A 478,267-nucleotide genomic window follows, 5' to 3' on the forward strand; every position below is an offset into this window, starting at 1 on the left:
ACTATTGGTAATTGTATATATACACATATGGTCAAATTAATAGGTGTGAAACTTTATTTTTATTTAAATGGTGATAACATCTATATTTTTTCATATATTTTAAAAATTCAACTGGCATTCAAAAATAGACATATCTTAGAATAATAAAAGCAAAAAAAAGTTTGAAAAATAATAACGTTTGACATAATTTTGGCAAATATCACAAAATACTCAAAATTTTGCTGGCCACATTAATAGGTGTATTTTCTTAAAAAAAAAAAATATTAAGAAATCAAAGAGTTTTTAAGTAAGCAAAGATAGTATTTTCGTTAAATATAATTAGATTTAAGCATACAAATTTTTATTTGCACCATTTTAATAAAATTAGATGGTCCGTGGAGTTCACTGCAGTGCTGAAGAGAGAAACCTCGTTCGCGAGCTTCGTGAAGAGGATAAAACTTATGAATGCATTTTCTCACTTATGGGACTATCGGAGAACTTCGTCACAAATACCCTTAAATCAAAAAAAGACAAAAGGAAGCTGGGTTTCCGGCGGAATACTACCGCGACCGAATATTCCCGTATAGTCACCTTGGCGAAAACGGGTCCTTTTCAGTCGTAGGGGCCAATTCCCAGCGAAATGGGGCATATGGTATCAGAAAAAACTATTCGTCGACGGCTATTAAGCTCGGATCTACCTGGGAGAGTTTTTCGAAGAGTTCCTCTTCTGCGTGGATCAAATATTCAGATGAGCAAACATTTTGCTCAAACTCACAAGGCCTGGGTTGGCTTAGAGGGAGAGCGTAAATGGAAGAATATTCTCTGGAGTGATGAAACAAAAAGAAATTTGTTTGGGAATCACTCAAATATAAATGTTCGAAGACCTAAAGGCAAAGAATTGGATCCTAGATATACAAAAAATACGGTTACGCACATAGGAGGCGGCATAATGGTTTGGGACTGCTTTTCATGGCATGGGTTTGGAATCGGACCATCACCCATTTCCATAATGGACAGATTCCTGTAAAATGAATTATTGAGTAGTGTTATGCTACCATATGGCCACGACAACATGCCTCTAAAATGGAAATTACAACAGGATAACGATCCTAAATAGGACTCCCCAGTAGCTAAGGATTGGTTTCAGGGAAATAGAATTGATGTTTATGAGTGGCCAAGTCAGTCTCCAGATCACAATCCAATTGAGAACCTTTGGGGACACCTAAAAAGACTCATTTCCAAGACTACCTGCTTCAATTACACCCAATTATTGGATCTCACTCAGGAGAAATGGAGCGCCATTCCCGTGGAAAGGTGTAGAAAGCTAATGCCGTCTATGCCATCAAGGATCAACAAAATCTTTGCGAATAAAAGCGGGCATACGGGGTATTATCCCCTTTAATCTAAATATAACATAAATATTTCACAATATTTCCAACATTTTAATTTTTTTTTTTAAATTTGTTAGGCACACCTATTAATGTGGCCAGCTAAATTTTGAGTATTTTGTGATATTTGCCAAAATTATATCAACCGTTATTATTTTTTTTAACTTTTTTTTGCTTTTATTATTCTAAGATATGTCTATTTTTGAATGCCAGTTGAGTTTTTAAAATATTTGAAAAAATATAGACGTTATCACCATTTTTTCACAAAAAATATTTCACACCTATTAATTTGACCATATGTGTATATATGAACATATAGTCTGTTTAAAACCCAATAATAATCTTATCTATGGCAAAACCTTAATCTTATAGATTACTTAACTTCGACATATGTACATATATACACATGTATAGAACTGATCTTTGAGCGCTTTGCATTTAGTTACTTCGCAAACTTTGACAATCAAAGGTGATTAAAATGTCGTTGATGGAAACGCTCTACGATGAAGAGCAAAAAATTTGGAGCGGACCCGAAAACACATTATTCACCGATCCACAAACATCTATAGGCGAAGTCATATATGAAGTGCTTAAAGAGAAGCCAAACAATAAGTTCCAGGTAGAGTTATATGAAAAGAGTTATATGATTTCATATTTTGTGAAATATGAAATCAGTTTTTCGAGCCTTCTTCTACAGATCATCCATGATGATGGCAAAATACTCACCAATGCGGATGCTTTGACAGCGGCTGTTAGCATAGCGCATTACCTGAAATCTGAGGGACTAACGCATCGGGATGTAGTTGGACTTATAGCTCGGAATAGCACACATGTTGCTCACGCTCTATTTGCATGCCTATTCAATGCCACGCCCTTTCATGCCGTTAATCCCATGTTGGAGAGGGAAGCAATAGTGTCGCTCTATGCGATAACAAAGCCAAAGATTATATTTTGTGATGGCAGAGATTACGAATTTTTGAAATTGATCTCCAAAGACTGGACGCCTAAGTTGATAACACTCAGCGAGCATATAGAGAATGTGACTGGGATAGAAGAGATATTGGATAAGACATTTAATGAAAATAATTATGAGTGAGTTGCAGAGTGAAATAGAGCTTTTTAATATAATACAAAAGTATTCTTATTTATTTCATAGACCCACCAAGTTGGTGCACGGTGCCGATCAAACCATGGCTATAGTCTGTTCCTCTGGCACTTCCGGCCTGCCCAAGGCTGTGACCATAACCAACTCCCAGCTACTGTTAATATCGCCGTGAGTACATTCTACTATATGTACTATACCTATATACCTATGTAGGCTACTTCTCTTCCAGGGTGAGTGGCTTAAATGATGTTGTATACACGACAGCCAGTTACGATTGGCTATCCGCTATAAAGAGTCTACTGAGCAGTACAGTGAACGAAGCGGATCGCGTGATTTATAGCCAGCCCTTCAGCGTGGAGTTGCTTCTGGAGATCGTAAAGAGATGGCAGGTGACCTACCTGTATGTCTCCCACTGGCAGTTCAATGCGCTCTTCAGCAGTCCCCTGGCCACTGCAGAGAATCTCTCCAATCTGCAGTTCATCCAGTACGCCGGGGGCTGGGTGTCAGCTGGTGTGGTGCAGGTCGCTCGGCGCATCCTCGAATCAACAATTTTTGTGTATGTGTATGGGACGACGGAAACGGACGGAATATCGGTTTGCCTAAATCCAGAAACGGAGAACTTGGTGGGGACTCTGCTGCCTGGCGTGCATGCACAGATCGTTGACGACGCAGGAGTTCCACTGGCACATAATGAAGTTGGCGAAATATTGATCAAGACGAATCAAAAGTGGAATGGGTATTATGGCAATCCTGAGCAAACAGCTGAAACACTCGATTCCCAGGGCTGGTTCCACATGGGCGACATGGGCTATTTCGATAAGGAAAATCGCCTCTATATGGTGGATCGCAAAAAGGATTTACTCAAATACCAATCAATGCATTACACGCCCAACGAGATCGAAAAGATCATCATCGAGCTGCCAGACGTGCAAGAGGTCTGCGTGGTTGGTATCAAGGATCCTTTATATGGCGATGCTGCTGGAGCTCTAATTGTTCGAAAGCCACAGAGTCTTCTAAGTGAAAAACAGGTCATAGACCATGTCGCTAAGCGAATTTCAGTGCAATACAAACAGCTGAACGCAGGCGTTTGTTTCGTGGATAAACTTCCAATTAACTTCAATGGAAAAGTGCTCCGAAATGAAGCTCGAGAATTATTTAACAACAAGAAAATGACAAAGGCAAAACTTTAAAAGTTATAGAAAAGTGCGGTAATAAAATTGTGCTAATAATTAATATTTGTTGTTTGCCAATGCCATTGCTCAATGTGCTGCTGTCTTACGAAATGCGAGAAAGAGCGAGAGAGAGAGAGCACAGTAAGTTGAAATAAAGCTTTTAATACAGATGTATGTATATTTGAGCTGCAGGCAGTCGCTGCTATGCGGTTGCTGGTATGTGTGAGAGAGCTTGGGTATTTAAATACTCACTCAATGGCAGCAATGCTTTTGATCCCGTTAGCATTGCAGATAGTGAGCGAATATTTTAAATGGCGAACGCAAGTAGGAGGGATATTATGAGAGCATTTAGTGTGAGCGCAGCTGCCCAAATGATCTCTCTTATACAATGCGTGTGTATGCAGAAATTAGTTATCGGAATGCACACATACAAGCCAATGCCTTTTAAGTGTATATTCTCTTAAATTTGCGCATTGCACTCGAAATTATAGTGTGGATTAATGAAGGCAAAAATCCTGCTCTTATAATAAAAAAAACCCTGACCACAAAAAAAGCTTTGTAAGTTTTATTTAAATATATGCATTCAAGCTAAGTGCATCATAAAAAGTAGTAGCTGAGGAAATTAGAAACAAAGAGTTTTCATTCGGATCAACTTTTGCAACGTTTCAATTGCTCTGGGTGAGATTCTCTCATATCCTCTCTTTTTCTCGTATATGAATGTATGTACATATATATTTTTTTTATATATAGTCTTCATCTAGCCATCGGCTGCATTTCATGTGAAATATGTATTACGAAGAGGAACAGAGCAATGGGAAATTCCCTGGCGGCGATTTATTAGTAAAAAATGTTTCGTGTTTGGCGTCTGCGCGTCGCATTGTTCGTCGTGTTGTGTTTACGTTGTAAGCTGTTGCTGTTGCTGCTGTAGCTGTAGCTGCGTTTGCCTTTTGGCCATGATAATTTAGATGCTGTTGTTGTGATAACAATACATATACACACACACACACACACACACACTTAGACACGCACGCCCTAGTCAGAGTCAAAGCTGGAGCTGGAGCTGAAGCTGAAGCTAAAGTTAAGGCTAAAGCCAAAAACTGCACGAACAAGTTCGATGTTGGCCCTCGTTTGGCGCGTCTCGAGGGGCTCGAGCGGGTTTGGTTTTGGGGCTCTGCTGCTCTTCGGCTCTTGCCTATCGCTGGCCTGCCAGTATTTATGGCCAATGTGAAAGTAACCTTGATTTATGGCACCCCATCAGGCCATCACCTCAAATAGGTTCAAATTATATAAATTGTGCCATACACACACACACACACACACACACACACACAAGGCTCGAGGCTAAAGGATTAGCTTGCTGCTAGCTAAGCTACATCTATTTGTCGCTAAGCTCCTGGCCCAACGAGCTGCGGATAAGGGCGGGCGGCGGGGCTTGTATTTTGCATAATTTGTTTGCCACTTTGGTACATCAAAGAATGCTGTTAATTAACTGAAAGCCAAAAATTTAATTCATACAAATAAATCAAATTTTAATACCAAATCACGATGAGCCAAAAACTAATGGAGTATACGAACTCAAACTCAGGCAAACTTGGAGCTATGCTGAACGCAGAACCAATTTTAATTATCTAAATAGAGAGGTTTTCAAATATTGGAATTGTCAGGTAAGTTTTAAGTATATATATCTAATAGGTGAAATTCTTTAAGTTCCTCTCGTTATACAAATCTTCAGCTGGGTGCCATGCTTCGTATATATCCTACCGTATTCAGTAATATAAGGCATATATATAGAGAAATTTTAAATAAATAATTTATGGAAATGGAACACTAAATGGGTTTGGTTCGCAACCAAAATTTTATATACATATGTATAAATTCATTTTCTATATGCATATTTATAATGAGAGCCCTTTGACAAAGATCTAATGCTGTGTGCATATACATATATGTATATGTACATATGTATGTATATAGAAGTGGATATTTGGAATTTTGTTTGCCCTTTGACAACTGTTTGCATTGGCATTCGAATTTCAATTTGGTGGTCAAAATTGCGATAGCCACAATATTTTTCTAACACTCGTGCGGTTTAAATTTATGCATGGACCGGCTCTCTAATACCATTTAGAATAACAGAAATAATTTATTATTTCTAACACTTTACAATTTCGCTTTATTTTCGGTTTAGTTTTTATTAACGTTGTTTTTGTTATCGTTAGTGTTGGCCGTGTTGTTCCTAGTGCAGGTTTTTAGTGTTATTTGGAATAACAACAAAAGCGAATTGTTTGTTTTTCATTTGGTCAGGCGGTAGTCCAGCGATAGGGCGGTTCGGGCCATTGTCCATGTTGGGCTGGAGGTCCGCGTGCGAGCGCGTTCGAGTGCATTTTGATTTGCACACTTATGCTAAAAACATGGAGCATACGCATTTATCCATTTATAAATAACTTACATTGAATCTCGCCGTAAAGCTTAACTAAAATTTTATTGGTCTGTTAAATCGAAAAGAACTAAGTTTGATATTAGATCAGAGCCTGGGATCATTCGGATTTGTGTGGCACACGCACGAGATATTTGAGAATTTTCATTAACACACTGGTAGTGCTCATCTTTTTCGCATACAATCGTTCACTGTTGCCATAATTCATAAGATCAATATGCACCTTATATATGAGATAGGTTATGGTGCAAAGACACATGATCACTATATAGACTGGCCAGTTTTCTATAACATCAAAAGGGGGAGGATACAGATCTAAATTCATATATTTCTTAAATGATTCTTACCCTTAAAGTTCATTACAGTAATAACTTCATGGCATGTTTTTATGGCACGGCGGTACCGTCTTTCGTCCTTCGGTTGCGGTGGAGGGGTCACGGGTGGTTTGTCTACCATTTTCACTTGTGTATGCTTATTTCTTTTCTGAAAGTTAACAAAAAATTAATACGATCCTCGTAGAGGATCTGTCTACTGTCTATGCGATTAACATACTGTAAACTCTTAACAGTACCCCTTACAGAGCGGTGCTCACCTCTACTATAGGGCGACTGACTGATGGTCTGCGACGTTTTTCGACAACCTCAAAATCGGAAGCATCTGATTCATCACTATTAATCAATTTACTGCTCTTCTGAGACTTTTTCTGTAGAATCGATGACATGTCAGAGGACAATTCGAAAGCCTTCACTGACGCCGTTTCAATATGTGGTTCAGCAGCTGGCTCGTTAGCCCTGAAATACTTTTTAGGTACGTGTACAGTTCTATTCCATGGGTTTACGTTTTGACTTCTTGCCATATTGCCCTCCATGCGGCTCGAGTCCTCCATTTGTTTTCCCTGATAGCATTCATTGTCGGCCAATATTTTCGATAACTGGAACAAATGGTTGTTGTTTGAGCCGTCGCATCGCTCCTGCAGATCAGGTAGAAGAAGCTCAGCTCTTACGACTCGGCCCCTTGGGATGCCAATGTCCTTTACCGTTAGTTCGCCAGCTGACGTTACTGTCACAGATCGAGCCGCACGTACCGTGTCCAAGCTGTGTACTTATATTAGATTATATCCAAGCAATACAATGTGGGTCAATACATACGAAGTATCCTCAAAACCCTTATTTCTGTAAATCTCGATGATCTCCGGCGAAGCGGGTGCGAGTCTATTATGTATTCTATGAAGGAATTCATAAGTGATCTAATTTACTGCCCCTGCAGGCGATACTCACTGTGCCTTAGACCACATAATAATTTGTCAAGATTAATAAAAAAATAAAAAAAAATAATAAAAAAAATTTGTATTGATTAATCGTAAGCAATGTTGCTTGTATGTTTTGGGGGAATGAATGAGTTGGTAAAATGCCTTGAAGTACTGCAAAGTAATTCAACTAAAAACCTAGTGTACTAGATCAACATTTTGTTTACTTTTGTTTAGAGTTTCGGTTGCTTAACAATGTTGTGATAGTATGTGCTCCATTTTTAGACAGACATTATAATAAAATATAATAAATACAAGGCCTGGAAATATTTTTAGTTCTGTTAATTTTGACTGTTAATGTTGATGTTAAACATCGTACAGCTCTTAGCACTGTTAATGGGGTTTCATTAATCTTAGTATCACAATTATTAAGCAAATATATATATATATATATATACATATATGAATTTATTATATTTTATATATAATATATATATATATATATATATATATATATATATATATATATATATATATATATCTATATATATATATAATATATCTATATTTATGTATATATAAGTTAAGTTTGCCAAACTGTACAAATTATACAATTTGTCCCTTTTGGGGATTTAGTTGGCAAATAACTGAGCGGAGATTGAAATGTTGCCACATGGCCGTTGGCTTTTTATAACGTTGTTGTTGTTGTTGCTGTTACCTTTCGAGCTGCGCAGGCGCAAAACCGCAGGCCATTTGCAGTACCCACTAACCGCTCACACACACACACACACACACACAAACATATATATATACACCTACACACACACATACGCACACCCCTCGAGAGATGCCCTTCTATGGACATTGCCTTATGCGATCTCGTCTCCTGCCACATTGTCCTTGCCGTTGCGCCGTCCCGCCGTCCCGCCGTCCCGCCGTCGCTTGTCCTCTGTCCTCGCTCATCAAAGCGGTAAGGTCCTGGGGCAACATTAGCAAACCGAAGCGTACGGCATCGCTGCTCCGTTTGTGCCCCTCCGGCGAGTCGAGTCGAGTCGAGTTTTTCACGCAGCGACGCTTTTTCGCCGTACAGTCAACGCCCGTTGCCAGCATCCGCAACTCCTTCAAGCCTGCAAGGGCGAACGAGTGGGCTGCCAGGAGTCTATACATAAGCCTTTGTATATAGCCAGCCTTTGTGAGTGTATGTATGTGCGTGTGTGTGTGTGTGTGTGTGTGTGCGACTATTCTCTTTGTAGCCGGCGGCCATTTCGTGCGGCGCAACTAAATGCACTTGTTGTTGTTGTTGTTGTTGCTGCTGCTTCCTTTTTTAGTTGCTGCTGCTGCTGCTTAGCCATTGCTTTGCCATTGCTGGCAGCTATTTGAGGCTGAAATGTGCGTGCCGCAGGCAACACGGCTACAACAGCAACAACAAGAGCTGCAGCTGACTGACTTCTACTTTGACTTTGAGTCGCTTGCCTTCTTTTATCGCTTGGCTTTAATTGACTTTAAAATTGCCAAAATAGTGCTAAATACAAAAAACACAAATACAGATATTTATAGAGAGAAAATATCTCCAAAGTCAATCAGAGTGAGTCAATTATTTAACACACACACACACAGAGAGATAACAAACAATTTGATTTTGTTGTGCAACTGACAGTTGCATAATTTCTGCATGAATGCCACTTTCAAATTCAATGCACACACAGATAGAGAAAGAGAGAGCGTGTGTGTGTGTGTGTGTGTGTGTGTGTGTGTGTGTGACTGTTAATTAAATTGTGTCTAAACGTGCGCCCGTCACTTGCTTTTGCGCTCGCCTCTGCGCTTGTTCAATGAAGCGCATAATTGCATAGAATATAGAAAAGTTGATAATGCATTTCATATTTCGCATACCTCTATACATACATACATACATCAACTGGCAGCCGCAACAAACCTCCCTGGAATGACGTAAACGGATTCAACTTAAGTTCAGCTCTGCGAAAGTTAAGCACATTGAGCTCGGAATGCGCATGAAACAGTTGTGCATATTGGGTATATTAGTGTTGGAAAAGGAGTTGGGAGAGTGGAAGAAAAGTTTAACTTTACTGAAAATAGATATATCAAACTTAGGCTTTGGAAATTTCCATTAAAAACTTAAACTTATCCAACATTATTTGTGATCTTAAGAGTTTTCACTGTAAGTCAACAACATTTAGATTGAAATTTAATATAGACTTAAGTGAAATAGTATTGTGAAACGTTAAATTTTTTGCCGAAGTTCAGTTTTGTTGCACTTTTACTTACTTGAGAACTCAATGCAATTCCCTATCAAAATCCATGTCTGATCTTGAATCATTTTTGGACCAATAGATAAAACAATCATTTCAAGACCTTTCTAACACTGTTTTTCTGAGCAGGCTCCCACATTAAAATCTGTTACAAGGCAAGTCTCTTTTAAATAACTATCACTCGAGAGTGGACGCAATATATCATGCAGTTCGCTCTGATTTTCCGCCTCTCAATACAGGGTAGCGCTTCGTCGATCAGCTTTTTAAGTTGCTGCAAAACTTGGGGCGCAGCATCTTGGCAAGGAATGGTGCACGGAAACGCCGGCATAGCTTCCGTTTATCCGTTTGCTTTAGATTCGTGGTTAGGCGGCCGGCAGAGGGGCGTTTTGTGGGCAGAGGAGGCGTGGCAGGAAAAGCATTTCAATGCGGCGTTAGGCTGAACAAAAGCAACAACGCGCTGTGCTACAGCAATGTGGCAAACGGGAAATTAAACGTTGCGGTTCTTGCTGGAGTTGTTGTTGCTGCTGCTGCTGCTGTTGCTGTTGTTGTTGTTGCCGCCAATGCGGCGTATGTGGAATATTATTGGCACACAGCGCACAGTGCGACAATGGCAGATGTTGTTGCAGCTATTGTTGGCTGCTTTTCATACAGCTATGCAATTATGTATGAGCAGCGACTACTGATAACAGCAGCAGCAGCAACAGCAACACCAGCAACAGCAGCAACAGCAGCAGCAGCAGCAGCAACACCAACACGATGTTGGCAACAAATAACAACGCATAACAACTGCCATTTGGTCATTAAGTGTCGTTTTTATGGCCATCTCCCTGAGTTGGTATTAAGTGCAATGCGAGTTATCTTCAAGCCACTAAATTGCCGTCAGATAAACGCGTTGCGAGCCAAAAGTTGGCCAAAACCAATTGGCTTAAAAGCACAAAACCAAATGTGCGAAACTAGATATGCGCCACGATGTTATGCCCAAAAGAAAATTTTAATTAAATGTCGCCGCTAACGATACGGTAATTCGAGCTGCTACGAAATCTACAGACACATTCATTCAAGCAGCAGCAGCAGCAGCAGCAGCAGTTGCGGTTGCAGCCGTTGCAGCATCAGCAATATTTTTGGCTATACGAAAATGATTTTGGCTGCCGGCGAGGGGCTCAATTTATCATAAGCTATTGCAGCACTGCCTAACGTCCCCTTCCCCTTCCCCTTCCCCTAGTGCTCGGTGCGACCAGCTCGTTGTGTCAGGTAGCACACATGTCAAGCGCTCGAATTGCACCCAATACCGTTTGGAATTGCATTTGCAATGTGTCAGCAACATTTTTCGTTTCTGATGGCTAATTTATTGGCCATAAATAACAAGTGGGGCTTATTGTGCGGCATATTTAATTTGGGCCGCATTTCTATGTAAACAGCCAAAGAATGGAGAAAGAAGCCCAGGCACAGGTAGCGCTTGAGGACAACAGCAACAGCAGCAGCAGCCGCAGCCGCAGCCGCAGCAGCATAAGTCTCTGTTCTGGCTTTGGCGTTTATGTGGCAGGCATTACTGTACGAAGAGTTACCCACACGCCAAGTTCAAAAATTCATCATTGTTGGCTGCATTGTTGCGCCGCTACGTTTCGTACAGCGCTGCCCTCCATCTCCTGCTGCCTTCTGCGCCGCTGTCGGTCTCTGTGCCTCAGCCTGCAACAAGCCGCAAACGAAACTGACGCTGATGCCCGGCAGCTACTTTTGGGATGAAATATTATAATTACAAGCGAATAGCCCGCGGCCAAGGAGCAGCAGCAGGAGTAACAAGGGGCAAGCACAGATGCCAGGCAGCAGGCGGCAGCAGGAGACCCAAATCAGACCAGGCCCGACCAGACCGAACCGAGCTGAGCGCTCGAGCCGCAGCCAGTTTGAGTATAGCCGCAGGCTCGCTTGCTCGCAACATGTTCGTGCACAGCAGGCAGAGAGGGAGAGAGAGTATGTGAGAGAGAGAGAGAGTGGCATGGAGACAACTTCGTTGTGTTTACATATGTGTGAGCTCTGTTCGCTCTGCTCTGCTCGGGCTCAGCTGCGCTGCTGTTGCTGCCGGCATTCGTGATAATTTAGATGCGTTTGCAGTGATAAGACTTGAAACTGGTTTGATGTGCGGAGCAGCATGTTTGATGCCAACTGATGGACGCCTCATCGACTGCAGTTTGGGTTAGCGAATGGGTGCGAGCGAGAGGGAGAGGGAGAGCCAAACATGGCGCACAACTGTTGTGCGTGGGTTGGCTGGCTGGCTCGAGACAAAGGACAAACAGCGAGAGAGATAGATGGCAGTGGATAGGCAGAGCGAAAGAGAGAGCGACAGATAGAGAGAGAGAGAGAGAGAGAGTGGGAGCTAGCATAAGCCGTTATTAATTGCAACTTAATTGCTTCTAGCTATTTATTAGGTTTTTGTTTAATTTATAAGGCGGACATCTATAGACACATGAGTACATAATATTATTTGTACATTTGCTTCTGTATGTGTGTGTGTGTGTGCGTGTTTGTTTTTGTATTTTACTCGTTTTCATTTCAATTTACTGCATGTCAAGCACAAAAGAACACACATACATATGTGTGAGTATCTCTGTGTGTGTGTGTGAGCTTTCCTCATTTTACATAGCTGTCAGTTTTATTGAAAATTAGCCTCCAGTTAATTTTGTATACCATTAAATTTATACATGTTTGGCCCCGCTGCCTTTCTCTCCCCCCTCTCCCCCCTCTCTCTCACCCTCTCTCTCAAGCTGTCTCCCTGGGTCTGCTGTGTGTGTGTGTGTGTGTGTGTGTATCGGTCGCCTGGCGATCCAAAAAGTAATGCATGCAGATTATAACTTAAATATGAAATGTCACGCATTGACAGGCAGTTTTGAAAACTGTGCAACAACAACAACAACAACAACAACAACAGCAACAACAGTAACAAGAATACATTAATACACCAACAAGTTTTACACCTTCGGGGCAGTTGCGCCGCTGCCACTCCGTTTATGAGGCATTGCCACAGCCAAAGTCACAGCCACAGTCCCAGTTCGAGTCCGAGTCCAAGTCCGAGTCCGAGTGGATACTGTGCCACCACAGCACCACCACCACCAGCATCATCTGAGCAGCCAACCACAAAAGGCGGCCTCCCATCACAAAGACAAATTTATGACACTGCAACATATCCATTATAAAGAATAACATCTGAGGCATAACAGTGCAATAATTGGGGTATGCCGATCTTATATAGACGTATTTTTTCTCTAAGTTCAGCTTATTCACCAAGTTTGAATTATTCAAATGAGAAATTATTGATACAGGGTATGCCTTAGTCGAGCTCTTGGCGTGCCCGGCAACTTGTAGTATTTGCTTTGAGGCGAAAGTGTGCGCTTTGGGATGTGGTTATTCAGGGCAAGATATGATAAGGGTCATGCAACTCTGACCAGCCTACCGAGGTGTGCATCAATTGTTGTTGTTGTTGTTGTTGTTGTTGTTGTTGCTGTTGCTGTTGCTGTTGTGCTGAACCCGAGCCCCCGTGCCCGACTGCTTGTATGTAATCAGGGCATGTAGTTTCTTTTAACTGGTTTCCCCGCCGGCTGGCGTATACGAAATTTGTCAAACTGTTAAGGAAGCCAAAGTCTTGCTGGATTGGATAAGTGGATCCACGCGGTTCTCTTAGCCTCTGATACAGATCCTCTTGAATATCGGATCAAATATAGGATAGATGTACGGGCACTGATATGACTTGTACATTACACGGAAATAAATCTTCGAATCTCGATGGACGAATGGATAGTAGTAGCAAATTAGGCTGCGACCATCACGGAACCTGTCGAGCATATTTTAGTTAGGATTAGAATATGAATATGAAACTCAGCCAGCCGCCTCTCACTCACTTCGCGATGGAGCAGCCCATCACTTGGATGCTCGGATTGACCATATTGAAGAAGCTATTAGATTGGCCAGCCAATTCATAGTACGTTCGATTGTCCACCTCAATCCGCTTGGGGAACTTCAGATCAATGTGCGCCTCATACCAGTGGCTCAGGGCGTACGGTATAAAGTTTCTCGAATAAGTGTTGGAATAAAAAAAACTATTTCGTGATAAATTGATCAAATAATAAAAAAAAGGCTTCTCTGAAGTTGAATTGGAACGCATTAGATTCGCATGCAAGTTCCCCTGGGTGTCACACATGATGCCCTTATGGCAGAACGAATGATGACGGCTGGCATAGAGAGCCAGTTTATTATTCCACTCGATTTGCAGCATATCGCAGATATTGAGCTTGATGGCCAAACGATTGCGCAGCCCATTGTGGCCGTGGAGCAATAGCTCTCGGAATTCTTTATTCTCATCATTGTCATCGGTGGCTAAATTGTAGTGCTGTGTTATGGCATCACATTTCGGTATGTATCCTTGGCACTTTATAACGCCTGCGCAATTGTAAACACAACTCTGATTTTCGGGTACTTTCAAATATCTTAGTTGCGGGTCTACGACTCGTTGCGCCAAACAGATTAAGGCCAACGATAGGAGCCACAATACCAACATATTTGCAGTTTAGTAAAGTTTTTTTTTTTTGAATGTATATGTGTATGTGTGTGTTTGTGTAATGTTTGAGGTAGTTTGAGAAAAATTGATTGTAAATAAATGTGTCTCTGGTTTTTAAGATCAAAGTTGCCTTTGACTCATGCTTCATATATTCATATATTAATTTGTATTCCCTTTTTGGTAATATTCAAGTAATCTGCTATTCTCTTCTCTATATTATATCAACTTGATATCTTTGACTTATCAAAGAAAGATCTACTTTTCATTAATCTGAATTATATTTCATTTGTTGTGATTAAAGTACATATTCCATTCTACTTCTTAGCGAAATATATTCATTCTTCAAATCATGCTTAATTTAAGCATATGCTGTTTCTCTTCTTATCTTAAGTTAATCTATATTTATCGATCTATTCATTCTTCGATTCATGCTTACTTTGGGCATATTTTCTTTCTTTTCGTTACCTTAAATTTATATTTATCGATCTATTCATTCTGCGAATCATGCTTACTTTGGGCATATGTTGTTTCTTTTCTCTTGAGTTTATCTATATTGTTTTTCAAGTTACTTTTTCAGTTTTATCATATCAATTTTTGTCATTATCATCTTTAGTAATTTCTTATTCTCTTCATATGCCAATCATTTCAAAGTTTATTTATGGCTGCAGTGGGATATGAAACCATTATAGTATAGTCATTATTTACATTTAAATCTGCCTAGTTTCTCTAGTTTATTTTGTTGCCTCTACTTCGTGGCGGCGCCTTTTGCTGAGCTGCCTGCCACGCGACTTTTGCTACTGTTCAATTGTAAAGCTTGTTTTTCACACGGTTTTCTTTTCTGTCTCTTTCGTTTGCTTTTTCCCATTTTTTTCACTTTTTTTTCTTTTTTGCTGTTGGCCGTTGACAGGTGCCTAAAATGCATTTGCAGCATTTTTCAGCGCGTGAATTTTGCACTTCACACGCTGTGTGTGGGTGCGTTTGTGTGAGTGTGTGTGTGTGTGTGTGTGTGTGTGTGTGTACAGCACATGTCTGCAAATTGCTTTACTAACTGACTGACTGACTCCGACTGCTAACTGAATCGACAGTTTTGGCTACTGTTGGTGTTGCTGTTGTTGTTATTGTTGTTGTTGCTGCTGCTGCTGTTGGCAGCTCTTGGCTGCTGTTTGGTTTATGTCTGCCAAAGTGTTGAGTGTGTGTGTGCGGGTGTGAGTGCGAGTGTGAATATAACTGCATTAATGTGAGCTTATGCTTCGCCGAGTTCGCCACCAATTCACAATAGAGCATGTTGCTGTTGTTGCTGTTGTTGTTGTTGTCATAATATTACAGGTAGACAACTACCTGGCCATATCATGTATGTATGTATGTATGCGTGCACACGTGTCTATAGCCTCTGCCGCTGTTCTCCCGTTACAGTTTCGCCCGTTTAACGCTACAATTAAACAAACAGCCGCGTGCAACATAAACACATACACAAACACACACACACACACACACACAGGCACTCACACCTGCTCAGGCGAAAATACTTTATTGCCATATGGTCTGCGCACAGCATGTGCTGGCTATGATGGATGGCCGAAGAGGCTGCAGCGGGGGGAGGGGCAGGGGCAGTGGCGGTGCGTATCCTGGGTGGCCTATTAAGTGATTTTAACACTTTGCGCATGAAAATTGCAAAAAGGCAACGCCGTTGATAATTATCCCTTAATTGTTTAATGAGCAGCACTTGAGCAGTGCGCGCAGCAACAACAACAACAACAACAACAACCACACAGCCACCACCACCAACAACAGCAACAACAAGGCGGAGCTGCAGGATGTGTCAGCTTAATTAATGTCAATTTAATTACAACGATGCACACGCATAAAACTCTGCGTCGCATAAGGATGCAAATATATATATATATATGTGAGTGTGTATGAAAACTTATATATGATGATATAAGTAAATGTGTGCGTGTGTGTGGATTATGCCGGACTTGACAGAAACTTAACTGAAACTCTTGAAATTTATGTTATCTATAGAATTTTTATTTTATTTTTATTTTTTTACACAAAAAAAGTACATATTTTAATTTATTTAAAAAATAGCAAGCTTTAAATTCGAATTATATTTTATACTTTAAGTTAAATTAAAAAAAAAAAAAATAATAATAATAATTTAAATCAAAGCTTAATTTTCAATGAAATATTTGCTAGTTTTAAGTCAGATGCGATAGAGGGAACAACAAGCTTCTATATATTATTATTATGAATATCATAATCTACCATTGACCTTACTGAACATATTTGGTTCATCCACATTTTTGCAAGATGTCAAATTTAATTTGTAAAAAATATAAAAATATATATAATATTAGCTTAGGCCACAAAAACCTAAACTAGGCTAATGGAGGCATGAAAAATTATGCCATGCTTCCGTGCAAAGCTAAAAAATAGATTTTTTTGTGTACGGCAGCCCCAATTCCCACACACCAGCCAGCGAAGCTGTAAAGCTATTAAAACTACAAATAAAAGTAAAAGTAATAATGATACAAAATAAAAAACAAAAAAATATCTTTGTTAATAAATTTCCATTTACAACTTGAGCTCATCTCAATCTTGGCTAAAAGAAGACATCATCAGTCAGTCAGTCAGTCGGTTTGGTCATTTAGTCATTCAGTTTATTCATTTGAGTCTGCATCAATTCGACGCACTCACAACTTGGCCACGTCGCGACGTCTCTATTAGCCAGGTCGGCGCAAGTAATTTGGTTGTTTGACTGATTAATGTTCGTCTGCAAACGAGTCGAGTCGAGAGCTGGGAAGCTGAAAATCTACATGAATACATACATACGTACATATAAAGATGGAAAGCTGGGAACTGTGGCTAGTCGAGGGTCTTTAGCTGTTGGAGCTGTTGGAGCGTAGGCCCCCCATCAGAATGAGCGCAGCTTGTTTGCTTGTCAGTGGCAGCCTCTTTTACCCATTTCTCTAGCTAATGGCCCGCGGGCAATGTGTTTATTTTAATGCCCTCACAGACAAACTAATGAATATACATACATATATATTAACATATCTTTTTTTTGGCATAAAGTATACTTTATTTGTATTTTATTAACAGATGAGCTTAAATTATATATAGATTATAATATCCATTTAATATTGAGGGTAATGAATTATTTATGCTATGGATATTTATATAGAGATTTCTATAGATCTATCTGAACATATTCATTTTACAATTATGACTACCCTAGCAAAACTTAGGGTATCTACACTTCGGCGTTTCAAGAGCTAGCCGCTTGTGGCTTGTGGTTTCTGTTGGCGTCGTTGTTGTTGTACGATTCGTACTATGATATAATCTCGTTATTGCCATTTGACGCTGAAGAACCAATCTAGACTCGATTCAATTATTTTATACACAGCGATACGTTAAATTTCTATATATATATGTATGTATATATATATTTAGAAGCATATCTCTGAGGCAGAGACAATAACTTGTATATAAAAGACAAGTGAGACACACAATATATATATACATACATATATCTATATATAAATGTATATAAATATATATTTTTATATATATGTATGTATGTATGGTTACCTATGTGGCATATAAAATAGTGAATGTAATTTTATTCACATGTATGGCCGGCGGCCAATCCGTTTTGCCCTGCGGCCACAAATTGCACAGCGGCGGCAGCAGCAGCGGCAGCTAGCAACCCCGGAACCCCAGAGAAGGCGCACCTCGATGCCACAGCCCAGGCCAAAACCAGCTGAATATGTGTGTGTATGTGTGTGTGTGTAGTATGGTACATTATATGGCAAAGGCAGCAGAGAGCGGGGCAGAGAGTTGAAATCCATCATTGGCGCATGGCCGGCGGCAACATTTGGGTTGAAATATTATAATTACAAGCGAACGCCCCAGGGCCAAGGAGAGGTGAGGCTCTGGCAGCCAGCAACGTTTGCGAGCGTTGCCATCGCGTGTCTGTCCGTCCGTTCGCTCGTCCGCTCGTCCCCTTCAATTCCTCTGGCCGTCTGGCCGTCTCTCTGTCTATCTGTATCTCTATCTACTCAACAAAGCTGCGGATATGGATACTTAGTTGGCCGCTATAGCAGCTATTGCTGTTGCTGTTGCTTAGTAGTTGCTGTTGTTGTTGGTTGTTCGCTTGTTGTGTTTACGTTGCGGCTGATAATATGGCGCGTAGTCGCAGCAGTTTGTTGCCTCCGGCCTGGCCGCATTGCAGCATGTTCGAGCTGCAACATGTTGCATGCAACCGCAGCATGCAAGCCACATTGTGGTTTCAGCTCCTTTGGACTGTCATTGTCCTTGCACGTTGGCTGTTTGTTGTGCGTTGGTGTGCGTGTGTGTGTGTGTGTATGTGTGTTTAGTTGCTGTTGGTTGTGTTTTGTTTTGTTTGCTCAGGTGACAGCGTCAAACGGGAAGCAGCTGAACAACATGCAGCAGCAATTTTTTTCGCACTTGCGCTCTTTGCTATGATATGACTAGACTGTTTAATATACCCTGTAAATGTAGTGAGCAGCAAATAAGAGAGTGCATATAAATTGTAGTCTAACTAAGGTTAACTTTTGGGATCATCAAAGATCAAAATCTCTGAATAAATTTATTAAATTCTTGAGTATTATAATGTTGTTTATTATAAATATGTATACTGATAGTACTGGTATCAAGGCATCATTTCCTTCCATTATTATCTTACAGTTTATTAACCACATTTACTTTTTATTATTATTTAATTCTCTCTTTCTCTCTCTCTCTCCCTCTCTCTCCTTCTTTGTTTCTCTCGATCTCTTGCTTGCTATCTCTCTCTGTCGCTCGCTCTCTCTGTCTCTCCTTCTCTATTTCTCTAATTCTCTCGTTCTCTTGCTCGCTCTCTTTAACTCTATCTCTCCCTTCTCCTCCATCTCTCTCTCTCTCTCTATGTCTCTATATCTCTGCTCTCCTCCCTCTCCCTCTCCCTCTCTCTCTCTCTCTCTGTCTCTCTCTCTCAATTACGTGGTATCCAGTCTCACACTCGAGCTCTCTCACTTGTTTTGTCTACGTACTTGTTGCACTTGTGCTGGCGTGGGCGTGGCAAGAATAAAACAAAATGAAACACTAGCAATAACAAGCATCGCCCACATTGTTATTTGAACGTGTGTTAAAGGCGGCAAATTGGCCAAAATGCGACACAAATGCATAACTAGACGGCAACAACAACAACAACAGCAACAACGACAACGTTGACAAAAACTTGCAACACACACATGTTGCATAGCAGCAGCTGTCGCCCAAATTACAGTGCACATCTATATACACATACACACACAGACACTTGCACATACATGCACATAATGCATAATTTAAAAATAACAAAAAACTGGACATCCTTCGAGTTGGCCTATAATTATGTTTGGATATACGAGAGCCGAGTGCCACAATCACAGCTCATAATTGTCCCCGAAATGTTGCTGCTGTCGTCCAGTGACTGTGGCAATGCCAGCAACAGCAACAGCAGCAGCAGCAGCAGCAGCTGCCAGGTGACAAGTCCTCAACGGACTTGATGCTGCCTGCATACCCTCATTATATGCAAAATGCCAAAATGCGGCCTCCAGCTATTTAAGTTTAACTTATTTTTAACTTCTACATATAATTTTTGTTGTTGCTGCTGTTGCTGCTGCTGCTGCTGCTGCTGTCGTCGCTTGCCCTGGGGCATTCTTAGTTGCATGTTCGACGCAATCCTTTTCCGTTCAGCATTCAGAGTTCTGTGGCAAATAAAGAAACTGGTCCCATTCATAACTGGCGGCAATTTAGCATTCTGCATTATATTTCGCTCAGTTCTCATTCCGATTCTTCATCTCAATCTCTCTCGCTCTCTCGCTCGCTTCCTCTGCAACTCTTCCAGCATATCAACTGTCAGTTTTCGAGCTCACAGTGCCAGCGGGCTAGTTTGTAAATCATTAAAAATTATGCACACACACACATGCAGACACACACACACACACACAAGCTGAATCGAAGACTTTTGCCAGAAGTTTTTAGTCACCATTGACAATGAAAACTGGTTGGGAATTATATGGCTTAATGGCAAATGTCACGCACGACTCAAATAGTTTATGATGAGTCGATTCTGGGCCTCTGACTGCAATTGGCCTCTCCACTCGCTGTGCCTGGCGTGTGCTAGTGCAATCATATGATGTCAGTGGCAGTGAAATAGATTAGACAGATGTCAAAGATATGTGTGGAGCCAAGACCAAGAGTTGAACGTGGAAAAGTGCATTGAATAGCCGAGAGTTGCGTGAAAACTAAAATATTTAATAAAGTTTTATGGCTTGATGTGTGAACGGGCTAGTAGGAAAGATTTAAGCTTACTCTTAGCGTGGCTTTAGTTTAACCTCATGGCCTTATTCTTAGCTTGAGCGAAAGTCTTTGCAAAGCTATGTAAAGTGTGCATAGAACTTGTTAGGTTTGATGATTCCATGGTTTTAACATAGCAACAACCACAAAGACCTTTTATTAAGCCCAATCTTTCATTAATTCGTATCGTTCTCCACTTTACACTTTAATGAAAGACAAATAGACTTTTCGAAGGTAAATTTGCTGCTGAACAAAGGAGTTGCCAGTTGAAACTGTTGAATAGAACAGATTCTGTTCTAATGATAATAAATAACTGTTGAATAGAGCATGAATAAAGAATAGAAACTATAGATAACTTAAAGCCGTAGGCCCCCATAGCCAGTGCCTAAGCTTATGTCAGTTTTAATTTGATATAATAATATCCCAAATATCTAATAAATAAATAGATTTCTCATTAAATGTTTTTTTTATATATAAGAAATTTACAACCAAATAAAATTAAAAATAAACAAAATTCTAGATGATCTACAATATTCATTTGCCATAATTCTAAATAAATTTTATGATATTTTGTGTCAAATATTTATGAATTTCATATAGCAAACCAACATCTAGAGATCCTTTAGAATACATGTACGATTATATAATTATTATTCTTGAAGTTCTAGTTACAGTTGAGATAAGTTATATAGCTTTTCTTATAGAATATGCTGCATAGGGTTTCCATTTAATGAGCACGCTTAAAACTCTCCCTGGACTATAAATATTTGCAAATAGTGTTTAAATGTTATATGAAATGTGTGATATATGAGTTTTTGCCTTTTGCTGTTTCGGCGTTAATATTATTTTTTGGTACATACATATATACATTATAGCCATATATGCACATATATATTTTTTATATTTGTTGTTGCAGTCAGTCGTGCGTTAAAAATTAAACGCGAATTTTTCAGGCCGCGTTGGCAGCGCAAAAATGGCATCATTAAGTAAAAGACCTGAGGGCAGGCATTGTAAATTTTATGAGCCTTTTTTTGTGTCGTTAATAATACAAAAAATATACATATACACATACAAATGCAAACACTGCGAGTGTGTGTGTGTGTGTGTGTGTGTGAGTGTGAGTGTGCTATATATAAATAATAATAATAATAATGATGCGTAAAAAAGTGCGGAAATTCTGAGCAACATATGTTTGAAGGCTTTCAGGCGAACCATTTCATATGCTCGCTCTCACGCTCTCTCTCTCTCTCGCTCTGCTCTCCACAATCTCTTTCTCTCTCTCGCGCTGTTCCGTTTGCTGTTTGTTATTATTACTTATTGATTAACACGCAAAATGCACAAACCATGGTGAAAATAAAATAACTACATACTTGAATAAATATGCATTGCTGCGCCCAGCTGCCCAGCTGGGGTCAGTAGGCGTGGCTGTGGGGCTGCGTGGTTTGTGGCTACTTTAAAAACCCATCAACAATTATTACTGCAGCTTGTGAGAGAAATACATCTGGCTGTCGACGCTGATTTTGTAGACTTGACTGTGTCTGTGTCGGTGCGTGTGTGCCTGTGTGTGTGTGTGTGTGGCCACGCCCACGATTGCCCCCTCCCGCTGGCCCGAAGCGTTGCAAACAATAAAGCATAAAGCGCGCCGCGCACATTTTGTCGAATTATTTTGTTGCCAGTTGCTGGCGGCTAACTGCAGCAAATTGGCTTGAAATATTGGTATTGCCATATGTATGAGCACTGCTCTCTCTCTCTCTCTCTCTCTCCCTCGCTCACCCACTCTGTCGGCTGTGCCTCTCACTTGCGCATGTGTGCGTGAGCTTGTGATTAAAAAAATATTTAAAATTGCAAAACCCAAAGCGACGTCATCGCAGCCCAAAAAAACAAGAGAGAAAAAAAAAACACACACACACACAAAATCGAAAAAAAAAGAGTAGCAATATGAAAGCCCCGTTACGCTCTCATATGCGTGTGTGTGAGTGTGGGTGTGTGTAAAGCTTTGCTCCAAAACAGCAACTGTTGCCATAAGAAGTAATAAAGGGCAAGTTAAGTGAGCTGCGCGACGCAGAGATACCCTAGAGAAGAACAACAATCAATTTCTCAATAAATCAAATTTAGCTTAACTCTCTATGTCTCTTCTAAATGATCAATAGTACTTGGTGGCTGAGCATACCCTCTGGCCGTGTTGCTCCACTACAGGGTAGCACAATAAATGAACTAGTCCTTTGCCCCGTTTCCTGCCCACACTCCGGCAACTCGGCTCCGTTTCACAATGAGTGAAATGAGCGATAAAATTGCAACAATTTCCACTGGCAACGTCCGTCTCCTGCTGCTGCTGCTCCTGCTCCGTTGCCGTCTCCTGTTCGCTGTGGCTCCGCCAGCGTTGGCGTTAGGCGCTCTGCCTTGTGCACCCGTTGCTCTGATAAAATATGAAAAATTGAAATGTCACTGGGCAGTGAACAATCATTGGAATCGCTCACATGAACACACATTCGCACACACACACACATGTGTGTTGTTGTTGCAAGTTGCAACTTGCAACAATGGCCACTTGTATGCAAATAGCGCAATAATATGAAGTATGTACAAAATTAATTTCGCCCGCGGCTCAGTTGCAGCTCGGTTAACAATTGCCAATGAAAAATGATGTGACATAAATGCGTGTTGGCTTAAAGGGTTGAGACAGGCGGCAGCAGAGGCGGGTGGTGGGTGGGTGGGTGTAGAGACTGAGTGTGACTGGGAATGGGGTTTATTTTGTGGGTGGAGGAGTGGGCTAAGAGCTGGCACTCATTTTAATTACAGCTGCCTAAGTGCATGCCCTACTGTACTTCCATTTCGTCGCGCTCTCTCGCTCTCTTTTTGTCTCTCTCTGTCTCTCTCTGTCTCTGTGTCTCTCTCTCTCCCTGTTTTGAAATTTCGCCTGCGGCGTATTTATCACAAGTTTTTCTTTGCACAGCCTTAAGGCAACTACGAAATATTTCAGCTGCCCGATGTCGACGTCGTCGTCGTCGTCGTCGTCGTCGCCGTCGTCGTCATCGTCTGGAACTGGAACTGGTTCGCCTGCGGCATTGTTGCCAGCGACGTTTCTGCTGCTGCCGTCGCTGTCGCTGCTGCTGGTGCGGCTGTTGTTGCTGTTGCTGTTGCTGCTGCTGCTTCTTTTGCCAACGCGTCAAAGTCTCAGCGACGCTGGCGCTGCTGCTGCTGCCGCTGCCGCCGCTGTTGGTTGCCTATGCGCTCAAAGTTTCATTTCGTTTTGAGCCTTACGGCGACTACAGCAGCGTTCTATGCTTTGTCATTAACACAAACACACACACACACATAGACACGTACGCAGAGCGAGCGCAGAGAATGAGAAGCAGAAAGAGCTAGAGCAAGCGAGAGAGAGAGAGAGAGAGAGGGAGAGAGAAGACGCGAAACAAACGCACTTGCATAGCGCTAAAAACGGAAGCTGTTGTTGAAGTCTGATGCTGACTTTGACACTTGCCGCAGCAATGTGTGTGTGTGTGTATGCACACATACACATGCTTGCTCATTAGTAATTATGTGCATAAGTATGCTATATATAAATGATCAAGACTGTTATAAAAGCTAGACCAAAATAACTGTAACAAATTTAATTTCTATTAATAAATGTGCTCGAATTTCGACATGCGAAATCCTCATTAAAAATTAGTTATAGATAATGAAAAATATCCAGTTTTATTAAAAGTCTGTCCAACAATCGCAAGTCAAGCCCATTCTGCCAACAAGATCTGAGTTCATTCAAACGGAAAACCAGTTATATGAAGTAAGCCCCCCAAGGCGTAGAGCTGGCTTCAAGTTTCCAGGGCTTACGGCCTGCTAGACTGTATGAGAATCAAATATTTGCAATGCAATAAAGTCAATATACTCTCTGAGAGCTGTAAATTTAAAAATTCTACTATTATGTCTCAAAATTCTAATTAATCTTTGTTTTCATGTTTGCAGAATAAATAATACTCGATATAATCAATCCAAAATAATTATCTTGAGCAATTGCTAGTTTGCAATGATTTATGGCTTGTCCAAGTGCATATACAGATATTTGCACATCAATATTTGCATGTGTGTGTGTGTGTGTGTAGGCATTGCTATTGCATTGATTGCCCATCAGAGCAATCAGAACTGTCGCCATTTCACACGCCACACGCAAGTCCAGTTACAAAGTTAATTGCAGCAGCTTAGTTGCAAACAACAACAAGAGCAACAACAATGGCAACAGCAACAGCAACAGCAATGGCAACAGCAATCGCACATAAACCGGAAATAGACTATTAAACGTTCACACGCAAACACACACACACACACACAAACATGCACACACACACATACACTCAACCACTTGCAACTGGCAGTCATATGGTGGGAAAAGTCAGCAGCAGCAACAACAGCAACAACAACAACTAAACAATCATTTGTTGTAGCCACTTGTGTTCGCGCTCTCTCGCTCCCTCTCACTCTCAGTCTCCTGCTGCTGCCGCCGCCTCTGCCTCCGCCTCTGCTGCTGCTGCTGCTGCTGCAGCTGCTCTCTCCAAGGTCGCCATTTGCTAAAGACGTCAAACGTCAAACATCCAACACAGCTTGCAACTCGAGCCCAGCTCGAAGCCAACAGCGACTTGCAACACGCACATCAAGCCACGGCAACATTCTAATAAGCTAATGTAAACAACTTTCAAATTAGTCGAATTCAATTAGTTCTTAATTGGCCAGGCTCTTGCTTGAATTTCAGTTAAAGAAAATTGGAGTAAGCCAAGAGAATTTACAACATTTAAAGTTGAAATATTCAAATTCCAATTAGAGTTGCGGCACATACGATGTATTCCAATTGGAATTGGCGAGTTCAAAACATCTCTCATCAGTTCTCAGAGTTTTGTTTTAATCACACACTTCCCGTTCAGCTCACATAATCCACTTATCATATCATAGTCGATTCCTCGTCCACCCCAAGAGCCAAATCCAAACCCATTTTGGCTGCTGCTTGCATAGCCTGCGGGGCAAGCGCGTTGGCCCGCATCGAGCATGTTTGAGATGGAGTAAAAGCCAGTTGGATCTCGAACAGGGATTCAGTTCACAGCGAACGCTCGGCGCGAATGCAAGTCAGGTAAAATGCAATTGTGAGGCGCTACAGCGATTAGTAGGCAACAAACGGCGGGCGCGACAACAACCGGAAACCGGAAGTAAACATTTTAAGTGATTTTGAACACTATTTGCTGTTTGCTGTTTGGTGTGTGGTTGTGTGTGTGTGTGTCTATAAAGCCATTTCAATTGGCAATGCGCTTAAATTAAACATTAAGAGTGACTTTAGCAACGGAAATTAAATGCCAGCCAAATAAAATATATAAACAGAGCTCAACTGAAATTTAAATCCAAACAGCATCGTTTTATATTTGTTGTCTACGCGCGCTGTTGCATATAAAATAGTTAAAGTGCATTTCCTAAATATACCGACTTTTTTGTGAGTTCCATTTGCATTGTATGTGTGTGTGTGTGTGTGTGAGAGAGAGTGTGGTGTGTGATTTATACACGTGTATGTGTGTTTGCCTCTGTTTTGATCTCATGCGTCCCTAAGATGCAACAGTTTATTTTGATTTTCTCAATTAAAATGTTTATTAAAAAAAGTCTTATGCTTAAAGATTTTTTCGTTGTTGTTATGGAAAGCTCTTCTGAAAATGTTTTAGTTTCTACAATACATCTTTTAATACCCATATATATATCTATCATGCGGGCGCCCAAAGGGCTTCAATCTTTGCTAGCCTGAAGGCCTTGACAAGAGTTTAGGCAAACATCTGTTTCTCTTCAAGTAAGATCTCTCTGGTTCTCCCTATGTTTCACTATATGCCTAGGCAAGATCTTTTATATAACACTTGGCCTTACTCTCAGCATTATCTTACTCATATATTCATATGTTTTGTTTCTAGAACTCCATTTGTTGCATTGGATCAACGATCACCATTGACGGTGGAGTCCTCGTGTCCCAAACGGTAAGTCGATTCCAACACTCCTCCAACAGCAAAGCAAAAACTCTCTCAATCAATCTCTCCCACCATCGCTCTATATATCTCTCTGGCTGCCTGGCTGCCTGCCTGCCTGTCTATCTAAGCCAATAAATTAGTTCGAAAAAGATTCTGTAATAAACGAATTTTGAGCACACATAAAGGCCGTTCTCTGTGTTGCATGCCACAGAGAAATCTCTTTTAGCATATTTTTTGTTTTTGTTGTAGTTGTTTTCGGTTTTACCCCCTTTTATTGTTGTTGGCGCCGGAGGCTTAACTGATTTTTCGTCTCTCCCACAACTGCGGCATGCACATGCCACATGCCGCATGCCGCATCCACAGCCAAGTCCAAGTCCGAGTCCGAGTTTGAGTCCGAAAATTGTGTGCCATAAACGCAGACGTTTTAAAAATTTGATGCGCCTCAAGTGCTGCTCGGCCCGCACCAAAGGAGAAATAAACAAAAGCACGAAGAGCAAAACAAAGTACCAAAAAAAAAAAAAAAAAGACGAAGCAAAATGAATACAACAAAATACAACAAAAAATCAACAACAACTACAACAAAATTTGTACCAAGCCGCGGGCATTTTTCGACAAACTTTGCCCGCAGCTGAGTTATGTGTGTGCCAGAGTGTGTGTGTGAGAGAGTGTGTGCGTGTATTAGTGTGCATTGGCTAAAGATGACGACAAAATGAGAGCTGCGGCGCGGTGCGGAAAGGTCACATTATATATATTTTTTTCATACCTTTAAGGCTATAAAATAGGTTGGCTGATGAGGCAACCGATAGGGTAAGGGGCAAGGGGCGAGACGGGTCGAGGCAGGCGGCTGCGATTGACCGGCTGTTGTAGCGGCTCGCTTGCCAGCCAGCCAGCCAGCCAGCCAAAAACTAAGCGGTGGGCATGGCCAAAATGCCCGCCAGCCACAAAGAGTCCACATGCAACAGAACAACAACAAACGCAGCAGCAGCAGCAGCAGCAGCAGGAGAAGGAGAAGAAGAAGAACAATTACAAAAACAACAGCAAATTTGTTTGTTGCCATTTTTTTTGTTCTGTTTTTTGTTTTGGCCAAAGTTCCAAAGTTCAAAGCGTGGCCAAAACCAAAATCGCATTCAAATGAGGCCAACAGCACAAAAGCAGCAGCAGCAGCAGCAGCCGAGGCGGCGGTGGCAGGAGGCGGGCGATGTTTTGTGCGACCTTCGCCAATTGCGACAACGGCGACAACTGCTACCAGCTATTGTTCTCTCTCTCTCAATCTCTCCCTCTCTTTCTATCTCTCTCTCTCTCTCTCTCTTCACATGCAACTGGTTTAAGCGTGAGCGAAGGCGTCGGCATTGGCAGCGCCAAGTAAAGTCAAAGTCGTTTGTTTTGTGGCACAATAACAAAACGCAGCTGTATTTGTGGCTGGCTGCCTGCCACACGTGCCGCCGCTGCGTCTGTGGCAGCCACCAATAATGTTGCTCTCTCTCTCTCTCTCTCTCTCAATTGGCAATTTGTATGCGTTGTATTTAAAATACATTTTCAGGCTGGCCTCCGCTCGCCTCTGATTTCGATTACAGGCCAACAGTCAAAGGATCAGGTCAACTGACGACGGCAGTGAATGGGGCGTGGCGTGGGGAGAGCCGCTGCATTTGAATGCCCATTCAAATTGCTGTTGCCGACACCGCCGCTGCTGCTGCTGTTGTTGCTGCTGCTGTTGCACACAAAGCGCTTAACGCGCTGTGTGTTAATTAAGCTGCAATTGGGCATCATTACCAGCAACAACATTTGCCAACATTGGCAACATGGCAATTGCCAGTCGATGGACGCAGGCTAACGGCCAACTGAAGCAGCTAGTGTGGCTATAGAACGACTAGCAGATGCTCTATCTTTACAAATGAAATCAACTGTTGTTGGTGGTGCGAGCTTAAGCAATGCAAGACTCGATAAATAATGCTAAGAGTGAGAGGAAAGGAGAGAGAGCGAGAGAAAAGGAGAGAGAAAGGGAGTTAGAGTGAGAAAAATAAAGATAGAGATGGAAAGGCAGATAAAGAGCAAGATATAAAATAATAAAAAAAATAGAGGGACGTGATAGATAGATAGATAGTTTGGGAGTAATAAGCATTAATCATTAAATTAACAATATTAAAACTTACATATAATATATTTTAGATTTTAAAAATATGTATACAACTATATATATACAAATATATATAAAACTTACATATAATATATTTAAAAGTTTTTAAAATATATATTCATATATATTTATTTATTATTATTCATTTTTAAATTGAAAAAAAAAAATGAAAAATATTTTCACAATAATTAAACAAATTTTCCTCAAAGCTAATAAATAATTTTAAATTATTTGCAATATTTTATAAATAAATATAATATAATCTATGAAGGAGACAGCCGATTGCTTCTTGATTTCAGAAGTCTTCAGGTTTCTTTCCTTCAATATAAATAATATTGTGCTGCAGCAGTGACTAAGTTTAATTAACTATCAAAATAACCTTAACCTTGCACTCGTCCAATAGTATTTGATAGATCGCCAAATCGAATAGAGATCCAATTTAGCCTACATATTGACACAATACTTCAATATTCTCTCATCAAAAATACTGTCAGTCAGCCAGACAATCTCTACAAGTCACACCACACGCTTTATATACCCTCTGAAATATGTCGCTTAAAGGGTATGTGGTGGAAAGGCAATTGGAGCTGGTGCTGATTATACTGCTGTTGCTGCGGGTCGCTGCACCTGCGTTTGCATTTGTTTCGCTTGCTGTCGATTTGCTTTGTGTTCCATCTGCTGTGAGTTGTTGTTGCTGTTGTTGTTGTTGTAAATGCTGTTATTGCAATATGCACACGCAAATTGCGCCAATTAGGAAATGCGCATTGCCTGCTGCCAGTTGCCAGTTGCAAGCGTTGCAAGTAGCATTTGCCACTTGAATGGCTGCAACTGCAACTGCAACTGATGCTGTTTGAGCTGCACTCAACTGAATGCATTCTTGTTAATTTCCATGCACACTTGATTAGGCCCCAACGAATAAATGAATAAGCGACGCCGCAGCCAACATGAATAAACGAACGCCGGCAATTGCCGATCGATGCGAAGGAAAGAGCCAACCAATTCGAATGGAATTGACAGCCCAACTGAGTTGAACTGGTTGAATTTTATGCCCGAGTTATAGCTAGCAAAATATAAAGCAAAATGCAATTAATTTTGTGTATACAATTACTCTATAACATTGGTGCTCTATAATTCTCTAACTTGATTAACCTTCAATTTAATTACTCTACAAGTCTTTTAATTTATATTAAAAAAATTTGTAGAGTAGATTTTGGTAGACTCAAGGCTGATTGAATGTTGATAAAGAATCTCAAATAGCATAGCAAAAAAAAATAAAATAAAATATACATAGATAATATAATTAACTGACTTAAAGTGCATAGATTGCTTGAAGAGATAATTCAAGAAGCAGCGATATATTTTGCATCAATAAATAAGTAAGTAAGGCGTTATTCGTTGTGTTTTTTTTTAAATACATATTATAAGACTACTTTTCAATTTATGCACCGAGAACTAATTTTTTTATTAATTTTTTTTTTTAAGCAAAATTTATTGCAGCTTTTATCTCTTACTCTATAGCGCATTTTTCAATAAACCTTAACTATTAGAGTGGCTAAATGCCTTTATTGCTACTAAGTCTTTACCTAAAGCTATTCAATATTTTTAGGAGATTTATTAAAAATCGTGTAATAATTTAATAAAATTACTACACAATTTTTATTAAAGTTTAGTCGTTCAACGCTTGGACGTAATTAAATAAATTTAATTATAATAAATTAGAAGCTTTTACTTTATTTTTCTTTATTTCTTTAAGTTAAGCAATTTTATATATTTAATAATTTTATTTATACTTAAAATATTTCTTAGAAATTGTTCCCTTTGCAAAATTTAAGCTAAATTCAATATAATTTTTTTTTTAAATGCCAAACCTTAAAAATTGTCAAATAGTTCCCATAAAAAAATCTGCTTACAGTTAGTTTAGTTGCATATTGTGCACAATCAATTGGCTTTATTTCATTTTGGCTGCATATAATTGACTTACCTCAGCACAATACGGCGTATGCGCAATTTTTATTTGTTGTCTTTATCTTGTTGCTTGATCTTCTTCTGCTGCTTTAGCTGCTTGACTTGCAATTCAATTTTTGAAGATTTAGCTATGAAAACACTGTTGTGTGTGTGTGTATGCGTGTGTGTGTGTGTGTTGTCTGTGAGTTTTTGTGTAATGTTTGCTCTGCAACGCAGCCCAAGCAATCGCATGTTGCCAGCTTTCCAGTTAAGCCCATATATAAAATATCTATGTGTATATACATCATACATCCATATATATATAATGTGGCATGTGTGGCATGTGCCACATGTGGCATACACCCAGCCACATGCTCATTCATTCCGTTCAGCTTTTGGCATATGCAGCGCAATCGTCGTTTTTATTTAATATTTTCTAATAAATTTTTCAAAGTTTATTTTTGAAAGCCTTGCAGCGTTTTAATATCTGCTACACTCGACTCGACTCGACTCCAACTCAACTTTTGCCATACACACACACACACACACACAGACATACAGCGCATATATTTGTACAATTTGGCACACACACACACATACACACACACTGGCAGACATTCTGCAACTTTTGCTAGCAAAATTTTCATAGGACTTGCGACTGATTTCCCATATGCGCCGGCGACTCTCTGCAACGGCTTCAGTTTTTCGTGGCCTTTTGTAACATGCTGCTGGCTAAGTAGAGGAAGAAGCAGCACAAGTTTTCTCATGTGCCGGCTATGCTATGTGTGCAACAAACTGCGTCCTGCTGCCAGCTGCCTTCTGCCTTCTGCCTGCTGCCTGCTGCTTGGCTCTGGCTTTTTGCTTTTGGCCTTTTGTGCGCCTCCCGCGTCCAAACGAAAATACAGAGAGAGAAACACACAGAAAAAAAAAAAACTTTTTCATTTGCCTGCTCATCAGCGTTTTGATTTTGGCCGCCAACTTCAGTTGCCTTAGCTCCCCAGTTGCCCCAGCTCGGCTCCCCAGTTGCCCGTTCGCAGTTTCCACTCGACACTTGAGGCATTGGATTCTTCTTAAAGTGTCCTGCGGCCATTTGCGTGATTTGTGTCTTGGTGTGTGTGTGTGTGTGGGTGTGTGTGGGTGTTTGCAGTGAAGCATATACGAGCACTTTGTGTTTGTCTTGCCAACATACACAAAACCTGGCTGCCCCAGTCACCCCTCCTTCCGCCCCGCCCCCTAGCTGGGCATAGTCGTGGCTGTGTCAGCCCTTAACTACCTTTTACTTCAACCCCAAAACTCCATGTGAACTCCTCGCCTATTACAGTTAGTTGGTTTTTGGCTATTGCAACTAATTGAAGCGCATTTTGGCGGCAACGTGTTGCAACCAGTTGTTGCAGCAGGAGCAGGCAGCAGGAGCAATGCGCACCTTCGAATGCTCCTGCTAGTTGCATGCAAAGTTTGTGGTGGCATTCCAAAGAGTTCCTGAATCCCTCCACCCACTCATATGAGTGCAACAGCCACGAGGGGGGCGTGGCTATGGCGAGGGCGCGCTTAAAGAAGAGGAGCGAAGCTGCTTGGGCCGGCGGCATTTTAAAATTGAGATAAGGTTTTGCCTCGCCAAACTTTCGTTCGTTTCTGCTGGCGCTGGGAACTGGCTCAGGATTTGGTTTTGAGTTTGAGTTTTTTTTTTTTTTTAGGGGGGGGGGCTTTGGGGTTTTGATTTCGTCTTCTTCTTCTGCTGCTGTTGTTGTTGTTGCTCTGTTTTATGCGTTGTTTTATGCTGCCGCAGGGAGCCGCAACTTAGGTATGATATCTTTAAATGCAGACACACACACACACATGCAGCTCATATATGAGTGTGTGTGTGTGGGTGTAAGCCAAAACGGACATCCAACCTACCTCTAACCAAAGTTTTCTCTGTCTGTCTGTGTGTGTGTGTGTGTGTGTTGTTTTGGGGCAATATACCCAGACCAGAAAGCAGAGAACAGAGCTGAAGCTAGAGTCGCTGGAGTCGGAGTTGGAGTTGGAGTCGGAGGCTGAAGTCGCCTTGTCGTGGTTACAGCCAATGCTTCATGCTCTTTTGTTGTTGTTGTTGTTGTTGCCGTTAGCGCTGCAAGGATAAATGAATGAGGAGACGAGCACACACACACCCACACACACACATATGCAACAGCAACAACCGCCGTAGGAGCCAAGCAGACGAAACCCAATCTCCGAGCACCTTTGCCTCTATATGGGCGCTGCTCCTGCTGCTTGGCTCGACTCACTCTGCCTTAGCTCGTGCTCGTGCCTGGGCTTGGGCTTGGGCTTGGTGTTGCTGTTGGTTTTGGTTTGGTTTGGTTTGGTTTCGTTTCGTTTCGTATCCATCCATGATTTCCGCACTAATTCCAAACGATCGCCGCTGGCAAAGACGAGCGTTTTGCCCTTTTTCGCCCAGCGAAGCCTGCATGCACGCCAGGGCGTGGCATGGCGGCGGGGGCTGGGCGCGGTTGCAGGTCGAGCAGCACAGGACCCACTGTCTGGCTGGCCTTTGTGTGCGGAAGGTTGCCTGGCCGCAGGACATTTTGTAGGGGTTACATAGTCAACGTCAGCGTCAACGTCAGCGTCAACGTCAACGTCAACGTCGTCGTCGTCAACCTCTGCTGCTGTTGCTGCTGTTGCTGCTGCTGCTCTGCTGAGGTGTGTATCACTAGCTCGATGTTGATCTATGTGTGTGTATGTGAATGTCCGTGTGTGTGTGTGTGCACTTTAGCTCATTTCTTGGCTTTTGTTATCGCTTTTGTGTGGGTTTTCGTTAAAGGTTGCCAGCAGAATGGGGGCACTGGCAAGGACCACAGGACTACAGCCAATTGCTGGGGCGGCCATGTCGCATTCAGATTGAACAGCTTGCGGCTTGAGGGGCAACCGAGCAGTCGAGCAGTCGAGCAACGGAGCAGGCTGGCTGTGTTGAGTGCCGTCCACCTCTTTAGCCAGCGGCCAGTTTTGTCTATGCTACGAACTCTGCAAAATTATTTGTGCCCCAAGCAATGCAGCAGCAGCTGCAACTCGATAGTTTTGGCCAAAATCTGAACAATGCCAACTAATAAGCTGTCTTTTTGCCTCTCTCTCTCTCTCTCTCTAAGTCTCCTGCTCTCCCTCTCTCTCTCTGTTAATCTCTGTGTGCCTGGCATGTGTAAAACGAAACCCAATAATGGACAAAATGCTAAGCAATATGCAAGTGGAGCAGAGGCCCGAGTTAATGGCAATGCCATTAAAAGGCAAGCCAAAGATGTCAGTCATGAAGATGATGGCCGATGGGCGGCAGGCGAGGCTAACGGGGCGTATTATGGTAGCCACAACAACGCCCACTCGAAATGCAAATGTAGCAGCCACAGCAGCGGCAGCGGCAGCTTGACAGGCATAGACTGGAAGCATAGGCTAAGGCAGAGGCACAGGCACAGGCACGGGCACAGGCTCAGCTCTTTTTAGCCAACAACAACAGCAGCAGCGGCAACAGCAGCAGCAACAACAACAACAACATATGGCAACAGCAACGCTTCAAAATTTCATGCTAAGCTGAAGTGTAACCAAAGGCGCTGCAAACAGCCTCTGCCTGCTCTCACCCACACAGACACGACAGAGATATCTACGTCTCTCTCGCTCTCTCCCTCTCTCTTATTCTCGCTCTGTCTGGCTGTTGTGTTGCCGCATAGAAAAGATAACGCCTGAGGCGCTATTGGACTAGAATAGGTTGCAAAACTGCAAAGCTGCTGCAGTGTGTGTGCGCTTATATACAATACCGTTAACAGTGGGTGTGCGCGTGTGCGTGTGTGTGCCTGCTGCACCTGTGCCAAGCTGCCTCAAGTGGACCGCAAAGCAATTGAAATTGAATTGTTGTGTGGCACAGACCTCGAGCTGCAAGCTGCATATGTTGCGATTGTTGTTGCTGCTGTTGTTGGTGTTGTTGTTGCTGTTGTTGTTGTTGTTGTTGTCTATGGCATTTAAGCCACATTCATTGGCCATGTTTTATTGAGCGCACTGCTTACGCTTTCATAATTGTTGTAAATTAATAAAAATGCAAAAAAAAACCAAAGCGACACAGCTACACACACACACACACACACAGAGAAACACATACACTATCACATATACATATTTAGACAGAGTATGAGAACTGCCCCGCAGACATTTTCTTTAGCAATTCTTTTTTTAACCCTAGCATTTTTTTCCAACGTCGCTTTGGCATTTTTTTTCGTTTCGAATAGGAATACGAATACGAATGCGAATGCGAATACGAATACGAATGTGAATGCGAATGCTCATGTAGTTAAAGTTAATCAAATCGTAATTACCCGAGCCATATAGCCCAAGGGCTTAAAACATTTTAAAAAGTAAACTTGTTTAGTAAATACGCTGACTTTAGTGGTAAAGGGAGACATCGAAAGAGACAGAGAGAGAGAGAGAGAGAAAGAGATGGCTGGAAGGGGCTGCAGAGTCAACTGCATGCATTAACTGGGCAACAGCCAACTGGCAATTGCTCTGTGGCCTAATGCGCAGCACAGACAGCAAAACTGCTAAAAACGGAATCATTTTAACGACTTTGAAATGCCCTGTAATTGGATTTTAATAATTGCTGAGAACTTTGTGTGGGGTCAACAGGATGTTGAGATTATTTAGAGATTAGTATTGCTATTTAATGCAGATAAATAACTAAATATGTTATATGGGCATATTTTATACAATCGGGCATATTATACAATTTAAACTGGAATAAGAAACTGCTAAGACATGAGAATAGACTTACTTCTTTATATATTATTCTGCCTTCCCAGAGAGAAAGAGATTTTAAGAATATAATATATTCACTCTACTTAATAACAAGAATATTATATATATATAGAATATTATTATTTATTATATTCGCTCCACTAAATAACAAGAATATACTCATCAAAATATATTAAAATAAATAAATATTTTTATTATATAAATGAAATATATATTTTATTTATATATTGTTTGTAAATACAATATATATAATTTTTTTTAATTTTATTTATTTATGTATATATATTTAATTTATTATTTTTTATTATATTATTCTATATTGAATTAAATACACATACCCAGAAGTAACATAAAATGCCTTCAACAAAGCTCAATCACTGCCATCATAACCGTCACTCCACCCCTCTACAGGGTATACGAAAAAAAAAGAGAATTTGTTAGCGGCGCTGTAATGCTCATGAAAATGGCAAATGCAAAGGAGTTGGGGTAGAGGGAAATGGTTAATTGGGCAACAAAGCCCCCTCCCTGAACTCCCGCTCAGTCATTATTTACGCCCGCCTCGCACAGGTTGATTGAGTTTTATTAATTTGTTGTCCATGACGACTGCTAATGATACGACAGCTAAAAGAGCTCTCATGCTGATGATGATGAACAGCCAGAGATGGGGTGAGAGAGAGAGAGAGAGACAGAGAGAAGAAAGTGAGAGAGAGGGAGAGACTTGATGCGATTATTACGCAAAGCGCGTTGCGCGCTTAGTCGTGGATTGCGGCTTGGTTTACATTGCGTATACGTCATGTCGGACAGAGCTTGACATGTCATAATTAGCGTGCGTGTTGCCGCTGCGGCTTGTTGCATGCAGTTAGTTTGTGTGCTGCATGCGCTCGTTGACTGCGACTCTGCTGCGACTCAGTTTGTTGCCATTACGATGCTCAAATCAACGTGATTTTCGTGTGAAAATCGAGGCGCATGCCCAGCGGTCAATTTGACTGTGCAGCCAGAGCCACAGCCGCTCCTCTCTCTCTCTTTCTCTCGCTCGCTCGCTCACTCTCTATCTATCCCTCTATCTCCTTTTTTAGCTTCGTCGTGGCTGCAACAGCAGCTGCAGGCATCGTATGTCTGTGTGTGTGTGTGTTGTGTGTGTGTGGGCTCCACCGGCTAGGGTCCACCTCCACATAAGTGAGTTAAACGCAATGAAAAGGCAAATATTCCCACAGAATCATATGAAATACTTTGGCTTACATACAAAAATTTTGCTCTTAACCAGGCGATGGCTTACAGCATTTTACCTGGACATTTGCTGTGTCACGTTTCCAGCTCATCGCCCCTCTACCTCGCCCTCGCCCTTGCCCTCGCCCTGTGTCGTCTGTCTGCCTGACATGCCCCGCTGGGTCTGCATGTAATCCAAGCTGCAGTCAATTTTTGTTTGGCCAAATTGGTTCTCATGCTGCGACCAGCTTACATAAACTCATCATGTCTGTCTCCTCCTCCGCCTCCGCCTCCGCCTCCACCTCGTTTCGATTGTTAACTAATTTGTCTTGTTTAACCTTTTTATTGTAGCAAAAAATGCGATATGGATCGAGAGCGCGAAAGAGATGCAAAGGGCCTCGAGCCGCGCGATTTATCCTCCACGGGCCGCATCTATGCTCGCAGCGATATTAAAATCAGGTAAGAGCTGGCTAGCACCTATCCCACCTGGACTCCAGCAATTTACACATTCGTGTATTCTTCTTCTTCTTTTTTTTGTGGTTTGTGGCACATTTGCAGCGCTTCCCCCACCGTTTCGCCAACGATCTCAAATTCCTCATCGCCCACACCGACGCCGCCCGCCAGCTCCTCTGTCACGCCGCTGGGCTTGCCGGGCGCGGCGGCGGCTGCAGCTGTGGCCGCTGCGGCAGCGGCTGCTGCCGGCGCCGGACCCGGTGGCGCCTCGGCCGGGGCCAGTTCCTATTTGCATAACCACAAGCCCATCTCGGGCATACCCTGTGTGGCGGCCGCATCGCGGTACACAGCGCCGGTTCACATCGATGTGGGCGGCACCATCTACACGAGCTCCTTGGAGACGCTTACCAAATATCCCGAGTCGAAGCTGGCCAAGCTCTTCAATGGCCAGATACCCATTGTGCTGGACTCGCTGAAGCAGCACTACTTCATCGATCGGGATGGTGGCATGTTTCGCCATATACTTAACTTTATGAGAAACTCAAGACTATTGATTGCCGACGATTTTCCCGACCTGGAGCTGCTGCTCGAGGAGGCGCGCTACTACGAAGTGGAGCGTAAGTATCCCCCATCTCCCCCTAACCGCATTTGACCTGTTGCTAATTTGGCTATCTTTCTCTGTCTCTCTCTCTCTCTATCATTTTATGGCCGTTGGCAGCTATGATTAAGCAGCTGGAGAGTATGCGCAAGGAACGCGTACGCAATGGCAACTATTTGGTGGCGCCACCCACACCGCCAGCACGTCACATTAAGACCAGCCCAAGGACGAGCAATGCGCCCGAGTGCAATTATGAGGTGGTCGCATTGCACATCTCACCGGATCTGGGGGAACGCATTATGCTGTCGGCTGAACGTGCCCTGCTCGACGAGCTCTTCCCGGAGGCGAACCAGGCAACGCAGTCGAGTCGCAGCGGCGTCTCCTGGAACCAGGGCGACTGGCGCCAAATCATCCGCTTCCCATTGAACGGCTATTGCAAGCTGAATTCGGTGCAGGTGCTCACACGGCTGCTGAACGCCGGCTTCACCATCGAGGCCAGCACCGGGGGCGGTGTCGAGGGGCAGCAGTTCTCCGAGTATTTGCTCGTCCGTCGCGTTCCAATGTGATAGGCTTCATGTCCAGGTCAACGTCTGCCTCAGCGTTCTGGGCACTGTGTAATCGTAATCTTTGTGCGCGTTGCGCACTAATTGCTTCCCCTTAGGGTGGCTTTTGGGGGGTTGGTCGACAAGGGGGTTTCGGTGGGCAGGGCAGGGCGTGCCGCGAGGGTGTTTGTTTCTTATATTTTTGCAAATTTCTAAAATCCAAATGTTATTTAATGTTTATATCAATTAGGTTTTTTGCCGGAAGTCAACCAGACACCCGCACACACACACGAATACACACACGCACACACACAGACACACATAGGCACACAACAACAATATTCGTGTATTTCTTTAGCATTTAAGATGAAGCCCAGGGCCCCCAGCACTGATTTGTTTATGGCCTAAGTTGAGTAGTTCCGCATAGTTCGGCATATTTAAAACTAGTTTCTGTTGTTTTTAAGTAATTCCCATAATTAAAAAATACTTTCGGTTATTTAATTGCATACAAAAAAAAAAACTAGCCTGATAGACACCTCTCGGGAAGTGTCTTGAGGCATATCTTATAATACATACACATATGTAGCTATCAAAAAGAAAGAAAGTAAAAGAAAATAAAAACTCAAACTAAGCAACTATATTGATTAAACTCACAGCAATAGTTTTGTAGTAAATAATTGATGTAATTGAACTTTTATGAGTGTAAACTATGGATTAACTTTTCAATATACATACATATACAAATACATATACATATAAATACCGACAAGCTCTACAATATGTGCAAAGTATAAATACTCAAATGAAAAAACAAAAACTAATTGAATAAATAAATAACAAAACCAAATTAAAACAGTTTGCGCCCACTTTTAGCAAATTCCATTAAATTGTCTAATTGCGTATCTTAAAATAAACAAGAAATAACAAAAACAAAAAGAATTTTAAATCAATTGAAAATCTAAGCGTTTTATTTAAATTCTCAACGGTTGAACTTCGCATAGGCGCCATCTAGTGTTCAATATATCTAACACTAGCGCCATCTTCTTAGCATAAAGTAGTTACATCAGCAATACAATAGATGGCGCCAACGCGTGGCAGTTGGGCTATTAATTTGAAGAGTCATTTAAACTTAACTGCTAAACTTGCTCTCTCACTTATGCTCTGGATTTTGAAAAGTAAATTTTGTGTCAATCAGCTGAAATTTCTGTTCGCCTGGTGCTTTGGCTGAATTCGAGTCCGAGTCGCGTGAGCTGAGCTCAGTGACGCAATTGGCGGCCCTAATGGGTATGCAATGAAATTTTAAAATTGTGAATTTTAACAGGAAGGGATTTGTATCTTTATCCCTTGCAATTACGCATACAAAATTAATAACAAAATGTCGCATTTATTTAAAAATCGTTTTATTTATTTCTATATATGAATATAGGTACGTGTAAGCTACTTGCAATTAAATTAAATTAAATTAAATTAAGATTTATATGTCCAATTGCATACGCAGCGTACCGATTCATTGTAAAACAGGCACGCATACAGATTAGTTGTTAGGCGTATATAGATACGTATTACAATCGCATTTTTATCGTTTAAATTATTTACATCGTTATCTTTGTTTTATATAGAGTAGACTAAGGCTTAGGATTAATTACAATTCAGTTGTAATGTGCCAACAAATATTCGAAATCTTTAGGAGAATTGCATACTCGATGATGCATGGCACGCTCGGGATTTATTTGTCTATTTTTGTGTTTATCGAAATTAAATTGATTTTTTATAGAAATTGGTTGAGGCCAAAATATACAAATGTATCAGATCAGCGTCTATAATCAGATCAGTGGGCCGCAATATCGAAAGAAGTTTTAAAAATTCTTAAACAGCTATACTAATTCCTAGGAACTATATCACAGTTGGAGACTACAAACTAAAAGCCTATAACTCTTAAAAGATACCTATGTCTATATATATATATATATGTATATAGATAAGATATTGTTTTGATACAACTGCGAACTAGAAATAACTTTAGCTTAGTGGGTCGTTCCTTGCACTACCAAAAGCCTGAAGCCCACTCGAATGGTTCCAGAGATCCGATTCGATTGTGATTCAAGTGCAAGTGCTGGTCGCGCAGGACGTCTAAGAAATGCACTATCGGTGTTTTTGATCTCGTAATTACATTGAATCTACAAGCGCTACATAAAATACACAACTAGTTCTCTACGCATCTAGAGTTGTTTGATATAGAGTGGGGCATATAGATATATATATATATATATACGGATAGGTCTTGCTAAGTACGCTACAGTGTAATAACGAGACTTTACAAATTCAAATGGGGTTTTATCTATGATAACAGCATTCAGAAGGCACACATCGACTGCAACTGGCGATGGCTTCACAAGGCACTTGGGTACTACGTGGCAAGATTGATATCCAATAAACGGTTTGTTACATTCTGGCAGTATGTATGTGTGTGTGTGGGTGTGTGGGTGTGCGGAGGCTACACTCGCGTCTCGGTGCTGCGACTGCGCAGCAATTGCAGCGGCTGCAGCTCCCGTTGCGTATCGTTGTAGTACTCATGATCGGAGCTGGTGGACTCGCTGCCCGGCATCTTCACCTCCATGCTGGCGGGCACACCTGCCACAGGTATGCCAATGGTTTGGGTGGGAATGGGCGCCTCGCCAGCGCTGAGCGCATTCAGCAGATACTCGGGATTATCCACGCTCACGGGCACCTGGCATTGGGAGCAAGATAAGTTTCAATTAGTATTCGATTCTCGCTGAATGCCTTTTCGATTCTCTACTTACGCCAATCACATCGATGTAGCCCGTGGCTGCTGCTGCCATGTTGTTGTTGGGATTGTTGCTGTTGTTGTTGTTGTTGTTGTTGGTGCTGCCATTACTCTGGCCAGTGGGCATCAGATAGTCATCCTCATCGACTGGCAGATCAAGTCGCAGATTGCCCACGCCCACTTCACGGGCATTGGAATCGGTTTCGTCATCCCCAACGCCCACACCACTGCCCGGATTCTTGTTGCTGGGATCCTTGCAGTAGCGATTGAGTTTGGGTATCTCGTCGGTGCCATCAGTGCGATGGCTGGGACCGGGCGCCGCCTTGGGCTGCAGATAGTCATCGGCCTCGACCATGGGCTCGGACCCATCGGTGGTCGGCGCCAGCTTGCGTATGAGATCCTTTTCGTCCTGGCTGGTGTAGGCGGGCAGCCGGGTGAACTTATCGCCGGGTATGGCCAGGTAACGGCCCGGATCGCGAGCGAACTCGGCAAACACGTTGGTCAGCTGCTTGAACGGCGGACGCAGATCGGCGTCCAGCTGCCAGCAGGAGAGCAGTGTGCAGTAAATGTCCAGCGAACAGATCTCGGGCTGCTCCAGCTTCAGGCCCATCTCGATGAGATCGGGTATATCCTTGGCCAGTATATTCTCATGTGGTCGCTGGCCAAAGGTCAGCAGCTCCCAAATCGTCACGCCAAATGCCCACACATCCGACTTACTGGAGAAGATGCGATGCCGTATGCACTCGAGCGCCAGCCACTTGATGGGCATCTTGCCACCGGCCGCCTTGTACTCATTGGAGTCCACGCTGAGCAGCTTGGCCAGGCCGAAATCCGTAATCTTCACCAGCGACGGCGTCTGCACCAGGACATTACGTGCGGCCAGATCGCGATGCACCAGCCGCCGCTCCTCCAGGTAGGACATGCCCTTGGCTATCTGGGTGGACCAGTTGAGCAGCGCCTTGGATCCGATCTTGTCGCGATTGTTGCGCACATAGTCGAGCAGGCAGCCCAGCGGCATGAGCTGCGTGATCAGCATCATCTGCGAGGACATGCAGACGGCCAGCAGCTTGAGCAGATTGCCGTGCTCCACAGTTGCCATGGCGTAGGCCTCGTTGAGGAACTCCTGACTGGACTCGGCGCCAGACGTCTTGAGCAGCTCCTTGATGGCAACGGGTATCTTCACATTCTCACCCTCCGGCACCCAGACACCCTTGTAGACACGTCCAAACGCGCCCATGCCCAAGACGCCGCCTTTGCGCAGTTCCGCATCCTTGACGATCCGCAGCTTGCTGAGATTGGCGCCCATGTTGGAGGGACGCAACGGCTCGGAGTCTTCGCAGCCGAAGAATACTTTGGCCAAGTCGTCGGTCTCCTTCTTCTCCTGCTGCTTCTGCCGGCAGATGTAGATGATCACGCAGAGCACACAGATCACAGGTATGAACACGGCCACAAAGATGATGATGATCATGTTCACATTGAGGTTGGCGGTCACCTTGGAGCCGCGTGGCGGACTGGACACGCAGTGCGGTCCAATGAAGTGCGATTGGTAGTTGACATGCGGCTGCTCCGCCGGGCACTTGGAGGTGCAGTTGAACATGGTCGAATTGTCGTAGACCTCGCCCTCGGCAAACACCTTGAAGTTGACACAGGCCAAGCAGTCCTCCGCGCCGGGACCGGTGCAGCCCTTGCACTCCGGATGGCAAACGAAACACTCGCGCCTCTCCTCATCCGCATAGTGATCGCTGGGGCACTCGTCCTCGCACTGCTCCAGGCGCTTGTAGCGCGCGCACTTGGAGCAGACCTGCAGATGGAAGCCATAGTTGGTGCACAGCTCGCAGCGCGGATGGCACTTGCGACAGATGGCCTTGCCGGCCAAGGGCTTGAGCGAGCCCTGCTCCTGCGGATGCACATACTCCCAGTAGTAGCCGTCGGGGCACTTGTCGTCCTTGCGCAAGCAGCGCTCCACCGTCGCATCCGCATTGATGATGGCCAGATTGCACGTGTTGCAGGCGCCGTGTCCAATCGTATTCTTGGGTCCCGTGCAGCCCTCGCACGTCTCGTGGCACTTGCGGCAGATGCCAAAGTCCGCGTACTTGTCATCCGGACAGACGGTCACGCAGTGCTGCTCGTCGCGCACATGCACGCACTCGTCGCAGTGCTCGGCGCCGGGGCCGGAGCAGGTGCGGCACTCCGGATGGCATTTCTTGCAGGTCTTCGAATCGAACTGGTAGGTGCTGTAGACAGAGAGAGAGAAAGAGAGAGAGGGAGAGATGTTAGTAAAGAGTTAAGGCAGGCGGAATCACTTGCTACTCACTTGGAGACATTGCGACAGTCGGCTATGCAGGTGCCATTGTAGTTGAAGCTCTTGCAGTTCAAGCACTGCTCCGGCCCAGCGCCCCAGCAGCCATCGCTGTTGCATTGATCCGAACAGACTTGACCCGTTTTGCCTGCAAATATAGAGAGTCAGAGTTAGGCACTTTGAATGGCTTCAACTGGAGAAACAAATATACTTACGACACTCGGAGGTATTCAGATTCTCATTGATGAACAGCTTCTGGTCGTTGGTCTTCTGAATCGCGGCCCAGTGTATGCTGCTGACGTAGCAGAGCTGCGTGTTGTGCTGTATGACGATGCTGCCGGAGTTGATGCGCTTCAGACTGCGCAGCTCCAGGCTGGACAGCGACGACTTGACAATGGCCAGTGAGGCAAAGTAGCTCTCCATCAGCTGGCGACCGTGAATGACCTCCAGGTTGCGAAAGTAGGAGAGATTCTTGAACTGCGGATGCACTCCCTCGATGTTCAGATAGCCGGTGATCTCTTTCACCGTGGAGAAGACTTCGAGGCGATCGGGATGCATGGGTATATAGCGTGCGCCCATCGTGTAGTTCGCATAGATGTCCTGATAGCCCGAGAAGGTCTGGTCCAGCACTCGGATGTTGCCCTCGATCACGGTGCAGTTCTTGAACGAGTCAATGTTGCCGGAGTGGAGGACCGCAATGCCGGGGCAGGTCTTGGGGCAGGGTCCGTTGCAGGCGACGCATTCGCCATCCTTGGCCATCTTGTCCGAGGGGCAGCTGCGCACGCAGGCGCCATTGTCCTTCAGCAAGTGTCCCGGACACTCACGCACACAGGTCGCGCCATAGGCGTACTTGCCCTCGGGATTGGCCTCCAGCTCATAGTTGGTCGGATTGTATTTGCGCATGGGCGGGCACTCCTCCTTGCAGACGCCGTCATCGAAGAAGTTCTTGCACGCGATGCAATCCTTTTGCGTGGGCCCCGTGCAGCCGCCGGCGCAGAACAGGTGACAGCAGTCCCGCGGCCCAGAGCCGAAGCAACGGCCCTGGGCACACTGCGGCGCACAGGTGATCTTGCTGAACTTCTGGCAATTGTGCGCTCCCTCGCCCCAGCAGGCGCCGCGCTCGCACGACGGATGGCACGCCGGGCACGTGCGTTCCGCGGCCGTAAAGGTGTACGTGTAGTTGTAGTCGTCGTTGGCGCCCGACAGGATCTCGCGCCACACAATGGAGCGCGTGTGGCACAGATTGTAGTTGTTGAAGAACCCAACCCAGCCAGCGAGTATATCGCGCAGCTCGGGCATCTCCAGCGTGTTCATCTTCGAGTATGTGGCAAATAGGGCATATTTCTCCTCCTCAACAGTCAGGCTGAACAGCGTGCGGCCGCGTATGATTTGCAGTCTACAGCAGAGACGGAGACAGAGACGGAGACAAATGGGAATTTAGATCTGTGGCAGCTAAAGAGCCCTCAATATTATGCTACTTACTTGGGAAATATCACATTCGTCACATCCACATGACTGATCAGTATATAGCCCGTTACCTCGCGTATGTTGGCCAGGAAGCTCAGGTCCAGGTTGGGATCCTGCAGCCAGGTTAGCTCCAAATTGCCATCGACATAGGTGCAGTTCGTGTAACGATCGCGCAGATTGCGATAATGATGCTCTCGATTCGAGGGCACAGACAGACGACTCTTTGTGCCAATGCAAACTGTAAGCAGAGGGAGAAAGACAGAGAGAGAGAAAAAAAGATGAATTAGTATTTGAGTTGAAATTAATGAAACAGTTTTCTATTATATCATTATTAATAGTGCTTATGAATAAACATATATTAATTATAATTAATAATACTCTAGAAACAGATTTCTTTCATGGGAAAATAAAACCTATATTTAGATGAATAAGAGAAAATGATGAATGTATAGACTTGGCTTGAGAAAGAGCAAAAAAAATAATAAGACTAAGGGGTTTTAAATATAATAATTTATAGTTTATATATGATTTTGATTGAGCAATACTTTTTTTTTTTTAAATAGATAGTTCAACAAAAACTCAGCAGTTTATTAAATTATTACTATCTGTTTGTAATTAAATTAAATTAAATTAAATTATTACTATTTATTTATTTATTATACGATATTATTATTTAGATATATATTTCTCAACTCCAATTTCAGCAAATATCTTTTATTATTTACATCTGAAATGCATATACCCCATCTAAAGAGTACTCAAGTTAACTTTCTGAAATTATTAAATTAAAGACGATTTAGGGCGTCAGGTGAGTTAGCACAGGGAAAGTAAATACATTTCACGCTTGATTTCAGCGGAACATTGGGCTGTGTGTGGGCTGGACTTAATTGCGAGCCGTTGTCTAATTAGACGAAGGTAGGTGTTGAATTATGTGCTACAGGTGAATGCAAATGCTAAGAAATTATAAATTATAAATTAAAATCAAAGACGAAATTTCATGTAAATGATAAACGGAAATAGCTAGAGCTGGGAGAGGGCAAGTTTGTTGCCTAAGTCTTTTGTATTTAATGCTCGGAAGCAATGAAAAAAACAACAACTTGAATAAAAACTTATAAAACAACAACAACAACAACAACAGCTAGCAGCAAGTGGGCGCTGCTGAGTCGCAGTTCAGTTGGCGTTTTCAATAATTAGCAGCCCACGCAGACTCCGACTCAGACTGAGAGACAGAGATGGGGATGGAGACGGAGACGGGGCCGACTCCAATGACTGCTGTTATCATTAGTCAGCGACCTGTTTTAGCTGCCAGCAGAGTCAGCAGACCTCGTTCGTACATCTTCCAGCTGCCATGGCCATTGATTTGCATGGCCTACTACTAGATGATTATGTGTATGAGCGCAGAGATTCTATGAAAAGGGCTACGTGGGTCGCCGCGCTCGTCGTGTGGGCCGCAAAAGTGTGCCATGTCGCAGTTGGGGCTGGAGTTCGTAAGACATAGACACCCACTTGCAGCCAGCCAGCCCACCACTTGGGCACGCCCACCTCTGTTACTCAGCTAATTATCAAACGGAAGAAAAGGCATGAAAGAGACGAAACAATCAAATGAAAAAAATTATCGATAGGCCATAAATATTGCGCATTTTATTGATTTCAGTTCGTGGAAAGGCACGAACAAAAAAAGCGGAACAACGGCCGAAAAGAGTTTTAAAAATAATTATGAAGAAAGATATTGGATGCGAAAATATTGGCAGAAAATATCGCCAGAAATGCGAAATTCTTGAGTTGCTTGGGAAACGTAAAACGAAAGACAACAACGAAAAAAAAAAAAAACCAAAGAGAAGAAGTTGAATGCCTGCAGTTATGCGGCGCGATGCATGCCACACTGGACACACTGCGGCTTAAAGGCAACAGCGACAGCCATAGCAGAATAAAAGGTGAGGCTGCAGTTGACATTGGGACGCGGCGCACATTGATCAAAAGCGGCTGCTGGCAAATCGAAGCGCAACAATTTTCGTACAAATTCTTTGGCTTTGTTTTTGTCCTGCTGCTGCTGTTTCTGTTGCTGTTGCTGATGATGATGCTGGCACGACGCAGAGCTAAGCGAGCGAGAGAGGGAGGGAGAGAGAGAGAGCGAGCCGCTGGCCAGTTAAGGCAAGGCTGGCCACAGCCTCCTCGCCTTTAACTCCACTTCAGCCATTTCTCATACCGAACGCCGCATGCAACCCTTTTCAAGCCGCTTTATCGCGCACAATTTATCAGCAGCGTTTTTCATGTTGTGCTGCTCCTTGCCTGAAACCTAAGACACGAACAGTGAACAGTGAGCAGCATCAGCAGGAGTGGGGAGCGGCTGGGGCAGGGTTTCTTGTGAAATGCTTGAGATGTTGCATATGCGATTTTTCTTTTGCGCCGCGGACACGCCCGCATTAACTCGGTATGCCTATGTGTGTGTGTGAATCCCTCTCTCTCTCTGTGTATGTGTGTGTGTGTGTGTGTGGCAAAAAGGCTAATTTGTAATCCTTAGGCTAAGTGTCTCGACGCTAATGAGCGACTGTCTGCCTCTCGCGCTCTCTGCATATCTGTCCACGTCCGACAACAAATCAAAGTCATAATTCAAGCGAGATGTGCTCATTAAAACAAAAGACTTAGGCAACGAACTTGAATGTACTACTGGCCAAGAGAGGCTGGGCTGCGCCGGGCGAGAGGGGGTCGGCCTGGCTGTGGGGTCAGCCTAGCAACGCTCATTGTATTTGTTTATCGATTGTATTTGTTCAGCCATCAACAACACGACGACGACGACGACGACGACGACTCGATTTCAACTTCGCCCTCTGCCTGGCCCTAGCTACGCCTGCTGCCCCCCCGGTCTCCGTGCTGTGCTGACGCGCTGATTAATAGACCCAACCGCATTCCAAGCTTTGCCTCGCCGTGCTGACTTTCTAAATATTGTGTTGATTTTTTTTTTCGAATTTTTCTTCAACCTCAGCTTCGATTTTTTTGCTGCTGCTGGTGAAAAGGCCACAAATCGAGAAACTCAGCAAGAGAGAGAGAGAGAGAAGGAGAGAGCGGGAGATTGAGGGGCGGGACGGCATTTCGTGTGGCAAGTCAAACGGCTGCATAATCGATTTGAATGCTGCAACTGCGGCGACTAGAACTTCAGCTTGTAGACACGAGCGTCGTCTCTATGCGCGCCACAGACTCCGAGCCAACAGCAACAGGCGGGACTTTAGACTCGAAGCGAGGCACAGCTAACATAGCTAGCACAGCTCACACAGCGCGCTCTTCGAATCTCAGTTTCAGACTCGCTTAGCCGGTTCTGGCTGCGTGCTGTTCTTGCTGTAGTTCTTGTTGTTGTTGTTGTTGTAGTCGCTCACGTTTATGTGGCTTGCCCCTCACGCAGCTCTCTACAGCTCTACCTCGACATCATCATCTTCGTCTGCTGCTTCTTCTGTTCTTTTTCCCTCTAGCTGTCCGTCAGCTTGTCTCTCTGTTCGTTCGTTCGTCCGTCTGCCCGTCCGTTGTATTCCCTCTGTTTGTGTGTATTTTCATTTCGTGGAAAAGATTTTTAACTCTGTTGGCCATACGAACCATCTGGATTGCCGAGCGCTCTTCGCTTCTACAACCTTTCCCTCAGGCAGACAACAACAACAGCAACAACCATAAAGGCCATAGATTTTTGTTGTAAAATAACAAAAGATTTAAAAGGGCATTAAGCATGCTTTGTTTTTTACCTACACCGAATCTATGTTTGCTCAGCATGTCCCCTGCCCTGCCCTGCCCTGCCCTGCCCTAGCCCCAAGACGTCCCATCGAACTACGCAGATTCTGATCAAAAACCCAGAAAATAAAAAACAAAAATTACAAGGCGTCAGCCGTTATTGCCTCAAGCTGTTGCCCACAATCTCAACTGAGGCAAGTACATTGATCTCTAAGCAAAATACAATAAAGACCACGGTGAAAGTTCGTCATAAATCGAGCCAGAGCTCTATATACTCTATATATATACATGTATCTCTATGTATGCAGATGCAGCGCCTGTGATTAGGTGTCACAGACTGGGCGCCTGTTTGTTGTTGCTTTTTGTTTTTTTTTTTTTTTTGCTGTGGCAACAACAATTTTTCTATTGGCCACTGCCGCGCGCAGTTGCCACATAAATAATTCATAACTGTTTTGCGACAATTCAGTCGCGGCACGCGTTCAATTTACAATGAAATTGTGTAAACGCGCTTAATAAATTCATTTGCGACTGGCCATTAAATGCACGCAGCTCATTACAGCCGCTGTCTATCTCCTCCCATCCCCTCCCTCTCTCTCTCTCGCTCAGTCACACTGTGTGTTAGCCACAAGCCGAGCTGATCTGGCGCTTGGTTACGTGCGCGGATTTTGCAAAATAATTCTGCAATGCGGCAACTTTCTTTCATAAGTTGTTGTTGTTGTTGTTGTTGTTGTTGTAGTGATTGTTGTTGCTGCTCTTGTTGTTGTTGTTGTATGTATATTCTATGTCGTGGCATCACGAAGACAAAGGCAAATAAGCGCAACGAGCCAAGCGGCCAAGCGATCGCGCCGCAAATCTTTCGCAGAAAACGCTGCAAGCGCATCTTCAGCAAATTTTGTTGCGAGGCGGCAATGCGGCAGATCATGCAACAACAAAGCACCGACAAGGCCTGCTATTGGCCGAAAACAGCAGAAAGCAGCTAAAAAGCTAAAGACCTCAAGCCACAAAATGCTGGCCCTGGCTGCGTTGCTTTGTTGCCCATTTCATGTTCGATGCGCGTTCATTTAGTTTTGAGCACAACAATTGGGCGCAGGTCGTGCCGCACGACAACAACAACAACAACAACAACAACAGCTATAGTAATAGCAGCAGCTACAATGAGAGTTGCAGGCAGAAGCAACAGCCGCAGCAGCAGCAACAGCAGCAGCAGCAGCAGCTAAAGAAAAGCTAAGCAAACAATGCTGCCCATTAGATAAGCCTGCCGATTGCGCTTTGTGCAAAGTCCAAACAGGCAAAGAGACAGAGAGAATGAGAGAGAGAGAGAGAGAGAGAGAGAGAGAGAGAGAGAGGCAGGCAGCATCAGCAGCAAAGGCTGGCTTAATGAGCACGCCCTGGCGCTATTTTTGGTGCGAGTTCAATATCTTGGCTCAAAAGCATTTTCAGCTATTTTTAGGCATAGAATCAAGCCAACAGCAATAACAACAGCAACAACAACAACAACAATATTTTTATACGTGGGCTGCTGCGAGTCCGCGGAAGCTGTTGCTGCTGAGACTGAGGCTTCGACTCAGACTCTGACGCTGACTGCTGCAAGTTTCGAAATCGAAACGCCCACACAAAAAGAGAATACACAAACACACGTGCACATATACACAGACACATACGTATAGCTATAAACTAGCTTTTAGGGTGGACCACAGAGGCAAGACGCAAAATGTTTGTGACCAAAGTGCAGCAGCAATTGAAAAATAAAGAAAAAGTGTCGTAAAATGTGTAAGTACAAATAGATGTGCATGTGTGTGTGTGAGTGTAAGCAGAGAGAATGAGAGAACAAACAAAAGAGAACAGAGAGCGCAGGCTCTGCTAAGAGAACAGCGCAGTCGCAGCAGCCAGCGCTTAGCTGCAATTGCTTGCAACTGAGGCACATTTGTGTCTGTGTGTGTCTGTGTGTGTGTAGATTTAGAAAACCAGTATTTCTATAAAGACTAGGTACTGCGCACTCTACACCACAGTTGACTAACAGCAACAACTAAACTGGCATTAAAGTTCAACATATATAAGAAAAACAACAACAACAACAGCAACAACAATTCGCAACTGACGATTTTTCTTATATGATGTCTTAATCAGGAATTATAGAAAATGCTATGCAAAGTAAGCAATGCGCACACAGCTACAGCTGCACACAGACTCAAGCTAGACTCTCACACATACACTCACTCACTCACACACACACACACACACACACACACACACACGCTCACACTGTAAGAGTGAGCGCGTGCCTGACGCTGTAATTAGCCAGAGCTTACACCATTTTATGGGGCTAGCTCTCAGTGGATGCTGTTGTTGTTGTTGTTGTTGTTGCTATGTCTCCACAGGCACACTATGGAATGTGGTTTTTCAAGCAACAAAACACATACAGACACACTGTTAGAGCTAGGCAGGCAAAAGCCAGCTTGGGAGACCTTTCTGTTCGGCTATAATAGGCGCATTCACTCTCAAAATCTTTTGGACCAAGCTTTGTTTGGCCTGGCCAAAAGGCATTCAAGTGCAGCCCGCAAGCGAGCAACAACAAAAAGCGAAATAAAAGGTAGACAAAAGCAGGAAAAACAAGAAAAGCTATAAAAAAGTTAACATCAACTTTAACGTTTTAAATACTTAGGGAAATTATGACAAAGTTGTACCAAACATGTTTTTTTTTACATTCTTTTTTTTTCTTTTTGCAAATGTAATTTGATTTTTAAACAGATTATTTAACAATTAAAAATGTTGCTTTATTCGATTTAGTCCATAAAGGGAACAAAGAATAGTTCACATAGAAAAGACAGATATGGACAACAAAGTATTCTTTATACATATATGGAAAGCACTCTTCTCAAGCCTATTGAAGACAATCCTGAATAAACAGACTTTTCTAGTTTTGTCTTTTCATTTCTATAAAATTGTAAATACTATGCGATTAATAGATATATACATAAATTTTATATATTTTTTGTTAAAAGATAATTCTATTTAATATATGAGAAATTTTTATCTAAAGAAATAAAATGGCATAAATTTAGCAACATAATGTAACCAGTATTAATTTAATATCCCAACATTCGTTTACTGTTAAGCTACATGCGCTGCAATGCAATGCTCTTTTCAGTTCTGTTAACAATAACAGAGCTATGTAAATGCGAATTGAGCATGTAAACTTTTTGCTTTGGATATTTTATTTGCACTTTTTCCCATTTAAAAATTTCCCCATTGTGACAACTGCTGGCTATTCATGCGCAATCTTAAATAAACTTCCTTAATAACACTTTTATTCAACAATACCGCCAATTGTCCTCGAACAGCAATGTCTCCCCCTCATTGTTACTTTTTGTGCTACAAATTGCCTTGATTGGGTACATAGTGTTGTATGTTATTCCAACTGGAGTTGCACGTGCGGCTCGGCTCGGCTTCACATTTATTTGCATATTTGTTGCAGCTGTGCTTATTTACAACCACAACGAATTGTCATAAAAAAATAACTGAAAGCGAGTTTGTAGTGGTGGAAATTATAACAATATCTTATATAGTGGGCAACTAGAAATTCAACAGAAATCGGAAATCGGGCCCAAAGTCAATTCAATCGTGTGTGAATTCCCCAAGGGTAGGTCTATTAAATGAATAAGGCTTATCGGGTCAATATTATTGCTCCATTTCTTATCTAACCATATCCGGCGAAGAGCGAATTAAATCATTATAATATTGTGTGCTACACATCCATACACACACATACACACACATACATACAAGCTCGTGTGTGGCTAAAGCCATTAGCATAAGGGCAACTCGCGATAGCCCCAACGCGGCTAAGTAAACATTTGTTCAATTGCAAAGATGGGGACTACATTTATTAATTTGCAGCTACAAGATCAGTGAATATCGACAACGACAACGTGGGCAACGTGCGGGGAGTGAGGGCTGTGCAGCTTGGCAGCAGAAAATTGTTAACTTATTTGCCCGCCAAATGCAAATATTTGCGCCAAAGTATTGAGCAAACAAATGTTTTGCTCAACGATACAAACAAAACAAAAAAATTAGTACGTTTTTTTTTTTGTCTATTAATGTTTGGGTAGTGGAGGAATATGGAATATTCTATGAACAAAATTATAGCTAGATAAAGAGAGAGAAGGAAAAGAAAGATTAAAATTTTTAGAAAATAAATAACCAAAATTGAGTTAAAGTTCAAGATGGCAGATGTACATATATGTATGTATATTAATATAAGTACTTGGTTAAAATAAATATACATATGTATATTCAGAATAAAACTTCATGTAAAATCATTAAAAATCCACAAGCAGAAGCTCTATAAATTTATCATAAGACATATAAAGTCAACAGCTCGGCTATAGATTGCATAATACTTTTTGCATAATAACTTGATCTGGGCAATAAAATAGCTTAAAATATCATAAAACATGAGCAATACTATAGAGAATAGTCTCTGATAAAGACTCAGTAAATGTTTATGGCTGCCATTTGGCAATCAACTCCGCATGAGTAGCGTATGAAAACAGCTTCAGATACAAGTTTAGAGACAGCTAATAAACATATTACAAACGTGACATAAATGGCTATAAATATGCTTACAGATATTTGGCTAAATGTGCTTAACCGAGACCTGAAGTCATTTTGGGCTCTGGCAATAAACATTTGTTATGTATGTTAACATATTGAGCTGCCCTCGACTGTTGACTGTTATGGGTTCTCATTAATTTTCAAGCTGGGCGAAAAGCAAATGCGATACTCGCGAATCGCGTATTGTGAATTGTGAATTGTGAATTGCGATACTTGCGATGTCAACAAATTGAGTCGCCATTTTAGCTGGAAATTGTGTCGCTCACTTGATTGCCGTTGTTGTTGTTGTTGTTGCTGACAAAGAGAAATGGCCAATATACTTGAAAATGCAACAACAATAAGCGCAACAACAAAGTTGTCAATGAGCCATATGCTCAACAAGCAGAGCTAAATACAAAAAACGATTTCAGTTTGTTTGTAATTTTCGAGTTGGTTACGAAATGTGCCCCAAAACAGTAGAAATTCTTAAGAGGGTTTTGTGTTTGTAGAACGGATTGATAATAAAACAACAATAATAAGTTAGTTATAAGGCTGGGGGGTGGAGCAGCGGCAGCTGGGTCGAGCGCCCAAGTCAAGAGAGCACCGGCCTCAACTGGGCACAGGTAAATGCTAAAGGTACGAAGTGCCAACAAAAGCAGCCCAAAAAGTGGAACCCAAACTGTAACCGAAATCAAACATTGGTTGCAATGCAGCACGTACGATAAGATAAGCATAGCTGCATATAAACCATATAAACACACACACACTCACACACATTGAGATACTGATACAGATACAGATACAACTGTGGCTACAGCTACAGCTACGTAGTTAGCTGCAAGTAAATACAAGTATTTTTTTTGGGTATTTGTTGTTGTGTTTTTGAAGTGGATTTATTCGGGCCAAATACCTTGATATGATTATGATATATGGGCACGCAAATCTACATAAACACCAGACAATCAAACAATCATGATGGATGCACATGTGTGCATACATGACTGATGATCTGTGAGCGAGAGTGAGAGACAAAGCTCAAGACGACGATTGTCATGAAACAGGTTCAACTTGTCGCTTTGTCTTCTTATTGTTGCCATTGTTGTTATTGTAGTTCTACGAAAAGCCAAGAACGCATTCAATTAAAAGTGAGGAAAAAAAAATTAATTTGAAATATCCATAGCCGACCTTGGAGTAAGTTGTCTCTTTTTCTCCAACTGACCGAGTCGCTTAACAACAATAATAGACTACGACAAAAGGTTCCGCGTTGAAATCCCTAGAAATGCTTGGTAAATCTGTTTCTTAACCATGTCTAGGCATGACTTTAACTAATACTTGGATTCATAGAGTGAAATGTTGAGACAAATATATCAAAAAGCAAAGTGGGCTCCAAAGGTTTGTTTGTCTACTTTAAGTCTTGATGTGAAATTTCAATTTTCACGTTATGTCTGTTCCGAGAAATATCACGTATGGCTTAAAAGTATATAATCTAGCCAGAGCTCTACCTTATTTACTTGATTTTTATATATGTATATATATTATTTATATTCGCCATGTTGTATTTTGCACAATTCCATATCCAATTGATATGATAAAGTTATAGCAGATAAAGCAACAGAAATTCTGTAATTGGGTATAGTATTATATCATCTAAAAGCCCAATTATACAAAATAAGTATCAACAAACATATATTAATATATTTGTAAGTAGTTCCAGCAGTCTAAGATCAGCAATCAGACCAGAATTCATTTGCTTTATATTCCTAGAGGATCCACATTAACAGCAATGCACTTAACAGCATAATGTTAAAGTGGCTTTAGCATGCCTTCATAAACATGTTATAATTCCCATCTCATATCATTGTTTGACACTTACTTTTGCCCTTGGGAAATGTGTCCTTGGTGCTGTCGCCGATGGAGCTGCCGCTAGCGATGAGGGCAGCGCTGCTCGCTGCCGCTGCCGCCGCTGCCGCCGCTGCAGCCCGCTCGTGATTGCCACTGCCGCTGCCGCGATTGCGTGAACGGTTCGCATTGTTGCGATAAGCATCCTGATGGCGCTGCTTGGTGTTCTGTCGGCCATAGCGATCCCTGGCCGCCGAGACGGGCCATGTGCAGATGCAGTGGACCAGCAGCAGCAGCAGCAATGGTAGGTAAAAGCTGCTGCCGCGGCGCCTGAACAATTTGAAGATGCGCATCTCACGGGCAACTTATTTGCGGATTGAATCTATGACGTCTGTGACGTCATGAGTGTGTGTCTATGACTGATTCAGAAACGGGCCACAACACTTGCAGCGTTTTGGCTGCTTTCCGTATTCTGCTCAACACTTTTAGCTCGGTTTTGAGCGTGTTGTTTTTCGCGTTGTCAGCTCGCAGATATCGACGAAAAAGCAACCAACAAAAATAAAAGGGGCCAACAACAATTTCTGCTACGTTTTGCGTGCCAAAAACGACAACAAATTTTAACCAACTCTTTCACTGCGTTTTATTGCTGTTGTTGTGGTCGCTGCAATTGCTGTGTGCGTATGTGTGTGCTTGTATTTGTGTTTGTGTTTGTAGCTGCTGCTGCTTGTATTTTTTTTTAGCTTTTTTTTGTATAGGAACCAGTTTCACATTACGAAGGCTTTTGTTGTTGTTTTTGTTGCTGGCAGCTTTTCAGTTCTCTTTTTCGAGTTCGACTCAGCACAGCTTTCGGTGTCCGTGGCTGTGTCTGTGTGCGTGTGTATATATATGTATATGTATTTTGAGGTTAGGGAGCGCGCGCAGGCGCAGCCTGTTTAAAAGCTAAATGCAATTGCTTTAACAGTTGTTTTTGCTGATATTCCTTTTGTTGTTTTGGGCCATCTCACTGCTCTCACACACACATATACAGCTGCAGCTGCACTTTATTTTATTTATTTTTATTTTGTTGTCCCTGTCTCACCAATTAGCAATGGAATCACTATATTTTTTTTTCGTTTTATTTCACTTTGCTGCTGCTGCTTCTTCTTCTTCTTCTATTTGCTAAACAAGAGCTTCGCAGTGGCTTAACTCCACTCTCTATTTGCGTGTTATTTTATGGCCAAGTATTATATTCGATTAGCACTAAATTAGCGGCAAGTCGCGACAGAGAGAGAGAGACAGAGCGAGAGGGCAACCGAGATACGATCTGCAACGTTTGTCGAGTGAAGCGTTCGTCGCCTGGATTTGTGGGCAATTCGCGTCTGCGCAGCGTCACGTTAAAGTCGAAACTGAAGCCGAAACCGACATCGCGATATGCACAGCGCAGAGCGAACACCAACTTACACACACATACACGTACTCATGCACACCAATACACCAACACACATGCACAGTCATCTGAGCTCACGGCGAGTTAGGTAAAGAGCGTACGTCTATAAAAGACAACAGGTAAACGGCGTTGGTAAAAGGTGAGCGGCGAAGATCTCTTAGCGCAGATCAAGCCAACAAACAACATACAAAACTAAAGCAAAGCAAAGCAACTGCCTGTTGCTGCTTGTGCAGCTGCTCAATAGATTCGTACGCACAGAGAGCAAAAGAGGGAGAGAGACAGTTGAACTGGAAGGCGACATAGGGGTCTCTGTATGCATGTAGAGCTAGTGCAGGCGCAGGTAAAACCAAAATGCTATGTAAGGCACTTATAATTTTTTCTCATTTCGAAAAGTCAGCCAAGTAATATGAAACTATGAGAATTTCGATTCGCTCCACAATTGCAATAGAATACCCTACACTTAAGAAAGTTAAAATGATACCAAATCGAATGAAATGTAACCGAAGATTGTGTTCGGTTATGATTAAATAATCATATGAAATCATTGATTATAAAATATATATAAGTTATATATAGGATTATATAGAATATAACAGTTATATAATACATATTTTATATTTTAATGGGGTATTCAATTATGTTAAATAATTATGTAATTTATACTACATGCAGTACAGTAATATTCCCTGCCAAACCTTATCAAATACATATTTAAATAGTTCTATCTAGCAAGCTAAGCCTTTCGCTTATCAATAACTGTTTAATCCTAAGCCCCTCTTAACTTCTGTTGACAGCTGTTGCCTGTGTATGTGTGTGTGTATGTGTGCGTTGCAGCGGCTTCACAAATTCGTTGCGAACATAACCAAAACACAGGTAAGTTGAGATATTGTGTATGTACCGAAATTCGTAGCTGTTGTTGTTCTTCTTCTTCTCCTCGAACGCTTGCGGCGAATTGGCGGCGAAGCATTTAAGCAGTTGTTGTGGCAGCCGTACGCTGACGCTCAGGTAAGCGATCTCTCTCTCGATCTCACTCTCTTTGAATGCCTGTGTGTGTGCGCGTGTGTGAGTGTGAAGAGAAGTAGTTGGCTTGCACAAATGCTGCCTTATAAGCACTCAAGTTCGCTGCTTGCCCATGTGTGTATGTGTGTCTGTGTATGTGTGTGTGGCTGATCTGTGTGGGCATCGAATCTACGGCGCTTTGGCTTTTGTCTTTTGGCCAAAAGATTTGTAGAAGCGCTGTCAACATTGTGTTTTGGCAGATTTCTGATGTGGCCTGAACAAAAAAAAAAAAAAAAAACAGCAACTATTCTCTCACCTGTTGCCGCTGCCCACAGCGTATGCTGCTGCACCGTTTCGGGGTATTCACGCAGGACTCGGCAGGCAGGCAGGTAAAATCAGGCGCATACTACTTCAAACGCACAATGTCGAGCAGGCGGGCCATAAACCATAAATATTATACGCCAGGATTGCCTAGACAAAAGATGTGGCACGAAAAGCGCAACAGCCGCAGCTGCAGCTCGCAGCGACAGAGCACAGCATCTTGCAGCTCTTACAAATGCCGAGTCCCACGCTGCGAGCTCAAGAGGCGTTGCTTTGTCTTGCAACTCGAAAGTCTTCTTCGACATTGTTTTTACTAATCTGTATATATGTGTATATGCATACATATATTTGTATATATGTATATATTTTTTCGTTTCTCTATACATTTGAAATTTGAAAATCGTTTTATAAAGTTTTGTGGCACACGAGCCGAAGCGCCTCTTGAGTCGCCTGCGTCGCTCGTTCGTGTAGATCTCGATCTGCTTTTCGCTTGAAATTGATGTCTGTAATCAAACATATTAATAGCTGTCTATGCACCACTATCAGACCTCAATCACAACCCGTTCCACAATACCCCAGCAGCCACAAAGCTGAAGAAGAGGCAACAGCAGTGAAGAAGAAAAATGAGACAGAGTTCAGCTGTCAAAAATCGAAGAGGAACATGCAACTGACAAGAACTCCAGAGAAACCACTTGAGGGCACTCCATGGCCATAGCCATATAGCCAAACAGCCATACAGCCATACAGCATCCCCACTCCAGGGCCAAACACTCCATGATGAGAGTCAGACAACAGGTAAACGAAGGTGTAAGAAATTGGTTACAAACATTTTCCATGAAGCGTACAAAATGCCAGTGAAAATCTCCGTTCCGCACCCTCTATCAAACAAAAAAGCAAGAAAGAAAGCCTCTGACGACCCTTGAGACACTGCTCTAGACTCCTGCTGCTCCTCATGATCAGCGGCAGTCTCATGCTCTCAGTCTCTCAGGCGCTCAGGCTCATCCTCATCATTGCCGTCAACGATGCAATCGATGCAGATGACTTTGCGCCTGACTGCGGCTAAAACGCTGTCGGATTAAATAGTAACAAAAGGTTTCCAGCTCGCCTGCTCGCTCACTCGTTCGAGTGTTCGAGTGTTTCGCTTAGCTGATCCTAAGTCGGGTAGCTCTTCTTTCTTCTTCTCTTGTTTCCATCGGCAGCACCCACTGAGCGCCGTTCTCTCAAGTGTCCGGAACGAAAGTGTGAGGCGTTTCGCACATTTGACAGCTGAATAGGAACAACAGCAAGCGGCCAAAACGAAATCTGGCGCCGGTGCCAAGTTGTTGCCATAGAAACCTTAGACTAACAACTTTGCAACAATCTTAGTTACACTATTAAAACGCTTGATGCAACAAATGTATCTACCTGATTCTGAGCGGGCGTCTGTATACAATTCTTACTGGATGTTGGACATTTCTTTGAATGGGGATTTATGAATTTTCAAGCAAATCTGCAAAAGTTATTTGAAATAAGTTCAACCTCAAATCAAACCACTTCTGATTGTCTTTAGATAACCAAACTTAATAGCTCCAAACTTAGGCTAGACATAAGAGATATAACAAAAAATATAGCAAAAGATATGTAAAATAGATATATATCAAAATATGTTCAACAATCATAGCATATCATAATAAAAGTAGAAGTATTGACATGCAAATTTCTTAATGTAGATAATTAAGAATCTATATAAAAGAATCTATTATAGCTGAAAAACTAAATACTTAATTACAATTCTTAAGTTCTTCAAGAGTTAATTAATACGAAATATATACAGCCCAGAACAAGTTTAAATTATGTAGAAAAATCGAAGTTAACTGAGACTGCTATTAATAGTGACCATTTGTAAATGGAATTTAACTGATTTAACTAAAAAATGTTTCTTGAACTTATATATTTTTAAATTTATATAACTTCTAGTTTTAGATCATTTTTATAGACAAATTCCATTACATATGTATGAATAATTGAAGCACGCGCTAAGCTCCACACACTAATTGGATTGTCAGCCCTTTGGCACGTTGCTCAGTCGCAGTTACAGTCCATCCTCCTCTCCTCAACTGCTTTGCCCTAGCACCTGTACCTTTTATAGGTATTTCGAATAGATCGATCAAGAAATTGCTACATCAGCATCAGCTGTCACACGTTTCGTATCTATTTCGGTTGGCTGCTAAATCCGCTTAGAATTAAAGCTAATTGCCAGGGCTTTCAATCATGATGCGGCATATTTGATTTAAGAATCTGTCATTGTTCTTCATCAGCTTGTTCTCGTGTTTCGCTTTTAACCAGCTAAAGCCCAATAGTTGGGCAGTTTATAATCGTGGCGTTGCCTTTAACCCCGCCATGCAAATATCACGCTTCATTTGTTGTTGCTGACACTGATGAGGCTCCGATATTTGTTTTTTGCTTTTTTTCGACTTGGTCTTCAACTTCAGCTCAGTTCGGCCTCAGCTTCAGCTTCAGCTTCCACTCAAATTCACATTTAACTGCCAGTTCGCATAAGTATTTTTCTTTTATTTTGTACATTTTATTGGTTGTCGCCATCAGCCAGCGTTGATACCCTGCGACATGTGAATGGAGCGAGTCTATTAGCTGCATTCGACTTGAATGTAATTGTTATTGAATATAGAAATATACATAAACAGCTGCATAGCTCTATTATATATATATTTGAAATATGCCATTCCTACCAAGATAGTCAGGAATTCATATAATTTGCATTAATTTCCCCATCAAGAAAGTTAAGTATTTTTCACATGTAAGAGTCGCATCAAATATATATGTAGCTATATCAATTCCTAAATGTTATCTATAATCTATACATACTTTTACATGTGCCTATATACATATCTAACCATTATAAGCTACAATCAAAGCTTCCCAAAGTTCTCACATAAAATCTTTAAGCTCTTGCCACAGGGCATATTTGAGTCGAAACCCTAATTACAACTGCATTAGCATTCCTGCTTGTTTCTCTTGCTGTTCTTGTTGTTGTTATTGCTTATGTATATCGTCGCACGACTCACGTTTCAGTTCAAGATTCAAAAACGTCTGCGGCTCTGTTAATGTTGTTGTTGTTGCTGTCCTTGTCGTTTACGCTTCGAGCTTATGCTTTGAGCGCGTGTGTGTGTGTGTGTGTGTGTGTGTGCTTTTTCGCGTTTGCCGCTGCTTGTTGTTGTTGTCTGGGCTTTTTTTAATGTCTTTGTAAACATAATTGCAACAACTCCAATAACAGATTGTTTGCCCGGCTTTAATCGCTTCGTCGTGAAGTGTGAAATATGAGCGACCGCCGCTAGCCGAACCCACCCGAAGAGAAGAGCGACGGCAAGCCGAAGAGACGACAAGGCATGCGAAGCTAAGGCATGGCAAGACAAGGCAAGGCAAGGCAAGGCAAGGCGAGGTGCGGCGAATCTCTGGGGAGCTTTTTACTTTTGCGCCGAAGACGAAGGCGCGATGGCGATGCTTTTTTTGTTGTGCACTGGACAGTATGCTGGAATATATTTTTGGTGGGCGGACGATCGGTCGGTGGGGCGTGTGTGTGGCAAAATATCAGAGACTCATTTTTGGTTTAAAAATACACACAAAATTTGTTGATATTTTTGTCGTTTTTGTTCATTTCTTTTTTATTGGCACATTTTGTTGTGCATAAATATTTGCGATGCGACTTAATATAAATTATGGTCAGGCAACAAACTTGCTGCTCTTCTTCTTATTGTCGGCCATTTTGTCAACAAATAAGCGAGTAAGAATAAGAAGAAGCAGCAGCAGCATCGAGTTCAATTAGCGCATTGGTCGAATGCGCGCTTCGATTTGCTAAATTTAATCCAAGCATAAAGCACGAAAAAATAAAGATTGAAAATGGCAATGCAAAAAAAAGAAGAAAAAAAAATTAAAGTAAAATATAATACATAAGAAAAACACAAGATAAAACAGGGCAGGCTCCAGCGGACGTTTTAGCAACGCACACGTGTCCGATCCGGGCTAAGATGGGCTGGGCAGCAAGGGGGTTGCATGTCCAGGGCGCCCAACATGATGTTGCAACAACACTCGACAGCAACCTGTGGAGCCAGCCATTAGTCCATGAAGCATGAAACAAAAGACGATTGCCAGAGAGCAGTCCAAGCGAAGGCCCCTGCCACAATGCATTTGCGATAAAGGTGAAGAGCAGGCGAGACGAAGGAGGAGAAAGCGAATGGAAGAGCTGGGCCAAAAGGCTGAGCTGGCGAGGCAATTTAGTGTGGCAGGAAAAAGGCAACTTTCAGTGGAAAAAAGCTAAAGAATTAAACAACTTTACGCCGAATGAAATTTATGTAAGAAGAGTTGACAAACTAAACCGAATGAATTTCATCATTTAAAATAAATTATAAACAGATTAATATAAGAGCAGGTAATACAGGAGTATACATATATTTGTATATATATTTATAGCTTCCACTATATATTTAGCTATAAATCAGCTGAATTGCCAACACTACTGCAGAGGCTGCGATAGCGACTGCGACTGCGAGACTGCGGCTAAAGGCCCTTAAAAGCGAATCGTCGACCGACGACGACGACGGTGAAGCGAAGTGAAAGATTTGCGCAGTGAGATAGCTCATTTTGGAGCTAAAGCCCGAGTTGAGCTCAGAGTTCTGTGTGGAAGGTCTTGGATGTCGGGTCTCGGGCAGTGCCAGTTGGAGCCTCTCCAGTTGAGTTGGCTTGGACGGGTTATACGTTGCCTTGGCTAATCGGCGGCTATGTAAGTTGGTTGTTAAAGCCGCGTACGTGCGGCGACAGACGCCAAGATTCAAACGAACGTGAGTGCCTGTTGCCCAGTTGTTGTTGCAACCAATGGATGTTGACAGAACAGCAACAGCAACAGCAACAGCAGCATCAGCCAGAGGCAGCAACAACAGCAACAATCGAACCACAGCCGCATTCCAATATGTAAGGATTCTTCAGCGTGCAGCCACCCAATTGACAAGCTGCAGCCACAGCCGCAGTCACTGCTACAGCCTCAGCTGCTGCAGTTGTGGCAAGGTCAATAGATTGCCAACTAAGGTCACAGATACCAAATGCCTCTCCACGAGAAATGCAGAATAGATATACATACGTACATACATACATACATACATATATACACATAGATATGGATACATAAATATATACCTAACTATAGTTATATTCGATACGCTGCATATTTATTCATCTCTCATAAACAATTTCCATAATAACATTATAATTAATTTAAGCATTCCGCCAGTCAATGCTAGTCACATATGATTATTTCTCTCCTTCATTTGTTTCTTTTTGTTTTTTCTTAAATGAAAATTATAAAAATGCCAATAGCTGTATTAATTTCGGGTCTCTCCTACTGTTGTTTCTGTTGTTGCTTTACGGATTTCATTTGTTTTTAGCTTTGTTTTTGTTGTTTCGAACTGGAAACCGGTTTGACGCTTAACAGCAGCAGCAACAACAGCAAAGCGCAGCGATGGCCGTTACCAAAGCTTCCAGCTAAATAGAGAGTGAGAGCGAGAGCCAGATCGAAAATAAGAGAGAGAGAGAGCGCTTAACATACACATGCACAACCATCCAAGTGTATGCATGAATTTCTTAAGAAAATGAATTGCTCAGCATCCAGAGTCAAGCAGGAGGAGAAGCTTAAGTACTAACGTAAAAGATAAACTCAGCAATATTATATTTTTTTTGCTGCAAAATTCAGATTAATGCAGAAAAGAAACACCAATGTATAACATTAAAAAAATATATAAAAACCTAACACGTAAATAGCATAAAGAGCACATTTAATAGATTTAGATTAAGAGCGAGCAGACGAGCTTAAGAAATCAAAACACCCACACAGACATATAAGGCAGCCATTAAGAGATGCTGGAAACGTGTGTGTATAAGTGTGGTATTTCCGATGCAAACACACACTAACAAAGCCTTAAAGAGGGAGAGAGATATGGATAGAGAGAAACACAGACTATGCCATGGCTACGCTGCCTACTCTAGTTGGGTGTGTGTCTATGCTAGGTGTGTCTACGTTAAGTGACCTTCGTTAAGCGCGATCAGGTTTGTAACATTACTAATGTTGCCAAGTTTTAGATATATATATAAAAGTTGGGAGTTAGCAAAGACTTACACCAAAACTATTTATGTAAATGCTACAGCAGAACATGTGTTAGTCAAGACGCACACCGCATTTGTCGGTGAAAAAAATGTGTGAAATGTTTGAGGAAAGTGCAAAAGCCAATAAAAGGGAATTTATTAAGAGTGCCTTACGTTAAGCAGTAAGTTTTAAAAAATAGAAATATAATAAAAAAAATAATTTCTCTAATTATTTCCAAGTAAAAAATAATATCAATGACATGCACCAGCAATTACATATACTTTAATGGAAACTAGGCAGCTCAATAAAATGGATATTTGGATATAAGAAAATAGGGATTTTAGTATTGAAGTCGGTAAATATCCCAGACACACACCGCAGATCTCTTAGTAGTAAAGACACACACGATAGTGGGATATATTTTTATCAAAGATAAAGATCAGACCACTCTGAGTAATAATAGGGAAATAGCTTAGACAGTATCCCTATATTATTTCTTTAGTCAAGACGCACACCACATTGGTAAATATGAAACTAATTGAATGAAAGAGTCAACAGTTCAGTTAAAGGAAAATAAGTCTGCAAAGAAACTTATTAATTTGATTTTGTAGCATAAATTAAAAGTTGATTCTGTTAAGCCAAACTTAAATGTATATAAAAGTAAATGAAAAACAAGAAAACTCTATAAACACACAGCGTTGGATTATATGTTATTTAGTAAGGCTAAATTGCTAATACAAATAGAGCTGTGCAGTTCACACATTTTCATATTGTACTACGATAAATATATATATCGAGTATAAATTAAGTTGTGCTCGTTATAACGGTCACAGCACAGAGCGTGCCCATTGTCTGCGTATGAGGAATTTCTATTGTCCAAAAACAAAACAAAATAATAATAAAAAATTGGATAACTAAGCGAAGTAGTTAAAACAAGTCCAAAGCATTGTTAGAAGTGCGTGTATGAGAGAGAGAGAGAGACAGATACAGGGAGCTATTTATGTGTGTGCGTTTGAAATAATGGCAAATGCTTTACCATTATTATTAGCCCTTGTGCTGTGCAGTTGCGCAGGTCATATGCCAAGCTGCGTATTTGTGTGTGTGCGTTTGCGAGTGTTTGTTTATTTATTTGTGTGTGTGAGCGTGTTGGCGCATGCGCAGTCGCTTGTATCGCTCGCTCGAGGGGCAGCAGCTAAAAGAACACCCGATGCGAGAGATCGGCAAGCGTCGCTCTGCGTCGCGTTGTGCAGCAGTGTGTGACGTTTTCCACCTTCATTTCGGGCTCTGCTTTGCTTTTGCTTTTGTTTTGTTCAAGCTGTGCAGGGCTTGTGGGGCGGGGGAAAGGGTGGCGAAGGGCTGAGCAGCGTAGCGGGGGCGAAGTCAGAGACACAAACAGAGAAACAACGGGCAGTTTAACTGAAAATGAAACGCATGCGTGTCGGTGTCGCCACCACCAGCGGCAGCAACAGCAGCAGCGGCAGCAGCAACAACAACGAGTGCAACAATTGGTTGCAAGCTGAGTTGTTGCATGGAAGTTCTGCAGCCTGTTGTTTGGCTTTGCCATAAAACACTTGAAGCATAACTATTGCCTCCAGTTGCCACGGCAACAACAACAACAACGACAACAGTTGGCGTTACGCTTTTGAGCCTCGCCTCAGCTGCAGTTGAAAGTTGAATGCAGTTTTCTGTTCTGGTTTGTTTTAATGGGCTTTTAATAAATTTCCCATTGTTTAGCTGCTGTGATATTACCCTCTTCTCTCTCAATACATTTTTGGGGTACTTGTTTAAATTGGCGCGTGTTTTGGCTTTCAATGACAATTATATTATTTTTGTTATTGTTGTTTTTTTTTTGTGCCACAAAGTGGGGCACAGCTGCCTAATTGCCGCACAGTTGTTGCATAGTTACCTTTAATTTAATGAATTTAGTATTTAACGCTGACTGCACAGCCAAGCAGACGCAGACGCAGACTCACCTGCAAAGAGAGCGAAAGAGATGGAGAATCGAATGTTAATTGTGATTGGATAAATGAGCTCTGAGTAAGACTAAGACATAAATGCACTTAACAGCTAAGAAAAATGTTAATGCACTGAGAAAAATGAAAACGAAAATAAACTAAAATTAAAATAGTTTCAAATTAAAATACATGAAATAGGTTAATTATTTTAAAAGTAATTCGAAAATCAATGCCAACTCAATTTCAATTCAGACACTAAATTAAACTCGTCAGCCCAAAATTCACTTAACTTTTCTGCGAGTGTATTTACGCATTTTGCTCAATTTTACAGTTATTTTGCAGTTATCGCAGCTGTTTGCAACACTTTCGCTTCATTTAATGCGCCCACAGTGACGGCTGCTGTCGCTGTCGCTGCCTCTCACATCAAATGGGTGTGGCACTTTTTCAATTTCACACGCTGCGCGACCAAACGCGAAAAATTCTCACGACACTGAGGCAACAACAACAACAACAACAACGAGAACAACATCAAACAAAGTCGAAGCGCTTCAAAATGCTGCCAGAGTCTGTGAAGCTGCCACATGCAGCAGGCAGCGTTGCCCTTTTTTTTGCGCGCGATCTCTCTGTGGCGCCCCACTCACTTACTTTTCTTCTTCTTCCTCTTCGTTTTTTTTTTTTGGACTTTGTCGATTGCAACTGTGACACATGCAGCAGCAACAGCTGAGCACTTGAGGCAACATGTGTCGGCCTTTGGCTAATTGTGGGTTAGCATTTCGTGATGCAGCACTCGATGCTGATTTACAAAATGTGCCACACACACACACATACATATGCATCTTGTGGTACTTTTTGTTTAACTCACTGCGGCACTTAGCCAAAGGTTAATGCAACGCATTTGCTCAAGCATGTGTGCAAATTCTACATTCCAGCGTGAGCTAGAAAACAATTTGAGACACGACTGGCAATTTTGTTGTACAACTTTGAAGACAAGGCTCAACACTTTGTTAAGCAGATGAAGGCCTAATTTATAGTTGATTGATAGCATATGATATCATAGCTTCAGCAGAGTCCATGCCATGCAGTCGATTTGGCCTTTTGCTGATGTGAACTCAAAGATCTTGAGCTAGAGGAACTTGTCCAATAATTCAAATTTGCATAGAGAAAATAGATGTATTACATTTTAATATAGCATTATTATACATTTCTCTAATATTTCATACATCATTATAATATTCCTTGAAGATCAATCATATAGCAAAGGTAAAAAACTCTTTTGAAATGAAGTCTCTGCATTTGCCCAGTGAAATACTGTAATAAAATATATTTTTTTGCTGGAAAAGTATACAAATACCATAGCATATGTTCCATATATATTTGATATACATATAAGTATACTTGATTACAACATTTAGGAACATATTATTTCCAGGTGTGTTTGCTTATCAATGCAAGATAATAACATTATTTAAATATATCTCGTTTAAATATTGCTCAAAGGGCTGACTGTAGGAGTGTAAAGCATTATCTTCCTTATGCCACATGCCTCAAATAATTTATAAAAATTTCTAACTTTAATATAAATTATTCGGAATCGCTCACATACGGCTTCCCCAAGTATAGCCCCATTGAAAATTCTTTTAAGCTCCAAATCAAAGAAATTGCTAATGACCATAAAGTTTCTGAGCTGGCTCAAATGTTTTGTTTGATGGGCCATAAACAATTGTCTGCTCAGATATGTATATATTTATACATATAATTATTATTTGTATAAACAAATGCGATTATAATCGCATACGATGAGTTATAGGCATATCGAAATGCGCATTGTGGGCGGATGTGTTGGATGAAATTTGATTTGATGGAGCCATTAAATATATTTGCGCTCTTTATGCTTGATTATTGTTATAGCTATGGTTGTTGTTGTTGTTGTTGTTATTGTGGCTGTTGCAGCTTTGGCATATTGTTTCCATCAATGAGATATATGTATGTATGTATGTCTGCCTGTCTATGTGGGCTTGTGCATCTGTGTGCTCTGCTCTATATATACATATATACAGTAAGATACATTCCAACTACAAAAATTCTGCTAATATTCAGAATTTTGTAATTGTATTCGCATTCATGTTTATTTCATATGTATGTATGTTTATATATATGTATTTAATGGCATTTCCATACGTTAACGGACAATGGGGATTATATTTAGGCATCTGCGAGGGTCGCTTCATTGATTGTTCATACAAAATGAAATGTGTAATTAAAGAGTGACTAATTGATGATCACTCGGGGCTACAAAGCCCAGCGCTTAATTGAATCCTTGGAATATATACATATATGCAATATAATAAATTTTTCATTGAAGTCTTTAGATATTTCAAGCATTTCAAGTATTAAATTGATTATTCAAATTATGTAATTTAAATATACAACATACATATACATATATGTATATATTTATTAAACACTTACAACAGTAAAAGTAGGAAATATTGTGTACCCAATGCTCACTTATCTATATTTTTTCCATTGATTAAATTTAATTTGAAATCATTTTAATATTCCTGTTTTTAACAATTTCAAGTAAATATACATACATATATGTATATTTTACGACTTGTTGCTGTGGGGCTGATAGCTGAAACAACACGTTGACGTAGAGTTCAATCTAGAAATATTGTTTACGCTCATCGCTCGAAATTCTCGGAATTGATAGGGTGAATTCCAATTCAATATTTAGTTAGAAAGAAAGAAATCAAAATCTTATAACATTTTCAATCAGTTGCACAAAATAGACAAACGGGCGCTGTTTTTCTATGGAATGTCGCGGCATGAAGATATTTATTGTAATTAGCACACTTTGAGCTATAAATCGCACGCAATCAAAGCTGATAGATGGATGCGCCACGCCCACAAGGGCAGAACAAAGTTCGTGTTGCATAGAGGCGAGTGATAAGCACGCAGCGAGCGACTGTTGTTATCAAACGCTTAAGCCTCGAGCTGTGTCAAAAGTTATCACATCAAATAAACAAAACATTCAATAAAAGTCTGGCTGTGTGTGTGTGTGTGTGTGTGTGTTATATATATTAAAAATATGCTGCAGCAGCATTCAGAAACTTGGCTACAGCTCGTGTTCGACTCCGGCCCGGAGACGGAGACAGAGACAGCGACAGAGACGGATTCGTAGCTGCCGACTCGTAATTCAGCTAAAAAACATGGCGACAACAAGCGTGCCCGATTCCAATGAAAAAAACGAAAAAAAAAAACGAAACACCAGCCACAAAAATAATTGAAAAACAAATTAAAAACAACACAAAAAGAGCACAAAACAAAAAAAAAAAGTAATGCTCAAATAAAAATATGAAACGTTGGCAATTAATGAAATAAAAAAAGAAGAGAATATCACAAAAACAAAATATGATTATTATTATTATCTGTATATGAAAATGCGAGCTCTAGTTGGACTCGAGCTGGGCCCCTGCCAATGGACGGCCACTGGACACGGCTGGGCATGGCTCACTGAGCCCGCTAACTGACGTCGCGAGAAACGAAGAATGATGACCCAACAGCCAAACAGAAATTAATCAAAACTTACAGGGCGTATCGCATGGGCATTGGCTGGGGCATGGGCATGGACATGGGGCATGGAGTTGCACCATTTGCAGCTCGTGGCACAGTTTGCTTCGACTCGGTTCGCTTACAGAGGAGTCGATTGTCATTGCGACTCGGCGAGTCAGCAACTGCCACTTAGTCTAACTGTCAACAGCAGTTTGATTTAATTGAAACGAAGCAGACCCAAGTTGTGCCACAGATAACTCATAGATAACTCATTCCTAGCGAATGGCTTTGCGTTGCTCTAAGACATATCAATCGCTCCTGCTCAAATGTCTTCATATAGCTCTAGCTCTACTCTAGCTCTGCTATGGCTCTAGCTCTACTCTAGCTCTAGCTCTAGCTCTAGCTCTACTCTAGCTCTACTCTAGCTCTACTCTAGCTCTAGCTCTAGCTCCAGCTCTACTCTAGCTCTACTCTAGCTCTAGCTCTAGCTCCAGCTCTACTCTAGCTCTACCATAGCTCTACTCTAGCTCTAGCTCTACTCTAGCTCTAGCTCTACTCTAGCTCTATTCTAGCTCTACTCTAGCTCTTCTAGCTCTACTCTAGCTCTACTCTAGCTCCAGCTGTACTCCAGCTCTACTCTAGCTCCAGCTCTACTCTAGCTCTACTCTAGCTCTACCATAGCTCTACTCTAGCTCTAGCTCTACTCTAGCTCTAGCTCTACTCTAGCTCTACTCTAGCTCTTCTAGCTCTACTCTAGCTCTACTCTAGTTCCAGCTGTACTCCAGCTCTACTCTAGCTCCAGCTCTACTCTAGCTCTACTCTAGCTCCAGCTCTACTCTAGCTCCAGCTCCAGCTCCATCTCTAGCTGTCTGCGCAGCTCATATCTCAGCCAGCTAACAGGACTGTCGCGCAGCGGATGATGGCACACATAAGACCTGGTGGCTATGGCTATGGGGCAGGCCTTTTCGAAACGTCAGGCTCCACTTATGGCTATTGCCAGTGCAGTAAACAGCAAACAGCCTGGCTTAATTAAAAAAGCAGCCCGAGTCGAAGGGTAGCTGAAGCTGTGGCCGTAGCTGCAGCTCGTTGCTCGTCATTCGTCGCTCGCTCGCTCGCTCGGTCGGTCGCTGGCTTCTTGTCTTGTCTTTAAATGGAGGATGTCCAACTATGGCCTCTGGCTGGCCTGGGGGTATAGGATGCGCACTGAGCGCTGCCAATTGATCAATTATGTCGCATTGACCATTTCAGGAGGCAGCTGCTGTTGCATGTTGCTGTTGCCATCCTCGCCGAGTTGCCTGTCAGCAACAGTTGCTGCCAGAGCAGTTGCAATTGCCATATTTGTGGCAGGTTTATGGCCTGCCCGCCCGCATTGGCCGCATGCACCGCACATCATTTTCTGTCGTTGGCGTTGACAAACGCTTTGCAATTCGGTCAATCGAATGGCCAACTTGAAAGATGGTAACAGCGAGGTGGGAGCTGGTAGCTGGGAGCTGGGAATGGAGCTGTGCTTGGAGAAAGTTCACCCAAAGACAACAAAAAACCAAAACAACAACAAGTTTAAGTCGGCCAGAGCACTCGCCTCTAATGCATAGATTCTGTTTTATGTTTTAGCGTTCAACAACAGAAAAAATAACTGAGAGAAAAAAAGGCATTAATTACTTCCGGAGCACACAAAAAAACGCCAAAGCTGAGGCTGCGGCTGCGGCAGCGTCTGAGCCATTGCTACAGAGACCGGTTCTCTTCGGAGATCCAACTAAAGGTTTTTCTCAGCCCTTTTTGGAGCGCACGGCGGGTGTTCATCAAAATTCAATGAGCTCTACGTACGTTGGCAACAGACACCGAGACTTTTGGCAATCAAAGTTTCTTATTGGATTCGTTTTCTTTTATTTTTTTAATTTTAATTTTAATTTGAAGTCTTCGCTTTTAGCATATAATGTAAAAATGAATGCCTGTATGGGCATTAAATTCATAATGGTTCGACGACTTTACAATGCCAAAGACCAAAAGACTTTTGCTGAGCCAACGTAAAATTCAGTTTTTGTTGCTGATTATACGTGGACGTTGCAATACTCTGTTTGTTCGGTAAATAGAGGGTATATGCACTGCATGTACAAATATGGGTGTGGATCGCTTAAATTTGTGAGAGTTATACATTTAGGGAATTTTAATTAGGCATGTAATTCTCATAGGAATATTTACATTGCTCGAACTGTATTGGCTGGGAAACTTACAAATATCTCAAGATCTTTTCCATAGATCAAACATTATTATTATTATATTATTATATATTGTATATTGTATGCATAATTATGTTAAAGTTCCCATTAGCTAAATATGGAAAATAAAATGTACATAATTTTTATAGAATTAATGGGCGAATTGTGCTCTTAACTGCTTCATAGATATAAGATAAGATTCATAGAAGTTACATATACCTGATTATATATATATATATAGAACATACGATTGAAATTTGTAAATTGCTTTCATGACTAACTCTATATAATTGATTTGAAAGCATTGCAGAGCTATCGCTACACTCGTACAGTTTTAGAGTCATCTAGGTATGAGAACCACTGCTCCGATCTAACAATTTGATCTTTTACCCAACTGCAGCACCAACAATATGCATTTCAACTATTTTCCCATTAAATAATTCCAAACAGAGTATCGTACAGTCAGTATCGAACAACCATATTTCATTTATATTTCTTCTCTTTCAACTTCAGGCTCTAGAAACGTGCTGAGCCTAACAATATTATATGTATGTATGTATTTATTGTATGTAGGTTCTCTGCTCGCCTTTTCTTTAAAGTTTTCGACTTTTGGTTTTGAATTTTTTCTTTTGTAATTTTTACTTCAATTTTTTTTTTTTTTGTGGGTTATGAGAGATATGTGCCTACATGTGTACACGTTGTACAATGTTTTCGTTGTTGTCATCTACTTTTGAGGTGATTTTTAATGCTGCAATCAGCACAAGTCGGAACACAAAGGTCGACCCAAAAGGTGATGCATGTGCGAGGGGAGCAACTGTCGGCGAAGAGGGCGCAGCAGCGCCTGGAGGGGGACGAGCAAAGGCGATTGACTCGTTGTAGCTGCTGTACTTGCACTTATTTAACATGTAAAGCAGAGATTGTGACAAGCTCAACGACAGCAACAACGACAGCGGCAATAATATCGGCAGCGCCTACAATAGCAACAACAGCAACAGCAGAAACAACTACATTGCAGCGACAACAGCTACAAGTTAAAGAGCTGCAGCAGCAATTGCAGCGCCAATAGCAACAGCAACAAGGCAACGACAACAGCAACAACTACATAAACTATAAGAGCGACAGCAACAAGAGTAGCTAGGCCAGAGACAACAGCAACAACAACAATAGAAGCAACAGCAACGATTGTAGGGCCTATAACAGCAACCAAAGGCGCATCAACAACAGCAACGCTATTGCAGGTACAGCAGCAACAATAAAAGCACTGACAGCAACAGCATAGCAGCAACCAATCACAGCACCAATATCAACAACTACAGCTACAGCAACAGCAACAGCTACACCACCAACATGCAACAAGACACCAACAACAACAAGCAAAGCAACTTTAACAACAGCAATATCATGAATTAAGACCGGAGTAACAATTGTAGGACGAAAATCAATAATAACAGCAACAACTACATGAGCACCAGCAACATCTACAGCAACGGCTATAGCAGCAACAATTAGAGCAACGTCTACAACAGCAGCAACACCAGCAACATTGACAACAGCAACAGATACAGCAGCAACACCAGCAACATTGACAGCAGCAACACCAGCAACAATGACAGCAGCAACAGATGCAGCAGCAACACTAGCAACAATGACAACAGCGACAATTGCAGGAACAACAGCAACAAATTCAGGGAAAGCAAAAACATCAACAACAGCTACAACAGAACTAGCTGCAACATCAACAACAATTGCAGCAACACCAGCAACAACAACAATTGCAACAACACTAGCAACAATATCAACAACAACAATTGCAGGGAGTGCAGCAACAACAACAACAGCTAAAACAGAACTAGCTGCAACATCAACAACAATTGCAGCAACACTAGCAACAATGCCAACAACAACAATTGCAGGGATAACAGCAACGGCAACAGCAGCAAGAGCAACAGCTACAACAGCACTAACTGCAACATCAACAACAACTACAGTAACACCAGCTGCAACAGACAACAGCAACAGTTGTAGTTGCTGTTGCAGCAGCAGCAGCAACAATAGTCGACCCCGTTGGAAATCTGCTGCGTCGCAGAGAATTTCGAGAGCACGTTGCGCCTTCTAAGAAATATCGACTGCAGCCAATGCCAATTGGGCGCCCTGTTCTTCTTCTTCTTCTTCGTGTTGTTATTGTTGTAGTTGTTGCTACGTGATCACCATGGCAATTTCTCAATTGTATTTTTATTGACTAAAATATTGGATGGCATTCAAGCGTCTGATCGTGTGCGTATATGTGTGTGTGTGTGTGTGTAGAATTTTCATTGGAGCAACGGCGTCTCGTCGTTGGACACTCCCTGAAATGGTTGTTGTTGCTTTTTGTTTTTGTTTTATTCTTTTTGTTATTTGGTTCATGTCGCATGTAAAATAATTGTGACATTACGCGACAATAGTTGCTTATTTTTTATGTGATTTCTGATCATTTAAGCTGCGATTTATTTGGGCATTTTTTGTTGTTGTCTGACAGCGGTACAAACGTAAAAGGTACAGTTGCCAATTGATTTTGGAGTTTGTGAATATTATTACAATATTTTTCTGAGATTTGTTGAGAATTAATTAGTTTGATTGTGAGAAACTTATAGTGATGAAAGCTGAGGAAGTCGCAGATAAAACCAGTTCTTGATCTTTTCCTTTTCCTTTATGTTTCTTCGTTCTCATTCATGGAAATTGGAATATGTTTGAAATTGATAATTGGATTGATTGCTAATTGGTTGTTAATTATTTCATTAATTGAGGCCTGTGAGTTGATTCAATTAGCACCTAAGAAAATTAGATCTATAAATGTAGAATGACTAGAAGAGAATGCTAATAATTCAAATAATATTTGAGTAAATATTTAAATTATCTGAAATATGTGTTTAGTTAAAACATTCAAGATTCATTGTACATTTCATCACGTATCAGACTTTAGGCACGTTAACCTATATATGTATGTATATATATTATTATATATGAATTTTATATTGGCTATAAGTCACATCTTCCACAAAATCTGAGACTCTTCTCTGCCTCAAGAACAAAGATTTATTTTAATCTACAATTATGCTAATGTTGTTAACAAAAACATGTATTCCAATCAAAATTGCTTCCGCTGCTAACGTATCTCCATTGAGATCTCGTTGCAGACGTTTAGATATGGCCTAAGTGTAAAAACCACTAAGAGAAGCCACTCGAGGCAGTAAATGTAAAAGCCACAAAATGCATTAGATATACATATACATACATACATATATACATACATCCATAGATATGCTTATGCCATGTGAATGTGCTCGACTATTTATCGCAGTGTGGCGATCGCTTTTCAAATTGAAAACACATTTGTATACAATTTGAATTGTGGCTGTCAAGCCATTGTTGTTGTTGCTGTTGTTGTTGTGTTGTTGTTGCTGTTGCCATGGAGCTAATGCGCGTTGACTGTTGCTGTTGTTGTTGTTGCTGTTTGTTGCTTTTTGTGGCTTACGTATGCGCAACTTGTGCGCTTTGACGTTTGTTTCAACATTGGCTTTATGGGTGCAGCAGTGGCGGTGGCGTCGGCTTCGGCGACCCGAAAGTTCGACTTAAGCTTCAAAAGAAAAACTGCATTTGGGAAAGTCATCCAAAGGGTGTGCGTGTCTGCGTGTCTGTGTGTTAGTTAACTAATGACTTCTGGGAATAGCATAGAAGCTCGACTTTTAACACTTTATGCCTGACCCAAACGAGCATTAGCTATTAGCTATTAACCCTTGTGTGCCGGCGCCTATTAACCTCTTGCTCAGATGCAGCAGCAACAGCAAGAGCAGCATCATCGTAGATCACAGATCTAACCTCAAATTACTTCCGCTGCATGATTCCGATTCTGTTGCACATAGCCAAAAACAATTACTCAGCAGACACGCTTTAATGTCTCAGTGTGTGCGTGTGTGTGTGTGTGTGTGTGCCTATCTATGCTACCAATCTGTGCAGCATATGGCGGCAGGTAGCAGGCAGGTATACGATTGCAAACCACGCCTGTCGCACTATTCCATCAACAGGTGTAATTAACTCGCGCGCCTGGGCCGTCACTTGCAGCGGAAATTCCAGGCAGGAAAATGTAATGCCAGCCCCTCGGCCCCAGACCATAACGATTTGATTTTTCAGCTTAATTACCGCTTCGCTGGCAATCCTGCCATAGCAACAACAGCAGCCCAGCAGCAGCAGAACCAGTTACCAAACACCGGATGATGAACACCGGATGGGGCGGACTCTAGTGGGCTGGTCGAGAGCTATTACTAGCTTCGGCTATTTTGTCGCCAATTCGCGGCGAATTCTACAACAACAAAAAAATGTTTTGTTATCACTTTGGAAGCAGGCCAGGCCAGGCAAAAGAATAACAGGAAATCGAACCGGCTGCGCAAGTGCTGAAAGGAAGAAAGCGCGTAGGGAGCAAAGACAACAACAACAGAGTCAGCAAAGCAGAAGAAGCAGCAGTAAACGTAGCAGGCGAACCTGCCATGGCAGCAGCAGCAACAACACGAACAACTGCAGCAGCAGGCGCTGAGCATAAATCATTTTTAGTCTCTCTCTCCCTCTCTCTTCGCCGCAAGCAGTGCCAGCTTAGCTGCTGTTTCTTTAAGCTGTTTTTTCGCCGTTTTCGCTGTGGCTTTGCCTTCGCCTGCGGCTTCGCCATTGCCTGCAACTGCAAGTGCAAATAAAACAGTAAAAAGCTTTCGCTCTCTCCCTCGCTCCCCTCAACAATTTGCAGTTGAGCGCGTCGGCATTTTGGCGCAGCTGTTAATCCCAATTAACCGCAATTAATATTATACAATTTTAATGTAAGCCCTACGGCTCACATGTGCTCTCGCTCTCTCTCCGCCCGTCTATCAGTCACCCTCTCTCTCTCGCTCACCCGCTTCACACGACCCACATTTAGCAGAAGGCAAAGTCAAAACCTTTTCGCTATGCGTGAGAGACACTCAACTGCCGCCACAACTGCGCCTGCTGCTGCTGCTATTGCTGCTGCTGCTATTGCTGCTCCCTCTCCTGACGCCTTAATTGTTTTTAATTAACGCAAACGCTTTGCCTTTGGCTTGCCACATTCCAATTTTCCAATGTGCCGGCCCGCGCCTCGCCCGCCTCCCCCAGCACCCAGCACACAGCGAGACATCAACTGAGCCCAACTTTCGTCATCGTTTGACTTTTTGTATTGAATTTGAAATGATTTTGAAAGCTACAAGCATAGTGGGGTGCGGTCCGATCATAAACGCGCGCACACACACACACATGCATATTCTTTTATATAAGAATTTAGATGAGCGGCAACTTCTTGAGCGCTGAGTGATGCATGCGGCGCTTCATAAAAACTGTCAATGATTCACATTGTTCTTATTGTTGCTGTTTCTCTTATTGCTCATTGTGACCCGCAGTCATCGTAGGGTTAAGCAAACACACACACACACACATACACACGACACGCACACAGCTCCACAGTTAGCCAGCCCGCTTCCAGTGCTGAATGCCCAGCGCTTGTCCATTCCATTCAGGGGGCCAAACCTTTTCTTTTCTTTTCTTTTCTTTTCTTTACTCTTCTCTGTTCTTTTCTTTGGCATTGCCTCGTCGGTCTCTCTGTCTGTCTGTCTCTTCTTTTCGGCTGGTTTCTTTGCCAGTGTCAGATCTGCCGCTCGGACACGTCTCTTTGTAATTATGCAAGATCATTGCTGAAGACGACGTTGACCTTTAGCAACAGCCGCCTGCTGCCCGGCTGCCCGTTCGCCCCCGTCCACCTCTAACACTGCCTTATTATGTGTCCAAACGTTTTCCGGCCCAAAAACAAATCAAAAACCTTTCTTCTCAGCTCGTTCGTCCGGCTTGGCACAAACAACAACAACAACAACAAAGGCAACAGCAGCAACAACACTCGCATAAATCTTAATGCTAATTTTTAGAGGGCAGTGAAAGGATAAATAGCTAATAAATTTACTTTTCACATACAAAATTTAATTAAAAGCAAAACCTTATCTTGAGTTGAGAAATTAATTCATATAGCAAAGAGAATTTCAATTCTTTTCCTCGGTTTGAGCTGATTAAATTTCTTTATAATTGTAAACATGTTTTAAATTATAAAAAAAATTATATAATAAACAAATTAAATAATAATATTTTTTTGTAATTAAATATTAAATTATTATAATTAATTATGATTAAAAAATTATATATTTTTATAAAAACGAACGAATAAAAAAATATTTTGGAATGGTTTAAGCAAGTAAAGCTTTAATTTAATTCAAAATAAATTTTAAAAATAAAAAACAATCAAAAAATGTTAAACAAATATACGAAATGTGAATAAATTTATAATATTTAAATAAATAAATAAAAAACAATCAAAAAAATATAACAAATATTAGAGAAATGAATAAATTTATAATATTTAAAAAAATTAATCAAATAAATTAAGTAAATAAAATATGAATGAAACGAAATCAAAAAATTAATAATTTATAATAGATAATGTATATATATTTAATGGCAATCAATTTATCACTTATATAATTTTTATGAAATAAATTAATTAGTGCATCAAAATATAAATTCATAAATAGTTTAAGAGTGCGCATAAATCATATCTTAAGTATGGTCTAAAGCTTCTTGACAGATTTGTAATATGGTCGAGAAATGATGAAGTATCAGTTGTTGGCTTAATGGTAATTCGATGCATCGGGCTTGTCTCGGCTTACGATGACATATGGCAGGCTGTGTATGTGTGGCTGTGTGTTTCGCCCCCGCATGCTGCATGGGGAACACCCTCGCTCGTGATCGTGATCGTGATCGTGATCATGAAGATCAGGCTGATAATGAGGCTGAGGGAATGCAGCCCTTCACTAATTACAATGTGTTTATCTCAGTGACAGGCTGCAATGTGGCGACAGACGCTTTAATGCTTAACCAAAAAGAAAAGGAAGAGCTAGCGAGAGAGAGAGAGAGAGAGGGAGAAGTTGAGAGGGTTGCGCTGCAAGGGCAACTCGTTGAGATTGCAAGGCGACAGCTGCACGCTGCTGTTGCTGCCGCATTATTATTATTATTTGGCCAACTCATAAACCAAACAAACTGTAGAGGCAGCCAACGGCAGCGGCAGCAGAGGCAGCCAACGACAGCAAGAACAACAGCGAAGGCAGCCGACGCATGCGTCATGGAGCAAATGGGGGGCACGTTGATTGGGTCAGCATTTAACCTCGCTCAGCTACAGCTGCAGCGCAATCAATTGAGCATGTGAGCGACAGAGAGCGCGAGCTGAGAGAGAGCACGCTGATTGGTGCACAGCGCGATGGCCAATGGCTGTCAAACTGTGCTGCCAAATGGACGCAAATGTTACGAAGCAATTCAGACGCAACACAATAACAAAGCAAATGCAAACATTTTACAGTTTTTAAACAAAACTAAGGCTCCCTCCACGCGCTTTTCATTCATTTCCATTGTCAGTTTCCAGTATCGCATTTTCTCACCAACAAAAAAAAATGAAGACGAGATGAAAATCCAAAAAAAGAAAAACTTGCAATCGCATATGGCACTCGCTTAAGTGCGGAGCGATGGGAAACATTTTGTTAATGTTGCGTTTTTTTTTTTTTTTTTTGTACAACACAGGAAATTGATTATTATTTATGATTGCCGCAGGCGTGAGAGAGACAGCAAGAGAGCGAGGCTGCTTTGCATACGTGAGAATCGTAGAGAATCTCTGGCAAGAACAATACGCTGTCCGTCCCCGTCCCCCTCCCCCTCCGCTCGTCTGTCTGTGTGCACAGATTCTGTGACCCTATAGATAGTAATGCCACATGAACTGGAAGACCCTGAAGCACATAAAGATAAAGCCTGGAGAGGACTTCGTCTGGCTGCCACAAAGAACCGCTCTTAAGTGGGCGTGCGCCCTCTTCAATAATTAGATACACTTCTCTACTACATCACCGTCTGCTGCTTCTTCTTCTTGCTCTTGTTATTTCTCAAGTGTTTTTCATAATTTCATTTTTTTCCAGCTAAAAATTCTTTGAGGACTTGCATATGGGAACTTTCTCTCTCTGTCTCTCTCTCTTTCTCTCTTTTTTTTTGTGTGCATCCGCTAATATGTATAACATCATTTATCCTTATGAAATTCGATACTTTTGTATTGTCTTAGGCGGCCTCGAACCTGAGACAGCGGCTCAGAGTAAGACTTGAAACGTGGGCGTCCTCCTAGTCCTTACCTGCTCTACTCAAGAGTCAGCCGTCGCGTCACTCGAGAGTGGACTGTCTTTTTCTTTATTTTTCTCTTGTTTTCAAGTCCTGTTATTCTCAGCTTGTCGCGTGATTTGATCCGGCCTGTGCCACTTAGCATGTCCCTAAGTCCTTCTGCTTCTGTCGGCCACTTTTCGCTGGAATACACTTAACGGCACTCACTCTAATATCTTTCCTGTTCTATACGCGTATATCCTGTTTTCATATACCCTGTATTTAGTATGCTTATATATGGTTATGATTGTCTTGTGATAACTTTGGTCTTATGTATGATGTCTTCTATGCAAAAATTTCCAATTAATGAAGAAATCCGTAATATTAAGGAGGGAAACAAACTGAATTTGATACCATTGCGATATACACTGTATCTGCCCGTCCATCATTCCCTCTCAGTCCCATGCAATCTGTCGTGTTCCTACTTTGAGTTTTAAGTGGTAATATGCGTCAGCTAAGAGCTCCCGAGTTTAGAATTTCGACTATCAGCCTTTTCACGTTAAAACGAAATATCAAATTTTACATTTTTTTCTTTTTTACTTGTAGGTAGTGCATGGGTAATTATCATTGGGGTATACACATTCCCCGTTTGTGTATTTGTTATCAACGTTGATAAGAGAGCTGTTTAGACTTTAAAATGGATATATACACTTATATACGTATATGGCAGGTTGATTCATTTGCAGCCTTTGCCTCCCAAGTCACGATGAGTTTTCATTCCATATTGCACATTGATAAACGGGATCAGGGTTCTATATGCATTAGGTTTCAGCACGTTTATAATTCTATAGATAGGAGACAGTTTGCACTAGTTATAAAAAAAAACTTTGAGTAATGGGTAAAGTCCCAATGAGGTGGAACTGTTGGAGTGTTATGGCTAGAGAATAATAGAATAAATCAAAGACGGTTTAATAAAGATAATGAAGAAATAATAGAATATGATAGGGGAGTTACTAAATATACAGAGTATTTGCCTAATATAAGTGCCTATGGAGGTGACATAAGCCAGAAGCGTTAATCTTTTAAAAAATATATAGCTAAGACTAAGAATTACTTAATGATGATTAACGATTATATGAAAATATGTGCAAATTATGTTAATGTGAGACTTCTGCTTCAGATAGGCAATTACCTTAAAAATAAAGCACAAAGTAAACATGAAGAACAGACGAGACAAAAATTATATCCCCAATAAGTAGCTAAATTCGTACAGTTGACCTGTAATTTATGTTAATAGTTGCACGTCAATTACATGAACCGCAGGCACCAGGATTGTAGCACAAAACTTGGCCCAGAAAAACAGTGCAAACCAGGCTTGTTTTGGCCCAATCACAGCCGAAAAAAAAAAACATAATACAGAACCAAAAAAAAAAAAAAAAATACTGAGCGCAACTTATAATTTATAAGCTGGTTTCCTTGTTGCCCTGTGTGCATGTGTGAGTGTGCAAAACACCTGCAAGTTGTGGCAGCAACAGCAACAACAACAACAACAAGCGTCCAAGTACTTCTACTTTTTTGCATGAAATAAAATCTCACGGTTCAGATGCGTACGAAGTTGGCAAAGACAAAGCGGCAAGACGAGACGCGGCGAGGCAGCTCGGGGAGGCAGGTGGTAGGAAGTCTGTAGTACAACAAAAGCAACAAAAACATATACGAAACCAGGGAGTGAGATAGCACGCTAGAGTGAGCGAGCGAGCAAGCTGTATGGCTGTGATGCGATGCATGTGGGTTTGTTTTTGCAAGAAAGACATTAAAAACAAGTAAGAGTGTGCGGAACGAAGGGCAAGCAACTAAGAGATACCCTGTATAGTGCAAGAACTTTTAAGCTTGCAGTTTATTATTTATAATAATAGTACAATATTATATTATTATTATTTCTCTATTAAACATAAAACCCTCATCCATACTCTTCCATATACTCTAGGAAAATTATAGATATTTTTTATGTTTTCAGAAAAGCATAGTTGCGAAGAAAGTTAGAGATTCAAAAGAAAATGAAAGCATTTCATATTTTTATATAAATAATCTAAGCTGCTTCTTCTCTTCGTCTATCTCTCTCTATTTTCTCCTCTACTCGCTCGACTGCAATACACCCGATTCTTACCCATTTACAGCGTTGTACAGGGTATAAACAGCACAAGCAAAGACAGAGCTAAAACAGGTTATTTGCCACATTTTTTGCACAATAGCGGGTGGACAGCGGGGCAAGGGGACACAGCAAGGGGAGCCAATGGAGCTGCCCTTTGCGTACCCCAAAAAAAAAAAAAAACTAAAACAAAAACATGCAAATGGCATAGAAAATTTTGGCAGAGCGCTTGCCGTTTGCGCCTATAAAAGTGATCCTGAGCCGTGTGGAAGACAGACAGAAACACAGAGAGAGAGAGAGAGAGAGAGGGAGGGAGGGAGACAGAGCAGCAGAGAGTGAGTGAGAGAGGGACAATGAAGCGTGCAAACTGTGCTCGTATCTGTACTGAATTCATATTTACTCGAGCCAAGATACAGAATGAACTGGCCGAGGCACTGAGAGATGCTTAATGGGCCATCTAGCTGCTACCTGGCTGGGCACAGGTAAATGCCAAAGTAAAAGCAAAGCCAAACAAACAAACAGGTAGAAAACTGTGCTCTCTGCTCCTTGTTGGCGATACCATGGGAAATCTGTCGCCGCTGGAAACCTGTTCACAAAAGGGCAACAGAATGAACAGATGTACGATTCATACGGCAGATCTACTTCCTCCTCCAATTCAATGAATTGAATCTCTTTTATCAAAAACTGCTCTGGCTGTCTGTCTCTGCTGCTCGCACCGTCTCTCGGGGTGCTCACTGTAATCTCAGTTGGTATTTATTATCTTTTGCCTTGAGAATAATACCCTGTACTAGTGGACCCATCGTACTCGAGTCCTATAAGCATCAGCATAAACAGCATTGGTATGTGATGTAATTATAAATTAAGTGAGGTGTATAGAGAATTTTAATGGGATTTGTTGTGGATTTCTAGAGATACCTATAGAACAATATTAATAGGATACACTAATTAGATGAAACTTGTATAGAGATGATATATTTTATAAAAGCAATAGTTTAGGTAATTTCATTACGTCGAATCTATTATATTTTACGAATTTTAGTCTCATTGAACTCAGAAACTGATAACACTATAGTTGCAAAAATTGGTATAAAAAGAACTAAAAGCACATTTAAGCTATATCTAGAATGTATTTGCAAAACAACTACTATAATATCATAAATTATCAAACTAAAATCATATGTTTATGATTTTTCATAATATTAATAAAAAGAGTATTTGCTAGCAAGTATTTGAATTATCTTTATAACTTATATGTACTTTATGACTGAAACGCAAAAAAATAGCACAGAATTTTTTGTTGATATTGTGAAATCGCTTACCTTTCGTATCTCCATGATCGACATAGCCGGCGTTGGCTGTTGCCGAGGCCGATGTGAAGTCGAAACTGTAGATCAGCAATAAGCTGGCTCCTATAGACATCCACAACATAATGCCAGATATAGACATGTTGCTGTAGCTCCTGCTGCGGATCGGGTACGTATCCAACACGCGTTTGATTATTTATTCAATTCATAAAGCGCATAAATGTGAGAATGTGATGGATTTTGAACTGCGATTGTTTGCACAATCCAACGATTTGTTTATGCCCGGAATATCGAAAGTATATTTTCGAAGTTTATCAACGATGACAGTCGACAGAGAGACAGATAGTGTGAGGGGAAGAGAATTTGTGGTCTATTCAAGCGTATCCCAACTCCAACTCCATCTTGAAAGCCGAGCTTTGGGAGAAAAGCTCGCGAAATCGGAGAATTTCGGATCGATTGTATTGCAAATTATATATGTTTCAGCAGAAAAGCTGTTTGTGTTGAAATAACAAAAATAAATGAGCGTTGCGACCGATTCACGGAATATTATAATAAGTAATACAATATACAATGGCAATAACAAAAAGCGGTGATCGCGTTGAACCTCGGCGTTAACGGGGCCGACAGACGAAAGAGACGGCCGAAACGAGCGAGCGGTACGAACGGTAGAGCGACCGGGGCAGAGGAGTCAGCGGTACGAACTTAAATTGTTAACAGCAAAAAACACTTTAATCGCGCTGGGCAATGTAAGTTAACTACGCACGCGAAGAAGCTGCCACAATGTAATGTGTTTGTATTCTTTTTTTTTTTTGCACCAATATCATTGACTTTGTTTTATTATTATGCGGTTGTATTTTTGAAGTTGTTATTAACGTACTCCGAACACCGAAAACGACGTAGTGTCAGCGCCAAACTACCGTCAATAATGAGATTCAGTTGAATACTGTGTGACCACCCGCTCGCAATACTGCAATACCAAACGAATGCCACAAGTGTTTGCTACTTTAGATCGATAACAGAGCATTCACAATATCAAAATAACATGGCGCATTCTTGCTGAAATTTTTAAATTTTAACATTGCTGTTATTATTATTGAGCAAACAAAGCTTATAATAATATTATTATAAATTATTTGTATTTGCTTATATTAATTATTCATTTGAGTTGTTTGAATAGTCATAAGAATATTTCTTGCAATTTGAAAACTTCTCTGTGTTTGCGGTTAACAGTTCAACAACATGTTAACCGTGGTTCACTGTTAAATCATTCCGTTCACACAAGCTCGCTCCAGTTCCAAGCTCAAAACAGCTGAGCGAACCACTGAATTTTAGTTTTGCCAAAAATTGCCAACGACAAGAATATAAACAAAAATAATAAAAGGCCGATTTAGTCAAAATGAGCGCACTCGACAGCGACAGCTGGAGTGTAGACGAAACGGTGGCGCTCATTGATATTATGAAGTCGCTTAAAGGGCTGCACGGACCCGGCAAATGGGATTGGCAGCGTGTGGGCAGACAAATGGCCGAAAGCAAATGCTGGCCTAAAGGACACAGTCGGAGCATTTCGGAATTGCGGGATAGATTTATGAAATTAAGAAATGATTACATTATGGCAAGTTATCGCAATCGTACCTGCCAATATTTCAAATATCTGAATGATCTACTGGGCGACGAGCTGACATCGCCCGAGCAGCAGCTGGAAATGGATGACGATGAAGCGCAGCAAGAGCTGCAACTGCATTCCGAGGACGACATTAAAATGGAGCAGAAATATGAGCAAATGCAGCAGATAGAGTGTAGGTAATGCCACCAGCTAGTATACGCCTCAAATATATAGTTTTCCGTTTTCATATTAGTCAATGAGGATAACACGAATCGTTTGAATGGCTCGGCGTCCAAAATGCCGCTTCGTTGCAAGTGGGCAGAGGGCGAGGTGGAAACTCTGCTGAACATCATAATTACTCAGAAGCTACAGACGCCGCTGCTGCGCAAAAGGAATGCCAAAGTATTTAAGCTGCTCGCTAGGGAAATGGCGAAGCGCAACTTCATCAAGCGGCCGGACCAGCTGAGAGTCAAGTACCATCAGCTGCGTCGGCAGTATGCGAAGGCGAAGGACGGTGGAGAGACGTTCGAGCATTACGAGGAGATGCACGCATTGCTCAATGGCTCGCTGCAGCATGGCGAGAGCAGCGCCGGAGAGGGAGAGAGCGACTCCAATGACAGCGGCGAGGAGGAGGCGGATGTGGCCCTTGGCACGGACAGCGAATCGGAAGGTTACAACATCTTTGAGTATATATCGATTTGTATTACAATTCAATCCCTTACAGGTGCCTTAGTTCGTGCCGCGATTCCATCGAATGCGCGCGTCAAGTGGGCGGAGGGCGAAGTGGACATCTTCCTGCACATCATCAGCAGCATGGGACTGCAGTCTGCGTTGCTGCGCAAGCGCAATGCCAAGATCTTCAAGCTGCTCTCCAAGGAAATGGCCAAGCGTTCGTTTGACAAGGCGCCCGAGAAGTTGCGCATCAAGTTCCAGCATCTGAGAAGGCAATACAACAAGGCCAAGAATGGCGGCGACACCTTCGAGCACTACGAGGCCATGCACCAGCTGCTGAATCCAGTGAAGAAGCCGGACGCTGAACCCGAAGCGAACTACAGCAGCGGCAGCGAGTCCGACTACATTTACAGCGACGAAGGCGACGCGGAGACATCCAGGAACAATCGTAGGTTTACCATTTTATTTACGAAGTCTCTGACTAAGATTATATATACAACTCTTTCGGTCAGGTCATCCGGATACGTATTATTGGTCCGATTACGAGGTGGACGCCTTTCTGGCCATCATCAAGCAGCAAAATCTGTTCCGTGCTCTGGATGGCTCCAAGAAGCGCAACTTCAAGACTCTGGCCTACATATCGAGCCTCCTGGCAAAGCAATCCTATCAGCGCACGCCGCATCAGTTGCGCAACAAGCTGCGATTGTTGCTGCGGCGCTATCGAGAGGTGAAGAAGGAAGGCCTGGGGAATGTGCGAATGCTGCCACGCCACTTCGAGATGCTCGACGAGCTGATGAAGAAGCGTACGAGGAAAGCAACAGCAAGTGAAAATGTGGCAACCAGCGAAATGGACGTGTCCACCAAGACGGAGGCGACGCTGGAGAGCGACAGTGAAGGCAGCAGCTCCGGCTCCAGCTGTGATCTGTTGCGTGCCGTCGCCGAGAGCGAGGATTTTGAGGATTCATTCGAGATGCCGCCAGAGCCAACGCCCCTCGAGGTGCTGACCAGCATCAGCGAGGGGCAGAAGAAGCTGCTCTCCACCCTCAAGGAATCCCAGGATCGTTTTCTGCGCGAGCAACGGGAAATGCAGGCGCACTTCCTGCAGGAATTGTCGAGTGTAATGCGCCAGGAGCGAGAGGCAACATTCCGCATGGTTAAGGAGCTGCTGATGCAGCAACCCAAGTGACTGACTAACTGTTAATAGTTAAGCTAATCTATATAATTAAGAGTAGGAAAATAAAAACAACGGCACGCAAGCTTCTAAAACTTTTATTAAATTGAATTTGAAGTTATTTGCAAAAAGTTGTTCGTTATTTATCTTTGTGTGTGTGTGTTTGTGTGGATCTGTTGTATTTGCATTTGTTTTACCTAAGTTGCCTTTATGCGTTTGTGTTTGTTTTATTGAATGCAATTCAGTATGAATTTCAATTATTTATATTTGTATTTGTTTTTTAATAACTAGTTAAATATTTATAATGTATATGTAATTTTGAGAGCTTGTTTTTTGATATGCTACATTTATTTTTTTATATTTTTTGCTCTTGGGATTAAGTTAATGTAATTTTTGTTTTTATTTTTCGTTTAACATTAAGCTTGTAATTTGTTCATTTAGTTTATTAGTTTTTGTATTTTAATTTATTTCATTTTATTTAGTTTTTTTCACAACAACTAAGCAAGCTCTTCATAAAATATGTCGCATCCAAAAAATACACGTATTTTTATTGCATAATGTCTAAATAGAAATTAAACTCGCATTATATGTAAAGTATTCTGTTTGTCTTTCTTTTAGTGTTTTTTGGTTTTTCGTATTTATTTTGTATACTTGATATTTCAATTGTTTTTAACTAAAAACCGACAACAAATACATACGTAAGTATCTATGTGTATTTGCATATTTTACGCTCAGGCACAAAGTGTAAATTACAAATATTTCAATATTACTCTGCAATACAATTATTTTTGTGTTCTTTTCGATTTTTATTTTATTTGTGTTATTTTTTAGTTTTTTTAAACAGAAACTAGGAAAATTCGAACGGTATTTCGAGTACTAAGTGGTATTTAATTGGATTCATGTATTGTTTAAGAAACATAAGTACAATATCTTGTATAGGTAGCGGTGTCTTCATTTAAACTCAATTTGTTTTTTTTTTTTTTTCATTTTTGTTTTGTTTGTCTCTTAGAGCGCGGCTCGGGCTAAAGTCTACATACAGGCGGCGCTTGGCTGCTCTGGTCACACTGTCACAGTTGCTGGCGGATAAAGCTTTGCTTGAGTTGGCGTCTGAGGCTGCAACGGCTGCGCGGTTGCTGCTGCTGCGGCTGCTGCTGTTTGTGTCTACGTGTGTGTATTTGTGTATTTTGGTATTTTTTTTACGTAGTTCATGACAACAATAACAGTGTGTGTTTGTGTTCGTGTCTGTCTCGTCTCTTGCTCTCTTTGGTTGAGTATGTGTGTGTTTTTTATAAGTATAAGAGTAGCTTTTAACAATCTAAGAGCTAATCGGCTCGGGCAGTGGATTCTCAGTGATGCGTATCTTGTTGCTTTGTGTGCCAAAGTAGAGCGTGCCGGATGTATCAGTGGTCACATACGCGCGATTGCCATTCCCGTTTCCATTTTCTGCATCCAGATCGTCTTCACTTGTCGGGTCATTGCTAGCATTGTTGTTGTTGCTGTTGCTGCTGCCGCTACCGCTGCAATTAATTGCCGTCTCTCGTAGCCGATTACCGACGCGCAAGCTCAGCTGCAGCTGGCGCTCTCGCTCCCGCTCCTGGGCGGCCTGTAGCTGTTGCTCACGAAAGTTGGCAAAGAATATCGATGAGTACGTATGATACTTAGTGCCGCAGGGAGAACTAGCTGGCGTTGACAGCGGCGTTGCTGTTATAGTTGCAGTGTTGTAGTTGTTGTCGTATATATATTTTTTGTGGAGGGGGAAGGTAGTAGTAGTTTGGCTTTTGTTATTTACGTTACGTTACTTTTGAGAGCATGTTAGTTGTAGTTATTGTTGTTGTTTTTGTTTATATGAGTGTTCTTTATACACGTTCTAAGGATTTTCTGTTGGTCTTATGTTTTCATTTGTAGCGTGTTCATGTGTGTGTGCATGTGTATATGTGTGTGCGTGTATTCGGGTAAGTGCATTGATGATGTTGCTTGGCCATAACTTATCACGGGGATGTTGCTGCGATTTGTTGCTGTTGTTGTTGTTGTAGTTGTTCTTTTGTTGTACTAGCTGCGGATGAGCTTTTGATGATGATGTTGGCGAGGCGTTAATGAGAAATGTTCTTGCTGATGATGATGAGAGACAGAGAGAGAGAGAGAGAGCGCGCTGCATGCACTTAACTGATTGGTGAGAGTAGGGCGCCACCTGCTTAACAGCTGCTGTGAAGAGACATAAACTCGAAAACCAGAAACAATAACAACAAAGAGACATTGATAGTGATTTAGAGTTAGAGAGCGGCGAGTGAATTTGCGCAATTTTCTCCAGATCAAATGATTCGGAATTGGAAATCGTTGACTTTGTTCATTTATTTAGAATTCAAATACACAACAAAAGCTTACAATTTGTGAAATTTCTTGCATAGCTCCATATTAGATAATATATATGTATATTATATATAGTATATATATCCTTACATATTGTTTTTTCTTTTTTTTTTTTCTGTAGCATTGTCATGTATGTATATTTGTATATGTTTTATGTATATAAATATAAACTTATTGCTTTAATAGAATTACGCACTGTATGTGTGTGGCTGGGTGTGTGTGTGTGAGTCTAAGCAACGAGCGGCCAAGTACGCAGCTCAACGGCATGTGAAACAAATAAATAAATACACAAAAAATTATATCGTGTAATGGTTTTCTTTTATTGCAAACAACAGCATTTGCTGTCCAATCAATACAACAATTTAGACTTATGTATATCTCAACTATATACATACATACGTAATAACTAAATGTAATACAAAATAAATTGAATAAAATAACACACTTAAGAAGCAACAATCAGAAGTGAAAAGAAAATGGAAAATCACAGTTAACAAAAGTACATACATACATACATATATAAAAGCCTCAAAAAGCTCAAGCTTCAACTTGTTGCTGACTGTGTGTGGATTTCTGTTTTATTTATTTCTGTTTTCTTTTTCATTGATGCATGTCTGTATGTGTGTTTTGGTCTCAGCGTGCAGTGCTTTCATCTCTGTTTTTGTGTCTTCCAATTTCTCTCACTCGTTTGCCCGCGCTCACGACCACGCCCCATTCCGACTCCGATTTGGGCGCGCAGTGCTCTCATTGCACGCAAAGCTCAATTTGCGTGGAGCTGCTCCGACTGGCTGCTGACATTTTGCGTGCCAACTTTTGCAGTGTGCCAACAGCTACGCATTGTTAAATGCAACGATATATATTCATTTTAAATATTGCGTGTAAATAAACAAAATAAATAAAACATCAAATAAATTATATGTATATTCATGTATAAGCAAAATATAAGTGCATTTGTGTAGTTGCTGGAAACAAATCAAATACTACAAGCAAAACAAGGCAAAGGCACAATATGCCAAATATAGGCAAAGAGAGAGAGAAAGATATAGAGTATAAGAGAGCAGAGCTGCTGTTACTGGGTATAAGGGTATTGTAAAAAATTTCTAAGCAAACTACGTGTCGCATTTGGTTTGTCACTTGCAGCTGAAAGCTTTTACGCACAGTGTTCAAGTGCTGAAATGTATGCAAGCTTTTTCAAAGCTTACCAATACTTGCACAAGCAACTGACAAACTGTTCGGTATTTGTGAATGTGTGTATTATGTGTGAGTGTTAAGCATTGCCTACTTTTTGTATATGTATGTAATTTTAATTTATTTATTAATTAGCTAAATGCATTTCAACTATGTTTTTCATGATTTCATTTTGCCACTGTCTACTGGGGTTTCTCGGAGACTATTTGCCAGGGATTTTGTTTGGTTTTTTAATGTGATTTGTTTTGTGTGTACAAATATACATACCATATATTAATATTATTTATTATTGTTGTTGCACATATTGATTGCATACATTATTGATAACAGAATTTCGCAAGAGAAAATTAATTTGAGAAACGAAAAGAATAAAGAGAATTCATATATCGAATTTGATGCAGCAAGTTTCGAAAACGTCGTTGGATCATTAAATGAAATTCGATTCGATTAACATAATTTATATATATATTTATATTTTATTCGTTTTTATTTGAGGTTAGTTTCGGCGCCCAAGGTCGAGTGCATATGGTTTTTTTTTTTTTTAGATGGATGCATGACGAGAGGCAGGCGAGGATGGTCGGCCAGGCGTTTTACAGGGTATTTCGTGTGTGTATATTGGCATTGAGTGTCATATAATGTTTGTTTGTTTGTTTTTGAGAGAGAGGGGAAATATATTTGTATATTGTTGTTGTTTTTGTTGTATTTGTATGTTTGTTTAGCAAAAAACAAGCAGTTTGGAGAAAGGAAAAAGAAATGAAAAACAAAGTAATGAAAATATTGAAATATTTTTTCGTTGTTTGTTTGAATTTTTTTTTTTTTTTTTTTTTTTTGCGAAAATGCATTTGTTTTTCGTATTTTTTGGAAAAATTTTGGCTTAGAATTTAGGTGTTTTTGTGTATATTGGGGGCCTGGTCTATGTGAAGCAACGCCCTGGCTAAGTCTCTAACTAAAAAAAAGTTTTTTGTGGGAATTGTGATAAAAAATGGTATAAAAGTAAACGCTTGATTTTCAACAACTTTTTTTGTTTTTTTTCATTTTCAATTTTCATTTATTTAATTTAGTTTTCTTTTTTTTTTTTTAGGCGTACAAATATTTTGGCTAACAAACATAAGTCGAATTTTCTTTGTCTTTTTTTCTTCGAATAAGTATATATATGTATATATAATTTGTATGTCCAATTCAATAATACTTATATAAAATTTTGAACAATTTTAAAGATTTTTGTTTCACGCGATTTTTGTTTGGTTTGCTCGCTGAAAGCGGTTGAAAAGCTTTTGCCGTTACTAATTCGTTCTTCAATATATATATATATGCAAACATGAGACTTTAGGCTACGTTTTAAAGTTTAGGGATAGTGGAAAGAGAGAAGGCGACTTTTGTGTATATAACTCTATAAGGTATAGGGTATATATATGCTCTAGTATGTTCATTGCGGCTGCATTTTGATTGTGATGAATGGGAGGTAGGAGGATAGCTTTCGAGATAATCCAATTCGCTGCACTGAATTCAACTGAACTGAACTGAACTGAATTGAATCGTATTTAATACTCTTATGGGATTCTTCTATCTTAAAGATAATTCTGTTGTTTTGCTCATTCGTTTGGGTTCCAATTGAAGGGAGGTACGGAAAATTTGACTAGAGTAGCAGCAGGTAGATTTGTAATAGGTGGTAAGTAGATTGTTTTTAGTTGTAGATTTATATATTTGTTGTAGAATTATTTTTATTTGTTTTGTAGCTGATTGGTTGTTGAGGTTCAGTTGTTCAGTGTGTGCGTGGTATTCTAACACTTACCGTAGCCCTCGCCCTGCAAGAACAGCCGGAAGGCTTCAGCCAGCTTAGCCGGTTGCTCCTCCAACACCATGGCGCAATCAGAGATCTAAGAAAAAAAAGAGACTTTAATATTTATGCAACTGGAAACAAAGCGATTTTAGGTAAACCTTCATCCAGGACGAATTAGTTGGATCCAATCGGCCATTGAATGTCACCGTATCCTCCACATGCGGCGACAGCGAGCCCGTTATATTGATAACGGGCATTTTCAACGTAGTCGCTGCCGTCTCAGCGCCCGGTGTGCCTGGCGGTGTGCGCGCCAAATGCAAATCGTTGCGATGGATATACGCATTGATGAACATGGCCAGGTTAGTGGGATTGACGCCACGCTCGAAATGCTGCTTGTACATCTGCACCAGATCATGGTTGCGCTCCTCCGGATTGCGTCCGAAATGATGCCACATCAGATAATCAATGACGCCCTGCGTCATGCCCTTGGTGCGCAAGAAGCGCGCATTGAAACTCTGATAGCCCCATTCGATCCAGCCCGATTGCGTTGACACACAGTTAATTAGGCACAGGGCGCCCACCTTATCCGGATTAGCATGAGCGAAACGTGCCAGTATATTGGCCCCAGCGCCCACACCGAAACCAATCACCGACTTTAGGCCAAAATGCGATAGCACAAACAACAGCTGGGCTGCCAACTCATCCATGGTTGGATACACATAGCTATGCGGGCGGAGAGACAGAGAAGATATTGGATTTAGATGTGTGATCAAGACGAAAATTACAGTTGTTTGGGCTGTAAGGCTGGCTGACAGTCTAACAGTAAATTTGTTTGTTGCACACAACAGTTAAGTAGGTAATTTAGCTCTCAGACTTGCACTCAAGTCGCGTCTAATACAATTTAGAATTACCATTATTAGCTATGGCTATTTACTAATGCTCAGATCTGGTCTAATAGTTAACTAAACAATATTCAATAACAATTAGAATCTCTCTATTGCAAGGGTGCTACGTGCCTTTGCTGAAGCAATTAAGACTTATCATATAAATTTCACAAATAACTTGCTCTGTCATAGAGCAGATTTGTTATTTATATAGCTCTATAAAGACTTTATACGATATATAGCGTTCTCTATAAGAAGACTAGGTTTTTTACAGTTAGTCTTTTTACATAATCTAACAAAAAACTTAAACTAAGCTAAAGTTCTATCGACAATTCAATGCGAAATACCGCAAGACATCTAGAACTCTTATGGAATACAAGGAGCTCTACAAAAAATATTACAATACTGTTTTTTTTTATCAGCCTCTAGTCAAAGTATATTAGCAATAAGTTGGATAAACTAAGCTAAAGTTTTATCGACAATTCAATACGAAATACCGCAAAACATCTAGAACTCTTATGCAATACAAGGAAGTCTATAAAAAATATTACAATACTTTTTTTTTATCAGCCTTAACTCAGTGTATATTAACCATAAGTTGGATAAACTAAGCTAAGCTACTATCGACAATTCAACTCTTATGGTATACAAAAACCCCTTTGAAACATATTACAATATTTTTTCTTATCAGCCGCTACTCAATGTACATTAACAATAGCCTCAAGTTGCTTTCATTTAAAACAAAGAACAGTCATAAATAATTATGATTCAACGCCCTCACATTATTTTAAGAGATTTGCCTATTCATTTAAATGCTGTATTTGCATACTTTTTATTTTCTTGATTTTTTTTTAAGGCTCTTTTGGGCATTATTTTGAATAATTTGCTCAATGGCTCTCTGGAGGGCAAAGAGTCCGCCTTAAGCAATTAATGGGGGCACTTACTCCTCTGGCAATGTGGGCGCGCCCTCCTCCTGTCCGGGTGCAGTTACATGATACACACAAAAGTTCTCCAGCAATCCGCGCATGACTGGATAATTGAAGAAGCCAGCGAAACTGGTGGCATCTGTTTTTAATACAACATGAAATACATAAACATATGTATATATAGTATATATAAATATTAGTTATGGGAGGCTTGCTTACAGTTGAGTCCCAAATCGTGATAGGTCACTATGGCCGGCTTTGAGGTGTCGCCCTGTATGGCCACATGTATGTCGCCCTTGTCTGTGGGCACGCGTCGCTGTTCGCAGGCCTCCAAAATGGAGCCGCGCGCATTGGGGAATTGCAGCTGCACCGAGCGCAGTTCGATGTCATCCATGGGATCAACGGGCATGGTGCTAAATAGATAATAGACATATATATATAGAGAGAGAAAATTAGCTGTAGTTCTGTATTTATGTCTGTTTAGATATATATATATAGTTAATATGTATTTGTCTTTGATGTGGGTCACTCATTAACTTGCATCCGGCGTTCGGCTGGTTTCAGTGCGGGGCGCTTCCTGAAGTTCTACTTGTTACGACTTGTGGGACTACAAAATTGAAGTCAATTTTTTTTAAATGAAACTTGAAACGCGTCTAAATTGCTAATTAACTAAGTTACAAGTTGCAAAATTAAAAAAAAAAAAAAAAAACAATATTTATATATAAAACTTAACTTTATATAAATATATTATAATTATACTTTATATGCAATATTTGTTCAACATTCAAGTTATGTACGAGATGCGATTTGAGAGAGAGAGAGAGACAAGGGCGGATGCTTTGGGCTTATCACTATTATTATTATTATTATTATTAATATATAATTATACTTTGTTGTTAGGTTTTAGTTTTGTTGTTCTCGCTATGCAAAATACTTACAAATACGTTAAAAGTAAAAAACCAAATTAGGCAAATCACAGTCTCTAAAGTGAATTATGAGTAGTTCAAGGTAAAAATCAAAAAACAACAAACAAAAACTGGTGTAACTTGAGTGTTGCGTGAGAGAGGGAGAGTCTAGGGCGCCTCATACACATACATATATACATATATATATATTCATATGTATGCATATATATGTATATATATATGTGTGTGATATATGTATATCTTACACATGATATCGCTAGTAGAGTTCGATTGGGTGGTTCGTTTTCTTTCTTACCCAAGCAGATGTGCCTCCTCGGCAGTGTGTGTTGGTGCTGATGGCATCTTGGTGTTCAGTGTCTTACCAGTTTTGTCGCGGTCTCTGAAATAAATACTATGAGCATGCAAGCAAAAAAACCGAAAACACAAAAAAAAAAATTGATCCAGAGAAAGAGATAGAGAGAGAGAGAGGCAATTCGCTTACGTTTAATACAAATGAACAGCCCAAAAAAATGAATAAATAAATTCAATTTATTCTTTATTTTTCCCTCGAGGAGATGTCAAAAATAAATTGAATTAGTTGAAATTTAATTATGACTCTAATTAGCTAAATACACACTAAGTTTGTATATTTGTACGAGTTGTTCATGTATATTTATAGAGAAATAGAGAGAGAGAGAGACTTAAGAATTGAGTTTAAGTTTGCCCAGAGAGAAAGAGAGAGAGAGAGAGAGAAAGTCTTTGATTGCTGATGCGGAATGATGGAGCAACATTTTGTTGCTTTTCAATGTAGTTTGAGTATGAAAATGGGTGCTCGCTATATATACAGCAAGTACAATAATAATAATAACAACAACAACAACAACATCGACAACGATAACAATAACAATAGTAAACATTTTCCATGTTACGTAAAACTAAATAAATGAGTCACGCAATGTCATTCGGGGTAAATGTCAACAACAAACAACTGGCGCCACTAATATTGAGCTCCCACTGGTACCCTACGCCCCCGGCTACCACTACTCCTGCTTCCTCTCGAACTTTTCTTAACAAACTCATTTTGCAGAACCAATGTCTACCAGCCAGACCGTGTGTCTAGGTAATTTGGCTCACTGGTTTTTTGGCCATCTAAAACAATTATGCGGCACATAAGCGGAATACGTACAGCTCCGAGTCAATTAGCAAGCTGAGAATACAGTTGAATTCCATTAAAGCCTCTATATTAGCGACTGTATTTGTATTGGGGATTAATTAGGGCTAAAGCTAACAGAGATAACCAACTCAAGTTCCATTAAATCTGGACTTTCTTAAAGTATTTCAACAGATTTTTTTGAATCAACTTTAATAAAACACTCTGAATGTACAATTGGATAAGAAATAACGAAGAAACATATAGAGAGCTAGAGCCAAAGACAAAGACAAGAACAACATAATAAGGCAGAGATTAACACTTCTCGAGATAGATGACAATAAGAGAAAAAGCTGGAGAAAAGATAAACAGCAGTGGACTGAAAGACGCCAGAAAGTCAAATAGATACTGCTAGTGGGAGATGTAAAGATAGTAAACAGAGAACAGATAGAATATTCTAAAGTACAACTGGTCCTATGGAAAAGTAGAATCGTTGTAACAAGTATAAATGTATGTAATTAGATAACCACATATATGAAACAGATATTCCCATTGATAGACGCAATATATTATATATCTAAATACATATAAAGGGCAACTATTGGTGTTCAGTAAACAAATTAACCACATATAAGCTATATATAGGCTACAATATCGACCTTCATTTTCTATAAAAGTATTATTGTTAGGCTAAGCCAAGCCAAAACAAAAAGTCGTCGCCGATAAAGCTTATACATATATAGCAATTAACTGAATTAGAATCAGAGATAAACAAGTTATTATTTATTCCACAAACTCAACACATATGTAGTATCTTTTTATACACGCTTAATAGCTTTTCTCGAAATAGCCTGGTACATCAATTAGGCGAACACAATTTAAAGCCATTAAAAATGCCTTTCAAGTCGAAGCTAACACGCACAACGCTGTTCCCACGCAAAGTTCTGAAGCGGGGGTGTTTAGAGTAAAGAGTACAGAGTACATACCGTTATAAAGCACTTCCAATATTTTTGCTGTTGCTTTCTTCTTCAGCTGTTTATGTGCACTCGCGTATTATTTGCCAATGCTGTGCCGCTTTAAGCGCAAGGCGCCAGACTTGAAACGGTCAGCAACAGCAGCGAACCGGTTAGGACCGGTGAGACCCACACAGAACAAGAAACGCTGCACAGCGGAAAGTGCAATGACTGAAGTGTAAACAGAGCTTTGTTTAACTGGAGCTTTACATTAGTAATACGTATTTATGTACGTATATGTATGTATACACGTATGTGCATGTAGAGATTCATTGAATTCAATCTGTGTAGGTGTTTGGCAGTGTGATGTGTCACACTGTTACGGAAACATTAATTAAAACACTTGACTATGATGATGATGATGTTCATGATGATGATGACGGTGTAGGTAATCAGCATAAATAATAATTGTAAAGAATGAATACTTAAGTAGATATTTAGCTCGCTGACAGAAATAGAACAAAAATGAAGCGCAGTTAGCAATTGACTAAATTGCGGTTCACCGTCGACGACGAATTGTCTGACTAGACGGCGAGCGACTTCTGGGTTTGCACTCTGCACTCTCTAGAGCTTTAGCATGTTTGGTATTGACAAAACTGCAGGCGGACTATGCGACCTTGAGCCAGGGCTAGCTCAGCAATAAATATAAAGAAAGTTGCACCCGTGTCGATGTTGTGAATTGGTGATGTAACTGAGAGAGCGCAAAGTGAGCAATATACATATATACATACATATATATTTACATATGTATGTATATAGTACATTTGTACATTTACTTCACTTCTCTTTTGGACGAAATCAAAAGTAATGCTAATGCTCGTAACAATAACACAAAAAGCTCTCACGCACATGCAAAACGCAATTATGGCTGTGTGCTTGAAGTAACGGTGAAGTAAGGAAGTAAATGTTATGCATTTGCAGTGCAACAAGAAAGAAAGACAACATCAACAGCAACAACAGTAACAACAACAGTTTTTTTTTTTTTTTTGGCAGAAAAGTTGAGTAAAAAAGTTTTCTTTCAGCTTTTTGGTGTGCCTTTTCAATGATTCACTTACCTGGTACCACCACCAACAATGACCACCGGCCGTTCCATGGGCACCAGCTCCTCGCTTTCTCCAGGAGAGGACTTGATCGCCTGACCGAATGCACGCCTCACGCTCTTGAATACGGAGTTAGGCGATGCAGCCTGTGGTTCTGTGGTGGACTGATAGATGGCGCTGCCATTGCCATTCATCGCCGGCAGCGACACATAGCCGCCCTCTGATTGCGGCATTGTTTGCCTGTGCTTTTCTGTTTTTACTATTTTCCTTTTCTCTCTCTTTTTTTTTTTTTTTTGCCTTACTTTCTTTTGTTTGCTTTGCTTATATGTTTGTATATTGGCATATGTCAGTCTCTCCACCACCCAATATACTTAGCCTGCTTTTCCTTATTTTCATATGCAGACAAAACTCTCAGTGCGTTGACTGTGTGTGTGTGTGTGTGAAAGTTTGTGTATGTGAATGTGAGTGTGCGTTGCATGCAATTTGTGCATATGTTCGTTGTTTGTGGTTGTGTGTGTTTGATATGCGACATTTTTGGTGGGTGTAGAAATCATATAAACAATGCGTTCGTTTGTTGAGTTTGACACGTGATTCATCGGCAGACAGCAGACAGCCATTGTTACCACATAACATAACATACATATATAGGTATATTTTGTGATATATACAAATAACATCCATTCGTCAGTTGTAGTGTAGTTGCAGCAGCAGCGCAGCAGCAGGCACAATCAACATAAATCAAATAAATTAAGAAAGAAAAAAAGAATAAATTATAATCTAAAATGACAATCAAAATATATCACAATGAAAATGTTGAACATGGAAAGCCAACCACCCAAAACAATTTAAGCTCTGATTGCTTTTACAGTAACAGTATGGCAGAAGGAATGAGACAGCTAAGCAGCTGTTAAAGCTAACAGCTCATTAACTTAACATAACACATGTTATTTTCGCAAGGGAGATGCATGCTTCAACAGCTCTTTAACTTAACATACGTTATTTTCTAATTAAAATCGTTGTTTCTTAATTATTAAGTTCTCTGTACATACCATGTGAAATATGCAATACTCTCTCTCGTGTTTAAAGGGCATTATGAATGCATAATGATTGACATAAGCATACATCTCATTTTGGTTAGTAAGCATTAAGCAGGCAAGCTACAACAACTACTACTACTACAACAACAACAATAGCTACGAGCATTAATTGTTTTTGGCGTCAAAGTTCGTACTTGAAACAAGATATGCAGGCCAAAACCGAGCCAGTCAGCCACAGTCACACACACACACACACAGACACACATACACCCACTCTTCTAACACTCACATGCACACAACGCCGCACACATGTTGCCGACTGCAGCGCACTCAACCGCTGCTCTGCTCTGCTCTGCACTGAGCTGTGCTATTTACCCCTCCTATTGGTGGCAATGTGCATTACATTAACCCAGTTCCAGTTCTATGCGGCAAACGGGGCTCTGCGGCTCTGCCTGAGGGTCTCTTATATTCAAAAGCTCCGGCCACATGGAATTTGCACAGCTCTTCACAGCTGGAAGCTGATTAAGTGCGTCACCACCACCGCAACTTTCAATGAAACACTTCAAAAAGTTTAAAATAAATAAAATAAATTTCGCCACAAACACTGACAAATAAATAATTATAAACAAATAAGGGAGCGATAATGAAAAGCTTCAACGATGACGCAAACTTCTAGACATGAAATATAGAAAAATAATAATAAAAAAAAAAAAACTGACTGCAAACATTTTGCGTCTTAGCAATAAAAAATGGCAGCAGGCAAATTGCGAACTTTTCCGTTGACCAGGCTCTGAGAGCCATAAAGCGAAAAGGTCTGTGCAATTGTCCAAACTGTAAACACATATTCGGACATTTGATTCCACGGTCGTCGGTCGGGATTACATATATGTATGTATGTATGCATGTACATATACTTTGGTATATATAGTACAGTTTCTTATCTATTTATTATGCAAAACTAACGACGTCGTTTCTCATTCTGCCGTTTCACATTTGCCACACTGAGGGTGCTGCATAAATTTCAAGTATAAAATAATAATAGCTGTAGCAACAAAGGAGAAACAAAAAAAACTTTTTACCATAACAGACAACGTAAAACTCAGATTCAAGTATAAAGCGCCCAAATGTTGATTCTATCTCGAGCACTTGAGGAACGACTATGGGCTACAATTTTGATGAATTTACTTCAAATCAGTTCAATGGTCTTGTCATGCGATACCCCATGAATAAGCCCATAGAGCTTGTAGAATTTCAGCGCTTATCTATAAACGAAAATGATATATCACATTTGGTAGCTATAGGCCTTAGCGTCCCTAGCTCAATTTTATTTTAGTATCTAAATTCCCGAATTTCTAGCTGATTTTCCAAATTGTATACGAAATGTAATATGACCTTGCTTTTATAATCTTTGCGTTCATATATAGTACATAGATTAACACATCAGACCTGTTTTACTGCTTTGTTATGCGTCATTCTGCGAATTATTAAGGTTTCCTCATGCAATATGATTGTTTGTATACATTATAAATTATATATTGTATCAAATTATTTCTTGTAATTAGTGAGTTCGTATAGCTCATATAAATAGCTGTTTGTTTACCTCATAATATGTAAGCTTCATCTTTATAAGTAAATCTATAAATTTATATGGCGTTATTTGGATGAAAATAGATTGAACATGCGTGAGAATCTATTTTTATAATAAAAATATAATGTATTTTAAGAGCATATTTCAGCTATTTTAATCTTCATAAGGCCAGATGCATTTATATAATTATATTATCATTATATGATATAGCATTAAATTTTTCTTCTAATTATATTGTGCCTATAAGAATCTGCATATCCCATTTGCTAGCTATACTTCTATTAAGCTCACAGCTCGTATCGCTTCTATTTAAAGCTAGATTAGCAAACAAAGGTGTTCTATAATTATAATTTATATACAGGGTATATTCAGTGCTGCCACGTCATTTAAATTCTTCTAATCTCAGCTGTGTTCATTAATTTAGCTTATCAACTACAACGAACTGGGTCGTGAACAATGGATTGTTCAACTGTTAATTAAGGCTATATAACATACGTGAACATTAGCTGTGATTTATCTGGAACTTCTTTTTGATTGCTTCGGGCTGATAAATTAGAAAGGCAAGTCCTGCATGTGCAGTGGCCATGTTACCTTTGACCTTTTGGCCTGGTTGCAGGCGATTTGCCACTTCAAGAGATGCCAAAGCCCAGTCATAAGTCGAATGACTTGCACGGGGCAGTAAGTGCCATTTGCCTATTGCACACTATATATATATACATATATATATATAGATTATATAGGCCTTGTATAGCTAGGCTACTGGGCCAAGCCTGCGAGTACACTAGCTCCACTGGCAATTCCGATAATTACAGTGGCAACCACAGCAGCAGCAGCAGTTCGAGAGTGTGTGCCATTTATGGCAAATTATTCATAATTACAATTGCGTCAGAGAACATTGTAAAAATTACCAATTGGCAAAAATGAGCAATAGAGGTATTTATATACTATATAAAGAATCACCCAAAGAGAAGGTGGGAACTTGCACTGAGAGACAGTGGGATTGATAAAATATTAACTACGAAAATGTTATACTACAGTTAAATGTTATCATCAAGCTAAAAATGTACATATAGGCATTGATGCGCCCTGTTAACAGTCTGTTAAGTGAGTCTTTTCATTAGTAAAATGTTATACTTCAGCTAAATGTTATCATCAAGCTAAAAATGTACATATAGGCATTGATGCGCACTGTTAACAGTCTGTTAAGTGCGTCTTTTCATTAGTAAAGTGTTAAAATGCAAGCGACAACAGTTGCAGCAGTGCACTGTAAAAAATCTATGGCAACTTTAATATGCATACATATATACTATATTTATTGCAAATTATTATTATATTATTATTATTATTAGTTATATTATTATTATCTGCATTATGGCATACTACTTTAAACTTTTTTATTATCCTTTTCACCTCGACCTATAGCCACTGGTCAATGCTTTGCCTTGAGCCACTATGTGCTTTATTCGTATATGTTACTCAATCATTTTGGGCCGTGTAGCTGCGCAGTTATTGACAATTTGGCAGGTAGCCATGGCAACCGTTGGCAGGTCAACAGCAATCGCATTGGCAACACCACCCGGACCCAGAGGCAACAACACTGCCAAATGCGTGTGCATTAGAAAGTGTGGATGCCTCCAGTCGGACCGGGCCAAGCGCAAATTGTTGTTGGTCAAATGCAAGAGGCCAACACGGCAATATCTATATATTTTCTGTTCTTTTTCTCTCTCTTTTCCCCCTCTGTTTTTTAACATAATTTATCAATCAATTCAAGGATCTTTCGTGTCGTGTCCTGTGTGCTAAGCCAAATTGCAGCACACAAGTGGAAATTATATTCAAATCAAAGTGTTTTTGTTTTTGAGCGGGGCGCCGGGGGAAGTAGAACAGGTGTAGAGGAAAAAATCCTATAAGGGAAATGTCACGCTATATGGCAGAAGCCCCGAGGCTTTCATTACAATGCGAACGTCACACTAACACACATACAAGGATGAAGAGCAGAACGAGAACGTCAACAACGTAGTTCCTGGCCATGTAGTTGTTAGCGGCACGGCTATGTAGCAGGAGGGGCAGAGCGAAAAGGAAGAGTGTGAGAGAGAGAGAGAGAGAGAGAGAAATGTAGAGCAGGGGCGTCGTGCAGGTTGTTTTACTGTTACGTGTTTGCAATCGATTTGAGAGTTACATAAAATACAACCAGGCAGCGCAGGAGTAGCAGAGAGAGAGAGATAGAGAGCGAATCGGGCAAAAAGCAATTTGGCAATTTGTGATGGACTCGAAATGCTAGGTTAACTGACCTACGCGCGATATTAAATATGCAGACAAGTTAAACAACAAAGTCAAATAAAAGCAACGTTTGTTTGTCGAAGGCGCAGGCGAAAAGCCAGGACAGCGACGTCGACGTTAGCGCTATCGCTGGCGCCGCACAGTTAACAGCGCTTACAAATGGAGCACCAGAAGTAATAAAATTCAAACAAACAAAAGCGGATGGGCGAAAAATAACGCAGCTCGTGGGAGTGTGAAGCTTTCTGGGCCTGCGTTACGTCAGAGTTCGTTGGGGGTTTGTCAAAATTAACAGCATAAAGCAAATCAAAAGGAAACATAAATGAGAAAGAAACAAATTAAGATGCATTAGAAGATAAATTTGGCAACAACAGGCAACGACAACAACAATATTAACATTAACATGCAATGTAACGACTAACAGACAACTGTTAACTACTAACTACTCAAAGTTCAGCTGTGTGAGAGCTGAGTGTGTTAATTGAAAAAAAAGAAGAAAAAAGAATACGAAAAAAATAAGATTGCAAATGATAAAATTGATGGAAAATGATGCAGCGCGTTGTGAGTAGAATGAGCGAAGAAAGAGAAACGGACGAGAGGCGGGCATAGTAATAGAGGTATTATGTGTAGAAAGAGCAAAAGTGACAAAATGCAACAACAACAACAACAGCAACTATTACTACTGCAACAACAGTAGCACAGCAGCAGTAGCTAGCAAAGCCAAGCAAATCTGATAGGCAGAGGCAGAGGGTCATCACGCGCCAGACCCGTTATGTGAGAGTGCATGTGTGTGCCATTTGCCAATGCCTGTGTGCATTGTTGTTGTTGCTGTTTTTGATATTATCACTTTGTCTGCTGTGTGTGTGTAGGGGTGCGTGGTGTGCCTCTGTGTGAGTGCGGGACATTCAAGACTCACCTGACGCTCGTTGTGCTTATGTTTCTTAGTGATGAACTTCCAGCAGACAACAACAATAACAAGAAAAACAACAACAGTTACTGTTACTGTTACTGTGAATCAAATGATGTTCGGCGGGGTAGACGGGATGTAGGCAGCAATTTTATTACAAAATTTGTGGAAATTTACTGATGCGCGTTTTCTTGTTGCGTTGCTTTTGGATTTTCTTGGCAGTTTGAATTTTCTTCTTATGCTTTTTGCTTTTTGCTTTTTCTTTTCTTCTCCTTCTTCTTTTGGTAGTTAACTGGCACGCACAAAACACAACAACAATAAGAACAACACTCGCTGGGCCTTTTTTCTATGAAAAAATCAATATTTCTTTGGGTGTTCAAATTTTTCGCGTTTTACACTTGTATAATTTGATGCTGATTCGCGCACGCCCACACACAAACACAGTTACTATGCTGCATTGGATTAATTTAACTTATTGCTGAACACTAATTCGTTGTTGTTTGTCACAATAAGAACAAATTTAAATGATAACTTTTCTGGACTAAACTGCGGACGACTCAACTCGATTATGATACACGCGACAGTGTGACCAAATATTGAATGTGAAGAAATGCGCAGACTTTGTTTAGAATTAGTTGGTGCGATTGCAGGTCGATGACTACAGGGCTGGTGTATAAGTAGAAGTATCGATTAAAAGTCACGGTTGATATTCGACGCAAATTTTATGATTATCTTATAAATAATTTAACGATTTTGTTTATGTCTGTTTGAACCATAGTATTATTTGTTATCTAATGGCAATTCCCAAGAAAATTACCTAAAACAATGAATACACAAAGTTTCAATTGCTTTTGTTTGGTGTTTAAAGTGCCATCTCTAAATTCTTGATCAAAGTACCCATCTCTATAGCTGCTAAAGCATGCTGCCGGCTGCTGTTCATTTTAACAAACTGCTAGTTAGATTTTGTATTTCTATATGAAAACATTTTCTTAAATAACTTGGAAATCTATAGTTTCACTATAAATAAACTGTAGTCTGCGGAATAGTGTGGGAAAAAAAGGAAATATAGCATCAAGCTAAAGGTTTGTAGTAAAAAAATAAAACATCGAACAAAAGCCCAAACACTAACAAACAAATGAATTTCAATCTAAGCAAACTTTTAGATAGACACTTAGCTTAAACATCATGCCTCGTAGATATACAACAAAGTTACAGCTTGAGAAGCTCAACCGAACGATTGAATCCCTCAAGTCCAGTAATCGTAGTGAGGCTGGAAATTCAGCGAGCGATTCGGATGACGAAGAAGAGAAAGAGGAGGTGCAAGATGAATTTGGAAATACTTCGATGGATGGTGAACAGCAACCGACACGTACTTTGCTGGAGCATACATCGCATCACACACATCCAGCCTTCAATCAAGGATTGGGACAGAACTCTGTTCAGGATCGACAGCTGAATGTATTCCCTAGCTGCGCCTATACCGTGGCCCTACCCGTCTACATCTCCAGCCAGAGCACGCCCATTGTGGAGCCGTGCCATCAGCGACCGGCTACCCACGATGAATGGATGCGCAATCTGCATTACTACAAGTCCACATACTTGAAACAAACTGCCGAGCAAAAGCAGCGCCAAAAGAAACATGACAATCAGATATACAATTGTCATCTGTTCGATTTGGCCGAGCATATAGCGCTGCAGGATAATACCTACTTTCGGGACAGCTATGACTACTATTACACGGGCGGTAATCTCAATCTGATGTCCTACTCGACTGCTGGGTGCCCGGAAAGCAAGCCGCTGGCTATGCACGTCTCTGGCGAGCGGCTGCAGTGTCTCCATTTCTCACAGGTGGGCGTGGAGGCGGAACTGTGGCGTCCACTGCATAGCGAATCACTGACGGACATGTCCAGCGAGATCTTCGAGCTCTTGCCCATCAACAGCTTCCGCGTGAATCATGGCAATATGTTTCTGGCGCGCATGCTAAACGATATAGTCATCTATGAACTAAAGGAGCTGGAAGACGTGCAGGATGCGGATGAAGATGATAATGAGGATGATGGTGAGCAGGCTAGCAAATATGAATTGTGCTGCCAGAGTCGATATACCAGCCAGGATGGGCCCTTCATTAGCGTGGCGCAGGCAACGAATAGTCCAAATACCTTGGCCATAGCGTGCCAGGATCACACTGTGCGCTTCAAGGATATCGTCACCCAGCAGGACATAATGCAGCGTGAGGTGTGCATCTTGAAAGGCATACACAAGACCAGCGCCTGGGCACAGCTGCGTGCCAGCCAGGAGCACTGCTTCCACTATCTCTGCCAGTCCGCCCTGCTCACCATCGACCTGCGCTGCTCCAACGAAGTAATCAATCCCTGCTTTGCCAGCAGCGCCTATTCGTCGAACTGCGAGAGCTTCTCTTGTCTGGGGAGGAGTGTGAATCCCCATCTCCTGTATGTGGCAAGCAATCATAAGCTTCACTGTCTGGACATGCGTTGTATGGGCCAGAAGGTGGCGGATCGTGCCGTTGTCACCTGGACGCATCAGATGAGCTATTCGCCCACCTTCATGGATGCCATTGCGTACGAGGGCAGCGAATATGTGGCGATGAGCAGCGCCGATCCCAGCGATCAGCGAGTCTGCGAGCTAAAAGGAGTTCTGGCCCAGAGCCACACGGAGATGTGGTCCCACTCCTTGCCCTATGAGCCGCCCCAGCTGGAGGAGGCGTTGCTGCAGGCACGGCTACAGGGTGTAAGCGTGGACATCTATGCGGATCTGGCGGAGCGCATCAAGTGCTGCACCACCGGCATCAAGTTCCACAGGCTGGACAATGCCATTGATGGCGCCTTCGCTCAGCTGCTGACCGCCAAGAGCGTGGGCGATATTTATTGCCAGCGGTTGACGCTGCGCGATGAGCTGGAGATGCAGCGCGAGCAGCGGACTGGAGTGCACACCAAGGAGGCGATACTCTACTATGCGGAGCTGGTGCGTCATCATGTCAAAAGAAAACTTCGGTGTACGACGATTCAATCCATGTCTGTGATGCGAGACGTGATGAAATCCGCAAAGGAAAGGGACGTGGAGCAGGAGAAGCCTTTGGTCATAGAGGATGTGGCCATCAACTATGGCTTTTCTGAGTCCGAGCCGGAGTCCATGTCCGACGACGAAGGGAACAGCGAAGAACAACAAACGCAGCCAACAAATAGTCAAAGTCAGCAAGTGGCCAAGAAAGAGGAGACTCCTCCCCCAGAGACCCCACCCGCAGAGACCAAGCCAAACGAGGATCAGAAAGCCATCAAGAAGAAGAAGGCTGTGAATCGTGGTCCCTGGCAAAAGTCGGTCTATTATCTAAACCGTTTCACGGACCTCATCAGCACGCGCCTGCTCAGCATCTGGGATGTGGATGAGTTCGAGCTGACGCGCGATGTCCAAATCGATATGATCGACGAGAAGCTAAAGAAAGACGATGATGGCATGGCGGACGAAGACCGAACAGCTGCCTGGCTGCAACAATCGCTGCCGCCCACAGAGCTGCAGAAAGCTGCTGCAGCTGGAGATGATGAGAAACTGGTGCCGGGCACAAATCTGCCCAAGCGTTTCGAAGCCGCCTATGCCGACTACAAAGAACTGATGCCAGAGACATTTGATTTAGATGAACTAAAAACCCCGAAAATCGAGGAGACTTCATTTGATGAAAGTCTGAACTTTACCAGACAGCCGCACTCCACGTTGACAGCGAGTCAATTTACGGTCATTGAGAATGCGCCGGAGATGAGACCGCCGCCAGCCAAAAAAGCCAAGACTAAACATGTTATGGGCTTCTAAGGAGCTCAGCCCTAGACAACAAATACACACACACGACACGACACGACACCACAGCTACAATAACTCGACCGACTCAACTCTAATTCGTAATATATTTTACAGATCCATTTGCATATAAGATCAGATCAAGTCATGACTTCGCGTCGTCAACGTACGCGTATGCCAAACTTTACAGTTGCAGAGGAGGATGTGCTGAGAGCATTGACAGCCAAGTATTATAAACAGATCGAGGAGAAGACCTCGAATGCGAGTGTCTGGCGCGTCAAGAATCGGGCCTGGGAGAATATAGCCATAGAGTTTTTCAAGTGAGGTTTGAGAGCCCTAATTTCGATTCTCATTTTAACAAATCCTTCGTCAGAAATACGAGAATTCAGAGATCGGCTGTTAAGCTTAAGTCAAAATACGAGACGATGAAGAAACTCAATAAACTGTCGAATGTGTCCATAAAACGCGAACCAACACCGGTTGAAAATTCCCTTCGATTGGTGGGTCAGAACGGCAAAGTTGGAGAGCCGAAGGTGGAATTGGTTCAGGTTGAAGTTGAGCCAGCAAAGCTATTCGATCTCGTCAAAACAGAGATTCACTCTAAAGAAAATGCAGATTTGGTTAACCAAGATCAGGCCATGTCCGTGCACCCTCATGCAGAGGCCCCCTTCGATGATGGGGATCAGATCATGACCGAGGATGATAAGAGTCAGGCCGCTCGGCTATCAGCCGAGTCCACAGAGAAAGGTGTTAGGGATATACGAGAGCTTGTGCAAACAAACTTCAGTCAGGTAGGTGTTTAACGTTAGTCAGTGTCAGGCACTAACTAAAATCCGCAGGGTGATGAGGAAATAACTGTTGACAAGAATAATATCCCATGTCGGCTAGCTGGAATAGAAACCTTGCAGGGTAACGATGGAATAAATACTGGACTGGTAAAAAATTTAGCTAACCATATCCTTAGAAAAAAAAAAAAACTATTTAAAACCATTTTCAAGATTTCCAAAGAACTCAGTCTAGCTCAGAGGACGTTGGTCGCTCAATTCCACTATTATCGTAACTCTGATATCAGAGCTCAAGAGAAACACTTGGCGGAACTCAAGAATCTTCAAGTTCAGCACCAAATTCTAGAGCTCGAATTAATGATGAAACAGAAAGAGTTTCACAAAAATGAATAAGAAATGTTAAGAAATGTTAAATAGATAAATGATATGTTACAAATTTGTTTATAAGTATTTATGTTATACAAATGTGCATAGTGCAGCTTAATTGGGTTTATAATAAGACCTCAGGAATACATTGAACCTATATTTATGTAATTAATAAAGAATGAGATTATATAAAGTCTTATATTTAAAACAGAATAAGCCCAGCCGAATGCAAGTTAATTATTTTTCTAAGAAGATATACATATGTATGTAATTAGATTGTATAATAATTATATATAGATTTATATTTAATTAGAATTTAAATAAAAAATTATGAATTGAAAACAGTATCAGAAGTTATTCTCAATAAATATTTAGAATAAAAAGTTATTGTGTTTCACGTAATAAATATGATATATGTATTTTATATTTATATTTTATGTAAGTAAAAACGCATTCTCTCGCATTTAACTAAAGACTTAAGTTATATACTCGCCATTTTGATTGGTTGCATCGCTGATTGGCTGCACGCTCCGATTTGACATCCCCACCCAAATCAGGCTCATAGGCTGGATTTATAATGCCCTCGATGCGCTCCACCACAAATCTGTGCTCCCTACGCTTTAGGACATATGCCTGTGGTCGCTCCTGCAGCATATTTGATTCAATTTTTTATAGGTCTACAATTTTTATTAATCCGTTCAACGTGAAACAACCGACGCGTTGCGATTAGATTTGGAACTGAAGCCAAATTAAATTGAGTTTAGAAAATCTAATTGATTTGCATTAGCAATCGCATCCATTGGGGCGTAAAATAGCCCCCTAGGGTAATCTGCTTTAGCTATTTTAGTTTGTTTTTTGTTTTCGTATATGCGGGTGCGGCTTTTTGTTGACAATAGAAACAAGATAAAATTTGTTTAAATGCGCGTAAGTACTTGAATATATACGTAAACATTTACTTATAAAAATTTGTGTAATTTAAGTAAATTTTAAAATTAAACCTTTTTAAATTACTAATAATTTTAATTTTAATAACATTACATTTCATTGCTCTTTAGCTCCGCCCATTTAGCCCTAGCGCATGCGCCTTGAGGGCGTGGCTTGTCTTGTAAGCTGCACAATGTGAATGTTGCGCGCAACATCAACATGTTGCTGGCAACATGTTCAGCATGTAGCTAACAGCGTCCTGACAGCAGACCCACAGTTAACATTGTAACAACGCGCGAGCAGGTTGTGTGTCTCTCAGCTCTATCCTAAGTTCCAGTCCATTTTTGTTGCTGATTTATTAGAAACCAAAAACAACATTTTTATATAAATATTAATTTTTAGACAAATAAAAAATAAGTAAGTTGTCAAATAATCACAATTAAAGAATGTAAAAATGCACATAAAGTATTTTAAATGCTTTTAACTATTTCTAATTTATATAAATAGGTGTTTCACATTGATTCCATTTGTTTTCGTTCCTCATTTATTTTCATTCCATCATTTCTATCAGAGTTGCCTCAGTAAAATAATAAAAAAAAAAAAGAATACAGACTAGTCAAAGTCGCAGCAGAAACAACGTCTGAATTTGGTCGCTCAGTGTAAACCGTTTGAGAGCTGCGCGAGTTACTTTGATTACGTGGACAAGTGTTTGCCGCGTCACACGCTCTCGCTCAGACGCTGCGTCTCGCTCTCACGCTTGATCTCTGTGTGTTTCGGTTGAGCCGTGCAGCTGTATTGGTGTGCGCTACGCGCTCACAAAAGCTCTCCACGCAGCATAGTAAACGCCGTCGTCGTCGTCAAAATTCCAGCAGTTGCCTTGCGCACGTCGATCGTAACAGTTGTGTGCCCGTTGCCTGTGCCGTTAGCCGTGTTAATATCCGGTATTAATTGAGTGGAATACATTAGTAAATAAACGAAAAGGTATAAACAAACTTGACTACTTAACAAACACAGCCTGCGTGTGTTTACATGTGTGTGCGTGTGAGTGCATCGAAGAATGCAGTTAATTAGAAACAAAAACAAAATGAAAGCGTGTACTTTGAAACTAGCTGGCGTGTCTTTTTCATTCATATTCACATCGTGTTTTACACATCAGCGAATGTCGCGACACAGCGCACAGCAGAGTCGGTGGCAGAGCAGCAGAGAGTGCGAGAAAGAGAGATAGGGCGAAAGAGAGCATGCGATCGCGTCAGCATGGAAGAAACCGAAATGGAAAAGGGAAAGAGGGCAATGTTCCAGCCAAAAGAAAACTTAACGAAACTGAGCACAAAATGTAAAGCAACTAGTACGCTCTAACGCTCTAGCGCTTATCTCCCGGCCGGCCTACAAAATTGTTGCTGCAGTTGTTGTTGTTGTTGCTGTACGATTATTGCTGTTGTCGTGTGCAGCTAATCCCCATTCGTTTGTTGTTTTAATTAGTTGGCATTTATTGTCTTTGATGGAAAAACTCATGACGTGTGCCTCCGGCTCAGCTGTAAAATTTTCATTTCATTAACGTTTAGTCGCAAATTATTAAGTCGAGTCATCGTTGGCCCAGGTAGACCACTGCTCTGCGGCCTAACGGTAAGAGGCGACAGTTCAACGAACCAGGCTCGCACTATGCGCTCAAATCAAACAAACCAAAAATAAAATACAATAAAATAAAAGACAAGAGCAAAGCAACCAAAGACAAGGTGCCAACACACGCAACTGGTTTTGCTGCAAACGCCCCAAAAACCAAAAAAAAAAAAAAAAAAAAGATAAAGAAGAAGCAACAATAACGAAATGAAGAGAAGACAAATTCAATTAGCCGAAGATTACATACGCTTCAGTGTTAAATTTTATATACAGCAAATTTATAAAATTTAACAATATTTCAAGCAAATTAACTAGAGTTAAATCAGGTTTCGAAGGCAAATTTTTTTCTATTTTTACTTTTTTTTCATTTATTTTCTTTTTACTTATTTCTGAGTCCGCTTCTTCAGCTGTTCTTAAATATTTACATAAATTTCGGTTTCTGCTTCCCCATATCAGCCCATAATGAATGAGAAGACTATGAATAGAGAAGACTAAAAATAGAAATTATTGGGATTTGTATAAATATTTAAAGAAACACAAAAGTTCTTGGTATAAAAATCGAATTCATTGTTTAATGTAGCCTATTCCAATGATATATTATAAATTTGTTGTTGTTGTTGTCTTCAAGTACTTCCTATAAAAATAACCGAGACTTAATTTCCCATACCAAAATTACCTCAATTTAGAGATCAAAGTACAAGCCAAGCAGCAAGTTTATATAACTTATACCTCCCATAGGGTAGTACAAGAGCGAGCTTGATAATGATAGAGAGTAAGTAACGAGCGGTAGCGAGTCCAAATGTTAATGTTTTTTTCCACGTAATTGTGCCGCTACCAATTGTTGGGTGCCATCTCGGGCCCAACGCAGTCTTTTATTTAGTGAAAGTTTTTATCTTTAGACATTGTGTTGTTGTTGTTGTTGTTGTTGTTGCAGCTGCTGTCACTGTTCCTCATTCATAGGCGAGCTTATTTATTTATTGCAAATCACTTTTCTTCAAAACGCTTTCTTCCAAGCGCGCATAAATCTTACGAATGACCCATTGAAAATGCCCAAGATGTCAAATTTCCAACTTTCATTTGCAATTTCAAAACACCTACACTATGTATATGTATATATATAACATGAGGTGTTTTCGAAATCCAAATATTGCTTCCCCAACCATAATGGTCATCCGTCACCTTTTACGTTTTTGCGGACATTACGCATACGCACAGCTAACACGCGCGCACACACAGACACAGTGAGACACTGACACACGCACACACACACGCACACACTTAGCTGCAATAATTTGCAATTTTGGCATTGCGTAATCCTCTGCAGTTGGATAAAACCTGCTGCGCGCTTCGCAAATGAATTGTGCATTTGCATAATAACCAATTTTTCACTTGGTCTTCTTTTTTTTTTGAGTGTGTGTGTATTATTTTTTAGTTTACACTGCGCATCCTCTTCTTTAATTAGCTTAAATTTTTTCTTATGTAATAATAAATTGATTTTTGAAGAGTTTGAAGTGAGGACTTGAACTAATTGAAGAGCTTATTGTGTAAAGATTTTGCAAAAAAAGTTAAAGACTTTTTGCTATACTTTAAAATGAAATTTAATGAGCCAGCATTAACAGTTATTAATGATTTGATTTTACTAGATTTTTCACTAGATTGTTGTAGTAAAACTAAATAATAATAAAATATACACAACTTTTTTTTTTCTGTTTTCGCATTTTAAATCAGTTTAGGGTATAAAATAAAAATGTTATATCTTTTAATTCAAGCCATTTTTTTGCTACAAATTTATTATAATAATCATTTAAAACAACCTCTAATCATATTAAATTTTCATTTACTTTTATGCTTTTATTTTCTTTAAATATCAACAACCATTTTTAACTAAATTTCTTCGCACTTTTCTTTTGTTGCAGTCATGTTGAAGTCAATTGTTTTCTCCTGCCTTCTGGTGGCCTTCAGCGGCGTTCACTGCAGCGAACTGAAAGTGGATGTGATCAGTGTGCCCGAGATTTGTGATCAGAAAACGAAGAGCGGCGACTCACTCACCATGCACTACACTGGCACACTGCTGGCCGATGGCAAGAAGTTCGATTCGAGGTGAGTTTCAGCACGCATTAAAGCTGAGCGAACATTAAACAAGTGTGCGTATATACATATGTGTGTATGTGTGTATGTAGTGTCTCATATTTGCATGCACACACAGCATTGGGGATTAAGTATGTGTGTGTGTGTGCCGCATAGGCCTCGCTTGGCGGCCTCATTGTCGTAAATTAGACGCCAACTGATAAGCGATCTCAATTGTTGGCCAGCATTTTCCATTCGCTTCTTTTTTGGCCTTTGCCAGTTGCTGTTTGCTGCATATGGCTTTATTGTTGCTGCAACGTCCGCGTCAATTGTTGCCGCTGTTGCAGTTGCTGCAGTCGATGCTGCTGCTGCTGCTGCTGCTGCTGCTGCTGCTGCTGCTGCTGCTGCTGCTGCTGCTGCTGCTGCTTCTCCTCTGCCCATAAAGACGAGAATTTATAATAAGCTCATATTATGAGCGTACGAAAAATTATTAGAGGCCAGAGTTGATGATAACTCAATTACAATACTTCCGCGCGTTCTATGTCAATCTTTGGGTTTCTCTCTCTCTCTCTCTCTCTCTCTCTCTCTCTTTCTCTTTCGTTGATATGCTCTGTTTTATTCAACATTCGTCTATGTGTGCTATTATGAAAGCCTATTTAGATTTTTATATATTATATATATATGACAGCCATGTGGAAGCATTTTGTTGCTCTACATTACACATGGTTTATCTCTGATTATTATTACTATTTTTTAGTTGAACTAAAACCACATCCTATATACATATATATTTTTGGAAAATGTTTCAATTTAGTCGTTCTCTAAATATTCATTATTCTGTTAAGAAAACCCCTAGTAAAACTCAACACTATGTTTTATTATATATAATAATAAATATGATAGCTCTAGATATTCGCCCCCCTCTTGCCCAAACTCCTCGGAACTATATTTCTATTTTATTCTATAATAATACATATGCTATGGTATATTCACCCCCACCTTGGAACTATATTTCTATCTTACTAATATAATCATATTTTGTTGCCGTTGCAATCGCTTCATTATCAATTTCATTCTTATCATGCATAATAATGACCAAAATACCAGAAACAACAAAAATCAAATCTGCTTAAAATATAATATGTGGCCTGTTTGTGCTATATACGAAATAGAGATAAGCAAGAGTTTAGGCTCAGCGTGTTGATATGGAACATCATAAATAATTCACTTTGTGTGGAAAGAGTTGAGGAACATGATTTCCTAAACAAATATACATACATATTGTAACTAAGTGAGATCAGATTCTTGATTATCAAAGTGAAATTAAGGGAGTCTAATATATATGTGTATGAATTGTAGTAAAACCTATAGTTTGTGGTTGAGTTAAATTTATATTGTTCATATATTAAGCAAAAGTTAATTAATTCTGCATTTTCAAGCATGTAAATAAATCTTAAAGCTTTCAAAATTGAATATTATTTTTGTTTAGCCCAACAGGGTCAAAATTGTGTCTTTTGTGCCGGAAATGGTTTTTATAATACGATTTTAGCACATATGCTAAATAAAATTGTAATGTCTAGGTCCTGTCTTTACCTGGCTAACGCACACACACACACTCATACACACATTTGTGGAGTGGGACTCACAAATGATGTGAAAGTTTCTGCTGAAAGTTTGCAATTGCTGTTTAATTTAGCGTGCTGCCAGCCAGCCAGCTTCGGCTCTCGACCCGAACTCTAACTCAATCAGTGCTCAGTCAGGGCTGTGCCCAAAAGATGTCCTGCTTTGTCAACGCCTCCAATGCCCCCGCCTTTGTCAGGTCTCCAGCCGAGGAGCCACTTGTTGCTGAAGTCAACGTTTGCTAAATGCGGACAGTCTTCCTTTACTACTTACTATCTCCCTCTCTCTCTCTCTCTCTCTCTCTTTCCATTTCTTGCTGGCTTAAATGGCTGTAGCGACAGGCACTTTGCCAGCCTCGAGTGCAGCGAACGAGGCGATGTCAGCTTTTGCTTGTGCATGCAAAAATTCTTTGGCAACACTCAGCCCGAAGCGTTAAATGCGCTGCTTAACTTTGAGATGCCTTTTATTTATTTTTTTTTTTTTGGCATTTTTGTGTTGAGCCAAAGGCACCGGAAATTAGCTACCTGCTTGTGGCGCCTCAGCTTATGCTACAGTTTATTCTTCTTTTTTTGCTGTACTTGAATCTACTCCTGCTGCTAATTAAGCTGCAGATAGCTAAAATGAAAGGCTTAAGTGCAAGCAGCGCTGTGGCCCTTCTGTCTCTAACTCTCTCTCTCTCTCTCTCTCTCACTCACATCGATAGAGTTATCTTTGTGCATTTGACAAGCGTTTAAATGGCAGCTCAATTGCCTATTGAAGTGCCATTGGCAGGCGGCAGCTGCTGAATGCTTCTTTATGCTGCTTGAATATGATAACATTTTGACAGGGATAACCCAAAGGGGGAAAGCAAAAGAGATAAAGGTAGAGGTAGAAGTAGAAGTAGAAGTGATAAAGTAGAGTAGAAGTAGAAGTTAGTAGAAGTCGAAGTGAGTAGTCGACGTGCCGTGAAGTAGAAGTCGCAGTAGCTCACAGTAGCAGTAGCAGTAGAATAGACGTAACGTCGAAGTGGTGGAAGTGGATAGACGTAGACGTAGCCGTCGCCGTCGCCGAGCCGGCCGTAGGCAGTCGACGTGCCAGTAGCGAGTCGCCAGGTAGAACGTAGAGTAGAAGTAGAAGTAGAAGTAGAAGTAGAAGTAGAAGTAGAAGTAGAAGTAGAAGTAGAAGTAGAAGTAGAAGAGAAGTAGTAGAAGTAGAAGTAGAAGTAGAAGTAGAAGTAGAAGTAGAAGTAGAAGTAGAAGTAGAAGTAGAAGTAGAAGTAGAAGTAGAAGTAGAAGTAGAAGTAGAAGTAGAAGTAGAAGTAGAAGTAGAAGTAGAAGTAGAAGTAGAAGTAGAAGTAGAAGTAGAAGTAGAAGTAGAAGTAGAAGTAGAAGTAGAAGTAGAAGTAGAAGTAGAAGTAGAAGTAGAAGTAGAAGTAGAAGTAGAAGTAGAAGTAGAAGTAGAAGTAGAAGTAGAAGTAGAAGTAGAAGTAGAAGTAGAAGTAGAAGTAGAAGTAGAAGTAGAAGTAGAAGTAGAAGTAGAAGTAGAAGTAGAAGTAGAAGTAGAACTAGTAGAAGACCCACAGAATCGACTTATAACTATATAGGTCTCATGCCTCGCTCATATATAAATGTTTAACTTTAATTATTTCCCTTCAGCAATTGACCCAGGCACACACACACTCACACAGACATAGAAGGCTGCAAATGATTGGAAATACATTCGATTAGAATAGGTTTCAATATGAAAAATAATTGTAGCGTGCAGTCTGTTGCCTTATAGCATACGTGCCTCACTGGGCATAGAAAGGATTAAAGGAGCTGCCACTGCTGCTGCTGCTCCTGCTGCTGCTGCTGCTGCTCCTGCTGCTGCTGCTCAACCAATTTCATTTCGCGACTTGCTTTTGGCATCTTTTAGGCACTGTCTGCAATTAAAAGTGGTCGGAGGAGTCACTGATGTTGCTCAATAAGTTATTCAATGATGAGCGCGGAGCGAGTCCTGTCACGTGCCTGGCTCCTTTTATTTTCATTGTTTGTCGCTTGACATTCAGCTTGGCTCTCCCTATCTCTCTCTTTCACTCCGGTCCACCTGTCATTCGCACTGCCCCGTCACGTGCGCTCTTACTTTGTCAATGGAGCCGCTCCTGCTGCTCCTATGCCAGCCAGCCAGCCAGCTAACAGTCGACCAGCCTTTGACCCGCAAACCTTCATTTGGCTGGCATAAATAATGCAAACGTCTCGCTATATTCTAATCAGCCTGACGCGAAACATGAGCAGCAGCAGGAGCAGGAGCGGGAGCAGCAGCAGCAGCAGCAGCAGCAACTCCTGTTCCATCGCCTATGATATATGTTGCTCATGTGGGGGGAGAAAGCGACAGGGCAGTGATACCATTTGCCACGCCTCTTTTGAAGGCAACAACTCCGCCTTCAGGGCACACTCGAGACTCTGTTGTCGTCGTGCACAAAAAATTAATTTGTTAGCTTCTGCCGCTGCCGCTGCTGCTGCCGCTGCATGCAAAATTTGATACGTTCTTAAAGTTGCTCCAAACTAAAGGCAAAAGTAGCTAGGCGAAGGCTCACATACGCTTTCTGCGATAAGAACTATAAATAATATACAACGTATCAAATGTTAGTTATCGAAAAGTATTACAAGTATTATGGGCATTAATTGAGATATAATAAGCTTAACAAGCTTCTCAGCTCTTGGGAAACTTTTGTGGTTAATACAAATAGAATTTAGTAAAGCAGATAGGCTTAGAAGCATGCTTAAAATATATTTCTGTTATTGATAGGGAATATTCAAAATATTTATTTAGCTCAATATTAATTTAAGTCAATATGAACTTATATTGAAATGCAGTTGATAATAAATGTAGACTAAAGAATTTGTTTTCATTTGATATTCCACACATTTTAGTAATTATAATTCTAAAAATAAAAAAATAATATAATATAAAAATAAATATAAAAATTTGTGTTGTAATATTTAAAAATATTTGATTTGATATTCTACAAATTTTAGTAATTTTAATTCTAATTCTTATAATTAAATTAAAAATAAAATAATATAAAAATTTGTATTGCAATAATTTAAAAGTTTTCGTCTCCAAAAAGTTAGTTGAGTTATTAATTATGAAAACTAAAATGAAAATATAAAATATATATAAAATATAAATATAAATCTTACATATTTCAAATAGAAATAAAAATTGTAAATAAAGATTTTAATTTCTAATTTCATATTTTAATTTAATATTAATTAAATAATGCTCCCTTTTCAAATTTAAATTCAAGCAAAAATATTAGACAAGCTGAACAGGTTTAAAATTTAATTCATTTCGTATTTGAAGATATATTATGACAGCAGCGAGAAGTTAGATAAGTCAAATACCAGACAAAAAAAAAAAAAAGAAAAAAAAAGAAAAGCTGGCCAAATGGCAAACATATTTTTCAAGGTTTGTTTGAATTTATTACGCATACGCCGCGTTGTAGTTGCAGTTGCAGTTGAATTGGGCAGAGTGCTTGAGTGGAGTGGAGTGAAGTGGAAGTTGTGCAATGGCTCGCATCTTGTAGCCCATTAAAATTGCAATTTGCAACATGGCAAAAGGGTATGTACCACAACGGAAGCTAGGCAAAACTTGCAGCATGTTGCACGAACAGTTTTTTTTTTTTTTGTTTTTTTTTTGACAACCGGCAGACAGTCCACCAGGCAATGCCACAGCCCGCCGCTCGCCTTGCTTTCGGTAGTCATATCTTAGGCGCTGTCGTCGTCGCTGCATGAGTTGTGTGTGTGGCAGTAACTTTGACTGCGTCAAGTGCAACTTAATGTCCAAAAGCGGAGCGCGTAAAACAACATAAAACAACTCGCCAAAACAAAAAACCCAAAAACAAAAAAACTGTAAAGTGAAAGTCTTTTTACAGTCGTCGAGCCATTAGCCAAGGCAGACAACCTTGACTGTCACCAGTTTTTCGTTGCGCTTCAGTTTTTTGCACTCGACTTGAGTCGACAATTAGCAGAGACTATATAAGACATGCGAGATGCGGCCCTGACAGCGGCTTGCCACACAATAAGACATTGGATCATCATCTGTTTTTTTGCTGAGGGCGTTAGGCTCCACTGAAGCTGATTGGCGCCTTGGCACGAATTTCGCATGGGAAACGTTTATGAGCGCTTGATGAGCAGCTCCACGCGTCTGAGCTGCAATTGCAGGCCACTAAATCTAAAAGCTCATTACCATGTGATACAATCAGCCAAAGTTAAGTAGTTGAGCCGGAAGACGACAAATTGTGAAAGTTTGCTCTAAATTAAGTTGAATGTTTGGAATGTTAAGAGCTAGGCCTTTGTTTAGTCTTAAAAGCCTTTGATTAGGCTCACAGATTTATCTGGCATTTTAAAGAGTGAGTTTAATTAGCTTCTATTGTGCTTATATAAAATGTATGTTTATTTTATTATTTTTTTTTTTTTTGTTGAAATTTGTTTTATTTAAAATTTATAATATTTTAGAGTGTTTTTATTAAAATTTTTTAGCATATTATTTTGTTTTTGGGTACTAAAATTTAATATTTTCTGAAGTTTATATAAAATGCGTTTTTATTTTGTATTATTATTTATTTTTTAGCATTTTATTTTATTTTTAGGTACTAAAATTTAATATTTTCTGGTGTTTATATAAAATGCATTTTTATTTTGTATATTTACATTTTTTATTTTATCTTAAATTTTTTGGTAGTGTATTTTTATAAAAAATTATTGTTTAATTTAATTAAATTTTTTTATTTTGAGGCACAAAAATTTAATATTTTTTGTGTTTATATAAAATTAATTTTTATTTGTTTATTTAAAAATATGTTTTTGAAAATTTTTAATTTAAATTAAATTTTCAATTTTATTTTTTAAAATTTAATTGAATTTAATTATTTAAAATTTAAAATTTTTCCCTTTTTTTAGCATCTTATTTGATTTTTAGGTACAAACATTTAATATTTGGCTTTAAGCTTTTAAATTGTTTGTATTAAAATTAATAAACTTTCTTTTTACCCAAAGGTTCTATAGCTTAGCACAAGTATTTTGATAAAGCTTGTGGAAGCTTGAACTCTTTAAAATCCACTAAAGCTCTTGGATTGAAGTTCTATACTATACAAACATAAATATATGTATATATATAAAGTATAGACTAGCTAAATGCTCACTAAATGTGAGCTTAAAAATTTTATTTATTAAATATCAACATGGTCTGGCCCTAAAAGCTCTGTCTTGTAGAAAAAAAAACACGTAGAAAAGCCATTTACTCTGATGCTTTTAGTTCTAGATGTTGATAGACCTATTTATCTTGTTATCTAATAGCAAATGGGGTTTGCTTGGAGCCCTATAAATTACGATTAATACAATTTGGCAACTCTTATCTAATTTCACAGTTGCCCAATGCAACGAATTTCCATAGCTTTCAACCACTGTGCCCGAGTCGAGCCCTTGGGGCAATTGCTGTGGCAGCGGCATCTGGCCGAAATTTGGTTTTTTAAAAATCGCAAAACGTCTTCAGTGTGCAGCGCACATTCGCAGATAGCTTAAATAATTAATGTGCTCGCTGCGAAATATGTACACAAGTTGCACATATAAATTTCTCTATTTTGAGTGGCAGAAGGCGAAAAAAAAGGCTGCAACAATTCGCATGGCACGTGATGTGGCTTGGGTGGCGGCAGGCAGCAGTTGGCATAAATTTGCGGCACAAAAATTCACCAGCTGCGAATTGTTCGCACATTGACCAGAGAGGCCCAGAAGTCGAGAGGCCGAGAAGAACTCGAAGACTGACAACTGCCACCGTGTTGCACGTTAATCGCTCTCGGCGCTGCCTTTTGTCGCTGCCAAGTCTCCGTTGAGGATTTGCGGTTTGCTTCGTCTACGGCTTTTTGTTGAAGCGGACGCATATTTGATTTTATAACTTCGGACAACGACGCACATAAAACGAGGTCATCAATGAATGCCGTACCGGCAAAGGATTCAATTTGATTGGATTGTGTGTGGGGATGTGTGTCTGGGTGTGTGTGTGTGTGTGTGTGTGTGTGTGGCAAGTGGCGTGGTATGATTTAGCAGACAAACCCAAACCAAACTCTTCACTCGACTCGACTCGTCTCGACGCTCCATCGGATTGGGAATCACGTAATGGTTAAGGTTAACGGATGTGTTGCCTTCTCTTTACTGTGTGTATGTGTGTGTGTGTGTGTGTGTGTGTGTGTGTTTTTCTTTTTTGTGCCCATTGAGCTGCATTTTAAATGCTCCTGAATGCATAAAAATTCCAATGGCATTGCCTGCGAGCTGAATGAAATCGAAACTTATTAAATATTTAGCCGATTCCTGCTGCCAGCCAGCCAACCAACCAGCCAGCCAGTCAGCCAGCCAGCCAGTCAGTTAGCCAACAAAAAATGAGTTTACATTTCTTGTTTGACTTTATGATAATGCGCATCGCAATTCACGCAGAAAACGCGCGCAAAACGCACGCAAATCGCTCGCAAAACGCCTGCGAAACGCCAGTGAAACGCGTCGACTTTTGCATAACATTTTGTTGTACAACTTTTTGCAGTTCTGTGAAGCGCCTGTTTAGCCAGTTTATAGAAAGAGAGAGAGAGAGACAGAGAGAGAGAGAGAGAGAGAGAGAGAGAGAGAGAGAGAGAGAGAGAGAGACACCTGTGCCAACAGCTCCTGCCACAGCGGACTGACCTTTTGTTTGGGCATTGCATCAGCCATGGCGCCTCATCAATTTTGCATGCCTGGGGACACTGTGCAGCTGGCTGGCTGAGCTGGTGACGGATACAGCTACGGATCTGAGCATATGAAACAATCAACACATTTAAACGATTTTATTAATTTATTCAACGCATTGCGAGCGCTACGCTTAAATGCTTTAATTGAAGCTTAATGATTTGTGTAAATGTAAACCTGTTCGGAGGGTTTTTTTAAAGGATGGGCCTAAAAAGCGGAAAATATTGAACATTAAGAAATTTTGGTTTATTTAGATTATTTTTATAGGGTATAGGATATATAATATAATATATATTGATAGAGTATATTGATGTCGAAAAGGAGAAAAGGGAAAGGAGACGTTTTCGTTTTGTTTGATGACGAAACATTTTTAGAACGTAATTTAAAAATGTTTATTAACTAAATATATGAAATTTAGTCAGAATAGATCATGCTTAACTTATCCATAGCTTAAACGAATTATCTACCTTAGGAGTATATAAACTCTTAGGCCGAACTCTGTCTATTAATACAATACATATATTATCAAAAAGATTTCATTTCCTCGCTCCCTCTCTCTCTCTCTCCCTCTTCAAACATCGCTCGACTTTCTCTCTGCATTACAATTAACATTGATCAACGGCATAAATAAGGACACGCGGCTTTATTTTTGTAACATTTATTGCCGTAAATCGCATAAATTAGCAGGATATGCAGCAGGAGCAGCAGGAGCAGCAGCACCCACGGCCCAAATGCCAACAATTTTACACAATCCCCCCAATCACCTGTGCGTGCTGAGTCAGTGAGAGCTGAGCAGACAGCCAAACGGAAAGAGAAGGGGCAGAGCGAAAGAGAGAGCGAGAGAGAGAGAGAGAGAGAGATAGACATACACAGACACATGTGAGATGCTATAAAATTTGCACATATTACTAGAAATTCATGGAAAATAATGCAATAAAAATTCACAGCCAAGCGTCGACTGCGACGCGGTTACAACTGGTTGTTGGTTGGGGCTGTGACTGTGTCTTAAAGGCCGTAATCCTCCACACACTCACACACTCAGACACATGAAGTGCCCGGCTCTATGTGTGTGTGTGTGGCTGTTTGACATTTGCTTTCCTTTTAATGCGCTCACAAAGAGAGTATTACGAATTTGACATGAAATGTGTAACGCAGGCTGAGCTCTGTTTGTGCAAAAGGTATATATAGTATAGGGTAATATTATATTAGATATATTTACTATATTTTTATAATATATGCTATCTCTTCGATAATATATTAGTCCTAAAAAATCATTTGAGCTTAGATTTCTTTAGATATTAACTCAAAAAAGTTGCTTAAAAACTCTTAAAAACGTCTAACTCAAATCTTTAAAAGATTTAGCTGCGCAGTAATCATATTACATTATATATATAACATTTAAATATATATATTTATATTTTATGTATATAAGATATGTTCTATATTTTTATGATCTATCATCTACTTATCGGGTTTCCATGATCTTTAACTCGTATAATATTTAACTAAGATCAACTGTCATTTATTATCGCAATCTTAAAATAATATTAACCAGGCCATCACCGAGAGCATTCACCTGTCGGTCATGCTGTGATTTAGCCATTGCTGCGCTGTACTTTTTTTTTTGCCAGACAAATTTTGTACGGTTTTTTATTTCATCAAGAGATTTGCCGCACTTGAGCAGAGGCGAGGCGAAAGCCACAGTGGGAGATGGAGGAGGAGGAGGAGAAGGAGGAGGAGGACGACGACACTTTGGTTACGCTCCAACTCCTTGGCGCACTTGAGGTAGCACTTTTTCGGTTGGTTGGATTAGTCCGCGGGCAGCGCCAATCCGCATGCCATCATCATGAGCCGGCACAACTTGTGATTCCAAGATAACAGCAACAAAACAAACCAACAAGGCTGAAGCATGTAAAAAATGTAAAAATGTTTGCAAAATGCCCAGGAGATGCACATAAAATATTTAACAGACGCCGCAAAAAAACAACGGCTGCGGGAGAAGTGGAAGGGGCAGGGGAAAGGAAGGAAGGGAAGTAGGAGGGGAGGCCCATGTTGGGGCAATAGAAGTTGTAGCCAACTTTTGTCAACTCCCCGCCGTATGGGTGTCATGCGTCGTCTTGTTAATCATTTGTTGTGCCTGTTGCAATAATCTGTTAGAGCCGCCACGCCCACTTTCGAGAGATGCTGCTGCTGCAGCAGCTCTTTGGCTCATTAAAAAATGATCGTCAACTGGGGAGATGCGAGACAGGAGAAGAATGGGTGAGCGGGGCGGTAAAAAGTTGTTAAAAGTCGCCAAGTTTTTCATAAAAGAGTGAGAGAGAGAGAGAGAGAGAGAGAAACATATTAAACAACAACAGCAATCCTGAAAGTTTCCTTCCGCATGCCCAAGTGACACATTTCCAATTGCAAGTTCTTAACCCGAGGGGCATACTCAGACTGCGACTGACGCCTCTTTAGCTGTTTATTATTGACTTGCGAGACATACATACAAAATCAAAGTTTAATTTCTTGGCAATATGCCAACATAGAAATCGCTGTACTATTTAGTATATTTTGAGAGATATTACAGAGAAGATTTATGTAAATTTATTGAATGGAAAATGATGATATTTAACTTACTTTTATTTTTTTTATTATTTTTTTTTTATTTTTGTTTGTTATTATTTATAATACTGTTCTAAATGCTGTTAAAAAAAAAAAAAAAAGATTTCAACATATTCCAAGGCCTTCTTATCATCATGCCAACTTTATCTTTAACATTATCTCTATATAAATACAGCATGCCCAAATGTAGTTATTTTTGTTTATTTACATAAAACTTACTTTTTTCTTTAAATCCAAGCTAAATGGGTTAGTGAAGAACTTGTTAATGTATTAATAAATTTCCATTTCATATATTAGTAATTTTAAGAGCAGCTCTTTAAAACAGATACCACCAATACCTTCATTTTCACTTTCAAAATGTTTCAGTGAATCCTCTCATTTATTTATAATATTTATCAGCTTGAGATTCTCACCTTCAGCCAAATTCCACATCCATCTATGCCCATTTCGCATCTCTTTTTAATGTTCTCCTTGAAGAGCTCTTTCATAGTGCTCCGCCTACTCGTAAAGCACATAATAAGCATCAAATTATACGCCTCTTCTATTGCAACTGTGCCACATCATACATCATATTCAAGTTTCGTATATGTATATGGACAACACCTAGAGAGAGGGAGAGGGAGAGAGCTAGGTGGGGTGGTTTCCATGCATACCTGAACAGCTGATTATGATAAGCGTCGTATATTATCTCAGCTCTCGGTAGACGCGGAGATGTGTGCGTTACGAATTAAAGTAATTCGCTTAGCTTAAGCATAGCTGTAAACCGGGCCATTAAACAAATAATTTCCCGTATGTTTGTCGCTTTTTACAGCCCTCCCCCCTTAGCAGCACCCCAGCTTAACAAAAACCAAGCGGACATAAAAAATGATGTATTGTTTTAAAATGTGTTTTTTTTTTTATGTGGCATGCCTCTTGATTATGTGCGAAGTGCAGCCAGTTGACAGTGCCTGTGTGTGTGATAAATGTGCTGTGTGTGTGTGTGTGTGTGTGTGTGTGTGTGTGTGTGTGTGTGTGTGTGTGTGTGTGTGTGTGTGTGTGTGTGTGTGTGTGTGTGTGTGTGTGTGTGTGTGTGTGTGTGTGTGTGTGTGTGTGTGTGTGTGTGTGTGTGTGTGTGTGTGTGTGTGTGTGTGTGTGTGTGTGTGTGTGTGTGTACTCCCCTGTCGCAACACCTTTTCTACAAAAAAACGCAAACAAGTTGCACTTGAAACTTTGCGGCTAACAAGCGTCTAACAATTTGCCTGCGACTCTGCGACATCAGCTCATACTCAAATTCTCTTTTTGACTCTCTCTCTCTCTCTGTCTCTCTCTCTTGCAGCTTTGACCGCGACCAGCCCTTCACATTCCAATTGGGCGCCGGACAGGTGAGTTAAACGTTTCAACTCGAATGCCACAACAATTTTGTGGAGAATTTTGGCAAGAGTTCACACATTAAATATATTATTTGCATGCACAGGTGATTAAGGGCTGGGACCAGGGACTGCTGGACATGTGTGTCGGTGAGTGGAGCTGAATGAAATATCCATTTAATATCGTTATATATTGTATTATCTATTGATTAGGCGAGAAACGTAAGCTGACAATTCCCCCACAGCTGGGCTATGGCGATGCGGGTGCCGGCAATGTGATCCCACCGAAGGCAACACTGGTCTTTGATGTGGAGCTGATCAACATTGGCAATGCGCCGCCCACCACGAATGTGTTCAAGGAGATCGATGAGAACGCCGACAAGCAGCTGAGCCGCGAAGAGGTAATCGTCTATGTATGGATCGCACTTTTATCATTTTGTAATTGTTCTACACTCTATATGTGATATATCCGTGGGTCTCGGTTCGTTACTAACCTCATTCTTCATAATGCTCATGGTTGCTATGCCCTGTACTTGCTATAATATGTGGGTTCGATTTGTTTCGCTTGTCTGTTTAGGTCAGTGAATATCTGAAGAAACAGATGACCGCTGTGGAGGGTCAGGACTCGGATGAGCTGAAGAATATGCTGCAGGAGAACGACAAACTGGTCGAGGAGATCTTCCAGCATGAGGATAAGGACAAGAATGGTTTCATCTCGCACGACGAGTTCTCGGGTCCCAAGCATGATGAGCTGTAAGTCTGCGGCTAGGACAAGTGCTTAAGTTATAATCTATCTATAACTATCTATGTATAAATACCAATACCAATACAACAACAACAACAACAACAACAGCGACACCAACAACAACAAATAAAGCAACACGCGACACATGAACATGAGACAACAACAACAACAACAACATATTCCAATAACAATGAAAGAACGAGTGGACTGACGCCCCTTCAATTACACCCCAAAATGCAGGGGCGCTTTTAATGTTTTTTGCCCGCCCTTCAAGAGAAAAAAAATATATTATTTTCGTTGGCAACATCATTCATATTTGTATATACTACACCATATATATATATATACATATAGATCATATAGTATATGCATAAATATAGAATGTTAAGCGATTTATTGTAACAACTCTTCCACTACGATTCTGTGCTCCGGTTTGGTTTCCTCTCCTCACACAAACACACACACACACATACACACACGCAACAACTGGACGAATGCTCAATGCTCTCCTAGGAGCAGAATTGGCGTTAAATGATTTTTATATACATTTATAGGTTGTTATATTCAAGTTTGTAACTTATTTGTGTAACGTTGTGTCTGCCAATTAAATAAACATTTTTTTACAAATTGTGCGTAAAAGTGGAACATTAAATTAAATAAACAATTATCACAATTATTTAATAATGAAAATTGTGTTTTCTTACGGAAATTTGGGCTTTTGGGTTTTCTCATTTTATAAAATATTTAATTTAATTTCATGTAACTGAACAAAAATCTTAAAAATCTTAAATTTTCTAACAATTTTGCTTAACATTTTATGAAATATAACAAAACAAAATAAAACACCAATTGATTTTAACAGTTATATAGTCATTATTTATATTCAAATCGAAAATATACAGGGATATAATAAGGAGAACATCATATACAATTGTTATTATTATCTGTTCTATATGTTATCCATTTATCGTAAAGTTGACGTTTTACAAAGTAGCGAAAAAAAAAAATTTCTTTAGAGTATAAAAGGCTGCCAAATGCCAACGCTGAATTCTTGTCTACGTTTTGTTTATAAAAGATTGAAAATTACAAAAGTATTTGCATCGGCTTATGAAGGTACACAGAAACAGAGGCGAGTTTAAAACAAACAAAACACCGATAGTATACAGAATATATAAATATATATCATGTACTACTTATATACAGTAATTGCGCCATCGCATTGCAGCCGAAGGAGGTGAGTACGATTAACTGGATGGGGGCGGGGCGGGACGGGCAACAGCAGCAGTTGATGGGCATGGTAGGCATGATTAGAAAGTTTACGAAAGTACATGAGTTCGATGTCGTTTTGTGAGAGGAGGAGGAGAAGGGAGAGGGAGAACAGCAATTGCACTACAGCTCTTAGGCGTTTAGTATATAGAAAACTAGCTCCAATATAATAGGATCCTGAATGCCAGACGATTCGCCATGCAGTGTGGCTATCAGATGATTATCGAGCGCATTCATATAAAGCGGCGGCAGCTTCGAGCCACGTGCACCCGCCTCATAGCAGACCTACAAAAAAAAATATAAGATTATTAATTATTATTGTTAATTAACACCTTTGCTGGCGAGTCGATTGCTTACGTTCTCCTGATCGAGCGTGGCTCGCAGTGCTAGCTTATTAATGCCCGCTGCGGCGAGCAGATCGAGGAATGGCAGCAGCGCCATCGAAGCACTGCGTGCCAGCTGCTCGGCAATGCGTGTGATGTCCGCATAGTTGCCACCGTTTGTGGCATACCAATCCTCACACTATAAAATGGAAATTCATTAATATGCATTATAAAACTAATACAGTATTTAGTTTAGTTACTTTGATTATGAAAATATCGCTCAAACGTATTGCATAATTGGCATTGGAATAGTTGAAGCTGGCATGCACGCGCATATTGGCCACACCATCCATGGGCTTCTCATCGATGGGCGACTTGACGCTAGAATATAAATCAAGTTTAGCAATTAGTATAGTTGCTAATTAACAGTTAGTTCACAATCTTACCCCACGTTGATTTCCCGATCATTGTCCACCCACTTGATACTGACTATTTCACTCTGCTCATCGGTGGCCGCAATGGGGCCGCACACGATATCGATGTCGGTTTGATTGCGCAGCGCCTGACGCACCTCCTCCATTTTGGCGGGCATTATCTGCACCATCAGGCCGTCCTCGACAATGCTGCACTTGCCGGAGAGTCCGCTGCTGCTCTTGAGCGCCTCGTTCAGCACAAAGAAACTGGCGCCCGTCACCTTCCTCGGCTGGCCTTGTATATTGATCGCCTGCGTGGAGTAGGCGTACATCTCGGAGCGATCGTCGTTGATGTTCTGCATGCAGACCAAATGGCCATCGGCCACCTTGGAGAAGTTGCCGGCGAAGGCAAGAATGTGATCGGTGGAATTGTTGATCGCCTTGATGACATCGTTCTGCCTGTAGCGCGGTATAATCACAGTCGTCTGCCGATCCTCCATGTGGATGTAGAGGCCGCGTATGGCCGGCAGCGAGTACGTATAGTTGCGAAAATCCACCAGAAAATTGATAATCGTCTGCGCTATCTCGCCGTAGACTGACTCACGATTCCGCACCGAGATCAGCGGACAGGGATAATAGCGATATTGAGCGCCCAGGCGCAAGATCAGACGCAATGGCAGTACCTTGGCCCAGGGCACCTCGTGCCGATGGATGAGCACGGCCACCAGATACGGACTCTCCGGCACAATGACGCCCTGCAGGCACTGATACGTCGGCCGGATGTAGATGAAGCCGCCGTGCTCGCGCGAGCCCAAAAAGTTGGCACTACGTGGACTGGTGAAGGCCAGCTCCTGTGTGCTGGAGCGCGCCTGCTCCGCCTCCACATAGATCTCGTACAGATACTGGAATATATCACGCGGCACCGTCGGCCCGCCATTGGCAGCCGCCGGCGGTGGCTTAATCTCCAGCAGAATGATCAACTCATCGTTGCCCACATGATGCAGACCCGAGGTGGTAAAGTTTAGCACCCAGCGATTCATGCAGCAGCTCACTGAGGGAATCGGAAAGGGATTAGGAGTAGGCCATGGATACGTAGGCTGGTTTACTCACTGTTGACCACTTTGACCAGCACATAGAAATTGTTCTTCACAATGAACTTGAGCGTCTCTCGCTGCAGACGCTCCAGGAGATCCGCATCGTTGCGCACCTCCTTGTATTCCACATCACAGATGCTGCTGCTGCTGCTGCCGTTGCTGCTGATGCAGATGGGCGGCAGTGCGTTCTCCTCGTAGGGTATGAAACAGCCCTGGGCATCGCTTGGCGGCAGCTTGCGTGAACGCTGCGGCTCGACCTTGCGACGCGGCGAGGTTTGCGCTGTATTGCGACCAGCTGAAAGAGCGAAAGAGAGCGAGAGAGAGAGAGAGTTGAAGTTGCTCCAAATTAAATCCTGTTCGCTTACCGCTTGAGTTTTGGCTGCCACCGGCGGCCGCTGTGAGCGTTGCCGCCGCCGCACTGGGCGGTATGGAGCCGCGGAATAGCTGCGCCACCAGACCCATGGTGGAGCTATTGTCAATACTGCTGCCACTGCCGCTGCTGCCACTGGCTGCGCCAGGTGTGGGCGGCTTTTGATTGGCGCTGGCTGCAGCGCCGGCGCCGGCGCCGCTGTTGCTGCGCTGCAGGCCGCGACGCGCTTGCTTGGTCTCGCCCCACTGCTGCTCCATTGTGCTGGCCAGCTCGCTGCCCGGCGCAATGCCATCGCTGAACATGACGCTCTTGCGCTTGCGCCCCTTCTTGCCATCCGAGCTGGAGGAATTCGAGGAGCTGCCATCCGTTTTCTTCAGCACGCCCACGGGCACAATCACGCTGGGCGGCGGAGCACCCTCGGCGGCCACCTGACGATGCGGCGGTATCGTCGAGCAATACTCCATGGGATTATTGGGATTTGGCGAGCGCATGGGCGTGGGCGGCAGCGCCGAGGGCGGTGCACCCGCATAGGCATCCGAGACGCCGCCATTTGCCTGTCGCTCGGTGAGGATCATGAAGCATTGCACGCAGACCCGCGACTCCGGCTCATTGGCGAACTGCAGGTGAAAGCGCTGCGAACAGCAGACGGAGCAGAGCACCTTGCCGCAGGCACGACAATGGTGACGCCGCTTGATCATCGTGAACTTCTGCTGGCACTGCATGCACTGGCCGGCCATATTGTCGGGCACCCAGATGGGCGGCACCTTGCCCAGATTGGCATGGGGATCACTGTAGCCGACGGCCTCATAGATGGGGCTATCGTCGTCCTCTTCACCCTCTGCAACTACAGCGGCGGCTCCTGGCGCATCCTCGGACTGCGACTGGGCCTGCGCTTGATCAGCTGGCGGCGGAGTTTGTCCCGCAGTCGCCTGCTGGCCTGCATTCAGATCTAAGGTTTGTGGACGTTGTGGTCGTTGCTCCTGTGTCTCTAGCGCATCCGTGGCTACGCTATCCTCCTCCTCGTCTTCCTCCAGTTTGCGTCCAGACAGCGAGTCCGTATCGCTCGCTGTGCTGCTGAAGGATGAAGCCTCGGCCTCCGCCTCAACCTCAACCTCCTCGGCTGCCGTCGCCACGACTGGCGCTGCCTCTGTGGCGCGCAGCTCGGCGAACTCCACTGTGGATGCCTGGGAGAAGTTGTCCACATTCATTTGATCGGCCGAGTTGGTCTCCTGTTCGGAGAGTATGCGCACCGATTCCTCCTCCGTGGCAGGCGATATGGAGGCGCTTTCATCATCATCATCGTCCATCATTCCGTGTGGCTGGCGCAGGCAGGAGTCTGAGGAGGATGTGGAGGCAGCGGCTGCCTCTGTCTCCTCCTCAATGTCCGCCTCTACCTCCTGCAGCATGCTGTCCAGCTCCGTGTCTGAGATCTCGTCCATGGTGGAGCAGAAGGTCAGAGGTTGACTACGCTTGAGCGCCTGCTCCTCCTGCTGCTGCTGCTGTTGCAGATCCGGTTCTGCCTGCAGCTTTGGCTGCAGCGCTTGAGCCGGATTTGGCTGGGTGACCTGGTGAGGATCGGTTTCAGAATTCTGTTTGTGTCCAAGTTCGTTTCACTTACCGCTGGCATATTGTGCAAGTTGTCACCTCCGCCACGCGCCTGACTCTGCGTCTCCAGCTCCGAGCTCGTCTCCTCGGACAGCTCGTTGAGCACCTTGCCCAGAGCAGACGAGGCGGTCACCTCGCAGGGCAAGATCGACTGCGATTCTGTGGTATTTGTATTTGTTATGGATATGGAGGAGAGACCCGTGGCCAGTTCCTCCACAACAGTTGACGGAGTCACATGATGTTCCGGCTGCTGATCCAGTTCGCTGTTCGCTTTGGGCGGCAGCAGCTCCAGGGCACTGGGCTTATCGCTTTCGGGTGGTGTGCTCAGTTCCTCCTGCTCCTCCGAGTTGCTCACATTACCGGGCGACGGGCCCGAGGAGAACGTGGAGCAGGATGAGGTGGTTAGCGATTCGCTGGATGAGACATTTCCATCCTTTGACTTTGACTCGCTAAACTTGTTGATGTCCTCGTGCCGGGCCAGCTCCTCTTCCTCATAGTCCTCTTCCACCTCCTGCTCTACCACCTCATCTTCCAGCTCAACGTGCTCGGGCTGTTGTACCTCCCGTTGCTCTGCTGCGTCCATCTCCCAATTGTAGCTCTCGTGCGCCTGCATCCCGGTGGCCAGCGACTGAACGTTGTTCCGATAGTCGTTGAGGCTATTGAACACCTGAGAGACGCCCACAAAGTTTTTGGCTGCGCCAGCGCTGCCATCACCCAATGGGCGTGACTCACCGCCTACATTTACATTTAAAGTTGCATTCGCAGCAGCTGCAGCGCTCGTTGCATTGCGGCTCAATTGTTCGTCAGCTGCAAAAGTTTACAGTTAAGCAAAAATTGCCGTTACACATTAGAGCTAATTTCGCACCTTTGAGCTCAGCTTCCAGATTGTCCAGGACCTGATCGATGTCCACCAGATCCATAGTAACTAGTCGGCTAGCATTTAAGCCTGCAACGAAAGACGTAATAGGCAGCTGAGAGCAGCTTGTATTTTGGCTGAAAAAATTTTCACAGTTCGAATGGTTGGAAAGACGGGTCGGAGCGGGGATTTGCTGAGGGGGAACGAACGTAAGTTCCGTCAAACGAGAGACGCAAAACAAGACAACAAAGCAAATTATGATTCACAGCGCTTTGGGATGTCAGCCCTGTTGCCTGTCAATCAATTGTCTTATCTACGTTTATACTTTACATCCATTTTCGGCTGAAAATTAACGGAATTACCTTGTTTGCCCACTTCTTTTTGTTTAATTTTTCTTGCAAAATATGTTCGAAATGGGTGCGCAGTGTGACTGTGCTACGCTACTGCAGAAATACCTACGACTAATGGGAAATTGAATTGAAAAACTTAGAGCATCTGAATTTCGTGGTATTATTATGTGTATTTTAAAAATACCAAATTGGCGTGTGCACGGTCTGCTTAAACGTTTTGGCTCTGTTAGTTAACATTGGCCGTTAACATTAGTCGAAAAAAAGCCGTCGAAGGTGTCGGACGCGGGAGTATTGCGCGTTCTCAGTTCAAGTGTAAAGAAATTTAACAATTTACTACAACAAATTTGTTGTAATTATATTAAATAATGCGGCACACAATGTGCAATTAAATAAATAAGGTGATATACTACGCGAACCGTTTAATATTGATGAAAAAGGCAAAATAAATAAGTTCGTGTAGTGAAGCAAAACGCAAACAAGCAGCAAAAAGTAAAAGAAGAAAAACATAAAGAAGCCGCCACCGCTACGAACTGTGTCTCTCTCTAACAGTGTGTGCGTGTGTGTATGTTTATGTGTACGCGACGAGCGTGGCTGAGTGTGTGAGTGTGCGTGAGTGAGTTGTCTGCCTGTGTAGGTAGTGGTGTGTGTGTGTGAATGTGGTGGGCGGAAAATCAAGTTAAAGCGCCCTCTATGCCAAACAAATTGCAGCTAAAATCGTTTTCAATTCAAATATTTAAATGCAAAAGCATTTGAAATGCTTGCATTTAAACGCTAGCTACTATTGTAATTGAGTTCTCTCACCTCTAGTACGCTGCCCACACAGATACACGTACATGACGTGAGAGTGTATTACACCAGCGCACATACACACACATACAATCATACAGTCAGGCAGCCATTCGCTGCTGCTGTTCTTCTTCTTTCTCTGCTGGCACCTTTTTGGTTGTGCTCTTGCCCGCTCCGCTGTCTCATTTTATCATTTTTGTTTTGTTGCGCCTCTCTGTGTGCTGCTGCTTCGTGCAGTAATCTTGTTGTTTATTCTCCCTTGCTCCGCCCACCCGCGGCCGCCTCATGAGCTGTCTTGCTCTCGCGCTCTGGCGCTAGTTGCTTTGATTTAGCCGCGCGCGCACTAAAAATTGCTGTTAATTATTGAAAATTAAATGAATAAATGTGTTATTTATGATTGTCTCTCTCACTTACTATCGCTCGCTCTTTCCCTTTCCCGCACACACACACACACACATACGCAGACAGCGCCGCAATTGAATTGTTTTTGTACGCGTTCTGTTTGAGTTTCAATTGATAAATCGCGATTGCTCTCGTCGTTCCATTGCCAAAATGTTTCAGTGCGCGAGTGATGCTTCAAATGAAAGCATAAATCAAATGTATCTCTAACGGGTTTTGTTTTTATCTCATTCTATTGTTCAGCGCGTACCAGTTTTTAAATTGCATTTACAACATATAAAACAACAACAAAAATAAGAAGAAGAAGAAGAAGAAGAATAAAAGAAAAAGAATTACACAAATTTCTAAAGAATTTGAACAAGCGCAATTCAATCTTAGCTCTTTTTACTGCCAATCGCCATTCTATAAACAAATCTGGAATCAATTTCTTGGCAATTGCTGCTGCTGCAACAAACACAACAACAACAACAACAACAGAATCACCCACGCAACCAAAATGAAATCAAAGCTGAAAACTGCGCAGTCGATGCTGACGTCGAAGTCGCCGTCGCCAATGCCCAGCAACGGTAAATGGATGCTGGTCTCAGCAATGCTGTTAGTTCTGCTGGCGGCCGCCACCCAAGCAGCTGATGAGGTAAGTGGCAATTGACACTAAGCGGAAATGGAACAGCAGAGAGTGTGTAGGATCGTCAGTCAATTAAGGGGAATCAGGTGGGAATGGATCACAATAGGCGAAAGACCTTGAACGGCTTAGCTGGAATGAAAGGAATGAGAAAATGTAAAAATGATTAAAGAAATGCATCAACAATGATAATAAAGAATGGGAAAGAGAATGGAATGTAGTAGAAATGTATAGAAAGTATGGGAGAATGAAATATTGTAAAAATAAAACATAATAAACGACTAAGCAATCAAAAATGATGAAGTGGTAAATAACTATAGAAAGGTTAACAAATATTATTTTATAATTAATGAAATTAATATAGAAACAGTCATAAATATTAAATAATATCATTATATGATCTTAGCGATCTAATGATCTTGATATAGCAATGATTCAAGTATACCAAAAATACCAAAATACTTAATTAAATATACCAAAATCTCTATAAAAATGCATTGAGCTTAAATATAAACCACTTCATAGTCAATTATACATTAATAATTATCGTTTTTAGACTATTCCGCATTGTTTCATAAATGTAGTTACCTATAAAGAGTGAATATAAACAAATTTCACGTACGATTGCATTTGCAATTTCATTCAATAGTTAACAAATTACAATGCCATGCAATTAACGAAACTCCAATTATTATTTGCTGTAATTAGAAATAAGTAAATTTTAATTGTGGAAGCTGAAATGCAATTTGCAAAACAATTGTCGTTTGTATCAAATTTGTATATTTATTTGTATTAATCGCAAGTTAATTCAATAATGTAAAACGTTTAATATTTTTGCTGCCCTAAATCAAATTCTACAGCTCTCAGTTCACAGTACGGTTCTTGGAATTCGAATTAAATTTCCTGGAATTCCATGCCTCGCAGGGTCTTTTAATATGCAAATATTGAATCGTCTTCATGTTGGCCTTAGCTAGACATTTTACAACTAGAATTGGCTTCACAGAGAGCGAGAGTCCTGCTAAGTTTCTGAATATGAATATATATTTAAATTAAAATTGAATTTGGACTTGTATTAAAATATTGTTTTTTACATAAAGCGTTTTAATATATTCATTTAAACATATTCTGTCAATCAAGTTAGTCAACATATCTTGCCTCGGTAATATCAGGGTATCATGTGCTTCGACTTCTCTGCATTCTATTTACTTTGCTTGTTTTTTCCCCCATTTGATTGTTATGAAATTTTCTAGCATAGAGACGATAGATTGAATTTCAATTTCTTGAGATTATGAACTGCTTTAACCTCAATCTGACCGCCTATTTCGCACCTGCATTTGTTGCCCTGAACTACCAGCCCCACCTTCTGCTTCTCCCCCACACAGTTAGTTGTACTCCTTTGCACTTTGTTATTTTGCGGCTTGAGGTTTGCTCATTGCTTTGCTGGCTGCTGTCTGTCTCGCTCTTTCTCTTTCTTGCTCACTCACTCACTGTTAGAATCTGCCACTTAAAATGCAAAATAGAAGAGAATTCTGTCTGAGCTCTGACGCAAACTAATCAATATACAAATTTACATACACACACTCACACACATACATAGGCAAGCTTATTTATGCATTTACTTACATATATCTAGCTATTTATAAGTGCATGTGCGTGTGTGTATGCCTGAGCTTCTGTAACAATGAAAACTTTGGCTGTCTGGCAACGCTTGTAATTCGCATTTCAATCGTTGTTGCTGCTGTTGTTGTTTTTGTTTTCTATATTGATGAGACGATAATGAAGAGTGGAAGATGCTGCAAAAAGACATTAAAAGCGTCTGCACTGCTGTAGCGCATAAATATGGCAACAAGAATGCTTGTAGCTGTATCTGTGTATGTGTGTGTGTGTGTGTGAGTGATGAATGTTACACTCGCATACGCATTGCCCATAAGCGCACTCGTCTTTTTATCCTCTTCCTCTTCATCAACTCCATCTGCTTGTGGCCGTTGATCGTTTGCCAAAGTGTTGGCAAAAGGCATCCGGCTGTTGCCAATTGCAGTAGCCAGTTTTGTTTGTTTGTTTGTTTGTGTGACTTATTGGCCCAAAATGTGCACACAAATACACAAACATACACATACACATAAATAGTACATTGGCCCGTTTCTACTGAACCACTAAGCGCCCATCAGTAGTCACTGTTGTTGTTGCTGTTATTGTTGTTGTTGCTATTGTCGTTGTCTTGTTTAACGTTCCGGTCCAGCCCGTTCCCATTGCGCTCTCCTTTTAGTCCGTTTGTCACTTGTTTTTGCCAAAATTGGCCAAGCTGTGGTTATCGTGGAGGCTCTTCAGCTGCTGCTGCTGCTTTTCTTTGCAGTTTTTGTTGTTTCTCTCGCCAAAATCATTTTAAGAACGTGCACAGTAAACCTGATGAAGAGCCAGGCATGCCAGCGGCCAGAGAGAGAGGGATAGAGTAACAGCAAGAGTTAGAGTGTGGCCACAGCTTTGGAGTGTGTGCAGGATAATGTAATGATTTGTGTGCGAATGCGAGCAGACGTAAAAAAAAATACTGACTCATACTCACACACATACGCACAGACTGATCAAAAGGTAGGCAAAGCTCGCCCACTCCCACTACACAAAGTTTTGTTTTTGGCTCGTTTACGCATTTGCGCTCATTAGCATGATTGGCATGTGTTCGTGACATTGAGTGAGTGCCGGAGAGTGTCAAAGACGCCGAGAGGGAGAGGGAGAGCGAGAGAGAGTTAGAGTGCGTTTAAAGGTGACCAGACGCGTCTAATGCGCACTCAGTTCATCTTTCACTCATATTTACGTGCTGTGCAACGAGCTGTTTATGTTTGTGTTTGTGTTTATGGATTTCCGGGAAGGCGTTTCTTTTTTTGGCACAGCGATAAAATGGCTGTTATATTGGTAATACTGTAGGTAATATTTCGTTTTTCTTTTTAGTTTGTAAATGATAACAAAGAGGTAGCAAAATCAACGTATGATGTCACGTTTGATATATCAGTAATCTTAGTTGTTTGCCTTAATAAATACAAATTTTTGTCGCCGAACTTATCGACTTAATTCATTCTTATACAAATATTTATTACACACCTATACCAGTTGCAGCTATCTCGCTTCCACTCCCCTTTCCATTATTCACGTGTGTGTGTGTGTGTGTGTGTGTGCGTGCGTGTGTTGCTATGCTCATTTGGCTCTGTGTTTCGTCTTGCATTTAATAAGTAGTTGCTCAGTCAGTGTTGCTGTTGTTGTTTCAGTTGCTTGCACTCACCTTCGCGCTCATTGACGCCGAAAACGTAAGCGGCGTCGCTGTTGCAGTCGCCGTCGCAGTCGCCATTGTCGTCGCTGCTGTTAATGTCAATATGTTATCATCGGCGATTTTTTTAATGCATTTTGCAAATGTCAACGTTTCTCGATCTACGCATACGAACAAACTGTACATTTGCTGCTTGCATTTTGCTCTTTAATCTGGGTTCAATTAAAAATCCCCAACAGATAATCAGTGCACAATGCAACGATGGAAATACATATTTTAAGCATATACACGAGCTAATTGCAAAAAGCTCAGTAATACCTACACAAACACACATACATACTAAATAAAACACACAAACATACATATGTGAAAAAAAAAAACAAGATCACGTTGCAAATGTCAGTTAACGAGTCAAAGAGCAATTGCTTAAGAGAGCGAAAGAGCGAGAGAGACTCAGAGAGCGCGTTTGTGGATCAATTACATATGTTGTCTGACATGTGCATAAAACAAAATCCAATTAGTAAATTTTTACATGTCAAGACAACATAAAAGCAAAGGCAATTGCAACAAAACCCAAAGGGTTGCCGCAAATAAACCAAAAGCAAAAACATTTGCGGCACCCGCAGCAGCAGGCAGCGCAGGCAGGCAACAAACAGTCAAAATGTGAGGGCGCGATTACAACAGAGTAAAAGAGACAGCGCTGTAAGAGAGCGAGCGAGCCACAGTATAAAAATGTGTGTGCAGGCGGCGAAACAACAACAGCAAACGAGCATAAAATGTAAATATGTATGGGTGTGTGTGAGTGTGAGTCAGTATTGGTAGGCAGCAGACAAAGTTGAAGAAAAGAAGACAGCGACAAACGACGTCGCGACGTGGTGGAGTTTCGTGTAGCTCCAAGAGCAGCGACGCCAACGGCAGAAGCAGCGACGCTGGCAGCGAAGTTGAGGGCTGCTGCTGCTGTTGCTGTTTCTGTTTGTTGTTGTGGTTGGCTCTCGTGTTGCTTTGCTTGAATTTCTGTTTCTGCTGAGGTAAACAACACACACAGCCTCGACAGAGGCAAAGGCGGAGGCAGTGCCCAACAGCCAGACCAGGCCAGGCCAGGCCGTGCCGTGCCGGCAGTTTTCAAGACCCGAGCGTAGACAAACCAAACAGGCAGATTGAACCGCTGCCGCCGCCAACGGCGATGACGACGACGACGCCGACGCCGCTGTCGCTGCCATCCGCCGCTGCCTGCAAGAAGGGTACGCAATGTCAATAATCATGCGTTGTTGCCACTTTTCATAGTCGTTGTTGTTGTTGGTGGTGATGTTTTTGTAGTTGCTGTTTCATATGTTCGACTTGAGCTTGTTTCATTTTGCGGTTTGCTTGCGACAAGTTGTATCTCTGTTCGATGGCTCTTCCTCTCGCGCTGCTTCTCTTTCTAGCTCTTGCAATATGTGTGCGTGAGTGCGTGTGTATAAATATTTGTACGTATGTATGTGTGTGTGTGTATATGCATGTGCCGTATGTTTTACTGCTTTATTGGGTTTTACAATTTTTATTTTCGTTGTCCCACTGCGGGATTTTAGTAGCCGTTTCCTCTGCTCTTGCCGCAGCACTCAGGCATGTGTGCGTATATTTTTGGTTTAATATATTAATTGCAATTTTCTTTGTTCATGAATTCTGCTGATGCCACTTTTATATAATTTACTCTTGATTTGTTTACTGCGCATTGAGTTTATTTTTGTTTGTTTTAATTGCAAAAAAAAAAAAAGAAACAAAAATAACAGCACACTCTCTCATTGAACCCCTCTCGTTCATCCTCTTCTCCTCCTACTCTCCCGTCCCTTACCTTCTCTATGCCTTTGCATATCTTCAATTGGCATATCGCTCTCATTGACGCAAATCGCGCGCAAAATTTTGTGTTGCTTTCTGTCGTTTCCTCTCATCCGCTTTCTATGTACAAATCTCCCAGTCTTTCGCTTTGACAGCCCTTTTTTTTCGCTACTGCCGTTGTATATGGCGCGTATTTCCTGTGTGCCGTTATTATTGTTGTATTTTTGCTATTTTGTTTTTGACTTTGCGGCTTTGTGTTTGTGCGTTTATGTTTGTGTTTGCATATCATTAACATGGAAAACGGTAAGCCGCAAAAAAGAGTTGGCAGCCCACGCAGCAGCACAGCAGCTGAGACAGCTGCAGTTTTATCTCTCTAACACACACACATATATATATATGCACACGCACACAGTCAACCCACGCACTTGCATACTCTTATAATTATGCGGCATTTTAGTGTTTGTGTGTGTTTGGTTCGTTTTCACTATTTTTGTTTGATGTTTTCGATGCTTTTCCAATCAACTTTTCACACATTTTTTCAGCTGTTGTTCATTTTGTGTGTCCATTTCTGTGTTCCACTTTGGGTTTGATCTTTGCTGCACATTTCATGGCAACTCTTGCTCTCTTGATCCCTCTCACTCTCTCTCTTCCTCTCTTTCTTTTCTTTGTTTCTCCATCTCAGTCGCTCGCTCGCCGTGTTTTTATGGAATACCCACGCATTCGCCCACGCAAATTCTTCGACTTAAAACATAAATATATTCCCCCCATGCAATTTGTTTACAAATTCATATTTATACATTATTGTGGTTTAAAGAAAATTCCATTTATAAATGTTTTTACTTGTGGTTTTTCGGGTTTCTTGCATGACTGCGCCACATACAATTTTTATGGTCTAATTTTTAATTTACTCTGCACTGTTCGTTATATAAAATATCAAGTATTATTTTTTTTGAAGGAATTTCTCTTGTGAAAACTTGGCTGAGAGTGGAAATATCTATAAATACCTTTCTATATATAATATTTGTTTTCATTTTAATTAACTTGAGCAAATACTTTTCAAATTCCTTTTTCGCCAGCCTGCGGCCGAATATTAGGTTAAATATATACATATGTATATATGTATGTCTAAAAAAACAAAGAAACATAAATTTGTAAGAAAATATAGTCCACTTGAATATAAGATTAAAATGTAATGAAACATTTGTGCAATAGAAATCGTGTTTTAATCTCAATTTTGAGGTCATCCGGTCAGAATTGCGATTTAATATTATTATATTGAAATCAGCAATAATAAAAAATGCTTTATTTGAATAAATAAACACCTATTAAATGATTAATTAGCAGTTTGTTCAAGGAAATGAGATCATTTCTTTATTCCGTTTTTTGTTTCCATAATGTGCTGTCACATATATACATACATATACATACATATATTGATAGGCGCATTTAGTGTTGATAAATGCACTGACAGAAAACTTATATATAAAAATAATAAAATAAAAAAAATACTAACAAATTGGCAAGAAAAAATAAAACTCTTAGGAAATTAAACCTAAATGAATATTATAATAAAAAAGTACAATAAATAAATTTTTACTAACAAAAAATTTATGTGGAGTACTACAAATAATAATAAAAAATAATAATACAATGTGACAGAGAGGGAGAGGGAGAGCGAAAGATAGAGAGAGGGACCAAAAGTGCGTGAGAGAGACATTCAACTAGCCTGATTAAATAAGCTGATAAAGCTGTCAAGAGTATAATCTAAGGCACGACTTTCACTAGAACTTCTGAGAATCGCATAGCAAGGCAATCTACACACATGCAGGACAGATCTTACGATTACTGCTACGCATTACTCATTCTCGTTAATCACTTAAAATAAAAAACAACGTTGTTTTTCATAGCGTCTATATGTATGTAGATTTACAATCGCTTGCATCGAGTCTGTAATGAGATTTCATGGATCTGCAATCGCTTTATCTCCTCCATGTGGTCATCCAATATCTTTGACCCACGCGAACTGATTTGCATCCCAAGGGCTGGACATGTGTTGAACGAGTTGAGCTGTTGCAATTGCTTGTTTGCTATTTCCGATTCGTATTCAGCTTCCGATTACACACACAAATGCACAAACTGCCATACACGCACACACACACACACACACACACACACACACGGACACTCACACATTCGCGCAAATTCCGATTGGAATTGCAATTTTCGCTGTTTCAATATCTCGCGCGTCTGAAAACGCCCACAAAACGCGTGTAGGTCGCATGGACTTGGACTCTGGGCTGCTGCTGCTGCCGTTGCTGCTGCTGCTGCAGTGTCTCCTGCTGTTGGCAATAGGGAAAAAGCCAGCTGGTTGCTGGAGAGGCGTGGCAAGGCGAGGGGCAACTGTTGCCGTCTGCTGCTGCTGCTGCTGCTGCTGTCCCATGTTTGCATACGGAATGGAACGTTCTTGTCATTCCTCTAGTTTGCAGCATTGTTTGCCCCGACGACAACGACGTTGATAATGAACATAATGATGATGATGATGATAATGATGATGTTGCTGTTGTTGTTTCTGTTGTTCTTATTGCTGCTGCTGCTGATGATGATGATGATGATAATGAATTTGTTGCCCCGCCCGTTAAGCCAAAAGTTGTCCCCATCATCATCATCATCATCATCATTTTGGCGGCTGCTATCTGCTCTTTTGGCAGCAACGCATCCAGAAACCAAATACTCATTACGGTCAAACAAAAAAACAATAAAGGCAAGAGAAAAACCATGTGGGTGCACTCGAGTGCGGGTAGAGATGACTAGCAAATATCCTGGAAATTGTAATTTGATGACAAGTTCTTGTAGTATAGCTTAATTATCTGTTAATTAGCATACAAATAAAATTATATATTAGAATTGCGTATGAAGGATTTTCTATAAATCATTTCAGCTTAAACTTTACCTACTCCAACTAGTTGTCCTACCCAACTTGATTGCTTTGTACAGGGTATATACGTAAACATAAAAACAATTACCATGCGATACGGGGGCGTTTTGCCATTGGGGGGCGTGGCGCAAATAAAGTCTGCAACAGATTGCAGCAACCCAAAAGTTTGGATTTTGTGTTGCTGCCACAGTTTGAGGCAGAGTTGCCTGCGTGACGGCAGCAACAGCAGCAGCAGCAGCAGCAGCAGCAACAGCAGCAGCAGCAGCAGCAGCAGCTGCCGTTGCCATTGCTGTTGCTGTTGCATGCACCTCTGCCTCATTTCTCCACTTCCACTTTAACCACGCTGTTTTTATGATGCTGTTGCTCATTTTGACCAGGTTATTGACATCAGCTCAAATTTAACTCAAATTTCGTTTTATTCGCCTTTGCGATTTTATTTTTGTGGCCGTTTGAGTGGGTTAATAAAATAAGCTTTGGATTTCTGGGTTATAGCTTAAATAATATATATTTAATATTTTCCATATATTTTATGATTATTTTAATATTAATTCCTATACTTAATATGAAACAATTCTGTGACAAAATTGTTTTACAATAATTCCTATGGCTTTTATATTTATTATTATTTTTATATATATTTAATTACCTCATTTAAAATATATTTTAAAAAATATTAGTCAGCTTTTCACAGCAAATGTTGCATGGATTTTAAATTTAATTTGTTTTGAAAATAGAAATAAAAAACGAATTAAAATGTTGTCAATATTCTGAATATTTTTTAGAAACATTTGTTGTCATGCAGCTTAACAAATTGTCGCTCAAAAGTCATAAAAAAATCATTTAAAAATATGTATATAAAGATGTGCATGTATATAGGTATAGGTATTCATAAATATAATTAAAAAAAATTGACAGCATACACACATAAATATATAGATAAAATAAGTATAAGCTTATATTTTTATTAAGCATTATTTATTTTTAATCTTTGATCTCTTTTGGCGCTCGAAGGCACGTGCTAAATAATTCAAATGTGTGTGTTTGTGTGTGTGTGTGTGTGTCATAACTTTTTGTTTGAGCTGTTTTGCTGTTGCTTTTGTTGCTGGCTTATTGGCCCCGCCTCTGTTTTGGCTACGTCATAAATTTATGTGTGCAAATCCGGTAAAATTTATGCATATTTCGTCTTTTTACACTTTGTGGCGATGGCCAATGTTGCCAATGTTGTTGTTGTTGTTGTTGTTGTGTTGTCGCCCTCGACATTGACGCTTTAATTGTTAGCCAGAAACTTTGTATTTCTTTTCGGATTTCGTTTGTGCCATTTATGAAAATATTTGCATAAAATTATGCTTACGTATATATCACATTAGTTAATTTTTGTCATATCTAGCTTGCTCTTTCACTCACTCCATCTATCTATCACTGCCTCTGTCTCTGTCTCTGTCTGTGTTGTCAGCTGAGCTTTCAATATTGTCACGTATTCCTCAGCTTTTGGAACTGTCCTCAATGGTTTTGTATTTCCGTCTGCTGACTCAGAGAATTGAGACGCATCGAGAAACTCAGAGTGTGCGAGAGAGAGAGAGAGAGAGAGGTATATGTATATGCTCTCTTTGCTTTGGAAATATGACTCAAGTCAATGGAAATCGAGAGATTTTTAATATTTTTGCCGGCGCCAAGTATTTGCTGTTCTTTATAAAGTTCTTCAATTTAATGGAAAACAACTTAAACAAAATTATTATAATTTGTTTTGCTCGTAAATTTGATGCTCGTAAAGCCAACAACAAAAATGCAGCAACGTCATTGATTGGCAATCTTGAGTTGTCGTTAAATTCTACATTTATATCGCCTGATGGATAGATATAGATTTTGAGAAACGCTCCTAAGGCATGTCGTTAAATCATGCTGGATCCATGCTAGAATAAAAATGGATAAACAAATTTGAAGCGCTTGGTGAACAACATCAATTGGATATGAAATGCGTGTAGACCGAACGGAGACAATATTCAAGTATTTGTTGATATATATTTAGAATTTTGTTATATATGTATATTTAAATAGGGATTCGTCCTTGTGCTTCTATGGATATTTGTCTTTAGTACGAACCTTGTAATTTTATATATGTATTTAAAGACCTTCATTAGCTGAACAAGTATTTATTACTAAGCAAAACATTTGGTATATTTTTAGTATATTTTAAATATATTTATCAACAGTTTCTCATTAGACCAATGTTATATAGCATTAATTGGAGCTCTTAGACTAATTGTCTTCTTACTAATGATAGTATATATATCTATAAAAACCATTGTCATTGCTTCTTCATGATATGTCAAAGCTTTTAGTTAAATTGAATCACAAAATAGACATTCCCTTGGCTGGTTTGTCATTTAAATGATTTCGATTTAATTATATTACAAAAGACGACAACAGAATGATTATTCCGAACTATCTACAAGATTTGTGCATTGTGCCTGCGTTTGCCTATAAGAAAGTGAATCACTTAAGAGAAATGTAGGCAAATATTTGAAGAATATATTTAAAATACTTTTAGTAGAAAAAAAATAATAGAAAATTGTTGCTTGTTCTAGCTAAGAGAAAAATTAGCAAAAAATATATTCCAAAAATTTTTAAAAATATTATAAACAACAAATTAGAGTGTAAAATAAAAAAAAAATACTTTAAAAATCCATATAAAATACTGCTCGCTAAAATTAAACAAAATTCATAGGAATTTGCATATTTAAGTACAAATTTGCCTTTAATATTGCCTTTAATATTTCATTTGTTGCACAATTAATCTTGCCCCACTGCGCAGTTGGCATTTTGTTTGTCCATTTCGCGTTTCAGAATTGACTTTTTGCTTAGCCAAAATTTGCGCGTTGGCCAAATTACTTTCGATGCTTGAGAGAATTTGTTATAAACAAATACATGCAGACATACATACATACATACATATGTATATAGGGCTGTTGGTGGCCAATGGGGAGAGCAGCAGCAGAAGAGGCAATATTGAAAAGGGAATAGTTTCTGTTGCAGTTCGCTATTTGTCCAAAACGTCCGTCGGCCACGCCCCCAATTTCTTTTTTTTTTTCCATTTCCTTAGCCACACGCCTTTAAGCGAATTTACATTTTCATTTACGCCTGAAATGAGCACGAGATTCGCCTGCAAAGTGTGTATGTGTGTGTGTGTGTGTGTGTGTTTGTGTGTTTGTGTGTGTGTGTTTGTGTGAAGATCTCTACAGTGCTTTGGCATTTGCTGTGTTGTATTATTTATACAGAAACTACATTCTAGCCGCACACACACACACACATACACACACGTACATCTAACAACCTCACCACCCACTCAAGCAAATGCCGTTAGCGACAGCGGCTGCTCCACGGGGTCGCCCCTTTGCCACCCTCTATGCGCATCATATGCAAATAGTCGTAATATTTTTCAAATGTTTGCTTTTGCGTTGCACACACACACACACACATACATATATATACACTTTTCTTCTCTTATTTTTTTTTTCTTCCCTATATTTTTGCTTGGGGTCTGCGTGCCTGCCTTTTCACATTTTTCAATTTTCCACGTTCGCTTTGTTGTCGTCGCTGATGATACCTACACACACATACGTATATACATATATATGCAAACATACACAAACACTCACCCACCCACCCACACACACACATGTGCGCTACACACATTCTTGTATTGAGGCTTTGTGTTGCTTACATTTTCATTATATATATATATATATATATATATATATATATATATATATATATATATATATATATATGTATATATTTTTTTTTTTTAAATTTTTTTTTACTTTATGTGATTCTTTTTTATATTTCTTTTGCTCTTGAGGCGAGCCTCTGCGCGCCTGCCAAAAGGAAGTTGTCCGCGCTGCTTAGGACGCGGCGCCTTCGCCCACACCAGCCCCCTTCCCCCCCCCCCCCCCTCTCTCTCTCCCTCTCTCTCTCTCTCTTGCATTCTAAATTACCCGAGGGCCAATGGACTGTGTTGCCCCCGCGCTGTTTTGTAGCTTCTTGGCTTCTTGGCTTTTCCTCTTCCGTTGTTTGTTCTCAGTTTTATTTTCATGCTCTTTCCCTTTTGCATATGGTAAATGGCAATTGGCAATTGGCAACGCAAGCGTTGACAGTTTTATGCCGCAGCTAATTAGATTTGATATAAGATTGAAGTGCAAACAACAATAGCAACAACAATAGCAATAGCAACACATGTTGATTCGCAATGCTTCAATAAATAAACTACAAAATGAAATAAACAAAGAAAATAAACTCAATTTCAATTTCAATTTCAATTTCAAACGCTTCTCAATTCGTTTTGCCCATTTAAATGCTCTATCAGAGAGGGGTACATATTGTTTTTGTACTTTTGTTAACTGTTGTACTGTTCAAGGGGGCTGCAGGTTCAGGGAATCTAGCTGGAAATAGCATTTCCTTTCCTGCTCTAGACAAAAGCAAGTTTAATATATAACTTTCTCGAAAAGTTCCTGCAAGTTTTCACTCGACTGTGTGAATAGCTAAGTATATTAAATGGCTTCCCAAAGGGTGAATACATAGGGCTGCGGCTCTAAACTGCATGAGCTAGAGTCGAACCCTAAGTCGAAGGGAAACCCCAAAAAAGTTTAGTTTTGACTGGTCAAATTTTTAGCTTTAAAAATCATTTACAATGAAAAATTGTATAAAATTAAATATGAAATATGTAGTAATAAAAAGATTATAAAATAAAATTTAAAATAAAACATCACTAAAAAAAAAATAAAAATTTTAATTTAAAACAATTAAATAAATCCGTAAATTAATAATTGAATAAAAAAAAAAAAACAAAAAAAGAAGAAATAGATATCATAATTATCATTCTTTTAATTATGATATCTATTGATTCTTTTTTATTTAATATTTTTAATTTTTTCTAATTTAATTTGAATTTTATATAACGATTTTAAAATTAAAAATAAAAATATAAATAAAAATATATTTAAAAAAATATTAATAATAATAAAATAAATAAAAAATAAAAAAAAACTATAACAAAAAAAAAATGTTTAAAAAAAATTAAATATTAAATGTAAAGAAAGGATACATACATAATAAGATTTCTTTAATCAAACATATACGCAATAATTTACTTTTAAGAATTTACTATTCTCTCTATATTCTCTACACCCTTTGATTCAATTCAAGTTAACTTTTATATTTGATTTGATTTTGAATTTAATTTGGCTCTCTTTGTGAGAGCCAACCAAAATTTTAATTGTTTTGCCAAACTGAAATCCACACTTTGATATTGTTTCATTTCAAGCTTGAGTGCTTTAACATATTTGAAAGCCAACCTACCCCAGACTCCCCGCACTACCCCTCCTCCCCTCCTCCAGCAACAGCATCGTTTGCAACGAAATTTAGGCCAAGCTGTTGTCCATTTTGGCTGCTGCTCTCAATCGGATGTACGAAACAGAAATTATAGAGCAGCTCTGGCTTTGGCTACAAATTTAATGCCAGATGTGTTTTATAATGTTGTTGTTGTTGTTGTTGTTGTAGTTACGCCAGCTGTGAAATCAAAGTGCACTATTGCTATCTCGCTCTGCACGCATCTGCGTTGTATTTCTATCTCTTATCTATGATTGCTCAGCGCACACACATTGATTGATGACAGGGTCAAACTAAAGCTTTGTTTGAAGCTCTTTTCGTTGTGTGGAGTGGAGTCAATTGCTGGGATTAGGATGGTCATACAAATGTATTCCATCTATATGGCAAAGCCTTCAATTCGCATTGGAGGTCCCTGCCCTGCCCCACCAAAACTAATTACTTATTTAAATACATGCAGGCGCAGACAGCTAGGGGAGACGAGGCGAGGCATTGCTGTGGTGTGGGGATGTGTGGGAATCCGTGTGGGGCTTAGTCAAAGTGCATAACAAATGTGAACCCGAGACTACAGTTGCCTCTACCTTCCGCTAATCCCCCCCCTGTACATCTGTCTCTCTCTCACTCTCTCGATCTCAGTGTATATATATATACTTTGGGGTCTGCCCAGGCTGTAAACTAAACTATACGGTGCTCTCTCTCTCGCCCTCAACTCCCTTAGTTTTCAGGCTTCCTCTGTGGCAACCCACAGAGGCTGATGAAAAATTTACATAAATTACTGCAGACTGGACGAGGAACAGGAACAGGGCCAAAACAACATGCGAGACCCATAAGCAGAGGCTACAAAAAAAAGTGAGAGAGAGCGAACGAGAGAGAGAGGGAGACTAGCAGGGCGAATTGAGCAGCGAGCAACGAGCAGCGAGCAACGAGCAGCGACGTTGACGATGACGACAACGACAACAAAATTAGCATAAATGTGTTGGAGTTTCATTTTGGCACAGTATATATAATAAGCATTATGCATTTGCGTGTTTGTTGTTGTTGTTGTTGGTGCTGCTGTTGTTGGGCATAGTTTTGAGCAGTGCTCCCCAAGCGTGCGACATGAAATGTTTTGAAAACAGCGCTGAAGGCCAAGTAATAATACCTAAAAAGAACAAAAAACCCAAAAGAAACAAAAAAATTTAATAATAAAAAAATATAATATGAATAGCAAATGTTTTCTGCAGCAAGCCTTAATTTAGATACGCTTGTTGAAGCCTTGAAGCTCTAGTAGAATAAACATCAATCCTTTGTGAGCGCTGTAATATATATAATCATAATAATAATAAGTCTTAACTTACATTAGATTTTCAACAACTTTGAGATGGAAATTGTGTTGCCAAGAATTTATTTAAAATTTAAGAAAAATAGGTTTAAAGGAGATGAAATATAGTAAAAGGTATTTAATTTAATATGGATCATAATGATATGAATAATTTATATATTTTAAAATATTTGTAATATATATGTGAATATGAATATTTTATATAATTTAAAATATTTATAATATATATATGAATATGAATAATTTATATAATTTAAAATATTTATATACTGAACTCAATGAAAATGGGAAATTGGGTTGTAATTTTTTTTTAAATTTATTATATGATATTAATATATATTTTATATAAATTTTTCTAGTCAATTTGTTAATTAATATTTAATTATAAAAATACAATATTTAATATATAAAAATATAAAAAAATATTTTTATTAACCAATGAAAATGGGAAATTGGGTTGTAATTTTTTTTTTAATTTATTATATGATATTAATATATATTTTATATAAATTTTTTTAGTCAATTTGTTAATTAATATTTAATTTCCTAAATATATAAAAATACAAAAAATTATTTTTATTAACCAGCCTATCAAATATATAAATGGAATGTGTTATGGAATGCCTATGGACTAATTTCATAAAGTATTCACAGCTTCGCAATCAAAATAGAATTTTGGGCACGGCCGCCTAGCCTTCATGGTGGCGATAAGACATTCCATCGAATCGCTGTTTCTTTATCGAACTTAATGTGACAATTTTTGGTTTTGGTTTTTTGATGAATTGCTATTTTGATTATGGAATTCGGAGCGAGTGTCGCTGTTATCATTGAGCCAGCTGTGCGGCTTTGGATTACAGTGAAACTGAACTGTGGCGACTTAATGGAGAATTTCCCCCAAGTTCCAAGTCCCAGCACCTTTCGCACACTTTCGCACTGTACTATCTTGCCATCTCTTTCTCGGCATTCCGCTGGCTTCCTCGTTTAGCTGAGTCCGAGTTTAATGACCAGGCGCAAGTTTCGCATTCGTGTTCGACATGGCGAACGCGTCCCACTCACTGCAGCTATGTTTATCTGTCTCTATGTGTGTGTGTGTGTGTGTGCATTTTTAATCATGTGCTTGCCTACTTACGCAGAGTCCAACGTTATTATAGGCCAGGCCCATTTGGGAATAGCGCAATGTGCCACGTACTTAGTTGCTAATTCTTTATGTGCACACAAGCATTTTTATAGTCCACGCGTCTCCCTTGCCGGGCCGGGCATTACGACTTGCACATGAATTAGACAACATGCAGCATTTAAATGTTGCAATTATAAGTAGCTAAATAGTTGTTGTAGAGTGACTGCATGAATAGTTAATTTAATTCTGAATAAAATGTAGAAAATAAACTTTCCATTTCATCTTTATACTGACTAGTTGCATGAATAAAGAATGGGAGAGAGAGGTAGAGAGAAAGAGGAAAAGAAAGTGTGAAAGAATGAAGTAGAAATAGAGAATAAAATAAGAGAGAGTCAGAGATAGAGATGAAAATAAAGAGAGCGAAGGAACGATGAGAGCGACAGAGAAAGGATAAGCGAGAGAGAGAAAGAGAAGGAGTGAAAGTACGAAAAAGAGCGAGATCTATAAAGAAAGAGATAGAATAATAATGAAATAAAGCAATAATGAAATAAAAAGAGACGGTAATATAGAAAAGACAAAGAGGGAGAGAAAAAGGCAGAGAGAGAAGAAAAATAATGTTAGTGAAATGAAAGAGATACAGAAAGAAAGAGAGAATGAGATGGACAATAACAATAAAACCTCTAAGAAGATCTCCATTGCAAGTATCAAAAGAACTAACAAGCAATTAAAGAATATGATAAACTAGTTAGGGCATACAGAAGTCGTTGACCAATTGCATTTGCAGTTTACGCCCGCACTTAATGTGCAGAGTGTGGCCCCAAAGCGAAGCTTTGAAAGTCCATTGCCATGCAAGGCACATAACCAGCGCCATATAAGAGTACATATTGTATAAAGGTATATACATATATATATATATATATAGATGTATATATATGCGTGTATCCATGTGATTTAGAGTGTGCGTGCAGGTGCAGGTGTGTGTGTGTGTGTGTGTGTGTGTGTGTGTGTGTGTGCTGGAACGGAAGTGCAAAGGTACTGCGAACGCTCGTAAAAATGTGCAAATTTGACACTCGGAATTCAATGTCAACGATGCCAATGGCTGTGCGAATGGAGCATGTGAATGGGTGGATCGATGGGTTCAATTAAAAGCAATTGCCAGAGTTGCCACAGTGAGCATGAGAATGGTATGTCATAAGAGGGTCGTATTGGTATGCCTTATATGTGACTATTATGCTGTCTCCTCTCTCTCTCTCTCTCTATCTCTTTGTCTCTATCTGTCTCTTTCTCTGCTGGTGTAGTATTTTGAGTATATTTCACATGTGCCATTTTTGTCGCTTGGCCGAGTTGTTTACTTTTATCATAGTTCTGCTGCTGCTGTTGCTGTTGCTGTTATTGCTGTTGTTTCTGAATATGTGCAAAATTCCAATTTCACAAATGTCACTGCATAGTTTTGGGCGTTTAGCTGGGCGTTGGCTTTACACTATACAACATGGTGTATTTATTGTGCCTCATCATGCCCGTCGTTGGGCAAACACAAAACAACACACACACATGCCATATCGTCCTATTGCCTGCGCGCGCGTGTGTGTGTGCGTGTGTGTGTTTTCGTTTGTTTGTTTGCACATATATTTTTCTACTCTATTTCATATTTCATAAATTGCGTCCTGTTTTCCTTATTTACCCTTTGAGCGAAATGCGATATTTCAGCTAAATGCAAACTGAAAACATTTGCCTATAATGTCTGATGTCATGCGTCGCCTACGTATTATGATTGGGCCCACAAAGTGTGCCAAATATTTGACTATATTATATTTCAAGACTGCTTACAAATTCGAGCTGCAATAAATAGGCAGTGTAATAGGATTATATTGATGTATAAACAAATCGCTGTGGGGTTTATTTTAAAGCCATAACGAATAACTTGACTTCTAATTGATTTGAAAAGTACAGCAAAAAATGTAATAAAACACGTTTAATTACCTAATTTGTTTTTGCTGTGCTTAGGGAATGGATAGAGAAGCTGGGCTTAACCAGTTCTAAAAACATATAAATCATTTGCTCTTTACAGATATATACATCTATATATCACGTAGACGTCATTTATCTTAAAATATTTTTAACTTGAATATTTTAAAGTAAAAAAATTGTTTGGCAATTTGTTCTTCTTGTGGCTTAACAAATTCCCATTTGATGTTATAATATTTCTTGCACGAAATATGCTTTTTGGGATGGATGTACACTAATTAATTTTTATTTTATTTATTTTTATTAATAATATTTGATTAATTTTAAATGGGAATCTTAGATGATTAACATTAAAAATGAAAATAAAATAATAGAAAATTAAGTTTTTACTCAATTGTTTTTTTTTTCCAAATTTCAAAAAGTCCAACTTAGACTGCTTTAACGATAATATTAAAAATAACTAAAAATATAAGGTTATATAGGGCCTAGAAACGTTGTCATTCACGCATTCTTGTAATTCCTATATTTTTGCTATTTTTAGCTTTAGCAAATATGAAAATTCCTTTAGCTCGCGTCTTGTCAAAGCTGCGAGACATGAAGCCTTTGACTTTTAGCACTTTGTGATTTTGAGCGGAACTTCAAAGTTTTACAAAAAGTCAGCGCACGCTTTGAGAGGTGCAAAAAGAGAAAAAAAAAACAGCATAGAAGAAATAGGAAAATAAAAAGCGAGAAAAGCGGGTTACTTTGACAGCGAACAAAGGCGAAGCTCAACAAATTTCTACAGTCAAAATGAAAATGAAGCATTTCCATGTGCGCTGGTGTGTATAAGTGTGAGTGTGAGTGTGCGTGTGTGTGTGTGTGTGTGTGTGTGGCTGCCCACATCCTGCATAAGGAAATGCGCATAGATGGAGAGAGCGAGATGGCGAGCGAGCAGTTAGCGGTTGAGCAAGCGAAACAAAAGCTCGTGCAGCAGTTAATTCCCGTTGCTTATCAGCAGCTGGCAAACTTTGCATTGACTGACACACACACACACACAAACACACACACATACACATTGGCAATTACAAAATGTGAATACAATGAATATCCACAAACATCTGGACAACTTTGAGAACGAACTGTGAATATATAGCTCTAACGGATGTGAATGTGAATCCGAATCCGAATGCGAATGCCACTGCTTTGGCTGCCTGACTCTTGCGCTCGGCTATCTCTGGCTCCCTCTGCCATCCGTTCGCTCCTTCGCCACTATCTCGCCCAGCAACTTCGCTGCATTTCTGTCTCTGAGTCTCTGCCCTGTAGCTGACATCATTGTCTTGCAATGCGGCTCGCTTGGCTCTTATTTGAGCGCGATGGCGCCAAATGCACGCCCACTTCTTTTACGGCCGCCCCCCAAACCGGCCGGCACAGTGCAATGCATGACTGCAAGTGTGTGTGTGTGTGTGTGTGTATTAACCCTCTCTATGTCTCTCTCTCTCGCTATCTATCCTTCTCTGTCTGCATATGCTGCCTGTCTGCATGTTCCCATTTTTCTCATTTTACTCAGTTTTTTAAGCCTTTTCTTTGGCCTTTTTTTTTTGCTGGCCGTTTTTTTTTTTTCTGCAACAGCTTTTGTGCTTGCGCCTTTAATTGAAGATTTTTTGACAGCAAATGTCGTCGGCGTCGTCCGAGTTGCCACTGATGCTGCCACTGCTGCCACTGCCACTGCTGCTGTTTGTGTGCCCCATAGAAAGTCAAGCTAGATGTAGAACAGTAGCTGGCAGAGTTCGTAGAACTTGCAGCGGCTGCTGCTGCCACAGCAGCGATAGCTACGGCGACGGCGACGGCGACAGCTCTGACTCTGGCTTTACCTTTCACTATCGACAACTGGGCTTTGTTTTCACTGCTTCATATGGCGTGCATTGAAATAAACACACACAGATAGACATGTCTATACATATGTATATACTAATGTTGGTCTTTCTGTTTAGGTATTTATTTGTTCTGACTTGTTTTTTGTTGATCTTAAAGAGAAAAATGTTTATATGGCTGACTTTTAGGCGTTGTTTGTACTGCATAAGCATGCTGAAAACTCTGCTGTTGCCATGAGCGTAGCCTAGGGACAACATTTTTATGTTATTTTATTTTTATTTATTTTTTTTATAATTTATTTTTGTTTTTGAGAGAGATATGAGGTTAAAACAAAAAATAAATGCGAGATTTTTTATGATTATTCTAAATATATATTAAATATTTATATAATTAAAGCAAGCAATAAAACTGCAGCTGACCGACTAAGAGATACCTCTCATTCTGCGCAGAATCGATTCAGATTCCATTTATTTTAGGATAGCAAAAATATGGATAATTATATGCGCGTATAGAAAGACATGCTTAGATCTACCCAATTTGATGTACCGATCAAGAAGACATGCTCTTTATGGGGTCTGCCAGGCCTCCAGTTGCTAGTTAAAGACAGGAACTTCCAAAAACAAAATTTGTTTGAGAGCTTTGAATGAAAGTAGCTAATCTATACATATCGATCTTTTAGATATTAGAAGATCAATAAACAACTCCTCCATTTCTGTACAATATTAAGCCGAACCCAAAAGAATCTAATATAATATATCTAATATATCCAAAGGGTAACTGAAAAAATGTTTGTTTCTTCTACAGCTGCAAGAGCTTGCCCGATATGTCAATGTGTTTGGTTTTTTACGCAAAGTACCTGCTGATATCATTGCTGGCACATTTGTATGCCAGACAGTGCAGCAAATAGTTTTCAATTTCGCATGCTTGCAACAAATCCATTTGCAACTTGGCACGTGCAACGTCGACTTCTAGCAGGAGTCGACTAGAAATCGCGTGAGAATAAATTGGAGCTCACGTGTTTCTCGTTTTTTTTTTTCCTTTCGTTTTCAGTGTTGGCTTGTCGCTTGGCGCCAGCTTCTTATACTCTCTCCTTTTTTTCTGTTTATATATTTCTTTTTTTTTAACACATTTAATTTATGCATTTCTTTCCTTTTTTTTTTTGCCCACTCGAATTTCAGCTGCGTCAAAATTAGCCGCATGTTGACTTTGCCAACTGCAGTCGCTGTCGTTGATTGTAAATCAGAGTGGCTCACATTTATTGCATATTCATGGACATTGCGCCAGGGACAGCGATTGGCCCTGGCAATCATGAATATTGATAAAGCAAATTGTTTGTTTGCATTTGGGGGTTTATTATTTCGTTGTGCAGCACAAAATGCCAAATGCAATGAAATTTTTGCTAAAGTTGCGCGAATTACGAACGCCAAATAAAAGCGTCAACAAAACAATAAAATAATAATTGCAATTTTGCTATTCGCTGTGCAAATTCGTAATACTCTATAATATGATGTTCGGAAAGTTTGGATTTTCATACAAGCTGAAAATGTCAAAGTAAATTTTTCAGCATTTTGATTTAAATTTCTATTAAATATGAGTATTGGCATATAGGAAAATTACAATTATTTTATTGTGTATAGCACTATGAATTTTATATATGTGTCGTAGTATTTTTTGTACTATCGATTATTCTATTGTGTCAATCACTAAGAATGCTCTTCCTTCTTCTTTTTTACCTGACTTCTTTCGTCAGACTCACTCTCTCTCTCTCCCTCTCTCCCTCTCTCTCTCTCTCTGTCTTTCTTTGTGATCGGCATCTTTTCGCCTATTGAAACCAGAGGGACCCTATATAAGGGCCCAAGTAGTTCATTCTCAGCTATAGTTTTCTCTCTCTCACTCTCTCTATTTCTTACTGTCTCTCAATCTCTCGCTCTTTCTCTCTTTATCTCACTCTCTCTATCTCACTCTCTCTATCTCACTCTCTCTCACTTTTTCTCTCACACTCTCTCTATCTTTTACCCCCTCACTCTCAGTCTCTATCTCACAGACCCTCTCACTCACTCTCTCTCTCATTCCCTCGTTGCTGATAATACATATCTCAAATGTAAAGTGCTAACTCACTCGATCTATCAGTTTCTCTCTTATTCTACTGCAGCAGGCAATTATTTAAAGAAGAATTTCTTTGTAAAGTGCCCCTTGATAAGTTGTTTATAGTTAAATCCTTTAGTAATATTAAATTATTATCTCAAGAACAAGACACTTATATATGTATATAGAGTATTTAAGTGTCTTCTATGCTTATAGCTCACAACGAGTGAGAGTATATTCTTTTATTTTAAAATCTGCTTTTAATTACACTTGAATGTGTGCATGTCTGTACGTGTGTGTGTGTGTGAAAATATCTGAATATTCGGACAAAATGTTCGGCAAATTGAGCAGCGTATTTCGTTTTATTAATTTGTAGCCCTTTGAAGAATGACTTAACAAGCTACTTGCATGCTTTACAGCCATATAACAGTATGTATACATATGTATGTGCGCAGGTAGATGTGTGTGACCATGTAAAATTTCCAATGATTCGATTTGAGTTACTTGAACACGGAAAATCCAGTGAAAGGCAAAAAGGAAAAAGCCGCTGCAAAAGGTGCAGAAAATCGATGTTGTTGGCTTTTCCCGGGTCGTTTCGTGTGTGGCACACATTAAGGGCCTCTCAAGGGGCAAAAGCCTTGTTAAATGCTGGCGAGAGGTGTGGTTCTTCATATGGATATTTCCATTGAGTATTTTATTTGTATACATATATGTATATATACATATATATGTATATGTATTCGTGGCAGCCAATTATACACTGCGCAAAATAATAAAAATTAACGTTTGCGGCCGGGCGTCATCAATAGCTGACCCAATTTCTCGAAGAATGTTTTTCCGTTTCACTTTTATTTTGAATGACGCAATTTGATTTGCCAAAAACTGTGCGGAATTTGTTTGTAAAAACGAAAATAGGAACAAGTAGAAAACTAGAGGACTTTGATATGGCATACGCTTTGATATACAATTATTTCAAATCAGTTTTGCCAAAGTTTTTGGGTTTTATTTTATGTAGAACATTTTTTTTAAGACGTCGAAGCAGGTTCTTTGAAATATTCTAACTTTTGTGGTTTGATAAGAAGAATTAAAGTGAATTTGACTTGAGTCGAATTGCGTAATTAATTAGATTTGAGATTGTGCAAATAGGTTTATAAATAGCAAATGAAACGTAGAGTATGTACTTTGATAAAGCATATGTATATATAACTAAAATACATATATAAATATATATAAATCTATATCTCAATATATCCATATGTATGTTATGGAGTGTCAAACATATTTATAGTAATATTTTACAGTTAGAGTTGCCTGTAGTGGAATTAAGTGTACTTTATTTATTTAAATAAAATGGAATGAGAAAGCTGGGAATGGAAAGAAGAAGAAGCTTGGAATTTGTGCACTGCCTAGATTATTTCGGAATAAAATTAAAATAGTGAATATATCACAAATATAATTCACAAATAAATCGTTTTAAAAGCTCTCTAAATCTATCGAAATTAAAAAAAATATATAGATATATAGTTATTAATAATTGTCAAATTACAAAACACGCCCGCACATCTGTGGACATAGCTATACAAATACACATATTAAATCATATGATTTAGTATAAATTGTCTTTAATTGGAATTAATTTCGATGGGCGCAGCTGTTTTTATAGAAAATGTTGCATACTTTTTAGCGCTTAAACCAATATTTAGCAATTCGTGTATTTGATTTTGATTTGTGTTTATTTTGCTTATTTGATTTAATGCAATCATTTTTATTCTTTTGCCACATGCATATATAGTAGATCTGTGTATATATTTTATTTATTTCAATTTCAACGCGTTCGCTCAATTAATTGATGTTAATTTAAAGCAGCTGCTGCTGCTCTTGCATTTATTTTGTGTAAATTTTCGCTGAGAGCGCAAAATTTAAATTAAAGGTAAACAAATTAAACACGTCAAATAATGAGCAAAGCATTTTAATTGTGCGTGGCTCCAACTAAATTAAACACGAAAACTCGACGCAAGAAGTGGAAAATGGCAGCCAGAAAAAAAAAAAATATATATAAAAATAAATAAATAAAAAAAAGGAAAACTGGGCAAAGAAATGTACAAAATGTTGCCATGGCATGCGGCCATCCCACCCCCGCGCCAGCAGCATGCCCCATCACTCAGCTCGCGTCCCCGAGCGTCAGTTAGTGCAACAGACTGACTTGTGGCATATGCTAATGAGCCCTGTGCGCCGTCCTCTGACTGTCTGTCTGTCTAACTGACTGTCTGTCTATCTTGCTTGCCGTCTATCTGGCATGGCCAGCCCTTTGGTCCTGTGTAACTCAACTTGTCTGGAAGATAATTCCCAGCCGGGCACGGCACGGCTCGGCACGGCACGGCAAAAAGCAAACCAACAGCTCGTGCATTTTAAGCTGCTTGTTAGCGCAGATTTGCTTTAACTATGCCGCACGACTATCGCGTGTGTCATAATTTTTGCATTACATACCCTATGATAACTTGAAAAGGCAAATACAGGTAGTTAAAGGACACAGAATTAAGATTATGTGATAATTGTCTTATGAAGGATGTTAATGGCAGGGAAAATGAAAAACAGAAATAAAGATTTTATTTATTTTAAAAGTAATAAAGATTATATATGGTATATTTTTATAATAAATAAATTAAAATAATGGGAATTCATTATTTAACTACTTCTACTAGTCTTAGTCAAGAAACTTGGGTACAACTAATATTGAATTCTTAATGAATGCCTTCCGGAGAACTCAAATAATTCCATGAATGAATAAGCTCTTTTATAGTAAACTCAATAAACTTAATAAAAACTATATAAAAATGTACTTTAATTTAAGGAAATCATAAATCCTCAATGTAAATAAATGCATATCATATAAAAAATGCTGATGCAATTTTAAATTTAATCATATTTATATACATATATCTAACGAATTTTAAATATATATACTTCTATCTCAATTCCTCTATGGAATATGAATATCTAATCTATTTTTCATTTACTTAATGAATCAATAAACATAAAATAAATACATATATAATACCTAACTAATATTAGTGATATATCAAATACAACACAATATTTCTAGGGTGTCTCTAACGCCAACCCTCAGCCACTCCTAAGTAACTCTATTTATGCCGCTTGCATTTTCTTAGCGAGCGCGCTGACCATGAAAAATGCAGTCAAACTATGACGACGCACAAAACAAGAAAAGAACTGAGCAGAAATATAAAAAAAGAAAGACACAAGAGAGCAGCGAAGAGAAAAGAAATGAAAAGAGACGACTGAGCATAAGATTACAAAAAGCCGAAAGACATTTGCGGAACGACTCTTGAGTTTTGAGCGCCCCCAAGTTAATGAGGAAATAAGCTTAGATAATGCGAGCAGACGTCGTGTTGGCCACACGAGCCACACAGACAATAAGGTGGCGCAACGAAAGAGTGGAAGGGAGAGAGAGATAGAGAGAGAGAGAGAGAGAGTGGGAGAGAGGGAGAGGGCAGTCTCATATTCTCATGTTTGCGGTTGTGTCACTTAAGCATTTTGTAAATGGTTTGTTTTGTCTTGCAATTAGTTTGAAAGGGTTGCCCAGAACCAGACAGACAGACACACACACACACACGCACACACACACACACAGTCCATTTAAAGACATATGTAAAACCATGAGGGGAACTTTTAGACAATGAGCAGGCTTTGTTTTCTTTGTTTGTTAAGGAAGCGTAAGCTGACCGAGGCCCATAATAATGGCATATCTTTAGCATACCAGAAATGAAGGCCATAATTGACCCGTTGACTCAATTTATTGCTGATTGATAAGCTATTTTTCTGACAAGCTAACAATGTCTGTCAATATGCGAATATATGAATATACAAATAATATTTATTAATTTATATTTATAATATATATGTCGAAGATAAAGTACTTTGAATTGCAATTCAATTGAACATTAATTGGATATATGAAAGCCTATGATAATAAATGTGATTGACATGCGATACTTTACATGCAGGCAGCAACGTTTTGTTTAAGTATTATATGTATACAAAGAGTAGATATGCATATATATATATATGTAGAGTATAAGCAGATATATTTATGTAATATAGAAAGCATAGAGAGTGAGCAAGACTTTACAAAATATTTACAAAATAAATTATATGCTCAAAATAGTAGATCTTGGCGCAAATGAATATATAGTATAAGAATTTAAATATTATTATTATATTCTCCCTATTTTTAAGTACCTATTTAGCATTGCAAATTTTATTTAAATAAGAGCTACTTATTTTTTTTTTTACAATTTATTGCTGCTATATTCGTTGCATAAAAGATGAGGCAATGGCTTGCTGCCAGCAGCCGCAGTTGTCAGTTATTTCAATAATTTATACATATTTTTAACGTTAATTAAAACGGCTCAGTTGTCAATGGTCTACAGTGTGGCTCGATAGTATTCGCAATAATTATAATGAAATTTGTAAATGGCATTTAAAGCGTATTATATGAAGTGAAGTTTAGCATAATTGCTGGCAGTTGCCGTTATGGACCTGGCCAACACTATTTAACTGGATACTGTTTAAACATATTGTTGTCAATCATTAACCCTTAAAAGCCATGGCATCGCATCAGCACCAAACGTCAAATGCCAAAAGCAGACTAATTAATTTTTAATACGCTTTACAACGTCCAAACATTTGCTACAATAACCGAGAGGCAAAAAAAAAAAAAAAGCCGAGCAACAACAACAAGAAGCCAAACATTATGACATTAATTATGCAATAAATTTTATGCATGCAGCCAAATAATAATAATAAATGTTTAGCATTGCCCGCAAAACAGGCGCAGAAATTAATTAAAAATGCCAAATGCATCATAGATTTAGCATTAAAAACATATTTAGTTTCGAGTGCCTTTGGGGCGAGTATTTCCGGGGTTTTTTTTTCTCATTGTGTTAAATGCACTGAAATCAAAATAAAATTAAACTTTTGCCCCCCAAGCTTTGTTCATTATTCCATTTGCCGACAATTACTTCTAATCAAGCTGGAAGCAGTTGTGAATGGGCCAAGTTCATAGGTTTTCATTTAAATAATGCCCAAGGACAATGACAAATGAGCTGCTTTTGTTTTACGGTTCAAAAAAGGATCAACTTTGGCAAATGTGTTAACAATAGACACAAAAACTGTGTGCGTGTGTGTGTGAGTGTGCGTGTGTGCCGCCATTGTTTTGCTGCCCTTTAACCACATCAATTTGTCTAAAACAATGTCTGGCTGTCTCTCTGTCTCACCGTCTGTCAGCCTGTCTGTGTGCCCGTTCTGCTCTGCCTCACCTTTATTTGCTTGGCAGCAAGCACTGCGCCCACATTTGGCTAAAACATATTGACGTATTCATTGTGAAATGGGCTAAGACCCAAATTTAGTGAAAAATTCTTTTTTATTAGCCAATGAAAGCTTGTTAAGCTCTTATTTAATTCAAGGGACTGAAGTAAAAATGTTCACATTTTTTATTGTCTGCAAACAGTTAAATGTTTAAGAGCTGAAAATAGCAATTTTTTTTTTTGTTTGCTAACTCTTAGCTGATCTTAATATTTTGATTGCTGTTGATTTTTCTATAATTCATTTTGTTCCTTATTTTACCTACTTATATCTGAAGAGCTAAAATATTTATTTAATAATTTTGCTCAACATTTTAATATAGAAATATTTATTTATTTATTTTGCTCAATTTTTAATATAGAAATTTTTTAAAAATTTATTTTGCTCAACATTTTAATATAGAAATTAAACATATTTTATACTCTATATATATCTCATATTTATTCAACTTTTAACCCTTTTAACCTCCTTCTAAAATCAACTCTTTCGCTCTCTACTTTCAGGTATGTACAAATATTTATGTAATTGCTCAGTTACGTCCACAATTCATGGTAATTGAAATTCTATTTTCAAATGGGTAAGCTTGTGTGGGAAATTATTGCAGCTTAGTTGGGGCTCAAACAATTTTGAGAAATGCCAAAAGCATCAATGTCAATATTTATGCACGTTCCATGGAATTTGCACGCCAAGGTCCAATAATTTGTTTGGTACGCCAAATAAAATGAAATGAGAACGAAAACAAAAACAAAAACGAAAAAGAAAATACAAAAACCGAAAAGTAAAATCAACAGCAGAAATTACACAAAAATTTTAACAGATGAAATATGTATTCGCCTCTCGTCAAAAGTTTTCAACGAGCCATAATTTTATGGCATCCATATGAATGCAGAAATACGGGCATGCAAAATACGTAAAATACAGTCAACTTTATTGTGGTTGCCTAGATAAATCTACACGGGCTTATATTAAGGGCGGCACAGTGGAGCAAAGATTATAAACGGTTTATGATTGAAAGATAATTAAACATAATGAATTAAAATAAATATTGTTAGAGATTGCCAATTATGAGTTATTTTCTTCTAAGTATCAGCTTTTATAAACTTTAAAAAAATATGTTAAACAGTTTTAAGCATTCTGCATATTATATAAATTAAATAATTTTTTAAGCATAATTTAATTTAATTTAATTTAATAATTTTATTTTATTTTATTTAATAATTTTATTTTATTTAATAATTTTATTTTATTTTATTTAATTTAATAATTTTATTTTATTTAATTTAATAATTTTATTTTATTTATTTTAATAATTTAATTTTTTTAAATTTAATAATTTTATTTAATTTAATTTAATAATTTTATTTAATATTTTCTCAAGATCTTTTAAAGAATTTTTTAAAATATAGAATCAATTCAATGCTAACCACTGTGCTACAATGTAAATGCAAATATGAGAGACGGCGGTTTGATGAATGTGAGCCGGATACAGTGGGTAGTTACACCAACCAGATATATATATATATATATATATATATATATGAAGTTTATATTATATATATATATATATTATATTATATATATATTTATATTATATTTATATATATATATATATATATATATATATATATATATATATGCATGTGAATCCATATATACATGTGTCTAGATGGATGTTTTTATGACCACAAAAATAATTTCGTTTTTACTGTGCAAACATTAGATAATCATTTTGTGGCTACACCTCACCCCCATCTGTGTGTGTGTGTGTTGGTGTATGGCTGTGGGTGTGTGTGTGTATTTGCTGTGCTAATGTCATTTACAAAACGAGTATTCAACCTTTTTATATTTTGTTGCATAGCCTGAGGCTTTGCTCGTTGGCCAAGGTAATAAATGCACGCGTTTATGTGTGTTGGTGTGTGTGTGTGTTCATGTGCGTGTCTGCAATGACATTGTGAATATGTTTTAGTCATTTATTATGAAAAATTAAATTTCATTTGACTTTGCCAACTAAACTCCCACACGTCGCTGCTCCTTTGTTAACCAGTTTGCCATATAAACTTCATACTCCAGCCAAGCAATTCCCAGCAGCAGCAGCAAAAACAACAACAACAACAACATTGGCATCACTTGACGCCCTTTTTATTATTTCCTCGCAGGATATGTGAGAGCCAAGCAGTGCAGCACCGTTCAGCCGGGCTGCACTTGTCTTCGTCCTTTAACGTGCCTTCATACGTTTTTTACACTCATAAACTTCCGGTTGGCTGCCTCGTCTACCCCTCTGGGCTCTCCTAGGCCCACCTCGCGCCCAGCTCAAATATTCTGTGCGCACTTTTTCTTTTCCCTTTTCCTTTTGCTCTGTCGCTGTTGCTGTCTTGGTGTTCATTTTACTTCACTTTTCCATCTTTTACTTTGGTAATGAATCCTTTTGTTCGTAATTCCCTCGCAAATTCTCTCTTTTTTTTTTTGCCGTACATTTTCGTTCCTTTTTGTCTCCTCGTTGCCTTTGCATTTATGCGTGGGGTATATTGCATTTAACATAATTCGTCTTGATAGGACTTAACGGAGTTCGCGGAATTAAAGGCACTCATAGTATAAAACCTGCTACATTTGCCACGACTTACTCAAATTCATTTAATAACTTAACATGTGGAGTATGTAATTGGGAGAAAGTGAGAAAAGGTAGTGAGTGCTCAAGTGATATTTTGTAGCGTGGCTTACATTTATGCTGTAAGGAAATTAAAAAAAAAATTATATATGAGTGAAGATAGGAAGTGTTTGAATAAAAAATATAAAAATAATAATAATAAATAAATCTAAAAAAAAAACCAAAATAATATAAAAAAAAAAAATAAAAAAATACAAAAATAATAATAACAAAAAAATATAAAAATAATAGTAATAGTAATAATAATAAAAAATATAAAAATAATAATAAAAAATATAAAAATATTAATAAAAAATATAAAAATAATTAAATAAAAAAAAAAAAATAACAAAAAATATTTATAGATCAGAGTATATAATCTCTGTTCTTTGATATTCTTATTTTATTTATTAACTCTTATTCAAAGAGATCATGGACAGGTTAAAAATGAATGTTAATTGCTTTATTCTTTATTTATCATTTACGAAATCAACCGAAATTCATGTTAAATAGTTAAATCGAGTAAGAGTTATAGAGCCCCGATTTTAATATTTATAATACTTTACTTGTTGCATACACATTTTGCTCTTTTTTCTGTAATAAAATATAATATCAGTTTTCATTGATTAACAGAGTATCTACTGTTTCATATCTGGCTTTTCTCATTCGCCAATCAGCTAACCACCGTCAGCTTAACGCCCACGCGCTCAAGTGCCAAACAGTTCTCATCAAGCATACTTTGCACCACTCAATTTTGTATTTCATCTTTCAGTCTGCTTATCCCTTTTCCATAATTTTTTTTTTTTTGCAGCTCTTTGCTATTGTGTCGCGTTATTTGCTTTGCCCAATTGCTAAATTTGTTGCTGATTGCATTTTGGCTTTTGCAATTTAGACGGAAATGCATTGCGCATACGCACTGTGTGAACTCGCTGCTAAACTAAAAGTGGAAAAAGTCAACACTTTGAGCCAGGCTGCGGCTGCGGCTGTGGTTGCGGCTGTTGGCAGTGGCTGCCAAAATAGCGTATTTTCTCAACAAATATTGAGACAGCGTGAGCAGCATGCTTAAGCCACTATGCAGCAGCAGCAGCGGCAGCGGCAGCAGCGCAACTCAATTGCAAAACTAATCCTTTTAGCTGGCATTTGCTTAGCTGTTGCAAGATTTTTGTTAGCTCGTTGTTTGCCTTTGGCTCAAATGCAAATTTCAGCTGAGAAGGCAATCAGCAGCAGCAGCAGCAGATATATACTTTATACATTGGTATATGCATTAGCACAGTGTGTATTAATAGACTAGATATGCGATAAATCCGTTAGCTCTGCCAACACCCAATTATTTGCACTCTCCACTCTGCCTCTCGCATTAATCGCGAATCTGGCGCTTTACGCTTGACATTTATCGCAAATGTCTGCGGCGTCCACTTGACTGCTTACTCTCTATGTGTGTGTGCGAGGGTGTGTCAGTGTGCCAGTGTGTGTGTGTGTAATATTGCTATTTATATCTATTTTATGTAACAACAAGAGCTAGCTAGCAAGCAGGCAGCCAGGCAGCCAGGACATGCGATGCCTCGCACCAAGTTTAGCTGCCACACAATTTGTTGCTGCTGCTGTTTGCTTAGCTTGCTGCAGGGGCAACACATGTTGCTAATGTGCCCGCTGAGAGTTGTCTTGGAAATTACAGAGGTCGCAACTGTCGCCCTTGGTCAGTTTATGCAACGACGACAACGATGTCTCAGTTGTTGTTCGCTTGGGTTTAGTTTTTCAATGTAGGTCGCTTTACTTTCGCAGTCAAAAAGAAACAAAAACAAAAACAACAGAAAAAAAGTGGAAAAAGTTTTGCCTCTTATTGATTTTGTGACAGTTGTGCGAGTTCTACTACGCCCCCGCAACGTCTGCTCTTGCCGTGCTGTTGTTAGCGTTTAGGCCCTGTATAATTCAATTCAATCAAGCAAAACAGTTTGCCCAAGTGTCTCCAGTGGCGTGTACTTGATTCTTGTTGTTGTTGTTGCTTTTGCTGTTTGTTGCCAACTGTCTAACTGATATGCTTTCTACTTTCTTTACATTTCGTGCTCTCTATCTCTGTCTCTGTTTATATATATATATATCTTGCTCTATCTCATATTTCGTAGCATGTTCTATATTTGCATGTTTCCATGTCACGCACTGATGTTATGAAGAAAATAAGAAGACTTCTTGACTTTGCTCTCAAATGAAAGTGACAAGAGCAGCTGACGTTTGTTTCGCTGCATATTCCAGCCACAGGAACTTACAAGAATAGAATAATATATGTTAAAAATTCATTTATTTTAATATATATTCTACGATTTTAGTACATGTTTTGCTCACTAAACACATATTAAATTATTTATATATATAATATTTCTACTAGATCGCTTAATATTTGATCTCTCTAAGCAACTTGAGAAGTTTTTCTGCGTATTCCACATTGTGCACATGGCATATTTCATGTCCTTCGCACGCTACTACTGTAAGTAATTCGCATATGAGTTATTAACGCAGTGAGGGAGATGAACGCATGTAATGCCTTTTGACTTTAGCAATCATTCTGTCACGACACGGCATCACTTCAGTGCGATACCCTGCGCAACCCTGAGTGCTCCCAGCTGCTCTCTCTCTCTGCTGCTCTCTTCGGCAGTGCGTTTCGGTCGCCATTGGTAGCAGCCGCCTGTCATAAATTGCCTAAGCTTATGCTCTTACTTCTTTTTCTGCTGCTGCTGCACCCACTCATTCACTGATTCATTCATTCACTCAGTTACCGTCTGTCGTATGCTATCTTCCCTCTCTGTTGCTCCCTTCGGTTTTTTTCTTTCTATTTGTCTGTCTGTGCGGGCTTTCCTGTTGCCTGCGCTTGCCCTCGTTTTCAACGTGAGCGAAACGTGCGCCTGTCATGTCGCCATTTTTTATTTCAGTTTTTGCGTTTTTCCTGATGATTTCCGTGGCATACACTAACACACACACATTGTGTGCTGGCTGGCGCACGTGCTGCTGACATCAAAATAAATAAGAGCGACTCTAAATGACAGTTTTGCATTAGATTTCTGTAACAAAACTTGCCGAACGGCTGCCAAAACTTGTCCACAGTTGAATTTTCCAGCTCAGTTTCCTTTTCAGTTCTACGTCGCCATTTTTTCTTCTCCTTTTTTGCATTTCCTGCGCAATTCACTTTCGTTCATTGATATTGTTGTTGTTGTTGTTGTTGCTGCTGTTGGCTCTTACAGTTGGATTGCATGCGAGCTTACAGTTTTTCTTGGCGTCCCTTTCCTTATTGATATCAAAAGTTTAAGTGCAGCTTTGGCTGCCGCTTACATTTTGCTTTGGCTTATCCCCTGCTTACAAACTTGAAAACTCACTCGAAAAAAAGAGATGAGATAACGACAGAGCTTGCTTCACTATGAGTGCGAGCGAGAGAGACTGAGAGTGCAGCTGAGCTTGAGCTCAGTGAGCTGAGTGAATCGTGTGCTGAAAGTTCTGAGCCGCACTGCATGGATTTATAAATAGGTGCGAGCGAGATAGCATGCGAGCGCAGTGTGTGAGAATGTATGTTAAATAAAATGTACGCCTCTCCCCCTAAACGAATTTAACTGTAAACGACGCGAAGGAAACAAATAAATTTTATTTGATTCGAGTGTTTTGTTTTATTTTATTTATTTATTTTTGCTTTTGTTGCATCCGACATGGTAGCGCTTTGATTGTATTGAGGAGTAAGTTTTCCGCTTTGCCGCGTTGTTTTATATGAGCTGAGCCTACTACATTTACATACATGCCAGGCACGTACATGTATCTGTCTACATCTCTCTGTGTGTGTGTATGTGTGTTTGTGTATGTTTTTTTGAGTGTCTGGCAAGCTACCAGCATTTATGCCATTTCAAGTTTTGCCTAAATTGATTTTCTGTTACAATTTCAATACGTGTGTGAGTGTGTGTCTGTGTGTGTGTGTGTGAGTGAAGAAACATTTTGCCATTTGATTGCTTTACTTGGCCATTTGCTGGGACCCTGTTATATGTTTGTATAAACTCACTTGGTACACATATGAATGAATGCCTTGTATTTCGTTGTTTCTGCTGAAAACGCGTCTGGCATAAAATCATTTCTAATTTGCTAGAATCTAGGCAAAACAAAAACAGAAACTGAAATAATATTGCAATAGACATTTTACGAGGGTCGTTCTCAAAGTAATCAGCTCATTTATGCGCCAGCACTCGTGCCACACAAATAAATTAGGCAACATGAATGGACATGTTGTTCTCGCAATGCCACAACAGTTCGAAAATCAGGAAAAACAAGAAAACTAGCTAGTTTTGCTTTCTTAATTAGCTTGCTTTTCTTTCAGCAATGGCGTAAACAAGTTTTGTTATTGGAAAACAAAAAAACGTAAGATTTAAATTCAACTACAGCAACTCCTTGAGCATATATAATATAAATATTAAATAATCAATACAAGTAATATAAATTTGATTATAGTTTCGTTGTGGCAACCGCAGTGCGACCCTCGGCTTATGCTGCTTTCTTGCTTGCTTGGAAGGAAGCGGGCTTTAGAGCACTTCCTGCTGTGCACATCCTTGAGCTGCTGCTGTTTGCCTGCAAAAGTTTTCAAGTTGTGCAGCTCGACGGCCAAATGGCAAAAATCTACAACTTGATGGCAACAGAAGAAAGCAGCGCGGCTAGAGAAGGTCCAAACAGCAGGATGGCCAACTAAAATCTGTTTTAGTTTGCTTTTCCTGTGTGTTTGCGCCACATTTATTTGCTGTTTTTCTCCATCTCAGTCTCTCTCACACTCTCTCTCTTTCTCTCTGACTTCCTCTCTCTCTCACACTTCCTCTCTCTTTCTCTCGTTCTTTGATTTCCTCTCTCTTTCTCTCTCCCTCTTTCTGGCTCTGTCAGTATTTGCTGCCTGCTGGTTCCTGCCCGCATATAAATATTTGATTTGATTGTTTCTCGGTTCGACGTGTCAGTGTGCGTGTGTGTTTGCGCGTGTGTGTGTGTAGCCATGTGTGTCTTGTATTTGTTGCTCGGACAATGATTCTAGCTGCCAGTTGCGCGGGCATGAAAAACACGGATTAAACGGAAAGTGCAAATGTCCAGCCTGTTATTTGACTGACAGCCGTTCCTTTAATGCATTTCAATGGAAAATAAAATAATGCAATGTTTAAGCTTTATTGTATACTAAAATGCTTTATAAATAAAAGAATAAACCAGCTTATCTAGCTAAACTGTTGGCAATCGTAATAGACATCAAATCCATTTTAAAATATTTATTTAATTTTAACTTTTTTTGTTAAACTAATGCATTTTAGTTTGCTTTTGTATAAATTTTCTTTTCTGACAAATATACAAAATTTATTTAATATTTAAAAACGTATTATGTATGAGTAAAAAGGTTTATTTTTATTATTTTTTAATTTTATTAGATTGATATTTTAAGCTGAATAAATGAATAGAAATTTTTTACAAAAAATATATCTATAAGTTATACAAAATAAAATAAATCCTTAAATTTGAAAATAGTTAAACAATAATAAAATACAAGTACTTACAGTTCCTAGAAAGGATGCCACTTGGAAACTCTTGAAAAATAGCTGTAAATGCGGCGCGGTTTCAAGTTGAAAACTGCAGCACTAGAAACTTTTTAGGGAAGCTTAGATTTCAGCGCAAGCAAACAAAACTTCAAATATACCAAAAGCTGAGTCGAGAAATCCATCTTAGAAATTGTTAAGCATTTAGCCAACTTTTTGCTATTGTTGTTGGGTCTCAGATGTGCGCTAAAAAGTATGCTAAGTTGATGGCATGGAGCACTTGAACTATTATTGCGTCTCGACTTCAAAGCCATTGCCTCTGCCCGGGCATAATTAGCTGAATATAAATAAATGATATTGTCTGCCATTGAAGGTCGACGACTTGGATAAATGTAATACATATTTAATTTGGCATTTGGAGTGCTTGCGCACCGAAATTGGATTTGTTTAAGCTTTTGTCATGGCAAAGACAACATTTTTATATGCTATTGGAAATTGGATTTTTTGTTGTTGTTGTTGCTGTTGTTACTTGGTTCATCATCGTTGTTTTGTGTGTTGTGCACTAGAAAATCGTTAAGCGTTAACATGGCCATTGTTATTGTAGTTGTTAGCTAGCATTGTTATTGTTATTGTTGTTGATTGTAGCTGTTGCTGTTGCTGGTGCTGCTGCTGTTGCTGCTGCTCTCGTGACTGTTGCCATTTTCATTGTGCTGAAATGTCAGTGGGTCAGAGTGACCTAAGCGCTGTGGGGTTGTTGCCCAAAAATAAAAAGAGATGAAAAATACATGCAACCGGTGCAAGTGGCACATGGTTCAAGTATTTTCTATAGTCCATTGTCAACACCAGAGTGTGCCACAAAATATGCTGCAAGGAATAATAAAACCACCGACAATGGCTAAACAGTGCCACACACTGACAAAAGCTGCGTTTATACAATGTAAAACACGGCGTATGCGTAATTATTATTTATATTTTACATTATCTAAGCTAATCTATAATTTGGCGCAGTGGCAACAGCAGCAGCAACAGTAGCAGCAGCAGCAGGAGCAGCAGGAGCCAAAGGCCAGCTGTTAATGAAATTTATGACTAGAGTTCATGAACTCGCAACAACAAAGCTTTTGCGGCATTCGACTCCAGGACCAAGGAGCAACAGCAACAGCAACAGCAGCAACGGCAGCAGCAGAAATTGCCTCCAACCTTTGGCTGCCATGTTGCCAGACTGCCAGCTGCCTGACAAGCTGGAAAATTTTGCCACCTGAGCGGCGCGAGCGGCAGCAGCAGCAGCAACAGCAGCAACAACAGTGTCAGCAACAATGACAACGCCTGGCCGAATAAATTCTCATTTATGACACTTAAAAGCCGACACCAGACCCAGCTCCAGGACTCGGCAGCACTCATCCTCATGTTGCTTTTGCGGATTGCTGCCGTTGCTGTTGCTGCTCGTTAGCTGCTGTATGTACGCAAACAAGCAGCAATAACAACAGCAGCAACAGCAGCAACAGAATGCGGTAGATTGCCACGCCTGCGGCTGAGTATCAAACTGTGCTGCAAAGCATCGGCATTCACACACACACATACACACACACACAGACTGAAATCGTATGCATTGCGACAATTGATAAGAAAATGCGTTACAAATTAGCAACAACAACAGCGACAACAGTTGCAGACAGCAACTACTTCATGCTGTATCAACATCGACAGCAGCAGCAGCCATTTGCCACGCACGCACACACACAGACGCACTCACATATTGCAACAATGACAGGCGACATTTTATGGCTGCCGCCCGCAGGGTATTTGCACTCTCCATTCATCAATGCTTGCATGAAATTATTTTCAATTTACAGTTCAATAAATAGCAAAATATTATAAACTTTATAATTGAGCTTAATTTTTGCAGTTTCTCTCTTTCGTTTCGTTTCGTTTCGCTTTGCTCATTATTTTTTTGCACTCTCTTTCTCTTGTGCAGCTTTATCTTTTATTTCTCTACTTTTCACTGCCATAAACTGCATTTTTTTTTGCAACTTCCATATCCATTGTTTAACTTATCAACGCTTCTTACTTTACCTTCAAACTTGAGCTTTGCTTTTATTTTTTATTCCTCTTTTCACTTACTTGTTTCACAGCTGCTTCATTTTTTTTTTTTCGTCCGTTTTGTTAATTTTTAAGCTCTTACTTACCTTAAAGCTTCATATTGCAGTTTCTCTTTAACTTTTCATTCTTTCTCTTTGTTTTTCCTCCTTTACTTCGCTGGCTTTTCGCTTCATACATTCTGCTTAAGTCGCTTCCATTTTTTAATATAAATGTAGCTTAAAGTTTTTATTGTTTGAAGCGTTTTGTAGCAACGCCTTCTTATTGAAACTTATTTGCTTTTCACTTCGCTACTGTCTCTCTAAAATGTATTCCATTTTTATTCTCACTTTTGGCTATATGATGATGAAGTAATCCTCTCATATTTTTTGGGGCCAACGTGCAGGGTATCTGAAAAAGTTGTTAAATGAACTTTGGTTTTTATGCTCAGCTTTTTTCCCTGTTGCTCCGGCAGTCATTAATGATATCATGCGTATACCTGACTGTGTGAGTGTGTAACTCTCACAATCCTCTTTCTCTCGCCCTCTCACTCGCTCTCGCTTTCCTGTCTGCTGCTCTCCGTTTCGGATTACAGGTGATTAAATGCGCGCAACGGCAAAAGTTTAATTGACTTTTTGCCAATTTGAGTGCAACAACAACAAGAGCAACAACAATATGTTATAGTTTATGTATATGTATATATTTTATTTTATTTTATTGTTTTTATTTTTGCACATTTCATATTAATTTTTGTGATTTTTATTATTATTATTATTTTATTTTTTTTGCCGTTAAGTGCCTTGAATTTGTGCGCGTGAATGTTATTCATATTCATTTGATATTCGCTTCATTTGGCTGGCAGTCTGCACCGTCTGCCATTTGCATTTGACATATGATAAATTTAATTGGTTTTCTTCTGCCATTGGCGCCCGTTGCCATCGAGCCCAGCTACTCTGGCAATTGATACTGCGAATCAATTAACCATGTGGGCTGGTTCAATGAACGCGTCTTTTATTTGACCCACTTGCCTCGAATGAATATCTGTCGCTTCTTTTGCGCTCAAACATTGAGATTGATGTATGTATTTCAATGAAGTTTTCAATAAGAATCGAAGCAAAAAAGAACAAAAAATGCCCGAAAAAAATTAAACTTTTATGAGACCGCAAACTAAGAAAATCTCCTTGCCATTGCCATCTCTTATGCAAATGTATTCCATGAATAGACCAATTTTCTTGTCGAAATAAACCAATCTGAGCACTAAAGCAGCCAAACGCCAGCCAGCCAAAGACCCAAAGCCAAAGCGCAAGCCCCAAAAAAACCAAAATGTTCTCGTCGGGACTTAAGTAATTGTAAAATGCTAAAGCGATTTGCGTATGTTTTAGTTGCGAAAAAGCCAAGTGGAAAACGCAGGGGGTGGAGGTGTTGCGAGGCAGTAGTCGATGGAGTTGTGGGTTGTATTACTACTAGCTACCCAAGTGTTAGAGCTATACCCTTTCATCTGCTTGGCAGTGAAGATTTAAGCCCTCTTGTTAGGCTTTGAAACAATTTGAAAAGTTGTTCAACTTTAGAAGCGTTAGATGTCATTAGTAGAAGGACTTGGAGAAAGTGATCCAGAATAAGAGCATTAGAATTTTGTATAACTTGCGAAATGTATTTTATTCAGCTAAAAAGGCTTTGCATCTTAATAAGTATCATATATAATATTGTTTAGCTCAAAATCCCTTACCTTGATGCTTTATTTTTATAGTATTATTCATTATGGCTTCAATGAAATAACTTCCAGCTCATGCTTGCTGCAAGAGCATTAAAAATTCGTATAACTTATAAAAATCCGTTTCTTAACATTTCCTCTTTTTAGTTCATGCTAAACCCAAACTAAACAGAATTCATTTGCATGTGCTGCAGTGTAAATTTTTTTTCTGCGCTTTCTCTTTGCGTTTGATTTTTCATCTAATCCGTGCGTTTACATGAAAAAATATCCGAGTACCCAAACCCAAAACTTTCCCGCTCTCCGCTGGCTGCCACGCTGCATTGACTGAGCGAGTGAGTAGGCGAATGAGTGAGCGAGTGAGTGAGTGAGTGAGTGAGCGTGTGTGAGTATATAACGATTAGGTTCTTGTATTTTTTTTAGGAAGGGCTTACTTTTATATCAAAAATGGCTGCGCACAGTTCGTTTAGCATGTGTGTGCGTGTGTGAGGGAGTATGTATAAGAGTGTGCGTGTGTGTGTGTGTGTGTGTGTGTGAGCAGCTCAGAATTTCAAAATGGGTGAAAGCCAATTTTCACACTCAACTAAATTGGGTTAGTTGGGCTGTGTGACGGTGTGTTTGGGTGCAGGATGTCTGTCTCTGTGTGTGTGTGTGTGTTTGTGTGACGAGCTGCAGGTGCACGTTGCACGTTACATTGCGAGAACGACGTTGGGGAAAAAGTTTTTCCTTTATATTTTCTTTTGTTGATTTCATGCGCATTTCGATATGATTTATGACGTGCAAATTGTATGCAGCAATATTTGGGATTTCGCTCTATTTCAATTTCTCGCCATCCATCTCATTCTCTCCATCTCCCTCCCTTTCTCACACTTGCTCTTTTATTCGCTCTCGTATATTTTTTTTCCCCTTCGAAATCTGCTTTGCGTCATTGACACGTATGCAGATAGAAATGAGTTATGAGAACTTTTTGAATGTGCGAATGTGAGAAATCAAAGATGTTTTATGACCTCTTCCTAATGTCTTTGACTTGAGCTGATGCCCTGCTATTATATATATATTAATATAATGGCATTTCATATATAACTTTGATACGATTTACAGTTTATTTGACATTTGATTACATAGTACCCAGCATAGTTTATATATTATTAACATTTTAGTTTGGTTCGCAAAATGAATTTCAAATTCAATTGAATTTAATTTATTATACATAAATTGTTTTTGGCGAAAGAAACAGTTATAAATATTGCATATTGTTCCATTAAATTTTTAATAAAATTTGCCAATATTTTTCAATAATAAAATTCAAATTCAGGGACTGAACCGAAAGACGAAATGAAATAAAATAAAAATAAAAAATATATAAATATATTTTATTTAGTTGAATATTTTTGTTAGTAATGCCATAACATATAAATATTGTATTTTAAAATATTAAAAAACTAATTTAAAATACAAACATTCAAATATTTTAGCCAGACTAACGCTAAGCTCTTAAAAAGTAATAAACTAATGTAAGCAAAAAACAAATATTTTTATTTACTTTATGCATTTGTGAAATTTTAAAGACCTGGTTAGAATATTAAAAGTGTGCTCAATTTGAAATTCAAATGAAATGCGCCACTTTTTCATAAAGTTTTCAAACAAATTTATTTTTCTTACAAAAAATATGCGAATTTCCCTTTTACTTATCAAATGTTTCTCTTTCTTATGCTTGCAGGTAAATACAAAGTCTTACATATAAATACATACATATATAAGCAGAGGCTGTAGAAATTTTGTAAGTAAATGGAAAGCGATTTTCACAAATAGGCCTGTGGTTCAATTAACTCTTCACTGTGAAATTGTTGTTTTTATGTGTGTGGAGACGAAGGAGCGAACGAACGAGTTAGCTGAACCTTTTGCGGGTTGGATTTACTTAAAGAGAATGGACCATTACGGCAATACGTAGAAATGAGGGCTAGCTGTGATGCTGATGCTGATGCTGAAGCCATAAAGGCAAAAGGGTCCAATGTAGCAATTTGCTGGGCACATCCTCTCGCTATGGTCAACAAACCGAATCGTTACGGCGACGCGTAATGAAAATTAATGCTGACGATCCGTAAACGGAAAGTAGGAGAAAAACAAAAGTAAAAGTCGTGAACGAGTCTGCGTTTGGGCCTCTTGTTCTCGTTGTCGTTGTTGTTTGTGTTGCTGTTGTTGTTTAGTCCACGATATGTCGGCGAAAGTCGGGCGAAAATTTAACGAACCGTAAAGTGATTCAACCTTGACGCTTGTCGCACACATTCCACAGGCCCATTAATACACACCAAGCGAACGCTCTATGGAATATCAAAAGGAGATGACCATATATATACACATATATGTAGTGTTAGAGCGGTGCAGCTAGAGAGGCTGTCTTGTGTGCTCTTGATGAATAAATTATGTGATGGCAATAAATTAAAATTTAACAAAGTTTAACAAATGCTCCCGTTGCTGTTGCTGTTGCTGTTGCATACGTTGGCTTTAAGCCGTGGCTAAAACGGCCTGGCTGTGAGGCAGCTGCATTTTTAATGCCCCAAAAAGTATGCTATGCCATAATCAAATTTCATGCGTCTGCTAGCACCACCTTACAACTTTGCCCCCTGGCTGCTAAATAGCTATGACTAACTATATATAAACACACACACATATATAGGCTACACTCCTTTCTGGTTGGTTTATATTTTAGCTGCGAATTATGCATGAGCTTATTCTCCATGGCAGGCAACTTTGTCCAGTTGTGGTTCAGGCAATAGACGGGCAGTTTATTATAAAATTTGTTTTACATAGTTCTATTAAATTTCACATAGTTTTTCAATATACACATAGCCATATAAAAAACGAGTAATTAAACAGAGGTATTAGTAGGGGGCAAAAGCTTATGCTATGACAGAATTTTAAGCCGATCCAAATCAATATTCCAAAAGTTGGGCTTGAATTCTTTTTCATTCTTTCTGTAAGACTTTAAAGTGAATAAAAACTATTTTTTACAAATTATGATTATTAGTTTCACTGTTAAATAGACATAAAGCAGATCTCTACTTTTAAAGGAACTGCTCCCAATAGTTCGAGCTAATGCTTATTCAGATCAATGCAAGTTAAAAGTAAAAACCCATCAGAAATAAGGAAAAATCAATACAAGCTAGGCACAAAATTCTTAACTTAATAGCTCCTATCTTTATGTCTTGATCTTAAATTCTTTTCGAATCATAACTCCTCTCAATTCGTTTAGGCTCAGTTTCCAAGCGATGCACTCGCCTAATGTGATTTTGTTTTGGAGATAAGAATCTGGTAATTTGCTTAAAGCAACAAATTTGTTTATGAAAATTTCTGACTGCTCCCCAATGGCTGCTTCCAATTAGACTTAACCCCCTTTCATGTTTTTTTTTTGTGTGTAACTTTATAAGCGCACCTCGCACAGCTGAGCATTGCCGCGTCATAAAATAAAAATCAAGTGAAATGCCTATCTCTAAATTACCAGCCAGGAAATGGGATGGGACTGTCAAATTGTGGGCGGAATGGTACAAAGGCGGGCTGGGATGAGCGTAATGGGGCTTTTGTAAACTTTTTGTTGTCATTGTTGTTGTTGTTGTTGTCATTGTTGTTGTTGTTGCTTTGCGTTTGCGCTCGTCGGGCATTGCCGCTTGATTTAACTTGAAACTTGGCTCATTTGTATTAAGTTCGCCACTCGCTGCGGTTAAAGCAAATGAGTGTGTTGGCCAAAGTTTGAGTGTTGTTGTTGTTGTTGTTGCTGTTGCTGCTGCGGCTGCCGCAGAAGCTAGTTGCAAAAGCTGGTGGGCGGGAGGCTTGGGTGAGCTAAGGGTCGCTGTCTTAGCTGCAGGCAGCTCTGATCAAATAATCTTGTTTGATGATGAGTTTGCCCACATACAAACACAAGAGCAGCGCGCGCACACACACACACACCCACACAGCCACACAGGCACACACATACACACACAGCTGGCATTGCAGATAAAACGCCAAAGTTTTCATTCTATTTTCTACTTTTGAGGATTTGTGTTACATTTTGTTAGCAAAATAAAAAAAAATATATATGTTTGTATGTGTGTGTATATAAAAAAAAGTTGAAACTTGTGTTTGAAGTTTTTCTGTCTGTGTGAGTATGTCTGTCTGCTTATCTGTGTGCGTGTGCGTGTGTGGCATTTTGATTTTTCGTACTTGAAATTGGTTTGGCATAAACCATTTTCGTGGATATCATCAACGGCGCTTGAAACTTTTTTGTTTTTGCGTTTGAACTTTGCTGTCTGAAGTTATAAACAAATTAAAATTGTATTAAAATGTCAGCGCATGTACAAATGCAGAGCTGTACATTGGATTGAAATTATGCTGGCACACGCCACTTGCCATTTGCCACTTGCCGCATGCCACATGCCGTACGACCACAAACACCACCGGCTAGACGTGTCCAACGCCCACAATTTGCGCCGAAACAACAACAAAATATATAATCAATGCGGTTGGCTCACAGGTTACCCTGTAAAACTGCGAATTATAGAAATATTAAAATATAATTTAGAATAAAATATTAAAAAAAAAAAATAAAATAAAAAATAAATAATAATAATAAATAAAAATATATAAAAAATATATATAAATAAAAAATATATAAAAAATAAAAGATATATAAAAAATATAAAAATAAAAAATATATAAAAAATATATATATATATAAAAAAAAATAAATAAATAAATAAAAAATAAAAAAAAAAAAATAAATAAATAAAAAATAAAAATAAAAAATAAATAAAAAATAAAATGTAAAAAATTTTAAAAATAAAAAAAGAAAAAATAAATTAAACAAAATAATAAAAACAAATATATTAGAAAAAGTAGACAAATTATAATATTTCAAAATAAATATAATAAATAAACAATTTGTTGAAATGTAGAAAAATGTATAAGAAATATATGTTAAATGAGACAATGTTATGTTGCGCAAATATAAATAATAATTTATGCGTTCACATTTATGAAAATTATCTAATAAACAATCTGAAATGTACCTTTAAAAATGTATCTATTGCGCTGCTAGAACAAGCAAGCTCTAAAGTTGAACCTGAAGCATACTTCAGAAAGTTTCTATAGCTGTTTTTATAGCATACTTTTGTTTATCTTCACTGTTGGCCAGGTCTACAACGAAAAAAATGTAGCCAATTTAGACAACTGTTTGGCATAATATTCAGCATGCCGTGTGCATGTTATATGTCTAGTTGGGTATTTTAAAAATGAGTCTGGGTAATTGCACAGCGTGTCTGTGGTAACAAGCCCTCAGGTTTAGCATTCAGCGTTCAGTTTTCAGCTTTCAGCCGTCTGCCGTCTGCCGTCTGCCGTCTGCCGCATGCCGTGTGCAAACTTTATTATGAAAATTTCATTTTAATTGAGCGAGTTTTGGTGTCGTTTTAGCTGCTGCCAGTGGTAGTTGCTGTTGTTGTTGTTGTTGTTAGAGTTGTCATCGTTGTCTACGCCCTGAACTGCACATTTAATATGCATTGCACTCATTTCAACTGCTGAGCCCTTTGGCAACTAGTTTTTTTATTTATTTATTCCCTTTCTGTGAAGGATTTGTTGATGCATTATATACAGCTGACAAAGTGACAGTAAAATTAATCAAAGAGAAGTTTTAGAGGAATTTTTTCCGCCTTTTTTTCTACAGCTAGAATTTTCGTGTTTTCCTTATAAAGTAATTCAATTCAGATTTTTGTGATTTCCTTTTAAATATAATATTCATAAAATAGTGAGGTTAGCAGTTGCTGAAAAAGAAGATTTATGTAGAGTAGAGTAAAATGTTTTTATCTTGAAAATCATCTGCGAGTAGCTTGAGTTATTCTATAGGAAAACCCTAATTGTTGTTCCGTTTGTCATCTCTTATTCAAATGCTTACGCATTTAAAACACACAAAAAGTTGTATAGATCTAAAGTTTTACCTGAATAACCAATAGCTCTAAAGCACTACGTACACATTTGAAATATCACAGAAAACCCTTAAACAATTTGCCAGTAAATTTTGTCTTCTGCTCAATCAATATCGAGTACACAACAGACAAATTCCATTTGCTTGGAATTGCAATTGAGCGTTATAATGCGTCATTACGAGGTCAGCTGGTTGCATTTCAAAGAATTTCCTGGCAAAATGAATGAATGCATATGGAAATGCGGTCTTTCAGTTGCTGTTTACTATTCATACTCCCTCGCTCCCTCTCTCTCTCTCTCCCATTCCGTCTGTAGCTACATTAGAAAAGCTGTAGAGCCTTTAAATATTTCAGTGAGACTCTCTCCCTCATATCATAAATAAGCAAAATGAAATATAAGAGCATTTTCAAATGCCACTTGACACCGTATGTCGACTATGTTAGCTGTCAGGGAGTTAGCAGCAGCTAAACAAGACCTCCCTCACCTACTCACCGTCACCCGGCCGCTGCTGCGCCACACTCAACTACACTCAACACTCTTGTCATTGTCAGATGCATGCATTAAAATGCAATGATAACAAGCAGCAAGCAACGAGAACAACAACAACAACAACAACAACAGCAACAGCAACAGCAAATTCTCCTCAATAGTTTTGCCAGTAAAAGTTCTTTGTTGTTTTGATTTAACTCAAGAAGAAGAAGTTGAAGCAGAAGCAGAAGCAGTATCAGCAGCAGCAACAACCACAGCTAAAGCAGAATATTAGGCGAAAGTGGCTTGGAAAATCTAAAAGCCGCAACAGCAAGCGTTCAAGCGTTCAAGTGATGCAGCCAAAGCATCAGCTAGCTGTATACCAGCCACGGGGTACAACAACAACAACAACAGCAGCAGCAGCAACAACAACAACAACAACAACAACAACAACAACAACAACAACAACAACAACAACAACAACAACAACAACAACAACAACAACAACAACAACAGCAGCAACAACAACAGCAACAGCCACTTGTGATGTCAACGGCATCAACAGCTGTGGCTGTGTCGAAGTTCGCTTGCTGTCAAGCACCACCAAGTAGTAGCAGCAGCAGCATCAGCCCAAGCCCCAAGCATCTCAAATCACCCACGCAACCACCCAACGCCCAGCACCTCCACCACTATAAACAACAACCACAAAACTTGGGTATTTTTTTTATTTTTATTAATTTTGCATAAAATCTGCAACAATATTTTTTGTGTAGCTGCGTTTTTGGCTTTACTGCGTGCTCAAGTGCACAGCTTTGCCAACGGGGGCGTAAGGGCGTGTCTCACAAAAGAAAAATAAAATAAATAAGAAAAATGAATAACGAAAACGAGAACCAAAATGCACAAAATGAACGACTTGAAATACAAACAATATGCTGAGCAAATAAATTGAATTGAAACTGGAGAGTTGTTGTAGTGTCACTCAACGAGCTGTGGCAGCTGCCACAGTTGCAGCTACAGTCACAGTCACAGCCACAGCCACAGCCACAGCCACAGCAGTCGACTAATCAATTGAATTAGCGACTAGTCTAGTAGCACTCACAGCTTCCCGCACTATCCTTTTTCTCTTCAGTGCTCCAACTCTTTGTCTAATCAAGGCTAACCAAATGTGCTTCAGCATAGAAATTTGGCAATGAGTTGGGGAAAATGTCAATGTAAAGTGAAGAGCTGTTGATTGACTTTTAGAGAGCTTAAAGAGACGTTGATAAAGGCAAATATTTCATTGTGAATGCTGCCCAAATTCTAGACTAATTTTAGAATGTAAAGAGAATAAATTAATAAATCATTCATATCGTTAAAATTTTATTATAGAATTGATTAAAATTAAATAAATTGGCAATTTATATTTAATATAATAATTCTAGTTAGAATTTAATTCAAGAACTGGATTAATAATTTGAAAAATATTATTCCGAAAATCTGAATTCAAGGAAAAAATACTCTTCCTACAGTTCCCTTCACAGAAAGTCGAAAAACAATCAGAGTAACAGAGTAAAGTTTGAGCAGAGAAAGAATTGATAGAAATTGCTTTGGAAAGTCAGCTGCCAAGTTGTTTGAAATATCTGACAGATGAAGAGCAGAGATAATAGAATAAAATATTTAAGGCCCACTGAAATGAAATATGCAAGTCAGCTTAGCAATTACTTACTCTATTAAAATTGGTATTGTTGATGAAATGCCCCAGGAAAACTTCGATTTATCGACTAGCGAGAAAAGGAAACATCAATTAATGCCAGCCAGGAGGCAGAGTTTTTTTTTATGCAAAGCTAGGCGAGAATTGAACATGCATAAGTATGCACTTAGAAGTTGGCTTTACTTATTTTTCTTTTCGAAGGGGATTTGAACAAATGAAATGCTGTAAACTTAATGCTGTGGCCCCAAACAAAGCGGAAAGAAAAGAAATTCCGGCTGGCTGTCAAGTGCCAGGCAGTGGTGGGCAGAGGGCAGAGAGGAGGCAAGCAAGCAGCTCAGGCAGCTCAGGCATATAAAAAAGGCGACACGGCAATTGCCTGGCAGGCGGACGCTTATTTTGTAAGTGCCGAAGGACAGCAGGGCCCTAGAGCGGCAGAGGAGCGTCAAATCGATAACAAGCGGAAATGGGGTCAGTGCACCCAAATGCCCAGGCAAAAGCAATCAAAACTCATTGCCAAAACGAGTAACAGAAAAAAAAGAGGCAAACCAAACAAACAAAAAGAAAAAAAAAAAAATGAAAAAAATTAAAAAGTTCCTGGCCAGCTGTTAAGGGCTGTGAGGAGGGGTGAGAAGTTTTTGGACCGCTTACAATTTCAATGCAGCAACAAAACGGTACAAAGGCTAGCTGAAGCAAGTGCTTCAATTTTCCGCACTGCCAACCTGCTGCAAGCGTGATTCGCTTCTCTCTCGCTCTCTCTCTCTCCTGCTCTCTCGTTTGCTGCCCAGTTGAAGCAACAAAAATGTTGTGCATTATCAACGTTTTAACTGAAATATCAGTGGCTGCAGTTGCTGCCGTGCGCACTTAATCAATATTCGATTACAAGCACTGCACCACACCAAACTCACCCACACACACAGCAGCAGCAGCAGCACCACTCAAACATTTACACACAGTTGGCAAGGCCAGACACACACACCCATACATTTTATAGCAACAAACATTCATATTGGCAATTGAATCATGTTTGGTTGCAACAACCCTACCGTTAACCACTGCTGCAATCCCCTTTTAGCCCAGAGCATCTTTTGTGCGTTTACCAATGCACTTTTTGCACAGCACCACCAGCAGCAGCAGCAGCAACAGCCGAAGCCGCAGCCGCAGCAGCAGTTAGTAAGCATTCCCAAGTTCCCTTTAGAGTGCGGTTCACTTGATCTCTCGGCTGCCAATTACAGCTGTGAACCTGGCCAAATGTCAAGCGCCAAAGCAGACCATTAAATGTTGCAATAGCATCAACAGCAGCAGCAGAAGCAGCCACTGCTGGCCACTACTCTTTGGCGGGGCAGTCGAGCGTTTTAGTGTTGTGCAACGTATTTTTGTAGCCTCAGCAACCGGCAACTGCTTTCTCTATTAGCATGCTTAGCCAAGTTGTCAAAAAGATTTTAGTCTTAATATGAAATGCCACAGGTGCAGGTTGCGCAATCTGTTTCCTAGAAATTGATAAGGGAGGAGAATTTTTTACATGGCAAGGCATTAATTAATAGAATAAAAAAAAAAAAAAATAGTAACTTAATAAGAGAAATAAAAAGTAATACAATACAAAAATATTAAAATAAAAGATATAATATACAAATAAAAAATAATAAAAATAAATATAAAATATAATAAAAAATAAATAACAAAATATATTCATAAAATGAAAAAAAAATATACATATTTAATAATAGAATTAAAATATGAATAATAATAAAATTAAAATAATAATAATAAAATTAAAATAATAATAATAAAATTAAAATAATAATAATAATAAAATTAAAATAATAATAACAAAATTAAAATAATAATAATAATAAAATTAAAATAATAATAATATTAAAATAATAAAACTAAAATAATTATAAAAATAAAATTAAAATAATAATAATATTATTCATATAACAATAATAATCAAATAATAATAATAATAGAATAGGTTTCCAAATTTTAAATATATTTAAGAAGTGAAATAAATATAAGTGAATATGAAAATGAAATCTATATTTCTTAACATTTTGTTTTGCTTTGCAATCATCAAACTTTAAAGGATACATAATTTGCATAGCTGTTCAATAATATTTTAGTTACCTGTAAATTATTTTCTTAATCAATTAAATAATTTCCTGTTGTTACATTTCGTACACCTTTGCCTTGGCTTATCCCTTATTTTTGGTCACTTTGTAATTTATATGCACATTCGTTTTGTTTACTCCTTTCACATTTTAATTGATGATTATCATGATCCTTAATATGTGAAGTAGCCCTGTGGCTATATTTGCATTGCACTTTGTTATTTTTGAAATGTGACATTTGACAATTTTGTGGCCTGCTGCGAGTTGTTGTTCAGCTGACCTCATGTTAATTGTTGTAGTTTGTGTGTTTGTTGTTATGTTTTATACAATAGGCCATAACGGCACTCTAATGACAATATGCCATTAATTTTGACTAAATTATCAACCAACTTTGTTGTTCATTAAATTGCATATCAATTATCTTTATATGTTTATATATGTATATGTATATGTGCATCTATATGGCTGGAAATATGTGCTGCAAGTAGCCCTAATCACTGGCCAATATTCTATGTGGTCTTACAACTATTTGTCATTGTGTTTGTGTGACTGTGTGTTTGCATATATATAAGTGTGTGTGTGCTATGTGTACATTTTACATAATAAATCACGTAATGTTTCAAAATGCTGTCATGTTTAGTTGGTTAGCCAGGCAAATGCCTGGTCAGGCAGACATTGAAGACAAGGCCCTGGCATTTTGGCCAAAAGTAGTTGTTGTTTTAACAGCTGCTGTTATTTAGCTAGGGTATATACATAGAAATTAGTCTAACAATGGGGCTTATATAATTCCCTATAATCAATGATTATTATGTGTTTTCGGAATGCATGTACTTACAGAGTATATGCTATGCTTATATTGTGTACTTTTAGCTATTAACGGAACTGCTTTCATGTGTTGGCAAATGCTTAAACTTCTTCTGCCGAGCAAGCGCTAATATTTGCCCCATTTAAGTCTACTTAAGTTTAAAATCTTTAATTAAAATATATATCTGTATGCTTGTTAAACATTTTAAAAGTATTTAGTAGAGTTTACGAATTTCTTTATTGCTGCAACTAAACCAATTCATCAAGCCTTCCTTATAGTCGATGACACCCCATTAAATTGAACCTTTAAGTGTAATGTGTGCATTTCTTGTCTACAATTTAAATGAAATTGTCAGCTTGCAATGTGTAACATGCGGCCAGGCCACAAATTACGTTGCACACAATGGCTGACACACACACACACAAGACACATACACCCACACATTGCACACACTATACAAACATTCACGTTAACATTATTGCATATGTGCATGACACGTAAATTTCGTGTTCTTCTTCTTCTGCGTCGTCGTGCTGTGGAGAAATTGCTTTGCAATTTAATTTTATGACTTGTTTATTTGGAATGCGTGCATCAGGCTAAAGATAAATAAATATGTATATAAATAAACCAAATACTCAATTTAATCGGCATAAAAAGCCAAGCTTACATCTAAGTAGAAAATCGAATCAAGCATATATGCATATATCAACATATATATATATGTATATTATATACATATATGTGCATGTATCTGCTCAATCTTTTGGGTCTAATTAAGCAGTTGAGCCTTCCTCACAGACTTTGAACCCATAATTACTCAAAAGAGCGCCAAGATAAAGCACGAAATTCCAGGCAATTGCCAGTAGAGTGAGAACGGGAGGTGCAAAGTAAGAGAGAGAGGGAGAGAGGTTGGCCGAGGGAGAGAGGTTGGCCGAGGGCAACTGCTTTCACGCCCTCAAACGCCCCTAATGCCCCATCGCCTCAATGGCCATGTAATTAAACTTTGATTACGGTACTTAGCCATCGCACTAAGATGTTTTTTTTTTTCTTCACATTTTCTTTTCTTTTTTATTTTTTTCTTGCAACTTCTTCACCTCAGACTGTTGTGGCGGGATGCCTGTGTCCCTGTGCGCAGACCGCTCTGTCTTCCTTTGAAGTGCTTTAAGTTTGCTGTGTGGCAGGCGGTGGGAGTAGCTGAACTACGGATACCCTGTATGTGTAGTTTGAGGTGGGCATGCTAAAGCTGAGAGTTGTAGGTTGAAACTGGGTTCATTGCGGACTCTAATGAGAACTTATAGCCCAGGTTTCCATTACGATTATGAAGAAATTATACGAATGCCAAACTTCATTTTGAAGACTTTATATTACAATTCGCAACAATAACTAAAATTTTATGAGCAATAGCTAGGCGAGGCTCCAGGATCAAAGACAGCTCAGTCGTAGCAGTGCTCTAAATTAAAACTGTGATGATTTAGAGCTCTTAAAAGCTGCTTGGCACATTAATAACCCAAAGATCTAATCAGAAGTTTTAATGTCCTTTAAAGATGTTGCGTACCCATTTTAAACCTTTTTGAAGCCTCTTAAGATCCTAAAGCAAACCAATACTGTGCAGGGTATAGAAATGTGTTGTGCTGCAGCTCCTGCAAACGCAGCTCACGCGTCCTGCTGCTTGCCACAGCAGCTTCAGCTAATGACACTGCGCTGCATATAACGGAAGTCGTAAAAAAAGAAGAAAATACGCAGGAGCTCATCATATTGCCAAGCAGCTCCTATCTGTAGCAGCTACTTAGGTAGCCTGAATTTCACTCTCTCTCTATCTCACTCTCTCTCGCTCACTCTTTTTTAAGTGCAACAATTCAACACTTTGAAAATGCGAAAGCTCGTGCCGCGTCCTCTCGTATATATTTATATATTTTCATTTTTATTTGATTTTTGTTTTATTGCCTGCAATATGCAATTATATTTATGACATTTTTATTTGATTTCCTAAAGATTTCTTGCGTTTAGCATAACATAAAACGAAGGCAACAATAAGTAGGCTAAAAAAAAGAGAAACGAAATGTTTTTTGCATGAGATACATTTATCAAACGCAGAGCTGAGCTGCCAAATTGCCCAGACACACACTTGCACACACATACACACACCTACATATATGTATATGTATATATGTATATTCTGTGTATATCATCAGTTGCTTGGAATGGGTATCGTTGTTGCTCGGAAGTAAGCCCACAAGCCATATAATGTGCCATAAATATTAAAACGTTTTGACTTTACGCGCAGCGTCTTTTGCCCATACGCGCCCGGAGGTTAGCCAGTAACCCATGGACCATGGACCTGGTTACGGCAACAAGAACAGCCGGATCCGGAGCTCTGGTTCGCGTTCTGCCGTAAAGCGCCAGCAAAAATTATTTGCATTTTTTATATGGCTGAGCTGAGCTGAGCTGAGACGACAACAAAAAGAAGGCGGTGCTGTAGCAGCAGCCAGAAGTCGCTTTGAGCATAAAATGTAAAAAAGTGCAAAGGAAATTTAGCCCCAGCCAGCCAGCCAGCCAGCCAGCACAACAAATCCCTCTAGCTGCTTCCACTCGCCCGGACATAGCCACACGACGCCTCAAGAACAGCGGCAGCAGCAGATCGGTAATTTTTTTTATAAAAATATATTTTAAGCGTGCGGCATCGGCGGCGTCGGCATCGGCGCTGGCAGCGGTGGCTTGATTGGTGACAGAGTAAAGGCAGAGCGGGCAGTCGGCGGGAGCAGCAGCTGCTGGAGCTGGGGGCAACAGCAGCGACGGGGCTAAAGCTATCAACGTCGGCTCTTTGCGGCTGCTTAACGTTGTCACACCGCTAGGCAAATTGTGGGCGAGTGGGCGTGGCAGGATAAAGGAAGCCAGCAAGAGCCAAAGCCAGAGCAAGAGCCAAAGCCAAAGCAAGAGCCTCTTGGTATAGGTCTTCTGACGAATGTACGGCAAAAACTAAATGCAAGGAGACTGCCTGACAGAAGCTGAATGATATGACACTCGATGGATGGAATATCTATGAAACTTGTGGAAATATTGATCATAAGTTACTCGCTAAATAATAAGCAAATGCTCATAAATGAATATGATAAGTGTGCTTAAGTCTTCCAGTGAATGTTCCATAAAGAAAACTTGAAACTTGAGTCATGACTGCTGCATGACAAAAGCTGAATGCTATGAGACTCTAAAGAAGGTACATCAATGGCAAAGACTTAAGATTATGAAGCTTGTGGAATACGGACCCTCATTGCTCACGAAATAGATAACATAATAATATCATTCGCAGAAATGTATATGCTCAGAGTTTAGGTTAGGAAGTTATAGCAAAAGCAATGCCCTTTGAGACTGTCTGACAGAAGCTGAATGATATGACACTCGATGGATGTAACGTCTATGAAACTTGTGGAAATATATGGATCTAAATTACTCGCTAAATAAAAAGCAAATGCTCATAAATTATTATGATAGTGTGCTTAAGTCTTCCCAGTGAATGTTCCCAAAAGAAAACTTGAAACTTGAGTCATGACTGCTGCATGACAAAAACTGAATGCTATGAGACTCTATAGAAGGTACATCAATGGCAAAGACTTAAGATTATGAAGCTTGTGGAATATGGACCCTCATTGCTCACGAAATAGAATACATAATAATATCATTCACAGCAATGCATATGCTCAGAGTTTGGGTTAGGAATGTATAGCAAAAGCAATGCCCTTTGAGACTGCCTGACAGAAGCTGAATGATATGACACTCGATGGATGGAACGTCAATGAAACTTGTGGAAATATATGGATCATAATATACTCGATAAATAAGAAGCAACCCCTCATAAATGATTATGAGAGTGTGCTTAACTCGTCCAGTGAATGTTCCATAAAGAAAACTTGAAACTTGAGTCATGACTGCTGCATGACAGAAGCTGAATGCTATGAGACTCTATAGGTACATCAATGCCAAAGACTTAAGATTATGAAGCTTGTGGAATATGGACCCTCATTGCTCACGAAATAGAAAACATAATAATATCATTCGCAGAAATGTATATGCTCAGAGTTTTGGTCTTGTAACGAATGCTTAGCAAAAGCAATACACTTTGAGACTGCATGACAAAAGCTGACTAATATGGCACTCGATGAATGGAACATCTATGAAACTTGTGGAAATATATGGATCATAAATTACTCGCTAAATAAAAGGCAAACCCACATGAATGATTGATTATGAGAGTGTGCTTAGCTCTTCCAGTGAATGTTCCATAAAGAAAACTTGCAACTGGAGTCATGACTGCTGCATGACAAAAGCTGAATGCTACGAGACTCTATAGAAGGTACATCAACGGCAAAGACTTAAGATTATGAAGCTTGTGGAATACGGACCCTCATTGCTCACGAAATAGATAACATAATAATATCATTCGCAGAAATGTATGTGCTCAGAGTTTAGGTTAGGAATGTATAGCAAAAGCAATGCCCTTTGAGACTGCCTGACAGAAGCTGAATGATATGACACTCGATGGATGGTAGTTCTATGAAACTTGGAAATATTCATCGTAGTAGCTCGTTAAATAAAAGGGATAGATAGCCTTATTAATGACTATAAAACTGTGCTCTAATCCTCTAGTAAATGTGACTAAATCAAACCATGCAACTTGAGGTACGGATGCTGCATGACAAAAGCTGAATGCTATGTCACTCCACTATTTTAGTGAAACGACACTAAACAATTGCTTTGGAATTTGAGTTAAGACGACAGCAGCAGCGGCAAACATCGTGGCATGTTGTAAATGACCAAACGCAATTGAATCAAACACAATAATAAATTGCATTTATTTTGCAATAATTTGCATTTATTTACAAGCATGTTGCATAATGCAATGCGACGCCAGCAGCAGCGGCAGCGGCAGCAGCAGCAGCAATAGCAGCAGCAGCTATCAAAGTAGGTCCTGTGATTGGATGCAGAGCAAACACAAAGCCTGACTGAATATGCATATGCATATAGTATATATGTATATATGTATATTGTATATGCTTAGCATTGGCTATTTGCATGCATATGTTCTCAGCCAAGGCTCTTAGCCTTGGGGCTAACTCTTAATGGGTTGCCAATTAAAGCGGAGATGGCATAAGAGAGATTGATGCTGAGCATCATTTAAATGCCATGTGACATGCGAAATGCGAAATGAGATGTATTTTAATGAAAATCTGGAATGGAGTCTGTATTACTTAATAGGGAAAATGACAATGTTACAGTGGAGTATTGCCGACTGTGTAATGCTCGTTTAGAGTTCATTAAGTAAGGCTATGGGTAAATAGATGTTGGCCTATTACTGAGGGAATATATATAAGAAAGGAAAGCTGGAAGCAAAGGGTTGATATATTCATGAGTATAACTTGAACGTATATGCCTTTAATTCCTTCAATATTTGTTTTTGCTGGCAGCCCAATATACCCATTTGATAAAAGGAGCTAGCATAAATAAATTCAAGGACTCTGTAAAACTATAAATATTTTTCTTTATATCAAAAATCAAATTCCATCAACTACATCTTTCAACCCAACAGTTTCTCGTCAAGCCAAATACTTATAGTAATCAAATTCTCAAATTTTTGGCTTCAAGCCGTAACCACAGATTACTTGAGATATTTACTTAAATCTGTGGGCAACAATTTAATAAATTTTCAAGACTGAGCTAATTTGGATGTTGAGTCAGCAAAATATGTTTTTGTGCTTAGTTGGTTGGAATTTGTAGCTTGAATCTAACTTTTAATTAACACACACGCACACACACACACACACACACAGAGAATTATTATGAAATATGTTTGTTTGTTTATTGTTGTTGCTGTAGCTATGTGAGTGCAGTTATTGCAGTTATTTTGTGCTTGCTTTAGCGTGCAAAGGCATGCTTTAAACTTTTTAATTAAATATCAAGTTTTTTTTTTTCTGACAACATTCAGTTCGGCTAGCCATCGCCAGTCGGCTGACCATTATCTGGTTGCAAAGTTTTGTTTCGAAATAATTAAATATATTTTACAATTAGTTTATTCGGCAATGCATCAAAGCGCCATTTGGCATTCGCCATTGCAGACAGGAGCAAGCCGCAAATGTGTCAGCTTTGGCAATTAGTAGGCTCGTTTCATAATCCGATGGCGACACAATAGCAACAAAACTTAACTGAAAGATATCCTGTAAAGTGAACTCGATTGGCCAGAGAGCTGCTTGAAATATCTGCATTTATTTCGCTTGCTTTTCATATTTTTGCATTTCTTTTGCTGCCTGCGGGCTTTATTATAAATTAATGTTTTGATTACATTTGCTGTGCTTAGCTACAGCAAAAAGGGTTTTCATTTGCGCTCGTGTGGAAACTGAAATATTTTGCTTGAACTCCGAGGCTTTGATTTATTATTACTGCTTATATGCTGGCCAAGAAATTGTAATTATAAATGAAAAATATATGAATTGTGAACTTTAAGAGAGAATAATATATATTATAGCAAAATATTTTTCTAAATTTAAAAATTAGACTATAAACTGTTGGTATTACAAGGAATATATGTACATAAGAAAATATTATTTTTAAGCTTTGTCTTTTTCTCTTTCTGTCTCTCTTTGCACTAATGTAGTTACCCTTTCTCACATCGATTACAGCGTATAGAGACTACTAATACAATTGCCAACATTTGCAATTTGCGGTTGCAATCAGCATGAGCAGCTGGCCCCATGCCATGCGGTTGTAAGCACCCTCTGGACAACTGGTCAATTGCTTTTGATTTGACTTGGCCACTTGGCCTTGCAACAGCAACAGCAACTGTGGCAGCAGCAGCAACTGTGGCAGCAGCAGCAGCATCATCAGCCATAATTGAGAATCAATAGTTGATCAACCGGAAGCGGATGCGTGTGACGAGAGTTGAGATGCGGCTGCAGCTGCTGCTTGCCTCAATTGCCGCAAGTGTTAAATGCTTCTGCTTTGCACTCTGAGCGCATAAATCTCTTGCCCTTGCGCTGTATCTCTAGCTCTTAAGCTGCCTGTTGTTGTTGTTGCTGTTGTCTCTAGCTCGTATGTCAAAAATGCAAATCCAACATGGCCTAATACCTTGTCATGGTCTACGCATGGCCAATTTGGCTGCCGTTGCTGTCCGCAATTGAGGCGTGGCCGCCTGTTGGGCATATAATGAATGTTTAAATGCTTTGGCACGTGAATTATTGTGGATTTAATTGTGCGCTATTAATGACTGAGGCTGTGGCTGTTGTGGTGATTGCTGTCGTTGTTGTTGTTGCTGTTGTTAAGGCAATGCCAATGAGCGCTCATTAAAATGAAATTTGTTGTGCGTGTGTTGGCTGTTGTAAATGGCGAGTGGCACTTGGCTTAAATGGCAACGCACAACACACTCGAAACGCTGCTGCAGACTCGGGCGGCAGTTGCTGCAGCTGTCAGTGTCACATAATTTTGCACTTTCGACAGGCCACAAGCACTCGAGGCTTTCGGTTTGCATGTCAGACACACACACACACCCACACACCAACACACACACGCACAGACACAGAGGCAGCCGCAATATTTGCGCGGGCTCGCAAAATTTTTTGTAGCATATTTTTCAGCGCTTGCAGCAAATGAAAAAATATAGTATAAATAATATGCGAGCACTAGCAACAGCAGCAACAGCAGCAGCAGCAGCACCACTGTGATTTAAAATAATATTATATTGCACATATTTAAACTGCTGCATTTGATTATTATTTTGTTTTTGTTTTTGTTTTTCAATTTAAATATTCTTGCCATTTTTACCGAGTATTCGATGCAGCTGCGTCGCTCTTAATTTGCTGCCCAAAAAACAATTGCGCAATCATAATAAATAAATAAAATAAAAACAAAAGTAAATAAAATGTAATTAAATTGAAATTTCACAAACAAGCTGCACTATTAAAATTTACATGAGGAAAATTCGCATGAATTAAGTTTGTACACATAAATTTGCAGTGCACGCTATGATATTTAATGCCGAAAGCAAATCAACTTGACATAATGTTAAGCTAAAGATTTTACACATGAAATATGTTGCAGACAGAAAAGCTGTGTAAATGTTTTTTATAGGGGACTTTTAGCTTATTGCAAACTAATGGATTTCTGAAATATGTATACATATATGTATTTTTTTTTTATCGAGCAACTATTATGTTAATGAAAATAAATCAAAAGTTTCTTTTGTTTAATTTTATTATAATAATTTTTTTTAAGGAATGTTATTTGTTTTTTATTACAATCAGCTTAGGGTCCTTCGACCCTTTCAACCTTGGGCCTGTGAGTCCATTTACATTCTGTGCTTCTTCTAAACTATTCCATTTATGATTCTTGTGCAGTCCAGATGTAATATTTATTTCTTCCTTTGTTTACAGTTGAATTGTGCATTCATATGGATGTATTGCATGTTTTAAAAGTGATTTAGAAACAATAAAATAAAATATTTGTCAGTTTTCAGCATAACCAATTGATTGCAGAATGAACCAGTGTATAATATATACGAATTTATTTGTATTTGTATATATACTTTTATAATTTAATAGTTTGCACATCTAATTTTAACAAAGCCCAGAGCTTTAGCGTGCTCTGCGCTCGCATAAATATTTATTTATATATGTATATATTTATTCAAATTTAGTTTGCCAACTTTGGCCACTTGGGAATTCGTGCTGCAAAAAGGAAGCCAACGCTGAAAGCATGAGAACAATGCGCATTTAAATTGTTATAAATTTTGATATTGTTTTCATTTCAACTACAAATGAGACTTTGAATTTTAGACTAATTTTAAATCTTTTAGAAAATGTTGAAATATGCTATAAATATGGGCATTTAATAGGTATGTATATCCCATTACTGATTAAAGTCTTCGAGTCTATGTCTTATATACACTCGGGTGCACAAGCATAGAACCGCTCTTTAACTCTAATAAGCCAAATTCTCATTTGGACTGTCTTAAATTTAACTGTTTCAGTTTCTCGCTCTCTCCCTCTCTCTCTCATATCTATCTTCTGCATGACTTTAAGTGAAATCTTTTTTATTAAACTTCTCAAGAATATCCCCAAGTTGAGTGTAATGCAATTGCTGAAAAGTGAACAGCGATTGTTGAAAACTTTTAGCTGCTGTATTTGCAGCTCAACTTTGCGGATTGATAAATGTTTCTCGATGCGCGTTCGCCACAAAATCACGCAGCACAGAACAGTGCCAGAAGAACAACAAAATATTTGACATACAACCATGGCACGTAAGTTTCAATATTGGCACTTGTATGGGTGTGTCTGTGTGTGCATGTGTGTGTGTGTTGAGTGTGTCTGCTATGTGTTTTTCTTCATGTCGTAAACTGAAGGCAAAGACGAGCTCAGCGCGTACGTGTCAGCTGCCGCAAATGTCTTGCAAAATGGCAGCACTAAAAGCGGGTGTGTGTATGTGTGTGCGTGAGTGTATATCCTGTGTGTATGTGTGTGTGTGTGTGTGTGTTACTATTTGAGCGTTTAGCAGCTGCGTTTTGTCAAAAGTCAAAACCGAAATCCAAAAATGCGACCGTCACATGTGAGCGAGCATTACGAATTGCTAGATTGGGGGCGGATGCCGGCTGTTTGTGGCAGGCGCATGTAGCATGCAACAGCCGCCATTTTTAATTTGCTTGTCGAAACTGATGTGCGTCTTTTTGTTGCTGTTTGTGCCTGTGTGTGTGTGTGTGTGTGTGTGTGTGTGTGCAGCGCGTTGTCTGTTTCCGTTTCCGTTTTGGCTGTTGTTGTTGATTTGCTTTCTTGCTCCTCTTTTGCTTTTTTCCAATGTAAATAACAAAATGTATCACTTCCGTTGGTTGAAAATACACAAACACACACACATAAACCACAGTGGCACGCATTTGAGCCGCATTTGGCAGTTGCCACATTTCGCTGGCAGTGCAAATGGCGTGCGATAACAAAAATGGCCGCTCGCTGAGTTTCCGCTTTGTTTGGTTAGTTGCAGTTTGCAACGATTTCAGCCTTTTGTTGCATCTGACGATACAGTGCTAGTTGCAATTGTTAACTTTGTTAACATGTGTCGCAGTTTATCGGCCAGTCAGCATGCATTGTTTGAAAGAGCCGCTCCACATTCGGCCCAACTATCTGATCGTTGCGCCCTCTCGCTCCACAATCCATTAGACGCCCGCACAAATGTTTTTGATGGGCTCACTCAAATATGCAAATATTTGTTCATATCCATTTTTGGTTACCATGGCTCTTTGAGCTTCTAATTAAAATCTGACTGCCACACACACACACATACATACATACACACATACACGCTAATGCGATTACTGCACATATTTTGCCATGCTTGATTTACTTAGCTATTTCGTATGGCAAATTGCCTTTGTGCCCATTTGTAACTCATTAAATCGTTATTCCAAAAATACACAAAGCCTGCCAAAATAATAATTATCAGTAAATATGATTGTTATTTTTTTTTTCTATTTAATGTTACTTCTAAGAATTACGTGCGCTTTGTTCACGGACTCACAGACTAAAGAAAAGTAGCTATAATTAGTTGCGACAAATTGTCATAATCGCCTTAAGAAAGTTGTTTTTAGAAAGCATTTAATTGACTTTAGGAATTATATTTCGTTGTAAGAAGTATGAGAGCGTTTCACATATTCGTTAGAAAAAACTAAATTAAATTTGTTAGAGTATGAGAAAATATTTAAAGTGAATATACATATATGGGCAGGCTTTATTTTGCTTGCTTTGAGTGTGATTTATCTATTATTTGATAGAGGAAACATATCATTCATTCTAACCTAATACTTTAACAAACTTGTCGACTTTCTGGCTTAAGGCTCTTACCAAAAGTTTTCAGTTGCCGCATTGCCCTATATATTTGCTGCCATTATCAACGGAAAACTAAATCGTATTCTGCTCCAGTATCCATAGAATGTAGTACACATGTAAGACTTTCGCCAGACAGCGGCTAATTTTGTAATTTACCAAAAGTCCTGACGTTTAGTTTTTGCCTGCTGCTGCAGTGTTGGCCAAGGCTAGCTCGTAATTGACCATTAGTAGAGATACTTAAATAGCTAATTGCATTCGCATAGCTGACAATTATAAATTGCTTTTGGCACTTTCACGTCGCGTGGAAAGAAAGAGACAGATAGATAGAGAGAGAGAGAGCGTGCAAGCGAGCGAGTGAATTGTTCACAAATTTAAATTTAAATTAGAATTTGAATGTGCATCAGCAAGGTGCAACAATCAAATTAGACAACAAATTTACTACCATAAAATGGGCGCGTGTCCGCTGACTCGGGTCACATTATTATGTAGGGTGACAGATTCAAATTGACAGCAATTTAAAATCGATTTGTTGTTAATTGCAAGCGGTGCTAAATGCGTTGATTCGATTAGTTAAACAGCGCACGCAACCAGCACACACACGCACACACGCACACGAGCACACAGATTGACATGCACATGCAAATGATTTGTTGTGTTTGTGTTTGTGCTGTCAAACCAAATGCAGAAATGTTGCCAAAAGTAATTATGTAAATTTGATATGCCCTAGCAAATGTTAAATAGTGAAACATATTAGCTTATGAAAGCTGTATAAAATTGGCAAATTATATTTCTATTGCTATTATTAATGTAATAGGCAAGATGTAAAAACAAATTATTTGATCTGTGAAAAGCTTAAAAAATTAAAATTAAATTTATAAATATTTATTTATATATTTATTATTTTTATTATTTATTTATACACGCAGAAAAATATATTTATTAAATATATATGTATAATTTAAATAATATAAATATTAAAAATATTTAATATATATAAAAAAATTTTTATAAATAATAAAAAATATATAAATAAATATTTATGAATATTATTAAAACTTAAGCCATAAAAAATACAAAAAATACAAAAATATTAAAAATAAAATAAAAGAATTTCAAGTATTTTTAAAAGTATAAAATACTTTAACTGCAATTATATTATTTACAGGGCATTTAACAAACAGCCTTAAAAGTAATGTAAATATTTCTTTTGCATTTTAAAAACACAAAAAATCAAATGGTTTTTTAATGTTTGCGGCGCTTTAATGTTTTGTGTGTGTGTGTGTGAGTATCAGTTGCAATGTTAATTGTGTGTCTGTGTGTGTGTGTGAATCATGCAAATTACCATAGCTCGCGGTATTTGATGCCGCTGCTGCTCTCTGATTGCCAGCTGACCCCGACGCCTCATCTCTAGTCAAATTCGCAGCTCTTTGCCAGCCAGCGCAATTAAAAACTTTAACTTTTTTTTTCGTAGCGAGTTTTTAAGCGAACTTCATGCAGCTTTTTTTTTAAACTGGCAAAAAACTTTGCTTCATTTTTTTCCCCCGCTGAGTGTGCCTTGTATCGTACCTACGCTTCCCCAACTAGAAAATAATCGTTAACTGACTAAGCTTTACGACCGAAAGCCATTATAACACTATTAAAGCGCATTACAGCAACATGATTCGAGTTGCCTCTTATTCAGTCAGTTTGTTGTTAATGAGAATTCGATATTGTGAGATATACCAGAGATATTCGAACTAATTACAGTTTGGGCCGCAGGCAAATTGGATTGTGTGTAGGAGGTAATTGCAGCATGATACAAGTTTAATGTGGCCAAAATGTAAGCCAAAATGTGAATACTGTTTATAACTTAAGACAATACAGTTCGACTGTCGAGTTTAGCTGCTTGGGTTCAGTTACTTAAGCCTGTAATGCTTTAAAGTATTGACATATTTAGTAGTAGCTCTAGCTAGAAATGTAACTGACGAGAAAATTACAATTTAGGCAAGTAAAAAAGTCTTTTTTTTCAGAGATCAGACACTAACAACTAGACTATTAAAAGCCTCTCCACTTACAAATACTGGTGAAGAGAGAGAGAGAGAGAAAAAAATGGAAAATTCTCCACTTAAACAGCAGCAGCTTGCTTCTGATTCAATCGCTTTGGCCAGGCAAATCTGTTGCCATTTCAATTAGGAGCAACAAAAAAGGACGAGTGATTTCATTAGGCCGTATGCAAAAAGAAGCAATCGATGCAGTTGTCAGCTAGAACATGGCCAAAAGAAAAAGGCGGCCTGACACAATATCCAATGGCTTACAATGCTTCCCTCTCTCTCTCTCTCTCTCTCTCTCTCTCTCTCTCTCTCTCTCTCTGTGTCTGTCTGTCTGTCACCCCCTCTGTCTATCTCCATCTCTCTGCAGCTTTGTTCTGCTCTACGCTTCATAAAGTACCTGCATGGATATTTGTAGCCTGTTGTATACGTTGGATTGCAATATAAACTGTGAAATAAAAAAAAAAATAAAAGCAGTAGCAACAGATCTTTTCCATTTTCCATTTCCGCTTGAAGTTGCAGTTACAGCTGCTTTTTCTACCTTGCCACACATCAACAACAACAACTGAAGAAATGTAGAAAATAGAATTTCTCAAATCTTGTGTCTTTTTTTTTTCTCTCTCTCAACTCATTTCATTTCCTCCTTTATTTTTATTTTTACTCGTGCGTATGCCCTTTGTTTCACAAATTGAATTGTTTTTGCAAAGAAGTTTCTGATTTCCTTTCAAGAACAATTGCCAGTAAGCGAGGGCGGCACGGTGGAGTCATGCCGAGTCGAGTCGAGTGGAATGGTCTGGTGTGGAGCATGTAAATCAGCCTAAAAGCTTTTTATATAATTGAAACATTTTTGGAGTGAATGTAACAATGTTGTTGGACAGCCAGGCAATCTGCAAAATAATAAAGTTAGTCTACAACAACAACGACAACAACAACAATAATATTGACTGCACAAGTAAACGAAACTTTACAAGTTAATGGTATATTGTGTTCTAATTGGATATATATACATATACATATATAGATAGGCATGTATATGTATATACCTGTAGCTAAAACTTTACAAAGAGCTATTACACGGAACAAACAGTTTTAAGCTGTTGTCAGAAATCAATGGAAAGTCTTGACAGTTAGTTTGCCAATAGAAAAACTGCGTGGGAATTCTACGATGACTCAGTTGAAAATTTAAGCTGTTCTTTCTCAATTTAACATTTGCTTAAAGTAAGAAATATTGCATTTAATTTAATGCTGTTAAGGTTTTTCTTTTATATATTTTTTTTTCCGGCGCAGCTTTGAGAGCAAGCTATGACATGCAATATTACGCATACGCCATGTTGGCAGCTGTCATCAGGCATATTTGTCAAGGCACGCTGACGAGCTGCTGTTGCTGTTGCCAGTAGCAACATTTTAATATATTTAAATACCATATGCTACACGGGGAAATACCCTGTAAAGAAACAAGTAAATAATAATAATAATAAGCAAAAGATTTGATAAAATATAATATGAAATATTCAGTTTAAGCAACAACAAATTGAAGTTGCCTTTTACGCACTTCAAAAAACTACCCCTTTTACTTACTTTAAAAACTCTAGGGTATTCGACATTGTCAGTTATTTACTATGGCATATTTTCGAGTGGTCTCTAGAGTTTGCGCAGTTGCAAGCTGCGCATGTGGCATGAAGCTAATCGAAATGTAAAGACAATGAACCATTCGACAATACAAGCACCTGACCTTATAATGGGGTACGTGCATTGAACTGTTGCCTGGTTGGCTATCCATCCATCCGTCTGCCTGTCTGTCTGCTAGCCCGACTGGCGGTTTATTTGAAGTGCCACGCACGTAGCAGCCCGTTCTCGAGGTATAAAAAAACATATTGGTAAATATTTAAATTATAAAACAATCGCCAACAAATTTCCACACAAAAATGAACAAAAAAAGGGTCACTCAGTCACTCAGTTGTCCGGCTGCACGTTTGGCCAATTGTCAATTATGCGGCAACTTTTTGTTGTTAGTGGAGGGATTTGAAAATGGAGGACAGGACGAATACTTTGTAATGCAAAGCAAAGTTTTAGCACAAAATACGACACAAAATACGACATGAAAGAAAGGAACAGAAAAGAACTGAAAAGAACAAGCCAGTGAAGAGGCAGAGTCGAGCAGAGCAGAAAGCCAAATGCTTGGGTCTGCGTAAAGCGGCTTAGAAGGCTTTTCAGTTCACCTGCTGCTGCTGCTTCTTCTTCTGCTACTGCTGCAGTTGGGAGGACTCACTGACGAAGAAGGGTTTTTATAAAAATTGTGCGCACGACGTGGCTAATAAACTGACTGAGTTTAGGAATAAACCCGAGTAATAGCAGGTGGGCTGGCAAGCAACGAAGAACGAACACACTTTACAGTTATTTACTGTGAAAATGAGAGCAAAGGTTGCTCGAGCTTAGAATAGACTTGAGATCACAGTATGAATTTCAATTTCTTCAGAAATGAAATCAGCATTCAGTATCTCTGCTTTACACAGAAAATTGTTACTTAAATTAAAAACACAAATTGTTGGCTTTATTTTGCGAATAAAAAAAAAAATTACATTCTACTTTGCATGTGTATCCTGTTACAAAGGAAAGACCTAATACCCTTGCAGCAAGGGAATTGCGAAAAAGGCGGCACTAAAAGGCAATTTACCTTTAAGAGAATGCTTATGCAACAAAACTTACAAAGCGAGAAACTTAGACCCCAACAAACTGCCAGAGCGGACAGACAGACAAAATGGCAGTCGGCTCGGCACAGCACTGTGAGGCATTTATAATTAAAAACGCAAACCCTTAAACAACATTTTGCTTGGGGGCAACAACGGACGGCCGAAAGACTGCGACAAGTTGCGCTTGCTGTTGTCTCGGCAGAGACAGTGACAGTGGCAGGGGCTGGGGCTGGGGCTGGGGCAGGGGCAGACAGAAGTCAAACAATAAAGTAGACAACAATAATTTCAACAATAACATGACAAATTGTTTCAGGGCACACAAGCAAAAGACTTAGAGACCTAGACAGCCCGAGCAGCAGTAGTGAAGCGGAGAATTGCTAAAAGCAGTGCTACAAAATCTTTTACTTATTCATGTAGGTGTTGCAAAGTTCTTTCTGCTTGCCACTAAACAAGTGCACAACAACAACCAACAGTTGAAGCCTTCATTATTGATAAGATAGACAGCTGCAATTTGCCGTTGGACTGTTTCAGAATTCATGATTATGATTAAAAATTGAACACGCACTAGAATTTTATTTTGTATGCATATGAGGTGAGAACTTTGTTGATTTGAATGAATTTAAATATTGTATATAAACCAACTTATTTTTACAAAATCTTCATTTGGCATCTAGAATCCAATTTTGATTCTATTTCAAATTTAAATTCAGCATAAATCAAATTTTAAGTCTACAATTCATGGTCCGACTTAAATATTAATATGTTTTGCGTGCACGTATTTCGTGTTCTTTGATTTTATATATCTGCGCGTATCTCGATTCACCCCCGACAACCTTGAGTTAGCTTTTGGTTGTTGGGTTCAAAGTTATGTTGCAACATGATAAATTTGATTGTAGCATGCGCATTTCGTTGTTGCATGTGCAACATTAGCTAGCGAACCGCACGGCGGCCAACTATGGTAAAAAATAACTTTGGCAAAAATGCGCTCGAAATATTTCCATTGTTTTGCGTTAGTTTATTTTTGGGCAATGGCATAAATCAATTCGAATGCTCACAAAGAAATGCACGTAAAAAGGAGTAGAACAAAAAAAGAAAGAAAAAAAAAAAGAAAATATTTGTAAATATAAATTTCCATGATTTACGACAATAATTCAAATTAGATGGCTGGCTGAAGCCGCAACGGAAATATTTATGCAAATATTTACATTTTGATTTCATAGAGGTGCAGTTACTAAAATGGAATTTCATTTATTGTTAAATTTAAAAATTTTGCTGCAAATTTTCAGCTCTGTTTAAATCGCAATTTTATATGCTTTAAGTGCGCTGATTTTTATTTCTATTTTAGCTTTGCGGAAAAACAAAGCGAAAGTGCGAAGTAAAAGAACAATAAAAATACGAGTAAATAGGGATAGTGTGGGTGGATGGGGCTGTTAGGTTAGTGAAGTGTGTCTGCGTGTGATAGTGTGTGTGCGTGTGCGTGTTGACTGTTTGTGTGTGTCACTCTTGGCTTGGCCGCATGTCGCACATGTTCCAGCTTGAAGGACATTCAATGGCTGTGTGCATTATGTTAAGCCCTTTCAAATGACCAACCAGCTTCAGCAGCGTCTGACAGCTCCGGCAGCAACACAGCGGCATTAGCAGTGGCAGCAACAGCAGCTCTATGGTTGCCACAGCCACAGGCAGCCATCCAGCTAAGCTCACACACGCACACACACACACACACACACACATTGACTTGTATAGGCACACACACACATAGACTGTGCGTACTTTTATTTTTCTAACTTTCACTCTATCATATCCTATAACTGGCATTTTATAAGCTGTCTTACATCGCTGATTGCCAGCGAACAACTTTGCAGCAGTTTTACTAAGCCACATTTAACTGTCTGACTGCATATTATATACAATATTTCAGCTATGGTAGTGTGGGAGTATTATTTAAAGAATACTTGGTTTATTATTTAAAGGCAACCTAAGTATACACTAAATTGAATATTTAAAAAAAAAGAACATTTTTATATATTAAATATATGATTTATATATCTTAAAAATGGGCGATATATGCTGTTCGATTTGGTTTCATTAATATATTTTTGTATTTATTTATTTACTTATATACCTATAGTTTTCACAAATATATTTTTATATTTATTAATTAGCATATAGTTTTACTATCAAAAAAATTCCATCATTATTATTATGATTAATTTCTTATAATAATATTTATTAATATTACAATTATGATAATTATGATTATTTATATAATGATCAAGATTTTCTTTATTTCTTCTGCCATCATCTTTATCTTATTCAAAAATATGTCCACAACTATTGGATTAGCTTTAAATATAACTGGAGCACTGCGACTGCCCGGTGTTAGACGCACGAAGACTCTGAGCAAGCTAAGCAACAGGCTGTTCTTTTATAGCTGTCGAAAATTTCACTCCAGACGAAGCCAGCCGAGGAATTTCCATAGCACACACGAAGTAAATTTTCTATAGCGATAGAGAGAGAAAAAGAGAGAGAGGCAATATAAGTATGGGCTCGACTAGATCAGCTGCTAGCTATAAAAGGCTTTGTAGGCTCATCAATGCTAAGCAACTCCATCGACCTGCTCTCATTAAACACTCTCTTCGGTTGCATTAGCCTGCCTCTAGGGTATTTTGCAGTTCATTTTGGTGCTCGCTTAGCAACTCCAACTTGTTCCTATTTGAGCTGGCGTGTTTTTAGCAAATGCTGTAAGTGCAAGTGGCTTTCATGCAGCCATTTTGTGCAGCGCTTGAGCAAACAATAAGACATAATGAAAGTGTAAAGCCATTTGAGGCAGACGCATAGTTCTGAAGCAAAGCAAAGTCTGGCAAAAAAGCCACAAAAAATACTAAATCGGGGTCAATTGCCAACGCGAGTGCCACAAAAATGCACATAAATGTGATAGATGTGTGCCGCAGAAGCTGCCACTGCCTGCAGTTGCACCCGCTAACTCTGAACTCTTCTTCTTCTTCTTCTTCGTCTCTCCTCTTTTTTTTTGGCCATTTCTTTTGCAATCACAACTTGCAGCCACAAAATAAAATTTAATGCCCGCTTTTGTCCGGCAGCTTCTATTCCGATTTACTTGCGTCAGTTGCATGTTGCGCGTTGCCAACGTTGGCCAACGCAAGCATGAGAAATGCGCTGCGCTTTGTGGCAAACTTTGTCATTTGTTGCATGCCTGCGCTTGACGCTGCCATCCAGCTAGAGCTGCATGTTAAATACATTTTTAACATTTAATTATGAACATGTCATTGCGGTAAGAGGTTTACGAAATGGCTCACAAAAGTTCAACGAGCAACAGAAAAATAGAGAGAAAAAAAAACCAAATCGAGGTGCAGCATGTGGGTAGAGAAAACCAAAGAGCAGATTCTTTTAGATTTTTGCCCGTCAAATTTTAATAAACATATCAAGAACTTTATTCTCTTAAACAGCTATAAACAATGCAAAAAACATTCAGTTTAAAGCCATAACAAAATCGCCTACCGGGCCCCCCTCGCATTTCCGGCCTTCATTGTCATTTTAAGAGCCCCAAATTGTATATAAACAAAATGCGAAAAGTTGATGGCATATGTGCGTATACGCATAAAGTGAGCAGAATGTAACCAGGGGTAATTTTAATGTATATCTGCATGGGTCGTATATCAAAATAAATGCGCGCCGCTGTGGCAATAAGCAGACATTGCTCATACGCCGCATTGTGCGCAAGGTGAACTTTCGTACAACTGAAATGGGGGGCCGGCTGGCCCTTGGCCATTTTTCATGCCATGCCAATCGATAATTCTTTTGTTCATTAAGAAGTTGATAAATCACAGGAGCACCACTGCTGCTGCTGCCGCTGCTGCTGTTGCCGCTGGTTACGTGGGTTCAAGTGCGGTGCCAACGATAGAAAATGAAAGGAATTTCATAGTTTAGCTTGGCACCAAATTGCCAACTCAATAAGCTGGTCAGTGCTAGTTGCTCTGTGGTTACGTGTGTGTGTGTGTGTGCGTGTGTGCGTGTACAAGCGTGACTAATGCACTTCAAATAGACTTTGACACTCAAACGTACATATATAAAGGACAGTGTGAGAGAGAGATAGAGACAGAGAGAGGGGTAGAGAGAGATACAGAGCTGTGCCACTTCATGCCTCACCTGTTGTTACTTTGTCCAATTGAACTGGAAAATTGACGCATCGCTTAAGCCGCGCCAGCTAAGCTGATTTTCTATTTAGCCATTAAAGAGTTACCGAAGAGCCATGGGATTTTGTCTCTAATTGCTCTTGACTAACTCGCCTGAAGTTTACAATTTCTCATTTTCCTCTTATGAGTCATATATGAGTCTTAAACTTAATCAGAAACCTTTTTTTGCTATACCTAGAAAAGTTTAATTTTATCTTATATTAAGCTCTGGGTAAGGGTATATATAAAACTGTGTAGGGCGTATAGCTTATCGTTTTTCATTGTGCTGGTGCACTTACCTGCATGTTAAATGCAGCTCTCTGCCTCTCTCTCCCTCTCTCTCTCTCTCACACACAGTCTCTCTTTGCCATTTGTCTTGAGTGCCTCTTTGTGCAGCATTCTTAAGCGTTTCACTTTACTTTAGCTATATTTAGCCATCGATTGATGCAACTTTTATTTGACACCTGCATGTACAACGCACCTGCCGAGTGCCTGTGCCAGCGTTTCCAATTAAATTCCTCAGTGCGAAGCATTCTTAAGCGTTTCACTGTGACATTCGCTGCCTTAACTCATAATTATTTGGCCAACTTGGCTCTCACACTCAGCTTACCTATTTCAGATTAGGTGCTTTAAGCCTTTTGTAACTGATTAGATTTGGCGCAGCCAGACGAAGTTGCTGTCAAAAAGTTTGTTCATAAATTATCGCTGGATCGTTGGCTCGCTGGCTGCCTCAGTGCCTCCCTCCACACCTGCTGCGGCAATTTCAGCATTTTAATTGTATTTTAATGGAATGGCTGCCATTTTGTTGCTGCGCACGCTGTGTGGCGCGCATTGCAATAAAATTATGTTTAGCATATATTAGGGCGACATTTTGTGGCACTTACATTGTGTGTGGGTGTGTGTGTGTGCGCAGACGTTGCACAAATTAATGAGAAATTATATACGCCCACGTACTCGGCACTCAGACAGCTAGCAGCTGACTTGACTTCAGTTGGAGTTGCCTTCAGTTGAGTCGAGTTGCCTTGAGAGTTGAGCAAAAGTTGTGAGTAGTTGAGTGAAGCGAGAAGCCAAATCGACGCACAAATTGTGATTGCAGTTGGCAAAGTGTGTTGCAGTCTTTGGATATTGCTGCTATCTTTCTATATTGTACTTTTTGATAGCTTTTGTTGTGGCTTAGAAGCACTAGATGCTGTTTGCTGTTGTTGTTGCTGTTGTTGTGCTATTGGCTTAAGTTAGTTACGAACAAGTTTTTTTATTTCTATTATTTTTTTATTCAACGAATTTTTGGTTTGAGTAAGTTTTGTATTAAAAAAGTTTCTTATCTTCTCTTCTACTTGCAGGTAAATGACGTAAATTTTTAATTACTAACTGTGGGAGAAACTTGTCTCCGATGTGGTGGTGGTGGTCGTCAACATCGTTGAAAACTTTTCATCATTCAGTTTGCTGTCAAGTGTCAAGTGTCTGTCGGCCAGGCCAAAAACTTCAACCGGGACGCAGGCCATGCGCCATGCAACGCCATGATGCAGCTGCAATCCCCAAAACAATTGTGGATAAAACAGAGAGCTGAAATGTTGCAGCAGCAACACAATTTGTAGTCGAGGGGTCCAACATGTTGGATAGACAGTTGAATAGTTGAACGGACTGCTGCCAGCCTGCTGCTGGCAGCAAATAATCAAAACTCGAGTGAAGAACACAAGCGGGTTGCCCTTATATCATTATGGTTAGATTGTAGAGTGTATGTGTGTGAGTGTGTGTGTGTGTGAGAGAGAGAGACAGTTGAGCTTGGATTATGGTAGACCGCAAAAAGTTGCTCAATCAGAGCAGGAGCGGGAATACAGCTGCAAATTAGCATTCAACGCATTCGTTTCACTCATTCGGGCGCCTGCTCGACGCTCTGCATTTCAAAATCCTCGAAAAGAAGATGTAGAAGCTGAAGCAGTAGTAAAAGAAAAAGAAGAAGAACAGTAGCTGCCGGATACGGAAATGTGCTTGGCAGACGAAATTATCATGGGAGCCAAGCATGCCAAAAAGGAAATGTTGCTATACGCCACCGTCCAGGCCATGGCGCAGCCGGAAGATGTAATTAGGGTGAAAGCAAAATGGGAAAATAATTAACACTTGAGCATAATTAATTGCACGACAAATGACAAGTGCCACGGGGATGAGTGGGGACGAGCGCCAATTCCGATTCAAGTGAAAAACCGCCAAGTTTTTCATCCAGTTGCTCAGTTGCCAATATAAGGGAGAGATTTCTATCTACTCCGAGTTAAGCTCATTGCACTTCATTTGCCGCTTGTGAACAAAACTAAAGACATATTTGCATGCTCTAGTTTGTCATTTGCCATGCCACATGCCACATGCCGCATGCCGCATGCCACAGACGTAAAAAGCAACGCTTAATAGCATTTCTATCGGATTGTACGCAAATTTGATTTCAAATCAAATCGCATGATAAAATTTCACAAAAACTTCAATAGAAAATCAAAGCGAGAGATGAAACATTTTATATGCCATGTAAAATACCCTGTACAAAAATTAAATTTTATTTATTTTATATATATATATTTATTTCTATATTATATATTCTCTTTATTCATATGTTTATCACTGAATAAAGTTAATTTTATACTATGCTCCCTTTGCATACTTTCTACATTCAATTGCTACAGGGTATTCTTATGCTCTGCTACCTTCACACTTCACTTGTGGTCCAGAATTTTATTTATATTTTACTTGGAATTGCTGTCCCTGGAGATTTGCAATTTGCACTCACTGTGAACCCGACCGCAACGACATTGTGACATTGATTGTACTAATTAAAATTAAATTGATTTACTGTTAAATTAAAATGTTGCTCAGCAGACAACTTTGGCCACAATGCACGCCCAACACAATGCCCATTTCAGTTCATTTCACAATGCATTTCTGGCAATAAATTACAATAAATTCGTGCAATTCCCATTTGTATTTGATGTTCGCACTTGAGCAAAGCCGTAGCTAAGCTCGAGCCAATGGCATTGGCCTTCGGTTCGTTAGACTCGTTCCACCGTTTTTCATTTATCGTTTTTTGTCCTTTTTTTTTGCATATGGGAAAAATCCAATAACTGGCAGCCATGGCAACCGGCGAACCAGTGGCAATTGCTGGCCTTTGCTGCCTTGCATATTGCATAACTGAGTTCCATTCACAAGCCGAGCAGGCGCTCTGATGTGTCTGATGAAGTAGAAAATGATGAGAACATTTTCGAGTGCTCGTTGCCAATTTGCAGATTAGCACTCATTGAGTTGATAACTGTTGATGCCATAATTATGCTCACAGTTGCCTTTTGAGCTTCCCCTTTCAGTTGCGTATGCGGCGCATTGACCTTCATTGTTTTTAGGCCAACATTTGAACTCGCTTGTTTAACTTTTTCTTTTTTAATCACATTTTTTCTGCTTGCCTATTAAGTTGAATAAATGAAACAAATATTTATGTTGGCGCCTGGCGTTGTGGGGCCTTATTTTATTTATTTTTACTTGTGCTTCTTTTTTAATTAAAAATATACACACAACATTGTGATGATTTTTGCGCATTGTCATCAGAATGCGCGGGCGCCCAAGTTGGGGCCGGATTGTGTTGGTTGTTGGGCGGTGAACGTGGGTCGTCTGTGTTTGCTTTTGGGGGATTTCAATCAGTGCCAAGGCAGCAACAGCAACAGCAACAACAACAATGCGAGAGCCAACAACAATAACTAAAGCGTTTCTCATTTAATTTAACTGGTACTTCTTTTCCAGTCGGTTGCCGGACAAAGGCAGAGGCAAAGGCAAACGCAAAGGCAAAGGCGCACAACAATAACAGGGCGACGTGGCAGAATTTAAGTGATTTTCATTTAGCATTGAGCTCAGTTGGCATTCATATAGCCCAATGGTTATATCAATGCTATCGATTGCCAGTTGGCCATTGTAGTTGTTGTCGTTGTTGTTCTCGCCGCCATCGTCGTCAATCCCAATCAACTGCATCCATCGATGATGATGTTGATGTTGATGATGATGACTGCCGTCCGGTTGCTTCGTTCCTTTGTTGTGACCGCCTCGTTGACCAATGAATGCAATTCTTGTACGTGGACGTGCCTGCGGTTACACAAGGAAATGCACGAACTTTCATGTGGCTGTATCTGTGTGTATGTGTGTGTGCCGGATTATGAACTGCGTCTGTAAAGGATAATGGCTGAATATGTGGCTTTAAATTGTATGCGAAATTGAGTTCAATGAATTGAGTCTTACCAGCACCATCAAGATTCAGTGTAAAATATATATATGTATATGTATGCATAATAATGTGTGAATGGGAACTCAGTAAGGATATCAAATAACTTACGGCGAATGCTATGAAAATATAAGGAAATTATTATAATTAATTAATTAATGAAAATTAAGTCTGGTATTTAAATACAAAGAGCTCACAAGAGTATCGTATAAATGTATTCTGAATTAATATTCAGTTAACTGTTTCGGATAGTTATAATTGATGCTTAAACTATAAATAATGCTTGAAGGCAGGTAGGTTCCTTGGCAGCAGTGCTCGAGCTTTATAACAGAGCCTGTCAGCTCGTCTTCTCTATATTGTCTAGCTTGTTTGGTGACCAATTTGCATCTTAGAAGCCTTTCGGGCATGTTTTCGTTTCGGCTAAAGTGACACACAAAGCATAAGCCAAGCAATTATTTTGCAAATGACACGGGCAAAGCCTTTAAAATTGTTGACCCACTCACAAATTTTCCACCCCCTCAAAAAAAGGTGTCCGGTTTATGCTGCACAAATTGTCAAACTGTTTGCTCAAGACACACAATCCAACTAACACACATAGACGAACACACACACACACACACACGCACACACACACGCACACATACACGCGCGTACACGTTGAAATATAAACAAAATCTAAATATAAAATAACAATTTTGCAAACAACAGCAAGGAAAATAAAACAAACTAAAAACAAGTAAGAAAGCTCTAGTCGAGACTGCTCGACTACGAGATCCCCTGAACCCTACAAGGAACTGATATTTCAATAATAATTAGCACACACACACGTACACACACACACACACATACAAACAAATACACGCCCACACATACACATACAAACAAACACACGCATATACAGGCGATTGCGCTTGGGTTGCGCTGCTGTGTGGCAATATTATGAGAACTTACTTGTTGAATAATTTGATTTCTAGACGTACGATCGTAATGAAACTTTCAAAACATAATTATAGTGTTTAAATGTATGTGTATACCGAAGGACAAGTCTCTAGTATTTGATATACGACTTTTACAAAGATGATGGTAAGGGGATGGATTTAGGGGTGGGGGGTAAATTTTAACAAAAACCGAAATTGTCTAAAATGTATCTTAATATACATTTTAAATTTGGAGACTCTAGCTTGAAAGATGTAGGAGATATAATTATTTAAGTAATCTTCGATAAGGTTTTTTATCGATAAAAAAGTATCGGAATGAGTTATCGTTTTTTAGTGATAAACTCGATATGCGCGTGATATATACGGACATTTTAAAAAAAAGTTGAAGTCTCTAGCTCTTATATCTTCTGAAATCGACGCGTTCATACATACGGACGGACGGACGGACGGACGGACGGACGGACGGACGGACGGACGGACGGACAGACAGACGGACAGGGCTAAATCAACTCAGCTCGTCGCCCTGATCAAGAATATATATACTTTGTGGGGTCTGCCACGCCTCCTTCTGCCTGTTACATACTTTTAACAAAACCATTATACCCTGATTTCCCATTTTCAATGGGTTCAGGGTATAAAAATAGGTGAAAAATGTGGCGTAGTCTCGACTGGACAATACTCGCTTAAGGTGGAATAATATTTGAGTTTGAGAATGAAGTGTGAATCTATATAATTTTAAGAGGTTCTGCCTTTTACTTTCTATACCAGAATCAGTGTTTCCTGTGTCTTAAGCCTCCAGTTATATGAATATTAAAAGTATTACAATATTCCATATAGTATTATATTAAATTCTATAAGTAGTATATGTAGCTTCAATAGCAATCAACTCTTTTTTCTACTTTGTGAACGAGTATTAAAACAAGAAACTTGCATAATTTCTTTGCTTTTCATGCCACAAAACGCCAAAAAAAAATTTGCCCGTGTGCATGTGTGTGTGTGTGTACTGCAGTTAGAGAAAGTCCTTCCAGTTCAGCTAGTCACACACACTATGTGTGTGTGTGTGTGCGTGTGTGTTGTTTGGCATTTTATTACAAAAGTTTACATGACTATGCAGACCTTTTTGGCCATTTTTGTCATTCTAAACGTGCATGTGTGTGTGTGTGTGCGCGCATCTCTGTTGCTGTTTTTGTCATTTTTATATGCTTTAAAACTGGTTGGAAAACTGTTTTGCATAAAATGCCATAAGAACTGAGACATTGCATTTGATATTTATAAGGTGCAGCGACAGCAACAAAATGGCATACTAAACTTTTAGTATGCCCCCTTGTTCCAGCCCCAACGCCAGCCCCCGGCCACTCGCTCTCAGTCTTGAGTTGGCTGGCAATGAAAGTTGAAAAACAATTTGTGTACACACTTGACTTTTTAATAACGTTTTTTTGTTAGCACTAGTACAGTTTTTAAGGGCCAACTTGGAGGGAGACCGTCAGAGAGAGAGAGAGAGCGAGAGAGAGTGGGGATGAGTGCGGATTTGGGAGCGCAATGTTGATTACCTCACAGCATGTTTTGTGATATGAAATTCAATGCGGCTGCCAATTGTCAACACAAGTTTGGCCAACAAATAAACTCGACGAATGACAAACTTCAGCCAAACGGATGGCCAGCTCAACTTGAATTATGATAAATGCAAGGCTTCATGCTGTTTGAATACTCTACGCAGCTGTTGACAATGAGCCGAGAAATAATGCCTTAAATTGAAATAGATTAGCAATTTTAGCTAAGAGCTGTTTGAAGTGAAGCTCAAGGTATTAGTTTATATAGATTTTAGCTTTATTATTGTTGTTTTGCACAATAGGGACTCTAATGAATGCATAAGAGAAGTAAATTTGAATGAATGCATTAGACGAAACCATATTTCAAATATGTTAAACGTAATGAGAAGCCTCTTAATCTGAAAGTTCATTGCTTTATTTTGTTTTATTAATATCTGATATAGGAAATAATGTATCAATTTTATCAATATAACTCGATGCTCACATACACAAAATATTTATAGTATAAACTAATTTATCTTTCATATTTATATATTTAGCTATTGATCATTCATTAAAAAATCTAAGTTAACTATTTTATATTTATTTCCCACATTTATCTATGTTTTATTCAATAAACAGCTAAATGGCCAAGAGTATTAATAGTACACAATATACAAACTCTACCATAACCTTACGCGAATAAGTTATATACACTCTCAGTTAGGGTATTTGATACCCTCCCACTTGATGTTGTACAAGCAAAATGCATTAGAGTGATGCGAACTGCGGCAACCGAAACTATCGCAACTAAAATTGAATTAAAGCACAAAGTTTTCCAATGCTTTTGCTGCTGCTTCTTCATCTTATTTTATTTATTTATTTTTTGAGCTGCTGCTGTTGTTGTTGTTGTTGCTGCTGCGGCTTTGCTTGACCACGAGTAATGCATTACAACAGCGTTCAACAAGCTCCGGAACATGACCAATGCCCAATGTAATTAAGCAAGTTACAAGCAACACACACACACACACACACACATCGTACACACACTGTGGCTGATACACACGCATTTATTATTAGTCGAGCATGGAAGCGAACATATAGTACCATATTTAATATGCGATTTCTGACACCGCTTTTATGGCGCTCTGCTGCTATCTCTTCTTGCCCTTTGTGCGATGCTACCAAAGATAAAGGACGATGCTCATTTATTTGACTTACGCAAATAGATGAACGTGTGTGTGTGTGTGCGTGGGTTGACCAAATATCGGCAGCTCGTAAAGTCCGTCTGGCACCGACCCACACGCACATGTCATATTTTTAATGAAACTCTGTGCGTGTGTGTGAGTGTGTGTGTGTGGACTCTTGGCCAAAATTAAGAACCAACAGCGAACACAGCCGGAAGCCAGGCATGTGCAGCCATTTGCTCAATATGATCTTAATGTGGCACGAGTTAAAGTTGAATCCGCATCAAATGTTATGATAGCCACAGCCATAATATATAACATAGCCATATATAGAGTATATAAATATAAGCTCTGATGGAAACGAATGTCTATGCGTGATTTAAGTGAACTTGGAATAGCAGTACCCATCATATTTCATGTGAACATGCAGGAGGAAATGGGATTGTCAGAAACGAATGACAAGTACTTAATAGGTGCGAAGGTTTGGTTTGAGTTGGCAGTTGATGTTGAATAAAACTAGCTTTCATTTTAGAATGATGTGCAGTACCTAAGAAGCCTACGTAAATTTATGTAAATAACTTGAATATAGGCTAGCTTTAATGTTGGTTTAAGCCAGGCTTATGAAGCTCTCATAATATATATATAATATTAAGCACATTTATGTACGCAGTGAGTCTAAGATTTTAGGCAATTGTTGGAGCAAGCATTGAAGTGAATAGAAAAGAAGAGATCAACTCTAAAACTAAAGAGATATATAGGGATAGGCACTACTTTATAATGTAGCTAAATGAATTAAAGAATTTTATTTTGAAAATATATAAACTAGAGTGTGAAGGGAAAAGAAAGTAATAAAGTTAAAAATTTAGTATTTTTATATATACTAATAAGAAGTAAGCATAGATAGACTGTTTATTTTTTTTTCTAGATCATATTTAATATGTATTTATTTGTAATTAATTTATAGACAATATTTAATTTAAAATATTTATTATAATTAACAAATTTCCATTTGCTTTTATTTTATTTTATTTTTTTTTATTATTAATAAATTTACATTTTCGTTTTTTTTTTTATTTATTTATTTTTTTTATTATTAATAAATTTCCATTTGCGTTTATTTTATTTTATTTATTTATTTTTATTAATCCTTAAATATTTAAGTTTTTAAAATTTTGTATATATTTATATAAAATTTAAGGTAACCTAAATTTATTTATATCCTCTATATTCTCGCACAAAACTGAGCTTAGTTAAAATTGAACCTAAAATTGTTTCACATGAAACTAGAATAGATGTGGATATAAAACATTAAATGTTCGCTCTATATATAGTTCTTTAGTTAGTTATATAGTTCATACTCCCACACACGCAGTTTTAATTCATTTTTTCTCTCTCGTTGCACTCACTGCACCTGCATAGACTCTTCAGCTAATTGCTGCTGCAACTCTGCCAATTTTGTGCAGTGTAGACACAATGCATTACACACTCAGCACTCAGCACTCGCCACTCACTGCAGCAGTGCGATTTCAAAGGCAATTTGAGCACACGAACATTTGTATGCAGCATAAAGTAAACATAATTATAAGCCACTCTTTTTGTGCGCCGTACACAAAATCAGTTAACGGCAATTTGGTGTGCGGCGGCAATCGGTGGTTTGGTCGGCTGCCATTGCTGCTGCCGACACCCGTCTGACCATTAAATAAGAATCTGCATTTTCCGTTAACATTTGGCGTTTTTGGCATTTGCGGTTTGAGTGGTGCAGCATTAATGAGGCCTTTTGCCGTGTTAATTTGCTATTTGGTGCTGTGCGCAATGCGACCGCGGATAACGTTTGATGTCCCAATCAATAATTGCAAACACAAAAGCACACACACACACGCACACCCACACACTCACTCATACTGTTATATATTCGAGGATTTAGTGCATTGCTGTGGCATACCAAACTAAAGCTTTCAAAGCTACCAATAATCAGGCGCCAGTTGTGGTTGTTATGTCGCCGTCATGTAATTTAAAGCGCGCGATTGACCAAAATACACACTCAGCCACACGCACACACGCACACACACATATATACCCGCTCACGTGCACTCAAAATTCCAGCGTGGCCAGCATTATTACGAAATTTTGTTATGCCAGCAATAGCTAGCTGGGGTTCACCCTCGTGTGATTGATGTCAGTTAGGAGCCAAAAGTCGCAACTAAATCTACACATAGTTACGGCAGCTTCCGGCCACAAGCAACAGCCACACTCACACATATGCACTTACATAGCTTCAACGACTTCGCTGACAGGAAATGCGCAAGCAACGACGCCATTTTGTGCAACATTTTGTGACGCTCACGTGCGAACGCGTTCCCGTTCGCATTGGCGTTGGCGTTGGCGTTGCCATTGCCATTGCCGTTTTCAACTATTTCGCGGTGATTTTTAGCTCGTTTATTTATCGGAAAAGCCGTCTGGCGAGAAAGGGCAACGCACAAGTCGAAGAGCTTTAGCGGGCGGGTCTGGCAGCGCTGACAATAATGCGCTACGGTTGCCCGCCGGGTTCGGGTCCAGGTCCGGGTCTGGGTTCCAGGCAACATGTGTTATTTACGTGATGCTGCTAAATGTCAAATATTTTGTCATTCACATTGCAACAAATCAGCAACAGCAACAACAATAACAAAGAGCAGAGGCCGCGCTTGCAAGCGAGCGAGAGAGAGAGAGAGAGAGAAAGAGCGAGCGAGCGAGCGATGGCAATCGCATTTCCCTGACAGCTTGACGAACGATTTTTAGACGTTCGCCGACAAATAAGACGAATACAAAACTACGGATATTGTCGACTGTGTGTGCGTGCGTGTGTGAGTGTGTGTAGAGAGTGTGAAACGACTATACATTTCACTGCTTTGTTAGATCAATGAGGTATTTTCTAAAAAATGAATTGATGCCTGGTTAAGAACGTGCAGAGGCATGTAATATATTAGCACGAAGCTATGTAAAGTTTGATATTTTCGACACTTAATCAATTTCATAGAAATGATTTTTAAAAATGTTCATATGTAAAGTGAGTATTATTTACTTATGTATTTGTATAAGGGTTAATGGGCAGGGAATTTGGGAAAGATTATATTAAATTTGGCTGCTATTAAAGTCTCAGATGTGCTGTATATGAAATGAGAATTTAAGGCAGGCTTAGGCTTAGCTTAAAATGAATTTTTGCTAAATAATTGCTGATATTTTATTTGGGATATGACAAACTCTATACATGGATATACATATGTTCTATTTTAAGAACTTTTTGGCAATTTAATTTCTTCAATTCATATATATTTTTTACATATGTTATCGATTCCAATTTCTCCTTTACTCTTAAATCAATTCATACAAATTTTTAGCTTAGAGTTTACCCCAATAAAGTCAGATTTTTGTGCTCTACGCTGTTATATGTATGTAAAAAAAAAAGTCGCTCTAGAGAGCAGCAGCTAGTTGAGCTCGACTCACGAGCATCTGCAATAATTGCACGATGGTCAGGTGCTCACTATATAACGAGTATCAGCCGAAGGGCCGTGATACGGCACACACTTATAAGGAATGGGTGAGAGAGTGGAACGAAATCTCTTAGGAGCTAATCTTTTATTGCCCTGGAATTGAGTCACTTACTAATATTTTCATTGCTTACTTATACTTATGCTCATGGCAATATAATCTCTTTGGCATTCTACGAATAATACTTGTATAAATATATAATCGCTGACTGAATGATGTACACATTTTTGCACAATGAAATTTGGCTGTATCATTGAGCTAATATGCTGCTATGGCTGATGATGATGCTGCTCCTGCTGCTGCTCCTGCTCCTGCTGCTGCTGCTGTTCCTGCTATGCCTACAAGTTAAAGCCCCAAACAAATTGCTGGCTGTAAATTTGTGTGTTGGAGAGTGAATTCGATGCAGACAAGTGCCATTTGTTTTGGCAGCTGCTTTCGGGCCGTTGTCAGCCAACGTTGAGATAACAGCGACAGCAGCAGGCGACAGACGACAGGCGACAGTCGACAGTCGACAGCACGTGGAGTCAATTTCAGGTGTCGGGCGAACATAAATTACAATTTGAGTGGCCACTCGAGACAGTAACTAGATGGGGATCGGAGGGAGGTGGGGCCGTAGCGGTTGCTCTGCAGGACATAAACAACAGCCTGTGCGTTATAAACTGCACTTGGCTCACATTTTGATGAGTGCAAAACTATTTAAATTGCCGCGCCGCGTGTTGCCTATGCTCATTTGCATGAAAAGTGTATGAGAGTGTACGCACAAACACACACACACACACAAACACACACACACATCTACTCTCAAGTGCGTGAAGCTTTTAGTTAACCTGAGCGTTGGCATTGCTTTTAGACCTGGTTATTGCTGTTGGCAACACGCAATTAACAACTTTTTGATTAGTTGGTCAGCCGCGCGCAAAACTTTTGACATCGTTTTGCAGTCGGCGTGGCAAAAGTTGTTTACCAACACTAACCGTCGAAATTTATTTAAGCCAAAAACTAAGCTACCCACTCACAAATATTTAACTCTCACTTGATATTTGTTCACTTGCGTTACAATTTACAGTTGCATTTATTTGCAGGTGTATCTACGTGTGTGTGTGTGTGTGTGCGAGTGTGCGAGTGTATTGCACAGTTATTTGCGCAGCTTAAAACTTTGTTATCAACAAATGCGTAAATCTACCCAACCGAAAAAAGCGCAAACTTTACAATCTAACAAATACTCGAAAATGTGTATATGTGACTGTATGCGTGCATGTGTGAGTGTGTGTGTGTGTGTGCTGTGCTCGCGTTTATAGAGCTGTCTAACTTTTAGACAAAATATTTATGATAGCCAAGAAATCGCTTAACAACCTGTAAAGTTCAACATTGTGACAGAGAGTTGATGATTGCAGCTGTATTTTACACGCGAATTCGCCAACATATTTATATAGATCAAGTAGATGGAATAATTGATGAAATGCCGTGTAAATTGAGTGAGTGAAATGCCAGAGTGCATAATTAATTAAATTTAAATCAATTGACTTTGACTTGAGCTAAACTAAAGCCATTTTCCTCCTAGGTATTTATTTATTCATGCTCCATATAGTAGCTTATTTTCATAATAAATTGGATTATATTATAAATTAAACTTATATGTTTCTAACTAAATTCCATATAATTGCTGAAAACACAAGAGATTCTCATGGGAATACAAATGCAAGCAAAGATATTTTAGTTCAGTTGTGGCCTCAGGCAAATTGAATGATTTACTCGAGTCTGGCAGATATTTTCAAATTGAAATTTACGAGAATCCTAAGCCACGCAACACTTAAGCTTAGAAACTTGGTCGTCGTTGTCCAGCTAAGTGGCTGGGCATTAGGGTGCAGGCAGAGCAAGTACGCGTAGGTGTATAAACTTGTCATTTAACAGCTAAGTGGTCGTCCTTGGTCACAAGTTACGCCCACTTAAGAGCCGCCTCAGCTGGCCAAAAAAAATATTATGAAACTCGGAATGGGATCGTGTCATCAAACTGAAAAAAAAAAGAGATTTTTTTCTTCATTTATTATTTTCAAAGCGAAAAGTTTTCAGCCTCCGGGCAAAAGTTTGGATTGTAGGTTTTTTAGCTTGGGGTTTCGCTCTAATGTGTGCGGGCCACATAAGTGCTGGGTATTTGGTACTTATTATCGATTACCCATCAGGTGAAAATGTGACGTTTTTCCACGCTCTGTTTTCAATATGCTGTGCACACGCTAAGCTTTTCCTTTTTTGTTGGGAAACTTTGTCAAACGAAGGCGGCAAAGGATAACAACGTTGATGTGACAGTTAAGTAGCACACACACACGCACACACATACACACTCACACACATACTCGCAGAGTCACTCACACACCCTTAAAACTGTTGCCGTTGGTGTGCCATAAAACTTTATCTAAATGGTTAAACCAAGCGCACGCTCATTCATTGAGAACAACGTGAGCTAAGGAGAGGTTGAGAGTGTGTAAGTGTGTGTGTGTCTGTGTGTGTGTACGTAGTACGCAGCAGTAGAGACTTTCATTACTTTCATTATTTAGCGCTGCACAGCGCAAACTGAGCGATTTAGTTTAATTGAAAGGCATTTGATGAGATTTTAGTTGAACGCATTTAAGGCGCTTAACTCGTGGCCCATACAAAGCGCAAACTTAAGATGATTTATCTAAGAAATTTAATAGAATTTTATACAGTTTGCAAATGCCATTGCCATTTGCCCTTATCTCATTAGCACTCACGTTACAGCTGCATGGCATGGAAATGAAATATTCAGCTCAATATGCTAACTATGGATTGATAATTCTGTTGTCAAACTGTTGCAGCTTTAATGCAATTAGAAACCCAACCAAAGCTGAATTTGAAATGAGAAGAAGAAATTGGCATTAAAATTGCAATTGAATGTTAATTATATAGTGCTCTATATCTATATTTATTTGTTTACTCAATATAATTATATTATTATTTATTTGTTTTTGCTTACTAAAGTAACTATTTGAGTCTCGCTCAACTCTAAGCCCATTTGCCTAAGAAATCAACTTGAAACAGCAAATTAATGCCGTAAAGCCCTCTGTGCTTGCCTAACGTTTACAGGGTATTAAGAAACGCTTTCAATTTGCATGACTAGCGTCGCCGACGAAAAATTATGCAACACTTTTGCGCTTAATTAGGCAAGCAGCAAACACAAAATGAAACTCAAGAATTCATCAGCATCAATTTGTCAAAGTTCTTTCTTGTTTTTCTTCATCTTCTTTTTTTTTGCTTTCATTCGGATTTTATTATTTTGGGCTGACTTGTCTTTCAGAGTTTTAGAGTAGGGTTTGGCAAGAACGTCTCAGAAGGGTCTGTGGTGTTTTGCTGCTGTCTATTTTGACACGTTTCGCTGCTCGTTTGCCCCACGGCCCACGGGCAACGCACGCGCTGTTTGTCTTGTTACGATGTCGGCGGCATTTTGTGCGTTTTAATTATCAACTCCTCGACTGCCCACAGAACAGAACAAAAAAAAAAATAGAAAAAAGTAAAGAATGCCGAGCATAAATGTTTCCTTTGACAAAAAAAAAGAAGGAACAAAATTAAATGAATTTCTTAACCAAATTCTATTGAAGGGTAAGCTGCTGAGCAGGAAGCTGCCACTGTCTTTTCATCATTGTTTCTATTTTTAAAAGCGATTGCCTTGAGGCTCAATGAGTTTTTTGTAAGGTGATTTTATAACAAAATTACGCGAAACGCTTTTATTTTAATTTTACATTTAACAACACAAGAAACGCAAATTAAGAGAGATTTAGTGTTCGACTCAGTCTGTAAATTCTGCTGTTTTTTTAGTAGTTTTTAATAATTTGTGTAAATGTGTATCTAGAAGAGGTTCGCATCAGCCTAACTAATGGTCTTGGCAACAGAGAAATTCAATTCATTAATAATATAATATATAATATGATATATAAAGAGTCAAGAAAAAATAGTTATACTCTAGATAAATAATATACATTTATATTATTATAAATATTATATATTTTATTATTATATTAATAGTATAAATATGGATAATAAAAGCTAATAAATAATTGTAACTATTCTTGATAATTTAGAATAATTAATAATTAAGAATATTAGTAAAAATATTGCATAAGATTTATATATATTTATATTATATCTTCTCCAGAAACTCTAATGCCCTTTTAAATATAATGTTGCCTACTTTTCAGCTGAAAAAAAAATCCTGAATGCCGCATACAAATATGTAAGCTTATTACTAATCACACAAATTACAGGGTATATTCTAGGTCGGTTTGTGTTCAAGTTGAAGTCGCTTCGTAATGCTGTTTATTGACAAGCTTTTTGCGCGAGCTTCTGCTTTTAATGAGTTCCGTTGAGCTGCTTAGACGCCGCCTACGGAGCGCCGTCTTGAAAGACGAACTACTGAGCTGAGCTGAGCTAAGCTAGGCTGAGGGTAAAGTTTGTGCCAGGAACTTGCTATTAGCATTCCGCCTTGACCAAGTTACGGTTTTAAATTAATACACACACACACATACAAGGAGTGTAAAATGTAGTTAAACATAAACAAATACACGCCCAAACCAGAGCAAACTTTGGCTCGCAAGAAATGTGCCAAATTGGCAGTTGTTGCGCCTCTGCTTTTTATGGGTGCGAAAAGTTTTGGTTGCCTTTTCGACAGCTTTAATTAAGAAAATTTGTGTTTAATTTATGGCCAGGGCCGTGCACAGTTTGTAATTATATTGCAACATTCAGTTGCGGCTCCCTTTGCGTCGCGCAATCAGTCAACTGGCATTCGATGTGAAATAAGTTGGTACAGAAAAATAATCGAAGTTGGCAACTTGGAAGACGGAAGGCAGAGAGAGAAAGAGAGCGGGAGAGAGTGGAGCCAAGGCGGGCTGGCAAATAAAATTGTTAAGCAAAGCGACAACGGCAAATGGAATTTTAATTCAATTTGAATGTGCAGCGCTCTCTCTCTCTCTCTCTCTCTCTCTCTCTCGCTCTCACTCACTGATTGCCTTGCCATTTCTCTGCATCTTTTTACAGATCTCTGCCGTTCTCTCTCTCTCACTCTCTATTAACGCTGACATCCTGCGGGCGCGAACAGTTAAAGTCGAAGTCTTTTCGCGCTGTCGCTGTGTGCGTGTGCCTCTTTCTTTTTTTTGTATGTCATTTCGCAGATTTCTTTGTTTTCACTTTGGCCATTCTCGGACGCCGTCGCCAGAGCGCCATTTTGTGTAATGTAATTTCATTAAGCCCTGGCGACGGCTCGAACAGGACATGGCTCGAATATATGTTTAATTAACGCAATTTGCTGGCCGTCAACATTGTACAGGGCCAGAAATGCCATGGCTGCTGCCTGGACTACCTGGACTACCTGGACTGCCTGTGCTGCATTGCACAATAAGGCAACCATTGACAATTGAAATTCAGTTGTGTTGCCATAACAAACCACCTGCTGCTGTCACTGCTGCAGCCAGCAATTGTTGCTCCCCCAGGCGCAATTGTATTGCACTCCCGCTGGCTTGGAAGGTGTAAATGCATGTGCTCCAGCACTTGTCTCCCCACCCGGTGCGCGCCACGACAGCAACTGTCAATTGTGTGCGGCAACGGGTCGAGAACTTAAACTCATTAGCTGTCACCAGGGAGGTGCCACAGCCATGCAGCCACAACTAAGTTGCAGCCAGCTCACATAGCTTTATGCATTTTTTAGCTGCTGCTGCTGCTGCTGCCGAGTAGCTTGCCACAAATTTGGGTCAACTGCAGCGCTTGACTCTTGCCCAAGAATTTGTGCCTGCCGCAGAGGAGCTAGTTTTATGCCTTCCATCTTATGGCCAACCCGAGGAAGGGAAAAAACTAGAGCTTGAAGCTAAAACAAGCTAAATCGCTTACGTTAACAAGTGAAAGCACACACAAAATTTCACATATGCTATGCGTGCGTACATTTTTCTCTTTCACATGCGCTGCCTCTCACTCTCTCTCTGTCTCTCCCTCTTAAGCATTGCAAATTTATGGCTGCATTCTTTTCAGGTGCTCCACAAGCTGCATAAAAGCTATGCATTAATTTTGATTTAGACCCAAAGCAATTGTTTACAGTTTCTCTCACATGTTGTACAAAGTTGCAACGGCATAGCAAAAAGAAAGAAATCACCTGTTCGTTGAATATCCTCAACTGGCTTGAAGGCAACATTCTTTCCTTCTTTTCGTTTTTCCTAACTAAATTTTTGTTTGCCCTTTGGCTATTTAAATTGTTGTCAACTAACAAACTGCATGCAGTGTGATGCACATTTAATTGTAGCCAAAAGCGATTTGAATTGATTTTATTTTGTAATTTGTTTTTTTTTTACGTGCCTATACATAGCATGTTTGAATTACGCTTTAAATAAAAATATATAATATAATCGTAAAACTATTTGAAAGGCAGCTCAGTAAAGCAATTTATATATTTGATGTAGATAAATATATATAATTAATGCAAAAAATATGAAAACTGTTTTATTGATAGTAACAGCTGCTGCTGTTATAATGATAATATAATTAAAATAAAATAAAATATATGCAAAATATATTTAAGATATGAGCTGAATAGTATAAAAGACAACAATAATTTAATAATTAAAATTTTCATATATTTTGTATTTTATTTCAAGTATATAAATTTCCATTTTAGACAAAGAAATACTTTAACAAAATTATCAATAAAGATACTATCGCAATTGCCACAATGAAACTAGGGATTATCAGATTATAAATCATAGAGCACAATACATGTATTTTTAATCTTTCTCGAGCTTTTACAGAACATTTCAGAGTGCAATATATGTACCTGTTGGCTTTTATCAAAGAAATCTAGCAGCGCACATGGTTAATTATAAACTGAGTTTACTGTAGTTGCTGTTTAGCACATAAAGCTGGTTCGTGTTTGGCTGAGCATTTTTACCTGGCCATTTGAGTGCCACATGCGACGCGGCAATGTTGCAACGTCGACTTTATCGTATTTAGCCGTGTGTTGCAGCAGCAAGTAGGCGGCTTTAAATTAATGTTAATATATGTATGTGTGTGTGGATATACAGAGCTAAGTCGGCACAAATTAATGAGAAATTATTGCCATCATACTCCCCATCTCGCTCTCTCTCTCTCTTTCTGTGACTTTTTTTCATGTTGGTGCACTCGAGCTTGTGCAAATTCGTGCAGCTAACATGGAAAATTCTAAAGCCAAAATAATGCGCCTTTTTTGGGTTAAGTTTTGTTTGCAGCCATTTAATTGGCTTTGGCAACTAATTAAAATCGTGTGAATGGTGCAAAGGGTATTTTAACAATGCGTTAAAGTAGAAGCTGATGCTGAAGCTGAAGTTGAAGTTGAGGCTCGAAGACAGACTGCATTGTTGACAGTTGGCAAAGTAAGCGGCTAAGCAGGGCAACAACAATATCGTAGTCAGCTCTTGCTGCTATTTCAATAAACAAACATGGCCAGAATCGCTGGCAAATACAGACAGAAGATAGAGGATGGCATACGGCACAAGAGTCAACAACCCTCACAGGCGAATCGAGCAAATCAAATGTAAACAGAGCCGCAGAGCACACACACACACACGCACATACACACAGAAACACATAGAAAAACATATAGGGACACACATACTTATATACAAATATATGTGCAGCAACCATGTGTTGACAGCCATTGCAATAAAATGAAAAGAAAAACTTTACAGGCAGAAGTTATGCCAATGATTGACTAGCTAATACCCTGTAGAAAGTGGATGCTATAAAGGCGAAATGAAAGAATTTTAATGTATTTGTGTGCAAATATATGAATGTTAATATATAAGACATAGCTTTAAGCTTCTGATCTGTAAGCAGTAAAAACTTAAAATAGAAGGAAATAACATAAGGTGTAAAAGTAATCAAAATTTCTTTTAAATTCTTAGTTCACTACTAAAACTTCACTTTAAATAGTCAAAATTTTTAATAACAAAGCAAAAACCAATGTAGAACTAATTATAATATTAAATATATAGAAATAAAATGCAAAACTATGCAGAGTTGGCGCTTTTCATAAAGTTTCTTTCCGAAGAGCTTATGTTGAATGTATTGAAAAATCTGCCTGGCATATAGGACAAGTGCTTAAGTCTGTTTTTACCTAGTCAGAAAATGAAGTGTAGCCTATATACCAGCAAACTGCTGGGGGGCAACAGAACAACACAACAAAGGCAGCAGGAGCAGCAGCAGCAGCATTAGCAGCAGAAGCAGGAGTATCAGCAGGAGCAGGAGCAGCAGCTTGGCTGTTTAATGGCCCTAGCAGTTCCTAATGCTGGCTGTTCTTGTTGCATTTGCTGCCTGTGCGTGGCACGAAGCATTGTGCAACATGCAACACGCAGCACTCACAATGGGTATCGGCACCCCCCGTCAGCCCCAGCCATTGCTCTAAAGGGTCTGACAAATAGTCAGAAGAAATGCTTATTTTATTTGCATATATTTTAACATTTTGCCAAAGTAGATACAAATTTAGAATTGTGTGTGTGTGTGTGTGTCAGGCTCAGTTGCAGTGCGCACAATAGAGAAAAAGAGCGAGCTGAATGTAGCAGGAAATGTAAGCGAAATATATATACATTTGCTCGCATTTACAGGGTTATATATCCAGTACACACACACATACACATACACACATTTATATAAATGTGTCTGTGCATGTCTTGGCATTTCCATGTCAATTAGTTTTAAACTCTCCAAATGCCGCTTGACATCAAATAATAAGAAATATAAAGAATTGTATTGACAGCAGCTGTGAGCAACATGAGCGAGCGATAGAGGGGAGGAGTGGGAGTGTGGCATATGTGAGTGAGCGGAGTAGGTGTCGCTGTGCGTGGCAAGTAGGTGTTAATGTGGCTGACACAACATTGAGTGCAACTGCCAGCAAATGCAAACAACTTGAGGCAGTTGCAGTTGCTGTTGCCGTTGCCATTGCTGCTCCTGGCTATTGTTCTTGTTGTAGCTGTTGTTGTATTGCCGCTGGCATCGCTTTTGTCATTGTCTTTTGCTGGCAAATATTATCCGCGTTGTGTGACAACATTGTTTGCCTCAGCGCTGTCACGTCTGCTGTTGTTGTTCATGTCGCGCTCGACAGCAAATTTTTGTTGCATACCTTTCAGCGCAGCCCTTTGGCAGGTGGAGCAGGCTCAACCAACGCACGTGTCTGATTGCCTGCTTCTGTTGCCTACGCTCGTTCTCTTCAGCTCTCTCGGTTCTCGGTTTTTGGTCAGCTTTAACTGGAATCAATTTCACTCAATGCAGCACATACACACTCACACACACGCATAGTAAGTGCAATTATGATTCTGTGTGTATGTGTGTGTTTGTTATACATACACGGCAACCGCTGGAGCCTTTTTGTTAAGCAATAGCAAAATATTTGCCAGCTCTTGCAGAAAATTGCAAAAAAATTGAGGAAAAAACAGGAGAAATGCATTTTTATATGTAAATTTGTATCAAGAAAGTGGCGTGTCTGCGTGTGTGTGCGTACTTTGAGTGCTTGCTCTGCATGCTGGATAAAAGTGGCGAAGAGCAATGAAAATTTACAACCTGCTGCTGCACAAACTGCTCTTGAGCTGATCATCATCAGTCATGGCTCAGTGTCAGGCTTCAGCGTTGTCATCGTAATCGATCAATATTCAATTACAATTACAATTACCATTACCCGCACAGTAAACGGTACGAAAAGTGAATGGCAACATGCCAGTGCCGATGCACCTCTGCAACACTGCACCACTGCACCGCTGCTCCACTGCACCGCTGCACTACTGCTTCGTTCGAGCCACCCAAAATGCCGCCTACAATTGACAAACTGTTCGCGACCTGACTCAACCTGCGCCTGCCTGTCAGCTGCACAATTCAATTGCAATTTCCCTCACTGAATGGTAGAAGGAGAAAGGGAGAGAGAGAGAGAGAGAGGGCAGCACAATGGAGCGTTGGGGTACAGTGGATTCGTGTCACAAACTGAGTTTATTTATGCAGCTGACCCCGTTTGCCAGTGGCCAACAATACATGTAATTCAATGGACTGACCCAAGTAACCCCAACCCCAAATTTATGAAAAATCGAATTGAATTTACGCCTGACAACTTAATGTCGCCTTGTCATGTTTTGTTAAGACAAACCTAGTGGAAATTTGCAGCTTAGCTGAACTTGAACTCAGACAGGCGAGAGACATGCCACACGAAGACCCATTAAGCTAGACGACAGACGAACTTTGCCATAATTGCAATGCCAAAAGGCAAAACTTTGCACACATTAAAGCCACAAAACTTAAGCCGGATATCAAGTTTCGACTGCTCGGAGATGATGGAAGGCTTTCAGCTACGAAATGGCTGGCACAGCAAACTCTGAACAGACATCAAAACATTTCCCAAGCCATTTCGGCATGTGGTTAACTTATTGTGCGCGCATAGAGTTGAAATAAATTTATAAAATTTTTAAATATCTTGCTTCAATTTCAGCGGGAAATAAATCTTGATAAGCGGAAAGCAAACTAAGAGTTGAGAAACTTATTGGAAATAAGAATTTGGGGTATAGGAATATGATATAAGATATATAAAAATCATTTACTCAGTTTGGCTTTATGATAAGCTCTGATATTGTCTTGATAAAATCTAGCTTTACGTTAGCTTGAATTACTTTGTTGATATATTCCACTCATACAGCACGCATAGATTCTAATTGATAACCTTAGTGCGTTGCGCTTTAAGGCTCCAATTGCTGCTTATCTGCTTGTTAGCTAGTCAGGCATAACGCTCGTTCAGCCACTCGGATGGGATATGCTGGCTGCCTGAACTGATTCGCTCAGTGGCTTTTAAGTGAACCTGACTAGCAACTGGGCTAGTCGGCAGTCGGCAGTCGGCGGGAAGTCGGTTCGCTGCATTGGAAATAGAGGCAATCAATGGCCGTTTTCATAACTTGTTTTTGCAGTGGCAGCACTTTAGTAGTTGCTGCTAATAACAATTTTTTCTAAGCTCTCTTTGCAGCACACGCATAACTTCATTATGCTCGAGTTGTTGCATGCAACTGGACGTAGGGGGGAGGGGCGGGGACTTGAACTTGTGAAGTGCATAGCTCTCGCGTTTTCCGCATCCGCGTTGCTCAATGATCCGTGTAAGCACAGAAAACTGCACGGGAAACCAGAGATAAACAGATATAGAAATACGAAACGCTTGCCACCTCTTTACAGAACTCTTTCACTATTTCTCTCTCTCTCTTTCACTCTCTCTGTGCACTGGCTGCGGCTGCGGCTGTGGCTGTGGCAGTGGCAGTTGAGCAGCGCCAGAGGGCAGCCCAGAATGAAGCTGCAGTCGTGTATTGATTGTGATAAATGTCCTTTGGCACGCTTTGGTTGCTTCAACAGCTACCGCAAAGTAAAAGCAAGAGAGAGAGAGAGAGAGAGAGAGAGAGTGCAGAAAGTCGTAACTGAAGAGAATCTGAGAAATCGTGTGGTTGCCGCTCAAAGTTGTTTTCGCCTTGAAGCATAAATTCTCCTCAGTTTCTGTCAGCGAAATAATTTCTAGACACAACTCATTAAATATTAAGCACTTGTTTAGCAGTCAGCCGGAAATTTACACTGCTGTTTAATTACATGTGCAATTTATTGACACACATACACACACACACACGCACACACACAGTTACACACATACATACCTACTCACACACGCTATGACGCGCTGGCAAACCAAACAGCATCCAATTTTAATTAATAAAATCCAATAAACCACCCAAAATACACACACACACACACACACACACTTAAGTGGTTAGCTGTGTGCGAATTATAAGCGCAAAATGTACATAAAAATAAGAAAATATATAGAATGATGTCAGCTGTGGTCGGCTATATGCGAGAGTGATAGACTAGAGATGCTCTGTAATGAAACTAAAGTAGTTGAATGTTAATAAATATATATCATTGTGTTATATATGCTCTATTATCTTTAGCTGTTTCCCTTTTGAATGTAAATTATTACATACTCAATTGATTGCATACAAATGGAATATTATTAACAATTCTCTCTCAAGTGCATACGCTCAACAGCTCTGTATTATTAATGATCCTTTTAATAACTTTATTTCATACAGGGTATGCACTCTCACTCACACCCATGCTCACATGCCCACATACACACTCATCCACCACATTCACTTCCATTCAAATGAGAATGTGCACCTCAAAGTTTTTGCATAATTAATGCAAAAATTGTGTTTGCTCAATGCTCATTTCCCAGTTGAACTTAGTTGGTCGGTTGGCCCTGCCCTCACTGTACAGTGAAGCCCAAGTCAATTTACCTGTTCAACATATTAATTAGTTTTTTCGTATTTTTTTGTTTTTTCTCTCTCTCTCTTCCTCTCATATGGGAAAAGTTTGTGGCTTAATGAGGGAAAAACTGGCAGCAGGACTTTTCAACTCACATTTGACAGTTGACGCTGGACACGCTGGCAATTCTGAGGGCATATTTCCAAATGAGACGGCGAATTCCGAACGGGAATTCGTTCGTATTCCCTTAGCCTGTCAACATGTCAAATAAAAATCAAATTTCAAATGAATAAATACCCAAAACGAAAATGCGAAACGCAATGAAAATAAATTATAGAAAACTTTTGTAATATAAACTACGAATCGAACAGATGATAAAAATGATGATAATGTTGATGATGATGATGGCAATGATAACGATAACGATGATGCCAGTGAACGTTGAGATGCCGAGCTGATGAAGGCCACTCGAGCATTTCATTCTGCAAGCAAATCGCTTGCACACAATTCCCGAAACTCCCAAAACGAAATGAAATGAATGACACAGAGCACAGCTCAAGATGAATGAATGAGTGAAATAGAAGAGAAAAGAGAGGGCAAAATAAAAACATTCCTATATATACTCTCTAAGATTTTTTAGCAATTCTTTGAATTGAGGTTTTCTTTTTATTGTTGTTGTTGTTCGAGTCGGAACAATTCACTTGCGTTTATTTGGGGTCTCTGTTTGCCCACGGTGTTAGCTCATTTCACGGCTCTGAGGCAGACACTTTTGGTTAGTTGTTGATGCTGATGCTGTTGCTGTTGCTGTTGCTGCTGCCAAGAAATATATTTACCATAAATCAACATCAAAATGTTTGATGATGCGATAAATGGCAAAATAAAGCAAAAGGCGCAAAACAAAAAAAGGAAAAGCAAAAGCAAAAGAGAAAACGGGAATGCAAAGAAAAAAGTACGAAATTCATCAAATATAAACTCTAGATACATTTCAAATGCTTTACACACACACACACGCACTCACACACAAATATATGTACGTCTGTATTCAGTTTAAATCCCCTTGAAGGCCGACTTTAATCAACATTGCGTATTCTTGTTACTTGTGCACGTAACTTTTAATTACTAAAAGTGTCATAATTTACATAAATTTATTATCTTTGACGTTGCGTATCTGTCGGCTAAGCCGGGCCACAACCGGGAAGGACACACGCACACACACAAAAAACCTATGCTTTAAACTTTTAATTAAATTCCAACTTCGTTTTCATCCTCTTATTGCTGTTGTTGTTGTTGTTGTTGTCGTCAGCCGTAGGCTAAAACTGTCCTCACCCTCCACCCAGCCCTTCAGCTTCAAATGAAGTTTACACGTCAACAGTTAACGTGATTAGTGCTGCGAACTGACAACTTGTCTGTTTATCTATCCAGGCACATCTATTTATTATGAATCTGTGCGCTTGAAACTTTCCAAGAGCTAATTAAATATTATGTTAAATAACTTTGGAATTGTTTTAAGTTCAATTAAATGTTACTAACCGTTACATATAGCTGCAGTTAGTTAAATACCATGCAATTGACAATGTGCAAACGTCTGTCTGCAAAAACAAAGAAAACAAAAAACATTCGAGTGTCACTTAAAGCTCGTGTTGCTTTTCGCCCTTTAATTAAATTGTTAACTCAGCCCACGTGACGCCAGGAGACAGACAAATGTGCTCCAGACGTGTGAGCATGTGCGCACAGTTGATGTCTCAACACGCCCAGCACACACACACACACACACACTCGCACACATCTATATATGTATGTAACTGTGAGCCTCATCGTCTTTGACATCGGTTGACTATTAATTAGCTAAACGGCAAATTCATGACCTTTAGACAAATTGACACTCGCGATAATCAAAGGTGAATTACGTATGGTTTTGCTACGCTACGAATTTGCCAAATTACAATGTCAGCCAAGCCAAGTTGTGGGCGTGTGTGTGCGTAATAGATGAGTGTATATTGTGCTTAGGCTCGACGCAAATTTATTACAAGAATTCCAATTTTTCTCTCTGTTAAATATCAATCAATCAACACAAATAATTTATCATGCTCTGCTCTGCCTGCATAAAGCATTTGATTTTCGTATATTTAGTATAAATTTATAAGATTAAAGCTTTTATTTAAAATGTTAGTCGCACGTGTGTGGCCAACGAAAACAACGTGAAACAACAACAACAAAAGGTGTAAACTTTTCTAATAAAAGAGCTAAAAACATCCGGGAAAAAAAAGACATGGGAAAAATACAATTGATATACCCTGCAGAAATTTAAGGCAGCATGACCTAGTTAGGTAATACGAAAAGTGTATCAGCAGAAGTAATAATGATATATATCTGACTGGTTATATATTGTCTGAGGAAGAGCATGTTGTACATGTATTTTATAGATATTTTTATATAAATTTAAACTTGCCATATTCAAAGTGAATATGCAATATTTGAATATGAATAACTTTTGCTTATATATAAAAATAATTTATAAAATATATATATTTATATAGCATAACAGAGTATTTGCCAGTCTAGCAGCTCTTAGAATGCTAGACCCTGAATCCTTTTATTTTTTTTTATGCCACTGGCGAAATGTGGGCTACTTGTAAAATTTCATGTTGTTTACCATGTGTGTTGTACGGTTTTTAATCATGTCGGCGTGTGTGTGCGTGCGTGTATGTGTGTCTCTGTGTGCGTGCATGTAAACAATAACAAATTTTGCATAAAACGTTTATGCGGACGGCATTGCAGGAGGAGGACGCAGTTATTTTTTTCTTACATGCATTTGTAAGCGCAGAACTTTTGAGGTTAAGACGCTTCAAAATAAAACTTTAAGTGTGCGAGCAAACGCACACACACACACACAGGTATAGGCAGGCTGGATTACAAGCTGCCGCTGCTCTTGGCGGCGAGCTAACTTTTTCGTAGCATACATTTCAGCGCCACATATATTAAAGATTTTGCAACTGATGATTTGGTGTGGCTGCTACTATTGTTGTTGCTGTCGAAAAACTTTTTAAATATGCAACTTTAAACGTATGCCACAAATAAAACAACACCAACAGCAGCAAATAAACAAACAAAGAGTGCAAAAATAATATGAAACAAAAACCTCACACTCCATGGAGCGCAATTGCAGCTAAGCAAGGCAAAAAAGATATACATACTTGCGCCTGTGCATGTGTGTGTGTGTGTGTGTGTGTTTTTGTTGTTGATTGTCAGTACATGCATGGATGTATGCATGTGTGTGTGTGTGTGTGTGTGTGCTGTGATATGCTAATTGCCAACTCATTAAAACAGCTTCGTCTTCATGCACTGACAGCAAACGTTGCCCCAGCTCGCATTCCAGTATTCCGTTCCTGCTACTCCAATTGCCTGTTGCCATCTCGCTCACACGCTGCATTTACATGCAAATAATGCCAGTGTGTGTCTGTGTGAGAGCGCATTCTAATTTAATCAGTCTGCTAAATAATGAGCCAGCGCTGCAACAACAACGACTGCAACGACAGCAACAACTGTGCTGCTGCAGCCCCAACAATAACTAAGGCAGCCCTTCAAGTGAAACAGGAAGAGACAAATCTCCCACTCTCACTGCCGCTCCCAGTCTGTCACTGTATTGTCTTATTTACCAGCCATGCCCTGGAATAAGTTATAGACGGGTTTGCTGGGCTGGAATTAGAAGTGTGATTATATTAAAAAGATTAAATTGTATTTTTAGGAAATTTTATTTTCATTTTAGTTGATTTGGTATTATTTTGTATTTTTAATGGGTATTAGAAATAGAAATAGAAACTAAATAAAAATAAATATTGTTTCAGCATCGACTGAATGAATAAGTTTCTCGGGCATTCGTTTATCGAGCTCCAACTTCTTCTGTGATAATAAAAATGGCTCATAATATTTCCTGTTCATTTTTCCAACTTTTGTGCTTCGCACTTGCTTTACAGGGTATTCAAAAAGTCCAGCACATCTCTTGGATAGTTTCGCTCGTTTGTTGCTTTCGCTTAACTCCCTTTTGCCGACTGAATTTCATTCTTAGCTTAATTAAATGCACTTTGTTGTGGCCAAATATTATTTTACAAGAGCACAACTAGCGCTGCTAAGCAAATTCTGTATAAACAGAAAAGGAAATAGCAGAATAAGAGTAAAAATAAACTTGTTGCCAAATAACAACACTGACTAATTTGTACTCTCACTTGCTCGCACAATCTAATCCCATCTCTCTCTCTCTTTCGCTTTACTCTCATTTCAGGTAAGCTGATGTTGGCCGCTGCCTTGGGCATAAAACTTTCTTAACAACACAAGCGTAAATACCCAAAAGGCTTAGCAGTTACATTATTTATACCTAAGCCTTATCAAATCCCGTGCATACTCAGCTCTTGGTGCAAGAGAGGGTGCCTGGTGCCGCCTCCTCTCGCCCCATTCTAGATGGGAAATCTTCTATAATCGTTTTATAAATTTATGCGAGCCTTGCCACAACAAAAAGTGCTTGGCACATGTTTTGTGGCTTCTAAAGTTGAGCAAACCTTATGGGCCTTAAAGTTCACTTCATGTGTGTGTGTGTGATGAGCGGGTGTGTGTGTGTGTGTGTGGCATTTTGTAGTGTTTCATTATCACAAAAATGTAAAGGGTCAACAGGCTGACACAGTGCGCAGTTATTTACGATTAAAAGTGAAAGCTCTTAACCTCAGCAAATGTGCGTGGACATATTTTTCTAGGCTATTTCAAGACACCCTTCAGGCTGAATGTGCTCTGCCAAGCCGACAGCCAAGGACACTTGCTTCAAATGACACTTAAATAAACATTAAATCAAAGCAGAGGACATCTTTTCTTTATGCATTCAAGCTGTTTCCTTATGCTAGTCGCAGAGTTCTTTGAAAAGTCAAGCGCCTGGCGAGATTATTTCTGTGTGCTTCAAGTACGTCTAATTAGGGGTCTCTGGGGTATAAAAGGTAAAAGGCTTAATCAAGTTTCTGGCACAAAACTATTTATTCAAAGACAAAATTAAGTATTTATATAAAAAGTCTGGCTAAGTTGAGCCAATTAGGCCACAGTTTAGACTTTAAGCTCTTGTAGTTATCTCTAAATTTTCAATTGAATCAAATTGGTTTTTATTTCTAAACATATCTTAGGATAGTAAATATAGCTTACCTTCACGAGTGTTCACTCCCAGTTGTAAATTTAAGAAATTAAAGCAGACTTAAAGCGCTTCACTGCACCAGGTATATAGAGAACAAAGCACGCTTGGAGCTCTTAGGAGCTCATCAATCTAATTACTTCATTTCCAGCTAGTTTTCAGCTGCTCGTTGCTAGTTTTAAGGAGCTTAATGTTCTCACTTTCAGCCAGTGTCATTGACAGTTAACGAAACGTGCGCTGGCAAACATTTTTAAACGATGTTGAACAAATTTTTGTTTTCGGTCCTTTACCCGCACACCCACACACGCACACAAACACACATACACGCGCACGGAGAGACACAGACACGTGCATTAATTGCTGATCTGTCTACGTGTCGTGAGTTTTTGGTTGTCATAAATACACATTACACGTCGCATGCAATGCATACGGCAATGCCTAATATATGGCACAAGTGGGGAAGGGGGCGAATGTGGTGTTCTGGGCGTGGCAGTGCGAACATAATGAACTGAAACCGGGGGGGCTCAAACGAGCGCTTAACTTAATTAAAAATGACATTCTAAGCGCGTGGCAGCAAACCATAGCCGGAAGGCGTGGCACAGCCCACACAAAACATTCGCCATGTGTGTGTGAGGATATATGAGATTGTGTGTGTGTGTGTGTGTGCTTGGGTAAATGCTTCACATATTTTACCAGAAAAATATTTGCAATGCGTTGCAAATTGTAAAATTTGCTTGTTGTTTATGCGGCGCCAGTTGGCTCGAACGTTTGGCCAAAAGTTCCATGTATTAGTCGATATATCAGGCGAGTTCATTGCGTTTATTTAGCGCAATGCGCGCACACGTTAGCCACGTTAGCTGTTTCGCTAGTTAAAGGCATAGATGTACAGCAAATAATGTTTAATTTAAAACCAAAAGCAAGCCAAACGACAAATTAATTACTCGTTTTATTACATGACACAAACACAAACAGCAAAAAAAATAGATAAACAAAAAAAAAAATAGGAGCAAAGGGCACCAATTTATGCATATCAATTTAATTAAATAACTTATTATAAATTTTAATTGGATATTTTTTTTGGTTGCTGTAAATATATTACACGCTTTGTTAGGTATTCACTGCCAAGAAATTAAATATCCTATAATTCATATATTATATTTATTCTGTGTATATTTAATATATAAGTTCAATTAGAATCAAGCAGTATTTTCAAGTTGAGCAGCTCATGATAGTTAGAGTTTCACTTGTATTATTTTCATAGCATATTATTATTAAATTCATTGCCTTTAATGTCTGTATTCCTGCATGATCCCATTCACAAATAGTTGTCGCACGTCCTGGGAAATATTTGAAAAATGCTCATCAAATGCGACTAATTAAATGTTGAACTGCGAACTCGGTTTATGGCATTAATTTGTGTAATGCGACACTTGGTAAATTGAATCGTTTTGCCGGTTTGCATTTAAATTAACATAAATTAGACAACACGCGGCTATAATTTGTAGCTAAATGACAGGCGCAATTAGAGACTAGATTAGAAGCTAACGAAAAAAAATAATAATTAAAAATAAATTTTGTTCACCATTGGGAAATCAGCTTTGATAAGAAAAGAGAGAGAAATCGATTAAAATTTCGTCTAGACTTTTTGCTAAGAATACAATTTGGAGCGTATTTGAATCATAGAAGAGCTCTTTGTGTCCTGCTGCTCGAGTTTTAATTGCATAGAGCAAGCAAAATGAGCAGAACTACGTATTCAAGGCATTTGCCTGGCTCTTTGGCCATTCATGAAACTAAAATCTAAATATACTATATAAACGAAATATATAAAGGTATATGTGTGTGTGTGTATCATACACACAAATGCAACATTCAAACTTCAAATGAAGAAAATTCTGTGGAGCTGCTGCTGCTGCTGCTGCTGCTGTTGCTGCTGCTGCTGCTGCTGCTGCTGCTCACTTAGTTGTTAAGTCCAAGAGCCACCTGAGAGCAACTCAAGCAGTTGGCTGCTGCCAAAAGTCGTCAACAGCCGGATATGAGAATAAACGTTTAGTTAAGACTCTGTTGGAGCCAATTTAAGCTTTGCTCCCTCCAGCAGCCGCAAATCTGAAAGAGGCACACAGAGAGAGAGGGAGAGAGATAGATAGATGGAGAGGAAATTACTGAAACTGTTCAATTTAATTGTATACCCTGTAAGGTTATGCAAAATGTCAAAAACAGCTGAATGCAAGTGATATAAATTTTCTTGTGCTGTTAAGGACGTTTAGAGCTATCTAGTGAGAAGTTGAATTTAATGGTATATCTATTAAGTATGGTATATTTATTGACGAGTAGAGTATCTGCCAGTTGTAAACTCCTCTTTTGTTGATTTTAATTATGTAAACTGATTACCCAAGTGAAACATTTATCATGTGCACAGCTTTATGCAATGTTCATATATGAATACATACGCACAAGAGAGAGAGAGGGAGAGAGATAGCGAAAGAGTTAGAGTGAGCAACCTGAAGCTTAGTAGTCTGGCGTAAAAGGTTAGTTAACTATTTATGCGACTGTGTCTGTGTTTGGGGCCAATTGGAAATTAGTTTTCAGCCAATTTTCGAATGTGATTGCCGAGTGGCGCGTCCTTTGGGCCAATTTATGCAGAATTTATGAAAATGCGCGTTGATTGAATTCAGGCGGCCCAAAACATTTTGGTCAAATTCAATTTCGCTTCATTAATTTGCTGCATTGTTCGATAAGAGAATTAACAGACAGTCAGAGTAATATGGACATTGCCACTTCGATGCGAATTTCATGGAGTTGGCCATTTTATCAGTCGGTGTATAGTCCTTGATTCAAGTTTCCTGTCAGCCTGTCTGCTGCTGGCCAGTCTGCCCTGTTGCCTTTAGCTGGTGGCCCGCTCGTTTTTGGCCATTTTATTTTACCCACTTTGCACATTGCACAAGCAATTAAAATTGATTTATGCCGTCGAGACAGAACCAGAACAGTTAAATGCACTTCTCCGACCCGTTGGGTCATATATCTCCTGTAAGAGTATCACTAAGAGCTCAAACAGCACAGACCCAACTTTCCCTTTCTACTCTAGCTTTTATATCCATTAACCACTGCAGGCAGAGGCTATTTTGCCAGAGAGGGGCAAAAGAATATTTCTTTATTTCTATTTCGTCTTAAAATCGAATCATGTTTTAAGAGTATTTTCCCTTCGGCTTCTCGCACATATCTATACACCCTAATTTTTATTATATCTGGCTTTCAAATCACCCCGCGCGCTCTCGCTCTTCCTGCATACGTGAGAGTTGGGCATTTATCAAGAACTCGACTGCGGGTCTGTCTTTTGTTGCGCGGCTTCTGTCAGCGCGTTTCTCCTGCCGCTAATTAGATGAAAATAATTTATTTTTATTGCTTGGCCGTTAGGCAAATGTTGTTCTGACCACAAATTATGTGCGTGTGTGTGTATGTTGGTCCTTTTTTGGCGCTTGCTTTTTAAATACAATTAAATGAACTCGAAAGTTGCACAAAAAAGCTCATTAAAGCGATTTCAACTTGAGCTCTTGTTTGTTACAAGAACTACGCACCTGTCTGTGCGCCCGCTTCGCCCACCCGCACCGCCGCTCCTCCGACCCTGATAAATAGCCAGTGACAAAGTTGAAAAATGTAAAAAATGAAAGCAGACACAGTGCAGAGAGAACGAAAAGAAAAACAACAGAAACAGCAACAGCGGCAGCGGCAGGGGCAGCAGCTCGCGGAAAATCATTAAAAAGTATTAAGTAGATGAAAAATGTAATTTATGGCCCAAATTAAACGAAACTAATAGGAAAAGCCAAGCGGCAAAGCCAAAGTCCAGCGTAGCCGACGTGTCCTTTTGACAGCCACCTTCCGACGCCTTGTTTTATGAAGATGGACACTTGTAATTCATTCTGCGTTCTGCGACAGGCGCTGAATCAACGGAAATGAGATGGCAACGAGACAACTTTTTCATTGCAATTGTTGCTCTTGTTGATCCTGTTCTTCGTGCTGTTGCTGCTGCTGTTTTTGTCAATGATAATTTTTCTTCATTGTCAAATTCGTTACATTTATCTAAAGTTTACGAGACGCGTGTTAAATTTGTTCATAAATTCCTTTTGTTGTTGCTAGCCTGTAAGGTCTGTTGAATAACATTAGCAAAAGCGACATCTGTTGTATTTCACTGTCCTCTTTAGAGCTCTGTTCTGTTAGCTGCACTTTACATTAAACTGTTAAATATATTTTTGTGGATTTTGCATGAAAGCAGGTCTGTTAATTAACAGCGAAGTTAGCTTACTGAAGTTAGCTTTTAGTGTCAGCAGTTTAATTCTGTTAAGCAGTCGCTTAAAATTCTGATAGATTTTAAGTTATGCAATTTAAAGGTGTCTGCTTTCACATTCACAGTTGTTTAAGCTTATATTTGTATCCGCTAAGGTTGTATCAAAAGCTGCATTTGATGGGAAATTAGTATATGAAATTTTCTCACCCATAAACATCCTTTCAGCAGTTGGAAGCTTTAACAGCATCTACCTATTGCATAAGCTGTGGAAATGCTAGACTCGGTTATGGTCTTAGCTAAAATTCATACGTCTGCTGTTTCCTTATGGCGAAGGATTGCACTTCAAGTCTTTCCAAATACCATACTTTACAATTATACTTTTTAAAATTCACCTCAAATAGTTCAAGCTTCAGTTGACAGCAATTGCAAAAAATATTAATGCAAAACTAAAATTGTATGGCTTAGCACAGTGTGGTTGTTGTGTTAACTAAAACTGGCATTTCTAATTGTATTTAACGACAAAATAAGTCGCACTGTCAATAGCATAACTTTTTATGTTTTAAATAACACTAAATTATAAATAATATATTATTATTTGCAAAATTATATATTTGCATATTTATAATATCATCTGTACAATGACTTTATATCAACTTAACAGATAACCAACTCTTTGGTTGCTGTCTTGGCTGTAACAGCACTTGTCTTATTTATAGCAAGTTCAAACAGCTGTTTGGTTCGTGTACTAGCTTGCCATGCTTTCATATGAAGTTTTGCAGGCTGCGCAGGATGCGCAGTGAGCGGCCATTTTGCAGCATCCCAACAACAATAACAATAACAATGGCGACAACAACAACATACAACAGAACCGACCCAATTTCAAACGCCCGCCCAATCTCCACTGAACCAAAAGCATTTTTGGCACCCCAGCGTGTGTCTCTGCGCCTCTGCATGGCTGTATGAGTGTGAGTGTGAGTGCGATTGTGTGTGTGTGTTTTTATCACAACACATGCGACGCTCTCTTGCAGCTTGACTTGGCTGTTGGCTCTTGGCTAGCAGGCGGCTAAAAGATAGCGTCTGCCGTCAGTTTGAAACCTTCTTGTGAAGTGTGCGGTTGCTTTGAGCGCAGCGCCAGGGCGCATCTCCCATTCAAAGTAACTGTTATAGACGTCAGTTAGAGTGTGTGTCTATGTGTAAATGTGCCAGTGTGTGCGTGTGTCGTTATTGTTGTGATAAAAAGCCTCGCCGACCCGCAGACATTAAATTCGCGTAAAGGCGCAAAAACAAACGTAAAGCGCTGGCAGCTTTTAGGCGCGCGCACTCAGCGAACGCTTGACAGACGTAAGTTTACTTTTATATTCCTTTTATATATATATTTCTTCTCTTTTTTTTTGGCGAATTTCACAATTGTCAGCAAAATTGGTCACCTGGCAACGCTGTAGGTCAGTGTTACACTGTGCAACGTGCGTGTGTGTGTGTGTGCGTGGGTCTTACAGTTGTGGCATACTTTTCGAGTCGTTTGTCGTTTTTGCCCTCTTGCATTGTGTGTGTGTGTGTGTGTGTGTGTGTGTGTGTGTGTGTGTGTGTGTGTGTGTGTGTGTGTGTGTGCTGTCTGTCAGTCATGTCTTGTCTCTGCACTTCGTTTAACTTGCCAACTGTCAATTTAGATTTTATTGTAGCTGCAACTACGCTACCTTTCTCTCTCTCACTCACACTCTGTCTTTGTCTCCCACTCTGTCGCTCTAGTGAGTGTGCGAATAATTTCCGTCTTTTGACTTTATGCTGGCTCTTGACAGTCAAACACTCAGGGCCACACACACACACACCCACACCCACACACACTCGATCTCTGACATACCTTTTTAGCCTTATTTGCATATGCGTTAGCTGGCATTTCATTCAGCCTCCCTCTCCTGCCCGTCATGCTAGAATTTTTGGTCTAATTGCATTGTTTGCCTAAAAAATATAAATATTTGTCGCTCATTAGCAGCCATTGCATAAATTTGATAATGTTGTTTTCACAAATTATTGCTGTTGCTACTGTTGCTGTTGTTGTTGTTATTGCATATTTATCTGCCCCTCGGGGTGTACAATAATTTTGCTGTTCAATTAGTTTTATGCACAAATTCGAGCGGAAAATGGCCATCAGCTCTCGAATTTCGTATTATTTGCAGTCTTTCTTTTTCTCCTGTTTTTATAGCAACAATAAACATAAAAGTTTTCCCAAGCTTACACACATGCGACGCACACAAAGATTTTGCACACGGCCTACCCAACATATACATCTGTGTGTGTGTGTGTGCGTAGCATAATAAGTTTTGATTTGCTTTTATTTGTTGAAGCCCAGAGGCCAAAACAGTTACCCTTAACATACAGACACACACATACATACAGACTTACGCACATATACTTGTACACACGCACGCACTGGCTTGACACCTTAATGGCCAAGACGCACGCTTGGCTAAACAGGCGAGGGCATAGTAGTGTGTGGGCGTGGCAGTCAGACATACGCCCTAATGAAAATGTATAACGACTTACGCAAAGTGTCGACATATTTATACATTATTTATGTATATGCTCTGGCATATGGCAGTCGCCTGACTGCGCTCCAGCCTAACAAGACAGCCCAGACAAGTAGCTGCCACATGGATCTCTGCTGGTTGCGGGTTGCTGTGGCTGTTGCTGACCTGCCACATTGTGTGCGAGCCTTGGGGCTGATGTGCCATGGGCTTTTGGCTTTCTTTCTGCTTGTTTTTTTTTTTCTTCTATTTTTGACTGCGAGCTGTGAGCTGTGAGCTGCTCACGCTGCGTATACGTGCAGCAAATTGCATTTGCAATCGATTCCATTTCATTGCCTACTTTGCGGCGCCGCAAACTGACAGCCGGTTGCCTGCCTGCCTCCCGGACTGAATGCCTGCCTGACTGGCTGTCTATCTGCCAGGGACAGCTTTAATAGCACTCTTAGCTTTCAATCCAATTGCACAACGGACAGCTGATATCTACCCACCCACCATCGTCTCCCTCTCCCTCTCCCTGCCCCTCGGCGCCTCTCCTGTTGCCATTGTTGCTCATTTCAAGCAGCTTAACGAATGCAACTGACAATCGAAAAATGCACAGCAGCTGCTAAAAAATTCTATTAGCTAAAGTATATTTTATTTGATTTTATACTAATAATAATAAAAAAAGAAATAAATAAAATTATACTTCGTTTTTCCAACTCTTATTCAATTTATTTTATTTAACATTTTGTATGCAATTTTAATGGCATTTATCTAATCTGCTTTCATTTGCGGTTGACAGAAACCAATTCATGTGCAATTGCAATGCCTGCAAAGCGGATAAGCAGAGCGAATGAGCTATTAATTAATTAAAACTGTGGCCATAATTAAATGAACACATTTAACAATTACAATCAAGATAAAAATAATTGAAATAAAACGACTTTTTCACGATCTGGCAACGTTTAATACAATTAAAGTTGGCTGCAAGCTATACATGTTTTTTTTTTTACTATCTTTATAAAGTGTTGAGTCCAGATGATTCATAGCATTGCTAAGTTGGCTGCGAATTGTAGAATCAATTTATTAAGGTGTTAAAAATAAGTATACCAAATAATAAAAATATATTCGAAATATAAATTGCTTCTTCAATTTCTTTACAAAATATATTTGTATTTCCTACCTTGTCCGTAATGCCTTAATGCAACCTGATCCGCTCTAAAGTTTGTTATATTTATTTAATTTAAATTGCAGCTTAAGGCTATCTGGCAACGCCAACATGGCTTATGTGCTTATTAAGTTGGCTGCGCCTGACCTATTTTCAGCGCATTGAAGCCGAAATCACAGCCCGAAAAACGTGTATCTTTCGGCTTTGCTGCCAGCTGATGCGATATAACTTAAAGTCTTAAATGCTTTGACTATTTTGCCGAATTGAAAAAAAAATGTTTGTAATATCCTCAAAAATATGCAATGCATTCAAATATTTATATTTGTTCGTAAATAGTGCAGCTTTTTGTATGTTTCGCGAGCAAATTAATATTATTCTTGGCAAGTAAACAAAAAGTTTATATTTATATATTTATTCACACACACACGCATTTACGCAGAGCCACGCCCGCTCCGGGCACATGTGAGGTAACTGTAAAACTGTCAATATTTATATTGATTTATCGCCTGGCTGGCAATACTTTCTGCTCCCTTTTTAGTCTCTTACTAAAATGCCAAAAGCGGAGCTTTTGCTTCTTTTTTTTTATCTTGCTCGCATATTTATATTTGTCAGAAAGTGCCAAACAACATTTTGCATCGCTTTATATGGCTGCCCCGCACAATTGCATTTCAATTTCAGGAGTCGCCGCCCGCCTCCACAGCCTCATCATCATTCTGGCTGACAAATTGTTGCCAGTGAAAAATTCATATAGCTGAAAATAAATGAAAAATATGCGAAATATGTTGGGCAACACTTCCAGCGGAATCCCTTTTGGCCGAAAGATTGTTTGGGCCACACTGCATAAACGTTTCAAATTTGACAAACTTTTCGCTCAGCTTCTGCTATATATATTTTTTATTTTATTTATTTTTTTTTGCTACTGCTGCTGTTGCTCAGCAATGCTGAAAATTAGAACAACAAAGTTAAAAGTTTCTTCATTTTTCTTCTGCTCTTTTGTGCTCTATTACAGAGATTATTATTATTATTTGTAAGTGAAATGGGAAAAGAGCAGTGCGTTGACTTGACGTTTAATAGATTGAGTTTTTGGAAATGAATTTTCTTACGCTGATGATTTGTATTGTAAAATTGTTGCTCTAGTAATATTCTACAATTTTCCATTTAATTTTTCTGTTTGCCATTTCCATTTATTACTATCTTTACCTGCGGCGGCATTCGTTAATCTTGTCTCTCCTATTTTCGATTTACTGTTGTTTTGACACCTCTCGCAGTTCGTTCGCCTCAAACTTAATTTAACAATTTGCTTTTTTCGTTGTTTTCCTAATAGCTTTTCCTGTTGTCTTCTGCTCCGCTTTGTGCATTGCTTCTCAAATTGCTTTTCGCTGTGGTCTCTCATCTCTCACAGCAATTTTTAGCTGTACTAAAATGAATTCAGACTTCTTCAAGTTAAAGTTACCTATTCTCATATCACTTCACGCCATTTCACACTTCACTTCTCTCTCGCCTGGCGCATCCCCTTGCTCTTAAATTGTGAATGTGTGTGTGGGCAAGTATTTAGCAACTCACCTGCAGGTATTCTGTCAAAGACTTTACACAACTTTTGCCTTGATCCGTTGCTTCAACATGCGTGTTCGTAATGAAGGACTAAACTCCAAAGTCCTCTGCATAAATGCAACACAATAATAAATAAATGAGTAAATGCACACGGCTCTTCGTTATGGGGCCAAAGACATGGTAAATGCATTTTGCCAGGCATTCAACTTTTAACCACACACACACACACACACACCCAGCGCTATTACGGACAAACTTCAGAAGAGCCGCCGTCGAGCAAGAAGTCTGCTTCGTAATAATGCAAAGGATACGTGTCTCCTGCCTGCCAGTTCCATCCTGTCCTGGCCTCTTCCGAGTCAAATGCAAAACTTGGCAGAACGCAACTCGACTGAAGGCGCAACCACAAAGCTCTGTAGCTGCCGCCCTGAAGATGAAGTGTTTATCTGAGGTTTTTTATTATTTCTACTATTTTTCTTTTGCGCGCGGTTATTCACACCTATGGGCAAAAACGTGAATGAATGACAATGTCAGGTGGGGCCAATGTGTGCCTGTGTCAGTGTGTGTGTGTGTGTGTGTGTGTGAGCGGTTGGTCTGGCTGGTTTATTCCAGTGGCTGCGGCTGCTAAACTAACTTTTGACTTTTGGCTAATCTGCAATGCAGCGCGTTGAATGTTTAAACTTGCCCACTGGGGATTATAAAAAATTGGTTTATGGCGTATAAAGTCATTTATTTCATGCACTCTTCCTCTTCGCTTTTTATACATTTTTTTTTTTTGTTGAAGCTCGTAAACTTTGCTCAAGTCGTGACCCTAATGAGAGCCGCGCACAGGTCCCACACAGCCGAGTCAGCTGTGTGGGCGCATTAATTATGCAGCCAACAGCTGGTAATGGGCAAATTTAATACCCTGGAAATAGACAGAAAAGTGTAGCTATGATAGAGTATATATAGATAAAGAGCATAGAATATTTGTTTAGAGAGAGAAATATATATGCCTCTAAATAGTTAATCAGTTAATCTAGTTGTCCACTTTGGTGTAAGGCACCGCATAAATATTTTTTATAAATTAAAAAAAATTTATTAGTGACTGTTAAAATTAATAATAATATTTAGACAGTTTTCAATAGCTTAATTTCTTAAATAGTTTGATTATTTTACCTCTAGAATGCCACTTAGGCCTTGTCTACAGAGTATCTGCTAGTCAAGCACACTCAATTGTCAGCCTAGTTTATGGTCTTTGCTGCCCTCGCATCCTGGCCAAATTTTATATTGATTTTTACAGTGGCATCATTAAAAATGCATTTGTTAAACAATTGTTGTCGTTGCCGCAGCAATTGTTGTCGCTGCAGCAGCAATTGTTGTCGCATTCGCATTGTTCTTAATAAATGCAAATTGTTTGTGGTCAGGCAATTGGGTGAGCCACAAAGAGCCTCAACAAAAGAATTTATTTAAAAATGTGCAAAATGCAGATTTTATTAAATATACTTCAACGAATTTCAATATGTGTTTTTCTCTTGTTCGTGCTTTAATTAATGAATTGCAAATATTTGAATATATATGTATATATGCATAAATATGCATATAGAATAGTGCAGGCTTGCATAAAGCAAGAGAAAACAAAGAAAAACTTGAAATTTCGGCGAATATTAAAAAAGTTTGCGTCATGTTTGAGATGTGAACACTTTGGGTCTCTTTCCCTTGTTCCTTCTCCTTCTCATTTTTTTTTCTTAATTTCTGATGTGTTTTCTTTATTTACAGAAAACTGTGAAAGCTTCGGTAGCAGCGCCCGCACCCAACTTAGGACGGCAAACGGAAGAGATTTATATCGATGACGATGGCAGCGAAGGCTCCGGCGGTCGGGGCGGGGTAAGTTGCAAATTTATCAAATGCAAATTCTCATGCTGAATGCAGAGGAATTAATTAAATTGCACAATTCTTGACCTGGGTCAACAGATTTTGTGCTGAGGCAGCATTGAGAGCCATTGGAAGTGCCGCCGCACTTCATTTCCGTTTCCTCTATTATTATTAAATGTATTTTCATTTTCATTTTCATTTTGTTTTCCTGTTCATATTGCATTTGCAAATTTCATGAAGTTGAGCGCATATTAAAATGCCATTTGTACACAGGCAATGAAAAACTTATTGTTATGCAAGTTTGCGGTCAGTTTTAGTACACACACACACATATATATATATATATATATATATATATATATATATATATATATGCCTGCCTGTTTGGCTACATTTTTATAGCGTAATTCTATGGGCGTGTCAGCGAACGCCTTTTTTTATGCGTTATATTTAACAGCAGCCAAAAAACTGTGATGTGCGCATCATAAACAAAGTAAAATATGTAAATTTCACAGCACTAAAAACCAGTCATATTTTCTCTCTAAACATATAAATTTAAATATTAATGCCAAGAAATTTAAGCAACGGCCAGCAGTCCCAGCAGATTAGATTTAACCTTGTTGCCTCTTTGACATGCTGCAAATTATAAGTTTGCTGGAAAATGTGGGCAGCTGCTATGAATGATTGACATTTTGAGTGCTCTATATATCCGGCATTATGAGCACGCCCCTAGCGCATTGACCTTCAAGTGACGGCAGGGATTTACCGAAATTTTAGTTATGCCTCCGTGCTGTGGCTCTTGGTGTGAGCACTATTTAAGGTTTAGTTTTGTCAAGTGTGCATTCAGCTTGAGTGCGAAGAGAAGTTGAGATAGGTCCTTTGATAGATTGAAGCTAGATGGGTCAGAAAGGAAATCAAATGAAAGATCTTAGTAAATAATAAATAAAATATAATATAATAAAATTATAAATTATAATAAATTTGTATATTTATCTATCTTAATGCAAGCTCTTCTTGCTTCTATCCCAACTATAAGACTTAGATTCAATTCCAACTGGAATAATCTAAACTTCCCGTTCTTAAGTCTCCGTTTTATATGTGAACAAAGAAATTATTGAACATTTTCATCCATCTATCAATACATTTGGCGGCAATAGCATAAACTTTAAATATATATGTATATACATAATTCGAATGGAAGCTGATGAATGCTTATGCTAGATAGAAATTTATCTGTTCTGACAGCCAGCTGAAGTGTAGGTCCTTCAATTGGAAAAACAGAGACAGAAACTTCTTGATGTGTGGAGGCTGGCATTTATGGCCTTTGCGCACACATCATCAACTTTTCTTTCGTAGGAAAAGCGTGATGTGCACAGGTGAAAATTCGCCACGTTTTGGGCTGAAGCAAAGCCCAGCTTATATGATCAAAGTTAACTTTTGAAAACTCATTTGTTTATGCGCCTCCAATGTTAATGCAGTAAACAGGCCAGATTATGCTGCTGCTGCTGTTGTTGTTTTTGTACAGCCTGCTGCTTATGTGGTAAATGTGAGCGTGTGCGTGTGTGTATTTAGTGGTATGTTAGTGTGTGTGTGTGTGTGGTGTGCTTGTGCGTGTGTTTGACATATGAGCGACATTTTGTTTGAAAGTTTTTTGACAGCCGTTGCTCATGCACGCACACAGACCCAACATCAATTGTTAACGCACACTTTTTGATTTGTTTTTGACACACACACGCACACACACGCACACATACATTTACACTTCAAAAAGCAAGAAAAAACTAATTAAAATACGTTGCGCTGTCATTCCGCTCGCTGTGCACTGCATCCCTCATTTCCCTTTGCGGCAAACAAAAAAGGAAAAACGACGGAAAAAAATAAAGTTTAATTAAATTCTTTATTCGGTTTCCGATTTCCTTTCTATTGCCCCGCTCAGATTTAATTAAACATTTTGCCAATGTCGCTGACGTCACTTTTTGCTCGTGTTCATTTGCCATTTATATATATATATACATATATATATATAATTTTTTTCTGTTTTTTGCTGCGCTTCAGCACACTAGAAACTCAAAGGAAAACACAAATAAAAATTGCTAGCGAAAAGAATAAAAAAAAACCCGTATAAAAATAGAGAAAATGAAATTAAAGCGAGGCGCGTAATTCAATTCCTTTGGCGAATGCGAAGCACGTTGACTGCTGCTGTTACTAAATCAACACGAGATGTCCTTTGCCCACAGTCCGAAACGTCGCCTTCGCATGAATTTGCATAAGCAAAAGCCCCGAAAAAAGGAGTTGAATGTGTGGCATATTTGGCTATTTGTTTCGGCGCTGAGATTGGGCCAAAACAAAGAAAAAAAAGACAACAAAAACATAAAGGGGAATAAAACTGGCAAAACTGTTGCCAAAAACTCGTTGTTGTTGTTGTTGTTGCTGCTGTTGTCGGTGTTGAGCCTGGCCAAAGCTGAAGCTGTAGCCAAAGCGTGTGTCAGTCGACCCAACTGTCTGTCACACTCACTCTCCCTCCTTCTCTCCCTCTGTCGCTCTCTGCGCCCTCCCACTGTTCATTTTCACACTGTGGCATTTTCTAATTTCCCCTTGCCTGCCTCAGGCTCTGACGCTTTCTTTCTGCGCCATTTCCGTTGCGGCGCTGCATGTCCTGGCTGAGTTGGCATGTCCTGCTTCGTATGAGTTGGCATTTTTATGCAACTGACAAACGCCAACGTCGCCTCTCATGTGTATATGAGCTGCCCTCCCCCCGGCCTCTCTTTCTCTCTCCCTTCCGCCTACTGGAGTCAGGCAAATGCAATTTATTATACGCTCCGTTGCCCCGTGCAAGCGTGTAACTAGCTGTCCGCCTTAAAGCAACTGCAGCGTACAACTCTCTGCGGCTTTTCTATATTTCAAAAGTTCTCGCTAAAATTATGCTTGATAAAAATATACAAAATACCCGCGCACGAAACGTCTCAAATGTCAAGCTACGTTGCCTTTTCTCTGCCATTTCGTCACAAATGAGACGAGCTGAAAGATGCCCGTGGGAGGACTGAGTGATTAATCTTATATGATCTAGCAGCTAGACAGCGAGTCAAAGTTGTGCAGCTGAAGTCTTCATGAGTTGAGCCTGAGCGACATCAGCGGATGTGAGGCAAGAGCGATTGGCAGCGCTGAAGTGATAGTTTAAAGGGTTTTAGAGTCTGATTTGAATGCAAATAAATGTCGTTTAGTCACGCTCTAAGAAAAGACTCAGAGAGCAATCGATAGCATCGTTTCTTTAACAGATTCATTAGCGATCGGCTTTGTTTCGATCTCTGTTTATTTCCCGGCCGAAACGCAGTGTCTTTTGTATAAGTATTGGTATGAGACTTCCTTCTCGCTAAACAATTGCGTAGGTGTGAGTGTGAGCTCATTATACGAACGTCAGTCATATCGCTACGGACTCAGTCTCGCTCTTAGCGTTACGAGTAAAATTTTGTTCGGTAGACTAGAGCGTAAAGAATCAAGCGGTCAATTGGGTTTATTTCCAAGCTGATGATTTTGTATCAATCAAAATAAATAAGAGCTCCCTCTCCAGCTCCAGTTGAGCTGCCTCTGCCCAGCTTCTTTCCATCTTACCCAACCGTTCCCTTCTAATGCGATTTTCATACATTCACAAATGCTTGAATGCTTACCATGCTCACCAATTCTAAGCTTCTTTTGTAAATGTAATAATAAGAACAAACTGCTGTCAAACCACAAATGATATATAAAATAAATGAAAAGAGTGTGCAGAAGCAAGAGAATTAAATATAAATTAAAGTAGAAACATGAGTGGGGAAATAAATTGAAGGAGTCAGTCTCAATGCTCTTAAACACATATTACCTTGCTGCTGCTCGGAGAACATTAAAATCCTTTTACGACTCGCAGTGAGTCGTCGCATAGAGCTTGAGTTTCTGTTCAGCCGAGTGTCCTTGCGACTTGCGTGCCTGCAGCCAGTGTCATTTGTGTTTCGACTGTATTATTAATGGATAACAATGAAAGGCTTTCGGCTAGTCCTTTGGCTGTTGCTGTCTGGTGCCGTTGCGTCTGTTTATAAATTATGATAAATTTTCGGCCGCCTAATGTGTCACATTTCACATAGTTGTTTTAGATTAATCAGTGGTGGAGGGCCAAGTTAATCAACGCACATGGCGAATGATTTATGTTTGCCTGCGGCTGCTGCCACTTGCTGCTGCTACTGCTGTTGCAGCCACATTTAACACATGTTACACATCTGGACTGGGGGCGTGGCTGGGCTGGTCTGGTCTGGTCTGGTTTGGAGCACAATCGTCGGCCCCTTTTTTGAGGCGTGTCAACAAGATAATGAGATTTTGTTGCAGCTCGGTAAATATGCAAATATCTGCATAGCTCAAAGCCAACCTGCCACACAATGCGGCAGGCATTGGTCCAGCTGCAGCAAATGTTGAGTTCCTCCTGCTGCTGCTGCTGCAGCTGTTGTTGTCGTAATAAGCCGCATTCCATTGCATTTATAACCATAGCAGCAACAGCAGCACGTTGCACACAGCCATTTTTGCTGCTCGTGCTCCTGCTGCTCCTGCTGCTGCTTTGTTGATTAATAACGAGTATATGGCGCACGTGCTTTAGCAAAAGGCAGCAGCTACAGTTTGCATAACGCACTATTATACACACACACAAACACACACGCAAGCTAACTGTTATGTACGTGCAGCCACACGCACACACACACTCACACATATACACATACAACGTGGTTAGTTGGTATTTGTGTCACACATGCCACACATTTGGTAAATGCGCATTGACAATAAATTAACATCGATTGACATGTCCCACGGAGAGAAGAAGCATTAGCTGCGAATTGAGCTGAAAGGCATGGCTTACACTGAGATAAACAATTTGTGTGAAAATGCTGTTGAAATTGAGTAAATACAATTTAAGTCAAATTTAAAAAAGAATAAACTATGATATTAGAGAAACACTTGAGTAATTGAAGAGGCAGTTATATAGTCTAAGGGAGTTATATTAAAAGCAATCCAAATGGAAGTGGAACCTCGATGAAGACCGTATTTTGAATTCATCTAAATAAAAGAGAAGATTTATAAGCAAAAATATATACATATATATATATATATATATATATATATATATAATAATTTAAAAATATATATATAGAATTATGCATGGGATTACTTTCCTTTCCTTTTTCCTATGTATATATATAAATATATAATAATTTAAAAATATATATATAGAATTATGCATGGAATTACTTTCCTTTCCATTGGCATCAGTTAACTCTCGCAATATTTTTAAAAACATCAGTTATAGCCTCACAGGACAACATATTTATAATTTACTAATGTTATCAATATACATATGTAGAAATAGCATACATATTTCATATTTTTCACAGTCGTCCATAAAAATAATCAATTCAATAGAATATTTTAATAATATTAGGAATTTCTCTACCTCTTATCCTTCAATTTGCCCTCCTCTCTCTCTGTTTATTCTAACCTATGCCAATTCTCAATATACAATAATTATAATTTATTGTCATAATCCATAAGTTTAACATGCCCTCATTTCTCATTTCTCTCAGTGTGTAAACACTATATAGAGCTGACCAAAAGTATGCAGCACACTCTAACCATTATACACCTATAGACACACACACATACGCTGCTGTACTGTGTGTGTGTGTGTGCCAATGTGTTTATGTAAACAGCGGGCATCTGTTTTGTATGGTCGATGTGAATGGTCGCCTCGCGTTGAATCCTGTAAATGCTATGAATCCTGTATCCTGTTTGGCTGCTGCTCCTGCTGCTGCTGATGCTGGTGCTGCTGATGCTTATGCTGTTGTTGTTGCGAGAGGCAGCTCCTGCTTTTAAGTACGTGCATATAATTTTCCGAGTTGTCGTTCGCTCTTCTACTCGTGCTGTCAATATCACTTGCTTACATGGGAATTTATTGTTGACAGCGCACATAATACATAATGCATAGCACACACAAACAGACAGACACACACACACACACGCGCGCACACACTCGAGCTATGTGTTGGCGTTTTAGAAGCTCTACATTCGATAGACATTGAAATTTATTGTGATTGTAATGTTAACCAACGCAGGCTCAACAAAATGGAAATGAGTTTATTGGCACGCCTTTCCTCCAGCATATGTAAGCCAGCTTAGTGTCCATATGTGAGAGTGTGTGTGTGTCTGTATGTGCGTTGCCATTAGTGTGTTGACTTTTTATAAATACCCTATACATATAAGAACGGTAAACAACAGTTGAAAGTTTTTTTTTATTGATTTTTTATTTTTACTTTCTTTTTACATACAAATTACAGACATTCATAATTTATTTATTTTTTATTTTTTATTTATCAGCTCTCCATCTGAGTCTTATCTATGCAAGATATTTGCTAATTATTTAGTTTGCCTCTTAACTATAGAGTATATCTGCTAGTCGCTTAGTCATTGGGATAGTTATTTAGTTCTTACGTAATGCCACAGCGTGATATTTGTTGATCTAGACTAGGAATAAATCTGTCTGTTTGCCTGCATTCATTACTCACTGTCCCAGCTCTGTTCCCAGCAGTCCCTCTCCCTCTCTCCCTGTCATCCGATTTGTTTAGCTGCATTATATCACAAGCGTAATTCCCTCACACACTAACACACACGCTCATATATGCTTAGAGACTAATCCAAATTAGGCTGCACACAGCCGGCGATAGCATTAACAAACCGAATTCTATTTCTCCATTTTTTTTTTTTGCTCTCCTCTCCCCCCTCTCGCTCGCTGGATCTGTGTGTTGTCCTAGCAGCTGGCTGTGTTGTTGGTGCTTGGTCATGTCGTGTGCTGTGGCATATTGCGCATACGCCCTGTTATGCCAGAGCCGCAAAACACTGAGAGAATGAGATGTTTGCGACAAGCATGCAGATTGAATTAGAGATACAACAACAAGGCCACGAATTGCTACAACAGCAACAGCAACAACAACAACAACAGTGTTGCCATATCATTTTTGAAGTCAAACGAAAAGTCATTGTGAAAGTTGTAGGAGTTGCGCCTTCTTGTCGTCGTTGTCGTCGTCGTCGCCATTTTGTTCGTGTTGTTGTTTGGTGTTTTTTATGCGCATTGTTTTGTGCCAGTTACTGCGAGTCGGTTTCCTTTTGGCTCCTGCATAATTTATGGCAATAAATTCGCTTAACTTTACGACAATTTGTTGCTGCGGAGTGTGCCATAAAATGGCTGAGACACACCCACATCCAGATCCACATCCCCATCGAGACTCTGGCGCAGACAGGCAGCCATAAGCGGCTTTAATTTGATTTTGGTGGCACGATGGCCACATCCATCTCGTGCCCACGTCAGACACTGAATAATTGATTTTGTGCTGCGCTTTGATGTGGCTGCTTAATGTTGGCGATTAGCGTGAAATTTGATTTGCAGCTTTGACTATTGACGGCTTAATTAAAAACAAACGTGGCTCTGCTTATGCCCAGCAAGCTGCATAAGCGCATTGAGGCGGCCGCCACTTCAATTAGTGCAACATTTTGTGGCTCTCGCTCTCCCACTCTAATTCTCTCTGCAAACCTCTTGAAGCCCAAAACTCAAATTGCGTCTGCACTCGAAAGGCCGACAACGTTTTGAATTGCTAATGCCAGAACGACAGGCAGGCAGGCAGGTAACCCAGGAGAGCTAGACAGAGTGAGGGAGAGAGAGAGAGAGAGAGAGAGAGAGAGGGAAAGAGCGATGACTGACGCTATTGACGAACTGACAGCAACTCTGACTTTGACTTCGACTTCAATTGGGCTTAATGCAAGTGCAGTTCGGTTCAGGCTGCTCCAGTTGGCTGCACGCCTCCCAAACTCGACTCTGCGGTCGTGGCACAGACCCAGCCACTTCCAAATGCTGCAACAATGTAAAAGTTCAAATTCCGACAATATTGTTACAGCATTTTAATCCCAACTTTGCTGCTGCTGCTGCTCCTGCTGCTGCTTCCACTAGCTCAATAAGTTTTTCTTAGATGCAATCAATATATATATCTGCAAAGTTTTCATTTGACTAGCAGTTCTTAATTATATTTTATATCTATGCACTCAACTTTAGAAAACTCTAAGAAAACGAAACTGAAATCGTTAAATAAATAGATTTCCATTAAATGGCAGCATAATATAGTTATTGCTCTATCATTTACTCAACTGTTTCATATTTCAATTTCAATTTATTTGCCATCAATAAATAAACTATGCATGCCATACACAAATTTTATTTTGTGCAGATTTTAAATAAATTTGCAATTCATAAATAAAATATGAGTGAGTCTAATGAAAATCTGACAAGCTCTGCATATTTTTATTATTTTTAGATTTTGATCCACTCAAAATGTTGACATTGAAGCTTTGACTGGCATATGAAACTATCTCGTATATCAGAGAGGGGTCAAAACTTGGTTTTATTTATAGTAGACGCAATTAAAAATAAACTCGTTGAGCTGTTAAATGATGTGAAAAACTAAAGTTGACGAATCAAATTTCAGGCGAAAGTTGACATGAGCTGCAAGCCGAAGCGGTGATAATTTATTTTTGGCCCAAGCGCTTTGGCCAGTTAAATGTTTGCCAACTTATTGAATTACAGCTCAGGCACTAGAACAATTTAATTCGCAAGAGTTGACTGATGCTTGCTTTTGTATACCCTGTAGGAAACGATTTCAAAATTATAAAAATAATAAAAATAATAAAATAAATAATAGATATATAGTAAAATTCATATATTATATAATAAGAGTAATATATAGTCCTTCAGCACTTCATTTCATTGCCATAGGGTATCTTCTGGTTGTTCATTTAGTGCTGCCTGCTTGGCATTCTGGGCGCTCTCTCAGGCATGCACTTTGGAGAGCCGCTCGTTAGTCTCTGCCTCGGCTGCAGTTGTCGCTGGCTTCCTTTGCTCTGTGGCGAAGGCTTGGCCCAAAGGACTCACTTCCTTTCCCAGGGCGACTATTTCTCAGGCAGTGGAAAATTCTTATTTCTTTCGCTTTTAACTGTCATTTGTCGTTCTGTCAGCGTTGCCACGTTGCAATTTGACTTGTAACCGCACACTTAAGTGTCTCTCTGTGTGCGTGTGTGTGTGTGTGCGTGTTGACTGTGTGCTTTTAGGCGCAACGTCAGGCAGTTTGTTGAACCTAGCTGACATTCAATGCAGCCTTCTTAAAGGACCTCGGCTTTGCTTTTGCTGCAGCTGCCTGGCTGGGTCAAGCAACTTGTCTTAATGCCCCATGAATAATTCAGCTGAGTTCACCCAGCTGCAACATGCCACAAAATGTTGCTGTGGCTTGCAAGTTAATTACATTTGTTGCATACGTGCAGCTGGCGTTGATTGCATGCGCACCTGTGCACCTGAAACACAAGCCAAAGCCGCAGCCAAGGCCGTAGTGGAAGCTAAAGCCAAGGCTCTGCTGGCCATTCTATTCGAATGCAAACACTGAGCTCGGACCAAGTGCAACCAAAACGGAATGCGGGAGCATTTTAAGCTGCTCTCGCAGCGCACACACACACACACACATACACGCGCAGTGAAATATGATTCCTATATATTGATGGCAGCCACAACAATGTGGCTCACATTCATCAGTCAAACAATTCACTGTCAAAATATTTGCTTCAATAAATGATGATGAATGCAAATTTATGTGTTTGTTGCATCGATACCAATTTCAATTTGAATTATGCAGATTTCATTAGCCCCGCCCTCTGGACTTCGACTACCACAAATGGGGGCGTGGCTGTGCTCATTTGTATGATTGTTGGTTTAATTTAATACGCTGCTCCACTAATGAGCATCCTTGTTTGTTGCCCGCTGTCAATGTTGGCTACCTGAACAGTGCACTGTGGCTCGACAACTCGCTCCAGGCTCAACAGCTGGCCCGTAAAGGAAAACCAATTGGGGCAGCCAGCAAAGTTAGGGTGGAGCATTCTAGTTTAGTACACCAAAGGTTGCTCTAATAGCTAGTTTAAATTTAATTGTAGATACTTTTACACAAGGACAAATTCTGAGAAATGCCAAAGAGCGAGGCCTTTGGCAGCAGGAAAATATTTCTGCTATGCCTGAAGAACGACGAAACCTTGAATACTTTCTTTGGGTATGCAACAAAATTATCGCAGATTTTTAGCAACTTGTTGCTCATTTTGCCTTGAGTTGGGATGGATAAGAAACAATCTTTTATTATATATATATATGTTTTTGTTTGTGATGAAGGCAATATTTCTTTATATAGAACCATATGTTTATTATAATTTTTACTAAGCTATCGGACTTCATAGCTTAGCAATAAAATAAACTTTATGCCAAAAATATATATGGACAGTTCTCTATTCACTTAAGTTCATCAGCTATGAGAATTGGCAGCTGTGATTCCATTTCACCTGTGTCACTGAATAATTCGCTCATTTCAAGGCAAACAGCTTCTATCTGCAATTATGTACAGCTCATCTGACGGTCGATCATCTGTGCCAGAGGCACAAGGACGTTCTATCGCATCCTTTTGCTCAACGAAACATTTCTATGCGCTTGCGATTGACTGAGCAGCTGGCTGGGCCACGCCCAATGCATTGTCACAGTGTGGGGGCAGGGTATGCGGCAGGGGAGAGAGTGCATTAAAATTTTAATGATGTGCTATGCCAGTCAAGTTGCCAAGTTCTTCTTCTTCTTCCTCTTCTTCTTCTGCTTTGCACACGTGCAAGTTTCTCTGCATGTGTGTGTGTGTGTGTGGATGTGGGTGTGCCTGGCTTCCTTTGGTTGCTTTCGGTTCACTTGCTGCAACAGCAGCAAACATTAAGTCGCGTCTCTGGTGCCGCAATTAAAATGCAACAGCAGCTTTAACATGCGGCAAGTCCCTGTCTTCTCAGCCGGGAGCAAAGGGAGCAGCATCTCCAAGGAGCTGCCGCTGCTAAGCTGGCAAGTTTATTGCTTGCTTAGCTTAGCTCATCTGGGGAGTCCAATAAAAATGTTGGCTTATTAGCTGCAAAGTGTTCCAAGTGCTCACCCGCCATGGCAAACGCTTGACAGTGCATGCAAATTGCCGTTGCTGGAGAGGGGAGCAGAGTACGAACGCAGATAGATTTAAGCTTAGTTCTGTAGCATTTATCGATTAAAGTTAACCGCAAAGTTTGTCGCCTTTGATAATTTTTGATTAGCGGCGTGCAAAGTGCCAAAGGGCGCCAGGACTTAGGCTAGTCCTAATCCTATATTTTATGCCCTGTGGTTAAGGGTTGGGTTGGCCCAACCTGACCCTTAAAGCGGATTAATTATGCCAGCAGCCATAGCAGACCAGAGCAACAACAACAACAATAGCAGCAGCTGCTGCTGCTGCCTCAATTAACGCTCGGCCAAGGAGCTGAATGCGTCACATAAATTGCATTTTATGCGCCGTCTGCATTTAAAGCGCGGCATACTTTTAGGCGCTGCCTTTAAAATGTAAGCAGCTGTGTGGTCTAAGTGTGTGTGTGTGTGTGGGGAAGGAGTGGAACGTGTTTGCCATTGCTGTTGTTGCTCTCTGCTTGGAAGCTTTCGCTATTTGCGCTCATAATTTGCCTTTGCCTAATGCGATGCGACGCGTAAAAAGAATAACTGACAGTCATTTAATAGGTGTGAGCGAGATAGATATGCAACCAAATGGGCAATGGGCAATGGGAAAACCAAAAAAAAATAACAGAAAAAATGAAAAAAAAAGTATAAAAAAAATAACAACGAACCAGACGACGCCTGTTCCTGGGTGCGGTTATTGATTTTCTGTTCACTGATGAGCAGCAAACCAACCAAAAGCAAAGCAAATGATGATGATGATGATGATGGCGATAATGATGCTCATAATGATGTGAATGCTGCGTTGGCAATTTTCGTTGTTGTTCTAGTGAACTGTGTAGGGCACGGGGCGAGTGGCGAGAGGGGAGAGCAACAAATCTGTGTCTGGAGCTCACGTTGAACGAAAATTGGGCAGGGCAACACGAAAAGCGTATTAAAAGCTCAAAACGAGCGATTAAAGCCGCAAATTTCAAGACTTGACCATAGACCGAATGCCAGCAGACAAATAACGCACTAAAATAGAGCATAGACAGAGAGAGCTAGAGAGTGAGAGAGAGAGAGGGAGACAGGGCAGATAAGGGAGCCTGAGCAAAGGCAGATAAATCAACTCGGCAGCTCATCAGCAATAAGCCAAGTCGTAACCAAAAGCAGAACGTGATAAAAGAACTTCGCAAGAAGAAGGAATATGCATTGAATGCGCAAATTTGCGTATTTCCGTTTTCCGGTTGACGTGCGTGCGCCAAAAATAAAAATAATCAAAGAAAATACACATACATAATGCATTGCTGTCTGTTTGTCTGTATGCGCAGAGCAACAGAGGCAAGCAAACCGAAAACACAATAATACAATAAACAGAAACGACAGAGCACAGCCAGGCGAGAAGTTGAATAAGAAAAGGGAAACACAGCTCCTGTGCGCTGACAGCGTGCCTGAGCTTGATAAATGTGCCCAGAGTGTGCAGCGGCAGATCCTGAAATCCGGTGCGGGAACAGGACCACAGCGAGCGGGCAATGCAAATGCAAAGGAGCAGGCAGAAGCGGAGGCAGAGGAGGCGGAGGCAACGGCAACAGCAAAGGCAACAAACTGCCAATTAAGTGCCAAATTATGCCAATGCACAGCAGTAGCAACAGCAACAGCAACAACAGCAACAGCTACGACAGCAACAGCAACAACAGCAACAGCTACGACAGCGACAACAACTGCGAGAACAACAGCAACAACTACTGCAAAGACAACAACAACTGCAAATAATAGCCATGGAACTTTGTTAAATATACGCGTTGTCGTTGGTTGAAAACCGACTAGAAGTATACCCAGCAAAAAGTGATTATAATTATTGTAAATATTTAAGGCAATATCTGGAAGCCAGAAACTTAAATTGACAGAGGCTTATGCCATGAAATCCAGGTTCTTCTTTAGGTATTTATCTAACATAGTCTATAACTTACATATAGACATACATACATATATCTCTTATTGTATATATTACTATACATATATATGCCGTTATATATAGCTACATTCTGTTGGCATTGAAAACTGCAAAGCATGCTTGAAATATTTTGTGTGCTACCGCCTCAAGGTTTTATTTGGTTTCAATTGAAAAGGTCTGCTGATCTGCTTAGAATTCTGTAAGTCTTCCTTTCTGCTCTCACTCTGCCCGTATTTCTTTTTATCAAACTGGGCACGTTTTTGTTTTTGTTTTGGTTTTCATCTTACAAGAATGTTGTTCATTAGAAATTCCTTCTTGTTGTTGTTCTGTTTATTCAGCCAAATTCTGAACTGAAAGCAACAAATAAATGTAGAAATAGAGCAAGATTTAAGGAAACCAAAGAAGATGCTTTAAATATGCAAATTAAGAGTGCCTTAAATAATCAATTATATTTATTATATGTTTAATTTATAAACAAATTTGAGCAGAAAAGGTTCAGAGAACGTAGCATGCCATCTCACATTACGTATACGCAGCATTTAATTCTTCTAGCACGTTGCAAAGAGTGTGCTGCAAATTATGCAAGCAACTGTTGCAGCTGCAAGGCCGCAACAACAAAGGCTTTGCTTGCAACAACAGAGCACACATTGTTATCGCAAGTGGAGCAGGAAAAGTAAAAGTTTTCTATAGCTGGCCCCAAAGTGTAACCAAAAGGAGTGGGAGGAGGAGAGAGATAGAGACACAAAGAGAGGGTAACAAAAAATAAAAGAAAACACAACTTGGCCAACTCTTAACATGCAATTGATATTTAGGTGCAATTCTTGGCTCGCAGCTTGGCCCAAAACTTTTTCAATTTACTGCGCGCATTTAGAAAGCAATTATTTGCATAGGGCAAGCGGGGAGGCGGGCGCCGTAATGCAAATTTAATGCAAGCTAAATGAGGCTGTCCAAAAACGGCCATTGAAATGGGTTAGCCACCTATACATACATATACACAGACAGATACAGATACAGATATACAGATATATCTAGACACACATGATATTTGTGCTGGTCATTTGATTGCATTACGCCTCAATCTAAATGTAAATGGGCAATTGGGAAAACGAATAAGAGAGGCAGCGAAAAAAGACACAAACCAGAAAAACTAGCAAGTGAAGTGGGCTAAAAGAAATGTTAACTGGGCCAACAACTGAACTGAACCGAACCGAACTCATAGCCCGGCTAAGTGGAAGCGTGTGAGGGCAAGCAAATAAGAGCTCAGCTATCCTTGCCACAAATGCGTCTGCAGCTGCTGCAGCTGCTGAGCTCCAGATTCAGTTGCAGCTCCAACTCGAGCTGTGCAAAATGCATGTAAATAAATTAGAATTTGATGGCCAACTGGCAACTGGTAACTGGCTCGAAGCTTTAGCTATAATTGAACGGCCCAAATGCAGTAAATGCCAAATTCGAATGGGGCCCAACGCACAGCAGCAGCGGCAGCCGCCTTGCGGTTAGCCAGGATCCGGCCGGCCGGCCGGGACGTTTACCAACCACATTTGCAAAACTGTACAAAATGCACAAAAGTTTTTCCCCAACATTTCCTACAACAAAAACTGGCCACTTGGAGTCCAACAATGGGAGAGAGAGAGAGAGAGAGAGAGAGAGAGAGAGATAGGAAAAAGATGAAGAACAATATGTGAAAATTCAGTTGTTGCAGCAGCGTTCTTCTGTATGTGCATGTGTGTTGCACAAACAAACTGAGCAACTGTTGCAACAAGAGCGACAACAACGACAATGCCAACTGCTGGTCAAAGCAACAATTTACTCCATAAGCGTGCCGCTCCACAACTGGGCCAACTTGCCACCAACCACTGGCAACTGGCAACTGGCAACTGGCAACTGACAACCGAAAAAAGTTTTCATGAAAACTTCTGTACAGCATTTTTGTGCGTTCAAACAACAACAAAGCAAACTGAGAGAACACAGAGAGAAAACGACCCGAAGCTACGATAGGCAGAGGCAACAGAGTCGCAATTGAAATCGCCTTCTGCTTAACCTCAATTTATTTCCCTAAATCTCTTCACTTTAGCAGAATGGAGGGGCAGACTGAAGGCAACACGCGCCTAGCTTTGTGGCTGGCACCGGGAAGGGGGGCAAAGGGGGCAATGGCTGTTGCGTGTGTCCTCTACACATGAGCAGCAAAATACAGAGAAACGGCAGCAACTCAAAATTGAATTTCGCCTGCATTAATTATGCACGAAAACAACTTGTCCTTTGGCCCCAAGGCGGTGCCGGTGCTCAGTGCTCGGGGTGATGCTCTGCTCGTTCTGCACATGACAAGTGCTTGCCAACGTTTGCCTAGGACCCCAACAGTAAAGCGAAACAAGTGGGCGGGCAACTTTGGGTTGCCATTACCTTTACCGTTACCGTTACCGTTACCGTTGCGCCCATTATCTGCAGCCGCCCAACAGTCTAAAACTTCATTAGGAATACTCTGAAAAATTCATGAGATTATCATATAAATTATGATTGTACTGCGTATTTACCTATTTCACTTGCCAAATGATAATTTAGAATTGTAAATGATTTGTGAGTGCATGAAGAGGAAATGTTAATGGAGCAGAGAGGATGATGATATGATGAAAATACTTTAATTGTTGCATGTGTGTGCATTAAAGTAATGCTAAATGAAATTGCATGTAGATTGTAGAGTTGAAAGCATATTTTGTATTTACTAAAAAAAAAACCATTTAAAGTTTCCAGCAACTCTCTATATTCAATATATATACACACATCTGACTAGCTTGACTTTTCCTTAAATATTTCTATGTAAATAAAATACTTTTTAAGCTTCTCTGTTCAATATGAGAAGTACTTTTTATAGTACTCTCTCCCTCTCTCTCTCTCTTACTCTGTGTCTGAAATGTACTCAGCCGCTGGCTTGCAGCTTGCACAAGTTTATGATACCCTTTTTATGTGTTCCTTTATTGTCTTTTTTTTTTTCTGCTGGCTGCATTGCAACTTGTTGTTTATGCATAAGGCCATGCAGCAGCTTCGCCTCGCCTCCCCCTCGCTTCCATGTTGTACATCATCTGAGCTGACATAGTTTTCCGCGCTCATTATGCTTGAAGGTTGTTGCCCGTTTCTTTGCGCACTTTTTGTTAATATTTTTCTTTTCTTATTTTTATTTTTATTTTGATTTTTATTTTTATTTTGTGTTAGTTACTTTTCTGCTCGTTGCTCGCTGTTTTCATTAAGGCAAAGAATTTTGTTGTATTCCGTTGTTGTTGCTGTTGTTGCTCTCCTTTATAAATTTGATTTGCAGTTTTGCACTTCAGCTGCAAAGTTTAGCTTTTGGTGCAAGTTGAAATTGAACAGCGAGGAGCTGGAGAAACTCTTTAAAACATTTTTAGCTGCTCGATATGAACTTTGTGCCAAGCGCTTTTATGTGAGCATTTGCATATTTCATATTTGCCAGCGGAGACGAGACGAGTCCAGGAGGCGAGAGCAGCAGGGGAGGCGAGTCGAGTGGAGTGGCTTGGCGCTCATATATCACAAACGGTGTCAAGCATACGCCACGTTGGCCAGCCAGCAATAGTTGCAGCAGCAGCAGGAGCAGCAGCAGCAGCAGCAACAGTATCAGCAGCAGCTGCTGCAAATGCTGCAGCTGGAATTTGCCGTACAGCAAATGCAAATTTAATGCGAAAAATATTAAAGTCAGCGCCATTAAGTTGAACTGAAAATAGCAGCAGCTGCTGCGCTCTCTCTCTCTCTCTCTCTCTCTCTCTCTTTCTCTATTTGCTCTGCCGTTGCAGGTGGCACGTTCAAATGACATCATTTAAATTCATGCATGACCCACATAGCATCATCCAGCCGCCAGCCACGCCCACTGCTCATGTTTTATTAACAAAGCAATTTATTGCATAAAATTCACAGTTGCCGCCGCAGTTGCGAGTGAGCAGTCTATCGATCGCGTATAACGTTTGCGGGCCATCTTTAATGAGGCCAGCAGCCAGCAGCCAGCAGGCAACGGCCAAGAGCCAAGAGCCAAGAGCCATGGCCAAAAGGCTGGCGCCTAAGTAAGCGTAAGTAAGTAAGTGGCGCCAGCATCGAGAGTTCATTGTGGCGGCCGCGCTGAAAAGTAGGCAACAAATGTGGCCCAAACAGCAGCGAGGCGGCAACAGGGCAATTAAACTTGCAACAGCCACGTGAGCAACAGCTCTAGTGCCTAGTCTAGCAGCAACAGCAGCAGCAGCAGCAACAACAATGCCCGCGCCACGCCCACTCGCCACGCCTCGCTACTAATTGCTGCATAAATCAAGCGGGGAAAACAGCGACAAAGAATTGTGGCCAGGCCCGAAGCGAGGCCAAAAGGCAGCGGGATTGGGGGCTGCAGCTGGGGCAGCTAGCTAAAATGGTGTTTGAAAAACGTTTTAAATAAACAGTGCAGCCAGGAGCCAAGGAGCAGGCACAAGGCCACAGGGCAGAGCCCATATGCGAAACAGTTAAAGGCAAAGCAAAAAACGAAATAGAAACAAAAAACTGGCTAACATTTTGTTATACTTTATGAGCCACTTTTGACCAAATGATTTGTGTATACAAATGCGCGAATGTTCACACATACACACACACACACACACACGAAAATTTATGAGCGCCATAAAAATGCTGGCCCGCAGTGCGTATACGCAATAATACAATTTTTCCAAACGCCGTAAATTTTTTAATTAAATTGCGCAGCGCAAACGAAGAAAAAACAAATGAGTGAGAGCAAAAAAAAAACACAGCATAAAAACCAAACATGAAAAACAAATTTTCGCCATAAGCGCATTTCATGTAAAATTTGTATTGTATTTTGTTTTTGCTTTTTTGGTTTTTGTTTTTGCTTGCCAAAGTTGTTGAGCCGGCGGCTTGTATGCTTTCAATTTGTCTCTAATGGAAGTGTGTGTGTGTGTGGTGAGTGTGTGCAAAATAAATTACAAAAACATGCGCTTCACTTTCAACGCCCAAGCGCTATCTAAAAATAAAAATTATATTTAATTAAATGCCGCGTGTTGCCGTAGCAATATACGGACAGCAGCCCGAGTTCAGCTCTAATGTTTTATTCATGGGCCACAAATTGGGAAGCTGCATGCAGCTAAGCCCTCTCACACGCGCCATTAGACGCGCATGCTGTGTTTGGTAATTATTCAACAAATATCAAATTAGACGAAAGCTTTTCAATTTGCATGTGGCATGCCACACTTTTGCATGTGTTAGCAAAGCTAACAATTTGGCAAGCGAAACAAGTCAACTTTTCGATTAACCAAGAGTACATTAGGTAGATATATATAAAGAGTTGTGGGTGTAATCAATATCGATGGAAATTGAAAGATTACCAAATATATTGTAAGAAAAGAGAATTTCTCGGATGAGTTACGCTGGTTTTTTTTATAAATGTTTGCCTTGTTGAAAGGCTGTAAGAAATACTAGCATCACTTCAGAAGCTTTTTCATATTAATAACAAATTTCTTATACAATATCTTGGATTTTTTTTTGTAAAAATTATAAATTATTCAAGGAAAGTTTTATAGCTTCTACAATCTACAAATATAAAGCTAAAAAAAAATTGCTTTAAAAATTGCATTTTATTATGATTTTTTTTTTTTTTATTAAACACACATAGATAGCATTATCTATACAGATATTGATATTATTACATATAAAACATTTTTTTAGCATTCGATTAAGCATTCGAAAGCAATTAAATGCACACAGGCCAAGCAATTTAGTAGCCAAGATGCCATTAAATCTCAATTAAGTGGCGAAAGCGGCCCGAGTTCATAATTTAGGGCTAAAACTGATTTATGGCAAACGTAAATAAAAGTGGGTTTATCTGTCCCGGCTCCAGTTACAGCAAGATAAATGGGGACACGCGATAATTGAATGCCGACGCAGAAATTAGAAATAATTCAAGCGCCGCTGCACATTTGTTAGCAAAGTTCTGTAGACAAAGAAAATTCTTGAACTGCGGCATTGCGCCGGTGTGAGCATAAGCATTATAATGATGATGACAACGATAATGATAATGATGTTTTTTTTTTGTGGCAAAAGGTCAACACTTGAACCGAAGGTAAAAGGTAATATTACTTCATGTTTTTGTTGCGGTTGAAGGCAGGAATTCGGCATTCATCTGATGGCTAAGCAGCTGCGACTAACCGTTTTCTTAATGCTCGAAATGTGTAGCGAGGGGGCGTGACGGGCCAACAAGTGCCCCGTTGCCAGCCCCCCAGGAGCTCCGTTCCCGGCTCTAGTCGTATATTGTATACATACTTATAAAGATAAACGTAAACATGTTGGCATTTCATAATGCGTGAACAAATTCAATTAAGTTGCTTCAGGCTACTGACTCCTTGAATCCAGCTCCCCTCACTCTCTGTCGCCCTCTTCCTCTCTATCAGCCTCTCACTGTCTGTCCTTTGTCCTGTGTCCTGCACTGTTTTTATGGGCCAAAGCAAACGGCGACAAAATTAAAGTAAATAAACAAGCGTCGAGTGTGGGGGCACAGCCTCTGTGCCAGGACAATTGGCATTGGTCACAGTTTGTTCTGTCATTGTCTGTGTGTGTGTGTGTGTGCGTGTGTGTGTGTGTGTTTTGTGTTGCCCAAATAAACCGCAGAAGCCACAGTGAAGGCACGAAAGCCACAACATTCGCAATAGTCCAACCAACTGGGGCCCGATGCCAGACAATGGCCATATAAATGTGTCCCCAGTGTAGGTATGCCCCATTGTGCCACGCCCCCGTCCCTCAGCTCCGCACCCGCTAGTCCAAGCACCGTACGCGCTGCTGCTTGTCAAGGACATGGCAGTCGCATAATTTTCAATGCAAATCGTTGCCATTTGTTGCGCCACACAAAAGCGTCCGTCCGCTCCAAAGGGAATTTGCGACAAAAGCAACAGTTCTTAGCTTGTATTGCAGTTGCTGCTGTTGGCGAAAGAAAAAGCATTTAACTTTTGGACCTTTGTTCTATTGTTTCAGATACACGATGATCTAGAGAAGGAAACGGACTACTCTGGCTCTGGCTTTGGACCCGATGACGAGGACGCCATAACCGATCACCATTCCAGTTCGCACAACACGCGCCTACAGAACGCGGGCAACTCAAATAGTAAGCATAAAACGAACGACAACGACGACAACGATCTCATCTCGAGTATAATCAATCATCATAATCAAATCGACATCAACAACAAGAACAATCTTAATAATCTCAATATCAATAATAATAATAATAATAATAATAATAATAACAATCATCCAGCGAATAGTGGCACAATCATTGGTAGTAGCACCAACGCCAACAGCAATCATAATATCAACAACCAGAACAACAACAACAACCAGAACAACAACGGCATCATCAGCAGTGGTAGTGGCATCAGCACAATCGGTAAAGATCAAGCTAGACTAACAACAACCATAGACAATGCCAACGTTACATCTTCTACATCTCATAATAATCAATTTACCAACACAACAACAACAACAACAGCCACAACCACAACCACAACAGCCATAACCACAACAAACATTACCAATCCCTTATACAATTTGAACACCTCAAACATAACGAACCCTTTAATTCCAACAGATCCAACACCAATTTTAAGTAATTACAACAACACGAACGACAACAACAACCGATATGGCAAAACTCCACTTTTCCAGAGACCCTCTAATATTCATATCTTACGACAATCGAAATTAGGTGACAACAACAATAGCACCAATAACCACAACAACCAAAATGGCGACAACATTTCACCTTTACAAATTTTCAAAAATTTTTATTTAAACACAGCATCAAACACAACCACCACCACCATCTCCACCTCCACTAGCACAACCACCAATCCGCCCCAACTCAACAACACTGCAACCGAACAACAATCGAAATCAGGTGACAACAACAGTAGCACCATCACCACCACCACCACCACCAGCACCACCGTGGCCACACCCAGCTCGAACTTTAATCAGTCCACGCCCCAACTTCCATTGCTGCCGGATGCCGAGGATGAGGACGATGCCTTCGATCACGAGGATACGCTGCAGGGCAGTGGCGATGGTAATGATGACGATGACGATGGTGATGATGACGATGATGAGGATGACGATGCTGATGACAATGGCGACGATGTGGACGACAAAGACGATCAGCTGATCGATCCACATCCCGAGAGCGAAATCACTCAAACGCATCACACGCATGTGGAGACGTCCAATGGACGCAATGACAACGATGGCGATGGTGATGGTCGCATTATCGACTTGGATGAGAATGTGGACGAGGACGACGGACTCTACACGGAGATCAGTGTCAACAAGGATGTGACACACACAGCCGGCGGATGTCAGTGGTTCTTCCATTTTTATTATTTTGTTTATTTCTTTGTGTTTCCCTCTTATATTTCTGTTGTGTGCTTTTTTAGTTTGTTATCCTTGCGTTGCCTTTCTGTTTGTATTTTGCTTTCATTCGTCTGTATATCTTGTATTTGGTGACTGTCCTTTGTTATCATTCTTTGTTGCTATTTTTTCTATCAATTTCTCACTGTGTGCGCTTTGTCCGGGAGCAGTGTTTGCACATTTCCACATTACTATGCTTTAAGTTTACGCTCTGTGGCATGCTTCGGTTGTGTGAGCCAAAGATTAGTCGACTGCCAAAGTGCACTGCGAGAAAAGTGAATGCAAAAGATGAAGATATATATATACAGACTATATATATATATATAATTGAAATCAATTATTGATTCGATTCAATATTTCGAGTTTGCAATCAAACTTTGCACCTATTTCTTGCAGTGTAGCCTGTGCAGCATGCGACTAGTTTTTGACACATTTTCAGTAAACAAAAGCGACTTCACCATATTCAATTGTCATTTTGGCATTGCTGTCGCTTTTGTTGGCTGATGATTTATTTATTTAGCTAATTGCTTTTGCCTTATTCCGTATTATTTATGTAGTTTAATTAATTAATTTTATATAATAATTTGATTATATTATATTTTTTATATCTATTGTTTCTACAGTGCACAACACCTCTATCCCTCTCTTTCTCTCTATATATAATATATATAGTTGGGCAGTTTATTTATTTTTTTTTTTTTTCTTTTATTTGATTGTATTTCTTTGATTTAACCCTTATGTAAGTACGAATTGAGTTTAGTTTTTAGTTTAGATCTCATCACGGCTGCTGCAATCTCTCTCTCTGTGTCTCTCTCTCTCTCTCTCTCTCTCTCTCTTTGCCTCTACGTTGATCGACGCGTTGTCCTTGTCTCGGTTCTGGTTGCACATCACATACGACCAACTCTTGATACCCTTGCCAACAATATCCAAAACACAGAGTTTCAATTTTCAGCTATATATTTCACATTAGTTTCATTCACCTCATGCTCATTTCATTTGCCTCACTCTCGCCCTCATTTATAGCAAAGGCTTTTTAGCTTTTTGGGGATTTTAAATTGAAAGTTGGGGATTAATTAATGACTATTGCTGTCTTCTGAGCCGATAAGTCCACAAAAACAAAAACAAAAAAAATAAAACAACCAAACAAACAAACGAACAAACAATCGATATGGCTGTGCTCGCTTCCCTCTTTTCCAGCTGGAGCAAAGCCACTCAATCAACGGCTGCCATTTGGCTGGCTTTTTGAGCCGCACAACACGGTTCGCAATTGTGTGCTGTAAAGTTCCATTAACACACACATACAGCCACACACACGAGCAGTCACACCGACAGTCCCTAAGCATTAGATTTACTGTCTGCAGCACCAAACTTCTGAAGGAACTCACTAAGCTGCGCTGTGATTTTCCACTGGCAACGAGGGGAAAACACTTCACAGGGCCACTTCACATGAAAAATCACTGTTTGAAGGGTGTATGTAGGAGGCGTGGCACACCATCAACGATCCGCTACCCTACCCGCTATCCCGCCACGCCCTTGGCACCTCATTGCCGCGCGCCCTGTTTGCGGAGGCAGTTGCCACATTGTTTGTTGCGTATACGACGCATTGGCGTTTAGTGCCTTTGTCTGAGCCGTTTTCGGTGTGGTGTGGGCTGTGTGTCTCCTGCTTGGCTTTGACAATCAACATTCTATAGTGCCTCTGGCCACGCCCACGGACTGGGAGTGCTGTGCAGAGTGCATTTTTCAATCAGGCCACAGTCAAAGAGTTCTGCAACTGCTTTGATTTGCATTAGACAACCAAACAACAAGAGCGGCAGCAGCAGCAGCATCAGCTGGCTTCAGTTCCCAGCCAAAAGCAAAAACTATTTACAGCACCATCTTGAGAAACGCCCTAGAACAGTTCCCTAGGCTTAACCTTTCTGGGAACTTCGACAACTTAAAGCTAACCTGAGCAAGAAAATAAATACTCAATCCGCTCAATGCTCATTAATTTTCTATTTTCGGCAAATGAGCTGGATTACCCCTTCGATGCCCTCATGGCTGGAGTATCTGAAGTGCCGGCGGCAATGTTGATCCTAATTAATATGCTGAATTGTATTTCAAATGCTCTGACAGCCATGAACAATAGCACATATGCGAGGGCAGCTCAATAAATAAATATATATAAAGGATAGTTTATTTAGAGAAAATATTTAAATAGTTTCTAGTCATAGTTTATAGCTGAGTCTAAAATGTATAGTATATAAAATGTATGAATAAGTGATTCAATTGGAGCATATAAATTTAATCAAAATATTGTAATCTTGTTTACATTAACATCAAAGAGCTATAATTGCAGCTCTGATATAATGACTTGTATTAAAATCAATTTGCTCTGAGATGCCATTAATTGAACTAGAGAAAAACTAGTTCAGTAAAATACTCGAAAGTGCAGGAGGCAGACTTTTAGGCAGAGATTCTAATTAAAGTGCTCAATGTGCCTCTCACTCTAACACGCCCTCTCTCACTTCGCCTCTCTATCTGTCTGTCACTTATTGGAGAGCCCTCGTTTAGCTATACACACAGACATAAACATACACATATGTATGTGATGTTTGTATTTGTGTTGACATTGCAAGCACGATACAAGGACTAAACAAGCAATATGTTTGCTCACTTGTTCGCTTGTTTGTTTGTTTGTTTGTTTATTCGTTTGTTTGTCTTAAGCTCATTTCAAGCGAACCCTTTGACCTGCTCCTGACATGTGCCCCCGCATGAGCGTGAGGGGAAATGCCAATTAAATTAATTAAAATTCATTTGCTCCGAGTGCTAATTGGCATTAAATTTACGCATTCAGGTGTTTACGAGCATAACATAAGACAGAAGATGGGGAAAAGAGAAGAAAAAACAAACAGAGATTTCAAACTGCCAGAAATTTGAGTTAAAATATGCAAATTTTCAACTGCCAACTGGGTCAACAGCAGCGAAGGCAAGATTAATAGTTGGCAGGAAAAAACAAGTTTAGTCGAGTTGTTCGAGGATAGACCAGAAATTTGTGACAAAAGTTTTCTGATTATGGCAGGAGACGGCAGGGGGGGCGCTGGTCCGCGAACTCCTGGTTGATAAATTGAATTTCTAGCCAACTGTCATAGGCCAGAGAGAAGTTCTCAAAATGCTCGCAGATCAAAGTAGTTGAGCCCAGCTGAACAACTAACTAACTAACTTAGCATTTTAAAGCCTGTATATATTGCATATATCTATATAGATTCTCACACTCACTCACTCACACACACACACACACACGTATCTAGTTCAGCTCATTAACACACACACACACGGCGACACTCGCACACTTACACACTGGACACTGGTTCTATGTACTACGTAACTATTTGTGTTTCTGCACGTTTGATACTCTCGCATAAACTCCTCAATACTCTACAAACATATGTACATACATGCACTTACATATATACATAAACTCAATGCTCTATATTGACTTTTTGCAGCGGGTGGCAGCAGCGGCAGCACCAACGTCCACGAATTGGACCCCAACACCAATATAAATAGCCAGCCCACAGACACAAAGATCAGCGAGCACAGGCCCGGCGGCAGCGGGGATATCGTCATCATGAGCGAGGAGGATCGCACGACAAGTTTCTTTGCGCAGCCCGGCATCTTGGCTGGTGAGTAGAAGAGCCCAATAGCTCATATACTTATACATATATACAACAATCAATGCAATAATAATCGATCGTCTCTTTGATCATTCTTATAGCTGTCATTGGTGGCGCCGTGGTTGGGCTGCTGTGCGCCATTTTGGTCGTCATGTTCATTGTGTATCGCATGCGGAAAAAGGACGAGGGCTCCTATGCGCTGGACGAGCCAAAGCGTTCGCCCGCTAATAATTCCTATGCGAAAAATGCGAATAATCGTGAGTTCTACGCCTGAGATAATGGCCAAGCGCGCAGATATTAAGCTGATCTGGACGAGACGGGGAGCGGGGTGCGGCAGCAGCAGAAATCTGAATGTGGGCGTGGCAGTCAACAGTAATTGGCACGGGTTTGAATACGGTTAATCGACAGCTCAGCTCAGCTCAATACACTGCGCGAAATTTCCCAGTTGCTTTAACGAACGGCAGCAACAACTAACACAACAACAAAAAAACAACAGCAAACAAACAACTCTTAAGAGAAACACAATTTATTCGTGAGGGGTAACAAAAGAAAAGAAACAAAAATGAAAGAAAAAAAAATAAATAAACTGAAAAGAAAATTCGGAAAATTTTCAAACTTACCTGTAAGTTAAATGCGACACACACCCACATACACACACACATACACACAGACGCAGTTCGTTGGGTGTGTGTGTGTGCATGTGTGTGCAAACTTTTCTAATTAAGTAAGTTTTAAGCAAATTGTGTAATACAACAGCAACAAAAACAACAAAATATCAAATACTATATAAAAGCAAATTAAATCATGCGAAATTTATAATAACAAAAACCAGAAATTATATAAATATATATATATATATATATATAAAAATAGTGAAAAAAAAAAACAATATAAGGGCGGGCAAAATTAAGCAAATTAATTATGAATATAAATGAGTAGAGCAAACAAAAAATAATAACAATAATTATAATACACACACCCAAAACTTACACACACACACACACAACTACATAGATGTAAACGAAAATGAATTCATTTCGTGCATATTGAATAATATTATAAAAAAAAAAAACATATATGTTAGCTGAATACACAATTATATAATTGGATGTCACTCTTTAATAAAGTCGAAAAATAAAAACAAAAAGCCTAATAAGCGCCAATTTGTAAACCACAAAAAAGAAAAGAAAAAAAAGAAAACTTGTTAATTTTAAATAAAATCGAAATCACAATTAAAAACTGATAGAAACGAGAAATCCGATTACCGAATAATTATCTGCGTGGCACATCTGAAATATGGAAAATGATGCATAAATGTTTTTAAGTTTATATACATATTATACATAAGCATAACTATGTAATTATTAGTGTAATTCCTAAAAACGAAACAAACAAAAAGAAAACACAAAAAAAAAAAAACAAAACAAATTAAAACGAAGCGTAAAAACATTTTCCAAACTGAACTAGAGAAAAAATAACACAAAATTTCTACTATTTTCTAAATAAAAAACCAAACACAAGGAAAATATTTATTAAAATTGAATACGAAATGAAATCAAGAAATCAGAAAAAGCAAAAGTAATTTGTATAATTTAATTAAGTTACGCCAGCCTAACATCAAATGAAATGAATTCAACTTTTTCTACTGCGCTTCACCTAACTTCAGCTGCTTCCTCTTCCATGGCTAAAAATCAAAATCGAAAATAAAATATAACGCATGCAACAATTGTGCATTTATTTAGCTTTACGTTCGACTTGCGCTCTAACTAAATTGTTTATAATTTTTACAATGCATAAAAAGAAGAACACAATAAATATTAAAATAAACAAAGAACAAACACGCAATAGTAAAAGTCTATTATTGTTAAGTTTACAACTAACTCCTGCCTACACTACACATACACACACACACACACACACAATCACACAATACTGTTAAAACCTTACAAACACACACACACACACAACATAAAATTAGCCGCAATATTTGTTTAAATGTTAATCGAAAACCCTTTGAAGAACCCAAAACCCTTCAATTTTAACGCTCATATGCCATATTTTCATTATGAAAAGAAAGTTATAATAATAATTATAATAATAATAGCATAAAGTTAAGCCAACTAAATCAATTGTGTGTGTAATTATCATGTATGATGCATATATAATTAAATAATTCATATGTAATTTAACTATATATACACAGCAGACAGTATAGAAATGTTTAAACAAAAACTTTCATCATTATTAAAAAAAAAAAAACAAAAACAAAAAACAAAAACCGAGAAGAGAACAAAAATACAATCCACACACACACAACACACACATTCTGCATACGAATACCAACTTTTTCTACACTGTAAAAAACGCAACTGCAACTTTTTTATACACATATACTTACTCGTAGCTGTACTACGTTCGATTCTCGCTATCTCTCTCTTTTCAAAAAGTTTACATAATGTGTTTTATTTTTTTTTTATTGCTATTATGTAAGCGTTTAGTTTGTTAGTTTATTAAATGCGCTGAATGTACTGAGAAATTGGTTTTGATTTGCTAAATAAAAACGGAATAAAACTAATTTAAACAATACGAAAGAGTGTTAACATCTGGAAATGGGAAGGGGCCTCAGACGATTTTTTATAATCCTCTTAGCTTAAACATGATGTAGGAATGATTATAATGATAGTTGATGAACACTTACCGTATTTCAATAACTCTCACGAGTAGTATTTATTTGCTATATCTCTCTCCATCCATGGTGATAAAAAGGTTGGTTGTTAAAATATTATATCATTTGGCACATTTTTATTTTGGACCTGCCATTAAATTCATGTCATTTAATTGTATTTTTGAAATGCAAGCAATGGTTAACTTTCATCCTTTGTATTGCACTCTTTACAATCTGGCCTTCATCAAGGGTTTCAGATAGGTCTCAAATGATTTTTGCACTGGTCGTTGGTTCATGGTGCTGCGTTTGGCCGCATCGAAGATTCGTGGATAGACATTGCCATCGTAGCTGCCCAGCACCGAGTTAAGCACGCGATCATGATAGTCGAAGCCATCACAGATGGCAACCGCATCGGGACGCAATTTCTCTAGCGACACTTCCAGACGCTTCTGCAAAGATCTCAGATCGGCATCGGTCAGATGGACAAACTAGAAATGCGAATACATGATTAATAAGGTCTAACCAAACTGCAATATTATAAGTGTTATTATTACTCTCAAGATCTCGCCCAGATTGTTGAGGACAGTCTGCACCAGGAACAGCTCCAACACATTTTCCAGCACCCTGTTTAAGGCGGGCGAACGATTCTGTGCATTAGGTCCAGTAATTTGGTTCAAAAACGTTTCACACACAAACTGGCGACCATGGAACTATCGAAGGGATTTAATGCAGATTAGCTATTCAACTAAAGACAGTTTAATTAAATGGCTTACCTCGGCTGCTCTGGTGAGCTCGATACCCGTGTTGTTGGCTGCGACAGCCTGTGATTGCCCAGCAGCAATTCTCTCCGACATGTTCTCAAATGCGATGCGTGTCTTGCTATAAATACAGAAAATACAGAAGGGTTTAGTCAGTCTCCTGGCTGTACATCTCACACACTTACTGGGCAGCTGTATATTGCAATGCTTGAATAATGATCTGCCAAGAATTGTTCCACTTGGGGAATTCCTTCAGGCGCATAGACGACGCAAAGTAGCCATACGCGGGAGAGACGCCCTGGCCTTGCTTAAAACTGTTCCAAGCCTTGACCAGAGCACGCCCAATCTGCAAGAGCAGCACGGTGTTTTCGCCTTCATAGGTGTACGCAGCTACCGCGTTGCCGTAAATGTTACTCAGATTGGCAGCAATGTGATAGCCATGGCCGCCAGTGGATAGACGCAGACGCTCAATGCCCGCGCAGCTGTCGGTGGTGCAGAGGACCTTCAGGGCACACGACATAATGTGCATGTCGGGCAGACGGTCGAATTTTCCATTGTTGGCATCCAACACCGTCTGATCGTACAGCTCCCACATGTGCTTCGCGGCGATGTCGTAGGCCATGCCGGTCGCTATCTCGGGGAACAGTTTCAGTCGCTGTGTCACGTGGTCAATGATCTGCGGCTCGGCCTCACTGGCAGGGAAAAACAAAAGAGTCAGAGAACTATATCAAGCAGTTAAAGGTGTCTTACTTACTCGGGCTCAATGGGACTCTGGCGACGCACGGCCGAGTACCGAGTGGCTATGGTGGCCGCCTGGAGCAATAGCGATGAGTTCAAGTTAACGATGAGGCAGCGCGTGTAAACCATTGTCAAGTAGTTAACCCTCGAGGCGGGGCTGGCGATGAAGGTGCCGTCGCGCTCCACCTTGGCGTACTTCATCAGCATGTTGGTGCGTGGGATGCGCACGTTCTTCAGGCCCAGAAAGCCCTGGTTGACCGCAGCCATGCCCAACTTCTTGCCCACCTCGCCAATGTCAATGCCTGGCAGAGGCATGTGGGTCTCCGGATCACGCAGCGGCACAATAAACATTTGCACACCCTTGAGTTTGCCGGATATGTACAGCTGGGCAACCACCATGGCGTGGTTGGCCGTGTGGCCCACTGTGAAGAGGATTGAATATTAATACTCAAGCACTCAAGATTAAGTTTATATATGCAAAGCACTTACTGCCGCCGGGCCACCACTTGTAGGCCTCCAGGTTGGGCGTGTTGAGTACAAACTCGCCCGCTCTGGGATCGTAGTCGGCGCGTGTCTCGATGCCACGCACATTGGTTCCGTGGGCCAATTCTGTTTGGGCATAGGTGCCAATTATATTGCAGTTCTCGGCCAAAGTTCCCCACTTCTCCACCTGCTCTGGTGTGCCCTGACCCTTGATCACGTCCACAAACATGGTAATGTGGGTGGCCAGCGGATGATTAGCCGGAAAGAGTCCGTGGCTCTGAACGCGGAACAGGCAGCCACTATGAATAATTATAATTGGATTTACTTCAGTTAGGTTAAGCGTGAGTTAAACTTACGGCCAAATGTCCTTGCCGCCCGGATTCAGTTTCTCCTGCAGGGCCTTCAGCTTAGGTGCTGCTTCGGCGACCTTCTTTACGGTGGAATTGTAGAGATCCTCGTGGGACATGTACTCATGGTTGATGCCATAGCCGTCCTCCAAATCACTAAAGATAGCAAGCTCTAAAGATGAAGATAAGATGATACAATATTAAAAGTCTATGGGAAGTGCATAGTTCATATCAAAGTCTGTCCTACCAGCCTTTACACTTTGGATTGCAGATATTAAATGCAATCAAAGAAGTAAATACAATTCAGACTGATAACCAAAATCAATGGACATAAAGACATAAAGCACCTTATCAAACATTTTGCTTACACGTGAAATCAATAGACAATGTATTTGATATAATCTAATGGACTTTGCCGGCTAGCTAAACATTATTAACATTTCTGATAAACAGTTAGCCGAGCAGCGGCTAAATCACGTAGCTTACGAAGGGCACGAGAGCAACTGAGAGAAAGACAGAGCCAGCAAGCTTAAGCTGTGTGAGTGTGTGTGCGCTTTGCTTACCAATTTTTCTCTTCAATTCAAGTTTATCAGCTCCCCCCTGCCACCAGGCAGCAAACTCGTTCACATCAAAGCTGGCCGACGAGCGCTCCTTTTGCAAATCAGGATTAACAGTCGTTGGTATTAGATTTTTAATATGCGACATCTTAGTATATTACAATATTTAACAAAAGACCAGACAATAATAAAATAGAAAGCACGATCGCTGCTGTCGCTCCAAGCTACAACGCTCAACTGAGACGATAGCGCACAGAGCGAGTATGAGGAAAAAAGCTTTGAGGGCAAAGTGCAGAGCAACAAGCTGAAGAGCTTTCATCACAATATACTCGCTGAGCGCACGTCAAAGAGAGCGCAGATAAAGCATAAATCAACTTGTAAGCGCTGCTGCTGATGCGATTAACAAGTGTTTACAAATCAATTAAGAGTAAAATACATACATATATACAATAATAAGAAACAGAACTAAGAGACGAATATACATCAGCGTTTTATAAGTTGGACTTCATGAAGGGCCCCAGGTGCTCGTGGAAGCTCTTAGGCACCGATTTTTGGTTCAGGGGCGCATTCATAGCGGCATCGAAGATGCGCTCATAAGCATTGCCATCATAGGAGCCCAATGTGGAATTCAATTGCTCATCAGCGAAGTCGAAGCCATCGACAATGGCCACCGCATCCGGGCGCAATTTGGTCAAAGCTGTCTCCAGACGTGTCTGCAGCTTGTTCAGGTCCTCATCCGTTAAGTCCACAACACGGAGGATGTTGTTCATGTTGTTCAGTGTAACGTTCACTAGGTAGAGCTCGAGCAGCTGCTCCAGCACTCGATTAAGAGCTGACGAGCGCTTCTTGGACTTTGCCCCAGTTACCTCAGTGAGGAATGAATGGAAAACAAATGCGCGACCATGCAGCTAGGGAAAAAATGTAACTATACTTAGATTATACACTCTACTGAAAAGAATTAATGTAACTGTACCTCTGCAGCCTGGGTGAGTTCAATGCCCGTTTGGTTAGCGGCAACCTCCTCCGATTGGCCGTTGGCCAAGCGCTTGGCCAGATTATTGAAGGCGATGCGAGTCTTGCTAATGAATGTAAAGGGAAATTGGATTATGACAGATCAGAATTAGGCATTTATCATACGCATAACTCACTTTGCTGCAGCAAATTGCATTGCCTTAACCAAGTTCTCCCAACTGCCCGTCCAGACTCCAAACTCGGGATTCCGCTGCACCTCTGCAAAATAACTGACACTGGGTGCTAGGGGAGCTCCACTCTGTGCCGCGCGCCACGACTTCATCAGGAAACGCCCAATCTGGAGTAGAAGCACAGTATTTTCCCCCTCATAGGTGCAGGCAGCTGTTGCGTTGACATAGATGTTGCCAAGATTAGCAGAGGTCAGGTAACCATGACCACCACAAGCCAATCGCAGACGCTCAATCCCCGCGGAGGCATCGCTGGAACAGAGCACCTTCAGAGCACAGGAGAGCGAGTGCAGCTCGGGCAGTCGCTCGTATTTGCCCAGGTCCTTATCTCTGGAGGTGGCATCAAACAATTCCAGGAGGTAGTCACAAGCATTACGATAGGCCAAGCTGGCGGCTATCTCTGGGATGACCTTCAGCTGTTGGGTGACATGATCCAAGATCTGAGGCTCGGGCAACCTGCAAAGTAGTTTCTATATGTAAACAAAATATTGGTAAAAGCACAGAATAATTCATACTTGGGATCGATGGGACTCTGTCGGCGTACAGCGGAGTAGCGAGTGCCAATGGTGGCTGCCACGGCCAGAATCAGCGACATGTTGCGGGCAATGATGCAGCGAGTGCGGACCATGGCAAAGTAAGTGAGGGCATCGGCCGGACTCTTTACGTAGGTGCCATCACGGTTCACCTTGGCATGCCGCATGAGCATCCGAGTGCGTGGAATGCGCACGTTCTTCATACCCAGGAAGCCATTATTAACGGCCAGGAAGCCCATCTTCTTTCCAATCTCACCTATGTGCACGCCTGGCCGTGGCTCATGCGTGTCTTCCTCTCGCACCTGCACATAGAATAAGTGAGGTCCCTTGAGCTCTCCATCTATGTACAGCTGTGCCATGACAATCGAATAGTTGGAGCACTGGCCCACTGAAAAGGATGGAAGTTAGGATTAAGGCAGTTATCATTAGTTAATGTACAACTCACGTCCGCCTGGCCACCACTTGTAGGCGGTAATGGTAGGTGTATTCAGTACAAACTCATCCGTCTCCCGATCGTAGTCGGCGCGTGTCTCCAGGCCACGCAAGTAGGTACCATGTCCCAGTTCCGTTTGGGCATAGGCCACCGATACTTCGAAGCGTTCCACCCGCTTGCCGAACTCTTCGTACTGTTCGGGTGTGCACTGATCCTTCAGAGCGTGAATTACCATCACGAACATCACGGTGAACGGATTTCCCACTTTGTGCAGACCCCAAAGCTCGGGCGAATCATACAGCGTACTGCAATATATAGAGAGGCAGTTAGAGAAGAACTCTGTTTAAGAGAGTTACATTTACTCACGGCCAATATTCGTTGCCACCTGGATTTCGCTCTGCCTGCAGCTGCCGCAGCTTTTTCGCCACATTAATGCTGTTCTTTACGGCGAACTCGCACATGTCCTCATGTGACATGTAGTCGACCTGATTGAGGGCAGCAAAGTCAACATCCTTATACATGTACTCTTCTGCAAACAGAGGGAACGAGAGAGAGTTAGAGCCAAAGAGTAAAAAGTGCTTAGTCAGCATTAGTAGTTAGTCTTAGATGTTTATTAAAAACATAATAAAGCTGATTTTAGCTTCGACATCGAGATTGCATTTGTTTATCTGGACCTTTGACCACCAATGTAGATGTGATAACAAACGCAAACGGTGTGTTGACATTATACAGATGTACATACATACATAGTATTAGAAGCAGGTATTTACGTTGTTGCATGCTTAAGTATTCCAAACTTGCTCTTACTTACTGATGCCTCTCTTAAATTTCAATTGCTCTGCGCCGCCCGCCCACCAGGCAGCGAATTCTTCGCTGTTGAAGCTAGCGCCATCGCGTTCCTTTTGCAGATCGGTATTAACTGTGCTGGGTATCACGCTGCTTGCAGACATATTAAGTACTTTAATTTATTTATGTTAATCGAAAGTTTGATCCCAAGCAACCACCACTTGCCACGCGTTCCAGATCGCAACTGAAGTCGTATTGAAATTTAATGGAAATTTAAAGTCGAAATCGTTCACTCTCTTTACCGGTTCTCTTCTCTCTCGCTCTCCATATCTCTTTGCTACTATCAGAGTCGTTTTATGAAGAGCTTTGAACTTAAAAAGCTTTCATGTTGTAAAAATAATCATAACCGAAATACATATACATATGTATGTGCATACATATATGCGTATATGCGTGTTGCTTACTGCATTGAGGTAGGTTGCGAGTGCTTTTGTTTGGCACACTGTCGCCATCTGTTGTAAATAAATTTGAGCTGAGTTTTGTTTAGGTTTCATTCAAAATAACTCGCGCGAACCATACAATTAAATTAACAAGAATATTATCAAAAAATTAATAATATAAATTGATATACAAAATTTGCATAAGATCCCCAATCCATACAATATGCATTTAGTAATTTTTTTAAATGTTCGTTTCAGATGTTTGATTTCATGAACGGGCCCAAATGCTCGTGAAAGCTTTTCGGCACCGACTTCCGGTTCATGGGAGCCTTCAAGGCTGCATCGAAGACTCGCTCGATCATATTGCCATCATGAGATCCCAGAGTTGAATTCAACTGCGCATCACCAAAGTCAAATCCATCTACAATGGCCACCGCATTGGGCCGCAGTTTGGCAAGCGCCGCCCCCAGACGAGCCTGAAGCATGTTCAGATCTTCATCGGTCAAGTTGACCACGCGAAGTATATCACTCATATTGTTCAATGCAACATTCACAAAGTATAGCTCCAGCAGATCCTCCAGCACTCGATTCAAGGCAGGCGAGCGAGCCTTGGACTTTGGCCCTTTTACCTCAACAAGGAAGTTGTGCAGCACAAAGGCACGAGCATGTAACTATACGAAATATGCGTATATATATGAAAATATATCAATTGAGTCATACAGTACCTGAGCTGCCTGCGTGAGCTCAATGCCTGTGTGGCTAGAGGCCATTCGCTCCGTTTCTCCTTTATCGATCCGATTTGATAAACTCTTAAAGGCCAGACGAGTTTTACTGAAGAATATAAAGTAAATTACAGGCTGCATGAGAATTTAAGACTACGGACAACTCACTTAGCAGCAGCAAATTGCATTGCCTTCACCAAGTTCTCCCAACTGCCTGACCACAATCCAAACTCCGTATTCCGCTGCACCTCTGCCAAGTAGCTGGCAGTGACCGCAAGTGGAGCTCCACTCTGAGCTGCACGCCACGACTTCATGAGGAAGCGACCAACCTGGAGGAGAAGCACAGTATTCTCCCCCTCGTAGGTGCAGGCAGCGACTGTATTTACATAAATATTGCATAGATTGGCAGAGGCAAGATAGCCAAGGCCACCGCAGGCCAGACGCAGTCGCTCAATGCCCGCGGCGGAGTCACTTGTGCTCATAACCTTCAAGGCACACGAGAGAGAGTGCAGCTCGGGCAGACGATTATAGTTGCCCTGATTAATATCCTTGGAAGTATCGTTAAAGAACTCCCTGAGGTAATTGTAGGCTAGGCGATAGGCCAAGCTGGCAGCTATCTCCGGAAAGACCTTTAACTGTTGAGTGACATGATCCAAGATCTGCGGCTCGGGTAAACTGAAAATGGGAATCACTTCAGCTATTATGATATTTTTGACTATCTAGGGAGTGTAACACCTGGTATCAATGGGAGATTGGCGACGCACAGCCGAGAATCGCGTGGCTATAGTGACTGCTGAGGCCAGCGCGACAGCCGAGTTGCGAACCACGATGCATCGCGTGGAAAGCATTGCAAAGTAGGTGAGAGAGTCCACAGGACTCTTTACGTAGGTGCCATCACGATGCACCTGGGCATGGCGCATGAGCATCCGAGTGCGTGGAATGCGAACGTTCTTCATACCGAGGAAACCATTATTGACGCCCAGAAAGCCCATCTTCTTGCCCAGCTCGCCAATGTGTACGCCTAGCCGTGGCTCATGAGTGTGTTCCTCTCGCAACTGCACGTAAAACATGTGTAGCCCCTTAAGCTCTCCATCAATGTATAGTTGTGCCATAACTATCGCATGGTTGGAACATTGACCCACTGGAAAGGATGGAAGTTAGGATTAAGAGCTCATAACTAAAGTATAAGCCACTCACATCCCCCTGGCCACCATTTGTACGCTGATATGGAAGGCGTATTCAACACAAACTCATCCGTAAGCCGATCAAACTCAGCGCGTGTTTCTAGACCACGTAAATGGCTGCTGTGACCCAGCTCCGTCTGGGCATAGGTAGCCGTTACCTCAAAGCGTTCCACTCGCACACCAAACTCTGTGTACTGCTCCGGGGTGCATTGAGTCCTTAGAGCATCCACCACGACCATGTACATCACATTGAAGGGATTACCAGCCTGATGTAGACTCCACAGTTCTGGTTCGTCAAAGAGTGTACTGATGCATTGAAAACAGTAGGGTATGAATTCAATCTATATAAATAAACTGTTTTTACTAACGGCCAGTATTCATTGCCACCAGGATTTCGTCGCGCTTGTAGCTGGCGTAGTTTTTTCGCAGCACCTATGCTGGACTTTACGGCGAATTCGCACATATCCTCATGCGATTTGTAATAAAGCTGTTGGCTCTCATCATAGTCGAAATCCTTGTACATATACTCGCCTGTAAATGGAAAAAATAATATCCAAAAAATATTAAATAAATCTTAAAACTATGTAAAATACGAATAATATATTCTTATTTAAGATTAAAGAACGCTTCAAAGCGAACCTTTTGAACTTCCACTCATTTGCATTATTTAAAGTTAAAGGCTGCGAGCATGCTAAATTAATTTGAATATAATTTTAAGCGCTATTATCTGTGTTCCAAGCGTAAAAAACTTTAAGCTCTCGAAGTTTTGTGGAGGATACAAAGCCAAATCTCATTTGGGGAGTTCCTTTGACAAAACTTGCTTTAATTTATTTAATATAATCAATTTGCAGTCTTAAAATAAAACACAAATTAGATTACAAACACTCGAGCAGAAATAAACAATTATAGAATAACTAAATATTTTGAACTTACGAACAGTTCTATTTAACTCAAGTTTCTCTTTTCCACCCGCCCACCACACTGCAAACTCTTCGCTGCTAAAACTGGCGCCCTCGCGCTCCTTCTGCAGATCGGGGTTAACCGTTTTGGGTATGATATTTTTTGAGGACATTTTTGCAAGTCAAACTTGTTTATTTCTCTTAAATTCTGACCACTCCACAGTAGATGTTAATTACAACTAAACGCGTTGAATCGAACTCACTTTAAATGTAACGTGAGTTCATTTCGAAACGTAGAATTTATACATCTGCTGCTGAGACTTGTTGCCTATTAAAGCTCATCTACAAACTTGCATTGGAGCTCGTGGAAATCTCACACTCATTGTTAGAATGAGCTGAGCAAATTTATAATTGCGTTACATTCATTGAAGTTGAGAGCGAACAATTTTATTATTAACCGAATTACTATAGTCGCCATCTGTTGTCTGTTTTTGTAACTAAGCATTTATCGATAGTTTACCGATGAACCGCATGTGTAGATTATGTCGTGTGTGCGCCCTTATTATTTGTAAACAATGACAACGAACTTCAATGTCGGTCTCTTGGGCCATGTAGATAGCGGTAAAACTACTTTGGCGCGTGCCTTGAGCTCTATCTCCAGCACAGCGGCGTTTGATAAGAGCCCGCAGTCCGTGGAGCGAGGCATTACACTCGACTTGGGGTTCAGTGCTCTCGTATTGGATCAACCGGATGGATCGCAGCTACAATTGACGTTCGTCGATTGTCCAGGACATGCGTCGCTCATACGTACCATCATTGGAGGTGAGACTTGGAGGGCGAAAGCTGAAAATTAGCTCATGAAGTATAGCTTACAGGTGCCCAAATCATTGATCTGATGCTGCTTGTGGTGGACGCACAGAAGGGAATGCAGACGCAGACGGCAGAGTGTTTGGTCATTGGCGAACTGCTGAAGAAGAAGCTGATCGTGGTCATCAACAAGATCGATGCACTGCCAGCAGAACAGCGCGCCTCCAAGCTGGAAAAGCTTAAAAATAGGTTAAGGAAGACTCTCTCGGACACCAGCTACGGCGACCAAGTGGGCATCTTTGCCGTCTCCGCCTTGGAAGGCACAAATATTGAGGAGTTACGATCGGGTCTACGTGCTGCTTACCATGTGCCGCAGCGAAATACAGATGCACCGTTGCTCATGTATGTCGACCACTGTTTCGCCATAAAGGGGCAGGGCACCGTTTGCACGGGCACCCTACTGCAGGGCCAAGTGGCCATCAATGACACAGTGGAGCTGCCGCTGTTGGGCGAGAAGCGTAAAGTGAAATCTATTCAAAGATTCCGCCAGCCGGTGGATAAAGCCAGTACTGGCGATCGAATTGGCCTCTGCGTCACCCAGTTCAATGCCAAGCTCATGGAGCGTGGCATCATAGCTCAGCCAGGCTATCTGCGTCCCGTTTATGCGGTTTGCGTGAAGGTTCAGCCCATTCGGTACTACAAACAGGCAATCCGCTCCAGAGGCAAGTTACACATCAGCGTGGGCCACGACACGGTTATGGCCAACCTGACGCTATTCCGGGATGAAAACGCTGTTGCCTGTCCAGAATTCGACTGCAGCAGGGAATATGCGTACGTAGAGGAGCTGCTGCCGGCGGAGGCAACGTCTGACGATGGCCTCTTTGCACTGCTGCAGTTCGAGACGCCAGTGCTGACCACCGTGGCCACTACGCTAATTGCCTCTAAGCTGGATATGGATGTGCACAGCAACAGCTGTCGACTGGCCTTTTGGGGTCGCATCGCCTGGCAGACGCACTGTGTCAACTATCAGAGCGAAGTTCTCCCTCAGCTGCGCGTATTCAAAAGAAAGCAGAAGGAGGGCAGCGTACAGCGCGTTGTCAACTCGAATGAAATCATTGTACATAATCTCTTTAAAAAGGAAGCCAACCGCGACATGTATGTGGGCAAGCGCGTGGAGTTGTCCACTGGAGAGGCAGGTTACATCGAACGCACATTTGGACAGACTTCGAAGGTGTGCATTGTATTCAGGGATGGAATCTCGAGTGCCACGCTGGAGCAACTTAAATCGGAACAGGCCAAGGAAGTTCGCGTGCTGTTGAATTGCAAGAAATATGTGTTTAATAAACAGGCGGGCCTGTTTCAATAAACTTCAAGTATTAAACAATTCAAAAGTTAACATTCGCGCATTTTGAATTAGCGCCATCTGTTGCATATGTGTGCGTATATTTAGTCTTTAATTTTACAGCACTGCATAGTTATCGGCGGACCACCACAACGTAAGAGTACAAGAAGAAGACGACACACAAACAAAACAAAACAAAGTTCTTGCAAATGTCTAAGCATAATTTGGAAAATAATCATAGCAAAGTTTATACACTGTTATAATACGATCACAAAATGTTGTGGTACGTAGCGTTGCTGCTGCTACTGCTCAGCTATGTGTCGCAAACAGAACCCGTAACTGTGGACTGCAACGAGCTGCTGATGGGGCAATTTATGTGCCCCGATCCCGCCAAGAATCACATAGATCCAAAGACTCAACAGCTACGTGGCTGCACAAAACAAAATCGAGCGCGTGTCTGGTGCATAGCTGCCCCCGAAATCAATTGCACCGAAACGGGCAACTCAACGTTTACACGAGAGATGCCCTGCAAGTGGACGTAAGTGCGGGTCACTGCCCTTTTTGAGCCGGCTACAGTTCTCCTTTTTTTTTATTACTCGCAGCAATGGATATCACTTGGACACGACATTGCTACTCTCTGTGTTCCTGGGCATGTTCGGTGTAGATCGTTTCTACTTGGGCTATCCGGGCATTGGGCTGCTCAAATTATGCACTCTGGGCGGCATGTTTCTTGGTCAATTGATAGATATCATTTTGATAGCGCTACAGGTGGTTGGACCTGCTGATGGATCGGCCTACGTCATACGTATGTATACAGATTATAATTTTGTTTCCAACTTAATTTAATTATTCAATTCTGTTTCAGCTTACTACGGAGCGGGCATAACCATTATAAGGAGCGATAACACAACGTACCGCTATTGCAATCAGCTATATTGCATGCAGCAGTAAATCAAGTGGATATTTCTGAAGATCAGACTATATACTAAGCAACGACTTGAAACCTATTACTAATTGTAGTTAAAATTTAGATTGTTAGCTCAAAGATTTGTTATATATAAGTTAGCTAATGTAAACAACACAAATGTATATAAAACCAAACGAATTGTTGCCAAAATGAACTAAGAACTTTAGCTTCGCGTCTCGCTGCAGCTAGCAGTTGCGCTCAGTAGATAATTGGGCCTACTTGTAGTTGTACTTGAAATCTTGTTTGCAACTTGAATAATTGCCGAGTTCAGTCAGAGCTGGATCGGGAGTGACTTGGTCGACACGCTGACGCAGACTCCATGCAGACGGTAATCAACGCAGATGACGACAACGGCGCAGCTCAAGATAAAAGTCTCTTATAGGGGGGCATACGAACCGAGCATTGCGAATTTCGAACTGCGATTTCGATTGCGCATGATGCGGATTGCTGTTTGCAGTATGCTGTATGCTGTATGCTGTTGTACGTTCTGTGGGCCTTTCATCTGATTGGCATTTCCGAAATAATCAGCAACATTGCATCGACAACGGCACGAAATGAAGAAAACAACACAAACGAGGTTGGAAATGCGTCGCTTGTTCGATTTAATTGCCATGGCCAATGTTTGGGGTCGCGTGTAATTCAATGCCTTTTAATTAGGCACTCAATTAAAGGCAGATTCGCGACTTCGCGATGAAAGTCAAAAAGCAATAAATAAAGCGCATCGCGTCACATGCAAAACATGCACAGCACAGCAGTTGGCGAGTCAGTGAATGTCCAACTGTAGCATATTGCTCATACGCGCTGTGGCTGGGTGACTTATATGTTTGCTTGTGTACATTAGTAGTTATATTGTTGTTTACCCAGCCACGCCACCACGCCACCACGCCCACGCGCCCGCACTCCCCGCTCAGTCTGCTTTCTCCCAATGCCATTATGTTTGCCTCCAACCGCAGCTGTCTGCGTCTCAGCGTGTGTCCAGTTTCAATTAGCCAAGCTGACAGCCAGTTGCAAGACTTTTCATATAGTGTGTTGTCCTTGTTGTTGCTGCTCTAGCTGGCTTTATAGTTGTTGTTGCTGTTACTGCTGCCGATGCTGCTGTTGTTGTCGTCGCACACCCATCTATGTAATTACAGCATGCGACTTTTGCCGCCTGTGTAAACAACGCGACGCTTTGATCTCTGTCTGACAGGCAGTCAGCAGTCGCAGTTGGCGCTACTTAGCCATCAGTTGAACTGAATGAATGGGAATAGGAGTAGCTAGCCAGCCAGCCAGCCAGCCAGCCAGCCAGCTAGTGTTTGCCTTTGTGTTGTGTCAAGTGCCGTCCCAATCCCAATAATGGTATCGCTTACTTCTGGCCAAACTGCTTCAACTGCTCAACTGCAGGCAAATGAACTTTGCCGATGGCCATTAGAAATTTGAGCAGCTTGTTTGTGGCTTTCTTCTATGGATACCCTGTATGAGCACACTGCTTAACAGGGTATCATATTTATGTCTATGTGTTATGCATGTCATAGTCGAAGGTTGACAACTCTCGAGTAGGCTGACAAGTTGAGGCGGTTAAGTCATGTTTAACTTTCTCTTTTGCTACGTTTGCAATCTTATCTGTATCATGCGAATGAAAAAGAAAGAAGAAAAGTCCTGTCATCTTTTCACACCTCGCTTGATCTATTTATAGTTAAGTCTGTCATTTATAGTTTACTTAAATTAATTTATTATTTATTATATAGCACATTGACATCTATGTACTTTGATTTTCTTAGACTATTACAAACTTATATACATATGTACCTTAACAATATATTTTCTAGTTAATAATAAGATGATGTATGGTATGTGTACTTAGATCATTCAAATCTAAAGTCTGACCTTGCTCTAAGGGTATTTTCGAGTTGTGCATATCTCCCAGAGCCCTCATATCCTACACTTGCTTCTTTTTTGTTGCCTACAACGCACGTGGCTTCCAGCTCATGGAAAATGCCCAAAGAGCTACGCAGTTCGAACTGAGAACTCTGAGTTGAAAGTTTAGTGGGTGCTCCGTATCTATTTTGCTTGGGATTAGGCCACAGCTCAGGTGACGCTATAAAACAGTTAAAAATGCAAAGCGAAGGCAGAAAGCACAAATTGCTAAGCACACACAAACACACACACACACACACGCACACACTCGTACACAGCAGATACTACGTAAAGTACGGCAAATAATGGCTTATTGCAAATATTTGCAGTTATCAAAATAGAATCGAAAACTGTTTTATATATAGACGCCAGAGCTGCAGGAAAAAGATGGGAGAGTTGAGCCCCACATGGACGTAGGTAGGCGTGGCTAAGGTAGAAGGCAGAGAGGCTGGCATTGCGCTGCTTGTGCTATTTGCATAGCGCTTAGAAGCTCAACGGCTAATTACGCTCAAGTGGCGTGGAAAATTGTGGGTCGAAACGCTTTCCCTCCGGACCCCAAGCCCCAGCTGCTGCGACTGCTGCTGGCAATGACGTTTATGCCAAATTGCTTTTAAAGTTGTTTACAATAACAGTTAACTCTATACAAATATAAGTAATTTAATGAAGCGCAATTATTGAATTTACAAAAGTAAATCATAGACTGCGTCAGGGTCTGCCACATGACGCCACAGCTGCGGCCGATCTGAGCTGGGGCTGCGGCCGGGTGCTGTGGTTGCATGCATGCGAGGCAGCGGCATTTGCAAATTGTTAGCTAGTTGCAAGTTCTCATAAATAATGGCAGCCTCTTGTGACAAAATGTGCGCCTGGGAAAACGAAAACCGAAACCAACTTCGATTCGCAACGTGGCGATGCGGCGACGCGGCAACTGGTAACTGTTGAGGCTAACAACAGCATTCGTGATAACTGCGCAAAGCTTTTCCTTGCTTAGCTCTAGCCTGGCCGGCTGTATGCCTATGTCTAGCTAATCTTATACAATGAGTGCATAAATCATCTCCTGCTGCCCGCTCCTCCGCCCACCTGCCCGCTGACTGCATTTTCCATGGCATTTGATTACATTGAATGTGCTTTTCCTCAGCTCCAGCTCCAGCTCCAGCTCACAGCTCACAGCTCTGAGCATAAATGTCAAATGCTTACCAATTTGATTTGGCGTTTGGCTAAGTATAAATTATACCAGGCAAAAAGATAAAACACCTGACTACCTCCGCCCCCATATGCCCGCACTGCGCGCCTTCAACGCCTGCTCAGCTCTATCTAGTCAAAAGTTGTCTTTAATTTGCGTTTAAGCCAACAATTTACCAACTTAAGTGTTATTATCGCATTTGAAACAAATGCCATAAAAGATTTGTGGCTTTTGAACAAGTGCGGCTAAGTGCTAGTTGCTGTATTTAACTGTAAAATGCAGCTGTTTGTTGCTGCTGCTGTTCATGTTCATGTTGCCGTTGCTGTTGCTGTTGTTGTAATGCATGTGCTGTTGCATTTAGTTAATGCATGATTCCAAATGTCTATGCCTTGTAAATGACATTTGCAATTTGTTTGGGCCACTTTAATGTGAAAATGTTGTAGACATTTCTTCTTCTTCTTTTTTGCTCAAGCGGGTTGAAATATGATTTAGTTGAAATATTTTTAAGACATAAGCATAAGAAAATTTGAAGGAAATATATGTATATTATGCTCTTTGAGTGAAAAGTATAAAGCTTAAGTGGAATATGGACTTGTCTCCCAATTTAAAACCAAATCTAGTTCCATTTTGTTTCTATAGTTCAAACATGTATTCTAGAATTCATGAATGAGTTTTCCCCACAAAATTCATTCGCGTTCAAAACAAACGAATTTCGATTTTATTGCCCGCAAATGAAATATATTGACTCATTCCTTAAGACTTATATTCCCATACATTAGCAGATGCAAAGTTTATTGCCTACTACACTTCAAACATGTTTTAACATATTCTTTATGCTTTCTGATAAAAAATTGTACCATAATTTATATTAAATTCTACACAAGCAGTAATCTGTTTAATTTCCTGGTAAATTTGCGCGATTTATTATTCGTTTGCAAACAATTCCCCTGGGGCGAGCTCCTCAACTCACGCTATTAAAACTTACCTAATGGATCATAATGATATCTTTATAGATAGGTAAACTTCAATTGGCCTTGCATAGTTTGCGTTCCATTCATGAAATAAAAGTGATGCCGCCGCCGCTGCGCATGATTATTGGGTTAGGTATTCCGAATGGTATTTCCTTCGACAATTGCAATATCAGAGCAAACAGAACAATGTTCGAGGCATATTAAAATGCCAGTTGACAAACTCTAATTTGCAGCGCAGAATTCTGGGAAGCGTCTGAAATTGAGAATAGAGATAACACTATTAGCCAGCATTGTTTGAGGAGGGCGTGCCGGCGGACGGCGGACAGGCGGGCAGGCGGGCAGGCAGGCATATGCGAGGGCTATCAAATGAGCCATTCACCTGTGTGCCACAGAGCACCTGTTTAACAAGGTGTTCATTTCACAGCGTTGTGCACTTTGTTGGAATGCTGGAAATCATATTCCAATTGCTGATTGCAGCACCAACAGAGTATTACAAGCAAGCAAGCAAGCAATTCGAGCAGCACCAAATAAACGCAGCGGACTTTGAACACTTACCGAAAAAGGAAAACCTTTTTAAGCAACATCGAATGGCTGAAGTAACCAAAAGAACAGAAGTTCCATTGAAGCAAAGATATTATATTATTGAAAGGTATACTAAGTGGAGTTAATATATGGTTGAGCCATGCTAAAAACAAGGCATCGATTTAGCATTTATAACTAACTAGCCAGAGGTAATATTAAACGTTCTTTAAAGTAAATAACAATGTAATAAATATATATTAAGTCACAAAAAAAATACTATAAAAGTAGTTCACGACGGAGTATTTGAGGCCAGTATAGAAAGTCAGTCTTAGGAGCCGAATTCGAGGTTTTATTTAAAAATAATCTACAAAGAAAAGTTAAGTATAAGTGATTCAAGTAATATATTATTAGAGAAGAATTGGATTCTTTTATTATTTATATATATATTTTTTTTTTTTTTTTTTATTTATTTATTTTTTAAAAGTGAGTTGACGATTGCAGATTTTGTTATCATAATTTTAAACAGCATTTAGTATATTTACTATGCCACGTTTTATCTGCATTAAAATATTTATCCATACAAAATTGTTAATTGATCCTAATACATAGCGCTGAATTGGCAACGCATTATGGCTAATACATGCTGTTTCTATGGCATCTATAGTTCAACTTGACCCCAAGCCAATTGCCTGGCGCTAGCTAAAGATTCGAGCCCCCTAAAACCGAAGAAAAACCAATCCGCAGCGACTGTTGCTGTTAACAACAGCAACAACAATAGCAACAACAACAACAACAACAATAGCAATAGCAATAGCAACAATAACAAGAAGAAGGCGCACGACTCGTGCACGACCCGTTTCGTTTTTTTTTTTTTCGGGCTCGTGTCGTTGCTCTGCTCTCGCCGCAGTCGTTAGCCGTTCGTGGTTCGCCTGCGATTCGTGCATTCAGTTCTCGTTTAACAGCGCCGGCGAACGGTCAGAGAATAGCGGAAAGAAAAGCGCCGAAGCCGTCTGCCGCTGAGCTAAGAAAACTGCCTGCGCAGCCAGGAAAAGTTTTTCCCGTGTTGTTGAAAAATTACGCGCGCTCGCTTGCGTCGCACATCGATCATTTGATGAAAGGAAAATTTATATGAAATCCAATTGAGTTATCAGATAAAGAAAGTCGAAAACAAAACAGAATAAATATCATATAAATATTGAGAGAAATAAAGACAGAGAAACAGAGACAGACAGAAAGAGAGAGAGGAGAGAAGTCTACCCCCCGCGCTGCCTTGCAACAGCTTGAGCCAAGCTTTGTTATCGCGTGTTTTCCATGTGTGTATATAATAATATTATTAAATACAATATAAAATCAAACAAAAGTCATACCAAAATAAATGTAATACAAATCTGAAATGTGCAACATTTAGTGAGCGAAATTTGTTGCTTTGAAATACGCTTCCAACAAGCCCCAAAGCTAAACAAAATAAACACAAGAACAAATTGGCGCGCAATTGGCAATTGCAGCCGCTGCGCCCAGCGTTGCGTTTTACATAAATTGCATTCGCATTTGCATTTGAGTTAAGGCAAAAACAATAAACAAACACAATCAAGTAATAGACAATAAATTAACTAGCGCGCGCGCAGCTTAGCTAAGCGCAGCGCAGCTCAGCTCAGCGCAAGTTCAGCTGCGGCACAACGTGGCGTATGCGTAATTTGTCATTTAAACATCCTCCGGAACTGACTTGTGAGCGTGTGCAGGTGTCTCTTGAAGTGTGTGTGTGTGGCGCGTGGCCTCTTGGCTAACAATTATTGGCCGTAAACAGAAAATTTGCGAAAATCTGCTATTTAAAGTGCGACCGAGGCAACAGAAATTGAAATTGAAATTGAAATAGAAGCCAAACAGTCGCTGGTGGACAGACGACGGACAGGCGTGTGGAGCAGTTGAGCCGTTGAGCAGCCGCACAAAGCAATTGAAAAATGCGATTCATATCGACAACAATAACACAAAAAGAGCAACAGCTAGTAGACAACGACGACTCCGCCTCCAGCAGCAGCACCACTATCGCATCCTCCGACACCACCGCCCGCTACTGCTCCGGCTGCTGTTGCTGCTGCTCCTCGGTCCGGCAACATGTCAAGCATAATTAATTTTCGATTCTGCCTGCGCCGCCGCCAATTTCAGCCCGTCTCCATCTCCGTCATCGCCGTCGCCGTCGCCGTCGCCAACGCCGCCGCCACCTCGTCTACGTTCCTGCAATTGTGCTGAAAGTCAAGTCGATTGCCTCCCGCCGCCAGCTGGAAGTCGATTCTACGGGTAAACTTTACCTCTTTACTTTTCTTTTGTAATTAATCTTTTTTTTTTGTTTTTGTATTTGTTTTGTTTTTTGCTGCCCTGCTGTTGTTATTGTTGTTGTTGCGCTGTTGTTGTTATTGCATGACAATAAGTACGTGTAGAGCGCGATTTTGTTTTATTATAATGAGAACATATAAACGTTTTGCTATCTGCCCGCCGCGTGCACCCTGCCCCGCCCAGCTCCCCTGCCCTCTGCCATCGCCTCTTTACTTGTTTTAACATTTTGCGAAAATTGTTTAATTGTTTGAATACTATTATCACATTTTACGAGAGACAGACAGAGCGTAATAGAGAGCGAGAGAGAGAGAGAGAGGGAGACGGAGTCACTGTTTCTCTGAGCACTTGTTCTGGCGTCTCTCACGTACGGCCTATCTCTAAATGTCCCCGTCCCCCGTCCTATCACCATCTGGCCACCACTCTGCACTCAGTTGTAGAATTTTATGAATGTACGTCGTGTAGTCACAATTGTGAAATGAATCGAGCTGGAATCAAGGCAGCAAGCACTCTTATTATTATTCAAACACTCAAACATATGTTTGCCTTTTACCTACTCGAAGCAATTAACAAATCTGCATAGCATTTTGTACACCTAATTTACAAAGCGGAAATTTACAGTTGAGTTCGTATTTGTCTGTCGTTTTGGGTCTGTTGAAATCGTCACATTTGCAGCCAGTTGAGCGTAAAGTTGAAAACGTTTCTAAATGATACTGAAGTGAAGATTTATAGCAGGAAAAAGTTAAGCTGAAAGCTTTAATATAGAAATAAAGTTGCATTTATGAATGAAAATCGTAAATTGTACAAAGTGCGCTTTGATAATACATATAAAGCATAAGCTCTCAATATTCGCCCCTATATGCCGCTCTTATTCATTCATTTAACGGTCATAGATAATGTTTAATAGTTTAGTGTGTCACAGTCAACAATCAAATAAAGGAGAGAAAGAGACTGCAGAGTTAGTTACGGAATTAGTCAAAATAAGCGAGATAGATATACAGACAGATTAGTAGAAATGCATGGCTAAATATGTAAATATGTATTATAAAATATAACAAAAAAAAAAACTGCCATCCCTACATTAAAAACATTTAAATCAGCTAGCTTAAGCTTCTAATCTACTAATGATATTCTAGGGAATTAAATATATATAGTTTTTAATTACAAATTTGCCGGAACTAAATGTTATTTGAAAACTTCAAATCATCTGTGGGAATTTCCCAATTTTCCACGATTATTTAGCAGCGAATCGAGTCTATAAAGACATTGAAATCGGGCCTTAGAGACCTTAGAGAGAGAGAGAGAGAGAGAGAGCGTGTAGCATGAATGGGTAGCATGTGGCTCAGCTTCTTCATTTCATGCTGATTCAGCGTTAATATTAAAATAATTTATGGGCCAACACAGATCTTAGAGCGAATTCCTTTTATCTTCTGCACAGATCTTGGAATTGATTTACTTTCAAATGATTCGAATAATTTGGCCAGTGTGTATCTTAAAAATTCACACAATCCGTTCAATGGTGCAAAGTTCGAACTGTAATCAAATTGATAATTGATGTTTGTAGAGTCACTTTATTACGCATGGAATTTGATAGCAACCGAGTCATAATTCAACACTAGTTCAGCTAGTACTAGCTATTGCGCAAACCGACTAAATACCTCGCTAATAGATGATATCTGTCAGCTGAATTTCACAATTACAAGGTATTCATCGCTACAGCTCAATCGCAGTCGCATTGTATTGTATGAGTGTATGAGCCTATGAATCATATTATTTATCTCATTAGTAACGATGTGTCAAATTTAGCATGCCCCACATATGTGTACACATCCACTATCTACGACTATATCTCTCATTAATGAGCAAAGATCACGTTTCAAATGCAATTACAATGGCTTGGCCAACACTACTCAATAATAAATGTTACTTATTTAATAGCAACAATATATGAGAGACAAAACCAAACGATAACAATTTCCTGCTGCTCGCGAGTTTTATTAAAATGTTGCACTAAAACTTGAGGAATTACAATGCATTCATTAAAGACAACAAAGTACCAGAGAATCCCAGAGAGAAGAAAATGACATCAAGACAAACAAATGCAATAAAAAAACTGAAAGAAATGTTGGTAATAACTGCGTACGCAGTTACCAGTAATATCTCAAAACCGGGCAGAGAGTGAGGGATGGGACTTGGTATGTGGATTGGCGACTGGGAACTCAACATCAGGCACTGCGTACTGGGTACTGGGTACTGGTTACTGTGGCCTGCGGGGGCTTAACATGGCTTATGGAGTAAATATGAATGCAGACATTTGCTGGCATATCTGGCCAGAACAGACACTCTTTATAAATATATATAGGTATATATATGGAGGCCACATTGGCTGGCTGGACAGTAGGCAGAGTTGGATGACAGTCAGCCGAGCTTAGACGACAACGACAATTGGACAGGCTCTCTGGGCCTAGGTGTTGCTTTTTATTGTTGCTCATGTTGTTGTTGTAGTTGTAGTTGCTGTTCGCTTTATGGTAAAAATGCAACCATACCTGTTTAGCCAACACACACACGCACACTCACACTCACACACTCACTGCCCAACTCGTTTGCTCAGTTGCAGGCGCAACATTGCAACTGCAACTGCAACTGCATTACAGATCGCAGCACTCTAACAATGAAAGGAGTATTTGCAATTTGTCGAAATATGGCTAATGAGTAATTAAAGCGAGTGAAAATGGAAAATCTATGAATTGAATTGACTGTGTAAATATTGAATATGAATATGAAGATGTAGATCTGAAAGACTAGCCGAGATATATAGAAAAGTTGGTATGTATATATATTCTTTTATAAAATTTCTCAGAGCGTTCCTAAATGCCTTTAAGAATATACAATATAATACGAGATTAATCTATGATTGAGTATTAGCCTAGTGTTTGTTCTATATTAATTCTATTACCTTATACCTGCACAACATTGTAATCCTTAAAACTTCATACTAACTGTACAGACTTGTATTACTGGTATTACTGCAAACGAATCACTTACCCATGAGTTGTTGCTGACTTCCATTCCGTAAGTTCTTCATACAAATTGCAGGGTATTCAACTGCTGAGCAATCCATGCTCTATCATACATTCTTGTTTTTGTTGTTGTTTTGTTGCGGCTTTTTTCGGTGCACGCACCTGTCCCAGCATAGACATGATCAGAGACAGGCGGTCTGCAGGTGTTTTGTTTGCTTTGGTCTAGTTTGCAGTCGCTGCTCAGACGAGTTGGAGCTCGGACTCGGATTCGGAATGGAACTGGCACTGGGACTGGGACTGGGATCGCCTGTCGCTGCATGTGTCGGCCAGGTACACGTCTCGCTGTATCGGCGAGCCGGGTCCTCAGCATAATAATAATCCGGCAATTAAAATATGATCGCATAATAACTCGGCACTCGTGTGTCTTCCTATGATTTATGGCGCTTCTTTTAGCTTTTGGCTTATTTATAGACTCGGCCAGTCGCTCTCTTGGGGTAATTGTGTTGTTGTTGCTGTCGTTGTTGTTGTTGTTGACTACTTTTTTTACGCATACTTTTGCATTCGCTTAAAGGTAAATTGCTGTCGCCAAGCGGCAAGCGCCAGACAACGAAACGCGTTCGCCTGGGCCGGCTTGGCTCGTTTGACTGGCAAAACCCAAAGACAAGAGCCAAAGCCAAAGCCAACAGAGCTCCTCAGCTAAACAGCAGCAGCAGCAACAAGAACAACAAGAACAGCAGTCATACAAATAAAAACAAAAACAGTGCAAAACATTTGATACGCCCCGGCTCAACAAGCTCGCTGCAGCGCATCGGGGTCGGCGGGTGGAGCTGTTGCTTCTAATAAATAATTTTAAATGCTGACTACAAAAATCCCAAATGAATGGCCCAATGAATGGCTGACTGACTGACTGACTGACGGGCAACGGCCAGGCGCAAGCTGAAGTGTGTAACCCAATAGCCAAAGGCGCGCTCTTAATTGACTGCGTGGGATGCGAACGTGAACGTGGCTGCTGTTGTGGATCGCTGCACAGCTGGTGGCTGCTGGCCATTGCCTGATGGCCGTTGGCTGGCAACTCTGCTGACTATTGCCTTCGAGCTGTTTACTGTAATTGCTAGCTTGTAGCTGTTAGTTGTTAGTTTGTAGCCGCCAAGTGTTTGAGGCAACTGGGCCAAGTGGCAGTTGCCACCATTTGGTCGTACCCCACCCCCTCCCAGCAGCAGCAGCAGCAGCACATTTTGGGGGTAGCTCGCAGCCGACAACAGCCTAATGACGTCAGCTTTGTCGCCATATGTCTATATGCCGCAACTAAGCACACATACGCACAGCCGCCATGCGTCATCCACGCAGGTTGTCGACGACGGCGGTGGCAGCGGCAGCGTCTGTGTCTGCACTGCAATTTCACCATGCCCCCACTCAGACGCTGTCTGCGTCATGTATAGCATATATGCTCTTACACGTACAGCTACACTCCCACACACACACACACACACTTAGCACACACGGCATTCTGGTGATAATTTCGCCATGACACGCAAAACTGAACCAATTTGTTTGCATTCCCCCTTTTATTGTATTCTCGTTGTTGTTGTTTTGATTGTTGCAATCCAAAACACAAACTAATTAATATTTACAAAAACAATAGCACAAGCCAATGAAAATTCCGCCGTCGCTTTAGATAAGCCTATAAATAGCCCGAGAGAAATAATTTTGTGGCAGACTGTGCGGCGTGCTGCATTTAACGCAATAGACGCCAAGCTTATGAGTATGTGTGCGTGCGTGTGTGTGTGTGAGTGTAATATACTTGTATGGGTGCACTTTTATCTGAAAAGCTTTGCGACGCTTGGCCATGCCCACGTAATGGAATAGAATGTGCTCAGCCTGAGCTTGATAAAGCCTTTCATGCTTAATTAGCTGTGAGCACTTTTTATGCATAATTAATTACTTATTAATTACTTGATTGTTATTGAAGCTAACCAAGTAATTATAGCATTTAATCAAGTTCGAAGCAGAAGCTAAAAAAAACACTCGTTTTACGTCAACTTCATGCCTTTAAGGATTTCATTTGCTTTGATAGAATAATTCTCTTTGAATACAGAAGATGCTCAGATTAGTGCAACATATGGTTAGATAGGATGCCATTCGAATCCACATTGAATCACTAGACAGCCCTAATTCAAACCCGAATTTTAGTTAATCAATGAGTAACTTAGTTTTGGTCAATTGCCTCAATGGTCAGCCTGTGACAGTTCAATACATTCAGACATATAAAATATACGGCCAAAATATGTATCAAATTTGTCTCCATATATATGCAGATCTGTATATAAATATATATTTTTATAGGGCATACTGATGCGCACATAGATACATAATTTAGTATGTTTATGGCTGGAGACGGCAGTAACATCAGCAGCAGCAGCAACGACAGCATATTTGATATTAACATATGATTATCACAAATTTTACTTCCATTTTGATGTTTTAGTTTTATAAGTTTCATCAATTTTGCATAAGAAATACATAAATGCCCATTAATACATTTACATATAAATAACGCGACAGTTGCCAATGAAACAACTAAAAGCCTCAACAACAACAACAACAATGTCAGCAAACGAGCCTCTTCGAGCCTAAGTCTAAGACATTTTTACAGTCCGTCAGCATCTGATAATCTGATCATTGTCTCATCATTATAATTTGTTAGCCCCACTAATGGCAGCTCCAGCAAGCGAAAGCGAATCGCTTCGAGAGTTTCCCAAGAGGGATTTTTGCTGCATTTCCACTGATTCATATTTGACAGATCTTTGGTAAAGAATATTTGGCTCGTAGATGCCCAGCATATGATTGTTGTCATAGATCTGTGAGAATGACAGTCTTAGCTACCATTTCACTAGTTCCATAAGAATATGCCTGTAAATAACCCTTAAATCTTACTCTGTCGAGAGCCTACTCAATTTGATTCCAGACAGTTATGGAGATATTTATCAGAATAAAGAGAAGAGAGAGAAGCTCATGGATATATATTCATAAATTTATCTATATACAGCTATAAAACAATTGTAAATAAATCTTACGACTATTCAATTGCAAAGATACTCCATATATATATTTATGAAGCTCCTACGTTTTGCGCTCACAATATCAGCCACTCCAAAGAGCTACAAATTCTCGCAAAATAATAATTAAAATTGAAAATTAAAGCGCATATATAATTAAAATTGTTTGCATATTTTGTGTATTATTTAGCTTTCTGTTATTGAATGCCAAATGTGGCTGACATTGTCGGCTCGGGCACTGAGAATGGGTTAGTAAATAAATAATTGAATAAATATTGTAAACAAATGTTCTTGTTTGCAACGCACATGAGTTTGCTCTTCGTTGTTGTTGCTGTTGTTGTCGCTGCAACAAATGAGCTTGTCAAGTTAAATGGCACACACAACATGCAGTCCGTGCTAGTGTGTGTGCGTGTGTGTTTGCGTCAGTTGCCGCCATTTTGTCTGGCGCGCTGCTGCAATGGCAGCCAGTAAATAACAAGACAACATGCGCTGCACACAAGGCACCACGCGGCGTATTAGTAATCTTAATCAAGCTTGACTAACAGCAATTGCTACTACAGTAACGAGCCAAGATAAATGCTTATTTACAAGAAGCACACATACTACATATGTACATACTTACATAAATTCACTCACCATGCCAAGCTAAGCCATGGCTAACTTTTCTTGACATCAAATTAAATTGCTGACCATTTGGCCATTGAGGGTAAACAAACTTTATGGCTGCATAAAGCTGAAGAAAACTGAGAATTTACATTGAAACTGAATGGAAGACATAAAATATCGAAATACTAAATGCTTACCTACAATGAGATATCAATTATTATATTAATTAACTACTTATATAGGCTTGAAGTTTTTATTATTATTAAATTAAATTGAATAATCTATTGAAGTATTAAAAGAAAACTATATTATAAAAGAAAACCCTGAACAACTCTACATCTAAAAGCATTCTTATATAAGGCGAACTAAATTGATAGAAATTTGATTGTTGAGCTAAATTCTAGACCATAATAGGGTTATTTATTCTCGGAAATTTGGAGCGCACACATGATTCAGTTAACAGATTTCAGTTATTGTAATACACACAATTAACACGTCCATGACGATGATGATGTTGACTATTATGATGATGATACTCAAATATACAACAACAACAACAACAGGCAAGAGCAACAGCAAAAAAGAAGAGATAAATAAAAAAGTAGACAAACTCGGTGGCAGGTTCAACGTCACGTTGAGCAAACTGCCCTCGAGCTGCGAACTGAGAGCAGCAGTTGCAGTTGCAGTTGCAGCAAAAACAACTATAACAACAACAACAACAACAATTGCTATAACAACTGCAACACGTTTTCACATGGAGCCTCAAAGTGGTCTCCGGTCGTGTGGTTGTCACAGAGCCAGCCGGTCACTTGTCTGGCTCTCGGTCTGCTATCAGCTACAATACATGACAACCCCCACTGCCTGTTGCTGGCCTGTCGAGGTCCGAACATGAAATCGTAGCACAAAAGATATATGAGCACATCAACGTGAATTAACAGACACATTAAGCGATACGGATCTGTGTGTGGAGTCGTCTACACACGGAGCTAAACACGAGACCACGAGACGAGCCAACTGAGAGAGAGCGAGCCACAAAAACGAACAACGAAACGAAAGACTCTGGCAACGAACTATCGGCGTGCTCTGCATGCCTCTGCGGCTGAGAGGCAGAGGGTGGCGAATCGAAGTTGAGTGCACTTTGAACTCGATGCTATTCAAACGGAAGTGTGCGCTAAGCAACTGAATCATGTCAATGGAATTTCCATGCTCCACGCTTAGCATACTTATGAGAAACATTTTTATGGCATATCCAATTTCAGAGATAATGAGCGAGATGGAGCTAGGCAGAGCGAGATGGATGTATAGAGCAAACAAAACAAAACAAAACCTAACATAGAACACGCCCGTTCCTGAGGCTCCATTCCATCGAGCCATCCGTGTAGCTATGTCTCTCTGTCTATGTATCTGTCGATTTGTATGTGTTGATGTTGTTTGTCTTTTGGAACACAAAACGAAAATATGCAAACAATTCGCATTTGCGTGTTAATCAATAAATTTGACTGTGAAAACCATTTTGATTGTTGAATAATATCTACATACTATAAATGTCGACGTCATATGCCCCAAACACTTACACACACGCGCGCAGAGAGGCCGTTAAAACGAAGACAGCGGATGGACAACAACAACAATTATGAAGCAGGCTTGACCTAGTGGACAGAGCCTAACTGACAGATACCCTGTACTAGTAAACAGCTGTTAGGATGAATTCTAATTTTATGTGTTGTTCGTTGGGTAACTTAAAATTTATCTAATATAAAAATATTATAGAAAGACAAATTGTTATTCTGTTAAAGTTCTATAGCAAAGTCTTTTATATTTTCTTCTTATTCCTTTATTAGCATTTTCCTATTTCTTCTTTTATAATAATTTTCTCAATTATCTCCTACCCTCTCCAGTGATCTTCTCCATTTACAGGGTACAGCAAAAACATGTTTCTTTATATTATATGCGAAATACCATATATACACTTTGCTAGTAAATTGTTTATAGACAATTTTTCTATTCGATCAGTTGGCATTTTTGTGCATAATTTAAAGAGCTGTTGCTTTTGTGCATTGTCATTAAACAAATGTGCCAGAAGCGGCTCGCGAAGTCTATAAAAAATATATAAAACAAGAAAGAACAAGCAGCTTAACACACCGAAGAGGAGATGCTCTCTTGAAGAGAGGGCATATAAATAGATATATACTGTATATCCTATTCGATATATAAACATTATCTGGAAGTATTATTAAAGTTTACTATTCATGCTATTCATACTGATATCAGATGTTCAGTTTACTTGAATATATATATACAAATGCTTACCAGCATTTCACATTTTATAACAGCACGATAATACCATCTCTTGAGAGAGTATCAAATACTTAAAAAATCACAGTAACAAATACAACAACAGCGAAATTTCGGGTTTATCGCGTCACACGCTGGAATTCCCGTATATCGTCTAATTTGTTGTTGTTTTTTGGTTTGTTTTCTTCTTCTTCTTCTCTTTCTCTCCTTCTCCCTCTCGCCCACTCTATCCCTCTCTGTCTTTCTAAAATTGTTTACAGCCTGTGGACGGGGCTCATCTTCCAATCAATAAATCCGGTTTCGAAAATAACAATTTTATATTTATATGTTATTTTGATTAACTTTCGCTCAAAAATAATTGCACAATACATACAAAAAATTGTTTGAAAACTAATTTTTTTCCACAAGCAATATATATATTTATTTATTTTGTTGTTATCTTTGTTCGTTTTTCATGATATTTTCGTCAACTGTTGTGCGTGTGTGTGTGTGTGTGTGTGGAATGTTGTGCCAGCTGTGGCACCCCTCTTCGAAACAAAACAAAAATAAATAACTCTATAACTTTGACTTTGGCGAAGCATTTGCCGGGCTTCCGCATAAATGAATATTGTCAGCTGGCTGATCCGCCCCGAACCGGGCCGCTCTATAAATATGAAAAACTATAGACGACTTCATACACTCGCTCTGTCTGTGTATCAATTAATTGTTCTGTTCTATTTATAGAATTTGCGGTAAATTTGCTAATAATACTCAAATTTCAACAATGCCTCCTCAAATGCTCAGCATTTCGAATTAACCACATGAGTTGCTTAAATATGCATACACATGGATACAAATGCTCTCCCTCATTGCAAGTGTGTGTGTGTGTGAGAGAGTGTGTGTGGCTGTTGCTGTTGCTGTGTGTGGGCTTTTTGCAATATTCAAATTTGGCATACAAATATGGCAAAGCTGGACCAGATTGCGACAATTGTGCAGCTCGCATAGCCATGACTAAGTAAAAGTTCATGTATTGCCAATTGCCGATTGCCAGTTGCCAATTGCCAGTCTGCCCAAAACAGGAAACGGCAATGGAAACTCTCTTTAGATTATTCTGTGATCAATCAGTTAAGCTTCAGATAACTGCATGTATCTGTCTGTGTGCATGTAAATAAATCTTCACATGGGTGTTAGCCAACTGAAACTCAGACTTGGCTTGGCAGACCTCAAATATGACACATTTCTATAAATACATCTATATCTATTTCCGGCTAACATTTCTCCAATTAATTAATCACTTTTTAACAAATTTACTGGAGTAAAAAATCTGTTTGAAATTGTGTATGTAATTGTTTTACACGGAACTTAATTTATAAATAAATTGTTCCTTTTTTTTCAAATAAATATATATTTTTATATTTTCTGCAAAATGCCAACAATTATTTTTATATCTTGAGAAAAATGTATATGCCAAAAAAAAAATATTTATTGCTTTATTTTTGTCCTCATAATTTGAACCACATTTTTTGCCCAAAATCGTTTGGGAATTAAACAAAAATTTGAATAAACAAAGTTAATCCTAAACTCATTTTCGTTTCGTTTATTTTCAAGCACATTTTTTGCCCAAATTCGCTGGTGCTTGAGCCGTGAGCCGCTCAAATCTCAAGTCTGAAGAAAATGTGGTTTCATTTGCAGTGATTGAGTGCTCGATGATTGCACAAGACGATATCTTAAATGTGTCCAAGTACTCACTTATGAAAACTTCAATTGAATTTGGCATATGTTGGCCGACATTTCAAGCTATGCTGTCTGTGTGTGTGTGTGTGTGTGTGCGTGTGTGGCACAGTTTGCAACAGCAATTGCTGTCTGTTATGCGCATGGAGCTAGGGTTAGGGCCTTAAGTGCCTGACATGAAGACAAAAGACAGGTTCTCAGCTGTTGTTGTTGTTGTTGTTGTTGCGCAGGCTAATAGGCTCCGTTGTTGCCGTTGTTGCTGCAGTGTTCCTTTTGTTTTGTTGTGTCACTTTTAATCTCGAATGCAGTCGTGTGGGGCAGGCAGAGGAGCAACTTTTATAGGCTCGCCACTGTGGGTATAAATTTTGTTAGCAGTGGCCTTTGTTATAGTCGTTGTTGTTGTTGTTGCTGTTGCTGTTGCTTGGATAACCATCAACGTCAACGTCCACGTTGCTGTCTTCATTTGCCGTAGTTGTAAGCGCCGCTTGTCGCCGCATTCAATTGTGCCCAATCACATTGCCCGTTTGTGGCCCTCGAGCTGCTTTCGGCCATGCCCTCAGACCGCCGGCGCAACAACAACTGTTGACAAATGTGCGTCTTTTTGGCCGTCTCGCAGTGTTGTTGGCGAACTGACTTCAATATGCAAATCTATTGAAATTAGTTGCCAACGTTGCCAAGCAGAGCCAACTTTGTCGATCGGGCGCGCTGCTAGCCCGATACGAAGTCGAGTCTTGTAGATGTTGTTGCTTTTATTGCTGCTGTTGCTTCTGCTGCTGTTGTTGTTGTTGTTGTTCTTGTTGTTGTTGTACAATTTGCATGATTTGCCAAAGCTGTTGTTGTTGCTGCTGTCGCTGTTGTTGGCGCCATTTGTTTATTATCCGTGCCCTGTCCCTCTGGCTTACTGACTGATCTTGTGCCTCTTTTGTTGTGTGTGTGTGTGTGTTTTGTTTTAGTGCTGAGATCCGCAGTTAATTGAATTAAAGGCGGCGACATGCCGGGCCCAAAAACCAGGCTAAAAGCCAACGTAATTGGCAGCAACAGTTGCAGCCAGTTGGCCAGCCGCTAATGGCCAAGTTTTTAAGTGGAATTCCTCGATAAGCCTCCGCACGCACCAACCAACCATCCAACCAAGCAGCCAAGCAGCCAAGGCACTCACTACTATGCTAACCACCTCAACGGCTACCTACCGCACATCGTTAGACCTGGTCTAGACAGAGGTCTGCGTGCTCGGCGTGAACCCTTTTCCTTTGTTTCAGCTCGTCAGGCAATTTGTTGCGCCCCTTTACCGGGCCGCCTTTAAAGGGACAGGCCGCGAGACGCTTACCTTAATTGCCAGCTTGACGCCAGGCTGACGCCAGCTAGACGGCATTAGAATTCCTCCTACTACCCCTCAGATCGGTTGCAAACTGTGTAACCGAAACCGAAACCCCATAATCAGTGACCCCTGCCCTTGTCCGCTGCTCCCTTGCTCCTTGCATTTAATTGGCACGATTCGCGCGACGCGTCGTCATGCAATTGGCCGCTGGGCGGTCAATTAAATCAAAGCGTTTATATAGTAACTTGTCTTAAATTAAAAAAGAAAACAACAACAACAACAACAACAACAGCAACAGCAGCAGCAGCAGCAACTCGCTAATTTTTATCCAGCTGCCAGCTCTGTGTCTATTTATAAGCTCGACTCGGGCCGTGTCAAGTGTTCTCCAGCGCACATCAACCTCGACTTCAAATATTATTTCCCATATATGTATGTACACACATATATTTTTTAAGGTTTTTTTTTTTTGGGTGCACACGATAAGCACCAAGTACAAGGTTCCCATTGAAGTTTTGGTTAAGATTCTCGTCTCGAAACTATCGCCGCTGTTCCGCTGGAGGTTTTGCCACTTCAATGTCAGCTCGTGTGTTCTTAAGTTCGGCCCAGTACAAAGAGCGCCACAAAGTAAATATACTCGCCCCGAAAGTGCGTAGTTCCAAGTGTTTTCTTTAGAGTTTTGGCTTGACTTTTGATATCGAGAGTTCAGCTCGTTACAATAATTTGTTTGCACAACACAATGGCGTTCTATTTCGGTGGATACGCAATATATTTAGAATTAGGCAACAATCTAACTACTATTATAATGATATGTGAGTGTATGTAATGGTGTATTACTATCATTTCATAGTTGAAATTTGAAGTGAATTTAAGACATTATTTAAGTTTAGATATTAATTGTAAAAATATTATATGCTCTATAAAATGGGTCACATTTATAAATTTGCCTGCCGCAAGCTTTGTCCTCGTGCAATATACCCCACACAACACGCAGCATACAAAGAGTTTTATAAACACAGCTGCATAGCATACGCATACGTGCATATAGTAGCATATATGCATTTCTATATATATATAGTTCTCTCTCTCTCTATATATATATAATACATGTGTATTGTCCTTGTCAACAGCAATCCGGTGACAAATTGCAGCTAATCAGCAGCAATGGGAACAACAGCAACAGACAACCGAACAACATTATTTCCAGCTTGAATGAGGTTCCGTTTCGACTTTTGTTCTGCGAGGTGCGCTGTGAATCTTATCAATTGCAGAAATTAACATATATATACATATATATAGAGTCTATTATACATAGCAAATGTGTTCTCTATATATACATACATATGTATGTGTATGTGTGTGTGTGGCGCGTTATCAGTCTGTGTGACAATTTTTTAATTGGCTGTCTGTTTTAACATTGTTAGGTCAAGCACCGCATTCGGCATGACAATCTGCCAGTTCGTTGCATGACAATGCAGCCAGCATTAGGGTGCGTCACGACAGATCCGATCACACAGAGACTATGCAGAGAAGGTGTAAGCAGAGTGTGCGTAGTAAACAACAGACTGATTCATCGTTGCCATTGGCTATAAAGCTAGTTTATAATGCCATGTCCCGAGAAAGAGCCACTTTGTTTCCAATAAATCGAATGGGTATACTATATTAGGTGATTTCTGACTTCTGATTCATCGCTTTATTGAGATCGAGTTCAAGTTCTATTTTAGCATCCGCTTTCATGGCGTTAGGAGCGGCAAATGTTGGCGCCACTTTGAAGCAAAACAATCAATAAACTTGGGCAAAAAAAATGAAAAAAAAAAAATGTTAAGTTGGTTTTTGTTTGTTTTGATTTTTGCCAGATTTTTTTATTTTTGGTTTTTTCTCCGAAAGATTTGGTGTTGCCCAAGACAACTAGAAATAATAAAAATTATGCGGAGAGCTACAAAAATGAAATTAATTATAAGTCAAACAAGCATTACAATATTGCCTGGCGCCAGACGCAAAAATCATTAACATTTTTATGACCCGGCGTACAACAAAGAGCACCACACATATATCTATCAGATGGCATTACCTGTGTGCCACACACACGCACACGCACACTTGCCCATGATCATAAATCGCAACTAATAATGTCCAAGTTGTCTAACACCTAACAGCCGCCATAAAGACAAATCGATACACAGAGAGATAGATAGATACCCGACAAATAGCCAAACGGCCAAATGGCCGAACGGAGTTTACCTTTTGGGCGTACGTGCAAAATCGATGGGTATTGACCAGGCCAACATGATTCGCAGAATTCTGTAGTGTGTTGTGTGCAGTGAGAGCTGAAGATCGAGTGAAATGTGGACGACTGGGCCGGCCCGTGGCCAGGCCTCATCTTGATGGCCATCATAAAATTCAAAATACCGAAAATCTCGAAAAGCGTCCAACAACAATTTCGCCAGAGAGCAAATGGTTTCCATTTAGACCCTAGGCGGCAAGTGCAAATCTTTTGGCTGGATCAGAACCGTCTCACTGACTGACTGACGACCAGCTTGCATTAATTTATCCCGAATAAATTTATCTCACACTGGTTCGGATTGGCAAAGTCCACAAGTTGTATGAAACACCTGCACAGCTCGCTAAATTCTAAACAAAAACACAAAACAAATTTCTATTTTCAGTTTTTATTGTGGCGCCTGCACTGTGTATTTTTAAACTGACCGGCTTGATCTTTTTTAACACTATTTTTTCAGCAATATTTCAAGAGCAGCTACAACAACAACGAACGACAACAACTGCTACTGGGAATACAACAAAAAGAACACACACACACAGAAGAAGAACAACAATAACAACAACAACACCAACAACGAGATTCGTTTTCTAGCTATACAAATTTGATGCAAATTTCTGTGAACTTGCGCCAACAAATTGCGAAAATGTGTTGCAAATCTAACGCCATGTGGAAATCTCTAACGTCATCGAGTGACCAGCAACACCAACAACAACAACAACCAGTGACGACAACAACAACAACCACACAGAGCACACAATGTCATGGCCAGAGCCAAAGGCACAAAGGCAACAACAACTACAAGAGCCAGCCGCATTTTCTGGTCCGAATTTGTACCCTCGTCTTTATTGCGATGATTGCCCTGAATCAACTGGAAACTGCAGCAGCCGGATTTCGAGAGGGCCTTTCGGGTGAGTGCAATTATATATTGTACCTTTTATAAGAGAGTTCAGATCAAGAAATCAACATCATCAATCATGGTTGAACAAATGTTGAATATTAAAGATCTTGTTCTACATTTTAAATGATGGGGCATTCTTTATATCTAAAACTGCTTTCCGTGTTAGTAACATAGTTAGAGCTCATCTAAAAATAATATGAAATATGTAAAGAATTTATGTTTTCTAAAAATATCCAAGCCTGTATTAAATCCATCTATCATTTGCCTCTTGACATTAACTCCCATAGAAACAATCAGTCAGCATTTAAAGACTTATATATTAATACGTCTAAGGCAAATGCCAATCAATGTTTTTGGTCTTCAGCATACATATATCCATGGGCATGACTGGCAGTAGCATCCTATGCATATATCTATATTTATATAGAATCAACATTTACTTTTGGCATACACAAAGTAAATTCTTATTATTGTAACTCGTTTAGTTTTCTGTGGCTAATTTGCCGCATTCTTAATCTAGTTTTCAGCATTAGTTTCAAGATCATTTCCATAGAATGGAAATCAATTGAGATTGTCAAGCGAGTCACCTGACGCTTCGCCAGCTGGCAGCAGAGAGGTTCTGTTTCTCTTTCTGTTTCGACAGTTTCACCCTGCAACTCGTTGGCCTTCACCTTTACCCAGAGGTATTACGAACAGTAGTAGTTGTAGTTGTTGTTGTTGTTGCTCTGTACGGACTGTATAGGCTGCCCGTTAAGACGGTTCATTACGTTGCGCACCCTCTACCCTCCAGCCTCTAGCCTCTAGTCTTCAACCGCCCTGCACGGCCTAGGCGCCCCCCTTCCTCCCCACCGCTCTGTTGGCCACACGTGCCGCTGTGGCGCTCCCAACACTCTGCCGTCGCTGTCTCGCGCTGGCGCTTAATCTGTGATTGTGATTAATCAGACGACGCCAGCGTCCAGCGTCCGGCGTCGCCAGCTGTCCGGCTGGACGGCTACTGAGCGTATTTGATCGCTGCCAGTTTTTAGTTTTATTTTCTATTTTTTTGTTCTTTTATATATATTTCTAATTTTTTATTTTCGTTAATTTTTTTTGTTTTTTGATTTTTGTGTTCTTTAAACATATTGAGTGGGTTTTTTTTATGGCATTCGAGTGTGTTAAATGAAATAAAAAATCGCATAAATTAGATATACGTATTGCAATTTCGATATCGGGTTACTTGAACAAGGTTCATTAACTGTCGCCCGCTAGATGGGCAGCCGGCCAAAAGAGAAGGGCATGAACCGTATCCGTCTCCAGCTAGAAAGTTCCAATAGGAACTAAATAACTTTTCCACTTCATTAGAGCGCCAATGAATTTGTTTATGAATGAAGGTGGTCCCGAAAAACAAAAGAACCGACCCACAGAAATGGCACAGCAGGACACAAATGCATAACAGGAAAGCGAACAATGCATCTAAATACCAAAAAAGAACAGAAAGAAATACAAATGTGGATAATGTCGCAAAGGGCCCAAAATCGAACAGCGCTCGCGCTGCAGCATCTGCAACTGTATCTGTATCTTTGTATCTGTGTGTGTAGCGCCGGCGTCTTCATTTATCAACGAACACGCTGAGTTCGTGTTCTGTGTGTGCGTGTGTGTGTGTTAGTGTGTGTGTGTTTATCAGCACATTGCAGGTGGTCCCACAAAGCCAGCCCCGGGCTTCGGGACGGGCCCTGCAAGTCAGCCTGGGGTCGCTGTGCCGACGTTTCCGTTTGCCTTGCTGCGTTTCACTTCTGCATCGTTTCGAATCGTTACGTTGAAATACCCTGTATAAAAGTTAGGAGCGATAGAAACAGAGAGTATGGGAATATAAGACCTGGTAGAGCCTTTGGATATACTATGGGCTACCATGCATACAATTCAGTTTCCCTTAAGAACATATTAATTGTCAAATATATGAAATAGCAACCTTATGGTATATAGAAGATACTATACGGATATACATATGTACATATAGTAAAAGTAGATTTAGTTACAACCGAATATACTTAGAGTACAGGGTATCTTCAACGACTTGAAACGACTTTCAACTGCTCAGCAGCTACCTCGCTTGTTCTTTGTGCTGTGCTGTCGACTGGAACATGTTTAACATGCGGCGTTTGCTACTTTGACTTAGCGCCGGTGCCAGAAGTTTCAAGAAGCAGACGAAGGTAAACCAAACAAAGAGTAACCCAAAATGCAAGCGGCCAAGGAGTTGAGGGAGGGGCAAAGTGCGCGAGAGCGCAGGAGGTGTGTTGCTTTCTGATCTGGCAGGGCATGTTTGGCTACACACACACACACACACACACACACACACACAGACAGCTGTACGGGGAATGCTGATAAAGTGGCCTAATCTCTTTGACCTGTTTGGTTTTTGTTGTTGTTTTGGGAACGGCGCTGCGGGTCACGTGCTGGATAACATCTCAGTCAGTGGGCAATTTCCGGCTAGGTCTGATTGTAAATTAAATATTTGATTATTTGTTATTTGGTTTATTTGAGAACGTCAGCTCAGAGCTAACAGGAAATCGTTGTTGTTGTCATAGTGAGTCTGCCCAGCAATTTATGGATGACAAGTTTGTTTGGGCAACTAGAACAGCAGCTTGTTAACCATGGAAGACAAACACACACCATTACATACTTATTCATATTCTTCTTCTGCTTCTTCTTCTTTTCCCAACAGGCATTATGGAATCCTGTGCCAACGAAGGCGAAGAGGTGCAAATCAAAGGCATACAGAACGCCAAATGCTTCAAGTGCACTTGCCAGGTGAGTCGCAACTACGAACTATGTTAAGTAAGCCCCATGTCTCTAGGCTCTAGGTTCTAGGCCCAGCAGGCAAGCGGCTCCAGCGAGCTGCGCCAACAAAAAACTGGACAGCCTTTGACCCGAAATAAAAAAAAAAACACCCAGCAATATATGTGAAATGAAATACAAATACTAAATAAATCTATGGCTGTCGCTGTCTGGCGCTCTGCATGAGCGACGCCAGTGTCCAGCCAGGATGCGGCCATGTGTCGTACATTTCGCCTGCCAGCCCCGAAAGTATTTCAAATATTTGCCATTAGACAGGCAGCGAATGCAATGCCAAAAGCATGTACCGAGCGACGGGCAGGACAACTGGGAGAGACAGAAGGGACGGACAAGTTATAAATAAGAAGATACTTAAATGTTGAAATGTTCGAGAGATAACTGTGCGTATGCATAATATTTCCAGCCATGTGAAAAGACAGAGGAAAATTGAGCAAAAGCAGAAAATATTTTATGCAAAATTAAAGCAAAGCCTGAAGCTGATTCATTTCTGCTATAAGTGAAGCAAAAATTTTTGTGAATATAATGAGCACAGCTTTAAATAGTATCAGAATAAAATCAACAAATAGTATTAGCCAAATGTGAAATAATTTCTCAGCTCAGAGTTTTGACAAATTAAGATATTTATCTCTCGGCCTTAACCATGTGCTCAGAATTTAAAGTAAGTAAAGCTCTTGCAAGTTGCTCTCAATCATTAGCTGCTCGAGAGCATTTGAAATAACAAATAAATTCAATCAAGTCACATACATATTCTCCATGTAAATCCCAAAAAACTGAAGCTGCTCACTTAATCACGGCTAGCCGGGGACAGACAGACAGAGAGACAGACAGAGAGACATATCAAGCGCTGTTAGAAGTTCGCTAATGAGCGGATTTCCAGTTGCCAGATAGCAACGGCACCTTTTCGCTGAATGTTTGCTGGTGGTTTCTGTGCATTTGTTTGGCTTTTTTTTCACAAAGAAAACAAATTTTAATAATCACAATAATAATAAATAAACGCACAGGCCGCATCGCTCGGCGTTCGCCAGAAATTGTTATGATGCAAGGTCGTCAAACGGGTTTGCTGCGACATGACAAACGCTAACCACAGGTTGGCCGATCGTTTGACAAACACTTGGCGCCGTGTTTTTTGTCGCCGTCAACGGCTACCGACGGGGGCTAACACAGAAAGCGCGCTGCGCGCTGCTGTACGGCGTCGTGTCGTCATTAAGCGGCGACAACGGCGACGGCGACAGCGACGGCAGCAGCGGCAGCGCGTGCTGTTGACGCTGGCGTTGCCAGACCGCTGCATGCCTGTTGCTAATTTGCGCTAAGCGCTGCTAAATGCCTCTGCTCCATTTTAAGCGCCAAGAAGCTTTCGCGACGCCAGCTGCGACGACGACGACGGCGACGCTTCGATCGATTTTTATATAGCCTAAAGGCAAGAGCTGATGCTGCGGCCGTCGCTCATTATTGTTGTGCTCAAGCCAAGGGGGCGTAACCAAAAAAGAAAAAAGAAAAAACAACTTACAAAAAAGAAGAAAAAACAATGCCTGGCGCCACCTCACTTTAAGTTGTTGGCGCCATGCGTTGCGCCTGCTCTAATCGAGCTACCTGTCTCGCTCAGCAGCTAACGCGCGCTCACTCTCTCTCCCTCTCGATCGTGTTCACTCTCTCGCTCCAACTGCGACTGCGCGCATCGCAAATTCACGATCGATTGAGCGCATTTATTTCCTTTTTCTGATTTGCCGACTCTTTAAGCTCTCTCTTAAAGCTGTGCCAAGGCTAGGCAATTGAATTGCCAGTTCCATGCTCAGCCCGAGCTATAAAGCACACACTTTATGATTACTTCTATTCATGCTCCACTCACCCGCACACATGCTCAAGCACTCACACACCCATTCACTCTTCAGTCTCATTGTAATATTTGCAAACGCTTTTGGTGATTTGCTGATATTTTATGGCTGACGTTTATTATCTTATATATCTTGATATATGTATAGATATCGCATATTAAGTACAATCCGCGCATCCTGCGTGTCCTGTGTGCTGTTGTCTTTCAGCCAGCCAGCCAACCCACCACCCTCCCTCTGCCCAAGCACAATCATACAAATTGCCCGCTTTTCATCTGTTCTGGCGCGTCCTTTCGCATATTCGCGCTTCAGCTTGAATTTGTTAACAAATTTTGTTTTTATGGCAAAATTATGCTGAATGCGCATTGCTCTCCTAATAGCTTATGATTTAAGCGTTTCCCTTTTCAGTTTTTTTTTTTTTGCCGGCCTCTGCCAGTTGATTGAGCAAGCTATTTTTTACGATTGATATTTGCAAATATAGTTTGGTTTTTTCTAAAAAGAGACTAAGCTGTGAATATTGTAGGTGGACGGTAGTAAAATTTGCTTTCTTGCATGGGTTACACTTTTTTACGATTATATTCATAATCTGATGACTCAGTTTGAGCTGTTGAAAGCAGGAGTTAAGAATACTTAACATGATAATATGTGGCATATTAAAAATTTTACTGTCTGTTTACTGTATTAAATGTGAATTTAAGGAAGAGACATCATTAATAATTGGGAAAAAGAGTAAACAAAGTATTGAAAAATAAATAAAAAAAATATATGCAACATTTGAGAAACTATATAAAAGAGACATATTCATGGGAGGCTATTTCTAGGGGCACTTGTCAAGAAATCATAATTCATAAAAATATCAAAATTAATTAAATTGAAGATGACTTAACGATTCTAATGAAAAACATTAAAGACTCGTTTATGCCAGATATTTTTAACATTCAAATATATGTTTCCTTCATTGATTTTAAAACAGGGGAGAGCTAAAAGTATTTTTCATAACATTAACAGCTAAATAAAACAAGAAATATTATTTGTATTCAAAACAGATCGAAGACTTAATACTCTGCTGGGCAAACGGCTATATCAGCTGTAGATTGTCTGTAAATCTTTATATATTTATATAGTCTTCCTCTATGCGCTACACATTCCACAATCCCAAACACACTTTACACTCAACATACAGGATATCCCACATGCTTCTCATTTTGGAATTCCAACAACTGTTAATCCAATGAAATTCCACATTTACAGAGCTCAGCTCTCGTCTAACCCAACCCAATATAAACCGATCCGATCTGAGCCAACTAGCTACCAAGCTAGTCAAATTCAACAACTAGCCCACAAGTGACAAAATACACACATGAACATAAAAAATAAAAGCACAGTTTGTCATTACCATATTCTATGAGGCGCAGCGAGAGCCCAGTCTACAGTCTACAGTCTACAGTCTAGTAGAGTCTTTGGCCAAGTTTGCCTAGCAAACGTTTAAGTTGAGCAGCTAACAGTCAACAGTCAACAGCGAGCAACAACAAGAGCAAGCGACTAGCGAGCGGTTTGAGTGGCTCACTGGCCAACTGTGCGATTGGTGCGGTGCGATCGGCTCGATGGCTGGGGGGCAGGCGGTGCTGCAGAGGTGGGAACGTGGCGGCTGCCGAATGGACTGGTGTTAAAACTGATCATGTTTTGTCAAACGCAAGGTCGTTGGAGGCCGTTTGCAAATGTGGTTCTGCCACTGTGGCACACATAGATATACACACACACACACACACACACACACAAACACACATGTGCTTTGGCATTCGTGATTGCCGCTGGCGAAAAACAACAACTACAACAACGAAAAATCTCAGCCTCTACTTAGCAGCTTGTCCGTTGCCGGGTCCGGGACGCGCTTGGCTGCCTTCGTGGCGCCTTTTCTTTTTTTTTTTTTTTTTTTTTAATAGCAACCTTTGCTAGCAGCTACTAGACAACATCAGCAACAACAACAACAGCAACTGCTTTGGCGATGCTTAACTTTCATGTTGTCTGAAATATTTCTATACCGGTTCCCGATTAGAAAGAAAGAATTTCAAAGAGCATAAAAACATCGGCATCTGGAAATGCGTGAAGATCGTCTCAGCTGCTTCACACAAGCTCGCATCTACGGATTCAAGAGCATTTGAACTTTGTCTAGCAGCGCAGCATCAGCAACAGCATCGGCATTTACATTTCCATTTCCATTCCCATTTTTCCAACTGCTGTCAACATTTTGGATTTGTTGTCTCTCTGGTTGCCGTTGCCGTTGCCGTTGTTGCTGTATAATAGCAAAGTGCTTTTCAATCTGTCAGTGTTTATTGCATTATGGCACTGAGAGTTACGATGCCCGCACTAAAGGTGCCATTAAAATTCCAACTAACAACTGCCATTAAACTAATACGATGATAAAAATCTCGGAACCGCAAAAACTAAAAAAAAATAACAACGAAACACCTCTCGACTCTCAACTCTCGACTCGACACAATTTTCATAACAATTGCATATTTTGCACGTTGCGACGGCGGCTCCAACCAAATTGAGATCCAATCTGGTTTGCTTGCACTAAATTATACACACACACACCACCTAACACACACACACACAATTGAGCCGCGACATTGTTCAGCCGCAACTGCATACAAATTAGTAAAATATTTTGCCTGTTTTTGGTACGACATCTATCTAGATTTATAGATACATTTACAATTAGCCTCAGACTCTGGCTCACATCAGACACCAGCAACACTAGAGATTTCGTCCCCGTCTCCGTCTCCGTCCTCCGCGCGGCTTAACCTGTCAGCGGGCATCAAACATGCTGGCGACAGCTGCGCGCACAAGGGTTAAAGCCGCCCATTGATTTGATTTGAGTTAGTTTCGGTACGCTCGCTGCGGCCTGCCTTAGAGTGTTGCATAAGCTGCCAGAGCCTTGCCACAAGCTTTTGACTTATGATCGACATCAATTCTAATGCGCCGCTTGCCGCTGTCAACATGTCGTTAACGAAATAAACTGAGCAAAATTGCGCAAAATAAAAAGCAAAGCCAAACCTGCATCACACAGCCACACAATTGCTGCAACTGCTTTAACTGCTGCTGCTGCTGCTGCTGCTGCTGCTGCTGCTGCAATTGCAGTCTAGGCCAAATGAACAAATAAAGCCGCTAGCTGCCCTAATTAAGATTGCAATCAATGCTAAGCCTCTCTGAGTCTACTGAAGGCCTTTGCTAAACATAAAACAATATTTATTATTTCATATTTCTGTAGTTTTACTATCATTAGAAATTATGGCACAAGCTTGCTGTCATTTACTACTACAGAAATCTAAAAAAATCAGAGTAAATAGTCAATTTCCTTAATGGTTTTTCGACAGCTTTATTCACGCAAAACAATTTAGTGCCAGTTCATCGTGTCTGGCTTTAAGGCTTAAAGTTTTTTCTTTCACAACTCACTTTCGTTTCATTTATGACAAAATTTCTGAAAGTACGTTAACTTTGATACTATAGTAGTATTATTTAAATAGTCATATTTAAGTAGTATTATTATTTAAAGAGTAGGATGTTAGTAGTAGCATTTTAGTAGTAGTTTTTTAGTAGTAGTATTGTGGTATTTATTAGATTTATTATTTTTGGGAGTAGAATTAAAATAGTAGTATTTTAGTAGTAGAATTTAAAAAGTAATTTATTAATTAGTAGTATTTTAGTAGTAGTATTTACTAGTTCTCTAGTCATTTTAGCTATTGCCACTCATGAAAACCTTTAGATTTAGCTATCTAATTATTATATTTTTGTATAAAATATAAATGTTAGTGATCTATCTATTTAATGATAAGTCTATATTAACGCCGTGCATTATTTTTTCGTCTTTTATAATCTCCATCATCGACTGTCATTTAAGCTGTTAGGCAATCACATTTCGCAACTATTTTCCATAAGCTCCATCTCAACACGCATTCCAAGCAACCCATCGAGCTGGTTGTAGCGCATCTCAAGTGTCGCTTATGGCCTCTGGCTGGCCACTTGCCCCGCCCCAAAGTGTGCACTCAATCCCATATAATTTTGACTCGTTTGCATCCATAAATTATAAAGACTGCCGAAGGTCAGAGTGCAGCCTGGTTGAACAAATGCAATTTGTGTGAGCGCCAAAGCGAGTGAGCAACTGCAGGTGCAGCCACACTTTGGCGGCAAGTGGCGAGGGGTGTCGAGAGAGAGGTGCAGCTGAATACAAATCTAGTGCTCGGCTAAGTTGAGCATTTGACAGCAATCTCTCACATGATTAAGCGCAGAGATGGTGTGGGGCGAGGTGATCTAATTCATACAGCAATGGGAGACTAACAAAAGGTTTTTCTCTCTTCTCCTACAGAATGGCTTTGTGAACTGCGACAAGAGCTGTCCCTCAATTGATGATTGCTATTTGCTCGACTCCAAATCGTCCAACGACACCTGCTGTCGCAAGTGCAAAGGTAAGCGCAATGCAATTAACATGTAAAGAGCGACGAACTCTAATTAAACTCTTGCCCTAATTAGGCTGCATATATCGTGGAGTGCCCTATGCGAGCGGCGCTGAATGGAGCGACCCGCATGAACCCTGCAAGACGTACAAGTGCATCGCCAGTGTTGTCACCGAAACAACACAAAAATGTTATTCACAGTGCGACGATAATCAGTTGACAGCGCCACGCCCCGGCGAATGCTGTCCGACATGTCAGGGTAAGTCGACTTGTCCCAATCTGTCAACTAGTTCAGCCACTCAACTAGTCACTCACTAAAATTAGCAGCGCCAGCACCACCCAAATACTAATAATGCCACTTAATTCATCAGTTCGTCTGACAAAATAGTCCAAAAACGATCTGTGCACAGATGGTCAGAGTTTTTCCCCCCCCCCCCCCCCCCCCCCCCCCCCTTTTTTTTGCTTTTGTTTTTACATTTTCATTTCATTTTATGTTTTATTTGTATCTATTTTGTGACTCTGCACGATTTGCTTATTTATGGGCTTTAAATTGTCTATTAAGTCGACAATGTGGCATTGCGTTCCAAACAAAACAGAGCAACTTTTAAGTAATTATTTGATAGACTTGCAAATACCCTGCAGCAAATTTTATTGGCTTGAGGGGAAAATGATTCAAAATATAAATCTGTTGTAGAGTGAAAAAGCTAATTCCTTTAATAATAATTCCTGCTTGAAGGCAATTATATAATAAATAATATATATTGATCAAGTTTTCATAGACATCATCATTCTTCAACATCAATCTTAGCACCAGTCTGCCTCATTTGCTCAGTCATTTCATCACACAATTATAATACCCTCGAAAAGTTTACGTGCACTGCAGAGAAAGCCAGCTGTCTGTCATATAATTATGCAACATTAAATTACCCATCGAATGCAGTTTTATGCGTACAGGGTATATTTGGTACGCACGGCCCTCTGCCTATGCAAATAGATCGCTTGGAAACCCGTTTCGACATGTGGAAATTTTCTTGGCTGTCGCCCAAAAAAACATACACACACACATATATATACATATATCAAGAAGAAGACAAATAATACGTTTTTTAAACCGTTGTCTGATGAAAATCACGTTGTTGTTATTGTTGTTGTTGTTGTTGTTGTACACTTTGCAGGTTGCAAGATCAATGGCCAGACCGTTGCCGAAGGCCAAGAGGTTGTCGCCTCGATCGACGATCGCTGCTTGGTCTGCCAATGCAGCGGCAACAAGTTGAGCTGTGCCAAAAAGACCTGCCCCATACTCCAGTGCCCCAAAACGAAGCAGAAGCAGCTGCCCAACGAGTGCTGCCCACGCTGCACCGAACAGCGCGAATTTGTGGCAGTCAAAGGTGAGTACCGAACCTAAGCCCAAGCCCAGCCCCACCTCCTCCCTCAATTCGTAGACAAAAGCGCAGCTGCTCACAAATCTGCTTTCACCCATTTGTCTTTGCAGGCAAGTGCATATTCAACAATAAGCTGTACTACGACAAGACTCAGTTTACTCCGGATCGCTGCACTAATTGCACCTGCCTGAACGGCACATCGATTTGCCAGCGTGCCACATGCCCGATACTGGAGTGTGCGCCGGAGTTTCAGGAGGAGGACGGCTGCTGTCCGCGCTGCATTGTGGCCGAGGTGCGCAGCGAGTGCACCGCCCAGGGCGTCACCTACATGAACAACGAGACCTGGAACATGGGACCCTGCCGCAGCTGCCGTTGCATCGGCGGCAACATCCGCTGCTCGGAGATGCGCTGCCAGCCGGTCAAGTGTCGACCCAACGAGGAACTGAAGGTGCCCGCCGGCGAGTGCTGTCCCAAGTGCCTCGAAACAGCCGGCACCTGCACCGTCTTCGGCGATCCGCACTTCAAGACCTTCGACGGCAAATTCTTCAGCTTCCAAGTGAGTGACATTTCGATATCGATTACAAATGGCCAATGAGCGTAACGCGAACTGACGTTAATGGGCATAAATTAAAAAAATAAGCCATTTAATGTCAATTGATATATAATTACATTACTCGTCCGTCTCACTTATAAAGCTAACATATAAATTAGCCACTCAAAACGGACTTTTATACGGCCATTCGATTTGCATAGACAAGCTATTTTTATGGCCCATTCGCATTGACTGAATATTCTACTAATATCCATAGCTGCAGTTGCCAGTTGGCGGCTGACCACCCGCCAAGAGCGATCATTTCGACGGACATAAAGTCCGTTAATAGTAAGTGAAAATAAAGGGTGTCAAAATAAGCGTAACGGAGCGTAGCGAAATAACTTGTAATTAATTACAGAATAACAGGCAACTATACATACACTCTCACCATAATCATTTTGTTATTTTTTTAATCGTTCACATTTTATTAGCTATAAATTTAATGGCTTTACAAAGCTTGTTCAGCCAGCAACTACGTCCAATCGGTTTTTCACAGTAGTCTCTTTTTATGGCTTTAATGGGAAAAACGGGATTGTCCTCATTTTGAAATGCAGTTACATAAAACCCTCTGCCAAAGGTCATAATTAAATTACAAATTAACTGCAGATGTCTCCAGCTGTCAGTTGGTTCTGCTAATTAAGAAGTTGAGAAGAAACTCAGCCTTATCTATGATCGACTTGTAAAAGGCATTAAGAGAGCCGGAGAACGCTGAACATAGTTTTTTTTTTAGTTTCCCATCAATCAGGCTTTTTATTATATAAGAAGTGAAGGCAATCGAGAAGGCAATCTCTGCCAATAATCCTTCATTAGGTATTAAAGCAAGTCACATCATTCTTTCAATTATTATTCTATAACATATATATATTCTTTATAGTACCTATCTCAACTCTTCCATCGCTTTAATTTCCAGGGCAGTTGCAAGTACTTGCTGGCTGCTGATTGCTACGGCCACAACTTCTCCATACGGCTGACGAACGATGGGCGTGGCACGCGGCGCTCGTCGTGGCCCAAGACCGTGACGCTCAAGCTACGCGGACTGCGCATTAATCTTGGCCAGAAGCTGAGAGTCAAAGTGAACGGCACACGAGTCGCGCTGCCCTATGCGGATCACAGCAGCAGCAGCAGCGAGAATGGCCACGGCCACAATGTGAGCATCGAGCGGCTGGCGGAGGGTGGCATTATGCTGAGGACGGAGCTGGGACTGAGCATCGAGTGGGATGGCAACAACTTTCTGCAGGTGTCGGTGCCGGCGCAGTACAAGCATCACCTGTGCGGGCTGTGCGGCAACTACAATGGCAGCGGGCGGGACGATCTGACGGGCAGGGATGGGCACTCACACAGCGACGACGAGGTGTGGCACTTTGCCAACTCATGGAAGGTGGGCGGACCGAAGTCGTGCTCCAGGGCGAGGGATAATATCGTGGCGCAGCCGACGTGCAACAAGCGTAAGCCCAACTTCTATTGCCGGCCGCTGCGCATCTCGGAAGTATTTGGAAACTGTGATAGTAGACTTAATCCCACGAACTACATCGACTCCTGCCGCATGGACGTCTGCGAGTGCCCCACGGGCAGCTGCCACTGCGACAGCTTTGCTGCCTATGCCCACGAGTGCCGTCGCCTCGGCGTCCAGCTGCCCGACTGGCGTACGGCGACCAATTGCCCCCTGGGCAGCTGGCGGCGCAACGCCACCGATGCCAACTATCGCGGCAACAGCTTCTACGGGGATCCGAGCTTACTCACTGGCGGCGCCGGTGCTGGCGGTGCGTACAAGGCGCGACGCCGCAAGCAACAGCAGCACCGACTGCAGCAGCAGCAGCGGCGACGGCAGCAGAACGAGCTGCAGGAAAATGAATACATCAAGAAACATGTACCCAATAAATTTTTAAGGCCGCGTGCGCCGGCTCGCACGCCGCCGCCCATACACTAAGCACTGAGCATGGATTTAATTATAATTTAGTTGCTATACTCTCACACTCTCACACACCCAGCATACACGCACGCACACACACACACGCAAATTCTCAAGCAGGCTAGAAACATTACTTGAAATGCCAATGGCACGAGCTGCAGCAAAATAATAAAAAGCTTTCGCCAAGCTTTGAGCTTGCTTTTGTCGTTATCCCAGCCAAGCTTAAGCTTACAGCCAGTGTCATTGGGCAGTTCGTTAGCATGGTTAGAAGCAAAGTTCCAGATACGAAATTTGATTTGTATGTACTCTTAGTTGAATCGCGTATACGCACCCATGACAGCACCAGTATTAAGCTAAGCATTATCATCCACCCCAAGTCCGACATCCGCAAGAAGGTCTCTCTGGTGTTACCATTTATACTCTGTTAGCGAACCATCTCATGCTTGCCGCCTGATCCATACATTCATCAAATGCATTCGTTGTCGCCATTTTGTTTAGTTCGATAAGTTTTATTTATTTTAGCTGATAAGTTCTAAAGAAATTTTATAGAGTCCGGCCTAAGTACTACTCGAGAGTATGTTATGTGTCTGTCACTCTATGGTTTTTTAATGTATTTGTATGTGTGTATTATCGCTTAAATAAACTTCATACTACTCGATTACTTAACTCGATAACGATAACTTAGTGTACTTATATATACATATTAAACTATATACTATTCGTAATGTTAGTTAAATAAATTTTAGTTTTGCTTAAAATTTAAGCTTTAAACATTTATGAAAATTGCACAAACAGTATTTTTGCTTAGTTTAAATCTCACTTTAATCTTGCAAAATTTGCTACTGGAAGAAAATCTCTCCAATTATACTTAACTCTTCCCTCTCTCTCTCTCTCTCTACAACTCTCTTTCCCTTTCTCTCTGTTCCCCTTTCTATATAAATATATATATATTACTAACTCAAATCTTAAACTTTACGAAATTCCGTTTATGTCCATAGAAAAAAGGAATATCCAATTAAAATAAAAATAAAAATCAAGTAAAATAAACTGTGTTAATATTTATAAAGTCCAAGATCCAAGTTGCGCAAGTTTATTGCCATTTTCCAATATTTATAATAAACTAATCAAGTTCTTTTACTTTAATATGGCTGGATCTGTAAATGTACGACAAATATATGCTTAAATATACTAAACTCTTTGAAAAAAAAAAAAATTAAAAAAAAGGCAAGAAAAGAATAAAACAAATTTAAATGCAAGAAACAAAATAAATTATAAAAAATTTTAAATGTTGTGTTTAATATTTATAGCAGGAAAAATGTGGGAAAAATAGAAATATGGGTGTTTGAGCATTAAAAGTTATGTTATAAATAGTTGAAAATATACCCCTCAAGAGACCTTAAAGAGGAAGGAAATAAAGGAAACACAGAAATTCAATTCAAAAGTCCACAAGATATGAACTACCAAAGTCAGAGGCTTGACTTGTAGTAGTTTTTCGGTATTTTTTATATATTTCGGTGTCTTGTTCATTCGTCCGAAACCTTATAATTCCATGACTATTTTTGAATGCAAATTGATACTACGGATAAATACGCGTCTAACAAGGCATTCCTCTCGAAAATCGGATGAAAAGTCCGCAAGATATGAACTACCAAAGTCAGAGGCTTGACTTTTAGTATTTTTTCGGTATTTTTGGGTATATTTCGGTGTCTTGTGCATTCGTCCGAAACCTTATAAGTCCTTGACTATTTTTGAATGCAAATTGATACTACGGATAAATACGCGTCTAACAAGGCATTCCTCTCGAAAATCGGATGAAAAGTCCGCAAGATATGAACTACCAAAGTCAGAGGCTTGAATTTTAGTATTTTTTTGGTATTTTTTATATATTTCGGTGTCTTGTGTATTCGCCCGAAACCTTATAACTTCATGACTATTTTTTAATGCAAATTGATACTACGCATAAATACGCGTCTAACAAGGCATTCCTCTCGAAAATCGGATAAAAAGTCCACAAGATATGAACTACCAAAGTCAAAGGCTTGACTTTTAGTATTTTTTCGGTATTTTTTATATATTTCGGTGTTTTGTGCATTCGTCCGAAACCTTATAATTCCATGACTATTTTTGAATGCAAATTGATACTACGCATAAATACGCGTCTAACAAGGCATTCCTCTCGAAAGTCGGATGAAAAGTCCACAAGATATGAACTACCAAAGTCAGAGGCTTGACTTTTAGTATTTTTTTGGTATTTTTTATATATTTCGGTGTCTTGTGCATTCGCCCGAAACCTTATAACTTCATGACTATTTTTGAATGCAAATTGATACTACGCATAAATACGCGTCTAACAAGGCATTCCTCTCGAAAGTCGGATGAAAAGTCCACAAGATATGAGCTACCAAAGTCAGAGGCTTGACTTTTAGTATTTTTTCGGTATTTTTGGGTATATTTCGGTGTCTTGTACATTCGTCCGAAACCTTATAACTCCTTGACTATTTTTAAATGCAAATTAATACTACGCATGAATACGCGTCTAACAAGGCATTCCTCTCGAAAATCGGATGAAAAGTTCACAAGATATGAGCTACCAAAGTCAAAGGCTTGACTTTTAGTATTTTTTTGGTATTTTTTTATATATTTCGGTGTCTTGTGCATTCGCCCGAAACCTTATAACTCCATGACTATTTTTGAATGCAAATTGATACTACGCATAAATACGCGTCTAACAAGACATTCCTCTCGAAAATCGGATGAAAAGTCCGCAAGATATGAACTACCAAAGTCAGAGGCTTGACTTTTAGTATTTTTTCGGTATTTTTGGGTATATTTCGGTGTCTTGTGCATTCCTCCGAAACCTTATAACTCCATGACTATTTTTGAATGCAAATTGATACTACGGATAAATACGCGTCTAACAAGCCATTCCTCTCGAAAATCGGATGAAAAGTCCGCAAGATATGAACTACCAAAGTCAGAGGCTTGACTTTTAGTATTTTTTTGGTATTTTTTATATATTTCGGTGTCTTGTGCATTCGTCCGAAACCTTATAGCTCCTTGACTTTTTTTGAATGCAAATTGATACTACGGATAAATACGCGTCTAACAAGCCATTCCTCTCGAAAGTCGGATGAAAAGTCCACAAGATATGAACTACCAAAGTCAGAGGCTTGACTTTTAGTATTTTTTCGGTATTTTTGGGTATATTTCGGTGTCTTGTACATTCGTCCGAAACCTTATAACTCCTTGACTATTTTTAAATGCAAATTAATACTACGCATGAATACGCGTCTAACAAGGCATTCCTCTCGAAAATCGGATGAAAAGTCCACAAGATATGAACTACCAAAGTCAGAGGCTTGACTTTTAGTATTTTTTCGGTATTTTTGGGTATATTTCGGTGTCTTGTACATTCGTCCGAAACCTTATAACTCCTTGACTATTTTTAAATACAAATTAATACTACGCATGAATACGCGTCTAACAAGGCATTCCTCTCGAAAATCGGATGAAAAGTTCACAAGATATGAGCTACCAAAGTCAAAGGCTTGACTTTTAGTATTTTTTTGGTATTTTTTATATATTTCGGTGTCTTGTGCATTCGCCCGAAACCTTATAACTTCATGACTATTTTTGAATGCAAATTGATACTACGCATAAATACGCGTCTAACAAGACATTCCTCTCGAAAATCGGATGAAAAGTCCGCAAGATATGAACTACCAAGGTCAGAGGCTTGACTTTTAGTATTTTTTCGGTATTTTTGGGTATATTTCGGTGTCTTGTGCATTCCTCCGAAACCTTATAACTCCATGACAATTTTTGAATGCAAATTGATACTACGGATAAATACGCGTCTAACAAGGCATTCTTGAAAATCGGATGAAAAGTCCACAAGATATGAACTACCAAAGTCAGAGGCTTGACTTTTAGTATTTTTTTCGGTATTTTTGGGTATATTTCGGTGTCTTGTGCATTCCTCCGAAACCTTATTACTCCATGACTATTTTGAATGCAAATTGATACTACGCATAAATACGCGTCTAACAAGGCATTCCACTCGAAAATCGGACACATTGAATTTCTTAAGAATATATAAATAGTATACTTAGTGCCAAATCGCTTAGAATTATTGATGACATACAAAAAGTATCTCAAGCAAAGAATGTGGATTGAAATTCAGTCAATGCATTTTCATATATGTATCTAGTAAAATTTGGCTTTGTCCACTTTTCCCTCAGCACAGTCAACAGATATGTGCGAATGCTTCTGTAGAAGAATGAATGCCAAACACATACATATGTATGTACATAATATAAAGTAAAGCCTCCTCTCTTTCGTTTTATTATACAGTAATTAAAAGCCTAAGCAACTGCCAATTAAGATGATGTTTGAATACTTATATTTAATGGGTGTACACAAGACGCAAGTAAAATCCAACTCGCGCTGACGTTTCGATTGAATTCCGCGAGTTGGCCATTTCGGATTGTGTATATATAATGTTTATGATGATGTTGTTGCTTTGCTTATGTTCAAGTGGCATCAGATTCGCAGGCACGAACCCAAAAACAATTGCGACAAGAGGCGACGACACTGCGTCTAGGGTGGCAGCCGTTGGGGCCGCAGACGGAAGGAAGTGGTGGCTCGACACTTGGTGGCAATGCGCGCTGCTCTTGGAGACTGGGCGTTGAGTTACAAAAAACAAAAAATCGAAATCAGAAACAGAAACAGAAATACATGTGTATAAAGCACTGCAGACATACAATTGGACACACATACACACGCACACACCACACCACACACAATCGCAATCAATTTATGCATGTTTGCTTAGCAATACTTGTCAAAGTTGTCTAGGGCCGTGCACAACTTTGTGTGTAATTTGAACGGGGCAATCATTTGCCTCCGCCTCGGGGTTTATGGATATATGGAGGCATTTCTTGGAAGGCACTGCTCGGCGCTGCTTAAGCACAATAAGCTCGTAAATCGACGTCGATTTAGACTGAAATACAATCTTGTGCGAGCCTGAAATTGCGGGCGCTCCATTGACTAAAGCCACCAACACACGCAGTCGCTGTTGCTGCTGCTGCTGCTGCTGCTGCTGTTGCTGCTCCTGCTGCTGTTGCTCTTTTTGCTATTGCTGCCGCAGCGGGGCACGTGCAGCGCATGCGCAACGAGGCAATGCCGGCAGCAGCTGGCTGGACAATCGGACAATTGGCAACACTGATTGATGCACGTCGTCTTCAACAGAATCGAGTTGAATGTTTCGACATCTGCTGAACGCTCGCCGGCCACCGACTGTGTTGCGGCATTCTGTTGCTTCCGCGTGTTGGTCGCCTGGAGAGACGACGCCAGCCTGGATAGACGACGACGCGTGCTCGTGCCTTATCAGGCGCGAACCTGTCCATATTGGCGCAAATGCCCGATTGCCAATACGGTGCGTGTATAATTGGAGCGTATGTCTGTCGATGTCTGTTTCCCTCTCGCTCTCGCTCTCCCTTTCTCCCTCTCAGTGTGGTGTGGCGCCAGAACGTGCGCCAAATTTGGCAATGTGAAATGTTGTTGCTGTCCAGTGGAATGGCATATTCCCCATAGCCACATGCCACATGCCGCATGCCGCATGCCTTGTGCCACATGCCCCATAGGCATTAGAACGTCGCCAGCCACTTAAAATCAGCGATTTATCATGAAGCAATGTTTGCCCTGCACAAATGAACGGGTCGACATGTCCATGAGATATCCGAAACCACAGCCATAGCTATAGCCATAGCCAGAGCCAATGCCAAGTGGCCCTTCGATTGCAAAGAGACTCATAAAGATGCGCAGCAGATAAGCTGGAAGGGACGAACATATGGACAGAGCCATGCATCATCATTGTGGCGGCACAAGTCCTGAACCCTTGACTGACTCTCCAGCGACAACCATATAGAGAGTGTGAGGGAGAGAGAGAGAGAGAGAGAGAGGCACTTGGAATCTTTGTGTGTGCATAAACGAGTGTTGAATCACATGAATCACTTTTGTGCGTAGGAGTCAGCCACCATTAGCGGCATATGTCAGCAGCGGCAACCGCCCACGTATCTATGTAAGCCGGCCAAGGGCTGCACTTTCCGGGTAGCATTTCCCACGCAACGGCGCCCGGAAAAGCTAACAGAAATCTATCTAACTATGCGCGTTCTCGATGACGGGCTAACCCCACAGCAGACTCTCAAATCCAAGCGCTTGTTATTTATGTCAATGGCTTGGCTTGTGCGTCACATTCACACATGCACACATACTGAATGTGTGCGTGTGTGTGTGGGAGAGCAGATGCGCCAATCAATAGTTGAAATAAATTAAAGCATACTTCTCGGCGGCGACCTAAATGCCTGAGCAACGGGGTGGCAATTTCTGCTCTTTGGAATGCCCCATTTACACTCGTTTGCCGCTGATAAAACTTAAGTAATTAAATGTTAACATGGAGTCAAGTGAAAGTGTAATTAATAATGTTATATTATTTGCTGTCAATAGGGGTTTATGGTTGCACATGGCTAAAAAGATACATACTATATATTTATATGGGATTGAGATAATTAGGAATTTTTCGGTAGAATTCAATTTAGGTTGAGTGGCCAATATAACTTACTAAAGAATCCTCATTTTTAATATGGAAATCCAAATGCGGACCCTTTAGCATAACTTAGCCACAGGAATGAATAGTCTTTGATTTAAATTCGTATCCACTCGAAACATTTGAAAAGTCTGTTAAAAGAAGTTCATAGAAAACTTATAGTAGTTCACTGAGCTCACTCAAAATATATAAATAATAAACCTGTTCACTTGTTGATAGCTTGTTTATTTTAAATAGATCATAGAGTTTATGCCATCAATCATCAATCAACATAACAAGTTGTAAATCTCTAATATGTGATTCTCAGTTGTATAAGCTTTGAATGTAACACCTTATAAATTGAAAAGTTAAAACATTGCGATTGAAACCTGTCTTAATCATCAATTATTATTTTATTATTGAGGCTGAAACTTGTTTATAGGCTAAGTGTTGGGATTGAACTTCTCTTATACAAGAAACTATGTCACACGTGCATGTAAAACCAATAAATCAAGCCAAATCAAAGTCTATATAAATTGATGAGCTGTTCGAGCTGTTGTTCCTTGCTGGCAGTTAGCTCTATGAATAAACAAGTATATAATTAAGTATACACGAGCAGGAACATTATTTTTTTTTCTAGCAGCGTGCGAAAGTAAGTATTCGATTACACATTGAGTGAATGAATGAATGAATGAGCGAATATGAGTTGCTTGTTAAAATTAATGGCTATTCCATTCTAGCTTCGATTGACTCTAGCTAATTTAATGTGCAATCAAGTATTCAGTGTCGCCTCGAATGCCCATGGCGTGTGTCTGTGTGTCCATCAAAACCTTAAGGGGCTGGGGGTTTTTCTAGTTAGATTAATTGCCCCCCTAAAAACTTATTTGGCTGTCGAAAACATTTGCATAATTAGCATATAGAGAGAGAGCGAGAGAGGCAGAAAGAGGGAGATAGTTCTGAATTGACTACAGGATATGTAAAAATACTTATTAGCAAGTCTGTAGAAAGCTGCCCGCAACAGAGAAATGGATTCAACAGACAAACAGGCGTCAGCTTCAGAACTTTTCTATACTCTTACAAAGAGAGCTCTATGAATTTGGCATTCATTTGGTGCGAAACTTTGAGTAAGTTATAGACATATAGATAAAAATGTTGATTTGTTGTTTCTCTTTTTTTAACAATTGTTTTCTGTCATATAAAAAGATATTTATTATTTATGTTTTATTTTTTTTTTTTTTAAATTCGCGAAAGATTCTGCAAAGTCTAGCCAAAAGCTGAACAGTTTGAGTATAAGAGTATAATTTTTTCTGTTAAACCAACAATGTCCATTGTTAATTGATATGCAAAACATAAAATTTTTATTTTAGTACTGAGAATGATTTTTTAATTGTCTAAAATACCAGCTTAAATCAATAATAATGGTATTAAAAATAACTCATGTTTATCTACGCTTTTAACTAACTAGATGCATAAGTAACAACAAATTTCATTTAATGCAGAAATAAATATAATAACAATATATATATAAATATAAATAAAGTACTGTACTCTAAAATTGTAAAATAAAATTCAATTTATAATCAAGCCGTAATTTATCTATTCATGTCTCTAAGAGAACTTTCCTCTTCTATATAAACTTGCAGCCTTGCTCATTAGATCTCAAAGCGTATTTAAATATCGGTATTCAGTGAATCTTTTGCTTTTGATTTCATTTCATTTTGTTTATTTTTATTTTTATTTTATTTATGTTTTTGTTCATTCGATTCATTCGACTCACACAAGTTGCCACACAATGAGACATTTTGGCATCTGGCAAAGTTTTTGTCAATATATATATATTGTATTATTAATTATATAAATTAACTTGTTTTGTGTGTTGTTTCTCTTCTTACAAGCGGGCGGATGGGCCGGATGGGGCGGGGCGGGCACACACAGACTTCAAGTCAAATTAATTATAAATGCGACGCTTGGCAAAAGGCGAAGACAGCCGCAGATAAGAATCTTACGCCAACGATCATCGCACTCATCATCATCATCATCATCACTATGGCCATTATTATTATTATCATCATCATCATCATGATTAACAGTCAAATGCAATTAAGCGCAATTATGCATAAAGCGAGTACTGATACATGTCGTTCTGTTGTTACGCCCGATGCTAAATTATGACGGAAGTGGCGAGCTTACAAGCAGTGCCCGCGGCATTAGCTGAGATTATCCAATCGAATTCTCAGCTAATTCACAATGCGCATATATGCATATTGAATAACATAAATATTATTAATGTTCCCTGTGGCGCCTTAGATAACAATTGCTTTAAATTGTTGCAATAGATGTATTCATGCGCCCTTAGCCCAGCCGATGATTGATGTTTGGCATGAGATGTGATTGTCAATCACAAGGGAAATAAATGGCAAAGATCGTAAATTGCATGTTTAAATAAATAATTATGAATTTACAAAAGACTTGGTCTATGAGAACATGGGAAAGGAGTGTGGATATATAATTACTTAATTTGCAATCCAAAAATAAACTTCTAACTTTTTTACACTCAATTATTTTCGAATTAGACAAATATCTGAACATAGAAGAAAGGCTTTTTGTAATTTTGGGATTTCCTTGCAGTGTCAGGTAAAAAAGTACCAAAGTAGATTATTGAGTAATAAACATAAACTATATTTTAAATAAAATAATTATAAAACCTTTTATAGTAGATTCTATTTTCATAATTTAGCTTCTACAACTTGGTCTGTACTTCATGCAGAGATCCAGCATACCCATATATATCTACGAAATCATAAGATGTTAATTAGAATATCCATTATATAAGCAAATAAAGCCACAAAGACTTCATCAACGGCACAAGTTTTGAGATACAGATTGCGATCATTTCTACGTTTAAAGAAATGACTAAGACTCTTAAATGAATATTCAAGTTCTTTCTTTAGATTACCTAAATACGTTTTATCTAGAAACATAAATCTTGTTCCATAGAAGAAATGATTACATTAATTGATTACTTTTCATTTTCTTGGAAGCACGATCAGCCATAAAATATTCACAATTTGCAAGTTTAATACATGCACTCTCTTATCTGTGCTTTTATTTATCTTTAGATAATATTCTAGATCATTTCCAGTTCGCGGAATATTTATTGGCTAATCTGAAATATATACATATGTATATAAACCATTTAAGGAATCCATAAACACTTTAGAAAACTCGTTTAATTTATCGTTAGACCATTCGAAAGTAGTAAACGTTCCTAATAAGCCTTAAAGGAAGTTAAATGATTTGCACAAATAATTCCAAGTTCTCAATAAGATTTTCAGTTAATTAAAACGATTTGCACAAGTAACTCGTCAAGTATCTTTCACCTAATCAAGCACAAACATTAATTAACAGCTAGGCCCGAATCGATGCGAATCGCAATTAGCATATTGTCGCCACTAGGTTCTATCTAATGAATGGACACTAATACGTCGAATATGTTTGCCATAAACAGCAAATCAAATCGAATCAAATCAAAAACTTGCTGCTACCCATATGGATTAATCATTTATCGCTAACAGCAAATACTGTTAAGAAACAATTCGATTGACGCCCACAAATTAGGGAGCGACACGCGGCCAGCCAAACATCAGAAACTCATATGCATAATGCCATAGATCTTCAGGGAGAGCGCTATTGATCTTTTATTGGAATATAAATTGAAACGTGCTCATTTTATAGTCCAAACAGGCATCGGCAAATAAATAAATAAAAAGCATATATATAACAAAAAAGCCACAGCTCGTGGCAATCAACGAACGTCCAATGGACCTATCCCATAACATTAGGATCGTATAAAAGTAATTTGTATAAACTGAAACCAAATGCTAACCGAACTCGAATGCCCTATCAGCCATTAAAACAGAATAGGCGGCAGCTAAAGCAAAAGTTTAAGTTGCAAGCTGAAGCTTGGCTAATTCTCGTGTTCCCGGTCATTCCCTCAAATTAATATTTATGTTTATTTATTAACATTGTTTTGTTTGTATAAACTTGTTCTTGGTCGTTTTGTTTCAAACGTGTTAGAAAGGCTTGGTCCGGAGAACGAAATGGCAAGAGAAATAGAAATAGTATAAATACACTTGAAAAAATATATATATATATGTTTGCAGATACAGATACAGATACAGAACAGACATAGGAGCACCTTTCTCTCAGTGTATTTATTTGTATATAGTATATATAGAAGTTAAGTCAACTAAGTTAGCACACACGCTAAGCTTGGTTGACTGATTCGCAGAGCTTGGAGTCTGTCTGTCTGGTTGGGGCTATTCATTCGGACAGAAACGTTCAATAAAGACGGCCACGCGAATTGGCCAGACTCTCATTGAAAAGCGTTAGGTTCAGGCGGTCAACAAATCAATCTGACTTAGCAGCGGCACCTGTTTTATTATTCAATTTCATTCAGTCGGTCTCGCGAATCGCGGCTCCTCTTATTTTTCGATATACATACATAATTGACTTGAAATTTAGCCGCGTTTCGTTTGATCTTGTGCAAAATGTCACTCTTTGTCACCTCCACTGCCTGCGTGGCTCTACTTCAGCTCTTCCTGCTCCACTTGGTGGCTGGCAAACAGTACAGCTGGTGTGATCGTGATCTCTGTGGTCCGGGCATCAAGCACATAGCCTGCAACAACAATGGCGTAAGAGCAATTGGATGGAGTGATAGAATTTCTTCGTATTCAACTGTGTTTTGATTGCCTGCAGCATTTCCATAGACGCTGCCAGCCGGACTCCGTCGAAGTGGACATCTCCCGGCATAAGCAGCAGTTTGTGCATGGCCATAACAAACGTCGCAACTTTGTGGCGCTCGGCAAGCTGCCGGGCTATTATCCTGCAGCACGCATGACCACTATGGTGAGATGGGCTGAGGCAACTAGGTGAACATTTACTTATGGCTTCTACTGTGTCGGTTTAGGTCTGGGACGATGAGCTGCAGTATTTGTCATCGCTGAATGTGCGCACTTGCGTGTTGGATCACGATGATTGCCATAATACGTATAACTTTGCCAATTCGGGTCAGAATCTGTGCGCCATCTGGCGGGATCGCAATCCCCACACGAACGTGACCAGCCTGATTGAGGAGTCGTTGGGACTGTGGTTCAACGAGTACGATCTGATCGACAGCAGCTACATTGACAAATTTCGTGTCACAAAACATTTGTAAGTAAAGCTCTTTACATATGTCCCAAAATTCTCTTCAATTTTGTTATTCAAATTCATCTATAGCGAGGAATATGGCCATTTTGCGGAAATGATGGTGGACCGTAACTCGCGCATTGGCTGCTCCATAATGCGCTTCACGCGACCCGATTATCCCTATGTGTACATCTATAATGTCGTTTGTAATTATGCATCCATCTACGCTTTGGATGCGCCCGTCTATATTACTGGGCGACCCGCGTCACGGTGTCAAACGGGCAAGAATCCCTTCTATCCAGGTCTCTGCTCAATAAGAGAGCAATACGATCCCAACTACTGAATGATCGGTTAACAGTATCGTAAATATATGTATAATGCTCAGGTATAGAACTGCCCAGATCTTAGTAAACACTGTCTGTATTGTATCTTTACATAAGATTGTAGTTAATTATAGTTGTAGTCTCTGTTTACCAATAAATACCACATACACAAATATTAAGCCATTATTTATTGACATAATGACACCCACGCGACAGCTTTTGGACGGACCAACGTTAGCGTCTGTCACTGTATAATAATAATATTTTTAATTAGTTAATGATTTGTTGTAAAACAGACAGCCAGCATGCTAAGCGAACAAAACAATCGGTCTGTCGGTGAGTATTTAAATTTTATTTTAACGAACTTAACCAAATAATACCAAAATTAATGAATGACAGCTACGATAAACATGCACAAAACAATCTTTTGATCGACGACAATATGCTCTAACTAGACACAAGTCTGGGCAGAAAACAAAGAGATTCTAACCAGACTAAATCTTAATCAGGTTTAACATCAAATAAATCATAGATCATGAAGTCTAACCAATTATAATATTTTCTAACATTTGAGGTCAAATATTATATCTAATATCCAAACTAGTCCAAGGAATACATCTGACTAGAATATGCCTTAAGGGAAGAAATGTTAAATGACCCAATTTGAATTAAACATTAGAAAGGTGACTTGACTATTGAAAGCGTTAAGCAAACGTGTATGGTAATACGCCCTATAATAGTTAACAAAATGCAAAACGCTTGAATAATATATGGTCTACGATATTAAGAAAAGACATTTGGAAATAGCATTATCGCTCTCTTTATTGATGTCGACTTGCTTTTTATGGTTTTAGTAGCCGACTATTTGCATGTCTAGGCCTTTGTTTGTCTCTACGTAGTTATATTTAGCAATTGGTCAGATATACCCCAGGCATGTGTAAGTAGCGGGCAATAGATTCGGTCCAGGTTAGACAGGTTAACATTTGATAGCAACACAGCACTTTCGTTTGTTATTCCCAGACCAACAATGTGCCGAAAGCACATAAAGCCTTTGTTTGAATATGCAAATGTTATTCTGATTCGTTTTTTTTATATTATCCGGCCTGCAAAACAGCTGCTGATCTGTGATGCTCGACAGAAAGAAGGAAACCTGTATATAGGCGAGAGAAGCCATTCCAGCCTGTTGGATGCCGACACTACACACTGCACATCTGTGTTTAAATGTCACTGAACCAAGTGGTAAATAACACCCACATTGGAGCAACTCTCTTAGATGCCCGATCCCAAATGAACTTCATTCAACTTTGTTTGAATCAAATTAATGGGTTAATTTTCTCGGAAGACAAATATGAGTTGAATGTACTCGTACTATATTAAAGTTTTTACCTCAATTACAAGCTTTAAACATTGTGTTGAACTCGAATCTGATCTTAGTTTATATGGCAAAAATATAAGGGGCTTTTTAATCCAGACTTACCCAAAATGTCCAGCAGTTTGTGTTTGGCTAACGCGTAGATTAGACGCTTTCTTTTGTAACTATTATATTATAGTAATCAGTTCTTCGTTAAGTTTGCCAATTCCTATTCGTGCGATAAGTGTGAGGATATAACGTAATGGGCCTTGCCAACACACTTTAAAGTCGTACACTTAACTCTTCGTGCAATGTAGTCTGACTGCAAATATACAATAAAACATCTGAATCAATTAATTTATTAATTACACATTAATAAATATAAAGGATATGGCTAAAGAATTTCGAGTGATCGTAAATAAATCAATTGTCAGGTTGAGTGCAAGTTCAGGCTGCGGTTAGCTTGATCACCCGTGACGTCACTTCACACATTGAAACCGTTAATGCGTTTTCAGTTGATTGCAATAAAGACTGCGCGACCTGCCTTAAGCGACACTTCGGAATATGTAATATGGATGCTCAAAATATCCAAAAATAAAATTCGATTTCGGATCGCTTTCATATAAATATTTCGCCTGCAGCTGACAGAATTAACATTTTCAATACACCCACTGCAACAGCCAGAACATGACTCGCAGGATTCATTTCTTATGCAGCTCTCTGCCGCTGTCGCTGCTGCTGCTGCTGTTGCTCAACTTTGAGGCGGAGCTTGTGGCCGGCGAGTATTCCTGGTGCGATCCTCAATTGTGCAATGAGGGCGCCCGTCATATCGCTTGCAATAATACGGGCGTAAGTTCCTAACTCTGTTCTTGACTCAACAGACGATATAAGGATTTCTTGATTTTATCTCTGCAGAAATTCAACGAGACTTGCTCTGAGGATGCAGTTATCATCAATTTGCAGCCACATCGAGACTTCATTCTGGCCGAGCACAACAAGCGTCGCAATTTCATAGCCGCAGGACATTTGCCGGGCTACTATCCGGCCGCTCGCATGGCTACCATGATCTGGGACGAGGAGCTGGAATACTTGGCCACCTTGAACCTTAAGACATGTAATCTGGATCACGACGAGTGCAATAACTCGTATCGCTTCCGCAATGTCGGCCAGAATCTCTGTGGCGTCGATAGACCACGCAATGCGCCACTGGATGTGCGCGGCATTGTGGTGAACTCGATGGGTCTGTGGTTCGGCGAGTATCCACTGATCGACAGCAGCTACATCACCCAGTTCCGCGTGGCCAGGCATCTGTGAGTTACACTTTGATAGCTCTACAAATATTTCAAGTCACTAAAGTCATTTACTTGCAGTGATAAATACGGACACTTTGCGGAAACTGTCGTAGATCGCAATACGCACGTCGGCTGTGCCATGATGCGCTTCACGAATCCCCAGTATCCCTTCCTCTATATCTACAACATGGCCTGCAATTATGCCAGCACTTATGCGGTGGGCGTCCATGTGTACAAGGTGGGCGAACCTGCCTCCGAATGCCTGACAGGTGCTAATCCCAAGTATCCCGCCTTGTGCTCCATCAAGGAACAATACAATCCTAATTATAATGAATATTGATTAAAGCGATTACCAAAGATATGTATACACAAAAAATGATTTGTTGCACTTTCTTCCGGCTGAGCTCGCTTCCAGTATTTTTGTTTTTAGCTTCTTCCTCCAAGCTGCTGATTCGCTTGTACCCGTTTCCGTCCAAAATAAGGTGTTGCTGCGGCTTAATGCTAATGATTATAATTTTTTAAAACATCATTTAAGCCGCACGCGACACAAGATGTGAAAAGTTCGCAGCTGCACAGTGAGGCAAAACGGCATTGAGATCGAATGAGAAGGCACGATTTAAATTAGATGCATAATTTAATTTTTTATTAGTTTAATTTAAAAATGAATTTTATAATGTTTATTCATATAATTGATTTATGAACTTTTTTAATAACAACATTTTCGCGATTTTATAATATATGAAGGGAATGCACCGTATTCTCTGGGTTAATCTGGGGAACCAAAAAATGAACTTTCGAAGTGAACATATTATGTAATATAAATGATATATAATATAGAAGATATTGAATCAGAATTTTAATCTCTCAATAAAAAAATGTTAAATACAAAAATTAATCAGTGATGACAAGGAATCTTTCAGTCGTGTAAAATTGTTCGTATATATTATATATTGAATTGGAATTTTAATTTCCCAATGTGCCTTAAAATTCCATGATTTTTATCTCTAATTTAATATTATTCTACATGTGATTGACCCAATCGCGCGCAATTCTTATCAAAACCGCAAATAAAACAAATTTTAATTTATAAAAGTTGTCTCACATTTCAGGCGTCATATATTAATTAGTACAGACCACACATAATGACTCAAGCTCGTTTATTATTATTTTTTTTAATATCTCAGTCAGCCAAAACCTAGTTGAGCCGCAGGTCAAGTTCAATCTTTATTTAGGTTGGGATAGAAGGCCACAGCCAGTTGCTATCCGAAAGCTAAACATATTAAAAGAACTACCTGCCCAAGATCTGATTGATTCGCTTGCAAGCGAATCAACTTTCAGCATGCTATAAACACACATTCCAGCAGTACTTCCTTACGCCCTGCAGCCCATCCAATTTGAATGCATTATCTACTTGATGAAATGCCTATGCACATAAACATAAACATAAGCCACTCGCAGAGCAGAGCCAGAGCAGCTCTGTGGCTGGGAAGGGAGCCACTCCAGCTTGGCTGGTAGATGTCGACATTTCTCACTCAATTCTGGCCAATTTACGAGGCATTGTTGAGCCTGTGGCTGGTTAAACTGAGCACAACTGGAGCAGCGTCCATAAAACTGGCAGCAGCCTCATGTGTGGGATTCGGATTGTGAGGCACAGGCCACACAGCTGACAGGGGATCACGGCCCACACGTTGCATGCCAGACGCAGCGTCTGGCCGGGCAGCCACTCAACCAGGCGGGCTGCAGCTGGGCCTGGAACAATGCGTGTGTAAACGTGTAGCCATATCTCTGACTTTTATCGTGTTTTATCTGCAACGATGCATCATAAACGAGTTCACATACACATATGCATACATTCATGCGTGCAAACCTCGCCCACATGACTAGAACTTCGGTGGCAGTCCACGGCCATTCCAGTTCTATTGCCATCAAAGCCACAGATTCGCATAATCCATTGCATTGATAGCTTACACATTAATGCGTTGGATTTAAATGGATATTTAATTTAGAAACAACATAAAATAAATTTCATTTAGAAAAACCTTTAAAGTTTTTTTTTGTCGAATAAACATTAATTTAATTTAAGCTCTTAATTTAAGCTATTTTTATCTTAATGCTAACTCATAAAAGTCCAAATAGACATTTACTATGCATATTTTATGTATATACATATGTGTTTGTATATAGGATACATTTCTGATATTTAAACAGATTCTACTAAGACTTGTCAATCTTCCGATAGTAAATTTCCTCAAGCTTTCTTTATGTAATACACCATGTGAAGTCTCTATCTGAGACTTGGGAATTACTGATACGCACGCGATATCTGAGTCCTTAGCTGTCGATATAAATATATGTGTAGATATACATTTTCTAGATTTTATGTATGCGTATGTCTCTTTGTACAAATCATATACATATGTAAACTTCTTTGAATCAGCGCTTCCTAAATCTGCTGCTTGACAAGTTAAATAGAGTGAACTCTTTAAAGCACTTTTCCATATCAAATTAGGCATCAATTTATCAGAAAATAAATAATTTATAGTGTTTAACATCGATGCACATTACACAAAAGGCAACAATAGATAGACAAACATATATACACACATCTAGTCAGGCATAGATCTTGAATCAAGGTCTAATCTCGAATAGCGTTCACTGTTTATCTGTTCAAGCTAAATACTGCTCACAACTAGTCACATTTCACACATATTTCATCTAATCGAGTTTTCCTAGCTTGCATTTACCACCAAATGCCCAAATCGCTGAACAGCTCCTCGGTGGTGGGCAGCTCGAAATCCTCGTTGACCCACTCGGAGCGTTTGCCTTTCTTTTGCTCCCCCTCGTTGCCGTCGGCGCCAGCTGCAGCAGGGCCATAGTCCTTGCGATAGCCCATGTCCCGCAAGTCCTCCTCATCGTATTCCTCCTCATCCTCCACAGCCTCCAGGGCGCTGCTCAAATTGGGCTTGCCAGCACGCGGCAGAGTGGACTTCTTGTCACCCAGCATGCGCTGCAGGCTTCCCATCTCGTTCACCTGCTGCGCCGGCTGCACCTGCTCAGCTGCTTGCTCTGTGGCTGTCGCCTGCTTCGCCGCCTGCTGATCCGTTGAGGACGAGGCTAGGCGCACAATGCGTTCGAACAGCGTCGCAAAATGACGCCTAAAGCGGCTGTAGTCAAAGCTGTCCCTGTTGCTAGTGTTGCCATCGAGCAGGCCATGCGTTGATGTCGACTTGGAGCGCATCAGCGGTCCAAAATGATGCAGCATATCAATGCCAGGCGCCATAGATTCCTCCCAGCTCTAAGACAATACACATTCGTAATCGGATTCCTATTTATAGATATGCGTCATGCGTTCACTACACACCAATTCAGTCCAGTCTTCTACAGGCAAGCTCAGCACCGAGTTGACAACGTTCACCACACGCTCCTCCAGGTTCAATGCATGAATTATCCATTTGGCCAAAGCTACGGCGCAGTTGAGGTCGCTGCGCTGCCTGGACACGCGCCGAACAAACAACAATAAACAATAAATTTGTCAATAAGTACACATACACTTGCATACAGTGGCTAAAAGATAGCTTCGACCAATAGATAAACGAAATTGAATCGAGCCTTAATTAAAATTAAATTATATATACAAAATATATCAATTAAAATATAGAATACGCGCAAATGTATCTATGTACCAAATTCAGTTCAGATCTTGGACAGTTTATAGATCTCTGCGTTACGATTTGATATATCCCGCTATTCTAACTTGTGGTATAGTTGAAGTAAATATCTCTCAGCCACTGTACCCACTGCGTGGGCTGGCGAGCTCCAACATGTTTACCTGTGCTCGTCCCGTCGTATTTCAACCAATTTGTCTCCCTCCAGTATCAGGTGGTCGTAGTTCGCCTCGATTTGCATGGTGAGAGTCTCCTTGGGTTCGCTCTCCGTTTGTTCCTGTAGCTGGCGCTGTAGTGTTTTGAACTGTTGCCATAGCTCCTCCAATTGTGCCTGCAAAGCCATAACAATGAGCACTATTAATTAGCCACCCTCTCTCTCTCTCCATCTCACTCACCGTCTGCTTGCGTATATTCTGTTGTGTCTCGTGGTGGACATCGGCGCGATGCAGAATGGGCTGGGTGGGTATAAAGGGGGCGGCCATGATGCGCTCCACACAGCGATTGAGCACGCCGCGCTTGGGCTTCTTCTTGTGCATTTTGAGCAAACTGGCATCGCTATCCAGCTGCAGGGTGGTGTCCACAATACGCTCCAGAATCATGGCGAATGTTTCCACACAGTCCGATTGTATTCTGCGGAGAGAGAGAGAGAGAGATAGAAAGAGCTACAGTAAATCACATTTATGTCAACTGCGGGGAGCTCACCTCAAGCGGTTGGAGTTCTTGGCTGCCACCACGGTGATGACCTCGGTTACTTTGTCGAGACCTGGACAGAGTAGCTGCAGACCCAGTGCCTGAGCCTCGCTATCCGCCTCCAGGAACTCGCCGAAGAAGGTCGCCAGCTTGGGCGGCACATGTTTGCTGGTGATGGTGTAGGTCAGCTTAATGCCCGCCGCCTTCTGAGGCTGGCAGCTGCGATAGAACATGGACAGAGGCAGACAAGCGCTCTGCTGCAGCACACGCGGTATGCCCTTTAGGGGAACATGCAGAGATTAGTCGAGTCTATGAGAAAAAGTATCTACTGGCATACAAACTTACCCTTGGACTAACAAAGGACGCAAAGATCTCAACCCGTGTGCTGTGTACGTGCAGCAGCTCGGCCATGTAGAAGTCCAGCGGCAGCTCCTGCGTGCTGCCCGCTGGCACGTCCACCAGGCTGAGCGTTTCCTGGCTGCAGCGCACGCCGCTGGGTGTCTTGATAACCAGCTGCAGCTCCGCCAGCTCGGCCTTGATTTTCAGCTTAAGCAAACCCTTGGCCGAGGGCAGCTCCTTGACGGCCACATCGGCCGGCACATCGAGCAGCAGCGTGTCCAGGTCGTCAAACACCTCACGCTGTATGCTGAAGCTGAGACGCACCTGATCCGCGGCCTGCTGATTAAGCGCGTCCATATCCCGTATGTCCACCGACTCCTTGATCTCATCCTCTAGCTGCTGCAGCTGCTTGTGCGCCTCGGCGAAGCTCAGCTCCTCGATGTTCAGAGGCAGCACCTGAAACTGATACGGCTGTGCGCCCAAATAGCCCACCGTCAGCTGGCCCGTGGCAGTCAGGGTAACAATGCTGCCCGCCAGGCCCTGGACATTGGAGCGCTGAATGGCCACTGGAGCCGGCTGCTGCCACTGGGCGGCCCAAATGATGTTGGCCTCCTCATAGATGTGCAGCTTGGCGGAGTCCGAGACAATGGCCGTTAGCAGACGTGCGCCAGGCTCTGCAGAGCATGAAACTCCATTAAAGCTAATCCTACGCTCTTCTCTTCAGCTCTTACCCCAATAGTAGCCCACGACAAAGCTGTAGAAGCACTTGGGCGCATAGTCGAGCTTCAATATAAAATTGAATTTCCCATTGTCATCCAAGCAGATGAAATTGCGTTCACCCAGTATCATGATGTAGGAGCAGCTTCTGTGGATTATCAACTGTGAAACGAATACATTTCCTAGCCAGACTCACTCACTCCTTTAGCTGGACGACGCGCATGTCCAGGATGCCCTCGCCGATGCACTGCGACCAGATCGGCTGATAGCTGCTCTTGGTGACCAGCGAATGCGACAGGTCCTGGTAGCTGTAGCACTGCAGATGCCAGGTGGCGCTCAGCCGAAAGAAGCTATCGGTGCGCTCGCAGTAGACCACCGGAGCGGGCAGGCTGCGTTGCCCGGGAAAGCGGCACTCATACGAGATGCCGTCCTGCTCATAGAAAGTGAGCGTGCCATCCAGATGCACCACACAGAAGAACTCGCGTCCCTTCACCTGGCCAAAGTGGCCCTGGCTCATGGAGAAGGCGACACGCTGAAACTTGTGCTCCGCCAGCTGCTGCAGCTTCAGCTGTGTGCCATACTCGGCCAATCCACTCAGCGCCTGCACATTGTAGATGACAAAGGCATTGGGCAGCAGCACGCCCAGCTGATTGACATTCTCGTTGCGCACATTTCTGGGAATAAGCAATAAGGGACTACTCCTCTAAGGACCTTGTGTATGACTGCAGTTGACCTACCCGCTAAATTTGCCCGCATATAAACCTAGTATGGGCGCCGAAAGCTGCGTCTCCAGCAGCAAGTCCGTGGCCTCAAATGCATTGCCATGCGGATAGTAAATGCTCAGAGTGCCAGACTGTGAGCCCACAATGATGTAGTCCTTCTCCTGCGCCTCCAGTCCGAAGCGCGCACACAGCAAGCTGGCCACATCATAGTCGCCCACAGTGTCGCCACACTGCGCTGACCACCAGCTGCACACGTTGAACAGGGACATGCTACAGACCGACTGCCAATAGCTTTCAGTATAACCATTCAGTGTGGTGCCATGTTGTGCCACCACACTGTTGCCATGGAAATGTAGCAGGTCACAGTGAACGAAGCCCCTGGACTACAAGGGTTGCACAATTGAATAAATACTATTTCCCGAGAAGAAATCGAATTGAAATTTCTTTGCAAAGCTGCAAATCGATTCCAGATCAAGATTCAAACGATTTTAGTTGTCCTCCCAGCTAAACCAAGTTAACAAATTCTCTGCTGAGTCACAACTGGATTCAACAATATCGATTAAAAGTTCGCGACTTTTAGCCAAGCTGCAGGTTTTTTTTGGTCTTCACCCTCGTTCTGCAAAAGCCATTGATGACAGCCCAACATCCAGCGAGAATTATTCTTCCTTTGTTATACATAATTTGAAATTAATTTTAGTTAGATCTTACAGCTCTTCCTTTTGATTACAAATTAATAATAAGAATACAATTGATATTTACAATTATAATACTTTTTTTCTGGTTTTTTTAATTTATACTATATCATCGATTAATTAGATATTAATGCATATTAAAAACTTTATAGTTAAAATCTATATATTATTATTATAATTATTATTATTATTATTATGTCTATAAGCTAGGAGAAGCTTAAGGAATATGATGTACAGAATTGCGTTTTCAATTGAGTTTGGCTATATAATTAATAATACGCCTAAATATTATTTATATATAATTACAATTAACAACAGACCTAAGATGTCTGTCTGGGTGTGGGTGTGGTTCTGTGTGTGCGTGTGTTGGAGTGTGTGTGCCACGCCCTTCACACTACATCATCACCATCACCAAAAATCCCGATCAGGATCCTGAAGCAGGCAAGGAGGCGCCGGCTCATGGCTGTAAAACCAATCGAAACAAAAGGATTTTAGGTACGATTTAAGCAATGATTGATTCGCTGACTGACTGACTGACTGACTGATAGATAGATTGATTGGTTGGTTGGTGGGTCTAGCTGATTGATTGATTGATTGACGGACATGTTGAACAAGTAATGAAGTAATGAGCGAGAGCATTCAGTAATTTTGTTGCGTCACAGCTGATATCGAAATAGCCGGCGTCTAAAATTGACCCGTTGTAATTGTGGCGACGATGCATTTTTTTGTGGTTGTGGTTGTTGTGGTGCTTGTAATTGTAAAAGAATTGGCTACGGTGGTGGTGGTGCTTGTTCTTGTTGAAGTGGTTGTGTGGGTGTTCGTAATGATGCTGCGCCGATTGCGCGGCCGTGCGCCAACTCTTGTGCGATGATTCGCTAAATGTTATTCTTTCTCGCTTCTGATCATGATCTTTTTCTTCACCAGCGTTCGTACCTGTTGCGTTGTTGGCAGTTGTTGCTGTTGCTGTTGTACGACCCCAACCTGCTGTTGCTGCTGTTGTTGTTGCTGCTGCTGTTGTTGTTGCAGACTAGCAACTGTTGGCAACGGCGCTGTGGTTTGTGTTATTGTCATAACCTCAGCCGGACCGGATGAGGGCCCTGCAAGATTAGTATGTTGCTGCTGCTGTTGTTGTTGTTGTTGCTGCTGTTGTTGCTGTTGCTGCTGCTGCTGCTGCTGCTGCTGCTGTTGTTGTTGCTGCTGCTGTTGCTGTTGTTGTTGCTGCTGCTGTACCACAGCTAGCAAATTGCCAGCTGCTGTGGTTTGCAGGCGCACAGGGCTCGCATTTTGCCTTTGGTTATGCTGCAGTGCTGCAATCAGCGTCTGCTGAGTCGTCTGACCTACGGCGGAAGCAGCAACCTTCAAAGCGCTAGCTATGTTCTGACTTGTGCGCAGATTGCCAGCAGCCAAGGCCTGAACCGAAGCAGCGGAAACCACCTACAAAAATGAATAGATATTAGCCAAAGGAACAATACTGGCTTAGCTTCATTAAATATTCGAATTCTTTACCTGAATGGTCTGCCGCTGTGTGGCCTGTGAGGCCACAGAGACGGGTATGACACGGCCCACACTCGTCTTGCTCAGAACAATGCCCGTTTGCTGTCCGCTGCGCACCACCTGCGGGATTTGTTGCACTGTCACCGCTTTGGTGTTTTGTATGTGCAACAGTTGGGCCTGCAGGCTGCCGGCGCCTTGAGTTGCCTTCTGTTGTTGCTGCTGCTGCTGTTGCTGTTGTCCGGCTGGCGAGACAGTGACGCCGCCCGGCGTCTGTTGCTGCTGTTGAGGGCCGCTCGTGGTGGCCACAATATTCGTGGCCGTCGGCTGGCCAGAGGCACTTACCAGCTGTGTCATGCGGTTGATCTTGCGCGACATGCCCAACTGCTGTTGCACGTGCAAGTGGCGCATTTGATTCGGCATCGTCACCTTTATCTGGCTGCCCGGCTTCAGCTGCGGCAGTGTCATATTAACGCTGCCCGCCTGCACTGTGGGCGGACCTGTGGCGGAGACGGTGACACCACCGGCGCTGACGCTGTTGCCACTGGCTGCTGCTGCTGTCGATGCTTTAACCAGTGTGGCGATTTGCTGCGTCTGCTGCTGCTGTTGCTGCACGACACCAGCGACGGGCAACTGTTGTTGTTGCTGCTGCTGCTGCTGCTGTTGTTGTTGCTGCTGCTGCACGGCACTGTTGCTGGTGGTAGTGGTGAATAGCGGCCCGGTGGCCTGTTGCGCCTTTTGAGCTGCCAGTATATTGTGCCGCTTAACGAGCAGCATATCACTCGTACCTGGAGCAACGCTAGCACCACTGCCATCGGTAGTGAGCACCTGACGCTGCAGACTCTGCTTACCGGCTGCCATTTGCTTGATGAACTGCGTTCTCGCCTGGCCATGCATCTGCACCGAGCTAACCACATTGCCCGCCTGCACTGTGGTTGCACCTGGCATGCCAGAGACTGCGACTTTCTGGCTGGTGACATGCGTGGAAGTCTGCATCAGATTGCTCGCTTGAATGATTGTGCCCGTGGCCAGGGCACCACCTGCTGTTTGCACCACAGTTGGATTCAGACCACCGGCAGCGGCAGTGCCAGCAGCTCCCTGTGACGCTTGCAACACCTTCAGATTGCGCTGCCGATACAGTTGGATGTGCGCGGCCTGCTGCTGGGTGCCGGGCAGCACCGTCTTGCCGCCCTGCTGCAATGCACTGACAGGGATGCCCTTGGTGGTGACTAGCTGGGTTGTCTGGGTGGCGGGTGATCCGGATACTGCTGCCAGACGTAGCTGCGTTTGGAATTGAGCGGGTGTCACACCTTGCCCCAGATTGGGCATAGACACAATGGACTGTCCACCGGCCGTGGTGCGCTGTTGCAGCACCACATCCTGCAAGGTATTGCCCCCACCACCAGCAGCGGACACAATACGCTGCCCACGCAGCATCGTCACCGTGCCCGTTGCCTGTTGCTGTTGTTGCTGCTGTTGGCCGCTGGCCGTGGTGGTCAGTGGCCCAACGGATACAACTTGCGGCAGTGTCTGTGTCTGAACAATGCTGCCCACCTGTGGCGCCGTATTCACTGGCAGCGTCGATTGTGAAGAGATGGACACTATCTGCGCCGTGGAGCCATTGTTGTGCGTGGCAATGGGCAGAGATTGCACAGGGGTGGTTAGCACCACACTGACGCTCGACTGGCTGCCCGGCGGTGCCGCCTGAAGCTGCACACCGCCCCCGGCATTGCCCGACGTTTGCTGCGCCAACTGCTGCAGTTGACCAGCCGTAAGATTAGCCGTGGTGCCAACAATAGTCTTCACCAGCTGCTGGGTTGTGGTCTGTGTGCGCAGTTGCTGCTGCTGCTGCGGCTGATGCAGCAATATGGCCGTCTGCTGGGTGGGCGCCACATTGGCGCTGGTCAGATGCTGTATCTGGAGCTGCTGCAATTGGCCAGTGTTGCCAGCAGGCACGGTAACAGTTGTTGTTGTCGTGCTGGGTACCAACTCTACTGATTGCTGCACAGTGCCCACTGTTGGCAGTTGTTGCTGCAATTGTTGTTGTTGCTGTACCTGTTGTTGTTGTTGCTGCTGTATCTGCTGATGTTGCACATGTTGGTGCTGCACCGTTTGCTGCTGCTGCTGCGGAACAGGCTGCTGTTGTTGTTGCTGCTGTTGCTGTTGCGGCTGCTGTTGCTGCTGCTGCTGCTGCTGCTGCATTGGCATTTGACTACGCTGCTTGTCGCGCATTTTGTTGGCTTTCATCACAGCTATGTTGCTGGGCGACATGGGTTGATCGTAGTTGCTAATACCAAACTTCTGCAGCACCTCCATATGCTTGGGATTCATCAGGTTGGGTGCATTATACTGTCGCTTCGGTGCCGGCGCCTTCTTCAAGTAGGTCGTCTTGATGGTGTCAAATCGCTGTCGCATCACCTTATAGAACGAGGCATTGTTATCGCTGGCGTAGAGCTGTGTGGTGCGCAAATAGCGCAACGGACTCTTCATGTATTCCATGCGCAACGTGGGCTTCAGTTTCTTTTGCTTCTTGGGGCTCTCCACCACTTTGCCCTCCTCACGTGGCTGAATGTGAGTCTCGTAGCGCCAGCGGCACTGCCTGGCCGAGCGATACGTCTTCGAGCAGAAGTTCACTATCTCCGAGACCAGATCCCAATTGGGCGTCTGTCCCGGCGAGAGCAGCATCAGGCTGCACGGCAGACCCTGCAAATTGATCAGCACATGAAGTATGGCCATGTCCTCGAACACGCACCACTCGCTCATGGCCTCTGGCTCAGTGAGCGGCTTCGCCGGCAACTGCGGCTTCAGGCCAGGTATCATCGAATTCGGCTTAAAGCTGCCGCGGAAACGTTGATTCTTTAGCTCACGCCGCAAACGCGCCAACTGCGCTGTGGGTCGATCAAATAAGGAACGTGGCGGCACATAGTTATCCTCGCGTCGCATTTTGTTCGCACGCCGACTGGCATCGAAGCCGGCATCGGTGCGTGAGCGCTTAAGCTCGCGTCGCACATAAACGGGAGGAAGCTCGGACTCGGGTATCGGCTCCAGATCGTACATAAACGACAGCGAGTGATCAATGTAGATGTCATTATTGTCTTGCGGTGGCGTTGGCGGGCACCACATCTAATCAAAAACAAATACCAATCGATTATAATGATGCGAAACAGGGCTTCAGCTCAACTGATCCACTTACCGGCATCTGCTCCATGGTATTGCGCGATATCCAGACCTGAAGACGTGCGAGCGCGGGCCGAGCAAAGGGCAAAGTTAAAGAAAAGAATAAACGTTTCATTATATTATTTTCGTATCGTATGAAGCAACTCTGTTTTGGTGGTGGTGTTTATTGGCTTAGTAACTAGCTAACTATGGTATCATCGTATCATCGATCATAACTAGTTTAAAGTATGAATTAGCTTTGTTGCTTTTACTTGTTGTTTTATTTCCGGAACCATTTCGTACGGCACTGAAGAACAATTGGCAAAGTATATGGAACTTTCTATACGCGGAAATCGATGAGAGGCTGGGAAAATATGGGTAGGGTAAAGGCAATGGGGCGAAATAGGGCCAACAAACAAACCAACGAATAGACAATGAATTGTTTTAAAATATACATTATTATTTTTGATTGCAAATAATTGTTCATTTTTTTTTTTTTTTTTTTGTTCATTATCTTTAGCGACACCAAAACAGAATTCTACATTCGTTAACACAGAAAATAATATGATTCAATCTTATTCTTGCTTCTGATTTCCGCTTATTCTTTTCCAACTTTGTGCAATTGTCTTCGAAATGTTATTCTTTCTGTTTTTAGTTTTTAATAATAAAAACACGCACGAAATTTGTCCGTAGAAATAAAAACCACAACGTCTTAAATTTTCTTTTTCATTTTTTTTTTTTTTTTTTTATGAAAGCATATCGAATCGATTTTTTGTGTTTTATTTGTTAGTCAATCTATATGCTTATAGTCTTTAGATTGTGTGTTGTTAATGCTAAACTAGTTTCTTTAGAATACAAAATAAATTACTGAATGCAAAAATATTAACATTTACCATAGAGTTAAAAGTGTTACCTAAGGAGTGATACTTATAAACTAAGACGCATTAGCTGAGGAGAGTTCTTTGAAGACTTAGATAGAGAACAGAAATTTAACAACGAAATTAATAATAATACAAATGGAGTTGAATTTTCTTTTTTAGTTACTTCTTTTTAAAAAGTTAACCGCACACTGCTTAAATAATAATAATGTATATATATATTATCTAAAAACTATATTCTGATGATATATCCGTTGTTGATGCGAGTGTTTATATACAATCTGGTTTCGTGTTTCTTAAATTAATTAAACTTGCATTCGTTGCAGAGGGCAGCCCCTATCAAATGTTTTTAGTCTGTATTCCTAAAACTAAAATTAAAATCTTAAAACTCCTTTTTCTTGTATGAAAATATCAGTATTGTGTGGCTAGAGCTTTAGAAGCTTATAATATAATTGTAGTTGAATTCGATTGCATTTTAGACCATTGAATTAAGAACAGTTAGAACCGGTCGAGTGGAGTGGCTGCCCCCTACTTCGTACTACCTAAACTAAACACAATTTGTTATCCTAAACCTTCCGTCCTGCCCCAAACTATAATCCGTTTCTCACTGCCTTTAATTGATTTTTGCCACCTAACTAGCTTAAAAGGAAACTTGTTACAGTCTATTAAATACTCGTACATAGTTCTATAGCAACTCTTTGACAGTCACGTGGCCAATTCGAATGCTCACTAAAAACCACACCACGCACACAACTTTACAGCTTCGCAGATTGAATGAGGATTTCCAGCAAGATTCCTGTGTTTTCGTTATATATAGTTAATACTGTGACTTCTGTTCACTCAATTATCACCTATTGCTGCTGGCACCATTGGCGCCTGTCTTGGCTACCACGGCTGCTCCCGTTGATGCGCTGCCAGCACTTGCATTGCCGCTGTTATTGCTGGGCATGGCAATTCCTGCATTGCTCGACCGTAATCGTACTCGCGGTGTCTGTGTTATCCAACGACTTAGTGTTGTCGTTTGGCCCTCATTGAGTTTCTTCATGAGTCGCCTATTCGCGCCTGGTTGTCGTTGGCGACCCTTCAGCTTTGTCTCTATTATTGGTGTGGTTCGCTTCACTACGTTTTTGGCAGCTCCGCTTCCGGTGCCCTTCTGAATATTTGGCACAGGACTCACATCCAAAGTCCAGAGATTTATCTTTACCGAGCCTCGAGAACGTGTACGTGGTGTGTGTCCAATGGGCTCATCGCTGCCTCTACGGCTACTATTGCTACGTTGCCTCTGCAAGGCTGGCGTGGATTCCTTGGTTTCCGTTTTGTTCTCTGCCTTGGACACTGACAACGGATCGTTGGGCTCATCAGTGTCCGACTCCTCGGAGACATTGTAATATGTGGAGCTCGTCATTGTGGTATCTTGGACCTGAGTGTGTGCATTCCAGCCATCTAAACTGTCGTTACCTTCGCCGGCTGTAGCATAGCTTGAGCTGGACTGTGTTTCTACATTAAGCTCGTCATCCTCCTCCTCATCCTTCTCATCCTCCTCCTCATCCACCTCATCTTCCTCTTCGTCTAACCTTTCCACATGTAATTCTTCATCCTCAGTTTGTGTATTATCCTCCTGTGCAGAGGCAGACGCTGAGCCAGAGACAGCTGTTTCCTCCTCATCTTCCTGTTCATCTTCGTCTTTATCTTCATCGTCATCCCCCTGAACGGATGCGTCTTCCTCTTCGCTATCACCATCGCCCTCCTCATCATCATCATCTTTCTCATTGGTATCGTCCTCGTCCTCGTTCTCGTCCTCACTGTCGTTGCCTTTCAAGGCCAAAGGCGATGATATCGTTGCACGCCGCTCGAGCAGCTTTCGCCGGTTGGCCGCGCTCGTTGTTAGTGAGACGCTTTCTCTGCGTTTAGGCTTGGCCACCTTGGCAGGCGTAACTGCAGTGGCTGCCGCATGCCTTACCGGTTTCTTCATAAGCTTGGTCATGGCTATATTGGCCGACTGACGCTTGGGTCTCTCCTCCGACATGGGCGTAGAGGTACCGCCTGCTGCTGCCATTGCTGTGCGCGTTGTCTTTCTAGTGGGCGGTGTCGCTGTGGCCGTGACAGTAACATTATCTTCGCCCAGCGAATGCAGACGCGTCTGTCGCCTAGATGGCGCTGGTAATGTTCTAGTCACTGACTTTTTACTGCTACTGTTAGTGTTACAGCTACTCCTGGCCGGAGCACTCACATTGAGGCTATTTCGGCGGGTTCGTACTGGACTAGCCTGCTGTGCATTTGATCTTGACTTGGGGTTGCTTACACTTCTACTTAAACCCGGACTACCACTGGATAAACCGTGTTGCTTAAACCGTTTGTCGAGCTTATTCTGCTTGGTTAGCCTAATACCTCCTACCGCTACAATCGATGTTCGTTTACTTAGATTGGAATCTTGTTTGGTATTAACCTGGTTACTGGCATCCTTGCGACTGTATGTCAGCAGCTCCTCGGACTCCGTCTCCTGCTTGAGCAGCTGCTCCTCTTTTTGCATAGCTGCCAAGCGATTTGCTTCCCATTCACGTTTCTGCATCTCAAGCTCCGCCTCGGCGGCGCGCAGCTGCTCAGCTGTCCAGGCGGCGCCGGTAGCCTCCACGAAACGCATGGCATAGCGCTCAATCGGCGAGAGCTAAATGTGGGAGTAAATAAATATAGCATTAAGGGTATATTCCGTAACAGTATCCTGTGATTATGTCCGACGTTGAGTGATATAACCGGGCGTGAAATTGAATCGCTTCGACTATGTCTGAACGTCAGCTTCATATTGAAGTTTCTCTGGGCAGCGTTAGCAAGCTCAAAGGGCCACTAACAAGCTTCTTCAATAAAAGCCAACGCTGCCCATTCTCTCATAATTAAATAGGTTGACCACCTACCTGCTTGACAAGATTTTGCATTTCCAGATCGGCTTTACTCAGTTCAACCGGTGCACTTCCACCATCCGCATTGGCCTCATCCGCAATGGGTATATTCTCATCGAACTCGGCCAGATCGGCAGCTGCTTCAGCCTTGGCCGTCTTTGTGGCCTGCACGTCCTGCTCATCCTCGGCAGCGGCAAGAGCATGCTCAAAGGCGCGCAGCGATTGTTTCTCGGCTTCGACTACAGGCTCTACTTCAGCGGCAATTATTTTGTCCTTCTCGTCGGGCTTATCCTGACCATCATCCGACTCCTGCGTCTGGTCGATTGCAAACAAATCTTTAATTGTGGTGCTCTTGAAGAAGGTGGTCGTAAAGTTGCCGCCCTCTATGGCCATGTCGCTGAGCATGCGCTTCTGGTTGGCCTTCTTCAGGATGTTGACTTCGATGGTTTTCTCAGACACTAGCCGGTATATGTGTACATCTCGAGTTTGCCCAATGCGATGGCAGCGATCCTGTGCCTGGGCATCCATCGTCGGATTCCAGTCGGAGTCATAGAAGATTACAGTATCGGCGCCGGTTAAATTGACACCAACACCTCCAGAACGTGTAGACAAAATGAAACAAAAGATCCGCTTGTCTCCATTGAAACGCTCCATGAGTATTTGGCGCTGCTCCACCCGTGTTGAGCCATCCAGCCGCAGGTAAATATGTCCATGGTAGTTAAGGAATGCCTCCAGCACGTCCAGCATTTTGGTCATTTGCGTGAAGATCAGCACGCGATGCCCATCAACCTTCAACTGCCGCAACAGACGATCCAGCGTTTGCAGCTTGCCACAATCGTATTGTATGAGACGCGGATCGGGAAACTGTGTCGTCATCGCCGAGATTATGGGATGCAACAGTGCCAGCTTGGGCGATAACGATTGAGTTACTGTCGCCTCGATCTGCCGTTCGGTCTGCCAGTGCGACGATGACAAATTCTGCACATAGCGACGTATTCGTGGCGCACACACCGACGGCACATAAATTACGAAGTTAGCGAAGATTGGCGCCAGTTCGGCGCAGCGCTGCTCGTAGCTCTTCAGCAGGCGATTTAGTGACCAGTTGTCGTCGCGGTGTCGCATGGCAACGGTACAATTCGCAAATCCTCGCGTTTGCCATGTGGAATGCCTTGCTGTACGTGTTGCCTGCATGCAGCCCTCGATGGCCTCACGGCAATCAGCTCCATAAATGGGCGTGGCATCGGTTCGTCGGCGATTGATGTGAGCCATGCGCTTAAGTGAGGCCAAGCGCTGTTCCTTGCGCATCTGTATTAGCTGCTGCACGCGATAAGGATCTTCAGTCTCCTCAGACGTTGATTTCGAGTCCTCGTCCTGAGTTTTTCCATTCGTTTGCCTTTGTACCGTCAGCTTCACATGCGTAGCCAGATCTTTGACAATGGGGTCTTTGATCAACTGCTGCATTTGCGCTGCGGAGCTGCTGCTCGTTGCCGTTGCGCTCACCGCTGTTGCACTGACTGTTGTACTTGCTGATGTGGTTTTGCTTGTCAACGTAAGCCGTGCTCCAGCCCCACCGGTACTTGTCGCAGGTGCCAAGTAGAAAAACGGTTTACCATCCTGCATTGTTTTGGCGACCTTGGCAGGCGTTGGAGCACTTATGGGCGAGCGCGAACTTAACAGTTTGGAACCGTTTCCTAACACATTCAGAGGTGTGCTGCTGCTTCCGCTGCTGTTGCTGGTCGTCGTTGATGTTAGACTATTAATTATCATAGGCTTTAGGGCCATATTGATGGGATTAATAGTGCCGGTGACGCGTTTCAGCACATGTCCACTGGGCAGCAGGGTGCGCATGGGAACAATCTTTGAGCCCTCCAGTCTCATGGCCGGACTAGCGCCCACACGCACCGCTTGCAATTTTATGCGCTGTGCCAGCTCCGCACTACGCACACGTATGTGAAAGCGGTACTTGCCGTTGGGGCAACGTGGCGGAGGTAGCGGTGCACTGTCGATTTCCTCAATCAACTTACGTGGCGGCGACAACAGTCGCGACTTGTGTGAGACGTAGGCAGTCAGCGTTTGTTCCAGATGCAGTAACAGCATGTTAACAGTTTCCAAATTGATTTGCTACAAGTGAAAATGAAGAGAACATTATTAGTTGATGTCAAATTTGTGTTATCAATATCATATCTGAGCTAATTTAAAATCAGGCAAATGCCTCGCAACAGCGAACATCCTAGTGAATCGCATCTCTCTCCAAAATAGATCGAGTCGCAATGTTCAGTGACAGTTTATCATCATTTTAACAGCGAAAGAAATATGCTTCTACAGATCTGCCATACACTAACTCACCGTGAACGGATCATACTCCAAGATGTCGCTGACTAGACGTGGTGTATGGAACGCGATGCCCTCCATTTGAAACGGCGATATCGTTGGCCGCACCTCAAACATGTTTGGATGATTGCACACCTTGCGTAGCTGCATAAGTACATTGATCACGCTCAGCAAATTGCCAGTTTGTAGTGTTTCCCGAGTTCTGCAAATTCAAATCATTAATATAAAACTATAATTGGTTTTGGATCATTTTATAAACTCACTTGGATCGGCTCATGAAATCTTCGTACAGATAACGTTGACGATTCGACAAACGGCACATGACAACGTGTTCGTATTTCTTTGGCATTTGCTTCTCCACCTCTTTTTTAAGCCGACGCAGCAGAAATGGACGAATAACCTAAAAGGAAATAAGAATAGGTAATTAATACATGCTCAAATTCGAGAATACTGATATATAAATATATGAATAAAAGTAATGTAAAGCGCGCATTCAATGCAATCAGCTTGAAAAACTCAATCACATGGATAAGTCGCAGCTTCATCTATTTACTCTAGCAAGGGTAACAAATTGTCATCACATGAGGCAATTCAATGTGACACAGAGTGCGCCTGCATAAAAGGATTTGACAGCATCATCATTTATAAATGGGAAAGATTTTCATATTTAAGCGAGTGTAAGCCGCGTTTTCAATGCAATCCATTCAAAGTACAGGATCACATGGATAAATCGCAGCTCTCATTTTCTATAGCAAGGTTAACAAATAGTCATCACATGAGATAATTCAATGTGACTCAGAGTGCGCCTGCATATAAGGATTATGTGATCTTTAATTAACATGTGAGTGGCGTGAATGGAATTGTTGCACTAATTGACATCAATTCTCTTTCAACCGCAACGATTGCTCTGGCACACAGCTACGATTTTCAGGCGCATTTAAGAAGCGATCAAGAAAACGCTTTTAGGTGCCACTATAATATCATATATCTACCATATCTTAATATTAATCTTGAATTGTACTCAGCGTTAGGGACTCTTCTAACTACCTCAAAGAGTCACTTGCAACTTAGCTTTGATCTAGCACACATGTACGATTTTCAAGCGCATTTAATTGGCGTACAAGAAAACGCTTTTAGGTGCTACCCTTTAGGAACTCTTAAGACGAACCAACACTATCAACTTTATTTACCTTGTGTAGCCGGGCAATTAATGTTTCATTGTACTCCATGTTGCCTTCGATCATGCCAGTCATGGGATTGGAGAACCATTCCTTGAACTCGCGATGCGAGGAGAACACATAGGGCATGAGGAAGTGCATCAGGGACCAGAGCTCCATAAGATCGTTCTGCAGTGGCGTGCCCGTTAAGAGCAAGCGTCTGTTATAGATAATAAATATAGATTAATGTATAAGTAATCAACCATTTCAAGGAATTATCTTAAGTCAAGAGAACAATGTAAACAACCAAATTCATTCATTATTTATAAACACAATATGCAAGTTAGAAACTTAATTAAACACGAATCGAAAATTGTTACAAAACAAGGCCACAAGCATTCTAATGGGTTAGTATGCTCTTTTAATAAATGCGGCATCATAGCGTATTTAATTTTAGCACCCAAGCGTAGTCGCCAAGCTAGTTTAGCAGTCGCTTGGTTACTGATTTTGGTGCTGGCGCACGCGAGCATTTGCATTGCAATTATTGGCAATAACAATTAGTAATAATTTGTGTAACAACAATTACTGACCTTTCCGTGGAGAAGTTAAGCAGCAGTTGCCAACGCTGTGATTTAAAGTTCTTAATGTTTTGTGCCTCGTCGAGAATGAGATATTTCCACTTTTTGCGACGAAAACTCTGTTGATCCTGTACGACCAGCTTGTAGGAGGTGATGCACACGTGGAACGCATTTGGTTTCGTCCAGCCGACACGTTTGAGCTTTCTTTCCTTTTGCGTGCCGTAGTAGGTGAGTATTTTGAAGCCTGGGCACCATTTCTTGAACTCCATTTCCCAGTTAAGCATCACAGAGGAGGGCACCACGATCAAATGGGGTCCCCAGTTGCCCTTGGCACAGGCCAAATGCGCCAACAACGCTATCGTTTGTATCGTCTTGCCCAAACCCATCTCATCGGCAAGAATGCCATTGAGCTTGCGCTCGTTCATGGTGACCAGCCAATCGAGTCCAATGTGTTGGTACTCACGCAGCGAATGCTTTAGTAGGAATGGAACAGGCGTTACGACATTCGTCGAGGACAACGTGTTACCCTTCGGCTGCAGACTTTCAGCCAGTGCGGCAGCATCGTTCAACATATCATCTTTGTTTTCCTTACTGGCAACACCAGGCGCACCACTCTCCGCTCTATCCACACCAGAGCCATCGGCATCAGCTAGCAGACTCTTGAGACCATCCTCCTGCTCACCCTCCTCCTGCTCCGAATCGCTCTTAACGGTTGACATATCCTCGTTTTCGTCCTCACTCGCTTCCACTTCGCTGCTGTCCGTTGAATCTTCAATCGCAGTCGAGTCATCATCCGAATCTTGCTCTGAGGTCTCCACGGCAATTTTCCGCCTCTTGGCGCTGGGTGGCTCATTGATTTTACCTGACTTGTACTTCTCGAGCAGTTGCTCTACGGTCAAATCATTGTCAGCCTCCAGTTCGTCGATCTCTTTCTGATGATCAACTTCCTGCTCTGCCTCCTCCTGCTTACTGATGGTGTTCTCATCATCATCGCTCGCTTCCTTGGCTTGGAATTCGCTATCATCGCTGTCGTCAGCCTCAGCCGCTGCTGCACTAGTGGAAGCGCCTTTTGTTGAGTTCTGTTCCTCTAAGAGCAGTTTATCACGATTCTCCAAATAGCCAGGTGGCAAATCATTGAGGAAATCATCAAAGTCCATTTGAGATTCTTTAGCCAGGGCTTTGACCTCCTCATTGACATCGGCTGCCTCTTCCTCAGCCTTGGCTATTGTCTCCTCATCATCCTCAGAGCCAGACTCAGGCCTAAATTCATCTGTAAAAGAAATTTGACGTTTAATTCCATGTGACTTTTACAAATAATAATGGTAAATATATTTCTAAATGCATCAGACAAATGCCTCGCGAATGCGACCATCCCTTAATAACATCGGAGTGTTCAAGAATAGACCACAACAACGTTTCAGTTTGAGTGTCTCATCATGTGCAAAAAGAGATTATTGTGTAGTTTCTGAATAAAAGACTTACCATCTGATTCGCGTTTGGGGGATGTTAGGCGACTGGAGGTTAGACTAGGTGTTTCGGCCACATTTTTGTTCATGCCTTCGGCCAGCTGTTGTGAGAACTTCTCTGTTTGATCGACAATGAAACTGAGATGCTGATCCAGCGCCTGCTTGCGTTTCTCCTCGATTTTTGTTTGATGCTTATATTCAACCAGTTTCTCAACATTCGACCAGAAGCTTTTCACCTCGCGCGCTATAAAGGAGGCGACGCGTTTCACGTGCAGTTCTTGAGCCTTTTCAGCACGCTGCGCCGCATTGGCCTTGTCTTGGAAATACTTTTGCACCATTTTTGCGCATTTCTTAGCTGCATTCTTTTTCCACTTGCGCTCCTGCGCGAAATCAGCTGCCAGCCAGACCATCTCCTCCAACAGATAGTCCCAGTGCGCCTTGGGTCGGCTGGGCTCCTGCAGCTTGGGCAAACGCCGCTCAGTCCATAATCCCTCTCGTTGTAGTTCGGATATACGTTGCATCACGTACACCTCCTGCTTGGCCTTAAACGAAAACTCCTGCGCACTGTTGGGCGTGCCTGTGCTTGCGAGTGGACTCATCAGGCTTCCGCTGCTGCCACCAGGTGTGCAGGGTGTCAGGACGCCACCACTGCCACTCCCAACGGTCGCACTCGTGCCATTGGCCCCACCCGTGTACAGCGGCGATGATGTCGCTCCTCCAGTTGACGCACTTTGTGTTCCTGCTGCATTCTGTTGTGAGTTTGGACGACGCAACGCCGCCGAGCCAGAGGAGCTACTGCAGGGCACCAACGGCGTGCCACCTTTAGGAGAAAAACAATTAGAAAAGTTAGCAATTCGTTCAAGATATTGCAGACAGCTCTTAGCCAACTTGCATGCTGGAAAATTGCATCATCAACACACGCTACCATATTAAAGCGAAAAAACTTAATTAATAAAAGAAGAGAACGTTCGAATCAATCAATCAATCAATTAATTGAACCATATTTGTTGCGAATTAGTAAGTGTATTTATTATAGTATGTATTTATTAAAATATGCTAAGGAAAGCAATGGAAAACGAAATACGGCAAAGAAACTAAGTCAACTACATGCAATATTCTAAATCTTAAGTAGAGGAATGATAATCCCTAACACTTATGTTAAATTTCGAATGGGTGTAAGACTCGAATTCAATGGGATCAGTCTTGAGGACACGATCACATGGATAAATCGAGGCTTTTATTTACTTTAGCAAGGTTAACAAATTGTCATCACATGTGGAAATAGTTCAACGTGACACAGAGTGCGCCTGCATGAAACGATCCTATTCTAATGAAGGCGTAAAAATTGAAATGTATATACTTAAGGAGGCATGGAGTGTTATCATACTTCTGATCTCTTATTTAATTAACTTGTGCGTGGCTTAATTAGAATTGTTGCACTAATTGACATCAATTCCCTTTCAGCCGCAGCGATTGCTCTGGCACACAGCTACGATTTTCAGGCGCGTTTAAAAAGCGATCAAGAAAACGCTTTTAGGTGCCACTATAATATCATATATCTACCATATCTTAATATTAATCTTGAATTGTACTCAGCGTTAGGGACTCTTCTAAATACTTCAAAGAGTCACCTTGCAACTTAGCTTTGATCTAGCACACATGTACGATTTTCAAGCGCATTTAATTGGCGTACAAGAAAACGCTTTTAGGTGCAGTTAAAAAAACTTTGAACAAGTCTAAAATGAAGCAATTGGTGAAAACAAGGGATGATGAAACATTTAACGTATGGAATCTGATAAATGATTGGTAAAACTTATATTGAGTCAACACTATATGGGCAAGGATCAAATCTAGACTATGATAATTTAGCAAACCAAATAAAAATGTATTTTTACATTCCATTAATTAGAATGCAAAAATATAATATATAAATGATGGTATACTTTAAGCTGTTTTTCCAATCAAAATTAAAAAGAAGAGACTTTAAACACCAATTCTAATGTGATAATGATAAATCTTTGGTACAAAACAATAGATAGGCACATCGAATGCAATATATACTTAAGTCAAATGCACTACGCTTTTAATTGGCGGCAACAACGAAATGAAAGATTATGAAAATACTTCAATATTCAAAATAAGACTTAAAAATGAAAATGTGATTTGGCATTTTTTTTTTTTAGTTTTTTTGCGAACGATAAGCACCTGGCACCAAAGGTACAGAAGAATTTCCTACGGCAGGAGGCGCGGGTATTTGACCGAAGACCATACCGTGACGACCTCCTAGAGGTCTACCGGGTATGTGACCTATATAATAACGATACAATTTGATGGTGAGTTGAGAAAGAGAGTTGATGTGTGCGTTAGGAGGCGGAGGAGTATCAATTGTGACAGAAATAACAAAATCATAAAATCATAAACAACACAAAGCTGAAAGATATTATAAATTAAATGATGTACAGCAATACAATAGGATAATTGATATTGAGACAATGTGTATGTAGTTGTTATAATATATATGCATACAAAATATTGTTAACTTTTTAGTATATTGTGTTTGCGTGTATATAAGTATGTGTGTGTGTGTGTCATATACATTAAGATCGTGAATATTAGTAGCGCATTTTATAGGTTTCATTGCTAGTTTTATTTTCTCTTCCCCTGCTTGGGCGGGACAATTTTAAATGTTTTGTGCAGGACGTGCTTTGTACTGTTATAGTTGCTGGAAAGTTGTTCAGGGCGCGGTTATTTATTTTAGTTTTATGCTGAGGAGTTGGTAACATTTTTGTTTTTACTTTCTTCTTATATATGTATGCAAATGTGTTTTTTTTTCGACATTGTTGAATTTTGGTATGTTTCTATTTTTGGAGTTATACATTAATTTTGAAAAGTAATTAACGGAAAAACAGATAAACAACAAAACACAAAATAATAACAATGATAAATACGAAATATCGAGAGAGTTTAAATCCAGATGAAATCAAATCTTATCCTGAACGAGTTTGTCTTACCTTGCTGCGTCAACTGTACTACGGCGGCAGGTAGCTTCGTGGAGACGGCGACTGGCGTCGCACCAACTGCTGGTATCTTTATTTCTGCCTCCGGTGGCAATGCATTACCGCTCGTCTCCACTAAGCTGCTGGTTATCGGCAACGCTCCAGTTGCGGCTACTGTGGTGGTAGTGGTCGATGTTGGCCCACTGTGGCTTGGACTTGACGACGCTGTCGCTGTTGCTACAGTTGTATTGCTGCCAGATTTCGTTGGCAACAGAGATTGCGTATTCTAAGGACATTGAAATTTAAAAGGTTAGATACGTGAGCGCAGAAATCTACTAGAAGTAGTTAATCGCAAGAATTGTTTCAACTTGTTTAATTACCGTTTTTGTTTGTGTGCTGTTATCTGTCTCTAACTGTTTGCCGGTTGTCCCTGTACTGGTTGTTGTTGCTGTTGCAGGGCTGCTGCTACTGCTGTTGCTATTACTAACGACTGAATCCGAAGACTGCTGCGGTTGTTGTTGTGTTGATTGTTGCGTTGTTCGGTGTCCTTGGGCCACAGCTGCTGCTGCTGCGGCGGCGGATGTGCTTGGCTTTTCCTCGAGTATCAGCTGCTCGATACGATTCGCATTGCTGTAGCTGATGAATTGCGGTGTTGGTGTCTTTTTACGCCACGCGGGGTAGTCCATCATACTGCCACCGTTTTGTAAATAAAAGTATTCCGACACATTTTCAAGATGCCTGCGAATCGAAACCACAATTTTAAAAATGTTCACAAATTTGACTGAGTCGTATATACCTTTCCTTAAGATTACGCAAAATTTGATATTTCAGTTGAAGAATGCGCTTCTTGAGCGCATTCAAGTCCTGTAGTGCCGTTGAAATTGCCCCACCAACTTCGCTGTTGGCCACAACCGACGCTGGCAGTAAGGAGCCAACGATGTTGCTGCTAACGGCTCCAACAATGTTGCTGTTGTTATTGTCACTGGCGACCTCGCCTCCCACTTCCGTGTCTTCTAAACGCTGACGCTTCGCCTGGGGCGGCGCTATTGACTCTGAAACGGAGGTATCTGCTTTTGCTGAATTGGAGGAGTATGTGGAAGCTGCTGCTGGCGTTGCGGCTGCCGTTGCCTCTGTCGACAAGTTCGACAGCGGCACAGGCAGCTGCGCACTGAGCAGCTGCTGCTGTTGTTGTTGTTTGCTGGGTTTCTGCTGCGTTGTTGCTACTGTTGATGTTGCTGATGATGATTTATTGTTGTTGTGTGCAGTTGCTGTTGATTTTGGCGTTGTAACTGATTTTTCCGTTGATTGTAACGTTACACGGTCTGACACAGCAGGAGGGGCCGGGCTTAGCCCTTCATGCCCCCCTCCTGCTGAATTACCTTCATTCATGTTTGAGACATCTGAAAAAGGCGGGAAAGAAACATTATAACCACCACTCCAAATTATCGCGTGTTGCGTTTGACAGCGCACATTTGGCAGCCCTGGATAGCAGATATGTATGAACATACGTATGTCAGCATTAATCGTGCCCAATAATGCTATATAGATTTATACCATGTCTTTTTCTGCTGCGTAAGCATTACATTTAAGACTTTTTCAGTGATAATATTTCATATCGCTTATCATATAGGCAGCTTGCATCCCTGCACAATGCAATCGATTTGCAACTGTGCATTGCAAATGGCTGCTCTCCCTTTTTTCATTATACACACACGCGCGTTGTATAGAAATATTTTTTTTGCACTTGGTCATTGTTAATAAAAATTTTTTTTATTAAACTTCACGTTAATTTTAGGTTGGCTAGCAGTTGTTAGTTGCGGCACTTTCAAGCATGCTATTCGAATGACTGATGCAAGAATGAGACAGCTATACTTGTATGTCTGCTGCTTCTACGTCGGCGTCGGTTCTTTGTCGAGCAGAAATTTTTTCAACCATTTTTTTTTTTCCTACCTCAGATGGGGAAAATTTTTAATCACAAAATATCCACATCACAAATATGCATCCGTGCGTAAAAACAGTGCTGGCGCGTTGCAAAAATTGTGCTCTAATCGCGAAAGCAATGATTCTTCAATATTTTCGCCTATTTCTGCACTTAAAATATTTTTTTTGCAGAAAAGTGTGCGCAAACACACCATTCAGCGTCGAGGTACATAGAAGAACTAGTGATGTACCGAAAACATCGCAATATGCAGCATTTCCGATAAAATTTCCGCACAAAATTTGAGAGCTGCATACGTGCCTAACGATAACATACGCGGGCTAGTAAAATTAACCCTAAAAATTTCCGATAACTTGACTTCATTGAATAATTTTTACCGCCAAAATGAAATTCCATATCGACAAATCTAATAAGTGATTATTGGAAAAAATGGTGCCGGTTGATTTAAATTTTTTCTTTTTAAATTCTTTTTTGTAAAAAGTAATTAAAAAGCTTTTTTAATTTTTTGTTATTTTTTTTAAGAACATGTTTACGTCTTTTAGAGATTCATATAATTGGCGGTACAAAAAATTATCAAATAATTGATTAATACTTAAGTTGTGCAAGGCAAGCGAAATTGAATCCCACCTTGACCCATCAAGCGTATATACAGATTGCTATGCGATAAGAAAAATGGCAAGTGAATGGGAGCCATGTAGACGAGCGAACTTTGCTGTTTATTTTGATTATTTACTTCTCTTGTTTTGTATTTGCCCTCTTAGTTTTGTTGTCTATATAATAATCTGGTTTGGCGGGAAACACGCGTCTAAATTGAGCTCAGTTTCTCAACAGATGCTGAAGGCAATGAACACGAGCTCTGCATTTTTGGCAATTTTTCTACTCTCAGCCTTGTCGGCCCGTGCGGCGCCCACGGCCGAGTACTGTGACAACGGCACCGGCGAGTGCAAGGAGCTGACAGCCACAGACTGCCCCGTCCTCTTCTATAATGAATTTATTATCGGAGCCAACAAGATTAAATACTGCGATGAGTTTAACGACATTGTTTGCTGCCCGCTGCCACTGAATGCACAGAAGCGAGTGATGACGCCAGCCGATCCGCGAAAGTTGTACGAGAAGGGTGAGAGAAGCGAATGGCTGTAAATAATATTTATGTTAATTGAAAATTGTTTGTGGACATTCGCAGAGTGCCGTCGCTATAATGATGTGCGACCCACCTGCCGCTCCACGCCACTCATTTTGGGTGGCACCGAGGTCAAAGGTCGCGAGTATCCCTTCATGGCCCTGCTGGGCATACAAGAGCCAGGCAGCTCCACCATTAGCTGGGACTGCGGCGGCACCTTAATCCACCCGAAGTTTGTGCTAACCGCCGCCCATTGCCTGGAGACAACCGAGACGAAGGAGCAACGCCTAGATCCCAATTACAAATCAGCCAAATTTGTGGTACGCCTGGGTGAATTGGACTACAACAGCACCACAGACGATGCCCAGCCCCAGGATTTTCGGCTAGTCAACTATGTGGTGCATCCGGCCTATGATGAGAATGAGGATGATGGCAGCCGCCTAAATGACATCGCACTGCTCGAGCTGGACCGAAATGCCACACTCAATGAGTATGTGGCGCCCGCCTGTCTGCCCTCCGGCAGCGGCGACGAGCACCTCGATCTGACTGCCGCCGGCTGGGGCTACACCAAGAATGCGGGCGACAAATCCTCAAAGCTGCTGCAAGTGGGCCTCAAGCGCTACGGCGACCAGGTGTGCAGCGAGCGCCTCGAGAGCCGCATCGTGTCCCGCACTCAGTTCTGCGCCGGCTCCGGCTCAGCGAACAGCCAGGCAGACACCTGCAACGGCGACTCTGGCGGCCCCATCTTCGTGCAGCATCCGGTCTACAATTGCCTTAAGCAGGTGATTGGCATCACCTCGTACGGCGCCATCTGCGGCAACTACAAATTTCCCAGCGTCTACACCAAGGTTCATCTCTATACGGATTGGATTGAGAATATTGTCTGGGGCGAGTGATTACAGTTCAATTCGGAATTACTAACTAGGATTATATCTAGAGGAAAACCTGCTTCTTGTCGGAGGCATTCAGTAAATGAACTCCGTATGAATGTTATATTAAGTTAATTTTATTAATTATATTTTTATAATATGTTTACACTATAGAAAGATTATGAGCTGCATTATGCTAAAGTATTTATATATACATATATCATATAAATATGTATTGAAAAGAAACGTAAATATGCATGATCAACATTGATCAACTTAAAGTATTTCTTATAAGTATTTTCTCCAAGAATTTCCTCTAAGTATTTTCTCCCAGAAAAGAACGCTCACACACTTCCCCGCACCAGGCCTGGACCACTGAAGAAATGCTGCAGCTGCTGCCCTTTATATAGGGCGACCTTCACTCAAAGCCTCAGTCGCTCTCAAATGCTCAGCTGAACGCTCACACACTTTACAACACTGCACGTTTGACCCCCACCAGGCCTGGGCAACTGAAGAAATGCTGCAGCTGCTGCCCGTTATATAGGTCGACTTTCACTCAGACGCCCGAAGGCGCTCTCAAATGTTGAGCTCGGCGAGAGGCAGGGATCGTTGCAGCCGACCAATGGGAGCACTCTCTACTGCTGCAAGCACTCTAGCTTCGTTTTACTCAGCTATAAATGCCGAAGGAATGCTGCTGCATACATAGGGACGACTTGAGTGACCTTCGGTAGCTTTTCTTCGTCTCTCACTCTTTTTAGGCAGACAGAAAGAGAGACGATATGCAGACAGACATACGAACAGATAAATAAGCAAACAATCTGAGGCAACACCTCAGTACTCTGATCAAGAATATATATGTATGTATGTATGTGTGTATATATTTCTGTGGCTTTATGTTGATATGCTTATGTACATACATTTATATTGATGGCATAGAAAGCAATTTCATCAGTTCGATAGTTCTCTCAAGGACTAGTCTCTCTCTATTTCTGGCTCTAGCATTTCTCTTACCTCTTCTCTTTTTTTTGCCAGCATTAAATTTATTTATTTATTTTTTTGCCAAGAAAGAAAATCGACTTCAATAACAATACAAATTTTCTATGCATTATACATAAAGTATTATAAAATATAAAAAACAAGAGGGGAGGTATACAAATTCCGAAACATTCCAAATTTGTGTATTTATCAGAGAAACTCGCACAGTAAATTTTAATTTTGATTTTTTCTTTGTTCAGGCATTCAATGCATACAAAAATTTAATCAAATTATGCAAAATACGAAAGTCGAATGAATTATCGAAGAAGAAATAATAAACTCGTGCCTCTTATGAAATATGTACATATATGTATACTTTGAATTTTATGGCTATAGCTGCGGTGGCTTACGAAATCTCTGTGTACATTTAGATAAACAGTTATACAGACATATACATAGTACATACATATGTATGTGGCTAGATCTATTCAGCTTCGTCCCATTCAGGAATATATGTACATACATATATAATTTATGGTGCCACGCCTTCTTCCGTCTATTACACAGATTTGCATACGAAAAAGGATAAACTTGAGCTCGCATTGATATTGGTTTCAGAGTATACTCCAAATAAGCTGAATCAAAATTCCTATGAAGAGTTGAGATATATTCTAAACATTAATTGCATCAGCTAAAAAAATTCTTTTTTTTTTATCGAACATTCTCGTATTTCCTGTCTGAACTCTATAAATAAATAAAATATTATAACAAAAAACCAAGTAGAAAAAGTCTCGAATATCGGTATTTAACTTTTGTTAGCTTTAATTGCAACAAATTGTGTAAAAATCAGTTAACAAATATAACATAGATGGATATTAATTTAGGGTACACGATTACTTAACATACTTGGGTTGGGGAGGGGAATGTGCAAATGTGTGGATGTGTGGGCGATTATATATGTATATAATTATAATGTAGAATATAGATTAAGGATTACATATATTCAATTGTCGATTCGTGTTGAGTGCAGTGCGTTGTGCGTTGATTCGACTCGACTTAAGGCTAAAACACAATAATTAAGAGCTAAGTGCTAGAGAGGACCCTGTAGAAGACCAGTGACAGCCATAGCCATTGCTGTTGATTGCGCATGGTTGTTGATTAGATTAGATTAGATTTAGCTTGAGCGAATTTCCCAGAGGGTTGAGGACTAGACGCGCTTGTAGTTCTTGTAGTAGTTGCGGCGCTGCGCCTCATCGCTGCGTCTCCGGGCTGCGATCTCCTTCTTCTTGATCTCGCGCTGCTGGTAGACGAAGAGCGGCCGGAAGACGATGGCGCGACGCTTGCGATCCCGACGGCGACTCTTGGGCTGATCGGCAGCTGCCAGCTGCTGCTCATCCGCCTTCAGCTCGGGCTCGGGCTGCAGCTCCACCGAGCGCTGCGGCCGATTCCTGAACAGATTCGTCTTGGCCGCGTCGTGGGCGTAGAGCGTGCTCAGGAAGTCAAAGTAGGGCTTATTGCGCAGACTGTCTGGCTGGGCCAGCGGCGAGTTGTAGCTGAACTGGTTGGGTGTCTCGATGTCCAGCAGCGCGTGTGGCCCTTCCTGCAGCTGTTGCGGATTCTGGGGCATCGTTGACGACAGGCAAACCATGCCCAGTGCCACGGCCAGGGCGTAAAACTGCGGAAACAAAACAAAACCAAAACATGTCAAAAATCAGTAAAAACAAACCCGGAGAAGGTGTGAATATAGCGTGGAGGCCAACAGCCAGTAGCCAGCTGTAGCTAGCCATAGCCGATAGAGAGTTACGTTCTGCAAACGGCTAGAACCTGTCAAGCATATGCTTCGAATTAGCATACAATAATTAATTTAATTTAAACTAACGAATATCGGTGATATAATCGCAATCAGAGTTAATTTATGCTTGCACGTAATATATTCATGATCACGAGAGAGTGTAAGACTCGATGGGCTCTATGTTTATCCCGCTGGATGCTAATTACATATGGTAATACAGATGCCAGCCCAACCCAGCCCAGCCCAACCCCTAAAGCCACAACTGAATATGCTGCGCCCTTGACTAAGCCTGAGCCGGATGCATGTTTTTTGGGTAGACAGTGGAAACACTATCTATCTATATACATATAGATAGTATACAGTGTGTATATATGTGCATTTAGACATATAGACAGGCTTTAATTTATGTATCACAATTCGACTTTTGGTGTGTTAATGAAATTAGTCTTATTCTTAGAGGACAAATTAAAGACTAAACAAAAAAATCAAAACCGGATGATATCTATCTTAGAGTCAAACCAGATTTCGGCGTAGGTGAATGAGCTGGCAGACGTTCAATGACAGCTCAGCTGGAGGCTAATCCAGCCAGCATATATATCGTATATATGTGCATACATATATCTATATAATTTATCTCTTACTTGCTAACTTCCACTGCTAAAATTCAATTAACTCCTTTCTACGCATGTTATTCAGCTTAAGCAAAACATCAGATAAATATACATATATGTATACATATACATATATAAGGTTTTATGATTCACTATCTGAGATCTGCATAAATTTCTGCATTGATAATAGCAAAGTTCGAGCCGCGGACATAGACAAATGTTTATTGCTTTCGGCTAATTATGTAAATTTTTACAGGCTGAACCACTTTAATTAATTGACTTCGTATGATATATGTTAGCGGTTGAGCCAAAATAAAACTAAATCAATAAAAACAAAATAACTCTCAGCGAAATACCAAGAAGTAAAATAAATAACGTACGTATCTGTATCTTTGCATCTGTATCTGTATCTGTATCTTAGTCTCTGTAACCGGTTGCGCTTTAGTGGCTCAGGGCTAACCCATAAGATGTATAGCACTTGTTTATTTTTGATCTCTCTGTATATGGTGTGAATACCCTGTGTCCAAGAGCTGCTCCAAGAATGGGTATAATAAGGAAGCACTTAGTCAGCGCCAAAGCTAGCGCCAGTCATAACTGATAAAAAAGTAAATATTATGCTAATATATGCACGCATACATATGTATGTATATAATAAGCGGGCTTGGCGAGGTCTAGACAGGTGAGAGAGAGAAGGCAGATGTACAGATAGAGAAAGAGATAGAACTATGTCTCTCTATAGAGAGACTTAAAGAGAAAGGGATGGAAGGATATAAATAGATAACAGGCTAAAGGAAGAGGGAATGGAGATAGATCGAGAGTTCGAGAGAAAAATGAACCAAATTCGCTTATGCATAATTAATATTCAAATAAATTGTCCTGTTACCAGTTCTCTTTATAAAATAAGCCTAAGTAATTATTTATTAACTGAATAAAAAACCTGTATATATTATTTTTATAGCCTGAACGTTTAGAGTACTAATGATTCCAAATATAATATACAATTTATAGCATCAGCAAACAGATTATTGAAATATTCAAATGTTTTTACGATCCCATAATAAAGTCAATAACTCCTACTGAATGTTTCAAGCGTATATCCCTTTTATAAAATAAAATGTGAACACCAATGCATGCCCTAAAAAATAAAGTTCAAGGCTGAAATTTGTTGTTCTCGCATTCTTCTTCGGGTCCTGAGATACTCTAATTTTATGGCAATACATAAAAATAAATCTGTTTTATGACTAAATTTAGAATGAACTCAAGTCTAGTTTATTTTTATGCTTCAAGCAAAATTCTCTTAGCAAATCGAATCACTGCCTAAACTAATTTCATGAGTTATGCTTGGACTTTGACTTCCTGAAGCGCATAAAATGGTCTATTAGTAACTCGACTAATTTGCAGATTTTTACAAGCAATAAAAACATAACTGACTCAGAATGCGAATAACTTAAGTGAATATTACTTTTTGGCCTTGCGCAAAAGACTTGAAAAATGTATTTAAAAAAATATATATTTTTTAAAAATATAAATAAAGCAAAAAAATGCATAAATTCGTTGCGTTAAGCTTTTTTAATTAAAAAATATATGTTGTATGTACTTATATTTTACAATTAATTTTTATTTACTTTTTAATGCAATTTTGTATTTGCGAAAATTCGAAAATTTCGAAATGCTAATGAAACACGTTTGCCGTTACTCAGATCTCAAATCTCGAATGTAATCAAATGAATAATCGTAAATTCGCCTCAATACTCACTTGTTGGCTTAACGAGCACATGTTCTGTTTATTATAATTGTATATATTATATATATTTATATATATGTTATTTTGATTTTGAGTTCGAGTCGCTTATCCTTAACACACTCGAAAATGTTGTTTCAATTGCGCACACGCGATTTTCGCTTCAATTTTTTTCTCACAATTATCTGATGATCATTTATTTAATCTGTCTGCGCCTGCGTCTGTCTGTCTGTCTGTCTGTCTGGCTTATCACATTTGCCGAGAGCGCGATATTCGATTAGTATATGTATTATTTGTGGTTATATTCGCTGGATGTTGTCGCCGCTAAGCGTGCGCCTTGACTGTTCAGAATATTTGTCACAAATTCACTTTTATATATGGCCAACAGCCTCCGCCTGCCGCCCTCGCTCAGCGCAGCGCAGCGCAGCGAAGCGATGTTAGCCACGTTAAGATACAGCCGAACGGGTTTCAGTTAGCTGTTGTTGTTGTTGCTTCTGCTGCTGCTGTTGTTGTCGCTTTGGCTGCTGGTGTGAAGTGCTGTCGATGTCACGAAGCAGCCAAGGCGCTGCTCGCCGAGCGGGAGACAGGGACTCGCAAGTGGACTATGTCCAGTGCACCACTCGAAGGCTCTCCCACTTCACGGCTCTCGCCGCGAAACTTGTCCAAAAACTCGATTTCAGTTTGTCTCGGTTTTCGGTTTTCGGTCACGACACATTGGATGCCTCGGGGGAGGGGGGGAGGCTGCGCGCACTTTCCTAGTTATCATCGTGCTGCTATTAAACTCTTGTGCGCATATGAAGAGGAAACAGCAAAAACAAAAACAGATTTATCATTATTATTGTGTGTACGCTCTGGGAAATGGGGATATTAGCTTTGACAAGCAGCGGCCTCAGCTTAGACATATTTACACACAAATATTATTGCTAGGCATTAGTGAGAAAAGTCTAAATATAACACGACAGTATTACGGCTAGGTATTAGTAAGAACAGCCTGAATGTGGAATGTTTTTAGACTTCTCCTACTAATATTTAACAATAACAATAATATTCGTATATAAGATATCTACTCCAATTGTCGTAGCGCCATCTGAAATATTTATATATTATTTATATATTATGTAAGCAATTGAAATGAAATAAATATGATCACGCCGTATGTAGTTGATCTAGAATCTATCTGTTTAGGAAAAAGAGACAGAGCAGAAGTAAAAAGAAATTGACAAATTGGGAGAGAGAGGGAGACAAAGAGATTACGCCCAACCTTTCATAGTTCAGCTAAGACTTTTATCTCAATATATCTATAGATATTATAGACAGACAATTTACTTTAGCTTTATAAACTCCTTAGATCAATTCTCAATTACTTCAATAAAACTCCATACTCAGTAGCAGAACGATTTCTTCAACTCAATATTAAATTTCAATATAGTATAACCTTAAGAGAATAATTAGTTAATTATTCCTTAGTGTTATTATTCCTAGAGTGTCTCCTATCTTTACTATATTCAACACATCCTCAGTCTTTGCTGCATGGAAACTTTTCGAGCCTTTCACAATTTATTATTTCTATTGATTTCTGAGAATCTCTGGACTAGCATTGCCTGTCATAAAAGTGCCCCTACCCAAGTGTATATAAACTTCGTTTTGGGTCATATATTAATATCTATTTACATTCGATTGCTGTTTGTTTCGGAACAAAATGTTTGCCTTTCGCATTACGTTCAATTAAAGCTTTCCATGACGCAGGCACTAATCAAAGCAAAGCAAATCAAAGCAAATCAAATCAAAGCAGAACAGATTTATGACTCTCTTTGACGCAAAGGATTAGGGCGTGTTGTGGCGTAGGCGTGGCGCTCAAAAACAATACGGAAGCAGGCAGGCAGACAGGCAGACAGGCATGCAGTCTCGGAGCTGTCGCTGCTAATCGGATAGAAAATCGGAAGCCCGAATTTGAATAACCTGTCGCAGCTCATTAGGCAAACGATCTGAGCCAAGCTGATCCGCTTGATGACGCACAGTCGGAAAAGTGTCAACACGAATGGCTCTTGAAAATGTGATCTCAGGTGTGACGAAGGTTAAGCAACTCAGCAGAGCTACGACAATTTGGGACAGTTGACAGTGGCCAGCGATGCAGCAGAGCGAGCCAAAGCAAATGCCAATGAATGGAATGAGCTCGCATTGGAATTGGAATTGGAATTGGAATTGGAATCACTCCAAGTGGATTATCTACACGTGATTTATGATTCCGCATCAAATCAATCTCAAGACTAAAACAAAGCTGTCAACGCCCGTGCTCAAATGCCAGTAAACAAATGAAGTTTTTTATGCATTTCTATTTTGTTCAATAAATTTAGTTTAGTTTAATTGATTTTTAATTAATTTCAGCTGAGAGCCGGTTTGGCGAAATCGTCACATACAAATGTCAAAGATTAGCACCCAGCGATGAGCAACAACAGGAGAATACCCTGTAAATAGTGCACTGTTTGCTTGTCACTCGCCCACAGGGTGTTGTTTACTCATTAAAATTCTTGTTAACTCGCGAGGAAATTAGCACAATTAGATGAGCAATTGCATTTGGGATGACATTTCGATTGAATCATCTCTATTTCCACCCAACTAATTGATCAAAATATGGGCTGGACCCCTGATGCTTAAAGCCCGGTAGCTTCCGTATAAAAGGTGCTAAACGGATATCAATGTGATTGTAAGTGTGAGTGTGAGTGTAAATGTGAGTGTGAGTGTGATTGGTACTGCGGTTTGGGCAGTAACTGGCACCGCCCGACGGGCTAGACATTTTCTTTTCACTGTATCCGCTGGACGAGGTGATTCATGTTGATCCATTTTGTGATTTATTACAAAGAACGAACGAATACACTTGAACCCATTTGTCGGGTTGGCTAAAGTTGAGCTAGGGCAAGGCGAGAGCCAATCCAGTTGTTTGCTTTCGCCGCTCAGCCAATCACCAAATAGATGGCAGTAGTGCTTTGGCTTAGGTATGTCAGTTTTATTGACTGTTTCACTTGACGTGTCGAGGTCTGTTTATTTTTTTTTGCAGCGTACGTCACTCCAGATCGTTCAATTATCACAATTATCACACGTCACAGTGGCTTGGTGGATGGAAATTTAAGACTATTGTGCCTAATTAAAAACATGTTGCCATTCCATTAGCCAGCTCGCTAATAAATCATATATATCGTCAATCATTTCCTAAATTCAATTAAGGACTAGATGAGCATGACGTTGACGGCATCGGTTTTATGGTTTAAATTACGCGGTCTTCTGCCGAATAGGTGGCAGCGCTGCGTAGAGTTGAGGTTGGAGCAGAACAGCATGCATCAGCTTGAAGTTGGCTGCGCGCAGTTTCGTACATGCTCGATGTTGGATGGTAGAAGCAGCGGACACGTTTGACGCCGGTTTCACAGCTACTATCGAACTGGTTTGAAGTTGGCTGTGCACACCTTTCAATTGGTTTGCCGTTCGCTGTCCGCACATTTTTAAAAGATGGGAAATTTTCTTGAAAGTCAATAATGATTATTATTTATTGTATTTTATTTGAAAGACAACAATAGAAATTGATAGAGTGTAAAACATATTATCTTGGATTTCAGCTAATATTATACAACCAGTTAAAATAAATGCACATATAAAGTTTTAAATTTAATCATTTGTATTTATATTGTAATAAATGATAACAAACATATACACACTATTTATTTAATATTCACAGCAATATATTTTTGTATTTGATTTCAATTAGATTCATTGAGCACATAAAATTGTAATAATAAATATAGTACCAATACTTAGTACAAGAGTACCGAAACAGGCATGAAAATTTCCCACCCTCCACTGTTATGTTAAAATTGCTAAGAGTGTTATAACAGAGAAGATCTCTTTAATGCCACCGAATATCGTAAATCCCTCTAGTATTAATTGAGTTCTTTTTTTCGTTTGCGTGCTTTTTCACTTTGTTACAAAAATTGTTAGTGTCGAAATCTTTATTTTTATTTTAAAAATATACAGTGTTTAATACAGGTGGAGGTGCCGGTATTTCTCACTTGTGGATTAATCGTGATCGTTCGCCATTAACTGGGGTTATTCTGTTATTTCGCGTTACTACGTCCAAAGTGGTAGCATTTTTACTTCGTAGAAAAATAATTTTTTTTGATCGAGGCGGCGTCTGTGTTTGCGGTGTGCGTGAGTGTACATACATACAAGCATTCAGCATACATACATGCACATGCATGCATAAGTACGTATAAATGTAGAATTATAGCATGTTCTGTGAGTTGTGCTTTTGCTGCTGCTATTATTCGGTCTTGACAAACACAAAACACACTTTAATATTTAACTAATATTAATAACTCGCACACACGTAATCGCAACACCAACTCGGTTGGGCATATTCCATGTTTCGCTTCAACTCGCCATCCACAATTCGCAATTGGCGAATGCGCACAGGACCAGGTCTCACACAACTAATGAATTTGTAGACATGTATGCTCACTTTGGATTAAATATGATTTTAACTGTTGTTTACTGTAATGGTTTCACAACTTCCTCTCTCAACACTCGATTGCTGGTGCTCTGCAGCACGTTTTATAGCAAAGGGTATGAGCGCTTCGTTCGCATCTGATGAAAAAGCACCGAAATTTTTAGCTATAATATATATTTTTTTTTAATTTTAATTTTTTGCTCTTCGTTTGGATTGCTCTCTTGTTATTGTTGTCGTTGTCGCTGTTGCCGTCGTTGTTATTGTTATTATTATGTATGTATGTGTGTGCGTGTGCGTGTGTTTGTTGTTACTGTTGCTTTCGGTTGCGATTAGAATTAATTGACAAATGGCGAAAAAACACAAAAAGAGAGCGAAAAATGTTGCTTTGTGCTCTTGCGTATGCAGCAAAAGCAATAAAAACAAAATCAAAAGCAAGCCAAAAAGGAACGGCAATAACAGTTGTCATTGGTAACTGGCAAGCGGCGAATAAGCGAATATATTATAAATACATGTTCAAACAGAACAGAACTAAATAGCAATCATCTGTGCGTAGGCTCACAGGTCGTTGACCGGCGACAACAACAACAACCTGCAGCAACAACAAGTTATAAAAATAAAAACTATAAAGACAAAAGAGAATAGTGTCAAGCCAGAAGCACAAATAGGCATAGAGATATGTACATATGTACATACATACATACATATCTATAACATAACGCGCAAGCGAAATTCACACCTGTTACGCGCGCAGCAGGCTTAGTTATGTTATGTTAACAGCCTGTTAACCCTGCACTGGCCCTGGGCACAGTTAACAGCCGCTGCAAACTGATCTCAATATTTACCCTTGCACTCATGTTAACCCTTGGGTGGCTCCCTCTGAAAATAATCATTTTTTCTCTCCTTTATATACATATATTGCAGAATTGTATTCTATTCCCAAATAAGACTAAGATAATATAAATCTCAAATGGCGTCTGTATCACAAAGCAAACGACAAAAAATGTCCGAGCCACAATGTGAGGAGGATATTGTACCGATAAACTATAAGGAATTGGATATTATTGGCACAGGTACGTTTTTATTGATATAAAGAAAAATTTAATAATTTAAGTCATTCCATCAAATAATTTTGTAAAATTTAAAACAAATTACAAGCTAGCTTTGAGCTTATATGAGCTTGATCGAAAGCAGGGCAATACTTGAGGCGTGTTAGCCTAACAAACACTTAAACAACCGTAAACCGTAAGGGTTTACAAATACTGCTGCATACTTTCAGGTTGACCAAACCACGTGCACTTCGGCTTGAAAAAAAAAAAAGAAAAATAAATATTGAATTGGGTGCGCCAGGTGCAACGGCCAGATAAGAATTAAACAAACAAGATAATTTTATCGCCTCAATCATCTTTTACGATTTGTTTCTTCTTTTGAGCATAAATCAATTACGTCACAGAGGTTGAGTTAAGTGTTAATAGAGCTGGGCTTAGAGCTTGTTAATGATACTTATTATTATCAAAATATATGTATTTTTTATATTTTTGTTGCTAAGGGGCGTGTAGAACGACTCCCCGAAAGGCGTGGCAACAATGGGTTAAGCGCACAGCTTTCACAGTAACTGGCTCTTGCAAAAGCAGATCGAGTTACATTTTAAGCGATTTCGGGAAGATAGTTAAGTAAGTGCTGCTTGAACCCCCTCTCCCGGCCTCCTGACCCCTGCCACTCCCCTATTTCCTCTTGCTCGAGTCGAAAAAACAAGTTCAACTTATTTCGGAAAGACACTGGACCGTGCTTTTGTTGCTTGATTTTGTCGTGCTGCCTTTTCGCATTTATTCAATTATTGCTCGCTTGTTTTACGTTTTTTGGTTTCGGCTTTTGCTTGTCTTTGTTGTTATTGTTGTGTTTGGTTTTGATTTTGTGCACAAAAGTGACAATTGACAGAGAAGGCAGATGACTAAAACGAGTCGGCGAAAAAAATAGTCGAGTCTTTGCTATTCTTGTTGTTATTTCGTTGCTTCCCCATTCTCCGTTCCCTTATTTTGTTTTGCATTATTATCATACTTTCCCATTGTACTGCATTGCTGTGTGCCGAGTGTGAACCTGGCCTTGTACTTGACTTTTGCAGCCGGCAGTAGACTGCGAAATATGTGTGCGCGAGTCATCGTATCCAAATCGAAGACATGCGGAACATATCGAAAGCGAATGTCAACCGAAATAGAAGAACTCCCACGCCTCATGCCAATTGCTTTCCATGCGTTCTCCTCTCTTTCTCCCATCTGTCTCTCTCTCTTTCTTTCAGTGTCTGATTTGGCTGGCCCACCCGGTCATAAATTTCCGGTGACAAAATGTTTCTTCATTTGAATTGATTCTTATCCCTCATGGCTACAGCGCGCGCTCTCTCTCTCTCTCGCTTTTCATCATGTTATGGTCTCACTGCTGTTACTGCTCTCCCACGCTCTCGTTCGTTTTCGGGTGCGCAGATATCTTCAAAAAATCAGCCGGTTTGCTTATCAACACAGCTGACGGCATGTTTTTAGTGTATTTTGTTATTGTTTTTTTTTTTTCTTTCATTCTCCTTTTGCTTTCTGCGTTGGGTTCTGGGTCTGGGTTTTGGGGCTGGCATTTGCAATGTACATACATATTTGCGTGCGAAATTTCTAGTTCATAGCATTGGCAAAAAGAAAGAAACATACATATATATTTATATACCTACATACATATATGTACATATGTATATAACTAAATTCACTTGTTCTTATCTCCCTGTTCTGTTTGTCTGTCCATTTCGTTCCTTTGCGTTTTGCAATTTATTTTTATGGCTTTTTCCTTGACAGAAAGAAGGCTGAGCTAGTGCATGTGAGGCGGAGGCGTGTGTGTGACCTATTTACTGTTAGCACACAATTGATTTGCGCCTATACATGAGCACATTAACATTAACATTAACATTCACATTATCTTTACAGGCGCATATGGCACCGTTTATCGGGCACGCGACAATCTAACAGGCAAATTCGTGGCCATCAAGAAGGTGCGCATCACACTCACGGAAAACGGAGTGAGTGCATCGACGCTGCGAGAGATTTCACTGCTCAAGCAGCTAAACACATACGATCATGCGAACATTGTCAAGTGAGTAACTGCATACACATACTTATGTGAGTGTGTTATCTGGGTGGCGCCCACTATTTGTTCACTAATTTAAAAAAAAGTCGTTACGTTGCGCGCTGCGAACAGATTACGGACAATGACAATGGCAATGGCTGTGTGTGTGCTTGAGTGTGTTTGATTTCGTACACGCAAATGGAGCTCTATGGTTATTAGCAGCTTTCTTGTGTTTGTCTTTCTGCTTTACTGCCTGCTTCTCTGCTTCTCTTCAACTGACCTACAGCAGTCGCTAAGCGAAACTGTAACGGTCACAGCCGCAGAGGTGCATTCCACCCCCAATACAAGTGCATGCACTCACACTCCCACAAACACCCATTGGCACAGTGGCATGTGCATGTTAATACAGCAAACGTCAAACAACGCGGCGCCTGCTTGCCCTGGGACGCTGATAACAACGTCGCAAATGTTATTTGCAACAACATTAGCAACGGCAACAGTCGCAGAAGCCCCAGCTAATCTATTGCCTTGGCAAATTGCAGTGGAAAGCAATTTAGCCAGCCAAAGAGGCAACTTTGTTTACAAGTAAACTTAACATGTTGACACACATGTTGCGCGAAATACTCTTTTAGTACGCATCACACTAGCGTCGGGTACTACACATACACAAATAATACTCAAACTCGCTCAGTACTAAAAAATGTCGCTCAACCAGCTCAGTGTACCTGGTTGTACCGCTCAACTCTCATCTACGGTATTACGATCAAGAGCAATTGAGTGGAGAGAAATGTTATGATTTATTTAACAGCGGCATAAATGGCTGTTAGTGCCAAAGAGCGCAGACAGCAGAGAGCACTGCTGCTCTTTGAATAGATTAAGCGATTTATTCATTTCTTGTGTGCAGAGCTCAAAATCGTAACTAAAGAATTAAAAGTAAATAAATAGATACATAGAAATTTTATTAGTAGAGCCCAAATTTTAAAAAGAAAATATTTAAAAATCAAAAATATTTTACCTAAAAAATAATATTTTTTAAAATTGGTAAATTTCTAAGTAAACGTATAGAAATTTTGCGTTCAAATTAACAGCGCTGCAAAACGTTGGCTAACAGAATGTTAGCAAGAGATTCTCCATGTTAAACCTGGGGCGGTGCTGTTATGCACTCTTGATCGTGCTCTTGATCGAAAACTGTAGAGTTTTTTTTTATAAAGTATATGAGTGGAGTATTTTTGTAGTACACCAAATGCCCGCAGCATGCTAATGGCGTGTTGCACACCAGGCCGTCTCCCCAACACAGCTCAGATCTACTCAACTGAAAAATTCTCCAACACACACATACATTTCACATTTAAAATTTCCCCGCTCTACACTCTACAAATGCACACATTGACATGCTATAATTTGCTCCCCATTCGACAGACTGTTCGAAGTATGCCAGTTCTTGGAACGTGATGGCAAATTGTTGATTCTGCTTATTTTTGAGCACTTGGAACAGGATCTATCCGACTTGATTGAAGCCTTGCCTCCATGCGGCATGTCGCCCCTAAACGTACAGGTAGACTATATTTTGCCTTATTACTAGAGATATATTTGAAAATTATTGTAAATGCATATCGATTTCAGCGTTTGGCTCGAGAGCTATTAACCGGAGTGGACTTTCTGCATGCCCATCGGATAATTCATCGCGATTTGAAGCCCCAAAATCTGCTCGTCTCGTCGCAGGGCCATTTGAAAATAGCCGACTTCGGCCTGGCCAAGACGTACGGCGCGGACATGAAACTCACCTCCGTTGTGGTCACCCTATGGTACAGGGCGCCTGAGGTGCTGCTCGCCCAGGGCTATAACAGCACCGTCGACATCTGGAGCGCAGCTTGCATTATCTTTGAGATGATCAAGCGTAAGCCGCTCTTCCCGGGCAACTCTGAGAAGGATCAGCTGGATCACATCTTCCAGTGGGTTTTGCCCTGAGTTGAATGCCATCTCACTTGCTTATTATTTGTATCTCTGTTTTTATTGCAGACTGACTGGCCGTCCGACGGAGCAGCAGTGGCCAAAGAGCATCTCCATTTCCAGGGAACATTTTCCAGATCGCGCTCGCAAGCGACCCTCAGACTTTTGTCCGGGCCTATGCGAATTCGCTGATGATTTGTTGAATGTAAGCACTTGCGTCCATACATTTAGTTATATATTGACGAAAATCTCTCAATTCTGCCTTAGCAAATGCTTGCGTATGATCTGCATCAGCGTCCCTCTGCGTTGGAGTGCTTGAACCACGCCTACTTCAAGAAGGAGCCACTATGAAGGGTATATCATGGCCCACAAATCCAAGCGAAATGCTGCAATGTTCCTTTACTTTATATATAATTTTCTAGATATGTATATCTAATATTTTTTGTATCTATCCTTATACATATATGTATATATTGTTAGTTGTAAAGATAACTGCTGTAAAACGGAGCTCGAGAATTGCGGGATCCGATCTAAAATGTGATACATCAAGTTCAGGACTAGAGACATGCTCAGGCATAATCCTATATATATATAAATATTATATATACCCCATATAAATAAATAATTATATTCAAAATTGCGCTGTTCGTAATAATTGTACAATTTACCACAATATATACATACTTATATATATTTATACATATACACAAAATCTGTTTGTAATCTTAATGTTTATGTTGTAAGCGCTTGAAAATAATGCATTTAATAAAAAATCTAAATTCAAATTTAAATGAGGCGCTCATTTGACTACAGTCTTCTACTAATGTTGCTCTCGCTTTTAACAGAGCATAAGTGCTCTCTCATTATAAGAGCTGCAATGTTAGTTTCAGTACTGTAAAGCGCCAAAAGTCAGCACTGCTAATTACGATATTTAATTTAACAGTGATCGAAGGTGAGATCATTATAAGAGTAACAGTGCTCTCTGACAGCATTTGCTGTTGGATAACAGTTCATTGTGAGCGTTGAGTTGAACCAGGGCTGCATAGCTTTAAAAATGTATTTTTTAAAAATATTGTTCGAATTTCTTTGGCTGCGCTGGAATGTATACAATTCATACAATTAAGTAAATATCACACTTTCAGACTTAGGCTAGGCCAACAATTATATAAAATATCAATGGCAGCACTAGATTGTCCACCTGGTCGGTAAATGCCTCAACTAGAGCTGTATTAAGTGTGGCAAAAATAGTGGCGAACCATTTCGCTTGGGTCATGACGAGGACGCCACCCAGTTGCAGCAGCCCGACGGTCAGCAGGATCGACAGCACAAAGGCGACGGTGCCCTCCAGGGAACGATTAGAGTCTGCAACGAAATCCGATTAGAAAGGGATTTTTAATATAAATATGTGATATACGCACTGCTCCATTTGTTGCGTCCATATTTGGAGCCCAGCACACTGGCAGCTGTGTCTCCCACGCCCACGGTCAGGATGCCGGAGAGGAGAAGCAACAGCGGACTGTCCTTGCCGGCCCGCAGACAGGGACAGGGCGTCAGCCAAAGGGGCAGAGCGCAGCCAATAAGCAGGCAGAAGGGCGTCAGCGCTAGGCCTCCTGCGTCCTTCTCATCCTTGAAGGAGTCGAAGGCTTGCGTCAGCGTCGCAGCAAACGGCGGCATCTGCAGCAACCGCAGCAGCTCCATCACCACAAATATCGCCAGGGCAACGCCCGTGGCCAGGTAGAGTAGAGCGCACTGATAGATCAGGCCGGGCACAAAGACCAGCAGGATAAGCAGATGGAAGACCTTTCGGACGCGTGTGCTCGCCCGAGTGGAGCTCCTCAGCTGCCAGCTAACGGCGCCGCAGGTGAGGCCGACGAGCAGCAGATCACTCAGAATGATGAGAAGCTATGTGAGAGAGAGACAGAGAGAAACAAATAAATAACACTTTTATCTACTGTCCTCTAGACAAGTTTGACTCACTCGCAGTGGATCCTTGAATAGGAATTCCAGCAGCGCAATCAGAGGAAGAGGTCGTGTCACTGGCGCACAGGTCACAGCCAGGAGCAGCAGGACCATCAGCATGTAGAAGGGCAGCGGCTTGCGCAGAAATCTCACCAAGTGCAGCGCCACACAGACGAGGAGCAGACAGAGCAGAGCACTTGTCATTATGGCATTTAGCTGATTGAAATCTGTCGAGGGCAGCGTCCAAAGGCGACATATGGCATTCAGGACGAAGAGCAAAATGCCCTGCACCATAATGGCCGCTTCCCCGAAGGTAAATGTCCTGGGCAGACCACGGAATACTCTCACATACACAAAGTGATAAATGGTGGTAATAAGGAGTCCAATGGGTAGAGCAAAGGGCCAGCTTCTGTTCACACATAGACTGCTCACAACGCCTGGCAACAGGTGGTTCAATATAAACTTTATAGAGGTTGCCGCCTTAAGGTGAGAGGTGAGAAGAAACGTAAATGTCCTGAGGCACATTCCAATTGCGGCCGCAATCAGAAGCTGATGCACTGCGTCCGTGGCGCCGCATTCCGGCTGTGCGTGCAAATAACTGGTGACTAGAGCGGCGGGCAACAACAAACTTAGCCAGCCGCCTGTCGAAGCCGAGTGCCTGCGACATAACAATATTAATTTGCGAAAAAGGAAAAAATAAAAATATAGCTCTGTTTACCTGGGCAAAAGTCGCTCGCACATTTTTGTCTGTTATGCAGCACTTAAAGTGGTGGTGGGCTGTCTAGCATTCCAACTATCGATGACAACATCGCTCCTCAACTGTTAAATTTAACAGCCGACCAGTGTGGTGGCGCGGTGATATACAATGTGAAGTATCGATATCGCAGCTATCGACGTTGCTTGAGTGTAAACATTATAAATTATAAATAAATAAATGAGTCCCGTTCCGTCTGCAGCAGCGTCAAGTTCGAAGACACACCTGAAGTCGCAGCCGCGCGCTTACGTGCCATTATTTCGTGACTTTCGAGTGCTACTAACGCGGCCAAATCGCATCAAAATAGCAACGTTCAATAAATACAAATTGTGGCCCGTTGTCGTGTGTTAAATGTGCATTTAAAATTTCCCCGAAAGCGGATAACTGAAAAACGAAGAGTTCTTCTGTTCCTCACACAGTGTATATTGTGCCAAATCAGAAATTTTTGAATATTTCTGAACACCAGCAGTGCATATACGAATATCATATATACACACTCACACTCACTGAAACACACACACTCACAATCTGTGCTGCTTCTTCGGTTGAATCTATTTGTTATTGTTGTTACCGTTGCTGCTGATTGAATGTCCGAAAATAAAGGCATCATGCTTGCTAAATCTATGCAAAAACACGCTGGACGTGCCAAGGAGAAGGTAAGTTAAGAGTGCCATAAATACGTATGCTGGAATATGTGTTCGTATGGGTGCAGTAATTGGGCCAAGCAATCGGTGACATTTTCTAGGGCGTGTATTGCACCGCCCGCCGCCCCCCGCAACGCCCATCTGTAAAACGTTGTTTGGGGGCCGTGTCCCTGTCCTATTTCCAATGGAGCAGCCGACTGTGTACAATTAGAAGCTCTATAAATTTCATTGATTCCAGCTAACATAACACACCACACACACATACAAATAGTTGGGCAAAAGAAAGTACAAACAACTTCACATCTACCAGCTTTATGAGTGTTGTAAAAGCTGTCACAGAAGATGCTCCAACGCCACCTGTCGCTAGGGCGCTGCAATAGGAAGCATTTCTCTGCTGTTGTTGATTTCTGTTTCTTTTGGGCGATCAAGTTTCTGGGTACATTGATTTTCATCGCTCAATGTCCGTCGTCTTCGTCTCTCTGACTCTTGTTTTATGCTTCTCTTGTTTCATCTATGCCGCCGCTGCGTGCACAAGTGAAAGTTTGGCGCTCAAGCATTGGTCCAGGAGCGGCTGCTCAGCTTTAATGTGAATGTCAATACACACACACACACACATACACGCGCACTTACACTTACGCCTATGCATGTGAGAGAGTGTAAAAGAGCTGCATTTTGACCCACTCGCTGCTGGCACGTCGCGATGTCTTGTAAACAAGTTTTCGGCCACTGCTAAAGCAGCATTCCACAGCGGCTAGAAAATGCTGTAATCTAAGCTCTGAATGATGATGCTCTTTCTTTCTTTCGCTCGCCTTAATAGTTTCGCTGTATTGATTTGCTGCCATCTCGCTTACACTCTTCCAATATGTCTCTTTGACTCTGTGTGCAGGTGTGCATGTGTGTGTGTGTGTGTGTCTTGGCATTTACTGTTGAATTTCTAAAAGTTCGTTGGTATTTTCTATGCTGTCTGCTCTTTGGGATGAGGATGAGCAGCGCGAAGCGCTCGTGTTGGTCATTAAACTTGAACGAAATTCTTAGGGGCCTTTTCTAAATGTCGTATTGCAAGTTTTGAGTGTATTTTTAAACCTAAGCAGCAGAGCATTCTATTTACAATTTCTAACTATTTCCTGGAATGCAATTCGATCAGATTAAACATTCGTATTAACTACAGCACAGTAATAACATGGGAGCATGAGCTTATTAATATATTAATATTTATAGATCATTTTTAATTTTTATAAAAGATATAATATTATAAATACATATTTACATATTTTTAAAATACTTCTAAATTTATATACTAACTCTTTAAAGCTCTATAGAAGTCTTTACATACATCCGTATTAATATTTATTTTGCATTGCTCTAAAAGGCTTAAATTAAAAGAAATAGAATAGTATTTATATGCATATTATATTCTTAGTAGATCTTTAAATTTGTTCATTAGCAAATTAGAACATTCCATGTTTACACATTGCTTAGCTCATGCGAATTAGTTCTGGATCCGGATCCGATTCGCTCTAATTGGCAACCATTCAGAGTATTAAAAATTTGTTTGTAGAAGCACGAATTCGTCTTTACACCATATCTGAAAAATTTCTAAATGTTCTAATTTCTTTTCGAAATTTGTGTAGAGAGTAGAAAGAAGCAGAATTTGGATATTTCATAATTTGCGTAGAGTTTATTTTTAAAATTATAGACTAGTTTGTACCGAGCACGTTTCGGTGCGCCGCGCTGTGCTGCCCGGCGCTTTGTATTCGCGCATTGTGTGCTCATTTCAATAAATGTACAATATGTAATATATGAGAGATGCAGAGATAGTGAGATGGTCAAAGACACACAGAGCGAGACAGAGAGAGAGATAGAGAGAGTATGGGTGAGAGGCGGAACAAGCTGCTTTGAGCGCGCGCGTTCGTAGCAAAGAAGACATACAGCATTTGGTTTAGAGAAAACTTGTCAAATCGAAACACACATTCGTGGCATAACTACAAGAAACACAGACGCTCGCCTAGATACATTTTCGTTTTGGGTGCGTGACTGGCCCAACAACGTGAAAATGTCGCCTGGCAGTCAATCTTTAAATAGATGCCTCTTCACTCTTCCATTTGTCTATATGCTAGATACAAATGTATCTTTTGTTTTATAACTCGCCGCCTTCGACTTTTCTATTTTTTTTTATTTATTTATTTTTTTTATAGATATCTTAAGTTTTCTTTTTCGCAAAAGCGACAAGCAACACTTTTCTATCGCATAAGTAATTTTATTTTAATTTATTTCGTATGTGTGGGTCTTGTTTTTTTGCGAAATTTCGCCCGCGCTGCTGTCTCGCATATTTGTTGCTATTTTTAAGCGCGTCCCGCAACAGCTGCCAAAATTTGCTTTTCTCTTTGTTGCCGTTGACTATCAACTATTTCCCACACCCAACTTCTCCGTCTCCTTTTCTCTCCCGCTCCGTGCCTCCATCTCTGCTGAACTGCAGCAGCGATTGACATTTTATTGGCAGCTCAATTTTTAGAAACTCACAAACTTGCCTGTTGCATATTGAACTTCGTGTATGTCGTCGCCGCTTGCTTACGTCTTCTTCCTCTTCTTCCTCGTCGATCTTTAAATGTCAATTGTTTCTATTTGAGACAAGATTGCGTAAAAAGTCAATTATTTGCAGTAGTCAAAGCGATAAGCGAAATCAAATTGATTTTATACAGATTAAATGAGATAAGCACTGTTCATTAAGCATTTCTTTGTTTCCCTGCCTTTTATTCCGCATGCGTATGACTAATGAATCCATTAGAGGGGAATAGTCGTTGGTTTCTTTATCTTTTATTGCTTTAAGTTGATTGTTAGATTCGCAATCGGACCGTTGACTATATATCATTGCAAATCTATTAAAACACAATTTCAGCAGGTGCAGTTGCCATCTGCCAGCACACTCATTCCATATATCATATTAGCTAATAACTTCTGCTAGTCTAGACAGACGCTCGTTTAAATACTTATATTACCGTTTACAGGGAAACCTTGAAACAATATACATGTATTTGAATTTACAATAAAACAAAATGTAACCAAGTCAAATTCCTTAGTAAATAAATATTTGTATAAATATTTCGTCGATTTCAATTACATGTTTGTAGCTTGCCTCAACTCAATGCATAAGGGCATATTCAATTCTTTTGGTGTTCCGTTGCAGAGTTCTGTTTTCCCAGGCGTAAACATAAACTACTGTTGTTACGGTAATCCAAAACCTAAAGCCAACGCAATACCCGAAATCAAGTCGAATTCGTATCAGCTTAGAATAAACAAGTCGTTGAGTAAATACTCGGAATTGATTGGATCGAGAATAAGTGAAGCGCCAGCAGTTTGAGTTTCAGACTTGATGAATATATTGCTGTCTGACTATTACGGCCATATCGATGAGCAGGTGCAGTGTATACGCCCCCCCGGGCGACTCAAGCAAATGGGGGGTGTATACTCCAGCGGCAGATCGCTTATTAAGTGATTCAATCGAGCGCGCAGACAAGCGATTACAGCTGCTCGAGCGAAGTGGCTACAAGGCACTGTCACAATCACACTCATGCTCACACACACACTCACACACATATAGATACAGCATTGAATACGGATACAATTCATGCTGACGTGCACTGATAATGCTCTGTTGCGTGTCTCTGTGTGTGTGTGCGTGTGTGTGTGCTATAAGCCATTTGATTATGGGGTATATGTATATAGAGAGGCGAGCTTATTAAAAAATTCAATTATAGAAATTGCCAACAATAATCAACGCAAAGTGACGACTGCGCAATGTGGGAAATGTTTTTTTTTTTTTTTTCATTTTCTTTAGAGTTGTTGTTGTTGTTGCTTTCTTTTCTTCTGCTGTGCTTTAGTGTTTTCTTTGATTGAATATGTCTCGTCACTTGGCTGATTGCATAACAATTGAATTACGTTTAGACATTTATCGGCACTTCACTTGATTCATTTCATGCAATTGTCCAGCAGCCACTACAGCGGACGTTTCAATAACTCAACAGCTGCCAGTCTCTCTCTCTCTCTCTCTCTCTGCCAGCGGCCCCACTCCATCTGCTCCAGCTCGGTCCTCCCCCACACACACAATGGCCGGCCAGACAAATTGAATTCCCTTGCTAGATAGATGTTCTTTGAGAAGTCAAGTGTCGGCGCATGAACTCTATGCCTATTTTCATACAGCTCATAAGTGCTTTGCATCAACACCTTTGGCGTCCGCTATAAACCACACAAGTTTATATCATTCATTCAGAAGAAAAAACAAAATATGTATATCCCCATACAAAAAACAAAAACAAAAACAAAAACAATAAGACAAATAATAATCATTTCAAGTGAGCAGCCACATTTGAAGTGCTTGGCAAGGTCAATTAGTATTCGCATTGCTCACGGGTCGAATACGTAATTTTTGTGTTGTTAACTTTTTATTAGCTGCGGCCTCACAAACACACACACACACACACACACCAGCAGCTATGATATACATATATATATATATCAGACATAGAACTTAGCACAATGTACCCGTTCGTGTACTGCAATTAATACGATCGTGTGATTGAATCGATCGACGTTGGCTCTATCCAAGCGTCAAATTGTGTTGCCATTAGCCTTAGCCTTGCCCAGTCTCAACAGGTTTTCTGTGCAACATGTATTTTTGGCAACATTTTGAAACATTCCATGCTATATTATAGACTTTGGCATGTTTGGAATCTTCCCAAAGTAGATATTGCAATATGCCAAAGTTAAAGAGCTGGCGCCCAATTGTTTATTGGATAGAAATCTATAAATGATATTTATGACAAATTGCATAAATTACGAATATTTATCTGTAGTACAAACTTTTGTTTTGGCTTATAAATGGTTTATATAATTAATGATATGCATTAAATAAACTTGTATAGAAAGCATATAAATATATAATGAAATTTGTTGGCTAAATATTAAAAATAAATTCGGCAATCTTTCAAAACTCAAGATGATGTGCTTGAATGAATATAGAAATTATTTATCCAATTGATATTTTCCATTCGAATAATTTTAGTTCTTTACAGATACAAAGAATATTTAATTCATTCAGTGTTTGCTGATATAATCGACCTATCCCCGAGATTCATTCATATGTGCTGCTCGGCACAGAAAACTACATCTAGTCAATAGACATAAACTAGTTAGCACAGAATATAAACAGATGGTCAGCAATATATAGCGACAGCGTCGTCTCCGATGCACAATATAAAACTCATTCTACTTTTATAGACTATAGGATTTAGCAACGTGCCCGGGTAGTTCATTTTGTAGAATACGTTTATGGAGGTAATTTCAAAAGATTAGCAAGCTGGCTGAAGCTAAATCTAAAGCTATCCATAAATCTGTTTGTGCTTGCAGTAAATAGGGTTTTTTTCTTTCTGTGTTGTGCTCATTTAGTTTAGGTTCTCTCGCAATTGCATCTGCCTGTGAAACTCTATGCCTAGTTAAATTAAAATGGAAATTAAAATTCTGTGCTGCATTTTCGCTGGCTTTTGTGTGCGGAAATGTGAAAATGGAGAAAACTCTGCCCTAGAACAAAAAGCGTCACTCGGCCCACAATGTGAGGGGGAATCACGCGATTCGCTCGGATGTTGTGCTAGTTTTTACAGTTGAATGTCATAGAGTATAATGCATCTGGGAGATGAATAGATGTACACAGATACAGATACAGATACAGATAGACCAACTGCGCACGCTGGATGCGCGCTGCCAGTCTGGGACTGGCCTGGGAATTATTTGTATGCCCTTTGTTTTAAGCACCCTGTAAACATGATTATAAATATATGTATGTGTATATATGTATTTATAGTATTTTTTGCGCGAAAGTGCTGCCAGTTGGCAGTTGCCAGTTATTGTCAGCGACCAAATAAAAATTCACAATAGCCGCGGCAAAAATATGAAAACCGGTTTCAAGCGACGAACTGCGTTTCAGCTTATGCAATCAACGTTTCTAAATATAAAATGCAAATATCATGGGCAGAGCCCCTGCCCCCATCGCTCGACTTAATTGAGTCATTAAATGCTGCCAATCAAGTGCCAACTTTCTTTGGCTTTCGCCAAATTCACATCCTTAGCAAACTTTGTGCCCCATGAAATTCTTGCAGCAATATTACGTATACGCGGCGTTTGCCCAATTTCGCTTAATTGCAACGTGCTCAATTTTCGCTCTCTGCCATTTGGTTGCGCTCGAATGCATCGCAAGAGGAATTGAGTAAACTAGAAAAAAAAAATGGAAATAGAAAAAAATTAGCATAGTTCACAAATCGCGGCTTAACGAGATCCGCACCTGGCATCCATTCGAGTGGCTCTGATGTGGCACTGCAGTGTGGGTGGCGTGGCTTGGCTGGCAGGGGCAACCTTCGTGTTGGCTGCGTTGCACAACCGCCTGGCTGCGACAGCAATCAGGGACAATTGTTGGAGTGCAATCATAATGCACTAAATTCGAACCACGGGCCACTGTCAGCTGCTGCTGCTGCTGCTTGCTGAAGGTTGCCGTCGTTTTCAATTTGCACAGCGCTGAATTGCGTTGCCTTATGCAACCGCCGTGGGGGGCGGTGGAGAGAACAGGGGCGAACGGAAACGTAGACGCTGGCGGGCAGGCATCGTTAATTTCAATGAGATTTACTTGACATTCGCATACACTTGCGGTTAGTTAGATAATAGCTGTGTAATAATGTACTTAAAATAATCGACTCTGTCAAGATTTGGCAGGCCGAGTTTAGTTCTTGGCGATCAACGGGCTTTAATGTAATGATTACCTGATGATGATTATACATAAAAAAATAGAGAGAAGTATTACCAAATTTTCATTTGTATCTCAGAGATACATATATTTGCATTAGATTATTCTAGTTGTGAATTAATACTTTAAATAACTCTGCATCTTATTTGTATTTAACTTGTTCAATGTCAGCATTAAATTTTATTTAAATTTTGTTTAATGCGGCTTTTTGGCATTTTGATCGCATTTGAGGCAAAAGCAAATGCAAAAGATACAAATGGCTGCACTCGAAGTCGTATATGGTTAACGACAATTGCAAATGCATTTGGCTAATGCAATTCCAGATACGCAACTTGTAAATGCAATTTCAAATTTCAAATTTACAATTCAATGTAAATAAATTGGAATTGGCCAATTGGCCAGAGCCACAACGGCTGTTTTGCAGTTGACTGGGCCCAAAAGTGCAACGGCTCGGTGTAGTGAATGTATGTATATGTGTATGTGCTGATGTGTGTGTTTACATTCCTACACACACACACACACACACTTGACGGCATCATCAGGTGTTCGCCTTTGGTTCGCATCGATCGAGTGGAAAATGCCAATGTTGTTTACCTCAAATACATTTTCTTCAACAGCTAAGCTGAGCTAATAATTAAGAGCAGTTCACTGACTTTATCTTTGCAGACCTATACATATATCTAAATATCTTATATAAAGAAAGGTAAAGGCGTGGCAATAAGTTTGTCAATCGGTAGCGATGCGTGAGAAACGTCAACTTGTCTGTTAAAGCGCAGCTCTGGCAGCGAAATTTCCTGACACGACATCAAAACCAAGCGCAGCTTAAGCATATATCCACACACACACACACACACACACACACACACACACACACACACACACACACACACACACACACACACACACAGATAGTCACTATAATTAAGCTAGCGTCTCTGATTATTTATTAGCCAGACACGAAATCTTTTTGGCACACTTTTTCCACTGCTTGCCGCTCATCTTTTATGAAAAGCAAATTCTTGAGCTGCTTTAGTCAGGGGCACGCGAAAAGCCAGTAAAAAGCGTAGCGTATTCGCTTATCTTTGAGATTTGCTTTTCGGGCATTTTCTAGCTGATAAGTCGAAATTATTTTTTGTGTAATGGAATTTTGTGTGTTATCAGCAACTGAGGCGTCCAGCGAGCGAGCGAGCGAGCGAACGACTGCCATTGGCACAGCGCACGTTGCGCAATTTCCATTGTATCTGCGGGTTATTGGCATTTTCTTGTCATTCAGTTAGTACTACATAATGTATATGCTTCATTGCGCTTTGCTTGCTGACCATACCATATTTGGCTCATAAATAGTTGTGAATTCACTACGCAAGTAGTTTCTAGATTTGATTTCAGTTTTAATACTACGATTAGATGCGAGTTTATTAGTCTTGCTGTTAAATTGAATCGAATTGATAACGAAATGTTGTGTGTTGTACGGTAGTTAGTTAGGTTTATATATACATACATATATACCTATATGGCATATGTATATACCATATCCGACTCTGATAACTTGTGGCCTAGCACAAGCTTTTCACTTTTGAAGACCACAATTGGCGTTGATTGCCTTTGTGGCTTAACGAGTCACACGCTTGGGCTTAGCCTTCTAGAAGTTTATATTTTAATAATACCAATTTCAATTAGCTAAACAATTGTAATTTGCTGTAGGTAATTGGCAGGTGTGTGTGTGTAACAAATGTTATAAGATATTAGAGAAATAGAGAAGCATAACTTATAGTAGTATAACTTTGTTATGAAGATGATAACGGAAAACCTTTCCTTTCATCTATTCATATAGGTTCATATAATGTGAATATATTAGAGGATTTCAGTCAGCGCATAGAGCTAAAGTTATCCCAGAGTTTAGTTGTAGTTCACTTCGATAGCCGCCGCTGTGGAGCAATTCATTTAGATTGCTCTTGACCCGGTTTTCACAGTTGGGCAGGCAGCAAATCTACGAAAACTGTAAACCATAAAGTTCATCTGAAAAGCGAAAACTCGAAACATATAGTATTTGTACAGTTTGTTTACTCGTACGTTCGATCTTAATGGGGCGTACTTTCTGATTGCCCAACACTTTTTGTAGCTGCGTCATGCGGCGTCACGTGCCGTTAAGTACTTTGATTTTGGATTTGATATCTATGCAAATCACGTGCCCTCGCCACAGCCAAACAAAGCCGATCTCAGTGCTTGATCTAGTGTGTCTACCTGCTGCCGCTTGAGCAACAATCAGCCAGTCAGCCAGACACACAGTCAACACTCGGCGGTGTCTTCCATTTGCACAGCGCTGTTAAACGGCACGGCACAGATTCAAATTGTATCTACGAATGGCCTGAAAATGTGTCTTAAGTCGCACTAGCCAACTAGAAGTGACACTCTATTAGCTTTTTGCTTTGCTCTTGCCTCTATTTTGTGGCTCATAATGAGTAATATGCTAAGTGTGAGCTCATGATTTGACCGCATTGCCGGCCAAAGGCACAGCTGACAGAGGGAGTGAGAGAGAGTGAGAGAGAGAGAGAGAGGGAGTAAGGGAGAGCGATACATGCAAAGTACCTGGCAGATACCATATAATGCATACTTATGGGTACACATAGATATATTCAGAATTGCCTGTGATTGATTAGCATGGCTCTATCATATGCCTGGGCACGACCGCTAGCACTTATATAACGCATACGATCCATTGTCCGGTCGCCAACTCTACTCAATATACATACATATATCGTATATATATTTTGAGCTAATTTTTATATATCGCAGCCAAGCACAGCAGCGTCACATTTTTCACGTTTCAGCCAAAAATAAAAAGAAAATAAACAAAAGTTCCATACACAAGCAAAAAAAAGATATGCCATTGTATGTGTGAGAGTGTGCGAAGATTAACGATAAATTAATGTACGGTAATTATCATTTTTGGCAAATGAATCGAATATACAAATTTGTTTTTGTTTTTGTTTTTGATAACTTTTGACAATAAAAAAAGCATAATGCAATTAGGAGACAAATATGTATATGAAATTATCTGGAATACAAAAAAATCCAAAATTCTAATTAGAAGAACAGAAAAGCCAAACACTTTTTGAGCTGAAGGTCAAAATTAAAATTAATTAAAGTAAAATTTCAAATAAAAAGATTTTGATAAAATGTATATAGTTTTACATGAAACACTATAAAGTTTTTCGCCAAGTGTATGCATGTGCTTCGCTCACTCACATCTCTTTCAAGTTCTATTCGCGCACTCTTTCTCTTGTGCTCTTCGTTCATACCAAAAGCTTTAAGCGAGCGCACATACACACACACATGTACACTAATGCCTATATGTGTGTGTCTAAGTATATAGATACATGCTCTGGGCCCAGTAAATTCTTTGCAGTTGGCAAAAATATTTGCATTTTCTATTAGCCAGCTATAATGCGGGCCTATACTAGATGCAGATATCTAGCTACATACATACAAACGCGCTTGTACATGCATACATATAAATGTATGCTTCTATAAGACAGATAATAGGTATTTACATATTCTGAGCAGTAAATTGATTTACGACTGCGCTTTTAACTGCACTAATTACATTTGACAGTCTTTGCGATGAAGCCAAACAAATTCAATTCAAATCCATTCCCAGGCATTGACTGGCCGTTGCGTAGCGAAATGTTTTTCGAATAAATAGAAAACGTGTAAGGCTAATTGCGAAGAGCAATGCGGAGCGGGTTAGATAAACAAACACAACAAGCGTAACGAGTTTCAAATCAAACAACAAATCAAAAATGTGGAGAAAAGTCCAACTATAAAAATTCAATGTAAAACATAAAAAAATGGGGGTAAAAAAATTGAAAAAAAAAATTCAAATAATTATTGAATGAAATGCCTAGAAATGGTTAATAATCGCAGGCACATTTGTTGTTTAGTTTTTGTTGTTGTTGTTGTTGTTGTGGCTTTGTTTTCGCCTTTCAAATGCTCGTAGCCAGCGGATATTAACGATGTCTGAAGCTTAGACAGGTTTTCCATTATTTTTATGTCATTATAAACATTTACCCCACATATGTATGCGTGTGTGTGTGAGTGTGAATGTGTGTGTGTGGCTGTTTATTTCCGCTGGGGACAGTTTTTGTTTATTGTATTGCCGTGTGGATAGTTTCGAGCAACAGGTTCTTTTGTAGCTGAATTCTTAAAACTTACGTAACTTAATTCAACATACGGCCAAGCTCATTTCTTCCGAATGATATGCATATATGTATGTCTGCCAGATATTGCTTAGCCATTAGCAGTTACAGTTATTTGTCGCATGCTTGTCTCATTATGTTCCATTTCTATTTGGTTATTTTCGAGTTGTTGTTTTTTTCAGCTAATGCTAATAGATAAATCATGGCAGTTCGGTGCGAGAGACTCTAGCATAGATAAATATTAGTTATTTTCATTGGGCACTTCAGTCAAACTTTCTACCGAGTTTCACTTTCCACTTGCTTAAGCTTAAAGCAATAACGTCGCATCGAATGCGAAAGAAAGCCCAAACGCAGAGTCAAGAGAGCGAAAGAGAGTGAGTGCGCACCTATCCGCACCAATGGGAGAGAGCAGGACAGCCATCTGATATGTATTAAATGAAATTATGCAAATGAAGCCAAAGTTGAAAACGTCGCATAAACAAATCGAATTTGTATTCGATTGCGCAATGAACTGTTTTAATTTACATACATACCTACATGGGTCGATTAAAGCGAATGATATATGTATGTATTTACACATGTATGTATGTACAAAGTCTGCGCTTTTATGCACAGCGAAACGAATGAAATTGTGTTATTGCTGCAAATATATTTTATTTAGTTCCTCTGCTTTCCATTTGTGTTTAAATTTAAACAAGATTGATTTGATAACGGAGTAGTATTTTGGAATATAATTAAATTAGAAAATAAAAATAAATAAAGTAAAATATATAAAAATAATAATTTAATAAAAATAAAAAATAATAAAAATAATATTAAAAATAATATGTAAAAATAATAATATATAAAAATAATATATATAATAATTAAAAATATATATAAATTAAATAAATTAAAAATGTCAAAACTTATTAAAAGCTTTATCAAATAAATTAATTAAAATATATTTGATATTTTTATAATTTCGACAAATATTGAACTTAATGATTCCCTTTAAAAAAAACTTTATTCAATATATCTAATCTATTTCTAATCTAATTATAAAACGTGTATAATGGGCATTTCATTGCTAGACTTTCAGCTTGTCGTCCCATTTTCAATTAGTTTGGTTAGCAAATGAAAATAATTGTTTATGTAAACCCGACGCTGTTATTAATAACTATTACTAACACGATATATGATCTGTGCTCAGCTACTCGTAGATTATACTTTTCTGTTAGCACGTTTCTGAGCTGCTAACTCGATCTGAGATAAAGTGTAAGTCATATGACTTACTGTCTGGAGGGTGTGTGCGTATGTCTGTGCGAGTGTGTGTGTGTGTGTGTGTGTGTGGAGGGTCGTAATTGAAAACCGGTTACTGCCCACAACAACAGTTGATACTTTTTTTTAGTTTATTTAATTTGTTGTATTTGTTTTCGTTATTTTTTGCTGTCATCGTCGTTAGAGTCAATCGCTGTAGTTTATATGGAGAATGTTTTGGTTTTTACCGCTAACCGCAGGCAACAAGTTGAAAATGTGCTTTTGTGGTAATAGGTTAGCTCTTTAACTGACAAACACGCACGCACACACACAGAGAGAGAGAGACTTAGCTGTGTTACATGCATAGTTTGCATGCCATTAAACCAGGCAGCTGAGGCAGCAGCAGCAGCAGCAGCACTTGTCAGCATTGGCAACGGCCTCAACTCTAGCCGCCAGGCGGTGCCATGGGCTGGCAGCTTACAAGGCGTGGCACGCTGCTCTGACACCGATCTACTCGTGGCACATTTTCCATACCCATTTCTCTTATTCATTTGCCGCCTGCCATTCATCTCTGCTCCCGCTCCGCTCTCTCAGCGACGTCTCTCTCGCACTTTGGCCGCCGGCAACAATTTCTACAAAAACTTTTCTTCTGCTTGGCAATTGTTTTTGTTGCTGCCGTCTTGTTGCCCGTTTATGTTTAATATTCCCTTTTTATTTGCACTGCCTGCTGTTGTAGCTAGAATAGTTTCTAGTTTAGCTGACGTTGCCATTGCTAATACCCTAGACAGACAGCCTAACGGGTTGCATTAGCCAGCATTGATTTCATTCAGAAAATTCGCTTGATATTTATGTGCAATCGCTGTGAATGCCTCAGAAATTGTTTGACTCGATGGCCCAGCACAAAGTGGGCTTTGGTGGTTGTAGTTGGTAACTGGTGGTCGTTGCCCACTTTTGCTTTGGCTTCTTTCTCTTTTTGTTTTTGTTTTTTGTTTGATTGTCTTCTTGTAGCAGTTGCCAGTAGATTGCTTCAAAACTGGGCCAACGCTTGCTTATACATAGTATATCCCAGCGCACCTCGCTCCGCCCCACCCGCCTTTTACAATATGTCGGCTGAAGCACTTTACTTTTGTTTGCCAGCCCATCATGATGGGTGTCTTTGTGTGTGTGTGTGTGTGTGTGTGTGTGTCTGTCTGTTGTCTACTTTTGCTTCGATTTATATTTTATGTGTTGCACTTTTTGAAAGTTGATTCACATTTTGCAGCTACATGATACTTGTGCATCTGGCATCTGGTATCTCGTAGGCCGGCGATGTTGTCATCGTTGTTGTCTTTTATGTGACTCCTCTGTACGCCCACGCCTCATGCTCCATGCGCCACGCCCCTATCACAGCGAGCTCTGTGTCTGGCTTGAGGCCAAAAGCTTAGCCCACGGTTTTCTTGCTCTACGCACATGTTGCATGCGTGGAATTAGCCAGCCAGAAAATAAACTTTTGGTCCACATCTTGTATATATGACTATACTATATATAGGTGCTCGTACATATAGCGACAGCCAGTGCGAGAGATAGCACAAAATTTTAAAATAAATGACACACGCTAGATATATGTATATACATACATTTATATGTATATGTGTATATATATGTATCTGCATATACTCTATATTTACCGTCTATAGCTGGGACAGTTCGATGACGCAAACTTGCTGCGAGACTTTACAAATATGCTTGCCATATACATTTGGTAAGAAGGACAAGTGCCAAGTGTTCTGAGACCTGTAGAGCGGAAGTGGAAAGGCTGCGGTTATGGCCAGCACGGTGCCGCGATAGCCACACAAAGTCCAATCATCCGCCAATAACGCAATCATATCTATTCATATCTATCTGCATTGAAGTTGAGGCAGCTGAGGGACTAATTGACACTGAAATTGATAATAAATTTCGTGTGTTTGTGTATGTGTGTGTTAATTAATAAAGCTATGCCTGCCCTGGCCACACACACACACACATTCACAGTCATGGAACGCCCACACCTAATCATACGCTGCATTTGGTTAAGGTTTTCTACACGTGGGCTCAAAGCATTTATATACACAGGTTGGTTATACCATACAGGTGTGTGTGTGTGTGTGTGTGTGTGTGTAACTGCAGTCTTCGATTTACCAATTAAGGTTAACAATAACAATAACAAAATCAAAAACAGTTAAGACCCGGCTGGTTCTTTTAGCTTTTGCCGGTTTTCAGTTACGAAAATGGTCATCAAATGCGTCAACAGGTTGCTGGGAAACTGCCCACAGTAAAGCTATCGCTGTGTGTGTGTGTGTGTGTGTGTGTGTGTGTGTGCTGGTCAGTGTGTCCATAAAAGGTTTTTATGTGTGCTGAATGTGACCATAGTGATACGATGTGTGTGTGTGTGCGTTTGTGTGTGACATACACTGAACGAATAGGCAGAAGCTGCATTTACTTTACTTTTGTTGAATGAAACATGAAACAGCTGCGCTTATATGGGGCTGTGACAACAATAAAACGAATCAAGTTTATATATTTTTTCTAAATATTTGTTAATGTCATAAGTGCTTAGAAGAGCCAGGAAGAAATGTTTAGCAGTAAATATTATGCAAAATATGTAACTACTTTGATATGTACATATATGTATATGATATATATAGATAAATATTTAAATATATAAATATATATACAAATATATACAATTATTCAGAGCATATGTATTCTTCCATATTCCAAAGATGAAATAGTTCCCATTTCGTCGCGCTTTTTATAACCAACTCATTCACAATGAAAATTTTCCCTGCCTTCATTAAGTTTCAAGGGCATTCGCGTTTCGTCTTGTTTGTTATTTTAACGACTTTAACGCTTGCCTCCAATTACCTGCCTTAGCTCATTTAACATGCGTATCGCATATATGCGTTCGGGTTAATCATTCATAACGGGTCGCGTTCAGTGTGAGCACTTAAGGCAACGTTTCCTACAGAGGAAGTGCTCTACGAGTTTTGGGCGAATTTTAGCACACAGCTCTGGCACATTAGACGAATTATCTTAGTTGTTTGCTTGAGCTTATCTAACTGTTATATCTGTGTAGAATGCTGATTCGTTATCTAGTTATCTCATTTCAAATATTTGCACAGCTTGTGCTTGTTTGGCTTTGTGACGAATATGCTAATAGCAGCAGAAAGAAGCTAGCCTAAAATTTGCATTGCGTATACGCATAGTTGTGCAGCTTGCAGCTGTGACACAGTTGATTGCACACACAAACACTCTCTCACTCTCTTTCTCACTCTCTCTCTCTCTCTCTCTTTCTCTCTTTCTGTGCAGCCTCTTTTATTGTTTGTTTGTTCTGTGTGGGGTCACACATCTGAGGCGTGGGCGTTGCTGAAAACTGTTACAAGGTTGTGTCAGCAATTGACAACTTATCAACGCGCCACCCCCCGCCCTCCTCCTCTGCGCTGCTCTGCTCCGTTTACCACATTCCAGTTTTGATTTTTTTGTGTAGTGGCAAAGTGTTTAGCAATTCAAGTGCCTGCAGCCACAAATTGACCGGAGGCTGCCGTCCGAATTGCGTTCTTAACCCCAATCGGACGTGAACGTGGACGGACATGTGGCAACAGATTTAGCGCTTTGCTAAGTTTTATTCTTCTTTATTCTCTTGCTGTTGCTGTTCCTCTTTTCTATGCTATTTTTTGCGAGTTGAGACATGTAAAAAACTGAACAAAAACCTAGCCGGGCCACAGGCAATGCTTGCCAAATGATTTTTCTTATTTATAAATGCGCCATTTGCTGGCTACACAGTCTGTCTATGTATGTGTGCGTGTGTGTGCGTGTGTGTGTGTGTGTTTTGTGCTCTTAGTGTTAAATGCCAATGAAATATGTTGCCACTACAGTGGTAATTGGGCTTGGATTACGTACGTGGTCGGGCTTGAAAAGAGCAAATGCCCACACTTGAAGTCACTTTAAGCTATGACCTTGGTCTACACCCGCCCACGCCGACACATCTATGCATGCATACACTTGCTTTGTATTGGTATTTTCATTCAAATTTAATTCACTTGCAGATTCTACAAAATTTGGGCAAAGTTGATCGCACCGCAGATGAGATCTTTGATGATCATTTGAATAACTTCAATCGCCAGCAAACAAATGCCAACAAATTACAAAAGGAGTTCAATAACTATATAAGATGCATACGCGGTAAGACTTTAATCTGTCATTCAATTAACTTTTAATTCATATACTTAAAAACTAATATAATTGACAGCCGCACAAACCGCCTCAAAGTCGCTGATGGATGCCGTTTGTGAAGTCTATGAGCCACAATGGAGCGGCTACGATGCTCTGCTGGCACAAAGCGCCGCCTCGGAGAGCTTGTGGCTGGACTTTGCACACAAATTGGGTGATCAGGTGCTGATACCGCTGAACACATACACCGGACAGTTTCCCGAAATGAAGAAGAAGGTGGAGAAACGCAATCGCAAGCTCATTGACTACGATGGCCAACGTCACTCGTTCCAGAATCTGCAGGCCAATGCCAACAAGCGCAAGGATGATGTTAAGGTAGATATAGATATCTATGTGTAGGACATATACCTTTACTTCATTGTCTTCTTACCTCTGGTTTCCTACAGCTAACCAAAGGCCGTGAACAATTGGAGGAAGCACGTCGCACCTATGAAATTTTGAATACGGAACTGCACGACGAGTTGCCCGCCCTCTACGATTCGAGAATATTATTTTTGGTTACCAATTTGCAGACACTGTTCGCCACCGAGCAGGTGTTCCACAATGAAACGGCCAAGGTATCCACAGAGAGAGATAATCGTATAAATCTAACACTAATTACTTCAATATCTCTTTTAGATCTATGCGGAACTTGAGGCAATTGTTGATAAACTGGCTACAGAATCGCAGCGTGGCTCAAATACGCTGCGCAAGCAAGCAAGTAAGCATATCATGATTCAACATATGTACATATATCATTTATGCATGTCAACAATTTTGTTTTTGTTCGATTGTCGCACAGTAAATGCCATCAAGACGTCGAGTCCAGTGCAATCGCCAGTGAACAAATTGAATAATGCCAATGCCAACAATAGCAACTATCAGAATCAAATAACCACAAACGGCGGCTCCAGCCTGGCCAACAGTCGTAAGTAGTAGACGCCCTTGAGGTGCTCTGTTTGTCTCTCTCTCTCTCTCTCTCTTTCTATATTTTTGTGTACTCGATTAATTTTCAATATTAATTTTTAATTATTTATGAAGTTTTACGCATTTACGTTTTTTATTTTGTTTATTCTTTTCGCTTTTCCCCCTTTTTTGTGTTTCAATAAAAAAAAAAAACAAATGATAAATTATAAATTGCTCAAAACTGTAAAAAAAATTCCATTACATATCGCCAAAGTGTAAAATAAATTCCCAATTATTAATATATGTATAAACCCAAAAAAAGAACTCAATATAATACACAATATATAAAATATTTGTATATATTTCATATATTATTATCTATCTTATGCACCTATATTATATTTTTTATGCAAAATTTAAAGGCGTTTTTTGAAGTTTTTTTTTTAGTTTTTGGCAATTTATAACGGCAAAATTTTTATTTAGTTGTCGCCAACTAATTTGATGAACTTTCAACATTCCAATTGTTAGAGGGCTAAATTCTTGTTACTTGTATTTTGTATAAATTTTTTAAATGTAAATATTTGGCAAGAGATTTTTTATTGGTCTGGTCTAGTTAATTAGTTATTAATTGATGCACTCTAATTGAAAACAATATTTGAATATCTATATTTTATTGAATCGAATCGCAGGCCGCTAAAAACAAATGGAATGTTGTCAGTTGTTGCTTTTTCTTTTTGCAATCTGAACAACAACAACAAGATTTACCCAATGTGCCCTTAACAATGCATGTGTTGAGTTATATTTTTACTTTTTCTCTCTTCTTTTATGAATTAAACAAATGTATTGTTTTTGTTGGAATGATGCTAACCCTACCCAAAAATAAAACGAATAAATTAACAACAAACACCACACATTTAATAAATAAACAAAACACAACAAAATCAATATCAACGTATAAAAAAAATAAAAAATAAAACCACACACACACGCATCAATATATAAAATAAAAACAAAACAAACAAAAAATAGCAACATCCACAAGCTCGTCAATGCTTGAGCCACGATTTGATTCAGTTTCTTCAACGCCAGAGCCGACGCCAGAGTCGGCACAGCTTTCAGACAGCCCCGTGCAGCAGCTGGAGAGGGCAGCCGCAGGAGCAGCGGCCGCGGCAGCGGCAGCAACTAATGGCATCAGCACCACAATAACCACAACAACAAAGCTGGTGGAGAACGCTGAGCTAAGCAGCCCCAATGCGAACACAACAAAAACAACAACGACCACAACCACAACAGAGGAATCAACCAGTGAAATGGCAGCCGATGGTAAAGAGACAACGACAACAACCACAACAACAACAACAGCAGCAGCAGCAGCGACGGCCGCATCAAATGGCAACAACAATGAAGTGGCAACAGCACCACCCACAGCCACTAGCGCCAGCAGCAACTCCACCACCACTACCACTACGGCAAAAGAGCCCGGCAAGCAGCCAAAAGAGCTGCCGGATGGTCAGTCGAATGCCAATGGCAATTCGAGTTCGCTTGAGGAGCACAAGCAAAAGAAATTAGGTAAAGAAACAACAACAACAAACACAAATACAACGCACTCAGTTACAGATACAGAAACAGTTAGCGTTAGCCAAAATCAATTAGTTAATAGCCAAACTGTTAATAAGCATTCTAATAAAAATCCCTTCGACGAAGATGACGAGCGCATCTACGAAGTGCCCAAGGGTGAGTAAGCTCCCACAATCTACGAACAAAAACTTCCAAACTGGGTCTGTCTGTGCATTTACTTCTCTACACACTTGTGTCTGTCTGTCGTTTTGCTGTCTCTCGTTGGGCGCCAACCACCAAAATCCACCCACTCACTCAGCACAATTTTTGAAAGTCTCTGTATTGTCTAATTTACTATACTGAACGGATTCACTTGGTTGCCCAAAAGAGCCTGAGAGCGTCTGACAGCGGATTGTCTATTGTACTATATTGTATCTCTAAAAAGCTTCAGTTTCTGTTGATGATGTCCTGTATCTGTACTCCGTAAACTTAACCGCAAATTGTATACAACTGGGCCAAAGCATGTGCGTTTCGGGCGAATCAATAATTTATATATATATATAATATTCGATTCTCAGGCGAGTCTACATTTAGCGGTGCATTTTCATACAAGTATTTAAATAAATCTCGCATCATTCTATTACACAACTTGGATTGCAAAGTAAACAGCTGTTAAGATTTGAATTTCGGTTACAGCTCTGTAGAGTTAACATACTTGTGTGTCGCCGTCTAACCATAGATGGCGCTAGCTGGCAACTGTTTACTTTGAAATGCACATTGAGCACATTCACTACAATTATCTGTTTCACGCGACTCATCTGTCTACTATTCTACTAGATTATATGCTTGCATATATCGTTGTCACACACAGAGCAATTGGATATACAAACTGTAGAATTAAATTCTTGAAGCTGCTCTAAATTTTAAGTGGGAATTGTTGGTAATAAAATGTAAACAAATCAAAATAAAACACTGGTTGCAGGTGTCTATCAGCAAGTAGGCTCTCTAGTCTTAAGTCGTACTCACTCATTTGATCATCAAACAAACAAACAAACATCGCTTGCACGTTCGCTGCCTAAGTCTTTTGTTTTTATCGATGGAGCTAATTGCCGACGTAATAATACCTAAAAGCTACCTATTAAACCCGACTAACCCATATAGGCTGCGAGTTGTGTTTTTTTTTCTTATTACATACATTAACAGCAAGCTCTGTTCTTGCCTATGCGTTTTGTGCACTAAAAACAGAGTTAATGCATATCTATATCTATATCTATACATAAGAATAATGTAATTGTACAGCAATCGATGCTACTTAATGACAAATCTTTCCTGAATTGAGAGTATAAATCGAACTTGGACTTTATTCACAGATGCCAATACCGCCGATTTGCCACCTGGTGTGCTATATCGCGTTAAGGCGACCTATGGCTACGTTAAAGAGGATGTCGACGAGCTGAGCTTTGAGATTGGTGACATCATACGCGTCATCGAGTACGATGATCCCGAGGATCAGGTAAAACTCTTTTCGTTACCACACACTGAAATTGCTGTTAAGACTTAAGAGAATCCCTGTTTGTGAGTTAAAGCATGCGCTAGTTGCCCCTCCGAGTGTTGTGATTGAGAATTTCATTACTTGTTTTTATTGAATGCAGTTTTTTATTACCAATTTACAGGAGGAGGGCTGGCTAATGGGTCAAAAGGAAGGCACAAACGAGAAGGGCCTGTTTCCGGCCAACTTTACGCGTCCCATTTGAAAAGCTGACGCAGCGACGATGACGGGATAAATTCAAAACAACTACAGCAACAAGAACCAGAACAACACCAACAAGAACACCAACTTCAGCCCCCTATTTTTGTTATACAACTTATATATACAAAAACAAAAAGAAAACACTTTTTACATACATATTATACAAATTTTTAAGAACGAACTTAAATACTTTCGGCCAAATTTTAACACAGCGCTGCGTCGCCTTATACATAATTATATTCATTTTTCTCCTGTCCATAAGCTCCACTAGCTGGGGTCATGATTTTTGTAAAATTTACTGTTTGGATTAATTTGTAATTCGTACTTGAATAAACAGTCGTGTATTTGTTAGAGCAGTGCTTCCAAACATTATTTTAAATATAATTATTATTACTATTACTCTTCTTATTGTTGAGAGAAATGATTGCACATAAAAAATATTTTGAAAATGTTTCATAAATATTATTTTCCTAGTTGTAAGAGAGATAAACACAAACACAGACATAAACACATACACACACACACACACACACACACACACACACACACACGTAAAACATATTATTTGTTAAATCTATTATTGTGCTCATAATTAATACGAACAAAATGTATCTAAATTATAATTTGTTAGAATACCAAAAGGTACAGACGAACAAGTTAACGCATATCACTCGATGAGGACCATGTTTCAAACATCTGCGAGTCGAGAGGAAGATAACCTTTTGTATATGTATGTACATGTAGTACGAGTTTTTTTGATAGTCAATTGAATGTTGTGTTTTATATTTCTTTTATTGGAAAGAAGAGACCGGAAATAAGCTTTTTGGCATTTCTTTGGTATAACGGAAGACGACATTAAATTGCTTTAACTCAATTAAATTAAAATATAAAATTTGTAGCTGTTATTTAGATGAAATGAAAAACCGGGAGAAATTCTCGAAATACATAACAAGAGCAGGCAGCTTTATAACATTGAGAATAGTCACTAACAGAACCATAAACCCTTATTATAATTTTGTTAAATAAATCGAATAAATTGATGATATCCAGTTGAAGTTCGTTGGCGCCAATAGAATCGAGAAGCACAGAGAACCGAAATACCCTATTTTTGTTTTTCTAATCTGTATTGTAAAGTTATTATATTAATATTATTTAATTAATTTAAACTTTATTTATCGCATGATTACATTGAACAAATGATAATAATTTACAGCAAATCAAATAAAACATAGATTAAACAAAAGAGCAGCGTATGTTTATTAATGAAAAAATAAATCTTTAGGAGCTTCTCTTGTACAGTCTTGATAGTCTTACACTCTTCTAGTTTAAATAACGTATTTTGAATGTGCAGCAGAAAGGCCCATATCATATATGAAACAATACCGATAGTTTTCTACCTCAATTTGTTTGTGCTGGTCACCCATATTGAGCGATTTCTTGAAAGCTGGTCCCATTATATAAATATCGTTATCCGATATACAATCGATATTTAGTTGTCTGCTGTACCATTGCTAAAAATTCTTTGAGCAGCCCTGGTAAATGTGAACGTATGACGTCAAAAATTCTGCGCAATCGAAATTGCGCACGTCTAAGTGTTACCTTGTAAATTTCATGCAATCATGCTCCTATGTCGGTGACTCTTTCGTGTGTGTTGGTGTTGCGTTAATAAAAAAGTGTAAATACTTAAGAAAATTTAAGAGTTGACAAAGCAAAAAAGTCACTACGGGTCGTGTGTTAACGTTAACCGAACAATGCAAAATCAAATATGTTGTGAGTTTCAATGGAATATCGACGCACCGACAAAATCCAGCAGCAGCAATAGTAGCCAATTCTAAAATACCATCCCCAACTCACTTGGAGTTCATTCAGTTTAATTTGAAATTTGGGCGTAGTTTTGTGCGGGTAGATACCTAATGAAATCATGAGCATAGGCAAAAATAATGGCACATAATTGTTAAACAATTCGGCGTGCCAGAATCGACAATTTTTCTGGCCAAAATTTTTTCATGTTCGTTTTTGCCTCGCCCTCGCTCTGTGTGTATAGCAGTGCGCGTGTGTGTATAGAGGTGCGAGCGAAACAGATATACAGCTACAGGGCACTATCTATCTATCCTATCAGTGATATCTGTATGTCTTATTTGCATTTTGCACTTATGCTTATGTTGCTCATTGAGCACATTTCATTTGTTAAATAATTGCATTTCGTGTTTAATTTATTTGCACTTGCCATCAAGCGCAGATGCCCATGCAATTGCTAACGTTTGCACAGCCAATTTTAGCGGTGACAACACTGCAGTGCACTGCTTGCCCGAGCAAACAGCATGTTTTGGCATTATTTAGCACATTTTGCGAACCCGAACAGTAAATTCTATATAATTTTTTTTTTTTTTTTACAAAATGCAGTGGGTGCTAAATGGGCATAAAAAGTTTATGTTACTATACCCGCATACTACAAATTTGGAAAACCCCACAGCCGTCGTCAGTGTTCGTTAAATTTACTTTAGGACCATAACTCCATGTCAATTCTTCATTTAATCACAAAATAGTTGCTCATAGCAGAACTTTTCGCTATTGGGTGGGGTGCGTGGGAGGATTTTGCTGGTGCGGCTGCTTCTGCTGTTGCTCCATATAAACGAAGTGTTTCCCAATCATACATTGAAAATGTTAAAGTATATGTAAATGTAAATGTTCTTTTTATTGCAGTTCCACTGCATACCGGAAAATAAACAAATACAAGAAGCATAAAGTATGCAGAAAATTAAATACAAAAGGAGCATTTAAGTGTTGCGTGTGAAAGAAAAGCAAAAAAACAAAAAATAAGAAATTAACCGTTGTGCTCGTCGTCATATAAAATTTTCGTTTTAAATTACCAAATAACAAATTAGAAATCTTCGTTGCATTTAAAGGAAGAAAAACTGATAAATATCAAGCACAAAGTGGAACAAGTTACAAAAGCACAAAACTGAACAGACAAATGCAACAGTAACGAAATTAGTTAAAATAATTATGCATATAAAAACAACTACACACGTTCCTTAAAACTAATGTTTTCCAAACGCAACTAAATCAAACGATAACGATTAACAAAAAACAAAAAATAAAAACAAAATAAACGACACGTCGTGAAGCAACGGAAACATCACCTCATAAAGCATAACCACATAGGAATTAAACATACATATACATACGCACATACATACATACATACTACTTATATGCATAATTTATATACATATATATAAAAATCCAAACAAAAAACGACACCGATTTAAATTAACTGCAGGGAAACAATACGATAAACCAGAAAAGCAAACAACTTTTTTATTATTATTATTATTTAGTGCTAGTACATAAAACGACCAGAGACTCTAATTTGATTAACAATAAGAAGCTCATCAAGTGAAGCAGCAACATTTGGATATTCTCGTCTTATAAAGTGCATTCATCGTCATCGTCGTCGTCAATAGCCTGCAGCTTGGCTTCGCTTCATTCATATGTCTCTGCTCATCGGCATACACAACCGATAGATTAATGCGTAAGTATGGGTATATACATATATATACATGTATAGATTTAAAAGCTGTGCATAGTGAGTGGGTAGTCAATAGAGACTCTGCCAAGGCAAGGTACTTTTATATAAACTATTATATTTAATTTAATAACTTTCCACTTGATGATGTCGAGACTTGAAACTTGCTGGAAAACGGAAAAGTTTATCATATATCGAAGTTTTGTAGCTCTTCAAAACTTTATGCAACTTAGTTACGTCCAGTTTAGCGTACATAGAGATAGAAGATATCTTATGCTACATCTTAGACACTTGTTGCTAAGCCTTTTGCACATTTTATGCTATACTTTCTTAGGCCAGATAAGGGTTATGAATAATAATGCGGACCAAAGCTATATATATATACATATACAAATGGCTTATGAGTAATGCCGACAATTAACTGAATGCAGTCAGTCAGTCATTTGTTATGATACCCTGTTGCCCTCAAAAGTGGGTGTGGGTGTGGACGTGTATAGGGGTTGGTGGTTGGGTCTAGTATGTTTGACCAGGGAACTTGCGACAAACCTGTTGAAATTTGTATTTATTTGGCAAGCCAAGCGTATTCGTGTTGGTGTTGGTGTTTATAGGGCGAGGATGAGGTGGCGATCAACAGTATAGTCTATATATACAATCGTATAAAATTGTTGAACCTTTTTAACAAGCGACCCGAGCTTCTGCTGAGTGCGCCTTATCAAGCTGCCTCCAACTCATCTAGAAATTCAGAGTTTATCTCAGTTTCTTTATCGGACTAGTGCTACCGTTTGTTGTCTAATGTGCCTGATAATCGCTTCACCCACTTATTCCCTCTGAGTTGACTTTGATTTATAAACTATGCAGTGCGTATGCACGGTGGAATACCCTGTTCTTTTTTTTTTTAATAATCTAAAGTAACTGCATTGTTTATTATCTACAAAATGCCTATAGATACGATTTTTCCTTCTTGTTTTTGTTTTTGGTATATAGTATGGCAATTAATTTGCTTTTTTATGTTGCCAGTTTCCGAAAACAATTTAAATTGTTTACATGCTTATTACGTGCAGTGGGCGCCTCTGGAATGCCTAGCGAAATAGTTAGGGAACATCGCTAATTGTTTTTTTTTTCTCTTTTTTTTTTTTTTTTGGTAATTTAATAATTTTTGCCCGTTGCACGCAGACACAAACACAGACAAACAAAACAGAAAGTGTAATCAACCTTTTTGTGTGTATATTTAGTATGTATAAACATTATATATATGCGAGTATGTATGTATATGTGCATTAATATGTATAAACGAGCATTGCTCATATGCTGGGCCACATTTTTATGTATACAAAAACCGCAATACTCTACTTACTTATTGGAAACCACACATAATTCTAGAAATTCGGAAATATAAATATCAGTTATGAATAAGAGCTATTTACAATGTTTACAAAACATAACACAGCTATGGAATGTAAATGGAAATTAGCATTACGCCGATCATGCTTTCAGCTTATGAACAGTGTTGTGGGAAAATCAGCCAAGTTGTATCCAGAATTTCCTAGTTTTAGGCAAGGCCAATGTGCATGGGCATGATAATTCGCAAGATCTTGTGAAAGTTTTGCTATTACGCCCACTTGACATAGCATGATAAATTTGTTAAAGTACTGATAATTGAAATTTCTTGCAGAGCTCGAAAAAGAAAACAAACGAAAACAATATTTTATAATATGATTCAAAGCTCTAATCCAAACTAACTTATCTAGTAAAATATTTAAAAGCAAATTGTAATTAAATTGCTGGGCTAATTCCCTTTCAGGTGTTTATGAACTGGCGCATTACTACGTGAATCTGTTGAAGTCGTCGTGTTCGATGTGGTCAGCGTATTTGTACTCCTCATTGTCAGAGAGATGCACCAAAGTCTGTTTAGGAAGATAGTAAACTGAGTACGGAACAGAGTAAATCCCCGCAGAAGAACACATATACACACGCACACACTCCTCGGACTCGGACTCACACATACACACATAGACACACACGAAAACACGCACACGGACACCTACAAGAAACGGACTGCAAAGAAGAGAATCCTTTAAAGGAAATTAAGCAATAGCCAAAGAGAGCCTGAGTGTCGTAGGAAACAGCGAGCAACGCCAAAGTACAAATGCTCACGAGCAACTAAGTAAATCGAAATTATAAACAAAAGAAAACATTCAACAATTTATATAGGACAACCTTAGCGAGCAACAAAACACTAACGGGATCTAGGCAATTTTTCGGCTAAATATAGAGATATAAAAATATAACAAGAAGAAGCATAAGAAACAGCAAGACCAAAAACAAACAAAAATAATAAAATTGGATTTAGTGGGAAAACTCCACCCACTACTACCATATAAACCGGATAAACCCTACTACCGCACAACTGAAAGATTTACGCACGTCACGGAGCGTAAGGCAGGGAGTGCAGAACGCGTAAGCGTCCTTTAATCCAGTTAGCATGGAGTGCTGTTTATCGGAAGAGGCCAAGGAACAAAAGCGGATCAATCAGGAAATCGAGAAACAGCTGCGCCGTGACAAGCGAGATGCGCGACGTGAACTTAAACTGCTCCTACTGGGTAAGTAGTCATTCACCTGCCCATCAATCTAACCTGCCGCCAGGAGTCCGTCAGTCAGCAGCCAACGGCGAACAGCCTTGACCCATAAATGTCTATGTAAATGTGACGTCCATTGATTGTTGCACTCCCGGCTGATGGCTGATGGTCGATGGCCGATGAAGGCGTGTTTGCTTCAATTAGTATGCGAAATTGTATTATTGATATGATACATGCACGCACACATCACACACACATGCGTAGCTTTATGTATGTCACGTGATTGAATTTCGCCCGCACCCAGGGCGCTTAATGCAATTGCAATTTATTGCGGCTCTTTGGTATCGCAGCATTTTTGCTAATTAGCAGAGAGTGCACTGACTGTGGTGTGTGGTGCACTGCGTTGTGTTGTGGCAGGTTCGAGTGATTCGATATCAGACTAATGCCGCATTTGCTTTTTCCATATGCACAGGCACGGGCGAGTCCGGCAAATCAACGTTCATCAAACAGATGCGTATTATCCATGGCAGCGGGTACTCGGACGAGGACAAACGCGGCTACATCAAGCTGGTGTTCCAAAATATATTCATGGCCATGCAGTCAATGATCAAAGCCATGGATATGCTCAAAATATCATACGGCGTTGGCGAGCATAATGTAAGCTTTATATTATTGGGCAACTAAAGACTGTATATTAATTAATTTGATTTGTTTGCAGGCGCTCGCTGATCTGGTGATGAGCATTGACTATGAGACAGTTACAACATTTGAGGATCCCTATTTAAACGCCATAAAAACGCTTTGGTCTGATGCTGGCATACAGGAGTGCTACGATCGCCGAAGAGAATATCAGTTGACCGACTCCGCTAAATAGTGAGTTAATTGTTGGATGTGGAACACCACTGCCATAACTAGATAATAGAGCTGACAACAAACAAATTGACAACATTTTCTTATAATCAAGGAATACGTTGATATACTAAATACGATTTCATTCTTATATATGTATTATGTATAGTTATCTGATGGATCTCGATCGTGTGGCTCAACCCGATTATTTACCCACTGAACAAGACATTTTAAGAGTGCGTGTGCCGACAACGGGGATCATTGAGTATCCCTTTGACTTAGAAGAGATCAGATTTAGGTAGCTACAACGACTCCAACGATATCGATTTGCATGTCTCTAATACTGTTCTTTGGTTATTGGTTAATTGTTTCGTTTAATTGTTTCCTTTCTAACCAGCACAATTTGTGGAATTTGTCTACACATACCATATCATTAAATATAAGTAAGAGTAGCTTTGATACTAGATATATTAACGGGTTTCGAATCATTCAGGCTGACCGAATTTAGTGGACAAAACAAACAAACTAAGGGAAAAGAATGTTAACTATGTTTTTTAAAAATCATCAAACATGTATCTTCCAATCAGCTACCTTGACAATTTAGATCGCATAGGGCAGCCTAATTATGTGCCTTCTGAGCAGGATATATTGCGAAACCGTTCGCCGACATCTGGAATACAACAATATAGTTTTGAGTTGCATCCACTTGTTTATAGGTATATCAGTCTATCGCATCTATCTCAATATAGCTACCATACTGCTAAAATTGATCAAACTAAAGCAAAGTAGTAACTCAATTTGTGTGTGTACGTGTAACAACAAAAGCAACAAACACAGCATTCCAACCATATCTCTGTGCATATCATTTTCTTTCATTTACTGTATTGGTTTGGCTTCTCGCTTACTTTATTAATCACTTAATTTGGCTTTTTATTTATCAAGTCGTTGCTGCACTATTGAATTATTCATTGTCTAATGCATTATTATCTATAAAATGCAGAATGGTAGATGTCGGTGGTCAGCGCTCGGAGCGAAGGAAGTGGATTCATTGCTTTGAGAATGTTACCTCAATAATATTTTTGGTTGCGCTATCCGAATACGATCAAATCTTGTTTGAATCTGATAATGAGGTGAGTTCAATGGCATCTTTAAAATCTTCTCTTGCAAATTAATAAATGTTTCTGTTTGTACATTACAGAACCGCATGGAGGAATCAAAAGCTTTATTTAGAACTATTATTACATACCCGTGGTTCCAAAATTCATCAGTAATTCTATTCCTTAACAAGAAGGATTTATTAGAGGAGAAAATTATGTACTCGCATTTGGTGGACTATTTTCCTGAATACGATGGTGAGATATCGTTCTGCAACAGCTTCACTCATGCAATCCCTTTAGATCTATTGCTAACGCTAGAGCTGTAGTTGTGCTAGTTCGGAAACTGATTGTATTTATTTCTAAATTGGTCACAGGTCCACAGCGAGATGCAATCGCAGCCCGTGAATTCATACTGCGCATGTTTGTAGACTTAAATCCAGATTCCGAAAAGATTATCTATTCTCATTTCACCTGTGCTACAGGTAAGTAATGCTTACTGAATTGCTGCTTGTGTATATAGCGTGAATGCTTTCTGCTGAAATTTGACAATTGTAAATAGCTCGGAATGAGCCTCTGAACATATTTTTCGTTTGCTGCCTGCCCGCTGCAAGTAGTCGCTAGCCAGTGCTTCTCAATGAATGACAAATGAAATAGTTAATGAATAACTGAGCCATTTTAGATACGCGTAACATCTACGTCGTGTTCAGCGCTGTGAAAGATTTTATTTTGCAATCAACACTTGTAGCCGTCGGTTTAGATTGAGCGATGCAATATTACTGGCAGTTGTTTTAATGGAATATCGATGGGGATGCTGACCCATTGACAAATACAAATATAAATTATATGCCTTAAAATTTGTATGCTTTATTTTTTATTTTTGTATTAAAATATAGAGTAACTTGCAATCTTTTGTTTTATTTGAATTATTATATTCCGAGCTGTTTTATTCGACATAACACTTGGGGTAATCTGATAAGCATGCTGTGCGACTGGTAATGGTTACAATGACAATTATATATTTGTGTGTGTGTCCTTATAAAAAACAAGTATAGAAAACTAATAAATATCTCTTTTCTCTTCTATAGATACTGAAAATATAAGGTTTGTGTTTGCAGCTGTAAAGGACACGATTCTGCAATCCAATCTTAAGGAATACAATTTGGTCTAAACTGGATTTGGATCAGAAAACTATTTTTGTGATTTTTATTATACATATATATACAAAACGTATATGTATGTACATATATATATACTTATATATATGCATATATATAAAAATATATAAACATTCATAATTCCTTTTTCGCATATTAATAAAGAGAAAACAAGAAAAAATTAAAAAAGGTTAAAAAAAAAAAAAAAACAACAAAACAAAAAGAAAGAAAGAAAAAAATAACTAATAATGTTTGCCGAAGATTAAGCATAAATTAGACCCAGAACACAAGTTTCTTAAATTGTAAAATCAGCGGAAAATTGTAGCATAAATTATACAAAAACTGATGGAAAAAAAAGTATAATAATTATAAATGATGATGATGCGATCGCTGTATACAATTTAATTTGTGTGAAATTAAAAAGTAAAACTAAATGAAGAAAGTACGAGTAATGTAATAATAATATTTAAAATTCATTATTATAGAACTTTTGTAATAAAATTGATAGAAAATTGAGGGAAAAAAATGATAACACAATTAACTTTAATTTAATCAAACGCTTAAAAGAAACAACAAATGGAAACAATTTTTGTCGTACTGAAGCATAAACATTTTACTGAAGCAAACAAACAACAAATTGTAACTTATAAACAGATAGTAATTTTTCATAAACAATAAATGTTAGAAATTTCTCATAATAATAACAATTTTGATGATCACAACAAATCCTGTAAACTAACTAAACAACAACAACAACAACAACAAAGAAATCGCAGATATAATACTGTATTTTTTATTAAGCTACAAGCGTAAAATTGTAACTATTGTTTACTGAAATATTTATATACATAAATACAAGCCCATAATATGTGTATATATACATTACATACAAACATACATGCATACACGTATAAATACATAGATAACTATGTAATGTTTAATAAATTTATTAATTTGTACTGTGCGAAAGAATCATTCAAATGTAAATTACAAATCCTACTACTAATTACACAGAGACACGTACGCACACACATACACACACACACACACAAACAAAATAGGGAAACGATTATCAACGTGATGATTAAGTACTAGTGTAATAATGAATCACTAAAGAAGAAATTGATAAACGCATTTGTATTTTACAAGTGGCAGCCAGATTACATCTATATATAATTGATTACTTAACAAGTTCTCATACCTGCAGCTTAACCATAATTAGCGACAGTAACAAAAACAACAACAACAGTCATAATCATCAATATTAAAACTAATTAATGCCTATATGTTATACATACATACAACTACGTAAGAACCTACTATCAGAAGCAGCTAATCTTGATGCCATCAACAAATTTTCCATAAACTGAAAAAAGAAAATTAAAAAAATAAAAAATTATATATACATACATATATATATATTTAACTAAATACTAAAAAAGGAAACAAAAGATGATCATAAATAAAATTGTTAACAAATTGTATCATTTGAGAGGAGAATAAGTTTTGAAAGAATTGTAGCTTGATTTATTTCGCATAATATTCTTAATATAACTACTTATATATTAATTATTATTTTGTTAGTCTGTTTTGCTTATGTTATAGACAATGTTTTGTTTTTGTTTTTAAATTTTAGTTTAATTTAATCTACAGCTATAGAATGTTAGTAAAGTAACTAAACGAAGCGCACATTTTACCGAAAAGCAGCAAAGAAGATGAGAAAAAATTGAATAAACAACTCCAACAACAAAACAAAACTATTTATGTAAAAATCCAAATAAACACAATTTTACTCTATGTATATGTGGTCAAAACTAAATGAAAACACGCACATCTACACACACACACACACACACACACACACACACACACACATACATACAATACATACATGTATATGTAAAATAAATATGAATCAAACTATGCTTTTCATAGATTTATATATTTTGAACTGTTTTATAGAGAGAGCGAGATCAAGAAACTTTTAGATACCCCCTGAACTTGCTGGGGCAAGGGTAAACAAGAATGCAGAGGAAGCTAAAGGATTGCACCCCTTTCGATCAGAACTTAATTATGATTAAATTAGTTCGGCTGTTTTCGACAGTGTAAATCTTCCTTTTCTGGGTACACATACACACACTCACAGATTTGCTATTATGGACATTAAAAGAATAAAAAATTAATAATTAAAAATGAACTTTCCTATTTGAAATACTTATATATATATAGGATTATAGATAAATGCATATAACACACATTTCTCGTAACCTCATTTACATACACAAATTAGTGTAATCGGCATCATTTAACATTAAAGACCGTACAACTCCGCCGTTATAATTGTAATACGCATCTAGTATTTAAGTAAGATTCAACAGTGTGTTGTATAAAGCTTTAATCCACGTAAACCGAAGATGTAGTAAATGAAATGAATAACAAAATTTTTACAATTAATAAATTGATGAATTGATTAGCTTTTAAAAAGCTTGATTAAGTCAATAAATGTGTATTTATATAAGGCAAAAAAAAAAAGAAAAGCAAAAAAAAACATGCGTACCGAATTTTTCGTTGTTTACAAGAAGAAGAAATGCTCGGCTAGCCGAAATTAAAAGCCCGAACGGAAGAAAGAGAAAAGAAGGAAACGCCATCATTGCTGCGAAAAGTCGACAGAGGAATATTTATTGTAGGGATCCTAAAGTTGGTTTGTGCTTGACAAGGGTTTTGAAAGGATGACTCATAACAGAACCAAAAGAGAAGAAAAAGAAATCGAACTAAGAAGCATACAAAGAGTTTAGTTCTTATATCCAATGATGCGACCTCGTCAAAGGGGAGATATCCAACCAGTTTTACAACGGTTCAGGCCGAGAAGCTGTACATTATGTATTAGCATGACAAACACACACACACACACACACACATACTTATATAGTTTTCCGTCCAATGAATTGCATCGGTGAGCAGAGAAAAGTCTCCAGTATTTTGGTTGACATTGACCACACATTCATTTCACAGGCGAATCCTCAGAGAGCAAGCTGAATATCCTTATTTGGGAGACATACCATAACCATAACTATAGTTCCATAATATTAATTGTGTTTTGCGCTTTTGTGTTTGATATTATTATAGAAAATTTCGGTTTGAACATAAATGAAAACAAAAAGAATATTTGGCGGTTTCAACAACTTTTCAGTTTTGGTAAAAGCGAAAATTCGTAATTTTTAACGGCGTTGCATATGTATATGTAGTCGACATGAAAATACCACATATATTAATAATAAAAACTAAATTAACGAAAGGGAAATGAAAAGGGAAAGACGAAGAAAACAAACAGAATATAATAAAAAACCTACATAATAAACAATTTGGTTTAGTTAGCGTTTTGTGCCTTCTAGTGCTCATTAAATCCATGAAGAAGACCCCGGCAGAAACATTTAAGTAAAATGTACGTATGTGAGAAAAGCATATACATTACATATATATACATACATACATATATAAGAAGAGTGATTTATGTTTTGAGATTTGTTATATAATTTGTCATGTGCATTTTTTTTTTGTATTCATTTGTTCTTGTTTTGAACTTTTCAGATGAAACATTTGTATGTGATCCATTGATTGTTGTTTGGGCATTTGACTTCTTTTGGTTCTTAGATTATTTGAATGTGAGTTTTAAGTTAAGGGACAAGTTTGTATGTAAATATTTATTAGCTTAACTCAAGCTCAAAATGAAGCTATATATAATAACACGATTGAGCAAAAATTTGATATAAATTGATAAATGATAAAAATATACTTAAGTATATGATAAATATGCATACCTATGTATGTTGAAGTATGTACAAGTATTTTGTATTTTTATATACAAAATTCAAGAACTGCAGGCTAACGGAACATACAAGCATTTGAATACATTTCAATTGTATATGTTTGTATTCTTGTGTAAACTATAAAAACAAAACAAAAAATAGATAAAACAAAAACGGACTAAGAAAAATGAAATTTCGAACGAATCGAAAAGCATTCGAGAGGCAGAAACCAACAAGAACTAAAGAGATTAATTTAAAATGGGGCTTAGCTTAGAACATTTACTAACTAACGTACTTACGTGTGGTGTGGAATTTGAGTTGTTGGGCATCTCGATTTACATATACATTGGTTACTTTTGCTGGGTAGTCGTACTTATATATGCATATGGAATATATAGAGACCATATTTCATAACATGCTTGAAAAGCTACTAAACTAATTCAATACATAATAATAATAATAACAACAACAAAAATAACAAGAGTCTCTCCCTTTGACGTTGATATTCTGTAAACCTAGGCTAAAGCAAAGTGCATAATATACAGAAAAACCAAAAAATCGAATATAACAAAATGAAAACAAAAGAAGAAAAGAAAATATGATTATAATATTCCACATCTTTAGGCTACTTTAAAAACTTTATATTTATTGTAAATGGGATTTGGAGGATGGTTGGTCAGTTTACTTGTGACGCTGATGATTTTGATGAATGAATGAGAAATATTTTTAACGGACATATTTCTACATACGTGTTAACATAAGTGCATACATATACATATAAATCAAGAAGCTAACCCTCCTATCCCACTCTCTCTCCCTTCCCCACCCACATAAAAACTGCATGCTTAGCTTAAGTCTTAAGGCAAACGCACGTCCTTAATTGAGTACGTACAAGCATACGCACACACACACACACATACACATACACAGAAGGAGACACACACACATACAGATGTATATTCAAATCTGTTCATTGAGTGTAAGATTTTCAACTTGTAGCATTTGAATTGATTGACTTTTTTATGGAAATTTACACAACACAAAGTGTGGGATTTGCACTCAATGAAAATTGCATATACGTGTGCGTGTGTGAATGTGTGTGCGTGTGTTTGTTGTTTCTACACATTTGTCATAGAAATCATATTACAAAAAAGATACAAGTACTAGACAAAGAATTGATTGTATTGAGGTGGCAATGGTAACTAAGAAATTTTTTAGATAATTAAAAACAAAAAACCAGAAAAAAAAACAACAAATGAAAAAGTATCTATGTACACCTAAATATATATATATATATATATATGAATATATATATATTTAAAAAATAATATAATATAAATAAAAATATATTAAAAATAAAAAGTGATTTTTTCTTTTAAAAATAAATACCATTGCGATTGCTTGCAGATATATTTAAACTTGACTGAGGTTTGTAATTGTTCATATGTGTATGTGTGTGTGTGTTTGGCTGCTATATACTCGTATACAGTTACAATTGGATTACCAAGCCCTCAGTGGAAGACTGAAATCAGCAGCATATTACCAAAACAAACAGATACGAGTATGACACATTAGAGTGGACCAAGGACATGATTGGAGGCCCATTTGTTAATTGAGAAATTTAATAAGATAAATTATTTAAACTGTTACCAAAGCTAGTTAAGATAATTCTACTTTATCAATAATGCCTGCTAAAGAAAACTTTTTATTGAATATTTATAGCAACAAATCAATATGGAAACGCATCGAACCTAGACTAATCACAACTACTGGTCTATTCCTATATAGTTTTCATGTCTGCTGTATTCTTCTATATACTGTTTAAGGGCGGAAGTGTGTGGGGTCTTCCGCTATACCAAGCTAAGAAGCCGTATAGTTACCAAAATCAGCTTTCTTGCTATGAACTTGGGCATGGCCAGCGTTTCCTGAATCTGTTTTCACCTGCTGCACGAACTGTGGATCGGCCCAATGTCGATGTCGTCTATAAACCTACATATGTAGTAGTTGCGGTGCATGCGCCTTGCCACCAGTGTCAAAGCCACGGCCAGCACCTCCATCCGCCGATTCAAGTGTCGTCCAAATATTATATGTTCACTGCAAACAGAATACACAACGTTTCGGACTCTTGTCGAGCAAACAACTTTCACAACTATTAATTTAAAACAAAAAATTCTTCCTCTGTCCATCCAAACAGAAATCGGGAAACTAAATCCCGATTCAAATATTTAAGCAAGCAACTCTGGATAATATATAAAAGGATAAGCCAGCAGCTAAAATTGACTTACGCACATCACAAAACTTAGAAAAGATTCTTCATAATGGAGTGCTGCTTATCGGAAGAGGCCAAGGAACAGAAGCGTATTAATCAGGAAATTGAAAAACAGCTACGCCGTGACAAGAAAGATGCTCGCCGCGAACTTAAACTGCTTTTACTGGGTGAGCTTTATAGGTTAACAACTTAGTCGGAAGACCGAAAGAAAAACTAAAATTTAAAAAGATTGAACCCATTGTGCACTCAAATTGCTCGACTACCCAATGAAGCCATGTGGATGCGCCTCTGAGGGAGGGTTATTTATACTATTGCTATAATTATATGAATGTTCTAGTAGGGAAGGGTTGGCACAAGGCCCTGTCTTATCTATCTTTTGATAGAGTTTTTTTCTTATTTAAACAAATGTCAACTACACATTTACTACATTTAAAAAATTAAAAGATAAAAGATTAAAAAAGGCATGGTGACACAAAATTTCACAAACGTGCACGTAACTAAGAGAAATATAATTTATATATATAATAATAGTTACATTGGTGGTAAAATTTTTCAACCAGCGCCTCGAGGTATGCAATGTAAATCTCCGCTTGCTCTCAATATGTGCGCTTAGAAGTATGCAATGAAAATTATAAGACTATACAAGCAAACCACATTTTTTTTGCAAATTTTAAATAAGATCTCAGTTATAACCAGCAATAGTTAAAATTTTAATTTTAAATTTTTGCAGGTACTGGTGAATCTGGGAAATCAACTTTTATCAAGCAAATGCGTATTATTCACGGCAGCGGCTACTCGGACGATGACAAGCGTGGCTATATTAAGCTGGTGTTCCAAAATATATTCATGGCCATGCAGTCAATGATCAAAGCCATGGATCTGCTCAAAATAGAATATGGCGCACCAGAGATTCGCGTAAGTGCCTACCTTATATATATACGTGTATATGTCCATAAATATATGTTCTAAATTTATAGGAATGTGGTGAGCTGGTGATGAGCATTGACTACGAATCTGTTACAAGATTGGAGGATCCATTTTTGAAGGCCCTCCATTCTCTTTGGGATGATGCTGGCATACAGGAGTGCTATGATCGCCGAAGAGAATACCAGTTAACGGATTCTGCTAAATAGTGAGTGCAACTGAAACTCTTATATATGTATGTGTTATATTAACAACAATTTCCCTGTAGCTATCTGAGCGATTTGGCGCGTATTGAGCAGGAAGACTATTTGCCCACTGAACAGGATATTCTGCGTGCTCGTGTGCCTACAACTGGAATACTGGAGTATCCATTCGATTTGGATGGCATCGTCTTCAGGTATGGACATTAAATTGAAAATCTTTTTATTAACTAAAATTAATTATAGAATGGTGGACGTTGGTGGTCAGCGCTCCGAAAGAAGAAAGTGGATTCATTGCTTTGAGAATGTTACCTCGATTATATTCTTGGTGGCGCTTTCTGAATATGATCAGATCTTGTTTGAGTCTGACAACGAGGTGATGTTAACTAGACTTATCAATATATTTATGAATCAAACTTTTCTTCATATTTTGTATTTAGAATCGTATGGAGGAATCGAAAGCATTGTTTAGAACCATAATTACATACCCGTGGTTCCAAAACTCATCGATTATTCTATTTATGAACAAGAAAGATTTGTTCGAGGAGAAAATCATGTATTCGCATATGGGTGACTATTTCACTGAATATGATGGTGAGCAATAGGTCAAAGCTTTTTAAATATTATTAATAAGGTTCCTTATTACAGGTCCAAAACAAGATCACGCAGCAGCGAAGCAGTTTGTGTTGAAGAAATACTTGGCCTGCAATCCCGATCCAGAGCGTCAATGTTATTCGCATTTCACCACAGCCACAGGTTAAACCCTTAATTGGTAGTTTTATTTATTTAATTATTTCTTTTATGTTTGCAAACAGATACTGAAAACATCAAGCTTGTGTTCTGCGCTGTCAAAGATACAATTATGCAAAATGCACTTAAGGAATTCAACTTGGGTTAAATGCGATCTTGAATGGCAGAGCAATCACCTAGATATCAATGATATAGTTTTTAAACAACACCTTGACTTCTCAACTAAATGTTTGCTTTGTTTTATCTAATTTTAAATATACTCCAATTGTCCATAGATTAGGTGTAAAATTCTTTATTTCAAACTTATCTTTTATATCTAAGCTAAAGTTTAAATTTAACACGTTTCACATATTCATGTAGCTTGACTAAAATATAATAACCGATTTCTTTTCCTTTTCGTACGGTATAACTTAATTATCACAATGACATAGTTTTTGCGTTTTATGATAAACAAAATTGAATTAAACATGTGGCAATACTTTCAGCAGTGGCCAAAAAAAAAATAACATTTCAAAAACAAAACAATAGTTAACACGATATCACATGCACATCCAGAGTTCGAGACAATTGCATAACATTTTAAATAATAATAAACAAAACAACTCAATATAGAATAAAATTTCGAAACGTCTGCATGCTTTTTTGGCACCGATTGCAAGTTGAAGAATCTTTTAAATGATCACAAAGTCGCTCAGGTTCCGCTCTGGCTGCACCATGCTGGCCGGCATGAGCTGTACCAGCTTGTTGAAAAGGTATGCTCGGCGGTTTTGCAGCTCACAGTTGGCTTCGGTGCGCGCACGCTTTGTGCACGACGAGCCACTGGGACTGGACGCCGGCTCTGATATACCCGAAGTCGCCAAGCTCTCGTTTGACTCTAGCGAGATATTTTCAGCGACACCCATTCCAACATTTTCTGTCATTTCAACTGAAATAGTTATTAAAGATATTAGTTACTCCATTTTATGCGGAAATTCATGAAAAGCTCACGTTTAGAGCTAACTCCCTCTACACCGTATCCTTCGGTTTCAGCACACAGCTCGGGTGTAGCTCTGGCACTTTCAGAGTCTTGGCTGTTGTCGTGTGGTTTGAAGAGCAGTGAAGCCAACTTGTGAAACTGTAATAACGTTACTTGTTTAAATATTTAACTGTATGATTACTAGCTTTTGCTTACATTGTTCAACTGTTCAGTGTCAGTGTGATCTATAACATCAGCGATATGATGTCTAAGATATTCCATCGCTTTTATTGGATCTGAGCGTGTCATTTCCTCATACCGAAGCTTACGCACCAAATAGCGGCAATGTTTCAATATCTCTTCGCGTTTTGGCCTATAAAATATACAATTAATAGGGATTCTTACTACTTTCAAGCGAATATGAGTTAAGTACTTTTCTAAGTGCAGCAACCAGAAGTCATCCAAGCGCAGTTGCTGGTATTGAAATATGCCTGGATTACCACCAAACAGATAATGCGTTTTTGCTACTTCATCGTACACCAACTGATGAGCATATCGTGGACATGGCTCCAGTACATCGTCGCCTTTGCTGGCACCCAAAAAGTTGGCCTTATTAATGGAGTTCACGTCCTGAGCATTGTGTCGGCAGTAATAGATGCGTGACCATTTATGGGTTCGCAAGGAGTAAACCCAAAACGAATTTGACGCATCTACATGATGCACATCGCGCCTGTCCTTAACCTTGTTGAGGCTCTGTGAAAGACACCAACTAGTTATGGAAAGAAACAGTGACGGAATTCACTAGCATACCGAGAATACGTAAATTTCATCGCGATCACAATCAATGGTAGCTCGCAATGTGTAGCCCGATGATGGCTCAAATTTGGCCTCAGTACTGGTATTGGTGCCGAGGTGCGAATGCTCCTTGTTTATCAGTGAAATGGCCTGTGACTCTACATCGTAAGTAAGCAGCTCGTCAAGATCCTCCTTCCCGCGCTGTCCACCGTAGATGTAAAGCTTTCGTTGTTTCTGCAAAGCATAAACATTTAAAATATAAATTTAATGTTATATCGGGAATATACATACATTATGGAAAACCATGCAGTGGGTAATGCGTGATTTAATTGACATAACATCCGCCTGCGATGCACTTGCATGATGACAATCTACGAGTATCTGCGTCCAAGTGTTTGTCGCAATATGATAAGAAAATAGGCCAGAGTATTCTGGCTCAGTCGAAGCCGTCGGGCTGCGCGGCGTCAGTATCTTGCCCCCGAACACATAAATCGTACGCTTATCGGCATCGATGCACATCTGGTGATCGTACACAAGCTGCGGGCCACCAACTTGACTGGTATCATCACAGATTGGCATCCAATTACAGGCACGGGTGTCGTACAAGTAAAAATCACTCTTGATGTAATCACTGGTGCGTATTGAGTTGTCCAAATAGCGGCCCAGTATGAAGATATTTTCGCGGATGGGATCAAAGACCAGTTTGTGACAGGAGCGCGGGGTAGGTCCATTGGATAGCTCGGAGCGCTCACAGAGCAGCGTCCATTCGTCCAGTTCAATGCTGTACACCCACAAGTCGCTAAGATCTTGGTAGCCATCCCAACCACCATACAAATATATTAGGCGCTTTTTGGCATCGACCACCAACTGGTGGCCACCACGGTTTCCAGGCTTTATCTCGCTTTGAGTGTACTTCATTTGCCAGTGATGCTTATAGTCTTGCTTATTTAAATACTCATCCATTAGGCCGTCATCAATGCACTTTACAATGAAGCGCTCCGCCTGCTCGAAATCGCCTTGCACCACCTGCGATGAGAGAATTTTAATAAATGTATCCTCGTTTCGAATCCAATAATAATAATTACCAAGTATTTATGCAATTCGCTAATGAGTGGATGCTCGAGACGCACATTTGTCTGTTCCTGTAGCGCCCCAAAGGCTTTCATATAACCCTGCTGACGGAAGTGCTTGAGACACAGCTTGATAATCTCAGTTTCACGTAGCGTATTGTAGCTCTTCATCCGTGCACACGTGTACATGGGATCATCCTGGCCATGCAGTTCGATGTACCAGATACTGAAATTGAACGATGGTCCCCAAGACAACAATGGCACTATCTTCAGATAGAGAATGGGCAGATTTTCGGCGCCATCCTCAGTCATGCACCGCAAATTGAATACTTCAGGTATATTATCATTTTTAAGACCACTGCAAAAAATCGAAATACTATATAAAGTAAAGATTCAAGAATTATAGAGCATTTATAGTTACATACGCTTCTAGCAAGAGCACCATGTGCTCATCTTCCAATCCACCAAACACGCGAAACTTCTTTATATTGCACACGTGCGATTTCTCAAATTTACCAAATTTAATCTTTTGAACAATGGCGGGACGTCGGAGCTTTAGTGTGAGAAACTGCGGTGGGCTGTTCGTGTATGCGGACCAACGTGATGTTTGATCATTTGGGCAGTCGACGAGAACGTTTCTGAAATCCGCAAACGAAAACAAACTGTAAAAATACCCACAACATTGACAACGGCGACAGCTGCGCACTTGTCAACAATTACGAAACGCATGATATGGGCGGGAGGCGTCTCTTATGCACCTACATACATATCTGCTCATATATACACACGTACATTCACTCACACTCTTGCCAAGATCAATACATTTGCATGATTGCATTTACAGTTAAAGAAACAACACCAATGACTTACTCAGGCAAATAATTTGGGGAATAGCTGGAGTAACGGTATATCTCGAAATTTAACCGTTCAGAGAGCGTAAAGGGTTTCTGCGTATTTGTCCCTGGCAGCACGGGCACAGCACCATATGACATTGCTAGAGAGCCATTAGAACTGCCCGTTGGACTCGATGTGGTAGTCGTCGATGTTGACATCTTTGTTAAAACTTGAACACTTGTAGTGCAGGTAAATTTGTTTAGCGACTTTATAACTTAATTCTATTACCGGCTATGCAAAATAACAAAATACCAATTGTCGTGCAATTCTTAAGTTATATTATGGCATTCACAACAAAGCGACGACAAAATCAGCCAACCAACTATTATTGCGAGTGCTCCACACATGACGAAAGTTGATCGACTCTTATCGAAGATTCTTTTTTACTGGTTCCAGTAAAATCTAAGCAAATCACGGTGTGGTCAGTGGCAAATTAAGCCCACATATTTATATATTACTTTTTAAATTATTTAAATAAATCCATTTTAACCATAAGAATCATATTTATTCATTAGAAATATAATTTTATATATTTTATAATGAATTCTCCACGCACTACACTTGGGACCACTTGTTAATATAACGATGTATTTATCGATCCTTATCGATAGAGTCACGAAAGCATTTTCCATCTCTAGTCTTTCGTTGTGTATTTACGAACAGTTGCATTTCTTGCTGTGTTCTGGAGAAATTATTGAGTACCGGTTTTTTATTATTGTTTAATTTTGTAATGTCTTTTGATGCTATACCTAAGGATTTGCGCGGGCTACGCGCCTGCCTTGTATGCTCCCTTGTAAAGGTATGTATTACAAATTTGATTAGGACAAGCCAACATATTTTAGTTTGCTCGTTCCTTTCCCATAGACCTTCGATCAATTTGAGACTGATGGCTGCGAAAATTGCGAAGAGTTTCTACGTATGAAGAATAACAAGGATAATGTTTATGATCACACAAGCAACAATTTTGATGGCATCATTGCTCTGACAACACCCACAGACTCGTGGGTAGCAAAATGGCAACGACTTTGTAAGCAAATCACAATTAAACGCTTAGACATAATATAAATATTTATTTTCTACCTTTACAGCACGCTTCACGCGTGGCATTTACGCCATCTCCGTATCGGGAACCTTGCCACAATCGACCATCCGCGAAATGAAGAACCGGGGAATTGCATACAAGTCAAGAGATAGAAGTCAGCGCTAGCCGGGGAATATTACGATTGGCGTATAAAAATGTAGTTTATTTTAAGCAATAACAAAACCAAGAAAATACAACTAGAATAAAATACAGTTTTAAGTGAACACGCTATCAATTATCCAGAGAGCTCACACGCAGTCCATCGCCGCCAGCTGTAGTGACATGTACACCAAAGCCAGCAACTTCCAACTCCGCCTTTAGTTTCCAGTATACCTCGTTGCACTCGTACTTCTCGGGCAGCAAAACAATGGCATAGCCACCAGCACCAGCGCCCGTCATCTTGGAGAAGAATCCACGCTTGAACGCAATTGTAAATATTTGCTCCAGTTTCGGATGTGTAACGCCAATTGCCTTGAGCAGATCGTTGTTTATTTGAAAGAGACGCTCGAGCTTCTCGAACTTCTCACTGTCGTCTTGCCCATTTCCAAAGCTTTCGTACAGTGGCACGGCGGAATTAACAAGTTGTTCACAAGCTTCCCAGATGGCGTCGATTAGCAGTGGGAACTCTTCGCTCAAGTGACGAACCTTCGCCACAATATCAGCAGTGCTGCGGCCCACACGGCTATCGACCAGTAAGATGTTGAGCGGTTTCTGTATGCGCAACGCCTGAAATCCTTGGCCCCTGACGAAGCGTAGAATTCCTCCATACGTGCACACTGTGTTATCCACGCCGGAGGGCGTGCCATGATTCACGCGCTCCGATTCGTATGCCCAATGCGAAATCAAAGCTAAATTCTCCTCTTGCAAATAGCTCTTCTCATCGAAATGACCAGCCAAAATGAGGAAAGCCGCTGCCAAGGCAGACCCGTAAGACGCCGAGCTGCCCAAGCCGGCACCCACATTAAGCTCTGAATCCACTTGCACCTGGAAGCCCTGGGAAAGTTTCAGATTGGGTTCTATGGGTGACGTGAGTACAGCGCCTGCTAGTAGGTAGTATATTGAAGTGAACGCTCGTTGGTTCTGCGCTTTGGGTGTGCCCACATTACGTTCCATTTCCTTAGCCAATTCTGCGCGCACCTCCTCCAACAGTTTAGCGGTGCTCTCCAACTTGTCGCCGGGATATTTGGAGCGAAAGCTATCCAGAAAGGCATTAAAGTTACTCAATTTGATTTCCAGAGTGGAGTTGAGAGACTTCAGCTGAAAGATGGCCACCTGACTGTCTGCCACTGAGCGAAACTGAAGCGTGGTGCCTAGCCCAACGACTGCAGCCAGTGCGGGCTTTTGATATACAACAGCGTGCTCTCCATGAAGAATAACCTTGCCAGGAGAGTGCACCTGGAACTTCATCATTGTTTCTGTTGAAACGCAAATATATCTGTTTTTAGATATTTGAATATCTAATGAGTGCCCTCGAGTTCATACAAGATGGCGGCAGCAAGGGTCACTGGAGATCAGGTTCTCGCTTTATTTATAGTATGTATGCTTGAATCAGATTTTATGTAATGCTACGCGAAATTTTGCGTGTTTACTGTTACTCCGTTCATCGGGTGTTTCCCTTTCACTTTCTTTGTTCAACTGTTTTAAGTTTCGACTGCTCTGATGTTGTTGACGTTGGCTGGCTAAATCGGCTACACACACACATGTATGCGTGTACAGGTTTTTGGACTCCGCAGTGAAGTAACTGGTTACGGTTGCTACTGCTCTAGCTATTGCTGTTGCACTTTCTCCCACTCAGCTGGTGTGTATGATTTTTGCGAGAAAGCGTGTATTTCCTTAAGTTCTTCGGCGAGCGTCGTGTTAACTCTTAAATCAAAATTATATTATTTATATATTTTAACATTTAAGTACAGAGCGAATTACAATCTGTGCTTCTGCAGGAGTGCTTTCCCTTCAAATGCCTTAGAGACAATAATAGCACTGAATTTTCCACCACATCCGTCAGATTCGTCTGTTACCTGCACATAGGTTGCGTCAAGTTTTTCTTTAAGCTTGTCTTCCAGATACTTCGAGGTATACTTGCTCATTTTGAATAATTTTATTTTAATTTATTTCCCTTACAAATTACTGAATGCGAAACGAGGCCGTCTCTAGCGGCAAATTATCGAAATTAGAAGATTACTTTTTTAATAAGGTAAAACGTCACAAGCAACCAAAATGAGGTCCGCAGAAAGCATTAGTATGCAAATCGTAAAATTGAGCCGCAGGGTCGTTTTTTTTTTAATAAACACGTAAAAATGAGAATTAAATTATAAAATTACTGACAGTATGGGTGTGAATTGTACATCATTATGAAAATAATTATTTATGACGTCACAAAGTCAATATGTGATGATTCTTGACATTTTAGTTATTGTTCTATCCGATGAAAATATCGTACTGAAATTATTATTATTTTTTTTTTAATATATCGATTGTTTGACAAGGCCAAGTCTATCGAAACCTTCTCCTTCCCAATACAGCATTGTTGAGCGTGTTGATAGCGCCAAAATTTCTCGTTTTTAGTTTTATTTTACAATTCGTTTTTAATTAAAAAGCATTTCACATCTGTTCAGACCTAAGTGAGGAATATAAACAGAAGCGTTGAATAATAGTCATTATGTCATTCTTTGGTGGCAACACATCTTTGGGTGCGACAAGCACGCCGGCTAAACGTAAGTAGACATCGCATTTCATTCTTCAGGTGGGAATGACACGAAAAATGCATGCGGTATTTGAATATAATTCCGGTCAAGCTCTTTTCGCCAAATAGCGTTGGGGACCAGAATTTGAAGGCAAAGTGAGCAACTTCTTTGCATCCTGAAAGTTGCTCACACGTATTTCCTTTGGATTAATTCTAAAATGTATGAGATATATCATTATTCAAAAAGTAATGAGAAATCAGCAACAAGACTGGACTTACTCCTTTTTGTGAATAACGTAACCGACATAGGCAACGCAAACCAGCAGAAATACTAGAAATACAATGAGTAATGACATAGTGGGAAAAACAAACACATCTGCTGCTGTCCAGCTTTTATAGTATACTAAGTCTTAACCCTCACTTAACACATCTTTCGAGCTGATAAGATATGTTACGCGGAAGCTGGACCAGCAACAAAACATTTCAAGCATTGACCCCTTTTTATTATACTTATCTATTCTGGGGACAGCGGGCGGTATGTTTGGCTCAGCGTTTGGTGCGACAAGCGGAGCTGCGGCACCGGCATTTGGAAGCAATATATCAACGCCTGCGTTTGGTACCGCACCCACAGCTTTCGGTGCTCCAACAAGTGCGCCCGCTGCAACACTGGGCGGTGGATTTGGTGGCTTTGGCACGGCAGCACAGACAAACCAGTCCAGTTTATTTTCTACGCCCGCAAGCTCAGCCCCGCCTGCTTTCAGTGGATTTGGACAGCTACCAACGTCGAGCAACGCGCCTGCTAGCGGATTCTCAGGATTTGGAGCAACAACGACTACCACACCATCATTTGGTGGCTTTGGCGCCAGCCAGACGTCAGCATTTGGTGGTAGCACTTTCGGATCAGGTAAAATTGCCTAAATTCCGTTCAGAGAATATATATATTAATTATAGTAATTATTGTTGCAGCTTTCGGAAAACCAGCTGCGCCGACAGTCACGCCCGGCTTTGGAGGCTTTGGCGGTACAAACTTTATGTTGGGACAGCCACAGCAGCAGCCTGTGCCAATTTCAGCAGATGAAGCGTTTGCACAGGCCATTCTAAATGTCGCCATCTTTGGCGATGAGCGTGATAATATTGTAGCCAAATGGAACTATCTGCAGGCAATGTGGGGCACTGGCAAACTGTTTTACTCCCAAAGTGCAGCACCAGTGGACATTACGCAGGAGAATTACTTATGTCGTTTTAAAGCTATTGGCTACAGTCGCATGCCTGGCAAGGACAACAAGCTGGGGCTTGTCGCACTCAACTTTGATCGAGACTTAGCAACGATTAAGTGAGTGCTAACAGCCTATCTGAATGTTACTTTCATTAATTTGGGTATCTTTGCATTTATAGGACGCAACAGCAGCAGATTGTACAAACCCTGCACAGTTTAATGGGCAGCAAGCCACATCTTTTGGTTCACATCGACGTTCTCAAAGAGCTGGAGAACAAAAAGTGCCAAATGGTTATCTATGTGGAGGAGAAAGTGCAGATTCCGCATGGTCCACATGATAGCAAGCGAATACTTGCCACTGAGCTGGCCACTTATTTAAATCAGGCAACAGTGAAGCCACAGTTGACGAATCTGGGATTGACGGAAGCCTTGGCACTTACGCTACCCGATGAGGATCAATTGAAAGAATACCTAGAGAATCCCCCGCGCAGCGTTGACCCACGCATGTGGCGGCAAGCAAATTTAGACAATCCAGATGCCACTCAATTTATACCTGTGCCCATGATTGGTTTCAACGATTTGAAATGGCGTGTCAAATGCCAGGAACAGGAGACAGATACGCATGCGCTGTACATGAAGAAAGTGGAAGGAGAGTTACAGGAACTGCGGCGACGCCATGCTTCCGCAACAGCCAGGATAATGGAACACAAACGGAAGCTAGCTGAAATGAGCCATCGCATACTTAGGGTAAGCGAGTAACAATTTGAAATCTTTAAATGCATGCTAAATTATAAAATTTCTTCCACAGATCGTTGTGAAACAAGAATGCACCCGCAAGGTGGGCACAACATTGACGCCTGAGGAGGAGGCACTGCGCACTAAGCTGCAGAATATGCAGGCTGTTGTTTCTGCGCCCACTCAGTTCAAGGGCCGGCTGAGCGAGCTACTCTCCCAGATTCGGATGCAGCGCAGCCAATTTTCTAGCACTGGCCTGCCGGAATATGCATTAGATAAAAGCGCCGAAGATGAGATGAGAAGCATAATGACAATGCAGCAGCGCGCCATGGAAGTGCTGAAAGAAACAGTTAACAAAGATATGGAAGCACTGGATATTATCATAAAAGGGTTGCCCGAGTTACAGCAAACATGATGCCGAAATTATATAGTTGTTTGTCTAATATAGAGTCAATGAACAAGATGTAATCGTTACAAATTGTTAATGCTTTTTTGTTGCTATTGCCACCGGTCTAGTATTTCCTGTAACTTTGAACTTGCACTTTTACGGCTGGCACGATAGAAAATATAACAAATGTGTTTGGCTCTCGTTGCAACAATCGAAACGAGTTCACATCTCACGCTGCGGAAATTATGTGAACGACAATTTTGTACACTAACTTAGAGTGGGTATAATACATTTGTTTATGCATTGATAATATCTAAAATAGATTTCTAATTTGTGGAAATTAGAAATTTATTAAGTCAGAAATTGTAGAAATTTGATTAATTAATATGTAGAATGTCAGTGCGAAGTACGAAAAAAGTATATTATTATTGGATGTAGCTATATAAAGAATGTGGAAAATATTTTGAAAAACTTGTAATCTATTTCAAGTTGGGAAATTTGTTAGAGTATTCTGAATTCGTCTACCCAAGCAGCTGCATTGTTTTTGTCATAACGTTTACACACTGTTAAAGTCAATGCACTTGGTGCAAGCGGCCGACTTTTCTTTGGGATTGGACAATTTTGCAGCGATTACTTGACCATTTGACGCAATTTCGCTCGTTGCCTCTGGCTGCAACGAACTCATTACCAGTGACAAACTCACACCCAGTTTGTTCAACTTCAGGTTGTTCGTCGCTTGGGTTGTTACATTAACATTATTATGCAGCCAGGCGTGTGTGCGTATGTATGTGTGTATGCGTGTGTGTGGAGTTGTCTCGTTATATATTTATTTCTTTTGCACTGGGAAAACTCGTTTTCCAGCTAACTGTGCCTGGAGTGCAGTTGTTGCTATTGTTGATTGTGGAGACTTCCGAGAGCTTCCGTTTTAAGACTGGGAAAATGGAAAATGATTGCAGTGTGTGGAGTATAAATGAATTCGCTGTGTCCAGGCCGCCTTACTCATTGTGCGATCTTTGCAACGGCAACTGACGACAGCTGCTCCAACAACGTATATGGACTAATAATAGCTAAGCTACAAGAGCTACAGAAAACTCGCCATGTCGAATGGGTCATTGATAGTGAGTGTGCCTGGAGTTGCAGCCGTAAGATCTGCTGCCTAAAACACTCGTCTCTCCCTCTTCTTCTCTCTCCTTTAGTTGCTGTTGTGGGCATTTTGCTCAAGTGTGGCGGCCACGCCCACGTCATCAATAGCACAGCGTCGTGCACAGCTGCAGGAGGATGTGCAGCTATTGCATCCGCAAATCATAACTATTGAACGGCTGGAGCATTTGCTCCGGCGTGCAGGTGAAATATTTGGTCCGGTTGCCCAGGTCGCAGACTCTGAATCCGCTGGCAGTCAACTGGAGCCGCAGGTAGAGATGCAGGTGCAGCCACAGCAGTACATGCTTCCACCCACAGATCAGCCCTATAATTTCTACTTGCCGCTCTACGATTACATTGATCCCAAGCTGGACGCCAAGAGTCGGCACATGGAGAAAATTGCGCCGCCGCCACAGAGATTGCAACAGGAGCACAATTATTACGCCGACAAGCCAAAGAAGACGCCGAAGAAGTTCAATGCGGCCGCCAAGCACGTCAATCTCAAGTGGCTCAACACATACGAGAAGGCAATGGGCGGAGTTGCACCAAAGGCAATCTATTTGGAGCAGGATGAGCGCAATCGCATCAACTTTGATGACTCCTTCTTCGCGGTTGATATGCACGTGAAGACGCCCGACAATCAGCCCCACAAGGAGTCAGGCGCCGTGCCCGCCGAGTTGCTGCAGCACGGCGAACAGCTGGCCGAGGATGATCTGATGGCCGCGCCTGCCCAACTCACATACAGCTACAAGCCAACGGAAGCAATGAAGCAGCCTGTTTAGCGGTGCACTGCGACCAGAACAACTGTTATTTAATTGTAGTCGGTTACAAAAATACAAAAATATATTTATACATGTAACATATTAATTACTCAATTAAGGGGATAAATGCTCAGTAGACCAAACAAAGTGTTTAGTTCAATCATAATTACGTGTAAGGCTTCATTTGGGAATGCTTCGTGTGGCAATCAGAGTTTGCTGTCAGTTAAGCGTGTTGGGCGATGCCCTCGCGCACAACTCTTTCAATATCATCGAGCAGACCCGAGGCACCGAATCGGAAAAGTTCGGGCTGCAGCCAGTTCATGCCGAGAGTATTCTGGATCAGCGTCATCCAGGCAATGGCGTCCTGCACAGTTCGTACACCTCCCGCTGGCTTCAGGCCCACAATTTGTTGAGTGCGTCGCTTGAACTCCTGTATGGCATATATCATGACCAGGCCAACGGTCAGTGTCGCATTCACCGCCTCCTTGCCTGTGGATGTCTTGATGAAGTCGGCTCCTGCCAGCATGCACACCATAGAAGCTTTATATACCTGCAAATAATAAATAGGCGAGTGAGATTGGGATGATCTGAGATAATCTGAGATGGATACTAACATTTTCCATGGAGCCCAGTTCACCAATAGCCAGGATGGTCTTTAGATGTGCACGATTGCCACAGGCCTTTCGCATCTGGACCACTTCGTTGTATACGCCTTCCCAGTCGCCCACCAGCGCCAGTGGTCGATTGATGACGATATCAATCTCTGTAGCACCCGATTCAATAGCGTAGTTGATTTCCTCCAGACGTGATTTCAAACTATATTGGCCGGTAGGGAAACCAGTGGCAACAGCAGCTATTGCTATCTCATTTAATTTGTCAAGCTGCTTCAGTGCCTTGTACGCGTCTGCCACACGCGCGGGATAGACGCAAACAGCAGCACAATGAATGTCTGGGAGCAAACTCTCCTCCACAGCTTTCTCAAGAAGTTGAGGTTCAAAGGGCAAACTCGCCCGCACACAAAGCCGCCTCACATTGGAGGCTGTATCATCTCCAGCCAGGGTGGTCAGATCTGTTAGCATTAAAGCTTTGAGAGCCCACGCGACTTCATAATCACCCGTCACAGTTGAGTTTTCTGATAAGCTCAATGCATTCTTATTTAGTTCAGGCAGTGAGAAGTTTACTTTGAGCAGGGAGGCATCTGAGATCGTGTAAGTAGATCAATAGCAATATGTGAATTATGGATATAAATATATGTACTTACCAAAGGGCAAGATATTGTTAACTTTTATTCCCATTATATTCAATTTTACTCAAGAGAAATACTCTTTTTTTTGGCAGTTAACACGCACTTTGCACGCTACTCCCGCTCATAAACAAGCCGCAGATAAGAAATCAGCTGTTGGTAGCGTTGCCATATCGACTTTAAAAGTTCATATGTAAAAGCACAGAGCTGTTTTATTATTTTTTAAAAGTTTTTAACCGCCAAGGGATTTTATTTAATGGCATGTACACATATTTGTTTATTTCGAAGCGATATCACGGGTTATGAGCCTTGAGAATGACGCACTATAGCGATATAGGTTTGTTTTTTATTTATTTATTTTTAATCATTTTTGATATGTAAAGTTAGATTAAGTTCCCGTTAAAGGTGACCTAAGACTTGTTGAATAAAATCTAGCAATTTTTAATTAATAAACAAAATAAAGAGATATTTATACAAACAGTATTAAATGGCTAATACTGAAAATTTCTTATTAATTATAAAACGTTATCTTATCTACGCAGTTCAAAGTCAAATAACATCAAGGGAAATTCCACGCTAATACTTTAAGTACCTCGTTTATAAATTAGCGAAAGCTTCATCCATTTAAACACCTGCCTATCTTTATCTGCCCCATACAATAGGTCGTTCGTGGAAGCCCAACTATAAATGTTACAATGCCATAATTTACTGATTGCTAAGATTTTTATAGTCAGCTACCTTATTATTTTTCCATTTGACTTGGATTTATGCCAAAAATATGCATTTTCGATTAGTTCTCTCTTCAGGCGATTACTGTGCAACAAGTGGACATGAATGACTGCATTTATAGTTTTGTATTGATTTGAATTACGATAAGTAGACAATCGAGTGTTTGGATTGATGCACTCTAAGTGTCTTCTTCTGATACATTATCGATGGTTAAGTCATTATGTGCTGATTAGATCCAACAGGCAGTGGACACTTACAGATTACAGATCCACTCCAATGGATAGTGGCTATAGAAAACAAGTTGATCATGTGCAGCCAGCTGAAAATATAAATAGATGGGACATATGTCTCGGTAACTTACATGTAAGTGCATCTAGGGCGAGGCATAAGTATGACAGCAATACCGACAACCTACAATGAGAAGGAGAATACGTGGTGTGGAGCCAAGCGGAGCTCCATCTATAACTATGATATATCTGTGGGCAAGGTCATCTTCAATACCATGAAGAATTGGCCTAAAAACGTCTGTCAGGTGCGTGAATATCGAAGTAGAGTGATGCCAGTTCATGGAAGCTAACAACAGTTATTCAAATGCGTAGATTAACGACATCGACGGCGTCACAGTGACCAATGAGCAGGGCATCACCTGGGCCGTGCGCATTGCGCAGTACCTGAAAAATCGTGGCCTCAACCACAAGGACGTGATAGGGATCGCTGCTAAAAATACCACCTATGTCATGCCGTTGGGCGTGGCTTGCCTCATGAATGGCACGCCATTCCATGCGGTGAACCCCATGCTCGACGAAGGTGTGTGCATCGTATGCCTCAATCTTATCTGTATTGCGTCAATGTAATCGCAATTAATTTAATTAATATAGCCACCGTTAATTACGCTTTCGCAATAACGAAGCCGATGCTAATATTCTGTGATGGTGCCGATTATCAGAAAATTCGCGCGGCTACGCTAGGCTGGCATCCAGAGCTGTACACCTTGAGCGATCCGATTGAGGGCGTGCCCAATATAGAGACTCTGTTGGATCCAACTAACACCGAAATGTCCTATCAGTAAGCGAGCTAGCTGTTTATATGCATATACATGTGTTATAATATTACATATATTCCCCTCTATTTAGACCGGAACCTTTGAGGACTGGCGGCGATCAAACGGTGGCCATCTTGTGCTCCTCGGGCACCACAGGCTTGCCCAAAGCCGTTTGCATTTCGAATAGTATACTCATACAGGACAGCTTGTAAGATCCCCATTGTTTGCCCCTGGAATTACTCATTCTGAATCAATGATAACTTGGCAGGCTCGTGACTAGCGAATCGGTTATCTTTGTGGCCAGCTCGCTGGATTGGCTAACTGGGCTGTTGGCCTTCGTGTTCAGCACGGTGTTTGGCAGCACTCGCATCATAACTAACCGACCCTTTGAGCCATCCTATTTTGTGGAGCTGGTCCAGAAGTACAAGATCAACTATGCCGTGGTGCCGCCCAGGCATCTGTCTGCCCTGGTTACCTGTCCACAGGCCACGACAGAAGCACTTCAGCCGTTGCGTATGTTGAATTACGGCGGAGGCTTGGTGTCGTTGACCACACTGCAGCGTGCCCAGGAGATATGCAAGTCGGCCATGTTCAATTCGGGTTACGGCATGACCGAGGTGGGTGCCATAACGGTGAACATTGGCATCAGCAATACCGCTTCAGCGGGCCGACTCCTGCCGGGCATTAGAATCCGCATTGTCGACGAAGACGGCAAGAGCCTGAGCTATAACCAGGTGGGCGAGATCTATGTGCACACGGGACAGGCCTGGAACGGCTATTACGGTAATCCCGTGGAGACGCGACGCATGCAGGACTTCGAGGGCTGGTTCCATACCGGCGACCTGGGCTACTTTGATGAGCAGAACTTCCTGTTCATTGTCGATCGGAAAAAAGAGATTCTCAAGTACCAGGGACTGCACTACTGGCCCACCGAAATCGAGGGTACGATTGCGGAGCTGCACCAGGTGCAGGACGTCTGTGTCGTTGGCATCTACGACGAGCGTTCGGGCGATGCCGCTGGTGCTCTGATAGTCAAGCGTGCAGGGTGCGAAATCAGCGCCAAGGAGGTGATCGATCATGTGGCCAAGCGCCTGACTGGCATGCAGAAGCAACTACACGCCGGAGTTCGATTTGTGGATAAGCTGCCCGCCAACGTGAACGGGAAGACTCTGCGCAAGAGCGCCAAGGAGGTGTTTCTTGCTCAGCCCAACTGAGCCAAAGAACAAATATTCACCTGAATTGTATACATTTACGTTATGAGAAAGAGTACTTGAGAGCCGGCTGATAAGGGGCTTAACATGAATAAACACAAACAAACAGACTTTCAATTACATATTTAACAAGAACTATCACACGATTTTATAAAGTATAAGTTTTAGCCATAATAAGTTTAAACAGATATGAATTTATTTAAGAACTTCAGCATTTCTAGATAGTCTAATCTCAAGGCTAGCTGATTCAGCGCTAAAGTCGAAACACTTGCGTCTGGCTGGTATCGTCAGCAATGATTCCCAAAATAGCCAGAAAACAAGAACTTTATAATTAAGCTAATCTAATAAGAATACCTGAGTGAGGCTTTCGACTGGACAGCGGAGGAACGGACCGGTTGATTATACAGCTGGCTAAATTGAGCTCATTATCATAAATATTTATTTATTTATGTGTATATATCTTGATACGATTCTGCATAAGTTAAAAATATAAATTTTTGTTGATAGAGGTGAGGCACGTGTTAATGAGGAAGCATTGCTCATGGCACTTCAGATTGCATTTGATATTGATAATACTATCAGCTTCAGATTGATTCAGTTCTTCACAAATCTCTTTTTATATGGCATAATTGCTTTACTACTCGAAATACACGCGTTACATTGAAAATAAGCTGGGAATCTTCAATGATATTTGCCTCGAGCATAATCTGGAAATACCAGAAATACCAGTGACCAGGAAAGGCATCATAAATCGGCGTGAGTTAAGATTAATAGCCGAGTAACGTAATGGTATATAGGAGGTTTTATTGCCAGATTATTAAAATCAGACTAGTAGCTGATTACTTCGATCAGATTTCCCGTTATATACAATCAATTAAAGCTCTAACGAAGCTGAATCCAAAGATAATGGCTCTAAGAAATACGTGTGCACCTGATAATGAGTTGGACTGGGCGTCAGATAAGCGTAACGTACTTTTTCTATACGATTCCTATTGGCTAAAGCCAATGACGTTTATGGTCCTATTCCTGTTTTTTGTTTTTTTTTTTTGTTTTCGGCTATTCACCGTGAGTTCAGCATTTGCTGATAAAAGACAATATTTTTACTATTTAATTGAGTGGTCTTCAGCGAATTAGTTATTTAGTAGCTGGAACTGAAGGCGATCAGAGCTAATACAAAATAAATAGAATGGATGAATTCTTTAAAACTCACTACGATCCCATTGCACGGATCTGGAGTGGATCGAAATCGTCGCCCATGTATGATTTTGATTGCTCATACGGTCGCATAGTGCACAATCAGCTCAGGAATAATCCCAATCATATCTGTCAGGTGAGTTGCAGAAAAAAAATGCAGACAGACGACCAGTATATAGCTTGTGAATTGCTATATATTATAGATATGCCTGGCGGATGGAAAAACTGCGACAAATCGGGACGTTTTCAACTGGTCTGTGCGTTTGGCGCAGAATTTCAAGAAGCGTGGATTACGTCACGATGACGTCATATGCATCTCGGCCAAGAACAGCACCTACGTTACGCCAGTGGCCGTTGCCTGCCTCTTCAATGCCACGCCCTTTCACGCCGTCAACCCCATCCTGGACCCCGACACACTCAGCCACGTGCTGGCGATAACAAAGCCCTCGCTCTTCTTCTGTGATGCTGCGGACCTGGAGAAGCTAAAAGCGGCGAGTGCTGAATGGTCACCTGAGTTCGTAACGCTGACAGGTAAAGTGGAGGGCGTGCCATACGTGGAGGAATTCCTTGCCCCAACAAACACTGAAATGTTTTATCAGTAAGTTGCAATCGTATTTATAAATAATACGTCCTTATCAATTTGTTATTTATATCACAGACCTCAGCCGTTGATCTTCGGCGGTGAGCAGACCATGGCCATCTTGTGCTCGTCCGGCACGACGGGCAAGCCCAAGGCCGTGTGCATGGCCAACTACATGCTGTCGTGCAGCAATCCGTAAGTGCTAATCGATTCCTTATTTAGTGTAGATTACATAATCGGGCTTTGTCCCTTGCAGCTTCCTCAGCTCTGAGGCTGTCATTTACTGTGGCTCCAGCTTGGACTGGTACTCGGGTCTGATCAACCTTATGTACTCCGTCGCAGATGGCTGCACGCGCATTATAGCCGACAAGCCCTTCAGTGCGGAGTATATCTTAGAGCTTGTGGCCAAGTATAAGATCAACATCATCAGCTGTGCACCGCGTCACGCCAGCGAGTTGGTCGCCTGCCCGCAGGCCACGCCGGAGAGGCTCGCCTCGGTGTTCTTGGTAGCCGTCGGGGGCGGGTGGACACCCACGGTGACGTTGGAAAAGTTGCAGAAGCTAATCCCAAGAGGATACGTCTATTTTGGCTACGGCACCACAGAGTTTGGAGGAGTGTGCGCCGGTCCCTTCAATGAGAAGCTTGGCAACACAGTTGGCAAGCTCAATGCCGGCATTAAGATTCGCATTGTCGATGAGGACGGCAAGAATCTGGGTTACGGCAAGGTCGGAGAGGTCTATGTGAACCACGGCCGCAACTGGAAGGGATATTACGGCAATCCACTGGAAACTCAGCGCATACATGACTCACTCGGCTGGTTCCACTCGGGCGATCTGGGCTACTTCGACGAGGAGAACAATCTGTATATTGTGGACCGCAAGAAGGAGATCTACAAGTGCCTGGGCATGCAATACTCGCCCAACGATATCGAAGCCGTCATTAGCGAGCTGCCCGATGTCGTCCAGGTGTGTGTCGTGGGCCTCTATGACGAAAAGTACGGCGATGCGCCCGCTGCCATGATAGTCAAGCGACCCGGCAGCTCCTTGACCGCCGACCAGGTCAAACAGCATGTGGCCAAGCGGTTCGTGGTCAACCACAAGCAGCTGCATGGAGGCGTCTACTTCACCAACGATCTGCCCGTAACAGCCAGCGGCAAAGTGATGCGTCGCACGGTCAAAGAGCAACTGACCCAGTCGAGCGTAGATCGATAGATAGACCGATGTATTAGTCTAGTGACACCATTTTAAGTACGTGTAAGAGTATTTGTGAAACTGAATGTTGATATGTCCCTGTGAAGTATATTAGTTAAGGTATTTTTTTAACGAAAAAAAAAAAGCAAAATAAAAACGAATTTCTTGTTTTTTCTAAATCAATATTGCTTTTCGCTTCGATTAATTTCAAACGGACTAGTTTAACCACAACTGATTAGGCATATATATACAGATATGGGTATTTTGACTTTCTCATTTGCCAGAAGGTCAAATAACGATCATTGGAGTCATTGAGAAGCATCACAGCTGTACGCATTTGGTAGTGTCTAGCTATTTCTTAGTCGAATATTCCCTAACCAGTTTGCAATATCAATACTATTCTATGGTTTGCTTGCCCAAAAATAAGGTTAATAACTGTTAAATGTGTTACCAAAAAGTATGCTTTGATAATTTCATTTATTTATTGTTATATTTGATCAAAATTCATGAGAACTTCTTTTGCAAGAGTTTTGGATAGTTAGTTTGTATTGTTAAGATCCAGAACGAAACATATATGAATAAATATAACTGATTATTTGATTAGCCTCGATAATGATATCACTTATTTCAGCGAGATTAAACAGCTCTCTTTATAAACCAACACAAGATCTTGCCAGGGCTACACAGTCAAACAGTCAGTAGAATCCATCGACGATCCCATTGAAAGCAGTTGGAGTGGAGCAAAGTGGAGTAATTGAATTCACAATTGCTTACTCAGCTCAATGCTTCACAGTAATCTGAAAAATTAATCACAAAAACAATTCTCAGGCAAGTGAAGATCAAAATAAACATCATTTAGCCAGGCACTCGAAGCAACTGATTGACGTCAACAACGTCTCACACAATCCCAATTGGAGGCTGCTCTGTTCTTCACTGAATAAGAAGATCGTTTAATTAAATGGGTTTGGTTCAGCTTTAATGGTGTAAATAAATATGTTTCGATTCACTAATTACAAATAGGCCCTGAGTTAAGATTCAGCGATTTGCAATCGCGTTAGTTAGACTATAAATGAACCAAGACGTAGCTCCATACGATGAGCAGCAATGCCCAGCTGGTCGGATGACTGGCACCTGCAGTTGCCTCTGGCTGGGGCTGATCCATGTCCACAGCTGTGACATTTGCATTGGAGCTGGGCTCCTGCTCCGTTGCCGGCGGCACGAACTGCTGTCGCACTTTGCCGGACTTGATCTCAACCTTGGGCAGCGGAAAGCAATAGACGCGCTCCACTTCTACCAGCACCGCCGTCGAGCTCTCCGTGGCCATCTCCGATACGGTCAGTGGCACACAGATGGTCGGCTCCTCGGCGGAGTTGCGCTCCTCGTAGGGAATGCCGACGCGCGTGATATTGAGCGGCACCTGTGGCATCTGCGGCACCTGGGTCTCCGGCACGCTCAGCTCGCTTTGCATTTGAGCCGAGCTGAGATTTTCCTCATAGTATTTATAGTCATCGATGTCGTCGTCTAGCCGATCGATGCTGTCAATGTGATCGACACGATCGATGCTGCTGCCGGCATCGGTGTAGATGCGCTCAGTGCTGCTGGCCGTGGCATCCAGAAAGTCTGTGGGCCAATTGAGCGCCACGGTGGTGGACTCCACAGGGCCCGAGCTGAGCGTGGGCGCTGCCGTGCTGCTCATCACTGGACTCACCCGCGGCACGGGCTGCGTGCTCTCAAAGGTGGGCGTGGGATACGGATAGGGCAGCGGCATCCAGTTATCCTCTGTGGTTTGCATGTGCTGGCGTCTCTGTATGGCTGTCGTTGTCTCAACGGACTCGTTGATTTGCTGGGCCATCGCTCGCATCAGAGGATCCGTTGCATTCACGCGCACCACTTCAATTGCTGATCGCTTCGGCTGTGGCTGCGGCTGTGGCTGTGGCTGTGGCTGTGGCTGCAGCTGGGATGGATGCAGTTGCGGTGGTATGCGCCAGCGACCGTGGTTTTCCTGCGAGCGCTCGAAGCTGTCGCGACGCGAATATGGATTCTGATAGCCCACGGCTGCAGTGCGTTGCTCTGTTTCCGGCAACATCTCCTCGCTGGACGTGTCGCGTCTATCGGTGGCTGCAACAAGTGTGAGTACATGGGAGAGTTTTTAATGCAATTGAGATCAAATGAAGCTAGGTCTAGCTCCAGCCACTCACCATCGGCTGGCATGCCCATGAGCATGGCCTCGAGGCGTCCATATTTGCGTTGCTTTGGCGGCTCCTCGCCGGCTTCAGGCGGCATCTGTGGTTGCTCCTGCTTCCAATTGCCGTACACCACGCTGTCGCTCGGCGCCTTGTTATCCAGCTGCTCGCGCAGAAGCGGAATGTGCGTGTGCACCGTGGAGCTGGCCGGCAGGGGCATCACATTCGGCACGATGGGCGCATAGCCCGGCCAGTTGATGGAGCCGTGGCCCAGCATGGCGGGTGGTGGGGGCGGCGGCTGCTGAGCCGCCATTTGCATATCCGCAATGCGTACACGGCCCCGTGGTCGAAGCGCCTGCAATTGCTGGGCATCCGGTTCGTCCTGGCCGAGGACGCTCGGTTGGCGGCTCAGCGCGAACAAAAGCCACAAGATTCGAAGAGACAACTGTTTGCTGGCCATAGTTAAACTGGACTAAGAGACAACAGTTCGAACGGTTTCAGTTCGTTTCGGTTTCGGTTTCTATTTACTGAAATGATGTGCCACTTCTGAAGTGGATATTGCTATTGTTGTTGTTGTTGTTGCTGCTGCTGCTGCTGCTGTTAGTTTCTGTTTTGTATATACGATTCACAGTTAGCTTAGTTTTATTGTTGTTAGGCTTTGTTGTTGCTGCTGGCACACAAAACAACGGCAACAACTCATTGTTCAAGCGGGCTATCGACTCTCAATTCCACCTGCCCATCGATATTCGCACTTTGTTGATGTTGATTTCAGATTTCAGATTTCAGACTTTAGATTTCCGTTTTTTTTTTCTTTCTTTCTTATTTTCTTTATTTTTCTTTTTCACTCAGTTATCTGCACGTTCGGTTTGGCTATTTCTTTTGCACGTTTCGTGGTCTAAACACGGCGGCTTCTGAACGGCAACTGACGTTGGCCAAATCAATTTGCGGCCGCTTGGGCTGCTGAACCAGCACCATGGACGGCCAGAGAAACATTCTTAATCATGGCCATTGAAATGATTTCTTTTGTTCACTTTTCGCTTAATTATGCGCAAGAGCGTTAAAACTTAATGGCGAATAAACATTCTTTCGTTGTGGTTGGTGAAAATGCAGCGGGCCTGAAATACTTCGCTGTGCCGAGCACAGCAGTCAATGTGGAGGGTTCTAGATAGGTAAACATACATATATGTATGCATACAAACATATCTATATCTCTATATCAGATATATACTATGTAAAGCTTCGTATATGCCAAGATCTATGCAAATTACTAGGCAGCTCGTCTCGTTTGTGCTACTAAAAAAGTTTTCTTGTTGATTTTTTGGCACCGTTTGTGCGAGCTGTCTGTAAATATCTCCAAAAGCTGACGACGATGGCTGGGGGCCAAACTTTTCACCACATTGATTGGCCCAACGGTAAAACAGTAGTAGGCCGAAAAGTGTGAAGAGATTTGAATGGAGTTTGTCTTAAAGACGAATAAAATATTTCTACTTCCATTTTAATGACTTTCTTCAATTGGCGCTGAGAGAAGTGCATCAATGCATTAAAGGGCTTGCGAGTTTTTATTACCAAGTCTATATGAATTTTAGGGATTGAATTTTATAATTATTTTTAATGATTTTATTTTATTTCATGCACAAATTTCTGTTTATCTTTAGTTTTCTCCTATATCATCATCATATATCATATCTTGCAGGCTTACAGGGTATCTCTGATTGCACAACTCTCTCCTATTGATATTTGCTTACCAATTGCCATAGTTTCCACGACTCCAATACTTTTCACATTAAAGTTTCATAAGCTTCACATGTGCATCTCATAATTCAGATTTTCCAGTCGCAGTTGTTTTTCTTTTTCTTTTTTTTTTGTTTTTTTTGGAATGGAGCTCAGTGAAGCAGCACTCGAGTGACTTCGAGACGAAACCACTTGCAAAAATCGAAACCAAGTCAAAACGTCAAAAGAAAAGCTGCCAAAAAATTATGCAACAGCTGGTCTGACGGGACTGTCAAAAGTCTGAGGCTGTACCACATGCACAAAGTAAGCCGTATGGAAAATTGCGCTGATGGAAAATGGAAAATATTAAATATTTATACAAAAAAAAAGATTATGCACCATGGAATGGGATCAACAAACGGACTCATGAGGTAATTTAAGCTGTGAATACAAAAATCAAACAATAATAATAACAATAAAAACTGCCAACAGAAACTGAAAAAAAAAAGAATAAAAAAAAAAAACAATCCATTGCGCATTGTCACGTTTTGTGAACATTATGGAGGTATGTGCATGGGTGTGTATGGAAATGGAAAATCATTGAATAATGTTTGGGGTCGCGTGTGTGTTGGATGGAAATTTTTGTTTTTCCGCTTTTATTGTGATTATTTTCTTTTATTCAACAAAACTTTCACGATCGTTAACATAAATATGTGTGTGCTGCGGCTGTTTGCAAAGTGTTAGATTCATTAACTTTTGTTTTTTTTTTTTTTTTGTGTTGTAGAATTTATAGCAGAAATCACAGTCTCTCGCTTGGTTATGGTCAGTGAAGGAGGCAAGTTGTAAAGTTGTAAAAATTTTGAAAAGTTTCGAAAAAATGCAGCACGTTATCTGGTTGAGAGCTTTTGGTTTACGTTGTGCGAGCGCTGACTCTCTACTGATTCTCCAGCAGGCCAATGTACTGGCCATTCTGGTTGGCCAAGCGTCGCTCCTCCAGCTTCTTGGCAAAGCCTGGATCGCTCTTGGCACGCTGCTCTAGGCGCTCCTGCTGCAGCTTAATGCCCGCATAGATCTGATCCAGACCCTTCTGTATCTCCTCGGGTATGGCCGGCGGAGTGGGTATATGATCACCTGTGGCACGGAAGCCATTCTCATCGGCCGTGTACTGAACGTTGACGTGGGTGCCGTCTGGCGATTGGTAGGAGTATTGGCCGTGCTGCACCAGGACGCCATTGGGATTGGTGTCGAAGTCCTTGAGGAAGCCCGTCTCCTCGTGTATGATGCTGTTGCCGGTCTCGTATTCGGTCTTGTAGCTGCCATCCTCGCTCTGCTCCTTGTTGTACTTCAGTATGGGTATCCAGGTGCTGGTCTCGCGTTGATCCTCATGCCGGTGGTCCGCCTTCTCATCGTGCGGTATATTGTTAGCATTCAGGTGGGCATGATGCTGCTGCTGCTGCTGCTGACGCTGGTTGTATTGCTGCGCATGGCACGAAAGGGCAAACAGCGCAATAAGTATCTATATTGAAAAGAAATTGCAAATTTTATTAATTGGTTTTATTCTAGAAAATTCAGCTTATATTAAGGGCAGAGAACTAATTGATTTTTAGATTAAAGTTATGTAAATATATATCAAATTGAGTTATGAATTATATTAAATTTTTAAATTAATATTATATTTACAAAATATATATATTTTTTTATGAACTAAAGCTACTAAATTATTTTCCTAAAATTAAATTAGTTTGATTTTTTACACTTTTATTAGTTTTATGCCAATGTGTTTTATTTAATATTTGTTGCAGTGTAATGAATAATACATTTTTTTAATTTTTAAAAATTCAATAAAAACCCATGACAATATTTGAAAGCTATGTGCTTTATTAATTTAATTAATAATTTGAAATTGTTAATATATAAAATATAATATATCTAAAAAAAAAATATTATATTAAATGATTTAATTGCAAATAAAATTAACAACATTTTTGGCCACTTTTAGTTTATTTTGTTTGTTTCTTTTTTTTTTAATTAAAATAAAATTAAAATAAAGTGAATGTAATATTTTGTTGCAATATGCTTTTTGTGAATAAAAATGCAATATTTAATTTTTTTGATATATCTACATTTCTTAAACGGTTTTTATTCATTAATTATTTTATTTATTTATTATTGTTTATTCGTTAATTTAATTTAGTCTCAAACAATAATTTAATAACAGACCAGAGCGATTATTTCTTCAACATCTTTCTGCAGCTTTTCAGCTTGTCTCTAGATTGATATTATTCCTTGAGCTATTTTGTACTCCTCAACATTATTATTATTAATTATTTGATTATTATTGAACTTATATACTTGACACCGCAACGGCACAAACCGCAACCCATGCAAAACCAATTTGACGATTCACTGATGTCGGAACTTACAAACACTTTCATTTCGAATGCTTAACTGACGATTCACTTGCAAGGATTTCGCTGATAGCCGTTAGATGCTGTGTGCATTTACAGTTAAATGCAGTGGCAAATGCGCGTTTTGATGCGGCGCCCGTGTGGTTGGTTAAGTGAAAGCTGCAACGATGCGAACTGTGCTGCGGCGGCCCTATTTAAGTGCTTTATATAGCCGCGACTTTTGTCAGCGTCTCCTGCGCTCGCAGCTGGAGCCCGCGTGCCAGCGAGCGCCTTGGCCAGAGAGACGACGATCAAAATAGAGATAGAGTTACAGATACAGTTACAGCACAACTACATTGACAATAGTTGCAATTGCCATAGCTGCAGATGCTGTTGCTGCTCTTTCGGCCAGCCAGCCATCCAGTCAGCCATCATGTTGTTGGCTTTTTGCGAACAGCTTGATCATTATGGCTCGAATAAAGGTGATGCGAAAAGTAGAATACTTTTACTTTTTAAATTGTTGATTTTGAGGCTAAGCTAAAAGAACCGTTAGGTTGTTTTTAAATACTATGGCCAATCGTTAGGCATAAATAACACAATTAAATTATTACAGACGATTGGATCTAATGATCTTAAATGCAAATATAAGTCAATATTATAATATATACGAATTTCGGTCTTCTCTCGATAGAGAGTTTATGTCAAGCGACATCGTTGGATTTCACATAATACTTATGCATACTGGATATGGTAATGGGCACGGCAAAAGTGTGCGGATCGTCGGCGTCTGTCCGGTCGTTCATCTTCGTAATGCCGTTATTTAGAAATAAGCCAGAACGAGTTTGGTTTTTGCAGCAAGCTTCGACAACGTTTGCTTGTCTTCGCCAAAATGCAGCCGAACCCTGCAAAACGCTCTCCCACTCTCTCAGCCAGTTTTACGCTCACGCTCTCGTTTTCTCTCTCTCTCTATTTCTCTCTCTCTTGTTTTGTCTCTCGAGCTTTTGAGCGCTCTATTGCTCTCCATATCTATGTTGGCTCTGTATTTCGTTTCGAAGATGTTACGGCTTGTAGAGCTCGGATTCTTGTAATGCTATTGGGGGAATCTCAGGCAGGGGGAACTATCGGCGTAGAGGACAGTGACATACAATATATGTGGCATAGATTGAAACTGAAAATTGTTGTAATACTCGCATTGCTGTGGATCGGCTTTGGCTCTTTTTGTTTGTTTTGGCTAGCGAAGCTGCTGATGAGGCAAGACGATAATTGAGTTCAAAACGGCAATGGGTAATGGATCTTGGCAAATGTTAATTAGTTGTGGAAAATGGGTAAATCTCTGACGATAATATCATGCAAAAGCGATTACCACGATTACTAGCCAATTTCTGTTGGAATGGAACAAATGGAAAAAATGCAAATAAATTTGATTGCGAAGATGCAAGAATCACTTGCAACACAATGCGGAGAGTTGAACAACCGCTTTGCCGGTCGGCGAGTCGAATATGAAGAGAGCGAGCGAGAGATGAATAGCGAGCGTAAGCGGAAGAGCATGTGTAAAAAACTGGTCAAGTGTTGCCGATTGCCATAAAAAGAAAAGAGCGAGACAAGCTAACATTTTGGGCCTGGCCGCCTGCGCAGCCGCACCTCTTCTGCTGCCAACTGCCGACTGCCCACCCAAGCCAAAAGCCTCAGCGCCGTCAGATTAAACGCTTGCCTTTCGGGTACCAGTTACCAGTTGTTGGAGTGCCCGCTGAGTCACCGCGCAGCGTCAATTGTGTAATTTTCCCCCCAACTCAATGAAAACGAAAGCTGGCAAGGTTAGCTCCAGAGCCACATCCACACTGACCCACTTACACTAGCACGTCCAGCAGCCGCAACTACAAACCACTTGAGCTAGTCTCTTGCCTCTTCGTTTTTGTTGACCATTGAAAATGTCAAATGCTTGGCTGCTGCATTCTCCGGTTAGCATTTGGTGTAGGTTGCATCTCTTGTTGGGAATTGTGTTCTTAGCTCGTGCGCCATTTGACATTTAAGACCAGAGATCGGAGAGATCGGAGACCAAAGACCGTATACCAAAGACTGGTTTACAAAAAAGTCCGCTCGACGGCGGGTGGGAGGCAAACGGCGAGGCAATAAATTTTGCGGCAATTTCAAGTGTCATGATGTTGTGAAATTTCTTGTCAGTGGCTGGCATCTTGAGCTTGAATCGTAAATAATGCTCTAGTAATGGATGGATATGTCCGTTGATCAGCGTAATCATCACCACTTGATAGACAGGCCACGTATACCCGCTCGGTAATTGGCAATTCTAACAAGCATTCCATTTTTCCTGTTCAAAGAAATTCTTCTTGATCCGATTCCGATTGCTAATTCTGAACTCAGAATATATTAATCGTAGATCTCGCCTCAGTTTATTGACCGCCCAATTCTGGAAAGATATCAGCAGCTCTTTCATTCAGTTTACGTGTAGCATAACATATATATATATGCAATACTTTTATTTTAATTTATTAACTACATGTGTGCTGATTTTTATCTGCGGGTCAAATCTGCGTTTGACGAAATATTTAAAATTTTTTGCCTTAGCGCAAAATAATTGAATTCTAACTTGAACTCACTCAGACAGAAATATATAGGCAAATAAAGTCTCGAAAAAAAAATATAATTTATCTATTTGACTACCGAATCGGTTGGCACGTTTGCAATGACTAAATATGGTATTAATGTATATGCAAAAAAGTTTTGTGTTTTAAATTCTAATTTCCTGATTATCTTTTTTTTGAACAATTAAATCTATATAAAAATATATGCCATTGCTCTATTATTGTTTCCAATGATTATTAGTAGTAAAAATTCCTGAAAATATGCGTTACTACAAGTATTTGATGGATGGTTCTTTGGCCTGACACACCTTTTGTGGTGCCTGGACGTACGAATGGGAATACCTTGATTTTTATAGTAATAATATTAATGTGCTAATTACTTGCTTGGTTAATTGTGAATAACGCGCTCGTGGCTGAAATCTATATGAAATTGCACGGGAAATCAGAATATTGTATTGTTTTTTATGTACCAAGGTAATCTTGAATGATAGATATTTTAAGATAAAACTAACGTTTATTGACATTAAATATGCGCTGCACAATAATCCATTATTTAGCTTAATATATACTTAGCATGATTTTAATCAAAATTATATTTATTGGTTTGCTTTCGTGTGAAATTTCCACTTAACGAAACAGTTATAATTTTTATATCGATCGAAAAAAAGTATATTTCTGCTTTAAAAGACGTTGGCGGAAGAAAAGGCGGAATATTGTCCGATAAGTTAATGTCCCGAAAATAGTAGAGGGCCTGAATAGCAAACGAGAGAGAGATTTATATTTACATTGAGATAGAAGAGTGAGAGAGTTACCTTGGGCACGGGGCACTTTCTTGGATAATTGCTGTTCTTTATTACACTTTTGTAGGCCATATTCCCGATTTTGTTTCTGATTTTATTTTGACTGAGTTCACAATAATTCAGGCGTAAAACTAAAGTCTTGCGAAACATCTTTGACTTTCCTCGTCGAACATAGAGTGCTAGGGTAATGTTAACATTTGAAAATGCTCGAATATATTCAAATTCGGCCGTTAACAGAGTTTTATCCGGATCAACAATGAGGCATCTATGGAAGCCAATAACCTCGCGATTTACGCTACAATTAAACGACTCCCAAGTCGCAATCAAATGATCGGGCTGCTATATAGTTGGGCATATTTTATTTAACTGTATTAATGACTAAAAACAAAAACACACACCTTGTTGGCTGGCGCTGCTATAGGCATATAGCAAAGCACTGTCAGAATATATAATATATCCATTTGGCAAGCGAATCGGCTGACGTTTTTGCATTGACTAACTGTATTTAAAATGATTTGCTTCAATTTCAAGCCATGATTTCTCAATTATATTTTCAATTTTTGTAAGCAATTAAATTTATAATATTAGCTTGACAAAGTACATACATATATTCCGTGTTTCGGTATCTAAATCTAACAAACATTTTTTTCAAAAATAATTATTAATGCCTGTTGACTTGATCCATATATATTTTAAATTTGCCTTTTTTTTTAAGTTTAAAAAACTATTAAAAAATGTTGATTTTTTATTCTTTTACACAGTGCTTTTAACATAATTTATTTTTTAATAGCATAATTTTGATAAAAGATTTGAACTAAGTCGTTATTATTTGTTGGCCTATTTCCGTATTAAACTTCCACTCAATGAAATGTTCATAAATTTTGCATCGATCGTAAAAAAATTCAGTTCAGCTCGAAAAGTCAAAGTTGGAAAAAATATTGGAATATTTTCACCCAAGTTAATGTTGCGATAGAAGTAGAAGCCCTGAAAATTGTTCGATATCAATAGAGCGAGAAAGAGAGAGAGAGAGAGATTTAAATATATATGAAAAAATGTATAGTAAGAATTACCTTGGGCACAGGACACTTTTTGGGATAATTGCTGTTCTTTATTATACTTTTGTAGGCAATACTCGCGACTTTGTTAACTAAGTTTTGTGAATTGAGATTGCAGCCATCTCCAGACAAATCTAAGGCTTTGCGGAACTCCTTCGACTTCCCTCGTCGAATATAGACGGCTAGGCTAATATTATACTGTTGCAAATCTCGAATGTATTGAAATTCCCCTGTTAACAGTGTTCTGTCCTTGTCAACAGTGATGCATCTATGGGACACAATAAAAGCACGATCTACTTTACAATCGAACGAATTCCAAGTCACAATCAAATGGTCCGGCAGCTGTATAGTAGGGCATATTTAATGGAAGATCCACTGCATTAATGACTGACATAAAAAACTCACCTTGTTTGCTGGCGATGCTATAGACATATGGCAAAGCACTGTCAAAATATATAATTTATCCATTTTGGCAAGCGAATCGGCTGATGTTTTCGCAATGACTAAATAATTTGAATGCAATCGAAAAAGTTGTCATACCTACATTCATTTTAAATCTATTTCGAACTCTGATTTATCAATTATACTTTTAGTTTATTTTTATTCAATTAAGTTCTAAATTTTTAGCAGAGAGCGATTTGCGAAATATATTTCAAATGTCGACATTTTACTATTGAGAACGATTAAAATTGTTTAATAAAAATATTTGTGGTGAAGCGAGAAGAGTATATTAGGTTTATGCTGCCTGGGATAAAGTTCAAAAGTGTCCTTTAAATACATTAATAGCTTGTGTGATTGATCATTAAATATATCTGGATAATGATCCAGAAAGTCTAGCACTATCGCGTTCACGCCTTTATTATAAAAGTAAATAACAAATTTCTTATCGGTCAATAACATATTGGCTTTTTAGTATTTATTGGTTTATCTGCGTGATATATTTCCGCTAATGGAAATATTTGTAAGTGAGAAATTCAATGTAAAGAAATCCAATTGCACCTTAAAGTCTACAGATGGGAAAAAGAGCGGAAGGTTTTCACCCACGTTAACGTTGCGATAGAAGTACAAGCCCTGAAGATATTGAGAGAGTAAAATTAATATTTACAGAAAGAGATAGAGAGAGAGAGAGAGAGAGAGAGTGAGGCTTACCTTGGGCAAAGGACACTTTCTAGGATAATTGCTGTTCTTTACTATACTCTTGTAGGCAATATTCACCATTTTGTGAAACACTGTTTTATTGTTGAGATCACAGATATCGAAAGATAAACCAAATATTTTGCGAAATTCCTTCGTCTGCGTGCGCAAAAAATATACAGTAAGGGTTGTATTAATCCTTGCAACTTCTCGAATATATTTAAACTCGGCTGTCAAGAGAGTCTTATCCGAATCAAGAATGAAGCATCTGTAGAACGGAATAATGTCAGGATTTACTTGGCACTCTAACGAGCGCCAGGTCACAATCAAATGGTTGGGCTGTCGGATAGTTGAGCATATTTGAATTTATAATTAAATTAGGGCTACTTTCACCACTCACCTTGTTAGCTAGATCAGCTAAAGGCCACAACACTGCTAAAGCAATAAATATATAATATAATTTATTCATTTGGCAAGCGAATAGGCTGACTCTTGTACAATGACTAAATATAGTTGTTTACAAATGTGCAAATTGCTTTGGTATCTAAATCTAATTTGATTCCACGACGAACTTGTTTTTCCTAATTATATTTATTAGTTTGTTATGCAATTAAATTACAATTTTTAGCTACGATGAATTTGCAATAAATTGCAAATGTAGAATTTCCACATGAAGGACGCTTTCAAATTGTTAATCCAAATGCTGCGTTTTCCTAATGCTAATATATTGTACTTGTTTACGTAGTGAATAGAGTATATTAGTTTTGTGTAATGCCCAACCTAGAAGTCTTGTTTGAAAGTATGTTGGGCCATTCTCATACTCGCAAATCTGAAAATATTATAAAATACTACACTTGAGTCTTAGAATATATTCAGTAAGAGGCAAATTCATGAAAAGCTTTATATAGTAGATATTTATCCGTAAACTGGGACTAATATACAAAATAAATGATTCACATCAAAATGGTTTATATTAAATAACTAATAAAGTGTGCAATATTGATAGAAGTTTTTAGGATTTCTTAACCCTATGATAGTCAGTCAAGCGTCCACTTAGAGACACATTGAACATCGGCACATTGGGTAGAAAGAAGTCTAATTGCACTTTAAATTCGTATTTCGGCAGGAAGGGCTGCAGATTGTCGCCTATGCTCATGTTCGGATAGTAGTAAAATCCCTGAAAAGATTTGTATGATATATAAATGGATTAGAACTTTTCTCGTTGATCTCTAATATGACTCACCTTGGGCTGTGGACACTTCTTGGGCATGTTGCTGTGCTTCATCATGCTGTTGTAGGCGACTTTTATTAGATTATTCTTATAGGCTCCACTAAAGAACTGGCAGATATCTAGAGTCAAATCGACAACCTTGTAAAACTCTTTAAACGGTGGGCGTGGCAAATATAATGCGATCTTGGCATTGTACTGTTGAAATCCACGATTATATTCTATTTCGCCCGTAATTATAGTTTTCGGCGGATTCACAATGAAACATCTGTGGTACGTAACAATCTCCGGATTTTCAATGCACTCGAAGCTACTCCACTGGATAATGGTGCGCTGAGGAATCGAAGAGTTTAGTTCTCATCTTTGAGTGATTGATTAGTGAGAATACCTTGGCGGCCAGGCTGGCCGTTGACAGCAGCAAAAGGAGAGCAAGTAGTTTGTCCATGCTAAGCTAATTACTGGTCTGGTTAATTGTTAATAACGCACTGGAGGTGGAAACAGAAATGAATATATAAAATGGTATGGAAAATTAGCTGACTAATTGCTGAGTTAATGTTGATTGATTTATATTTGAAGATAAAACTCAACTAGATTGACATTGTACACAGTGTAATAATCCATTATGGGCTTAGGTTTTTGATACAGTCCCTTCGAGCGTAATATTCAAATAACATTGATTCCGATCAAAGAAGCGGACCTGGGTCATTAGATGGCCGACGGGCACGAAGCTTGGCAATACCTCTTCCACGCTAATATTATAATAGTAAAGCAAGCCCTAAAAATAAATGTGAGCGTACATATTTAAATGTATTTATTTTTCGTAACTTTATAAAATTAAATCTTACCTTCTTTATTGGACATTTTGTGGGCTGATTTGTGGCCTTAATTATAGAGCCATAGATATTGGGAATGATTCCCTTTCGCGACACCTGAGATATAACACGGCAAGCATTCAGAGTGTTCTCAAATAGCTTTTGGTATAATGCAGCTGTCGTATACCTTGTGGATATCAGAGAATGTATTTTGACAGCTTTGAGTTCTTGTAGCAAATTAAGTTCCACATTGACAGCTGAGCGTCGTGGCTGCACCACATCACATTTGTATTCTGATATATAGTCGGCATGCACCTGACAATCGAAAGTACTCCAGCGTAGCCTCAAATTTCGACTCTGCAAGGGTGATAAGTGCTTGAAATATCATAAAACGTTTGGAATGGTAGTGATTACCTTTGATATGTTCACATTTAACGCAAGCCCCAAAATTAGCAGGGCCATCATGCGAAACATGTTGTCTGACTATGGAATGGACAGTGCCTAAATAAAATAGTAGTTTATGGAATTTTTATACATCTAATTGCTCTCATAGTAGTAATTAGTGCTGTGAAACGAAATAGTTACAATATGACAATACTCAATAATTATTTATTTATTTTCGATTTTTCTCGATTTTATTTATTTAAGCTTTTCTTTTTGCTTCAGCATAATTATGTATGCTTTAATTTTTTACAGCTTCTTAGTAAACATTAAGCATAAAAATGCAGAATCGCAGCATACTTTCGGGCATTTGAATATGTTGCAAATATATTCTACAAATATATCTATAAATATTTCTTCCACTTCGGACGTTCTTTGGCATTTTCATATAAGCGCCCCATGGCTGTAATATTCAGGACCGATGCCACTTTCGGCAAAAACCAATAGATACGTACTAGAAAATCGGATTCAGAGAGTATGGGCGGCAGCGCCTCGACGATTGTGATGTTGCGCGCACTGTAAAAGCCCTTGAACGCGGTGGAGAGATATCAGTTTTGGTGTATATATGTATTTGAAATACTCCCACTTACTGCATTAATTGGGCATTGAATGGTGCGATTGCCCAGGCAGGTCATAGCACTGAGTATCTCGATTAGACTCTTTCTCTTCTGCTCCCGCAACAGCTTGCACAGCTCAAACGATACCTCGAATATCTTGTGCATTTTATTCTTCTTCGGTATGGATACCTTCAGGGTGCCCGTTAAGCTTCTGATGTGCTGCATTAGCGTCAGAGCTGCGTTGATGCTTTGATTCCGTGGCGGCACCGCGCTGCAATTCGCTTGGGCTATGTACCTTGGATTGCCCGAACATTCCACTTGGCTAACTACAATATAGTAGCCCATATGCTAGACAAAAGTGGAACTATATACATCTCTCTCTCTCTCTCTCTCTCTCTCTCTCTTTTTCTCTGTTTTCTTACCGGCATCATCTGTGCTGTGACACAAAGGCACAGCGTGCTGGCCGTAAATAAGCTAATTCCCAACATCCCGTTGATTGTGAGCATCTTTAAGTCCAACTCCAACTCCAACTCCAACTCCAAGTCCAACTGAAACAGAACTAATTCAACACTTTGGCATTGGACTTTTCCGATAATAAAGTGTTTTGGCCGTTTAATTATCGGAACGATTGAGTCATTAAATGTATATTCATTTTTAAATGCTGATTTGTGTGCAGATGTGGCGAGGTATGCTCATGAAGTTGGCACAGTCATAATAAATGGTGAATAAATACCAAGTTTAAGTAAGTCTGAGACTAACAGAAACAATCCTAAGATCTATGGCAATTATAAAATATATATTAAATACATGTCAGTTATGTTTGGCATCTCAACAGCTCAATGGACTCGATCTCTGGTTGTATGCAAGCGAACCTAATTTAGCTATATTATTCAAACTTATCAACATCTCTATTTCATATTCCAAATTCGATTTCATGTCACTCTCATAGTTTTACATATTATAACGGCAAACAGCTCGAAGGCAGCGTTGTTTGCCCTGATTGCGATTTGTGGACATTGGTCAAACGAAACTGATGCGCAAACAAATTAGAGGGGATCGATCATAGCAACGCTAGTCACTGCGGTTGCGCAGCGATTAGAGCATTTAGATTAAATTGGTTTTGGTATTGAATCGTTTTCTGGTATCGGCTTCAGCAACTTACTTGCCTCAGTGTGTGTGTGTGTGTAAACAATATGGAATCTGATCATCATCATCATCCGTAGCAGCCTCTGAGATGGCATCAACCGCAAGTCGGCGTGAAGGGCAGTTTGGTAATTTTGTAAGCGCCACGAGGCTGAGAAGCAGCACTCAAACACTCATAAGTGAGTGCCTGTGCAGTGAGTGTATGAATACTTGGCTAAGTGGCAATGAGACACAAACTTAATTGTTCAATATTTATTCATTTATTTATTACTTCTTCGCTGTGGTCTTTTATTCGGGTATTCAGGTGTGTGTCGGTGTGGGTGTGTGTGAGTGTGAGTGTGAATGTCAGTGCCATAAGTGACATAAGAACTGAATTGTTGCAGACAGATCGTATGGCATCGGGCTGTGCTGTGCTATATCCAGTACGTAATACTTTATACTTCATATAAGATATGCATACATACTTAACGCTAACTTCTTAATTACACAAACGCAACTATTGCGGCGCAACGGGCAGATGATCGCCCTCGGGCTGGAAGCCGTTCTCATCGGCCACATAGCGCAGCGTGATGATGTTGCCCTCGGGATCGCTGTAGCTGTAGCTGCCGGTCTGGACCAGGACGAGCTCCTCGTGCTCATCGATTACCTGGCCGTCGCTGGTCTCCGTCTTGGGTATGATGATCCTCTTCAGGTAGCCAACGTTCTCCACTCGGATGCCATTCGATGTCTCGTAACTGCATGGAAAGCGTAACTTAGCTTCGAGTCCTGGTGCACTTGAGATCGTTCCAGACTCACCTGCTGTTGAAGCTGCCATCGGCATTGTTCACATTTTCCTGCTGGATGATGCTGGCCTGTGTGGTGGTTGTTGTGATCGAGCTAGCGGCGCGCGCATCCTGCGGACGGGCCAAGACATAGGTCAGCAGCAGAGCCGAGCACAAGACAGTCACGAATTTGTACATTCTGTTGAGCTTAGAATTGTCTGTAGGGGGTTATCCAATTGCAGAGAGTTAATGCACAACTGTTGACTACCCAGCCGCCGCTTGGCCTTTATATACCATCTCGTTGACGAGGGCGAGCACCTGATTCGCACTCGCACTCGCACTCGCACGCACCGCGCCAGCTTCGGTTGCCGCTGCTAACGATTACGATGGGCGCACTAGATAAGCAGCAGAGAGCGTCAAGTACTCGTGCTCGTACTTCACCATAAAAAACAAATTATGAGCGGGCGCTTCTTCGTCTCATTCCGAATGAATACCCTGTAGTCGAACAGAGCGGGTATAGTGTGATTGAGAGGCAGATTACTGAAGAAGTCTAATAATCTAATAAAGTTGAGTTTTTCAGCTAGTCAAATGCAAACATGGCAAGTATTTTACAGGGTATTTGGCTGTTCTACTATATTTACTAACAAGTATTATTTGAATATTAGACATTCAGTAGCATAGCTTATATTTTCACTTCCCAACAGGGTATTTCACAGTCGTTCACTACCAACTCAAGTACACTGTTTTGTTTTGTTTTGGTGTGGCCATCGTTTGAGGTTTTTATATTGTCCATTTCGCGCATCCGATGAGGCCGATGAGTAAACACCGCGCGCGCACCGCCAAAGAGATGAAGATGAAACGACGATGTCAGCGGGTGATACCCGAAGCTGTATGCTACGACAGCTGAGCTGTGACATGTCTCCGTTCGCTGTCTCAGCGATGATGTTGATGGCATTGCCAGCCCGAGTTGGCAGCTACGTGATTTGCCTGCGCCGAATATAATTCTTGCTCAACTGCTGTAAGTTCCGTTGAAACATTGAGGATATGGGGGAAGTGCCAGCGGCGCTGGGAAGCCGCTTGTCCGCAAAGGAATTAAGTTAGTATAACAACGACTCTGATCAAGGCAACAGAGTTTCTCCACGGCAATTCTGATCAAAGGGTACGATGTTTTGCTACGTTCCTTCACATAACTATTGGATCAAATCAATTTCTCATTTAGGCAAATGGCAATTGTAGACTTGCTTTTTATGCCAGGCACGTTTCGATTATGGAAACAATTTGCCGCAGACATTAGAGCACTCATAAATACGCATACGGGCTAACGGTGATCACAGGCAAGGCGGCTATAAAAATGTAGAGTACGAGTATTGTAAATGATAAAGTTGCCTATTACGTATACGCAATGAATACCAATGATGGGTCAATGAACTTGAACTGTGACCAGAACGACAGAATTAAGGGTATTTAATGAGGCAAACAGAGAGAGAAAGGGAGAGAGAAAGAGGGAGTGAGAGAGAGAGAGTCAGTTAGAAAAGTATTGTCTGAGAGAGAGAAAGGTATTTAGGATAATCTCTCTGTCACACTCTCTCTGTCATAGAATCACTTAGAAAGTAGTATAAATGAGAGAGAGACTCTTGGAAAAGTATTCTATTCTCTTTCTCTCTCTCTCTGTCTCTCTTTCTTGCTCTCTCTCAGCCCAGACCAGATTCGATGTATTCAATTTAACAGCTGATTGCTAATAAAATAAATTCATTCCGAATTAACACTTTCGTTTTCCGTTTTGGGATTATGCAACATTCAGTCGAAATATAGAATTCTCGGTAGCAGACGAAGTATTTTCTGAGATATAAGAAATTGTCTAGACAAACATTTGCCCAACACACTCGCTTTAACTAACAGGCGTTGTCTTCGGCCCGCTTCCAGCATCGCGTATTTGCCAATTAGAACTTAATTACGAGAGGTTAACAAGTCGAAGCTTTGCAGCTGTTGCCAACTGCAGAATTGCAATCGAGCAAAGCTGCTAAACGAGGCAAATTGAACATATTCATATTTCGCCGAGTTCACGCCTAACAAAGTTTACAGATCCGAATCTCGTTGTACATTGTTGGGCGGGGCACCCCAGGCAGAGAGAATGCGCCAAAAAGTTACGCAACTGCCGCAAAAGTCAAGAACTTAGTCATGCAAAACATGTTCACGAATTTGAATACCATTTCGCACTGGCGAGAAAGTAATCAACGTGCGTGAAAAGAAAACCAAAATTCTTTCCCTATTTCTGTTGAAAACTATTTTGAAAATAATTTTGGTAAATCTTGATATGAGTGTAAGGAAATTTTAAGTATTTTTTTCAATTTGCTAGTGTTGTGTATATTTTATAGCTTTAACTTGACTCGTTCAGTTCTTTTGGTTCACAGTTGTTGTTGACTTCACATTAAAGATCACATATATATGCTGGGTGCGCTAGTCTATCGACTACGGCTGTTTCTCGCTGGGCTGGTAGGGATGCTCGGCTAGGTATTTGAGGGTTTTCAGCACCGACTCGGGCGTGGGTGGCGGTGTGGGCAAATGATCGCCAACTGGCCGATAGCCATTCTCGTCGGCTGTATAACTTATGGAGTATTCCTGGCCATCGTCGCCAGGGAACGAGAAATATCCTTTGACCGCTTCGCCGTACTGATCCTCTCCGATCTTTTTCAATTCGCCGTTTTGTATAGCTTTTGAGCCGTCGAGCAGCTCGTATCTTTTGAATGGAACACGTTAAATCTTATCGCAGGCCAATATCGCAACCTAAACGCTTCAGACTTACTGGTAGTAGAATTTGCCATTGTATTCCACATTCGACTCGTTCGTGATAAAATCAACTTGATCTTCGGCACACGTCACGGCCACAAATAGAGCGCAAATTAAGATTAGTTTCATTTTCTGTTTGTTTTGGTTTTGATTATCGATATTCCACAATTAATATCCACTCTGTGCAAATGTCTCGGGCCGACTGACATTTACCTTGCTAAACAAACAGACTTTTATAGTGGGATAGCGATAGACAGAACAGACAAGATTCATAAAATTCTCGTACTCTCAGCTATTTAACATATAATTAAAGCTGCAGCAATAAATAACATTGAACCCGTTTGGTTTCTTGCTGGCCTTTTTCAGAATGAGTGTGAAATTCGGTGCAGAAGCGCGGCGCTAGCCAAACTGATGATGGGCCTGACCTCTAAGGACCTGTATACCCTGTACAAGATATTGAAACTATTTATCTATGGCAAAATGTATGATAGTTCTTCTTGCATGTAAACGAAGCTTAGCATATCCTGAGGCCTTCGAAAGAGTGTGTGCACTTCGGCTTTTTCTGTATTTGATCAAGATCATCTGGCTATATAGTAGCTATCACCGGCGTCAGCAGCGGATTCTGGTTCTTTTTGGAACTAACTTGACCACATTTTTAGCCAGAATTAATATCCATTTCTATATATATATAGTATATATATATATACAGCCTGGCCAAATATTCAATAAATTTGCATACAACAAACAAATTTGTCCGAGTTACCTTGAAATCGAAAAAAAAAAACAAATAGTTTTCAAATGCTATTTTTAAAAATGTATCCTAAAGCAAGTGCTTTACTTAAAATGATTGAAAGCCCCATAAAAGACAAGATTAATTGGGTGATATGTCAGGGGTATGGGTTTCCGGCTTTAAAGTCTTATTCCCATAAAAGAAAAACCAGTTAAATTTTGTTATTTTTTCCAAAGAATCTTTAATTCTTTATTTGCAGCTAAGGCTAAAGATATTTGAGTTTCGTCTCATATATGTATGCTTACATCATTTGACATGTACAAAAAACCAACAATTCATATATATACATGCATATATATATGCACAAGTATCTGTATAAGTAAGTATATCTTCGTCATCCATATCGCTTATACTCGTATTAACATACATGCAAAAGATTATAGTTATATAGACTATTTACACAAGAATTGCTGTGCACAATAATTGGATCGTTCTTGATCGTTCACGTTATATTTTTTTTTTTTACATTTTCTTCTTGATTTCATTAGTAAATCGATGATATCACATGAGTCCGAAAATGGCAAAGTTCCGGCGACTAAAAGATCTTAAGCACAGTTTAAGGAGTTTAAAGACGAAAAAGAATTGCAGAAATCGGATAAGGCATGGAGTAAAAGTTTAAAAATCAAAACAAAAAATATATAACATATTTGGGTGTTTGAGTATATATGTGTGTGGCTGTGTGAGTATGTGTGTGTGTGTGTGCAGGTTGTGTTCTTCAGTCAGCTGCTCGATGTTGGTGTTCGCTTTAAGGTATTGATTGATGATATACGGGTTAGCAGCAAATTGCTTCATTGGGTGTAGAGTATCAGAGTAACGTTAGCCAGGTCAATTTTTCCCTAAATAAACTCCATCTTCATCTTAACGACGACGCTGTGCTGGGGGCAGGCTGAGCAGATAGTCGAGCGCCTTCTGGATCGCTGGTGGGATTGGTGGAGGAGTGGGCAAATGCGCGCCCTGTGGCTGGAAACCATTCTCATCATCGGCCGCATAGTTGAGAGTGATCAGCTCGCCCTCGGGTGAGGTGTAGGACACGGAGCCCTTGACAATGATCACATCCGTGGAGTCCGGCGATGTGGCCTTCTTTACAGTTCCAGTTTCCTCGGCCTTGATTCCATTAGCCGTTTCGTAGCTGAAATGTTTCAGAAATTCGTTAGTTTTATTCTCGTTTATATTGTTAATTTTTTTAGCAATTGCAATTCGAACCTAATTGACCTTGAAAGCTGTGAAAAATTTAAATGAATACTCTAGCCTGAAGTATTATAATTTCATAGCTAAACAAGTGATGCCAGCGAATCAAATTTTTGGGTCAACATCTGCCAACGAAACTGGTCTCTGACCACACTTCCAATGATTAATCAGACCGGTGAGAGATCAACTTTTGTGTATTTAACTTAATCTCTAGAGAGCAAAGACTAATTTATTTTTTTATTGAAAGAGTATTAATTCTGCGTTCTTCTTTCAAATTTGTTTTGTCTTTTTTTATGGCACTATTCATTTGTATCTGAGGCGCCAGTCTAGCTGTTTATTTATTTATTTATGTTGTTATTAACATTTAACTTGTTAACCGATGCAAATGTTTCTGTTAATAAATTTATAACAAATTTACATATATACATATATATATTTTTTTTATCTATTTATGATTGGATTAGGTTGGAGAACCAAAGACTGAAACAACTTAAATGATGCTTTAATTTTGGTATTAACAACATAAATATTAGACGCGCAAACAGATTTGAATACATTGTTAACAGAAATTGATGGTATTTATCATAAATTAGTTATAGAAATTTTAATGAAGAATTATTGAATTTTATACCTTTATGTTCTATGGTATCTAAATTAAAATTCATTCCCGATAGTTTGCTGAATTTTATTTATCTAAGATTTATCCAAGAAAAATCTCATAAACAAGTCAGCGCTGCTTTTGTTCTATTTTAAAAAATGCCTGAAAGTAGGCAACACTTTTTTTTACAAAATGTAGCTAGTTCCGTTGGCGAACTGCTAGTTCATAGCTGGTTCAATTCTCTATTACTCATTAGACTTGGGCGGTTCTTGACTTACGCATAATTGTAGGCACCATCCGGCTCGATATTGGACTCTTGGCTAATGATCGCAATGGGCTCGCCACCCTGGGGCTTTGGGGCTGCATTCACCAGGCAGAGCAGCGCAGCAGCGGACAGGCAAAGGGCAAACTGCAAATGGGTTAAGTACGAAACGGAAATTAATTCAATTCAAGTTAATTGTAAATTGGCAATTGTTTATAAATAACGAGCGCAATTACACTAGACTCGCTTTGAACAAAAATCGTGAGCTGTTGTTTTTTTCTACAGTTTTTCGTCTGCTTTTTTTTTTGTCTTATGTAAATTTTTGTGTTATTTTGTTACTTGTGTTGAAACTCGGCTCATCGTTTCGCATAGTTGTTTGATTTATGACTCTTGTTTACATTGTTCTCGCTTATAATAATGTTTACAGCCAGATAGACCTGGTCGGAGTGTCGAGCGGATAGACACATGTCAATTTGCCACAGATTTCTTAAGGTCGACCAATAACTAGACGCCAATTAAATTTTTTACACATAAAATTTTCAGTTTACGTATGTGCTTAAAGCAATTATCGCACGAATGTATGGAAAATTGTGGGGCGTGGAGATTGGAGATGAGATTGAATGAGTCGTGCGTGAGCCAAAACGAAAGATAAAAGGCAACAAATGGGTAGACTATTATAAATATAAAGGCAATTCATCGTAAGGCCGTTAATATTAGAAATCTGCTGAAAGAAGTGCTGATTGCCCATCTGCTTCTTCTTCTACCCCAGTTGGGTGTTTATATGTTATATGCTCGTGTCGCAACTAAGCCTAAAGGCGGTGACTCTGTCTATCTGTCCTACTTAAAGTACAGCCTGGGCTCTGCGCGCTTTGGCAATTGCCAATGGACGAGTAAGTTACGTGTTTTATGTTTCACTTTAGCTTGGCCAGATAGACAGCTGCCAACTGAGCGTAACATTCGTCGCCAGCAGTTTGTTAAGCAAATGTCTTACAGCCTCAGCCCAGCGTGCCCCAGCGTCAGCGTCAGCTTCAGCTTCAGTCTCAGCCTCTGCTTGTCCAGTCGCACAGTTGGTGTGGATGTTTAGCTGTTGTCTGACCTTTGCATTGCATGCCGGCTGCATGTTATTTGGCTTGGTTTGGCATCGTGCTCGAGCCTTTTAAGTGGTTGCCTCGTCTCCGGCATTCATTAATTGCTGTTGCCATTTCGGCCGGGCTTGCCAACGACTTTTGCCCATTTGTTAGCCCCAAATGGCTATAACAATTGGTAAATAAACCAACGCGGAAACAACACTTTAAACTGAGGCGCTGTGGCCTTCTGCCACAAGTTATTTTTATGTATATTGTTTTGGGCTTTTAAATTGTATGCTGATTGATTTACGACTGTGTTGTAAATGCCAATTTTACGCATATAAGGGCCTCCTTTATTTTCGCATATTTCGAAATCCGAAATTTGATGGTTTTTTATTAAGCTCCGCTGATTTCAGTTGGTATTGGCAGAAGATTTGTCTGTCAGTGGCTAGCACTTTTGTACAATTGTATAAGTGCTCTATTGCATTAATTTTATTTGTTGTTCGACGTATTACAAATACTTTAGCTAACAAGTTTGTTGCCTAAGTCTTTTGATTTAAGTCATTGCAAGAAAGAGATTGACTAGAATAAATAGATGAATAGCGCGCATAATAATTATAATAGTTAGTCTAGCTGCTCTACTAGCACATGGGCTAAGCTAAAAATAGTTTTCAAGCTCTAGCAGTTAATATAGCACAGATTTTATATTAAATATACATACATATATCCCGTGATTTTTGTAATAAATTATATTCTGTGTTCCTAACGATGCAAATATTTTCAGCACTTCAATTCATTTCAAATTGGATTTAAATTGAATTTCTTAAATATTTTTATAAATTCCATTTTCTGCTCTACAGAAGAATTATTTATATTTGATAGCCGAAGGACTCTATCTGATGATTTATGTTCATCAAACTGAAGTCACACATTTTTTTACACAAATATAGACAGTATTTATATGATCTTTGATATTCGTTTGAAATGTTCCTTTACGTTCCTTCGCTCACTTACGTTCTTCATGTTGTTTTATGTGATTCGGTAATGTAATCCAAAGTTGGGCTTATCCTTTTCAGCGATCGGCACACCACACTTCACACTTGTTGTTAATTGAACAAAAGATTTTTTAATGATGCCCAAGTGCCGGCAGCTGAGTCTATTTATACGAAAAGCCCAAAGACGGCGCCGATGACTGCGACGAAGCTGCAAATTCAGCGGGCAAAGCATCGCACATGCAAGATGCAAAAAAAGCAACAACAAATATATATATATATATATAAACTAAAGTAAAGATTCGTCGTAGTTGTTGGTGCTGCCAACGCTAGCGTCGCAGTCGAAGCTGGCGTTGTTTGAAAAGAGCAGCCGCAGCAGCTGCATTCGGCAACGACAACGACAACGACGACAACATTTGTGCTGGAAAATCGCAAGCGCAGCACAGGTGAGTGAAAACCGCCGTGGCTGTCGGCAAACCCCTCTGGGCATACGCCTCTGGCCAGTCCGACTCAGCTGTTCTGTGCAATTGAGAACCAAATGCAAAACATTTTTTATGCAATTGCGTATAAATGATTTTGCATTGATTTCCCCTAGTCAGAGCGGCTACAGTTACATCAGCAGCACGCCCTTTGGTCAGCGTCATAATAGGCGAATAGCAAATAGCTGCAGCAGAGATATATGAGATATCAGCAGGTATGTGAGCTCGTTTGTCAACGGCAGGTGCATCAAACAGTGGCGGAAACCATAAAGCAGCTCACTAATCGACGACATCGCCCTCGCGGCATTGTTAGTTTGCCTAGAGCAGGCTGCAGAGCTTAAATTTAGGTTGTTCTTTTTTTTTTTTTAGTTTGTCTTGGGCAAGCGAATAAGCGAAAAAAATTGCATTTCAATACGTAGCTAATAATCGGCGAATACAATCAAAGTCAGGCAGCGCCGACAGCGCATGTGCACAGTGGGATAATAATAGTTTTTAGTGCTTAAATTAGATAAAAGCCTACATAAATTGCAGAGACCAGATGTTCCCCAGATCTCAACTTTCAAATTGGCATAACTAGTTTAATTTTAGGCAAAAGTAATTTAGTTTCCGGATCTGAATCGCTGTAGGTTCAAAACAGGTTTGCAGTCTTCCATAAACACCCAAGTCTTTGGCTCAGTTAAAAAAGAATTTAAAATATTATAGCTGCCATATAAAATAAATGGTTTATTAAGGAACAAAGCGGATTTTTTATATTAATAATTAGCTTCATGGAATTCAATTAGCATGTTTTATTTCTATATAGTATAGCTAGCTTCTTACGAACTATTTCTTTCGCATTCATTTTCGATCTTTGATCACGGTGCGCCCAAATTTGAGCTCAGGGCATGTCGTTGGTCTGTCTTGGTACACGTCTGTATGCATTGTGCTGGGGTCAAAATGCCAAAAATTGCTAAACGCGAAGAGTCGACAACGAACGCCGCCGACGTCGCTGCTGCTGCGGCTGCTGCTGCTGCCAAAGTGTAGGCGCGTCTAATGAATAGCTTGGGTCGACTTGGCGCTGGGGCAGGCAGATGGGGACACAAGCGCAGACGGCGACAGAATTTCGTGACAAGATTGTCCCAAAGATTGTTGCCATATTGTATTCCAAGTAGTGTTTGTTGCTATTGCCGTGCTCAGACTGTGGCAATCAGCAAAACAATTGCCAGTTAGTGGAAGCTTTGAAAAAGTTGCTGCCTTCTAGTTTTTGGGGCCTGGTCTATTGTTATTGCCCGTTGAGTAGTGTTAGGCAGTGCTTTATAATTATGAAGACATTCAACTGCATTAATTTTAATATTTATTATGGTCTCTTTTAATGGGTTTATTTTGAATTACGCAACAGCAACATCTTCCCATTTAGCGTACAAAGATTCTCAGCTAGCAAGTTCGTTGCCTAAGTCTTTTGATTTATAAAATAAAAACATGTTTAATACTTTAAAATGTATATATATATATATATTTTTTTTTTTTGGCAAGTATGAACCTTGAATTATTACGCATGGCTTCTCTAATTAGCTATTCAAGCAGCAATCGCTGCAAAATGTCAGTTGGCTGGCCGGCTGGCCATAAAGCCTAGAACATATGCCTCATCTCCAGCTGCAACCGCAGCTCCATCTTCATCCACTGACTTTGACACGCGCTGTGCAGCGCTTTATGGCTACGTCTGGTTGGCCTTGAAGGTCGTGTCGTCTTTTTTTATGGCGTCAAACGCAATTTGTTATAGCTCTTAGTGCCACTCCTCGCACCCCCCTGTGGCTAGGAAAAAAAATATTACAACTATTGATAATCCATTGCGTAAGAGTCCCAAAGTGGCGTGGCTCGACTTCGTCTAGACCTAAACGGCTGGACATGGCCGGCATAGTTTTCGGCGCCCATCTCTGGCCGCTTGGCAGCAGCAGCAGCAGCCATGCTAATGCTAATGTCAATGCAGGCATAAATAAATAATTGCAAATAGCAGATGCCGTGTCAGCAGTCGAACCAGTTGCTGTGCTTAAATGTCAGTGGTTTTGGTCATGTCGAGAAGCTCTGGCTACTGCCAGCCGAGTTGAGTTGAGCTAGGCTCTGCTCTGATCTGGTGCAGCTAAGCAGAGCAGTCGCACTACATTTAACAGTGTTCAACTGGGAAGAATTCATGGTCAAGGAGTTAGGCCAAGCTGCATGGCTCTGGTCAGCTCGAATTACAGCTGTGGCTCAATGAAAGATATTGAACTTGTAGGTGATAGGCGCTCTAGAACAGATTGGCTCTTAATTATGCTAAACTATGCACTGATTGCACTTTGGGCTGGCATTAAGCAAAGCCCGCCTCGTATTCTTCGTATTGATGTTAATCCGTCTGTGCATCTTTGGCTGGCACGCTGAAGGCGAAGGTGAGTCTTCGATATGCAAATTAACTCATAAATGTTATATGTCAGTGGAACTCACAGCGTGTCGAGTTGGCGCCGAGTGTGTGGGAGGAATACTTAATGGCAATTAGTGTTAATTATACAGAATATCAAATATATCAACAGCGGAGCTGGCTCGTATTTCGATTTGTCGGCAATACAATTTTATTATGTATGTTGATTTGAAATTATTCAAATTTAGAAACTCGATGCTCAATATCAATTAAATACAAAATAACTGTTAGGTGTTATGCTAGAAATTGGGACAGTCTTAAGGCTTTTCATTTTAATAATATATAAAGTATTACTTAGTGAATATTTAAATTACTTGTAGCTCGTTTAGTTCCTCTTATTGATTAAATATTCAATATTGGAGTCAATGGGAATCTCTATTATAATTACTCGTGAGTAAGTTGGGTCTATAGTATTCGAGTTGTCGTTAGCTACTGTGCTGTGCTGTGCTGTGCTATGGTGTTGCAATCTCAGCTATTGTTGCACACAATTTGACTTGGTTGAAATTCTGTCAAGCCGCACGCGAAATGTGAAGGCCAAAAGTGCAACGGCTAGTGCCACCCGCGCCCCTCCTCTAAGTTCTCATCAAGTCGTTTGTGGCTTAGAACTCAGACATATATGCGGATTTTATGACTTACAAAACAATTCGTAATATGCCCAATCAAATTTTATTCAAATTTAAAGAGGAAAAATAAAAATATTTACACATTAAAAGAATAATTTTTAATTAAATTTTATAATACAAAAATGGATTTGTCATTCATTCTTTAAGATGGAAAATTAACACTTAATTATATTTCTGCTTAATAAGGTTGAAGAATTATTGCATATGTGAACAAAAAACTGATTACAAATTCAATTACACTTTAATAAAAAATCACAATATACATAATAATTCAATAAAGTAATACTTTAGCATTTTCTTCACACAAGCGAATCATTGTTGATGCTGTCGAACGAGTTGCTTAAATGTCAGTGGCTTGGGTCACAGCAAGAATCTTCAGCTACTGGAGAATAGAACTTGCAGCAAGTCCCAGACGAGGCTGTCATGGTCAAGGGACGGATTCTAGTGCGGATATAAGTGTAACAACTGCATATCAAGATGACCCTGAGATGATAATTGATGCTAATCCGTCTTTTTGCAACTCGAGGTGTTGTTGTTTTAAATCTAAAATAATGTGATTTTAATGCAAATTGAATGAAATGTCAGGGCAACTGTTTAAAGACCGATCAAACAGCATTTAGTCTGTAATAGTCTAAGAGTCGAATATTTTATACATTATGCACATGTCTTATAGAGTGTAGAGCCTAATTGGAACTTCTAGTTTCAACTAGAAGAACTCTGCGTATAACCGTAAAAAATCTATATGTAATGTTCATCATCTAGAGAATTGAGATAGCTTTTAGTATTATACAAGATCTTATGCTGCCAACAACTTACACTCGTGAATGTTTCCCTTGATATAATAATCACACCCTTTGCTGAGAGCTCTGCCGGCCTCTGCGCTCGTTGCATGATGAGGAGCAGATGCTTCTGGTAGGTGGACGAGCCGTTATACCAATTTTGTGTGTAGGCAGCCACGGCAACGTGTTCACTCTGCATAAGGCGAAACAATCATAATAAATATCATAGAACATAAGTGAGTGGACCTACCATATCAATTAGTAGCTGGCCATAGTAGCAAACCATATAGAACTGAGCGGAAATGCTGATGAAGAACAAAGAGAAACCAATTCCCTCCCGAGTTATGCCCTGTAACAATGTGTAGAAGGCAATGCAGCAGAGTGTGATGGCCGTGCTAAATATATTATAGGCCAACAGCATGCCGAATATATCATTGAGTTCCTTATGTAATCTAATATTAAGTATGCCATATCATTAGGTATATCTAGTATATCATTTATCTGAAAAACTCACATGTATAATAGCTGATGCTTGCGCACAATGCTGGCCAAGAATTCGCAATCCTTTGGCCCGTTTCGTCTGCTCGGACTGTAACCCTGCAATTGTCTGCCCAAGTGGTCAAAGTGCAAGCTCAGCTGGCCAGCGATGCACATCATCCAGATGTCAGTGCCCAGGCTGGCATTCATAATAAAGAGCGAAAACACAATGTCCACGCCCTGGCTGAACACATACCAAAGCGGAGTCATTGTCTTGATGCGCTCAATGGGATAAGTACTTATATAGGCGAATTTGATCTCGCCGTGCGAGGTTGAGCGCTCATACAGATACATGCCGACAGACTGTAGAATGGGACTGGCCATAACGAAGAAGAAGACGAAGTAGTAGTAATAGACGCCATAGCGGGCACTGCGTGGCCAGTAAAACTCATTGAGTCGATAGGCACGACGCTCCGCATCTTCGCTGGGATAGATCGAGCGCATCTTTTCGTTCAGCTTGCGCAGTCGTCGACGATGGTACATGAAGATGATCAACTTGACATCGGCGTTGAGCACAAAGAAGTAGACTATTCCGAATCGCATGATAATGGTGGGATTCCCAGCCAGAGTATCCCATTCGATGGTGCGCAAGATCAGGTAGTAAAACATATACAATTGGCTGGCGAAGCCAAGGATCCAGTAGATGCGCAGCAGGAATTCCTGCCATGTGGGCTTCGATGTGGCCAGAAAGTCATAACCAATCGACTTGAATATCAGATTCGGCACGTAAGTGAAATCATCGTAATTTCGTTGGACTTCTGATTCAACGTTTCTCATTTCAGGACTTTCACTATGAAACTAATGAGAGCTGGCTTCACTTGGCTCCTTTTATGCTAGTCGCACTGCCAGGTGTTTAATTATCTGACGTGTTATACAAATAAATAATTAATTTTTCTAAATATTTTATAGATATGGAAAACTCAATTGGCCTTTATAAATTCCAAATTTAACTATGAACCTATTACTAAATTACTTCACTCAATTATTTTTGGTGGCTAAGAAAATGGTAGCACATTATCAGACTAGATATTCAAAATGTAAGCAAGTTGATTATAATTTGAATTTTCTAAGTAAAAATCGATGTTCATTCAGTTGTCTGGATCAAGTTTAAAATTGCATAAATTTATTCAATACGGATCGTTCGTATACATATGTATTAAGATAAAGCGAATCTGTTTCATTCAGAGAGACGGCTAATTCGAATTTATAGAATGCATAATTATTCAATGAATATTCAGAGATGCCTCTAAAAATCATAAATAAATCCCAGCCAATTAATTAAAAAAAATACTTCAACGACTCATTTATGTAAATGGGCTCATAAAACTCTTTGTTTGTTTTGGCCAAAGCATTGGCTAATCTGTTTAACACATTCCGCCTTGCCCACAAATCGAGTTTCGAATAAATACCATAAAATTACCGAAATCTTGACAAATGGTGATCACATAGATTTAGATACGCAACGATACGCGCGGCATATGTGAAATAAAATCTCTTCCTATCTGATTTAAGATTGATTTTCGAATTTATAGTCTTTGGTATGTATTGCTGTAATTGGACCTAGAAGGAGTATTATATTTGCTTAGATTTGTCTCCGTTTTGACGAGTTGCTGCTTCTGGGTCGCGCGATGCATCATCGTCTCAGTATCTCAGCATCTGAGAGCTCAGAGCTGTTGCAATTGCAGTGCCACCTATTGTTGCAGCCTCATGCAAAATGTGAAGGCCACTGCAGTGGCAACACGAGCTGCGCTCCCCCCTCTACTTGCCCCCCGCTTGCCCCTTCTCTTTGTCGCTATTCATTCATTCAGTAACCAACTCATTCATTGAGTGCTCTGTTCATGGCAATTTAAAGGCATTCATTAGTAATTTATCAATGTAATTTGCTTTAATCTCGCTTATGATATCAGCTACAGTAGTTAATTTGGTATTCAGTTCAAATTGAAACATCTTCATTTGGGAATGTTTAAATGTTAAAATTAGGTGTTTCGTCTGATTGTTGTACAGACATTTCATTTCGCATATCTTTAAGTATTGGTTGTGTATTTGCCTCTTCTCTTGTTCATTTAATGATTATTAATGTGAGGAAGTTTGTTTACTTTCTTATAAAGAGAGTTGCTGGAAGAAAAGTATAGTCAGCCAAGAGGGAGAGAGCAGCTAGAAAATAACAATTTATTAAATGCAGTGGAGACAAAGTTATTTAATAAAAATCTTATCTAATAGTTGATATGTAGAAAACAAATTTGTTTATATTTAATCTTAATGTTACGGAACTTCAAAGGCAGATTGACAATATACCGAAACAAATGCGGATTTATCCATTCAAATATTTTGTATTGGCTAAATATCATATTTTATGGCCTTTATTATTATAATCATATTTGTATAAATATGATATTTTATTAAATATTTGACTGAAAATTCGCAATGCCAATTTACATTTTAATTAAGCAGCTTCTCAAATTTCGAATTATGAAATTAGCAATTTAATCAGAACGCTGCCTAATCAGTAGACTGTTTATATCAATATGCTAAAATTCGGATTCATATTTACCTTTATTACCTTTACCCTGAGCCGCCGAATAACTTAGTCCCCCCCTTTGGCCATGCGATTTCTCTAGTTGTCTGCCGATGGATTTGAATTTCTCGCGTGGCTCTGGCATCTGGTTTAACCAACCGATTTCCTGAGCCGATGATCTGCTCTTAATTTTTATTTACTTAAGCTAAGCTGTAAGTGCTTGTTTTTGAGATACCCTGCAAAGCAGATTTTTAATACATTTATATAATATATATTTAATAACTTAGTTTCTGAGCAGTCTTAACTAATTAATTTCTGCCTCAAATACAGGGTATGCGCTGATATAACTTCTCAATTTAAATAACAATAAAATTCTAAGCGGAAATTAACAAGCCAAAAAAATAAAGCCAATATTCACTTCAGCTGAGATTGGATTTGATTTGGCAATGTTCAGCGCCGAGCGTTGACCGAATATAATGATTTTATGGTCTGAAATTTGATGCTATTGGCAAACGGGGGCACACATTGTTATAAATGTTGCTGTCGAGCTCTTCGCCGTTACAGTTTGATTTTATAGATCAACGCCGAAGTAGCAGACCTTTAGTCGTACCCAACATGTCTTTGAAATTGGTAAATCGAGCTTCGACTCATCGAGTCTCTAAAGGGATTACTTGCAATGGGATTTATTAGTTATCAATTCCCATACAGAGCTGCTGCCTTTTTGTGCTGGCCCTCGTCTTGGTCGCCTGCAATGCACAACGTCAGTACAATCCGCTCCTGCACAATCCCCGGTACAGGGAGCTGTACTACAGGAACCGCGACCTGTACAACCAGCGACGCTACTACGACCAGTTCTTCAAGAAATACAATCCGTATATCGCCAGTGCTGTGGCACGCATCGTCGAGGAGTCGAATGAGCCCAACACTGGCGCTGGCTCTTATACCTACAGCTACGAGACGGAGAATGGCATTCACGGCGAGGAGCGTGCCACGCCCGTCTACATTGGCAACAACCAGCAGGAGGAGCAAGTGGAGGGCGCCTACTCCTACATATCGCCTGAAGGTCTTCGTGTCGGTGTCAAATATGTGGCTGATGCCAACGGCTTTCGACCAGTTATTACCTGTGAGTACATCCCTTTCAATGTAAGTACTTCAGATTATAAATTTGTTTGCTTTGCAGACGATGGTCCAAATGCCGCCCTTTACGCTAACCAACAGCCGCCAGCTAACGTGGTCTACACAAGGCAGTAAAATCTATTAGTGCTTTAAGTAGTACTTTTAAAAAATAAAAAAACTTTTTAGATAACACAAAACAAGGCATTTATCAATCACTGAACAGAAGAAAAAGTTATTTATATATACATATTCTATATATATATAAATTTTTTATATATCTTCTCTAAATAAACTGCATCCAGTTTTATGTCCCTAGAAAATGGTTTCCTATACTCAAAGATATATTCCTTTATATACCTCAATTAATTTGATGTGTATCAAGTTTTCCTTGTCAAGTCTGTTTAAATTTGTTCACAAGAAAATAAAATATATTTTAGCTCATGGCATATTTAAGCAAGATATATTCACTATGCAGATAACTAAAACAATATATTATATTACACAATCTATAAATTAACCTTAGCCATGTTGCCCAACTTTCAAATATATTCAGTTTGTATAAAAACACTATGCATAAATCTTATGAGACAAAATGGCGGCTGCCAGACCATTTTTTATTGGTCCGCATTGAGATGAGGCAAGTGAATAAATTTTGCTAATACACTCTAGCATAAAGTATGCCGATTTTGTCGAAACGTGTAGAGCGCGGCTTATTTCAAAAGCGCATATCAAACCAGTTACATTCTTAAACTTTTACAATGATTATTTGATTAAGTTAAAATATCTAATCGAGCTGGTGTAAAATTAAGACACACCTTTCGTTTGTACAAATGAAATAACTTCAAGAGCAGCAATCAATCTGTTTGATTAGGGCTTATAAACTCAGCTAGAGTATCTGATTGTTGTTTCTTTAAAATTCTATTGCTTTTGCTTCGATTTGCAAAAAGCTTTTGGATCGAACAACAAAGCTCTACCATTGTATTTAAGAGCCAAGCACAAAAGTGTGCTTCAAATATGCATAAGACGAAGCAAGAATTTATTATTGTGGAATTTACAATATACTTTACTACCAATTTATACAAAGTTCAAATGTTTGTAATATTAAGCAGCAAAAAAAAATTTTTTATACGGCCAATGACACTTATAAATTCAGCTAAATATTTAAAATATGCGCATTATTTTTCATTTACAACAATTTTTTGTGTTTACCTTATGAATACGCTGCTTGCATATTTGTAATATGTTTACATTATATTGGAAAAATTATTGCTTGAATTTATTTTTTGATATATAAATAATTTTTTCATGCCAAATTTTTATAAATGAATTTAAAATTTTGTTCATTATTTATTTATAAATTTAATTTCAATTACAATTCCTCAATTTCATTGCGAACTCGAAAGACGCTTCCAAAAACAAAGAGTATTCAAATTTATTTTGGGTTCATTAAACCCATTAAGTAGCCCGCATTTAATTATCAATTGAACTTTTGACGTTTGTTTCTACAATCTAGGTCATATATAATGAATATTTTTTCAAGAATTGTATTCCCAATTCAATTAGAAACTATTCAGCAAAATAAGAAAACGAAACTATTTCGGTAACAAATAATGATTTTTTGTTTATTAAAAGTATATACAAATAATTGTTTTGTAAATTCATAACACAATTGCAATATATATATATATTTCTATATATATATACTATATATCGATAAATAAATACATCATTAACATATGTAGGCCTGGCTGCACGAGTACCAAATCCTGTTGAGTACGATTCTATTTTTTTTGGGGATTTTTTTTTTTCAGTTTTTCGATGGCTTGTTATAGTTTTGCCTGCTGCTGGCGGCAAGTGCATGGGAATGGGCGGGAGATTTGTATGGTTTAGGGGGTTTTTTGGGGCGGGGGGATTTCAGAAAGTGCTGAGCGCAACACAATCCCTATGGCGTTAGATGAGAGCACAGCAATGTTAAAGGGCATGCTGAGGCGGTGTTAGTTCTTTTTGTGCAGCTCTTGAAGCTCACGCGCCTCCTCCTCCTCGGCCAGCTCGACCTCGTGCTCCAGCATGCGGATCTGATCGCTTAGCTCCTTGGGCATTTTCTCGAGATGCATGGATTTGAGTTGAGCCTTGATGTCCTTGGTCATGTGATTGATGCGGAAGCCGCGATGATCGAACAGAGGCTTGTCGCCGTTAGCCTTGTGCTGCTCCTCCACATACTTGAGGGCACGCGCAATGGCTTCGGGGATTGGTGGCGGTGTGGGAATGTGGTCACCCTCGGGCATGAATCCCCGATCGTTTGATGCGTAGTTAACACGGTACAGTTTGCCATCATCGCCGGTGTATTCGTACACGCCCTTGGCATGGGTGCCGCCGCCATGATGCAGCTTCGCCTGCTCCTCGCCATAGATGCCGTTCTCGGTCAGGAAACTGGAAGACGAAGGGGATGAGCCGGGTCAAAAGCTGTTGACTGATGCAGGGGGAAAGCTGCCGTAACTTACGCATGATCGTATTTGTCCTTCTTGCGGATCTCTTCCTGATGCAGAATCTTGTGGCCGCCCTCGTCGTCGTAGTTGAAGAGAATGGGGCGTTGCGTGGTCGTTGTTGTTGTCGTTGTGGTTGTGGTGCGCGGTGTGGTTGTGGTTGGCTTCTTCGTCGTGGTTGTTGTCGTCGACTGTGTTGTTGTACGGTACGTGTTAGAGTAACGAGCGCATCAAAGTGGCAGGAGTGCGTGTGTGTGTGTGCGGGTGTATGTGTAGTGTGGTTTGTGTGTATGCGTAGGGAGTTCATGCAGTTGGTGGAGTTCATGCAGCGCAGTGGGAGTTGCAGGAAACGGGAGTCGGTTGTAGGTTAATGGCTTCTTGGTGTGTTATGCTGTTGTTTTTGTTTTGAGTTATGAAAGCGTTTGGGTACGGATTGTGTGGGAGCGCGGGGGTAGCTCGAAAATACTGTTGTTTTTTGTTTTTGTTTCTCTTTTGTTTGTGTTGGCAATAGCTTTAGTATTCGATTTGTGGTTCATGGTCGGGAAAGCCGTATTCCAAGCGAATTTCGGGTATTTTAAACTCAGCTTTACTTACTGTGTACAGATCGTGGCTGCGGAAGATAAAGATATATATAGCATTAGAGGAGCGACTCTCTTGTTTGAAGCTTGGACTTACTTGTAAGGTCTGGCATCGTGCACATAGGGGCGATTGAGACCCGAATATGGTCCATAGCCACCGTCGTATGGATAGGGTATATGGTGATATTTGCCAAGTTCACGGTTATCACTCACATGGCGATAAGGCTGCACATCGTGATGATAGCGGCCAGCTAAGGATGAAAAGCGAATTCAAATGCACTTAGAAATGAGTGTTAAGTTATAGGTTGTATGTGTGCGAGTGTGTGTATGTGTTTTTGAGTGTGCTTGAACTCGCTTTTTGTATAGGAGTTCATTGAATTCTATTTATAGTATATCTACAAATATTTATATACAATATAGGTTAAACCATAAAATAAATGTCCGAATAATTGAAAATATTTATAATGTGTTTGTTTTTGTTTTGTTTTGTTTTGTTTTGTACAATTTATAAAGCAAGAAAGCAATTTAGCAACGACATTTTAAGATCGTTGATAACATGCATACAAGGAAGTGCTAAACTTTGCCTCTTCCACGCTTGCTTATAATTATGATAAATTGAAGAAGAATTATGATAAAATCCTATATTATTTATAGTTTTTTGCTTATTTTTTTTTAAATAAATGTTTCTGTGATGAGTGTGTAATTTGTCAAGAAAACTAAATGTTTTCTCAGTTAAAAACCTTTGTTATGTTTACCTAAAGAATCTGGATTACCACCTCGGCCTATAAGAAATTAAATGTTAATTGATATACATATACACATACAAGTTTATGCTAGAAGTATATAATACAATGAATTAATGTGCGATGCAATAAAGCCAGCTCGATCGGTAGGACCAAAGATTATAGATTTTGAGTGCTCTGTGTTTACCGAAACCAGACGAATTTATGGCTTGAGCTTGAACTTTGTTATTATCACGATTTGAATAAATCAATTGGGTTATCAGTGAGTACAATACTTAAGATAAGTGTGTGTGTTATTTTTGTGTTAGTTATTGTTGTTGTTGTTGTTGTTGGGTTTGTTGTTGTTATTAAGTCAGGTGGCTTCAACATGCATTGCGGTGGCTGGATCATCATGCAACAGTTTGTGGTATCAAATTAGCAAATGCCTTCAAAAATACCTTCGTCCGCGGGACTCGGATGATACCGTCCATCATCATACGCACGATATTTGCCGTCGTTAGATCTTTCGGTCGAAACCGTATACTTGCCATTGTTATCAACGGGGTTGCTGCTACCAACTGCAACAAGGCCCTGTAAAGAGAATGAAAATCAATTTCGTGTTTCATTATTTACGAGCTGTGGAATTTGGCATATCAAATGAACGCGCCAACTCCCAGGCCTTATTCACAGTTCAATTAGCCGGCCGGAAGTGTAAAATGTAAGAAAACGACAACAACAACAACACAAGACAGCGAATTGACACAATAAATGCCAAAAAAGCACGCTCAGAGGAGCCTCACAAAACGTTATGTGATGTTTGTTGTTTATGAAGTGTTTTATGACAGCTCCAAATGCCATTAATAAGGCCGTGGAAGATTCGACTTTGACTCGGCTGCAAAGCAAAGCAACGCCTGCATAGCCCTGAGTTTGAGCTTTAACTGACTTGGCACGAACTTCAGAATATTTATAACCAGCTCTCTCTCTCTCTCTCTCTCTCCCTCTCTCACTGTATACTCTATATATATAGAGAGATATATATAGGTATACTAATTGAGTTAGGCGCCCCAGTGGCGTATGCATTATATCATCCCGAACTCGTATCCACTTCATTTAGCACTGATCACAATATTTTTGGGACTGATTGAATTGATCCTCTTCCTCACTTTACTCACCACAATCACACAAACGCTTAGCACTGATTTCGCGAACATTTTGCAAATTGAAATTGAGTTCTCGAGTATTGTCGATGCTGCTCTGATCCTTGGCGATTGTACTCGGTTAGTCCTGTGTGTGCTTGACGCTACTGCTGCTGCAACAGGAATGTTTGGGTTTCGCTGAGCTACACCGGATTTATATAGAAATGTGCCAAGTGCGTTGCGAGCGCATCTCGCCATCTGATTCTCACCGACGCGCCTAAATTCTCGCTTGTCTGGGAGAGGTAGTTAGCCTCATTTGCTCCTCGATTTGAGAGCGAACGCCGACGCAGACGCAGCAGCGGAGGCAGCAGCAGCAGCAGAGATACAGATACAAATACAGATAAAGATTCGCTGCTTTGCTCAGGCAGTTCATCTCAGTTCAGTTCAATAACAGCGATGTCTTGAGCTGCTCTCCCTTTGATTTAGACACATGACGGGTGCGTCTTGCTGTTGTTATTGTTGTTGTTGATATTAATTTGTATATTGTATTTATTGTTTTTGTTAAATTGTATTTTTTTGTTTGTGGTTATTTTTGGCAATCGCTGAAATTAAGTGTGTGCTTTATTAAACTGCTACTCAATTTGCTAATAATTGTAATTAGGAATTAATTCAATTAAATAATTCGTCTAATTTATTACCCCAAATGCGAATGCACCTTTGGCATTTAACAGTTATTCATAAACCATTTATGGCCGTAACTTCCATTTAACAGCTCATCTAAGAATTAATCAAGGATTCCAAGTCACGAAATGACGCATTTTATTTTTCATTTAAATGCGAACCAAATTTCCCCCAGGGCGAATCGTCATTCGGTTTCTTTCGAATATTTTGAGAGTAGCACCAGCAGCGAATCATTATCAAAATTAATTTAATTGCTGATAAACAAAGGTCAGATTCACAAAAAGAAAAATAATACAAATATATATATTGAAATATAATATTATATATAGGTATGTTATATTGTATATATTTGTATAAATGTTATTTAGTCTGTAAAACTTTGCCATTATTTTGTATTTTGTGCGTCTTATTAAATGCATTAACACATTGTTGAAAACAATGAATGCTCATTCATTCGCTGTGAATTATATTACAATATATTGCCAGATCTTGTTAACAGCTAAACAAATTTATGATTTGAGTAATAAATTTTTTGATAAATAATCTAATGAAATATCTATATCTCATGTGGTATATATATATATCAAAGTAAATTGATAAATATGTGTTTATTAAACAGGTATTTGCAGTCAGAAATCTCATTTCTTATACGTATGTATATGTAAGTGTATGTAAAGAAAATATAAATATTTAATATTCGACTCCTTTTTAAATACCTTGCTTGAATTTATTCAATATCTTATCAATATTACAAATATAAAATTACAACTTTTATTAATCTCAGTTCTATTATGCGTTTCATTATCATTATTAATATCATTAACATTTATGATTACCATTATTATTAGTATTATTCAAATGCTTAAGATAATAATAATTTATTAATTATTATTACTTATTACTAAAACTTCCCTCTTTATAATATTCTTAATTTCTCTATTATCCATTATCATAATAAAAATATACTAAATTTACATACAAATATGTATATAATGTATACACATTATTATCTTTAATTCCTGTATTGCCTTAGCATTTATTATCATAATGATCATTGTATGCATAATTAGACTAACTTCCACATGGTTATAGGATATTTTACAGCTCATCACTGTGAAACGCTCTTGATGAAATGTAGCGGGACTTGCGCATATTGTTTATCACATTCTTGTAGTTGGTGCAGTCCCAAAGATTCGGAGTTGGGCCGATGACAACATCGTCTTGGCTGATCGTATCCAAGCCAACTACCTGAGGCACTCGGAAGCGCCATAAAAGTGCCGTAATGAAATCATAAATTAACCAAAAACAACGGAAATACTCCAGCAACAACAACAACATTCAGATATTACGCGCGCCTGCCGCAATGCGAAATGCATTAATTTCGCCCAAGTCAGCGCTGAGGTTGGGACTGCGGCTGGGGCTGGGGCAGAGGCTCGAGGGGCTTGGGGGCATGGGGCTTGGTAACGCAGCATATGGATATGAGAATATATATAACCGGAATTGAAATACGCAATGAGCAACAGACGTTGAAGAGAAATGTTGACAAAATTGATTTTAATTGCATACGCAAACGTTGACATCGACCGGCCGACGGGGTATGCGACGGGGATGGCGGGGTGAGGCGACGACGATGGTGTGGTATGTGTCCTTAGCTTAGCTTAACGGTGTTTTGATAGCTAGCCCCAAACGGGGCTGCAGCTGCCGTTGCCAAGCATATCTTTTATTATGCGGATTAATAGCGACAATAAACATAAACAGTGATTAAGCAGCCGCAGCGACTATCCTGAAAAGGTGGGCGATGCTGGGACAAGGCAGAGCGGCGTCAGAGGCGTCACTGCACTGCAAAGGTCGTACGATGAACCCGCCCGCTCAGCCAAATCGATCTGATCCGATCCGATGAGATACAGTCCGAGACGTTCCGTTCCGTTCCGTACCCGAACACCAAGTGCCAGCTCCCCAAATCCCGCACACTGTGAGTCACGTCGCGTGGCTGCTGCTGCTGTTGCTGCTGCTGCTGCTGCGGTTTTTTGACACTTGAATCATACTGTTATACTATATAGTGAGTATAATTATGGCATTCATAAAAATCACAAATACTTGATAAATATTTTAATATGCTTGCTTTTACTCAATTACAAGTCCAATTTGTTGATTGCCCATGGGGAATGCGGCCTCTCCAGGCTCTGACTTTATATGCCAGCTCGCTGATTCAGACTTGGCATTGAACCTGATGTACATGAAGACTGACTGAAAGTATTTTACAATTTCACAATTTCTCGTATTAGTATGGATTTTATTCAATTAGAAGTTCTTAAAGCTACTTACTGTAAAGCTAACATTAATGCATTTGGCTTGGAAACGGAATTGTTTTTATTATCTACAACAGTATGTTCTTATAGATACTTAAATGCAATTGACGAGACTTTTCTGCTATGCTACTAATAATCTTTTCCATTTAAGCTGACAAAGCCCAGAGGTTCGACTTATCGTAGCTTGCCTAACAGGAACAACACACATATGATTAAAGTTGGGGCGCCGAGGTCGCGATAAGTCGCCGAATTGCACAAGTTTTGCCGGCAAAAGCAATGCTCGATGGTGGATGTCAGCATGTTGTATGAATCGAACTGGGTGCAGCCCTCTTCGTAGGGCTCTCCTATGACTGCAGTGTCCTCGTACTGTCTACCGACTAGTGTTGTTTCTATTTGAACTTGATTTGCACAGCCTCGCTGCTCGATCGCCCATTTCTCTCCGCTTTGTAGGTATATCGTGCTCATTGTCTTTTGGCACATTGTCGAGTTGGGGCAGGGTGTTGTAAACTCGGGCGTTTTTCTCAGCTTGGAGCAGACAGGAAGTGGATTTGACCAAGAGTCCGAGCCGGGGCTCTCGTAGCACTCGTAGCAATAGAGTATCTCGTCGGCCGCGCAACTGCTGCACAGAACTGCAAGTACAGTGAAACTCGATATCAGTGTGAACATTATTATGTTGGGCTCTGCTGATATGCCGGCACTCGACTCGCTTAGCTATAAGTACTACGAGCATTCAGTAAGAAGTCACAACACGAACTACATAGCTGCTGGCTATGCGAGGTTTAACATTACGATTCTTACTCTGAATCACTAAACGTCCGGTCGGATA

General features: G+C 40.1%; 50 protein-coding genes, 4 long non-coding RNA genes, 10 other non-coding genes and 1 pseudogene across 115 annotated transcripts; 23 read left to right on the plus strand and 42 right to left on the minus strand.

Annotated features, from left to right (window-relative positions):
* The first annotated feature begins 1,813 nt into the window (after positions 1 to 1,813).
* Positions 1,814 to 3,674, plus strand: LOC108652762 (uncharacterized). The gene is made up of 4 exons (XM_018102958.3): positions 1,814 to 1,986; positions 2,065 to 2,459; positions 2,524 to 2,640; positions 2,702 to 3,674. Exons 1-4 carry the CDS (start codon positions 1,846 to 1,848, stop codon positions 3,660 to 3,662), a joined length of 1,614 nt encoding a protein of 537 aa, XP_017958447.1. The 5' UTR covers positions 1,814 to 1,845; the 3' UTR covers positions 3,663 to 3,674.
* A 2,433-nt stretch (positions 3,675 to 6,107) lies between these two features.
* Positions 6,108 to 7,518, minus strand: LOC108653027 (uncharacterized). 2 transcript variants are annotated; one of them, XM_018103301.3, is made up of 5 exons: positions 7,359 to 7,518; positions 7,230 to 7,304; positions 6,674 to 7,175; positions 6,429 to 6,564; positions 6,108 to 6,366 (listed from the first exon to the last, which is right to left on the minus strand). In XM_018103301.3, the coding sequence occupies exons 1-5, from the start codon at positions 7,373 to 7,375 to the stop codon at positions 6,182 to 6,184; spliced, it is 915 nt and encodes a 304-aa protein (XP_017958790.1). In that variant the 5' UTR covers positions 7,376 to 7,518; the 3' UTR covers positions 6,108 to 6,181. The 2 variants fall into 2 exon arrangements, with proteins under 2 accessions (XP_017958790.1, XP_017958791.1); XM_018103302.3 differs by having other exon boundaries at positions 7,230 to 7,292; positions 7,359 to 7,484.
* Positions 7,519 to 12,434: 4,916 nt separating this feature from the next.
* LOC149091037 (uncharacterized) lies at positions 12,435 to 14,194 on the minus strand. Its single transcript, XM_089262192.1, has 2 exons — positions 13,485 to 14,194; positions 12,435 to 13,417 (listed from the first exon to the last, which is right to left on the minus strand). The coding sequence occupies exons 1-2, from the start codon at positions 14,138 to 14,140 to the stop codon at positions 13,264 to 13,266; spliced, it is 810 nt and encodes a 269-aa protein (XP_089118318.1). The 5' UTR covers positions 14,141 to 14,194; the 3' UTR covers positions 12,435 to 13,263.
* An 11,275-nt stretch (positions 14,195 to 25,469) lies between these two features.
* Positions 25,470 to 38,927, plus strand: twz (BTB/POZ domain-containing protein twz). Of its 3 annotated transcripts, none has more exons than XM_018106876.3 (5): positions 25,470 to 25,598; positions 26,416 to 26,478; positions 36,869 to 36,976; positions 37,076 to 37,587; positions 37,689 to 38,927. In XM_018106876.3, exons 1-5 carry the CDS (start codon positions 25,588 to 25,590, stop codon positions 38,132 to 38,134), a joined length of 1,140 nt encoding a protein of 379 aa, XP_017962365.1. In that variant the 5' UTR covers positions 25,470 to 25,587; the 3' UTR covers positions 38,135 to 38,927. The 3 variants fall into 3 exon arrangements, with proteins under 3 accessions (XP_017962365.1, XP_017962367.1, XP_017962366.1); XM_018106878.3 differs by having other exon boundaries at positions 25,556 to 25,674; XM_018106877.3 differs by having other exon boundaries at positions 25,558 to 25,952.
* Positions 38,928 to 39,533: 606 nt separating this feature from the next.
* Positions 39,534 to 56,406, minus strand: Egfr (epidermal growth factor receptor). Its single transcript, XM_018104520.3, has 6 exons — positions 54,842 to 56,406; positions 44,677 to 44,899; positions 43,410 to 44,590; positions 43,210 to 43,342; positions 40,912 to 43,129; positions 39,534 to 40,838 (listed from the first exon to the last, which is right to left on the minus strand). The coding sequence occupies exons 1-6, from the start codon at positions 55,158 to 55,160 to the stop codon at positions 40,605 to 40,607; spliced, it is 4,308 nt and encodes a 1,435-aa protein (XP_017960009.1). The 5' UTR covers positions 55,161 to 56,406; the 3' UTR covers positions 39,534 to 40,604.
* On the minus strand, positions 53,820 to 54,663 carry LOC149091038 (uncharacterized). Its single transcript, XR_016197192.1, has 2 exons — positions 54,154 to 54,663; positions 53,820 to 54,081 (listed from the first exon to the last, which is right to left on the minus strand). It is a non-coding gene; the product is annotated as an uncharacterized LOC149091038 (long non-coding RNA).
* An 8,545-nt stretch (positions 56,407 to 64,951) lies between the features above and the next one.
* Positions 64,952 to 84,029, minus strand: LOC149091039 (uncharacterized). The gene is made up of 2 exons (XR_016197191.1): positions 83,077 to 84,029; positions 64,952 to 65,653 (listed from the first exon to the last, which is right to left on the minus strand). It is a non-coding gene; the product is annotated as an uncharacterized LOC149091039 (long non-coding RNA).
* Positions 79,495 to 80,694, minus strand: LOC149091040 (uncharacterized). The gene is made up of 2 exons (XR_016197126.1): positions 80,097 to 80,694; positions 79,495 to 79,887 (listed from the first exon to the last, which is right to left on the minus strand). It is a non-coding gene; the product is annotated as an uncharacterized LOC149091040 (long non-coding RNA).
* Positions 84,030 to 84,274: 245 nt separating the features above from the next.
* LOC108653774 (uncharacterized) lies at positions 84,275 to 86,628 on the plus strand. The gene is made up of 4 exons (XM_018104527.3): positions 84,275 to 84,857; positions 84,918 to 85,334; positions 85,389 to 85,784; positions 85,849 to 86,628. The coding sequence occupies exons 1-4, from the start codon at positions 84,458 to 84,460 to the stop codon at positions 86,520 to 86,522; spliced, it is 1,887 nt and encodes a 628-aa protein (XP_017960016.1). The 5' UTR covers positions 84,275 to 84,457; the 3' UTR covers positions 86,523 to 86,628.
* Positions 86,629 to 86,683: 55 nt separating this feature from the next.
* MESK2 (misexpression suppressor of KSR 2) lies at positions 86,684 to 104,179 on the minus strand. Of its 13 annotated transcripts, none has more exons than XM_018104528.3 (8): positions 103,576 to 104,179; positions 97,776 to 98,183; positions 94,874 to 94,969; positions 93,872 to 94,065; positions 93,671 to 93,791; positions 92,001 to 92,565; positions 91,855 to 91,939; positions 86,684 to 88,208 (listed from the first exon to the last, which is right to left on the minus strand). In XM_018104528.3, exons 2-8 carry the CDS (start codon positions 97,991 to 97,993, stop codon positions 87,823 to 87,825), a joined length of 1,665 nt encoding a protein of 554 aa, XP_017960017.1. In that variant the 5' UTR covers positions 97,994 to 98,183; positions 103,576 to 104,179; the 3' UTR covers positions 86,684 to 87,822. The 13 variants fall into 13 exon arrangements, with proteins under 13 accessions (XP_017960017.1, XP_017960019.1, XP_089118290.1 ...); XM_018104530.3 differs by having other exon boundaries at positions 94,874 to 94,957; positions 103,576 to 104,177; XM_089262164.1 differs by lacking the exon at positions 103,576 to 104,179 and adding an exon at positions 99,173 to 99,421.
* Positions 104,180 to 104,405: 226 nt separating this feature from the next.
* TAF1C-like (TATA box-binding protein-associated factor RNA polymerase I subunit C-like) lies at positions 104,406 to 107,434 on the plus strand. 2 transcript variants are annotated; one of them, XM_089262161.1, is made up of 2 exons: positions 104,406 to 104,648; positions 104,719 to 107,434. In XM_089262161.1, the coding sequence occupies exon 2, from the start codon at positions 104,752 to 104,754 to the stop codon at positions 107,386 to 107,388; it is 2,637 nt and encodes an 878-aa protein (XP_089118287.1). In that variant the 5' UTR covers positions 104,406 to 104,648; positions 104,719 to 104,751; the 3' UTR covers positions 107,389 to 107,434. The 2 variants fall into 2 exon arrangements, with proteins under 2 accessions (XP_089118287.1, XP_089118288.1); XM_089262162.1 differs by having other exon boundaries at positions 104,730 to 107,434.
* A 56-nt stretch (positions 107,435 to 107,490) lies between these two features.
* Positions 107,491 to 108,478, plus strand: LOC108652764 (uncharacterized). Its single transcript, XM_018102959.2, has 2 exons — positions 107,491 to 107,693; positions 107,747 to 108,478. Exons 1-2 carry the CDS (start codon positions 107,521 to 107,523, stop codon positions 108,174 to 108,176), a joined length of 603 nt encoding a protein of 200 aa, XP_017958448.1. The 5' UTR covers positions 107,491 to 107,520; the 3' UTR covers positions 108,177 to 108,478.
* Positions 108,479 to 109,720: 1,242 nt separating this feature from the next.
* Positions 109,721 to 126,377, plus strand: Fkbp14 (peptidyl-prolyl cis-trans isomerase Fkb14). Of its 3 annotated transcripts, none has more exons than XM_089262361.1 (6): positions 109,721 to 109,865; positions 112,982 to 113,165; positions 125,403 to 125,448; positions 125,541 to 125,583; positions 125,647 to 125,846; positions 126,011 to 126,377. In XM_089262361.1, the coding sequence occupies exons 2-6, from the start codon at positions 112,984 to 112,986 to the stop codon at positions 126,188 to 126,190; spliced, it is 651 nt and encodes a 216-aa protein (XP_089118487.1). In that variant the 5' UTR covers positions 109,721 to 109,865; positions 112,982 to 112,983; the 3' UTR covers positions 126,191 to 126,377. The 3 variants fall into 3 exon arrangements, with proteins under 3 accessions (XP_089118487.1, XP_017960032.1, XP_017960033.1); XM_018104543.3 differs by lacking the exon at positions 109,721 to 109,865 and adding an exon at positions 110,075 to 110,429; XM_018104544.3 differs by lacking the exon at positions 109,721 to 109,865 and adding an exon at positions 110,097 to 110,429 and having other exon boundaries at positions 125,647 to 125,834.
* Positions 126,378 to 127,543: 1,166 nt separating this feature from the next.
* Positions 127,544 to 132,617, minus strand: Sara (Smad anchor for receptor activation). Of its 2 annotated transcripts, none has more exons than XM_018104523.3 (9): positions 132,468 to 132,617; positions 132,115 to 132,195; positions 131,263 to 132,056; positions 129,640 to 131,209; positions 129,291 to 129,569; positions 128,214 to 129,231; positions 128,028 to 128,148; positions 127,802 to 127,966; positions 127,544 to 127,729 (listed from the first exon to the last, which is right to left on the minus strand). In XM_018104523.3, exons 2-9 carry the CDS (start codon positions 132,167 to 132,169, stop codon positions 127,577 to 127,579), a joined length of 4,155 nt encoding a protein of 1,384 aa, XP_017960012.1. In that variant the 5' UTR covers positions 132,170 to 132,195; positions 132,468 to 132,617; the 3' UTR covers positions 127,544 to 127,576. The 2 variants fall into 2 exon arrangements, with proteins under 2 accessions (XP_017960012.1, XP_089118477.1); XM_089262351.1 differs by having other exon boundaries at positions 132,115 to 132,220; positions 132,468 to 132,574.
* Positions 132,618 to 132,690: 73 nt separating this feature from the next.
* Positions 132,691 to 269,909, plus strand: Sdc (Syndecan). Of its 5 annotated transcripts, XM_089262358.1 has the most exons (8): positions 132,691 to 132,853; positions 133,884 to 134,274; positions 244,245 to 244,352; positions 264,359 to 264,488; positions 264,642 to 264,770; positions 265,182 to 265,733; positions 269,272 to 269,448; positions 269,541 to 269,909. In XM_089262358.1, exons 2-8 carry the CDS (start codon positions 134,137 to 134,139, stop codon positions 269,711 to 269,713), a joined length of 1,407 nt encoding a protein of 468 aa, XP_089118484.1. In that variant the 5' UTR covers positions 132,691 to 132,853; positions 133,884 to 134,136; the 3' UTR covers positions 269,714 to 269,909. The 5 variants fall into 5 exon arrangements, with proteins under 5 accessions (XP_089118484.1, XP_089118485.1, XP_017960028.1 ...); XM_089262359.1 differs by lacking the exon at positions 264,642 to 264,770; XM_018104539.3 differs by lacking the exon at positions 265,182 to 265,733 and having other exon boundaries at positions 264,359 to 264,770.
* Positions 133,884 to 138,584, minus strand: LOC149091041 (uncharacterized). The gene is made up of 2 exons (XR_016197156.1): positions 137,534 to 138,584; positions 133,884 to 134,394 (listed from the first exon to the last, which is right to left on the minus strand). It is a non-coding gene; the product is annotated as an uncharacterized LOC149091041 (long non-coding RNA).
* Positions 179,205 to 320,661, plus strand: cv-2 (crosveinless 2-secreting protein). Of its 2 annotated transcripts, none has more exons than XM_089262354.1 (8): positions 179,205 to 180,287; positions 305,964 to 306,384; positions 309,076 to 309,161; positions 315,405 to 315,504; positions 315,569 to 315,751; positions 316,668 to 316,880; positions 316,985 to 317,430; positions 318,377 to 320,661. In XM_089262354.1, the coding sequence occupies exons 2-8, from the start codon at positions 306,081 to 306,083 to the stop codon at positions 319,391 to 319,393; spliced, it is 2,349 nt and encodes a 782-aa protein (XP_089118480.1). In that variant the 5' UTR covers positions 179,205 to 180,287; positions 305,964 to 306,080; the 3' UTR covers positions 319,394 to 320,661. The 2 variants fall into 2 exon arrangements, with proteins under 2 accessions (XP_089118480.1, XP_089118479.1); XM_089262353.1 differs by lacking the exon at positions 179,205 to 180,287 and adding an exon at positions 289,802 to 291,163 and having other exon boundaries at positions 305,934 to 306,384.
* dom (domino helicase) lies at positions 228,553 to 360,066 on the minus strand. 9 transcript variants are annotated; one of them, XM_089262347.1, is made up of 16 exons: positions 359,840 to 360,066; positions 358,686 to 359,289; positions 358,270 to 358,627; positions 357,905 to 358,175; positions 357,099 to 357,200; positions 354,910 to 355,713; positions 353,440 to 354,697; positions 352,883 to 353,069; positions 351,956 to 352,092; positions 351,708 to 351,894; positions 349,377 to 351,482; positions 348,914 to 349,132; positions 345,627 to 345,662; positions 342,449 to 345,556; positions 341,924 to 342,376; positions 228,553 to 228,636 (listed from the first exon to the last, which is right to left on the minus strand). In XM_089262347.1, exons 2-16 carry the CDS (start codon positions 359,276 to 359,278, stop codon positions 228,568 to 228,570), a joined length of 9,888 nt encoding a protein of 3,295 aa, XP_089118473.1. In that variant the 5' UTR covers positions 359,279 to 359,289; positions 359,840 to 360,066; the 3' UTR covers positions 228,553 to 228,567. The 9 variants fall into 9 exon arrangements, with proteins under 9 accessions (XP_089118473.1, XP_089118475.1, XP_089118474.1 ...); XM_089262349.1 differs by lacking the exon at positions 228,553 to 228,636 and adding an exon at positions 302,253 to 302,297; XM_089262348.1 differs by lacking the exon at positions 228,553 to 228,636 and adding an exon at positions 302,253 to 302,303.
* On the minus strand, positions 272,314 to 275,215 carry Acox57D-d (acyl-Coenzyme A oxidase at 57D distal). Its single transcript, XM_018106533.3, has 8 exons — positions 274,994 to 275,215; positions 274,440 to 274,602; positions 274,090 to 274,382; positions 273,617 to 274,022; positions 273,048 to 273,554; positions 272,878 to 272,983; positions 272,659 to 272,814; positions 272,314 to 272,592 (listed from the first exon to the last, which is right to left on the minus strand). Exons 1-8 carry the CDS (start codon positions 275,133 to 275,135, stop codon positions 272,332 to 272,334), a joined length of 2,034 nt encoding a protein of 677 aa, XP_017962022.1. The 5' UTR covers positions 275,136 to 275,215; the 3' UTR covers positions 272,314 to 272,331.
* Acox57D-p (acyl-Coenzyme A oxidase at 57D proximal) lies at positions 275,107 to 278,199 on the minus strand. The gene is made up of 7 exons (XM_018106534.3): positions 277,964 to 278,199; positions 277,519 to 277,681; positions 277,165 to 277,457; positions 276,702 to 277,107; positions 276,136 to 276,642; positions 275,961 to 276,066; positions 275,107 to 275,895 (listed from the first exon to the last, which is right to left on the minus strand). The coding sequence occupies exons 1-7, from the start codon at positions 278,100 to 278,102 to the stop codon at positions 275,479 to 275,481; spliced, it is 2,031 nt and encodes a 676-aa protein (XP_017962023.1). The 5' UTR covers positions 278,103 to 278,199; the 3' UTR covers positions 275,107 to 275,478.
* Positions 278,542 to 288,539, minus strand: LOC108654925 (acyl-coenzyme A oxidase 1). Of its 2 annotated transcripts, none has more exons than XM_089262356.1 (7): positions 288,361 to 288,539; positions 280,653 to 280,815; positions 280,298 to 280,590; positions 279,836 to 280,241; positions 279,269 to 279,775; positions 279,104 to 279,209; positions 278,542 to 279,049 (listed from the first exon to the last, which is right to left on the minus strand). In XM_089262356.1, exons 2-7 carry the CDS (start codon positions 280,805 to 280,807, stop codon positions 278,633 to 278,635), a joined length of 1,884 nt encoding a protein of 627 aa, XP_089118482.1. In that variant the 5' UTR covers positions 280,808 to 280,815; positions 288,361 to 288,539; the 3' UTR covers positions 278,542 to 278,632. The 2 variants fall into 2 exon arrangements, with proteins under 2 accessions (XP_089118482.1, XP_017962025.1); XM_018106536.3 differs by lacking the exon at positions 288,361 to 288,539 and adding an exon at positions 281,218 to 281,425.
* eEFSec (eukaryotic translation elongation factor, selenocysteine-specific) lies at positions 281,691 to 283,381 on the plus strand. Of its 2 annotated transcripts, none has more exons than XM_018106975.3 (2): positions 281,691 to 282,005; positions 282,059 to 283,381. In XM_018106975.3, the coding sequence occupies exons 1-2, from the start codon at positions 281,759 to 281,761 to the stop codon at positions 283,354 to 283,356; spliced, it is 1,545 nt and encodes a 514-aa protein (XP_017962464.1). In that variant the 5' UTR covers positions 281,691 to 281,758; the 3' UTR covers positions 283,357 to 283,381. The 2 variants fall into 2 exon arrangements, with proteins under 2 accessions (XP_017962464.1, XP_017962466.1); XM_018106977.3 differs by having other exon boundaries at positions 281,817 to 282,005; positions 282,052 to 283,381.
* bisc (TM2 domain-containing protein 1 biscotti) lies at positions 283,487 to 284,536 on the plus strand. The gene is made up of 3 exons (XM_018107004.3): positions 283,487 to 283,870; positions 283,935 to 284,137; positions 284,198 to 284,536. Exons 1-3 carry the CDS (start codon positions 283,608 to 283,610, stop codon positions 284,281 to 284,283), a joined length of 552 nt encoding a protein of 183 aa, XP_017962493.1. The 5' UTR covers positions 283,487 to 283,607; the 3' UTR covers positions 284,284 to 284,536.
* Positions 330,240 to 331,653, plus strand: LOC108653603 (venom allergen-1). Its single transcript, XM_018104239.3, has 4 exons — positions 330,240 to 330,655; positions 330,720 to 330,869; positions 330,931 to 331,175; positions 331,242 to 331,653. Exons 1-4 carry the CDS (start codon positions 330,512 to 330,514, stop codon positions 331,492 to 331,494), a joined length of 792 nt encoding a protein of 263 aa, XP_017959728.1. The 5' UTR covers positions 330,240 to 330,511; the 3' UTR covers positions 331,495 to 331,653.
* Positions 333,141 to 334,480, plus strand: LOC108653602 (antigen 5 like allergen Cul n 1). The gene is made up of 3 exons (XM_018104238.3): positions 333,141 to 333,674; positions 333,741 to 334,135; positions 334,196 to 334,480. Exons 1-3 carry the CDS (start codon positions 333,513 to 333,515, stop codon positions 334,455 to 334,457), a joined length of 819 nt encoding a protein of 272 aa, XP_017959727.1. The 5' UTR covers positions 333,141 to 333,512; the 3' UTR covers positions 334,458 to 334,480.
* Positions 336,850 to 340,682, minus strand: BBS9 (Bardet-Biedl syndrome 9). The gene is made up of 9 exons (XM_018104223.3): positions 340,266 to 340,682; positions 339,729 to 340,202; positions 339,543 to 339,676; positions 338,818 to 339,485; positions 338,485 to 338,750; positions 338,178 to 338,412; positions 337,947 to 338,113; positions 337,479 to 337,608; positions 336,850 to 337,412 (listed from the first exon to the last, which is right to left on the minus strand). Exons 1-9 carry the CDS (start codon positions 340,517 to 340,519, stop codon positions 336,858 to 336,860), a joined length of 2,883 nt encoding a protein of 960 aa, XP_017959712.1. The 5' UTR covers positions 340,520 to 340,682; the 3' UTR covers positions 336,850 to 336,857.
* LOC115565757 (small nucleolar RNA Me28S-Am2589) lies at positions 351,555 to 351,662 on the minus strand. Its single transcript, XR_003980889.1, has one exon. It is a non-coding gene; the product is annotated as a small nucleolar RNA Me28S-Am2589 (small nucleolar RNA).
* On the minus strand, positions 352,168 to 352,309 carry LOC115565758 (small nucleolar RNA psi18S-841/snoR66). Its single transcript, XR_003980890.1, has one exon. It is a non-coding gene; the product is annotated as a small nucleolar RNA psi18S-841/snoR66 (small nucleolar RNA).
* On the minus strand, positions 352,365 to 352,503 carry LOC115565760 (small nucleolar RNA psi18S-841/snoR66). The gene has a single exon (XR_003980892.1). It is a non-coding gene; the product is annotated as a small nucleolar RNA psi18S-841/snoR66 (small nucleolar RNA).
* Positions 352,530 to 352,663, minus strand: LOC115565755 (small nucleolar RNA psi28S-3316). The gene has a single exon (XR_003980887.1). It is a non-coding gene; the product is annotated as a small nucleolar RNA psi28S-3316 (small nucleolar RNA).
* On the minus strand, positions 352,706 to 352,834 carry LOC115565753 (small nucleolar RNA psi28S-3316). Its single transcript, XR_003980885.2, has one exon. It is a non-coding gene; the product is annotated as a small nucleolar RNA psi28S-3316 (small nucleolar RNA).
* Positions 353,223 to 353,364, minus strand: LOC149091042 (small nucleolar RNA psi28S-3378). The gene has a single exon (XR_016197205.1). It is a non-coding gene; the product is annotated as a small nucleolar RNA psi28S-3378 (small nucleolar RNA).
* Positions 354,764 to 354,871, minus strand: LOC115565752 (small nucleolar RNA Me28S-Am2589). Its single transcript, XR_003980884.1, has one exon. It is a non-coding gene; the product is annotated as a small nucleolar RNA Me28S-Am2589 (small nucleolar RNA).
* Positions 356,064 to 356,205, minus strand: LOC115565759 (small nucleolar RNA psi18S-841/snoR66). Its single transcript, XR_003980891.1, has one exon. It is a non-coding gene; the product is annotated as a small nucleolar RNA psi18S-841/snoR66 (small nucleolar RNA).
* Positions 356,302 to 356,435, minus strand: LOC115565754 (small nucleolar RNA psi28S-3316). The gene has a single exon (XR_003980886.1). It is a non-coding gene; the product is annotated as a small nucleolar RNA psi28S-3316 (small nucleolar RNA).
* Positions 356,478 to 356,607, minus strand: LOC115565756 (small nucleolar RNA psi28S-3316). Its single transcript, XR_003980888.1, has one exon. It is a non-coding gene; the product is annotated as a small nucleolar RNA psi28S-3316 (small nucleolar RNA).
* Positions 360,067 to 360,366: 300 nt separating the features above from the next.
* LOC108653598 (venom protease) lies at positions 360,367 to 362,008 on the plus strand. Its single transcript, XM_018104230.3, has 2 exons — positions 360,367 to 360,945; positions 361,012 to 362,008. Exons 1-2 carry the CDS (start codon positions 360,501 to 360,503, stop codon positions 361,842 to 361,844), a joined length of 1,278 nt encoding a protein of 425 aa, XP_017959719.2. The 5' UTR covers positions 360,367 to 360,500; the 3' UTR covers positions 361,845 to 362,008.
* Positions 362,009 to 363,593: 1,585 nt separating this feature from the next.
* Lst (Limostatin) lies at positions 363,594 to 367,287 on the minus strand. The gene is made up of 2 exons (XM_018104240.3): positions 366,952 to 367,287; positions 363,594 to 364,467 (listed from the first exon to the last, which is right to left on the minus strand). The coding sequence occupies exons 1-2, from the start codon at positions 366,970 to 366,972 to the stop codon at positions 364,000 to 364,002; spliced, it is 489 nt and encodes a 162-aa protein (XP_017959729.1). The 5' UTR covers positions 366,973 to 367,287; the 3' UTR covers positions 363,594 to 363,999.
* Positions 367,288 to 370,863: 3,576 nt separating this feature from the next.
* On the plus strand, positions 370,864 to 377,268 carry Cdk4 (Cyclin-dependent kinase 4). 8 transcript variants are annotated; one of them, XM_018104236.3, is made up of 7 exons: positions 370,864 to 370,918; positions 372,353 to 372,501; positions 374,389 to 374,554; positions 375,947 to 376,082; positions 376,151 to 376,479; positions 376,547 to 376,682; positions 376,745 to 377,268. In XM_018104236.3, exons 2-7 carry the CDS (start codon positions 372,399 to 372,401, stop codon positions 376,826 to 376,828), a joined length of 954 nt encoding a protein of 317 aa, XP_017959725.1. In that variant the 5' UTR covers positions 370,864 to 370,918; positions 372,353 to 372,398; the 3' UTR covers positions 376,829 to 377,268. The 8 variants fall into 8 exon arrangements, with proteins under 8 accessions (XP_017959725.1, XP_089118690.1, XP_089118691.1 ...); XM_089262564.1 differs by having other exon boundaries at positions 370,866 to 371,188; XM_089262565.1 differs by having other exon boundaries at positions 370,866 to 371,133.
* Positions 377,269 to 377,520: 252 nt separating this feature from the next.
* On the minus strand, positions 377,521 to 379,298 carry Dolk (Dolichol kinase). Its single transcript, XM_018104229.3, has 4 exons — positions 379,155 to 379,298; positions 378,455 to 379,094; positions 377,896 to 378,379; positions 377,521 to 377,839 (listed from the first exon to the last, which is right to left on the minus strand). Exons 1-4 carry the CDS (start codon positions 379,175 to 379,177, stop codon positions 377,622 to 377,624), a joined length of 1,365 nt encoding a protein of 454 aa, XP_017959718.1. The 5' UTR covers positions 379,178 to 379,298; the 3' UTR covers positions 377,521 to 377,621.
* Positions 379,299 to 379,362: 64 nt separating this feature from the next.
* Amph (amphiphysin) lies at positions 379,363 to 400,640 on the plus strand. Of its 8 annotated transcripts, none has more exons than XM_089262560.1 (10): positions 379,363 to 379,846; positions 396,124 to 396,259; positions 396,327 to 396,622; positions 396,694 to 396,864; positions 396,926 to 397,007; positions 397,089 to 397,214; positions 398,282 to 398,761; positions 398,810 to 398,926; positions 400,120 to 400,262; positions 400,402 to 400,640. In XM_089262560.1, exons 1-10 carry the CDS (start codon positions 379,778 to 379,780, stop codon positions 400,501 to 400,503), a joined length of 1,722 nt encoding a protein of 573 aa, XP_089118686.1. In that variant the 5' UTR covers positions 379,363 to 379,777; the 3' UTR covers positions 400,504 to 400,640. The 8 variants fall into 8 exon arrangements, with proteins under 8 accessions (XP_089118686.1, XP_089118685.1, XP_089118687.1 ...); XM_089262559.1 differs by having other exon boundaries at positions 379,365 to 379,846; positions 398,222 to 398,761; XM_089262561.1 differs by having other exon boundaries at positions 379,366 to 379,846; positions 398,222 to 398,761; positions 398,897 to 398,926.
* A 1,421-nt stretch (positions 400,641 to 402,061) lies between these two features.
* Positions 402,062 to 410,747, plus strand: LOC108653599 (G protein alpha q subunit). Of its 2 annotated transcripts, none has more exons than XM_018104231.3 (10): positions 402,062 to 402,269; positions 403,203 to 404,034; positions 405,830 to 406,628; positions 407,077 to 407,261; positions 407,323 to 407,477; positions 407,623 to 407,751; positions 408,454 to 408,583; positions 408,652 to 408,805; positions 408,925 to 409,032; positions 409,636 to 410,747. In XM_018104231.3, exons 3-10 carry the CDS (start codon positions 406,511 to 406,513, stop codon positions 409,716 to 409,718), a joined length of 1,062 nt encoding a protein of 353 aa, XP_017959720.1. In that variant the 5' UTR covers positions 402,062 to 402,269; positions 403,203 to 404,034; positions 405,830 to 406,510; the 3' UTR covers positions 409,719 to 410,747. The 2 variants fall into 2 exon arrangements, with proteins under 2 accessions (XP_017959720.1, XP_017959722.1); XM_018104233.3 differs by lacking the exon at positions 407,623 to 407,751 and adding an exon at positions 408,041 to 408,169.
* Positions 410,748 to 415,559: 4,812 nt separating this feature from the next.
* Positions 415,560 to 417,929, plus strand: LOC108653612 (G protein alpha q subunit). The gene is made up of 8 exons (XM_018104251.3): positions 415,560 to 415,946; positions 416,510 to 416,694; positions 416,757 to 416,911; positions 416,972 to 417,100; positions 417,150 to 417,279; positions 417,344 to 417,497; positions 417,552 to 417,659; positions 417,719 to 417,929. Exons 1-8 carry the CDS (start codon positions 415,829 to 415,831, stop codon positions 417,799 to 417,801), a joined length of 1,062 nt encoding a protein of 353 aa, XP_017959740.1. The 5' UTR covers positions 415,560 to 415,828; the 3' UTR covers positions 417,802 to 417,929.
* muskelin (muskelin 1) lies at positions 417,930 to 421,776 on the minus strand. The gene is made up of 9 exons (XM_018104241.3): positions 421,344 to 421,776; positions 420,899 to 421,111; positions 420,489 to 420,831; positions 419,695 to 420,429; positions 419,419 to 419,637; positions 419,042 to 419,361; positions 418,825 to 418,981; positions 418,641 to 418,767; positions 417,930 to 418,578 (listed from the first exon to the last, which is right to left on the minus strand). Exons 1-9 carry the CDS (start codon positions 421,523 to 421,525, stop codon positions 418,325 to 418,327), a joined length of 2,550 nt encoding a protein of 849 aa, XP_017959730.1. The 5' UTR covers positions 421,526 to 421,776; the 3' UTR covers positions 417,930 to 418,324.
* A 212-nt stretch (positions 421,777 to 421,988) lies between these two features.
* Positions 421,989 to 422,672, plus strand: spt4 (Transcription elongation factor subunit spt4). The gene is made up of 3 exons (XM_018104258.3): positions 421,989 to 422,166; positions 422,232 to 422,394; positions 422,456 to 422,672. The coding sequence occupies exons 1-3, from the start codon at positions 422,098 to 422,100 to the stop codon at positions 422,572 to 422,574; spliced, it is 351 nt and encodes a 116-aa protein (XP_017959747.1). The 5' UTR covers positions 421,989 to 422,097; the 3' UTR covers positions 422,575 to 422,672.
* Mvk (Mevalonate kinase) lies at positions 422,591 to 423,858 on the minus strand. The gene has a single exon (XM_018104250.3). It carries the CDS (start codon positions 423,856 to 423,858, stop codon positions 422,680 to 422,682), a length of 1,179 nt encoding a protein of 392 aa, XP_017959739.1. The 3' UTR covers positions 422,591 to 422,679.
* Positions 423,859 to 423,949: 91 nt separating this feature from the next.
* LOC108653618 (uncharacterized) lies at positions 423,950 to 424,698 on the minus strand. Its single transcript, XM_018104259.3, has 2 exons — positions 424,369 to 424,698; positions 423,950 to 424,311 (listed from the first exon to the last, which is right to left on the minus strand). Exons 1-2 carry the CDS (start codon positions 424,530 to 424,532, stop codon positions 424,215 to 424,217), a joined length of 261 nt encoding a protein of 86 aa, XP_017959748.1. The 5' UTR covers positions 424,533 to 424,698; the 3' UTR covers positions 423,950 to 424,214.
* A 226-nt stretch (positions 424,699 to 424,924) lies between these two features.
* Positions 424,925 to 427,713, plus strand: Nup54 (nuclear pore complex protein Nup54). The gene is made up of 5 exons (XM_018104243.3): positions 424,925 to 425,159; positions 425,658 to 426,032; positions 426,095 to 426,461; positions 426,524 to 427,091; positions 427,153 to 427,713. The coding sequence occupies exons 1-5, from the start codon at positions 425,105 to 425,107 to the stop codon at positions 427,492 to 427,494; spliced, it is 1,707 nt and encodes a 568-aa protein (XP_017959732.1). The 5' UTR covers positions 424,925 to 425,104; the 3' UTR covers positions 427,495 to 427,713.
* LOC108653619 (uncharacterized) lies at positions 425,043 to 425,658 on the minus strand. Its single transcript, XM_018104260.3, has 2 exons — positions 425,408 to 425,658; positions 425,043 to 425,341 (listed from the first exon to the last, which is right to left on the minus strand). The coding sequence occupies exons 1-2, from the start codon at positions 425,482 to 425,484 to the stop codon at positions 425,236 to 425,238; spliced, it is 183 nt and encodes a 60-aa protein (XP_017959749.1). The 5' UTR covers positions 425,485 to 425,658; the 3' UTR covers positions 425,043 to 425,235.
* A 205-nt stretch (positions 427,714 to 427,918) lies between the features above and the next one.
* On the plus strand, positions 427,919 to 429,474 carry LOC108653614 (uncharacterized). Its single transcript, XM_018104253.3, has 2 exons — positions 427,919 to 428,585; positions 428,664 to 429,474. The coding sequence occupies exons 1-2, from the start codon at positions 428,565 to 428,567 to the stop codon at positions 429,387 to 429,389; spliced, it is 747 nt and encodes a 248-aa protein (XP_017959742.1). The 5' UTR covers positions 427,919 to 428,564; the 3' UTR covers positions 429,390 to 429,474.
* Positions 429,433 to 430,797, minus strand: LOC108653613 (deoxyribose-phosphate aldolase). The gene is made up of 3 exons (XM_018104252.3): positions 430,630 to 430,797; positions 429,983 to 430,566; positions 429,433 to 429,918 (listed from the first exon to the last, which is right to left on the minus strand). The coding sequence occupies exons 1-3, from the start codon at positions 430,661 to 430,663 to the stop codon at positions 429,592 to 429,594; spliced, it is 945 nt and encodes a 314-aa protein (XP_017959741.1). The 5' UTR covers positions 430,664 to 430,797; the 3' UTR covers positions 429,433 to 429,591.
* An 881-nt stretch (positions 430,798 to 431,678) lies between these two features.
* On the plus strand, positions 431,679 to 433,703 carry LOC108653609 (uncharacterized). Its single transcript, XM_018104247.3, has 5 exons — positions 431,679 to 431,872; positions 431,940 to 432,147; positions 432,219 to 432,405; positions 432,474 to 432,590; positions 432,651 to 433,703. The coding sequence occupies exons 1-5, from the start codon at positions 431,732 to 431,734 to the stop codon at positions 433,594 to 433,596; spliced, it is 1,599 nt and encodes a 532-aa protein (XP_017959736.1). The 5' UTR covers positions 431,679 to 431,731; the 3' UTR covers positions 433,597 to 433,703.
* A 1,004-nt stretch (positions 433,704 to 434,707) lies between these two features.
* LOC108653608 (uncharacterized) lies at positions 434,708 to 436,663 on the plus strand. The gene is made up of 4 exons (XM_018104246.3): positions 434,708 to 434,923; positions 434,991 to 435,385; positions 435,446 to 435,562; positions 435,624 to 436,663. Exons 1-4 carry the CDS (start codon positions 434,780 to 434,782, stop codon positions 436,576 to 436,578), a joined length of 1,611 nt encoding a protein of 536 aa, XP_017959735.1. The 5' UTR covers positions 434,708 to 434,779; the 3' UTR covers positions 436,579 to 436,663.
* An 843-nt stretch (positions 436,664 to 437,506) lies between these two features.
* LOC108653610 (uncharacterized) lies at positions 437,507 to 439,806 on the minus strand. Its single transcript, XM_018104248.3, has 2 exons — positions 438,756 to 439,806; positions 437,507 to 438,675 (listed from the first exon to the last, which is right to left on the minus strand). The coding sequence occupies exons 1-2, from the start codon at positions 439,198 to 439,200 to the stop codon at positions 437,621 to 437,623; spliced, it is 1,500 nt and encodes a 499-aa protein (XP_017959737.1). The 5' UTR covers positions 439,201 to 439,806; the 3' UTR covers positions 437,507 to 437,620.
* Positions 439,807 to 441,074: 1,268 nt separating this feature from the next.
* On the minus strand, positions 441,075 to 443,043 carry Cpr49Ah (cuticular protein 49Ah). Its single transcript, XM_018104254.3, has 2 exons — positions 442,874 to 443,043; positions 441,075 to 441,966 (listed from the first exon to the last, which is right to left on the minus strand). Exons 1-2 carry the CDS (start codon positions 442,883 to 442,885, stop codon positions 441,385 to 441,387), a joined length of 594 nt encoding a protein of 197 aa, XP_017959743.1. The 5' UTR covers positions 442,886 to 443,043; the 3' UTR covers positions 441,075 to 441,384.
* A 2,974-nt stretch (positions 443,044 to 446,017) lies between these two features.
* On the minus strand, positions 446,018 to 448,510 carry LOC115565745 (uncharacterized; annotated as a pseudogene).
* A 928-nt stretch (positions 448,511 to 449,438) lies between these two features.
* LOC115565746 (uncharacterized) lies at positions 449,439 to 450,099 on the minus strand. The gene is made up of 3 exons (XM_030391101.1): positions 450,043 to 450,099; positions 449,670 to 449,987; positions 449,439 to 449,603 (listed from the first exon to the last, which is right to left on the minus strand). The coding sequence occupies exons 1-3, from the start codon at positions 450,097 to 450,099 to the stop codon at positions 449,439 to 449,441; spliced, it is 540 nt and encodes a 179-aa protein (XP_030246961.1).
* Positions 450,100 to 450,216: 117 nt separating this feature from the next.
* Positions 450,217 to 450,940, minus strand: LOC108652765 (uncharacterized). Its single transcript, XM_030391102.2, has 3 exons — positions 450,881 to 450,940; positions 450,500 to 450,823; positions 450,217 to 450,429 (listed from the first exon to the last, which is right to left on the minus strand). Exons 1-3 carry the CDS (start codon positions 450,938 to 450,940, stop codon positions 450,283 to 450,285), a joined length of 531 nt encoding a protein of 176 aa, XP_030246962.1. The 3' UTR covers positions 450,217 to 450,282.
* Positions 450,941 to 451,127: 187 nt separating this feature from the next.
* On the minus strand, positions 451,128 to 451,996 carry LOC108652766 (uncharacterized). Its single transcript, XM_018102961.3, has 3 exons — positions 451,887 to 451,996; positions 451,498 to 451,812; positions 451,128 to 451,434 (listed from the first exon to the last, which is right to left on the minus strand). Exons 1-3 carry the CDS (start codon positions 451,968 to 451,970, stop codon positions 451,252 to 451,254), a joined length of 582 nt encoding a protein of 193 aa, XP_017958450.1. The 5' UTR covers positions 451,971 to 451,996; the 3' UTR covers positions 451,128 to 451,251.
* An 848-nt stretch (positions 451,997 to 452,844) lies between these two features.
* On the minus strand, positions 452,845 to 453,651 carry Cpr49Ag (Cuticular protein 49Ag). Its single transcript, XM_089262263.1, has 2 exons — positions 453,403 to 453,651; positions 452,845 to 453,341 (listed from the first exon to the last, which is right to left on the minus strand). The coding sequence occupies exons 1-2, from the start codon at positions 453,564 to 453,566 to the stop codon at positions 453,104 to 453,106; spliced, it is 402 nt and encodes a 133-aa protein (XP_089118389.1). The 5' UTR covers positions 453,567 to 453,651; the 3' UTR covers positions 452,845 to 453,103.
* A 2,046-nt stretch (positions 453,652 to 455,697) lies between these two features.
* Cpr49Af (Cuticular protein 49Af) lies at positions 455,698 to 456,378 on the minus strand. Its single transcript, XM_018105126.3, has 2 exons — positions 456,172 to 456,378; positions 455,698 to 456,105 (listed from the first exon to the last, which is right to left on the minus strand). The coding sequence occupies exons 1-2, from the start codon at positions 456,282 to 456,284 to the stop codon at positions 455,838 to 455,840; spliced, it is 381 nt and encodes a 126-aa protein (XP_017960615.1). The 5' UTR covers positions 456,285 to 456,378; the 3' UTR covers positions 455,698 to 455,837.
* Positions 456,379 to 457,101: 723 nt separating this feature from the next.
* Positions 457,102 to 461,232, minus strand: Cpr49Ae (Cuticular protein 49Ae). Its single transcript, XM_018105125.3, has 3 exons — positions 461,075 to 461,232; positions 459,010 to 459,140; positions 457,102 to 458,074 (listed from the first exon to the last, which is right to left on the minus strand). The coding sequence occupies exons 1-3, from the start codon at positions 461,081 to 461,083 to the stop codon at positions 457,804 to 457,806; spliced, it is 411 nt and encodes a 136-aa protein (XP_017960614.3). The 5' UTR covers positions 461,084 to 461,232; the 3' UTR covers positions 457,102 to 457,803.
* A 4,091-nt stretch (positions 461,233 to 465,323) lies between these two features.
* On the minus strand, positions 465,324 to 466,678 carry Or49a (Odorant receptor 49a). The gene is made up of 3 exons (XM_089262130.1): positions 465,879 to 466,678; positions 465,615 to 465,816; positions 465,324 to 465,557 (listed from the first exon to the last, which is right to left on the minus strand). Exons 1-3 carry the CDS (start codon positions 466,676 to 466,678, stop codon positions 465,324 to 465,326), a joined length of 1,236 nt encoding a protein of 411 aa, XP_089118256.1.
* A 2,228-nt stretch (positions 466,679 to 468,906) lies between these two features.
* Positions 468,907 to 469,732, plus strand: Cpr49Ad (Cuticular protein 49Ad). The gene is made up of 3 exons (XM_018105122.3): positions 468,907 to 469,046; positions 469,125 to 469,539; positions 469,597 to 469,732. Exons 1-3 carry the CDS (start codon positions 468,951 to 468,953, stop codon positions 469,665 to 469,667), a joined length of 582 nt encoding a protein of 193 aa, XP_017960611.2. The 5' UTR covers positions 468,907 to 468,950; the 3' UTR covers positions 469,668 to 469,732.
* Positions 469,733 to 471,127: 1,395 nt separating this feature from the next.
* On the minus strand, positions 471,128 to 474,651 carry Cpr49Ac (Cuticular protein 49Ac). Of its 3 annotated transcripts, none has more exons than XM_018105118.2 (7): positions 474,488 to 474,651; positions 473,864 to 473,906; positions 473,349 to 473,375; positions 472,691 to 472,844; positions 472,610 to 472,625; positions 472,034 to 472,206; positions 471,128 to 471,962 (listed from the first exon to the last, which is right to left on the minus strand). In XM_018105118.2, exons 1-7 carry the CDS (start codon positions 474,524 to 474,526, stop codon positions 471,527 to 471,529), a joined length of 888 nt encoding a protein of 295 aa, XP_017960607.1. In that variant the 5' UTR covers positions 474,527 to 474,651; the 3' UTR covers positions 471,128 to 471,526. The 3 variants fall into 3 exon arrangements, with proteins under 3 accessions (XP_017960607.1, XP_017960604.1, XP_017960606.1); XM_018105115.3 differs by having other exon boundaries at positions 473,774 to 473,906; XM_018105117.3 differs by lacking the exon at positions 473,349 to 473,375 and having other exon boundaries at positions 473,774 to 473,906.
* Positions 474,652 to 478,267: the final 3,616 nt, after the last annotated feature.

The sequence above is a fragment of the Drosophila navojoa genome, chromosome 5 (genome assembly GCF_054131105.1).
Source record: "Drosophila navojoa isolate 15081-1374.11 chromosome 5, UAZ_NAV_1.0, whole genome shotgun sequence".
In the NCBI taxonomy this organism is placed as follows: domain Eukaryota; kingdom Metazoa; phylum Arthropoda; class Insecta; order Diptera; family Drosophilidae; genus Drosophila; species Drosophila navojoa.

Bases quoted from the DNA above. Each gene is read 5' to 3' on its own strand.
- LOC108652762 (XM_018102958.3), top strand. From the start codon at position 1,846: ATGTCGTTGATGGAAACGCTCTACGATGAAGAGCAAAAAATTTGGAGC. The intron at 2,460-2,523 runs GTGAGTTGCAGA...TTTATTTCATAG, and splicing joins TTTAATGAAAATAATTATGA to ACCCACCAAGTTGGTGCACG. The intron at 2,641-2,701 runs GTGAGTACATTC...CTTCTCTTCCAG, and splicing joins CAGCTACTGTTAATATCGCC to GGTGAGTGGCTTAAATGATG.
- LOC108653027 (XM_018103301.3), bottom strand. The intron at 7,176-7,229 runs GTATGTATTGAC...ATAAGTACACAG, and splicing joins AAGGGTTTTGAGGATACTTC to CTTGGACACGGTACGTGCGG. The intron at 6,565-6,673 runs GTGAGCACCGCT...GTTAACTTTCAG, and splicing joins TCAGTCGCCCTATAGTAGAG to AAAAGAAATAAGCATACACA.
- LOC149091037 (XM_089262192.1), bottom strand. From the start codon at position 14,140: ATGTTGGTATTGTGGCTCCTATCGTTGGCCTTAATCTGTTTGGCGCAA. The intron at 13,418-13,484 runs GTGAGTGAGAGG...TATGCTCGACAG, and splicing joins ATGGGCTGCTCCATCGCGAA to GTTCCGTGATGGTCGCAGCC.
- twz (XM_018106876.3), top strand. The intron at 36,977-37,075 runs GTAAGAGCTGGC...GCACATTTGCAG, and splicing joins CGCAGCGATATTAAAATCAG to CGCTTCCCCCACCGTTTCGC. The intron at 37,588-37,688 runs GTAAGTATCCCC...GGCCGTTGGCAG, and splicing joins GCGCTACTACGAAGTGGAGC to CTATGATTAAGCAGCTGGAG.
- Egfr (XM_018104520.3), bottom strand. From the start codon at position 55,160: ATGCGCATCTTCAAATTGTTCAGGCGCCGCGGCAGCAGCTTTTACCTA. The intron at 44,900-54,841 runs GTAAGTGTCAAA...CTCTGCTTACAG, and splicing joins CACATTTCCCAAGGGCAAAA to TTTGCATTGGCACAAAGAGT. The intron at 43,343-43,409 runs GTAAGTATATTT...CTATATTTGCAG, and splicing joins TCTGAATACCTCCGAGTGTC to GCAAAACGGGTCAAGTCTGT.
- LOC108653774 (XM_018104527.3), top strand. From the start codon at position 84,458: ATGAGCGCACTCGACAGCGACAGCTGGAGTGTAGACGAAACGGTGGCG. The intron at 84,858-84,917 runs GTAGGTAATGCC...TTTTCATATTAG, and splicing joins GCAAATGCAGCAGATAGAGT to TCAATGAGGATAACACGAAT. The intron at 85,785-85,848 runs GTAGGTTTACCA...TCTTTCGGTCAG, and splicing joins GGAGACATCCAGGAACAATC to GTCATCCGGATACGTATTAT.
- MESK2 (XM_018104528.3), bottom strand. From the start codon at position 97,993: ATGCCGCAATCAGAGGGCGGCTATGTGTCGCTGCCGGCGATGAATGGC. The intron at 94,066-94,873 runs GTAAGAAAGAAA...TTATCTATTTAG, and splicing joins GAGGAGGCACATCTGCTTGG to CACCATGCCCGTTGATCCCA. The intron at 93,792-93,871 runs GTAAGCAAGCCT...TATTAAAAACAG, and splicing joins TCACGATTTGGGACTCAACT to ATGCCACCAGTTTCGCTGGC.
- TAF1C-like (XM_089262161.1), top strand. From the start codon at position 104,752: ATGCCTCGTAGATATACAACAAAGTTACAGCTTGAGAAGCTCAACCGA.
- LOC108652764 (XM_018102959.2), top strand. From the start codon at position 107,521: ATGACTTCGCGTCGTCAACGTACGCGTATGCCAAACTTTACAGTTGCA. The intron at 107,694-107,746 runs GTGAGGTTTGAG...ATCCTTCGTCAG, and splicing joins ATAGCCATAGAGTTTTTCAA to AAATACGAGAATTCAGAGAT.
- Fkbp14 (XM_089262361.1), top strand. From the start codon at position 112,984: ATGTTGAAGTCAATTGTTTTCTCCTGCCTTCTGGTGGCCTTCAGCGGC. The intron at 113,166-125,402 runs GTGAGTTTCAGC...TCTCTCTTGCAG, and splicing joins GGCAAGAAGTTCGATTCGAG to CTTTGACCGCGACCAGCCCT. The intron at 125,584-125,646 runs GTGAGTGGAGCT...TCTATTGATTAG, and splicing joins ACTGCTGGACATGTGTGTCG to GCGAGAAACGTAAGCTGACA.
- Sara (XM_018104523.3), bottom strand. From the start codon at position 132,169: ATGGATCTGGTGGACATCGATCAGGTCCTGGACAATCTGGAAGCTGAG. The intron at 132,057-132,114 runs GTGCGAAATTAG...AAACTTTTGCAG, and splicing joins TCTGGAAGCTGAGCTCAAAG to CTGACGAACAATTGAGCCGC. The intron at 127,967-128,027 runs GTAACTAAACTA...TCCATTTTATAG, and splicing joins GCGATATTTTCATAATCAAA to TGTGAGGATTGGTATGCCAC.
- Sdc (XM_089262358.1), top strand. From the start codon at position 134,137: ATGAAATCAAAGCTGAAAACTGCGCAGTCGATGCTGACGTCGAAGTCG. The intron at 264,489-264,641 runs GTAAGCATAAAA...ACAATCATCCAG, and splicing joins GAACGCGGGCAACTCAAATA to CGAATAGTGGCACAATCATT. The intron at 269,449-269,540 runs GTGAGTAGAAGA...TCATTCTTATAG, and splicing joins GCAGCCCGGCATCTTGGCTG to CTGTCATTGGTGGCGCCGTG.
- Acox57D-d (XM_018106533.3), bottom strand. From the start codon at position 275,135: ATGTCGCATATTAAAAATCTAATACCAACGACTGTTAATCCTGATTTG. The intron at 274,383-274,439 runs GTAAGTTTAACT...AATTATTCATAG, and splicing joins GGCGGCAAGGACATTTGGCC to TGGCTGCCTGTTCCGCGTTC. The intron at 274,023-274,089 runs GTAAGTGCTTTG...TCCTCTTCACAG, and splicing joins CAAGTGGTGGCCCGGCGGCA to TGGGCCACACGGCCAACCAC.
- Acox57D-p (XM_018106534.3), bottom strand. From the start codon at position 278,102: ATGTCTGCAAGCAGCGTGATACCCAGCACAGTTAATACCGATCTGCAA. The intron at 277,458-277,518 runs GTGAGTAAATGT...TATATATTGCAG, and splicing joins GGTGGCAACGAATATTGGCC to TACGCTGTATGATTCGCCCG. The intron at 276,643-276,701 runs GTATGAATTATT...ACTACTTTGCAG, and splicing joins CAGAGTCCCATCGATCCCAA to GTTGCCCGAGCCTCAGATCT.
- LOC108654925 (XM_018106536.3), bottom strand. From the start codon at position 281,356: ATGTCCTCAAAAAATATCATACCCAAAACGGTTAACCCCGATCTGCAG. The intron at 280,242-280,297 runs GTGAGTGGCTTA...CATCCTTTCCAG, and splicing joins CAAATGGTGGCCAGGGGGAT to TGGGTCAATGTTCCAACCAT. The intron at 279,776-279,835 runs GTGTTACACTCC...TCCCATTTTCAG, and splicing joins CAATCTCCCATTGATACCAG to TTTACCCGAGCCGCAGATCT.
- eEFSec (XM_018106975.3), top strand. From the start codon at position 281,759: ATGACAACGAACTTCAATGTCGGTCTCTTGGGCCATGTAGATAGCGGT. The intron at 282,006-282,058 runs GTGAGACTTGGA...TATAGCTTACAG, and splicing joins CATACGTACCATCATTGGAG to GTGCCCAAATCATTGATCTG.
- bisc (XM_018107004.3), top strand. From the start codon at position 283,608: ATGTTGTGGTACGTAGCGTTGCTGCTGCTACTGCTCAGCTATGTGTCG. The intron at 283,871-283,934 runs GTAAGTGCGGGT...TATTACTCGCAG, and splicing joins GAGATGCCCTGCAAGTGGAC to CAATGGATATCACTTGGACA. The intron at 284,138-284,197 runs GTATGTATACAG...ATTCTGTTTCAG, and splicing joins TGGATCGGCCTACGTCATAC to CTTACTACGGAGCGGGCATA.
- cv-2 (XM_089262354.1), top strand. From the start codon at position 306,081: ATGCAAATTTCTGTGAACTTGCGCCAACAAATTGCGAAAATGTGTTGC. The intron at 309,162-315,404 runs GTGAGTCGCAAC...CTTCTCCTACAG, and splicing joins GCTTCAAGTGCACTTGCCAG to AATGGCTTTGTGAACTGCGA. The intron at 315,505-315,568 runs GTAAGCGCAATG...TGCCCTAATTAG, and splicing joins CTGCTGTCGCAAGTGCAAAG to GCTGCATATATCGTGGAGTG.
- LOC108653603 (XM_018104239.3), top strand. From the start codon at position 330,512: ATGTCACTCTTTGTCACCTCCACTGCCTGCGTGGCTCTACTTCAGCTC. The intron at 330,870-330,930 runs GTGAGATGGGCT...GTGTCGGTTTAG, and splicing joins CAGCACGCATGACCACTATG to GTCTGGGACGATGAGCTGCA. The intron at 331,176-331,241 runs GTAAGTAAAGCT...ATTCATCTATAG, and splicing joins TTTCGTGTCACAAAACATTT to CGAGGAATATGGCCATTTTG.
- LOC108653602 (XM_018104238.3), top strand. From the start codon at position 333,513: ATGACTCGCAGGATTCATTTCTTATGCAGCTCTCTGCCGCTGTCGCTG. The intron at 333,675-333,740 runs GTAAGTTCCTAA...TTATCTCTGCAG, and splicing joins TCGCTTGCAATAATACGGGC to AAATTCAACGAGACTTGCTC. The intron at 334,136-334,195 runs GTGAGTTACACT...ATTTACTTGCAG, and splicing joins TTCCGCGTGGCCAGGCATCT to TGATAAATACGGACACTTTG.
- BBS9 (XM_018104223.3), bottom strand. From the start codon at position 340,519: ATGTCCCTGTTCAACGTGTGCAGCTGGTGGTCAGCGCAGTGTGGCGAC. The intron at 340,203-340,265 runs GTAGGTCAACTG...GCTTATTCCCAG, and splicing joins TATGCGGGCAAATTTAGCGG to AAATGTGCGCAACGAGAATG. The intron at 337,609-337,946 runs GTAAACATGTTG...GCGCGTGTCCAG, and splicing joins ATACGACGGGACGAGCACAG to GCAGCGCAGCGACCTCAACT.
- dom (XM_089262345.1), bottom strand. From the start codon at position 359,278: ATGAATGAAGGTAATTCAGCAGGAGGGGGGCATGAAGGGCTAAGCCCG. The intron at 358,176-358,269 runs GTAATTAAACAA...CAATGTCCTTAG, and splicing joins ACAGCACACAAACAAAAACG to AATACGCAATCTCTGTTGCC. The intron at 351,483-351,707 runs GTGAGTTAGTGT...TTTCACTTGTAG, and splicing joins TGGAGTATGATCCGTTCACG to CAAATCAATTTGGAAACTGT.
- LOC108653598 (XM_018104230.3), top strand. From the start codon at position 360,501: ATGGCAAGTGAATGGGAGCCATGTAGACGAGCGAACTTTGCTGTTTAT. The intron at 360,946-361,011 runs GTGAGAGAAGCG...GGACATTCGCAG, and splicing joins GCGAAAGTTGTACGAGAAGG to AGTGCCGTCGCTATAATGAT.
- Lst (XM_018104240.3), bottom strand. From the start codon at position 366,972: ATGTGCTCGTTAAGCCAACAA. The intron at 364,468-366,951 runs GTGAGTATTGAG...TTGTTTCCGCAG, and splicing joins TGTGCTCGTTAAGCCAACAA to TTTTACGCCCTGGCCGTGGC.
- Cdk4 (XM_018104236.3), top strand. From the start codon at position 372,399: ATGGCGTCTGTATCACAAAGCAAACGACAAAAAATGTCCGAGCCACAA. The intron at 374,555-375,946 runs GTGAGTAACTGC...CCCATTCGACAG, and splicing joins GATCATGCGAACATTGTCAA to ACTGTTCGAAGTATGCCAGT. The intron at 376,480-376,546 runs GTGGGTTTTGCC...TTTTTATTGCAG, and splicing joins CAGCTGGATCACATCTTCCA to ACTGACTGGCCGTCCGACGG.
- Dolk (XM_018104229.3), bottom strand. From the start codon at position 379,177: ATGTGCGAGCGACTTTTGCCCAG. The intron at 378,380-378,454 runs GTGAGTCAAACT...TCTCTCACATAG, and splicing joins TATTCAAGGATCCACTGCGA to CTTCTCATCATTCTGAGTGA. The intron at 377,840-377,895 runs GTGCGTATATCA...ATTTCGTTGCAG, and splicing joins TGGACGCAACAAATGGAGCA to ACTCTAATCGTTCCCTGGAG.
- Amph (XM_089262559.1), top strand. From the start codon at position 379,778: ATGTCCGAAAATAAAGGCATCATGCTTGCTAAATCTATGCAAAAACAC. The intron at 396,260-396,326 runs GTAAGACTTTAA...TATAATTGACAG, and splicing joins CTATATAAGATGCATACGCG to CCGCACAAACCGCCTCAAAG. The intron at 397,215-398,221 runs GTAAGTAGTAGA...AACAAAAAATAG, and splicing joins CTCCAGCCTGGCCAACAGTC to CAACATCCACAAGCTCGTCA.
- LOC108653599 (XM_018104231.3), top strand. From the start codon at position 406,511: ATGGAGTGCTGTTTATCGGAAGAGGCCAAGGAACAAAAGCGGATCAAT. The intron at 408,806-408,924 runs GTGAGATATCGT...AATTGGTCACAG, and splicing joins CTATTTTCCTGAATACGATG to GTCCACAGCGAGATGCAATC. The intron at 409,033-409,635 runs GTAAGTAATGCT...TCTCTTCTATAG, and splicing joins TCATTTCACCTGTGCTACAG to ATACTGAAAATATAAGGTTT.
- LOC108653612 (XM_018104251.3), top strand. From the start codon at position 415,829: ATGGAGTGCTGCTTATCGGAAGAGGCCAAGGAACAGAAGCGTATTAAT. The intron at 417,101-417,149 runs GTATGGACATTA...AATTAATTATAG, and splicing joins TTGGATGGCATCGTCTTCAG to AATGGTGGACGTTGGTGGTC. The intron at 417,660-417,718 runs GTTAAACCCTTA...GTTTGCAAACAG, and splicing joins GCATTTCACCACAGCCACAG to ATACTGAAAACATCAAGCTT.
- muskelin (XM_018104241.3), bottom strand. From the start codon at position 421,525: ATGTCAACATCGACGACTACCACATCGAGTCCAACGGGCAGTTCTAAT. The intron at 421,112-421,343 runs GTAAGTCATTGG...TGCGGATTTCAG, and splicing joins TCCCCAAATTATTTGCCTGA to AAACGTTCTCGTCGACTGCC. The intron at 418,982-419,041 runs GTACTTAACTCA...TATATTTTATAG, and splicing joins TGGTTGCTGCACTTAGAAAA to GCCAAAACGCGAAGAGATAT.
- spt4 (XM_018104258.3), top strand. From the start codon at position 422,098: ATGTCTTTTGATGCTATACCTAAGGATTTGCGCGGGCTACGCGCCTGC. The intron at 422,167-422,231 runs GTATGTATTACA...CCTTTCCCATAG, and splicing joins TTGTATGCTCCCTTGTAAAG to ACCTTCGATCAATTTGAGAC. The intron at 422,395-422,455 runs GTAAGCAAATCA...CTACCTTTACAG, and splicing joins AGCAAAATGGCAACGACTTT to CACGCTTCACGCGTGGCATT.
- Mvk (XM_018104250.3), bottom strand. From the start codon at position 423,858: ATGATGAAGTTCCAGGTGCACTCTCCTGGCAAGGTTATTCTTCATGGA.
- LOC108653618 (XM_018104259.3), bottom strand. From the start codon at position 424,532: ATGAGCAAGTATACCTCGAAGTATCTGGAAGACAAGCTTAAAGAAAAA. The intron at 424,312-424,368 runs GTAATTCGCTCT...TTTTGATTTAAG, and splicing joins CTCCTGCAGAAGCACAGATT to AGTTAACACGACGCTCGCCG.
- Nup54 (XM_018104243.3), top strand. From the start codon at position 425,105: ATGTCATTCTTTGGTGGCAACACATCTTTGGGTGCGACAAGCACGCCG. The intron at 425,160-425,657 runs GTAAGTAGACAT...TTCTGGGGACAG, and splicing joins GACAAGCACGCCGGCTAAAC to CGGGCGGTATGTTTGGCTCA. The intron at 426,462-426,523 runs GTGAGTGCTAAC...TTGCATTTATAG, and splicing joins CGAGACTTAGCAACGATTAA to GACGCAACAGCAGCAGATTG.
- LOC108653619 (XM_018104260.3), bottom strand. From the start codon at position 425,484: ATGTCATTACTCATTGTATTTCTAGTATTTCTGCTGGTTTGCGTTGCC. The intron at 425,342-425,407 runs GTAAGTCCAGTC...CATACATTTTAG, and splicing joins TACGTTATTCACAAAAAGGA to AATTAATCCAAAGGAAATAC.
- LOC108653614 (XM_018104253.3), top strand. From the start codon at position 428,565: ATGTCGAATGGGTCATTGATA. The intron at 428,586-428,663 runs GTGAGTGTGCCT...TCTCTCCTTTAG, and splicing joins TGTCGAATGGGTCATTGATA to TTGCTGTTGTGGGCATTTTG.
- LOC108653613 (XM_018104252.3), bottom strand. From the start codon at position 430,663: ATGGGAATAAAAGTTAACAATATCTTGCCCTTTG. The intron at 430,567-430,629 runs GTAAGTACATAT...ACACGATCTCAG, and splicing joins TAACAATATCTTGCCCTTTG to ATGCCTCCCTGCTCAAAGTA. The intron at 429,919-429,982 runs GTTAGTATCCAT...TATTATTTGCAG, and splicing joins AACTGGGCTCCATGGAAAAT to GTATATAAAGCTTCTATGGT.
- LOC108653609 (XM_018104247.3), top strand. From the start codon at position 431,732: ATGACAGCAATACCGACAACCTACAATGAGAAGGAGAATACGTGGTGT. The intron at 431,873-431,939 runs GTGCGTGAATAT...TCAAATGCGTAG, and splicing joins GGCCTAAAAACGTCTGTCAG to ATTAACGACATCGACGGCGT. The intron at 432,406-432,473 runs GTAAGCGAGCTA...CCCTCTATTTAG, and splicing joins AACACCGAAATGTCCTATCA to ACCGGAACCTTTGAGGACTG.
- LOC108653608 (XM_018104246.3), top strand. From the start codon at position 434,780: ATGGATGAATTCTTTAAAACTCACTACGATCCCATTGCACGGATCTGG. The intron at 435,386-435,445 runs GTAAGTTGCAAT...TTTATATCACAG, and splicing joins AACACTGAAATGTTTTATCA to ACCTCAGCCGTTGATCTTCG. The intron at 435,563-435,623 runs GTAAGTGCTAAT...TGTCCCTTGCAG, and splicing joins ATGCTGTCGTGCAGCAATCC to CTTCCTCAGCTCTGAGGCTG.
- LOC108653610 (XM_018104248.3), bottom strand. From the start codon at position 439,200: ATGGCCAGCAAACAGTTGTCTCTTCGAATCTTGTGGCTTTTGTTCGCG. The intron at 438,676-438,755 runs GTGAGTGGCTGG...CACTTGTTGCAG, and splicing joins CATGGGCATGCCAGCCGATG to CCACCGATAGACGCGACACG.
- LOC115565746 (XM_030391101.1), bottom strand. From the start codon at position 450,099: ATGGACAAACTACTTGCTCTCCTTTTGCTGCTGTCAACGGCCAGCCTG. The intron at 449,988-450,042 runs GTATTCTCACTA...TCGATTCCTCAG, and splicing joins CGGCCAGCCTGGCCGCCAAG to CGCACCATTATCCAGTGGAG. The intron at 449,604-449,669 runs GTGAGTCATATT...AAATCTTTTCAG, and splicing joins AGAAGTGTCCACAGCCCAAG to GGATTTTACTACTATCCGAA.
- LOC108652765 (XM_030391102.2), bottom strand. From the start codon at position 450,940: ATGTTTCGCATGATGGCCCTGCTAATTTTGGGGCTTGCGTTAAATGTG. The intron at 450,824-450,880 runs GTAATCACTACC...TCACCCTTGCAG, and splicing joins TAAATGTGAACATATCAAAG to AGTCGAAATTTGAGGCTACG. The intron at 450,430-450,499 runs GTAAGATTTAAT...ATTTATTTTTAG, and splicing joins CAAAATGTCCAATAAAGAAG to GGCTTGCTTTACTATTATAA.
- LOC108652766 (XM_018102961.3), bottom strand. From the start codon at position 451,970: ATGCTCACAATCAACGGGATGTTGGGAATTAGCTTATTTACGGCCAGC. The intron at 451,813-451,886 runs GTAAGAAAACAG...ACTTTTGTCTAG, and splicing joins TCACAGCACAGATGATGCCG to CATATGGGCTACTATATTGT. The intron at 451,435-451,497 runs GTAAGTGGGAGT...ACCGCGTTCAAG, and splicing joins TTCAATGCCCAATTAATGCA to GGCTTTTACAGTGCGCGCAA.
- Cpr49Ag (XM_089262263.1), bottom strand. From the start codon at position 453,566: ATGTACAAATTCGTGACTGTCTTGTGCTCGGCTCTGCTGCTGACCTAT. The intron at 453,342-453,402 runs GTGAGTCTGGAA...CTTTCCATGCAG, and splicing joins GATGGCAGCTTCAACAGCAG to TTACGAGACATCGAATGGCA.
- Cpr49Af (XM_018105126.3), bottom strand. From the start codon at position 456,284: ATGAAACTAATCTTAATTTGCGCTCTATTTGTGGCCGTGACGTGTGCC. The intron at 456,106-456,171 runs GTAAGTCTGAAG...TCCATTCAAAAG, and splicing joins AATGGCAAATTCTACTACCA to ATACGAGCTGCTCGACGGCT.
- Cpr49Ae (XM_018105125.3), bottom strand. The intron at 458,075-459,009 runs GTAAGTCAAGAA...GAAACATTTCAG, and splicing joins GATGGTGCCTACAATTATGC to CTACGAAACGGCTAATGGAA.
- Or49a (XM_089262130.1), bottom strand. From the start codon at position 466,678: ATGAGAAACGTTGAATCAGAAGTCCAACGAAATTACGATGATTTCACT. The intron at 465,817-465,878 runs GTGAGTTTTTCA...ACTTAATATTAG, and splicing joins AAGCATCAGCTATTATACAT to ATTACATAAGGAACTCAATG. The intron at 465,558-465,614 runs GTAGGTCCACTC...CGCCTTATGCAG, and splicing joins GCCAGCTACTAATTGATATG to AGTGAACACGTTGCCGTGGC.
- Cpr49Ad (XM_018105122.3), top strand. From the start codon at position 468,951: ATGTTGCTGTCGAGCTCTTCGCCGTTACAGTTTGATTTTATAGATCAA. The intron at 469,047-469,124 runs GTAAATCGAGCT...ATTCCCATACAG, and splicing joins CCAACATGTCTTTGAAATTG to AGCTGCTGCCTTTTTGTGCT. The intron at 469,540-469,596 runs GTGAGTACATCC...TTTGCTTTGCAG, and splicing joins CTTTCGACCAGTTATTACCT to ACGATGGTCCAAATGCCGCC.
- Cpr49Ac (XM_018105115.3), bottom strand. From the start codon at position 474,526: ATGTTCGCGAAATCAGTGCTAAGCGTTTGTGTGATTGTG. The intron at 473,907-474,487 runs GTGAGTAAAGTG...TTCTCTTTACAG, and splicing joins TAAGCGTTTGTGTGATTGTG to GGCCTTGTTGCAGTTGGTAG. The intron at 471,963-472,033 runs GTAAGTTACGGC...TTCGTCTTCCAG, and splicing joins AAGGACAAATACGATCATGC to TTTCCTGACCGAGAACGGCA.